Below are 549,359 nucleotides of genomic sequence, written 5' to 3'. Positions count from 1 at the left end.
CTGTTTACTTGATAAAGCTGTAAAAGACCTGGACATAGTGACGGATGTTAAAATTAGTTCCCATAATTTTTATTAAAGAATTAGAGAAAAAAACTAGTGCTGTCAGGCGATTAAAAAAAATAATCTAATTAATTACAGGATTTGTAATTAATTAATCTAATTAATCGCATTTTAATCTCGTATCTGCTTAAGGTCCCAAAATATAGAATTTGAATTCCAGGACATTAAAATTACATTAAAAGACACTAAAAAAAACATTTAAAAATAAGGTGGGAATGTATACAACACATTTTTAGGTACCCTGAGGCATAAGGAACAAATGAAAAAAGTTTTATGGTTGTATCTTTACAAAACCTACACAGTCCTTGCACCTAAGTTAGCTGATTTGATTTTTAGGACGGTTTTTGCTTCTGTCACATATTTTCTCGATGTGGACTCAATTTTCACTGCAATTTCAACTTCTGTACTTCTACGAGGTCAGGAGAACCAGGGCTACAGGCTAAAAACTGTGAGGAACTATGTACAAAACACTTTTTTCAAGTCTTGGATCAAAGAAAAGTGAAGTACTTTCAGTTTTACGTGCTCTGAACACACAAACTGTTGCTCATTGGTGCAGAGCAGCCCCAAGCTGAAACATGACACCAGGAAGACGGAAGCAAATTTTCAAAGAATTCTTTAGATTTAAATACAGGACATAAATCGATCATCCAGGGCCTGTTTAATGCAGTAAAGAGTGTAGAATTATCTGTTTTTTACAGAATTGAGCCAGAGCAAACGGTTGATTTTCTGCAGATTCTCAAAAAGGACGTGTGAAAAAACGAGATGTGGACGGCAGCCTCCCAAAAATCACTCTCGCTTCCCCCCCAGTTTACAGCATGTTGCTGACATCACGTGTGATACATTCAGGGACCATGGGAAATTTGAAAATCTGACGAGAACACCACTTTTTCCAAGTAGGACAAACAGTTTGTAAATGCCAGAAATTTGAAAATAAGTGCGTCTTTGAACGCCCCGCGGGTTTAGATCCAGATTAATCTGTGTTAATTTTTATAACACATTAATTTGCGGTGTAATAAATTAATCTAATTAACGCGTTAAAATGACAGCCCTAAAAAAACTAAACCTGACCTAATGTTTATGGTCCTAATTTACCCAGCTGAACTAAAAACCAGCTTAATTGATATCATTAAGCAGAGTTCAACTAGGTAAACACTTTTGGTACCTCTCTGTTCATTATTGTATCTATTGATATTTAAACAGTGAAGTAGATAATAATCACTCCTAACTCCCATTATCTCTTTGACTAAACAAACTTGCTCATGTGATGTCTGCTGGATTTTGCACTGTCCTTCTGATTCAAATCAATTCAAAAAACTTTATTTATACATTTGAAATATGTGTTAATAGGAAAGATATGAGTGTCATGGGCTATTTAATTTTTTGAAAACATAAATCATCAACTATCTGAATATTCAAAAGTCATGATTCATCGCTTTTGCAGACTTTAATAAGTTTGGGAAACATATTCATATTGCTTTAATCTAACTCCAGAACAACACTAAACCCCAGAATCCATTACCAAATTTTCTGTTCCCGTCACGAACACCTGCTGAAATAAACAGTTGATCAACTTAATAACCATGTAGTAGAAACAGACTCTTATAATTAACATTTTGTAAGCTACAAACATTTGTTTGAAGGAAATTTACCAGAAATCAGGGATAGGTACATTCACATTTGAAATGATATGGTACTGATGCCCAGTACCTGGCAATCTGTATCGGTACTTAGAGGTACCACTTTCCGGTACTCTTTTGTTTTTATGTGGTAAAAAATATCAATTTAATCAAATTTAATAACAAATAAATCTCAAATTTCTTTAATTTAACATATTTTTTCTTTGATATGTATATAAAACTTACAATTATAGCTTCATGTCCAGCATGGAAATTCACCTACTCTTCCAGTCCCTCACAGTCACAAGGATGGGTTTAGGTACCTCAACATGGTACCTTTTGATTTTATATGAATAGTACTCAGTACTTCTGACGGAATTCGGTCAGCACCTATAAAAGTACCTAATTCGATACCCATCCCTAGCTCTGGGGGTCAAAATGCCTTGTTGATGCCAGAGGTCAGAGGAGAATGGCCAGACTGGTTGGAGCTGATAGAAAGGCAACAGTAACTCAAATAACCACTGGTTACAACCGAGGTCTGCAGAAGACTATCTCTGCGCATGACACAGCGAACCTTGAGGAAGGTTCCTACCAGGAATTCTCAAAAGATTGAAAAAAATGGTCAGAAATAAAAATAATTGAGTGTGTGTGTTTGTCTACCTTTGCAGTGTCTCTCTCCTGCTGCAGGTTGGCGATCCTGTGCTGCAGGGAGCTGCTTGTTCTTTGCTGCTGCTCCAGTGTAGACCTGAGCTGCTCCTGCAGCCGGTGGCGCTCAGCCGTCAGCTCACACACCTCGATCTGACCACAGAATAAGACATATTTTTTTACAAGACTTGATTTGTTTGTTTATTTGTGTTGACTCCAGTTATCAACAGAGGAGATTTCCTCAGCTTTCACTGTTAAGTGTCTGTTTCATCTTCTGTGTGTTACCTTTGAGCCCTCCAGCTGCTGTTGGTGAGCCTCCAGCTCTCCTTTCAGGGAGGCTTGAGACATCATCAGGGAGCTTTCCTGCATGGACACACACACACACACACACACACACACACACACACACACACACACACACACACACACACACACACACACACACACACACACACACACACACACACACACACACAAAGAGTGAGGAGCTGAATGCATAGCCCATATACTCAGTCAACACAGACTTAAATAACTGTCCCAAACGTCTTCAAGGCCTCCCTCACGTCCAGCCCACACTTGGCTGCATTAAACCATTTACATTCATCAGGTAGCAATGTTACAATACACACTATTTTAGGGAACAGTTCAGGTCACACGCACTGACACACACATACAGACACACCTGACACAGACCAGACACACCAGACACACGGAGCAGACCTGTTTCTTGGAATCAGCCAAGTCCTTCTTGGTCTTCACCAGCAGCTGTTTCATCTTGGAGGTCTTCTCCTCCCCCTGGTCCAGCTGGGACTTCAAAGACTCTGAGAACACAAACAAGGAGATGCAGACACTCAGGAACACACACACACACATTAAAAAAGAAGGGTTGGTGTAAAATAGACCCTCCTCAAACGGCTGTGTTAAATCCTCAGAGGTATTATAGGTCAAGCCTAGCTGACAGTGAAGAAATTGTAGATGGCTTAACGTGAACTGAAAAACAGCTTTGTATCCAAACATTCTGTACTTACCAATTTCCTCTTTCAGAGTGTTCTCCCTCTGGGTTAGAGTGTGTATCTGGGCCTTTAACTCTTCAGCATCCTCATCTTTTTGTGTCAGTTTGGTGTTGAGTTCTTTCACCAGCCGCTCATAGTCTGCCATCTCCATGTCCATCAGGGAGCTCTGCTGTGCTTCCTGGAAGCAGATTCAACGTGCAACAAGCATAATCAAATGTTTTAAAGTGAAAGCATATTTTTATCAACTATTACATTTCGTCTTTTTGGTATTATAGATTTTTTTCCATTACTGCAAGTCCTAAAATAGAGACTTTTATTTGAAGTATGGCCAGCCCCTGACCAGGATCACGAGCTGGCACGGGCTTAACTTTTTAGTTGAAACTTGAGAAAAAACTTACAAATACTTGTTGTGTTGCACTTTAAAGTGTTTTGATTTGATATGTTTGTTGCAAATGGCTGAAAATTTTCAGACTTTGCCTATAAACCCTCTTCAAACTTGGGTTGAATAGTTTTTAGTGCAGCTGTCCATATGATGAGCTGGATGCAAAGGGAAAGCCCTGAGCAGTTTATTGAGGAGTTCTCCTTGACAGTTGGGAAAATTTTACTCCAGCTGCAAGTAACATCAGTGTTAGTAAATTAGGTCATGTTTGCACCTAGTCTCTTTGCAAAAACAGGGCATATTTGCTCAGTATGAGCAGAACAGCTTATTAAAACATATGCAAATAACTGATGCAAACACATTTACCTGGCAGGATAGTTTGGAGAACATTTTACCTTTTGTGCAACCTGTGTGAATGAATTCAAGGGCACAGAAGCCAAATGATCCATCTGGTAATCAGGCCCTTACTACATTACAAAAACAACCTCTCTGGGGAAAATTTGATATGAAAAGCAGCCTCTGATAGTAGCCTGTATCATATGACAGCCAATACAGGCTTTGGTTTTAACAGAAGATCTGTGCTGTGAAACACTTTTGTAAAATCTGCATGTTTGATTGTACATAGTTTAATATATGGTACATCAACTTATACATATGGTGCCTTTTTAGTCTTTCTGACCGCACAAAGTGCTTTAATATAGAGAGATTATTTGTTTATCAACAACAGCAGATGCACAGAAATTTTGACTGAAGAAGCAAAGGTACAATGGTTTGTCAACCCACATGAGGAAGTTAGCCACCAATTATATATATATTTTTACTTAATATCATCACTTTGACGGATGGTAAACGGCTCCCAGGTTTGTGACATAGCAGTGAGTGGATAGAAAAGAACAGCAAGTGGACAGATATTAGGTGGATAGATGTTTTTAGAGCTGAAATCCAGCGTGCACCCAGAAAGGAATTTAAACACACAACTGTCACACTCTGCTCATGTCTGTATTATCTGTGGACACTTACCAGACTGTGACAGACCAGGACGTAAACATATGTCAATAAATCAGAAACGCTACCAAATCAAAAAGAGCACACAGACTGCTGAGTCTGAGACCTGGTTCATAATAAAAGAACTGCACCAAAGCAGAATATTGATGGTTGTGTATTTCAGGGTTACTGATTAGACTGGTTAATAGTTTCATAATATACCATAACTTCACTTTCATCATCAAACCTGTTTCTGTCAATCATAATTTATGTTCACTTATTATTTCCTCTCTGCTGAGTCCACTGTGTCGGCCCCAAACCAACTTTTTCATTAAAGACGCAAAGTTCAGAACCAGATTTTGAATATCAATAGTGTTGCTTGTTTGTGGTCAAACCTGGTTAACTGAGGTTGGATACAGAGGACACATTTAATAACACACACGCAGATGGTTTTGATGGCTTTTTGGTGTTTCATCCTGTGCATATCAATGAATTTATTAGATATATCAGCCGATATATAAGATATCGGTCGATATATCGGAAAATTGGTTGATATATTGGATATCGGCTTTTTTTTGCCCCCAGTATTGATACCGGCATCAGCCCCAAAAATCCCATATCGGTTGGGCTCTAATTTAAATGCTGTTAACAGTTTGAATTTAGTGTTTAAAAAATGCTTACTTGTTTGAACGAATGAAGCTAAACGCTGCTTCTACAGTTGAAATGCACATTTTTATGATGATGTAATAAGCCCTCTAAATATACTACTATGTATATACTGCATAATCATAAAACACAACTTCAACTAGGCCTGCACAATATATTGTTTGAACATGGCCATTGCAATATGTGCATGCGCAATAGTCACATCGTACATGTGATGTGACTATCGCATTTCCCTCATTTATTGGAGAATTGGAAAAAAAACAACTGAAATTGAAACCTATTCTATTTTGTACAGAGACATGGCCTCCTGGATCCCTTTCATATACAGCAATCTTCATCATTCACAGATAAACCCTCTTAGCCTGGATTAAATGGTATTATAGGAATACAATGGTGTCATTGTGAGTCAACCAAATTCTTCCCAAACAGAGCTATTCAAGTCATCTGGTGAAAATTCTTCTATCTCTAATAATGCAATATATATCGCAAACCCCCCAAACATCGCAATGTCAGTTTTTTCCAATATTGTGCAGCCCTAACTTCAACTCTATAAATATAATAACAGCCTTCATTCACTGATGCTGAAGTAGTGAATTCTAATCCAATGATAATGCTGAACTTAAAAATATAGAAAGTATGATGCAAGTGTGCTAACTCCATAATACCTGCCCTTTAACAACAAGCTCTGTGGATTTCTGCTAAAAAGAACAGACCAATTTTCCTTTCATATTTCATTTTGTATTCTCTTACGATAAGTTTGTGGCATACAGGTTATGGTTTGTTGGGCTGTCTCAATAAGTGGCCAAATGACAGAGTTGTCCCCTCTGGCAGCGTCCGTGTTTGCTCCTGTACCATGAATCCTTCCACTAATGGAAAAGTAACAGCTCCTGTCCTGTGGGCAAAAGCTGCTTCCTTTCTATCTGAGAGGTGCTGTAGCTGCAGGCTGGCCATCACCAGTCCAGTCGTTTGACTGGACAGGCCCTCAGAGACCGAGGCTGTGTGTGTGTGTGTGCGTGTGTGTGCATGTGTGTGTGCGTGTGTGTGTGCGTGTGCGTGCACCTTGCGTAGCTGCTCCAGCTCCTGGGCAGTCTGCTGAGACTGCTGCTGCTGCTTGCGTAGCTGGGCTGTCAGCTCTTCTACTTCCTTTGTGGCAGATGACAAGTCCTGGTGAAGCAAGCAAACAAATACACAAGGGAGAAAGAAAATATATTTTACTGTATATTTATCTATTTTCTTTATCAACAGCCAGTTGTCATGAGACAAACGACTTATTTTTACCTTGATCTTCTGCTCTTTCATAGCTCTCTCAGCGAGTAGGTCTTTCTCCAGACGGTCAGACTGTCTGTGCAGCTCCTGGTTCTGGGCTTCCAGCTGCCTCACAGCGCTTCTTGTGGTTTCTATGTTGGCGAGTAGGTCCTCCTTCTCACTGCTCATAGTCTCATTCTATAAAGGCAGCAAAACACATTTCATCAATCTAATATAAACATACACTCATCTGTCACTTTTTTAGGCACACCACTTCAACTGGTCTTTAATGCAAATATCTAATCATCCAATCATACAAATGCAACTCAGTGCCTTTAGGCATGTAGAGCCAAGATGACATGAAAATTCAGATTAACTCTAAATCAACATTAAAGCATGGATCCATCTGGCTTTGTATTCCCTTAAACTACACGATTGGTTGTAAGGGCTGGGACCATATGCTTTTATCCTGAGTCGATACTTTTACGATTTTTGGGGTGCTGATTAAATTTAAATTACCATTCTTTGATGGTTCCAATCTCTGCGATTTTTGGTTTGCTTTTTTGACACCTGGCCAAGTGAAAAAGCTAGATGATGATGATGATTATGATGTCTACAGACAATATCAGGAGCCATATTTTCCCCAAGAAATCACATCACATGCGAGTCACTTTTTAAGATTATTCAGGGAAATGACATCTCAACTTTTCTCCAACCCCGCATAGAATAAAGACTAAAATGAAGGACCTGAATTTGAAAAAGAAAAAAATTGAAAAGAAACACAATTTAAAATCTTTGACAAAAAATTCTGATACTACAATAAATCCGTTTTTTTTTTTCTTCCACCCCTACTGGTTTTGTAGTTACACCACAGACAGTCACATGTCTCAAAGCGTGATGGCTGACAGAAAACCAGCAGAAGAAGAAGAAGCCATGTGATGCTGTCCTAACCAGTCCACTACACACAGTACATTCAGATTTACACACAGATTAAGAAATCAGACTATGAGCTCAGTCAGCATGAGATCAGACTATTGAGATACATGTAAACAGCTTAGTCAGACCGAGATTGGACTAAGTACAGCTCGATCAACACACATAGAGAATGCAATTACTATTGGACTGCAGTTGGGTTCGGGGAGACTTAAAAGGCCTTGGAACAGAAGCTTCATGGAGGAAAACTCAAACGCTGAGCCGACAGCACAATGCGAGCAGCTTATACCCAAAAGGAAGTAAGTTTCAGGTGTTTGGACACACTTTGGCTATGATACGGATGACGTCGACCAAAAAGTAGTGAAGTATCTTTTTCATAGATGAAAGTTAAATTCTTTATTAACATCAAAGAATTAAAACGATTTATTTTGCGGCAAGAAATAAGAAATTAGGACAATTTAATGTCTTTTTTTCCACAAAACATTTTCATTCTAGCTGAAGTATGTTTTCAATTACATTATTTTAATAAATAACACTTACTTGTTTATCCCTACATGTTCATTTCAATTACTTGTTTCGAAATTATAATTGCCATAATCGCTGAGCCCTACAAGCGGTGGTCGATGGCAGCTTGAGACAAAGATTGTCCCCAATCCAACAAATGTGAATGGCTGGCATCTATACACTGTTGTGTTTTTAATCCCTTTACTTTGCTAAAATTGACAGTCTGGGTGAGATTATATGCCTCTGTTCAAACTGTTGTTTCATCTTCTAAAGAATCCTCAAAAAAAGACTTCCACTGAAAAAGAAATCCTCCCTGGGAGACTTGTTTTAATTATTCTATATTTCACCTGAAAATGTAGGCAAATGCACCAGACCTCAAGAAACCATTTGACACATTTAAAAATCATTCATGCAAAACTGACAGCTGCAGGCTCTGAGGACCTTCTCTACAAGGAACAGTGAACCAGCAGCAGCAGCAGCCCCCCGTCATCTGTCAGCCAAACACTGAAACTGTGAGTGGTAAACAGAAGTGGCCAGACGCACTCGAAGATACCAGACTAGCTTCCAGTCTTCCACCCCCCCTGAGACCAATGAACGCACACAAGAATAAACCTGGGTGTTGAAAAATAGTGTAGCACAAGCACACAGCAGATGGAAGTTCCACTCCGCTCCATTTACCAGCTCGTTGTTCCCTCATCGGAGAGAAACAGTTACGAGCTTGAGAGAGCAGTGTATATAAAGAAAATCTCTCCCCAGCTCACCCAGACACATCTGATAGGCTATTTGTGCGCAAAGCTGGGTGAGGCGTTGCTGGCTGGAGTGACTCACTGTAAATCAGAGCAAACTGAGTTATGTGAGAAGCACTGTTGAGATGAATTGCTTGACAAAGTGACTCTGCTTTGATTTACTGGAGGGTGAGAGGAGTTTGTGTGTTTGTTAGTGTGAAGGTGTGAGTGTGTAGCTGTGTTACCTGTGTGACAGCACTGCTGAGTCGTTTGGTCAGCTCGGCAATCTGTCTCTCTGCTGCCTCCGCCTTCTTTCTCTCTTTATCCAGTTGCTCTGTCTGAGTGTCGTAATCTATCTGCAGGTTCTACACAGAAACACATCCAAAGGTAAACACCATGCATTCTAAAAACCAGCAGCATTTACAGTTAGCATGGGACAAACTGTCATTAGAAACACTGCAGTGGCTTCTCTAATGGAGACACAGTCATAAAGCAGAGTACACTCATGGGGCTGTTTGTAGGAAAGTCTATTTTAAAGGAGGCTGCAACCAATTAGCAACATATTAGCAATGCATACAATTAACCAGATGTTTAATGATCGAAAAGAAAAGGAAGAGTACATTTAAATTTCTCCAAGAGGCCTTTTATAATGCTATATTACTGCATCCACGTAATGCGCTGAGCTCGTATAATGTACACCAGATGGAGAAGAGCATGGAAGTAAACCAGTCTGTTAAAGCAGGTGATTTAGCACATATATCAGGAAAATCCATCATTAAACTGTAATAAAAGTATAAATGGAAAGATAAGCTCAGATAAACCCCGTTTCCATGGTGCATTCACTTGCCAGTGTGGGGGAACAAATGTTGCATGACCATCAAGTTACAAACTTTACTTTAACTTTTAGCGGCTTTTGCAAAGATACATAATGGGAGCAGAATGAGAGAAAAAACAACATAAGCATAATTTAACATGAAGTCACAGAGCTTGAACGTGCTGTGAGGTTGTTTCACGCTCACTGTCGTGATGACATGACTTATAGCGAAGTGTGTGTTTGTTTTAGGAAATGAATGGACATCAGGGCCCGTATTCACAAGGCTTCTCAGAGTCCTCTCAGAGAGCTCCTAACTTTGCCTAAAAATGTCAAGCAAGTGAGTAGTGAGGAGGTGTGGTTGGCCTCATTGCTAGGCATGATGCAGTCTCCTGAAAGCTGTGATTGGTTGGTACAAAAAGGGGAAAAAGGAAAAAAGTGAGGGGGAGAAATGCTCCGTGCTCGTAATAACGAATGGACAGTAAAACCAAGGGATCACTTAACTCAGACCTTATCCAGAAATGTGTCATCGTGACATTAATTTTACACCATGCTGATGAAACTCTGCCAAATTAAATCAATAGTGACTCAGCTTCAAAACATTTGAACACACCGCATTCACACGCTGATTATATCCAATCCATATACTGTCTATGCTGGTCATGTTACTGCTCAATGTGTTTGATTTTAATGGTGGACGCAGACTCAGCTGTCAGCACTTCCTGTGATTGCTGGCGGCTTGATTTGTTAGAACGACTTTGTGAATAACTTTTATCTTACTGAGTGAAAATTCTAAGAAAAATCTTAGAATCAGAGGAATTTTAAGTTTTTATAAGAATGACGTCAGTAAGAGCTACTTTTAGCCTTAGAATGCTTTTTGAATACGGGCCCAGATCAGAAAAGAATATTCTTTGTTCAAGACAAATTTTTACCGGATACAACACAAGGAGGTGAGTAATTTATCAGTATCAGTACAGCTTTTTAGCGCTGTTGTTTGAAACCTGAGACCAAGCAAATGTTGTAAGTTTGTACCATAGTTTAGTAGCGCTACTTACAGCCCAGTGCTCTAAGACATGTCTGTTATGTGTAACGCTAGTGAATACTGGTTATGTCCTGTCAGTCATCTACCAATCAGAGCTAACGTAACCTCACTCTTCATTTCATTGATAGACTCTCAAGTTTGAACTGACCACTGCAAATAACTGCTTAGCACAAACAGTTTAGCTCCTTTTTTAGCCTTTAGCTCGTGCTCTATCTTTCTCCTGTTTGTCATTCTTCTGCTCTTCTGTCCTTTTTCTGTCTGACAGTTAGGCTCCAGTGTCCACCACCACTACAAAATTAATCAAAGAAATCTTTTGTAATAGAGAAAAACACAGATCTCTCTTCTCACTGCTAAACTTCGTCAGCCGGCGTGTTGTTGTCATAGAGACTTGGACGTGCTGTAATTTAAATCGGTTCTGCTCGACCCGATCAGGAAGCTAAAAAGTAGAATTTAGGAATGACCTATATAGGCGCTGATGATGTTGCTTAAAAGTGTGGATTAGGATCAGGCATATTTCTAGAAGGGAGACTTTTTCAAGATCACTTAGAAAGTCCTCACAGGAACTTTAAAGAGTACATTCTAGTCTCGTTTCTCCAACCTTGTAGCCTTCAGCTCCATGGATGATGTCCTTCATAGAGCTGCTCACTTTCTCCCTCTCTGCTTTCAGTGATGCCACTTCCTCTTTGAGGGTTTCAGCCTGAAAAGAAACAAGATGAAGTTTGGGAGGATCACAGATCTGAGCTCCAAGCAAAAAACAATCACGTATCTGTCTGGTGTCTTGAAAACTAAACACACTCTGTCAACTTTGAAAAGCAGACTTAAAACTTTCCCTTTCAAGAAAGCCAATAATTGAGCTGTTGGTGCATTTGTAAGTAACCTTAAACGTCTTAAGAGAATTCCATGAATAAAATCTAACATAAGTTATTAACTTCTTTATATATTTTATACATATTGAGCTTCTCATTGTTAAAATATAAGATAAAGTGGTATAAACCATTTATACACCAGTGTCATACTTCACTGTACCTCTTTTTTACTGATGTCAAGCTCCTTCTTTGCTTTGATTGCAACTGCCTTGATTTTGTTCATCTTTTCATCCTTCTCTTTGTGTTCTTTCTCCAGGAGAGCTACAGAAAACAACAGTGACAACACCATCAGAGTAACGGTGAATGTATGATTTCAACACATGAGATAATCACCTGACTCAAAAAGCAGGCACGCTACACACATTTTTGAAGAATGATCACATGAATACTGTAAAACTGCTGAAAAAGTGACATTAAGGTAACTTCCATACCTATTTTCTTTGTGAAGTCAGAGCTGGCATCTTCATCACAAGCGACTGATTGAGTGGCAGACTCCTAAAAGAGAAAACAGACAAAACAAACAAAAAAAAGAAACAGAAAGAAAAATTAAAACATTACATTAGGAATCTTCTTAAAGGTAGGCTCTGCAGGGTTCTTGTGAAAAAAACAAAACAAAACAAAAAAAAAACAAACAAACATAAAATGTCAACTTCTAAAGGAATAATCCAGTCAATTGTCTCATATGGGCCTCTATACATGTGTGTCAGTATCTGTGTCTGCCTCAATACCCTCCCCTGCCAGTAAGTTGATGTTTTGGTTGTTTGCTGATCATGGGTGGAAGCTAACCAGCATCTCATGGAGGAAGAAAAATACAACCAAAGTGAAACGAAATGCCTCCTAAACGAGGGTGAAGCTTGGCTTGACTTGGCACTTGGAGAGCAGCGTGGGAATTATGAGCGACGCGACTTGGTACATCTCAAATACCCGTGATTAGCTTGTGCTAACATGCCAAGTCAGGCGCACGGCTCTGGAGTCTCTCCTATGTAGAAACTTGATGCTACAGGTTGGGCTAGTGAGTGTGCTCACGTAGCTTTGATCGGAGGCTGTGGGTGTGTGCTGCCGCTGGCACTGAGCCAAGGAGGAGGAGCCCAGTTTGAATGTTGTATTTACCAACAAGTAACAAGAATTCCTGCAAACTCTTCCTTCAAACGTGAAGATACTCAACTATTTTAACATTTTCACAACAGAAATATTTTTGGTAAATTTTTTCCCGCCATCTGAGCTGCATTCCTGGATAAGGCTTCTGGAGACTAAATCTGTCAATTTAAAGAGCAAAAATAAGTGTCTGCCAAAGAAATAAAATAATAATAAAGCATAAAATTAAAGCTAGAAACTTCAGGTGTTTCACTCAGGATAAAAACTGAAGCTTCATCTGAGCCCTACTCACCTGAAGGGAAGCCACCTCGCTCCTCAGCTGAGATATGAGCGTCATCTTCTCTGCCAGCTGCTCTTTGAGCTCCCTCATCTCTTTCTCTGAAGTATCCCCCTCTCCGTCCGTCTCCTTGTCCTCCTTTTCCCCTCCTTCTTGAATCATCAGAGAGATCTGGGCCTGCAGTTTGTGGTTTTCTGTGCTAACCTTCTCATTGGCTGCCTTCATTTCCTCCAGGTCTTTCTGCAGCCCTTTAGTGTCATTCAGCACCTCCTCCAGGTTGTTCTTCAGCATGTTCCTCTCCTGTTCCAGGTCTATGATACGAGCCTGGAGCTCTTTTTGTACCTCCTCAACTGCAGCTACTCCTTGAGCCTCCTCGAGACGACTCTTCAACATGCTCCTCTCCTTCTCCAGTTCGTCAACACGTGCTTGGAGCTCCTCAGCTTCTTCACTGGTGTGGGCCCGGTCTGTCTCATCCTCCAGTGACTTCGAGTGTGCCTCCCTGTCGTGCTTTTCAGACATCTCCTGCTCTAGCTGAGCCTCCAGGGCCGCCAGCTTGGACCCCAGGAGTTCCACTGTTTCTTGATTCTTGGAAAGCCCTGAGGACGCTTTGTCCAGTTTCTTCTGGAGGTCTGTGTTTTCAGTGGAGAGGTCTTTGATCGTCATCTCCAAAGAACAGATTTTATCCTGCCTTCTTTCCACTTCCTCCTTCATGCTGTCCTCTATTTTTTCCCTCTCATCTTTTAAATGCTGCACTTCTTCTTCCCTCTCATTTTTAATGCATGTCAGCTCTTTCTCTTTCTCCTCTCTGTACAGCAGAGCCTCCCTTTCTTTCTCCTCCAGAAGCCTCTGGATCTCTTTTGTTTTCTCATCGTTCAGATTTTTTATTTCCTCTTCTCTTTGCTGGAGCAGAGATTGCACTTCATTCTTCTCTACATTTAACACGTTCACCATCTCTTTTAACTCTTGAGTCACGTTTTCCTTCATCTGAAACTGGGAGAGGATCTCCTCATTCTGCCTGGTCAGTTGTACGACAGATTGCTTCAGCTCACAGGCTAACGCTGTCTGCTCCTCCACCGAGGAGCGAAGTTTCTGGTCCTCCCCGACTGAACCTTGAAGCTGAAGCTTCAGGTCCTGAACACTCCTCTCCAGAGTGTTTCTCTCTTCTGTGACCGCTGTCATCCTCTCCAACACCTCACCCTTTTCCTCAGTTAGCTCTTCGATTCTACTTTGGAGTTCTTTCACAGTGTTCTCCTCCTGTTCCTTCATAGTTTTGTATTGGAGAGAAAAATCTTTTGGGCTCTGACCCAGTTCATCCTCAAAGCTTTTCAGTATTTCTCTCATCTGCTGACACTCAGCCAGAGCAGAGTCTCTCTCTTTGGTCAGGGCCTCACACTGAGCACTCAGCTCCACTGGATCCTTGAGATTTTGGTGCCCAGCTAACATTTCTGACTCTTGCTGGGACTCTCCTTCTGTTTCTTGTGGCTCTGAGCCCACGGTGATGGCCTGCTCATTGGAAGCACTGTCCCGACTCATCTGCAGTTCGTCTATTTTGAACTCCAGCTCCTCTTTCTCCATCTGGAACTCTTCTTTGGTCCTTTCCAGCTCTGCCTCGAGCTCGGCCTTCACATTGCCCAGCAAGGTGAGCTCATCCTGGAACATGGTATTTTGGGCTTGAAGTTCTTCTATGGCCACTTTCAGTTTCCCAATCTCTGTCTCCTCTCCTTCGGCGTGGCCAGAATCACTCTGACTGCAGCCAGAGAGCTCCAGCATTTTGGCGATCCCTGAGCCACGGGCCGGTTCCTCATCTTCCTCTTGCACATCCTGCAGATAGCTGTCTGGAAAGTTAAAAAAAAGAGATTTTAAATTACAACAAGTTATAGAGGGATTATCAGGCTACGTCATCCGCAGAAGCAGCGTTTAGCTCCATTCATTCAGATGAGTTACCGTCCTTTAAACACTAAATTCAACCGGTTAGTGGAATAAAAATGTACAAGTGTTCTGAGGTCCGTTGTCAGAAACGATTCTATGTAACAGAGGTAATGTCTATCAAGTTTGGACAGTTACAGAGCTCCTGGTGTTTTGGAGCCAATAGCAACCATGCTAACTGGTGACTCTCAGCCAAAGGTATCAGTGATTAACGACCGAGAGTCACCAGTTAACAGGGTCACACTTTACACTGAAACACCAGTGACATCTGCAGCTGTGTTACTAAATATTTTCTTTATCCAACCTCAGTTAACTAGGTTTGGCCACAAATAATAACCCCAAAATTCCTATTTTTGCTTTGTGAATTTAATGGAAAAAGTTGGTTGGGGGCCGAGGTTATGACCAAACATGGACTAACCACAGAGAGTTACATAAATTACAGTATATTATCAAACTCCCCTGAACCCTAAAATACACAACCATTAATATTCTGATCTGGTGCAGTTCTCTAGATGTAGTTTTCTGGTACTTTTATTATGAACAGGGTCTCAGACTCAGCAGTCTGTGTGCTCTTTTTGGTTTGGGAGGGTTTCTGATTTATTGGCACATGTTTATGTCCTGGTCTGTCACAGTCTGGTAAGTGTCAACGGATAATACAGCCATGAGCAGAGTGTGACAGGTGTGTGTTTAAATTCCTCTCTGGGTATACGCTGGATTTCTCCACTAAAACATCCTTCCACCTAATATCTGTCCACTTGCTGATCTCTTCTATCCACAGGGTTCCTACAGCTTAAGTTAAGTTAGATTCAAGAATTTTTTCAACTTTTTAATTCCATTTGTAGTTAAATGTTAGACCAACTTCACAATAAAACCAAATGGAAAAAACAGTCTACATCAATTAAATAGGGTTAGGGACAATTAATAGATTCCCAGCTGCAACCACATCAGTGTTTGTTGGTTCTGCTATCGTGATTGTGCCATATTACAAGAGTCATTAGCCACGGTTACAAGAGGAGTTTTTCGTCTTTCCGAATGGAATATTTCTGAATAACTTTTCCGAAAACAATAGTATACATGGAAAGGAATATTCCAATCCCTGGTCTACATGCGCCACTGTAATCAAACAGAATAGTCAATGGGGCATGTGCAGAAAAACGTGAACATCACGAGATTTATCAAAGCTGGAGGACGACAGTTTGTTTATCACGGTGTTGCAATACTCCGTATTGCGAGTTTGTCGTCCGTCCAGTCTTGAAATTATGTTCATTTCTTTCAAAGTTTGGATCAAAAACAAACTTTCTGCAGCAGTCCAGTGCTGACGGCTCGCCGCCATTTTTAAAGTTGAGGAACGTCTCTAGTTGCGTCTTACGTCATATCTGAGCATGCTCTGAAAGAACGTACCCTGACAACTTTCTGTTTGAGTGGGTACATGATACCTCAATCGGTTTGGGGAAAGGAATATTCCACCCCTGTGAAACCTACTAAATGTCCATTCAGATTGGCACTTTTCTTTCAGAATGAGGTGTATACAAAGGTTAAATTCTTTCTGTTTGAGCAAATAAACCGAATGCAAGCAGAATACTTGGGTCCATGTATACGTGGCTAATGTAAATTACTAAAAATATATATATATAAATACAAAATTAGCATTTATTTTGAGATTTGGTACTATTTGCAATCATACTAACATGTGTAAACATTCTTTGAGACTTTCAAAGATTAGTTAAAGACATTTTAACGGCATCTACGGCCTTGTTTTTAGATTCATAAATTCAATACCTTTTAAGACTTTTTAAGGACCTCTGATCCACTCACTGCTATTTCTTAAAACTGGTCGCCATTTACTATCTGCCAAAGTGATGATATTAAATAAAAAAATATGTTTTTTGGTGGTTAACTCCCCCACATGGCTTGGCAAACCATTATACTGTGCAGTGCTTCGGTAGTCAAAATGTGCACACATCCGCCGTTGTTGATAAACAAAAAAATCTCTCTATAAGCTGAAACGCAAAAAACCCACAAAAACAGAAAAATGTAACGTCTTTCAGAAAGTACAATTTTCATTTTCATAACTGTTACTTCGCTCGATCCCTGCTATTTTAGAATACCGGGATATAGAAGTTATTACCAAATAAAACATTTTAGCTAAATGTGTCTGAACACCTCTGCAGAGGTACAACAGAGATTACCTCCAGTAGAAAGTGTGTAGCCTTTACTGTAACGGGCTTAAACTTTTCTCTCTGCCTTTAAAACATTACTCGTGTACCTTTGAGAGCAAGCTGCTCTGTCAGCTCCTCATGAAGCAACAACAGACGCTCCCTCTCAATTTCACAGTCCTCCTCCAGAGCCCTCATGTCCTCCTCATGCTGCAGACTCTTCTGAGCCAGCTCCTCCTTCAGGTTCTCCACCTCTTGTTGTGCATCTGTAAGCTCCCTTTGGTGGCTCTCCTGCACCTCAGCAATCTCCTGTGACTTTTGCTCCTGGACTGCCTCTAGTTCAGCTCGAAGTGCTTCCAGCTGAGCTTCCAAGCGACGCCGTACTTCTTCAGCATCCTCTTCTGCACATTTGGCTAAGCGTTCCCTCTCTCTTTCACTTTCCCTGATGCGATCGATCTCTTCTCGTTCTGCCAGTAAGTTTTGGAAACGAGACACTTCCTCTTGGTGTTTTTTGTTTGATTCCTCAATGGTACATTCAAGGGCCTTGATCTTTTTCTGGTGATCTTCTAAAACATGGTCCAACTCCTCTTTCAGGGCTGCTAGATCATACTACAAAGAATCAAATTCCAGTGAATGTGTTAATCATGTTTCATTGAAACTCAACCGTTTCACAGCATTCAACACACGCTGCTGTACTTCACCTTGGCTTGCTGCTTAGTTTTCTCTAGATCCTTGCGGGACAGTGCAAGACTTTGCTGAGTTTCTGCCTTTTCCAGCAGTAAGCAATCCATCCTCTCTGTCAGCTCCTATCACACATAACCAAATGATTTACATCTTGTGTAAAAATGAAGGGCTAATGGTCATAATAAGCATATATTCAGGGCAAAACGTGATGGTATTCCAGCCTAAACACCAACCTCAATCAGAGTAGCATCATCTGAACTGGGGATTTTAGGTTGTTGTTTGAGGGATTCAACTTCTTTCTCCAAATCTACAAATCAAAGAAATGTCATGTGAGATGCACAAAGTCAAAGTCTCTAAAACTACATATAAAAATAGTTTTCATGACAGTCATAGCTGTGTACCTGCACATTTGCTCTTCATCTTCTGCATAGCAGCCATCTGCTTCTTTGCAAACTTGATGAGGTCATCTTTAGACAAAGTGTCCAGCTAAGCACAAAGAATACAGAATAATCAATAGGTGGGGATTAAAGTATTTACAATCAAACTGATTCACTCATATCTTTCAGATGAACTGAAGTGCGTTTGCACATGTGTTACCTTTGACTTGGCTGAACTTGGTGATGGAGCCACAGACTCTGGTCCGGTGCCACCAGGGTCCTGTATCAGAGAAAGGGACAGGGCAGGAATTAGAGGTCCGGTTGAGAACAAATTGCAAAAAATCAACCAAAAAGTGAAAGGTACAGTGATTCTGACAGGTATCATGGGCACTAGGCACGGGGGATATGACCCCCTCAGATATACAGTGGCCTCGATCTGTCCCCCTCACACAAAAGGCAACAAACATTGCTGGTAACACCAAGGATAAATGTTTGGTTAGTTAGTTAGTTAGCTTTGCAGCTGAAACAATACGGCATCTGCCAATCACTATCAGTGCCCAATGGTACCAGTTTCAAGTACTTTTGTATTTGTTTATGTGGTAATAAATATTGTATGGATGGCCTGATACCGGTACCAGGTATCGGTATCAGGCTGATACCAGCCTCTTTTCAAGGTATCAGCACTCAAGAAGGCTGCAGATACTAGCAACAGATATTTTAGGCAAAAATATCTTACATTGTGCAAGTCCTGCTCGCCACTAGTTGCTGCGGTTTAACACCACTGCAAATGTGTGCCAGGTCCTTTTCAGACAGAATGAATGAACCAGGAAAAGTTCACAGTTAAACTTTTTTATTTTGCACTTTAGTTTACTTTTTAAAATACTCAAACTCTGACAGTTTTAAGTTTTATTGTGCACTTCCAATATATATATATATATATATATATATATATATATATATATATATATATATATATATATATATATATATATATATATATATATATTGATATTTATAAAAAATTCTAAACTCAGAGAGAGTTGTTTGTGTTTTATTTGGGCTTAATGTCAGAGTGACTGTGCTGTCTTTGATCAAAATGATCTGTCACTGTTAATTGAAATTTTATGTATCAAAAGTGCTAGTAGTAGCGGTACTCTGTATCAGTGAGTACTCAAGAAGGAGTACTCTTACTGGTATCGGTCTGAATAAAAAGTGGTATTGAATATCCCTAAAATATTGAATTGTTTAATAATAAAATCTTATTTATTTTCTTATTTTAAGTATTTATTTCTCAACATAAAAACCTGTAATGCTGTTTATGTCCAGTATGGAGAATCACAGACTCTTCCACTCCCTCACAGTCACAAGGATGCATTAAGGTACCAAAACATGGTACTGTTTGATTTTATGTGAATCAGTTCATGGTACTTCAGACAGAATTTGGATGGTACCTATAAAAGTACCTGATTCAGTATCCATACCTAATTTCAGCACACAGAGGGCCTGGTGTTTGAGTGCCACGGCTCAAGGTGCGTTCACTGTGTACACCAATATCAGAATATTGGTGCTCCAGGTCAAAACTTTAACCAGAACACCTTCAAAGTTGGAAAGTCAGATGAATCTCACTTGACTTAGAATTAGGGATGGGTACCTTTCACATTTGGAACGATACAGTACTGTTGCCTGGTACCTGACAATTAGTATCAGTACTCAACGATAACACTTTTTGATACGTTTGTGTGTGTTTCTGTGGTAATAAATATTAATATGTTAATTTTTTTTTATTATTTATTTACTTTTTTTTAGTGAAACACCTTTATTCCTCAGTATATACACTTGCAATGCTGTGTTTATGACCATTCTGGAAAATCGCCTGCTCTTCCACTCCCTCACAGTTACAAGGATGTGTTTAGGTACCCAAACATGGTACTGTTTGAATTTGTTTTATTTGATACTCGGCACTACAGATTAAATTCGCTCAGTACCTACAAAAGCACTTCATTTGGCACCTATCCCTACTTAGAACTCATGTTATGTGCTCCTCACTTGAACAGTAGTTATGTTTCGTTGCACATTTGTAATGTTGAGTAGTAGGCATTCTGACAATACGCTAAAAGCTAGTTTGACAATAATGAATGAAAACCTAGCTCTTACTTGAAGTACGCTAAATGCAAAATAAAAGCTTTTTAAGGCTGTAGGTGGAAAGGTTTTAAGTTTCTTTTGTTATTTCTATAAGCAATTTATAAGTGAAATTATAAGATTTAAAATGATAACATTATCGTCCTAACTATTCAAATCCTGATGACAGTGAAGCAGGTCCTAGTCAGGCAAAGAGGATCTGCCGTGACCAGCCAGAGCAGAAAAACAGGATGAGGAAGGAGAGACAGAAAAAAAATTCAGACAGAAGAAGCAGGGACAGAACAAGGAGGGACAGACAGTAACTTTGTTTTGGCTGCTTCATTGGGGATTCCTTATAGATCTACTTCAGTGGTTTAATATGTGATTCTCATGTAGAGTATGCTAACTTATTTTCATTTATGTAAATATGTTGTTGTTTACACTGCAGTTCAAGAACAAATAAAACATATTCAGGCATAGGGTGAGATAATAACCCATTTATTGCTGGGTATAGCTTGGTCCCCCCCAGTTCAAAAACCCCATCTGAGCCCCTGACAGGTATGCTGCGTGTGTTCGGATAACTTCTTCAGAGCTTTATCATCATTTAGCAACATTAAACGCTTTATGTTTGATGCTGAGAGCATTCCAATACCGGGGTATGGCATGCAGCTCGGTGAGTATACACAGGACATGATGATAGCTATGATGGAGGCAGATGAACCTGCTACGAGCTGATGATGTTGAACAGCATCAGCTCAGTTTTCAAAGTCACCAAACGCGAGCAAATGGTTTAATACATTACATAACAAGCTCACTTTAAGGTGTCAAACCGTGAATACTAAGTTGTTGCTCACGGGCTAAAGCTAATTCATCGACACTTACCTCCATCTCAGTCGAAGTTTAGCTGCCTCTAAGTCGTCTGACAAACACGAAGATGAACTGTTTTTTTTTCCACCGCAGAGTTTCAAAGTAGTGCCTCAATTTTTTATTATTCCTCGGGGATTTAATCTGACAACATAGCCTCTGGTTTGTTTTGTTTAGTTAACAAGCTACAGCCACGACTCGCTTCCGCAAACGTCAGCCATGTGACGTCAGTACTCTCTACGTCAGGAATTCAACAGGATACTGAAGCGACATTGGTTGTCCAACATGTGTATTAACAGAGCTAACCTGGTCACAAATATTGAATTTAATCAACACACATTTAATGACAAACTATATTCCTTGTGTAACACATTTTAAAACGGTTTCTCTTTAATGCTTAGTCAACCAAAGTTGATTCTGATTTCCCCCAGGAAGAATTAAATAATTAATTGATAGTTTAATTAATCCATTTAGTTTTTTATTTTTATATTTATTTATGTTCCGCATGTTTTCTGTCAGTGAATATGTGTATTTGCTTTTGTTTCAATTAAAAAATAAAAGTTAAAAAAGACGATGAATGTCCAAAAATAAAAAAAAATGAAACAAAACGACCATCACATATTGTTTGTTTGTTGTATTTTTTAGGGATACTGGTGAATGATACAAGCAATTTTTACATAATTACATTTTCATTACATTATTAACACTATGTTATTATTTGTGCATTTTTTACTGACTGGGAATAAAAAGTCACTGTAAACCAAACCTTCTGGGCAACCTGGTGGCTAACAATTTGTTAAGGTTATTTATTTATTTATTTTGTCTGTTAAATCTGGAGACTGGAGAGGACATAAGGAGGCAGAAATATGAGGACCCCCCTAGCGTATGTACAGCACTATGATGAAGTAATGAAAAGGTCAAAATCAGATCTTTAGCCTTTTCAGTCCACCTCATATGGCAGACAGGTAGTGAATTTGTTTTAAATGAAACACATTGTACCTGAGCAAATAAAATAACCTAGAAGTGCAGGCTATTATGAACCTATTTTATAATTTTATTTGTTCTAATGAGTTAGAAAGAACTATTTTATGATAATAATAAGAATTCAGAGCCTTAACAGCTGAACTGTTTGTGTATGTCCAGTTATGGTGCCCAGGGGTGACAGCCCCTAAAATCTGATTAAAGGCGGAAGAACACGGACACAAAGTGGCTGAGCTGAATGGGATACTCAGGGTACTGCATTTACCAATGAGAAGTACCTCGTACAACCTCGCTTTGAAAAACCAACATGCTGCCCCTTCAACTGCTTCAAAACCCTGAACACTGATTTTTGACTTGTCAGAGGCAAAATCCATGATAAAATAAACTTTTTGAGCAGTTGTGTCTCAGAATAGACCATCCCTAAAAGTTGGGGCACCATGTAAAATATATATTTAAAAAAAAAGATCAAGATGGCTTGCAATTCATTTTAACCTTTTAATTGTATTATAGTTAAAACCCAGTTTTAAAACTGAAAAAATCTTATTGTTTTATCTTTTGAGTTTTCATTTTTGCATGTACACCAACAAAAAGTTTCAAATCAAGGATAAAAAAGCTATGAAATAGTTGTGTAGCGCTGGAAAAAAAAAACCTTGGTGGACAGAAACCCAGATCAGGCAAGAATGGGAAAATGTGTCACTTGCAAAACTTTTTTTTGATTTTCACTTAACAACATGTCTTCTCACTTCCAAGATGTTGATCAGTGATCCTAAAAGAAAAGGAAAGGAAACAAAATGGATAAAACGTTGCAGGGAAAGCCTTCAGAAATTAGCATCATTTTACCAATAAATGTCAATGAAATTTAGGGTTTGAAGAATTTGCCATTTAAATGTGTTTCTATTTATACACAACACTGAATCCAGACCCTACTGGCATTGGGGTTGAAGCTTTTTTTTTTTTTTTTTCTTTAAAATCTTATAGTATTTGAAATTGTATATACATAAATGGCACAGTGAGATTTTGAGTTTCAAAACAGAAAAAAAAAATTGAAATTAAAACTATAAGCGAGGCTTAGCTTTTCCTGTGTAAATCAACATGTAAACTTTACATTTTGTTAGTGCCCACTGCAAATTGTGCCATTCTGTAACATTTGCCATTTTTCCATTTCCTTCCCTTAAACATGTCACGGGTTAAAACAGAAATATAACAGTAAAATATCAAAAATATTGTTAGTGACACTTGCCCAGTTGATTAAAATGAAATTATTGATCTACACAGACACTTTGCCCAACAGAAGAAAGTCAACACTTGATTTCTAAATAATAAATATTTTAGCTTTAGAGGCAACAGAACGTCCTTTTTCAACATTTGGATTAGAAATTTAGATTAGAAAGGCTAAACTAATAAAGAAAAACCCAACACAGTTATTTTTGCTGTTTTTCTCCGTGTACAATCCCAGTTTCACTACACAGATTGTTTGTCATTTTTTTCTTTTCTTTCTTTTTTTTATTTATCATGTTTAATCATTTTAAAACATTTGTCTTTTTTTAATTTAAGTGATTCCAAGTCTACTGCATGACATTTGCCACTTTAAAGATGTACAGTCTGCAAATTTTGTATTGTTTATGTAAATTTGAATAATGTATAAGGAAAACTATGTGGAATTAATGACAAAGTTTTATACAAGTATGTTGCAGAAATGTCCCCTGAAATCAAAAATCAGTGCGGCACATCACTGACCCGTATATGCAGGTACCAAACAAGTAGTATATAACAGGTATGTATTAAAGCATGTCAGACAAAAGGTTGTGTCAACACTTTTCCACATGGCTATCACCATTAACAATGTATCCGGAAAATAATAATCAAAGGTCTGTGAAGGAGAACATCCATACCCGTGCATTTGCAAGACGAAAACTCTTTTAAAGGGAGCAGTGAGAAGGCCTGCCTTTATTACTGCCAACACAAGCAGTGGTGGCCAGTGTTTTAAAAGATCCAGCACTGAAATGGGTGATATGCACAGACCTAGATAAAAAAATGGAGGTGATGTAGTTCTTTTCACATACATTTCAAAAACAGAATCCAGTTTTATTTTGAGTACTGCAGCCAAGGGCCTGGAGCTAGCTTTATGTATTTTCCTCTTAAAGGCCGTATGGGGCATAAGATCATTTCAAAGCTGTCTGATGCTACAATAACATTGTTTTGTAGGAGGTAGGGCTACGTCTGCCCTCATGCTGACATCAGGCCTGTCACAAACTCAATTGATGGCCTAACTGTGCCTCTGTATTCCCATCAGGTGAGGTCCAGTGCTATCTGTTGAATATGGAGAGCGTCTGTTTTGACACCAGTGATAGAAGCACTGACGCAGGCAGCTTAGCGAGATGCCTCTCATCCTGACAAGCCTGGGCTGCTCTGGGCAGAGGGGCAGGGGCTCTGCCGACTTCCTGTCTCATCTGGAAGAGACCCAACTCTGCCTTCCACTCAGCCTGGGTCAAACACACCCATCCATCACGGCCCCTCCCTTGTTGTCTCCCAGGGCATTGAGCAGTATTTTGCAGCCATTTTTCTCCCCCCACTCGTGGACGTCAGTCAGGGAAGGCTTCGCAGTAATATAACTGACACTAGCTGGCGTTCAGGGAGTAATGAATAGCTCAGCTGGGTCTATCAAGAGGAGCGGGTAGCGCACACTCTTCCATGCTTCTCTCATTCTCCTTTGCCTCCTCTCTTTCTGTCTCTCCTATCTCTTGCTTTCTTTGGCTAGTTATGTCTTAACAGTTACCTCATGTGCAGCTCACTATGGAGTGTGAGCTGGTCGAATATTAAGCTCTTTCTCTTGCAAAGATTTATAACAGAACAGAGAAATGTCTCACAAGGTGTTACAAATATCAGACTGTTTCTTCACCCTGTATTGCGAAATGTATCACATTTGATGGATAAGTTTCAAAGACCTCCATCGCATCAACATAAAAATATTTTTCTAAAAAACCTGTCAAGAAAACTTAAAAAAAAAAAAAATGGACTCTACCTTTTCCACAAACAAAATGATACAGCAATGGTTTTTTTTTTTTGATTGATTTTGTTAAAAGTTCATTAAACATCTCAGTTCCATATACATACATATATGTATAAATCAGTCCCAAGTGTATATATATATATATATATATATATATATATATATATATATATATATATATATATATATATATATATATATATATATATATATATATATATATATATATATATATCAGTTTAAATTCTATTGTAGATCCACATACTATTGATGCATATTTTTGTATGTCAGTAGATGATATATAAATATCTATAGATCAATAAAGCGTCTGCTAAATGGAACTGTAAAACTGTATATATATGTAAAATTGTCCATCAGAAAACACATTTTTTAACAATAACATATTTGAAATATTAAGGGTAGAAGTACAGTGAGTATTTAGTACAGTCAGTATCAAGGAATACAGTGCAATAAGATTAAAACTGTTCAAGGAGCCTATTGTTACTATTGGGTCATAAATTTCTGGTCGCAGTTTTTCGTATGCATTCGTATGCATTCCAGCCTTCAATGACTTTTTCCATATTCTGTAAGTTACAGTGGCTGAGAATTGCAAATCAAAATTTCAAAGTTTGAAACACGTTGACATTTTGAAACAAGTTTACACATTTACACTTTTACAATAAGATACAACTAAATCTAATAAGCAAAACACTTTAAGGACAAATCAAATTTACAAAATAACAGAACACCTTTACAAGTCCTGAAACACATTTATAGAGTTGGAGTTTTGAAAGAAAAGAAATGAAATGAATTACCTAGAAGTGGTTGTTTGAGCCCAAAAATGTGATTTGCTTTTCCTGTGGATGGTCTCTGAGGTTTTTGTTTAGCATTGTTGAGCATTTTCAGGCTGATTCAATGTCCCCTGGGCGCTTGCTGCTTCTGTTTTGTTCATGTTGTTGAAAAATCCAGAGACTGTTCGCAAGAAAAGCAAAATCCTGCATTAGGCCAATATAGGTTCCACAGAATAGACAAAACATAATGCGCTCACCATATACTTTTTATAAACTCTTATAAACTCTGTAAATCTCATGCCGCTGTCTTTCCTCATCAACTTCCTTCAACACAAATGGGCTGACCTCTCAAGTGACCACACCAGGTCACAAACAGCATTTACATTCCCTTCCGGTCAAAATTCAGACTTTGCAGATTTGTTTCAGGACTTGTAAAAGTGTTTCACACTTTGTATTTTTTTTCTTTTTTTCTTTTTATTTGTAAAAATGTTTTGCAAAATGTAAATTTGTTTAAAGTTTGTAAAAGTGTTTCAGACTTGGTAGTTTTGGTTTGCATGTCTCAGCCACCCAGTAAGTTGCACTTTCACTTTTACTCCTTACTAATACAAAGGGCAGGAATATGCCTTACACACCAGCAGCCAGCAGGTGTCAGCAGAAGGGTCACATCCCTTTAAGTGAAGCATGAGGAGAGAAGCATTCAGCTTCCACTGAGCAGGAGGGAGTTGTTGAACCTGAGGAGAAGCTCAAGTATTTGGAGAAGCTCAAAATGAGAGAGCTTGGACTTTATCAGCTGCATAAATGAACAAATGAAACAGCATGCTGGAAATTGAGATATGGTGTTAAAGCAGGGCCATGAGTTTTAATCATTAAAAAAAAAAAGTGAAAGAAAAAAGAAAATAAATTACAAAGGAAAATTCAAGATTTAGCTTTAAACAATGAAAAAACATGATCGTATTCAAAATGAAAATTAGTAAATAAAAAGTTCATTCAAGTTAAATATAATTTGTATTCAATTCTGAAACTCTTTTGAAAAAATTTTTTTTTTCTTTTTAATTTCATTTTTATTTTAACATTCAATGTTTAATTTTTTTCAGTTTCAGATTTTATGTTTCAGCTCCAGTGTCAGGTTTTTACAGTTCATATATATATATATATATAAATATATACAAATATACGTAGGTACTGTGAGACCTATCACTTTTCACTTTTTAACCGTTGTGCATGTCATTATAGCCACTGAAATGCCATTCAGTCGTGCAGCACGTTTGGCACTTGTTGGCCACCATACATTATACTAACAATTTAATTATAGAATAAAGAAACAAATGACATTAAAAGGGAAATATTGGTATAAATGTATAAACTAAAATTTATCCTAAATGTTTGACTCATCAAAGTAGCCACATTTGGGAGTTAAGGTTACACTTACAACCTTTTAACAGAGAGATGAATAACTTTACCACTGAGCCCCTGAGCCACACCACATTAGAACACACCTGCATGCCCCTGGACATGACATGGAAATAATTTGGGAACCCCCTGCTTCAGATTGTGAACAAACACGGTAAGACTGTAAGAGTACATGTTGCAGAAATGGACTCTGGTCTGTACTGCCCCCACAGATTAATCAGGGAGACAATGATTAAGGTGACCTCTCCAGAATTTGTTTCCTCTTTCCTTACACGTTGTACTCTAGTGCTCTCCAGCCTTCGACCCAATCAGCAAGAGGTGACTTTGGAGGTTGCAGGGTGGAGTGGTTATGTCACCAGCCCCCTGCAGCGTGATTGAGGTCTCTCAGTGTGGCTCCTGAAAGGGCAAAGAAAGATGGAGAAGTGTATTATTATTGGACATAAAACAATGTTACTGTAGAAAAATTCCAGTTTTGTTGTAACTGGATTTAATAACAAAAAGGCGATTTAAAGGGATGTCACGCTGACTTAGATGACCATTTTCTCAGCAAAAAAACGTAAATCCCAACTCTTTTTACTGATCAGTTGGCGACTTACATTTTAGTTTTGTAATTTTAAAACACCATTCATTATTTCTTTTTGGAGAATAAAACTGTGTCCAACTAGAATTGTAAAATTTTAATAATTTTCCCCTCTTACACTGACATTTGCTGGTTATTGAAAAAATCCTGTGATAAGATTGTAATACCAAGCATTCACTCCCTTCAATTCCCTGTTTTGTCTGCGGCCTGCGTTTGTTTTCGTCCTGACATTTTACCTCTGCAGACTGGCAGTACCATTAATAGGTTTGACATTTTAACATATAGCTCTGGCATTTTAATATATTAATGTGGGAATTGAACCTCTTGTGTTCTTTTGGAAACAGAACCTAAAAGAGGTCTTTTTGTTATTATAAATGACCAAGCTCCTGGAAAGGATTACAGAAGTGTCATTTTTCTTTAAGCTGCTGTTAATAGGGTTAGCTCCCTGCATGAGGGGTTAATGGTTAATAAGGTTCCTGTGTCATATTTTCAAGAGAAGGTAATCCATCTGTAGAATCTACTAAACAAACTGATGCTGTAAAAGAGGGAAACAATCCTGTGTAATTCAACTCATGAGAATGTATAGAGACAGATGTAAGTTTGGTTTGAAGAATGTTATGACACTTTTTGGGACTTGGTGCAAACACTTGAATATTTCGCTGTACTCAATGCACTACATGTATTTTTTCTCTTAAAATTTCAGTCCAACAAGACAAAGTGCTTTGAGTTCACTGTTGAGTCAGACTCACAAACACAAAGCTAACATGCTAGTGCAAAACAAAGTTTTTACACTGTAAAAAATGAAAAAGTTGTGCAAACCCAAAATTTCAAGGCAACTGTCTGCAGAGCATTTTTGAGTTTTCAGGCCAACTAAAAATCCTACATTTGAACCAACTAATAAGTTTTTGTTGAGAAAACATATCATTCACATCTAATATAACTTAAAGCTTTCTCCAAAAAGCTTAACTCAGCAGTTCAGAGGATATTAAAATTGTGAACTCGCCTAACCAGAGGCACAGCTCAGGGTCAGGTGACTGACAGGCGACTGACAGGCGCCCTATAGCTGTACGTGAAGCCCTTGCCACTACCAATATGGCCGTGATAGCCGATGTGCTTCATTTTCAGTTTCAGAAACCGATGGGTGACGTCGGGAGACTACGTCCATGTTAAATACAGTCTATGGTTTTTAATCCAGTGTCTAATTTAAAAGGAGGAATTATGTAATAGAATAGAATAGAATAGAATACAACAAAATAGAATAGAATAGAAAATACTTTTTTTATCCTCGAGGGGAAATTCAGGAGTCACAGCAGCAATCAAGAAAACAAAAGTAAGGAAGTGTATAGAAAGTGCAAAAAGGTCCACAAGAAAATAGATGACAACAGCCCGTCCACTACTCGTCCACCACTCTCCAGCCCAGCCAGTCTCCACCTCCACAGGGTCCAGGACTGAGCCTCCCCAGCAGTCTGTTCAGTCTCTGTCTCCTGGATCCTGTCTGCTCACAGCAGGTGAAGCTCCTCCAATGTGGCGCCAGTGTCCAATGTCAGCTACGTCAGCTACGTCTGTGAACAGCACGATGCCACTCTGCCCTCCGGTAGCCCCTCTGCTGCTGGGCTAGCACAGCTAGCTCATCCATCCCACCGGAGATAGATCCCACGTTCCCAACAATGATGGATGGAAGGACAGGTCCACGTCGTCACCTCCCGGCTCACACCGAGAACCAGCACGTCGTCCTCACCTCCTCCTCCTCAGCTTGAGGGAAATCATCAAGCCCTACACTAGTTAGCATTGACATGCTACAGGCTGCTAACAGCTAATTTCACATGTAAACAATGCAGCCATGGTTACATGTAGGATCTCCAGAAAAACACAGGAGTAAAAGTAGAAAAATATCACTGAAGACACAAAAACTTTGGTGTGCATGACCAACAATGAACCATACAAAGTAATAATCCACTCCAAATACGAAGATGACAAAAAGAGATAATTTTTTTTTACAAGAAACGGACAAAGACGAGAGAGCTGCTGCAACAAGCAGCTACTTGGGCAGTGCCTAGCAACGAAAAGGTATGGAAGGGACCATCAGTTTCACACGTCATACTCATTCCCATCCCTCTGACCAACTTCGATCAATCAAAGCTAGAGTTTAAGTAAAAACAAAAATATCCACCTTTGTGGTGATAGAATCCACTCAGGCTTCCTCCCACAGTCCAAAATCATGCTCACCAGGTTAAGTTAGCACTTTAAATTATCCCTAGGTGTGAGTGTGTGCGTGAATAGTCTGTGTCTGTCTCTGTGTCAGCCCTGCGATTGGCTGGCGACCAGTCCAGGGTGTACCCCGCCTCTCGCCCAATGACAGCTGGGATAGGCTCCAGTCAACCGTGACCCTGAACAGGATAAGGGGTTAAGAAAATGGACGGATGGATGGATGGATTTTTACAGTGTTATTGGATGCGTTAAAAAAAGTTTATCTGAAGCTGATGGTGACTGATTATTTATATCTATGATATCTATATCTATGGAAATTTATTGTAAAGCCAACTAGTACAAACAATATTTAAGTTGCAGAAAAATTGCATTTTGACTGCTCTATAAGTGACAGCACAAAAACAGACCACAGTGTTAGCGTTTATTACAGAAGCAGCAGGGACCCCTTCCTGAAACTGGTCTATTATTAATGAAGTCAGAATCTCACACTGTCAGCTGTCCCTCTGATCTGACGACTCTGCTCAGCTGACCTTTGATCACAGCCATGATCTCTCAGGTTGTTGCAACTTTCTGAGGCAGGGGCCGAGGAGTCCATGTAAAAGAATTAGAGACAATAAACTGAAACCAAAGGATTTTTGAAACTTTTTGTTTAAATTGTTTCACACTTAAGTCAGTGAAACCATGCCGTGCTAAGTTTTTTGTAAACCTAATGTTTGTCCTGGTTTTACTGTTCCACTGTGAGGCGGGGGTAGAAGTGAGGAATCAACTGATTAGTAAGACAGGGTAGCACTTTTTCCTCCATGCCCATAGGCAGCCTCTGTGTTGTATAGAAACAGTTTGGTGGCTCAGCAGGAGAACAGCACTTCATCAAGGACCAGGGGCACAACCTGCATCCGTCTGCACTTAGAGTACCACCCTTGATTACAGCAGTCTTCCCCTCTTCCTTTTTCCTCTCTTCACTTCCCTGTGTTGTCCTCCTGTTCCAACACCCCTGCAGCACTGTTTTCACATCCTGTACAAATGTAGCTGCTTCATTTATTCCTTAACCAGCAGAGTTGAAACAGGGTTTTTATGTCACCTTAAACAAAGATCAGACAAAACCTCTGGCCAAAGGAGTTTGCTGGTTATTTAAATCTGCAATGTTGTGCTATCTCATGGTATTTTTTTTTCAGAACAAAAATGCATGTTTTGTGTCTTTGATGCGTGGAATTTCTCACATATTGCTCTAATCACAAGTAAACCTTCTACAGTTTCACTAAGAAATGAAAAGCAAGGCAGTATGGATTTGAGAGAGGGGATGGGTTCATCCCGCCTCCTTGGCCATTGAAGAAAGTCTTGCCCAGTGCCCACAGGACCTCCCACCCAGCTCTCCTCTTCTCATCTCCAAGACTCCCTCTTGCCTTTAGGAAGGATCATTTTGTTCTGACAAATACTCAGGATCTGAAATGAAATTAGAAAATGTCTTGTGCTCCCGAACACCTGGATACATACTCTTATCTGGGTGAATCATGCTTTCTTACCATCTCTTACAGACACAGCCTTCAGAGATTGGGTTGTATGGGTATTGTTTGTCTAAAGAACTTTAAATTGATGGACACTTGGGCTCTTTAGAACAACTCCAGTCCAAATTCTGTCTTTCAAAACCTCTGTTCTGTAGATATTTATATTATACCACTCCATTGCTAGGCGCTGCCCAAGTAGCTGCCTGTTGCAGCAGCTCTCTCTTCTTTGTCCGTTTCTTGTAATTTTTTAGTCTCTTTTTCGTCATCTTTGTATTTGGAGTGGATCATCACTTTGTATGGTTCATTGTTGGTCACGGACACCAAAGTTTTTGTGGCGTCAGTGATATTTTTTTACTACTTTTCTCCTGTGTTTGTCTGGAGATCCTACATGTAACCATGGCTGCATTGTTTACATGTGAAATTAGCTGTTAGCAGCCTGTAGCATGTCAATGCTAACTAGTGTAGGGCTTGATGATTTCCCTCGAGGTGAGGAGGTGAGGACGACGTGCTGGTTCTTGGGTGAGAGCTGGGAGGTGACGACGTGGATCTGTCCTTCCATCCATTGTTGTTGGGAACGTGGGATCTATCTCCGGTGGGATGGACAAGCTGGCCGTGCTAACCCAGCGGCATCGTGCTGTTCACGGACGTGGCTGACGGAGCTGACATTGGACACTGGCGCCACATTGGAGGAGCTTCGCCTGCTGTGAGCAGACAGGATCCAGGAGACAGAGACTGAACAGACTGCTGGGGAGGCTCAGTCCTGGACCCTGTGGAGGTGGAGACTGGCTGGGCTGGAGAGTGGTGGACAGGATGTCGTCATCTATTTTCTTATGGACCTTTTTGCACTTTCTATACTCTTTCTTACTTTTGTTTTCTTAAATGCTGCTGTGACTCCTGAATTTCCCCTCGGGGATAAATAAAGTATTTTCTATTGCATCTAATGCATTGTTCAAATTCCTTCTGGGCCTTCTTGAAGCAAAACACCAGATTTCGGGGATGGTTCATTATTTATTAAGTAATTTGGATTAATCTTCTATTAGGATAAAACAAACCAGAGGAGAAGAGCTTGGTATTGAGATTGGGGATGAAACAAGGAACAAAGTATTAACTCACATGAAGTCTTGCTCAGTTAATGCTGGACTACAACTGATTCCCTATTGAGTAGCACACAGGTTAGGTTACAGGTTAGACTAGATCAAACAAAATTTTCCCTGGTCTCTTTCCATTGTGTAACACCTCAGAAGGTACCCTCACACATTTCTTCTGGACTTGCCTAAATTGCATAACTCCTGGTCCCTCATCCTTCAATGGTTTTCCACTGTCTTAAATGTCATTGTAACACCCAATCAAAAAAATGAAACTGCTCTGTTCAGTTACTCCAATATTTTAAAAAACTTGGATTGTAACACGCGTATTGCTGTGATTCAAGGCATGATGATTGCCACGAGATGTATCCTGAAATCATGGAAGTCTGACTTAGCTCCCAAGTTCGAGACCTGGTTGAAGGAACATGCATACTGCATGTGGAAAGACTGAGATATGGACTTTCTGGTAAGCTTCTGAAGTTCTTCAGGATATGGAGCATAGTGTTAAAGCATATGAAGGACCATTGATACTCTCTTCACCTATCTCCCTTGTTTATGGACTTCTTTGATAAGATAGTTGAAGAGTCCAGAAGATGACATGGTTGTGACCCTCTTTTGAGTTAGCACTACTCCTCCTAGATTGGTAGTTAAACTAGAGTTACAAATGAAACGCCACGATCGTTACATTTACAATGACTGCAAATAGAGCAACCAAATTATTACTATTTAAGTGGAGTTCTTTATATTACCACCAGTAGATTGAACGGTGGCCATACGACCAACTACTCGCTATCTCTTCCTGGTCAGGGCTGATGGAACTGTCACAGTAAAATTGGTTGCCTTACATAAATCTGTGCCCCACTGACAACACTGCACTCCCTCCCACTGTAAATGCCCCTTTTAAAGGATAATTTGGGTTTATACAGCTTTAACATTGTTTATAGAATGAAGTAGAACAAAATACTCACCCAGAAGGCTTTTCTGATCCAAGCAGTGCTTCAAGAGATATTTAGATCCAAAATCGTGCAGCGGACGTCCTTATAATGGTATCGATTGGGGCATAGACAGCGCCGCTCCTAAAACTGCATTAATCGTCCAAAAACTTGTGTTTTTCACCAATATTCCATCATGGTCCACTCCAAGTTAGTCCTCTGTTGCAGTCTGTGTCACTCCAGACAGGAATGTGTGGCTGTAATGACCTCTGAACCGACGAAGACTTTGTTGACTTTGATGTCTACAGCCAAAGTTGATTCCAGCTAAAAAAATTTAGCTGTGATCAACAGAACCATCAAAGAAGCTTCTACTTGATTTCTCAGGTACCTGGACATTAGGGGTTGCTCCCAGTCTGTCTCTTCATGATTGCTGAAGTCTGCAATGAAAGTTAAATCATGCCAAGAACTTGAGATGTGATCAACAGACCAGTCCAGGTAGTTCTACTCCTTTTCAGAAAGAGCTGGACGTTAAGGGTGTCTCCCAGTCTGTCTGGGCTAAATATGCAGGTCTGCAGCAAATTGTCAATCCTGCTTTAGACTTCAGCTTTGATCAACAGACCCGTCCAGGAAGCTTCTTCTCAATTCGAGAGCACCTGGACACACGGATGGCTGTGCAAACACAAACAGGACCAGGTTTAACTGAGCCACCTGTACCAAACCGTACTGACCTAAACTGGACTGCTTGGTGGAGCCGGGGCTTAAGAAGTGTCTGTAATCAGAGCTAACTTAACCTCACTCTTCATTGTAGTGATAGACTCTCAAGTTTGAACAGACCACTGCAGAATAACTGCTGACTGTGGGTTGGAATGAACACATGAGCATGAGCATAAACAGCTTGGCTTGTGTTTTAGCCATTAACCCATGTTTTAGCCTTTAGCTTGTGCTTTATCTCTCTCCTGTTTATCTTTCTTCTGCTCTTCTGTCCTTTTTCTGTCTGACAGTTAGGCTCCAGTGTCCGCCATCACTACAAAATTAATCACAGAAATCGTTTTCAGCAGAGAAAAATACAGATCTCTCAAAACCTTTACTAAACTTCATCAGACGGCGTGGTGGAAGCTGAGATTTAGCATTCAGGAATAACCTGTAACCTGTAATATTGGTGCTAATAATCTTATTTTAAGATGAAAATCAGGTGTATTTAAAAGGGAGACTTTTTCCATAATCACTTACAAACTCCTCACAGCCTCTTTGAGTAATGAAGCTCTTTACTGTGTCCACAACTGGGCAAAACCCGCACAGGTAGAAAATGCAAACTCTGCAGAAAAAGGCTCCAGGAGGAATTCTAATCAGGAGGAAAACGTGACTGAACAAAGAAAACAACTATGCAAATCTAAAATTATGGTGTTTTGACCAAGAATTGGATTCCTTAAGGTTGTTGTTTTTATCAGTTTTCCTTTACCATTTGTTGTCACTGTATCAAGATGATATCCTCATTCTTGGTCACCCTATGGAAAAGCCTTTAGTTCACTGACACATAATGATGGGACATGGCTGCAAAATCCACAAGAATCTCAAACAAATGAAACAATAGGGCAGTTTAAAAGAGACAGTTTTTTTTTGGCACAGACTAGGAAAGCCTAGTTGCATCTTTTAAGGAGCCACGGTGTCACGGTGTTATACATTACTATGTGCAGTCACCATGGAAGCTAATGTACACATTCACTCAGCCCAGTCAGGCAGCCCTGAGATGACAGCCCTGTTTAATGCATTCCCCCTTTAGACAGCCCAGCACATGCGTACTGATACAAAATACACACACACACACACACACACACACACACACACACACACACACACACACACACACACACACACACACACACACACACACACAGCAGGCCAGTGTTGATTTCATTAGCAGCAGTGGAGACACAACACAGTTGCTGATGTTGTGGAGAGTGATGAAGCATCTGGATTCGCCAATGACACGCTAAGTGTGACTGAAATACTGCCTCCTCCCTCGCTCCGTCTACCTCTAATGCTCCTCTTCTCTCCATCTTTTTCACTCTCCCCTTCTTCTTCTCATTTATAAGAAGCTTGGTGGAGCTGTTAGCATCACCCTGAAGAAGGATGGGTGTGTGCATGTATGCACTGGAGAAGACCCTTAAGCTTAACTGGATATATTTCATCTGCTCTGCCTCAGTTTCAATCAGAGCTAATGGAAGTGCTGGCCAGTGCTGAGCTCAGTCCAGGTCTTTAGTGCACACAAGCCCTGCACAGCAACTACACCATGTGGTTAGGTTCACACAAGCTCAGCATGAGTCATAAAGTATAAACTCTTCTTTATTTCTCAAAAATTACCACTCAGCATAATAATTGTTTTGTGACATAGATTTTTTTTTTTTAACAATTTAAATAAACTAATGAGATGGACTAGAGGCAAAGCTGGCCAACTCCTAAATGAAAGACAAGCAAAAACAATTTCACACAGGATATGAAGCCAGAGCACGCACCTTCGCTCTAAAAATATGAGATGATGTAGAGGTACTAAAATCTGCGCTTTCTTGCAGGGGCAGCATTATGGGTGGGCCCAAGGGTCCCAATCCCATCCACTTTTCAACAGGCCCAGTCTAAACTTTTTTTTTCTTTCTTTCTTTTTTCTTTTTTTCTTTTCTTTTTTTTTTTTTTTTTCAACAGGCCCAGTCTAAACATTTTTTTTCTTTCTTTCTTTTTTCTTATTATTTTTTTTTTTTAATTTTTTTTTTTTTTTTTTTGGGGGGGGGGGGTTATTATTATCATTATTATGATTATTATGATTATTATTATTATTATTATTATTATTATTATTATTATTATTATTATTATTATTATTAATAATAATAATAATAATAATAATAATAATAATAATAATAATAATAATAATGATAATAATAATAATAATATAATTTAAAAATCAGCTTAAAAGAAAAATTGTAAATTTTGTCATTTCAAGTTTATTTTGTTATTGGTTGTTGCCTTGTCTTTATAAAATGAGCTTGGCAAGCGTTTTAGAGCAACAATGGAAAACATTCAGCAATTAGTCTTCTTCAAAGCACTATCAAGCTTTGTTTCAGAGAAGACGGTGTGCAGCCAGGTTAAATACAGCAGCCGCTGACGCACAGGAAGTGATGATTCTTTCGGCCAATCAATGAACTGCGGTGTTTCTTGCTCCACCTTCTGGATTGGTCTATCTGGCATCCTAACAGAAGAGTACCAAAAAGTGGGACTATTCATCTCAGTAGCTTGGGGACCTGTCCCAGGATTACTGGTGGAAACGCCACAAAATGTACTGAGATCAACCAAACTGAACCGCTTGGTGGAAACAGGGCTCAAGTCACCCACCACAGCCCTGTACTCAGCCTCCTCACCCTTACTGAAGCATTCAACGACAGCCGAGTCATCAGAAAACTTCTGAAGGTGGCAGGACTCAGAGTTGTAGTTTGAGTAAATGGTGTAGAGGGTGAAAGACAAGACCATCCCCTGTAAGACAATGGTGTTTTTGACCACACGGTCTGACACAGCTGTCGGCAGCAGCTCACACCCACTGCCTCCAACCGTGGTTATGTGAACACACTCACCAACCCAGCAATCACCTGTAACATCATCACGTTTCTACATGGGGGAGACTCAAGAGCCATGCACCAGACTTAGCACAAGCTAATCACATACGTGGTTAGCAGAAAACCAACACACATTGCTCTTTGTCCCGTGCTGCTCTCTGAAAGTAAATGAAAGTCAACCTAAACTTCACCCTTGTTTAGGAAAAAGCTTTATCTGTTCCACGTTTCATTTCACTTTGGTTGTGCCTTTACTTCTCTGTGCTAAGTCCACTGTCGTAGCTGCTTTGGAAAGCTTCTTCCACTTGCCATTATCAGCACGCAAAGGCAGTTCTGCACTGGGCGTGCTGTGATTGGCTGAGGTAACCATGCTTACTCTTTCTTCAGAAACATATCGAAACAATCAAAACAACCAAAACATCAACATACAGGCTGAGGAGGGGGTTGAGGCAGACACAGACACACATGTATAGAGGCCCAGAAGTGACAATTGAGCAGGAATTTTCCTGTAAAAGTTGGCCTTTTTTTTTTTTTTTTTTACAGAAAATCCTGAGAACTCTACCTTTAACTATAGAGTGGTGGTTGACTAATGCTCAGTGTTCTTTTTGCCCTGTCTGCGGTAAATCCTTAATATTTAGCTCATTAACTGCTACTTATTTTCCTTCTTTCTTTCTTTCTTTCTTTCTTTCTTTCTTTCTTTCTTTCTTTCTTTTTGAGATCTCATCTTCCTATCTCACTTTACCTTAAGGTAATATTTCTTCATGGCACTTTAACACATGATTTCAGCATGTCCCATCATTTTAACTTTGACATATTGTTATTAAAAATAACTGATTAAAGCTTCTGTACCTTTGAAAAAATAACATGTCAAGTTATTCATTTTAGCTACAGCTCAGTAATCAGTCGTTAAAGAATGTGCTTTGCTGTTAAGTGATATTCTTCCTCTATCCCAGTGTACCGCCTCATGAAATAATGGTGCCTCATTTTGGTCATAGGAAATGGAAAGACCTTGCTCAGCATTAATGACTTATGTTAACTTATGCTCCAATATGACACCCAATGGGATGTGCTTAAGTGCAACATGTCTTGGGTATCATGATGAGAACTCCTGCACCTCTCTGTAGCTGTAGTTAACAGCCGGGAACCACTATATATTTTTCAGCAATTAAGCAGCATCAGTCAGTGTCAGAAAACTGGCCCTGAATGGTAAGCACTCCATTAGTGGAATTACAGCAGCTTCAGAGTGCTGCAGAGAGAAACGGGGAAACAGGGAGAGTTAATGAATTCCAAATGGTAATCCATCAGATGTGATATGCCTTCCACAGAAAAACCCTCACAGCTCAGCCTGAAGCAGGTTCTTTATGTAACATGAAAACAAAACTTTTTCCTGTTGCTTCAAACCAGCTATGGTCAGGAAAAGGTGGTGTATCCAGGAGGAGAAGGGTAAAGACAGCAATTACTGCACAAATGGGCTGAGATCCTGTCTGATGCTGCTACAACTCAAAGAAAAAGGAACATTTCCTGCCAGAACACTTCACAAATCTTTAAGTCAAGTGTAATTACAAAGACTTTTCTGTATTTCTGCAGCTGCTTGAAATCACTGACCAAAAATGAAACTCGTATCTTCGACTCACCTTCATATCTAGCTGCTGGCTCAGTTTTTCAGCCTGCTCTTCCAGTCAATGACACAGTATGCTGATGATAACAGTAACCGGCTCTAGAGTGTTCACGGTTTTCATAAACTCAAGGAGATATACAATCTCACCCAAACCAATCACCTCAATTTATATCATATAGAATCCTTTGGTGCAGAGGTCTTCAACAGGTGTTCATGACATTTTAGGTCAGTAGGTAAATTATTGCATTTTTGACTTTTAGTCAAAAATCCTTAGTTTTGAAACAAGACACTCTATTTGAATAACTTGTACACTTAATTGTGTTGCAACTGACAGTCAGGGTTGACATTGGTATTGGTATCAAGTGACAAGGGATATATATATATATATATATATATATATATATATATATATATATATATATATATATATACATACATACCATACACTGTATAATTAATGGACATAGACTTGCCAACGTCACCCATCTGATTCTGAAAGGATTTTTGAAGCAAATTGGCTACAGCGGCCATATTGGCAGTGACAGGGGCTTTGAGTACAGCTATAGGGCACATGTCAGTCATGTGGGCTGAGCTGTGCCTGTCATTGGTCGAGCTTGTGGTCTTTATTTCCTCTAAACTGTTGAGTTATATAAAAAAAAATTCATCCCCCTGTACAGTGTGTTCTGATAGTGACATTACTGATTCAGACACAAGATGTTTTTTGAACCAGGCTGTAAATGTTTATCTCTGCTATGAAAACGCCTTTTTTTTTGGCTAGCTGTGTATGTGACTTCCTGTCCTTCCAAATCCAGCCTCAAGGGGACACTGGAGAAACAGCAGGTTTTAGCCCTTTAGCATAATTGCATATTCTTAGACGAGAGGTTGCTGCTTGGATCAAGCCTGGGGTCTAACCAAACTGTTACAAAAAACCACCCACACTCTATGCAGCTGGCCCACTGTGACCTGGGCCCTGTTCTACGAAGCAGGATTACTGCCTAGCGAGGTAGCTTTGAGGATAGGTTCCTGATTCCCTGTTCTACGACATGGGATCACCCCTCAGCGAGGCGAGTCTCCATGGCAACGTACGCTGAACGGCTAACCTGCTCCGGGGCAGGTTAGGTTCTAGATTGAACTCGCGGACTATTAAAACCCCGCCCACTGACCAATGAGCCCTCACGAAAAAATGGCTCGTCCGTTCTTAGAGGATCCCGTGGACATCAGAGCCCGACCCACTCTATTTTTTTGGATGACCACCTTTATGAAAGTTACCGGTTTTCCAGGGAGGGGTTGGTAGTACATGACACTTTCTACAGGTAGTTAAAGGGAATGAAGAACTCTCATTGCCGTAATAAGATCTTCAATGCCAAAACTTCTGTTCCATGACAATATTTTATTGTCCGTATTAAAATTGTGACAGGAATTCATGTAGGGCTCATGTGGGCTACATATCACAAAAAATGTAAACACGATAGGAATGAACAAATGAATAAATTCATCTAAGAAATAAATCAGATATGTTGCATGTTACAGTAGAAGTGCATGGTGAACAGTGCTATTTCAGGATGATAATGGCACAAAAGATTTTATTTGCGCTACACCACTACACTTACGCATTTAGACTGTCAGCAATTTTCTGCCAGCACTCCTTCCGTGCTTTAGCAGCGGCGACGGTGTTGCTTTTAACGTTAATTATATGTTTCACCTCGTCATACTTCCTCATGATCACCTCCTGCTCCTCCTGTGTGAAGCATGCGCTCCTTCTCTCTCCAGCCTGCTCTGACGCTCCAGACTGCTCCATGTTCGTGATTGGTCAGATGCAGCGGGCTCCGCCTTATATGTGTGCACGCGCTCATTGCCTAGCTGGATCCACTTATGAGGTTGATAACCAGTGTCGTAAAACCGTGTAGCGAGACCGCCGGCTTCCGCCCTCGGTCCAGCGAGGTAGCTCCAAGGCTATCTCGCTAGACTGAACTTGCTTCGTAGAACAGGGCCCAGCTGGATCACACAGCAATATAGCTAGCTGGTCTGAGAATGAACAGAGACAGGGAGCTTGAGTTTCTATGAAAAAAATGAATCCTTAAAACTTCCTTTTAATTTAACTCAGAGGAGAGCTAGGGGAACAGCTTCTGATAATGTGAATGAAAGTAATGGATATATTTTTTTTAACATCTAAATATCGTCATAATTGCGGTTCATCTGTATTGTGTGTTTAGGGCTCTGTTGTGAAGAAGCATTGCGATGTTTACCATTTTCGTATAGGCTCTCTCTTACTTACCACAGACTACTGTGTGCCCTGCTCCCCCTCCCATAATCACAGGCCTGGCATCATGCATACACTCGTCATATTGACACCTGATGTGACTCTCAGGCTTACTGCCTCTCACAAACACTGCTCTCTTTATAGAATTAATGAGAAGTCAGTAAAATAACGTTACCTTAGCAGCCATTTGTTAGCATGAAAACTACAGTTTAACACTGGATCAAACACGTTACTCACTCTGCCTCAGTAATTTTTGTCACAGACCGTCACTGATTGAAAATCCTTATTCTGCGGCCCTGAGTAAATGTTCCTGTTAGGTCATGGTCCTCATACGTCCAGGTCCTCTTTATCATAGTGGACAAGTGAAAAGCCTTGCTGGCCTTCCAATCCCAGAGTGTGAAGTCCTTCATTACTCACTCTCGAAGCCCCTTTAACACTTGATGCTTTTCTCGTTTTTTAGTTCATCATGTACACACTTCTCTGGGATTTCTCCTTCTATTCGCCTGTCACTGCATCTTCCCTGTGTGTACTGATCAAGATAAACTGCTGTGTGCAGCCCAAATTTAATCCAGTGAGACCCAGACATCAATAATATATTAGTGGAGCAGTTAGCGGCCTAAAGATATCAGTATTGATCTCCTACTTAGATTCAGCTTATGTGGACCAGGAGACAAATAGCCTCTCCACCCCTCTCCAGGAACCCATTTAATTTTAGAGAAAGAGTTACAGAACAGTGTTATACTGTTGTTGTTTTTTTTTTTTTTTTTTGCTGCTGATGTCATGTACATCACACACTACATGTGAAAGTAACACCAGCATCAGCTCATGTGAAACTTTTCACAATACACTCCACTGATACATCTCATATCAAGGAGCACACCAGCTGATGCCAAATACATAAGGGAAGCTGTGGCTCAGTGGTTGAGTCATCAGCTCTTAATCAGGAGGTTTCAAAGTTTGATCACAGCTACTGCAGTTGCATGCAAAAGTGTCCCCGAGCCAGACCCTGAACCCCAAATTTCTCCCTCTGGATATGAATGTGTTAGACTAAAACTGATGGATCCTACAATTCAAGTCTCTGCCATCAGTGTTTGTGTATGTGTTAGTGTGAAAGCACTTTAAAGGTGCAGTGTGTGGAAGTTGGTAAGATCTGGCTGAACAGAAACGGTGGAAATGAGATAGAATGCTTATGTTTGAGAAGTGTCTTAGAAGAAGAAGATAGTGGTTGTTTTTGCTGATGTTGAAGAAGAAGAAGATAGAAGAAGAGAGCATGTTTTTGTTGTTTTGCAGGAAAGACTTTGTATTGAGAGGGTTTTCTAATGGAGAATAGAAACATGCATCATGAGTGTAAATCATCAGGTTTTGGTCCAAAAAGATCAGGAAGAAATGAAGAAAAACTGGGACAGACAACAACTAAATGAATAAACAAATAAAAATCTACATCTGTTATTATCTGGGCTGCAAGAAGCATATCACAAGAGCTCCAGCCCATTGGGACCAGAGGCTCAGATTATCACTACATGTTAAAAAAGTTGATTTAATATACCTGATTATTGGACATTCTGTTGATTAATTTTGAACTAACTGAGTTATACAGTAAATTTAAGATATGAATGATACTTATGTAAGAATCAGTACTGTTTTATCCCTGCCAGTCACTGTTTATGATTTGATATACTGTCATTGAAGATGTAAATAATGTGTTTGAATTAAGGTGATGTTGACATTGCTCACATCTACAACAGCCAGTTTAATGAGGCTCCATCTCTGAATGTTACCTTACAGGCTGCTGTGCTCACTCATTACTATTACACCTCACATCGTCTGTTCTGACAGGCCAGGCTGAAGACTCCAAAGTGTTCATGTTCAGACTTGTTTACTCTTGTCAAATGCCATGAGTGGAGTTTCCTATCAGACTGATGGAGAGCCCTTTCCCCAGGGCTGTGATTGTAGTTTCCTTCCTATATTAGGAACAGAACAATCAATGCCGTCTTTCTTTTCTGCTGTTTTCTTTTATACCTGCTCTTTGTCTAACAGTCAATAAGGGGGACATTTTCAGTGGATGAAAGGAAGAAGGACTGGCTAATCCAGACTGATCAAGGTGATATGCTAATTCTGACAATAATTGTGTACAATTGATCTGAGCATCAAACCTCCCAAAATAAGAGTGTGCCTCCTGCACAGGTCTATCAAATATAGAAATTAAGTAAAATACACATGGTTTTCGGTTTATGAAAGCATCTGTTTCTCTGTATCACAATGGAAGATTCAATCCCTTACTTTTTTCAACTGTAATGTTTTCTGAATGAAGCTGAAACTAAACACATTATAATCTTAGAACATTGAAATATATATATTATATTGAAATATAACAATATTTGTTTGTACGAAATGTTCAATTGTTTGCCAGCAGTTTGGTAAAAACAAAGCTTCAATGATCAGAAATCACTATACAGCAACTCTCATACCCTGTAGACTGGTAATTCAGCAAAAAAATAAATAAATAGAATATAATAAAAATACGAAGAGGAAACTTTACAAATGAAGTAACCCAGAGCACCAGTTTAAAAAAAAAAATAGCTGGTTGCCTGAATTGGCACCATGGACTGGCCCCTTCCCACTGATACCCATCCAGCTTTGTTGGCTTGGATCGGGCTGATACCAGGATTGGATTTGGTCATCCCTGAGCGCAACATTAAGATGTCTGACTCCATCAAAAAGGAGAAAAAGACTCCTGTAAAAAAATGTATAACTCTTTAAGAGACTCTACAGGACAAATGAACATCCATGTGTGACAGTTTTTAAGTTGTGTAGATGACATCAGGCTCAGGTTGCATGTTGAGACACAAGATTAAAGTTGGCTAATTGATGTGGTTGACTCAAACCCGATAGAAGAAAATTGCAGTCTTGCGCAAGTGTTGTTTCTCCCAGAAGTTTGTCAATGAGGGGGCCAAGCTGACCAGCATCGATTGTTGCTGGTACAATCAACCATGACACCTACATTTAACATTTGTCCCATTCACGTCTGTCACACACACGCCCGCGCACATACATGAACACTGAACTACATAATAAAGGACAGGAAATATTAAAGACAGTAAAATATGTTACCTGCCTGCTGCCTGCCCTGCACAGCACAGCCCAGCCCCTTTCGCGCTCCACTTCCTGGTCACTGTTCGTTGCCTAGTTACGTCGCTCGCTCTGCTCAGTGCACCGCCGCGCTTTTTAAAACAACAAAGATGTCTTCGACTTCTACAGCAGACGCTCAGGACACCCCACCTCGTCCCCAAAAGAGGAAGCATTTGCAAAAATATAGACGGGAGTGGGAAGAGGGTAACCCATGGCGCGATAGAGTCACTGAAGATGAATATAAAGCAAACTGCAAGGCATGCAGGAGAACTTTTTCAGTGTCTCACAGAGGTGTGACAGATGTGAAACAGCATGCAGATCCCTAGAGTTGCCATCCGTCCCGTAGAATACAAAATTGTCCTATATTTCGCACTTAAATGTTGCGTCCCGTTTTTAATCAGTAGGGGGCGCAATTTGTCCCATATTTCCAGTTTGCCTTGAACGCAGCACCACTTTGCCTGAATTCATCATGCATTCGCGTCCGCCCTCTAGAAACGGGAGTTGGTTCAGAGAAAGCCTCAAAAGTGGCAACCCTAGGTGCAATACCACACCCTCTTTGAGGTCTTGCGATAGTTTGTTAGTGCAGACGTTTGATAGAGTATACCGGAGGTGCCTGGCCTGTGTTCTTGTGTTGTTGAGATACGAGTTATTTTTGTTGATATTTTGCTCTTTCTCATTTGATGTAAATCCTGTAGAAATGTAGGTGAACGTATGTTTTGGGTTTTAATTGGCATTTCGTCATGTTAACTCCGGGACTTCAGTCTGTTTCCAAACCGTAGATGGGAAAGCTGATTAACATTTATTTACTTGGCTCGTTGCTGGTAACCGGTGTCTAGGAGTCCGGGCCAAAGTGAGAGAAAAGACTAAAGAGGAGGAAAAAAAGGTGCACCTTGTGCACAACCACACATTTATTGAGGAAACAAAGACCAAAATAATGTACTCCCTCCCCACACACACCATGCATGCACTCAGAGAGTCTCTCCTTCTGCTATGTCACACACGTGCACACGTGCACACACACACACACACACACAGCACAGTACATTTAGAAAATGATAAACACAAAATATACAAGGTGCAATGTTGAGTTGTGCAATTTAGGGTTCTAGTTTCCCTAACCAAAGACCCACGCCTCAGTGGAAACTCCTTCAACTTTTGTTCTGCACCCTGAGCTGTACTATTCTTAACATCATTAACTATTTTCCACCTTTGTTTTCCACATAAATGTTAAGTGATGTGCAAGTATTTTTTATCTTAAAACTGAACTATGTGCTTCTGTTATGAAATGATTTTGCAGAATGTGTGTGTGTGTGTGTGTGTGTGTGTGTGTGTGTGTGTGTGCCTTTACATCCATTCTTCACCAGATAGGCCTAAAACCACTGCTCTGTTGCTCTTGTGCTACTTCAACTCAGTGTGTGCATGAAGTGTATGTTTATTGGTGTGTTTGCTGTTTCTGTGGCTTCACCACAGCCTTCAGGGCTTTATCCATTTACCTTTCCATTCTCACCGCCCCAAACCAAAGCCCACTTTATCTCGGCATGAGTAATGCACTTCACTTACTAAAACAGGTCAAGTCACAGAGAAATGTTGAGAGGAAGGATCTGTGTCCAGCATTTTTAACGGAGATCAGTGTTCTGTCGCAGCTGGATAATAACTGAATAAAGCAAACATTTATTTCTAAAATGCTTCAATATCAGCCAGTTAAAAAAAGAAAGTTATACCGCCAGACAACCGGTAAATTGATGTGGACTAACTGATGAAAAACACAAGTCCCAATAACCATCATATAGAAAGGAGAAGGGAAGACTTCATATCTTTATTTTTAATCGAAGAGTCATTCCTCTGCATTTGGAAAGGTTTTCGAAGTCTGGGACGAGGACAATATATTAGTAAATGGCTCAGCTCACGTAAGATTTAATTATCTATTCCCATTCAGGGCAAGTAATGTGATTATCCTTTGCTGCTTCCTGGAGGGAGCAGAGGAAGACATGAGTCAAAACCACAGCAGGAGAGAACTGAAGTGCAAAACCAATGTTTGCAAAATAACAGAAATATGTCCAAGCTTTTCTTTCTAGCAACTGTCCAGTTCATTTGTCTGTTTCATGTAAATTTTCCAAACCACAGTACAGTCTCTAGTGAGTCAGCCTACATTGGTTATCTTTTAATGCAGCACAGCTAATGTTTACATGACAACAGGCCAAATAGGGCAACAGAAGCTGAGAATTGGCCTCTTACTTCACAAAATAATAGTATTTATTTATCTATTTATTTATCTTTTTATTTATTTATTTATTTATTCATATGTATTTTTTGAACAGGAATGCATATTAAAAGCTGTTTAGATTAGATGTTGAGTTTTTAAAAAGCACAGGAGCACTAAAATGCAAAGAGAGGGAACATTTATGGGGTGGGGGGGTGGACAGATCTGGGCCCTCATTAAATAATTGGAACTATGGGAGGGGGAATTAGATATCATCTCGTCCCGAGCCCACAAGACTGTTAGCTGGCCTGGATGAACTGTCAAACCTATTTATATGTGTCTTTTCTCTCTGTATGTCTTCATGTTTTAGAAAAACCCAACAGAAAAATGAAATTAAAGATTAGGGTCATTTTTATCACATTTCCTGTGGTTGCATGCACATCTGGTGGAGTGGTGTCCCCATTCTCCACAAGATCAAGGAGGAGGTCTACACAGGTCTGGAAACCAAGGGGTTTGACAAATTTCTCATGATATACATATTTTTGTCAGATATCTAGTCCTTTGTTACTCCCCATAAATACTAGCCATGCTTAAACTGTCGGTTGTATTTTAAAATCACTCGTTGTAACGATCTAGCTAACGCTGCTATAGCTACAGCTACAGCTAATAGTAGCTACACCAATGTCAGACCAGGGTGACAGACTCACAGCAAACTTCACTACAGTGAACTGCATTTCACGAGTGATTAAAGATGAGCTGCTTTCAGGAGCTGCATTTGCTACATAAGCTATGCTAAGCTAACATTTCCGTTATCAGAAGTTACAGAATATAGCTTCTGAATATGGTAATGTTAGCTTGACGGTATCTTATCATAACTTAGCTGTCTCATCGCCAGAGCCGGCCCTAAACAATTTGGTGCCCAAGGCAAGATCCCATCTGGTGCCCCTTGTATTCCAGCACCAAAAACACTTTTAACATACTCAAATAAAACTATAATACAGCGCTACGTTTTAGTGACTTTATTTTTATACAAGAAAAACCTGCAAATAAACACTTTGATCAAATTTAAATAAATACAAATAAAAAAAATACAAAGATCTATAAATGCAACTGAAGATTTGGAAATATGTAAATCACAGGAACCTATAACAAAATACAACGAATCAAAAATCAAGTTATAGTCACCTATCAGTCAAGTTAGTGGTAGTGAATATTTATTGATAATAAAGCAAACATTTAAAAAGCTCAATTCCAGAGCTTCCTAGGTATGTTTTCTCTTCATCAGAGCAGCAGGGCAAGTGTGCATCAAACTATTTATCACAATATATGTATTTGAAATCAGCCGAATGTTAGCTTACTAAGTCAACAATGATGTAAATAAGAAGCAGGACTCTAATGATTCTTGCCTCACAAAAGAAAAACTTTAATTCTATACCTGGTTATTTTATTTACACGTATGAAATTGTTTGTTTACCTGATTAAAAAGTAGTGAAAATCACTGATGTTAACTTTATTAGAAGTTAGGACTTACACAGTCAAATGTGACTATTAACTGATAACAAGCTAGCATAACTGCGAGTAAAACTTCTAAGTAACATTAGGCACATACCTCTGTCTTTTTGGTGTTTCTCCTCCTCCTCTCTTCTTATCTTTCACCCCTGAGCTCCTGAAGGCTTTGGCTTTTTCGACATGATACCTGTTATTCAGCGTACTGTCGGTCGGGATCATTTAAGCAGCATTAATTGCCTGTCCATCTCGTCCACAAATGAGCAGGTGGTGTTGATATTGTGATCATGTGCCCTTTAGGGTCAAGCCGAGTGCAGGAAAATAGGGCCTTTTTTGGCTTATTGTCATGTTTTGCAGGATTCTTTTGTAAAATGAATAAATACAAGTTTGGAAATTCTTTTATACAAAAAATATAACATTAACTCTTTGTAGACATTTTTTCTTTTCTTCTTATCATACACTGACGATCTTAATCATGCTTGTTTCCCCTTTTACTATGCCAGACTAGGATGCCTGTAAAGCATTTCTGCCCTCAGTACAAGTCATTTACTTCCTTCATTGCCCCACAATAGTGTTCTCAATATCCTCATTTTAGGCCATTCTGAAGATCTCGTTGAAACGCTCCGTTTGGAGAGTGACCTCCAGTAACCTCGCAATGTCACAGCCCTTTGTGCTCTGATTGGTCAGTTCTATCAGAGGGGTGGAGGGGTTAGAGCCAGGGGGTGTTTTTTGCAGCATGGCAGTATTTACAAAATGGCCACATTGAATGGAGCAGACTGAGCGAGTTTGCTGTTTGTCAAAACTTCACAGTAAGGCATTGATAGCACTAATAAAATGGTAGAGTGTAGGATACGTCCTTTTGTATTGGACCTCGAGTCAGACCCGGACGGTTCTGCAGCTCAGGAGGAAGAAAATCCACACAGATCATCTCAGGACGCTTCAGTGTGGTGAGTCAAACCGGTACTGTAACATGTATAGTTTATACGTTTATACTCAGCTCTTGGTGGGTGTATCCCTCAGTGGTGGTTGTGTGACTAACTGACATCACAGAGGAGGAGCTGCTTTATCAGATTACTCCAATAAAAAGAAAGTATCCTCGTGTCGTCACGAAGGTCGAAATCTTGCGGCCAAATGGCAATGACCTATTTTCAGAGGCATCAAATCTCGTTCTAGGATATCAGAAAAAATACAATATCTAATTTTTTGAAAATTCAGGGGGTGAAAGGTCTTGTTTTTGAGTTTATTATATTATATGTAAGTATTAAAGCAGGGATCAGCCTGATATGACCCCTTTGGCGCTACCCAAGTAGCTGCCTGTTGCAGCAGCTCTCTCGTCTTTGTCCGTTTCTTGTAATTTTTTTGTCTCTTTTTCGTAATCTTTGTATTTGGAGTGGATCATCACTTTGTATGGTTCATTGTCGGTCACGGACACCAAACTTTTTGTGGCTTCGGTGGTATTTTTTTTACTACTTTTCTCCTGTGTTTGTCTGGAGATCCTACATGTAACCATGGCTGCATTGTTTACATGCAAAATTAGCTGTTAGCAGCCTGTAGCATGTCAATGCTAACTAGTGTAGGGCTTGATGATTTCCCTCGAGCTGAGGAGGAGGAGGTGAGGACGACGTGCTGGTTCTCGGATGTGAGCTGGGAGGTGACGACGTGGACCTGTACTTCCATCCATCCTTGTTGGGAACGTGGGATCCAGCTCCGGGGGATGGACGAGCTAGCTGTGCTAACCCAGCGGCATCGTGCTGTTCACGGACGTGCCTGACGGAGTTGACATCGGACGCCGGCGCCACATTGGAGGAGCTTCGCCTGCTGTGAGCAGACAGGATCCAGGAGACAGAGACTGAACAGACTTCTGGGGAGGCTCAGTCCTGGACCCTGTGGAGGTGGAGACTGGCTGGGCTGGAGAGTGGTGGACGAGTGGTGGACGGGATGTCGTCATCTAATTTCTTATGGACTTTTTTTGCACTTTCTATACTCTTTCTTACTTTTGTTTTCTTAAATGCTGCGGTGACTCCTGAATTTCCCCTCGGGGATAAATAAAGTATTTTCTATTCTATTCTATTCTATTCTATTCTATTCTATTCTATTTAACATCCACCTGCAATCATGAGGGCACCGCGCTGGCCCTTAGAAAGAGAGCCCACAGGTTACTCGAAATATTTATCTTTGAATGCATCTGCAAACGCTTTCATGTGCACTAACAAATGATAATGAGAAAAAAGACCTCATATCAAATACAAGTTTAGAAATATCTGAAGCTGGATATGAACACACAGAGTCATGTAATATGTCTGTAATTTTAACACTCGATTTCATCAGGCAGAAAACTACAGCTCGTAGTGTTCTACCCGTCTCAGTGTCTCCTGCTGGGTCTATGTGTCTGTCTATGTATAGATGTGTGTTCTGCAGCTGCCTCTGCTGTGTGCTGTAATTAGATTTTCTTGTGCCACTGGACTCACTTTTGCTTGTTAATTAATCAATTATTAATTGATTAGTTAATAAGTAATGTGTCTTTTCAATTAGTGATTACTTATGGGATCATGGGAATCACCTTGGCACAACATACTGTGTTCTGTTGTGCTCGGGTTGTCGTAAGTGCTTGATGCAGACACACACATATATACACACACAAGCACATTCAGTCAAACACAGCAATAACAGAGACGACGGCCAATATCCAGAGCCAAGAGCACCCATTCCTCCTGATTCATGAGGGATGTAAAACCGGAAAAAATAATCAAATAAATAACCAAGACTGCGGTAGCTAACACACAAGCACACACACACACGCACACACAAACACACACACACACACACACACACACACACACACACACACACACACACACACACACACACACACACACAAGCAGATGCTCATCCATCTCTGCCTCAGTCTGCCTCTCTGGGTTGCCTCCTCAGCAGCTGTGTGTGAGTGTGCTGGCGTGCGTGTCAGTGTGTGTTTGCGTGGTGTCAGTGGATATTGGCGAGCCAGACCTGCTCCTATCATATGTCATCTTTAAATGACAGTGTCGTAAAGCATTACCGAGAGCAGAACGAGGACAGGGGCCCTGCCAGGGCTTTGTTAGCCAGATAAATGTTTCTGTCCTGTTAGCCTGTTAGTGGGCAGCTGGTATCACTTCTAATCAGAAACACATCCTGCCTGCTGCAACAGGTGCCCTGCAGCTGGGAGAGGGTAAGAAATACCCTGAAATACAGTTTGCATGGTTTATGGACTGACACACAGTTTGTCGGAATGACGTGTGGCTTCAAAAACTTTAAATTTGCCCTTTAGAAAATGATGACGTGTGTCAAGGAGCAGTTAAACAGCTCACTTTTGTGTGTTCAACATGTGCGTAGTGTAGACCTACGCCTAACCTTCCTCATTTCCTCAGGAAAAAATGGGGTTCAGGATTTTTTTAAAGCTTTGTGACAACTATCCACTTGGTGTTTATTGCAGTGGCACCTGTGGTACACCTGTGGTAGTAATTAGTACTGTATTTATAAGACAGCATTTTTCCATGAGCACTATCACCCACTGTTGTGAAGACAGGACTTTTCCAAGGTGAGAGTTTGTTTTTGGAGCCAATGCTTGGTGAGGAAATCTTTCCCACTCTATCTTTCTGTAATCTATGTTTCTTTGTTAGCACAATTGTTTAAAACATGACAAGCAAACTTTGAAAACTGAATTTGTTCACAAGTTTAATTTACAGAAGGGGACAGACTCCTCGTTATCTCCTTATCACGGAACTTGTTTTCACGTGTGCTTCGCCACTCTCCTGTTTCGCTTCCTTCTGCTCTTTTTTCTGTTAGCCAGTCAAGCCACACTGACCGTCATAACTAGAAAATAAGCTTCAAAAATAGTGATGTAGACTGATTTTTTTTTTTTTTTTTAAAGGTTGGTTTTAAATTGATGTTTGAAACGAAAGTCAGAATTGTTAAAGGTGCTTGTATGGGGTTATATTTGTGCCATCAGAAACTGAATTTGAATTAAAATATTGAATTCAAAAAGCATGATGTGTAATGGAATTTAATGTTTTGAAATTGAATTTATTTTTTTATTTGAATAATTTTTTTATTTGAATTTGAAACTGTATTTTACCTATGAAAATTCAACTCTTTTTATACTTTATTTCAATTTTTTTTAAAACTTAAAATTCAAAAACACAGAATTCAATTTCAATTTACAAAAAGCAGATTCAGTTTTGAAATTTAATTTTAATTCAGAGCAGCACGACCATTACGCCATCTTGTGTCTGTAGGGAGACTAATTGAGCACAGATTCACAGACACCCTCTGCACATCCCCGAACTCTCCTGTGTTGTGTCTAGCTGTACTCCTCCCCTGAGCGGGACAATCGTGAGTTCAAGGCTTCGAGGCTGAAGACCAGCGGTTGAATAATCAAATTTGAAACCACAGTATACACATGGTTGTCTGTCTACTATGTTACCCTGCGATCGACTGGCACCGACAATGGCACCGTTCAGTGCCATTGTAAGTTATACCTAAATGCTACGTCTCAGCTCCCCAATCAGGTCAAGCAGGATTGGATTGATTAACCGCACGAGTCTCTATGACAACACTACGCTGGCTGATGCAGTTTAGAAGAGAGAAGAGAGATCTATGTTTTTCTTCGCTGAAAATGATTTCTGTGATTAATTTTGTAGTGATGTTGGTCACTGGAGCCTAACTGTCCGACAGAAAAAGGACAGAAGAGTAGAAAAAAGATTAACATGAGAGTGATAGAGCACGAGCTAACGGCTAACACACGGGCTGAAAGTTTAAACACAGGCTCAAGGCTAAAACATGGGCTAAAAGCTAAAATACAAGCTAAAGGCTAAACTACAGGCTAATCTCTTTGTGATAATGTTGATTCCAACCCACAGTCAGCAGTTATTCTGCAGTGGTCTGTTCAAACTTGAGAGTCTATCAATGAAACGAAGAGCCAGGTTACGTTAGCTCTGCTTGGTGAAGTCGGAGTTGATGGATGAGCACTGGTAGGACAGAACCAGGATTCACTAACATTACACATTACAGACACGTCTCAGAGCACCAGGCTGTGAGTAGAGCTAATCTACGGCACAAACTGACGAAGTTCTCTTTGTTGATAAATACCTTACATTGTGACGTTGTTTCTGGTGAAAAGTCATCTTGAACAAAGAAAAAATGTTTCAATCTGTTCTCCATTCATTTCCAAAACAAACATCTTGTTAATAGTCACATCTTCACAACAGTGTGTGTGTGAGACTCTGGGCCAAAAGGTGGCGCTGCAGTCCACTTAAAACAGATCCTCCTCAGAGCACGTTTTAAATGAAACAATTTTCAGTTTTCGTCCATATAAATAAATAAAAATCAACATTCCATCTGCCAGGTTTTTCATTTTGATCTTCTCGTTCATTGTCGCTTTTTTTTTTTTTCAAACAAAATGAGCATCTTTGCTTTGACAGTCTGCTGTTGTAGGAAACAAGATGTGCTGCAGCTGTGAAGCAAAAAAAGGAACTGAAATAACAGGTGGACAAAAAATTCACTCACTCACACACACATACACACACACACACACACACACACACACATACACACACACACACACACACACACACACACACACACACACACACACACACACACACACACACTGCTCTGTTTGTAGCACTCTGCAGTATGTCTGTAATGTCGCTTCAAGGCTGCAGCCCCTCCCCCACCCTTCATTCTGGATCTGGGCATTAACTGAATCAGTTGGAAGGATCTCTCCACTCATCTTAACAACAGCCTAATATAATTTGTGCATTGAAGACTGTGTAGGTTCTGCTGATTACGTTAGCAGTGCTGTGACGACAGTCAGCTCCTGTCAGCTCTTTGACAGGAAAGGAAAGAGTCTTCCCAACGGGGGACGGAGGAATAAATTGGAGTAAAAGTGGGATAGCAGGAGATCATTATCCATGATTCTGCTTACTTACTTACTGAATGGATTGCATTGGATAAATAAACAGAAAAAACAATCCCTGGGGATTCTTTTAAAATAGGGTCATTAATTAAAAGGCTTTTCCAAGCATATCCCCCTTGTGTAATGCACAAAAACTTAAATCCATGTTTTTCCATGTGTAACATGTTCTTTTCTTTATCATAAATGAATAATTTTGGTTAAATGTTCTTTATTTGAAATGCTGCTCCATACCTTTTTTATTCCTTCTCTCCTCCCCTCCTTCTCTCCCAGGGGCCTATTAAGGCCTAATTGAAGCCAAGCTACTTACCACTGATGTGATCAATAGCAGGACCAACAGCGGACACACACCATTTTCATTACTTACCCCAGTTCAATACATGGGCAGCCACCGCAGTGATCAATGAGTGCATCAGCAATAAGACGGCTGAGGGAACTGTCAAACATGGAGCTTCAGATGAATGGGATGGGATAATGAGGGTGAGTGGTATAAATCAAACACAGCTGAAGAATAACAAAGATGACACTTTTCTGTAAAGTATGGTGAAGTGCAATCATGCATTAAATTATTGATGTGTAAGAAAGATAAAAAAAAAATCAACAGGGGTAATTTTAGGATAAAGGAGAACATTTAGAAAAGAAGATGTGTTCAGAATCTGGTTTTTTCATTTGTCCCGTGTATAAATGAACATGTACAGTGCTTTGGTCCACAAACTGAACCAGCTCCCAAAAGATGTGTTGTTGTCTTTGGAGCCCCCCCCAACACACACACACACACACATTGCACACACACAGTTACTGTGATAGGAAATCAATCGGCGCAGTGTATCAGTCAAATGTGAACAAGAAAACTGTCAATCACATCAAACCATGAAATATACTGCAAAGGGTCTTTTCACAAACTCAGTCTTATTGCTGCAGGACGAAAAATCTTTTTGAGAGCCTTATGTGTTGAAATAAAACAACAACAACAATATGTAAACAGATTAGAGAGAACAATTGATGTGGCTCCATTAATGAAAACACCTGGGGTGCTCTGGACTTAAAAAAAAGAATTACTTGATTGCTTTGCTGGAGTGAGGTTAGATTAAAGCTGTAATAAAGGGTATTTTTTTTATTACTATTTCTATTTCTTTTTTTTTTTTTCTATTTTTATACAGAAACTGAAAATGAAGGTATTTCTTTTGGGCAAATGAAACTCCTGTGCTGCTTTTGGCTTAGACCGTTTGATAACTGGAGTTTTTTCGTTCCCCCATTTTTTGTTTCTGTATTTGCATTCATCACATGTTGGTGACTTTGTATGGTCATAGGAGTTATACAGGTTTCTGATAGAGCAGTATGGTTTTAGCTGCTGCAGATGTGTTGGCAGTCATACCTTTATTTTCAGTTTTATAGGTTTTGTATTATATGTATCCATCCATCCATCCATCCATCCATCCATCCATCCATCCATCCATCCATCCATCCATCCATCCATCCATCCATCCCTCATCTTTAGGTTTTCCAGGGTTTGGTAGCACTTTCCAGTCTCTTCCAGGAAATCCTGATGCATTCCCAGACTAGGTGGGATATATATAATCCTTTCAGTGAGTTCTGAGTGTCCAACCAATTGGACTCCTTGGACCACCTCTAAAGAGAAGCCTCCAGGAGGCATTGTTACCAAGGGCTCAACCACCTCAATTGACTTACTTTGATGCAAAGAGCAGCGGCTCTACCTTAGTTTCCTGGAGATGTCCCAGCTCCCGACCCCATTTCTACACTGTAAAAAAACAGTAAATGACTAGCAGCTTTGGATGCCAAACAAAATAAAAAAGTAAAATTTCCTAATTCAAATAAAGTGCAAATATATTACATAAAAATATTTTTTTTCATTAAGAGTTCTGCAGAAAAATACTATAAGTCGACAGATTTTTCTTTGATTACCATGATCACACAACTGCAGGAAAACACTCGTGTTTTACAGACTTTGAGATACTGGGAACCCTGCTAACATTATTATGCAATTGTTTTACAGAAAATTAGCTTTAGTTATGATGATATTTTGTAACCATGAGTGATGAGGGAGTGCAGTGGATATAAGACCCAGCTGTACACTGAGATGCTACACTGTGGGGGGCATGGGCTGTCTGTGCTCCGCATGACACAGACAGGCTGTGTAAACTTTATTACACTTCTTTTTTAAAATTACACAACATAGCATAGCTCATCAACACATCCTGTTTATAAACATAATACACACTGTAAAATCATTGGGTACATGGATTGTCTGTCTGTGCAGTGGAGCACAGACATACTGTGCCCCCCCCTGCGCACCATACCAACCCATAGTTTCAAAACATGGTCACATTAAATCAGAATACTCTATTTATCCCAGAGGCGAAATTACATTTCAGTTACATCCTATCCAAGACATATAGCAACACATTGTGACATGGCAATACAGGAAATGGGAGAACCTTGGAGCTGCTAGCGTGTCCAGCTAGCAGACATGTAGATATGAAATAAAAACATCGGGAGAAGAGAGGGAAAAAAAAGTAAAATTCATACTATGCCCAAAAGGGGAGCATAGTTTGAGATTAAGAAAAAAACACCTCAGCATATAAGCACATGAGAACAAACAAAAACTTGAAGACTTGCACAAATGTCACTGCTCAGACACCAAGGGGCAAAAGTCACTTTGCTGTAAAATAACATTAAAAGAAGAAATTTAGGGAACAAACTGAAGGAGGACAAAGTAGCTAGCAGTATTCTTTTACTCCATTAATGTCACAATTTATATCACTGTTGAGATTTTTTTTTTTAATTTCTAGCATAGCAGCAATACTACATTATATAAATAGAATAAAATTAGCATAAACTCATCAAAAACTATACTTTATCAAAACTAGAAAAGCACTCAAAGAGCGCAGACCTCCACTAAACATATTGTGATTGTCACCAGCACTTTAGTCCGACTTTAATGTTATACTCCCTTTCATCAGACTGTTTGCTACAATTTGGTGTTAGTTGCAGGTTTGTTCGATAATTTGTTCCCTGACAGTGTTGAAAATTATGATGACTCAGTACATATTTCATATTCAGGATCTTAGTATCCTGAATATGAAATATGGATCTGGATCGTACTTTTACATCTATTTGGAATTATAGTGACCCTGTCTTGTATTGTTTTGCAAAGCAATCCGACCATGTATGGTGGAGTTATATACATATACAGTGAAAACAGCCCTATCTCACAATGATAAAGAACCCTAAAAAAAAAATCCTGGATCCAGAAGGTGATCTGGATCACCTTCAAAATTGAATCACTTCTTCCTTATCCCATTTTGAACATTTCCTGAAAATGTAATCAAGATCTGGTTTTAACTTTTAAGTGTTGTGTATGTTGCTTACAGAAACAGACAGACAAACTCTCCCAAAAACATAACCTCCTGGGTAGAGGTAATCAACCCAGTGACTTAAAAACAAAATGTATGCATTTCTACATATTACAGGTCATTGCTCTGACACTTTGAGGATTCCCACTTTGCTCTGAATGATGCCCAAATTTCCAATGGTTCCTGTTCCTCAGTGACGAAGGACAGAAACAAGGACAGAGCTGGTGTGTGGGAGGAGACTACAAGTCCATCCTTCATATGAGCTAATGGGGCTACAGTAAACGTCTGGCCTTTCCATTCATTTCTTCGCCTTCTCTCTTGAGAAGTGGAGCACTTAGTCTAATGTGAATAATGCTGAAGACTGTTTTGCATGCTGGCTATAATCTACAACAAATGGTCCAAGATTTATGACTTAATATGACATCATCTTTCTCTTTCTGTCCCTCTCCTTGGCTAGCCTTTTTCTTTTTTTCATTTATTTTTTGTTGTTCATTATCTTTGCTTGCTGTTATATTTATTGTTCCCCTTTGGTTGTACCCACATTGCCCATTCTCTCAGTAACCTTTAAATGTTTGGGTACTGATGAAGACTGAACAAAGAGTTTTTATTGATCAACATTAATACGCTCACTCAGCTCAGCTTTTAATTTTGTCATAAATCAGGAGGAAAGCTCAGAACAGTGAACTGAGGGATAAAATGTAATCAATAAATAAAAGATAAGCTGGTGTGAAAGAGTACAGTGTGTTGTCCGTTCATCAGCACTTTTCTCTGCCTTTTCTTTTTGAAGAGAAATCAGTTTAGAGAGAATAAGTCATGAGCTATGCTGCAGGGTGTGTGTGTGTGTGTGTGTGTGTGTGTGTGTGTGTGTGTGTGTGTGTGTGATTTACATCATACTGACGTTTGGGGAATTCTCTGTCATTTGAAAACACATAGGAAGCTTCAGCAAATATAAAACTTAAGTAGTGAAGCCGGCAGTGGGGCCGTGGGGCTGGTAGTGATGAATATAAGGAAATAAAAATATACACACACATACGCACACACACACCTACTATAGATTAGAGACACTGAATACTTACTTGGCCAGCTGGGAGTTCAATCAGAGGATGGGGATGTTGAACGTATGACCACCATCAGACATAATGTGGTATTAAGATGTATTATTGAATGGCTACCAATTACAATGTATGTATCACAAATCCTCAAAGTACCATGAGACCTCTGGTGTACTTCTTAATGACTGAAAACCAAACCGTTTTATATCTAAACTTTACCAAAACCACTGCAAAATAAAAGTTTATTTATTTATTTATTTTTAACATGTTGTTAAGTGTTATCCAGTGCTGGAATTATTTGAAAACATGTTTTTCTAGTGGTTTGTTATTACACTTTTTTAATGTCATCACAAAATTATTTTATCTTAAGTTAAATCAATAATATTATGCAAATGTGTCTTTCAAGCACTTTTTCGGTTTCACTTGACTTGAAGGGTTTAGAACAAACTTACTGAAAAGTATTTATCATAAAAGAGGGAACCTAAGAAACTGATTTTTCTGGATCACAAGAGGAAAAGTACGTATGCATTCACTTGAAGAAAAAAAAAGTAGAGTAATTTATTCTTCGGTTTGTTTTTTGTTATAATTATTTCAGTTTTTATGAGTAATTTTTTTTCTGTTGTTAGATTACTTTTTTCCTGTTTTTTGGAGTAATTTTTTCCTGAAGTATCGAGATACTTAGAAATCCCGTGAGAACCTCAACCTGCCTTTTTCATGGTAATTTTTTCCTCCTGTTTGTAGGAGTATTTTTTTCCTGAAGTATGGAGCTTCTTTGAAATCCCGTGGGAACCTCCAACCTGCAGACGACTCCTGTGGATGTGTGGTGGCTCCTGTGTCCAGCACGGATCAGAGATCCTGTTCGGCACATATATGCCTGATCCTTAACTTTCTACCAGCCTTCCAATGTAGAAGCAATGCATTTTTACGGCCACATCTTCATCTATTCCTTAAGTATCACATTGAACAATAGGCATATATAAAATATAAGGATAAAGTCGAAAACATTACAAGGGTATCATACCTTGTGTGTGGCTAATACCTTACCTTTATTGACCCGGTACGGAACGGTAGAAAGTTAATGATAAGGCATATATGTGCCGAACAGGATCTCTGATCCGTGCCGGACACAGGAGCCACCACACATCCACGGGAGTTGTCTGCAGATTGGAGGTTTGCGCTAGATTTCGAAGTAGCTTGATACTTCAGGAAAAAATTACTCTGAAAAACAGGAAAAAAGTCATCTGAAAACAGAAAAAAAAATTACTCTTGAAAACAGAACTAATTATTACAAAAAACAAACCAATAAAAAAATATTAATCAGAAAAACAAAATTAATTACTACAAAAAAATACTCATAAAGAAATAGAAATAATTATAACAAAAAACAAACCAATAAAATAATTATAACAAAAAACAAACTAATAAAAAAACATTAATCAGAAAAACAAAATAAATTACCACAAAAAACAAACTGAAGAATAAATTACTCTGAAAAACCTGGGTTGTTTTCTTTTTCTTCAAGTGAATGCAATACGCTTCCGTAGAAAAGAATTTGTAATTAAAAAAAATAAATAAATAAAATAAAATCTACTCCCCTAAAATGTAAATGTCTCTTCTGGTAAGGTCTTTGATTATGTGACAGTTTAGAAAAGTTGGCAAAAGAGACAGTCAATGTTCATACATAAAAGAAAATTTTCATTGTAGACAAGGTGTAGGCAAAAAAGATAAGATCTGCATTTTTTTTGAAAAAATTCCCCAATTTTCCCACATGGAATTTAAAAAAATCTTATTTCAGTCTGCCAGGACTGTTTTTGAGCTGATGTACCTTAAACCTCCAGCTCTATAACTTCAATGGATTCAGACAAATGTAATGCCTGTCACTGCAGGCAGACTTCTGACACAGTGACAGGCTTCATTTGCACTAACACTAATAGCTGGATCACCTGCTCACAGGTCTGCATGTACCAGTGATAGCTCATTAAAGTTGAATGCCTGTCCAGAACCGCCGCAAGGTCCCAAACATGATTCCAAAGAATGATGCAGTGACAGTATATTTTAAACATCTATTTGGAATGTCGCTAAGGATTATTACAAAAAACTAAAACGATTAAGAAAGACCCAGAGATCTCCAGAGAGATGGCCTCCTCACATCTAAGGGTAGAGGAGGATAAATCTTTCGTTAAGACATGGTCACACTTGGGAACTGTACCGTGCTTTAGCACACTTCAACCCTAAAGCCCAGTTCCTTTGGCCAGTGTGACCTCAAGTGTGCCGTGCTGAGGCAGATTCACTTCATGCACGAGCAGGTGGACAGCGCGTATGATCCATGACATATGTTCCCTCAACAATCATTTTAGACAAAGCGGGGGTGTTAGAGGGCTGTGTATGGCCAAATTGACTTATCAAATGGGAACGGCGCTGCGGGGGGCAATCGCGCTTAGGTACGCGACGGTTTGGATGGCCAGTGTGACTGCATCCTTAGTTAGGCTACTTGACATTATTGTAGCTTGTTTGAGTGCTACGGCTAATGGTCCGTTTATGTTGTGCACAAATGTCAAAACTTCCGTGCTCTGAGTCAGATTTTAATCGGAACACCTCTATACAAGGGTACTCAGTTTGGCCTCTCTGAGGCCATGTCCACACCTAGCCAGGTATTTAAAAAAAAAGTACCCCCCCTCGTTCGTTTTAAAAAATACTTTCGTCCGCACACAGCTGGTAAATCCACCGGTGAGCTCCAAGCAGGCCAAACCCATAATGGGCAGTGTTTTCCTGATGTAAAACCCCTGCCAGCCAATCAGAATAAGCCCCGTCATTCAGTTGTGATGTTGGAGAATCAAAAACTCTTTTCACTGGCGTCCACATGAAACCATGAAACCAGAGTTTTCAGAAATCTTCACTTTGGCCGGAGTTTTCAGAAAACATCGTTCCTAGTGACGTAAAGCTGCGGTTTCGTGTGGACAACAGGCATAAACGTAAAAAATATATGTGTTTTCCTAAATACCCGGCTACGTGTGGACATGGCTTGAGTATCTGAGACAATTATGTCAGTTGTGTGTGTGTGTGTGTGTGTGTGTGTGTGTGTGTGTGTGTGTGCGCGTGTGTGTGTGTGTATGTGTGTGTGTGTGTGTGTGCCTGATTGCTCCTGATTTGGAGCAACTGTGGGGAGCTTTCATAAGTGCTATGGCACCAGCTTCTGGCACTGGCTCTTTCTCCTCACCTTTAGAGGTAGTGAGCAGTTGCTCTTCAGTCTCAGAGAGTTTCAGCGCTTATCAGTGTTTTTTCAGTGTTTACCATTGAACTGGGTTTTGGGTCCCCTACACTCCCCTGTGTCTGTTTTGGGTTTTCAAGCAGCGTCTTCATTGTGGTAGTAGTTGCTGGGTCTTGTTTCCTACCCAGCTCTTTGAGTTAGGCATTTCTGGCCATCTTTAGTGTTTTCTGTTTCAGTTTCTGTTCAGCTGCTTGGCAGTGGTGGTTTAGTTTCTCGTTTACCTGAGCCTAGTTTCTGTTCAAGGAGCCTGCTTAACTCTGCTCAATATTATTTCACCTTTTCCCCCATCCCAGTGAACTTCATGCTCTTTGTGATCTTAGTGGATATCCCTTTGGGGTAACTTTCAGAACCCCAACCTGTTGTCCACAATTATGTCCAACTTCCCTGTTGTGACACTCTAAAGCTGGAACTCCAACTCAGAAAGTCAGATGAATTCACCAGCTCAAAATAGAATTCATGTTATGTGCTACTCTGGTAAACAGTAGTTGGGTGTTATGTTGTGTCCATTTGTAATGTTGGGAGTAGGCATTCAGACAATGAGCTAAAAGCTAGTTTGACAATAATAAATGAAAAAAAAATGTTCTGACCTGGAGTAAGCCAAATGTAAAAGCCTTTTAAACAGTAGGTGAATAGTTTCAATGTTGTTGATTATTTTTCTGCATAATGTTATTTTAATAAGCAGTTCAAACATCCCATCTGGGCCCCTGGATTCAACCCAGAGTAAGTCAACAACAAAACTACCAATTTCTGCCTCTGTTTTCATATCGACTGGTGAGACACTGAGCAGCCTCCACAATAATTTTTGACACTGTTTGTTATTTCTGCTTGAGAGGTTGAATTTAATACTTCGAGGATTTCCTTTTTTTTTCATCAGCCAGGGTCAGAATGCTGTAGTCATGCTGCGATCAAAGACGTCTCTCTCTCTCTCTCTCTCTCTCTCTCTCTCTCTCGCTCTCTCTCTCTCTCTCTCTCTGTGTGTGTAAAAAAAGAGATTGACAGCACTGACAGGTTTGGCAGTTATAAGATTCTGAGGTGGGCTTTTGATTGATGTGCCCAAACAGACTGCAACCCTTGATTAAACCCTCCACCAGTCAGTCAACCTACACACACACACACACACACACACACACACACACACACACACACACACACACACACACACACACACACACACACACACACACACACATACACACATACATGGACACGCTAAAAATAAAAATTAATGAAAGTTGTTTTGTAAAGAGAAAGATAAAACCTTTTAAACAGATCTCCGAGCTTTGAGAAGCAATCAAGTAAACATGTTTCTTACGTATTGAGAAAAAAAAAAACAGATAGTGACTGTGCTAAATGATATAATTTATTTAACTGACCTCACATTTTTACAACTATACTCTTATAGACACTGCATGGATAAACAGATAGCTGTATTTCCACTGTTTACAAACACCATTTTAGATTTTGCGTTTAAAATTAGACTCATTTGTTCTCTATGCTCTTTTATATACACATTTATCACACAAAAATACAGAATCATTACAATTTACAACATATAGCCACAGATGTGTCAGGATAAGAACTGACATATTTTTTTTTTTGTGTGCGTTCAGGTTTGAGAATGAACCAAAATTACAACACACTCATGATGACGCTAATTTGACAAAAAGAAACGTTTACAGTCACATTCAAGTCCAGTGAGGATGTCTGACACTTTGCACTGCGTCAGACCAGCAGTCACCTCATTTTGGTCGGAGCTCACTTCAACTTAGTGGCAAATAATACATCCCACAGCTATGTTTAGGAGAGGGGATATGTTAATCCAGATGGGGGTTCAGTTCTTAACCTTTTATTACACTAAGCCCTTTTTCCACCAAGCAGTCCGGTTTGGATCACTACAGTTCGGGTGTGATTGGTAAAGCCTGATCCTGTTTGGGTTTCCACAACCAACTGTGCCATTCTTGACAGGATGCCGATAGCTGCATCAGCTACGTGATGCCATAGCAGTGTGACACAGTGTTCCCTGCTAAGAAATCCAACGAAGAAGAAAAACAACATTAAACAAAAAGCAATAATGAAAGACATCTAGCGATTTGTCTTCTTTGTTATTAGCATGTGGCTCTTTGTTACAAAGAACAATCAAGTTTGATTCAGAGAAGGCTGTGTGCCACCAGGAGGAATACAGCAGCCGCTGTCACAGGATGTGACGGTTCTTTTGGCCAATCAAAAGACTGCAGTATTTTAGCTCCACCTTCTGAGCTTAGATTGGTATATGTCTGGGACAGTTTGGGGACCTTTCCTGGGATTACGCCTCAAATACACCAGATACGTCTTCAGTCTGACTCCTTTCCATTGTGTGTTGACTGTGTTCGTCAACTCACATCAGCTGCGTGGTCAGTCCAACAATCTGTATGACTGACAGACAGCTGGAGTCACAGACAGAGGAGTTCCTGCTCTTCCCACTCCATTGATAAGTCTCTTTTTATTCATGTTGGGCTGTAAAACCTCAAACCTGTTGACTCCTGGTCTGACTCCATTCATTATGTCAGTTTGACGTCGTAGTCAAGATAAATACGATCTTTTGACATGGTTTGTTCTTTCTTGAAAGTCACTGGGTGTTTTTAGGTAGCTTCTTGTCACCACTTCCTGTCCTGCTCAATCTTTCCTGATTTATGCGTCACATCTCTGCATCTGCCAAAAACAGACAGGCTGACTGCAACAGAACCAATCCTGTGTAAGTTGACGCATTGACTTGAATGGAAACCTTATTGATCTGTTGGCATGACAGAACGGACATTGACTGCAGACAGATCTGGTGTATTTCAGCTGTCAGTCAATGGAAGTGCCACAAATTGGGTACTGTACCAAAATGAACTGAACTGAACCGCTTGGTGGAAATGGGGCTGAAGTATCATCCATACCATCTGGACTTTTATTGTTATTTAAAAGAGTCAGAGATCATGACTGGAAAGCTTGTCTACTCTTCTTTCAGGAACTGTTTTAAATGATTCCTCTTGTCCACATGGTTGGAGAGTTACAGTGATAAGATCAGCTTGCATCATTTATTGCCTATGATTGGTACGTCATTATACGTGGATACCTATGCAGTACTGTAATACCCCTGACATTGCCATAAATCTTGCCTATGCTTCTTTAAGTAGCTGTCTGAGTTTTCTTGGCCGCCCAAATTGTTGAAGAGTTACACTAAGTTGAGTCCAACATACCAGTTGGCATCACCAATGACACCAACCACAGTGAATGGGTTCTGTACCTTGTGAAATTTAAGGCCATCTTACAACGTTAAGAGATAAGGATTGCGTATCAGTACATTTGTTTGCCTCCTGAAAGTCTTAAATGAAGATTGAATTTATTTGGACGATAGCTTCATTTCTTTCTTACCAAAGTTCGGACCAAAGTAAGGTCCATCAAGTAGCTTACTTTGGTCCGAACTGTCCACATTGTATAATATTCAGAATACCACAAACCTCATCCCTTAACTTTCTATTCATGTCACCACCTCTTACACGTGGTCCAAACCATCCATTAGCTGTGTCTGACCTTTGAATTAAGGCAAGTCAAAAAGACACAAACAACAGTTCTGAGAGCTCAACATGAACAAGTCAATCAAACAATAGCAACACTTAACATTACCATACACCACTGTATAAAGTGACCACTGCTCTGCAGTGTGTGCAACAGCAAGACCTATAAATGTGGGTAACATCTGGATACTTGAGTACTTGATGGCTAACATTTTAACTCTCCTCGCTGTACATACCACAGAGCGCAGAATAAAAAGCCTTTAAAACATAATTTCAAACCTCACTTCATCATTAATCATATGTCCTGAGGGCTAATCAACTGGGGACGTGATCAATACTGACCAGCACTGCTGACATGATGATGGGAGGAGCGATCCCTCCCTGTCTCTGCTAACCTGCTGTGGCTGGCCAATCAATTCAGGTTCAGGATGAGAAAACAAACCATTGTTCTCACTCGCATTATAACACATGTATATTCACAAAAATATAGCATGGAATATCCTCTGGAACGTCAGTTAAACGGACTTCATGGATCACTTGGAATTCATTAATGAAAAGCAAATCCAAGCTCGCTGTAGTGTTTCTAGATCTGAGTTTTCTTATACTTTACAGGTAACCTTTATGTTCCAAATGTGGGAAGAAAATGATCCTGTAATAGTAAGATGGAGTGTGCTTTCACAGAAGTCAGTGGTACTTTAATGTGGTCATACAGCTTTAAGAAAAGCTCATTAAGAGGAAGTATTACATATCAGATGTTTGACATAACTGAGGCTGTAAATTTGCACCGGTAACGTATAAAAATGAGAAGAAGCCAAGTGCTACCTTGAAGGCAAACGGGAACAATGACCTCTATAATTCATACTAGTTAAGATGAAATTTAGATGAAATATAAGATCTTGGAGTTTATTTTATTATTAACTAAAACATGTAGTCAATCTACAGTTTAAGGTGAGAGATGATGTTGGATGTTCATTCGAACCAGAAAGCTTAAATGATTAATTATTAATATATGAAAGATACTAATCAGCTCGGCTCTTCAAATTATTGTTCTGATTTTCATCTTAGAGACTAGAACTAAAATAAATATCAGACTTTTAGGCTGATCTTGATTGCAAATTGGCAGTTTTGTAACTGCAACATGGGAATAGCTTATCAAAACCTCATATGGAAAGCTGACAGAAAGTCACGTTCATGTGACTACAGTAGTGAAAAAGAAGGAGGCAGGAGGTAAAGGGAGCTCAGGGAGGGAGAACTAATCTCAATAGAGCTTGTAAAAACTATTTCTAGCTGTTTTGTTTTCATTTACTTTTACTTTTGATACTAAAAGATGCTCTGAAGAGGATTTGTTTTAATTGGACTGCCTCCCACCTTCTTCTTCTGAGTCTCATGCACACTGTCGTAAATGACTTTTAGAGAGGTGTGTGTTTTGGAATAAAATCGATATTGCATGGAAACAAATTTTCTCTGTTTAAGACAACTTTTTACTGGATTAAACGTGACAAGGTAAGGTATTTATCGGTACAGTTATGTAGCGCTACAGTTTAAAATGTGACATCAAGCAAAAGTTGTAGCAGCGTGCTTTATGTAGTGCTATCGGCAGCCCAGTGCTCCAATATGTCTGTAGGCTAACATGACAAAAAGTAAGCACTGTCAGTTTGTATGCAGTTTAGTAGCTGTCTGTATAACAAGGCAGAAATAAATAAACCTTTTCGTACCAGATCCTCATTGTTTCAGCCTGATTTTGTTGCCAGGTTGCTCTCACGTGTAACTCAAAAGATACCTGTTTTTATATTATTTTATTATTTTAAACACCACATTTGTTTTAGCTGAAGTCTGCTCCTCACGACGATAATGTAGCACTGTCGGCAGCCCTGTGCTCTAAGACATGTCTGTAATGTGTTACGTTAGTGAATCCTGGTTATGTCCTGCCAGTCATCTACCAATCAGAGCTAACGTAACCTCACTCTTTATTTTATTGATAGACTCTCAAGTTTGAACAGACCACTGTAGAATAACTGCTGCATGTGGGTTGGAATCAACATTAGCACAAACTGATTAGCTCCTGTGTTAGCCTTTAGCTCGTGCTCTATCTCTCTCCTGTTTATCTTTCTTCTGCTCTTCTGTCCTTTTTCTGTCTGACAGTTAGGCTCCAGTGTCCACCATCGCTACAATCACAGAAATTGTTTTCCTCCCTGTCCCAATCGGAAAGCTACAAAGTAGTCTTTCTAAATAACCTGAGACTTTTTGGAGCTACTCCAAGACTTTTCTCAAGTGATTTTTTTAATTGGGAGACTTTCACTTTAACGGGGGATATCAAGTATGGCTTTCAAATACTTAATACACGACCGTGTGACTATGAGGTTTGTGCAAACCACAACAATATCACATGGGACGCCAAAAAAGAGAATGCATTAGTTCCTCTTTTAAATATACGTGACCACTTTCTTTTGGACTCTTGTGTTCCTTAAGTTTTATAACTTTGAATATGGATTTTCACACCTGTTTCAGCTTGTGCCTCCTTTATGCCCCTTTTTAGATAATTGTAGCAATAACTCAAACTGAAATGTTACAAACTAAAAAAATGGTTGAGACTGGACATAAACTGGGCCTCTGCAACACCACCCAATGCCAGCGTTAAGGTCAAGGGTTTTAAATAAACACTTGGAGATTGCTATTGGCGAGTAGACAAGCAAGATGAGTGGACCACATAAATGATCAGAACAAAGATTTAAAAAATGTTAATATAAATTTCTCACATTGAAAATATTTTTTATGACAAATTCTTGAAATGTTATTGCTCTATTAATAAAATTGCTCTATGGAAATTAAAAAGTTAAAACTAAAAGTTTTAGGAGTATTCTCCCTGATAACATCTTTTAACTTACTGTGTGCGTGTGCACCACATACACACTGCTGTTTGGACACTTTGTTAAACATTGCTCTATTCTCATCACTAACAGCAACTAACCGTTGGTCCTTTGCTTTCTGTCAAGTTGTTTTCAAAATCACCCTCTACACAAGCAGTGCGTACCGATATGGTGGAAAATCAGTAAGTAGCAGGTACTTTTTTTTCAATCTGGCAATGTCTTTGCATATAAATAACTAAAATGCTAAGATGTACCCAGGGTTGGTTTTACATATTTAATTAAAATAAAGTTTTGTGAAAAAATCCATCAGATGTAATTCTGCTGTCCTGAAACTGAAAACCAGTGTAGTATACTATGAAATAGACCTGACAGAACAGTCATACTACATACTAGAGTCAAAGTCAGTAGGCAGTATGCAGTGCCTACTCCATACTACATTAACATGACGAATGTAGAGAGGGAATTTGAAAACAGCCTCAGTCTTTTGCATGATAGCCCACTGAACTCTGTAGCAGCACTTAAATTAAAGGAGGCTTGGAGTGGAAGTGCAAGACTTAAGGTCAAACCTAGAATTAAAAATAAATAAATAAATAAATAAATAAATAAATAAATAAATAAATAAATAAATAAATAAATACCCCCAAAACAACCCAGAGAGTTATGGTCAGCTGGACACAGATGATTGACAGTCAGCCTCCTGGTTCAAAGCATGGGATGTTAAAGGGAGTAGGCACCATGATATTTGCACAAAACAAACTTGTAGAGTCACTTTGAAGCCTCAACCGACTTCCACGGTTTTGGCTTCCAGTGCGGCAGTAGCAAGTATCCTGAATAATGTCGCTACCTTTTAGATTATTCCATTTTCTTTGAACTCCTTGGGTCCAGTTGTTCCTGTGCCTTTGCTGCCTAGTCTTCAATGTGATAAGAATCTGGACTTGAAGCCCCATCGTCACTGAGGATTTCATTGTTGGTGAAGGTCCCAGCGAGTGACGCACCCAAGTTCTGATTGACAGGCGCCATCTCGGCGAGATTGATGTTATCATGGTTGCCCACCAGAGTAGTTTTGTCCATGTTTTCCTTGCTGTGTTTGGCCACCACAGCATTCAGGAAGTCATACTTGTGTGACAGCATACCGCTTTCAAAGAGGTACTTCAGCAGGTATGAGAAAACTACATTTGCAAGGAAAGATGCCAACATCGAAACAGACTTGAATGGGAACCTCTGCTGGACAAAGTGCTCGACATCTCCGGTGAGGTGGTGGATCTTCTCCTGGATCACCCAACCAGGGAAGTAGATGAAGGGGGGAAGCTTGAGGTAGGGCTCCCCTCCCCCAATGCGCAGTAACAGACCAAAGACATAGCCAGCCACAGAGCCATAGGTGTTAGTCCCCTTGACGAATAAAACACTGAGGAGTTGTGGAAAGATGATGACGTAGACCAAGTCAGAGCTAAGGTACCAGAGGCCGTACACTGATCCTGTCAACAACGCCATAGCCGTAGCAAGAGCCCCGAATACAAATATTGTGAGGCGCATCACCCAAACAATCTCATTGTCTGAGGCCTGAAGGAGACAAAAACAAAACAATAGGAAGTAAAGATTAAAACAGAAAGTTTAGAAGATTAAGTTAACAAGTGGACGTATGAATGAGAGGAAACATCAGTTCAACTCAACTTTATCCCCATCCACCCAGGTACATCGTGTGCAACTGTACAAAACCAAACTGTAGTAAAGACTAAGGGCGAATCCCAGTTGTCACTCTTATGCCTTTCCCTTAACCCTTTGTCCACCCTTTCCCTTGGTCCTCTGTTTAAGGGACAACTACTCTACATTCCTACCCCTGGTCGCTTGCTGGCTGTGTCGTAGGCAGAGTGACTGTTTCTTCTCTTCCAAAGTGAACACATTTTGACAAAGTGATGATAAACTGATGTCAGATTGGGGCGACACATTCACAGCAAACAGACTTCACTATGGTGTACTCGTTACATGAGTGATGAGACAGCTTAGCTATCAAAAGCTAATGTTAAGTTAAGTATTCAGAAGCTATATTATGTAGCTTCTAAATACTGTAATGTTTGCTTATCGTAGCTTAGTGCTTTGTTTTATGGTGCAGTCTGCTGGGGAAATAGTTTAAAGCAGAAGGACAAGAGGCGACTGGAAAAACTGGTGAAGAGAGCTAGCTCTGTGGTTGGATCCAGTTTGGACTCACTGGAGGCTGTGGTGGAAAGGTATACACAGAAGAAAGTGGAGGCCATCATCCGTCACTCTGATCACCCACTTCACAACATCATAGTCCAGAGGATCAGCAGCAGGGGACGCCTTACCTCTGTGCGCTGCAGGACCGAGAGGTTCCGAAGATCATTCCTCCCTGCAGCCATCAGAGTGTACAATTCTCTGCTTGGAAGAGTGCCCAAACAACTTGAATTTCCCTCCGGGGATTAATAAAGTATGACTTATCTTATCTTATCTTATCTTATGTAGCTAATGCAGCTAATGCAGCTGCTGAATGCAGTTTAGCTGTATAATCATTCATGAAATGCAGTTCATTGTAGTTAAATCTGTTTGCTGCCTGTTGGGATGGGTACCGAAATAGGTACTTTTATAGGTACCGACCGAATTCTGTCAAAAGTACCAGGTACCGATTCACGTAAAACCAAAAGGGACCACATTTAGGTACCTAATCTTTGTAACTGTGAGGGAGTGGAAGAGTAGGTGATTTTCCATGCTGGACATGAACACAGCATTGCAAGGTTATATATTACAGAATAGTTATATTAAATTGAAAAATGAAATATTTTATTTTTAAACAAATTAATATTTTTTACCACATAAACACAAAGAAGTACCGAAAAGTGGTACCGTTGAGTACCGGGACCGATTGCCAGGTATCGGGCAACAGTACCGCATAGTTTCAAATGTGAAAGGTACCCATCCCTAGCTGCCAGCCTGTCATCCTGGTCTGATATCTTTGTAGATATTATTAACTGCAGCTGCCACTATAGCAGCATTAGCTAGAGCAGAATAAACAGTAATTTCAAAAACATGGATAATATCTTCGAGGAGTAGAAAGGATTGGATATCTGATTTTAAAAAATATCAATATCATGGAAAATTTGTCACACCCTTGGCTTCAAGTGAAGTCCCAGTTCGTCTTCATTTCATGGGCTGTGTAGGGGTAAGGGGTAGAAATGGGATTGGCCCCAAGAGTTGCTATAGCTCATGGCCCTTGTTTGGCAAAACCTCAATTTAAATGTGCTTGAATTTTAAATTTTGCTTAATGGGATTGAAAACAAAACAATGAATGGGAATGTTTTAACTTAAATTCAAAAGACACAAACATTGGAATGATAAGTGATATTAAGCTGTTAGATTCCAGGATAAAATGCTCTTTTGCTAACCCTACTTGTTAGAGAAATTCCAGGAACAACAGTGGCCTTAGAGGACTCAATGCTTTCAATTCCTCCATGACTGTTCTACTAAATGCCAACATGCTGTACTATTCAGTGTATGACCTCATGTTTGGTCATTAACCACTCCAGACTAAAAAGCTTTAAAGGATCACCTTCACACAGTTAATGTCTATAAAAAGTTTCCATCAAGTAGTTTTGAACTTATGGATGGACTGACCACCAAAACTGTAGACTAGCCCCATGTCTGGATAACGTTGATGCAATACCAGCCGAGGATTTCTCCCGGTCTCTAACACTGACTAATGTTTGGGAATTGGTTTTAAGTTATTGACTGTTTGGCTGATCTTTGCAAAAAATCTGTCTCAACTCATGCAGAATTATGTTTTCATTACTTGTGTCACTCTTACCGACTGCCGGAATGCTTCCATGTAAATATTCCGAGCAAACATGGAGCTCGCTGAGAGAATGGATGAGTCAGCTGATGACATGACAGCAGCTGACACTGCACCCAGACCAAAGAAGGAGATGTATGGCGGGCAGAGGTGCTGAAGCACTATGGGAAGGATCATGTCTGACTGATCCTTATCCTTTGGAGGGAGGGAGCCGTAAGTGGTCTGGTTCCAGTCTGAAAGACAAAATCAGGATGTTCTAGTTTTAAAAGTAAGAAATGTCCATGGCTTCAGAAGTATCATCTGTGAGATCATCTATATGCAAGTATGAAGACTGACCAAGCAAAAAGAGACAAGAATCAGCTATTTCACGAAACCAGAACAAACAAAATTCCACCTCTTCTATTATTCTTCCATACGCTTTTGTGGTTCACTAGAACTTCTTCAAATTTGTCACATTTTCACCATTCAAATTTTAAACTATTCAGCTTCTTCTGGACATGTGGCAATGACTCTTCTTATCTCTAACCCTTAACTTTTTTAATTTATTTATTCAGCTTTTTGTAACACATTTTCCCTTTGAAATGAATGGGAAACTACAGCTTTTCTGTCTTAAACTGCCTCAACTTTGATGATGCTGAAACTCCAGCATACTCCTGCTTACTGACTTCATTTTCACTCTAAAATGTTCACTGATTGTTCTACTGTTCATATATGATACAACTTTTAATAATCTTTTTCTGTTTTTGAGATTTCACTGTTTGAGCAACACAAACTTTTTAGTTTTTTCTCTAAATTGCCTGCTGGTCTTGGCTCTTATAATATTTTAACATTTATAAGGTACTGTTTCCCACTGTCTGTTCACTTCCCTTCCTCTTCTCCTCTTTCTTTCTTTTACTTCCCTCCTTTTTGGCAGTCCTTTTCCCTTCATCTTCCCTACTTTTTCACTTCTTGTTCATTCTTTCTTCCCTGCTTTTTCAGTGCTTTTTCTTCTTCTTCTTCTCCATTTCTTCTTCTTCCCTGCCTCTTTACCCCATTTTGACTCTTTCACTCACTCTTTAATTCTTTGCTTCTTTCAGTGATTTTTATTTAAAGCTTTCATTGCTTGCTTTGCATTAGCTTCTTCTTTCTTTCTTTCTTTCTTTCTTTCTTTCTTTCTTTCTTTCTTTCTTTCTTTCTTTCTTTCTTTCTTTTGTAACACGCTTTACATCATTAGCTTTGTTTAACTCCTTTCATTTGTTGGTTTTGGAATTTAAACACATTTGCTACAAGTAAATGCAACTTCTCTTGTTTCTTTTTGCCATCATCACACATTAATTTGGCTTTACTTGGTACACTGACAAATTCTTAACCAAATAAATTGGGTTCCTGGGCAACTTATTAAATGTTGAAGGATTGAAACTGTTTTTATTCCTAAACCTCCAGCTTCTCCAAAAGCTTAGTTGCTTGGTTGCTGGGAAACAAAAGAGCTAATCCTGTCTTTTAGAACAAGGAGAAGCAGCTGAAATCAAAGGGTTTGATTAACGGATATTGTTGAAACATTATTACTGCACATTAACAATGGCTCATACTATGTTTGTGCCTTACAGACCATTGGACCTGATCTGAAGTATGAGCCATAGTTAGAGGATATATTATGCAGTCTAATGACATTTTAATTATTCAATTGATTAATAATCACTTCGTTACAAATGGTTTATTCATAGATCAGACCATTTATTCTATTTGGACATGCTTACATTTGCTTAAATGCTAGAGTTGACATAGATTTAGATGTATTTCTAACAGAAACCCCAGAATATGTTCAAATCTGTAAAATAAAAACTGAGCTATTCTTATATAGCAGCCACGTGAGAACTGTAACAAGGTAAAATACAGAAAGAGAAAATGTAAGCTCTGCTGGTTTAAACAGCACAAGGAAATGTTAGAATCATAACATTTGATAAGAAGAAGTAAATAAGACTAATAGTAAATTAGACTAATTGAAACTCTGGTCTCACCCTGTTTCTATTCATCAGATAATGATCAACAAAGACAGGAGAAAACGACACAAGACAAAACAAAACATGAACTCCTGCACAAGTCATTCTCTTAATTTGACCATGGACACACAGATACACAGTGATTATATAAACTAAAGCTCCCACTCAAGGAATAAAGACTTTCACTTGTCATATTGGATAAAATTGTATGTGTACTCTGTAATTAAACACCAGCCGTTCTTCTCTTTCCCATTCAGCTGTACATTTGAACTCACATCTCTCCTTCTACTTTGAACTGTGTAACATCCTTCAAGCTTTCTGCCAGGTTTTTTTATCCTTTTATTCATCCTCAAAAATATAGACCCTGTCTCTCCTGGGTATTCTCAAGCAGTGGTTGATTGGCGCCGGTTACATGAAACAGCCTGAGCACAGATTAATTAGCCTCACTTCAGATGTAATATTCACTAAATGGGCATGGTCTGATGGCTCTCTCCCCACCGCCTGTCGTGACAGTATTCGTCTGATGTTGTTTACCCTCCAGATACTGTATGCATCTACATTTACACATCTGAAAAAAAAAAAAAAAAAAAAAAAGCTCTCGGGGTGTTAACGAGCCAGGAAGTCATTGTGTTCCCTTTTGATCCTAGGTTCCTGTTTGAATAAAGGATCAGGTTCCTGGAGGTTTTCTTTGCCCCTTCATGTTAGGTTTGTGGATTACTTGTGTGTTTGTGTGTGTGTGTGCACAGATTACTGTCTTATATGCTCATCTTTGATATAACCGCCACAATAAGACCAGCTGTGTTTAGACATTAGAGACATGAGCTGACACCAAAGTTGGGCCATTAAAAAAAAACAAGACTGAGAAGTTCAGATCTCCACAACTTCCAGTTACAGTAGCTTTAGTTCATTTCTCAGATCAGAATTGAAATTCTAAAATCCTCTTGTTTAATCTTCACATCATCGTGTCTCTTGTGCTCATCAAAAAGCAGTCTCTCATTTCTCTGAACAAGTTGCAAATGCTTTGGGACATCCATGCAAATTTTACAACTCTCTGCTGTTTCCTACATTATCAACCATTTATGTCATGTTGATCAAAATCGATTATCATTGGTCTCTGTTGAATAGTCTCATCCCACACAACATTTAATCATTAGTTCATCACATATGTCTTTACATGAAAAGGGTTTAACAAGTTATCATAATAAATCGAACATCTTTCCACACATTTCCATTGGACTTTTTTTTCTAAAACTGTCTGGATCGGTAAACTGCTCCCTGGTCAACCTTGACTTTCTCAAACAAATAGAAATGTGTGAAGCATCAGATCAACCAATGATCAACCAGTTTTCTTAAATAGCTCAAAGGTTCAGCTCATGAACCATCAAATGGTAAGACAGTGGCAATTTTCTGTAAAGGACAGTAAAGATCTATCACACCTGTGAACCATGATCTCAGTCATCAGCTTACAATGGCAGAGGTTGGTTGAAGAATGCGGTTGAAAGCTAGGAGGACAACGGTGTCCTCCTCAATCATTCAGACTTTTTGTGGACAAAGAAGATCTTTGTTGTGATGTGGATGAAAATTTGTGGCCCAGCATACAGGAACATAAGGAGGTGGAGGAAGACTGCACTGACCTGTAATTCCCACAGCACTGCTCGAACAGTTTTCCCTAAAGAGCCTGTTCTATGTTCACATTCCTATTTGTCTTTTTGTTTTCTTTTTTCTTTGTGCTATGCAGCGCCTTCTTCTCCTTTCTGTATCGCAATGATGTGGTCTGTCAATAAAACTGTCAGTAAAACAGGAAAAGTGCAAAAAAACAAGTTTTGCTCAGTCTCTTGTAATCGGGGGCGTAGCTACAATTAGGCAAACACAGGCAGTTGCCTGGGGCCCCAAGATTCCCAGGGGCCCCCAAAGCATCTCTTAAAAACTGATTTATGAAGTTCTCTTCAACTGAAAGCATTTCTTTTTTCTAAATCTGACTTCACATGCTTCATAATACATCAAAAGGCTTAATCTTTAATGATGGTTTTGGGTACTCCCCCTCCCTTCTTATTCAATGGGCTATTCCATGTTACAACACATCTGAAAATTTAATTCAGGAAGAAAGTGGTAAAAAACACCTTTTTCTCCATTTTTTTCTTATTTTCAACCAAGTCAGAAATAAAAACAAAGTTGCTCTGAGATCTGAGATAAACATATAAGACTTTTAGGATTTTAAGGACTTTATCTAGCCCAGGAAACAGGATCATTTTCTCAAATTCAAACTTTTTTAATTGGTGATAAACATTATTGTACAAAATCTCTTTTTTGGTTACATAACTCACTGGAGAGGGGGTCAAATAAAAATACATTAACTTTAAAATAATAGTACCACAAAGTATGGTAACTGTAAATATCACCTCTTTCAGTAGATATTTTTCCAGTTTTATGTTGTGCTTGATATTTACATATTTTTTCTTTACTAAATTATTTTTTTCAATATTTACCTATTGGAATGTTTTTCACTTCATACTTTCTTGTTTGTTACTGTTACTCTGTAAATTCCTCACTGTGGGACAAATAAGCTGTCAATTGACCATAAAAGATTTCAAATCCAGGACAAAGTGGACTAAATGATGTATTCACTTTTTTCAAAATCAAACTAAAGGACAGAACTTGAGGAAATGCATTTAGTTGTGTTAAGTTACCATGTACAAGATTAGCACTGTCTCATGCCTTGATTCTGGGAAAGAGACAGTGGACCCAGGGAAGGCCAGTCTAGCTCTGAGGAAGATGAGTTACAAGGACATGTAGGGCCCCATTGACTGGGTTTGCCCTGGGCCCCCAAACCACTAAATACGCCCCTGCTTGTAATCAATCTCCCACAGACACTAAGATGTAACTTACAGTTTACAAGAACTGTCATCAAAACTTTAGACATAGTTTACATCAGTATGTCCTTCAAGAGTAAACTGTTATACTGACAACATGACTCAGCACTATGACTGTCTTATACGCACACACTGACATGAGGACTTGTCATTCTGATGCACTGATGCATTTATTGACACATAGATATTTACTTTTGAGAGATGAACTAAGCATTTGAGAAAGAGACTGGCTTTTGCAGGTCATCCATGGTGTTTTTCTATTGTGATCTTAGTTTTTTGCAAATGGCAAGGATGACTTAAGAAATGTACCAAAGCAACTGATTAACTGATTAACACCTCATTTAGTAATTTTGAGACATCAATGTTGTGTGTGTGTGTGTGTGTGTGTGTGTGTGTGTGTGTGTGTGTGTGTGTGTGTGTGTGTGTGTGTGTGTGTGTGTGTGTGTGTGTTATTTACCAGTGGAGGCCCCTATAGCTCCTATGAGAACAGAGGGCACAGCCATCACCAAGCAGCCGAAGGCAGCAAGGAAGGAAAGGACCTGGGCGTAGGTAGCTGAAGAGGCAGAGAGAACTCGTTGAAAATAGACCTGCCAAGGAATTCCCCCCAAAATCTGGGAACAGAAACACGACAGACAGTACAGGAAATAAAACAAAGCTCAGCACTCAGGTTGACCAACACTTGAACAACACACCTCTACGTTTTATCAAGAGGTGTCTGCTTTCTGAGAAACAAACACCAGCCTACCAGCAAACAGAAGTTGTCTGCCCAGAGCCATTTGTCCTCGGGCTCAATCTTCCCTAGCCAGGGCGACTGGTACACCACTTCCTTGGCTGTGACGCTGATGTCTGTCACAGCAGGATTGGAGAGGGCAAAAGGCACACTGATCCACTGAATGAGAGGGAGAAACCAGAAGGTAGATGTCAGCAAAGAGGCCCAGTTTCCACTCTGCACCATTAAGATGTCTTAATGTAAAAAAGTTCAAAACACCTACGAACAATTCAATGCTCATTCTGTACTGAAAATACAATGGAGGTAATGTTTTTTCAATGATGTTTAATTTACCCTGTGGAACTTATTTATTATCACATCCATATTTCTAACAGTAAAACTCACCAAGCCCAAAAAGATACAGAAGAGCTGAACCACATCTGTGTATGCGACAGAGTAAAGTCCCCCAACAAGAGTGTAGAAGATCGCTATCAGAGCTGAGATCACCACTGACATGTTGATGTCTATGTCCACGATCACGCTCAGAGTGGCACCTGAGGGAAAACACGTCCAGACACAATCCCCACCAAGAGTTACAGGAGAAACAGTTCACCTGCTGCGACGGATCAGGTAATGAAATGAAGGTATGGTGATGTTAAGTGATACTGATGATGATTACTAACCCAGGGCTGATAAAATGGCTGCAGACCAGAAGATTTCCCCCATGAGAGCAGGGATGAAGAGCAGTCCCCCCATCCTTTTACCGTACAGCTGCTGGAAAGGATCCAGCATGGTGACGTATCCACGGGAACGCATGGGTTTGGCAAAGAAAAGGCCACCTGAGTGACGTCATCAGTGACAGAAAGATTTTTTTAGGGAATGTACAGCAAAAAATGCAGTATTAATTGATTAATAGATTACTACAACCCTCAAGAGCTTCCTTTCTGAAAGTCATCTGAGTCACAAAGGTGTTCATTCGTGAAAAGTTGTGTTTTCTACAACACTGCACCCAGCTACAGGCAGGTCTAGATTGATAAATAAATCCACTCTCCAGATGTCCAACTCGACGCGAAACTGACAAGGACCTCAAAACTACACGCAGCAGCTGTTTTATTGACACTGTTGATTTTTCTCGACAGCTAAAACAAACAGTCATGCTTCAAAATGAATCACATAAGGCCAGTTCTCACCTACTACCAGGCTCAGCGCGTAACCAAAGGGAGCCTGTGCCCAAGCCAAGCCGTAGTCTGGGAGGTAGACATACTCTGCTGTCCCGTTGATGTAGCCTCCACCTACCCAAGTAGCTGAAAAAAAGAAATAAGAAGGGTGACATTTATTTTATGCAGCACTAGTTTGGTTTGTGTCGTGATGTTTATTGATTTCATGAAAAAAAAAATTGTGATACCTGTCTATTTAGAACGGATCCTTTAGCTGAAGCCGTGATGTCTAACTTAAACCATTTATTGTGAGGGAAAACACCTCGTTACTCTATTTCTAAATTTGTAATCTCTAAAGAAATGTCGGTGTTTGTGATTGCAGGCGCAGTGTGCGTCAGTGATAAAGTTGGGGAATTGTCTTTTCCCCCTGTCTTCTTTTTTTGCACACCTTCTTTTAATCACGAACCAGGACCAAATGTGTAGAAGACACCTCGCAGTTATCCAACTCACCGGTCATCGTGAATCCACCAACAAACAACCCGATGTCCCTTCCTCCGACCATAATAGTCTCGCTCCGGTCTCCGCCATCACCGGCATTCTTGTTCTTCCACGCCGCCCAGATCCCCACGAACAAAATCAAAACATAAAAAAGCACTATAGCCACGAGACCCTCGGCGTGGATGGTCATCTTCCTTCGTCCGATTCCCCCCGCCGAGATCAAGTGCTGGTGCGCGCGGCGGTCAGGAATCTCATGGAGAGAACTTTAGGGTGAAAAGGAGAATAAATAAAAAAAATACATTTCTGGACTTTCATCATCTTACATTTGAGAAACAGTGTTTACAGAACCTGTCAAACTTCGGACAGACTGAAATTATATAATTTTATCCATGGCTTCCATGCGCATTTACGCAGAGCAGGATGAACCTGTAGCTGGATAAAGGTGAACTTTAAATTATCTTTGCAAACATTCTTTATTTGAGGCAATTGAGTCATCAAAGCCAAACAACTGATTTGTATTTATTGTATAGCGTTCACAAAGCAGAATTCTAACTGACTGTTTCCAGTTTCAAGTATTTCATAGTCCCACTGCCATTCCATGCGTCGATTTCTAAGAGAGGATTTATTTTCATTTCAAACCTTTGAAAAGACATTTTATATAAATTCCCCTTTAACAGAAAACCTTCCAGTTATGTTTCCGTGCTTGGTAATTACGCCCTTACATAGAGCACCTGCAACTAAAAGTCCTGCAAAGCAGCCTCTACAATGTCCCTTTCTGGCGATCTAACATCAAATATGACACAAAAGTTTCGCTTTTTCTCAATTGCTGTTCAACTAAAAAAGTCATTTACTGTTTGACATAGGACGGAGTTAGCGCTAACACGCGTGGCCATAACTTGCCATGACCAGCGGAAACACACATAAACGGCGAAGGGTTGGCGGGCACTCCATCATATGTCATGATAATCAGTCGTCAAGTGGTCCCATTACCTTCTTTCCAGTCTTTAAGTTATTTGGAGATGTTTTACGCACACACGGCCGATTGGTTATACAGTTTTGTCTGATTCTTGTGCCTGCGCATTCACACTATGACTAATTAATATTCATTATTTACTGTTTAAATGTGTTAAGACGACTCTACAACGCAATATTGTTTCAAGGTTTTGGACCGATGCGTTTTTTCCCAGTGAATCAGTCGCGCGTAAAAGTCCAGTGATGCGTCCCAATCATGACGCAGCATGGAAGAAGCGCAAACTATCAACTAAAGAAAGCCACAAAACTGATACATCATGTGTCATGAGTCAGAAACTTGCTGAGGTTCTGCATGAGATGTTTGGCATGAGATGTGCTGCATCACTGGAATCAAACCTGTAGGTTTCAGCTCCCCATCGCGCTGACACGGTGCTTCCAGGAGTCCAGTATTGAATTATCGATCTCTCTCTAAATCAACATCTGTCAATGTGGTCAAATGCGGTTACAGTCACTCAGTTTATAAAGGAGTAGGAGGATTTTATGTTATCTTACCTTTTTTCTTGTCGAAGAAAGAAACTAAATTACAAAAGCGAGGCCTTCAGGAGTCTGGAACCTTTACGGAAAACCTTGGGTAAAAAAATGTTTAAGAACCAAAAAGTAATCCTCTTGCACGATCCAGCACAATCTCGTGTGTTGTTTTAAGTCCCCTCTGCTTGTTAGAAAGAACGCAGAGAGGGAGAGGGAAAGAGCGAGGGAGGGAGGGGAGGAGGTGGGTGGAAGGGTGGAGATGAATGGGAGTGGTGGGTTTATTGGGTGCTGTCAGGGTGGGTAGATGGTGGATGAATGTCTTCCAGGGCAGGACGAAAATAGCATCTGATAGAGAGTGGCATGACGCACAACCTCTCCCGGAAAGCTTTCCAATATCATAATACGATATTGGCAATGAATAAAACCTTTACTCTGCCAGGTTACATTTCGGGCCTGATTTACGATCCTGCGCAGCTCTCCGGCCGCTCCGTGATGGAACCGTGGCAGACGCTGGCTGTGACGTCGGGTCCGAAGTCTTGTAAAGGACTAGTATCTTTTTAAAATCATTATTATTACTTTACAAACCGTCTCAAACTTGCATCTCTCTCTTTTTTTTTTGACGCACTTTAACATCAAGCCATCCAACACGTGTTAGTTACTCCTGTAAATTATTATTTTAGTGATGTGTTTTTCTAGGAATGCATGAGGTCATTAAGGGTCTACCAGGATCTGCAGGCCAATTAACAGGATTCCCCGCTACTGACACAATATTATCCGTGGAAATCCGTGGAGCAGTGAGGCGCTGTCCATGGTGCTGAAATGGAAAAAGTAAGCTCAGACACAGAAACTTCAGCCTTTTCAAATTTCACCTGAAATGTCATCATGCACCTATGGTTTCATTTTTTGTTTAACTAAAATGAATCATGTGGATTTTATTTTTCGGCTTAATTTGTATTTTGCTAAAAAAATATATATATATATAAAAAAAGTTCCTCATTGAGGTTTAATTTAATAAATCTGTCTCATTGATTGGACATTTCTATTTTTACATCCTTTTGTCTTTTGGAAGAGCTCCTACGATTTCCGTACCCAACAAGCGTTTACATTAATACATTTCACATTAAATGGACTTCATTTCTTTGGCTTCACAGATTAGTCTACTTGATTTAAATAAGGGTGCAGACGAGTACCACTGCTTGGAATAAAAGTACTTGCCTGAATTGTGACACATCCTCTAATTTACTTCCTCTCCCTCTCACTTTTGTTGGTGTTGTTGTTGTTGTTGTTGACAGGCTGCCAGGCAGAGGGCAGCTCTAATTGGAAGGGTTTATGGCAAATGAGCACAAAAACAGGTCCAATGTTTCAGATGGTAGCAGTCACAAAACCCCAGAAAGAAAAGATTCCAGGGTACTGTCTTACTCTGAACCAGTGGAAATTCTTGCTTGAGCTATTTTGTTTCATTTGATAGACCTTTGTCGCCCCCATGTGGTCCGATAGTTTAAAAGATTTGGGACATAATGTCTTCTGCTCTGCATAGAGTGGAACTGGACTAAAAGTAGCACTGAGAAGTATGATATTCAAAACTACCGCAAGGTATGTGATGTAAAATTACTGCTGCCAATTAAAAAAATAATAATCAAGGTAATCACATGTCTGTTCTGTGATTAATCATGATGACTCACACATTTTCCCTTGGGCTTAATGAAGTCTATAGATACAATCTGTCGATCAAAACACTACAATTGACCTGTGTTTTGAGTAGTGCTGCCAAATGGTTCAAATCCTGAGTCAGATTAATCACAAGGTTGCTGTGGATGTTAATGTTGTTTCAGAGGAGGAAATATTTTTGCACTTAATGTTTGTATTTAACACTTTTAACAGTCATGTTGACAAAAAAACAAAAACAAAAAAAAAACTTTGTCTTTCTACAAAACATCTTGAGGGGTAACTTATAAATCTTGGTAAAAACTGTGTCCTCTGCGATATTAACGGGTCTTGAGTTTGTTAAAAATCCACTTTGCAATTGCACCAATTTGTCCAAGGTAAACTTACTGAGTCCCAGAGGTAAAAAAGAAAAATCCTTCCAGCTAAGTGTGAATAATACTTAATGTTGGTTGACTATTTATTCATTTATTCATTTAACTCAAATCTACTTAGAGGGCTGCATGGTGGAGCAACGGTTAGCGCTGCAGCCTCCCAGCAAGAAGGTCACCGATTTGATTCCAATCTGGGCCAGTGGGCCTTTCTGTGTGGAGTATGCATGTTCTCCCCGTGCATGCATGGGCTCTCTCCGGGCCCTCTGGCTTCCTCCCACAGTCCAAACACATGCTCACCAGGTTAATTGGTCACTCTAAATTGTCCCTAAGTGTGAGTGTGTGTGAGTGAATGATTGTCTGTCTCTGTGTCAGCCCTGTGATTGACTGGTGACCAGTCCAGGGTGTACCCTGCCTCTCGCCCAATGACGGCTGGGATAGGCTCAGAAAGTCTCAGAAAATGAATGAACGAATAAAATCTGCTTAGAAAAACTGCCCAAAAAGCGTTGGCAGAGACATTTCCGGGATTTTGAGTCATTTTGCACAGCAGTTGAGTTAAATGAGTTAAAATTTTAATCAAAATAATGTGATTATTGCTTTATTATGACTACCTTAAAAATGATCACCTTTTAGGGTACAAATGATCAATTTTTGGGGTAGTCAAATTATCAACAAACATTTGAGCAAAGAGACTTAACATGTCTCACCATCAGTAGGTCTTGGCTAAAACTAGTCAAAGCAGATAACATGAATTTAACAAGAACTAATCTCCAGGCTGAAGTAAAAACAAAATGACATTCACATTTGTTTCATGATTGTTTATTGAAAACACGTGAGTTGCATGTATATATGAGGGTGGCAAAATTGTTAGAACACCTGACAAATCTGTAAATATTCACTTAAAAAAAAAATTCTTTGGAGATGGTTGCTCTGAGCAGAACAAATGTCTGATGAAATGGTTCCCACTGTGTGTATCCACATTTCACTTAGATGTTTGATATGTCCATATTTCTGGCACGGTGTGGATATACTTCCAGAGAACTTCAACACTGATGTCTTTTCACATCTTCTGTAACTCAGTCCAAAGGTTCTCCTTTGAAAACAGTTTATTTTCAAACCCTTGAAATTGTCTGGATTGGGTTGAGGTCTAAGCTTGAGGGGTCCGGTCCTTCATTTCAACATTTTTTTTTCTTCAGAAGGGAGTGACCCCCCCTTACGATGGCTCTATGGTATACAGAGCCTAACACAGAGAGCACAATTGTGACTTTATATGTATTTCATTCATTCATTCATTCATTCATTCTTGATCAATGGTTATTTCAATGACTCATTCAACAAACAAACAACTGGAACCTCTTAAACATGACAAGAGGTCTTACAGTTTTGGCCACTGCTGTGTGTGCATGTGTGTGTGTGTGTGTGTGTGTATAGGACAGGCTGTGGACTCTGACCAAATGTATTCTGTGGCTATTTGCAGTCAAAGGTTGCCCCCCACTGGTCTGTTGGGTTCACAGCAGCACAAACACTGACAGTCACATAAAAAGTGCTGTGTGGACTTTTCCAATGACCTCACATCAGGTCATGATTTCTGAGTCTTGGGTTTGGAGGTATTGCTTTTTGTTCCAGCTTCATCTGAGTTACTTTGTTAGTGTTTACCCTGCCTCAGACGTAGTTGTTGAGCCGGTAGCCATTGCTAGAGAGGGAGCCAAGGGAAGGGGCACGGTTGTCCTTTAGGGCCTCAGGGGGCTTGTATGGTGGAGCAGGGGGATAACTGTTGTTGAAAGGAGAAGGAGGAGGAGGAGGTGATGATGATGGTCGATGCCTTTGCACATGAAGGGGACTTGGTGACCTGGCGCCACAGCTGCTCCAGCAGAGCACCAGTCCTCCGCTCAGGCTGAGGCAGGCTGAGGCGTAGCCGAGGTACACGGCCAAACCAATCTCATACTTCATCCCGTTGGAAAGGAAAGGGTTGTAGAACTCCATGATGACGTCATTGGTGGTCCAGGACACGGTGACCAGGCAGAGCAGGCCAGCACAGAGGAAACAAACCCCGCCACTTAGCGCCAGAGGAGACTTGATCAATGAGTCACGGGCGAATCTGGTGCACTTCATCCCCATCGCTGAAACCAGAGACGCCAGGACTGAGGTGATACAGGAGAGCACCATGAGGGCCCGGGCAGCCTGACGTTGGAAAACAGACATAGACTTTACTTTAGTGGACACTCGTTCATAATAACTAAAGGACACAATGCACACAAGTCACCATCTTAAACCACTCTAAAGTGGAGGTTATCCTTTCGTGAGATCCCTGTTTGTGTGAGTTATTATAAACTGTGGATCAAACCATCTCACAGTGCATCACAAGTAACAGTTTACCACCAAGTGGTCACTAAATTAGTGCTATTTGCTGTAAGGTATGGCTGCAAAGTAGGAAAACAAGTTCATGGCTCTATCATTGCTGCCCTCTTGGCCTGGTCATCCTCGTTTGGTTTAGTTTAGTTGAGCTGTTTTTTTATTTTATTCATGTTGACATGAAAAAAAGTGTACAATATAAAAATAGTTAATCTCAAACACATAAAAAGGAGCAGAAAGAGTCTTGTTGTATCTGCCCCTTCACTTACAAAATGTTGCATAAACATGTTATTGGAAGACAAACAAAAACAGTGTCAGGCAGCATGCCTTTAACTTTCCATTTAGTCTTTCTTACAGAAAAACAACTAGCAAAGTGTACAATTTTCCACCAACAAATAAAAACTGGAAAAAAAAAATCTTTATTTTGCAAGGTTAAAACTCTTATATTTGTTTAATATACTGGTTTTGATGTGTGTTTTTTTTTTTTGAAGATATTGTGTGATTTGATTTCTTTAGTGCCTCCGTCCAGGTTGTTCGATACCTTCAACTGTAATACTGCGCTCCTTAAGTGTGTGGTTCTGAATCTTGGTTTTTCAAATATTCCACCCTTTAAATTATAAGTGCTTTGCCTTTTAAAGAATCTGCACTGAATTTTTGATAATAGGAGCTTTTTATGAGCTTTGTACATAATATGCTACATGTTGAAATCTATTATATCATTAAGTTCAGCAACTTTAACTCGGCAAATAGTGGGTTTGGTCGCTATGTATGGACTTCTGTTTATAATTCTTATTGCTTTTTTTTTTTTTAAATGAAGATTTGCTGGATGGAAATTTTACATGCACTTCCCCACACTGAAAAAAAAGTAGGTCAGGTAAGGCACGATTAAGTTACGATGGAGTTCCATGAAAGGTGCAGAGATCTATCATCTCGATGTAAGAGTAAGTCAGTGTCAGTGGTCACAATGAGTGATGTACCTGGTTAAATAAAGGTTGAATTAATAAATAAAATCATTTATTTGGGCAAAAATTAACAAGGATTTCACTTTTAATTCATACCCCAAACTCACTACATGGCCCAAACTCTGTATTTTCATCTGGATAATGCACTTTATTATTGCTTTTCACTAAAACTAAAAGCCTTCATAAGAAAATTAGCCCAAAAAAGCTCATGGTATTATGAAATAAGAAATATGTCTGAATTATATGGACCACAAAATGTCAAATGATTTAAATTCTTCATTAAGGCATCTTAAGGTTTAACAGTGAGTATGAAGTACCTGCAGGTCTTGTGGCAGCGCCAGCAGAGATCTGTACATCTCACACTGATAAATGCCAGTGCTGTGCCATACACACTCCATCCAAAGGCCTTTCATGAAGCCTGTAGCTGTGATGATGTTGGAGCCCACATAGGCTGTGCTGCGCCACTGAGGCAGCACAGTCGCCACTAAAGTTCCTCCAAACCCCAGCAGGCCCAAGAAGAAGCCAAGAAGCTGCACTGCCATGCTGGCCATGGCGCCTTCAATCCAACAGACGCTCTATCTGCAAAGTAAAGAAGTTCATTTGTTACCCATGCAAGTTAAGCACACACTTGGAAGCAAAAGTGTAATAATAACAGCACACTTGTTGTGTTGTCCGACGGCACATTTCTCACCAAGCAGGCAGATGGATTACAGATCTCATGTAGTAAATCAGTTTATGGAGATAACACTGCCTCTTACAAAAGAATCACTTTGTAAAACCCAGCTTCAGTCCCCCAGGCTGCAGATGTGTCTGGATTCTTCCTGTTGTCTGCATGGTCCCCAGCAGTAGGATTAAATCCACCGAGCTCACATCCAGTCACAGTTTCTGAGCCATTCCCTAAGTGTCTCCAGAGTACAGGCAGAAATAGCTGCAGAAACTTTCAGTTTTCTGGCATCAGTCTCTTGTGAGTGGCAGGTGACTGCATCTGTAACTAATGAGAGCAGTGTTCAGCTTCACCTGTTTAACACTCTCCTCTGGAGGGCAAAGCACAGCAGCATTTGTTAAGCTCTCCAACACCCCTCAGGAACGGAGAGGGAGAAAATTAAACATTTACAGAAACCACCCAAGCTGAGAGTGCTGTTATAAACCACTAACTTTGAACATTTCTCACAGCTCTGCAGGATGTTTGGGGGAGGGGGTTGGTAGAGACCTGATGACAGAGCATTTCCAGCTGATGGGCACTCAATTACATGAAAGTGACTTTTGATGCAACGATTTGCTTGACTATATTGTTACCAATTTGTCCACCGGCCTGAGGTCATTTGATACCTGGTTCTATATTTGTATTCACAAATCAAAAAACAACTCAAGGAAATGCCACAACTGCCAGGGGAGCGCAAGGCCACGCAAAAGTTAAGCATTTACTTTTGTTCTTTCACAAAACGTTCGGCTGGTAAACAAAATCTTGCATAATTAGCTTTCAATTCTTAAAATGAAATGAGTTGACTGAAACTGTTTTGAAAGCAGAGCTGCCTTTTTAACTTTGCAAAAAAAATGACAGAATGAAACTGAAGAAGCAGACCACATGCAGATCAGCTGTTCTGGTTTCCTGAAAGAACAGAAGCATCTTTAGAGCCTGACAGTTCAGCAGAAGACCTGGCACTGGCAGGGCCTCCTAAAACAGCAGAGATACAAGACTCATTGTGTTTACTTAATGACTTACTATACTGGTGGAATAACAAGTAAGCAAAAGGAACAAAGAGATGTTGTTAACTCACAAATCTGCCAACAAGCACCATCAATTCCCCAACCGTATTTCCCTCCCATCATTTGCTTTCTTTGCATTTAAACTACATGGCTCAAACTCTCATGTTCTCAATACTGGTAAAGCAAAACAAAACAAAACAAAACACAAAAACTTCATATATTTCAATACTCACCATATAGATTACGGTCAGACTATTTTTCCATGGTCATCGTTTGGCCGCAGATGTCAGATGGATTGCTTCCGGACAGAATAGGTTGTTGTCCTTTTACCAAGCTGATGAGCTCTCTTTGGTCTTTTGCTGACTTCACAGACACGCTGCATGATGTAGGATAGTCCAACTTGTTACTGGTCAGTGTGAAATATCCAAGTTACCATATCCTGATCTTTGGTTTGTCGCAGACTGATAATCAAGACCAGCACCAGATGTGGACCCTGGAGCAGAGATGCACTGGCAAACACTGACACAGACAGAAGAGATGTCCGATGTCCTCACTGGTGGTGCTGTGTTCGTCTCAGTAGTTCAGCTTTTTTTGTTTTGAAATCTGATGATCAATGACAGACAATATAGTTTAAGAAAGAAAGTAAATCAATGACATATTCACGTCCTTATAAATCAAAAACAACTTGTTAATAATTGTTAGTTGACAGCCAGCTGTACCTGGTTGTAATGTGGTTCTTTAGGTTCTGCTTATTGTTTGTGGTACTTACTGCACTGTAAACCAGGTGGTCTCTTGGTTCCTTCGAGGTCTACTTCCTTTGCAGCTCCCCTCTCTCCCTGTCCCATGACGTACCATGATGTATGGTTAATGTTGCTTTTTTCACCGGTCCTTTCTTTCGGTGCCTTGTATACTCTTCGGCTCTCTGTATAAGCTCTATAGTAAAGAGATGATCCTCTCCAAGGTCTGCCTGTGGGAGACGCTACTCCAATGTGTAACCCCTAAATAGCCTTAGCAGAATAATCCTGTGATTAGCAGCTGAACACGGGTTTGCTTTCCTGTCGAGATGGGGAAGTGTGATGTAAAGGTCTTATTTTGTCTTCTTTGTACCAATAACATACTTTCAAGGGAAAAATGCAGATTGATGACTTTTGGTCATTCTGGTACATAAAACTTCCCCAAATATAGTTCTGAAATAAGGGACTATCACAAAAATGTGTGAGAGAAAACCTCTATAGCTTTATGTGAGAAACTCTGCTTTATTTCAGTGGAAAATAAATGTGTAATTTGTTCATTCTGGGCCTAAAAACTCACTGTTCTTGAATTGACCTATGAATCACTTTGATTTAAACACACTGTAGATAGATAGATAGATAGATAGATAGATAGATAGATAGATAGATAGATAGATAGATAGATAGATAAGAACTGTATTAATCCCTTGGGAAGGTTCCCACGTACCTAGAACTTTATCTTAATTTACATTTGTCTCTTTTTTTTTTTTTTAACAGATTTAGGAGTATTACTATAATTAGGTGTACATTTAAGTTCAATGGGTATACTTAAAAAAAATACTTAATATTAATTTCAAGCAATGACCAATTTACAGTGGGTTATTTGGGTGATATTTTCCTCTTATTGAATACAGAAAGTTAACAGGTTTCCTTATTTAATTAACAAAAAATGCAAATCACATATTAGAATTTGCAGTTGTCTGATTTCTCAAATGTCAAGTTTGCTCTTCAAAACTCACACTATAAAACATGTTTGCGTGCATTAATTTGAACATTATTTGTTTAGAATAATCATTAAAAAATGACTAAGTTTTTTGAAAAAACATTTAAATAATTGGTTTGGATAAAATAATTGACTTTATGTTTGAGAAATTTTCTAGTGTTCTTACTATAGAAAGACCAAAATGTAAATTGATGTCAGGTGGTGGCATGTTTAAAGTCTGCAGTTAGCACAAGGGCCAAAAAATGGTGAAAATGTCAAGTGTGTTACCATGTGTTGTCAACTGTGATTTATGTGGCACAACTCTTTTAAATTTTGGTTAAACTCTCCTCTTTTAATTTAATTCATCATTTTTAATGTTTTATGATGTGATTTTATGCAATGATTTTATTTTGCCTACTGTGATTTATTTTGTTAGCTGTAAAAGCACTTTGAATTGCCTTGTGTATGAATTGTGCTCTACAAATAAACTTGCCTTGCCTTGCCTTAAACTGTGATGTAAATGATAAGGGACATTTCTAGGGAGCGTAGTCTTCCATAGAAATGTTAAGTAACTCTAAATTCAATATAATATGGATTTATGTTGAAAAGATAGTCACAACTTTTGTCCATAATACAGCTGTCGAAATAATGACCCTTTTTTTGTTCATTACTTAAATATTCAAGAATTCATGCTTAAGCTTGCCAATTAATGAATTTAGCACACCTTATACTTTGCAAACAAACAGAATATGAAGCAAAAAAGCACTTTTGTCCCCCCGTTTTCTTTTACCTTAAATTATAGAAACACTCTTTGGTCTTTCAGGGAGAGTTCTGTATTTCGCGCCGTTGTCTGACATAAAAGTTAGCTAGCTAACCCACATATGATTGCGTATTTACAGCAGACAGGTTCTGTGTGTCTCTACATAAAAAAGTAAAAGTTTGGAGAGAAGTAAAGGAGTCTGAGGTGAGTTCATCAGTCGTTTTAATCTCCGTTTGTGTCACCCTGCGTATACGTGAACCTGAAGGTTTGTAGAAAAAGCTCTATGTACATGATTAATCTCACCAGGAGTTCAGTTTAAAGCTAAAGCATTGTTTTCCTTATGCTAGCTTGGTGTCTTAGGTATATCAATTTAATGTACATGTTGGATTCGTAAAGTCTGATAGTTTCTAACATTTAAAAACTTTTGACTTTTCAGTATAAATAATGACACGACGAACTTCGAGAAAGGTCTTCACACCGAAGTCTCAACATCACAAGAACAGTCATTTCCGCCGCTGTCCACCCAGAACCATCGTGACCCGCAGCAGGCACAACACCACCGCTAGCTTCTTTCACAGGCTCCCGTCCGAGGTGTTCGACATGATACTGGATAAACTGTCAGGTAGGTAACGCTCCAGGAAGTCAATTACCTGGAAAATTACTGAGGAATAGTACTTTGCATACATAAGTTAAATTACTCAAGGTTTTAACTTAAATATGTTCTTTTTGTTACATGAAATTTTTACATTTTTCTACAGGATGCGAACAAAACATGACAAAATTAGTTCAGAAAGTCCTGGTCCCTTAATATTTCCCTGCATATTGTTGTATACACAGAGTTATACACAGAAATTTGTGCACTAAACATTTTTTGCCTGTCTGTTTGTCAGTGTTGGAGTTGAGCGTGTTCAGCATGGTTTCCAAAGACATGACAAGATACATTTTGGACTACATCTCTACTGCAGCCTGGAAGAACAAAATGATCATTCAAAACTTTCACTACTCCACCAGCCTAGAGCGGAAATCCTCTATCAGACATTACAGAGACCTAGGCAAGTGACAATGCTCATTTACAGTATACTGTTTTTCTTTTCTTTAAATTATTTTTTTTTTACATTGTGTGCATTGCAGTATTTAGAAAATTAACTACCAACAACCTGTTGATCAATACTCAGTGTTCTGCTGAAAGCCTTTCCAAGGACTGTAGTGTCACACAATCCCAGATATGCCATATACTGATAACACACCTTTTATTATAATGTGTCTTCAATTCCAAAGGTTTGTTGTTCAAGAGATGTACCCTGTTGGTACCAACAAACGAAAGGTTGAAGCTCATCTTCAACAAGTTTTCAGAGGTAAGAAAAAGTGGAGGAAACAGGCAAGAGTGTGATTCTACGAAGTATGGTCATATTTTCTCTGCTTTATCAAAGTAGTATTGTTCCAAACAAATGACTCAGTCAAATATGAAAAAAAAATGTTTTGACTTTTTCGTGTTTTTTGTGAGATGCAAAAGTGCTCTCAGTGTGCTAATTCTAAGGAGCAGTAGTAAAAATATAGTGGTTTACGTAAAGGAGCATTTCTGTTTTTCAAGAATTCATTTTAAAAAGGTCGACTTTGAATTTTGATGAGTATGGTTATGAAAATCAGAAAATCTGTCAAATTTATTTGGAAATTTCCTGAGAGCAATCGAAATAGGATTGAATACACAGAACTTTCTGATTTCCTACCCCAAATTGCTTTCCTACATAGCCGATGTGAAACAGCACTTTTATATAGTGTCTTTATTTGTTGAGATTCACCTGAGCACAACTTGTTCCATCTCGTCCCATGCAGGTAATTTAATCCATGCCAATGATGAGTCAGAATAAATAACCCACTGATTTCTTTCAGGTCCCCTGCCTCATGTTGGAGCAGTGTTTAGCACAGTTCTGCACCGGTTTCTCCTGCTACGGGGTCTTCCTGCAGGTGGGGACAAAAAAATGTAATTGTATTAAAAATTGATGTGGAAACACAATAATATGTTCAGATAAAATATGAACAAGAGATGGTCCTGCATTCATAACCATAACCTTTTTTGTGAAGCTGGGAAGCTTTGGTAGTAATAAACTCACCTTAGGTAGAATTTTTTTTTTTTTTTATAAATGATTTGTCACCTGCATGACCTATTACTTAAAAATGTCAGTAAATTTTGAGTATTTTCTCTGTTCAGTAACACTGACTTACTTTCTGTTGAATAGACTCTGATTGCAGGGTGGGATGAGTTAGAGTGCCACAGAGTGTTCAAATTTCTGTGCGAGAACACTAATCTGCTGCAGAAGATAGTGTTGGCCATCAACGAGAAACCAGGTATTTCATTTAGTGCTCGGATGAGTAAATGTTACTCTTTATATTAAAAAAAAAACCCACAAGACAGTAAAACAGAATGAGTTGCAAGATGAAGTACATGTAGTAGGAGGACTTAAAATATTTCTGTTTCATGCTTCGGAGAGTGAGCAAATGGAACTGCAGAGTAGAGATGCAAGACTGTCTTTTTATGACCTAGCAGCCTTATAGAAATCATAAAATGCATCATGCCGTCTTCTTCATTCTTTTGGTCTGCATGTAGGAGTGAGGTGGTACCAGGAGCTGCAGCTCCGTCTTTTCTGCCGCCAGGTTCTCCTGGACCCTTGGCCTAACCAACCAGATTGTCAGTTTTGGCTAATGCAGCTGCTAAAGCCCTGGCCTTTGTTCAGCCAGGCACATCTGCTGTTTATCCTCTACGGACCTCTGCTGCCTGAAGGTGAGACAGCCTCTATGCACATCAAGTAGTGGAACTAGGGCCTGATCTACCCAAGATTTGTGTGTTTAAAAACATGTGCAAACTTGATAGCCTGCACAAAGCTAATTTACTAATCAGGTACACTGAGGATCGCACTGGCCATATGAGCAAAATAGCACGCTCAATCCATTTAGTGTGCCTTCATGTTATGCAGATGATCAAAACGCACAAAATTCTGGGAGGAGAACATGCAAGTCTAATAATTTAGCACCTGCAAAATGATTGATCAACGCTGAAATGGTTTCTGTTTTTGCATCTATATTTTGCACCCTTGAAAGGCATGTGCAAACTGATACGATGTTACACACAAACAATCACAGACGAGGGAGAGAGAAAATCTTCCGTGTGCGTATCAACATATTCGGGCTGTCAGAAATGAAAATAGTAGACATGTTGTCAATCCAACAATGCCATTTTTAGCTGCTGCATGATGGAAAATGATGAGTGGCCACATGCAGGAAAAATTAGTACTCAAATATTGTGGCATGTTTTGAAATAAGCAAAACTGTGCTCTAACAGCCCCCAAAGGACAGAAAACCACAGATAATGATTTAAGAGAATATTATAATGATGCTATAAACTGCGTGTCTTTTTTTTTTCTTTCCCTCAAAAAAAAAAACTTTAATTGAGGCTCTGTGTTTTTGCCGGCTGAGCCTGTCTCCACCCGTGCGTAATGAAGGTTCATCTCCTGCGCTCTCTGGGCAGCGCAGGAGATGAACGTCCCTCTTTATTCGCTAGCAGCTCAGTTGAAGGATCACTGCCACTGAATGACCTCCTGACTGTTGCCAGACCACTGATGGTCATTGTCAGCCTAGACACAGCACTGAGCAGCTGCCTCGCACGAGTGGCCTTAGTGTGTGGAGGGCGCACCTCACATTAGACACAGCTTTCACCTCCTGTGCAGTAGCCTGTGACCCATAGGTCTAATTTCTCCACCTCCATGGCTTTAAACTCCATTTTTCCTTTACAGCCACCAGTGTTGTCATGATACCAAAATTATGATTGGATACAATACCTGCCTAAAAAAAATTGATACCGATACTTAATCGAAACCACGGCAAAACCTAAAACATCAGAAAATTAATAGAATAAGCAGCTTGAAGAGATGGCTGCCTCAAGTGAGTTTTCTGACATCTGTTTGTGTGTCTGTGGGGTGAGGGGAGATTTGTAAATGTAAAAATATTTCCACCCCCCCAGCACACACACACACACACACACACATACACAGAGTTTTATAGATTACATGCAGAATCAATTCCTGGAGGGAACCTGAAATCATTTATTATTCTCAAGAATAATTCAACTAAATAGAGAACCAGAAAATATTAATTGTTGTACAGAAATGAGCAGGTAAAATAACCCTGTTAACAGCCATCTATTGTTTTCATGCTCAACACACTGTAGTTTAGCTCACACTGTGTGTGTTGAGACACTGAAAAGCACCTTTTTCACTTTAAAAAAAGTGTACCTGTGTTATTTAAGCTCTTTCACAGATGCAACACTTAAGTGTCTCTTGTAGGTTTCTAGCATCATTAACGTTAGAAAACTACTTGTCACTTATTTACAATGTGCCAACACCACACAGCTCTGTGACTCAGGGCTGCGTGTGCTCCATGCAGCTCATGTGTTTATGATGCTGACTATTTGTCATATCAACTACAAGTCGTGGTGAACTAGTTAGCTGTCACAAAGTAACTGTCGTTTGACTTTTGTGTTTGGGCTCGTCATTTGAATCTGTCACTCTTGCTCTTTAAGAAGGAGAGGATGCTGAATGGTGAGGTGCTTCATTATGTTTGTAGAGTTACCTCCGTGTGTCGATAGTAAGCTTTATAGACAGGCTTTAAAACGTATATTAGCTTACGAAGCCACCCTGACTGTTGGCTTGACAAATTTTGCTCTGTTTACCGGCTTTTTCGCCAAGCTGTGGCCGGTTCACAGGAGCGCTGGAACTTGAACCCATGTCTGTAACTCCTTCTGTACGTTTGCATGCAGCTTAAGAAATCAAACTGTGAGCTAGTAAGGGTGAGATCGGATAATTAAGATGCACGTTAACAAGTTTGTTGGACTGAAAACGACCAAACGTTGACACGTGAAACTAATACAGGCTCACTGTCCAACTTCACAACAACACACAGGCTGTTTTCGAATTTGCCTACTACATACTGCTTATGAAAGCAGTATGTAGTAGGCACTGCCTACTACATACTACTTTCATAAGCAGTATGTAGTATGACTGTTCAGTTGGGTTAATTTTTGTAGTATGCTACGCTGGTTTTCAGTTCGAAGAAAACGGAAGTTGGCTACGGCTGACTTTTTTTCCCAAAAAAACTTTATTGAAAATGTACAAAATAAATGAACCACGTGTAACTTATCTGCAAATATATGGCCAAAGAGAGCGTTTGATGTGTACTTTTAGTGTTGGAGATGATGAGGATTTAAAGATAAAAAAGAAATGGCTCTTATATTTATATTCCTCTGCTACTCCGGTTGTTGTTGCTCCGCCCTCTGCCATTTTCACTTCTGATATGGGACCAGGCGCGTTGCATTGTGGGTAACAGTATGCGAAGCAGACTGGTCCGATGCACAATGTGGATTTTTCCCGATTCAGTACGTCATCCGGGTGTTTTTCTCATACTACAACTCTGACATTTGTTCGCATGCTGCATACTGCATACTGCATACTACATTTTGGTCGAATCAGTAGGCACTGCTAGTATAGTATGCGAATTCGAAAACAGCCACAGACTTTGGAAAGAGAGCAAGTCTCCGCCCATTCCTCAGAGAGGAGAGAGGACCCAGCTGGGTGGCTGCAGACTCACAAGTTGCCTGAGTCAAAATGTCTCTGATTTAGACGAAAAAAATGCCTTGGGGTATTGATACTCAAAACACGTGGTATTGTTTACTTTTTGAAAACAGGGATAATCGATACTTTATCCGTATCGGTATATTGTGCAACCCTAGCAGCCACTCTGCTCCCCCAAACTGTCCACTGTGACAGCAGGAAGCACGCGCTAAATCCACATTTAACCAGAGTGGTTATCAATTGAGCACACAGCCTAAGTCGATCACCTGCAGCATGCCAACTGATAGCATGTGCAATTTCTGAGTTTGCACATGCAGTCAAGCCAGAGGTCTGAAACCTTTACTATCAAAAGAGCCATTTTCCCATGTCTGCCATGTAGGAAAAGTAGTCTGGAGCCGCAAAACGTTAACACGGCTTGTAAAGTTTTATCCTTTGTCTATGTTTACCTGTTTTAACAAAAGGAAACCCAAAACAGAAGTGTAGTCTGCATGTTTAGGCCGACTTTGAGATTAATTTAACATTAAACTATGCAGGCCTTTTTGAATTCCTTTTCTATATTAGTTTTAAAAAAGTAAATGAAAAACTAGTCACTTTAGTTTAAAAAACTCAACACATACAGCCACAGCTTAGCATTTTCATAAAACTTAAACATAAAATAAGGAATATATGTTGAAGTCCATTTAAATGTGCTGTGTGACCTTCTTTATGTCAGGGCTGTAAGATGTTAATTTAATCCCATTTGTCTGTAGCAGTTCCAAAACATATCTATTTTGTTTCTCTTCAGTTTGGCACTTTGTAACAAATGCTCTGGAAATGTCTTTCAGCGTTACATCTTTGTTGTTTGCAAATTTCTAGCAACATATCATTATGCATTTTTTAGTTGACACATTTTTTAAACTTTTTTTTTTTTTAAACAGATAATAAAACAGTCTCTCCTTGAACACCAAGGTAACTGAAACAAAATAAAGAAAAAAAAGATCAATAAGAATTGAATGAAGAAATAACCTTTATTCGCTTTAATGATTTTTTTAGTCAAGGCCAGAGGGGGCCACTACAGAAGGGCTAAGGAGCCCATTGTGGCTCCAGAGCCACAGGTTGTAAACCCGTGAGTTTAGTGCTCACCGTGTGAGTAGATCAGGCCCTTTGTGTTTGTACAACAGACATGATAAAAATGATGTCATTTGGTATCTGTGACACCCAGAATGACTACTCTATCAGCAAAGAATATGACATTTAAGATGTTATAATCAGATTAGGTTGTGAATAGGGATTATTTTACATCTACTTAAAAAAAAAAAAAACTTCCCATCACTTCCTTTAGAAACTATAATCCAGCATCAATGAGCTTTAGTGGTTAGTTTGCAGCACAGTGAATGATTTTCTACCTCGGCCTCAGTCATCCTGGCTCTGGTTGATCTTTAATTCCTTGACTTTTTGTTATGGATACATGATTGAAATGTACAGTGTCAGGGTATCTTATGTCTTTTTAAGTTTGCATTAAAGATGAATGTTGTGTACGCTTGTATAATGTGGTTAGTTATTTCAGATAATTTCCCCCACGTAGGCCCTTTAGGATGGCAGGTTCTGGTTGAGGGGGGGGTTCCTCACACCAGACTGTGGGACCTTGCCAGAGCCATCCTCCTGCTCTCCGGCTCAAAAGACTCCAAAGGCCAGACCCAGACTTCAGTACTAGCAATCTTGGAGGAGCTCACTGGTATGAAACTCAAGTGGTTTTCAGTTTTTAAAATTTCACAGACACTTTAGATGGGAACCTCTTGGTTTACAGGTCCACCATGTGTTGAGAAGCTGAGAAACAAAGACTAAAGATGCACTCACTGATTGTTTTTTGTGAACTCATCCTCAGCAATCCCTCAGCCATGGCACGAGGAGAACGTGGCTCGTCTCTTGGTGCTGTGTGGCAGTAGTCTCTGCTACACTGTCCTGGCAAGCAAGGCCGTCAGTGGACGACTCCTCGAGATCTCAAGACTTCTCGTGAACATCGTACTGGTATGAATACTGATATACATGATTCCTGACTCTTTGGTGAGGTAGGCTCGGGGTTTTCACTGATCATTTCAGATCTTATTACCTTTAATTGAGAGGCCAGCTTGGGGAACAGGAAATGTGGGGAGTGGGTAGGGGAGGACATCTACCAATTAGTGCTGGTTCTATGAATCGGTCCAACACCCAGTGTGATGAGGTAGAAAGTGTCTTTATACAAGGTTCCTCGCTCCAACAACTGAACTAAACCGACCCCAGTCCAAGTCAAAGCAGCTTTTATAAAAAACAACAACAAATGTTTTAACCTTTAAATCTGCAAGAAGGCGATATTATGCTTTCCCAAATAATATTTTTTAACAATGGTGAGAGAGAAACAGGGTTTGTTTTGAGCCGTAAAGCATGTAAAGCTGAAAGGGAGTAACAGAGGGACGATGTAAAGTGAAGGTGCTCTGTTTAATATATTGTCTTTGTTTAAATGGGACCGATTACATTGACTGTGCTTAGCTCACAGTGTTCATGTTTGTTAACTTCTAGGTTATTTGAAGTACTTACAATAATGACACACCTTCTCTGCTCTGTATGGTGCCATTTGCAGGTGTGTGAGAAGGACGGCTATCACATGTCCTGGGTGGTGCAGTTGGTGCTGCAGATCCTAAAGGTCTTCAGCACGCCTCAAGAGAAGTTCCGCTTCATCCAGCAGCTGGAGGACATGTTTTCTGTTGTCATGAGGGAGTTTTATGAGTTTTCTGTTGCAGGTAAGGTGTGCCAAGTTTGAGCAAAATAGAGATTGTGGGAGAAAAAGGACATGCGTTACATGTGATGGCTCAGTGGGCAGATGGCAACTCCTGAGTTTTCACTAAGAAATTTTTCAGCTCGAGGGGATGTGTCTTGCCAGTTTTTCCACCCTCTCAGTTGCCTCTGATCATGCTAGGAGACACATGCGTTCAGCATTTATGACATTGTTAGACACTTTACTCATGTGAAACTTCAGGAATAATTTGAAAAAAAAAATGGATTTCTCTTGTTAGGAGATCAAAATTCCTGATGGAATTTACATTTTATCTTCTGTACATCCTTAAACTTAGCTACAAACTTGCTTTTCTTGTTACTCAGCACGTCAGTCCCTTCCTCATATTATCATACGAGAATTGAAAAGGGATTGCCTGATGGATGCTCCCACATCAGATCCCATCATTTCTGAATTTAAACTAAGTTGTAGGCTTTCAGAGCCAGTCAAAATGATCTTTATTTATTCATCTTTTTTTTAGTAAAAATGTTTTTTAATCACTGGCAGTGGCAAGGCAAGAAGGGTCCGGCAGACCCCCTCTCTTGGGGGCTCCACTCTTTCACTATCAGGGGGAAGTGACGGTTCAGGGAGGAAGTTCATTTTACTTATTTTCGTTTAATTATGTCCAGAGATATCCAGATCCATTGACCAGTTTTATATTTATCTAATTGTTAACTTGTTGAAAAATTAATGCAGTGGTTTTTATGTTTTTGCTTTATTAAGTTAACATCCTGACGTCACTTCCTTCTGACGGTAGCCTTGAAGAGAGTCTGCTCAGAGTCAGGTCTGCAGCTGGACTCTCTTGTGTGGGGGGCAAGTCAGGCCTAAATCTCACTTAAAATTGTCTGGTGTGTGGGCACCCTTGATGTCACTGACTCCATCATCTGCCCTCAGGGAATCACCTCGATGACCAGGCTTCCCAGTCCCTGTGTATCCTGATGGACTCCAGCTCTCGCTTCCACACTAAATTCCTCCACATGCTTCTCAAGTAGTGTGCTGAGAGTTCAGTGGTTACGAGACGAGTAAACACAGAAATGAGAGCTGGGGGGAAACTTTGACTTAAAATAAGGACAGCACACAGCAAGTGTTGAAGAGTTTGACAGTTGTATTGAGATCAACAGGAGGTGAAGAAAGAGCTCAACATGTTGAACTTGGTTTACACTTCACTTTGAAAACTTGTTGAGGATTTTCTGAGCTCCGTGCCTATATTTATCTGAATGGTTCAATCCTGTTCATCATAAACGTGTTATGTGGTATTTTTTTGTAAACTGGATGTAACATTCATTCATTCACTGAGTATTTATTCACACTATTTAAAAGACTTTAATATTTGTATTTATTGATCTTTATTGTATTTATGGTTGTGATGTACCGATATAGTTTTATACAATTCAATAAAATGATGTGTTGATTATCTTCTTGGACACGTTTTATTGTCCTTGAGGTGTTCTCAGAAACACTTGTTGCTGTCCTTTAATGAAAACAAAAAAACAGCATGCACTTAGCAAAACAAGCTTTTATTGTCCTCCAAACATTCAGCCCTGAACACCGTTTCAAAAAAGTTCAGTGATGGAGGTAATTCAAATTGATATTACAGAATTAAAAAAGTAGCAGCTTTTAATAAAGTGATTAACTCGTAGTTTTATACAGAAACAATTTCAGGGACATTTTGACTGAAGAGCAAGTTGTTGAAACAGAATTCTCATACATGCATCAAAAGGAACAAAAACACTGATTATAAATGGGTTTTAGCACAGACAAGTTCTACCAGGGTTTTTCATATTCAAGTTTAAGGCCTACAACATCAAGAGTGATGAATGGTGGTGACTGAGATCCATTTACTGTGGCCAGATCAACTCCATGGTGAGAGGCATGTCAATTATTTACATTTTCATTATTTTGGTACGATCTGGCGGGAGGAAAAAAAAAGTTTTATAAAGTAAAACAGAAGATGCATCAACAAATACAAACAACATTTTCAGCAGCTGAAGTTTGGCTGGATTCTTAAATGAGACAAACACATAACTTTCACAATAAACATAATAAACAAGACAAAGACAGTGAGTATACGATGATGAAATGCAAAATAAAAGCTACTACCACAATCACTAAACATGTATATAATGAAGAGTTTTAATACTTACTGGGCGATTTGCTCTGTTGAGATGAAAAAATAGGTCAAATTAAAATTCCAAGCAAAATTCTAAATAGCTGTCTGTTAAACAGGATTAAGGCCACATGAAAATATAAATAATAATAATAATTCACAAGCTTGATATCATGAATTAAGCAAAATAAGGTGATAAATTTAACTCTATAGCTACAGGCTAACAGGAGAGAGCCAGTACCAAAGGAGGGGCATCATGTGCAGTAACACTTGAGTAACTTCACCCAGGAGAGGAGTGGGGTCATCAAAACATTTTACATGCTTGATCTCACATTTTTCAAGCTACACTTCTTAGATCTTCTGATAGCCTTTAGCTATTCACTAATATTATGAGTTTATTCTTGTAAATTTATGAGATCAATCTCATAAATTAACTTTGTTTTTGTTTGTTGTGACCCTAATCCTCCATTGTACTATCCCATTTTCCCAGAACAATCTGAAAGCCATTACCTTGTAGCCAGTCCAGTCCTTCCTGTAAACCCTCTCCTTTGATGGCGTTGCTGGGGCTAAAACAATAAAATGTCAAAGAGTTAATCTCCTTGAGGCAAGCTTTCACTTTCTTATGACTTTCTTAGAATGTAGGCGTTACAAGCTGTTGATCTTTAATCCACCTGCCCTCCATCTGTCTGATGAGTGTGCAGGGTTAAAAACACGTGAAAGAGCCAGGATTGTAAGTGTGTGTTGCTTTGCTTCTTGATAATGTTTTGGGTGGGGAAAGGTACAAATAGATGATGGAATAAAAACACAGGAAGAAAACAGAGATTTACTCCATGTTTCTAAAGCTGTAACAAAGGCAGAGCAGACATGGCTCAGCTCAACCCATCAGATTAAACATTTCATCAGAATGCGATCATGACATTGTCACTTTCTGTTCAAAAAACAAGCAGTGAAACAAAGAGTGATGGTGTCAGGAACATAACGTGTTGTTTTACCAGATGTGCCAGGGTTTGTCCTTGATGTTTTCCAAACTCAACATCTGTGTGATCTTCACAGAAGACACAGCATCTTTCAGATCCATTTTGTTCGCAAAAAACAACACGGGTATCTTTCTGCAGCAGATATCTAGGAAATAATAATAACAAAAAAACAGTAAGAGTGAGATATAACTCAGCTTTTATTAGATAGTGTTAGTTCTGTTGTGTTGTTTTACTGAAGACTGGTCTGTCAAGATGTATGGATGCTGAAACTAAGTGATATTCCTAAATAATATCAAAATCATTTTCAAAAAAATGTAAAAAAACAAACAAACAAAAAAAAAAAAAAACAAAAGAAGAAAATGCTGTAATTTTTAGACAATATACCTTCTTAAAAAGAATATTCAATCTAATTGTCTCTTCACTAAACTGAAAAATATACATATGTAAAAACATAGATACCCATCAGTCCTAGACAGTCCTGGCTCATAGATGCCTCTACTGTTCTCATTTAAAAGTGTCAATGGTATAAATTGTACCCCAACAAACTGAAAAATTGAGCAACATCTTTTACCTTCATGATTGAGAAGATTATCTAGTTCCTCTTTGGCAACAACCATTCTCAGTTTGTCACCACTGTCAATGACAAATATAATGGCATGGCTTTCTCTGAGGAGAATAAAAGAATCAATTTCAATTGATTTAAAACTGTACATTTACACTTATCTCTTAAATAAAAGACACAGGCATCATATTTCATACTTGTAATAATGCTCCCACAGGTTTCTGTACCTCCCCTGCCCGGACATGTCAAAGACCGTAAAGGACAGGCTGTGTACAAAGACGGGCAGAGAACAGTATGAGATGAGTGTTGGTCAATGATTAGTGAGTACACGTTATAAAAGTCTCAGGATTTCTACCTTGAGCTCTTGAACTTCTCAATGTTGAAGCCAATTGTTGGGACTATCTCTTGAGCTGGTGTCTACATGCATCCACACACATAAAACACACATGTTCACGTACGTACATGCATACACACAAACACACAAAAACAGAAAAGTAAAGTAAGAGAGTGTCAACGAGGAAAGGGTATGAGGAAGTGTGATGGGGCTTTACCTGACTAACATGTTTCCACTCTGCTGACAATGGGCCTAAATGATTGGATTTCTGAAAACAAGCGTCCGGTGAATGATTGCAGTGAGTTAAGTGGTATGAGAATTCATGGTATGAGAACACATTACATGTACACAACAGAAAACTGAAATCAGAAGCCACTGTTGATGCTTTCTTTAAAAAAAATATGTCTAATAGAATTAACATGAGGTATGTTAATTTAAGAAGGCCAGAAAATGTCTTATTTGAAACTATCTTCTTGACATTATTTCAAAAATTTCTCAAGCAAAATGTTTCTTTACCTATTTTCAGATTTGTTTACCATTTACAAGCAATTAAAGTGTCATTGCTGGTGAATTTGGCTCATATTACCGCTAATGAGACTTTTTTTAGTCTAAGGATAAGACAAACACTTGCTTTGATTTCAGTTTTGCAGTGTAGTGTCTTGACTCGATGAGCCCATGGACTATGTTGTTCATTCTTTCTTAAGACATGGAGATTTTCATCAGTTTTTGTACTTACATTTGCAGGTTTGAGCTGGTTGATGATGGTGGTTTTGCCACTGTTGTCTAGTCCCAAACACAAAATGTTGACCTCTTTTTTCCTCAGGCCAAGCCAGTTTGACAGTTTGTCCAGCAGCCCCATTTGCCCTAATTGATGTCAAACTATCTAATTTTAAGGCATCACGCCGTAGATAATTGGTGGTTAAATAAAACGAGCTTTCAAACGATCAGACTCTAATGATAAACAAAGACATGAATAGTGTGCGCTGAGTTCGTGCTGTGAATTGTGTCACAAGCTGTGTCGCCGCCTGGGCATCCCAGCTTGTGACAGGTAATCCTATTAGGGTGAATTAAGCTCTGTGAACCACCCGGTGACCTCAGCATGGAGCGTGGAGCTTTCTTGGTTTCTCATCCTAAAGTTTTTGATGTAAAACTCAGACACCGTATGGTACAACGTCCTACTTTTCCCCAATTCCAGCCAAAAAATTGTTTTGTCAGGTTGTTTCGTCACCGAAAGACTGACAGTCAGTCATGGGGGTTACAGGAGAGTTGTCCTCAAATGACTGAGAACAACAGACGTACGCACAGATACTGAAATAGTTTAAGGAGGACGTACATTCCTAAGTCACCATAAACACTAACATACAAAGACTTTTTCATGTTGTTGAAATACAGCCTTGATGAGAAGAGTGGTTCATAGATGACACAGAAAGACTGTCAAATCAAAATCTGAAGCCTGATAATTCTTGGGATCTTGATTCTTCATGAGCCAGTTCTTGACTTCTTGCATGGTAAGGTTGGTTGCTGGTCAGTAGTCCAACAGCTCCATCTTTTGGCTAACCAAAGTGTGTACCACTTCATGAAAGTTACAAATAAATAAATAAAAAAAGCAGTCAACCACCAGAACTGTTAATCTTTATTTGCAAATAAATATCCGCTGTAACTGCCTCTTACAGTGTGCAAGATCTACAACATCTCTTTGGAAATTATAGAAAAATAAAATACAAGAATTATAAGTATACTTGTACTTTGTACAAAAGAACGTTCTAACATTGCTCAGCAGTAGAACATGCTAAACAAACAGCATCTGATATTTCTGTATTCTGTAAAGGTGTGAAGACCATGAGTGTGGGTGTGCATATGTTTAGGTTTTTGAGTGTTTTTACCCCTGAAGGCCTGGCTGCATAACTACATTGTGACCAAAAGGCACAGATCTCTAGATCCAGTTAGCCTTGGACAATAAACATTTTGCCTCAGTAAGTTAAAAAAAGTAAAGAAAAGGCAATGAGAATCGAAGAGCTGATGAGGGGCGGTGGCTTTCATGATGGGGGAAGATAACTCAGTTTAATGAATTTATCAACCATTCTGCAGTGATGTTCGCTCTGCCTGGAAAACCAACTGTAAGGCATTGTGTGTGTGAGTGTGTGAGTGTATGTGTGTGTTACTGTGTGTGTGTAGGTAATGTATGTAAGAATAGTGTATCATGAGGTATGATGCTGCTGTTTATGTTTGTTGTTCTTTTTCTATCTGCGTCCCTGTCCCCATCACACAAACTAAGACTAGTGCTCTTTAAACTTTTCCCATTGCTCAGCTTTAAGCTACGTCTGCTGCCTCTGACTCTATTAGCTATACTCTGCAGCCTTGCCTATTCACTTACAGACTTACCAAAAAAAAAAAGCCGAATTCAGTGGCAAACATATGACAACTTGACATCATCTACTGAAGATTCGATTCATTACACATGTTTATGTACACTTGTTTCTTAAACTTTCACCTGTGACACGACTATTTCACTGACTGCATTGTACCAACAGATCACAGCAGTATAACTTTGAGAGGTGTGCCCAGTTGATGCATTTTTTTTTCTCTCTGACATCTTGGATCACTTTATCCCAGGTGTGTTAACCACTGTTTTAATAAGTGTGTTTTGAGCAAAAAAACAAAAAAACAAAAAAAAACAAAAAACCCCATAAATAAATAAAATCATAAATAATTGCATTTGAAATAACTGTTAGTGCTGTAAAACCATTCAAGTCCATGTTAAGTTTTTAGATAATTTCCAACATACTATCTAAGCTCTGTGAAACATTCATACGTTGCAGTTTTTCCTCTGTTGGTTCGGCTCGTTTCTTGAAACAGAAATCACATTCCCAAAACAACATGGACAAAGCCCAGATACCACTTGGAAAATGCTCACTCATAATTGAATTTCTTGTTCATTTCATCAAATTGCAAATGTTTTAGTACATCTTTGCAAATGATAAAGTAGGGGAGACCAGGGACTGTTTAAACGCTTGCAATTGCTCCTATCAGGCACAAGTTATTGATTCACTCTGAACATGCGCTGTATAGTCCTTAGTCCACATGTGAAGCAGACATGGATACATTTGTGAGAGAAAACACAGTTTTGAGATAAGTGAGCATTTTTTGTTGCTAAAATTATTATTTTATAATATTTTTATAATATAAAAATATTATAAATATTATTATATAATATTATTTTTTATATTATTTTTGCTTTGCTTTCTTTCTTTCAGATTGTTTATGTTTTAGCTGTTAGCTGTAAGCCAAGCTAGCTCATTGCTAATGCACTCAGGGACAGTAGTAACAAACAGTGTTTTTTTTTTTTTTTTTTTTTTTTAAATTGTGGCCCTAATCCTCTGATGTACAGTTGTATTCTGTTAGCTACACAAAACCGAACAAAGTTCAGTACAGTCACTATTGCCAATGAAGGACTGGGGCTACCACTGAGAAGGGGACATGAGGGATATTTAATGGTCCTCTGCCACAGTAACCAAACATCTAAAGTTTTTGACTTACAGTGCTCACACAAAGCCAAAGGGACGATGTATTTTGGTGGCACTGACTGTTTATATGAGAAAGAAATTGAGTTTTGAAGCATGAGTGAACTGTTTCTGGAGAGATACGAGCTTCTGCAGGTGAGCCACGATGTTGTGATGAACTCTAATGAAGCGGCCACACCGGACACGCATTCGCAAAGACACGCATCGAGATTACATACAAAGTCAACGAAAAGACACGTTTGGACGCGGATCCGCCCCCAGGCGGGAGGTTGGATGCGTTTGGTGCGTTTGGGTCTTCAAACGCTTCTACACTCGAGTTGAGAATATTGAACTTTTGATGCAAATTCACCAATCAGCAATGACAACCCCCGACGTCATTGATTTGATAACATGTGATGCTCCCGCCACCTGCTCTGGCTCCAACCCCCCATGAAAGATGGAGGAGAAGTTTATTTTTTGCGGTGTGTTGACAGGTTTTAAAGGTAAGTTCTGCAGATATTCGTTTCCAGCTGGATTTGCGTGCACGGGTCATCACTAAGTCCAACTGTGTTTTTCTCAGTGGAGTTCTGTCGTAAAAGATGGAAGAGCCTCAGGGACGCCTACCTGAAAGAGAGGAGGAAGGAGCAGGAAAAAAGGAGTGGGGCAGCGGCAGAGCCAGGGAAAAGATGGAAGTTCTATGCCGTCCTCTCTTTAATTTGAGCCCCACAGCTTGTCAAAATAGTCCAGTGTCCCGCCTCGGGCGTAACGCGCGGGGCGTCACAGGCGTGATGCATGTTTAAATTAGCAAATTTGCATCTGGTGTGGCCGCAGCATAAGACTGTTTTTCTTAACGATCTTAGAATTTGGAGAATATAATTTATTTTTCAAGAAATGAGCCAAACCAATGGAGAAAAACCAAGACAGTGGAAACTGTACTTTTAGACAATGTTTACCATCCTGTCCCAAAACGCAGGCTTATCAAACAGCTGTAGGTCCACTGGTTGCTAAAAATGGTCGCCACAGCCTTGTATGGTAATTCATTTGAAGGCAATTAATTTCTGCTTGGATCAAATAAAACAAAGTGGATGGTGTGTCTGATAATCTCATGTAAATGTGTCATTGCATGACCCTTTAACCTATCTCTATCTGAGATACTGAGGTGACTGCATAATACTGTATTGCTGATTTGGATAAAAATCTTATATAAATAAAATCTTTTTCATAAGATCCAATTTACTAGAGCTTTCACATACAGGACTGCACATATATAGATATAAGGTTATGATAATAATTAGTGATTAATTGTCTATACACTTTTAAACATTCAGAGAAGCTCTATAACTTGCTTTCCACCTCTTTCTTCAAGTATTAGTGTGTCAGATTCTCTGGAGAGAGGATAAACTAAAGCAAAACAAATCATTCATCTGTGATAAATTATCAAACTCAAATACAGAAATCATTGGGAATACTTTTTCCCCCCTATCTTATCGATTGCACACCCGATAGCAGCTACATGAGCACATAACTCAGATTGGGAAAAAAAGGGTCAAAAGATTTAGTAGATTATGTTTGCAAATCTACATTTCTAGATATTGTTGCTTCATAGACAAAGTACTGCTGCTGCAACAAGGCATTACATTCCCCTAAGTCAGGGCCTAGGCCAGTCCTTTAAGTCTGTAATAGTCTGGCAGGACCAGGTATTCTGGGTAAGGGGTGTATAGTAGGAAAAAGTCTGTGACTACTGGATGTAATGAAGACCAGCGGGCAGTCTGCTGTGGAAATCTGTCTGAAGACCTCCTGGATGAGGAGCTGAGACGCAGGCACAGGCTGGAGACTGTCCGTTCACAGGGCTAGACTTCACTTCCATCTTGTCCATCTGTTTGTCCATTCCAGGCTGAGCCAAAGGTTGTCCTCATACATGGAAACCCTTCTCCTGTTCGTGAAGTAGCTGTAAGCGGAGGGTCTGTACGCTGCTGATAATCCGCCTCTGGTGGCCGATCAGCTCCACGCCAATACTCCTCACATCTCTAGGCCGAGAGCAGATTGACAGAAACAAGCAAACACACATGGAAACCACGTTACTCTCACTTTAGATTACTTTTATTTACTGGATTCATCCTCTGGTTTTTGAAAGGCACTGTCACGTGGTGTTCTTTGTGTTGAAATCTTTCTGGTTCCTGCTTTATCTTCATAGAATAACCCAGAGTCTGAGCACTTCCCTTTCCATTAAGAGTCATTCTACGCTTAATGACTCATACCTAGTGTTGGACTGCATGTTCTCACTTGTGTTTCTCTATTATTAAGTAGTTCTTGTAAAGTTTAGTTTTACCTCCTGTCACTATGTTTCCCTCCTGTTTTATTGCAGCTATTAGTTTCACCTGTGCCTTGTCTCACAGGTATTTACTATCTGGCTGTTTTCCAAACTAACTACTACACTAGCAGTGTCTATTGGCTAAAATTCAGTACGCAAAGCTTAAAGTATTATTAAGCAAGTGTGGAAGTATTACAAAAAAAAAAAAAAAGATTCTACCAACGGCATGAGGGGGAATGCAGATTTTGCTCTCAACCAAACTATAAGTAGAGTAGCAGGAGGTCACAGAAGAAAATCCAGCTACAGTTGAGCCCATGGAGTTTTGACAGTTTCACTGAGTTTGGAACGCTGATGTCAGGACCTTGGACAACAGATTTTTGAAGCCAGAGGATGTCTTAATTGACAAAGGACTTAAAAGTGAATGGCACAGGGCATGTTTGGAAGAGGTAAACAGAGATGGAAAGCACTTTAGTAGCTGGTGCAAAAAAGTGAAGGTGCCAGGTGCTTCCATACCATGTGCTCAAAATACCTTATGTATGCAACTAGTGGCAAAAAAGTTCTGTCATGACACGAGTCAGACGCACTGAATCTCACAACTCCTTTGCCAGGACCATCAGACACTGCTGAGTTACCTACATCAATGACCTGCTGGGTATGTTATCTAAAAAAACATGTGGCAACGTACATTGCAGAACTCGACTTGTCATTCACCAAATCTCAGCCACTCGTTAATCTATGTAAATGTAAATGTTGGCTAAATTGTGCCCTCCCTCCCACCCAAAAGCAAAAAAATCAGGCTCAGGATTATTTTTCACTTAAAGCTCTAAGTATGTAGGAGGCGGAAACTTGCAAAATCTGCAGTTTCCTGGTGTTCTACTGATTCAGGAAAATTTCTCAGTATCCCACAGACGAGTCTAAATGCCCCAGCTGGAAACACTGGCCTTCAATATGCAACACTCTATTTACTAATTAGCAAGGATGGCAAAAGTACCTGGATTCCTTACTTGAGTAGGAGTAAAATACCCATGTGAAAAAATGGCTTGAGTAAAAGTAAAAAGTTCTGATTCAAATATCTACTCAAGTAAATGTAAGAAGTACGGGCTCTGAATTGTACTCAAAAGTACTTGAAAAAGTAAAAATTATTCCCATTGCCTGATTCACCTACTGTAAAAACAGGATCATTTATATGGAAAATACTTTAGCAATGTTATTATTTGAACAAACACTACCTGCGTAGTGTCCTTTGGTTCGCACAAGACGCAACACATACGCCAGGAGTTGTTTTTAGAACTAACAAACTCTAAAAAAAGCTCTTTTAAATAAGGCCATGGGTGCTGCTCCTGTGACTGTGTGGGACCCTGACCGTTGTCCATTTCATGCAGCTGCTCGAACATTAGTGGTGTAATGTGTGGGCAGTGTGGTGACCTGCTCTGACACTGATGTGAAAAAACAAAAAATATATTTGCCCAGGCTTTATATTTAAAGTAACAAGCCTTTTTTGGGAAATGTAAGTAGAAAGTAGTGATACTTATGTTGAAAATGGAATTCAGTAAAAGTAAAAAGTCGTAAGAGGAATAAATACTTCTTAAAGTACAAAGTACCTGAAAAATCTAGCTAAGTACAGTAACAAAGTATATGCACTTCATTACTTGCCATCTCTGCTAATTAGTCTCATTCATGTCACACCTGTGCTAATCTAACACTTCAATTGTGTCAGAGTATGGACGAGGCCTCAGGTGACTTATACAGGTGTTAGGCATGACAAAAGAGAAGATACATTGATTTCCTGCTGTTTGACTAGGTCCAGATGCAAGTAAAAAGTGATCGGTTCCAATTTCATCAGCATTTTAGCGTTTGCACATTTTACAGGGCACCACAAACGCTGCACTGAGAAAATTCCCTAAACAAACAAACAAACAAAAAAACCCCACAAGACAGAAAAACAGAACATGTTTCCACACACTTGTTGGCTTTTCAATGTGCATCCTGGCATCATGAAACCAAAAGATACAAGAACACTTTTGATGGTGGTTTTTTCAATTCATTAGATCAGTATTTTGAGTGCTGTATTACACTACAGCAAGACAATTCTGGAGTTTTGTCAAAGCTGATAACTATTTTCCGTTAGTAGTTAGTGTTTAGTTCAGTTAGCTCCAGATTGTCTGGTACAGTGGCCAGTAGGTGTCAGCCGATCTGCAAACGCAACAACACACATGAAAAAGCCAATACACAATGGAAGCAGTCACTACTGAAGTTGAGAGGACAGTTATCCTAACGGATCCAGAAAAGTTGTGAAAGTAGGTAAATGATTATTTTCTTTTTTACCTTCAGCTATGATAAATATAGCTTTAATGCTAATGTTATTGACTCATAAAGCTAAACATAAGATGACATATTTTTCTGGTACATAACAACTAATCACTACTTTTCTGTGTCCGTTAAGGTAACTAACCTCTGTTAACTTCCGTTGTGCTGTAGTGTTTGCATCCATGTTTTTTCTCTTGCATTCCTGTTGTGGCTTTTGCAAATCGTCTGACACCCACTGTCCACCGTAGTGTGGCCCATTACTAGCAACATAGAAGCAACGGACATGCTCTAAATCTCTTTCCTCAATACACTTTAGACTGTGCATTTTAGACCTTGTGTCACTCTCAAGATAGTATTGTCATAACCACCCAACCATGATACTTACCTTACTTATGTTCTGTTATTTTTAATAGTTATTTGACAGAGACGATGTACAACACAACTGCCCAGCCAAAGCTCACTTAAAAGCCTAAAATACATCAGAAGTCCCTGTGCAGGAAAATCTAAAACACATACAATCTAGCATCCTGCATACAACATCCTGCACATACTGCATCATCTAGAGTGCATGTTGGGAAATGTATCTCAGATTAGTGATGTAAAACATCAACAGGAGCATCCACTGTTTTACAGACCCACCCCTGTTAAAGGTCGCTGCCACTGCAAATTGGTCACATTCTTATTTACTTATTTAGTTCAGCATTTTAAATGGTGGTAACAATTTTTCCTATGATACTCACTCAATACTCATCCTGGCCACAGAATCGATTGTGCTGTAGCCTGCTGCCATGAAATTGCTCTTGTATTGACTCATCTTAATGGAGTCCAGCCAGTCGCCGATGGAGATGAACATTGGGTAGTCCATTTCTTCCCCTGGTGATTCTGGCAAACTGAAAAAATAAAGAAAAATTATAAACAACTGATAAACCCTTTTTATAACACGCATCACTGTTTTTGTTTTTTCTGATTAATGCAGCACAGCTTAAAACTCAGTGCTTTACCTCTGAAGGTCCTCTACCAAGGGCAGTAGGCTACTTGGGTTACGGATCAGTTTGTCCAAGAAGGAAACGACATCGGTGAACTTAGGCCGATGACTCCTGTCTTTCTGCCAACAGTGCAGCATGAGCTGGTGCAGGGCGACTGGGCAGCCCATGGGTGCAGGCAGCCGGTAGCCCTCTTCAATGGACAAGATCACCTACAGAGACAGTTCAATGTCAACACCAGAGGATTCCAAAATGTGGAAGCTGCTGTTTAGACTTTCATTCAGACTTTAATACAGACTATACCTGGGGTTAAAGTGGCCCAGGCTAGATTATACCCCAGGATACTTGGGCCTAAGCCAGTCTTTAGCTGGGGTATATTTTGGCCGGGGCCCTTTATACTACAGTGGCTGAGAAGTGCAAAAATAAATAAATAAATAAATAAATAAATTACCAAGTTTGAATCATTTTTACATTTTACATTTTACAAATCATTTTCACAATCAAAAAAAAAACTAATTTTAATTAACTGAACACTTTTACAAAGGACAAAACAATTCTACGAGCTGCAAAACCATGAAAATTTTGTTTTGATATAAAGGATGTCAAAGGCTGGATGTCAAAACTTGTGCTGTTAATGATGAAAAAAAAAGACATCCTCATCATTGGCTCCCAGCACATGATAAATGACCTGCTGCCATCTGCTGGTACCTTGTCTTATATAACAGCTGTTGCAATAGTGCAAAGTGACTTGAAATTTGAATGACTTTCAACCAAACTTCAATCTTGTTTTTATCACTTGAGAAATATTACTAAATCTAGATCCATTTTAAGTTCGAAGGACACTGAGACACTTTGATGCCTGTTCTTATTATATTAGATTATATTACCTATCTTATTATCACCAATTGATTCATATTCCACACAAGCCAAAGATCATATCAGATTCACTATGTCACAATATATTGGTCAGGGAATGAACTTCTCATTAATATATACATATATAACTTAGTTATAGCTCTTGTGTGTACTATACTCAAATTTACAATCTCCACTTAATGTAACATCTGTAAGAATGCTAAACACATAAAAACAATCTGTTTGTATAATTGTTAATTCATTCAGGCAGTAAGGGGTTAAATGCTGTTATATCCTCTCGACTAGATGATTACAACTGTTTTTTACCTGCCTAAGCCAGAGAGACATCAGTCGTCTACAGTTTGTCCAAAACTCTGCTGCCAGGCTTTAAACCAAAGATGTGAGCACATTACCCCAATTTTATCCCCCGTACACTGGCTTCTTGTGTGTTTTAGAATTAATTTTAAGATTGACTTCTACTGACTTCTTTAAAGCTCTTCATGGCCTCACACCTTTTAACACCTTATGCGCCTTTGTGTCCAGGTACTTTGGGCAGAGGTCTTTTAAATGTGCCTTTGGACGGCGACTTAAAGTGGCTGTGAGGAGTTTGAAAGTGACCTTAAAAAAGTCTCCCTTCTAGATATACGCCTGATTGTAATCCCCACTTTAAAATGAGATTATCAGCACCAATATTACAGGTTATTTTGAAATGCTGCCTCCTAGCTTCCCGAACAGGTCGAGCAGGACCAGATTGGTTTATGGCACATCTAAGTCTCTGACTGGCTGACAAAGTTTAGAAGTGAGAAGTGAGATCTAGTTTTCTTTGCTTTAAAACAGTTTCTGTGATTAATTTTGTAGTGATGGTGGACACTGGAGCCTAACTGTCAGACAGAAAAATGTCAGAAAAGCAGAAGAAAGCAAAACAGGAGAGAGATAGAGCACGAGCTAAAGGCTGAAAGAGCTAATCTGTTTGTGCTAATGTTGATTCCAACCCACAGTTAGCAGTTATTCTGCAGTGGTCTGTTCAAACTTGAGAGTCTATCAATAAAATGAAGAGTGAGGTTACGTTAGCTCTGATTGGTAGATGACTGGCAGGACATGACCAGAATTCACTAACGCTACACATTACAGACATGTCTTAGAGGATCGAGCTGTCAGCGCTATGCATGGATGGATAGTAAAACTTAAGTTTTTGATTTCTAATACTTACATTTTTTTTTACCTTAAGAAAGAAATATACAAAGAGTATCAAGACTTGATATTCTATTATGTTTCTATTTTTTTATCTGTTCTCGTTTGCTTCCTGGTTTTACTGGAATATTGATTGCTTTGTTGTTTTAGCTGCCTGTAAAGTATCTAGTAACTTTGATTTGAAAAGTGCTATATAAATAAAGATTATAATTCAAATTAAAAATTTCCTTAGCCTCCTCCTTAGCAACTTACAGTCTATTATTTGTAGGAAAAATCAGTTTGAGCTTGGTCTTTAATTTATTTTTCTAACTCTTTTAAATCTAATCAATCAGCAGAGGCTCACAGTGTTTATGTGCTGGCACTCATACAGTGGATCTGTGGGATATCTGTGAGTCAGTGGGAGAAGAGATCCATGTATCTGTTGTAAGAAGCTGTGGTCAGGGTCTGACCAGAAGAAGATAGCTTTTGGCTGGTTTTGTGACTAGGCCAGCCGTTTACCTTGGACAGCATTTATAAGCAATTTCCAAACAGCACAAATCCGCCCCAAACCCTTGGACCTAGATGCGCATGTGGGGCTGTATGTGTAAAGCTGTGTATAAGGCTGTGTGTAAGGGGTTGAAGGGATTACGGTGGAGCTTTCACACTCAGCGGAGAGAGGGATGGATCTGCTCCCTTCGTGGCCCTTCCAATCCCTGACCACAGCACAGGGATCAGCAGGGTTGCTCCAACGCACTGAATCCTCGGCTTTAAACTCCCCGTCTACCGGACTGAAGTCCTTTGAACCTCTGACCTTTACTGCTCTCTCCCTTTTCCTCTCACTCATCTTTTTCTTCCTTTTGGTGTATCTCAGCAGCGTTTCTGTTGCTCCCCTCCCCCTTCTCAGAGGCAGCCTCTTTTTGATGTGAGAAAACAGTCAGGGAGCAGGTTAGAGGGCTGCAACTTTCACTGATATATTGAAAAGCAAACTCAGAATTTACTCAGTGGAGCAAGACTTGAATTGAAAAGTCAATGTTGTAGTCTGAGGATAGACAGCTCTGTTTGTGAGGGGATATTTTAGAAAACAGCACATGAACTGAAACTCAAAATCAAACCAAAGTCTGTGGTTAGTTCCTCCAAGGTACAAGTGCTTAATATTACATGACCGACACTAGTCACCTTGGAGAAAACAGTGATACTCACATCCTGATTGGACATCTCCCAGTACGGCCGCTCCCCATACGACATCACTTCCCACATGACGATGCCGTAACTCCAGGCGTCACTGGCTGAGGAGAATTTCCTGTATGAGATGGCCTCAGGAGCAGTCCATCGGATGGGTATCTTGCCACCCTGTTCAAACAAAAAGAGCAAGTCATTGTGACATTCTCTGGTCTTAAAAATGTGATTTTATTTCATGTAAGCCTTCTGCTCAGTGGTTCAGAATATATTTCAGAAGCTTTAACTCAGCAAATGTTACCTACTAGCAAAAATCCAGCTAAAAGATGGTACCAAAAACACACCACTTTTAACATTACATACACACTGCCATCTGAGTGCTTCAGCTCCTTGTTGTTGTTGTTGTTGTTTTGTCTTTTTTTTATTCTCTTTTTAGTTCTCTTTTTATTTGGAGCTGGTCATTACTTTTTATAACTCATGTCTTGTCCATTGACACCAAACTGGTCATGTTTGCAATGGTGTTTTTCCTGTTTTCTTTCTTTTTTTTTTTTCTTCTTTTTTTTGCTCCTGTGTGTCCGGAGTATGGAGGACCAAAACTGCCAAATTTATAAATTAAAAGAAAAGTGAAAACAAAATTTGAAAAATATATATACATGAGTAAATAAATGAATAAGTTAATAAAAGTAAAAAAACCCACACACAAATAAATGTGGAAATATAATTATATATCAATAAATAACTAAATAAAAGCGCTCTACCCTCATGTTTATTTATTTTGCATAGTTTGCACATGGGATTTGAGCTGTTAGCATCCTTGCTAGAGTTTTTTTCTGTGAGCTGAGTAAAGGAAGACAAGGACGACATGCTGGTGCTGCGGTGTGAGGTAAAAAGTAACAACATCGACCTGTCCCTCCAACCATCGTTATTGGAAATGTAAGATCTATCTCTAATAAGAAGGACAAGCTAGCTGTGCTAACCCAGCACCAGAGGGGATACCAGGAGACAGAGTAGCGTCATGCTACACACATGGCTAACAGAGCTAACACTGGTTATGAACACCATACTGGAAGAACTTCACCTGCTGTGAGCAGACAGGATCCAGGAGACAGAGACTGAACAGACTGCTGAAGAAGCTCAGTCCTGGACCCTGTGGAGGTGGAGGCTGACTGGAGAATGAGGCCAAGCTGTTGTCTCTGAAGGACATTTTTTTGTTGACATTTCTTATATTATTCTATTTATAAATTCTTGAATTATTTGCACTATACACTTTCTTGTTTTTCTGCCGTGACTCTGAATTTCCATTTGGGGATTAACAAAGTACATTCTATTCTGTTCTATTCTATGATTCTGGGTCAAAAAGTAGTGTGTTTATAATTTTTCACACACATTTTTCTTCTTCTCTTGTCCCCTTTCCTTTCTCCTCACCTCACATCAACTTTCGCTTTGCTCTCAGCTGATTTCAGTGACAATCTTTTGCAGAGAGCTTAGACTCAGACATGTTGAAGCTCTGAACACAGACCTGCCTTTGCACAGTAACCCCAGCACAAACCCGGAAATGAAGGTCACCGTGGGCTCAAAAAGAATTACAGTGCATCATCTTTTCAGCACAATAGTTTTTGAGGCTAAGCTCCCGCTACCTTGGTCAACTCCTTTTTCTCTGCCTGGTCTCAAAATTAAAGGCCTGGGGAATTCCATCAGCCTTATCAAGTTGGAAAAGAGAGAAGCATCTGTTTCCTGATGCCTCAAATTTATATATCTCAGTTTGTACAATCACTGAATGAAAAGTGTTCTAGCTTTAGTAGCTTTGATTCCAAATGCCTCTTTACACAACATCTAGGATTTGGGATACAAATGAGTTTGCTATGAAGAATTAAAATGATTAAGTGTTGGTGAAGAACAACAAACTGTTTGTGTTGATGCATCTCTGTGTTGCAGTTTTGTCGCCCAGTTTCATTTCTGATGTGTTGTGACAGAGGAGGGTTGGGAATGTGTGTGTTGGTGCATCACACGTCTCTGTTTTTTTGTTATGGAAGATAAAAAAAGAGACCCGCCATGGACCAGGTGGTAGGGAGTGTCTCATCAGCTCTCAGCTCATCTCTGTAAATTGAGTTGTTATTAACTGGCTCTCCGCTCCTGTCTTTCATGGTTCCAGACTTTTAACTCTGCTTCTAATTAGGTTCTCTCAAAAAGCCAGAGACAAACTGGCCAAATGACAGTGAATCTGACTAATCTTGGAGAGTCAGACTTTATCACGCTATCACTGCTGTGGGGCTCGCAGTAATGACTGCACTGCTATAAGTTATCTATTTGGAATACTTACTCTAAAATCCAATCTGGTGGCTGTCTTTATAATGATGTTTTTTTTTGTAAAATAAATAAATGGAACAGTGTATAAAAACACAGTTAGTTACCTCCTCCATACTGCACTGGAGGCCAAACAATCATAACTATGAGGATAGAAACCCTTTGAGACAAATGTTAGGGACAGTTGTTAACTTGAAATGCAAATAGTAAATATTCCAGACAGTGTGTGCACATCTTGATATTCCTACTCTCAATAAATTGAGTGTTTAAATGCCGGGGTTCCCAAGTTTTCCTGCCCAAGATTCCAAAATTAGCTGATTGGCAACCTCCTTCTATGTGAAAACTACAATGGAGGCTGCTATTCACCTGATTAGTATGAAAGGATATTCAAGACAAAATTTTGTTTTTTTTTTCTAATGTAGTAATTGTTGGGTTGATTGCTGAATGGCGCACACACCGCCACCTGCTGTTGAAGATGAGGTACAACCAAGGTGTTCTCATTTCCATTTCATGTTGGTCTTTTCCTTTTCATTTGGATGATGTCACACATTGTGCTTGTTTAAGTAATAAAAATGTAATTTCTTTATTGCATTTTCATTTTCATGTTTGCATTTTCATTAGAATTATGTCCAGTAGTTAGAAGACCATTTCTTTCTTCCTTTTTGTATTTCGATAATGTCACATAAAGTGCAGTCTTGAAGATGAAAGTGATAATTGATTATTTGATTTTTAATTCCATTTTGTCTCAAATAATGTGCCTATATTCTTGAAATGAAAATGTATTTCCTGTATTGCCCTCTCATTTTCATGTTTGCATTTTTGTTTTAATTTTGTCTCAAATATGTTGCCATAGATTGTGACCACGTTAAAGAAAAACAACAGCAAAAAAAAAAAGTTATTAGAATAAAGTCACAAGTTTATGAAAAAACAGTCATGAATTTAAAAAGTCGTAAATTTATGAAATTTGACCTATTATCTTAGTCTATATCTGTAGGCTTACAGAAGATCTAAGAAATGGGCTGAAAAATGCAAGATAACATGTAAAATAATTTTGATGATGCCACCCCTATCCTGGGTGACATTATTTAATACTGTTATTTAATATTTCTGTGTCATATTTTATCAGTGCTGCAATTTGCAGACATGTCATTGGAACAAGAACCGCTCTGTACATAGGACAACACAAGTTCCCCAGCACTGAGGACGGCTCGTTAAGAGGAATATACGTTGATAGCTCTCAGTCTGCCTTGCTGTGATTGGAGGTGGAGATTTATTAAAAAAATGTTCCAATGATAAGATATTGATTGGGGAACGACCAATCTGTGAATATCTTTCTAATGCTATCAGAGTTCTTATCAAAGCCCCAGTTTCTTCGCACAATCCAGCATAACATCGTCATAAGTATAATCACACTTGATTTCAGGATGAATACGAACTGTGGAAGCAGAGCCCTCATAATTCTTCTGACTTTTGGGTTTTAAGCAGGAGGTGTCAGAAAAGTTAGAAGTTACATTGTTAAAAGATGGAACAGTTCCTTATTTGTGAAACCTAATCTAAAGTATAACTTCACAAGTTACTCCACGCTGCTCAGTTTAGAACAGGTGCTCTCCTGATAGCCTGTAGCTACGAGTTAAATTTATGGCTTTATTCTGGTAAACTTTTGAGATTAATCTTGAAAAGTACAACAACAACAAAACCTAAGGTGAAATAAAGTCATTTAAATGAATGAAACTAACCCAACCTATGTGCTGATGTTGACATGATTGTGAAATTATTTTGCCTTTTTCTGGATTAGTCCACTCTGGGGTCTCAGGGCAGCAAAGAAGTGCAGAAATGTGTAAAAATTTGCTTTCACTTTTGGTTTTATATTTTTACAAAACTGTATAATATGTGGCATAGTAATTAGTCTAAGGGACATCTTTAGTAACTGCTGTTTTAGAGGAGCAAAGAGCAGCATGTCAGTGTTGTGTCAAAGGTTTTGAAGGCAAATAAAATGGTAATACAAGTCTGGGTCTAAAAAAAAGTTTAACTGATGGTTTAATGCTCTACATTCAATTCATGGACCAAAATGATGCTAACATATTATTCAAAGCTCTTCTTCTGGTCTGCTCTGCTTGACAAAGACACCTGGTGCTTCCAGCCCAGCGCAGCTCCAAATCACTAGCCAGACTCTTCTCCTCTGTTGTGCCCAAATAGTGCTAATAGTAAAAAATTACCTAACTGTACAATCAGCAGAGTCCTTTTCTACTTTTAAGAGATGTCTGAAAACTCATCTGTTCAGGGAACACTTGTGCACTTAAGCTGACCCTTCTCCTCTTTGTCCTCAGGGGTAGAATGAGTCAGTAGGTTTAAGACTCAGCTTTTGTGATTTTTAGCACTACAACTGAATGTTGTTGACGATTGAAGTATACTGTTGCAGCAATTAATTTGGGTTTGTTGGGTTTTAATTATTGACCCCTCCCCACAAACCAAAAAAACAAAAACCAAAAAAACCCCCCAAAAAAACTTGCACTTAATGGCAGCATCTGCAGCCTAATAACTTGTAGCACTGTTGTCGCACTAGCTAGGTTTTCCTTCTGTCTAAATTCTTGCTTATGTTGTAAGTCGCTTTGGACAAAAGCGTCAGTTAAATGAAATGAAACTGTAATATTAAACTTCATCGTTATAGGAGTTTAACTGCATGGTTTTCATGCCAGGCATACCGTCGTTGTATAAGCAGCTTCTGGGTCGTCCTCCAGGACCCGGGACAGGCCAAAGTCTGACACTTTACACACCAGGTTACTGTTGACTAAGATGTTTCGAGCTGCCAGGTCTCGGTGAACATAACCCATGTCTGAGAGGTACTTCATGCCTGAGGCGATCCCACGCAGCATACCAACCAACTGGATGACAGTGAAGTGACCATCGTGTTGCTGACAGGGAAGAGGAAGAAGGAAAAAGTGAGAGTCTAGAGTTGCTGAAGCATATAGTTCAGTCACAGTTCAGTGATATAAAAGGAAAAGATTTTCCAGCATTTGTTTAGCAAATATGCTTATTTTTATGTGGAAAACCAAAAAAGTATCACAGAGGCCACATGAAGACATAATTACGCTGATCATTCCAACACTTACCCTGAGAAACGAGTCCAGTGACCCGTTTTCCATGTACTCCACCACGATCATCACAGGCCTGCCTGCAAACAAAGCAACAAACACACTTCTTATTTCTCCAGAGATGTCCTCTCTGCCAAATTTAATTAGTTTTCCAAAAAAAAAGACAACCCAAAAGGAGGTATAGAGACAGGATGTGATATGAGAATATGAGGACTCACTGCCACATGTTGATCGAAGATGATGGAGAAACCTTTAAATCTCATCAACTTATAGAAGGCTCACAGATTGTTACAGATAGTTAGATTGTGGTAGTGGGTTTCTTTAAAGCCTTTGCTTGTGTGAACAAATATCAGATAAATGAAGATTACTGCAGACAGGTCATTTGTTTCCAGCCCTGATCCTCCCATAAGCTGCAACATATGATTCAGTGAAGTAGGAATCTGCTTAACAAAATAACATTTGTGGGTGTTTGAATGTATCTGCCAGTCTGTGACGAGGAAAGAGCAGCTGACTAATGCATAAAGTCAAGGAGTTGAATGGAGGGATTATTAGTTGACGTCATCATAAAGATGCACATGCATTTTGAGCGCGTAAGCAGCGTTAAGAAAACTTGTTGTTCTTTAAACTCTAAATTCATCCTGCTAGCAGCAACAAAATGTACTGTTGTTCTGTGGTCAGTTGTCAGAGATGATACTATCCAACAGAGGCAATTTTTTACCACTACAGAGCAAGTTACTGGTGACTATGCTAACTGGTGACTCTGCCGAAGGTACCAGTGAAAAACTAAAGATCAACATCTGGTTTGGAGCCAAAAACCCTGCCCAAAACATTAGCTTTTACAGCATTAAAAACATATTTACAGCCTGGTTCAAAAACAGCTTGGGTCTGAAAGGTGGATTTCGCTATCAGAACACACTGTACAGGGGGTGAAATTCTTTTCCAACTTGGTGGTTTAGAAGATGTTGGGATAATCTGATTGTCCAATCAGAGACAGCTCAGCTCATATGACTAATGGGCAGCCTGTTGCTGTCAGGAAAGACGCTCAAGCCCAGTTGTTTAAACTGAGCCTACTTCCATGTTTCATACAGCTTAGGCCCCGTTTACACGACAACGGTTCATCTGAAGACGCTAAAACGCAGTGACAAAAATATGCGTTTACACGGAAACGCAGAGGGACTGAAAACGCTGCAATAAGCATGCCAGGCCTGTGGGTGGCGCTATAACTGTCTTGTCCAGAAGCCGCCTTTGTGAGATCTCAACCGAAGTAGAGGTAAGCTGATCATCCGGTATATTGGGGAATACTAAGTGCAGAAGGGGAGTAAAAGATGCAAATTTTGAATGAAGACAATAAGCAGATTTATCAGATTGAGCAGTACAAGCACAACACAGTAGTTTGCGACAATCAGAACAACGGTACTGTTGTGCTGTTGTATGTGCTCGAGGGGAGGCGGAGTGTGACGTCAGCGTTTCCACTGAGATCGCCGACTTACTGTTTACACGGCAAGGGTGCCGGCAGCGTTTCAGAAAAATCCAACTCCGGAGGTCGTTTTCAAAAGTTCTAGGTTGGCGTTTTAGGCCAGCTGAAACGCCGTTTCCGTGTAAACGCGGGGCTGAAACTCAACAAAACTTTTGGGTTTCACCCTAAAACTGTTGTAGTGTAAACGGCCCCTTCGAGTCACTAGTTAACAGGGTCACACTTTACACTGAAACACCAGCAACAACTGTGGCTGTGTAATTTGATGTGTCGTCTATATCCAACCTCAGTTAACCAGGTTTGACCACAGTTAAGCAAAATTAACTGCCGATATTCAAAATCCAGTTTTTACTCAACTTATTTAACAAAAAAAGTTCTGTCCACCTAATATCTGTTCACTTGCTGATCTCTTCATCCACTTACTGCTATGTCACAAACCTGGGAGCCATTCACCATCCATCAAAGTGATGTTAAGTTAGACAATACGTGTTTCAGGGGTTAACTCCCTCTTGTCGCTTGACAAACCATTATACTCCGCAGTTAAAATGCATGCTTGATAAACAAATAATCCCATGCTATAACTTCTCTTTCTCTACCTGTCAAACTGCCTGAGCTGGTCCAGCATTCAGTATGCAGTTTTTGTCTATGATATGAAACTTTTTTAGAAACACTCAAGCTGTTCTCACTCTGTTCCTGAATGTTAGCGTGTCCCGACAGAGCGTCCCTGCAGAGTAACAGATTGACTGGTTTACAGCTGGGAAGGCAGTTGTCCAGACCTGTGAGCTACTGTGCTGTTCAACAAGCTCAGCTTTAGGAAAAGAGAATTAGTGTGGATGTGCTGAAGTAATGCCTTGGTATGACATTCAAGGCAGTTGTTTCCCTCACATGGTTGATCTTTCTTACATTAGATTAGATTAGATAGGAACTTTATTAATCCTTTGGGAGGGTTCCCTCAGGAAATTCAGATTCCAGCAGCAGGTAACACCGTAGTACAAAAAAAAAAAGATGTGCAGAATAGATAAGAGTAGAAAGAAGATAAATAAAAACACAGGTTCTATACAGCAAAATACAAAATAAATACAAACAATAGCAATAATAATAATAATAATAAAAATAATAAAAATACTGGCATAATAATAATAATAATAATAATAGTGACAATATTAGTGATAATAATAATATATCAATAATAATATCAATAATAATAATAATAATAATAATAATAATAATAATAATAATAATAATAATAATAATAATAATAATAATAATAATAGTAATGATAGTTACTATAATAAAAATAGTTATAGCAGCATCAATGGGGACATATGTGGTGTAACAGAAGCAAACAGATTTATAAATATTCTATTATGACTATTGACTCTTATGGTCGTTTAATTAACAGTTTAGAAATTTACAGAATTTCATTATTGTAAAGTTTACAAAATTGTATGTTTATGACGACTAATTTATTATTATTTCATATAAAAACAAAGCAAATTAAATTAAAATGAAGCAATTGGTCCATTCTGAAGACGTACTAAAGCCTGTGTGTCATCTAGAGTTTGCTTGATGCCGGCTCTTGAAGTACTGCTGACCACATACATGTTCACTGCCTGGTACCAGAAAATAACGTCTGTCACAACTCAGCAGTTTAAAAACAATTCAAGGTTATGAGTCTAACCAATCAGTGGCACAGCCACCTCTTTACCTTACAACCTCAAAAGAGTCTAGGTTCAGTTTGGCATTTCTAATATGGCTCCAACAACAATATTCTTCAAACCTCTGCTTCAGAAACACATGGGTAACATCACAGAGGCTACATCCATCTATTATGCACCAGGCTTTGTGAGTATGGATTCTTTTTTTCTTTATTTTAAATAAAACAGAGCATAAAAAAATCAAAGTGACATTAAATGTTTAACCTTAATTATTTTGCCGAAAAAAACCAAAGTGCTGGCATGGTGGACTGAGCAGAACCATATTTACTGTGGACATAAAAAGCCCCATCAGACATTATTTTGAAAGCAAAATCATATTCACAAATACTCCCCACGATACCAATCCAGGAGGGATAAACAGAGAATTATTTGATCAAGCTTAGCTTTCCTGAGTTAATTAGCGAGGTCTGGAAACAATATTATGCAGTGCAGAGCCTGAACGAAAACAAACGCACCTGTTTACAGTCTAATGTGTCACCTGTTATTTCTGAGCAGGTATAGCAGTCAGTCACAGCACAATACTCCTCATAATTAGTCTCTGAAGAACAACAGCAGATGTAGGGAGGGAAAGATGGGAGGAAGACAAAAATGTCATTCTTTGACTAAGTGAGTCTCTCTGTATGAGCTGCACTGCTCTGAGCTCAGTGACCTCTGACTTTGGGATTCAGCATGTAGAGCTGGTGTACCACTGAAGAAACATTCATGGTGAGGTTTTCACTCATAACTTCACCTTTAGAGAAATGGGCTAATTTTACTTTTTAAAAAAAATCTTCTTATTATTGAAAAATGAAGAACAAACAAGTTACATATTAATATCCTTTCTTTTTTTCTTTTTACATTTAGTAGCTTTAAAGGGATAGTTCAGTTTTTTTTGAAGTGGGGTTGTATGAGCTCTATGTGACCACTAAGGACATTAGATACAGTAGAAAGTTGTCTCCTCTCCCTCAGTAAGACACAAACTGTAATCATTGGTGACGAGGAAATAGGCGCTAACAGGGAGAGACCGTACCAAATTCAAAGGCTATTTTCTCTGCCTACAAGAACTAAAATCAAAAAGTAATACCACAGTTTAAGAGTACGCTACATTAAATAATTTTTATAATTTTTAAGTGCATGTATCCTTCCGCGCAGCGCTAGTGCGCTCCGTCCCCCCTCGTCCTTTCAGCTGTAGGGAATGTAAACAAGCTATGCTTCTGGCGCCAGTTGTAGCCTCGTGTAAGTTTGATCAAGTATCGTAATTCTTTTGTTTGTACTCTAAGAATTGTGAGGCAGCGTAGGAAATTCAAAATGAGTGACTATGTCTCCTCTGTATTCCTTTCAGTCACCATCTGTAGCAGCTCTTCTTCTGTGTGCTCCGGTTCATACAGGTATCCTTTTGGTTCCAAAGTGAATGGAACTTCATCGTCGCTGTCATAGTCACTCATTTTGAATTTCCTACGCTGCCTCACAATCCTTAGAGTACAAACAAAAGAATTACGATACTTGATCAAACTTACACGAGGCTACAACCGGCGCCCGAAGCATAGCTTGTTTACATCCCCTACAGCTGAAAGGAGGAGGGGGGACGCCTCCTGCGCGTAAGGATACATGACCAGTTAGTCAGGTCCGGATAAAGGTTTATATTTCCGAAGACTTAATGCACTTAAAAAATATTTTATGTAGCGTACTCTTAAACTGTGGTAATACTTTTTGATTTGAGTTCTTTCCCTGTTAGCGCCTATTTCCTCGTCACCAGTGATTAAAGTTTGTGTCTTACTGAGGGAGAGGAGACAACTTTCTACTGTATCTAATGTCCTTAGTGGTCACATAAAGTTCATACAACCCCACTTCAAAAAAACTGAACTGTCCCTTTAAGTATTCTAAAACAGCTTAGTGATGAACTGTAAACCCTAAAAAAAGTTTGACTGAAAATTATCAGCATATACGACAACATAGGTGTTTTCTATTTTAGGAATAAAACTGACATGTTTTTCCTTTTTGGCGCTAAAGATATGGGCTGATAGATATGAGCTTCACTCTTTTTAACAAAACTGACCGACGTTGAATTGGATTTTATGCCTGTACAGAGTAACAGAAGCAACAGGTGGAATAAAACTCTAGAAAAGTTTAGAAGTTTGGAGGGTTTTCACATTAGATTATGATAAATGAGGAGCTGTTTTTATACTAATTAGGACAGTGGAATAAGAAGCCTCCTCTGTTCTTGACCTTAAGCAGCTTGAGGTAGAAACAAAACAAAGATTCTCAAACAAGTTACTGAAGTTAGAGAATAAGCACGTCAGACTTTAGTCTGGAGGAATGCTTAAAAATTGTGTATGTATTAAAGATATTGGTTTATTCATCCTTTTTACATTATGTACCTGAATCTGAGAAACACATTGGCAAACAAACCTTAACCTTTTCTAATAGTTCAGTGGAGTATGAGGTATACTTTTTTTACAAGAAGGATTTTTTTTTCCTTTGAACATAACGTATGCAGTTCTGTGTTTTATAACTTTGACCCACTCAGTCATTCGAAGTTAAAAAGTAAACTCAAGCTAGCTTGTTGAGCTAATACACCATGTGAGAGCTGTGTTGTCAAACAGTTCAGTCTAAAGCTGTTTCATGTCCCGTGCTATAGTCGCGCAGTGCTCTGTGGGTAATGTGTTATATCACCTTATGTCTTTGTGTGCATTCCTATCGGTGCGTTGCATGTGATCTAACTTTAACGGTGAACTCTGTCATGTAACTGATTGTTAGTCTTTGGTGTTTTCTTCTCTGGTTGGGGAAATGGATTTCACACCAAAGCCCCCCCAAAAAAGTCTGGACATGACAGGCCATGCACACTGATGCTCACTACCACAATAAAAGCCTCCCACAGAGAGTGGACTTCACTAAGAAGATCAAAGTTTTGACTGTAGCTGTCAATGAAGTGCCATACAGACGCAAAACTACACTACAGAGAACCAGACCTGGTTGTTTCATACAGTGAAAAGCTTTTTGGATCAGTGAAGAAGATTTTGTTCAGAAACATCATGTTTAAAAACCTTCTCACTGTTGTTGACCTCTAATTATCAAAAGTTCTGTAATTACATCAGCAACCCAATTGTTTTTTTTTTCTAACCTTCAGATTTGTTTTTATTTTTTCCACCACAGAATTCATCAGAGTGTTTAGTGGGAGGCTTTTTCACTCGATTGCCTCAGAGATGGCTGACTATAAAACTACAGTTAAGTCTATTGGTGCACAACATCAGCAATCAGCGGCTTTAAATGAAATAACGGCAGGATCGGCTTTCAAAGAGCCTTATCAGCCCGGCCCCTGTCAGCGGGGTTAGAGCACAGAAATGTCCTCTATTTACATTCAGGGAGGGGTAGGAGGTCTTCAGGGGACACATTTATATTCACAGCCATGTCTCAGTTTATACACCCCTGTAAAAACAACCATATGTTGCACTGGGTGAGTCCCGTAAAACAGAGCTCGTTAACAAGTCCACACACACATCTGCACACACACAAAAACACACACAAATGCACAGACCTTTGTAGACAAAGCTTTTTCTTACACAGCAGAGTGTTAGGACTTACATGAGCATGTTTGCCGGCCACTCACACAATGTGAACACACCCACTGCCCCTCGATTCAGAGAGTATATTTATATGTATAACTACAGGCTAAAACTATGTATAAACAAGAGAGAGGACTTTTAACTTGAAAACACCAAAACAATCATTTATCACATACATAGAAATGAGGCTGTAGCTATTTTAAAGGGTACCTCCACTGCAATTTACCACTCCAATAACCATTTACCAATCAGCACTGGGTAAACAGTGTAATTCCTGTAGAGATAGCAATCTGCTCTGTTCAAGGCAAAGTGTTTAACATTAGAGTTGGATCTGGGTGGCCACCAAATGGGAAATAGAAGGCTCAGTGAGAACAAGAGAGTGACTGTAGGACATATCTCTGATGGTCATTAGGGTTGCTTTGGAGCAAATGGTTTCACACATGATCCAGAGCAACCCTGAGAGGCACACTATGGGTGGAGTTACTGTTACCAGCATTAAACCAGTTTGAGTTTTAACCATTCACGACATCACACTTTAAGACAAAATTAATTCACAAACAAAGCCTAAAGTCCAGATCGTTCTGACCAGTGTGACCACAAGTGTGCTCTGCTTAAACACGATTCACTTCTCTGCTTTGCCACACTGTGGGAATCAAGCTTGAGTATGGCACGGTTCAGATGGCCAGTGTGACCGTGCCCTTAGTGTCTGATTTATGAAATATTCTTTATTAACAATAACATTGCTTTGACCCTGAAAATTGTGACTGAATAGGCAGAAAACATTATATCTGCATCAACTTTAAAATAAAAATACCTAAAGATGTGTCAAAAAGCAAAGAATTGTGCACATAGAAATAACTTGTCGACCACTGTTAGTTTAAGAATAAAGGGCTGCTCTCAAACCTAAATCAATAATTTGACAATAGATAAACATTTCTTCATCAAAAAGACATAATTTCATTTTGAATAAAATATTTGCTAGAATAATTAAAACGTGGCTGAAGATGTGCTGGCTTCATACTACTGTTGACTAATTTCCCCCAAAGTGAAGTTAGTTACAAGTTGTAGCCCTGGGTGGCAAGCAACTTGTGGACTCAGGGCTCTTTCGTAGACCAGGCGCAAGCGCAGGCGCACCTGCCCTGCGCTGGCCTTCGCCGCGCGGACAGGGCGTGACCGTCGCACTTTGCAAGTTTCCTGCAGTGCCAAGAGAGGTGCAGTCAAGGCGCAGAGGAGCGGGTCCACCCCTCCCTCCGCTCAAATGGCAGAGAGGGAGGAGAAAAGCCATGAGTGGGTTTAACACAGCCAAGCGCTGTTTTCACCAATCAAATGAGCACCTCTCCTCGCCTTTAAATGCCCTGCAGCCGAGGCGCAGCGTCTGATTGGTCTGAGTGATCCCCAGCACCGCGGAAACAGTGCTGGTAGTGGAGTCAGCGGGGCGCATCAGAGGACACGAAGCACGTCACTGTGTGGGCCAGCTCCCGGGACAGAAAATGAAGAGACAGTTACACAGCTGGCTTATACATTCTAGGCTAGGCGCTACCCAAGTAGCTGCCTGTTGCAGCAGCTCTCTCGTCTTTGTCCGTTTCTTGTAATTTTTTCGTCTCTTTTTCGTCATCTTTGTATTTGGAGTGGATCATCACTTTGTATGGTTCATTGTTGGTCACGGACACCAAACTTTTTGTGGCTTCGGCGATATTTTTTACTACTTTTCTCTTGTGTTTGTCTGGAGATCCTACATGTAACCATGGCTGCATTGTTTACATGCGAAATTAGCTGTTAGCAGCCTGTAGCATGTCAATGCTAACTAGTGTAGGGCTTGATGATTTCCCTCGAGCTGAGGAGGAGGTGGTGAGGACGACGTGCTGGTTCTCGGATGTGAGCTGGGAGGTGACGAGGTGGACCTGTCCTTCCATCCATCGTTGTTGGGAACGTGGGATCTCGCTCCGGGGGATGGATGAGCTAGCCGTGCTAACCCAGCGGCATCGTGCTGTTCACGGACGTGGCTGACGGAGCTGACATCAGACGCCGCGACACATCAGAGGAGCTTCGCCTGCTGTAAGCAGACAGGATCCAGGAGACAGAGACTGAACAGACTGCTGGGGAGGCTCAGTCCTGGACCCTGTGGAGGTGGAGACTGGCTGGGCCGGAGAGTGGTGGACGAGTGGTGGACGGGATGTCGTCATCTAACTTCTTATGGACATTTTTGCACTTTCTATACTCTTTCTTACTTTTGTTTTCTTAAATGTTGCGGTGACTCCTGAATTTCCCCTCGGGGATAAATAAAGTATTTTCTATTCTATTCAGAATACTTTTGATCCACCTGCACTCTGGGTTTGTCATCACCAAATAGCAGAACCTTTGGTGATATACTGTATACTCTCCCAGTGTCTCCGCCTCATCCTCCTTACAATAATGTACTCCATCTTTTTAGATCACGTTAAAAATAAAGACTAAAACAGAGAAATATGGGAAATCACGGGTAAATCCTGAGTGACATACATTTATTTTGTCTCTTTTTTCTTCGTCCTTTCTCTCCCTCTTTTCTTTGAATTAAATGAAATGAGAGAACCAGATATATACTCAGTATCAGATGTTAAGGCTGTTTATTGTTTAATTGTAAGATGTGCATCAAACTTCCAGCTGCCGTCAGGTTAACTTTCCATTATGACAAACGGCTTTAATCTGACATCAGATGTGACGGGACAGTTAATATAGATATAAATGTATATGCTGGTTCAGACGGTTACATTAAATAGTGATTGCTGTGATTGTTTATTGCATTAAAATGTGCCTGACACTCTGGAAACCTGCCTCTGAGGCTTTGTTGACATGTGCGCACATGTGCGCCTGTCACCAAATTACAGCTGCGGAGGGTGCGCTCCGCTTTGCGCCGAGGATAGACCAGATTGGAGCTGGCGAGCTTTCAGCGCACTTTTTTGGCACGAAATTGTCACTGCGCCAACATGAATCTGCTGACACCTCCCCCTGGCGCGCAGTCACACCCATCTCTGTGCAGACGGTCTACCAAATTGTCAAATTGGCAGCGCACGGTGGTGTGCCACACGAAATTAGCACTGCGCAAGGTGTGCCAGGCTTGCGCCTCCTGCGCTGTGCCACGAAATCTGCGCCCATAAATCCTAGTAAGCTTATTTTCTCAAACACTAACAGATTTTTGCTGATTCTAGTTCTGCCTTCTTTTTTTCAGCAGTTGCTGATATTTGCGTTGTTAGAGGAAGACTCTTAATTTTTGGGGGGTATACTGGAACTGTATAACTACTAGATAGAATATTCAGTTTATACATACACTGAAAAATAGCTTTAAAGGGATTCTTTTTTTTTTATATGGTGTGATTTTTTTAATCTGGAGCGCCCTTGTGTACCCTCATTTGAGAACCACAGCTCTATGCCAACATATTTTCATCTCATTGCTACCCCACTTACTTTTGGTGACCACGCCCTCGAGCCTGATGATGTTAGGGTGGTCGAACTGGCCCATGATTGACGCCTCACGGAGGAAGTCCCGCCTCTGGCGCTCAACGTAGCCGCCTTTCAGGGTCTTGATTGCCACAGCGATCTCCTTCTTCCCCGGGGTTCTGAGGCGTCCACTGCACACCTCACCAAACTCCCCTATAACACCCACACACACACACACACACACATACACACACACACACACACACACACACACACACACACACACACACACACACACACAGAGTGAGGAGTTTACTTCAGGGCTCCATCATGACACACCGTCATTCACCACATGGGGGCAGTGTTGCAGTTCCTATCTGAGCCTCAGCGTCACTGCCTCTTCTCTGATTAGTTAAATTTGATGAAATTCTTCCATCTTCTAAAAAAAGCTTCACATCTATTATCATACCATCTTTTGTTCTCTAAACCTGTTAAGGCTTTAATATTCCTGCAGTCTGTGCAAAGAAAATGACAGTGAGACACTGGGAAATGGAAGACGGTGCCCTTTTTAGTGCGCACAATGGGGTAGAGGAGGTTCACTGCAATTAAATGTGCTGACTGAAAACAGATCATCTAAAAAGCTGTTTTTATTTTAGCCCACATGAAATTCTCCCGTTCCACACACAGGGGAAGAGGGCACAGCAGAGTGACATGGGGCTGCTTCTAAACCTATATGTCTGCAGGAGTGTGTGAGTGTGTGTGTGTGTGTGTGTGTGTTTACCTGCTCCAATCACCCTCTCAATGCGGATCCTGGATGGATCGATCTCTTTGGTGAACTCGTGGACAGCTTGTGAAGGATCTTCATACGTATCAGGGTCCACATAGGTCTTTATTCCTGGAAAGGGGACTTTGGGGACAGTGGGGACAAAGTAGAAAGATGAGGAACTAGAGCATACCTGAGAAGGCTTTTCGCAGCTTTTAGACAGCTTAAACAGGCAAAGCTTAAACAACAATTTTAGATGAAACAAGAATTGCAAAACCTGACATCTTAACCCCTTACTGCATGAACTAATTCACTATCATCCATCCACTTTCTATACCACTTATCCTGTTCAGGGTCGCGGGTGGATGGTGCCTGTCTTAAGGTGAGAGGTGGGGGCCAGAGTCAATGACAGGGCTGACACATTGAAACAGACAATCTCACACCTATGAACAATTTAGTGTGAGCAATTAACCTGATTAGCATGTTTAGGACTGTGGGAGGAAGCCAGAGTACTTATAGGGGAGAACATGCAAACTCCAAGGATTGAATGCATTATATATATGTGTATATACGTATTTATATGTATTTGATATGATCCTTGGTATGTATAAAATATGAATCAATGGGCATTAGTAGGATAAATGTCATCTCATGACCTGACATGGTATACTGTATTACAATAGGCATTGAGGGGTTAACAAGTCTTATTATGTTAAATATGTTAGTAAGTGACTCCCTCATCCATTCCTTTTGGTATTGTGAAACAGTACAGAAGACATGGTTGGATATTGAGAAATGGCTTTCTAATATTTGTAAACAGAAATTTATGTTTACATCAGAAACATGTTTATTTCAAAATGTGATCAAAATGAAATACCCTATGGGATGGCAATTAATATTTTCCTCACTAGTTTACAAGAAATTGCTGTTACAAAAGTGGAAAAATAATGAAGCTCCAAGTGTAGACAAATGGAAAATTATAATGAAGTTCTACTTGAGTATTGAAAAAACTTTGTCAGAGGACAAAAATAAACAAATGCAATTTGATGCCGTGTGGAGACATGTTTTTGAAGCTTTTTAAACAACTTAACTATATTAGCTAAAAACTTCTCCCAACACCACCTGTTGTCTATATATATGATATATGTATCAAAATATATTTATATATATTTTTTTGTTTTTTCTCTCTTTTGTTTCCAACAGTTGTACGAGTACAAGAACAAAAGAACCACCACAAATATAACTGCGTGAATGTGTGGGTGTGAATGAGTGATTAAGTTTGTTTTGTGTTTTTAGTTATTTCAACGTGAGTATGTTGATTATAATTATTATTATTATTATTTTTTTTTAATTAATTTATTTTTTGTTTTTGTTGTTTTTTTGTGTTATTTTGTGTTAGGTGTCTTGTCTTGTTTGTGATGTTGTCTTTTTTTTATCATTAGTATTATTATTTTTATTTAAAAAGGGGAAAAAATAAAAATAAAAATGGTTTATATGTTTGTTGATAAACAAATGGAATGTGCATTGTTTAACTTTGTTTCCCCTCTGAGTGAGGGCGGAGCTTCATAGTTGTTTTTGTTGTCAAAAGCCTTGTACAATCCTTAAAATATGAAATAAAAATTAATTATATAAAAAAAAGATAAATATGTTATTAAACTCAATATAAGCTACATGAACCTGACAATATGTGAAGAAAATCCCTGAAATGATTGTAAAAAATGAAAATGCCAATGAGTACAAAAACAAATTACTTGTTTATTTATTTTATTTTATTTTATTTTTTTTTTTTTTATAAAGCCATTACTCTTATTTTAAGCAACTAAAAACAATCAAATCTAAGAATTTAGATCTTGTTGTGTGAGCTCAAACAAAGCAGTTGTAAATATTAAAATGATAAATGTTACAATGTTTTAGTTTTGGAAGAGAATGAATAAACATAAAACCCTCCCCTTCTTTTTATCATCTTTACTGAGAGTTGTGTTTTTATCCATTGAGCAGAATCACAAACGATAACGATGATCATAGGTGTGTAAGACGTTCGATCAATGATCCTGGTGCTTGTTCAATATCTCCTCCAAAACATAACAGAGCTGATGTGTTACCTCCCTCTGGAGACCTGCACACAAACAGCACGCCAACACACACCAACACACACCAACACACACCAACTCTGAGGACTTGTTGAGGACTCAGCAGGAAAGCACACCGAGACGGTCTTTTAAGCAGGGCAAGGTTTCAGCCTCCACTTTATGAAAGCAGCATCCTCCCTGCTGTAGTGTCCTTGAGCAAGTCAATGAAACTTTAACAGGATGCTGTTGTTGAGGCTCTAAACCCTGACCTCCCTGTGGAGAGGGAGCCGGACAAAAGCCGTGTTCTCCTTCAGGAATCGATACAGTCTCTCAAAAAACAGAAAAAGTAAGATGAAATAAAAATAACAGTCTGTTGTCTGTGACGCCTGAGCACCAAAACCCCGTGGACTGTTTCTCCTCTAGAGGAGGACACTCAGGGATGTGACCCCAGATAAAACACTGGTGGGTTTCAAGGACCATTTGAATCCTTGATAGAATTACACGGCAGGTTTTAAACCATTTGAAAATGTATTTAATGTACATCCCTCTTCCTATCTCATTTTACTTTCATAGTTTTTGAGCCATACTTCAATTTCCCCCTGGAAACTACCTCGTTCCTCTCTGTCCTCCTCACTTTTCAACCTTGTTGCCCTCATTCTCGTTTCCCTCCCTCCTCTCTGTTCCTCCCTGTGCAATTTCCCCCTGTCTCACCTAAGCCTTTCTCTTTCTGCTAACTTTCAAAACTCTTTCTGTTTTCTCGTCTTTTTTTTCTACAGGTCTTATTTCAATTTGTTTTTCTCCTGCCGGGAATGAAAAGTTGGCTATTAAAAGACAAAAGACGGGCAGAAGACATGGAAAGTACAGGAGGGCAGATAGAGACAGTCGAGGGATGCAGCTGTGTAACCAGATTAATCAAAACAAAAAGAAGGGAACTCGTGTAGCAGATCAGATGAAACCTGAGGGGAGGTGAGGAGCAGAGCCCGGGGAGGGAGGGAGGGAGGGGAGGAGGAGCAGAAAGATGAAGGAGCTTTGAAGCTTTTTGCTCTGTTGATGTTTTTGACGTCTTCATTCCTGAAACTATCATACAAATACCACATTTGACTTTCTCTTCCTTCTTTTCTTGTGTTTGCAACAACAGGAAGTCGGTCATGGTTTTTGTGTGCGCAGGATTTCAGGTGGAGACTGTCACCGCGGTGCGAAATTCAGATATGCAAAGGAGAGAAACACATGGGAAATGATCCATACCGCAGTACGCTGTGTGTGTGTGTGTGTGTGTGTGTGTGTGTGTGTGTGTGTGTGTGTGTGTGTGTAGAATGCAAAAAGAGAGGAGCAGGTGGCTAGCTTGCTAGCTGCTAACTGTGGCTCACACCAGCTCTCTGTTTCTTCCAGCTTATTGGCTGAGACTCCCCCTAAATTAGAAGCTGGCACCTTCATACCAAATGCACTGGTGATGATGGGAAATGGAGGTGCTAGACTTTCCAATGTGGCACATGTGAAAACAAAAAAACAACAAGAGTGAGAGCCAAAGAAAAAGTGTGAAAACGTGACAGAAAGAGTCTGATTTACCAAGTCCGTTCTGGTAACTTGTCCTCCTCTTCTCCTCAGACGTCATCTTGGCTTTGAAGTACCACTGACACCTGGAAAACACAGTTAAACATGTAATTATAGCTCTTTCTATCAATGATCATCATTAAATAAAGAAAAATGTTATAAAATATTTACGTTTTTAGCTTTCACACCAGAAAGCATCAGCTGCGTCCAGTGCATGGATCAGTTAATCAGGTCTACCTGACCTTTGTCCAGCAAACTTATACACAGGAAATTCAGATTGTTTTGAAGATTAGCTTTACAAAACTTACAACAAAAAATAGTTTTTTGTTTTGTTTTGTTTTGTTTTTTTTTTAACTTATATTTCAAATCAATCCAGCCTCCCTTTTGGTCCACCCTGATAAAGTAAACATAAACAGACTATGGACTGGGTCATTTCATGCTGTAAAAATAAACAAACATGGATTTTTCTCTTGCTCTGATACTTTGTGATGATGAAGTCATTTATCTGTGTAAAGCAGAGTGAAGCAGACTTCATAGCCACTAACATCCCCTAAACCAGTGTTTCCCAAAATACATCCAAACCTGTAAACCAATTGACAGAACGACTGTGCAAAAATGAAAAAGGGTTCTTTGATCACGTTTCTGCAGCATCTTACATCTTTTGAACCAGCTTACTGACCTAATATATTTGACAAATGCATTACAGCTTTGTTAGGCTTACACTCTGAAAAAATACTTGCATTTTTACGAAATGGGTTAGCCTGCTTGCTTTTTAGAATTGTATTCAAGTCATGTGATATTCTGGACAAGATATTAAGATGTGATATTCATTCAGAATAAAGGTAACAGCACCGTCCATGCCTCTTTTTCAGCATGACGTCACTGCTCAGCTGTAACAAGCTCTAACAGCTTGCAGCTGGTTCCTGTCCAAGATCCAGCAGTGACTTTGGACTTTCAAATTCAAAGGGATCTTGAATCCGACTTCAAATCTTTCTTTAGGAAACTACCGATCAAAGTAATCAATGGGTCTGCTCTTTCACATGTGTGATGGTGACACAGGTGACAGGGTTTTCCTCTGAGTGTTGTAAAACAATAGGAAACATATGGTGGTGTGATTTTGTTTGGTTGATTAGTGTCTGCTCATGGCTTCAGACTTTTGAAAAGCAGTTAAATGTTTCCAGTTACAGTAAACATTGTTGATAACCCTTCACAATGAAAACATAACCAGCTATGACAGGGTGAGGAGCCAATCACCAATAAACAAATTGGCGAGGGGAGACTTCTTCTGGTTGAGCAAAGCATGAATTTTTTGTAAACATTTTGAAAAATAATTTGGTAATCCATAAAAAATCTCTTGCGACCCACCTTTAGGTCAGGACCCAGTCTTTGGGAATGATTGCCCCAAACCACTGAGGTCAGAAACTAGAAGTAGTGTAAAAACAATAAGAAATACTTAACTGGACTCAATGGCATCAGCAGCAACACTAGCTCAGTTGACAGGACTCAACTATCCATGATTTGGTTTTGGGTTTGTGTTTGTTTTCACTCCTGTGTTGATTACTCCTTGTTTATATAATCGCTTTTGTTTCATGAGTTCTTTTTCAGCTCATTCCTTGCTGTGGCCTCTTATGTGTAGCTTAGTGATGGGTCCTGCGACACCGATGACTTGGCACATGTGTCGAGCTCATATAATGAAGCCCTGTGTCGGTGTGCGTATCGCTTTGAGAAAGTCCGGTGACCAATACAGCTGCTGTGTCGGCCGTCTAACTGAGGCACCAAACCATGTTTATTCAGAGTGCATCTGCCAACGAGATGCATCTCTACCTAAATAATCACAGATATTTCGAAGCACAATTCTATCCTTCCAGCCATTGTGATACAGAGCCTGAAAAAAGAAAGGTTTCCGCCATGTGGGATCATTTTGATCTTATATCTGTAAATAAGGTTTTTCTTTTCTTTTCATTTCCTTTTTTTTTTTTCATTCTGGTCCTCTTAGTTTTCGCTTGATCTGAAGCTGGAGATCTTTCTCCAAAACCTGAATTGCCGAGACACAAAAAGATATGTTTGTTTGATTGAAACTTTATTTTCAAAAGAAACCTCCCAGTCTAAAAGATAAGTGCATAAGCAACACCATCATTCACAACACTTTAACTTTGATTCACATGTTAGAACTTGTGTTCACGTTATTTATTAACTATATATTTTAAAGATATGAAAGATATTTTAAATTTAGATTACCACGCAATATAAAATGTAATGATTTAAATAATTTTGTGTATTTTGGGTCGTTGAATTATTACGACAGTTGAGTTTCTCAACTCTGTTTCCTGCAATGATGTTTAAGATCCAGCAGGTGTCCATATTGAGCGACACAGTTACACAGTACCGGAACAGTATCAACACAGTTTGGGTAATGTGCCGCAACAGTTCATGAGGCCTCATCTACCCATTACTAGTGTAGCTGTTCCTATGTTTCTGGTCCTCATGCCTTTTGGTCCTCTAGTGAGTTTTTCTGGAGTTTTGGATTTTGTCTCTTTTAAAAGAGTTTTGGACTTTCAGTAGACGCTGGAAAAAGAAGTCGCCTGGTGTAACGGTCTGGACCTTCGGGAGACCAAATTTAGACACTCAAAAGAGACGCTGAAGCGACGTCCTTTGACCGTCTCTTTGCTCAGTGGGTAGAGTTTGAATCACACTGTCTTAAAATTAGAAAGCTTAGGTGGTTGCTAGGCGCCGCCCTGTTGGCTATGGCTGCCTGTTGCAGCAGCTCTCTCTTCTTTGTCCATTTCTTGTAATTTTTTTTGTCTCTTTTTCGTCATCTTTGTATTTGAAGTGGATCATTACTTTGTATGGCTCATTTGTTTGTCACTTTTTGTGTCTTCAGTGATATTTTTACTACTTTTTCTCCTCTGTTTGTCTGGAGATCCTACATGTAACCATGCCTGCATTGTTTACATGTGAACTCAGCTGTTAGCACCCTGTAGCATGTCAATGCTAACTGGTGTAAGGCCTGATGTCTTCCCACAAGGTGAGGAGGAGGAGGTGAGGGTGACGTGCTGGTTCTCAGGTGTGAGCTAAGAAGTGACGCCATCGACCTGTCCTTCCATCCATTGTTATTGGGAACGTGGGATCTATCTCCAATAAGATGGACGAGCTAGCCGTGCTAACCCAGCAACAGAGGGAATACCAGAGGCAGAGTAGCATCATGCTATTCACAGACATGACTAATGGAGCTACCACCAGACACCAACGCCACATTGGAGGAGCTTCACCTGCTGTGAGCAGACAGGATCCAGGAGACAGAGACTGAGCATGACTGAAGAAGCTCAGTTGGTTGTTTTAGTAGCTCATACTGAAGCAACAATTTTAATTGCAGTGTGTTTATACTCAGATTTACAGCAATTATCGCAACTGCAATTTGCAGTTCAAGGTCATAGATTACTATAACACTTAAAAAGTTGGTATGAAGGCTGTTGTATGTAAAGTTTGAGAGAGGTGACACATTGAAGCATAAAGGAAAAACAGACATGGGGATTGGAGAAACAAGGAAGTAAAAGAAGACAGAGAAATCCAATATACAACATAAAAACAGTACTTTATGCCATGGAAATGTGGATCAATGCCAATTTTCTTGGGGCTGTAGACACAAATGACAGGCTTGGGAAAGCATCAGAGTGTATGGTCAGAAACTGAACAAGAATCAAGACTAAAAATATGGAAAAAAACATGAAAAGGTTTTTAACAGCCACAGCAGAAAAGTCAAAGACAGAAAGAAAACTTTTGAGCAGTTGATTCATCAGAACTTGGTAAAAAGTTTGACTTTTAAAGAGATAACTGAATCATAACGAAGACGGTGATGTGATTTGACACAAATTTAAAATAATGGACTTACACAAACTCAAAAAGAAAACTACATTAAACTAAGAAAATTTAGAGTCTTCTTCCTTTAGCTGCTATTTAAGGGAAAAATTCCTGGATCCTTTCACCCTTCAGTGTGTGTATGCCTGTGTGTGTTTGTGTAAGAGTTTATCTGGGCACTGAGACATCCAGCGACAGCCAACCACTGATAAAAAGCTGCTGCCAAAAAGTCTGAAAAGCTGAGAGATTAGATGACAGCATCTGCAAAAGACCACAGAAGAATTTATCTAAATAGATGCTTGGATGTCACCCCAAAATAAAAAGTGAAGAAAACACCAAGTAATCTGTCAGACTCACACCCAAAATCCTGTTCATGGCAAAGTAGAGGGAACAGATGGGAATTTGACTCACAGCTGACAACACTTATCAAGCAAAGCCACGTCATTATAAGTTATTACTGTAGCTGTTTACTGAAATAGAATCTTTGCATAGCTTCATTTGCTCTCAAAACTAAACTTAATGTTGCTTTTCTAGCAGTGATTGTATGGCTAACACAGTGTTCCATGTACGAATCAATACAGAACTCTGTTTTACATCAACAAAGCTAAAGATGAAGTAAACTTTAAACTTCTTCAGCTTGTAAACCTTAGAATAAAGTTTGGATTTGTAAAAGCACAAAACCATTTACCAAAGGGTTCAACAACAACAACAACAACAACAACAACAACAACAACAACAACAACAAAGCAAAGCATAACCCGGCTTTTCCTTTTTATGCAGATGACTTACAGTTATAACCTTAAGAAATCTTTCAATCCATTGGTTTCATTAGCCTTTAAGCTTAGTGATTCCCTTACTGATTCTTTACATTATGCCGGAGCTGCCATACCTTACACCAACTAGTCCACTGCAGCTATCTTAGCAGTTAGACAATGTTTCCCAAGAAAACTCTGATTCAAGATTTCCAGGTTGAAGTTTCCCTGAAGAACTGAGCTCACAAAGACATGTTCATTAATCTCTCACACAGGATTCCTATTCAGTACATTCAACATGGTATACATTTCCTTACTTTCCAAAAACGATACAAAGAAAATAGCTTGATGCTAACATATATGGGAAAATGCACTGATATGCTAGCAGTTAGCATACACCATTATAACTTTGGCTTCAGAATAGAAATTTAACTTTCATCACAGAAACACATCACAATTACACTTTGTAAAAAAATACTAAAAATTCCAAATGTCAATATACTAACAGGCAAATGGAAGAAAAGTTATGTGTAGACTCATGGCCGGCTTCATAACTACGGCAAGGTTCCAAACTACTCAGAATAATGCTATAACCACTTCAAGACACTGGATGGTCCATTTAAGACAACAGTATGTTACAAAAAGGTACATCAACATCACATGATGTACAATTTTTCTGTATTTCCCTATATTTGCGCCCAGAGATATCCAGATCCAGGGACCAATTACATTTATATTCGCTTCAGGAGGAATTGATGAGGGAATTGATAAAGAATTGGATTGATAAGGGCATTGGTATTGAAAAAAATCTTATGAATACCTTTCTCTAATCTTGTTCAGGACTTCATAAATATCTAATGCTTTTATAACAAACTGTGGTGTGCTGGCTTCTGGCTGACCCTCCTCTCTTGAGGTTACTTTTGAAAAAGGCTTGAAATTTAATAAACAGATCAGTTCTGTTGTTAGAAAAAACTTTTTCAGCTCCGTCTTTTGGCAAAAGTGAAGCCCTTTCTGAATCGGCACGACCTTGAGACCACGTGTGGCAATTCACACATTTATTAGTTCAAGACTTGATTATTGTAACTCCTTTTATGTCGGCCTTAGCAAGTCTTCCATTTTTTTGTGGGGGGGGTTGTTTTTAAACAAAAAACCTGTGAAAACTGCAGTGCATAATTTCATGACTGGACAGTGCCATGCAGACCTTTTGAAAGGCAGGGGCAAAAAAAAAAAAAAAAAGGATACAGCACACTTTTGCCACTGAAAATGGCACCAAATTCTGCACATTTTTGGAGGGAATCTAAGCATGTTTTTTCACCACCTGAGAGGGCAGTATGGTGTGTTTTCCAACCAGCATTTAGGCAAACATTTTGGCTTCCATGAGCACAATTAAGCATATTTTGGCTCTCAAGAGGGCACTGTTGTGTGCATTTTGGATTCCAACAGGGCACTGTAGCACTTGTTTTGGCTCCCAAGAGGGTAATTAAAGTGCACTATGGCTTCCAAAAAGACATTTCACAAACATTTGGCTACCAGAGGGGCTCTTTAGCATGAGTTTTGGCTCTGTGGAGACCATTTCAATGCGTCTTTTTTTAGCAACTGGACCACAAGGGGCGACCCCCAGCCACCAAACAAAGCACTGTAGACCCATGCTAAGAACACAGGAAACAGTTTGCTTGTCTAGTCGTAAAAATGCTTCCTCTTGATTAACTCTGGATGTTTTCATTCATCCTTTTTAGTTTTTCTTTCCCGTGTTCACATTGTACTGTCTATAGTCCTTACTGGCCACATGACATAAATACCATTGCAGTTACACATCCACAGTAAATTTACTGCTACATTCTCAGATAAACCTCACACAACTATTTTTTTAAGAGTCTGGGGAAAAATTTCGAGAAACATTACAAAGTCTTAGTGATGTCACCCATCTGTTTCTAATACTGAGTTTTGTGGACATGGTTTAGTTCTGCAGCCTCTAGTGGATATTTGACAGACTGCAGTTTTTTTGGACGTCTGCGCTGGCTGAATTTTTCATGGCTTAAGGTTGCTGCTTGGCTTAGACCTGCGACTAAGGCTGCACAATATGGTATAAAACCAACATCTCAATAATTTTAAGCTACATTGCGATACATGATACACATCATGGTATTCTTATTTCTCCTCCAAATCACTGTAGAAATGTTAAATTCAACCCTTAATGCAAAAAATGACAGCAGTATGACATTTCAAGCTGACCCTTCAGTTGGATTTTTAAATACGCGTTTGAAAACCCCAAACCCACCACTGACGAGAGCACCAGCAGAAAGTGAAGGAAGGGAAACTTGAAAGAGAGTTACATACTGACGTTACGTGAGAATTTGTACTTAATAGTCGCAATATAGTCCTCTCACTTGCAACATCCAGCGATATATATCGCGTTTATTTGATATATCCCCCACCTCTACTTTTGGCTCTCAACGAATTAATAGAGACTGAAGCTACAACAGCTAGACCCAATAAGGCAGCAAAAATACTGAGCAGTAACAGAAAATAACAAGTCTCTTTAGCTGATTTTATTCTTGTTATGCCATTAAGGAACAGCCTTCAAAGCATTAAAATTCAAACAATGACGAGACCAAAGTTTTTGAGTCGTCTGTAACCCCAGAATACCAGAAGAATGTATCCCAACCTGATCAAAACCTTTTTAAATACCTGGTCAGCAACAGCCTGCCTGGATATGAATCATGGTTAAAGACTGGATGTCGTCTATATTCTCCAGGTTATGTTACCTTTTAAGTTAAACATGAGGTCAATAAAGGTTTTTTTCATTTGAACATGGCTCATATTACCCAGATGTTAAGTATTTCAGCGAGAAATGTCAGCGCCGTTTTCCAAATGGGCTCAAAAGCTATGCTCAGGAGCACTTGGTGCGTGACAGGTGGAGGTGGCAAAGCTTAAGAGGAGCAGTGAGATGAAAATTAATTACATGAAGGAAGAGTAGTGCTCTGAGTTCTCTCACAGGCTGTATCACTGATGAATTTTAACATTTATTTTGCAGTAGAGGGCTTAATTAATGACCTTGTGCACGGGGAGATGGATTCTTTATTTCATTTTCTCATATTCTTGGCTTGTAATAGAAAATCTTAAAGAGGCTGTGAGGAGTTTTTAAGTGATTTTGAAAAAGTCTCCCTTCTCGATATATGCCTGATTGTAATCCACACTTTAAAATGAGATTACCAGTGCCACTATAGGTTACTCCCTAATGCAACTTCTCAGCTTCCAGACTGGGTAGGGCAGGATTGATTTACTAAAATCTAAACAAATCTTTTTTTCAGCCTGATAACGCCACAACTGAGTCTCTCTTCTTCGGGCGGATGTTGTGATGAGATTGAATATCTTATTTTGCTTGAATGAAACAAAATAAAAAACAAACCCTCCTTCAACTTAGTCGACTAGTATAAAGCAATGTGTCCTTTGTGTTTCATGGATTTTAAATGTCACAAAGGAACTTAAACTTTAAACTAACGCCAGCTCATCATACAAGTGAAGCTTATCAAATTGACGGTGATGAAAACAGGAGCACATCGTTTTTCCAGTCAGCAATGTGGAAAAACTCGGTGTGTATATCAGAGTGAAGCTTTGGGACCAAACAGCAAGAAAAAGAGCAAAGCCCAGAGGCCTGACCTCAACCTTCATCAGGGACAGAGCAGAGACAGAACCAGAGATCTCTAAAAGTCACACTGTCACTTCAGAGAGGAGTCCTCTCTTGACTGTCACTCCAGACAAGTCCACCTCCCCCCTAAGCCCTGGATCCTCACACCCCTGTGGTCCAGATGAGAGATACCATCTCCCCCCTGGAGATAAAGATGGTGAAGCTGGGGGAACAAAAGTCTGCTGCTCAGCCTGAGTCCATCCACATGAGACGGCACTGAGGAAATGTAGAGTTAGTTTAGGTTTGAAGGGTTAGGTTGAAACAAATGATTTTATTCCCCATAACTATCACAACTGTTGAGTTAACAAATAAGTTTCATGGAAAAAATAATTAATTACAACCAACAAATTGTGGAACCATGGTAACCCTCACAGAGAGGCTGTGTTAAGAAATCGCCAATCAAATACGAATGAAGTGATTGGAGATGTTTACCATGCACTCACCAGCAACTTTACCAGGTACACCTTGCTAGTACCAAGTTGGACCCAAAGACGCCTTTTAGAGACTGTAACCCCAGAATACCAGAAGAATGTATCCCAACCTGATCAAAACCTTTTTAAATACCTGGTCAGCAACAGCCTGCCTGGATATGAATCATGGTTAAAGACTGGATGTCGTCTATATTCTCCAGGTTATGTTACCTTTTAAGTTAAACATGAGGTCAATAAAGGTTTTTTTCATTTGAACATGGCTCATATTACCCAGATGTTAAGTATTTCAGCGAGAAATGTCAGCGCCGTTTTCCAAATGGGCTCAAAAGCTATGCTCAGGAGCACTTGGTGCGTGACAGGTGGAGGTGGCAAAGCTTAAGAGGAGCAGTGAGATGAAAATTAATTACATGAAGGAAGAGTAGTGCTCTGAGTTCTCTCACAGGCTGTATCACTGATGAATTTTAACATTTATTTTGCAGTAGAGGGCTTAATTAATGACCTTGTGCACGGGGAGATGGATTCTTTATTTCATTTTCTCATATTCTTGGCTTGTAATAGAAAATCTTAAAGAGGCTGTGAGGAGTTTTTAAGTGATTTTGAAAAAGTCTCCCTTCTCGATATATGCCTGATTGTAATCCACACTTTAAAATGAGATTACCAGTGCCACTATAGGTTACTCCCTAATGCAACTTCTCAGCTTCCAGACTGGGTAGGGCAGGATTGATTTACTAAAATCTAAACAAATCTTTTTTTCAGCCTGATAACGCCACAACTGAGTCTCTCTTCTTCGGGCGGATGTTGTGATGAGATTGAATATCTTATTTTGCTTGAATGAAACAAAATAAAAAACAAACCCTCCTTCAACTTAGTCGACTAGTATAAAGCAATGTGTCCTTTGTGTTTCATGGATTTTAAATGTCACAAAGGAACTTAAACTTTAAACTAACGCCAGCTCATCATACAAGTGAAGCTTATCAAATTGACGGTGATGAAAACAGGAGCACATCGTTTTTCCAGTCAGCAATGTGGAAAAACTCGGTGTGTATATCAGAGTGAAGCTTTGGGACCAAACAGCAAGAAAAAGAGCAAAGCCCAGAGGCCTGACCTCAACCTTCATCAGGGACAGAGCAGAGACAGAACCAGAGATCTCTAAAAGTCACACTGTCACTTCAGAGAGGAGTCCTCTCTTGACTGTCACTCCAGACAAGTCCACCTCCCCCCTAAGCCCTGGATCCTCACACCCCTGTGGTCCAGATGAGAGATACCATCTCCCCCCTGGAGATAAAGATGGTGAAGCTGGGGGAACAAAAGTCTGCTGCTCAGCCTGAGTCCATCCACATGAGACGGCACTGAGGAAATGTAGAGTTAGTTTAGGTTTGAAGGGTTAGGTTGAAACAAATGATTTTATTCCCCATAACTATCACAACTGTTGAGTTAACAAATAAGTTTCATGGAAAAAATAATTAATTACAACCAACAAATTGTGGAACCATGGTAACCCTCACAGAGAGGCTGTGTTAAGAAATCGCCAATCAAATACGAATGAAGTGATTGGAGATGTTTACCATGCACTCACCAGCAACTTTACCAGGTACACCTTGCTAGTACCAAGTTGGACCCAAAGACGCCTTTTGCCTGGACATAGAGAGCATTTCACACCAATAGTTTTGTCTTTTCGAGCTGTAAGTTCGACTTAATGTGAATATCACCACTGGCTGACCCCCCCCAACCCCTCTTCTCCGTTTCCATTTCCCCTCTTTCCTATCCGTCTTTGCATGTGCTCACCAGCAGCACATCACAACGGAGGCCCCGTTTACATGACAACGTTTCATCTGAAAATGCTAAGACGCAGTAACAAAAATCCGCGTTTACACAGAACTGAAAACGCTGTAGTAAGCATGCCAGGCCTGCAGGTGGCGCTATAACTGTCTTCTCCAGAAGCAACTTTTGGGAGATCTCCACCAAAGAAGAGTTGAGCCGGTCTTAATGGTGTATTGGTGAATGCTAAGAGCAGAAGTGGACAACAGATGCACATTTTGCATAAAGACAGTCAGCAGATTGAGCAGATTCAGCAGATTGAGCAGCACAAGCACAACACGGTAGTTCGAGACGATTGTAACAACGGTACTGTTGTACTGTTGTATGCGCTCGTGGGAAGTGGAGTGTGACTTCAGCGTTTCTGCCGGCTTACTGTTCAAACAGTGACGTTGTCGGCAGCGTTTAAAAAAAATTCCCACTTTGGGGGCCGTTTTCAAAAGTTTGTGTTTTAGGTTGACTGAAACGCTGTTTCCGTGTAAACGGGAAGCTGAAATGCAACAAAATCTTTGTGTTTCACCCTAAAACCGTTGTCGTGTAAACGGCCCCTTAGTCTCTATCCAGCAGTGCCCAGTCAGACTCACGCAAAGGACGCATGCTAGCACCACTAACTGGCAAAAATGGCTTGAGTAACACAGAAACAGCATTTGTAAAGTCTTGTTAAGTAGTGTAGGTACCGATATTTTTAGTGTTATTTGTTACTTTACATCATTACCCATAATAGTAACATCCTTAATGTAATCCATAACTTTGAAACTAGTTACCCCCAGCGCTGGGTACAAGGCGGGACAGACGCATGTCATGTTTCATGTTGTTTGTACCAAATTCTGACCCTAACATCCATCTTATCTTTTAAGGCTGCGTTTACATGACGCCAAAAACGGTCAAATCCGATATCATTTCGTTGCGTTTTGGCCTTGCGTTTAAATGAGACCGCGTTGCAGTTTGTCCGAAAGCGGAAACTTTTGAAAACGCTCTCCAGAGTGAAGAGTTTTAAAAACGCTCCTCCATCCAGCCCCGTATAAACACAGAGCAGAGTATTTCAGGGTAAAACAAGGGCTGCAACTATCGAATATTTTAGTACTCGAGTACTGTACTGAAAATAACATCGACTACTTGACTACTCGGATAAACCGCATTTTCGCGTACTTAAACAGCAATTATTTTTCAAATGGAATTTTATTTCAAGCAAGTGATAAATTTTAAATTCTGACTGATTCTGGGCTCAGCACGTGCGGCTTGTTGACAAGCAGCTGATGCAGATCAATATATGGAGGAGAAAATCCCTCAAGCATTTTTTGTACTTGAGTACCTCGAATTATTCGAGGTTTTGTTTCAGCTCTAGGTAAAATGCTAACGTCACCGCTTGTGCACTCACAGTTTCAGGTGAATGTTGCGTGCGCAGCTACGACTTCCAGTTAAGCCATTCCGGTCCAGTTGGTGGCGGTAATGCACCTCAAGGTTGGATTGCCAACCGTCTCACACAATAAAACGACATCTTCCTGACTTCTGGCAGGCTTGTAATTCAGCACAATGTCTAATAACAGCCCAACTTCGTCGTCTGTCCAGAGAAAAAAGTCCTGCGTCTTCATACATTCGCTCGCCATTGTTGTTTATAGAGACTACATTTGCTTCTTCTTCTCCTTCATTAAAGGCTGTCTAAACTGGAAAGCATTAGTGCGCATGCGTGTGATTTAACGGTGCCACTTCAGTACAACTCCACATCGCCAACTACTGGCCTGGCATGGCCACTACATCGTTGTGATTTGTCCTCTTGGAGTCTTATGAACGTGTATCGTTTCCACGGCGTCCTCATGTAAACGTGTGTGGCTTTTAATAATGCAAAAGAAGAATCTTAGCGGGAGTCTTCGTGTTAACATGGCCTAAGATTCTGCACACTTTCCTGAAACTTTGAACTATCAAGAGCCAGTGCTGCCCTGAGTGCTGCAACATCAGGCTACAAATCCCACCCAATCTGCTTTTCACTGAATCAACACATTATAAAACTACATGCTCACATAAGCTAGGATGCCTTATGATGTTAGAGAGTTTCAGCTGGTCAGAAAATATTATGTGAACCAAACGTTGTCAAGAATTTGAATAAATACCAAAAAGTCCGGAGTGCCCTCATTAGTGAACTGTTTTCTTTTTCATCTGCAAAATGCCTATCTCCAGTCTAATGTGAGGCACTGCTGCTGCTTCACTAACTCCTCTAATCAACAAAAACAGCCTCCCCCACATTAGAGAGCGCTCTGTGGCCAAGTAAAGTGGCTAAATGATGCAACAATAGAGGCTGCAGTCAGGAGTGAAACTGCCTGAGCTGTGTGAAGAGACTGTGTGTGAAAATGTGTGTTTGAGAGTGTTGGTGTTTGTGATCATATGAGCCGCCTCCTCTTTGAAGACTTAACATAATCCAGGTTGCCAGATTAGAGCAGGTGTCAGAGGGCCATGTGCCGCGGGTTGCCAGATTGTGCTTGGGCTAAGTGAAGTCAGTGGGATCCTGGACACTGATAGACAGGGCTGATAACACTGGTGGGTAACACTGGCAGAGAGGACAAGAAGGGGATTTGGAAAGCTACTGTTGACCTCTGCTGATGGGGTCAAGCTGTTCATTAAAGAAATGGTGGCATGTGCCTTTATCAGTCTTTTGCAGTCCTATCCTCTGATCCCCTTTATCCGCCTCCCCCTCTGTCTCCGAGGCTTTCATGTTGAAAAAAAGCCGCACACACAGATACACAAAGACACTTATCACACACAAAGACCTTGGCTCCCTCCACTGATCTCTGGCCTGTTGAGCTTTGTCACCGAACATATTCACGTGCACTTTGCACGACAGCACATGCACACAAACTCCAGTGAAGCAACCTTGCCTACAGCTCTAATCAGCGCATCAGTGTTATTCAAAAACCACTCCTCTCTTGGCCTAACATCTCTCACAGTCACCTCACAGAGGGCGGAAAGAATGGCAGGATTTAAGGAAACGTGGGGAAGAAGATCGAGGAGTTTCACAGACTGGCAGACAATTAAATACACAGCCAAGCTCTGGAACTCCAGGCTGCATCTGTGCAACTTGACAGCTTTGCTCTGGTTAAAATTCCTCCCCGACAGATTTTGCATGAGCACGAGCAAACACAGACGCATTTAGCTTGAGAACGGCCAGGTGCTAAAACTCTACATACAGCTGGTGCTCTTATATCTTCACTTGAGTTGTACAACCTCACATCTATGGGAGCCGAGTGACTGAATGCGCTCATCTTTCTCTGGCAGCTCAAGTACATTTGGAGCTTTTATGAAACTGAAAGAGACTGAGAGTCCCTCCTACACAGGGCAGAGGGACTGCAGACTTGACAAATCGTGATGGAGTCAAAAAACACTCCAACCACCACTGCGGCTGCTTTTTGCTGGATTTAGATGATAAAAAAGGGTCCTTCTAGTGCCAGAACACCAAAAGCATAAAGGTCTCACTTTAGCTCTGACATTAAATGAGTTTTTGATGAATAAAGCTGGAACATAGAGCTGCCCACACACACTGACATGTTAACAAATAACAAGAAAAAAATGTAAAGTCTGACTCCTCTGCCTCAAATTCTTTGTCATTTAAAAAAAATCAAAAAACTAACCATTTAGTTCATGCAGCGTGCCTGTTACTTAACTCCTCACATCTGTGAATCTCTGCTCCCTCATGGACGTTCTGTCTCAACCAGCAGAGTTTCACACCGAGGGTCTGATCCCCTAAAGGACTTTTTGGCTTCTGCGCTTGGAAACCTTCACAAATGAACCATAAAGACATTGTCTAATTCACAAATGCACGCTCAGAGACTTGAATGCTCTACAAACTGTGCTGCTGAGCCAAGAACCTCGCTGTGCATAGGGTTGGCTGCAAACGTTCAAATGAGCCATTATGCTTTCGTTGGAGCAAAGCTGAGTCTCATTACACATAACAGCTCATACACCAACAGCCCAACACGGTAAGGAAGAAATGCATACCCCCTGCTGGGAGCTGGAGGTAACTGTGTTGCTGTTACCATTTCATGGGTGTGACTCAAACTTTTCAGCAAACATCACAACGTTGATGATCAAAAGTAACATCTGTACTTTGACATTTGTGTTATATATTAATATATTTGTTAGGGGATAAGTCAGTCTAACTCACTAGGCCTTAACATCTTAAAGATGCCATGGGGAGGGTCTGTTTTGATTGGACTACTACCTGCTACCTATTTATCAGTACAGTTACGTAGTGCTACAGGTTGAAACGTGACATCAAGCAAACGTTATAGCAGCTGGCTATACGTAGTGCTATCGGCAGCCCGGTGCTCCAACTTATCTGTAGACTAACGTGAAACAAGTAAACACTGTCTGTTTGTTTATAGTTTAGTAGCTGTCTATATTTAGCACAGCTGGCAGCCTGGTGCTCTAAGACATGTCTGTAATGTGTAACGTTAGTGAATCCTGGTTATGTCCTGCCAGTCATCTACCAATCAGAGCTAACGTAACCTCACTCTTCATTTTATTGATAGATTCTCAAGTTTGAACAGACCACTGCAGAATAACTGCTGACTGTGGGTTGGAATGAACATTAGCACAAAAAGATTAGCTCCTGTGTTAGCCTTTAGCTTGTGCTCTATCTCTCTCTCCTGTTTCTCTTTCTTCTGCTCTTCTGTCCTTTTTCTGTCAGACAGTTAGGCTCCAGTGTCCACCATCAGCACAAAATTAATCACAGAAATCTTTTTCAACAGAGAAAAACACAGATCTCTCTTCTTACTTCTTAACTTTGTCAGTTGGCGTGATGTTGTCATAGAGACTCAGACTAGAGGGCGACCGATATGGGTTTTTGGGGGGCCGATGCCGATGCCGATGCTTTCCAAATTTAGGCAGCCGATGCCGATATGCATAGCCGATTTTTCCAATTTGATATTCAGACCGATTGTTAAATAAATATATATTTATCACATTTTTGTGAAACGCAGCAATTTCTGAGCAACTAAAAGAAATCTATTACAACAAGTCGTGTCCAGTCCTCTGAACATTTATTCAGCTTTCAAAACAATGAAATATTTTGTCTGAGTAAACACACAATGTAACAAGCAGTAGTAAACATTCACACTCTTCTTAAAATGTCAAAAAAGAAATTTAAACTTATTAATATAATTTGAACAAAAGTATGTAATGTATCCAAGTGGTTCCAAAAGTTTGAGGTGCTCATCTTTTTTGTGCCTGATCAAAAATTGCGTCATTTTATACAACGGATCAAAAATCGGCTTTTTAAAAGAAAATACGGCCGATGGCCGATAGACACAAATGTCCAAATATCGGCCCGATATATCGGCCAGCTGATATAACCTGTATTATTGGTGCTGATAATCTCATTTCAAAGTTTGGATTACGAACAGGCACATTTCAAGATCACTTAGATAGTCCTCACAGTCCACATAATGACTATCGAAAGATGTTGATGATGAGCAATTCATACTAGAGTAAAAAGTGTTGGTTATAAGCTTCACTCTCATTTAATAAAAAGTTTCATCTGTTTGGCATTTTGTTTCTCTTTGGTTGTGTTTTTCTTGCTCTGTGCTACATTCACTTTTGAAGCTACTTAGGCTAGCTTCTTCAACTCACTTTTAACAACACACGCACAGTCACTTGCACACTGAGCATACTGTGTTTGGCCGATGTAACTCTCTGCCGAGAAACGTCCTGATACAACTAAAACATCAGCATCCAGGCAGAGGAAGGGATTAAGGCAGACACAGACACTGACACTCATGTATAGAGGCCCATAGGAGAGGATTGAGCAAGATTATTCCTGTAATTTCATTTCTGTAGAAAAATCCCTACCTTTAAAATCAGACACAAAAAAAGACTGTTGTCATTATTTACTGGTCAAAGTTTTGAGTATCAAAGTTTAAAAAAAAACACCATTCAAATGAATTTTTCTTCATCATCAAGAACTCTGGAGAAGTAGACGTAGAGGTTACATCCAGGTCAGCTGCAAACCTCAGAGCAGAGGGTCACAGACGGTCTCTTTCAGATGAATATTTCAGCTCTGTCTCCTTAGGCTAACTTTTTCAAATCAGCTGCCCTGATAACACTAGCCGAGGCCTGTCTCCAGGAGACCGAGGTCTTGATGGATACCCCGACAGTGCCATGGTATAGCTGTCTTTCTGATATGCAATTACGTGACCTGAAGCCAAACATGGGAAATGGGTTAACTTTTCATGGAAAAGTTCCTTTTTTGGGGGTTAGCCTGTGAATGATAGCCTCATTCAACTGGAGCAGAGATAGTCTTAGACCAGTTACTCCAGTGTAAGCTACTCCCGTTCATCTTCATACTCCTTAACTCAGCACGGAAAGAAACTTCTGTGTTCCTAAAACTCCCTCACTTTTTACCCAGCAGTAGATTTCCCTCTCATTAAGTCCTAAAAACAATCACTTCCTTCTTTTTGATTAAATAAAGCTGCTGAAACTGCTGCCGGGAAAAAATCTTAGAGTAAGAGAATATGAATTATTTGATGCAGCCAATGGCTTCATTTTTATTTTAAGTTACTTGAGGATAAAAGGAGGGCTTGTTTATTCCTTTGCCCTCTCAACATCATCATTCTGAAATTAACTTTAGTTTTTTTCTGCTCTATAATAAAGTTTTCTGCCTCACACAATCACATACCTGTGCACACGCTCAGCTTCAAAATGACTTTAAGGGCAGAGTTATTTAATTCCTGCTCTGGATGTTTTTACTTTGCGTATGTTACTTTTCGTTCTCCCTCCAAAGGACTCACTGTATTCCTTAGAAGTTTATTGTTTAAAATAACTTTTAGTATAACTCTTTATATTTAGCAAACTGGATCTTAAAGTTTTCGAAATCAAATCTCATTTCCAACACTTCTGTTAAACTTGCTGTGCGGAAGATCTGTCTTAATGGGACTGCAGCACCACCTATTGACCTGGAGTCTGACACACACACTTTTGTAAAGACATGACATTCGACATGGTATTTTTGTTTTGGAAATGAAAAGAGATCAGATTGAACACATTTTTTGTTCAAGACAACTTTTTACTGGATACAACGCCACAAGGTAAGATATTTATCAACAGTCGTGTAGCGCTGTTGTTTAAAACACGACAAAAGCAAACTTTTTAAGTTTGTACCATCATTCAGTAGCTGTCTATATTTAGGGCAGCTGACAGCCTGGTGCTCTGAGACATGTCTGTAATGTGTAACGTTAGTGGCTATGTCCCACCAGTCATCTACCAAGCAGAGCTAATGAAACTTTATTTTCAAACTATTTCCAGTGATGTTCCCCCTGTGAAATGTTTTTTTCTTCCAAGTACTCCTTGACAAGTACGAAGCAGTTTAGATTAGGAAAAAGGATGTGAAACACAGCGCTGTTCTATTAGTGCCTGATTTATGAAATATTCATTTTAACAATAACATTATTGTTAACCCTGAAAATGGTGACCATCCCAGCACAACTCATTAAAACTACATCAACTACGACATAAAAACAACTAAAGACGAGTTAAAAAGGAAAGAATTGTGCACATAGAAATACCTGTCAACACAAAATGCCCTTTTTGGTATCAAAATCAATTCTCAAACCATATACTGGCACATATACCGACAGAATTTTGCCAGTTTTACATGTTTCAGTGCGTGTCCCTTTGTATTTGCAGCAGCTTTGCTTCTTCGCTTCAACCATGATGTTGTTTTTTCTTTTAATAGCCTGGACTGAGGGAGACTCTTGTTTTTAAGGTGGTTACAATGGAATTGAATAACTTACTGGATTTAATACTCAGTTTATGACCCTAAACTTAAATTTGATACAAACACTGATGGAATAAAGAGTGTTAAATGAATTTTGTTTGGTTGCTCTTTTTTGAATATACATTTTTGAATCTTGTGTACCCCTTGCAGTGCCCTCACCTACCCCCAGAGGTATTTAGAGAACCACTGTGTTAGACCACTATTTACAGGGGCTGGTAGGTGTCGCATGCAAACAACCACACAAGGGAAGTTAAGAGGATAGTTATCCAGACAGATACAGAAAAATTGTGAAAGTATGTCAATGAATGTTTCTTTTTTAACCTTGAGCTTTGATCAATATAGCTTTAATGCTAACATTTTTGATTCATAAAGCTGAATATGAGACGATATATTTTTCGGTAAATAGAGAAATATAAGAACTACTGAGGATATTACAAGGTGAGACCCCTACAAAGCTTTATTTAGCACGGCTGAAGTTAAAAAAGAAAGTCATTTACTTACTTTCTTAACTTTCTCAACTTTTCTGTGCCTGTTAGGAAAACCTCTTTGAACAGCAGGGGTGCAGCACTTCCGTTGTGTTGTGGTGTTTGCATTCACGTTGTCACACGTTTTTGCTCTTGCATTTGTGTTTTGCTTTCGCATTTGTGTTGTGGCTTTTGCAAATCATCTGACACTCACTGGTCACCATAACTTTTGAAGCAAATAAAAAGGAAAAACCACCACCACCAACAACGAGTACTTAAAAAACAAACAAAGGAGCACAAAAAGACAAAAAACAAGAACAAACAAACAAAAAAAATACCAGGGAAAACTGATCCTTAATGATGAAGCAATGAACAAGGACCAATGACTGGTTGTTTTTTATCAGTTACACATCACTTTCAACAAACAAAGAAGTCGCTTGTTTAATAAAGTAAAGGTGGAGGGCTCTTACCTTCCAGTGATCAGGAGGAAGAGCGTGAGGATAACAAGGAGCGTGAATCCACCGACGGCTGCTGTGACGATGACCAACACCTGGCCCTGGTCTGAAGCCATGTCTGATGCTGGAGGAGGGTGTCGTTTTTAATGAGCATGGATTGGATGAAGTTTCATGGAATGCAAAGTATAAAAAGTAACAGGGGATGATTGAAAAAGGGAGGGCATTGAGGGAGTAGTTTTTGAAGGGAGAAAATAAAGGATAGGATGATGAAAATGGGAAATGAGGAGAGAGACGGGATTATTTTCATTCAACAACCTCTTTAGTTTCTCCTTTTATTACCGCCCCATACACTCAGCATGCATACTCATGACACATACAACCAAGAGGGTTTAGAACAGCTCTTTGTTATGTAAAAACTCTTGGTCAGCTTTCATACTGGAATGATTCATACGGCGGCTGCTGTTTAATTAATATTATTCATTCATGAAATTGTGATTTAGTCCATGATCATTTGGTTAAATTGGTCCCATTTGATATTCATGATTTTCCCTTTTCTGTGTCTTGTCACGAGGCTAACGAATCTGAGATAATTGAAAGATGATTGCTATTACCAAAATTATTTCTATAATATTTCACGCTTAATGAATATAAATTGGTGATCATAGTGCATGGTAGCTCGCCAAATGAGTGAGACTTATACAGTATCTGGGCGTGTTGATGTTAAGTCAAGAGCATGCGTGTAGGGTGTTAAGACTCTGGTGTGTGCGTGTGTGCGTGAGTGTGTGTGTGGCTGGATAAAAGTAATTACAGTCCACTCAGAGGGAGGGGAGAGTGAAAGTGGCGGTGGCCAGATCACACAAGACAATTCTCCCAGCCGTCAGCTTCACACACTCTTCACATCACTAACTAAGCAGACATATTGGACCGACGCTGCTGTAATGAGCTGTGTCTGTGTGTGTGTTGGGTGTGTGTGTGTAAGGAGGGTGGAGAGACAGGCAGCAGAGGACAGGATGGAGAACACAAGCAGAAAGATGAGGAAACGGATGACAGAAGAGAGATAAAGACAAACATGAGAGACAGAGAGGAGAAAGTGGCAGACAAATACAGATGGATGAAAAAAAGGAGTGAATGAGACAGTGAGTGACAGCAGACAGGCAGACTGACAGGGAGGGAGAGAGCGACAGGGGCCAAATCTGCCTTTTCTTTCTCAGATAAAAGGCCAGCAGTACAAAGGCTTGGCCAAGCAGCGTCTGATCCTCAGATAAAGCTCTGCAGCTTTGGAAGGTAAGAGGGCCACTGTGAAGCCAAATCAGCCTTCAACAATACCTGACCCAACATAAAAAGGCAGCTGGACCTTTGTATTTTATGAGTGGACTCACAATGAGGCTGCTACTGAGACGCACAAATACACACTGATTCAGAATATAACAAACATCAAGACAATAGTGTTCGACTGTTGTTATAGTGTCAGATTGTCGATACAAATGCTAACTTCATACATCACAAAACCTGTTTAAACAGTGAAATTCTGACTATAACAAAACCTACTTTTCTGGCAACAAGGCCACCCATCATTCATCCATCCACCATCCAAAACCTGAGTTGTAATCCTGCCATGACTGCATCCGTTGGTGGGATCATGTCTCTGCTGTTGTGCCATTGGCAGTGACTGCCTTAAGCATTGCTCCAGGCTACATAAACTATATCTGACCCTGAACTGCTGCCTGTTGTTTGAATCCTCTATGTGTGACACTACTGAGTCAGAGCATGACATAAGAAAGAAAACAACAACAACAACAAAAAAGTTGCATGTCATATTAAGTTTGAGCTCATTCCTTTCAGTGTTGGGTCCGGTCAAAGCGAGAGTGTTGGTGTAGGAAGTAACAGCCTTTGCTGCAACAACATTGCAGCCAATTACTGTAAATTTGTGATGACATTTCAACAGTAAAATCCTGTCACGTTTAAAAACAACACTGAGAAAAAAGTCTCTGTAAAGTATCAGTAAAATACCGGCAACCCAGCTGCCAGTATTTTACCACTGTTGTACAGCAAAGTATTTCTGTGTTTTGTTAACTTGAGTGAGAAGGAAACACAGCGGATACAAGACCCTGTTGTCCAATAAAATGCTGACACATTAGTTGGTACACTGCAGGGAGCAGAGGCTGTCTGTGCTGCACCGGATGCACAAGCTGTCTGTATTCGGCTGTCTGTGCTTTGCAACATGGACCAGCTATCTGTGTCCCATCACGTAGACGGGCTGTCTGTTCTTTGCAACATAGATTGGCTGTCATTTCTACACTGATCAAACCACTTGTCTGTGCTTCACCCCATGCACCAGCTGTCTGTGCTTTGCTCTATGGACTGGCTGTCTGTTCTCCACTGATCAGACCGCCTGTCTGTGCTCCACCACATGCACCAGCTGTCAGTTCTCCGCCACGTAGAGCGACTGTCTGTTCTACACTAATCGGACCACCTGTCTGTTCTCCACCGCATAGACAGGCTGTCGGTCCTCCGCTGCATAGAGCAGATGTCTGTTCTACACTGATCAAACCGCTTATTTGTGCTCCACCACATGCTCCAGCTGTCTGTACTCTGCTGTCATTTCTCAGCTGCATGGACCGGCTGTCCATGCTCCACCGCATACACCAGCTGTCTGTGCTCCTCCACATGCACCAGCTGTCTGTACTAGGCTGTCTGTGCTTTGCAACATGGACCAGCTTTCTGTGTTCCACCACGTAGACAGGCTGTCCTTGCCACATAGATTAGCTGTCTGTTCTACACTGATCAAACCACTTGTCTGTGCTTCACCCCATGCACCAGCTGTCTGTGCTTTGCTCTATGGACTGGCTGTCTGTTCTCCACTGATCAGACCACCTGTCTGTGCTCCACCACATGCACCAGCTGTCAGTTCTCCGCCACGTAGAGCGACTGTCTGTTCTACACTGATCAAACCACTTATTTGTGCCCCAATGCATGGACGGACTGTTCATGCTCCACCGCATGCACCAGCTGTCTGTCCGCTGCTGCAACTTTGGATTGTTTTTATTTTTTTCTGTTCCCTTTTTTAACACAACTACTGAGGAGTAGTTTATTTGGTGCACAGACAGACGGTGCCCTCTGCAAAATCTCAATGTACAGCATGGTCTCATATCCACTACGTTCCCTCCTCACTCACAAAATGCCACTACAACAAAAATTACTTTGTTGTAAAATTTTGTTAAAATAATGTCAGCAGTGTTGCCTGTGATTTACTGTTATTTTACAGTGACATTTGGTATGGTGTAACAACCTTTTTTTAATGCAAAAAGGGAAGGTCTGTGTTAGCCTTGTTACAAACTATTACTGTGCTGATAGAGTTGACCGAAAGGAACCTGCCCTTTTATATATTAGTCCGACTCAAACTGGGACCAAACCAGGATTTACTTCACAGTTAAATTTTTCTCCAGTCGCTTTAAATGCAGCACTATGCTTGGAATGTCTCTATCTTGTGCTGCTCTAAAAAGACTGTTATCACCTCATGTAGGCAACAAACACACGTCATCACATGAAAACAGATGTTCCCTTCCCCAGAAACAGGAATTATAGATGGTGGCAGGTACTTACAGTCCCCTGTGGTTTCGTATTCATATTTTGGGGAGTAGGAACTGTATCCAGCTGGTGTGCGGGTGCGAACGCTGAAGACATACCAGGTCGTTGGTATTAAACCTGAGATGATCACACTGGGAGCCCTGGTGCGTGTGGATGAGTAGCTCAGTTGCTCATTTTCCTGTGGGAAAAAGAAAAATGATCAAAACAGGAAAAAAAATCTATTACACTGATAGAATTATTTATCTCCTTGAGGAAAGGTGTGTATTATTGCACACACACACACTACTATGACTGTTATTATAAACTTTCTTAAAAGGAAAGGAGTGCTGAAGGTGTTTCAGCCCTATTGAAAAATGAAATAAACCTTGGGAAAAGAATGTTTTATGAGAAACAGCAATTTTTTTCTTCTTCTTCTTCTCTTTTTTTTTTTTTTTTTTTTTTAGAAAATTATGCAAAAAAGATAAAACTGAATTGCCCATTCAGCTTCAAACCGATTGTAATCTGTCCTTTGCTGCACACTTGGACATTTAAAGTTCTTTAATCATGCAACTTCTGCAACTGTGTTTCATTTGCTTTGGAAAAATCACTGTGAAAGTTTCCTAGATTTCTTCTTTTTTCTTTAATTTTTTCACTCATGCATGAGTACGTTGTTGTATTCCCTACTGTCCTGTACTGAACAGTTCTGAATTTTTTTGCTGCGCATCTTAAAACCCTTATCTGATGCTCATTATTTTCATTTTCACCATTCTCAATCCAAACAAAGCATTAAATGTTGTGAGGACAATCACTTTGTACATCAGAGTACACGTGCACTAACACCTAGATTTTTAAATTCTGATCATCTTTAACATCTCTTGGCAGGATTTAACAGTGGACCTTTAGCTTTCTTTGACCCACAGGAAAACTGAACAACAGCACTGTGGCTGGAGTTGAATAACATGCTGGACCATCAAGCTGTGTGTTGGTCCTCATCCAAGTTTTCTTGTTTTAAACATAAAATCCTTGAAATGTCTTTTGCTTTTCAAATAAATTAACAAAACATAAATCAATGAAGCACCCTTTCTATATTCTGTGCACCTTCATGATCTTTATTTATTCTTCCTTTTTTAATTGCTTTGAGAAAATCCTTAACAAGGTCAGCCAAGACACAAGTTATGTTGCTTTTATACAACCAGCAACATTTTCTTAGTAGGTTTCTTGAAAGTTTTATAACTTCTGTCAATACACCCATCAAGAACACTTGAACTGTCTGCCATCGTTGCTCATTACTCTCAATAAGCTCTTTTTTTGTCATGTTATGTCTTGAAATCAGATTTCTATCTTCACATGCCTGGTGAATGTGGCTCTTATTATATGCAATAACACATTTTGTCAAAAACAGAGCAATAAAAAGAGCTATCTGTACCTTCTCATAATATTTGACCTCGTACTCCAGGATGGTTAGAGTTGTTTGTTCTGGTTGCTGCCAGGAGAGAGCGATGCTGTTTGGAGAGGCCCAGTCCTTCTTCAAAACGTTGACCAGAGATGGACCTATCAAACAAAAAACACACACACATTAGCTTTCAGAAATACAACTAATGAAGAGAGCAAAGAAAAGATTTCCATTCACAGCTCCTGGGATTGTAAAAAGGCTAAATGTAGTTATACATACTGGTGGCTTATAACCACTCAACCTGAGCAACGCACAACCAGCACAGCATCACAGAACTAGAGTTTATCACCTCTGGGTTTAAGGGACTCACATCCTGCACGCCACATTGAAACACAAGCAACATCAGTGCTTGACATTTATCTACTGTGAGTACTCATCCTGAAGTAGTTTGTATGTTACAGGTCTTTGGCTTGTTTTATAAACAGCGTACACTTCAAACAAGTCATAGTCCATAGGTTCAAGGTCAAGTTTGTGTGAGGTTGGGGAGCGTGTTCTACCTTCAATAGATGTGCAATATTTATTTTTGATGTGTTTCAAGTGTAGTCTTTTACAGTAGGTATGCCAACATGCTAGGCTACAGTATGTTTTCTATTCAGTATGACTTGCAAAGGTAGACACAAACATTGTTTTCACTTGAGGCAAAGCGGCTAACACAGCCAGAGGCTTCGAGGTAAGTGGGGAAAACCTGATGACGTCGTCAAGAACTCACTTTGCAGTCATATAGATATATTTATATAGAGAAACAACACACTGCACATACATCAACACACGTGAAACCAAGACTTAAAATCCAACTTTGTGAGAAGAATCTGGCTGCAGACCTCAACCTCCACCATTAGCCCCAGAAATGTTGTCATTTATTACACGTTTGGACCAGGAATAGTAACATTTTATTACACACAGAGAAAACGGTAGGTGACTATTCTGTGAAAAAAAGTTACAACGCCTTCTTATTGTGCAATTGTAAACCTTAAATGTATAAACCTAATAAACCTGATTAACCTGATATATATATATATATATATATATATATATATATATATATATATATATATATATATATATATATATATATATATATATATATATATATATATATATATATATATACATACATAAGAAAAATACAAATAACCTACAAAAAACAAATTGATGAATAAATAAAATAAAATATAAATAAAATATACTGTCAGCCAGCATACATTTTAACTTTCCATCATTCTTTCTTACAGAAAAACAACAAGCAAAGCGATCCACAAACTTCAGTGCAAATTTCCATCAAACAAAAGCAAAAAAAAGGGTAAAAAAACCCAACAACAGTTCCTTATCATAATTGGATAGGGTAAAATACAGTAGACTCCTGGCCAAAACTGGACTTGACAGCTATGAGGATAGGGGCTTAAAAGGCGAGGTTAGACTCTCTTGGCACTTTATTAATCATACCAAATAAGCATCAGTTCAGTCAAGTCCCTGGAAAAAGAAAAAAAAAAAAACCTTTCCAGTTTTGCCCTTCTCCCACAAAATGATCTTATTCTAATTGAAAATAACTCAAGTAAGCTCCGTCTTCTTTTTCCTACGCTGCATTAGGCGTGCTCCAAGAATTTCCACTGGGTAAATAATTGCACTGAGCTCCCAGGAGAGGTCAGCAGATGTAACTGCCCTGAGAGTCATTATTATATATTATATCATCTGGTGTTACAGAGCTGACTCATTATGTGGATATAAAACGTAGGCCTGCTCGTCTCAGGTGGATTCAAAGGGAAATGATGATACTAACATTATTTATTCTGCAGCAGTGTGTCTGGGGATCTGTTTGGAGTCTTTACATTCACTCTGGGTTTAAGAGGAGGGCAGTGTACAGGAGGAGCATGCTGGGTCAGAGATGGGCTGAGTTTTGGGGGCTGTGAAGGACAGGGTTTGAGTCAGAACTGGAGGCTGGATAAGATGAGAGCTGTGAGCTGTATGAGTCTAGGCTTGTTAGCCAGAGACCTGCTGCTACTAATCTGATAGAATGAGCCAGAAGTGAACTCTTCTGTTCCCATCAACCCTCTTTTACTCCTCTCTTTCCCTCACCACCTGCCTCTTTTTTTTCCCTTTCCCTCTCCATCTGTTGTTGGCTTTATCTCTTCATATCTTCATACAGTCTTTTAACTCTCCAGCCTTCCAGCATATCTTCCCCCGCTTCTCACCCCGAGTAGTTGGAAAAAAGATAATTGCCAGCTTATTAGGTAGCAGGAACAAAAATAGAAGGAGAGTTTGAACTTGGTTGGAAAGAATTAAGGGACATTGAGTTATAGGAATGCCTCAAAACAAAATTTAGAAAAGCAGAACGAGTCAAAGTGGGTGGATAGAGATTCAGCTGTAGGCAGACCTCTGAGGTGGGAACTCTCTGATTTGAGTTGCCTGCTACGGTGCTGTGGTTCCAAATTCTTTTGGAAAACAATCTAAATAATCTCCAGTTTCATGTGATTAGACAGAAATACTTTGCTTTGAGAAGGAAAGCCAACCACACTCCCATGGCTGACAGGGGAAACTGACTGAAATAGACTGAAAGTACAGACATGGTGCAAATTCACAAAAACCTGTATACCTGCAAACAGATCAGAAACTGGCTGCAGAAGTCACAAATTGGATCAAATTGATAAAAAAAATAGCAGCATAAAGCCAAAAGAAGTGCATGTTTTGAATTTGTTTCATTTCTTTATGTGTAGAACTTTTGCTTTTGATGCATTTTTTGTAGCTTTTAGCAGCTGATTTTTTCATCAGCAGTCTTTACACATTGTTGTTGTTGTTGTTATTTTCTTGTGTTAAAGAGGCTGTGAGGAGTTTATAGGTGATCTTTTCCTGATTATAATTCACTCTTTATAATAAGATTATCAGGGCCAAGATTACTATTAATAGGTTATTTCAAAATGCAACTTAAAATTTGTGAACATTAACAGCTCCAGACCTGTTAATGATTTTGGAAAGTGTCTTGAGATAACAGTCGTTATGATTTAGGGCTATACAAATAAAGATTGATTGATTGATTGATTGATTGACTGATTGATTGATTGATTGACACTTCTTAATTTTCTGATCAGGTTGAGCATGGCTGGATTGATTTCTGACAGTGGTCTCCAACCCCAGGGCTGTGGACCTGTACCGATCTGCGGGTCGATTGGTACCGGGCCGCAAATAAGAAATACTCAACTTACATTATTTTAGTTTGATTTATTATCTCATTCTGAACAATGTCTTATTTAAAAAAATGACCAGAATCTCTCTCTGTCATACCCGTCTATGACTCATTCTTGATGCCAAATCCCCCCCAGCTAGCAAAATGGTCAAAAACAAACATCTTTAGAAAGTTATTTTAGGCAGGGTAAAAGAGCCAGTGAAGAGACAGAAGAAGAGCCAGTCCGGAAAATATTGTCTGACATTAAACTTGTCCATGGCATAAAAAAAGTTGGGGATCGCTGCTCTGTGGCAACACCACGCTAGCTGATGAAGTTTAGGAGTGAGAAGAGCAATCTGTGTTTTTCTCTGTCGAAAACAATTTCTGTGATTAATTTTGTAGTGAAGGTGGACACTGGAGCCTAACTGTCAGACAGAAAAAGGACAGAAGAGCAGAAGAAAGGTAAACAGGATGGAGATAGAGCACAAGCTAAAGGCTAAAATACAGGGCTAAATGCTAAAAGGGCTAAGGGGCTGTTTAAACGACAACAGTTTTAAGGTGAAACGCCATAGTATTGTATTCTGGCCTGGTGTTTACATGAAAAGGGTGTTTAAGCTGACCTAAAACGCAAACTTTTGAAAACGGCCTCCAGAGAACACCATTGGGGTGTAAACAGTAAGCCAGTGGTTTAAGTGGAAACCCTGTCATGCAAGCGTATACAATGGTCCAACAGTACCATTGTTATGATCGTTGTGGACTACCACGTTGTGCTTGTGCTTGAGCATCTGTTGCTTCACTTCTGCTCTTAGCATTCACCAATACACCAGATGACTGGCCCAACTCTACTTTGGTGTAGATCTACCAAAGCTGCTTCTGGATAAAACAGTTATAGTACCAAGCATGAGTCTGTTCAGCATGAGTTACTGTGGTGATTTATCCTGGTAAGAAGTGAACCAGCGTCGTAGGACCGAAAATCCAGGGTTAACCCTGAAGTTACCTCGGTAAGAGAAAATTTCAGCTTGGTAGAACAGGTCTGGTGGGCTGTTTGAGCCATTTGCAGAAGACCTATACCTTCTATACCTTATGATGATTACTGTTTAATGCCATCGTTCACCTGCCTCGCTCATGGTTACTGTGACTGATGATTAAAAAAACACATGCAGTTAATCAAGCAGCCCACGACTCAGGTCAGTAACTGGGTGAAAACCTGGTGACTGATGAAACAGCGCTGGAGGGGTTTAGTGAACCGCTCAGTGTTTGATACGGAGCGACAATCATGCTCACTTGAAAAACATGTTAATGCTTGACTTCTCCTTAATAACCAACTAAAAAACAGTCATTTTAAATTGTTGTTTGTGCTCATGGGAACACGTAATATCATGCTTGAGGGAAAAGGGCTAATAGTTTTAGCTTAATCAGCAAACTCAAAGGGCAGTAGGTGTGTACACCAACATACCAGTGTTGTTCTTTTGTTTCTGTTCATATTTTTTATGAGAGAAGGTATGAAGCTGGTGGAGTAGATAACAAACCCTCTTTCTTCCAGCGACACAATGAACTGACATCTTATTCTGCGTTATTATTACATATAACCTCTCATATGACCATTTACTCAGAGCGAGCTCATATCCTCTGCTCTGTCTGTCTTCAGTGGCAGAGAAAATTCATCTCAGGGGGATTTTATCTGATCTAACTGTCTAATGAAGCACTCTGTTGAAGCTGGGACGTCGCAGGGTTCCCTTCCCTGTGTATGCCAGCTGGGTACAACAGAGGCGGCACGGCTTTGTGCTTTGCAGCGAGAGTCACGCAGAGGAGGCATCAAACTAAGACACAGCAAGATGGTTGGCATCTGCTGCTAGCATATTGGCCCCTGATAGGGAACAATAAACACAGCCTAAATACAATCTCCCTCTGACTCTCAGATTCAAATCAACCTCCCACTGCAAGGCGCTGCAAAATGCACACTCACATGAGTTGTGAGAGCAAAGGAGGGAACACAAAGTGAGCGCAAGCTAACATCCCAGAGCTGATGTGCAAATAGAAAACGTTTGCTTGAGGAGGATAGAGGAAAACAATAGCCAGTGGAAATGCAACAGCTCTGCTTTTATGTCAAGACAGAACACAGGAATTCCTTTTCACAGGAAAAAGAAAGACCTCGCTTGCTCTTTTTTCTTTTTTCCTAAACCTAGAAATACATAAACATGCACTAAGGATGGAACAGTTTGCAAAAACAGTTCAGATCTCATCTCGGTTTCCGGTTCAGTGTGCATTGTTGTTATTTTTAACACTCCACAATACCATACATCCCAATAATCCACCATTAACAGTTTTATTAATCAGTTTTGCCATGTTTAGCCCTGAAAAAGCTTAAAGAATGAGGCTGTTTCCCATTTCAAACATCACTAAAGCTGAGTGAGACATCCCTGGCTCCAACATGCCAACTCCTCAGTAAGGAAAGTCACTATTGGCTGTCCCAGAAGTCACTAAAAGTCACTAAATGACATCATCACCCAATTTGCATCATAAGCTATTTGCTTGTAACTGACATGGATGCTGTCGGAGAGAGGAATAATGTAGGGAAGACAGAAACCAGGAAAAAAAACACCGTAAATACATGTTAAACTACATATTTCTTCTTCCTTTTTTCTATATGTCTAAATATCAACCCTCCTCCTTTATCTGGGCAGAGGACCAGTAGAAGTGACTTAAATGAGACACACACTTGCTTGTTTCATTTGAATGCAGTTGTCTGTTCTGGCTCTGGGTGAGGAGGAAGGAGCTTACAGCAGCAGATGAAGATGTGTTTAGCTTGCTACATGTCCCAAATTGTTGCCATAAATATTTCATTTTTTGCATTTATTTTGACAGAAAGACTTTAATTAAGAAACTGTTTGTTGATTTGTTTTATACAACCACCAAACAATTCATATTGCCAAATACTGAGGTAGCAGGGTAGAGGAAACGATCTGGCTACTTAGCATAACAATCATCTCCACATGGTGCTGGTCACATATACATTCATTTCCAAAGATGCTATTCAAACAAAATTTCTACCAGACATTGGTATTAACTCAAATAATCCACACATGAAAAGAAATCACAACGTTCAGGTCCATAAATAATCATTATGAGGAATTAAGTGTGATAAGACAGGGAAAAAGTATTGAACCGTTAACTGAGACTCATCTAATACTTAGTGGAGAAGTCTTTGTTTGCAATGACAGCTTCCAGACGCTTCTTGTATGTTTGAACTGATCGCCCATGCTGCTCAGGTGATATTTTAGCCCATTTCTCTGCACAGATTGTCTTCAAATCTTGAATAGTCTTTGGTGCCCTCTGGTGAACCCTTTTCTTTAGTTCTTTCCACAAATGTTCAATAGGATTTAAGTCAGGTGATTGACGAGGCCATTCTAACAGATTGATTTTCTTTTCGCCCACTGTACTATCCCTAAAGTATTAATCACACTTTATAATAGTATTTTTGTTTGATGTTGGTCTTTTGAAGTAGTGTCAGGCTCAGTTTTTGATGGTTCTGGATAGGGAAGGGGCTCATTGAGGAGAGTAAGATCAAAGTACGATTTCCTGTCACAGTCTCCAGACCCTAGAAAAGTCACTTAAGTTGTCACTAGCTGCTTTTTAAAAGTAAGTCCCCTAAGGGTCTGAAAAGTTGCTAAAAATAACATCAAAGTTGCGAAGTTGGTAACACAGTGGCAGTTTTATCAACTATCGTCATCAGAGCTCACACTTAGGGATGGATACTGAACTAGGTACTGACAGAAACACTGCATTTAAAGTTTATATGTTGTGAAATAAATATGTTTAATTGAAAAACTTTGAAATTTAATCATTAGGTCACTCAAAATTGCCCATAGGTGTGAGTGTGTGAGTGAATGGTTGTCTGTCTCTGTGTCAGCCCTGTGATTGGCTGGTGACCAGTCCAGGGTGTACCCCGCCTCTTGCCCAATGACAGCTGGGATAGGCTCCAGCCACCCGCGACCCTGAACAGGATAAGCGGTATAGAGAAAGGATGGATGGATTTAATTATTAAACAATTTAAAATTATTACCACATAAACAGACACTCATGTACCAAACATTGATACCACTGGGTATGGATACTGATTGCCAGGCATCGGTATGGTATCTTTTTAAATGTGAAAGGTTCCCATCCCTACTCACACTAAAACGAAAGTGCTCAGACAGCAGACCCATACAGTGCCACAGCACATCCTCTAACTCTGACTGTCTTCTTCTCCCTTCTCAACAGAAAAAACATGGACTGAACCAAGTCAGGTAAACCCAACAGTTAGGATTTTTTTTTCATTAACCGTTCTATCACTAGTGCACCATATTTGATTTTTTCTTAAAAAGAGAAACCTGAAACAGGCTGTAATTTCTAACCAACCATCTTTTAAATATCAGCTCTGGTTAACTTTTATTGAGTAAAGAAGTATATAAGCTCACAATCTTGGTCTCTTTAAATACCTTAAGATGCATCCTGGGATATCAAAAATAAAGGAATGAGTACAGAGTGAGCTCTCAGACTTTTTAGTGTGAAATAAATCATGTATTAAACCTAATGTTAGCATTACCTCTTGACGATAGAAAAGTTAATTTTCATTCCTACATTCAGTTAAAGGAAGAGTCTTTCATTTCTGGCTATTGATAAAAGACAAATAGTTTTAGATCTGATGCGACAGGGTGAACATTTTTTCTTAAACTGTGGACATTTTTATCCAAACAACTGTGAAGGACTGACTGAAAACCTGTGGTTCACCAAAACTCAGGTCAGAATCCTCAGACATCAACGATGCACTCTCTGGATAACACTCAGCAGAGTGAAACTGCTTCAGACACTGATACTGTGCACAAAGTGTGGGTAGATTGTTTCCAACAATCACTGTCTCCAGGCAAAGGCAAAGATATCTGAGGACACAGGACACACTGCGAGCGTCTTTAATGATTCTGTTTGTGGGTTATTAGACCTGCAGCATGAAATCTGCCAGAGGAACTCAAACTCTTTCTGCGAGACGCAGCAGCATTGGAAAGCCATTAGAAACACCAGTCAATTACGATGGCCGATGGATGGATTTTCCAGTCAAGCGTGGTTAAGCTCAACATAAACTAATGGGGAGTCTTTAAATGAGCTTGACCTGCATATGATTTTAATTAGCTTTCCTGCCCTAAAGGCTTCCATTAACTGTTTGAAAAAATCAATAGAGCCAGTATTGATGCTGTGCGAGAGCTTAAACGATGTCCTAACACTCCACTGATTCAGTGGCGATAGAGAGATAGAGTGAGAAAAGAACACACACACACACACACACACACACACACACACACACACACACACACACACACACACACACACACACACACACACAATATAGCTGCTGTTGTTTACCGCTGTCATATTGATATGCGTCTCTTCTCCTGTGTGTCTGGCTCTGTTTTACTCAAAGTCGACTCAAATTGGTCTTTCAGCTTGGATCTGTGTCACTGAGGAGAGATTCTGTGAGGCAGAAATATTCACGCACACCTTGTGTACAGACATACACAGATTTAATCACTTGAATTACGTTTGATTTATAATCTTTTTAAACAGTTCAACTCAACTCCACAGGCTGCAAAGACGAACGCGCTTCAGAGGCAGTTTGAGGAACTGGGTGAATGAGTGAATAAATTGAGGTTGTCTTCAGAGTTCCCACAATGAACTCAAGTTATCAGAGTCACATTTCTAATCCCTGTGTGTGTGCGTGTGTGTGTGTGTGTGCGTTGCTTCTTCAAATGTCTGAGAAAAAAAAAACCTGAAGTGACGTGGGGTCTGCCTCGGGGACCATCATCATTACCCTTCATTAATACCAGAGGTCATTCCAATTACACCGCGGGTCATCTGCTCTCTGACACACACTCCAAGCATAAACAAGCAGACAACACCAGAGACCTGAGCAGTGTCACATAAACTGCTCTGAGTCTAATTACAGGGAGTTTATATCCAGCTAAAATAAGACACTGCTATGCTCCGCTCAAGCTAGCACGGGATAATTGCAGTTGTTAGCTCATTAGTGTTGACCTCAGTGATGCAGAGTCAGATCTGTCTGTGCTCGGTGTTTGTTTGTTGGACTGTCAAGACGTGTGGAGGAATTGATCTGTCATTTATACTTTCAGCAGATTACACATCAGTCCAGCCGTAACACTCATCTTTAGAGGGTCATTTGGATGGAATTGATATCTGCAGTCAGGGAAAATAATGTCAACACCAGGTGCAGGCGTAGTATAATTATAGCTACTTTGAAGAAATTTGATTTAAGTAGAAGTAAAAAATACAAATCTGCAAACCTACAAAGAAAAAATAACCATTTTTAAAAGAGAATAAAAATAGAAATAGAATCAAACTTTATTGTCCCTTTTTGGGAATTTGTAGTAGACTCAGTGATGGCACAATGTTCCCTATGTGCATGAAGTTCAACACGTTGCAAGATGCCCATACTGCACAAACATGCTGGTGTAAAAGAGTAACAACAGAAACAAATAATTGTATTATATTTTACAAACGGTTACCACATTACAGTCACAGATTGCTGTGCAAAGACTTCTAGATGAAATGTGTCATTTGCAGGATGACTTTTTCTTTTAAAAATCAGTTTGCAGATCACACATTTTACTTGACCTTGGTTGAAAGGCCAGTACATGTCAGGCAATTTGCAAAAGCCACAACACAACAAAGGTTGAGAGGTCAGTTAACCCAACAAACACAGAACAGTTGAGATAAATATGATAATTTTATAGCTATAATGCTAACGTTATGACATGACTGTTTCATAAAGCTAAATATAAGATGACACATTACAGGTAAATACAAAAGTATAAGTACTATGAAGGATATCACAAGGTGAGACCCCTACAAAACTATATTTATCATAGATGAAGTTTAAAAAGAAAACAATCATTAACTTACTTTCAGAACTTTCCTGTGCCGTTGGGATTACTAACCTCTTTTAACTTCCACTGTGGCTTTTGCACATCCTCTGACACCTAATGGCCGCCATAGAAAAGAGACGCCAGCTTTGCAAAACCTATCACTGACCTGGAAACGATGAACCTATGACAGTATTCATTGTGATATGGTTATGTTGAGCATGTGTGTTTCTCTCCTCCTCTATTCTAGTTCACCTGATCACTGGCTGATAAATCTCAGCCAATCAGCTTTCAGTCACACAGTTGATTTAATTAATTAATCTTTTTACTCAGTAACTGATACAATGTGAAGTGTAGTACTAGTACAAAACTTTCCACAAGACATAGTGTGGAGGCCATTTCAAGTTGACTCTTACAGAGCAAATCAACCACCGTTTTAAGGTCATATGATTTATTCTAGGGATTGAATTCATTTAAAGATGCTAGCCTTAGAATAAATAAGTAGGTTGTTAATGTTAATTCATAGATTTATTTAGATCTTTTGCGGGTGCTTGATTGTGGTCAGAGTTTTGTTTATTAGGGCAGTCGGTGCAGGTGTTGGGGTCAGTTTTGCTACATGTAGGTTGAGTGGAGCTTGAGCCAAACGTTTTTTTTTGCCTGTGTGATGGAAAAAAAGTTTTTTGGATTTTTGTGTTGAGTTGGACGAATGAGATTCTTAAGAAACAAACAATAAAAAATTGGACTTATACCTGTTAAATAAATGGACCATGGACCAGATTTGTGAGTAATGGATTTATTTTCTTATAAGTTGAAAAGTGGACACGCGTCAGGACAGCAACGAAAGCCACCTTTCAGTCAGGTGGCTTTTTAAAAACATGGAAGGATCTGCCACTACACATTGAAAGTAAAAAATATTTGTTTTGATAACCAGTTTGATGACCAGTATTACGATTTGGGGATTTGAAAAAGTTTTTATCCAACTGAGAACTTACAGGATTGAAAAAAATTGAATTAGAGACGCGAGTGGCATCAAAGGGCCCTCGCCCGTGTTGCACTTGCTGCATGTTGCACTTGCTGTATGTTGCACTTGCTGTATGTTGCACTTGCTGCATGTTGCACTTGCTGTATGTGCAGCAGACAACAGGATGCATCAGGAAAGGAACAGGAAGCATTAGGAGCTTTGTATGAAGGAGCCATGTATGTAGAACTTGCTCATGGGAGGAAAGGCCTTAGAACACTTAATCTGTTACTTTCTGATGGCTTTTTTTGGATCCATAATCTAAAAAAAAGAGCCATATGAAGACACCTTGCTCACTGAATCTGATTCATTTATTTTTCTATCATTTGCCAAGATGTGTAGTTCAAACATACACCTGCAGACACATACAAACACATTGATTTTTAACCCTGCCTTTGTTAAAAAAAGGGTTTGATAGTGACCTTGGTTTTACCATGCAGGGTTTCTATCACAAAATTTCTACAGCACTGTGACTTTTCGAACACCTTTGCTTTGAGGACCCTTGAAAACTCTGGATTATTGTCCATGAACATGATACTGGCCATTGTAAGGCACAGCTGCGTGAGTACATGATACCTACTTGGACTTTCATTCCAACGTGTACCTACAGCTGCTTCACACATCTTTCTCCTTCTTCAACAAAATCTCCATATAAAGTGCTGCAATTTTGTTAGCCAATCATCAACAGCAATCTCCCTCCCCACAGCGCTGAAATGTGCTTCTTTTCCAGCAGCATATTGAGGCTGCCTGCAGTTTCAGAGAGGAAAATGGATCTGACCCTTTTGACACTAAATAGCTGTCAACTGGATCCAACCTGGGACGGTTTTTCGTTCCCTGGGTACACCTGCGATCCCCCCCTGCTGTGGAGGCTGTCTTTACTGTGACAGTGGAGGAAAGCTCCAAAGACTCCGTCGCCCCTTCCAGATGGTGGGAACAACAGTCACCCGGACCATTTATCATGTGTATCTGCTGAGCACAGGGAGTTAACAGGTAATTAAAATCATCAGTCACACAACAAAAGCAAGGATTGGAGAGGCAGGGTGTGAAAAAAGCAAAGGAAAGAGACCTCTCCAAATGTTTTGGAGCCTTTTCTGCTCCGACGTTTTTGTTGTAGGAGAGAAGAGACCGAGGAAATAAGAAAAGATAAAGTCACAAAATAAGAGGAAGAAAAAAAAGAGACAAATCAAAGAACCCCAGAGAGACAGTCTGACTTTGGATAGTCTTTGACACACAAACAGCGAGAAACATTTTAACCTTTTACTTCTTATTGATAATCTGTACTAAAGCAGTGGAGGGGGGATTAGAGGAAAGACAGATACAAAGCAGAAAGGAGTGTTGTCTGCTGTCTCGTAGGAGAGGTTTGTGCGTTAGCTAGCCTGTCTGACACTCTGAGGTCCTGTCTTTAATAGGGTCCCAGCTTCCCACTGATCCCTCTTGTTCCCACTTAATGGGGACGTGGAAAAGCAATGACGTGTGGGAAAGGCCAGTGAAACCGGCCCTTAACTGGCCCACCACAATCAATACTCATTTGGCCTCCACCTCTCTTTCCCCAAAAGTAATTAATGAGAAGAGGGCAGGAATCTGGCTGCTGACAGCTGATTTCCCTGCCGGTCTCTGTCCTTAGAACCCTGTCCACTTCTCATGCCGCCGCTTTATGCTTTAATATGTTTGAAGCCAAGAGGAGAAATGGCCAAGGTGAAGCCAGACACAGGAGTCAATGCAGTCACACATGTTTGGATTAAAAAAGAAAAAAAGAGTTAAGTTTATTTACTACATTAGCAAATAATACAACCTAACATAAACCTTGATTTATTCAATGAACGTAACTCCATAGTGGTTGTGATTCAGATATTATGGTAGATAAATCACCAAAAAGTAAATTCAAATTGATCAGCTTTTTATATCAGTCTCATTCAAATTACCCAGCTGAGTTTTATTCCCATTGGGTCAAAACAAGTAACACTTGGATTACATTAACATGCACACAATCATTGTCTATAATTTGGTTAAAGCAGTATCCCCAAAAAACAGGTGTTTACATGTTCCACAGAGTGCTGAACTCCTGGATTATTCCCATTTGCATGTTAATCAGCATATTCTGAATGAACCGTAGCAGAAGTAGTTTAAGTGTTATGACAAGATGTCATCCAGAATGTTGTTTTTGCACTCACTGTATGGACAATTCCATCAAGTAATCAACATGTCTTGCTTTTTTTTTTTTTTTTTTTTACTTTACTGTGTAATATTTGTAGCCCATGATAGTCAGCTTTTGTTATCTGAATGCGTAGGTTTGTTTCCCCCTCACCCCTAAAGTGTAAAGTCTTTTGCATCATCGCCATGTTGAAAATGTGCAGAGTAAATAAATTCTTTTAGTAGCATACTCAGGAGCATATTTCGATTAAAGTGTTTACATGACCCAATGTTTGGGTTGATATATATAATGATGGGAAAATGAGTTTAATCAGGTTACTCCAATTGGAATAAGGTTTTTCCAATCCCCCTTACACAATCAGATTATTCTTATTATTCCGGTTGATACAGGAATACGGTGAGCATGAAAATGTAGACCCAGAGCCAAAGGGATTCTTAATTAAACCTCATATCAAGTCAATATTTATAAAACAGACTGGCCCATTTCCGTTTCCACTGAGGCAAAAACGTTGTGCTAAGTTTCTCATATAAAGTTTCACGAATTTCTCCCGATTTCCACCCGGACAACAATATTGCTACACCATCTTTCTCTTCTGACTGGGAGCCGTTTCCGGCCGGACATTAATAATGGTTACACCTCGGCTCTAAGTCAAGCGCGGCAAACAGAACAGAAGAAGAAGAAGAAGCAGAAGAAGAAATGAGTAAGAAGAGAAAGTACTTGTGTGAATTCCAGAATGAGTGGAAAAGAGAATTCCCGTTTATCCAGAACAGCACGAAGGTGACGGGACATGTATGTATGTACCCGGATCCGTTGTACAGGATGTTTTAATTTCCTTTTGATGATTACTTTTATTTCTAGCATACATTGCATAGATTGGTGGTTAATCTATGCAATGTATGCCTTTTTTTTTGCTTTTATTTATTTATTTAATTAAGACTTTTTTTATTTACGATCTTTTGCATGGGTACTGTGGACAGCTATTAAATTTGCTATGTGACTTTACTTTGTTACTGTGGACTGTTATTTTCTTTGTCCAATAAATGAACTCTGTGAAATTCAAGTATTTCATTGTTCTTGTTTTGTTTGCATATGACCCCTCCCTTGAAAATCTCCCTAATTCTGAGGTCTCAAGGTTGGCAAGTATGGCACCAGGTCACAAAGTTATTTTCACTGTGTTCATTTTACACATCACTTTTTTTGCGAACACAATATAAGACACTGTGTAGTAGTACGTTGAATTGTTTGAAAGGTAAATTGATTTCTGAATTCGCAAAGTTTGGTTACATTATAAGTCGGAGTAAACAAGTTATTATTATTATTATTCAATATTTTTTATGCTAATTTGTATCTCCTAAAATTGTATCTTTCTTGTAAACACAGCCTCTCAAAACACTTCCCTATATACTGTCTAAATTTATTCTATGTGCCCCACTAATTCAACAGGGTTGCTAACATTAAAAAAAAAGGTTCGTTCAAGTCAACTTTAGCGTGTAATAGTTAGCTTTTAATGTCAAAATTGTGACTAGTGAAAATGCTGAGTGGCTAGTTGCTCTGGGAAACCACTAGCCACGGAGGCTGGTGAGCAAAAAGTTAAGCCCTGTTTGGACTTACTGACGTCATTACAAAGAACTTAATTCAGTGAGGTGTTACCCATTGAAACAATTCAATGAAGCTGGTCCAACCACTTTCTGTTTTCAGCGATAGCAACACAGAATCTCAAGTTGATATGATATAGAAAAAACACACTGGACAACTTAACTCGCAATATGGAGTGGGACTTGTTAAAAATTTCCACTAGTTCAATGAATTGAAAATTCCCTTTTTACAGGAGGTCAATTTATTAAGGATGATAATGACGATGGTTTTAATTTTCAGGAGACAAATATATATTTTCACAGCTCTAATGCTGTTTCTACAAACCTGAGCAGGTAAACTTGTGGGAAAAGAAAAAGCTTTGTGTTGTGACATAAAGTCATCACTGTGGGATCAGAACAGATCCCAAACTTTCAGAGCTTCAAAGTCTCCTATTGTCTCCTCTCCTCTGTGAACGGGAGTGCAGGGAGAGAAGAGTGCCACTGCAGTGGAGGTACAGTATAAATAGCAGTCAACCCTCCTATAGCACCCTAAGCAGACTTACTGCAGCAGAACGCACAGCAGGCAGCGTGGCAATGCGCTCTTTCCCATAGAGCACATTTCAAGCCAAGACATCCACACACAGCCTGCTGTCAAAGTCAGACGTCCTGGAGTTAAAACAGCCCACGCAGCTGATACAGTCCTGCTGGCATGGGTCATAGAGGATGGCTTGGATGAGGAAGACAGCATCGACTCTGAAAGCACTCATGATTCACAAGGTAAACGTTCTGAAGAACGGTGTGGATTAAAGGGCAAAAAGAGGAACAAAAATAATACTCAGGAGATAAACGTTTATAATCAATATTAAAGAATCATTTCCAAGGAGCCAAATGATGTTTCAAGATAATATCACCCACAAGAGACTAGCTTCACCTTTTAATACAAACTCTCTGACATCAAAAGATAAATACATGAGTGATTACTGACGTGAAGTTACATACCTGAAGAAGCAGAGAAGCTTGAAAAAGAAAGCTTGTCAGAGCATTTGATGTCTCACTCTGAATATATTTGAAGACACTGTGGAAATGGGGTATAAACTGTAAGACTTTAAGCTGAGTGAGTCTTCAGTGGTTGTAAAAATGTATAAAGGTCTACAGAGATTTAAGTTGGCGCGCCTGTCACTGTGAATGGTTTGATGGAGTGCGGCTAATGCAATTTCATTTAAATGAACTGAAGCGACAAAAGGCATCGGCAACTGATTTATCTAACTTTCAGAAGACAATGGGGCAGCATTCTTCGGAGGAAATTCAGCCCGAAGATTGAAGAGGGGATTGAGGTGGGAGTTGAGAGAGAGGAAACTTCAGAGAACATCCATCAGGATTGCAGAACAATGAATCCAATCACTCTGTATTAATGAGCCGGCGCTTAAAATAGTTCCCGTTTTGAGGTGAAGTCAGGGGAAATGATCTTTGCAGGGGGGGAAGAAGCTTCCTGATAAAAGTCTGGGCATAAATCATTTTGCGGAGTAGAAATAGCTAATTTCTTTCCTTCAAACTCCCCACCTGCTCTGAACACTGCTGAATAGCGATCCTTGGGAATAGCTATTCTTAACACTGACTGGTGAATGGGTGACTTACAGTATGTCTGCAGGGTTCACAGGAGCTGCCTAAAGATATATGGCTACATACAACCCTGTACAAATGGGAAGCTTAATGAGGGCGTTAAACCTGCAACACAAAGGAAGGGAGATTTTCCAACACCCTGCATCCATATTCAGAGCAGATTGACCCCATCTGAGAAGTGTGAGAGGATAATATAGCAGGGCTTGGTCTGGTAAGCTGTCATAAAGCTTTACAGGAATCATCCATATGATCATTTTCAGATGATACCTGCTCTGAGCAGCAGTGAATTTAATTCCTGTAAAAGCTATATGCATGATTGGACACAATTAGAAATCTGGGATAGGACCAGCAAGTTCAAAATCGCTAGTTTTTCTTTCATTGCCATTAGCTTCACCAAGCCTAACAGCCAAATAGTGATGGTTATTATCCCTGTAAGTGTAAGTCCCCTGATCGAGCCATTAGCCCATCACGTGAAGCAATGCTATGCTTGGTTAACACTGCCTGCCTGAGCAGCACCTCTGCACACAAGCTCTTTTGCTTTTCATTTGGAAGAGGCACAGGTTTGATACCCCACATCTAAAGTAGTCACCCACACATGCTTCTGAGAACAAAGTCAGTTCTTTATGAGTGTGCTTTCTCCATGTTTGTTTGTACTCACTCTTTAAAAAAATACTGTATATGCAGGAACATGGTGGAGTCCTTTGGTGTTTTTTTATTTATTTTTTTTTAAGTTGTGTCTTAAACCAGAGATAGAGCCAGGACTTCAGTTTTGGGTGGGCCAGTCAAATGTTGGCAGGGCCTTTAGTTACAAAAGTTTGTAGGTCCTTCAATTAATTAATAAAAAATGGCTGACAATGATGTTGCTATGTGTGGTTTTAAAGCAGATTTATCTTTTTTTCACCTTTAATTTGCATTTTTTGCGTTACAAGCTGTAAGAACAGGGACACTAACCACAGCGAAACAAGGAAAATAAAAATCTGCAGTCTTTTCAAAATAATGTCCTGATCTCAAATGAAGCTGAATGTTTCATAACATTTGGTTTTCTAACAGGCCAAAAAAATGGCTCATTTTACAAAGACAGAGTGTCTGACTGAGTGGCTGCCTGTTACAGTAGCAGCTCTCTTCATTGCTGTTTTTCATATTTTTTGTTCACTCTTTTTAGTTCTCTTTGTATTTGGAGCCTGTCATTTTTTTTGTTTCATTTGTTGGCTATTGACACCAAACTGGTTGTGTTTGCAGTGGTGTTTAACTTTTTTTGCTCCTGTGTGTGTCCATAGGTCTTACTTGTAACCATGATTGTATTGTTAACACACATGATTTCACCTGTTAGCAGCCTATAGCATGATGATGCTAACCAGTGCTAGGACCAATGTTCCCCACGAGCTGAGGAGAATGACATGCTGATGCTGCTGTATGAGCTAAGAAGTGATGACATCAACCTGTCCTTCCATCCATTGTTATGGGGAATGTAAGATCTATCTCCAATAAGATGGACAAGTTAGCGCTAACCCAATACAAGAGGGAATACCAGAGGGCAGAGTAACTGATCTTTTTTTTTCTCTGTCTAGTTGACACTTTTATTCTATTTATATATTCTTGAATGATTTGCACAATACACTTTATTCTTGTCCTGCTGTGACTCTCAACTTCCCTTTGGGATCAATAAAGTGCATTCTATTCTATTCTATTCTATTCTATTCTATTCTATTCTATTCTATTCTATTCTATTCTGAAAAAACAGGGCTTGTTATGCATTCTGTACCTTTAACACTTGAGGAAGTGCTCATTAGCAATCATCATCGTGTTCCACTAATGTGAAAGTAAACTCCTAATAAGTGGTATTTATTCTGCAGAATCCTGAGGCAAATATGAATCTGTCTGAACAAATTAATTGTTCTTGTCACTGGTGTCGGAACTTGCAATGATAAAAAATATGCTGTGGGGCATTTTTACATTAAACTCGAGCACATCAATTACTTGGGCGTTAACACTGATCTCCCAGGTAATTCAGACTAATCTGTTATGTGTGTCCCTAAAGTTTGTGTTAACTGTATGACTTTGTCCCTAGCCCACCCTAACTGATGTTACCCATATTAAGCAGGGCTGTATTTGTATGCTGAAAGCTCAACACAAATAAACACATTCGAGGCCAACATTGGAACAGATCTCCCTACTGAGCCCAGCTGTGCTAATATGCCCCCTTTCCACCTCGTTTTCACTTTCCCTGGCCTTTATCACCCCTCTCTTTGTCACTGTCCTCCAAAAAAACTCAACCCTGCTCCAACTCTGTGCAACCAACAGCAGCCGCAAAATTACAACTCTACCTCAAGCAACCTCACTGTCTACAAATAAAAAGCACAAATGTCAGAGTTCAGACATCAAAAATGTACAATACAACCAAAGTATGAAATTGACTCCCTGTATGAGTATGTGTGTATGTATAATTAAGAGTGTGTGCGGTAGCATCAGGTCATAGGCACATATAAAATATGGTGCTTGAAGGACAGAAATGGGCAGGGGGCAACAGATGCCCCAGGTCACATCATGCCCCATGGGAAGCCAGCTGAACAAACCTGCCAACAAACAACGTAAGCAAACACCTGCTAACATCATATCGCAGATGTGCACATCCATATGTCTACACACACAGATACACACACATTTATCCTTGTGTTAAAAAGCATTTTAACATACCTGAGCATCAGTACATAGCTTCATAAGCTCCTGTCATTTTTTCTTTTGTTTAACATTCCAGGTCAATCCTCTCACCCAATGGAAGGGTATTTAGGACATTATTCAAATGGAAATGCAATAAAGGAAATACATTTTCATTTTAAGAACATAGGCACATTGTTTGAGTCATAACAAAAATTAAATGTTAAATATCCAATCATCATTTCTATTTTCAAGACTGCGGATTATGAAACATCATTCAAATAAAAACGAAAAGTGTGTTTGCATTTTCATTTTCAAGAAATGGTCCACTAACTACTGGTCATAATGCAAATAAAAATGCAATAAAGGAAATACATTAGCAACTTCAAGAAGCGCATTGTATGACAAAATCCAAATGCAAAGGAATTTTAATGTGAATTATGTTGCATAATGAACAGTCTAGAAAATAAAAAAATGATAATTTGTTATTTGACGTTTAATTTTTATTATGATCAAAACAATGTGCCAATATCCTTCAAATAAAATGTATTTTCTTTATTGCATTTTCATTTTCATGGCAGCATTTTCATATGAATAACGTCCTGAATATACTTCCATACTCTATCTCTCATTTGCTTTTGTGATACAATCAAAAAAGAAGCAAATTTTCTTTAGCACAAGTTTTTCCAACTGGAATGGTTTACTTTTATAATCTGTGTTTAACCTGAATACTCCTCAGTTTTTGGGTTTCTCTGAAATACCAACAGAGATGGGGCTGTGCTAAAAGTGCCATGGAATATCCACATTTATCATTCACTAAATGGCAGCAGGGACAGAGCTAGGGTTTCTGTTTAGAGTGGGCCAAACTAATTTCAGGTGGGCCCTAAATTACAAAAGTTGGTTGATAAATATTACTATATAGATATAGATATTACTGTTACCATGTATGTTTTAAGAGGGGTTGTGCAGCTTTGTGCTCCTTTAATATTTGATTGCATTTTATAATGTTTAGTGTATCAGATAGGCCTATCTGCATTGCTCTCCGTTGTATTGGCCAAAGAGCGGCACTCTTACACACCAGAGGCCTGAACCACCTCAACTTTCCATTCATTAAGGGATGTGAGGGTGACATCATTAACCACAGTTAAATAAAAGATGAAACTCTGCAGTCTTGTCCGAAATCATACTCTAATCCTACCAGTACAAGTACAGTGCCAGTGCAGTACAGTGAAGCTGGATGTTTCTTTTTTTTTTTTTCCAAGAGGCTAAAAGATAGCCACACTCGGCTAATTTTGTAGAGACAGGGAATCTAAGAATAACAAAACAAGCATGAAGTGACAAAACTTTACAATGTTCCTTTTAAATGGACGTTTAAGAGTGAGCCCAATGGGCCTAGGACCATTAGGCCCACCCATAATACCACCCCTGGACTACACACGTTTTATACATAAAGTTGTTTCACTGCAAAAAAAATTGAAAATTAAGCAGAATTCTGTACTCAATAATTGATTCAGTTGTCTTCATTTATTTATTTAATTATCTTATTTTATTTTATTCTATTTTATTCTTAATTTTTTTTTTGCAAATCATTAGAATTAATATATTTTTCAAACATTTTTTCTGGACTTATATGAATGTGGCTTTAATTTTGTCTGAGAAGGTTTTTTTTTTTTTTTTTTTTTTAAATTAAACAATTGTTAGATTTCAGTTTTTGCAGCGTTGTTAAATGAATGAGGAACTTCTTATACCATACCAACTTCATTTATAGAGCACTTTTAAATCAACCACAGCTGTAAACAAAGTGCTGTACAGGTAGATCAAAATGAAATGATAAAAACAGATAAGGAAAAACAGACACATAAAAGCAAACACAGTAAAAACAACCAAAAACAAATAAAAGGGAATACAAGAAAATAAAGGGGAATAAAACCAGGCAAAGAAACTAAGTCTCGCTGAGGTACAAGCCAAGGAATAAAAATGGGTTATAAGATGGTTTAAAAAAAAAAATCTCATGAACCACTGCGGTTGTGAAAGGAAAAACTGAATTCTTGAAGCAGCTTAAAAGTGAAACTATTTTACTGAATCTTCTACCTGTGTAAGTAAATTGTGGTAAAGTAAATTTGGGGAAAAAAAAAAAAAAAAAAAAAAAAAAAAAAAAAAAAAAAAAACTACAGCTCAAATAAAATACATTCTATGTTTCAATATGTCGTTTTATCTCCTTGAGAATACTTTTAATCCACTGAATGTTCTGCTGTGAGTCATAAAAAAGGAGAGCCAAGATCAAATTAGAAATACAGAAGATGTTACATTTTCTTCTCCATCTTTTCTGTTTCTTTTTCCCCCACCAGCAGCCTGCCTCTGACCACTCTCTTTATTTATCTCATATTTCCTACCCCTTGTCTCATTCTTCTCTTCTCTAAATTCTTTGCTCTTTGCAGAGCTGAAGCCGACGAGCGGCTGGCCTGTGATCCAATCACAGGCTGGCTGCAGCAATCACCGTCTGCTGATTGGTTTTATAATCCTCGCTCAGGATCTCAGATGGGGGAGAATCAGCTGGCCAAGAAGTGCTCTTCTGAAAGCTGTCATACTGATGCACACACTCATGCACGCGCACGCACACACACACCTGCACACTCACACATGTGCCTGTAAAACAACACAGTCCCTCTCTCTGCATCAATATCATACTCTTCAGGGCGACATCATTGCTTTTATTCTGTACAGAAAGTTTGCTCTGAGTGTGTGTGTGCATGCACGTGTGAGAGTATGTCTGCAGGGACTTCAATGATTCATCGACGAAGAAGAAAGTAGAGCTTTCACACAGCTCAACTTGTGTGTCTGCATTGAATTGTTATTCATCTTGAGTGTGCAAGCGTGTCTGTGTGTGTCTATTCTTCTATCTTTGTTTTATGCATATGCTGCTATGTACAACTCTAACACATTCATCAGTATATTTAAGGATATGATGCAAGACTGTATCCTCATGCTGCAACAGCCCACCAGGGACCGAAAAGACAGGATGAAAATATGCATGAATTAGAAGAGCCACACACGCACACACACACTCTTCAGCCCTAACTCCCAGATCAATAAGCTGAGCGTTAACTTTTATATTTAAACATCCAGAGAAGAAACAGCTAATCTTCAAGGCACAATATCGCTGCTAAATCCCATAATACTCTCAGGTAATAGTGGAGGTTTGATTTGCCTCCTAGCATGAATAGCTATATGAAAAGGGAAAATGTAATTAATCAATACACACAGGTGCTTTTTATTAAAAACACAATAAGTCATGCATAAAATTACACACAAGTGGATTTTGCTTCTGCCTCAGAAATTCGGAATCTGAATTTAAATTAACAAACATTTCACCCGAGACAGTGGCAACAACATGCACAGCCCTGATAAGGCTTTGTTACATGTGATATTTGTATTCTACAGCCGGCGTCTTCCTTTTGGATCCTTCATGGGACGTGTCTGCACTGATTATCATGCTGCATCAGCGTTAAACCTACACACACCTCCTCCAGGTTTCAGAAGAGTTCAATGTACAGGTGTTGTTTGGGAAATTCAAAGCCTGGTTGAAAACATTTTCAGCTCTCAGGTGAAGAAGAGGCAAAAAATAATGATAAGTTTAGGGAGAAGGCCGTTTCATGTCTTTGTCTAAACTTGAAAGAGTGAAACTAATAAGCTTCTGCACATGTGCAGAAGTGTTTTATAAACTTCTAAAGACAATGGAGAACGTGGGACCATGCTCACAGCTACGGGACCACACAACAACTCTACAATCTAAGAGGACACCTTCGTGCTTCCCTTTCCTGCAGGTGTCACACAAACAGACCCCCCCATAGAGCAGTGGTCATCAACCTTTTTGAGCCCAAGATCTCTAAACCCAACCAGCGTGAATGCAAGATCTACCTATAGAAGGCTTGAAGAAAATGAAAAACACATGATGTATTTCCTGTTTTAACAAGCCTAGATGTATGAATTATACTCACACTATACACTGGTAAATGATCATAAGAAGTACAGAGTGATTCATTTTTCTATTACTGTCAAGATCTACCTGGGAAGCTTCAAAGATCCACCGGTCGATCGCGATCGATGGGTTGGCGACCTCTGCCCTGGACAGTATTTCTCACAGTGATGATGACCCCTGATATAAATAATGACAACCATGCACAAAAAGAAACATGCAGTGCACATGTGAGTATTTTGGCTGTTTATTTTGGTTCAGTATATTTGTCTTTCCTTCTTTAACCAACGTTGTTACTGTTTTAGCTGAGAAACTGTGGTGATTGGTAGTGAATGGTAGAATTTCGGCGTTGAAATGGAATGAGTGCCCCCTCTATTTGAGCACTCAACAACACAGCAGGACAATGTTTTAAGACTCCTATCATGCCTGAATGTGATGAATCTGACAGTGTAGTGATGTTGCTCATAGAAGTTCTATAAAACAGTGGTAATACCAACAAATTCACTTCTCTGGTTCAACTCCTCTTCATTCTCTTCTTTGATTTCCTGTTCATCACAGGATGACAGAAACGCTGCATCCAAAGTGAGCAGGAAATATTTATCACTGGGCCTTTCCACTGAACCAGTGCCATTTGTGGCCCTAGAAAATAAATTGTGTAAATGACCAATAAGAGCAACCATAACATATGTATTTTTTTTTTCATACAGAACAAAGTGTCAATTCAAAAGATTAATTTCAATTACCTTGAATGCTGAAAAAATAGCATTTGTTGACTGCCCCGCTTCTTAAAATGGGATTTTACCATTCCACAAGTCACATGTTACACATGAAATTTCATCATTCAGATCCTCTGGGGGCCATGAGAGAGGCCTAAAGTTAATTTCATTGATAGACAGTTTGAACAGACCACTGCAGGATAACTGCTGCATGTGGGTTGGAATGAACATTAGCACAAACAGCACAAACACTAGCCCTTTTAGCCTTTAGCTTGTGCTCTTTCACTATCCTGTTTAGTTTTCTTTAGCTCTGACGACCTTATCCTGACAGTCCAGTCCTATATTACGGTGGCCAACAAGGGCCAGACACTCTACAAAGGCTGGAACAGTGTACAAAATGATAAAAATGCATCATATTCAGAAATGCTGCACATTCAAAAGCAAATGCAAAGGCAGCAACACGCTGCAAAGGAAACAAATGCACTGCAAGAGGAAACACAACTGCATTAACATCCAGCATGCAGCAAGCACCGAAACAAAGCTTAAGTCTAAAACACACAAGCAGAAAACATCTGCAAACACAGAAACACTGCAAGTCCAGCCTTTAACGGGAGTGATCCAGGCCTGTGGGGGCGCTCCGTGGTATAGCTCATGGAAGAGAGACCAACGGAGAAACAGGTAACAGGTAACAGCAATGAGCTTATACCCTGTGGTCCTCTTGGAAAATCCCACACTGCTTTAGATCAGTGCAAACAACGGCCATAAAGAGGACTGCATCCTGCTCTCTGACTCAGGAAGAACAGGTGTAACATCTCCAAGGATTCTTCAATCAGTGACGATTCAGCAGTCATTATGGAGGCATTTATTGTCTAGACGAAACATGGTCACCACTTTGAAATGCAATGTGACAGAAAGAAACCACAGCCTGAGGTTTGCTATTCCTCCAAATAACCCCAAAGCTCTGCCTCTGACTGTTTATTTACCCTTTCTGCTGCTCGCTGAGAGAGCCACCTCATGTTTATTATGACCTAGGGCTGCACTACCTCTCCTCAATTTCAGCTCACAGGAATTGATTATTACTGCCAATAATCTCCAGGAGGTAACACTGTGGTGTGAGAAACACAATTACCATACAGTATCCTGTGACCTGCATAATAAGCATCTCCACCTCTGTGGTTTTTCACTGTGGATCCTTCACCTGTGTGTTACAGTTCCAGGGCCAGGGCTCTTGTCTACCTGTCCTCTGTGTTCTTCCTTTGCAGTTTATAGAGCGCCTCTCTTCTGTGTGACACCTTAATTAAGCATTGCGACCACAGAAACATCTAAACTTGGATATTTCAGACCTTTAAATACTGTCAAGGGCACACGCACACACACAAACAGAAACCCACACATCTGGTCCCACAGACTTGCCATTAGCTCAGTGTGTCAGTGTGTGTGCTCAGTGGGGTGAGACCGAGCCAGTGGGAGCTTCATTCATTCCAGGCCTGGAGGGAAAGAGAGAGACACTGTGAGGCCATGGCCTCTCCCTCACGCTCTAACACATACATACACACATATAGACATACACACACTGTCCCCATGAGGTCAGCAGGATAAGCTGGTTTGAGGAAGGCATGTACCCTTCACTTCCTGTCAATGACAACATGGGCTGGTAGCCGCTACGCACCACTGAGTCTAAATCACTGTCTCCTTCTCTCTCCCTACTGCTTTAGTCTCTGTTCCTGACATCTTCCTGTGGTAGTTACACTTTTCCTGACCCAGCCAAGTCCTAAAATACTTGCCTCTGCTACATATGTCTCTTAATATTATAGGATAAAACGTTGATCTAATATACAGCCAGGAAAATTAAAGGAGGGGAACTAACACAGATGCTCAGCTTAAAGATGTTATGAGGAGGATCTGTTTTAATTGGACTGCCTCGCCACCTTCTGGCCCGGAGTCTCTGCACACTGTCGTAGATGACTTTTAGTGAGGTGAGTGTTTGTTTGGGAATTAAATGGAGATCAGATCAAAACAAATTTTCTTTGTTCAAGACAACTTTTACTGGATATAACAGTAAGGTAAGGTATTTACCAGTACAGTTACGTGGGGCTACAGGTTGAAACTTGACATCAAGCTAACGTTGTAATAGCTGGCTACATGTAGCGCTATCAGCAGCCTGGTGCTCTAAGACATGTCTGTAATGTGTAATGTTAGTGAATCCTGGTTATGTCCTGCCAGTCATCTACCAATCAGAGCTAACGTAACCTCACTCTTCATTTAATTGATAGACTCTCAAGTTTGAACAGACCACTGCAGAATAACTGCTGACTGTGGGTTGGAATGCACATTAGCACAAACAGTTTAGCTCATGTTTTAGCCTTTAGCTCATGCTCTATCACTCTTGTGTTTATTTTTCTTCTGCTCTTCTGTCTTTTTCTGTCTGACAGTTAGGCTCCAGTGTCCTCCATCACGACAAAATTAATCACAAAAATCGTTTTCAGCATAGAAAAACGCAGATCTCTTTTCTCACTGCTAATCTTCATTAGCCAGCATGGTGTTGTCATAGAGACCTAACCACCTGACCCTGTTTTTGTTTCCATAGCCACCCCTGCCCCCTTAAGGTAGGCGGCATGTAAGCCGGATGCCGATAGCTGCATCAGCTATGTAATAGTGTGATGTCATAGCAGCACCATCAGGGAAGTGACCATTCTTTCCACCAATCAATGGACTGCAGTGTTTCTAGCTCCACCTTCTGGGGTCAGTACGTCTGGCAACAGAAGTGAACTAAAAGGTGGGACAGTACAGGTCGGTACTGGTGGGATTAGTCAAAGGAAGCGCCATAAAATTCATGCCGTACCAAGATGAACCGAGCGGAACTGCTTGGTGGAAATGGACAGTTTTGATCCTGAAAGTCTGAATTTCTCCTGTTCTCCTCTCACTTTGGCTTTATCGTTTCCAAAAGCAACTTGACAAACTTTTTTTTTTTTCCAATTAAACAAACAATTATTACTGTAGAGCTCAGGTTGTTGACCCATTTAACTCTGCACTTGAATGGCATTCTTCAAAGGGTGGCCGGTTAGTCTGAGAACGAGTTACAGTATCTTGTTAATTCTTGAAATAATATTTTTGTGCATTAGGTTTTGCATGATGAGCTGTTATTTAATAAGGACTCTTGGCTTCTTGAAAAATAGATAAAACACAATCCTTCTTCTTAGAAAGCCATCTCTTCCGTCTCTTTCCCTCATTTCTCCTGGGGCTTTAATCACTCAGGGGACTGTCATCCTCACTTTTTCTTTTCATCCCCCAGTCTCTCTTTGTCAGACATCATGTTTTTTTCCTTTTTTTGTCTTTTCATCAGCCCTGTCAAAACATCCCCTGGTCCCTTGGCTATTGGTGAATAAAACCCCTACAGATCGTAGCAGACAGCTGCTTTGGACATTTTGTACAATGCTTCCAGTGCGATAATTTAGATAGAGCCTGTCAGATCTGGTTGGAAACTGAGATAACTTTCGAACCAGGACCAACAGGAAACAGTGGAAGAAATATCCTTAAAAAGACAGGTCACTTTGGACACACACAGTGTCTTGGCTCACTGGCAATCATCTCTAATCATCATCTGATGTTACAATGTGGTTTATCCCTCCAGGAAAAGATGCTTTACAAGAATTTTGATGAAACCAATGATTGGTGTTAATCATCTCTCAGCCAAGATTTCTTTGCCATATGGTGTGAATGTCTGAGCCAAAAGGTTTAGAAAAATGAGGCCTATGCAGAAGTGCTAGAAGTTGCTGCCATCAAGAATCTGCTTGAGGCTGGCTTGATACGCCTCAAATACACCAGATACGTCTGCAGTCCAGCTCTGTTCTGTTGTGTGTTGACTGTGTTCGTCATCTCACATCGGCTGCGTGTTCAGTCCAAGAAGCTGTATGGCTGACAGACAGCTGGAGTCACAGACTGAGGAGTTCCTGCTCTTCCCACTCCATTGATAAGTCTCTTTTTATTCATGTTGGGAGGTAAAACCTCAAACCTGTCGACTCCTGGTCAGGCTCCACTAATTATGTCCATTAATCATCGTAATCATGCTAAATATCAACTGATTTTGACACAGTTTGTTTTATTTTGAAAGTCTCTGGGTGTTTTGAAGTATTTGAAGTATTGTCACATTGACTTCAATGGATACCTATCTGATCGGTTTAGCATGACGGAGTGGAGACGGACTGCAGACGCATCTGGTGTGTTTCAGCCGTTAGAGCCCGAAATGTAACAAAATGTAATAATAATTAAAAAAAATGTAATGAAACCTGAAATGTATTTACTGGTCAATGATGTAACGAAAGTACTGAGCCAGAAATGTAATTTTAAAAAAGTAGCAAAACTTAAAATATAATAACTTCATGAAGTAACAACTTGTCACATTTTTGGGTCAGTTACTACATTGAAAAATGTGATCGATTTTAAATGATACTAACTCCAACACTTAACTGTGTTTAAATGCCTTTAAGAATATTTCTATTAAACAGCTTCCAGACACAGAAATGAAAAATAAAAAATAGAAAATAAATGTTTTCCCGAAGTTTTCCACAGGAAACAAAGTTTTCCAAAATTTCAATTTTTCTGCAATAAAACTTGTCTGAACATGATAGCAACAATGAATGATCTGGAATGATACTTCTTTGACTTTATTTACAAGAAGGTATTGATTTAGAAGTGACCAAGTTGTGTCGCAGGAAATGTCTTTAACAGTGTTATTCCACAGAGAAATCACAGGAAATGAACAACCTTTACGTAAAATAACTCCTGTAATTGATTGATTGATTGTGTTAACCAGTGAATATTAGCCACTGTTATGCTAACACTAACCTGCCAAGCTGATCCATTTATTGAAGCCTCATGGTTAGAAGTGAAACTGATTTCATGGTTGGATAGTTTCCTCCAGGTAAAACAATCACTCTATACTTGTGTCTTGTATGAAAAATAAGTCACTGTTGTTACATTTTACATTTAACTGATAAAGAAATGAAGCACTGGTAAAGTTTGTCACATCAGAGAAGATAAAATCACTTGTGCCGTCTGACTTACTTCCCGTCGATGTGCTAAAACGGTGGTAAAACTCTTGAAAAGAAAAGTCCCACGGTGCCTGATTCATCTTGCAGAGGATCTTATCTGACTCCTGAGGAAGGGCTGACTGTCTTACTCAAGGACACTTTGACAGGAAAACCTTCTGGTAACAGGACTGTGAGGCCTGTGGGGATTTACTGCCAACAAAGAGCATGTGTGTGTGACTTATGTGTGCCATCCATCTGTGGTCCACACATACACACGCACACACACTGCGGTAAATAGCCTAATAGATGGGCATTAAATGTCCACACACAGGTTATATATGCACTTTGTTCGTGAGGCTTCAGGAGTCTATTCAGGCACCTGGCCACCAGCAAACTCTAATGTGTTAACAGTGTGAGAATCAATAATGCATAAGGCGTTCAAATAGAAGTAAACACAGGGGAAAACAGGGTGTGAGCCCCCCCATATAAGTCAAAGGGACTGTATAGTTCCTCCATAAACCAAACTGACCCTGACAAAGAAGAGAGCAAAGCTGGCTCACATTTTATACCTTTCTTCTTTTTCTTTTCATCTTAAACATCTGTGAAGGGAGCTTCATCAAACATCTCCTGCCTTTCATCTGTCACTCCTTTATCTTATCTCAGTCATTATTTTCAAAACAATAAAGCTGTGAAAGTTTTTAAAAGTGTTGTTACCAGTGTGATGCAAGGTTAAGATAGTTTTGGATTTGTCATTATAGTTTAGTTTTAGTAAGTTTTGACATTTTTTTTCCCCCATTATAGTTTAGTTTTAGTTAGTTTTGACATTTTTTTTTCTATTACAGTTTAGTTTTAATTAGTGTTGGAGCAGGCATTCTAGTTTTTATTTAGTTTTGGTTTTTGCCACAAGGCTTAGTTTTAGTTTAGTTTTAGTTTAGTTTTAGTTTAGTATTAGTTTTTTCATACCTTACTAACCAGGTGCAGGATTCAAAAAAGGTCAGAGTAAATATTTTGTAATACAGTTTATTTTCCAGTTCAACATAGTGCTTACGGCTCAGTTAATGTTGATACTGAACTGTTGGCTGCTGCCTTAAACAAAAGAAAATAATATAAACTTAATATAAAAATATAAACATAAATTATATAAAATAATGTTAACATGAATTAAATAAAAATAATAAAAACATAAATTATATAAAACAATATAATATGAGCTTTAATAATTAGAAACTTAGACTCTGTAACAATAAAGTCAGACTCACATTAAATTAAACTATCACAGATGCTCTAATTCATTGCTCCTCTATGTTTTGTCGCACAGCCAGTCAGTGCAGTAAACAAGCACGTCCCAGTACGTCGCTGTGATGGTGCCGTACTGCGCTGACAACTGCCGAAAACTGTCGTAAAATTGGTTGGGAAAATGTGTCAGATTAATTTAAATACTAAAGGCTATTAATATTGTCAAAAACGATAACTAAGGACATTTTGTCTTTAATTTTAGTTAGTTTCAGTTAGTTTTGAGAACACAAGATACAGTTTTAGTTTACTTATTGTTTTTGTTTTCTTTTCTAGTTTTTATTAGTTTGAGTTAACTGCAATGTTTTAAATTTTAGTTTTCCTTTATAGTTTCGTTTGAGTTAACTATTATAACCTTGGTGTGATGGTTCAGTACATTGAATCTGAAGTAAAAGAATTAAGCTGGAGTTAAAGTTTAAGTGTTGACTTGAAGCTGTGTAAAGAAAGAAATCCTGCCATTAATGCAGCGACTTAATTAAAAGGCACTTGCGGGGAGTCTATGGCTCAGCTGGAGAGACAGTTGCAGTCCTGAGTTCAGTGTTTTGGTCCCAGATCCTGCAGTCACAAGCCAAAAGTGTCCTTGAGAAAGACACTTAACCCCAAATTGCTCCCGGTGGCATCGTCAGTGGTGTGTGTCTGCATATGAATGGAACTCGTCATTACCGGTGGTTCTCCGGTACAGCATCATCACAAGCGAGTGAGTGTGTTCTGTATGGGTGAGTGTGACAGTGTCAAACAGTTTGAGTGGTGTGTGAATACAAATCCTGCAGTTTTATTTATTATAAAACCAAAGAAAAGCTACTGCCAATAAGTTCACAGTGATGATTTGTAAACGACAGCACAAAAGGTACAACTCATCACTTCAGCCTCACAGAATGAGTTAAATAAAGAGCTAACACAGCAAAATGTATCAAGGCCTTCATTATTGGCGACCAAACTGTTTCTTTTTTCACCCTCTCCACCTCTCATCACTACTTTTCAGAGTCCTTCAGCACTGGCCTCAATAACAGTTTATGAATTGCTGGCTGGACAATTTTAGAGTTGTGCTTTCAATGCTATGGCCTGACCTGTAATAGACTTGATCATGCAACTTTCTTTCTTTCTTTATTATTTTTTTTTTTTTGAAGGTCATATCTTTCTATTTTAAAACTGTTCTTCTAAAATGGATAATCACATGAACTTTTATCATTATTTTTTCAATCAAAATATAGTTAAATCAGGTCAGAAGGAATGTGAGTGTGGATGTGTTCAGATCAGTGTTACTTTTTTTTGTTTGTTTTTATTTTATAATTATTTGATTGATATTCTTAATATGTGTGTGATTGTTGATTTTTTTTTCCTTTTGACTTTGACTTTGACTTAGCTTTGACTTTAGCAACATCTTTAAAAAAAATCCTCTTGCCATTGAAGCTTTTTTTTAAATTGAACTTAAATTTGTATGTATTTGTACATTCCCTGTTTTATTTTGTTAAATCTTGTCTGTTGTCTTGTTTAGTTTCTGTCAAGCTGCCCCCCTGACGTTGATCAGTAATGAGTTTCCCTGGTGTGTCCCTCTTCCCTCCCCCTGGTGTTCCCTCACCACTCTGCCTGATCATCACCAGCCTTGGCTGAGACATCCCACATCCTACCAGTCTGTGTGGTCATTAGTTTTTAAACCCAGTTTTCTGACCTTGTTTCCTGACTTTGCCTGCTGGACCTCTGTTACCTTTGTATTCCCTGTTTTTGACTTTGTGTACTGAACCTTGTCTTTATTTTGAACTCCAAGCTGTCTCAGTATCGGAGTCCTTTTGTCTGTGTCTGAAACATAGACTGTAAACAAATGGACATCCACTTGCTCAGCTCAAAGTGAGGTCTCCACAAAAACTGCTCCCCCTGGTGGCCGACTGCAGTATAGGTTAAAAAATCCGGCTTTCCAGCCATTCTAAATGGGCTGTGGTCAAACTTTAAAAAATTATTACACCTCGTAGAAATGTTTTCACGTCTGATTGTCGTGGTGATTTGAAGATATCATTTGGCTGTCTTGTATTCAAGTCGTCTTCTTTCTGAAAAAGTTTCGTTTTCATTAGTTATAAGAGGTTAAAAACAAGGCTTTAGGTAAGATTTAACAATGATTGACAGCTGCCGTTCTCGTGTATTTTTTTCGGGGATTGTAAAATATGGGGGGAGGTAGAGTCAAGAAGTGATGGCTGCAATTGCTGCCAATGGCTGCGCCTGTGACAGGGTATTTTGGCTTCAAAATTGTACAATGATAAATGGTGAAGCCATGCTGTCCACTTTATATACAGTCTATGGTCTGATAACTATCACTTTTACTGGAGTGGCAGTTGTTACATAGTAGAGCTGTTTCTGGAGAAAACTGGGACTTAGGCCCAGTTCACTTAGAGAGCTCCATGTACTGTATAGCCAATCTGTTCCCATTCAAGTCAATGTCCAGGTCACATACGGAGCACTGCGGTACACCTCAGCTTGATATCTGGCGCTCTTCACTGCAGTCTAAACCAAACTTTGTAGAGGGGGTGTTGTGTGTTTTTTAGGCTTTATGCTGGTACCATAATAGTGGCTCTATATGTTTGACGGCAAAAAAAAAAAAAAAAAAAAAATTCTAGCAGAGATGTTTTAGAAAACCCTTCGTTTTGCATCTGTCAGATTTCCTCTGTTTAAGCTGCTGTCTCTTTAAAGGTTTAAAGGTAGGGTCTGAATGAATTTTAGTTATTTGTGAGTGAACACAACATTCAAAATAAGCTCCTCCTACTCGGCTCAGTGCCAGTGCCAGCCCACACCCACCGCCTCCGACTGAAGCTACCAAACACACCCACTAGCCCAGCAACCACCAGTAGCACTGTGTTTCTACATGGGAGACACTGACTTAACTTGACACTGATAGAACGAGTTAATCATGGGTATTCGACAAATACCTGCTAAGCAGAAAGCCAGGTTGCATTGCTCTTTGTCCCATGTTGCTTTTCAAGTCCCGAAAGTGAGTAAAAGTCTAGCCAAGCTTCACCCTCATTTAGAAAAAAGCTTTATCTGTTTTTTTTTTTCACTTTGGTTGTGTTTTTCTTTCTTTCTGCTACGTCTGCTATTGTAGCTGCTCAAGTCAGCTTCTTCCACTCGCTATCATCAACGCAAAGTCACTTGCGCACTTCATGCGCTGTGATTGGCTCAGGTAACCAAAATTACACTCTGCTAAGAAACATCCCATCACAACCAAAACATCAACATACAGACAGAGGAGGGGGCTGAGGCAGACACAGACACTGACACACATGTAAAGAGGCCCAGAGGACACAATTGAACAGGATTATTTCTTTAAGAGTTGACATTTTATTTTTGCAGACCCTACCTCAAAGATCAATACTTCACAAACCCTTTCAATACATTGGTGTTGATTACCACCCCATTGACACCCACTGAACTAGTTATAAGATTACATCATTTCAGCAAGTCTTTTGAAGATCTCATAAAGATCTTGTGCTACTTTTTGAAATGACTGTATTTTTTTGTTTTAAATTACAGACTGAATCAGAGATTTCTTGAAATTGTGTCCATGGAATTGTATGAAAATGTACACGCTTGGTATGGCATCCATGTAGATGTTAAAAATATTAATATATGTGAAAACACAATACACTCACTTTTAGCAAAATGAATGATTTATAATTTTCAGCCACTCTTTATCTTGTAACTTTTTCACATTCAGATGTTTGTGCTAACTGTACATGTATGAGCCACTTTAATGACAGTTAACAAAGAGCGGCATAGTTTTACTGTGTAGTTAATGGTGTTAGTTTGTGTACCAGATGTGCAGAAATGGCTCCTGATGATAAATTAACTATTTATTTCCCAGAGCTTCACAGAATGCTCTGTTCCAGGGTGAATTTGTTTCCCTATAGACTGTTTATAGTCGCTATTTATCACAGAGCTTTCAATGATAATCACTGATGATGCTGAAATCCCAACTCATTTAGGTCACTACTCCACACACCCGCCAGTTTGATAAAGCTGTAGCCATTATGTCTTGTGTGTGTGTGTGTGTGTGTGTGTGTGTAAGCATGTGTGTGTCTATCTTACTCAGCATTATCACTCTTTTACAGGTGCAGGTTTTTCACACAGGCCCCATTCTGTTGTGTGTTTTGTTTATGCATCTGGGCGTCTGCATGTGTCTCTGTGTGTGTACACTGCTATTTGCACAATCGCCAACACAGCACTCCACTCTCCTAATACATAGGCCGGTCTCTCCTGACAAGTGCACTCAATCATGCAAATTTTTACAAATACAGCATTATTCCACTGGCACAGGCAAAACTGTTATATTTGGCTTTGGGTTCAATCTATTCAGACTCCTGAAGAAGATGTTACATGACCAGGGTTCTAGCAGATGTTAGCGACGCCTGGATCTAAATCTACCTCAGAGCTGCTCCTGATGCTTGAGTTACTAAACGTTTTTTAAAAATGATTCAGCCCCATAGAAAATTAGGTTTGTTAGCAATTTGCAGACTTCCAATTTCATAATTCCAATTTTTTTTTTTTTTTAGCACAGTTTGAGAGAGAAGTCAACATGTGGGTTAGAACCAAGCATGCTGGTTTTGTGACCAGATGGTAGGGCGCATAAATTGTTTATATACAATGACAACAAAAACTAATAAAGATCTCTATTAACATTAATTATCCAAGGCCCCTCCCACCCACTGCCACTCATCAGAGCCTTCCTTAAAAAAATAAAAATAAAATAAAAATAAAAATAAAAAAATCAAAATGAGGAAACGGGAAATCAAACAAGAAAACAAAAATATCCAAGTAATTGAAAGAAAAAAAAATCCATCCATCCATCCATCTTCTTCCGCTTATCCGGGGTCGGGTCGCGGGGGCAGCAGCCTAAGCAGGGAAGCCCAGACTTCCCTCTCCCTAGCCACTTCGTCCAGCTCTTCCGGGGGGATCCCAAGACGTTCCCAGGCCAGCCGAGAGATGTAGTCTCTCCAGCGTGTCCTGGGTCTGCCCCGGGGTCTCCTCCCGGTGGGACGTGCCCTGAACACCTCTCCAGGGAGGCGTCCGGGAGGCATCCTCATCAGATGCCCGAGCCACCTCATCTGGCTCCTCTCAATGCGGAGGAGTAGCGGCTCTACTCCAAGCTCCTCCCGGATAGCCGAGCTTCTCACCCTATCTCTAAGGGAGAGCCCGGCCACCCTACGGAGGAAGCTCATTTCGGCTGCATGTACCCGCGATCTTGTTCTTTCGGTCACTACCCAAAGCTCATGACCATAGGTGAGGGTGGGAACGAAGATCGACCGGTAAACAGAGAGCTTCGCCTTCCGGCTCAGCTCCCTCTTCACCACGACAGACCTGTGCAGAGTCCGCATTACTGCGGACGCCGCACCGATCCGCTTGCCGATCTCTCGCTCCATCCTTCCCTCACTCGTGAACAAGACCCCGAGATACTTAAACTCCTCCACTTGGGGTAGGATCTCATCCCCGACCCGGAGAGGGCACTCCACCCTTTTCCGGCTGAGGACCATGGACTCGGATTTGGAGGTGCTGATTCTCATCCCAGCCGCTTCACACTGGGCTGCGAACCGATCCAGAGAGAGTTGAAGGTCACGGCTTGATGAAGCCAACAGGACCACATCATCTGCAAAAAGCAGTGATCCAATCCTGAGGCCACCAAACCGGACCCCCTCGACACCCTGGCTGCGCCTAGAAATTCTGTCCATAAAAGTTATGAACAGAATCGGTGACAAAGGGCAGCCCTGGCGGAGTCCAACCCTCACTGGAAACGAGTCCGACTTACTGCCAGCAATGCGGACCAAGCTCTGGCACCGGTCGTACAGGGAACGGACGGCTCGTAACAAGCAGCCCGACACCCCATACTCCCGGAGAACCCCCCCACAGGACTCCCCGAGGGACACGGTCGAATGCCTTCTCCAAGTCCACAAAACACATGTGGACAGGTTGGGCAAACTCCCATGCACCCTCAAGAACCCTGCTGAGGGTATAGAGCTGGTCCACAGTTCCACGGCCAGGACGAAAACCACATTGCTCCTCCTGAATCCGAGGTTCGACGATCTTACGGACCCTCCTCTCCAGTACCCCCGAATAGACCTTACCAGGGAGGCTGAGGAGTGTGATCCCCCTGTAGTTGGAACACACCCTCCGGTCCCCCTTCTTAAAAAGGGGGACCACCACCCCGGTCTGCCAATCCAGAGGTACTGCCTCCGATGTCCACGCGATGTTGCAAAGTCGTGTCAGCCACGACAGACCCACAACATCCAGGGCCTTATGGAACTCTGGGCGGATCTCATCCACCCCCGGGGCCCTGCCACCAAGGAGCTTTTTAACCACCTCGGCGACTTCAACCCCAGAGATGGAAGAGCCCACCCCATCATTCCCAGACCCTGCTTCCTCCAAGGAAGACGTGCCGGTGGGATTGAGGAGGTCTTCGAAGTATTCCTTCCACCGATCCACAACATCCCGAGTCGAGGTCAGCAGCGCACCGTCCCCACTGAGCACAGTGTTTACAGTGCACTGCTTCCCCCTCCTGAGATGCCGGATGGTGGTCCAGAACCTCTTCGAAGCTGTCCGGAAGTCGTTCTCCATGGCCTCACCAAACTCCTCCCATGTCCGGGTTTTTGCCTCGGCGACCGCCGAAGCTGCATTCCGCTTGGCCTGTCGATACCTGTCTGCTGCCTCAGGAGTCCCACACACCAAAAAGGCCTGATAGGACTCCTTCTTCAGCCGGACGGCATCCCTCACCACTGGTGTCCACCAGCGGGTCCGGGTGTTGCCGCCCCGACAGGCACCAACCACCTTACGGCCACAGCTCCGATCAGCCGCCTCAACAATGGAGGCACGGAACAAAGTCCATTCAGACTCAATGTCCCCTACCTCCCCCGGAACACAGTTGAAGCTCTCCCGGAGGTGGGAGTTAAAGCTCTCTCTGACGGGAGATTCTGCCAGACGTTCCCAGCAGACCCTCACAATACGTTTAGGTCTACCAGGTCTGACCGGCTTCTTCCCCCACCATCGGAGTCAACTCACCACCAGGTGGTGATCGGTTGACAGCTCCGCCCCTCTCTTTACCCGAGTGTCCAAGACATGCGGCCGCAAGTCCGATGACACGACTACAAAGTCGATCATCGAACTGCGACCTAGGGTGTCCTGGTGCCAGGTGCACATATGGACACCCTTATGCTTGAACATGGTGTTTGTTATGGACAACCTGTGACGAGCACAGAAATCCAACAACAAAACACCACTCGGGTTCAGATCGGGGGGGCCGTTCCTTCCAATCACGCCCCTCCAGGTCTCACTGTCATTGCCGACATGAGCGTTGAAGTCCCCCAGCAGCACGATGGAATCCCCAGACGGAGCACTCTCAAGCACTCCCTCCAGGGACTCCAAAAAGGGTGGATACTCTGAACTGCTATTTGGACCATAGCCACAAACAACAGTCAGGATCCGTCCCCCCACCCGAAGGCGGAGGGAGGCTACCCTCTCGTCCACCGGGGTGAACTCCAACGTACAGGCACCGAGCCAGGGGGCAACGAGTATCGCCACCCCTGCCCGCCGCCTCTCACCATCGGCAACTCCAGAGTGGAAGAGAGTCCAACCCCTCTCGAGAAGGCTGGTTCCAGAGCCCTTGCTGTGCGTTGAGGTGAGGCCGACTATGTCTAGCCGGAACTTCTCAACCTCGCGCACCAGCTCAGGCTCCTTCCCCGCCAGAGAGGTGACGTTCCACGTCCCTAGAGCTAGCTTCTGCAGCCGAGGATCAGACCGCCAAGGTCCCTGCCTTCGGCTGCCGCCCAACTCACACTGCACCCGACCCCTATGGCCCCTCCTGTGGGTGGTGGGTCCACGGGAAGGGGGTCCCACGTTGCCTCTTCGGGCTGTGCCCGGCTGGGCCCCATGGGAACAGGCCCGGCCACCAGGCGCTCGCCATCGAGCCCCACCCCCAGGCCTGGCTCCAGGAGGGGGCCCCGGTGACCCACGTCCGGGCAAGGGAAACGTTGAACCATTTTTGTTGCTCATCATTAGGGGTCTGTGTGAGCTACACTTTGTCTGGCCCCTCCCCTAGGACCTGTTTGCCATGGGAGACCCTACCAGGGGCATAAAGCCCCCGACAACTTAGCTTAAAAAAAATCCCAAAAGGTAAAAAGATAATAAGAAAAAAAAAAGTATTTTAAGATAAGTGTTTGTGAGGGTAAGGGAGCATGTTTTCATGTAATTAAAATGATTTGTCTTGCAAGTAAAGTTGAGAGAGCCAGTACACAGCGTTTTGTTAATGGCAAGCTAGGCATTGTTACAGAAGGGACACCAAACAGGACTGCAACAATGTCAAGCACCATTGTCAGTGTGTCAAAAATTTGGCACCAGATATCAGTGAGGTTTGGGCAGGACCAAAAAAATGTGTGTGGTAAGCTGGTCACAGTAAAAATAATATTTGTAATTAGTTTCTCTAATTTCAACATAGACTACCACTTTTAATAGCCACGACAACATTAGTCAACCCACTGGATAGAACTGCTCAGAGGAGGACACGTCTGCAAATCAGGTGTTGTCTCAAACTCAACTGATCCAACTAAGTAAGGGTTTCATGAGTTACATCAGGTGAGCTTCAGATATGGCTAAGTCAACAGGAGGCTACCAATCAATACCATCAGAATACAGAGAGGGCACATGGTCACAAACCTTTAAACCCCTGCAGAAGACCCGTAGCAGCAAGTGCTAAGGTTACATTTTGAACAGTGAGGCTCATACCATCACAGACCCAAAAGTGCAAGAGAAGTTGACTCCAGTTTGCTAAAAAGCAAACAAATAAGCCACAGAAGCTGGGGAATTCTGTTCTGTGGTGCGATGAAACAAAGCTAGAACTTTCTGAGCCTATGGATCAGTGGTTTACCTGAAGGTAGAAGAATGATGCATAATGAAGAGATTTCCCGGCTTACAGTAAAGCATGGCGGTGGCTTGTTGATGCTCTGGGGCTGCTTTGTTTCTTTTGGCACATTAAACCTGCAAGGTGTGGAGTGCCAGATAAATTTAATCAACTATCAGGAAATCCTTGGACAAACTGTCATGCCATCTGGAAGCTGAAGCTTGGGTGTTGTATTCAAAAAAAAAAAAAAAAAAAGGCATGAAAAGGTAACTGTGAGTGTGTGACTGATGTGTCACTTAGTTGTAGAGATCTAAGCTAAACCACTACCCTGACTGTTTACGATTTTGGGCTTTCTTTTTCTTTCTTCCTTTTTATTATTTATTTATTTATTTATTTATTTATTTATTTATTTTTTCAGATGGCATATGGAGATTAATAAAGCCTTGAGATGAGTGCTGGGGAAGCTGTGAACCCACTGGCCACATCCGTCTACTTACCATCCTTGAGGAAATCTTTCTATTAAAACAGAAGAGTGTCAAAAAGAGAACAAATAACATCAGGTCCACACTGGAAGATTGCAGTGAAACCCACACACCCATACCCTCATGTACCGACCTTCTCCCTAAAGCACTCAAAGTGAGAGGTGAGCTGGAGTTGGTTTGTTTTATAAAGAGTGTGACACTAACACAGGTTTACCGCTGAGATGTTCTCAACCGCACAGTAAAGAAGAGAGGAGCTTCACAGCAGACTTCAAAACTATGAAAGTGGATGAGTATTTCAGCTTTTACCTCGGCTAATGGGCTATTAAAACAGCTTTTTTTTTTAATACATTTTATGCATTATGAGCAGGTTTTTAAATGGTTGCAGTAAATATTCAATTTCATCATTAAAGATTTAATTATCACCAAAAATATTTAAACTCAAAGTTAGCATTTCTTTAAATTGATTTCCTTGACAGAATATTTTTTGATTGTGTAGCTTCAGTCGTTTATCTATTTACAATTTTTGTCTCAAGATAAAAAAAGAAAAAATAATATATATATATATATATATATATATATATATATATATATATATATATATATATATATATATATATATATATATAATTAAAAACTTCAACTCTAGAGTGCTATTGGAGAGAGATTTTCAAAGTTTTTCATTTTGAAAAGTTTGCAGAAGTGACCAAAGGTAGTTCCTTGCCCAATAAATGACATGTTGGATGATTAAATATAACAGTTAGGATTCCTTGTCCCTCTAGTGATTTACTCTCCTCCATTAGCCTCATTTTTGATCACAAGATTTTTCCTTTGTTCACTTTGAAAAATATTTTAGTACTCTTAGGTTGTTGTTTTTTTGCTGTCAGAAAATAAAGTGTTAAGAACCTGAAAGCAACTAGACTTGTCTTCAAAATGCTGGGACTTTCTCTCACTGTTAAAAACTGACCTTCCTATCATCTGCACCATCCTCACCTTTACTGACAACGATATTCCTTTATCCTTTTTTTTTCTTTCATCTGTTACGTCCCACTTCAAAGGTTGCTGTCATGATTACAGACTGAGGAGCAGAAAGGGAGCTGTACAGTAGATACACAGACACTTAAAGAGGAGAGGAGGAGAGGTTGAGTCAGAGGGCAGGGGCACGCTGAGGGCGAACACCTTCAAAGAAGCTGGGTTTTTCCTCCAAAGCATGAAAGCTGCTTTGCTTTGCTGGCTGCCAGTAAGTGACAGTGGGTCACCTTTGGTCGGAGTTTACTTATGGGTCATGGTGGTATGGCTTTCAAGTCTGGAAACATCACCAAAAGAATCACAACATATAGCAGTACACAAGATATGTTCAGTATTTCTCCCTTACGAATCAGAGTTTCTCTTCACTGCCCAGCATCCAGACATGGTTTAGAGGGTTTCCGGTTACAAGTGCAACAAGTGCAAGCCAGCGACAAATAGAAATAGACTTCTATTACAAAAACTGAATGACTTAAAAAGAAAATAAAAAAAAAACTTAAATATAATGCACAGAAAATATTACACAATTACTTTTGAACTACAGAATAAAGTAATATTAAGGGCCTATAGGAAATATTTTGGAAGGCTAATTTGGCTCATATATATATATATATATATATATATATATATATATATATATATATATATATATATATATATATATATATACATATTTCTCCACTTTCTAATTGTTGCTTCCCTAAATAAAAGCTGAAGTTAAATTGGTCTTCTATGATGCACTTTGGCACTAAAATTGGCAAACAAGTCTTTCAGACCTTGAATATTAAAAAATGATACAGTGGAGGAAATAAGTATTTGACCCCCCGCTGATTTTGAAAGTTTTCATACTAAGAAATAAATGAAGAGTCTCTGATTTTTATGGCAGCTTTATATTAACAGTGTTAGAAAGGATATCGAGGAAAAAATTGAGAAAATTACATGAAATGAAAAATAAAAATTATTTGCATTTCATTGAAGGAAATAAGTATTTGATCCCCTACCAACCATGAGCAATGTTGGCTCCCACAGACCATTGACATACTCCTAGTCTCAGTGAAGTCATTACCTTGAGAGATGAGAGACACCTGTACCAAGTTGTCACCTGTATAAAAAGCCACTTGCCCACAGACTCAGAGACACTCCAACATCCCCACTAACATCTCCACCATGTTCAAGACCAAAGAGCTGTCTAAAGATGTCAGGGACAAAATCGTTGACCTACACAAGGCTGGCACGGGCTACAAAACCATCAGTAAGAAGCTGAATGAGAAGGTGACAACTGTTGGTGCTATTATTCGGAAGTGGAAGAAGTATAACATGACTGTCAATCCACCTAGGCCCAGGGCTCCATGCAAGATATCACCTCGTGGGGTCTCAGTGATCATGAGAAAGATTAGAGATCAGCTTGGAACTACACGGGAGGAGCTGATTAATGATCTCAAGGCAGCTGGGACCACAATCACAGAGAAAACCATTGGTAACACACTGAGACGCAATGGTTTAAAATCCTGCAGTGCGCGCAAGGTCCCTCTGCTCAAGAAGGCTCACATCCAGGCCTGCCTCAAGTTTGCCAATGAACATATTACTGACTCCGAGAGAGACTGGGAGAAGGTGCTGTGGTCAGATGAGACCAAAATCGAGCTCTTTGGCCTCAACTCAACTCGACGTGTTTGGAGGAAGAGAAATGCTGAATATGACCCCAAGAACATGTCAAGCATGGCGGTGGAAGCATTATGTTTTGGGGGTGTTTCTCTTCTAAGGGGATGGGTCGACTTCACCGCATCGCCGGGAAGATGAACGGGGCCGTGCATCGCAAAATCTTGATTGACAACCTCCTTGTCTCCACCAGGACACTGAAAATGGGTCGTGGATGGGTCTTCCAGCACGACAACGCCCCAAAACATACAGCCAAAGAAACAAAGGAATGGCTCCATAAGAAGCACATCAAGGTCATGGAATGGCCTAGCCAGTCTCCTGACCTTAATCCCTTGGAAAATCTATGGAGAGAGCTAAAGCTACCAGTTTCCAAACGCCAGCCTCAAAACCTCCAGGATTTGGAGATGATCTGCAGAGAGGAGTGGGCTAAAATGACTCTAGATGTGTGTGCCAACCTAGTAAACAACTACAAGAAACATCTGACTGCTGTGCTTGACAACAAGGGTTTTGCCACCAAGTATTAAGTCACGTTTTGCTAGGGGGTCAAATACTTATTTCCCTCAATGAAATGTAAATAAATTTTTATTTTTCATTTCATGTAATTTTCTTGATTTTTTCCTTGATATCCTTTCTAACACTGTTAAAATAAAGCTGCCATAAAAATCAGAGACTCTTCATTTATTTCTTAGTATAGAAACTTTCAAAATCAGCGGGGGATCAAATACTTATTTCCTCCACTGTATATAATCGAAAACGAAATCTGATTTTGTTCTTTAGGCTTGGCTATCAATTGATTCAGTCATCTACCAAAACCCATTTGAATTGGCAAATTCTGCTTCTGGGGTCAAATGTTCATTTGCCAGTATGAAGGAGTTAATTGATTTAATGCATTTAATTAATCTCAAAACCTATGGTTAATTAGACTGATCATTTTAATCCAGTCTAACCACTAGAAAACAAAACAAAACAGAACCAAACAAAACAAAACACTGTGATGGCTTTTCAGAACACCTGCTTAATGATATTGCTCAGCCCTATAAATAGATCAAATGCTGCAGCAAGCGACAGTTTTAGGGGTCAAAGAACTTGTGTATTAAAGCAGAAGCATTGGGGCACGGTTAGTAGCTGTTTGACACAATAAAACAGTGAATATTATGACTATAATTCATATATTAGGCTCATAAGCTGTTGTTTAATTTAATTGTTCAATATTGTTCAAGTAAGAATAATTAATGGTTAGTAAGGAGTGTTTTTTATTTATTTCTTTTATCACATGTATCACAAAACAAAGTGGTGGGTAAGCTGATACCGTACAACAAGAGGGAGCAAAAGTCATTGTGGCAGAAAATTTAGAAAGAACAGGAGAGGACCAAGCACCAAACCCTGGAGGACACCTTGTTACTTAGGAGCAGTGGAGGAGCAATAACTGTTCTAGAAGAATTGTTTTCTGTTTGAGAGGTATGACCTAAACAAGGAGAGGAGAAATTTTCCTGTGGTATGACCGTTTCTTGTCATGATCTATATTACATGAAATACACAATAATGCATCATATAATCATGAACTGTAATGATACTATAAAAAACTTTAGACCACATAAATCCCTAGGATTTCCAGCCTTGCAGAACCTGATGCGTTTACTGAATGTCATTATGAATACATGTATAGGAGCTCGAGGGTGAAATGAGCAATTTTAAATATTGAGATTCCTTGCTGAACAATAGTTGAATTGTTCAGTGCTGATGAACAAAAGTAAAGTGTCTTGATTGGGTTAAAGGGCGGCTGCATGTTGCGTGTAATATTAAACGTTTGTGGAGAAGAGCAGACAAAGAGCTTCATCACAGTCCATTTACCATCCAGTATGTGGCTCGGAGAATCCACAGAAGGACAAAGATGACTTATGCAAATTTAGACAGCTGTTTTGTCGCAGTAAATGATGAATAAATATTTGCCTCAACACTACTGGGAGAACATTTTGTGAAAGGATCTTCAAATAAACACTGCAAAGATGATAATCAAACAGTGATTGCTCCAAATTTCCCAGGTACACTCACAGAAATAAAAATAGGAATGTGGTACAGCCGACTGACATGATGGAAGTTCTTCTTTCCTGAAAGGCTCTAAGGATATTTCTGTGATGTCTCAGAAAATGTAACTTCTTATCTTTACTGGAAATAAGGATAAAGAATAATGCAGACACAGTGGTTCTTTTTTCTTGTGTGAGACATTAAAAGCTTTGAGATTTTAATGTTTGTGTATTCAATTTTATGGCTTTTAGCAAACTACCTTTAAGGTTCTATGAGAAACTTGTTCTGTTTGTTGAATAAATTAAAAGCTGATTTTGTTTAATTGAAAAATAAAAGATTTTTAGAGTTCAACATTTAAGCTTTTGCTATTTAAAAACAGCTAAAAAATAAAGTAACATTGCAGACTTTGTCTCCCCTTAGCCTACCTGAGCCGAGAGTCAGTGTTGCTAACAGGAAGTAAGTCATGCATACATGGTTGAAAACTGCAAACACTTTTCTAACCCCATACTAACAATTTTTGTGTCTTCACTCCTTTGAATTTTTATTTTGGAGGGCACCTAAATGTTTTAAGCAGCGTTTCTACCAAGCAGTCCGGTTCGGTTCAATACAGTTTGGCACCGTTTGGTACAGTTAAACCTGATCCCGTCTGTGTTTCCACAGCAAAACTGTGCCCTCTTTTAGTAGGTGGGGTGTAAGCCAGAAGCGCGACACAGTTTAACCTGCTAATAAATCCAACGAAGAAGAAAAACACGACACAGTAAACAAAGAGCAACGATGGAAAACATGCAGCATTTCCTCCTCTCAGTGATTGGCATGTGGCTCTTTGATACAAAGTGCAATCAAGCTTTGATTCAGGGAAGACTGTGTGCCACCAGGAGAAATGCAGCTGCTCTCAGGGTAAGTGACGATTCTTTTGACCAATCAACGGCGTGCAGTGTTGTAGCTCCACCTTCTGAGAGCAGATCGGTTCAGTCTGGCATCCATACAGAAGGGTCCCAAAAAGTGGGAAGGCTTGTCGTATTTATTTAGGGATCTATCCCGGAGTTAAGTCAGTAGAAATGCCACAAAATGCTTGCTGTACTGAGATGTACCAAATCAGCTGAATTCAAGTAGGGAGAGCCTCGAAGATGAGGTCCAGGTCCAGATATCCTGCCACAGCAGGATCGACCAACAACCCTGTTCGGGAAAAGAGCTTTTAAAATTTGCATGAGTGTGGGTGCCTTTCACAGAGGCTGACAAAGCAGACCATGTTTGCTAAGGGCAGGATTTGGGGACAGAAAGAGCATCATCAATACCAGCCTGGACTCTGAACCTGAAATCTATCTACCTAGAAGGCAGGTGTAGAAGAAGAGACAGTGGTTGTTACAAGAGACCAAGGCTGTTTTCCAAACCGCCTACACAAGCAGTGCCCACTATTTTGGCTGATATTTAGTACGTAGAAGTCAGTATGCGAAAACTTGCAAAATCTGCATTATGCCAAATGTCCTACTGTTGTTGGATGTCCTACTGATCCAGGAAAATTTCTCAGTATGCAACAGACCAGTCTACCTGGCATACTGTTTCCCACAATGCACGGCCCTGACGCTGTTTGTCAATGGGGGAGGCAAATTTTGGTGACTTACCGCCATCTAGTGGAATGAGTCAGCACTACAACTACAACACAACAACGTTAACGTTATATGGTCCGTGAGACAGAGGTGAAATTATGAGAAAAAAAAACCTGTAAATCTTGTCACTTCTGGTTGTAAAAGAGGTGTTTACATCTACAAATTCATTAAAGCCCATATAAAAGACTAACTACCCCTTTTTAACCATAAGTGGATGGAAGTGTTTTTTTCATCAGCTGTACAAAAAAAATGAAAAATAAAAAATAAAAAATTTCAGATTTATTTTCAGTCAATGATATAACTTTTGGTTTAAGACTAGAAATGAAGAATGATGATTCTGCTTCGATATGATAAACAAAATAACGAAATGCTGAGATCTGCCCATAGCTTGTTTTGCATATTGATATTAAAGGCAAAAAACCCCAACATCATCTGTAGCTCTGCCTTCCGAGGCTGGAAACCAGAGTAGTCTACTATAAAACAGACCCAACAGATCAGTCATACTACATGCAAAAGCAGTAGGTAGAGTGTAGTGCCTACCACACACTACATTCACATGCAGTGTGTAGTAGGTGGTTTGGGAAACAGTCCAAGACTGAGTGGTGGTTGTTGTTTTGCACTGAAGGACTTAAATTAGCTGCATTTTATAACAGTTAAAACTTGAGCCATGAATAACCACATATATTTGAAACCAATTGTGACTCAGTCTGTCAAAGAAAAGAAAACACAATAAAAGAAAGCTGGGGACAGAAACCATCAAAAAGCAAAGTAAACACCAGTGTTGCTTTTCTGAGGCAGAAATCCTTGATGAACCACGCCTGTTTTCTGCTGAACAGGTAAGGATGCTACATGTAGTTGTTCAACATTTTGGAATAATTCTTTAAATTATCTTTTAATTTCATAGTTTATTGAAAAAAAAGCAAACGTCTTTTATAATTTCGCAACAAACACCCTAATCACAATTGGTCTCCACTTGTAACTTGATGATGTGATGTTTTAGTGATGGATGAACTCATTCAAAAATCTAAATGCTAGCTGTCATTAAAACTCTACTTTCTACACACTGCTCCTTTAAGAAGCCAATTATCATCTTTTTTATTTAACCTTCCTTTATGTATCAGGATGCATTGAACTTTACTTTTCAAAAGTCATGTCCATCTGCCTTTCATCTAACAGCACAGCCTTCAAAGCACGATTAGTCTTTTAATCATCACTTCAAAAAGCAGACAGGCCTGCAACACATACCATACTCTGCCGGCAAACAAGGCTGACAACAGCGGGAAAAAAAAAAACTGCTTTCTTTAGGTTGGGATGAATAAAAGAACAAAGAAACAAATGCAAACTCTTCATTATTTCCAGGTAGACTGCTGAAGCCTGCTCAAATCTGCTTGTTATTTGCTGCCAGTAAAGAGAAAAAACAGGCAAAGATGGAGAGATGAAGGCTGAAGAGAAGCCAGTTTAGGGAGCTGCTGGTAGCTGTGTGATGGGATCAGTCACCCCTGGGTGCTGAGGTCAGTCGGATGGGGTTAGATGGGGTGGGGGAGGACTGCAAAGAAATGGAAAACCATAACAATGGTGTTAGAGGGCAGCAACACATAACTATGAAAACTTCAAGAGCAGAGGGATCTTTCTTCAGTCCACATGAAGAAATACGTGTCACCCGTTCTTCTGAAGCTCTGTATGTGTCAGCCTCGTCGGCTTCATCAGCTGCAGATTTTATCCTAACAACCAAGAAACACTGTGAACTGTTTCCAGCAGCGCTTTCATTCTCACAGCAGCAAGTGAGCAGCGTGAGGAGGAGCCTTGTTGTTAAAGTGTTAAAAGATTCAATCAAAGGTGGCACTAAGTGACATCAGTGCACTTTAAAGTGTCAGCCACAGTGAAATTACAGGTTTTATTCTTAACAGACACATTTACAAAGATGTCTTTCACTGTTCTTCTCCTACAGCCTGCGGTCACACTGGTCGTTCAAACCGTGCTGTACTCAGGGTTGCCACCTTTGAGGCAGAAAAATAAGGGACAGCCTCAGCAGGAGGGGGTGCTGACCTCCAACAGTAGAGTGGGGCACCAGTTGTTGTAATGTGTTAGTTAAAGTTTCATGTCAGTATATAAGAATTGTAAGATATTTTTTTCATGTCAAAATATAAGATTTTTAACATATTTTTTCACGTCAAAATATAAGAATTTTAAAATATTATTTTCATGTCAATATATAAGATTAAAAAAAAATTATTTAAAATATGCATGTCACTATATAAGAATTTTTAAATATTTTTTTTCCAAAATGTATTCTCTCCTGTATGTCCTTTTGTTGTTGTTGTTTTTTCTATTGTCAAAATTGTATTGAACTTTTTTCATGTTGTACTAATGGAATGTCTGTATTCTTGATGTATTGGTGAGAAATAACCAGTCTGAGAAAATATATCAGTAAAACACTGTGGCAGCTTAAACATAATTCATACCTTTTCAAAAATTTCATTCTGTTGATTATAATAGTAGGATTGACTTTTCCAAAGTAATCATATTTTATTAGTTATTAACAAGATTCCTGTATCTGGAGACGTTTCAGGTATGAAGAACTGAGTGACATCTGTTTGTCCTGATGTTGCAGTATCATTGCTCTCTAGCCGCATGCTGTCGGAAAGCATTCGGCGACAGATTCTACCATGTCCTTTGAAATCATTTTACGCGCACATTCAAGCCATTCATTTGAACTTTTCCACTCACGTCTGTGTTTCTGCATTTTGCTTTGCAATGGGGCATGGGACGGAGTACCAGACGCAGCCACAGCCATGTTTACTTCTGTTTCTTGTGACTTTCTCTCACCCAATTCATGATGAGTACTTATTCCACGTTTAAACTGAACCAACAAACTGCCGTTTCTAGTGGGTGGACACAAACGCATGTTGAATTCAGGCAGAGTGGTGCTGCGATCAAGGCAAACTGGAAATACGGGACAAGTTGCGTCCTGTATTGATTTAAAATGGGACGCAACCTTTAAGTGTGAAATACAGGACGATTCTGTATTTTATGGGACTGGTGGCAACCCTAGCTGTACTCCAGCACGACTGGTTCTCTCACTAGAGAGTGCGGCCTGCAGTCATACTACTCCAATATGTACCAGACTTAAGGCATACGCATGGCCAGCCTATGTAGGGCTGAACAATTAATCGGTTCCAAACCGACATCACAATGTAGTACAATGCAATTCTCAAATCACAAAGGCTGCAATTAGAAAAAAAAAAAAAAGTTTCATGTACACGGACCTGAAGGGAATATAGTAACTTGTACTTGTTCTCCCTTAAAACCAGCAAAAGTCAAAATTCTGGGTTTCTTTCTGCATACTATAGGACTGTGTATTGACTTTTCCCGTGACCTTTCACAGCCTTCCTGTAGTATATGGCCCACATTACTGAAGGAGATACAAATTCTGGACAGACTTTTTTTTTGTTTTTATTTTTTTTATTTTGCATTTGCCCCTTTTAGTTATTTATCTCGAGTTCAGTGATTCATTGAGCTAAATTTCAAAGTCACATAATCTCTAAAACATGAATTATTTGTATTTTCATTTTAAACGTGTTTCTTGCCTGTGTGTAAAAGGTGTCAGCCATGAGACAAACTCCTAATTTTTAGAATAATTTGCCAAATCTTTGACGTTTCTACTGGGTGGTCAAGCCCAAAATTGTCTGCTTGGTTTCATTTCAGCTAGATTCCCTTGGGAAGTACAGAGAAACATCTCATTTCATAACTTTGAAAGTCAGAAATAAAGAGAGGATTGCTAGCTATAAGCAAAACTTTACTTACAACAGAAAATAACTGTTTTTTTTTTTCTTAAAAAAAAAAAAAAGATTTATTTCTCTTACCTCATTAATTCTTTTTTTTTTATTATAAAATTTAAAACTCCTTTCAAGCAAATAAAAGCTAAATTTTGCCATCTAATACCTTAAAAAAACTTTTCTGGGCTTTTCCCGTGAATGCAACCTAAAATTTAGTAAGACATTTTTTTTTGACTATTAATAAGACAAAACACCAGCTTGGTTTAGAGTTTTTGTAGTGTCTCTCAATGAGGCAAATATTGTACCTGAATTTATCAAACATAATCTATTTGCAAAGACGAATAATAACAAATCTGCAGTTTAATTACCACATGTTCAGCAGAGACCAGTGAAGAGCTCTTCAGGGTCCAGGGGAAGCAGAAATGTTCTGAATGCAGGGAGTGATGCAATCTTTCACGGATAAAACTCCATCTCCATCATTTCCCAGAAGACTTTTCCTACATGACTTACAAGATAAATAGATTAACACACAGTTTTGTGCTGCTGAGAAAGAGGAAGCTTAAGATACAAAAAGCCTTATTCACTCAGATCCAGCTCAATCATCAAAACACTCAATCATCAACACAGTTTGGGATCAGTCAAGTTCAAGGAGCCAAATCCATCCCTGTGGCACACCTTCACATTAACTATGAACATGTCCTTGTGAATACATGTTGAGTGCCAATCATGGAATCAATCACCCTGTACTTTTTTTTTTAAATCGTTTTTTTTCATGCTGAACCATTGCAGGCTTTCATGCTGCAAAGTGTCGACACACTCATTTCCCTACAGGTAACACTTGGAGCTATGTAAGTCTTTCATCTACACTTCACTCCACTGATCATTGCAGGTGCTGTTGTATCACATGCTGAGTTTGGAGCTGCGAATCTGCAACTGTAGAGTCTGGGTACAAAGTTGCAGTGAAACACAATGAAAAGAGCAAAGTTTTCAATAAAATCAAACTGAAATTGTTTTTTGAAGAGTCCATACATTCCTCTCAATGGACTGTCTTTGAAAATTATAAACATGACGCTGGGAATCAACTTAGTAACTGTATCCAGAACCAAAGAAAGAGTACAAAGAGCTACAAGAAGAACAGCTTTGAAAACACATTTTCAGAATAAAAGTGCAGCAGGGACTTGTTATTGACAGAGCCCTCAATGCTACTTTAGCTGCAGTAATTGTGCTTTTAATACAAATATAACACTAGCATTAAACTTTAAACAGCCTGGTCTTTAGCTTTGAGAGAAGATGTGTGGCACCAAGAATTATATCATAATTGATTCTTTTAAAGATGCTGCAAGGAGGATCTGTTTTAATTGGGCTGCAGTGCCACCCTCTGGCCCAAAGTCTCACTCACACTGTCATAAAGATGTGCCTTTTAACCAGGTGTGAGTTTGTTTTGGGACAAATTTCCTTTGTTAAAGACAACTTTTTACTGGATGTAACACAAGGTGAGGTATTTATCAGTAAACGTGTCGAGTTTGTACGGTACGTCAGTACCCAGCTATGTAGCGCTAATAGCAGCCTGGTGCTACGAACTATCCCTGGGCTAACGTGACAACAATTAAACACTGTCAGTTTGATGTAGTTTAGTAGCTGTCCATATTTAGCTCAGCTGACAGCCCGGTGCGCCAAGACATGTCTGTAATGTGTAACGTTAGTGAATCCTGGTTAAGTCCTGCCAGTCATCTACCAATCAGAGCTAACGTAGCCTCACTCTTCATTTTATTGATAGACTCTCAAGTTTGAACAGACCACTGCAGAATAACTGCTGACTGTGGGTTGGAATCAACATTAGCACAGACAGCTTAGCCCCTGTGTTAGCCTTTAGCTCGTGCTCTATCTCTCTCCTGGTTATCTTTCTTCTGCTCTTCTGTCCTTTTTCTGTCTGACAGTTAGGCTCCAGTGTCCACCATCACTATAAAATTAATCACAGAAATCATTTTCAGAACACTGATCTCTCTTCTTGCTACTAAACTTTGTAAGCGTGCATGCCGGTAGCGTAGAGACCCATAGTGTTGTAAATCAATCCAGTCTTACTCAAAAAAACCTACAATGTAGCATTTCAGAATAACCTTTATTTGTGCTGGTGATCTCATTTTAAAGTGTGGATTATAATCAGGCATATATCTAGAAGGGAGACTTTTTCAAGATCTCTTTCAAACTCCTCACAGCCCCTTTAAGAACTGGCTTCTTGAGAAGCAGAGTCTAGTAGCTGTGATCTACCTGTCTACTTTTATTGGCTCATTTTGCCTCTGTGGTTATAAGACATCTGGTGGACCTTTGCCATCTTCAAATAAATAAATAAATGAATGGATAGGTGTATTTTGCTTGCCTCTTGTTTCTTGAGTTGCATTTAAGTCCGGTGAACAGAGACTTCAATGGTCTTCTTTGGTTATGGGCTCCCAGGAAAGAGATATACTGTCAAATTTCAACTCGCTGCATTAAAATATGTAATTGTTCAGGGGAGTGACAAAAATATATTAGGATACAAGTTGATCTACTCAACATTGTGATTGCGTACATGTAACAATCTGGAAATGAAATTGTGGACAGACAGGTGGATGTGTGTACACTAAAGGATGCAAGAGAGGATGAGGAAGAGGAGGAGGGAGAGGAAATGTCCTGGAAACAGGAGAGCTGTTTTAATCACAGGGAGCAGATGTATAATTGTGTACGGCTCTGAAAGCAATCAGAGATGGATCTGTCTCTGAGTCGGGGTGACGTATCAGAACAGTCTTGCAGCAACTCGAGAGACTGTAATCAGAGAGTCTTTTGTAGATGAAAAGCCGGTGGGTAAATCTAAGCGTCTCAGATCTGCATGATGATATGGAATAACGTGGGAGGAGATGGAGAGGAGTGCTGCTCATTGACTGCAAGTGTCCAGATCATTTTCATCCATTCACCTGAAGGTAGATATAGAGTTCATCTGCAAAGACATTACTGAGCCATCCACAAAATCTAAGTTTACATGACAGTTAAGTTTAGTGTGGTAAAAAAACACACTAAACTATGCACAACCTCAGGGTTAATGGCATGTTAATGTGGTTATCTTAGCATAGTGGAGTGAATGCCCCCAATCAAACCTCTTTATTACAGATGAAGTACAAATCTTTTAGATTGTTCTGATGTTATTTGTCCTGATTACCTCCTTTTTGACCGTTAGTATCTCTATCATTGCTGCTACAGCAGAGGACACGCCGGTAAAATGACTCAGACTGAGTTTTTACTGCTATAATGATAATCATCAGGATTTTAATCATCCTGAACTTGTTGGTGTTTTTTCCCTTAAATATCATGTGAGCGATTTGCTTTGTGATTAGCGCTTGAGACCGAGCCATGAGGGACGAGCTGTTGTTACTTTTACTGGTCACAATCTATTTTCTAAGGAAGTAATCAGACAAAGGTGTGAGTGAAAGGAACCAACTGAAAACAATCACAGAACCTCCTGTGCATGGACTTCTGATCTTCTTACAACTGGACTGTCATGGTTTGGTTTTGGATTTGTGTTTTGTGTATTTTTAGATTTTCTTGTGTCTCACATATTTTCTTGTATATCTTGAGTTTCTCAGTTATTATTCTCTGAGTCTTGTCTTGTGTTTTCTGTGTTAATCTTAGTTGTTCTTGTTGTGTTTCCTGTTCAATTTGGTATTTCCTGTGTTGGTTTAGTTCTCCTTGTGTTTCCTGTGTCTTGTTTCACACCTGTGTTTAATTGCTCCCCTTGTCCACACATAGCCAGGTATTTTAATAAAAAGTATCCCCACCTCATTAGTTTTTAACAATGCTTTATCCACATGCACAGAGCAGGTTCCTTGTATAAAAACATCTGTGGTCTCCCAGATACCTGGCTACGTGTGGACATGGTCCCTGAGTTACTTGAGTTCCTTGGTCAGTTCATTGTTTGCTGTCACATGTCTCCTTGTGTTTCTTGGTTACCATCTGTTGAGTTATACAGTGTTTTTTGGTTGTGAATTTTGAAAGAGATTTGGATCTCCTGGATTCCTTTGTACTTTTGGATTTCAAGTTTAGTTGAGTTTACAGTGATGTTGGGGCGGGCGCTGTATCACTGCAGGTGGATGAAAAGGGAGCCGAGAAGCCTGTTTGTTTCTTCTCTAAGAAATATAAAAGATACCAACATCATTACTCAGTAATAGAGAAAGAAGCACTGGCTTTGGTTCTGACGCTTCAGCATTTTGATGTTTATGTTGGGTCAGGTTTGAAGTTGGTTGTTTATACTGACCACAACCCGTTAATTTTTTTGAGATAGCTGCAGAATCCCAATCAAAGATTAATGCGATGGACATTATTTTTGCAGCCGTATCATCAACATTTGTCACATTAAATGCAGAGACAACCAGGTGGCAGATGCGTTGTCTGTCTGTACTGTAACATCCTCTGTTCATTTTCTCTCCTGTTTGCAGCTTGGTGTCCATTCTTATGTTCTCCTTAAAAGTGCTTCTTTTGTATCTAAATGGGAGTCTTGGTGAGGTAATGGGGAGTTGGTGAATGTTGATAGCAAAGCCTGTGATGTGTGATTTGCTATACTGGTATCTGTGATGTACTATTGTCCTATCGACCGTCTGCCATAAGTATGTTCACACTGTTCTTTTGTAGATGGTAGGCATATGATGGGTCTGGTGCTTTTTGTTATTTATCTCACGGTGGGGGGTAGCTAATGGAGGAAGGAGAATCCTCCAGGCCTGGGTGCTGCTTTCTGTGTGATCATCAGGCTGGATGGCTGACACCTGGATGGGTGTGGGTGTGGTTGCTCAGCCTGAGCAGATATGCTCAGCTCAGTGCAGCCACACTCTCTCAGTTCTTCATCCTGTGAAGATCCCATGTGTTTGTGGATGATTTGTATTTTGGGTTTGCTTGGTTTGGAGAGTGGAGGAAGAATTTGGTTTATGATCATTAAATCTTAACTTTGTCCCTTTGTTAAATAAAACTATCTTTCATTTTTATCTTAATTTGTTGTGTTTCCTGGTATGGAACGTGGCATAAAATAAAACCCTTTTGTCATATGTACAATCAGGTCCTCCGCCTCTCCTTGAATTTTCTGGATAGTGACACAGTCCTCCCAGAAGAAAGATCAGAAATCCACGTGACATCAAATATAATGAAGATTATTTTGTAATAAATCACACAATGATCAGTCGACAATTGCAAAAGTAGATTCAACCACAGGTGAATTCTTGATTTTTGTAATATAAATTCAACTCTCTATCAAAAACCATCTGAAATGTGCACAAACTGTCACAGTCAGATTCTGTGAAGGAAAATCTCTGGCCCACCTTGATCTGTGATTGGCCCTCTGCCTCATCCCAGGCCGGCATCGACACAATTATACAGCAATAAATGAAAAGTGTGTATTAAACCGCTGGCCCTCTCAGCCACCGGCAGCCCTCGCCAGGCTCGGCGCCGTGCTCTAACTAACTATGACAAATTAGCCCCCGCACTTAATTACTGGCTTGGGAAAATCACAATGATGTTTATTAGGCGCGGCATCATAAAGCGGTGTGTCCGTGCCCCAAGACCAAAGCATTGTGGGTGTAGAAACACTAATAACAACAACAGCCATACAAATTGGCAGACTCCAAGACCAGGGGCCCCGAGGCGCCTGCCTGGGTGGTTTGAGGATGTAAGGTGACTTTATGTGGATGAATCAATACCGTGCTCCGCTGTGCTGCTAAGCTGAGCTCTGGCTACCTCTCTGGGTCTGTCTGCGATGGCTGAAATCTACTCTGAGTGTGTATTAGTCGGGTAGATTTAGCTGCGATCCCTCTCCCATTATAGGTTAATAGAAAAAAGGAGCCGCAGATGAAAAATGCTGACTATATATCACTTTACAGGAGACGTTTTTTTTTCTCTCTCTTGACATACAGCCATAAGGGACCCGTGTATCTTTGGGGTCTCCTGTCTGAGAAAAGATTAAGTATGTAAAAGTGTGTTTGCGTATGAGTGTGTGTGTAGATATGTTGGTCTGTGTGTGTGTGTGTGTGGCCACAGCTGGGACGGTGGCACTGGCCTTGTGAAAAGAGCAGTCATAAATAGAGCCTCCATGCTTGCTGGCTTATTAACACTTGATTTATCTGCCTCTCTGAGAGGAATGTGTGCCCTTGGCACCCAAGCCCAGAAATCGGCCCCAGGGGGCCTCAATTACCCCACGCCATGTGTGTCTGTGACGGTTTGCTGAAAGAATATGTTGTGTCCTGGTGTCATGGATGGCCTGTTTCTGCATGGGACTTATGTTGTTCTATCAGTGTAACTACTCAGCTCCAGGGTCATCTTCATCATCACTCTCTTTCAACACACACACATGTTTTTATCACGACCTGTAGAGGCAGATTTACAGGCAAAAAAAAATGTTTTTTTTTTATTCAGCAGTGTTTTGGCTGTGATTTATCAGTGTGTTCATACGGCTGATGTGCCTTTATCCGTTTTTCTCTCATATTTGTGTCCCTGATCATTCTCTCCTTCACATTCTTTAACCCTCAGCCATGAGTGAGGGTGTGTCTGAAGGCTGTGTGTTCATCATTAGAAGCACTGACAGTACAAGCCATTATATTTTACTGTGTTAAGACAGTTGTATGACACTGACGTACAGCGTTCAGGCAGAGGTTTAAAGGTCAGCTCTCATTGTATTCATGATGCTTGGCTCTTCTCTGCTTGTGCATTTCAATGATAGCTTTCCTTTATAATCCTGTCTGTAAAATGTCACATCAAATGTCTTTTAGTTTAATCTCTTCTGTCTCATCTTTTTGTTTAGCGAATGGAGTACACCAATATTTCATATATTTTACACTGAATGCTGACCATGATCCGTCTTTTTTTATTATCTTCCTGTCAGCTCCACCACAGCACAGTGTAGTTTGATAAACACAAGTGAAATTAAGTATGCAGAAAATTAGTTATGCTTTCTCTGAGGGCTGGGCGATTTGGCATTTCATTCATATCTCAATCTTTTTAGTCTACATCTCGTCCTGGGCTGATAACACATTTTTCAGTATGAAACATTGTCCCGCAACTATTGATGATAAATAATATTATTGACAATATTATTTTGAGACCAAATTAACTGCTAATATAATGATGATGTATCATAATAACCCTTTCAAATACAAATAAATAAAGAAAGACAGAAAGAAAGAAAAAAAAAATTCTCATGAGTATTTTTTTTACCATGGTGACTGGAATATCAATAACTTTCAAATATCCTGAAAAAAAAAAAATTGCATTTAAAAAAACAAACACTATTAAAGGGGAGCATTTCCGTTGTGATGTAGCAAACTACACGTGTCCATGTAAATTCTCATCATCCAGGTCAGATTTATTCTCAACGCTCCAAACACGAGGCAGCTGGACTGTTCAGTTAGTGAAGACGTTTCTCCTCCCGTCCACGAGGCTTCATCAGCTTCATCCCAAACATAAACGGTCCAATCATCTCGGTTTAAAACATTCATAACACACTTTCTGTGAGCGACACCATTTTACGCTGTTCTGTTTGAATTTCTTTTTTTGATGAAACTCAGAGTAAATGTTGACTTTCAGGAAGAAGGCTCTGCATCTGCAGGTTTAGTTTCTACCACAGCCAAGAAAACTGGGTTGGGTGGTCTTGTTTTAGGCGGGCATATAAAGCTGCGTTTCCACCAAGCAGTCCGGGTCGGTTCAGTACGGTTTGGGACAGCTTGGTACAGTTAAGCCTGATCCTGTTTGCGTTTCCACAGCAAACTGTGCCCTCTCGTGGTAGGGGGCGTGTATGCCGGATGCCGCAAGCCGCAGCTGTTAAACAATAGCGTGATTCTGTAGCAGCTTAACCGGCAATGAAATCCAACAAAGAAGAAAAACACGACACGGTAAACAAAGAGCACAGATGGAAGACATGCAGCATTTTGTCCTCTCTGTGATTGTCATGTAGCTCTTTGATACAAAGAACAATCAAGCTTCGTTTCAGATAAGTCTGTGTGCCGCCAGGAGAAAGTAGCTGCTGTCGTGGTAAGTGACGATTCTTTTGACCAATCAACGGTCTGCAATGTTGTAGCTCCACCTTCAGAGAGTGGATCGGTTCAGTCTGGCACCCATATGAAAGGGTCCCAAAAAAGTAGGCCGGCTCGTCTCGGTTTTTAGGGATCTGTCCCGGGATAAGTCAGTGGAAACGCCACATAATGCGCGCTGTACCGAGACAAACCAAACCCGTATGCTTGGTGGAAACGTGGCTTAAGTTTGTTGTGTTGCTGTTTTTTGTTGCTGCACACTGGCTCGTCTGTGCTAATGGGCTCACCTTGCTCGTTCACTTTGAAGCTGAAATATTTCTACACTGTAGCTGTTGTGTTTCACTTTACAATCATCTGATATTTCGCCTGAGCCTGTAGATGATGCTTTTGATGCATACTATTGAACCAGAATAGCAATACTTGAGATGTATAAATATTTTCCTGCAACGTAATTGCCGTTCCCCCCAAAGCATTATACCATAAATAGGAAAAGAACGTCAAAGTGAGACAAATTTTTTATTACCAAAAATTTTATACCGAATTATAGTAGACAGTGTGATATGACACACCCCTTACTATCAAGTTAAATTATAGTTTGATGAGAAGTTTGAATCACTTAAAAATAGCCTTTAAACATAGATAAACTAAAGCATAAAAGTAAATGAGGGACTACGTGAAAAAGTAGCTTATTTCAATACTTTTTCATTCGCTAAGTGTAAAAAACTTTAAAAAAAAACATGGTAGTTGATAGATGCTGGGATGATGCCAGCATGGGTGAGCTCAGGGCTCTGCATCTCTCTGTTCTGTTTGTTTGTTGGTTGTCTATGTAACATAAAAATAATAAAAAATAATAAATGAGCTAAAGCTAAATATAATTTGTTTAAGTTCATAGGTTTGATAGAGATTATCTTTTTTTTTTTTCAAAATATTCAAACTTCATGCTTCTTTTGATGATTTACATAATTTCTTACCTTTGTTGTATTTATTTTCTTATTCTATTTTTGTTTGTATTTTTTATTCATTTTATTCTGTTTTATTCTATTTTATTTTATTTTATTTATTTTATTTTATTTATTTTATTTTATTTTACCTTCAAACAGCATTAAAAGGACAAAATTAAGAAGAATCTATCCACCATGCTCCATGAGTAAAAACCAGTTTACTTTTGGCAGTTTATCGTTCCTTTTCAAGTTGGTTTACCTGCACAGCTAAAAACTTGCCACTTACTGGAAAGATATCTTCAGCAAAACCAGTTAGAACAAGAAAAGTTTCAGGAGCCTTGTTAGTGTTAATTCAATTTAAATAATGCAGTGATTGTGAGTGATAAATCAAAGGAACTTAGTCTGGCGTGCAGATCTCTCATCAACACTTCAGTGTTAGTGTGAAACTCTCAAACTGCAATTTCCACCTCAACGTTGTGCTATGTCAATGAATCTGTTAAAGAGGAAAAACATTCATGTGAACAACACACATTGCTGTTGGAGCAAGAGAAATAACAGGTCTCAAAGAGCTAAAAATATTGAATTTTTCGTTACTAGAGCAGTGTGTTTTCTTTTTACCACAACATATTTTGACCTCTGACTTCCTGCAGCACGTTTGGAGCAACAGGAACTTTTGCTGCTTCAGGTGGGATGACCACACCTGTTTGGATCAGCTAACAGACAAGTCACAACTCCAGGTGACTCCTCTGATGAAAGACAGAAGACCGTCTGTAGTCTCAACATGCCAAGATGAAAAAGAAAACATGTTGGAATAAATAACAAGAACAGCTGAATCATGATACATTTTGGTTTGACCAAATCAAGCTTTTTGGACCACTAACAACACATGTATCAACATATCTAAGATTTTTCCTTTTATAGAATAAAGCTAAACAAAATAAATAAATGTGCATGGAATTAGGATAATAGCATCTCCCAATTCACTGCAGCTCACACCTTTTGTAAGTTTTTATTTATGAGACGTTTCCTAAAAACTAAATGTTGAATCTGAAAGAGGTATGCCCTGAAGATAATGAATCAGACTTTGAGAAAAGAGATTTAGATTTATTATTAGTTGTGAAATAAATGCTCTGCAAGTATCATCCATCTCCAGAACTCATTTGGCCTCAACTTCAGCTTAATTTCCTGTGTTTCACAAATCGTCTAAAACTGAATCCAAAAGGTGATTATCGATGGATAGCTGGACAGAGAAATGATCAAACACCAGAGCCAGCCTCAAAGCTTTTATATCATTAGTTTTAAAATGGTCTGAAGTGTGTTTCTTTTAGTATGCATGTTTTATTCATGCCATCACCAGCAACGAGAATCTGTTCTTGCAGGTTTGAAAGATATGACGACAACAGAAACGTTAAACCAATTTTTTTTTACACAGGATAAGGACCCCCCTTCGCCCCCCCCCCCCCCCAAAAAAAAATAAAAATAAAAATAAAAATCATAAAAATCGAATTATGATTGTTAATCTTTAATGTGTGTAGTATACTCCAGCCACGTTTGGAGTTGATAAGTAAAAAAAAACGTCGGACTAGTTCGTTAAAATACATAGCCTATAAATCACCAAAAATGATATTTAGGTCAAAATAGCAAAGTTTGTGTTCAAAAATCACAATGGTAGTAAAAGACATTTTTGTAGGGCTGGGCATGATTGTTAAACACACCAAATTTCAGGGCTGTAGCTCAAAGTAGCCTGAGGGGCTTTCTTTTTAAGCCTCTAGGGGGCGCTATGTACCATTCATTTCATTGGGAAAGCAGTGGAATCATGAATTTTTCGCCAAGATTGAATTTTGAGGCTAGGTGTGCTCGCGTTTTTTCCAAGCGAAAGGCACGCAATGAGTGTATCACCTGGCCTGCTCTATCAGACCAGCGTAGACCAGGGGTCAGCAATTAAAACTCTAAAAGGTCCAGTCAGGAAAATAACAAAAACAAAAACAAACATGAACTCAGCTAAAACTCCTCATTCCTGTTGTTTTAGGGGGAGCTCTCTGAGAAAGAAACAATTCAAACTAAAGCATTTAATGATGCGGGCTGGATTTCTTGTTTTAATAATAGGTGGTCTGATAAATTTTTTAAGCACATACTGTAGATACAAATCTATTTGATATAATTTATGGTCACCTCACATTTAAGTTCAGAGAAACATTTACAGAAACCTGTTGGGTGAAAAAAATATTGATACAGCAATATGTCTGGATACTTTGACTTGTGATAAAATATCAATATTTCAACTATTTTAAATAAATACTAGTATTTATTATATTTAAGGAAAGTTGGAAGTACAATACATCTTCTGCACCTCCACTGCAGTAGATGGCGCCAAAAAGCTACTCCGCTGTATGTTGCTCATAAACTGTATAATATAATCTCAACGTATATTCAAAATATTTTATTCTTAAACTTGATGATGTGGGTTTTTGTTGAGTAAACATCAATGTTTTCTCTCTATTCTTTGGTCAGTTAGTTTAAAATTATTTGAATTTTTAATTTTTACGGTGTAGTAGACTGATAAAATAATAATCATTGTTATGTTTTGTGGAATATTACATTTTTTATGAGAAACATTGTTTACACCAAGTGACATTTACCAGTTTCACCAACTGACCACGACTTTCAACCAATCGTTTTTTTGCACCATAAGTTTCACGTCACAATAGTTTAAGTGACAAACTTGATGCTTTTTATGTTTTTTAAGTTAAATTCAAATATGAAACACTGCATCTGACTTTCATTATTTCAAACACAATAAAATAGAAAAGTTGTTTTTAATCGAATAGTTAAATGGGTAGAATATCTCAGCCTATCACAATATTGTGATATCGTGACCTAAATATTGCGATGCATATGGTATCATGAGATTCTTGCCAATACTCACCCTAGGTAAAATGTTATAATCTCATGAGGTATTGGTAGGACTGGGGCTAAAAATTAAAGGAAATAATTAAAATATTTATTTTTGTGCATGGAATCTAATCGTCAGACGCTAATTTTGTGCTTTCAGAGGGAAGAATGAACATGAATGAGTTGGTCCAATATGGCTTTTCTCAGGCTGTGCCATGTTCTTCCCTTTATTTCTTTCTATCTTCCTTTGTATCCTCCTTTCATCTATCTCTTGCTCCTGAGTGTTCGTCTGCACCTGGAATACAGAGACTTCATTGGCTACGAGATGCTTAACTCCACTGACAGTTAGTCTGTGTGTTTCCACCTCTGCTCAACGAATAGCTTAAATAGAAAGAATAGAAAACTGGAACATCGCGTCAAATTTAGAATCCACTCATAATTTATCAATGATAGGTCCGGGTCCGTAAAGGGTGGCGTCTGGGTCCAGACCCAGTCCACCAGTTGCTGACTCCTGACCTAGACCAGTAGTCCCTTACCAGGGGTAAGCAAACACATAGCAGGGGGTATGTGGAAACATTTGATAAATTATTTCCAACTTAGAAGTACTGAGATCAGCCGTCAATAAAATGGTACATTAATGCTACAACTAGTTTCCTCAGGGAGACCAAAACCTGTGGCACAGCCGCACCAAAGTTAAATCAGAGGCTTACCTGCAGCCAGGCAAATATGAAAGACAAGCAAGTGCAGGGTTTCCACTACATGTAAATGATGGTGGCGCACCGCCATGCCAAAACAAAAGCTGCCATGCTTTCAGTATTAAAGAGAATCTCAGCTCCTCTTCACCGTACATGGCTGTGTTCCGCCTCGGTGCGCACACATGGGACACACTGTTACTGGAGAAAGTGGATCCTTCACTTATTTTGATCATAGATCAGTGTTTACAGAAACATGTTATAATCTTGCTCTTGGTTTTATAAGCTGTGATGATGCACACGTCACAACGTTAATGCGTGCAAATCATGGAAGAAACGTACATTTTCTTCACTGGATCGTAAATTTATATCTGTACATGTCAGCACAAGCAGAAGTGCTCCCTGTCATTGTGTGGTCCAAATTTACTCTTCACTTCATTCTCATCAGTTTTGTATAAGAAACCTTGGATGACTGATGAAAAATAAATAAAACTGCTAAAGTGAGTCTAAATATAACTTTAATTTTTTTGTTCCTGATTTTTAAAGTTAAACTGCCTTTTTAAAGGGGACTTATTCTACCTTTTGTTAAAAGAGTAACATATAACAAAGACAGGTTGACTATTTTGATTTTGTGGTATTTTATTTATTTCAAGGCAAAATATTACTTATTTTCATGTTTTGAGTTAAAAAGAAGAAATGACAGAGAATTAGGTATTCAAATTAAGGAGATAAAATTATTTACATTTAACAAACAGTTGTGTTATGTTTGTAGAATCATCAACACGCATGAGTGAGGGGGGTATTCATGGCATGACAAAAGGATCATACAGAAGAAAAAAAAAAGTTGGGAACCAATGAGCTGCTTGTTTTTCTGCAGCTTTAGCGCTGTTGTCAATGTAATTATGAGAATGTCAAGAAACACTCAAACTTATTGTTTAGTTTATATATTTTCCTAAATGAATGAGGTCAAATGATAGAACAAAAACATGTTTGTTGGTGTTAAAATTACAATATCTTAGAGTCTTGTGTTGACATTGAGAGCAAATAGCAGTAACGAAGTTCAGGTCGCTCTCAACCGGTGCCTGTTGTTTTTCTGTTGTTTTTGATGATGCATGCCTATTGAAATGTTGCTAGCAATGTTATAACTTCAGCAGTTCTTGAAAAGTTCTTAAGTGTGCAAAAGGTCAGCATATTACCAGATAAGCATGCAAACCCTCTCAGAAAAAAATAACTTGCATGCTGCAGTGATCATTTTTCTGTGACTGCAGTGATATGCATACATACAAATACTTTTGGCACATACAGGCTTATTTGGAAAGGTGCACACAAGATTCAAACACCATTAGCATAGCGTCGCCATCAGCAGAAATGGGACGGCCGTGAGAATTTCTCTGTGTTGCAAGGAATATCAAGAGTCTCCTGTAATAATGTGGGCCGGCCATAGATAAATTAGACTGAGTCATTAAAATGCAGATGGCTCTTTTGGTAAATGTGTTGTGTGAGGTTAGTATATGATTTGCTGTGCATATGATGGGCTACACACAGACACACAAGCACACAAGCCTAAGTGCTGCATGCATATGTGGAAAAGAGAGGCTACGGCCTGTGGTAATTTCCTGCCAAGCTTTAACCTTCCCTATATTTTCTGATTCATGGAATGCAGCTCATCTGATGTGTGCGAAAGCATCAATCTGTATAACAAACACACATGCACTGTGACTCTGTGTGGAGAATAATAAGGCACGAGGATTAACAGCAGGGGAGTGCCTGGAGTAAATCCTCACGTATTAGCAGAAAGAGACAAAAGTGGAGGGAAATTATTGTTGCTCATGCAGTTTTTGAATTTGTTACCAGCAGTATGGTGTGGCTGTGAATTGGCTGAATAAAACATGAAGTAATTTATTAAGGTTGGCTTTCCTAATGGGAGGTTTAGACCCAGCACACCTAATCATCCCTTAAGTACAAGTTTCACATCATTAGTACGGTATTCCAGTGGTCTCAGTGATGCTAACGTTACATTTTATATTGAAAAATGGCAGCAGGAAAAAAAAAAAGTTCCTTTCATTGTAAACCTTTCTTGAAGTGAATATTATTAAAAAATAGTTTTTCAATTGAACATGTTTTTTTCTCTTTCTCTTACACTTGCAATGTTGTGTTCATGTCCAGCAGGGAAAATCGTCTTCTCTTCCATTCTTTCACAGTCACAAGGATGCATTTAGGTACCTAAACATGGCACTGTTTGATTTACCTATAAAAGTCCCTAAATGTAATACTACAATTCTACCAACACCCACAATTCAACAGTTTCTAGAACCAACGTCTGTTCCAGAGTTACCAGTGTATTGGATGCCCCACCGCTGTGATGATTTAATTCTCTTAATTTTGTGATTCCCAAAACCATTTTGCTGAAGATACCAAGTTAACATGCTTTATTATTAAACTGAGACAAAGGACAGTTTTCCACCTCACCCCAGCCCAACAGCTGGACCTGAAAACTGTGACCAGGGCAATGATCTGTAAGGATGTGGAAGGGATAAGGGAATAGAGGAAAAGGAAAGAGGAAAGGCATTGACAAAGGAGAGAGAAGAAGGGAGATAGAGACCCAGAAAAAAAGTGAGAGGATCCCGAGAACTCAGAGGTGCGGGACAGAGACTGAGAAGAGACCAAATTTGACTCACAGCATAAGATGACAAATGAGTGAGGAGAGATGAAATGTGCAAAGAGCAGGGTGTCAGATTGAAACACAGTAAATTAGCAGACAAGAAATTAAGTTGTGTGAATAGAGTGTGAAGAGAGTTATCTTCTTGGGCAAACTTTTACTTTCCCTAAAACACACTCATTACACTCTGAAAAAGGAATTTCAGAAAAGTTAAAGTAATGACACTTCTTCAATGAGCCATACTCAGATTTCTGAGTTAGGCATGTCAATGTCACATTTTATCAGATCAATTTAAAATTATGGTTTGTTCAATTGGTTAGATATCTCTGTTTGTGTGAAAGTGACTCAGGGCTCATTTTGAATTGTGTGTCTGACCTCATGACGTCAACATGGGCTTGCTGCTTTACGGTTCAGTTTGTTTGTTTCCAGTTTTCAAAGCAGTTAAGCCTGGAAGGAGACTTGAAATAGGGTAAGTCTAATGCCGGACAGTATTTGATTTCCATTGTTTTCATTTTAGGATGTCTAATAAAATACTTGATGCTAAGGATGGGTACCAAATTAGTTACTTTTATAGGTACCAACCATATTCTATCTGTAGTACTGAGTACCGATTCACGTAAAATCAAATGGCACCATGTTTTGGTACCTAAACACATTCTTGTGACTGTGAAGGAGTGGAAGAGTATACAATTTTTCATGCTGGGCATGAACACAGCATTTCAAGCTTATATATTGCTTATATACAGATGTGTCCCCAGTCCGTCCCCGCTCCGTCGCGGCACTGGATCAGATAGTTTACATCCAAGTAAATCTGTCAACTCACACTGGTTCTGCTCTGTTGTGGTCTAGCTGCTAGGCTGGTCCGGCAGGTCACAGGTAATAAACAGCCATTCTAATTTTTGCTGGACGCTGGAGCTGTGACGCATTAATTAAGTGTAGGGAAGATTGAACTGGACAGGAAGTCATGACTGGAAACAACCTAAAAACACCCAGAGACTTTCAAAACCAAACAAACCTTGTCAAAACTAGTTAGTATTTAGCTAGACTCTTGACTACGATGATAAACAGACATAATGAGCGGAGCCAGACCAGGAGTCAACAGGTTTGAGGTTTTACAGCCCAACATGGATGAGGAGAGACTTATCAATGGAGTGGGAAGTGTAGGATTGTGATCCAGCTGTCTGTCAGTCATACAGCTTGTCGGACTCAACACGCTGCTGGTGAGAGTTGACAAACACAGTCTACACACACCAGAGCAGAGCTGGACTGCAGGCGGTGTATTTGAGGTGTTAGGTAGTTAGCTCAATTATCTGCGGTATTGTGGTACAATGTTGTTTTTTATCCTTATCCACGGCCCAGCTTAAGTTTGTCTTTTTTAACTTGATCATACATCATAAAACCAATCTGTTTTAAAAATCAAGGTAAGGTCTTACGTAAAGCAGTATTGTAATGTCTCGAGAAACTTAAAAAAATAAAGCTTCTTTTCAATGTTATTTCTTTATTCTGGACAGGACATTCATCTTAGTGAAGAGAGTGTGTCCTGGTGGACCTTGTAACTAAATAAAATGTATAGGACTTACAAGCAGTGAGAGAAATATGGTGAATCATTTAAAAACTGTAAGAACAAACAAATCGCACATTAACGACCAGCTTTATTTTTAGTGATATACATATCACTCCCATGGGGGTCTTTCTAAAGAATGATCTCTTTTGTCCTTTACTGCCACTGCAAAGAAGCAAAGACTCTTCTATAAAACCAACACAGTGCTTTCCAATGACACCCATGATCAGCAGCACATGCACTCGATCACCTGTTCTGTACAACTTTATAGCTTTTAAACAACCAGCTCATTAAATCCAGAGCATTCATGAAACTGGCCGCTCACTGTCTGTGCTGTTCTCGTCAAGGTGGAAGCAGTAAAACAAATAAATAAATAAAAATCATTAGAGTGCTTATCACTGGCTGATGGCCAGGAGTCCTCCTCCCCTGAGCCTTTTAAATAGCAGGAGCTGGGTATATTAGTGATGAAGTGACTCTTGTGTACACCTTGGGGACCTGCTACGACTGTGTGCTAAACTGGGCCTCCTAATGAAATAAAAAAGCTGTGTGTTACAGTGAGTTACCTGTAAAGGCTCCAGTTGTCCCTGGTGACATAAAATAATGCATTTAATGTGTTTGCCTGTATAAGAAAATGTATTTCTCCCTGACTCCCACAGCGGCATCAGGGTGGAGAAAAAAATAACAGAGAAGAGGAAAACAACCATGTTTAGAGGCAGGAGGGAGTGAGAGGAGGGAAGAAAAGCAGTCGATAGAAAAAGGTAAGGGAATAGTCCAGGGAGAGAAAAAGAGGGAGGAGGCAGAAAAGAGAAAACACAGTGTTTGCAAATCACAAATTAAAAGCATAAGTGTTCACACAACAAACCGTGTCCCTGAGGAAATATGGGCCTTTCAGTATAAAACCCTTATTTAGAGAAGGAAGATAGGTGGAGACAGCCCCACAAAGGGCCCTGCCATCCTTCAACGGTCAGATAAGGATGCTTGACTAAAAATACAGGAGGGGTGTCAAATATGATGTCAGTCTGGGTGTCCCATGAGTCAATGACCACTGTGTTAGTCAGTGTAGGGCAAATTACTTAAAAAAAGTAATTAGTTACAGTTACTCTTAACCTTCCCAAAAAAGTAATTGAATTAGTAACAAAAATTACTCCTTCAAAAATGTAATTAGTTACCATGGAAAGTAATAATTGTGTTACGTAAAAAACATAACAAAAAAAAAAAAAACTTTAATTTTGCATAAGAATTCAGTTTTGAGCAGGCTTTGCTCTGGGACATAACGTTCACATGTCTGTTTTTGCCTTTTCCGTCTATGATTTTGGAGTGGTGTCTGTTTACTACCATCCTGGAAACGCCGTTTTCAACCCCACAGACCGCTCCGAACTAGCACATATTAAATCTGCAGCTCCTGTCCAGCGCCTGCCAGACCTGCCAACACTCCCTGTTAAGGAGGGATTCTCCTGATTTTTAAACCCTGTCTCCTGCTCCACTCCCCGCTTGTTATTCCTCCAGATTAATCCCTTACTTTTAAGTATAATCCTGTCATCTCTGATATTTTCTCCAAGTCAAAACAAGTCGACTACATGTGCCTTCCATTCAAACCTCTAAAAGCATCCACCCCTCTCCCTGGAGTTGGTTTGATCCAAAGATGCTGGACTTGACTTTAGTTGACTTTATCATCAGCTCTTTGTTAAAGACATGCCAACATGATTTTTCTCATCATTACTTGTGTGTCTGACGCTTTTCCCCACATTTTATCTGCAGCTCTTCTCCTGTGACTGGCTGAGTGAATCAGGTCGGATACATAACGCACCCCATTTCACTGTAACTATAACTTATAACATTTAAAATTGTAATTAATTAGATTACCAGTTAATGGAAAAAGTAACAGTGTTGGGAACATTGTTTTTTTCAACGTTGTTATTACCAACACTGGTGTTAGTGTCACTGAAACTTAAAGAGGGAGTATTGTTATACATTTAGTTTACACAAAATTGGATACAAATTAACGATACTCGATGTACCTAAAAAATGTGTGAAAAGGTTTGACACAACTGTGCATTTAAGAGCTGTAGAAATTTGTTACATGCTGAAACAATGAGGTCATAGCATAAGGCTCTCCTTACTGGTTTATTGGAGTTCACATTGGAGGGATGGGCCTCAAACACCAAGGTCTGTCCATAGCTCTGCTTTGGACATGCCTCTCAAGGGCTGGCCAATCAGAAGGAAAAGGGTTTGTGGAGTGGGGGCCTTAAAGAAACAGCTTATGGACACAATAAGTGTTTTCTAGCACATCAGTGAAAAAAAAACAGGGATCTGTTCCAAGCTGTTCAGAGTGATGTGTGCTTGTCCTTAAAATTACTCACAGAAATCATTTTCAGCAAAGACAACTACACTCCATCAGCCAGTGTGGTGTTGTCATATAGACTTAGAAGTGCCTGTATTAATCCGTTTCAGCTCGACCCAATCAGGAAGCTATGAAGTAGCATTTAGAAATAACGTACATTGGCACAGATAATCTCATTTTAAAGTGTGGATTAGGATTAGGCATATCTCTAGAGGGGGACTTTTTTCAAGATTACTTAATAACTCCTCACAACCCCTTTAAGACATATTTATTCAGCTTTGTAGAAGCAAAGTTAAATTTGGGGATAAAAGCTTCAGTTTGCCCCGGATAAATATATATATATATATATATATATATATATATATATATATATATATATATATATATATATATATATATATATATATATATTTAAACAAAGCTTTATTGTTTCAAATTGTGTCACACGGCCAAAAAAAAGTATGAACTGTTTGTGCATCCAAGGGGTACATACCAGCAGTAATCCTTATACCTGCTTCTACTGGCTTTCTGAAGTGTTTACTCATGCATTGCCAAGACCTTGTTGACAAGGAATGTGTTTTGTGTCAATAAAGGTGCACAAACATAACAGGGACACATTCATATCTCAAATCTTAGTTTTTAAACCTTGTAGTAGTTCAAAACTCCAAGAAGGGTAAATACACTCTTTGAAGTTCAATGGTCTGAATGGTGTAAAAAGGATGGGCTAAAACGTATTGTTAGTACTTGCAATCAGATATTGTGTAGTGGGGGTTAGGACAGCTGAGCATGGACTCTGTGGATTGCTTTGTGAATCAGAACTATAGTTAACTGGGGAGCAAGAAGCACAACAAATGCTGCCATGATCAGAGCAGCGCAAACTTCAATGAGAGTCTGAAATGACGGACAACCTTGTTTGATTTTGGCAATGACACATGTTCTGGAAAGCTCCCACAGTAGATCACTTCACCATCCATCACATGACAAGTGCAACACATCTTTTTCACCCTGCGCTGCACATCGAGCAAACAACAAAAACTCCAAATAATACATACTCACCACCTTGACCAGTGCTGACGGTGATGACGGCCACTTGTGGAGGGAAGGAGCTCATGTCCGACACACCATTGAGGGATTCAATCTCAAACGTGTAGTTGGCATGTGCTGAGAAATCCATGACAGCAACAGTAGCATTGGTCAGGCCTAACGGTCGGGGCAGGAAGCGTAGATCCTCCTCACAGAGCTGACACTGGCCAGGTTCTGGGCCACAGCGTCTGCACAGCACATTGTAGGTGAGGTCTCTGCGACCCCCGGTGTCACTGGGAGGGGACCACTCCAGCATGAGGCAGGTGTCGTTGAGATTAAACATCAGGTTGCGTGGTGACGATGGAGGGCCTGGGAGAAGCAGAAAAAGAGGAACAACCAGTTAGCTTGAAAGTGTATTATGGGCTGGTAGTTCTGTTGGTCTAGACCAGGGTTCTGCAACCTGTGGCTCTGGAGCCTCATGGGACTCTTTGGCTCCTTTGCAGTGGCCACATGTGGCTCTAAAACAACAATATTAAGAAATATGTTTTATTTTCCTTACACAGGGTTTTGATAATTAAAGACATTGATACTAAATAAAACTCAATCTACTAAGTCTGCAAAAAGACAAATCTGGAAGAAAATACAGATTTTAATTCTGTGTGGATAGATTCAATCAACTTCCAACATGATGGCTTAATAAACGTACTTGACATGTGGAAAGACATTCACTAATGACCAAAAAAAAGAAAAAAAAAAGAGGAGTCATATTTTCTTTATATGTTAACAAATTTAAGTATTATTTTAAAAATCTTTAAATTTTTTTGCATATTTTTTTTTAAATTGTATTTTTTTGCAAATTGGTTATATTTCAAACATTTTGAAAATTTGCAATTTTTAAAATTTTCATTTTTAATATTTGCAAATTTATCTAAAAAAATAATTGACTGTAAATGTAGTTTCATGAATTTAAAAAAAAGTATCATTTAATAATTATTCCCTAGATTTTAACTATGTATAGAATTTTGTAATCGCTGTCTGGCTTGTGAAGATTAAGTAGATTTTATGGCTTCAGGATGTCTTTAATCCAGGTGAGTTTAGGCAAAGTGGCTCCTATGAAATCAAAGGTTGAAGACTCCTGGTCAAGACCATGAACCAGACAACGAAGCTGTGTTACATGTTCAAAGGTCATAGGCTATGGCCTCTAAGAGTACAGCACAGAGGTTAATGAGGTTATTGAAATCAAACACCATTGCAAAGCAGTTACCCAACTTCATTGGGAGTGTGCCTATGTTCCCACATTTCTAAGATTTTTTTTTTTTTTCCAAAGTCTGGTTTTGTTAACTTAAGGAGAAGAAACCAAGGGTTTGGCATCTATAAGCTCTGCTTCAGTCAAAACCCTTTCCAAGCAACCTGTTTTATTTTTACACATACTGATTCTGATTGTGAAGATTTCTGGACTGCTTGAACACAGCCTCATTGTCCATGGAGAAACATAAAGTCTTAGAAGCGTGGGAACATATGGCTGTGGGTTGACCCCATTTGGAGAATGTAACATTGCAGATTTAATCTAGCATGAGACTTCCAGAAATGTAGTAATAATGTTGCATCACCATTAGTAAAGACACATTGCAACTCCTAAACCTCTCAGGTCTGTAAGAGAGATTCAGATCAGGGATCTGTGAGTGGCATCAAATCTTCACTTTCAGCTTGCCTCACTGTAAATGTTGCTGTATTGACAAATCTGACACATACCGTATGTGGTGAATTAACTTCAAATACCTTTTTGCATGTATGCACTAAAACCTTGGAACCCCTCTGGTATAATCTGGCAAGAAAAGATAGGCACATGGAAATGATCTTTGGCCATGACACAATAATCTTTGGAGAGGAGAAAGTAACTGTGGTCACTGCATGGTAATACGTGACCACAAATCATACCGTCAGTGGTCATGAGATTGTCATTGTTAGTCACTCCTATGCAGGGACTATCAACTGGTGCTTTAGATCTTTTGAAAACATATAAACTTAGGTGTAGACTATTATTTTTTTTTGGAATATGTGGACGCATAACACTGACTTAACACCAAAGTTAGCAACTCAGTGGGCATTGGTGTCTGCTAAATTATTTGGTAATTAATAAAACCAAAATTTGTGGGCTTGTTCTCTACTACACACAGATCTACTAAGGCAGATACTAAGGGCACCGGATCTAGGTAACAAGGGTTTTGATAATCATCAACTATCATACCTTCTGCTGTGTTGAATCGTATTCCATCAACTAATTTGAACATTGAGAATTGTCCATTCATAGGATTCTGCAAGCTTTCACCCAGCTCAAAGCAGCTCTACTCCTCTCTTTTTCCCGTCCACACTCTGTTACAAGATCTGTAATAGAACTATCTATCAATACTGGTGATCGATGGCCCTGGTGGTAATATCTGAAGATGCAGATCTAAATCTGGTGCTACTTGCACATGATGGCTTGAGTTTTCTGTGAGTGCAGACACATTGCTCTTACTCATCCTTAAGCAGCGCCTTCGCCTGAGGCAGAGCCTTCCTATCAAGTGTCCTTATTTGGACTCCAGTGCCCCAAACAGACAGTGAATATAAAAGGGCTATGTTTAAAAGATCTTTGTCTGCTTTTTTAAAAAAATTCTGAAATAAATTTCAAACAAACTGACTTAACCGTCTTTGGAGCTGTTTTTAAACAGTTTTTACACCGAGACATTTTTCCCTGGCTTAAATCCATCTAAATATCAATCTGAAGTACGAAAGCAACAGAAACACACACACACACACACACACACACACACACAAAACAAAGAAGAACAAACAACCCCCCCCCCAAAAAAAAAAAAAAAAAAAAAAAAAAAAAAGGAAAATAGGGCACATAATGCAAAAGCACTTCATGGGATAAATAGCAGAGGACCCAGATTTGACCCCTGGGGTACACCACTTAAAAATACCCTTGGTTTAAGGCGTTTGTCTTTCTTTTAAAATATATGCGTTAAGTTATACATACATTAGATAATATAGGACATTGCGATACTTTGCATGTCTTCACACACTCCTCCTCTGTGCTGTTAACTGTTATTTCACACATTTCACTTTGTTGGTCTGTTTCTGTGCTCCCTGGATACTTGTGTGTTTGTGTGTCAGGGGTAAGTATTGTGCTATAGCAGTCAGCCAGCTGTCAACAGGGTGGAGTTAAAAGACCTGAGGGATTTGAACACTCCCGTCCTGCCAACCTCACTGTCTACTGAGACAATGGTATGCCTCCCTCTCCGTCACCATCCCTCCATCCCTCTTCCTCTCTACCTTTGCAAAAAAATCTCAGCAGACAGGAAAGCCCCTCCTACTCCTCTCCCACTTCTGTCAGCGTATGTCCATTCTCCCCCTCTTTATTTCCTTGTGCCTCTACCGGCCATTATCTCACCTCCTCTGTTCTCTCCATTGAGGAGAATCTACCCACCTCTTCTCCAGCAGAGCAACCCCACTGCCATCAATCAGCTCCTATTCTCCTCTAGGGGGAGATTGGTATCAGCCTCCTCCTTCCTTTCTCTCTTCACTGTCTACTCCATCCAGCATTTACACTTTCTCTCCTCCTTTATCTCTCCTCCTGTGACATCCTCTCTTTATTGCTCTCTACCTTTGTCTTCCCCTCAGGCCCTCAGCCTTTAATCTTCATTTCTTTTCTTTTTTTTCGAAGTCAGACATCAAGCAAATAGTTTATGCCGTGGCTCTACGAGCTGCTGATTAAAATGCATTATGTGAGTAAACACAGAACTCACAGCTTATTAGAATAGATGTGGTGGAGTGGTACAGCTCTTAGTTTGCTGGATTGTCACACCCTCCAAAGCCTTTCAGTGTTTGCTTGTTCTGGAAGCAAAAGAGGCCTTGAAGATTAAGTATGTGTTTTGCTTCGAAGATTAAGTTCAACAATTAAAAACAACTGTCAAGAGCCCTTGAACGAAAACACTTGAACCAAAGCTCTGTGTTTAGAATTGAGTTTATGTTCTTAACAGGCATTTGCATCCGTTTCTTAACATACACAATCTGACATCTTCCATACTAGTGCAGTAGATAAATGAAGAAATCCTTTAAGTGTTAATGCATGTATAGAATTTGGCTGAAATACTCTCTGAGGGCCACTCTTTTGACAAATCACATTAGACACTCGAAAAATCAAGATAGTGCCATTTTTTAGATGGTGGCCATCACCATGGAATGCTCATTATTTCAATAGTTCAAACTGTGATGCAAGCAGGGAATTTGGCACCAGTACTCTCCAAAGTAAACATTCTTGGAAATAGGAGTTGCCTATCAAAATTTCAAGTTGATGGGCTTTTTCCAAGCCGCCACTTTTCTAGAATATTCATTAACACATCTGGAAAGAAATCACTCCTCTGAAAAAAAGGCATCCTTCCTGAAAAACTAAAGATGGCAATAATGTAACCCAAGTACTAAAACCATATCTTTGCCTTCTACATATATATCTCCCGTCTTGAAATCTTGGTGTTTCCTGTGATCTTTCAAGATGATCATGTGGGTATGTTGACCAATCAACGTCGTGGAAAGTGGTGACCTTACACGGCCACATGGGTTGGCGCGGCCAATCGGGTGCTAATATTAAGTGTAGCACACCAGTTGAACAGAGTCAGAGCAGGGAACGGCATGTCTAGCATGTTCTATCGTGGCCGGTTGTTGAGCAAAACGAGTCGCACTAGTGTTTATGGAAGACTAGCTAGGGTTGTAATTCATTTGACGGCGAGCTGAAAGGAGCCTGTCGGATCAAAGGAAAAGACTGACCAGTGGAGAGCTGCTCCCCTCCTGCCAGGCTGGAAGGGGGTTCTTTGTAGCCTGACAAACTCATACCCCATTCACCTTAACCAAGGCCCCTGCAACACCAAGGTTATAATAGTTTTGGATTTGTCATTATAGTTCAGTTTTAGTTAGTTTTGACATTTTATTTTCCATTACAGTTTAGTTTTAATTAGTTTTAGAGCAGGTGTTCTAGTTTTTATTTAGTTTTGATCTTTGCAACAAGGCATAGTTTGAGTTTAGTTTTCGTTTTTTTACCTTATTAACCAGGTGCAGGATTCAAAAAGGTCAGAGTAAATATTTTGTCATACTGCTTATTTTCAAGTCCAACATAGTGCTCACTGCTCAGTCAATGCTGATACCAAAATGTTGGCTGCTGCCTTAAACACATGAAAATAATATAAACTTAATATAAAAAATATAAACATAAATCATATAAAATAAGTTGACATAAATTACATAAAAATAATCTTAACTTAAATTATAAAAAAAACCAATATAATATGAGCTTCAATAAACAAAAACTTGGACTCTGTAATAATTAAACTATTACAGATGCTCTGATTCATTGCTCCACTATGTTCCGTCGCAGCACAGCGCACAGCCAGTCAGTGCAGTAAACAAACTTGTCTCTATACGCTGCTATGATGGTGCTGTCCGGCACAGACAACTGCCTAAAACTGTCTAAAATTGGTTGGGAAAATGTGTCGGATTAGTTTAAATCCTGAAGGTTATTAATATTGTCAAAAACTATAACTAAGGGAATTTTGTCTTTAATTTTAGTTAGTTTCAGTTAGTTTTGTGAACACAAGATACAGTTTTAGTTTACTTATCGTTTTTCTTTTCTTTTCTAGTTTTAATTAGTTTGAGTTAACTGCAATGTATTTTAAATTTTAGTTTTCCTTTTTAGTTTCATTTTAGTTAACTATTACAACCTTGTGCAACACACACTTCCCCCATAAACTTTTATCCCTGTCATCACTACTTTCCCTTGAACTCAATGCAAACCCAGACGTGGGTTTCCCAATGGACTGTAGGAGGGATGTTGGGCTTTAAGAGCATTTTTGTGAATAAAGTAATTAAAGTAATTTTTGTATGAATTGAGATTGAAGTAATTTTTGTCTAAAATAGAATGGTCATTCATAGAACTAAACTCTAAATAATATGCACTTTTTCACTGTATGTCATTTCTTTGTTCATACATGATACCATCAGCTGCAAATCTTAGTCTCTTGTCTACCCCCTCCATGAGCGTTTCCTATTTCTTCTGATCTAGCCTTACATATTTTATATAGACATACGTAATGGAGGTAAATAACACTTGGTAGTCCATCTGAAATACCGACACAGGTGCTACAATAATTTTTCCATAAGGATGCCATTTCTGTTGAATGATGTCTAGCATAAAACACAATTTTTAGGTCCGTACCTCTGGCGGCTGATATGCCACAAAATGCCAAATATCAGTGTATCCCTAGTGTCTAACATGTTTTTTTTTAAGGTGGTCCTTAGGGAATATCTGCGCCAAATTTCGAGCTTGAATCATCATTTGAACTATTGAAATACTTAGCATGTGATAGAAATGGTTTCTATCTTTAAATCTTGTGTTGTAAGCACCTTTTTCCAAAAGGGTGTCCTTCAGAGTAACCTGACACGCCAGACAGACAGTTTCACATGTCCGCCACGGAAATTTTTCACTTATCCATCTGGGTAGCAGCTTTTCAGATTTGTTTTCAGAGGTGGCACCTTCAAAAAAATCAGCAGCTGGTGATTGGACGACCGTTCTGATTGACACACTCACCACAGACCGATCCACATCAAGCCACGGTATGATGTCGCTTATGTGCACAGCTGTTGAGAAACACCATACGAACAACTACAGGAACACGAGAAACAGCTGTGATAATGGTGTTGGACGACTGCTGCCGTTTTTGTTAAGTTAACTTAAGAATCACCCCCATGTCCTAATTAAAGATCACCTGTTGCTGTAACCCTGCCACTTCACTGCTGTCTGACAAAAATGACAGATCTGTTGCTTCTTCTGCAAGTAACAAATGGATCATTATTAAGAGTGAGAAAATGGTTGGAAATGGTGTTAAGCATTTATTAGCCTAAGAGGGGAGACTGTTTTCCTCAGGTGCCTAACACTTTGTTGGGTGATATAGCCTTCCACCTTTCTATTCTTGGCTGACATCCAGACCAGTTTCAAAGACATATTTGGGAGGTGGTGACAAAGTGGTAAAGGATTTAACCCTTTGTGTGCCGACCTTTATATTGGTGGGGACATTTCAGCCATCGTTTGAGATTGATGTGGACGTGTCCATACAGTCCGTACTAGGGCTGGGCGATTATGGTAAAAATAAAAATCCTAATTATTTTAAGTGATATTGAAATCACAATTAATATACACAATTATTCATTTATTCAAAAACTTCAGTACTGATTTAAACACAACTTTAAAGAACCAGCAAGTGGCACATACAGTATTATTGATACACATAAGTCACACACACTTGATGTGGCTTCACATGGAACACAGAAGAGCTATGAAGCACAGGAACTTGCATACATCTACACTGTGTGGCATTTTAATTGTTTTTCCTCAATTTTTATGATTGTCAGATGGCAAAATTGAAATCACGATTAAAATCCGATTAATTGTCCAGCCCTAGTCCATACCCAATGTCATGACTTAGACAGAGAGTATCTGTGTCAAATTTCAGGTTTGCATCACCATCTGAACAGTTCTCTTGACATACTGCAATTATCTGCTGCACCATACAGTGAAATATTTCTTTCCATGATGTGTTGATGGTTTGTGTCTGAATGTGTTTGGTCTGCACTGTTTTATTCATGTGTAACTGGGCAGCCAGCATGTGTAAGACCATGGGCTTCCTCCAGCAAAAGCAGTTACATCATCCGTGCTTACCGTCTGATAAATGATTCAAACACAAAGCTAAGTCTTTGTTTCTCTCACACAGAGCTGTGAACGCAGTTTCCCCACAGTGAGGCAGCTCTGCCTCTCCACACAAGACAAATACCCTGCTCTACCCAGCAGAGCTCTCAGACATGGCACGCGTCTGTCTAAGTGACAGCTAAATGGCTTTTTAATTAAAGGCGAATTAGTCCGGTTAAACTGTAATTTAATGCAAATATGAAGCAGTAATGACAGTCAGTGAATCATCAATGAAAAGCAGGCTGCAGAACAAAAGCCAGTCAGTTGATCCAGAAAGTCTCTAATGTACAGTTTCACAGTGGATAATTCCTGGAGGAAACTCCAGATTAACAGCTGTGGTAACTTTAGAAAACACATGGACCAGATAGAGTAGATCCACTGTAAAATATTCTACTTCAGGATTTTGTCGTTGAATTCTCGCTCAGTAAGTGATTCCCTCTGGACTTGCAGCATCCCACCAAACATGAGACTAAACACTTCCTGATTTATTTAGCAAACTGTCCGATAGGATAATGAAAACTAAGGAGCATCTGAGAGCTGTAATACTCACGTGTACAGGCCATGGTTGGGGGATCTTTCTCAGCCCTGAAGAAGCCTTTCTCACAGCGGCAGATTGAAGCTCCCTCCCCGTAGCTGAAACTGTGTGGAGGGCACTTTGAGCACTTGATGTTTCCAGCGTATGCTTTGTAGAAGCCTGGGTGGCACGCTGAGGAGATGACAGAAATAGCAGGATATCAGTTCAAAGCTGAGGCGAACGGATAAAAATATCACACTCTAACATCTTCTACCCAAATAATGATGCCAATCAAATGAGGAGGCTGATTACAGAAACCATTAGGCTTTTCATTGTTTGTGTAAAGCATGCTTATGTCAGATGGACTGTTCGATGATTTTTTAACAACCACTGAGTCATTAATCATTAGTCCACTTACAGTAACTGATACAAAAGTTACAACATTCACGACCTAGAGTCACTGTGATCACTTTTTACTGTCCCATACGAAACCTACCCAGCAAGGTTCTAGAATGACCCCCTCCCCTTTTCTTTTGTTTTTGCTTTTTGTGTTTTTGTTTTTTTGGCCTTATCCTCTTAGTGAAACAAGTCTGGTTGTCATTCACTCTTTGACTCCTTTGCAGTGGCTCCTTGTAGCTTTAAAAAAACTATTATTGAAATAAAAAACTTTTCTTTTCCTTACTGATGGTATTGATGATTGGAGATAATGACACAAAATTAAATCATGCGTTTACATTATGTTGAACTTCATATGCATCACATCCGTCAATAAAGTCTGTCACCGCTCTACTTCACCTCCTACATCATCAACAGCCCACCAACTTTCCATGCACCTGTGGCTAATCTCAAGTTTTACAGCCCTGGGAAGAAAAAAAATCAACAAAAAGACTAATCTGGAAGAAAATACAGATTTTAATTCTGTGTGGATTGATTCATGTAACTGCCAATATGATGGTTCAATATATATGCTTGAGATGTGTCCAGACATTAGCAAACAAGAAAAATGAGTTGAGCGATATTATCAATATATGCTATTAACTTAAAGTATTCTTTCAAAATTGTTTTTTTGTACTTTTTAAAATTTCAGCATTGTTCCAAAATTCTTTTAAAATTCCAATTTATTTTATTTATTTATCTTTTATGAACAGTTTTGCCATTAAATATTAATATTAAATATTTTTTGCTAGTTTTTGTATTTCAATTTCTTCTAAAATTTTGCAAATTAAATTTAAATTTTATTTTTTTTTATTTCTTAAGGCAAATTCTAAGAAATTTCTTTTTTTTTTCTATTTTTTTACTACTAGTATTTCTTTCTTTTTCAAATTTTCAGATTCTCAAATGTTTTGAAATTCTGGCAAATTTTTGACATTTACAACTTTTCAAAACTTTTGCAATTTTATTTGAAATAAAAATAACCCGTATATATTAAAAAGAAAAAAAATCATGTCGATTATTATTTTCTACTCTATTTTAACTATCTGTAGAATTCTTTGACACCTCATAGTCTTTATTGTGAAGATGGTGTAGATTTTATGACTCCAGGATGACTTTTATGCCCCCTGCCATAGCCCTATGCTCTCACAGTTTTAAGATTTCTTCCTGAAATCTGGTTGTGTTCTCTAACTTAGAGAAATTAAACCAAGGGTTTGACAATTATAAGCTCTACTTCAGCCGAAACCCTTTTTGATAAGCCTAACAATTTTTTTCTTGTAATGACTGTGATTATTTCTGGACTGTGGGAACACAGGGCGTGATTGTCCATTAAACAATTAAACAATTAAACAACAATTAATTAAAAAACATAAAGTCTTGTGGGAACACTGGGCTGTGGGATCATAGGGCTGACCCCTTATTAAGTTCACTGACTATTATCATAGTTGGACATGTGGGGAGAGAGTAAAGGATGACAAACACCAAATTTTGGATAAACTGATCCTGCAGCCAGTTACAGGCAGACTCTCGACAAAGCCTAGTTAGAGTAGTACCACTCCCTTTCTAAACTTGAAGTGGAAAAGACAAAATTATATCTGAGTCTGCTTTTACATCCTTGCTTGAAGATTATTCCAAGTGTTGTTTCGTGCAGCCTTAGAGGTTAAGGTCTGTACTAAATCTATTTTTATCATCCCCAATGTGCCAAATTGGTGCTCAGCCCACATTGGCTTGAAAACACTGGGAAACAAAATAAAGAAGAGCGACAGCATCTGAGGGAAAAAGGAGATATACATGTATGAACATGTCAGACACAAAAAAGGTGAAAATTAACACAGCATTAAATCCAAATCACAACACCCCTGATATCTGAAAATACTGGCAGAACTATTTTTGGATCAAACATTTAGTGTCTTCATTCTCTGTGGGAAGGCACACTGTGGTTAAACTTTTTGGCTAAGTTTTATTTATTTATTTATTAATTTATTAATTTATTAATTTATTTATTTATTTATTTATTGATTGATTTATTTATTAAGACGGTTTCTAAAGAAAAACAACAAGATGTCAGGGTGTCACAAAAAGTTGCAAAATCAAAACTGTTCTGCTGCAGCCTCTCATCAAATTATTTTAATACATTATCCATTTTATGTCAAGATGGCTTTTTTACTGAATACATCCAAGTTACAAATTGATGTATATGAAGGTATACAGTACATCTTGTTTGCTTTCTGCCCCAGGCTTCGATCACATATTTAGTTTACTTCAGTCAGACTGATAATGAGAAGTGACTTGAGATCACCTATAGCAGTTAAACAAAAAGGCAGCAACTGCTGCATTGAATAATATTGAGTTAATCACTTTAAGGTGCACCACTGTTTAATAATTTTACCACAAATGAACAATCGGGATGCAAGTCTATTAGACTGTGCTGCTCATGATAATGGCAGATCTTGTAAAGAGACTTTTAACCTCTCTGAGATTAATGACACAGCATGTATATGGGTCAAAACATACACATAGGCTGGACGAGATTCTGATTTAAAAGTGAGTTAAGAAGAAATAGTCAGTTTTTAGACTCTGAAAACTCATAAGAATCAAGCAGTGCATTACCCTCACACCTTGTTTTGTGTCACATCCCCTCGGGCTGGTTAAAAACACAAACAAACAAGGCAGCGAGTGCAGTGTTAGAGGATTTGTCTGCAGAGTCCACCTCGTTTGCACCCCGTCTACACTCTGTGGGCGACTCTAAAATTAAGAGTGATTAACTCACAGCCTAATACTTTTAAATAACAGCCTCATTTTCCCCAAAGTGATGATCTCTCACTCCTTCCAATGAAGACAAAAACATGGTGTCTCTTAACTGTTAAAATGATACTAACAAAGACATACTAGCCTGGTGTTAGCTGTTAAGATTAATAGCCAAGCTTTTGAACTACATTTTTCTATATTTATTTTTCATAGTTTGTTCTAAGATGCAGTCTTTGGTGTCTAGGTAAGAAGTGATCACTTTGTGCATGCTGGCTCACTTTCAGACTGTAGTGTGGCCTGGACTCACTTCCTCTTTGAAAGTTTGATCATGATAACAACAAATATCAAAACTTTCAAACCACATACAAAAGTTATTTAGAAAACAGTGTAAAAAGCTCTGAAAGTTTGAAGACATGTATCAAGTCTTCAGCTCTGGCATGAAAAAACATTGGAGGCACATGCTTCTCTTATTTCCATTTATCGTAGCAGAATGTGGCCAAAGCTGAAACTCCCTTCACTACTTCTTCCCAGAGAGTGGGATTTTAAACCCCTCAGTGTGGTGCATTAAAATGTCGCCAAAATGACTCAGTTTTCCTTCTAAGCTACCATTAACTGCAGAACGTAGCCTGGAAGCCCTGTGTAAGAAAGCGTGTAATAGAGAAGCTCTCTGTCGGTTACACACTCACACAAATCACATGTATTCCTCACAAACTATTTTCCCTTCATTAAAATTCACAGAGTACAGAGAGAATGCTGGCTAAGAATTCACACATTGTGAGAACTAAACTGCCAAACCATGAAAATGTGTAATGTTGCCTTCATGGCGGAGGGACAGGGCTGAAGTTCCTTCTCTTAATGTTTCCTCCAAAGGAAATCAAGTCATTTCCTGCCTGGTACTGGTGATAAAACTTTACCCTCACACTTATATACATGGATTAATGTTGAATCACCACAGTATAAGAAATGATTCAAGGGGTTAGTAAGTTAAGCTTACGGTTAAGTTTGTTACATAAAATGTACACATTGTAAGCAGCTGATAACTTATTTGATAAGATGTCTAAATGAAAACAAAGAAAACCGTGTAAACTTAGGAAGATACTGATTTTGACCAGACTTCTCTGCCTTAACATAGAATTTTATTCAGATGGTGTAACTTCAAACTCCTGTAAGCATCCTGCAAGCTTCCTGTGAAAGCTGAGGACAAGCCTGACATGCCTGGACATGTTTTGCCATCTGACCCAACTGTCACAAGGAATGAAGAGAAGCAAAGAATAAAAGAGGGAGAAACATGAGTTTGCAAGGAGCCTGATCAAACTTTAAGGCTTGGTGAGAGTAATTTTTTTCATTCACAAGAGCTTATGACAATCAAGAACACATTTTTTTTATTCAAAGTGTTGATAAAGGTTTGAGCAACAAAAGCGACTGGGCCGTTTCACATTTACGACGTAACAAATACAGGTTACTGAATAAGTTTAGTTTTAAATCGATGCATTTTGATGTTGAAGTCTGAGTTATTCTTCATTTTTTGTGAGATTGATCTTATCTTTATCATTGGCATTATTAAATTATTCAAGTTGTATTGGCCACCTTTAAAATAATCAGTTCATTGTTTTGATTGTCACCTTGTAAAGTAAACCTCATCTTTCTGTCTTTTTGGATTTAATTATCATGCAACGTTATGGTTAAAGACCTTTTTCAAACAAATTGCTTGAAAAAGTTATACGGCCAAAATGTTGCAGCATTAACAATTCCTTCTGGAGGTGCGGGAATTTCTCTCTTCTATTAATCTTGACCAAGCCCTGTTTCCACCAAGCAGGTCAGTTTATTTGTTCATTTTGTGCCGGATGGGTACCTTTCACATTTGCAACGATACAGTTCCGATTCCTGGCACCTGGCAATTGTTATCTGTACTCAATAGTAACAATTTTTGGTACTTTTATGTGCGTATGTGGAAAAAAAATGTTAATTTTGTTTTTTAATAAAATGTAATTTTTTTTCAATTTAACAAATTTATTCTTCAATATATAACCCTGTAATGTTGTGTTCATGTCCAGCATGGAAAACTTCCAACTCTTCCACTCCCTCACAGTCACAAGGATGCATTTAAGTACTTAAACATGGTACCTTTTGATTTTACCTGAATCGGTACCCGATACTTTTGACAGAATTCGGTCGGTACCCATAAAAGTACCTAATTCGGTACCCATCCCTAATCCCAGGACAGGTACCAAAAGACGGGCCATCCCACTTTTGGTACCCTTCTTTTGGAGTACCAGACTTAACCTATCTGACCTCGAAAAGTAGCTACAACAGTGCATACCACTAATTGGTTGAAAGAATTGTCACTTAATTTGTGACAGCGGCTTCTGTATTTCTCTTAACGACTCACAGTGTTCTCTGAAACAAAGCTTGATCGTGTTTTGCACCCAAGAGTCACATGGTAATAACAAAGAAGACAAATTGGATGTCTTCCATCAAAGCTCTTTGTTTCCTGTGTCATCTGTTTTCCTTCGTTATTGGATTATATATATATATATATATATATATATATATATATATATATATATATATATATATATATATATATATATATATATATATATATATAGTTTTTTTTCTTTTTAAACACAAAAACAAACCTACATATAAAAAGTACAAAGAGCAAAGCAAGGCTATAATCCCCCCTTCCCCTACTCTCGAACACAGAGTACCACTTCTTTGTAATATGTTAAAACAAATAAAATAGAAAAAATAATAAAAAATCTATGAAAATTAATTAAATTGATTCATATTCTCTCCTACGCAGTATCTGGCAAAGTCTGAAGTTTACCTAAATACGAGAAAACTGGATCCCAGATGCTGTGAAATCTGTTCCTATATCCTCCCAGCGAATACTTTATCTTTTCTAATTGTATGAAATGCAACAAGTCACTCTGGCACAGGGACGCCTTAGGTGGCGTTCATGACTCTCAATGCAGCAGTAATCTTCTGTGTTCACGCAGTATTGCAAAAGCAAAAATTAGACCTTTTTATACAGCATGGATTATAAGCATGTCATCTAAGCCCAGAGTGAAAGGCTTGTTTTGAAAATCGGGATCATGATGCTGGATGCAGATGTTTGAGCAGAATGAAAGTAAAAGAAGAAAAAGTTAGAATGACTTAATGGGGTAGTTCTCACACAATTGAGTTTAAGTAGGTTCAGCTTAATTAAGCTGATAGAGTACAAAGCAAATCATGCTGTTTGGGTGAAAGTAGGAGGCTCTGTCTAACAAGAGAAGTCTTGTGGCATTAACGCGATACTGGACAAGTTAAGATAACTTAAAACGATCCACCTCTTTTTTTTATTACATAGAGCAAGCATTTTTAGAGCGTGTACATACAGTAAACCATGTGCTCATGTATGCATCAAATCCCCATAATCAGCACTTTCAGAAAGTTAAGTTATAGACTCACAAGACAAAGAAAACTCTCAGTATCAGAGACGCACACCACAGAAACCTTTAAATAATATTTTCCCAACCTCTGAAACACTTTCTTGTCAAAATCCTCCTGCCTGGTGAGATGGCCATTGCTGCCAGTTGTCACCAAGCACATTGATTTAACAAGGTAACACAAGCTGAGCTGTTTGAAGGGATTCACCTTGAAGCACCGAGTGGGTTTGTGTGTCTCCACTGCTGCCTGTGATAAATGGAGCTGTAGGGAGGACAAGAAGGGGCCTGAAACCATGACTGCTCTGATCAAATGGCGACAATTAGGACAGATGGAACGAGGTTGTCTCACACATACACACACACACACTCACTCAGACACACACACAGAGCTCAGGAGAATTACCTCTTTGTATAGAATCTGTACGCTGTGTTAGAGTGAGCATATGTGTCCTGTCCAGTGTATGAATGGCCTGTAAAAAAATCAAGTCTTGCCTTCCTTACTTATCCATGTGTTCATGTTGGAACATTTATGTAATGATGTTAATTTTAGAAAATTTGAATGTTGGCACATATGCATGCAACAGTCCACACACACACACACAGACACGGAGCACAGAGGCTATCTGTATCAGTATGATAAGTGTCACCCCCTACGGCAAAACAAGGCTGCCTCAGTCATTAACCTCTGATACCGGCATGTCCTTGAGTCAAAAACCGTCAGTCAACTCCCCCACCCCAGTAGACCCCGTTCCAGACTCTGTCAGTCTAATGATGCCTTGGCTCTGACCTTTGCTGAACTGAGGGGACGTTCCTTTTTCGAACCTCCCAACAACCTGCTGCAATCCGTCTGGACAGGCTTTATTCCAAGGCTGCAGTGCTGCTGCACAACGGCTGACCATGCATCACCCAAGGATGGACACACACACATACTGCCAAGGAGGTTACAACACACCCACACACACACTCACTGGTGGATATAGCAACAACAGTGACGAACAGCTCATTGAAGTTAACTTGACATCCTGTCAAACATGACTGAAGCCTGAGGGTTTTAACTGGAAAGAAGACGAAAGAGCCAAAAAGTTGTCTGCTGATCCGTTTTCTCCTTATGTACAACCATCCAAGCAGTTACCTGTTCTCATGTACATAATAGGCTGTAGTGATTACCATTGACCAGACTGTTAACTGGAGTTTTCATGTTAGGCTGCTGATGGTCAAATGACTGGTGGGGAGGAGAGCTAGAACTGAAAAGTGTAGCAGCAGGAGGTAGGAATGGCTTTGTGTGTCATGTTTTTTTCCCGCTATTTCATCAGCCCCCACATCATGGATATTTAACTACAAGAGCAGGATTAAATGCAGCCAGGGTGTTATTATCTGTGAAGCCCACGATAAAATATGCTAGCTCAAAGCTCACTTCACAAAGACTAAAATGAACAACTCAATTTTTTTTTTTTCCTTAAAAAAAAATGGCCGAATTCTTTTTCAGTAGCACCTCCTGTGCTTTGATTCTCAGCCCTCTCAGACTCTTTCCTAAGCTGAATAAAATACTTGATTCTACAAAAGAGTCAGAGACAGATTTCAAGTGTGAAGCTAGGGCTGGGTGATATGAGAAAAAAATCCTATCACAATCATTTTTTCATATCAGTCAATCTTGATATATATCAGGATATCAATCAAATAACTATTTTGGGTAACACTTTATATTAAGGCCCTGTAATAAGCATTAATTAGACCTTTGTAAGTACTTATAAGATGCTTATTACAATTATTATTTGTTTATAAGACTATATAACTGCTTAATAAGTGTTTAATAAGGTCAATATAAGGGTTAATACAAGACAACTTAATCTATAAGATATATGGAACCTAACTCTAACCCTCTTTGTTTTTTGTCTTCTGCTTTTGTCTCTCATGAGCCCTACCCCACCCCTTTCCCTAAACCTAACCATTCAGGGCCCCATGCCTAAACCTAACCTGTGGGGCCTCACGCCTAACCCATACAATGACCTTATTAAACACTTATTAAGCAGTTATATAGTCTTATAAACAAATAATAATGTGAATAAGCATCTTATAAGTACTTACAAAGGTCTTATTAATGCTTATTACAGGACCTTAATATAAAGCAATACTCTATTTTGTAAAGCTAAAATGCTCCGTAACTCGTAAGTAAGTTGTGCAGACATCAGAGGGTTATTTTTGACTTGGTTTATTATTTTGTCAGAGGTTGAATGAGAAAGAAGTTCTGAAGAAAATTATACAACAACTTTAGATAAATAAAACAGGAACATCTACTTGACTTGTTATTAGTGAGATGTTGCAGGTGATCTACTTAGACTGCATGCTTGTCAATAACAGGAGCAAACCGCCCTCTTTAAAAGAGGATTTAGTGTGTGTTACCTGCTGTTACCATGGAGAGTTTGGAGAGCAGAGTGGTCATAAATGAAAAACTAAAGTTTGTAGTCATGTAGGTGGAGAATTCAGATGTGTGGTTTACAGGCTGAGTTCGCTGAACATCTAGCTGGAGGATATGACTCCATCACCCCAGTACACAGGGAAAGTTCCCTAAAACAGATTGGCTATGGGGAAAAAAACACAGAACAACCAAACACAAAAAATGATTTATGCTCCTCTCTCTAAAAGCTACACCCCTCTAACACCAAACACTTTCTTTTAAATGTCTTTTAAATCCACAGCTGGTTTATCAGGCACCACCCACCACATCTGATTTGTTTAGGCATAAGACATGTTGAATGCCTGTGAGGTACAATACATCTGACTTCACTGTCATATAACACATCTCTTACCAATACTCCTGACAGCTCTCAGATCTTAACTGAACGGAATCTTTCTGTCCTCTGAGTGAACGAAACTTGATCCTGTTCATGACTTACACACTGAGCTGTTCAGTTCACCATCCATCAAAACACGAATGCATTCAACAAATGGATTCATTTCAGCATGTTCATGCACAGAATGAGTGTGAAATCCAATATTTGAAATCTTTGCATAAAAGGCTCCATAAAAAGATGGATCAAACATATTTTACACAATGTCGTTTAAACTGGATTTTTTTTTTTACCATTATTACAAAATTTCTAATTACAGCTAATTATGACCACTAAACTCATAAAAGTAAAGAATTACACTTATATGACCAGAATGATGCTTCATGGTGCAGATTGTAGGATGATCCTGATTCATGTGAAAGCAGAAGAAACTAAAGCTTAGTGTAAAATAACCCATTGTTCACACCATAGAGCAGGGGTCTGCAACCTTCACCATCAAAGGAGCCATTTTGCCTCAGCTGGATTAAAGTCAGTCCAGAGTCACAAAATCTACTTTACCTTCACAATAAAAAAAACAACACGGTTTTTAAAATTCCATATGTAGGTAAAATGTAATGAACAATTATCTTATCAAGATTTTTTTTTTTAATAAAAAAAATAGTTGAACTATGAAAAGAATACTTAAATCTGATAATATTTGATATCACTCAACTCATCATTTCTTTGTTATTTTCTAGTTCTTAGACAGATATGAAGCATGTATATTAAACCAGCGCATTGGCAGTTCAATGAATCCTTCTACACAGAATGAAATCTGTGTTTTCTTTCAGATTTGTCTTTTTCTTGATTTTGTTTTCTTCCCAGGGCTGTAGAACTTGAGGTTATCCACAGGTACATGGAAAGTTGGTGGGCTGTTGATGTCGTAAGAGGTGAAGTAGAGCGGTGGCAGGCTTTATTCCATATTTAGTTCAACAAAAAGTTAGATTATGATTTTATTTATTGTCAGTGTCTTTAATTGTCAATACCCTCTGCAATGAAAATGAAAATTCTTTATTTCAATAATATTCTTTTAAAGGCACAAGGAGCCACTGCAAATTAGTCAAAGAGCTGCATGAGTCTCCAGAGCCGCAGGTTGAGGACCCTTGCCATTGACTGTATATAGAGTGGAGAGCGCGGCCCCGCCTTTTACCATTAAATGGTTTTGAAGCCAAAATACCCTGTCACAGGTGATGCTATTGAGCAGCCAGAGTCTGTGCACAACAGACCATGAGGGACTCCAAGACAATCTCAGTGGAGCCAGCTGACACAAATAAAAATATTTTTGTCTTACGAGATTCTAATGTCATCTTGGCTCTACCTTCTGATAAATTTTACTAATCAAGAAAAAACTACACAGGAACGTCATCTGTCAATCATCATTAAACGTGACATAAAACCCTGTTTTTAACCTCTGATGAAAACGAAACTTTTCAAAAAAAAAAAAAAAAGAACTTTAACACACCTATGGTTTTTACAGTCTATCATTCAATTCAAATGAATTGGTTCTTGAAACTCACTATGTTTGCATTACAGAATAGTATCTATTCATTATCATTTTATCATGTTGGGTATGGTTTTTATACGAAGTGTCTGTAAATCTGAACTGAAAAGTTGTGATCTTTCATGCAAATATATAACACTAACCTGTGGGTGTCAGAAATACATTACAGCTGATGCTTTCCACGTCTTCAAACTAACATTTTTCTCACATACAAACAAAGCAATAATGGTGAACAATGCTTCTCAGACTATACATAGAAACTGAATCACTTGTGACACATTCTCAACAGTAGATTCTGTCTGCGTGTGCAAATACATGTTCATCAGTTGCAATATGTAGATATGAGGATGTATACTGTAAAAATATCTGGAGCAAGCGCTCTACAGCTGGTTTGGGAATTACAGAGTAATATCCTGACCCACTGGCCTTTGGGGCTCTGATCACACTGTCGGCCCGCTGCCCAAGGTTAATGAGATCTGGAAGTCATCCAGAACATCTTCCAGTACGGGCTCAAAGCCCTGAGCTGAGCTCTGAGATGCAAAGGCAGCAGACTACCTCATAGTTACTGGACCTGAAAACACCAGAGCAACTGGTACAAAGACCGAGGATGAGGAGTAGATCTGGCTGTGTGTCTCAGTCTTTTGACAATGTGTTCTCTGTAACCATTTACTGGGATTCCTGCTTAGCTTGTTTCTCTAGCATCCACACAAATACACTGATAAATGGATGGAGTCTTGGGAAAACTTTGGAATTAAACCTGAGAATGAAATACTAGTCCAAGTCCTAAGTCTGTTTAAAGAAAAGTTTTTTTTTTAGTTTGACATTAAAATAAAGAAGTATGGACAGAAGAAAGTTCATTTATAGTCATAAACACTTCTACAGTGCACTCAGTATAAACTGACCTGTCACTTGTTTGCAGCTGTTCTTTTGCACAGAGAAATTACTGCTTATTTTTTAATATTAGAAAACTGCTCAATGGGGAAAAATACTAAAGCTGAAAGTAAAACTTTTTAAAGTAAAAGCTTTGTACCTCAACATGTCATGTACTTTTTAGTTTTGTTATAAATGATATTACAAAATTGGTATCCATTAAAGTATAGGTATCTGTATTTTAATTTTTGATTGATACCCAGCCCTTATCACTTCCCAATGTTCATCTGTAATTTGATTTCCTCTGTTCTCATCTAAGGCCAACTTTTAAAGCTCCTCCCTACAGACTGGTGTGCTCTAACACAGTGGTCACCAACCATTTTCAGCCCAAGATCTCTTAACTCAACCGATGTGAATGCAAGATCTACCTTTTGAAGACTTGAAGAAAAATGGATGACACATTATGTACTTCCAGTTTTACAAGCCTAGATGTATGAATTATACTCAAGCCCCTCATATTTAAGTATTAGAAGCTGTTTTGCTTACCTGCTGAAACTCTTTGGATGTTATGACTTTACCTTTTACATTATAAGAATACATTATAAGAAAACTGAACTTTTACATGTGTTTAATGAACTCCCAATCGGTGCCATCCAGTTACCTGCAGTTACCATCTATTACATGTCAAAGCAGCATTAGTTCAAAACATCAATTAAAAGACACGTGTTAGTGAGATGGCTGTGACTGAATATGTCTGAGGGCCTTGTAGTCTGGCTCATAGCTACAAGAGCCAGTCTGGGACAGTCAGTGGGGTGGCTGGCAATAGAATTGCATCTATTCTTTGATTTGTCTGCATGTGACTGTGTGTCTATCAAATTAATTTGGAGATTAATTGAGTAATAAGGAATGTTGCACACACAGCATTTTTGTAATATATGTTCTTGCCATTACTGCTTTAAATGTCCCTTTTGTAGTAATTCAAAGTTTTATCTTATCAATTTTGTCTTAAAAGTACTGCTGTACAATAACAGACTGGCTTACACACATTATATATAATACAGTTTTTTACAAAAACAAAAACTGGGATTTAATATCTTTACAATCATAGTCATTCATAATTCTTAAAGTAGAGAGTGAAGTTAAATAAGATAAATGGTGACAATTTGTAAGAGTTCACCGCCCCTGCCCTCATTGAGCCACCCCAGTCTGAAAGTGTGTCCCTTGCAAAGACACACAGTAACGGTGTGATATGAAAGCTGACAGACTTTCAGGTTTGATCACCAAAAGCTGGAGGAAAACCCCTCTGTTGATTTTAAAAGAATAAGAGGAAAGATAAAAAATCTATAATTTATGTCCCAAAGAGAGCAGAAAGGTGACTCCTGTATGAGCGCAAGGAGGAATACCGATCATCTGATGCAAATACATGAGAGTGCCGGAGCACAGCACTCATCATTACAGTATCCACAAACTGATTAAGATGAAGGTTAAAGTAAATATAACCTACACAAAGTGACAGAGGGAACTTCTGCTTTTAAATCTTATAAATCTGGGCATAGCATAGAACGGAAGTTTTCTCTGTGACTCACTGGATACTTGGTAAATGACGTGAATCACTACAGCATAGAAAACACAGAGGTAGATGATAACAGATCTGTAAACACTGGTAAATGATCATAGTAAGCGCGGATTTGATTTCCTCAAGCAACTTTCCGTCATGGTCTGTCTGTAATGTGCGTGCTTCGGGGCGGAACTCCATCACACGTGATGAGGACTGATTCATTTTTCTATTATTTTCAACTTCAAATATCGGACAGTCGATCGCGATCTATGGGTTGGCGACCTCTGCTCCAACACATCTCAAATGTTTCCATTTCAATCTGCATGTACCAACCTGAAAAAAAAACATCTTCCTTCTGAAGTATGCAGAATGTGATTCTGAATGAGACAGTTTCATCATGTAGGGCATTTGCCACAGCACAGATATTGTATAAAAGCTTGTAGAATGTCATGGCGCTCAGGGATGGTTTGAAAAAGAACTGAAAAGTATCATGATATACTGAAAGTGTTGAAACATCATTAGAGCTTCAGACTAACTAGAACAGCCAACAATAGTAATCTATTTTAATGGTGCAGCAGCATGTTCCTCTCAGTTCACTTCACTCTCACTACCACCTGGTACCTATACACCTGACAGGCTGTATGCGTGAACAGAACTCCCCTTGGTGGTGTAAAGCCGATGGTGGTGCGCTCCTCTCCTGGTGGCCAGCGAAGAAGAACAATTCCAAGAGGAGCACAATTCTGCAGCATTTACTTGCAGAACCACATCAACAAATGTTGCAGAATAGTTCAGCTCTTGAAATCAAAGGCAGCGTGGGAAGGCGGCGATGCAAAGGATGAGATCATTGCAGAGATGAAGGCGGAATGTAGCCTGAAACTTATTGCATATGAGGAAACAAACAAAAACAAAGGAAGCCTGTATTCAGTCTCATTCCCTGCTTGAATCTCTTTGGTGTCCTGTCTATGAATCCTACTAGCTAAAAGCCTTATTGCTTTTCGTTGTAATGACACAGTACACAGCCTGTTCACACATATTGTGCATATTAGCAGAGTACTCGGGCATGGTGTCTTTTTGTCCACCACACATAATAATATTCATCATACACCAAAGGGGGGAAATGACATCCCTGTTTCACCGCTCAGGCGACATGTTATTGAAGTTTGCTTCTAATCAAAACAGAGAAGCCAGCCAACACCCGGTGGATAAACACTATTGAGTTCTATTCTGTCTGTGAGCCAACAACGCTGGTCCGTCTCTTCATACTGTATAACTACAGTGCACCCATTTGTAATTCAATAAGCAGCGCCTACAGCACTAGAGATGATGAGATGCCACATCTCTTCTTCAGCTTTGCCTAAAAAGCAGCAGCGATGGCACCGTGACGCCCATGCCTGATACTTCCCTGTGTAATCAGATATAACTCCTCAACACTCCAAATGAAAATTCATCACCTTTTCCGTCCGTCTGTCTGTCTCTGTTACTCATCAGCCCTCCTCTCACTCTTCATTAGCTGAAAGCAGCGCTATCACTGATTTGCACTTGAGGATTAGTGGGCCTCTCTAACACGTCCCTGCTGAAGTGTTGATGATGGTGTTCGCTCCGTAAGTGACAGGAGGTGACAGAGGAAAAAAAAAGGCTTATTGGTGTGAAAGTTAACCAGGAAGTTGTTTATGTGAAAGGAAAGTTTATCTCATTACTTTCTTTTCTTGGTGAATCTGATTAAACTGTTACAACCACAATTCTGAATCCCTACCAGTGTTAACTTTGACGTCAAATTCTGATTTAGTCACAGTCTTTTGAATGACACACTATTTAGTTTTAGTCATACTTTAGTCATTGGAAACCTATTAGTCTCTGTGTAGTTTTAGTTGACTAAATACGGTAAGAGTTTTAGTCTTAGCCAAATTTTTGTTCTTTAGTCTTAGTTTAGCTTTAGTCGACCAAATATTAACAGATTTCAGACATAATGTAAACAACCCAACTGTTGTGGAAAACGTCCTGTAAACTGTGTAAAGCTCTGTAAACTGGTCTTAGTTCTCCTTCTGTGTAACTGCTGCTGCTGAGGGGCTACAGACAGAGAGGTTTACCTGTTCAGGTTTGTGGCGTCACATCATACTGTAACAGCTCTGCTATTTGTTATGTGTTAGTGTGGATGCTCATTGTTCCCACAGTGTTGAGTCAGCGAAGGCAACAGGAAAGGCTTTGAGTGAGAGTGCAGCAGGGGGGAGAGGAAGAGGTGTGTGAGTGTGTGTGAGAGCTGAGGTTAGGCCAGGGCTGTCCAATTTGGAGCCCACGGGCCAAAGTGGGCCCGCAAGTGTTTTTTTCGGCCCACTGCCCATGTTTGAGTTTTTATTACAAATATATTTTCATTTCATGTAAATTCATGTAGATACTGAAGTCATTTTTAGGGGAAAAAGTCAAAAGCAGGTGTCCAGTTTTATTACTATTCCTTGTTTCAAAAGGATGAAAAATGCACTATTTTTGCTTCATAGGAGCATGCTGTGTCCCATGTTGTTAGGTTATATTGCGCTAAATGCTAAACCTAGCAGTGCATGGAGGGCGCTGAACGGCATGACCTGTGTATGGAGCTACACCCTACCCCGCCAAATCAAAGTAAGCTTCTTCTTCAGCAGGCTCTGTTCTCCTCTATGGCAGTGACCCTGAAGCCGACCCTGCAGAAGTCTTTAAACAGTGACAGACAGTGATGACTGGAACCAACGATGAAAGGCTTGTCTGAGGACGACCTAAGTTAAATGTCTTTAAAAACATAGACCTAGTATTTGTGCCACATGGATGTTCTGTAACTTCATGCTGTGAAATACAGTAAAGACAAGTGTTTTCATTTTCTAAATTACCTTTATGAGTATTCATTTTGCACAATTATGCTACAGGCATGTTGGATATCATGTACTGCAACATGGATCTTTAGTTCTGGCCTATGACGCTCCACCTTGATTCATTTTTGGCCCTTGACTGAAAAAAAATTGTTAGACTGTTATGAGCCATACATTTTCAATTTTGCTCTTTATTCTCGAACTTTGTTGGTGTTGTCATGGTTTAATAAAGTGTTGTATGACAAATCAGCATCATCCTTGCAGCAGCTGGACAGACGTTGCAATACTATTATTAGATAATTTAAGGTTATATTGTAACGATAAATAAACTTTGAAGAACTTCTCTCACATCTTGCCTTACTGTTTCATCCTCTCCATCTGGAGTTTCTTTTTCAGTCTGCAACTCGTCTTGATGAAAAAGTTACTAAGTTTGACACTTGTGGTGGTGTCTGATGCTTTTCTTCTGTTATTTCTCGCCTTTTCAGCTACCTCTTGCTCTTTTTACTGCCCATATTCTCGTATTTGCACCACAGACTGTGTAACAATAAAGGTTTGTACTTGTTCTCAGGATCTTCAGACACCCACTGCTGCACATGCACATGCATGGACGCGTTGTCAAAGCAACAGGCAGCTGTTTACAGTTGTATCAGCCTCTGCGATACATTTCAACCTGGTGCCACTCCGGGCTTTTGTCCCTCCCAAACATTTTTGTCTTGTCATTTTTTGTTGACAAAAGTCTCAGTTATATTTCGTCACAGTCTTCATCATCATGTCCGACTTTTTATTTCATTTTTATGTATCTTTTGTCCATGTAAAAGGCTTATTGACCAATAATGTTGTTCATAGTCTTTGTCAACAAAATCAACACTGATCCCTGCTGTAACTTTGGGTACTTCTGTTAAACTTTTGACATGCCATTGCCAGAAAAAGTCAAATTCTGTTCCAGTTTTCGCTTCATCTCGATATAATCTTCTTTGAGTGGTATTCAGTTTGACTAAACAGCTTTTCCACCTTGCCTTTCATACCACGCACAAATGTTTCTACAATCTCTCCAGCGTTAACACCCTGGTGTTTTATCTTATACCGTCTCCCCCGTCCAGCACCTCGCTGTAACATGCTTGAACTGACTTCCCCCGACTGCTCCCTGATTCTAATCTGAATCTGACATTTAGGGATCATCGTGTCCGGCCGCTTTGCAAAGCAGCATGTGTGTTAGATAAAGCTGTGTCTGATGGTCTGAACGGTTTCTGTTTTCTCTCAGCATGTCTGACAAACACAGTGTGAGTTCAGATCCTGACACAACTCGTCATGGGGTTATTAGTTTCTTCATCTGCTCTGCTGTCACAGTCATTAGATATTCAACCTTTGCTTAACTATTTTTATTTTCACTTTAATTAGTCTCATTTTGTAGCATGAGGGTTCTCTGTGGCTTTTGAAACACACACACACACCGTGGTTTTGGTTTCAATACCTGTGATTGCAGGCAATCAAGGTAACAGGTCCTTTTAATGAGGGCCATTTTTATTGGTGGAAAAAACAATACCATTAACAAGGACAATCTGAGCTAATTATCTCTTTCATTGACAACATGCAGACACAGGCTGGGGCAGACTTCACACTCTGAGCTCTTGAGCATTGTGAAATCACTGCTTAACTGCTGGTAGTACAGGTGTGTAAACTCCTCACCTTTGAAACAAAATTTGTTGTTTTGATATATCTGCAATAAAAATATATTTATTTTTATGGGGTGTGCGTGTGTGTGGGTGGGGGCGTGGGGTCCAATCTGCTTTGCATGCTTAGTTGTCATGAATCTAATTCATCTTCTTTTTCTTTCCCTGTCTTATAATTTCATGAGGTGGACTTCTCTGTTGGTTAAACCATCCTGGTCATGCTGCTGTTGGGCGACTGTGTTGAGCCCTAAAGGGCTCTAACTTTGTGGCACAGCGCAGGGGGCGCAAGCCTGGCGCAGCCTGCGCAGTGCTAATTTCGTGCGGCGCACCGCCGTGCGCTGCCAATTTGACAATTTGGTAGACCGTCTGCACAGAAATGGGTGTGACTGCGCGCCAGGGGGAGTTGACGGCGCACCAGGGGGAGGTGTCAGCAGATTCATGTTGGCGCAGTGACAATTTTGTGCCAAAAAAGTGCTGAAAGCTCGCCAGCTCCAACCTGGTCTATCCTCGGCACAAGGCGGAGTGCACCCCACGCAGCTGTAATTTGGTGACAGGCGCACATGTCAACAAAGCCTCAGAAGCAGGTTTCCAGAGTGTCAGGCACATTTTGATGCAGTAAACAATCACAGCAATCACTATTTAATGTAACCGTCTGAACCAACATATACATTTAGATCTATATTAACTGTCCCGTCACATCTGATGTCAGATTAAAGCCGTTTGTCATAATGGAAAGTTAACCTGATGGCAGCTGGAAGTTTGATGCACATCTTACAATTAAACAATAAACAGCCTTAACATCTGATACTGAGTATATCTGGTTCTCTCATTTCATTTAATTCAAAGAAAAGAGGGAGACAAAAGACAAAGAAAAAAGAGACAAAATAAATGTGTGTCACTCAGGATTTACCCGTGATTTCCCATATTTCTCTGTTTAAGTCTTTATTTTTAACATGATCTAAAAAGATGGAGTACATTATTGTAAGGAGGATGAGGTGGAGACACTAAGAGAGTATACAGTATATCACCAAAGGTTCTGCTATTTGGTGATGAAAAACCAGGAGTGCAGGTAGATCAAAAGTATTCTGAATGGATAAGCCAGCTGTGTAACTGTCTCTTCATTTTGTTCTCCTATTAATGACAAAACTAGAGCCCTTAGTGTTTATTCTGGGTTAAGCCAAGGGTGACCAGGTATCCCGCTTTGTGCAGGACTGCACAGCATTTGAACCACTTTTCCCACATCCCGCAAATTGAGATGATGTCTAGCATTTGATTGGCTCTTGCTCGAGTCTCCAAAGTACAGCAGTCTCTTTTCTGAAATCAGGATTTTCATCCAGTAGCTGAAAAAGGACTATTGCCATTGCATTTGTCCGCTGTCAATCAAACGTACATGTGGCGTCAGTGGTTTATCGACCTGTCACCTGCGTCCTCTTTACCTCCACCCACTGATACGAAAAAAAAAGGTAAAAGCCGTAGACACCAAACTGCAGATTTTGGTCGAGAAAAGTGAAATTTCTGGAAGAAAAAGGAGCTGCTGACATGTTTATTTAAGGTTAAAACCAGTGCAGGGGGATTCACAGCAAGTGTTTAAGGATCTTGATTTGTTATTTCTTCGCTTCACATAGAGGTGAGTATATGCAAAGCGGTACACGTCATGATGTGAAACAGAAACGGCCAGCACATAAATTAAAATGTCATCACCCGTGCCTTTTTGTTGTATTGGACACAGACTAGTTGACCTTTAAGAGCTGTGAAAAGCCGATGTATTAATAGTCTTTATGAGTATCATTGTCCTGTGACAAATGCATTTCCTTGTCTTTTGAATAGGAAAAATTTAATTGAAGGGAGAAATAAACAAAAACAAAACATAAAATGTGCATACTGTGTGCAACCAAATCAAATTGTCGATATTTCTATAATTATAAGCTTGGTCTTATTAGAAATATTAATGTTCCAGGGTTAGATGGACATTAATTAAACTTTTAGTCTATGTTTTGGCGTTGTAGTAACATGTCCCACATTGTCCTGCATTGTCTCACACAAACACACTCCTTGTCCCACATGTGGCTTATAAGCACCTCGTCATCCTAGTTAAGCCCTAGGCCAAAATCTGGTTTAGAAAACTGAAGCCTATGGGGAAGAGCTGGAAGTTGCTGTTCATCGAGAATCCACTTCTCGATGAACACAGCACTGAAGCTGGCTGCAGAAAGACTGGAAGTCAGGTACAAACCCAGCCAAAAAAAACACAGACTTTTACGGCATTAAAAAACACATTTACAGCCTGGTTAAAAAAAACAGCTTGGATCAGAAACACTTATTTTGCTTTCTTGCATTGGTTGTGACTATTTTCGCAGTTTCCCATCCTGGACATAAACAGCGTTGCAAGTTTATATATTGAGCAATAAATGTGTTACATTGGAAAACTTTGAGTTTTTTTGATTAAACATATTTATATTTATTACTACATAAACACACAAAAGCACCAATAATTGGTACCATTCAGTAGTGACTCTGATTACCAGGTACCGGCCATTGGTACCGTATTGTTTCAGATGTGAAAGATACCCATCCCCAGCTTGCGCACACTCATGTTGAGATCTGTCAACCACAAGGAGACATAAATAACGTTCTTTCCTGAAAATACGACAAACAACATAAAGCTCTAGTTTGTTAATTAAAAAGGAACTGATCAATGAGAGCGTTAACTTTATATTACTTCTGCTGTGATCTGGTGTTACTTCATATCATATTAGCTTGAATTCTGCAAATGTCCCAATGAAATGTTAAAGGAAACACTGACATTTAGTTACTTCAACTGTTTCAGTTAAATTAGGTTGGTAATAATGTGCATGTAACTTAACTGGTTTAATACACAGTTGCAATTCAAAGTGCTCTACAAAAAAAGTAAGAATAGGGCAGAACACAGAACAAAGGTTAAAATAAATAAAATAAAAAGACAAAAGGGAAAATAAATACATGGTGGAGTTTTTTTTTTTTTTTGTGATACTGTTCTTCATTTAGATTCTAAAAAAATCATACATCTATCATTTGCAACTGTTGTGCTGGAAGACCTGAAAGCTCTGCTGGTTTGGGGTGTCACCTTTTCTTTCACTTGTGATGAGTCTGCCCCCCCCAACCCCTGGTAGTTGCCGGTGGTGGTTTTAGTGACAGTTCGTTGATTTCTGCTCATTATTAATTCATTCTGTTAAACTCTTTGCTGGCTGGGTTCAAGGCTTGGCATAGCCAGAAAAATAACTCTACATGGCAGAAATACAAAGTGTGTAATCACAGCACATCAGTTCCTTACTGCCACATTGAAAACAAGAATATTAGGTATTACAGGATAAAACACATTCATTTGTCTGCTGTTTTAAGATGTTAAAAGCCATTGGACATTTCTACACTTAAGGAAAACTAATAATTAAATCAACTGAGTGGAACTTTGGCGCTAAATGTATTTATTTTTTTTTATAAATCTGGTGTCTAGCTTGATGATGTGGAGACAAAGGTGCAGGGTGAGCAAAGACTGGCACACAGAGGGTTGATCTCATCGACAAGCAGACGACGAGATGAAGAAAAAGGAAAAAGCAGAGAAGGACAGAGCTGGATGGGCTTATTCAGAAGCAGCCATCGCTTATAAATCAGTGACATTATCAGAGACAAGATCTTTTTATGGACTGAACAGAGGTCAGTCTCACTGATCCCTTTATGGCAGTGTTTATGGCCATAGACACAGTCTTGTGCCAAATGAACTAACAGAGCAGTAAACTTCCCTAAAGACTTAACTCTGAGTCCCTCTGTAAATCTGACGGAGGATAGGAAGGTGGTGTTTTTATGGTCTTAGTTTGACTTTTGAGATAACGTTCTGACTGTCTCACAGACAGCTGACCTGTATGAGGATACATCAAATGCATGATGTCAGCTTTTAATCCACTGTAGTGCTTATCTTTGGCTCAGAGGCAACGAACCCATAATTTTCCTTTCAGGAGAGGAAACTTGCTGTCCTGCAAACAGTGGAGTTTAAGGAAGCTGATGTCAGTCAGGTGATCTTTCAACACCTAGTTTAGAAGAAGACTTTGCTCCCTTTTAAGTTAAAATTCCATCACAATGAGATGAGTAACAGATCCAGACTCTTAACATAGAACATAAAGACTAAAAGTGGGAAAAACTTCCAGCCATGTCATTTTTTTACCAAGGTATTTTCAAGACCAACATAATGGAATCTGATTACAGTTGCTTTGGTGACAATTCAATTCAGTAAATTTGAGACAATAACTAAAAGTGAAATAAATTTCAAAGATGCACAAAATATAATCTATTAAAAAAAAGCAAAGGGCCCAAATTGTATTTATATTCATACAATATCTCCGTGTAGCTCACAGTTAGTTTTTGCAAGGTTTGGCTGAAAACGCATCAGTCTGGATCAGTGCTTCTCCTCACACGCTCTCCCCTGTGTGCATCCAGACACAGAAGCCTGCTGTTCATTCAGATACAATGATTATATCATAAATCCTAATATTATTCAATATTCTAAAGATAATGATACCGGTTATGTCAATCAGACAAAAATCAGTTCTTTTGAAGCATCAAAAAGACAAAGAAAAAAAAACTGCTGTTTTTTTGAATGTGAGTCTTTTTTGTGATACTGCGAACAAAAGTTGCTTCATACTCCAAGTATTTTGTGTGGTGAACCCTGTTGTATTTTGTATGATATCGTGAGTTGACTATTTCATTACAGCCCAAATTAAAAGGTGTCGTTATTGATAAAATGAAATGTAAAGATAGCAGACACGTTACAACAGTGTTTCTGATAATAAATTCAGACCAAAGACCACTAATCCCCCCAGAAAAATTTAACGGACCACCAGAACAACACCCCAGAGAAAAAAAAAAAAAACTGATACGCTTTAAACTCGAATCTTACATGCTTCAACTTGCTAAGGCTACAACTAAAAATTATTTTGATAACTTATAAATCTATTTAAATACCTAAGTACTTTGATTAAATAGTATTACTCACCATCCTCTATGTCTTAATGCATAATTCTGACTCACTTCTTATATATAGCCAATGTCACTACTGTTTTCAAAGAATTAAAAAGGTTTTTCTAGTGGATTGGGCAACATGTGTTTGCGACTGTTATGTTAAAGAGGACATATCATGCTTGTTTCTCCTTTTCACTATGCCAGACTAGGATGCCTGTAAAGCATTTCTGCCCTCAGTACAAGTCATTTAGTTCCTTCATTGCCACACAATAGCGTTCTCAATATCCTCAGTTTAGACCATTCTGAAGATCTCGTTGAAACGCTCCGTTTGAAGAATGACCTCCAGTAACCTCGCAACGTCACAGCCCTTTGTGCTCTGATTGGTCAGTTCTATCAGAGGGGCGGAGGGGGTAGAGCCAGGGGGTGGTTTTTGCAGCATGGCTGTATTTACAAAATCGCCACATTGAATGGAGCAGACCGAGCGAGTTTGCTGTTTGCCAAAACTTCACTGTAAGGCATTGATAGCACTAATAAAATGGCAGAGTGTAGGATACGCCCTTTTGTATTGGACTCCGAGTCAGACCCGGACGGTTCTGCAGCTCAGGAGGAAGAAAATCCACCTGGACACAGATCATCTCAGGACGCTTCAGTGTGGTGAGTCAGACCGGTACTGTAACATGTATAGTTTATACGTTTATACTCGGCTCTTGGTGGGTGTATCCCTCGGTGGTGGTTGTGTGACTAACTGACATCACAGAGGAGGAGCTGCTTTATCAGATTACTCCAATAAAAAGAAAGGATCCTTGTGTCGTCACGACGGTCGAAATCTCGCAGCCAACTGGCAATGACCTTTTTCAGAGGCATCAAATCTTGTTCTAGGATATCAGAAAAATTACAATATCTCATTTTTTGAAAATTCAGCGGGTGTAAGGTCTTGTTTTCAAATGTATTATATTATATGTAAGTATTAAATCAGGGATCAGCATGATATGTCCCCTTTAAGTTAAATTTAAATAAAAAGACATTGTTGTGGGAGTTCATGAGCTTTCCCTAATGTCAGTGAATGTGTTGGACCGATAACGGTGTAACGTGAGAGGCTGTTAGCCTGTCAGTCATCCCTGATACCTGTGACACGTATCTGCATACGAGAGCATGTATGTGATTGGCTGATGGGAAAATAAATTAAAATGTATGCATCACTTTTTTTTTTAAAACTTAATATAAACTTAATATAGTGAATATTTTATATTCAATCAAACAAAAAACAAATGTAAAGTTCCTTATGCTCTTAAGTGCACAGTTACAGGATATAGGGGTCTGTTTGTTACTCCAAAGGCAGTAGAGTAGAGGTCCCCATCTCTGCCGACTTCAAAGAGAACTGGACTGTTTTTTTTAATTAATTTATTTTATTTTATCTTTTTAAGGCTTTACACTGTCCCTCTAGTACCCTTTGGAAAAAAATTATGATTTGCAGCTCACAATAATCCTCTTTTTCCCTGCTTGCAGAGGTGTGTTGGAAAACATTTGTTTCAGCCTCAGTTTGCACCTAATTTTAGCTGGATCATCATTTCTATCAGTCTCATGAGGATCTCAAGCTGTTTTTGAAACAACTCTGTTCTATTTTAGAACAGAACATTTTGATCAGTTTATACACTGATAAAGGGATTCCTAAGTTTAGTTTTATATTCTTTAATTTTTATATTGCTTTTTTTTTTCTATATTTATGTATTTTATATATTAAAGTTTTACAATTGTATTTTATAGAGTGTATTGCTTCTAAATCTGTATTATTTAAGTAGTTGCTTACTTTCTTTCCTTGTTGATTGTTGCACCAATACACCTATCAAATTCTTTGTATGTGCACATGTACTGGGCAACAAAACTGGATTCTCTTTCTGACTTTTTTGAATATGTACGTTCAGTATCAACACCCAAAACTGTTACTTTAAATCCATGTTTAAACTATGGGAAAGCAAATACTGTATGGTTTTTGTTACTGTATAGAAACCTGATGACTGTCAACCCTCTATATATACACACAGTAAAAAAAAATGCTGATGTCATTATTTTATCCCTGTTTTAAGTATCTTCAATATATATATAATATAATATCTTCAATAAATCAGTTATTAAATAAATCAGTTATTAAAAAATCCTATTAGATACATGAAACATAAACACATTTCCCTGCTTTTACTATCAGTGAATGGGAACACAAAGTGAACATAACAACACGCCTCTTGAAAGGGAAAGTGTCAGTTATTCCTGATTGAAACCTATCTGTGTGACTAAGTGTTGAGCTGTTATTAATTTAATATTAGGTGTTGTGAAGATTAGCCTGACTTTTCCCCAAACTTTCCCCTCTCCCTCTGCTCTTTACACATGATTTATGCTGATTGTGGCTTTAACACGCTGTTAAATCCACAGCAAATCGTCTTTAGCAGAGGTCGCATTAGCATAAAGGCCTTCTTGAGAAAAATAAACAGCAGTGATGTCTTCTCAGAAACAGCACAAACAAAAGAGGGGGATAATGACATGGCAGGCATTGAGTAACATCAACAACTAAATGGATCTGTGGTGAAATGGAAATGAATCAGTCAATTCAAGAGCCTTTTCTTTTTTTCTTACTCTCTGTCTTGGTTGATGTGTCTTCATGAGTTCTTTTTCTTATACCTTTTGTAATTTCTCTCACAGACTATTGAAAAACAGGCACCGTGTCTTTCAGATACTGTAAACAGAGGGAATGTGAGCTAGAGTGTAGGGCCTGTCTGACTTCCTGTTTTAAAATAATAAACGCTCTGAGGTCTGATTAAACACTGATATATTCTTAATAAAACATTCTCATAAAACTATAGATACTGTTAAGTGTTGGAGTCGCACAGAATGATGTTCTTGCATTGTTTGTCCACTACATAGAGCTCTGACTCTCAATCCTTGGTTACCGCTGCAGCCTTCTCCATACTGTACTGAATTGAGCTACAGCCAGGTAACGTTCTGGGAGTGGGCTGAGAGGAGCATGCCAACAGGTAAAATGTGAAATTAAAGATGACTCAACATGTCACCTGTTTCAGTTCAACTCTCGTTGCTATGTGTCACGGAAAGTGACTTGTGCTTTGTTGGGTCGGTCATGCCTTCCATTTATGTTGCACTGGTAATGCTGTGCTAAGCTAGATAACCAAGATTCCTATTCAATACATCCAACATGTTATACATCTCCCAATATGCCAAAAATGATCTTTATATATATATATATATATAAAAAAAAAAAAAAAAACTGGCACTAGCTTGATGCTATTGTACACGGGAATTTGCACATGCTAGCGGTAGCATACATCAGTATAACTTTGGTATTTAAACAGAATTTTAACTTTCATCACAAAAACTTATCACAGTTACTCTTTGTCAACAATACTGAAACATTTAATCTCAAAATACAAACTAGCAAATGCTTTCAAACAGGAGTATATAAAAAAGTTACATGCCAACTGATGGCTCACTTCAGTATAACTTCCACAAGCTCCTGATTCCAAAGAACACAAAGCACTGCTGTAAATTGTTCTGTTCAATGCTTTTTTGTGAGGTTTTGTAGTTGTGAATCATTCCCAGTTGTCAAATCAAACAAATATACATGGTTTTATAAAATAGTAAAATGTTCTGTCTGTGATTCATATCTTTACTGTGTCAGCATTAAGAGATCAATAAGGAGTTTTCTTATTCATAGTATATATATTTTTCAAATTAATCAGCCATTTCACTGGTAATCAGAATTTATTTGTGCCAAAGCTCAGGTGCATATAGTCCACTGGAGTGGACATGTCTGTGACCTTGTTAAAAAATTAAATATTGTAATTATATATTATACAGTTATATATGTGCACTTTCAGTTGACAATAGTTTGACTTTTGGAACACTACTTGCTTATCACTTTTTGCGCAGATCCTTTTTCTTATAGCAAAAAAAAAATAAAAACCTTGGAAAAAAAGTTAACTTTCAGGACTTCTACAAGCAGAAGTGGAAGTGACAAATTAGAGGAACCTTTCAGCTTGAGTGCAGATGAGAAGAGCTCTGAAACCGAGGAAGCAGATGATCCTAGCCAAAAATGTTACTGGTGGAAACAGGCCCTCATAACTTTTCATTGGTCCGATGACTGCAATGATATTGCCTTCTCCCTGTATGTTATGACAGTGGAATTGAGTTCCTTGAGAAGTTAACCAATATGTAAACGTTTGGGTTGGGACCATATGCTATTCTCATAATTTGATTCCATTATGATTTTTGGAGTGCTGATTCAATTTAAATTAGTGCTACACGATTTGGGGAAAAGGTGCGATTGATGATTAGGTGGACAATATTGCGATTGCGATTGTGCTTGCGATTTAATAAAAAAAGTTGTGTCATGAGTCTACAGACTTGCTTGGTTATCATGGAGAAAAATCAAGAAAAAAGCAGAGATGGATTACTGAGGATTTTAATTGTGTAATCATTCTCAAAATATCCAAACTTACTGTAAACAAACAACAATGTACAGCACAACAGCACTGTTTTGTTTGTATTCAAAATAGCACATTTATGGCACTTTTGCTTTGCATGTTTTGAAAATTACATCTTGTTGCTGTGTCATTCAACCGGTAACCAAAATAACACCAAATAACAGAGGCAGAGTTTCTTTTTGCCTTGAGCGCCTCACTTACTTCTTTGTGCTCCATCTTGTCTGATTAAACTGCCGTACCAGGGGGGCAGGTAGTCACATGACTAATTGAAACAGTGACTGATTAGTCATCTCACGCTCGCTCTCTTACACGGTCACATCACACGAAGCACACACACATCACTCACACAAACACGCTCACTTTTTTACACTTTTTTAAAAATAATTACACAATCGAACCTCTTTTGCGATTATGTAATTGCATGTGCTGACATTGTGATTGCAATTGCGATAATCGTGCAACACTAATTTAAATTGAATCATTTCACCCTCTGCTGGAGAAAAGGGGTAACTTTTTTTTCCAATGCAGTTCATAAACAAAGACTGAAATGAAGAATTTGAATTTGAGAAAAAAAAAAAAAAGCCAAAGAATCCTGATATATGGATTTTTTCTCCCACCTACCAGCTCTATCATTTCACCTCTACTGCCATATGGCTCCATAACTTTAACACAAACAGAGCCTTCCAGTCCCGTCTTGAACGGGCTGTGTAAAGGGGTGCGTGTAGGACAACTTTACAGTTGGCCTGGGAATGATAAAAACAGTGGCAGGAGAGATGGGAGAAACACAGCATGTCCGTCCATGATGTTGGAAGGACTCAACAGGAAGAGCAAATGTGACTTAGCCGACCTGAGAGAACAGATAATGCTTCTTGTGAAGTCGTCTGGGATGATGGAGTGTGCCTTTATGGGACAAGTGGGACGCATTCGCCAGTAATTAGGGGAATATAAGCACAACTGGCACTCGAGCTTCTCTTGTTAATGATGGGAAAACAACACATGCCTTACACACTAAGTGAAACCAAAAACAAACACAACCCCAGGCCCCCTCATGGAGTGAGCTGGTTTATTTCACAGGCAGTTTTATATCGACCAATCAAAAGCTGAAGGGCCAAATGAGCGTCACAGAATGGATCTCTTAAACTTTGAACAATACATCAGTGTGCCACTTACTGGACAAAGCATCATTTTGATACAATGAAGCAAAGCCAGAAAAGGTTTATTTATAAGTAACCAACATAAAAAAGTCAAAACTAAACAAACAAAAACATACGTTCAAAGACCAAAATAAAGCAAACAAAGCTTGTGTAGGTGGTACTGTGCTTGAATGATATATTGTTTGTGCGGGAGTGTTAATTATACGTCTTTAGTTTGTTTCAGTTGTCTCTCGATGTGCCCCCTACCTGCCTGCCATCTGTGGTAACCAAAAGAAGGGTCCATGCAGAGCTGAGTGTGTATCCTTTTCTATTTGTGTGTGGGTGGAGCTCTTGTCTGCCAATTTTAGACATACTGTGGCAGCTCCATACAAGAATTGGCACAGTCTCCACAACACTCTCTCTTGATGCAAGTCCTGTCAGTTTGGCTAAGACGAGCCACCTCTTTATGGTCTAATTAGAGGCTGCTGGGACAACACGCCACCATTTTGAGTCTTAATTGTTTATTAATCAGTTTCTTGTAATAACAAAATCTCTTCAGAGTGTTTTGGTGAAGTACTGTAAGACTGAGAGATATGACCTTTTCCAAATCAACGTGTGGAGGAAATGATGGATCAGCTCTGCTGCTTTGTTCAGAAGTGCCTTCTACAGTAATGAGTAAACTGCTGAGCTGTATGTGTGAGTGACTGTAGGAAGTCAGTGTACAGGTGTTGGCCTACACTAGTGGGTACTTATACTGTGCTACCAATATGTTCAAGTGTTTGGGGACTGCTTGCTTGTGGGAGGGTGAGTATGTAGGAAGGTTGAAGAGGGGATGTTGCTGTCTCTCTGTTAGCCCAGCAGTAGCTTTACATAATTTACAGCTAAAAAAGTCTTTGAAGTTAGGAAGCCTTTATTTCAGCCTCTGTCTGAAACACTCCATTTAGGTTTGTTCTGTCTTGAACCCCCTTCTCTCAGAGTGGCCTGATCTGATCAGGGACAGAGCTTTGTGCAGGCCATGGGGATTGGTGGGGTCTGCTCTTTATACCTGCCACAAACGCATGATGGAATCATGTGCTGTTTTTAGAATGCACCATTTTGAGCAGTTCACAGACAGATCAGGGCTTTTTCTTAAACCTTAGAATCCATAGTGGTGACTTCATACCCATTTTGAATGTACTGGAAAGCCTAACATAAACCTTTAAGAGTATTTGTAGAACTTTGCCTGTATTGAATATATACACAGTGGGGAAAATAAGTATTGAATGCATCAACTTTTTTTCTCATTACATTTTTTTTCCAAAGCTGCAATTCAAACAAAATTTCTACCAGACATTGGTATTAACTCAAATAATCCACACATGACAAGAAATCACAACATTCAGGTCCATGAATAACGGTTATGTGGAATTGAGTACGATAACACAGGAAAAAAGCATTGAACACACCATGGAAAGGCTGTATACTTTGGCAAGGAAATGCACCACTCTCTCTCTCTCTCTCTCTCTCTCTCTCTCTCTCTCTCTCCCTATATATATATATATATATATATATATATATATATATATATATATATATATATATATATATATATATATATATATATATATATATATATATATTAGGGATGCACAATATTATCGGCACAATATCGGTATCGGCTGATAAAAGCTTAAAAACACGTTTATCAGTATCGGCAGATATGAAAATTTCTGCCGATAAGCACAGCCGATAAGGTGCTATTCAGTTAGGATTATTATTATTTTCCATCTGAAAAATAAGCTCCTTAAATAAAATGTAGCACTTCATTTATTTGCACTGCAGAGCTCTGTGTCTGTCACCAGGTTGTTACAGTAGCTCTAAAATAATCAAATGCAACTTGGTTATGTTTAAAAATGCATTGTACATTTAAAGTTCATGTGATCTAAAGAAATTATTTTTCTGTATTTCAATACTGAATGTCCTGAGTTTGAAAAAATAATACATTTCTTATTCATGGTAAAAATCTTTTTTTTTTGTCTTGTTTTATGTGTTTCTTAAACAAATAAGACCGTCACAATAAGAGTAACATATAAATTCCAGTACAGGATAGACTTAGCTTTCTTTACAGTGAAAAAAACAAACAAAACTTGTGATTACCGGTATCGGCCAAAAGGGGTTTCGATATATATCAGCATATCGGATATCGGCAAAAATCTAATATCGTGCATCCCATATATATATATATATATATATATATATATATATATATATATATATATATATATATATATATATATTTATGAAGGTTGAAGATATAGAACGATATGCTTATTTCAATATTTGAAACTGATATTCATTTGCAAGGTTTCAAAGTGAAAATACTAGTGTCAAAACTAATGATAAATCAAACTCCAACACTTAACCCCAGGCTCAGCAGCACGAGTAAAAGGTTAAATGAAAACCTTAAAAACTGGGGCTGGGATGTTTATTAAATTTGGAGGAAGTATCTTGCCTGAACTTGCCTTCAAAACATTAATCTGCTCTCCAGAGCTTCTCCACTCCAAACTTTTTCTCCTCTCTGCTGCGTGGTAGAGCACTGTGCATCCACAGCTTTGACTGATGATTGGCTGTTATTAAAGCCATGGCCCTGCGTGTAACCAATCAGATGGTACCCAGCCGTACCATGTTATAGGTAGAACAACACTGTAGTGACTGCAGGCAGAAAGGCGTGGCTGCATCAGAGCCAGAATAACCCAGTTTTGAATAGTTTCTTATCGGCCTCTGGATTAAAGGAAAAGGCAGATGTAGATATGCATCAAAATGCCGAATATTGGCGTTAATAACCGGTTATCAGCCAGGCCAATAACTAGCCTTGCTCTATATTAGAGAGTGCCGTTTTCGTTGTAATGGCACCCATTTTTATCTCAAGGTAATTTTTTTTTTTACGTCTTCACGAAGAGAAATTGACTGTGCAAAGAATTGAAGAAAAAAAATGGGGGGTACTAAGTTTTATGAATAAAGTATACTTTCATATTTTCAACCTTCATCTACTAGGAGCAAAGACCAAAATGAAAACCTGTGTTTGATCCAAGTTTTTAATTTCCAGCCTGAATTTGGCAAAGTCTCAGAAGCTCATCTTAGAATGTTGTTTCCAAGTCAATTTAAAGTTACATCCTACCAAGTAGACTGTACGTAAAATAAACCTTAAAAGAGAAAACCAAGTGGTAAAAATGTTAAAAACTGCCATGGGTAAAGTTGTGACAATCGGGACGCAATGAGGAGAAATTGTAACATTTAATAAGGATCTGTGTCATGCAGCGTTTATGTTTCTTTTTCTAAACTACTAAATTTTTATTTTTCTTTGTTCGACTAAAACAATATGCTACATTTCTCCACCCGACCTAGTGAAAGACATGGCTGTTTAATGAAGACTTGAGTTTGTTTTAGTGTTTACAGTGTTTACAGAAAGTCCAATATTTGTTTCTTGGAAAAGTCAGGGCACCAGCTTTGTACTTCTCACAGCAATAAAGTAGTTTCTCACTGTATCGGCTCATATTCACCGGATCAAATCTGAGGTCTTATGAAAAAAACACCTCTCATTTATAAGCATATAATCCCAATTTACACAAATTTCCACACACATATGAGCAGGCAGTATATCCTTTTCGGATCCCTCTCTGATCTATAGAGTGTAATAGTGTTTAATAAGGCTGACATTACGCTGGGATAATCCCACTCTTGCATGCACCGACACACAACCAATTCCATTTCCACCGCCTCAGCTGTTTTCTCTGTGCTCCAAAAGCTCATTTCAAGAAAAGGAGGCCGGGGCGCAAAATGAGGCCTCAAATATCAATTACCACTGATGGGAGAGTGGAAAAAAAGCTGATGGATGCTACATTTCCTCAAATCCTGTGCTATTCTTTTCATTTGAGTTTAATATGTTTTTTTATTATAGAGCGATAACAGCATATGATGAGGAAAAATTAATTCTGATCGCCCTTAATATGAAACCTGAAGTGGCAGAAGTGCAGCGCCTTCAGAACGTGCACAGATGAAATACGTGTGTGTCTGTCTGGGCTTTTGTTGGACGTGTGCAGGAGGGGAAGATCCTGGGAAAAATGTGTGACTACTTTACTCTTGGCTTTTAGGACTCTGTTCCATCACTGAGTTATGCAAGGCAACAAAATTTCATGAGTCTTGATGAGATGCTGAAATGAAAACAATAACAACAACAAACAAAACCTTCACACTTCATTCAAACTTTGTATCAGAGTGCATAAAATAAAACAGCAGCCGTCTTTAAAGAACATAAAACTCGAAGTATGCAAACAGAATTAGCCCATAAAGAAATCACCAACTTATATCACTGAGGAGATGACAGTTATTTAAGTAAGCAGTGAAAAAAGTAAATGTGACAGAATGAGTGCATCTTCAATTTGCTGGAGGATGCCTCACAAGTTGAAAAAGCAGCTTTTATAGGGTTCACTAAATGAACACTGGGATGTTGAAACCAGGTCTGAGCTAGCAGAGAGGTGTGGGCACCTTACATTTTTTCAGCACGTCTACCGCTGTGGAATGAGGTCATTCAGTGCTTTAAAGACAAGCGAAACGATCCTAAAGCCAATTAAAATGCTTCAGCCTGCTTTATTGTATTCAGGACAATAATGCTCTGCCTTTTGGTCCGTGCTAAAACTGATGGTCTCTCCTCTGCACTCCTCTGCAGGAAGACGTTATTGTTGTCTGATTTGTGTTACCTGCAGATTGTTTTGCAATATTTCTGGCAGTAAATATGTATTTCATATTTATTTATTATGTGTTATTGAGGCAAAAGCTGGAGAGCTCTCAGTGCAGGGCAGTGTGTCATAACACTTGCTTTTATTATCTCAATGGATAAACAAGGCCTCAAGCCTGGGCGCTAACATTTTGCTCAACAGAGCAACTGTCTATTTAATGACTCTTTCAAACATGGACTTATGTGTGAATTACAGCTGCCCTTTTGATAAAAATCTGTGGCCACGATTCACAAGAAATCTGTAAAGGAAACATCTGGGAATAATATGAAAAAAAAAGTTTGGATTAAGCTACAAATATCTGAACGTGACTGACACTCATGTCAGTAGCAGAGCTTGACATGGACACCTGTCAACCTGCCAAATCCGGGTAACACTGTCACTCCCATTGAATTATTTAATTGTAGCATTCAAAAGTGGCATCTGAAATAATAAACTCATTGCAATGTGAGACTATGACACTACAACTCCCATGAGCACTGCCTGCACACAGTTTCTGAAGTCTTTTGCTGCTGATAGGAGCTCAGACTTCATCTCCCCGGCTTGGACAGCCTGACAGCTCCTGGTGTTTAGCGCCTGATAGCGTGATTAAGAGAAATACAATTTTGCTCACATCTTCTTTGCTTTCCATGTGAACAGTTTTTCAGGATCTGAGTCACAAACTCAAGTCAAAACTCATGCAAGTTTTTCAAAGTGAAGACTTTTGTCTGATGGAACTCATACGGCAGTGGTCTAACCAGCAACACTCACAGTAGAGCAGGAGAGGGAGTTAGAGGAGCATAAGTAGAGAAGAGAAAGTGAAACTTAACTATGGTCACAGATATGAGGTGCTATAGCAAAAAAAATTAAACAACTTATATGCAAATACTCACTTTCCAAAGTTAGATGTAAAAAGTTCCCTGTTGAAATACCGTAAACAAACCAAATCATTCTGATCAAATGTGAAAAGTCCAGTGCAACCTATATATGTTTTTTTTTCCTTCATGATGCATTTTTTGACAAATGTGACTTATAGTCCAGTAAATGCGGTACCTACTTTTTTACAGAAAAATGCTGTAAAGAAAAACCTTGGCAGATAGTGTCTCTTTCTGTATTTTTTCCAGTTTTTTTTTTTTTTTTTTTTTTACCTTTTAACTCTTTTACACCCCTTCACCACTTATAAACAATCATAAACTACTTATCTCATGACTTTGTCTTCAAAGACTGCATTATTTCACATCAAAGGAGCACAACCTTACAGACAACCGTTTTAAAACTGAATACCTGATAATGATGTAGTGTCAAACATTTATGTACTCTTGATTTGCGTGTGAACAGGGGTCATTTACATCTGAAAAGGTTTTACATGCCGTCCAAGTAAACATTAGCATTTCATAGTCAACTTGAACCATACTAAACACAGTTATCCAACAACAAAAAATGTGGCTAGTGCAAATGCTGAGTGGCTACTAACTCTAACTCACTAGCCACAGTGGCTGATGAGCAAAAACGTTTATGTCAAGGAGCAATGCTGAACATTATACATCTGAAATAATAGAATTTACACACTCAACACCAGCCAGTCACTGTTTTGCTTTTGATAAACTGAGATTAGGCTAAAATAACAACAACAACAACAAAAAATGTACCATTGTCTAGAAAAGACAAAGTCGGCTGGAGAAACTTAGGGAAACAAGGAGCATTAGGGTCAAAGAAATGGCACCTTTTGCCACCTTCTTAAAAATTCTCCCAAAATATATTTTAACGTTTGTTTAAGAAGTCAGTAAAAAGCCTAATACCATCAGGCATCATTTCATCATTCCACCATCATTAACATCTTTCACACCTTTGCCTTCTAGGATTGCAGGAGGAGCCTATCCCAGCAGTCATTGGGCACAAGGCGGGGTAACATGTAGAAACAGGCAACCAATCACACATACACTTGTGCTTATGGGTAATTTAAAGTGACTACTCAACCAGATAAACATATGGTAGAAACAAAACAAAACAAAAAAAGTTAAAAAAAACAGTAAAAGCACTGGCAGCAAAGTTTCCAGATGGATTCACTAAAATTACAGTCAAACACTGTAAAAAAACAGAACTATGTGAAATAACTGAATGTGAAATACAATATTTAATCGTTGATTATGTCCGTTTTACTGTAAAATATCATAAAATCAGCCAAAGCACACTCAAATCAGATTCCTTTCACGTAATTTTTTTTTTTCCGGAAAATGATCTACTGTGATTTCCTGTTTAATACTACTTACCCATGCACAATAAAAATAATGGAAATTAATAAAAAGAAACTATAAAATAAAGATGAATGTCTGCAAATTTACAGTATTAGGAACCCATGCTCGCAGAGTGAGAATATGCAAACTCTATACGAAACAATCTCTGCCTGGCCCGGGAATCCAACCAGGAACCATTTGGCTTTAGAGACCACTGCAGCATTGTGCAACCAGTTTAAAAGCAAATTTAAGCTAATTAATAGACAAAACGTTGTTGCACAGCTTCCTACTGCACAGCTTGCATCTCTCAAGTGTCTGGAGGCAGGGCTGCCTGCAGAGTGTTTTTTATCAGCTCTGAGACGGCAGGCATTGGCTACTGCTGATTATTCCAAATAGTCATCAATCTGTTTAATCAGTCTGTCTCTAATTCAAACCTTCCTTTTTTTCACTGACCGACATCACGAAGCGTTTGTTGTTGATACTTATTGTTTAATTTTTATCACGTTGAAAAGATGAAATTTAGTTTCCACTGATGGTTAAAAAAGAGAGGAGTGTGTGAAACAGCCACCAGCTCTGTTGCTCTGACATATCATCACAGTCACTACCTCTGCCCTGTGGCTAATTTCCCACAGAAACGGGTGAACAGAGAAAGATAAGGTGTGTATGATTTAATGAAACCCCCTTGTATTACTTCCAATATTCTCTGGATCTCAATGAAACTGGCTCGAGGTCGGCGTGAGACACTGGCTTTTACAAATCACACTGCTGTCCCCGGTTTGCATAATTAGTTTAGTGTTATTACATTGGCATGGAACAGGGGGTGTAAAATGTGTTATTGCTTTTTAACTGAACACAGTGGGTAAACTAATGTGCTCAACATGATCGATAAATCATATCTAAACACATCAACACCCTGCCAACTGGAAAATGAAGCAGTAGCTGGGCTTCTCCCAGCATTTGTAATAAAAGCAATTAACAGTGTGTTTGCATATTGTATAGCTTACACTGAGCCATTTGTAGAACATGCTTAGATATGCATGTGCACATGTGAAGTTGTCAAACTCTGGTGAGGACGGGTGCTGTGCATTCTGTGGGTACATTTCTTCCACAGACGTTCAGGTGAGAGGAAAGCTTTCCTGACATGATTTCCTTAAATAATGAAAATAATAGCCACTAAGAGCAGCTCAGTACCTGATCCCGCAGTCTGAGTGTAACTGCCTTAACAATCTGCTCATTGCTCATTGTGTGTTCCTCTCCTTCTAAACTGTGGGTGGCCGAGGCAGTTGGTCCACTTTGTTAAAGCCTCCTGCAGTTCGCTAATCATGTTGACCGCCAGCCACCAAATTAAAGCTGTCACTGGCACTGTTGGACGCTGTTGGTAAGAGCTATGTGGCTTCCAACGGTTAAATGGATCCACCACGAGGGGCCACTCCCATCATAGTCTGTCATATAGACAGCGCAGTGATGTGGATGTCCGGGGATTCTTCTCTGGATGCATGTTTTGTTTTAGTTAGAGGATTCATGTAACGGTACGCCTGTGAGTTGTTGCTAGGTAGAGCTAAAAGAACAGAAAGGAAGATAACTGCAGCTCAGCCATTTGGAGGTAATTAATGCTCGTTTCACCAACAAGTCAAACAGTTATTTGCAAAATGTGCAAGTTCAATTCATCACTTATCCACTGCTGAGATTTAAAATTACTTTCTATTCCCTGTTTGATACGAACTCACCACACATTTACACATTTAGAATCATAAAATAAAAAATACAGTCAGTTGGGGAAAAAAAATAAATAAATAAATTAATATCCATCTATCTATCTATCTATCTATCTATCTATCTATCTATCTATCTATCTATCTATCTATCTATCTATCTATATATATATATATATATATATATATATATGTATATATATATTATTTTTCAAAGTGAGACAAGTCCAAAATTAACAAAACATAATACTAGGGTTGTCGAAATTGATGCAATAATAAGGAAATAATTCAAATGATTTTAATGCCACTAACTCATTTGGCAAAATTCTTGCAATGTGTTTCCAACAAAAAGTACTTGTTCAGTTAATCATATATAATATGATGGTAGTATAAATAAGTTATGTTAAGTTTAGGTCATGAAGCACTTTCAGCATATCACTTAGGCATGTAGGACCCTTGACATTGTGTAGTGATTATTCTAGACAGTATTTGTCATTGTTTTGGGTTGCTGCAATAATAATAAACATGCATTTGCATAAAGCAGGCCTATTTTTCTTCTATGTTGATAAAATTATTAAAACTTGAAAATGATCCCCTTTAAGTACATCTGGAAAATATAAAATAGAATGTGCGATCAATTTGAGATTAATTGGTAGTTACCTATGAACCATCATACGATTAATCGCAATTAAATATTTTAATCGATCAACCTAGATTAAACCTATGCTGTGTCCCAAATCATGTACTTCTGTACTTACACTCAATATTTTGAGTGCATTAGTGGGTTTACACTGACAGTATGGAAGTATGACACACTCAAAACTATCAGAGAGTTGAGCTTGGAACACTGAACACTTCTCACACTCAATGGTTGCTATGTATGTAGAGGAAAGAACGGGAACGGATCAAACACTGGTTCATGGATGAAATCAATAAAAAACAGAACAGCTGTGAATGGTTGTGAAATGTGATGATAGTTTCTGGTAAGTGCAAAACTGTAGAGTTTGATCCAACACTGACCTGTAGGTTTTCGTGTACTGTTCCAGTATGTGCAGAGTTTACGCAGTGTAATTACAGAAGTGCTCGATTTGGAACAAAGCATCAGTCTCATTCTCATAATAAGGAACAGAGCAGAGTTTTTCAAACTGTTTTCAGTGATGTACCTCATGTGAAATGTTTTCTGCCAAGTGCCCCCTAACAAACAAAACAATAACTTTGTTGTTAATCCTGAAAATGGTGACCAGATAGGCACAAAACATTACAACTAAATCAACTTTGAAATAAAAACAACTAAAGGCGTGTTAAAAAAGAAAGTTTTGCCTTTACAGCAGTTGGGTGACTCTTAATTTTGGGGGGACAACCTACTGGATATAATATTCAGTTTTTTAACTTAAACTTGTTTTTGATTCAAACATTGAGTGAATATATTGTGTTCAAGGAATTTCTCTCGGTTGCAATTTTCTGAATTTATATTTTTGAATCTTGCGTACCCCCTGGAGTGTCCCCACGTACTCTCATTTCAGAACCACTGGAATAGAGAATACTAAAGTGAAACCAGAAACTGATGGAACCAGTAGAAGTACTGGCCAATTTTAAAGCCTAGATATTTGTATCAGTATCAAACTATATTAAAAAAAAAAAAAAAAAAAAAAAATCTGTGCTTCCCTACTCCACCTGAAACCATTCGCTGTCGTAAAGACGGTTTCAAAACATTCTATAGTGGCTGTCACCAAACAGCAGTGAATTCCCACATCAAAACACAAACACTGAAGCAGACAGGATTTTTATCATCAGCACAGCTGCAGAGGCAGCATTTACTTTACAGTTTTACAAAACAAATGTCTGCTTCACATCTGAAACACATGGAGCCAGAGGAGGATGGGATTTTTTCCATGTGGTGCTGTATAACATTATGACAGAAGACCTAGCCACCATCAACATGGAGTATTTCAACTGAGAGGAGGAGACTGAATAGCTGAAAGCACTAAAACCTCACAAACGTAGTGGTTCAAAAGCCAAATAGAAGGTTCTTCCATTTTCAGACCGTTTATTACCCTGATATTTCATCTTCACACTGCAGGGCACCGCTCTCAATTCACTTTAGTGCATTTACCAACATGCAGCCTGCGATGCAGCTCAAAGCCTGCATAATAAAGCTGAGTACAGTCACAAAGCTCTGGGGCTAAGTGCCGCCTCTGGCAGATATACAGAATATCAAGACGAGCATATAGTCAAATCGTTTAAAAGTTGTTGAATGTGCAGCTTTCAAGCCAGTTCACGACACTAAAACCTCTCCTGAGGCAGCTCCTGTCTGCTGAAGATCAGAAGAAAAACTGAAGGTCCAACAAACAAAACAAACCTACGGTTTATCCTTCGTAAATCACATCATAGTTAACACTGTGGGCTCTTTTCTAAATAAAATGAACATGTCAAACAACACGGCTCAGTAAGGGGATTTAATTAAATACATATCTGTGCGTTCGCCTTGCAATTAAACCCCAGTGAAGTCTTCCAGCAGCTCAAACATATTAAAAAGATTCTGTGTGTCAGAGGATGGTGCCGCAGCCCATTAGCCTATCCACAGGCAGAGTGTGGCGCTGAATGAAGATCGGCGAAGATTTTATTTTTCTTTCCAGGGGAACTTTAGATCTAAGCATGTGTGCATGACTTTCCAGAATCACTCCCCTCAGTCTCATAAAGTTAAAATACAGTATGCAGCAAAACCGTTAGTGGCACTGACATACAAACACATGAAAAAGCATTAACATGCCATCACAGACACACACAGTCACACTGAGCACTTAATGTACCTGTTTCCTACACCGCCCACACGCAGGCACCTGGTCCAGGAGCAGAGTTATAAAATGAAAACTCCTCGGCGGTCTTCTCTCTCATTTCCCTGTTAAAACTCTGCCTAATGACAGAGCGGGGGAGCGGCTGATTTTAATTAGCCGGTGGAAAGAAAGCTTCATTAAATCTCTCTGCCGGCCTCTTCCATCCTGCTGGGCGCTGCCCTGATCCAAAACTCCCTCTGCCATGAGGTGGGACTTTGCAGAGACGAGGGTCTATCAGATGAATCTCCCACTCGCCTTGACATCGCTGATTATTTGGCAATTCACTTGATTCATGGAGATGTAAATCTTTGAACTTTCAATACCACAAATTGACTCATGTTCTTTGGCAGTTACAAAACACGTGGGCCTGTTTTCTCCATGAGCAGCTTTTCAAAGTTTATCTGTGCTTCAGAGCTAATTTGACTTAACTGTTCGATAACCTTTTAATTAACTTTACGACTCCCTATCAGATATGATTTCTTGTCTGACACCACGTCTTTGATTTATTGCATGCAGTTGGTTAAAAAGTTCAAAACATGTTTAATTGAACTTGTCATGTGCAGCTATGGATGTTTGATGATTCCTTTCATGACTCAGAGTTTGTTTCCTTTTTATGTACTCTACATCTTCCCTTGTCAGGTAGATATTTTGGCTAGACTGGTTCTCCAGAATTGCACTGCTTATGGCTGAAACGTGTCTCCAGTCTATCTGCTTGGCTGGTCCGTTATTTCGCAGGTAATTCCCAGACATCCAATTTTTGCCAGATGCTGCAGCTGAGCATTAAACCAGTGCAGGGAAGAATGAGCAGGACAGGAAGTTGTTCATGGAAAGTACCTGAAAAGACCCTGTGACTTTCAAAATAAAACAAACCATGTCAAAACCAGATTGTACTTATCTTGACGACAATGACAAATGGACATAATGGGCGGAGCCAGACCAGGAGTCAACAGGTTTTAGATTTTACAGCCCAACATGGATGAAGAGAGACTTATCAATGGAGTGGGGAGTAGGGATGGGTACTTTCACATTTGAAATGACACAGTACCAATGCAATGTACCTAGCAATCGCTATCGGTACTCAATGATACCAATTTTCAGAACTTCTGTGTTTTTATGTGGTAAAACATATTAATTTTTTTAAACAATAAAATCTCAAAGTTTTGAATTTTACATCTACATTTCTCAGTATATAAACTTGCAATGCCATGTTCATGTCCATGAAACTTCACCTAATTTTCCACTCCCTCACAGTCACAAGGATGAGTTTAGGTGCCGAGACATGGTATCCTTTGATTTTACATGAATTGGTACTGGGTACTACGGACAGAATTTGGTTGGTACCCGTGAAAGTACTTAATACGGTATCCATCTCAATTGGGAACTCCTTGATCTGGTGACTCCAGTTGTCTGTCAGTCATGCAGCTTTCTGGACTGAACCATAGACTGTATATTGGGCTGGTCGGGGCACCCTAGTCTAAAAAGTCTGGACCCGCCCCTGCTTGTCAGAGCACATCCTCATTGCTTGTTCGGTATGTTGCTCAGCGGATGGATTTATGCTGAACAGAGGGTTCAGTTGGTGGAACAGAGGGAGTTACAGAGAAAGACGGGACTCAGCTTTCCCCAGGTAAAAGTCAAACACCGTCTCAGTCGTGTCTGTCCGAGCAGCGCGCCGCTCTGGTGGATCGCACATCATCATCCCGTCTCCCTCTCTGCAGTCTATTTTCACAAATAATGATCCGTCCATATTACCAAAGAGAGGGGATTTTCTTTGGTAGAATTGGGATGTTCAGAGAAAAACTTTCTAAACTATCTAAATCTAAAAATGATGTGGGTATCTTTTTGAAGTGGGTCCGGTTTTACGCGCGTCAGTCACATCATTAATAATTTGCTGGTGAACATAAAAGGGTCCTGGCTTTGTCAATGTTTCAGTCAAAGATATTAATCTAAATCATGAGAAGTAAGAGATAGAAAACAGAGTATTGGAGGAAAGGGGTTCAAACATTACTGATGAGAGGTCTGGTTCATATTAAACTCTTTGGGCTGTTGATACGGACCATAAGGAACACGTGGGTGTCAAAGACGCACAAGAACATTTTTATGACATTTAGGTTTCTGTTGCTTGCTTCGTTAGAGATCTGTTAGATTACGCTGCACACACAGAGAGTCATCGCTTGCTGTGTGTAATAGCGAGGGAGAAAACTTCTAATTTTTGTTTTTTAAATTGTCCACAGAGAAAATTTTGAAATAATCGATATAATCGCCCAGGCCTTATTGTACAATTTTAAAGCCAAAATATCCTGGTCACAGGGGGCGCTGTTGCGCAGCCAGAGTCTGCGTAGTAGAGGCTATGAGGGACTCTGAGAAAATCTAAGTGGAACTGGGTGAGAAATTCTTTCTTTCTTTTTTTTTTTTTTTCAAGAGTCTGATCTCCTGACATATTTTACCAATACTGAAAAATACACAAGAACTGCAGGTGTCAATCATCGTTAAAAGTGACATAACCCCTCTTTTTAACCTCTAATAACTAATGAAAACAAAACTCTTCAGAAAAAAAAGAGGACTTCAATACAAGGCAGCCAACAAATATTTTTTTAAATCACAACTATTGGATTTGACATTTTAAAGAGGTGTATTTATTTTTTAAAGTTTGACCGCAGCCCATCTGGAATGGCTGGGAGATAGATTTTTTTACCTATACTGCAGCCAGCCACCAGGGGGAGCAGTATTTGTGGAGACCTCTCTTCAAGCTGACGTCCATTTATTTACAGTCTATGGACTGAACATGCAGCTGGTGTAAGTTGATGAATGTAGTCAACAGGCAACAGAGCGTAGCCACACTGCAGACGTATCCGTGTATTTGAGGCTTTATGAAAGCAACACAAAGTTCAGAGATGATTTAATTTCCTTCAAGTTGTTTTTTTTTTATCATTTCACCATTTCTCACTTTGGACATGGGGGAAGGTGCAGGATTTGTAATGAGCTGGTCTTCACATGATGCAACCAGAAGCACAGTCTGACGTTCAGTAACTGGGCTGAGGATTTCATTTCCATCAACAAACAGAATTTATGCAAAAGAAAAATAAAACTTGGCAAAAATATCAACACTTCGTATCATAACTTCAAAACTTGCTCTAAACTTGATAAGAGGAGTGTGTTAAGCTCGGGGGAATGCCAACAACATAAATAGATTATAGGAGAAGCTTTGGCTTCAAATACAAACTGAACATACCTTTACAGATCACACATATGAAATGTAAATCTGGAAATGTATTCAGCCTTGCAGACTGAGACATCTGTCGCAAAGTTCTTTATATTTGTGATATCTGCTAAGAGGCAGGAGGAATAGACATGTTTTCTCTGAGGAGTTTTTTTTTATCTTAATATGGACACAGAGTAAGCATGTGAACACTTAAGAGACAGAGTGAGCAGTCTGAAGAAGAGGATGAGACAAAGTCGGAGAGTCTTATATTTGTGCTTTGTGCACATACACTGAGGGGTTTATGTTATAGACAGGATCCCACATCTGCCATGAAGCACAGCTGCACCAGCACCCCCCCTCTCCTCCTATGATCCAGTCTCCTCTATTCCTCAGCCAGCCACTGCCGTACATCACTTCATCCCTCCTTCAAAGCTCCCTGGAGACGAGTGGAACAGAGAGAAAAGTGAAATGAGAAATTCCCACTGCCACCTAATTGCATGGCCAAATCGATCCTGTAATAGATTCCTTCTCTGTGACATCCAGTCTCACTGACAGCGCTATCAGACAGACAAATCAGAACAGTGAGCCATTCTCCATGTGTGTTTGTCAGCCAATGCGTGTGGGCTCTTCAGCCCTCAGCGTGGCAGGTTCTGGCTCACCCAGACGTCTGTGTGATTGCTTGGATGTGCGAAAAAGGCAGATTGAAGTTTTGCAATTCTCACTCTTAGGATGTTGTGTTGGAGATGAGCTTAAATGTGGGCGATCTGATATGAAACACAAAACAGAAACAAAAACTGGGTGTATGAGAAGGAAAAGGTTACGGTGCTTTGTAAAACATGATGATACATCTTGTGTGGTGGGGAAAAAAGCTGATCTGCATTCTAAAAATCATTAACTACAAACTGTAGTCAGGGTTAAACTGCTTTGGTTATTGCTTTACCAACATTACATCAGAGTTATGCCAGGGTAAATCTTTTCACTCTGTTTTATTCTGGTTATTTCAATAACTGGGCTTACTTAAAGTGGTTTTCCTCAATTATTCCATTAACAAGAGTGTAATGATGCTGACTCATGTGGACTGCCTAATCAGTGTGAGCGGGCTAAAAGACTCTTCTGGAAATTGATTCGAGGTATTAGGACCTGCCTAATAACCAGCTGTCCTGAAAATGATAACACCCTTTGTTAGAAACTGCAGCCAGCTGTGGCAAACACCTGTTTCTAAGTATATGACCCTGAGCACCCGTACATCTGCACACCACATCAAACACAGGCATAAACCTTTCAACTAAATCAGCTGCTGCTATTGTTCTTTCCCCTTTGCCTCTGTCTCCTCATCTCCTCCCTGCTGGATTTCCAGGAGAGGCCGAAGTTTTCCCCTCCTGCAGTCTGAAGCCAATTCTTTGAGTGGAACCTGCTGAGAGGCTACAGACCTGAGCTACCCCCTGTCTCCTTAGGTCTGTGACAGAAAGCCTCTCCACCTTTGTGTGGAGTAAACCGCAGAGGGGAGGAAATTGAGCAAATAAAAAGTGACCACTTGCAGGGGATAAAAAGTGATCTTCTGACCATCTGTTTTGAAATATTATGGATATCAAAAACCAGTCTCTGTTAAGCATCAATAAGAAATGGTTCAATCCATCAATATTTGTAGCCTTTATGCTCAACAATTCCCTTATCGATTTTTGACATTACACCGGAGCTGCCAGACCTTTTTGGGACTACATGGTACAGCTACTTTAGCTTAGCAAATGATTCAGGATTTTCAGTTTAAAGTTTTACTGAAGAAATGAACACACAAAGAAATGTTCATTACTTCCTCACACCAGATTCCTTTTCAACACATTCAACATGTTGTACATCTCCTAATGGACCAAAAACAATATCAAAAAAATAGCACTAGCTTGATGCTAACGTGTATGGGAAGTTGCATTTAGTTAGCATATATTTGTATAACCTTGGTTTTACAACAGTTAATCTTTTTAAACAATACTGAAAACTCTAAACGTCAAAATACTAACAGATTTGTTAGAGTGTAATATAACAATGACCCTAAATGTAATTTGAAGGGGAAAAAAAGGTAATAACTGTTTGCTCAGTGATTATATTTTTGGTTTTATTCATTTTTTATTATTACATTTCAGGCTCAGAACTTTTGTTACACTATTGTCCAATTTCTACGTTTCAGGTGTTGCCACTTGTCTTCATATTAATCTTGGGTCACTTGCTGCATTTACATGCAGTCACTAACCCTTGCATATTTGGAATACCAGCTGTCAACCAGTTGTGCAAGGGCCATGTAAACACCAATAACCTTTTTTTTTAAAAAAACAGAATACACCATAATCCATTTTTTAAACACCCAAAATGCCTCCTGGGTTACTGCTTTTCTAAACTGAATATTTGGCCATGTATTTGGTCATCGGAATATCCCGGTCCAAAGGAACATTAATCTGTATCCTGCACATGTTCCATTCTTGGGTTGTGTCCGAAATCACTCACTCATTCCCTACTCACTATATAGTGAATTAGATGTAGTGGACTCTATAGTCCACTCAATAAGCTAAATTAAAATAACATTTCAGACACTACTCACTCATTTACCAGCCCCTGACAGTGACGTAATTACTCTCACGTCGCTCATGGACGGCTGGGGATTTACAGTTATAATTTTTCTCAACCACTGCAAAACAGTATTTATTTCAGTGATAACTAATGTTATACTTAGCGTATTTTTTTGCAACAGCCAAATATAATAGAATAATTTATTACACATTGTTTATAAAATAAATACACAGTATATTTGCACAGCTGTGTTTGAGAATTACAAGGTTCAGTGAATGCATCACCTGTGACAAACGGTTCAGCGGCTGACTTCTATGTTGTTTGTTTCTCAGCTCAAAGTTGTGAGACGGCCTCGTCCGAAAGTTAAACAGAGAGCTCAGTGTTATTCTCTGACAGTTTTTAATGTTTTTTCATGTTATCACTAATTATGTCATCAGGCATTCCTTCTGTTTGAACCGCAATGCATGATGGTATATATTGCTAATATAGTGAGCATCGCAAAATACTCACCCAGAAGACTTTCCTGATCCAAGCAGTGCTTCAGGAGATATTTAGATCCAAAATCGTGCAGCAGACGTCCGTATAATGGGATCCATAGATCCATAGACAGCGCCGCTCCTTAAAACTGCATTAATCGTCCAAAAACTCGTGATTTTCATCAATATTCAATCATTGTCTGCTCCAGGTAAGTCCTCTGCTGCAGTCTGTGTCACTTCAGACAGCGCTATGTAGCTGTAATGACCTCTGAACTGACAAAGACTTTGTTTACGTTTGCCCCTCAAAGAAATAGGAGCGGCGCTGTCTATGCCCCGATGGATCCCATTATACGGACGTCCACTGCACGATTTTGGATCTAAATATCTCCTGAAGCACTGCTTGGATCAGGAAAACCTTCTGGGTGAGTACTTTGTTCTACTTCATTCTATAAACAATGTCAAAGCTGTATAAACCAAACTTATCCTTTAATAGGGAGCGATTTCGGGCTCAGCCTTGGTCTTTTGAGTCCAGGAAGTCCCCTGTGCGTCGCTGTTTTGATCACGATGTAAACAGGAATAATCCTGTTTGCTCACACATAAACGGGTTATTCTGAATGTTTCAAAACCCAGAATATTGACCTTAACCCAAATATTGATTACATGTTAACTTAGCCCATTCTGGCTCTAAAAAGGCCCAGGGCTGACTTCAGCATAACTACGGCAAGGTCAATGTTTTAACAAACTCAAAGCATTGTCGTCACCACTTCAAGACACTAGATGGCCTAATTCAGTTAATAACACAACAAAACAGCACATCAGCGTCACATGACGTGAGATAGGTACTTAATTGTTTAAATTTGCATCCAGAGATATCCAGATCTAATTTCACATTTATTTTCTTATAACCTTAGTAAAATGTTGTTGACACAGAAAACTTGTAAAGCTACTTTTGCACAGAGAAAATTCAAAGGAGGAAATGAAAAAGAATCTTACTGATAAAAGGATTGGTATCAACAAAATGCCCATCCCTAAAACAAAGGTAAACCAAAGAGCTATATTTAAAATGGCCTGTAATAAAACAAACAGTAAGCTTAACCATTGATGAGTTACATGTAGCTTTATCTAAAAGCTGGATCTGAAACTGAGAAAATCACTAATGCATACACCTGCGTGTTCCTCCATTAACATGACCTGAAAATAGTGAATATTAATCCCTCCAGCACCTCGTCTGCCTTTGTATCTGTGCCAACGAACAGAACAAAGGACACACAATGAAGCACCTCCCCACTGAGATACAGACAAATGCGTGAACAAACACATCCTGATACATTTACAAGGACAAATATGCTTGTTTGTTTGTTTGTGTTAGTGTATGACATTAAGAGATCTAAATGGATAAACAACAGGAGTCTTTGCTGCTTGCTCTTTTCCTAGTGAAGTGCTGTTGAATCACAATCCAGCTGCCATGTTTATATATAAAATCTCTGGTAATATCTTACATGTGTGGTGTCGTTTTCCCTGACACAAGTGAAGGCAGTGAACAGCTTAATAAGTGGTTTCATTCAAAATAAAAAACAAACATTATTTCTCTTTTTACTGTGATACGTTCAGGTGGTGCCACGGTGGAGATATTATCCAAAAACTGAACTTCTTCACCTACTGAAGACAATACACACTCAGCCTGTACACACAGTAGGATTTCTTAAAAGGAACATAACCAAGGCCTTTTGTGCTCAGCGGCTAAAAGAAGAAAATAAAGAGTGTCTGAAGCTCTATAAATCTCAGTAAAGCATAAGGCCTTGGCTTGGTATCACCCTACTGTTTAGTCCAGTTTCAAATGACTTATAACACCTTTAGAAAAGCAAAGTTATTATCATACCATCTGCTGCAAGGTCTGTGAGGTAATATATGCTACTGTATTAGAATAATGGATTTCTCTGTATTACTCCTGAACGTGGTAAAAAAAAACAGGTGGAAAAAAAAGGATGAGGAAGCAGGGAAATGCATGCAAGAAAAGAGAATGGGATAAAGATTTAACGTAAAATAAATTCACTACACTGCATACACACTAGTTGTGGGGGGGTATAGCCGATCCTGGGTGTCATGGGCAACGGGCATGGTCCACCTTGGACACGTCGCGACTCAATCACAGGACTGACACATTACCGCTAACATATTACAACTCCACCACAGTGCCCGAAGTTCAGCCGTCACTTGGACTTTGTACCCACACACCTCACTCCACAGCAGTGTAATGTTGGTGTCAGTGTGTGTGTGTTAACGTTGCATTATGGGGTGTCTGGATTTGCAATAATAGTGTTATTATATTATATTTTATTATTATGACAGAAACCTTTCCTTTCATCACCGCGTCACTCAGCTCACTGAAATGGCCTTCTTCCACTTTAGAAACATCGCCCCCGTCCGTTCCTCTCTTCCTCTGCTGCTGAAACACTTGTTCATCCACTCATCACATCCTGTTTAGATCACTGCATCAGCCTCCTCTATGGTACATCTCCCAAAGTCCTCCATAAACTACAGTGCATGCAGAACCCTGCCCCATACCTCCTCACCTACACCTGCTCTTGTGACCACATCACCTCCATCCCCCGACATCATCAGTGGCCCTCTGCTCCTTACTTACCTACCTTCCTACCTACCTACCTACCTACCGATGGCATACAGTTTGAAATTCTCAGTCCTCACCCCACCCACAAAGCCCCTCTCTGCCTCAGTAACCTCCTATGTCATCACATTCCTCCCCACAACCCCTGTTCCTCACACAACGACCTCCTATCCCCTTCATAGAACCAAGCACCGAACCTGGTGAGACAGATAACTCCTTTCCACCAGTGCTGAGTGCTGGTGGTTCTTCCACCAGCATGCAGCCAAGTTAGAGCCACTTTACTGCGAAGCCAAATTATAACATTGGTGTGTGGTATGGCTTTTTGGTCTTGTGTGTCAGAGCAATCAAGAAATTTGTGACAAATATTCTATAAAATCTTATTGACAGACCTGATGGCTTTGTCAAAACTCTGTGTAATTCCCTGTTTTAATGCAAATTGTTTTATGAAAGTGTTGTTTTCTTATTTTGTCCATTGGTCTCTTAAAATTTACAATTTATATTTGCATTTTAAGTTCTAAAAATGATTCAGTACAGGTTTATTGTTCCACAAAGAAAAATAAAACTTTTCCTGCTTAGATTTTTTTTTTTTTTTTTAATTTTGGGTTTTCTGTTTTCAAACATCAAATCAAAATGAATTAATAAACACAGGCAATGCAGGATAAAAAATAAATAAATAATAATAATAAGTTGAAATTTCAACGTAAAATCAAAAGTGTTCAAAAATGACCACCTATCTCTTTGACCCCAAAGGATTAACAAGGGAGCCTGTGTGACTCATGGCACATGGCTTCAATCTACAAAATATTGACATATGTATGATATGGCCTAAAATATCAAATTAAATGCCATATCCCCCCAGTGTTTGTGTGTTATTTTTTGTTTTAACCGTGTTGCTGCAGAGCAACCCTCAAAATGAAACCTCGGTGTGAGACGTAGATGGCCAAGCGGTTAAGGTCAAGCCCCATAAGGTTCACACTCAAGCAGGCAGCCCAGGTTTGAGTCCAGCCTGTAGCCTGTTTTCTGCATATTGCTCCCCACTCTCGCCCCCTTTCCTACTCTATCCACTGTTCATTTCTCTATCGTTAAAGGCAAGCCTTTAATATAACTTTTTCAAAAAAAAAAAAGAAAAAATTAAAAAAGGGAGGTCTGGGTCTAAGTGCTAAAATAAAGCTAGATGGACAGGTAGAAACTAAGATCCATTTCTTCATCACATGTCCAAATTATTAAAAAAAAATTACAGATGTATTTTTCTAAAAATTTACAAATTACAGGCTGATGTCAGGGACCCTTAATAAGGTGTTATTAAATAACAAAAAACATATATGTTTATTTAAGTAAAGAACATTGTTTGTTTTAATTTTGTTTTATTATTATTTGATTTGTTTTTCTTTGATATTATTTCTCTTGTTGTTCTTAATATGTGTTTGTTTTTTTTTGTTTTTTTGTAAATCCTTTTATCTGGACAAATAGCTAGCTACATAGATAGATAGACAGACAGACAGGCAGACAGACAGGGATAGATAGATAGATAGATAGATAGATAGATAGATAGATAGATAGATAGATAGATAGATAGATAGATAGATAGATAGATAGATAGATAGATAGATAGATGCTGAGGCCCTATCCTGGTCTCTCAACAAGCCCTAAGACTCTTTTGCACTATTGCAATGATTGTGTGTGTGGGGTTTGTTTGTGTGTGTGTGTGTGTGTGTGTGTGTGTGTGTGTGTGTGTGTGTGTGTGTGTGTGTGTGTGTGTGTGTGTGTGTGTATGTGTGTGTGTGTTGTCTGGACCACTGAAAAGCCCAGCCACTGCAGATATATTTCACTTACAGCACCATATTCTCTTTGAACTCGGGTTGAAAAGGAAACAAAAAAGAGAAGCAGTAACAGAGAGAAGCAGGTGGCATGTAAGTGGCCTCTTCATCGATTGTGTGCAACTGTGTGTGTGAGTGTGTGAGACAGCCAACAGACGGCAGTCCAGAGCAGAGGTTTAGGTCTGACACCCCAGAGTCCTCTGGTGCACTGACACCCACATAACGTTAATCACTGTCCATGATCCTGGCCTGCTGATGTTCACACCCCAGAGGAAGAGGCTCTAATGAACTTGTTCTGAGCAACGCAGTCGTGCACATTTAGACAAGAGTCCTGGGGCTGGATGCATGAATCACAGATTTCATGAAAGATACATTGAGCACTCTCCTACAGGCAGATATTTGCATACATCAGTATGGATTCTGTCCATAAGGACTGTAACTGTTAAAGTGTGATCCTTCTGAGAGCAGAATAAAGACAGGGAACGTGTACATGCAGTGTGTAGAGCATTTAATGTGCATCCATTCACAGACACTTTAGACTCAGTGTTTGCTGTGCTAAGAGCTCAGCACTTTCAAAAGCATCAGAGCCTGATTCACTAAACAAAGATTGCAGGTTTCCTTCCTGTTCAGTTTAGCCAAAGATACACCGACTAATTCACAAAGCATGTGCAAAGGGTTAAATGTTCCGTAAACGAAACGGTCTGTTTCTGTGACACACTGTAAGTTTCCTGTGACTCTAACCTTACAGCACTAGTTTTATCTGTTGATAAACAAAAAGGAAGTTATAAACCTTGTCACTAATTAACTGCTTACTTAAGCAAGTAATAAAAGCATCGGTATTAATTGAAGTACATTCAGTCGTGACACAATGAGCCAATAAAACAGTCAGTTAGAAAGGCAGCTTGACAGGGTTTACATTTTGTTTTTTTGTTCAGTTTGTAAGACATTGTCTCATTGAACAAGGTGACACTCATAGAACGTCCAACTTTGGTCTCCTGAGGGCTCAGACTGTTACTGTAGACATCGTTTTTTTCCCAACATCAACTGAACGTCTATTTATGACGTCCACAGTACCTCTGTATAAGAGCGGCCCAAAACAGACATGGTCCATGCCGGGTCTCGAACCCCTCCAGTTCCAAAGCCAAATTTTTATGAACTGAGCTACTGTTGCTGCTTAAGTACCACAGCCATTTCAGTCATTCTTATAGTTTTTATCCTACTTCTAGTTTCTGTGTCTAACTGTAGTCCTGTTTCTAGTGTCATACTGGTCTGGTTTATTTTCCTGAAGCTTTCCTCAGCAGCAGATGGTAACTGTAAATACATACAAAGGCATATATTTCCTTTTCAAACCTGCTGCTGAGCCAAATGAAGCTACAGGAAAATCAACCTCCGGGGTACAACACATCATCATTCTAGAATGTAAACAGGAAATGGAAACAAGCAAAATATTACTTTGATTGAAAACTAATGTTTGAATTTAGACATCCAAAAATGACGTTGAAATGACATCCTTTGAACTTCTCTTCGCACAGTGGTTAGGTACGGTGGAGGTCAAAATCGACGATTAGTAGTCGACACCCCCCACCCCTCACCATCACCATCACGTCTCCTCAGATGTCTAACATCGGTCTGGTTCTTTCTGAGGTTTCTGCCTGTTGAAGTAAACTTTTTCCTCTCCATTCTAACTCGCTAAATGCTGCAGAGCTCTGTACTCATGGTGAGTTAAGATGAGATCAGACTCCTTATCTTGTCTTGATGGTGGGTTTCTGATAATAAAATTGTATTAATATTAACAGATCTAGACCTGTTGATGTTTTTGGTAAGTGTCTTGAGATAATGTTTGTTGTGCTTTGGGGCTATATATGTATATAAAGATTGATTGTGTTTTTATTGACAGATACCCACTCCTGCTCAGATGTCCACTTGACGTCCAAAAAGCCAACGTTCAAATGTTGAACTTAGGGATGGGTACCTTTCACATTTGAAATGATACGGTACTGATTCTCAGTACCTGGAAATTGGTATTGGTACCCAACATACACATTTTCTGTACTTTTTTGTGTTTATGTGGTAAAAAATATCAATTTCTTTATTCTTTATTCTTCAATGCAGTGAAGGATGCGTTTAGGTACCTGAGCATGGTACCTTCTGATTTTACGTGAACCAGTACCTGGTACTTATGACAGAATTTGGTCGGTACCTATAAAAATACATTACCCGGTACCCATCCCTAGTTGAACTGCATATTGGCATCCAAGCAGGGTCATGGTTAGAAGTCCAAATAGTGGACTTAATTTAAAAGTTGTGTAGATGTCCAGAGTTGTTCTTGAACCGTCAGATGGGACATAGACTTGGTCTGCACGTCCATCAGACATCTTTGGGGTACTCTGGCATACCTACACACTTGCATTTTGTACGCTAGTTCAAGTGTAAAGATTTGATGAGATATAGTTACGCTACTAAAAAAAAAACAACAATAATGAAAAAAAGAACTAACAATAGAACACTAACAGTCTTCATGTCTGCCTATCTCTTTACCTAACGGCAGAGAAAGCCAACTGCTCCTCTAAAGTAGTAAAAAAAAAGCCACTGACAAGTAAAACCTTAGGTGGATCCTGAGTTTTCAAGTTCCTTTGAGGTGTTGATGTTTCTTCTTGCTGCCAGCTTCAGAGTTAATATACATACCAGGAAACATTAATCATCAATACTCTAAACATACTACATACGTAGGACTCTCCTCATGGCTAAACCAACTTGATGGGACCGTAACAAAGACCAGTCAGCCTGATTTTGGATGGATGACATCCATCAAAAAGTGCAAAATGTGCACTCCCACTGCCCAACACTTTAGGTTGTGTGCCCCATGAGGCTAGCCCTTGAGCTGTGGTCTGGGTTGGAATCCAACCTGCAGCCTCTTTCTTCATCTCACTTTACTGCCCTATCTTCTCTGAACAGAGACATAAAAAAGCCCCCAAAATAAGTCAAATTCATAAGAAGAAGTCCAAGTCAGCCCAAGATTTATAATGTTCACCAAGAATAGGATTATTTCCTATTTCATGTTTTTATTTGAGGGATATATCGAAGCTTATGAATAAACTCAAACTGCAGTGTGCCTCCAGTGCGGGCCTTATTTTATCCTGTCAGCTGGCAAAAAAATAAAAAGCTTTCAAGTTTTGTCATGTTTTGAGTGAAGTGTAATATATGGATGCCAGTTAAGGTGATGCCTCTAAACAGTATAATTGTAAACACTTTCATTGTCCTCTTTCACTGTCGCACCTTTATTACCTGCTGTCACTCTGAATAAAGACAAGGAGAAGGCTGCACCGACAGAGACACAGGCAGATCAATCCCCAATAAAACAAGCTGTATTGGTTGATAAATCAGCTCTGCAGTCTCTGCCTCTGGCTGCTCAATAAGCATACATCAGCCAGAGTGGGATGAGCTGCCTTCTCGCTGCAGCTGCTGATGTGTTGCAAGCACCGGAGCTACACAAGCGAACGCTAAGAATAAGAGTGTTAAAACATGAGAAACACTTATGATCGCTGGTGAAATTTAGAAAAACACACAGTGTCATGCATAATCTGCACTGAAGAAAACATGTGAATGCACTCACTCTCTAGATTTAAAAAGACCCTCAAAGATAACCCACAGACAGTGCACACAAACACACACACATGCAGGTATGATATAAATGATAGATTTGCATCCTTTCAAATTTGCTCTTTTGTCTCTGTAACTGTTGGCCTTTACAGTTCTCTAGAAGAGAGCTCATTTGCATTTTGGGAGTTTTTACAAATTTCAGTCAAACCATCCGTTTGACTGGTTGCTGAAGCTTAATGGTGCAGCGTGTTACCATTACAAAGAGTGATGAAGGTTTAAAATGGCTCCACGAAAGGCAAAACTCCACCATTCAGCTGATTTGTGGCCACATTTTACCACTTACATTGCAACTTTAAAAGAATATATTTGATATACAGTGTGAACTTGGACCTAGTATTGTACATTCACCTTTTCCCACATCCCCACAGTGTCACTGCTCAGTGACTGCAGACTTTTGGATGTTCAGGAACAACTCAGAGTGCCTGTGCTGTTTGACCAGTTAGAATTAACTCAGACAGTGCGCTGACACCCTAATTTTCATACCTCATTTAAGGATGTCATGATGCATTTGTGTCTTCAAATCAGCATTGCTCATTCTTTTACTTATGAGCCTGTTGCTTTTAGGCCTTGGCTGTTTCATTGGTTTTGCCGTGGCTTAAAGGTGTGGTGTGTGGAAGTTGTCAGCATTTGGCCGAACAGAAAAGCTGGAATTGAGATATAAGTATCTTAGAACAGTCATCCCTATAAAACTTTCATCTTCTTTTTACAAAGTTTGTAAAACTTTTTTTTTTTTTTTAATCACTGCGGAGCCTGTCCACAGAGGCAAACATAACGAACAGCCAATGTTTATCTGCAGCAGGTTTTGAGGAACAGCTGGTAGCTGGTCCTGAAACCTACCTGTAAGTAGATCTTTAAGTTGACACTTTGTTTAAATTAGGAACCTATCAGATCAGGTGCTATGACAGAGTAGAGCCAGCTTAGAGCAGCATATGGTGTATTTTAGCCGTAACAGAGGTGACCACTCAATACACCACAGAATTTGAGTCTAGGTAAAAAAAAAAAAAAAAAAAAAAAAAAATGGCTTGAATCTACTCAATTATTCTCTTATCACATTTAAACGCATAATACAACTATGTTAATTCTGTAATATTTCATGTCGTTAAACTGTTTTAAAGGAGGGGGGGCATGTGAAAACTAATATATGAAAAAGACACTGACTAAAAAATAATAAAGGTAGATAAGCATGAAATAAGATACCTGAGCTACTAAAAGAAATGGGGATAAGAAAAATAAATGAAATCCAAAAGCTAAGCTTAAAATGTGGGTCTTGAGCCTGTTTCTAAAAACGTGAATGATCTTTACGGCCCTGAGCTCCTCTGGCAGACTGACAGACAGGTGGGGGCTGTAATAATGAAGATGCCACCTCATGGATGTGTGTCCTGACTTTGGGAATGACTAGGAGCTCGCTGCACAGAGTCTGTGAAGGTTCATAGGGTAAAAGCAGTTCTGAGAGATAAGAAGGCCCAAGACCATCAAGACACATAAAAACAAGTAGAAGATCCTTAAAATCGTTCCTGAAACACACTGGGAGCCAATGCAGTCATCTTCTGTAATAATTGCAAGCCTGAAACATTATTTTTGGAAGACCAGAAAGCAGGAAATTACAGTAGTCTATACGACTGGTAATAAAAGCATGCATCACTGTTTCTGTGTTAGCCTGAGAGAGAATGGGGCAGACTCTGGCTATGTTTCTAAAATGATACAAACTTAATTACGTTACATTCTACATGTGTGAAGTAAACGTCAGCTCAGAGGAAAAAAATGACGCCCAAGTTTCTCACTTTTGATGACTTGCTGACAATGCTTCAAACATGATGCTCTCTGCAGGAGGGGGTCTTCCCTGCTGCCTTTGAAACGGTGGTGGTGAGGCCCCTACTGAAGAGGAGTCATTTAGATTCTGGGGCCAGTTGTTCAAAGGTAATCCAATCGGATTTTGGTTATTGGATTGGATTAAATTCTGAAAATGGGTTGTTCAAAAGGGAAAGAAGGATTTCAAAATCAGATTACATCACACAATCCAATCCTAGTTTCAATCCGCATCAAACCTTCAGTTTGTGTTGTTCAGAAATTTTCAGTAGAACTTGGATCACTTTGATCCAAAAAACAGGGTTATCCTGATCCCAACAAGGGGTAGGATTTCAAGGTGGATAACAGGAAGAAAATGTACTAGAACTTTAAAATTGGTCAAATGATACATCATTTGTACAATTTAGTGCCGATACTTTTATTTGTATTTTGCACTTGACTTGTTTAACCATTACAGTGATAAAGTAGATGTTAACGTAGGCTACCAATGAAGTCTTCCAGTATAGTAAAGTAAAAACAAAGAGAAAGTGAAAGAGCAAAAAGAAGATACTTCTGGCAGAGGAACAAATCAAGCTGAGTAAACTGCAGGAAACCAGAGAAAAACTTCAGATCCACCTTCTAAAAGCAGAGCTGAAAAATGCAGGACTCTCCTTCACGGTTCAAGAAGAGCCCTGAACAATTTTTCATTATCATTTCACTAACTATTGAACATTTAGCCCCTTTTGTTATCTAACATTTCAGATGTTTTCAAAATATCCACTTTGTATTTTTTTTTTGTATATTTGTTATTCATTTGTTGTGGTTTAGATGAGGGGTCATAAAAGACATTAAAAATGAAAGTGGATGTTCATGGATTTTTTTTCTTTTAAAAAAACTAAATAATATTAAATAAATAAATAAATAAATAACTAAATAAATAAATAAATAAATAAATAAATAAATAAAATAAAGAAACCTACAATGACCCCATGTTAGCTCTTCTACCTGTTCCTTACAGAGCTGGTAGCCAGAATTATGATATGTACAAAATGTATAATCCCATTTGGACCACTGGTAATCTGGATTTGGTAATCTTAAAAACTGTGTATCCAGATCAGGGTGAGCCAATCCAATGTTGCTTCAAAAAAAAAAAAAAAAAAAAAAAAAAACAGCCATAAAATGGAGATGAATTACCTGATCCTGGATAGCAAGAAATAAGATTTCAAAATCTGGATCATTTTGATCTAGACTGCCCCCTGATGATGTTAGCCATTATAGACCAGTGTCCCACTGACTTTTTTAAGTAAGATTTAAGAAAAACCACAATATTTTTGAAAAAATTCTGTCTGGTTTTAGGATGAATCTTAGCACCAAGACTGCCTGGGTGAAGATTTTAAATGATTTTAGATTAAACTTGATGCACAAAAGGTGACAGCGTTGGTTCTGCTGGATCTTAGTGCTGCCTTTGATACAGTTGACCACCACACTATTCTTATATCACTCCTTAAACACCTTGACCTCTCAGGTGCTGTTTACAGACAGTTCATCTCCTACCTCACAGACAGAACATTCACAATAAGTGTAGACACCTGCTCTTCAAAATTCCATAAATAACTTGAAAGAGTATCAACACTCTAAAGAGTCCTGACCTGTTCATTTCTAGTCCACAGATCTTTTTCTCACTTCATTGATCAGGTTTCTTCCCTGACAGTGAAATTCCTAAAAAATACCACTAGTAAGTCAAGCGCTGTTACCCCAAACTTTAACCATCCTCCTCTCAAGTGGGGAAAAACATGCACATAGAAAAGACTCATCCCAGCCACTCCAGTTGTCAGCATTAATTCAAACAAATTCAATCTGGAAAATTCAGAGGTCTCTTTGTGTGTCTGTAAGTTGTTGGCGGGTCAGCCAGAGTTCAGACCTCAATCCACCCTGAGGGGAACGCTTTCACACCACAGACTTTTCTAGACCTGACCCACTTCTGCTATCTCTGCCTGCTGCATTCAATAGTTGGATTAAGTCTATCCACGGGACGTCCGTGCATGAGTGTGTGCATGTGAGAGAAAGTGTGTGAGCGTGCGAGTGTGTGTGTATGCAATCCACCAGTGTGACTAACAAGCTTGGCTGTTGCAGTGGGACAGATTGAAAGACACCTACTGCTAGTTAAAGCCTTTTGTAGCCCCGGGGTCATCGGCTCACTGCTCACTCACTGCGCCGCTGCTGCTGCTGCTCACATATGAGGAGATGGACGGATAGTGAGGAAGACGATCAGAGAGGTTAAAGTTCTGTCATGTGCTGATGTCTTTGTATCACAAACACTAATATGACTCAAACTGACACTATGCACACTGTGGATTAGATTTTGAGCCTCCTTTCAGAACATGTAAATCAAAATGCAGAGAGATTTTAAAGATGCTAGGAGGAGGATCTGTTTTAATTGGGCTGGCTCGCCACCTTCTGGCCTGGAGTCTCACGTACACTGTTTCTCTTAGTGAGGTGTGTGTTTGTTTTGTAATTAAATGGAGATGGAATCAGAACAAGTTTTCTTTGTTAAAGACAACTTTTTACTGGATACAACACAACAAGGCACAGTTACGTAGCGCTGTTGTAGTACGTTATATGTAGTGCTATCGGCAGCCCGGTTCTCCAATGTATCTGTAGGCTAACATGACAACAAGTAAACACTGTCAGTTTGTTTGTAGTTTGGTAGCTGTCTATATTTAGCGCAGCTAGCAGCCTGGTGCTCTAAGACATGTCTGTGATGTGTAACATTAGTGAATCCTGGTTCTGTCCTGCCAGTCATCTACCAATCAGAGCTAACGTAACCTCACTCTTCATTTTATTGATAGACTTTCAAGTTTGAACAGACCACTGCAGAATAACTGCTGACTGTGGGTTGGAATCAACATTAGCACAAATAGATTAGTTCCTGTGTTAGCCTTTAGCTTGTGCTCTAGCTCTCTCCTGTTTATCTTTTTTCTGCTCCTCTTTCCTTTTTCTGTCTGACAGTTAGGCTCCAGTGTCCACCATCACTACAAAATTAATCACAGAAATTGTTTTCAGCAGAGAAAAACACAAATCTCTCTTCTCTCAACTAAACTTTATCAGCCGGCGTGGTGTCATCATAGAGACCTAGACTCTTTTTTACTCTTACTCTTTTTTTTTTTTACTCTCTTTTTTTTTTTTTTTTTTTTTTTTTTTTTTTTTTTCCGTTGCTAGGCGCTACCCAAGTAGCTGCCTGTTGCAGCAGCTCTCTCGTCTTTGTCCGTTTCTTGTAATTTTTTTTGTCTCTTTTTCGTCATCTTTGTATTTGGAGTGGATCATCACTTTGTATGGTTCATTGTCGGTCACGGACACCAAACTTTTTGTGGCTTCGGCGATATTTTTTTCTACTTTTCTCCTGTGTTTGTCTGGAGATCCTACATGTAACCATGGCTGCATTGTTTACATGCAAAATCAGCTGTTAGCAGCCTGTAGCATGTCAATGCTAACTAGTGTGGGGCTTGATGATTTCCCTCGAGCTGAGGAGGAGGAGGTGAGGACGACGTGCTGGTTCTCGGATGTGAGCTGGGAGGTGATGATGTGGACCTGTCCTTCCATCTATCGTTGTTGGGAACGTAGGATCTAGCCCCGAGGGATGGACGAGCTAGCCGTACTAACCCAGTGGCATCGTGCTGTTCACGGACGTGGCTGACGGAGCTGACATCAGACGCCGGCGCCACATTGGAGGAGCTTCGCCTGCTGTGAGCAGACAGGATCCAGGAGACAGAGACTGAACAGACTGCTGGGGAGGCTCAGTCCTGGACCCTGTGGAGGTGGAGACTGGCTGGGCCGGAGAGTGGTGGACGAGTGGTGGACGGGATGTCGTCATCTAATTTCTTATGGACATTTTTGCACTGTCTATACTCTTTCTTACTTTTGTTTTCTTAAATGCTGCGGTGACTCCTGAATTTCCCCTCGGGGATAAATAAAGTATTTTCTATTCTATTCTATTCTATTCTATTCTCAAGTAAATCAATTCCCACCTGTAACCTGTAATATTAGCACTGATAATCTCATTTTAAAGTGTGGATTAGGATCAGGCATATATCCAGAAGGGAGACTTTTTCAAGATCACTTTCAAACTCCTCACAGCCCCTTTAAGTTTATATAAGCTGGTAACATCTTTGGAGCTGTCTGAGATCAATGAGATACGAATTTAGTTGAGATTCAAAACTGCCGGAAAGTTTTTATTGAGCTCAGGAACCCCGCTGTGCTCCAAATGTGCTGGGTAAGATGTTTGGATCTATGTGCAATAGTTTGTTGCAAGGAAAAGTAGGTAGAATTCAGACTGCATGCATTAGATATTTCTTTTTAGAGGGATTTTTATGTGGTCAAATCATTCCACAAAATGAGCCATTTCCCCCACATTTGGAGCTGTGAGCAGGTGGAAACAAGAGCAGGCTCATTGCAAATTGGCAAACGAAATCGCTCTCTGCTGTCTGTTCTGCAAAAAAAGAAAAAAAAAAAATGCAACCACATCTGTCCCACTCTTGTGCCACCTTGGCCCAAGGAGGTTAGCTTAGAGCCAGAAAACAGCTGCAGGTGCAAAAAAAGAAAAACATCATCAAGCACTCGCTGAGTGAAAAGAGGCGTTCTCAATGTGAGTGCATCACGGCCAGATAGGAAAAACACACACCGTGGATCTCTGTGAAAAGAAATACACGTCCTCTGTGGGCCAGATAAAAAAAATGCAATTTTTGACAACAAACAGATGGATCAATTTCTGTTCAACCATTCTTTCTTTCTTTCTTTCTTTCTTTCTTTCTTTCTGTCTTTCTGTCTTTCTGTCTGTCTTTCTTTCTTTCTTTCTTTCTTTCTTTCTTTCTTTCTTTCTTTCTTTCTTTCTTTCTTTCTTTCTTTCTTTCTTTCTCATTTTTTCATGCCTGGCTCAGCTACAGCCACCTCAGGGCCAACCTGGTAAAGTCAGCAACATCTGTGCACTAAAAGTAACAAAATCATTGCCGTAAAGAATGAAAAAAAAAAAAAAAAGTGGTGATGGGGCTGTAAATAAACTGGCTGGAGATAGACCACAGGCAATGAATTCTGGGTATACAGGTGTGGAGATGCTTATATTAGTGGGTAATTCTGTTAATGAGGCTGGATGGCAACCATTTCTGGCTCCTGCATCCTCCATCAGCATGCAGGGAAAAATAATGTGTGATATCTTCATTACTCCACTTTTATCATCCCATCCCTCCGTGAAGAGCTGCTCGTATGTCGTTGATTTTTATAACTACATCATACATGTATGCATCTGTTAAAGGACACATGGGGATTAAGTCTTTTACTTTGTCTGCAGGATAAAAAATCTCCCACAGAGACACAAAAAACAGCCATTATTTGTGCTGAACCCCCGATAACCCCTGTTTTCTTCTCTCTGTTCTATTTCTTGCTTTACTGGGGAGCAGCTGTCTCCAGCTCCTAAAACGTGCTTTCATTTATGACAAGTCCGCTCTTCAATCTCAGCCTGTGATGTGTTATCTAGGCCATGTCGTGCTATACATACCCTTTAATGACTAATTCAGTCTTTTTGGCTTACGCACTAAAATAGAACACACACATATGAGGGTGAGAGGGAATTCAATTGAAATGTTGCAATGTCTGACAGGACTGCGCTCAAGGAGACGAAAAACAAAAAAAGAGAAAAGCGAAAGGGAAACATCAGAAGGTGTCGCTTGCTTTGTTTTCTGACTGAGAGAGTGGGGAGAGTGTGCGGTGTCGAGACAGGCAGAAGCCGTATGAATGTATGCAGGGTGCTGGAACGTTGGGGAATTATATTTTTTTTCCCTGACTGTCTTTGATCACTCGCCTGCTTTGAAGTAACTCTCAGTGAAAGGGGGGAAAAAAAGCCAAGCAGAAGTCACTGAAAGTTCACAGCGCAACTAGGCCTCGCAAAAAACTGCAATCTGCATAATTTATTCTTTAAACTGTTCAAATGCAAAGAGATGAGGGGATCTCTAGGTGCCCAACAAACCCCGCCCACCCATCCCCGCTTGACAACCCCAATTAAACACTCTCCCTCTTCACATTTGTTCTCAATTACAGCTTGAAGAGCACCGACATGAGAGCCTCTAATGCTCATCAAGTTACTGATTCAAAGAGAGACAGCGAAAGGAACGGGAGAAATGTAATTGATACATAATCCAAGCAGAACAAACAGGGAAAGCTAAGTAGGACACACATGACAGAACTCGTGGACGTACACCCACCCATCATTAGCTGGTTGACAAGGAGCCTTATATTCTGAAAGAGTTGAGCTAGAAGCTCAAATCAAATAAAAATGCTCCATTTGGACATTCCGAATGGACACTCATATGATTGCACAGGGGGAGGATATTCCTTTTCCCAAATCCATCAAAAGGAAAATTTTGTCATGTAAACTGTGAAACATAAAGTTGTCAGGCTGGGTTCTGTCTGCACATGCTCTGTCTTCACGAACATGTACAATACAAATACAACTTGTTTCCACGGACAACTTAGTGACTTTTTAGATGCCTCCAGCAACTTTTTATTTATTTACTTGTTTATTTTTGTCAAAAAAGTGACTAGCAACAAATCTAGCAACTTTTCTGGAGTTTGGAGACCCTGATGTTACAGCACGACTGACTCCTTCTTAACGAGCAGTGGGTGCTGAGAGGAGAAATCCTCCTCGCTCACAGCAGTCTCTCCCAGCGTGCACAACATCCGTGCCTCCTCTGGGTCACTTTGGCTGGTCCCAAGCCCAGATAAAGGACTAGGGTTGATGTTTTGATTTTGAAATAAAAACAACATGTTATGATGTTATTCCTCTCCCACAGCGTCCATGACAACTGCATGCAAATTAGTCATTATGCAAATTAGGCAATGGCATCATTTAGCGACTTTAACTTCTAGAACAGACAAAAGTGACTTTTTAACTGAGGAGTCTGCAAAACTGGCTGCAGACCTTCATCCACAGCTTTGTGGTGGTATAAAACAATCTGAACCACTGTGCTAAACAGACGATGGACCTCCGTCTTTGATAATCAATGTCGTGGCACATGTAACCACCACACGGGAACAGATCATGTTACATGTAAACAGCTGACCAAGGATCTTCAATCTACATGTAAACCTGGCTCGTGTGTTTTCACCCTCCTCAGATCATCCCCAGCACAACACGTTCAAGACATAGACAACTGACTATGTTATTTTCCTCTAGTGATTTATCTGCCTTCTTGTTCTTTTGTTTTGACATTTTTAGCAGATTTAACCTTTTTTATGAGTGCTTTTCTAAACCTAACAAACATTAAGTTAAGTGCCAGAAACTAAGAAGACCTCTTTATTTTGGGACTAATATCTCATTTGCTAACTTAAACACGAAACAGGTGTTGACACTGTAACTAAAATCTAACCTCCAACCCTGAAGTCAACTCACCGCCCACTCTTAACTTCCCAACCCTAAACCAACTTCCACTTTAATCCAACTTCAATAACTCTCAGACACACAACTAATCCAATTACTCACTTTTTTTTAAACCACCAAAGCCGGAAAGATTCCCTGACATTAGCTTTGAAGTGTGTAACCAGGGTCCTCATAAGGATAGGTATGAGTGTGCACACACAGCCTCTTCTCTTACATCTTCATCCAGATTGAGGGTCATTGCGTCACTCAGCACAGAGAGTGGGGTACAGTAGCTCATAGCCTGAGACAGCGAGGTTTACTTTTCTGAAAACAGAAGTTTAACCTCACTCAGACACCGAGCCAGCTGTTCAACTAATGCTTTGTGTTTAAGATGTTATAATAACTAAGTTCATGTGATTCTAATCTCATCTTTAAAAACTTTTTATGTTTGTTTGTTTGTTTTAACAAGTTGCTGGTTGACATGCTTTTTCAATTACATGGCAACAATAACAACAACAAAAACAACAGAAAACCTTAACAACATTTTGAGATTCCAAATAACTTGACTTAGTAAGTCAGAAAAAAATAAAAATCAATCTAGGTTGAAAGCAAACTTTTCTGGGTTACACTGAGTTTTTTTCTGATCATATATTTATATTGTGCTTAATTTTGAACATATACTTTTGTCAACGTGAATGAAATAAAGACAAACAAACAAAGACTAGAACAGTGTTTCTTGAACTTTTTTTAGTGATGTACCCCTGTGAAATGTGTTGTTTTTTCTACCCCCGTACAAGCACAACACACTGTTCACTGTACACACAGTGCTGTACTTTAAGTGTCTGATTTATTAAATAGTCTTCATTAACAGTAAAATAGTCATTAACCCTTAAAAGTGGGGGCGGATAAACACATAGAAATAATGTTAACTCAAAGTGCCCTCTTCTGGTATCTAAATAAAGGCCTGTTCTTTTTATTAACTTGACTATATTATCAACATTTCTTTACAAAAAAGACATAAACTTCATTTAAAAAAAAAAAAAATGCTAAAATGCAGAAAATGCTGCTGTATATGTGCTGCTTCATGCTACTGTTGGCTAATTCATCCCCAAGTAAAAGTCATGATGCCCTGGGTGGGTCACACCTTGTGGATGTAAATCCCATGAAGCATATTTTTCCAAATGCAGACATAATTTTGCCTGTTCTAGTTTTATCTCCTTTAGCCCGTGTCCCTCTGTGCTTTCAGCAGCTTTCCTGACAATGCTTTGTGCTTTTGTCCTGGTCTGTGGAAGATGATCATTTTTTGGGAGGGTATAAAGGAATTAAATAACCTACTGCATATATACTGTTTATGACCTTAAACTTATATTTCTTGAAAATATTAATTAAATAACTGTTTTAAAGGAATTTGTCTTGGTTGCATTTTTTTTTTTTTTTCAAAATAAATTTTCCAATCTTGCGTAGACCCAGTTTTAAGAACCACTGCACTATAAAATAAACCATGTCCATTGATTTATCATATGTAACCAGCCTTCAGCACTTTCACAGTCATTACATTAATATCTATCTCCTTATTTCAGGTGGCAGTGCTGGGAAAGATTTAATAAAGTGGTGAATATTTAGCAGTGACTAAAGAAGAGTAGTTTGGCTTGTAATGTCCCTGCAAAAAAAGAAAAAAAAAAAAAGAAGAAAAAACAAACACACAAAAAAACCCATGCAGCTGTGAACATCAAACTACTCTCAGACATTTATTCTTATAAAATTCAGTCCATTATCTAAGATATCCTCTATGATAAAGCCAGAAGCTGAAAGACAGGTTACAGAAAATCCAGATGTTTCCTGGTCTGTCAGGACTAAGATTATAATCTAAGGCCAGATTATTGCTGGAAATAACTCTTGGTCAGTGGTCAAATCAATTTTTGTACCCCCTTGTATGTTTCCATCAAAGAAACTCTTTGATTTGTTTACAGCCCTCTCAAAGAATGTCTCCAGATCAAAGTTTCACTCAGTTGTAGATAGCATAAATATCAAGCTGTGGCTTGGAGAAGTTTGTGGAGGAGTTCCACCCGTGTCCTGTCACAGCAACCCAGTAGACAACCTCACTGGCCTGCTCCAGATGGCGCCCATTTTTCACAACACCAATCTATATGCGGTCACTGACCCTGACTACTTGGTCATCTATCAGTGGAACAAAGGAGATCCACGTGTTGAGAATTGATATGAAGATGAGAACTTTGGTCCATAGCCTCCTGATGCTAAAGTGTTTAGTGGTTTGTTGCCATTTGTAGCAACTTTTACTTTGCTCTAATATTAATTGCTTCATCTGCAACCTTGTTAACTGCAGGGGAAGTCCTGAAGGCCCACCTCGACAGTTAGCTCTAGTGTCTCTGGACAAACCCTGTCCATGCAAGCTCAACCTGTATGAACAGCCCAACGCAGCTGTTATTTCGATATTCAACAGACCCGGGCCCCATACATCTGAACGCTAGGTCATGACAGTGCCCATACTTAACTTCATGGTCCTTCGCCCCTCAATCTACCTGAAATACTGCAAAACACAAGTCCATCGTGAGGTGCAATAAATACAACCAACTCCAGCGAATGCAACACTTTAGTTAACAATGTATCTAGACAATATCTCGGAGCAGTTTCTTTTATTGTTTCTTTGTATCCATAAATTGGATCCCAAGAAAGAAAATCATTAAAATTTTAACTTAATTAGAGATAAAAGAAAGCAGAAGTTGTTATTTGCATTTCAAGAGATCTGTATTTACCCTGTTTCTCTTTAAATGAAATGAGATGGACTCAAAACTAATCTCACAACAGGTAACAATGCCATTAAAACAACCCTAGCATTATACAGTGTTCTCAGTTATCCCACACTCATGTCAGTGTTTTGTTTATCTTCATCATTTTTCCTATTGGTCTGAAGTTTGAAGTTGCCTTCACAACAGTTTTGTTTGAACCCAGTGGAAGATAAAGTTGCATTTTAAATTTCAGAATTTCATTTGCTAGAACTTTTTCTTTTCTGGTATAAACAAGGCCAGCTGTCTCATGTGTTCAGTCAGCTGTATCCTTTCTTGTGCTGGCTGACTCTGAAATTTTGAGGTTGAACATTACGAAGCATGAGTTCTAATGAATGCTTTAATATTCAGTGATTTCGCTCAATGCATAGTGACAGACAAAGGAGCAGCAGGCTGACAGCAGCTATTTACACTGGACTGAATTCAAGCTACATCAAGCCTTTGGCAGGAAAACTCAACGCCTTTCAGTGGTACGCTGAGCTTAATGACAACTCAGGGGAAATATGCATTAGCATACTGTCAGCATTCAAAGAGCTTTCAATTATATTCTTTGTGTTAGCCACAAGAGTTCAATGACTGTGTAGACAACAAACAAAAAGCCATGCAATGAGGTATATATATATATATATATATATATATATATATATATATATATATATATATATATATATATATATATATATATATATATATATATATATATATATATATTCACAACACACCGAGTTGTTTTTCTCCTTTGTTCAAAGAATTAACAAGCAAACTGGTAAACTTTCCTTTAATTTGAATCTTTGTCTGATTGGAGTAGCATTACTGATTCTTTAACATCAATTACTTAGTTTCACCTCTTCATAAAGTTCTTTTTTATTGGCTTACAAAAACCTTGTACTAGATTCTAATAAATTACTTTAGAAAACAGTCAGTTGTTAGGCGCCACCAGCCATGGCTGCCTGTTGCAGCAGCTTTGTCTTCTTTGTCCATTTCTTGTGATTTTTTTCGTCTCGTTTCCGTGATCTTTGTATTTGGAGTGGATCATTATTTTGTATGGTTCATTGTTGGTCATGGACACCAAACTTTTTGTGGCTTCAGTGATATTTTTACTACTTTTCTCCTTTGTTTGTCTGGAGATCCTACATGTAACCAGCGGTCTGTATCATGTCAATGCTAACTTGTGCAAGACCTGGTGTTTCCTCACAAGGTGAGGAGAAGGAGGTGGGGACGACATGCTGGTTCTCAGGTGTGAGCTGAGAAGTGACGACACAGCTAGCTCATCCAACTTATAGATCCAACATTATTGGGAACGTGGGATCTATAAGTTGGATGAGCTAGCTGTGCTAACCCAGCAACAGAGGGAATACCAGAGGGCAGAATAGCATCATGCTATTCACAGACATGGCTAACGGAGCTAACATCAGACACCAACGACACATTGGAAGAACTTCACCTGCTGAAGAAGCTCAGTCCTGGACCCTGTGGAGGTGGAGACTGGCTGAACTGGAGAATGATGAACAAGCTGTCATCATCTATTTTCTTATGGACCTTTTTGTACTTTCTATACACTTTCTTACTTTTGTTTTCTTGATTGCTGCTGTGACTCCTCCTGAATTTCCCCTTGGGTATAAATAAAGTAATTTCCACTCTATTGTATTCTATTGTTTAGTGTTGTATTGTATTGTTTTCTATTCTAGGTATATAGTATAGCGGGTATATATTAACTTCACATATAATTGTGAATTTTGAGGGTCTGGGTGACAGGGAACAGCTAGACCAAGAGTGTTTGTGAAGCTATAATTGTCATGTCATGTCATGGACTGTTTTGTTGTCATTTTCTGTCCTGTTCTTTTAAATCCTGTAAAGTGTTATATATATATATATATATATATATATATATATATATATATATATATATATATATATATATACATATATATATATATATATATATATAAAGGATTAACTTCTGCTAACTTTTGATGAGCAGCTTAGCTCTCTCCTCTAATGTGTAAAGTGAGTCATCTTCTTCGAGCAGCCTAGAGAGAGAGTACAGACCCTGCCTTTGATATCCCACCACTCTGCCCTTAAGAAGAAAGACGTGTCCTTTACAACCGTGTGTCCCTGTTGATGCCGACTGAAGTAGGGTTAAATTTATCTGACAATTTGCAATCCACTGTCAGCTTACTCACATACACACCCTCACACACACACATTCTCTCTCTCTTTCCAGACACTCCCAATTAAGCTCGAAGAGCCGTGCTTGTTAAACTAAAACCATCCTTTTCTGAAATGTCACAGTGTCTCCCTGCAGTGTGGCCCATCTGTAAACAGCTCTGTTGCTGATGCCAGCCCGAGCCCCCTGGTGTGTCTCCTTGTGTGTGTTTGTTAGAGCATGTTTTGTGAGAGCAAAATGTTGTCTTGCCTGAGTGCATTTTGGGGCTTTTGTGTTTGTTGTTGACCATGATGCCAGGTGGTTTGGCATGCGGAACCGACTCTTGTGTGCTTGCTTTTGTGTGTGTTTGTGTGTTTGTGTGTATGTGTGAGAGAGAGGGAGAAGAAGAGAGGGAGAGAAAGTGAGTGTGAATCATTATTATGTGTGCCTGAGCATGCCCCCCCCCCTCCCCCCTGTCCTCCAGTGGAAGTGTGACATCTCATTTGGAGGCCTGACAGGTTGAAGGATATGTGCTGTAATTGTTGTCTGACTGTCTTCATGCTCTAATTGAAAATGTCTTATGAGTGAAACTTTCTTCAGGGTGTTTATACCAGAATGCCAATTAACATTAACATGGCCCTGTCTGTAAAGTGCCCTATTACCCATGTCTAGCTCACCTTAGACACCTGATGTGCAGCCAGTGCCTTGTGCTACTGTGGAGAACAAAATTATAAAACAGGTTCAGGACAGAAAAAAAAACCCTAATAACTTTTAACATTAATTTTGACCAAATTGCATCTCAAAAAAATAACCTCATAACGATCAGATGATTATTTCATTTATTTATTTTTTAAAACTGTTTTACCTCTGTGAAACAGTCTTACTGCAGGGAAACTATGAAGTTTGTTTAAATACAACCAGCCATCCCTCTAATGGCTCTCTGTCATCTCCCATTCGACTTTTAGGTGCTTTACTTGATTCAGAAAAATGAAAATGGCTCACCTCTTCATTCCTGTCTCACTTCATTAAAGCTGTTATAACATTAAATGCATTCTACCCATAGAGGACTTAGCCCCTGACTGTTGCTGGAGCAAAGAAAAAGTCAGATTGCTGCAGGGCCTTTCCTAATCGCCGCTCCTTTCTCTGGAAAAATCTATCCTCTTTTCTCCCTCTTATGTTTTTCTCTGAGGTAATTATTCAAATAGAGCCAGCAATACAGCAGCTATCTGAATTTTGCATTGGATAATTGCCATTTCCAGTTAAACCCTTGACCTTTTTTTGGAGTCGATATTTTCTCTGGTACAAACTCTGGCTTTGAAAGTTGGTTCAGGCTGTTTGCAGGATAAAATCAAGCAGCATCCCCCAGGTTTCAGAAAAAAAGCAAATGTATAGAAGCTGAAAAACTGCTTTCCCTTGAATGCTCGCTCAAGACTCACCGCAAAAAACAGTAAGCCACTTACAAACCCATTCATTCATTTTTCCATCTGCACAGATACTGTGTTGGCGGTTATGTTTTGACTCATTAGTTTCTAAAATTATTTTTGCATAATCAGGGGCATGCCTGACTGGACTGGAACTCTTTGGATGTGGCTACAGACCTGCTTCAACTTAGCTTCTATGCCTCCTGCTAGGTCAACTGAACATTAGATTGGGCCAGTATTTATAGCTGCCTGCCTTAAAAAATACAACCCAGAAGCCAAGGAGTGATGTTACCTGGACCTCATAAATGTTTTATACGGGCTAAAAAAAGTGGGTGGAGATAGTCAACCTGATGTCCTGGCAGATCTGGTCTTTGGTGTATCGTAGCTGTCTTCTTCTCCCTTGTTGGTTGCTTTCTTCTCTTCTTGCTGCCTCTTCATTCAGCATCAATTAATGTTTCATTTGTCAAAAGTACTTAAAGAGGAAGCAGATATTCAAGTCAACCAGCTGGTTGAGCTGTCAGTTTAGGGTTATTTTGGCATTACATGCCGGTCAATGTTCACACAATTGTACAGATACAAATAATATAAATATTGAAGCTGTTTGATGTTTATATTTTTTTATTCATCAACAGTGCTCATCAATGAAACAGTTCTGCATTGGAGGCTTCTGGCAGCCTTATCTTGAACAGTATAAAAGCCAGAGCTTAGATATTTATAGATATAATTATGATTGATATGACAGATGATTATTGATATAATTATGTCTGTGTAGCTTCACAAACTCAGTGACCAGCAGTGGTTGTAAATGAGTACAAGATGAGAAATCAGCAACTTAAGCTCAGCCACACACTGACTGCTGAAACTGGCAAGTCAACCAAGCGGTTGACCATCTTTTCTGAGAACTCATAGATAAATTTCTAATTGTCTAATTAATGACTTTCAACTTAAACGTGATTGATCGGGTGTGGAAAAACAAATCAGTAAAGATACTTCCTCAATCATTCCTTGTCACTTCTATTTTTTTCCAACAGATTTTAGACAATATTTCTATTCATCGGTGCCACCTATTGGATGTAATTGGAGCTATTAACACTTATCAGCTCGCTGAATGCGGATACATAGCCAAAAACAGGTTTTCAGAGTTTTTGATAAAAGCAAGTTAAAGGGTTAAAGGTAGGTTCTGCAGGAATTTTCGTTCCTTTTTTAATAAACACAACATTCAATCTGAGCTCCTCCCCCTTGGATCAGTGCCAGCAGCAGCGCACACCCAGAGCCTTTGACCATGACTATGTGAGCACACTCACTAACCCAGCAACCATCTGTATCATCGTGTCTCTACTTTGGAGCAACTCTAGGGCCATTTACCTGACTTGACATGTTAGCACAAGCTAATCACAGGTATTTGACACATATCTGGTTAGCGGGAAGCTAACTTGCGTCGTTCTTCATCCCGTGCTGCTCTCCAAGTTCCTGAAAGTGAGTAAAAGTCGAGCCAAGCTTCTTCCTCATTGAGGAAAAAGTTTTATCTGTTTGGCGTTTCGTTTCACTTTGGTTGTGTTTTTCTTCCTCTGTGCAACGTCTGCTATCGTAGCTGCTCGGGATAGCTTCCTTCACTCGATATCATCAACATGCAAAGGCACTTGTGTACTGGTCTTGCTGTGACTGGCTTATGTAACCATGCTTACTTTCTGCCCAGAAACTTCCCGAAACAACTAAAACATCAACATTCAGGTAAAGACAGGGGTTGAGGGAGACAAAGACACTGACACACATGTTTAGAGGCCTGTAGGAGACAATTGAGCAGGATTGTTCCTGTAAAAGTTGACTTTTTTTTTTTAAGGAAAATTCTGCAGACTGTACCTTTGAGCTGACCAAATGCTCGCCAAAATTACAATTCATACAGACTCCTTGCTTCACTGTGATATATTCAGTGTGGTCTCGGCCTGAACGATGTGTCAGCTCTGTTTCTACTTCCATGCTTTTCTGTTTCTGTGTTCACCCAGATCCAGATTTTTCAAGAAGATTTTCAAATCTACATGTCTAAACACTGAGAAACTGTTCTGGATTTGTGCATACTTTGGATTTCTTTCAGATTTTTTTTTCCTTTTTTTTTTTTTGTTGTACCCAGAATAAGTTGTTAAACTCAGCAGATAACTGTTTCTAGGGTTTTTCTTTTTGCTAATATACAGCATGTTCTATAGTTTATATGAGTTTTTGTCTTGCAGGAGTTTCCTTCACTTAATAGAGGTGAGGGATTGGAAGGTGCTGCACACTGGACAGATTATAAGCCCCCCTGAGGCAAATTATGACGCTGGATTTTGGTCTGAATCTATAAAACTTGACAACGGAGCCTGCTTTGCCCCCAGTGAAAAGCTGTGTTGTGTTTTTAAAATTGAATGAACTTTGTTATAATACAAGCCAAGTAATAAAATGTCACAGCGTGTTGTATTATTTTTGTTCCTTAAGGGTATTCATCATTCTTTAATAAGGGAGGAACACGGTCCTTCTTGTGCGTGTGGCACTGCGTCGTTTTAAAATGTAAATAAATTGCTCTTACGTCCTGCTCCGGTTAGGAGGGGCAGGAACACTTTAGTTTTTCAAAAAGAAAAAAAAAAAAAACATGAAAATAGTGCCCGGCGACAAAAACAGCAATGTATAAATAAACACACAAACACAACGCGATTACATTATTCATGGCACTGCAGAGAGCCCTTACACGGCGCCCAACAAACACACAGGAGCTGCTGTAAAACACTGAGTGGTAACAACATCAGCTTGACTGTCCTACAGAGAGAGGCAGAGAGTCTGAACTGGAAGGAGAGAGGAAGGGGAGGAAGAGGAAAGAGAAGAAGAAGAGGGAAAAAGGAGGGAGGAAGAAACAGGGAGGGGAAGGGACAAAGGGAGAGTCACACTGCACATGTGTGTTGTTCATTCAGGTAAAATGATGCCTTAACACAGAGGAAGACACTTGCTAATGTAGCTGGTATGAGTGCGAGTTTGCATACGCCACGATCACTAACAGCTGAGCCCGGCTGTTACACTGGTAGTCCATTTTTGCCGAAGTGCGTAGCTTCATCAAAGAGCTAATGACATCAGTTAATCTAGGTTCAATTAAACAAAGACTTCTTTAACTTGAAATGGATGTCACATGAAAACTACCCAAACTTCTTCAACAACCAGATCAGATGATCAGCTTTCAATGCATGTGGTGTAAATGGTAAATCTAATTTGAATCAATGTGATTACCTTATGGTACAATAAGATGAAACAAACAATTAGATCAAACAAAGGAGTTTTCAGACTAAGAACCAGTGTCCCATTCAAATGGAATTCGATTTAGTCTTGAGTCGGGACAAAGCAATTATTTGGCTGTCTTAATATAAGTAAATTGAAATAGTCAAACCTCCTTCACTGACCAGACCTAACTGCAAAAAACTGAAAACTTATGAAGTGTTTTTTTTGTTTTTGTTTTTTTTGTTTTTATTTTGTTTTTGTTTTTGTTTTGTTTTTCTGAATTGTTTGTAACAAATTAGCAAAAAAAAATAAATAAATAAAAAAATAATAAAAAAAAATCAACCAATGGAAAAAGAGAAAGGTTACTTGTATTACGACTTCATTATGCTTTTTATATTCTTACCAAGCAAATTTTCCTTAATCCATTGGCAGATTTTGTCAACTTGTTAAAATAAATTCAGATTTTATTTATTTTGCAGTGTATCTGCTGGGAAATCTCTGGACCATACACCATGAGACTTTTTCAATATCACTTAGGAAGTCCTCACAGCTTCTTTAAGTAAAATGAGTGAGTCTAAAATTAAGAGTACAGCTGGCTAATTGTTTTCATTTATTATTTTCAGATTATTTTTATTTATAAATTATTGTTTTATTTTCTATTTCTTATGTTTTATATATTTAATTCAATTTAATTAATTTAATTTAATTCAATTTTAATTTGATTTAATATAATTTCATAATTTTATTTTATTTTATTTTATTTTATTTTATTTTATTTTATTTTATTTTATTTTATTTTATTTATTTAACATAAACCAGTGTATCCATATAGTCATTTTACAAAATATCTGTATCCATAATTTGTATTGAACTATGAGCTAATGGTGACATACCTTACTCTTGTATTGTTTTCATATTATTATTTTGTTTCAGCAATAAACAAAATGCAGCATTTGAACTTAAATTATTTTAAATACTGAAGTTTTGGACCGGAACAAAACACTGAATGAAATATGGAGCAGTTTGGCCAACAAATCACCAAACAGCCCTCAGGAATGAATGAGCTGTTTCTTTTACAAAAAGTGGATAATTCAGAGTGATTTACAGGTAACACATGACCTGAAATAAACAAATTTCATGTTGTGGTAAACAACCTGCACACCTTGCTACTGATGCCAGTTTACAGAAACCACAGAACAGTCAAAGCTGGCGTTATATTCCAGCCTGTTCAAGCAGCTACAGCGTTTGAAAGAGCAGGTGTTGTGTACTGGGAATTGAAGCATTAGCTTAGCAAGCCACCGCAGTCTTTCTCCCTCAGTGCCCCGGGCGCTCCACTGGTACCTTGTGCGGAGCATTTTAATAACGATGCTTGTTTGAATCCTGGAACAATGAGCAGGGGCTGCATTTCAGGGCTGACATTGCAGTAAAATGCCATCACATTGCCCAAAGGGCTGAACATAACCCAACTGTGAAATCTGCTTTTTACAGAAAGACAGACAGACAGACAGACAGACAGACAGGAAAAGAGAAGTAGAGAGATGGGGGAAGACTGAGAGAGACAGAGAGAGGGATGCATATTGTTATAGTGAATCATGCCGATTGTTAACCATGACAAATAGATCAATACTTTGCTGCTATTTGAGATTTGGAACAGGCTAACTTAGTTACAGAACGGTGCACATTAACGTTTACAAAGTAAACAATACAAACTTTATCTGTAAATAAAAAAACAAAAAAAACAAACAGGCCTGTTAATAACACCTGTCTGACAAATTGAAGAAAATAGGGGAAAAGAAGAAGATGACGGACATAAAGTAGCCACTTTGGTCATTTTACAGTCCGGCTCTTATCACAGCTGCAGTTTAACCCCTGGCCTGTTGATTGCGATGCAGCTGCGAGTGCAGCTGGAGAAACCATGTCACAAGATGAATCGTAATCAGCTCTACGAGGACATCTGGCTCTGAATGGTTGCAGATGAAAAACTGGGTAATCTTCAATTCATTTTCCAAAAGAGCAAGGATTAAGATACAAAAGAAGCATATAACATTATTGTATCCATGCATGTTATTATTTGACTTTTCACTGCTCCTTTGATATAACATAAAAACCTGCTCAGTCCGTCAGGTAAACAGGTAAGACAAAGGATGGGCTTTGAGTTTCAACACATGACAGGGACTTCTTTTTTTGCTTTAAAAGCCATCTTGCCAAAAATGCTTTGATTCATATCAAATTGCCAATCCCCAAAATTTTGTGCTCTAAAACAAGAGGAACCACTTTGCGCAACACATTACTGCAAAAACTTTCTTCACAGTGTGCCTGGTGTACAAGAATCAAGATAAATCGAACTTTTATTGTTTTTATCCTTATCTTATTTTATTTCTGTTTTTTATGTATATTTAAATGTTTAACTCCTTGACATAAAGTGTATGAGAGATTGTTTTGCACCCCTGTAAAGCACTTTGGTCAACCGAGGTTGTTTCTAAACGTGCTCTATAAATAAACTTTGACTTGACTTGACTTGACAAATCCCCAGCAACTATTGTTTCAGTTTTTCCCTTTATAATTCTCTCACTTCTTAAAATACACGACTGGTTGTGTAGTTACACCACAGGCAGCCAGGTGTCACAAAGCGTGAAGGCTGCCAGAAAACCAGCAGATGAAGAAGAAGAAGAAGAAGAAGAAGAAGAAGAAGAAGAAGAAGAAGAAGAAGAAGAAGAAGAAGAAGTAGCCACATGACACTGGGTGCGTCTCAATGCGTTAATTTCGTGCCACCTCTCTCCTCTCTCCTCTGTGGCTCCGGAAGTACTTTCTTAGTCGCCATTTTAAAGACTGTCTCAAAGCCATAGTTGTATGCGGAGGACAGAGGAGAGAGGATGAAGGTGACTGATTGGAGGACCTATGATCGAGGAAACACAAGAGCTGGCTTTGCGGAAGTCTTTTCACTGACAGACACGCCCCTCTGCGTCTAACCCCAAAACCTGCACAGCAAAAACTGAAATCTAAGCAAGTGTTTTTATCTTATTTTTTAGTAAAAAATGTCTAATTTTGCTTCATATGAGCCACATTCCACTGATATGTCCAGAAACATGTTGTAGTTCAAGATATTCAAGATGCTATGAGGAGGATCTGTTTTAATTGGACTCCCTCGCCATCTTCTGGCCTGAAGTATCACACTCATTGTTGTAAAAATGTGACTTTTAACCATTTTGTTTTGGAACAATTTTTTTTTTCATGACAACTTTTTATCAGATACAACGTAAAGAGGTAAGGTATTTATCAGTACAGTTACGTAGCAATACGGTTTGAGACATGACAACTAGCAAATCTAAGTTTGTGCTGTACATCAGTGGCAAACATTGTAGCGCTGCTAGCAGCCTGGTGCTACGACATATCTGTGGGCTAATGTAAAAACAAGCTAACTGTCAGTTTGTTTAGTAGCCATCCATACGACAGCCTGATGCTGTGTGACGTGTCTGTAATGTCTAGCGTTAGTAACACTGGTTATGTCCTATCAGTCATCTACCAATCAGAGCTAACGTAACCTCACTCTTCATTTTATTGATAGACTCTCAAGTTTGAACAGACCACTGCAGAATAACTGCTGACTGTGGGTTGGAATGAACATTAGCACAAACAGTTTAGCTCCTGTGTTAGCCTTTAGCTTGTGCTCTATCTCTCTCCTGTTTATCTTTCTTCTGCTCTTCTGTCCTTTTTCTGTCTGACAGTTAGGCTCCAGTGTCCACCATCACTACAAAATTAATCACAGAGATCGTTTTCAGCAGAGATCTCTCTTCTCACTACTAAACTACGTCAGCCAGCGTAGTGTTGTCATAGAGACCTAAATGTGCTGTAAATCAATCTGGTTTTCCTTGACACCATCCGGAAGCTGCAAAGAAGCTACCAAGTAGCATTTGAAATAACCTCTGCTGGTGCTGATAATCTCATTGTAAAGTGTGGATTAGGATTAGGCATATATCTAGAAGCAAGACTTTTTTAAGATCACTTAGAAACTCCTCACAGGAACTTTAAGAGACAAAGATAATGTCTGAATTGCTTGTAACACTTAAAAATATCTGCCAGTGGGGGAAGAAAAAAATGCTTGTCAGGTTTCTTGAAAATAGGATTTATGTCTGAACACAAGACACTTTTTTTTTCTAACGCCACCTGAATAAGACATTTTTTCTGGACCAGTCAGATGAGAACACTTGCTTAGATTTAACTTTTTTTTGCAGTGTGTGAACCATCTTCCTACCTGCCAACACACCAGCACATCTCCCTCCAGAGGAAAGAAGAACCTTTAGCTTGTCCTTGAATCTCGTTTTATATGTGTGCCTTACTTGCTAGCTGCTCTTCCAACCTTGACAGAAATAAAGCTCTGCTGACGTTTAATCACTACTTTACAGCTATCTCCATTGGTTATCTATCTGATTGTCTGATAAAGTGATATGTATTATAAGTACATCTAATGAGAATTTGACCCCTTCACAAAGTTACTGCATCACAAAGTGAGATGAAGATTCATGTTTAATCAAAAAAGTTGGCAGATATGATCATCCCAGCTTTCAACTTGTAGAGATTTTTTTTTTTTTTTACCTTGTAGATTTTAAGACTGTGAATAAAAATACAAATCCATGTGTGAGAGCTGAAAAGGTGCTCTGTGCCAGTTTCCAGGTAGAGGACAAAATCTTAATCTTAATTTCATGATGTCATGGAAGCTCTGAACAATTATGGTAGTTCAATTAGTCACCAGTATGTAGCTTTAAACAAACAACACTGGAAGTCATGACTAAGTCGTAGGTTCTGAATTAACTTCACAAACTTTCTTCAGCATATCCAATAAGAGATTGATTCGTCCCTCCAAACCAGTGTAAGTTTGTCTGCTTTTCATCAGAAAGGAGAGGACAGTTGATAGAGCATGAAACAAATGGCCAATGGATGGATTCAAACCCAGGTCCAGGAGCAAGATCTAGACCATGAAGCCATCTCCTGTTTTTTTTTAACCTGATATTTTGGATGGATGTGAAGCCCAGTAAAGCTAAAAGAACTCACCACTACACGATCCGTCGATCTCCTCATATCCCACACTGCAGACACACCTTCCAAGAGGAACCAACCAGTCTCCGTCTGCTCCACAGAACAGTTTTGGCGTGTCTCTTTCTTCGGCATGGTCGATACACGCCCCCCTGACCTCCACCAGCGAGGAGGAATCCACACGAGGAACCGTGTCTGGAAACGAGGCCAGGTTCCTCAGCGTGAACGGACATTTCTTATAGTAAACTCTCACTGACACCAAGGCAATGCAGGCTCCGATGTCCTGGAATGCCAAATAAAAGCCTTTCCTGGTCATAGGCCCAACCTCCCGCACCTCAGTGTTCAGCTTGAGTATGCGATCTCCGAGATCCATCTGAGTGAAGCTCTCATCAGCGGCGATGGTGTCGATCTTGGTGTACTGAGTGGGCTTGAATTTGACACCGTGCGCCTCGTCAGTCTCATGGTAGAAGAGGTTAAACGTCTCCTTACAGGTACCAGACACCCAGGGGATGGAGTTGCAGTCCCGCAGAGTGAAGCGGAGCTCCACGTAGATCTTCTGGGCGGCCTGTCGAGAGATCCAGTTGGAGCGGAGCCAGTTGTTCTGGTTTGGTTCCATCACATTGCAAACCTGAAAGGTATGGATGGGCCGATTGTGCTCGTCCATTTCTGTGATGGCGTCCCACTGATGAATAAAAAACAGAAGACGGTGGGGGAAGGAGGTTGTAGGGAAAAGGACAGAAAGGGGGGAAGAGAAGAGATCTTGTTAATTTTATAGTCTCAAAGATCTTGAATTCAATGTTCGGTCATGAACTCAGTGGTTTAACATTTTTGAATGTTCTGTTTTAAAATGAAAATTTAACATTCCAGATATTAAATATTCAGTCAACATGATTAACTTTTCAACTCAATGGTTTTGGAAGAATTGAACTTAAGAAAGAAAGAAAGAAACTAAAACTGGATCAAAATGTATTTTTCACTTCCGTCTTAACACTGACAGTAACAACGGGTGTAAAAATACCAATGTCATGACCTTTCTTTCATCCTTTCACTGGTCTTTTTCTTTTACTTTCGTTATGTTTTTCTCTTCAGAATGATGTCTTTCTCAGGCTACTGAGTCATCAGCTATGAAACTCCCATGTCACATGATCAGGGTGAGTAGCAGCTTTGCTAGGCCATGAGGTTACCTGTCCAAATGTTGATGGGAGAGAAGTTAATGGGGTTTTTAGCCTCACAGTCCTGCACAGCTCTCTGGTTTTATTAGAGTGGGGACTGGCTACATGGATGACCCCAAAACCAGCCAACATCGACCTCCAAGAATCAAATTACCTGCCTGGGAAAAAAGGGCTCCCAAATCACTTTGCTTACAATGCAGCATCAGACCCTCAGCAAGCTGCAGAGTTTGCCTTTGTGTGTGTGTGTGTGTGTGTGTGTGTGTGTGTGTGTGTGTGTGTGTGTGTGTGTGTGTGTGTGTGTGTGTGTGTGTGTGTGTCTACATGTCTGTGTGTTTTTTTAAAGTGCTTTATTTTTAGATTGGTTTCTTCTACTTTGCCTGTTCCCTTCAAAGTTTGGAAATGTTTTAAATTTTACTCCTTTAGGGTGTGTAATCTACATTAGACAGTAAAGGTGTGAAAAATATCGACACAGCAATATATTGGGATACTTTGACTTCCGCTACAGTATAGATTTTTTTTTTTGTAAAATATTTAAAAAGTCAAAATTTAGCCAAGTTGGAAGTAAAATGCAACTTCCTCTCCTCCACTGCGGTAGATGGCGCTGAAGAGCTACTCTGCTGTTTGTAGCCCATAGATTTTATAACAAATATAACCTCAAAGAATATTTAAATTTTTTCATTTCTTAACTTGATAACATGTTTTTTGTTGTACTGAGCAAGGCAATATATTAAAGACATTAAAATTTTCTTTTGTCCTTTCAATTATGAGTAATATTGCCTGATTTACATAAACATTATTGTTGTTTTTTCTTAGTTAACTGTGTTAGAAGAATATTATAAAGAATATAAAAAAATGGAGAGGGCTTTTTCAGAACAACACTATATGAGTCAAAAGGAAAACACCACACTACAGGAAATTAGATCTGTTTTTCAAAATATTGACCAACAAGTCATCACCAACTCCCAATGACAGAAATGGGACCACAATAATAAAGAGCTTTGTAACCATTAGAGGAAGCTGAAAACTTAATCATTCAACAAATTTGAATGTTAAACCTTATCAAAGAGAAAGTTGAAATTGGCAGATTATTTGACAGACCCTTACTAAATACAGACTCTCTGATCATTTACTGGCCGTAGTTGGAGCGATCTCACAGAGTCTGTAGGCTCAGTAACACAGGACAGTTAGTAACTGAGATCCATTCACAATAACTTGAATTTACATTTTCATTTAATGCTTTTTCGGTGTGTGGATTTTTTGTTTTGACATTGTGAAAGTTAAATCTTTAGCACAACTTTTGATGAAAACTGACTAAAGTGAAATTGAGTTTCCATGGTTGAAGTGCATAACAAGAAGAGGAGACATTTGTATTTGATAGGAGTTTTTAAAACTTAATTTTCTTTATTTTGTTCCATTTAATGTACTTTCAGTATTTACTGGGTTTTATTAACATGGGTTTGCAAAAACAAGTTGAGGTCACTAAACTGATACACTGCCTTGACAAGCTAGCTGTTATGTAGCAAGTGTGCACCTTACTTCACTGTTTTCAAGTTGATTTTCCTTTTTGCACTGAGCAAAGCAAGAAGACTGTCACTAAAAAAACTAAGACCTTATTGTTATGCATGTCAACGTTTTTGTGGTTTTAATTTTGTTTGGCACAAGTTTGCCAAATTAATTACCTAAATAAAATAAAGTTTGAACAATACCATCTTAAATGACTTTCATCCTTTTTTTCATTTAGAACTTTGGTTTTAAATAGGTAAATTAAAAACAAATTAAACTTTTAAATAACATGCAAAACAGTCTGAGTAATCAAAGTTATAAAACCAAAATCGTGATCGTGATTTTGCAAAAAAAAAAAAAAAAAAAAAAAAAAGTGATGTAACATATTTTTCCATATCACCAACCCCTAGGTTTTGTGCTAATTCTAAATCAAATTCCATTTAAAATAATTTTCCCAGATCAGTCTCAGTACTCTTTTTGCACTTTTTTTATACTTGGACATCAAAGATCCGGCAAAACATAAGCATGTAGAGCTTAATGACTTGATTTAACAGGATAAAGGTGCCACTAACAATACCATCATCTTCTTATGATGGCAGACTCACTCTGTGACTCCAGCGTGGTGATAAGTAGAAGATAAAAAAACGTCTCATGTGCAGGCCAAACACTGGGCTCAACATTGTTTTCACAGATCAAAGTATGTAAATTATTTGGAGGGATAGGGAAGTATAGCAAAGCAAAACTCTATTCATTACAGATCTACAGCTTTTATTCTGTATTTAATAGTGAACAGATTTCACCACACACACTCACAAAGACACACACACAAGAACACACCTCTATTTCCCATTCTCAAGGTCTGGGAGGAGACATTCCAGTTGTAATTAATGGCTGGAAAACAACTGCTTTATAGGCAAACACAGTCCACTGTTGGGATGGAGCTGATGGTTAATTTTCCAATACTATTTGCCTGATAAGCTCGCACATTTAATAAGCTGTTTTGCACTTAGCTTAATATTACCTCTTGATGAGAGTAGTAATCAAAGCCTAATGTTTGCACTCACATACTCATTATCCTTTTTAATAACATGTTCTAATTCAATCATGCAAAGACGACAAGCTTTAATCTGCTCTTCCCTCAAGGTGTAATTGTAGCGTTACAGTCAAACAAATTGATTTTGATTAGATGTGATATCGCCCATAAAATTAATTTTGCCAGAAAAGTAGAGCGCTGCAGTATTTTTTAAGCCAAGTCTTTTAATTTTGATAGTCTTTTTCATTTTCTTAGGCAAAGAGAACAGAGGAGTTCACCCAATCACACAATCACATGGATGGGAACTGGAACATTACAATAGGGATAAGAAAACAAACAATACATTATTCTTTATGATACTTTATGATAGAGTTATGATATGGTACAACACGATAAAGTGCTGGATGATACAACAAGGTAGAGTATGAAACGGAAAGTTATGATACCATCAGGCCTTGACATTAATTTTTCTGCTCACCAGCTACTATGGCTGGTGGTTTACTTGTGGTAACTAGCCACCCAGCATTTTCACTAGCCAAAATGTTATTGTTGGCTAATTATGTGTAATATGATTAAAGCCAAGGATAGCATGCTACAGTTTATTTGAACTAGATTTTCCAGCTTTTTAAATGTAAATGACCCCTGTTCACACTCAAATCAAGACCATTGAGACAAAGTAATACAATGAACAGTTTATTATTGTACTTAATGAAAGCAGTGAAGGTAGAAGATTTATTAAAAAGATATAAACTAAACTAAAAAAGCCTAGCAAGAAACACTGTCTGCTTAAATATCTATTTACAACAGTATTTTTTTTTCAGTATTGAAGAAAGTTCCATACTTTCTGGATCATGAGTCACTCTGTAGTATAATTATACATTTTTTGAAGTCATATCCGTCCAAAACGTGTCATGAAGAGGAAACAACATGTTTAAGTCACTCTAGGCTGTCAGTCATGTTTATTTGAAATGATTTGGTTTGTTTACAGTATTTCCAGATTAATCTTTTTACACAAAACTTTGACAAGTATTTGTATATAAGGGGGTTAAATATTTTTCTTACAGCTCCTCATATCTATAACCAGTTTCTCTTCTCTATGTGTGCTTCTCGATGCCCATATCTTGGTCTTATTTACATCTCTGCACTCAAGTTTGTTTTGTCACTGACAAGAGATCATTCCTATACATTAAATATCTAAATTATTGTTCAAACAGTGTTTTTTTTAATTAATTTTAAAAAAGAAGCACATTCCACATATTGACATATTTGGGTGGTTGAGCCAGAGATTTGGTCTTTTTTACATTTCTGCACTTTATTTTGTGTGAGATTCATAGAAGAGAGGATTCATTTTATTTTTCATGTTATCACATTGAAATGCTGATTCAGCATTTTCAGATTTTCCCCATTCCACATTTTCTGCTTTGTTTCACTGCTTTTAGCAAATATTTTTCATATTTACCTTCTTCAGCATCAGCATTTCAATGCACTTGCTGCAAGGAAATGCAATTTGTCTAGTTGTTCATACCAGGTCTGTTGTTCTGCAGTGCTTCGTTCCTTTCACTGATTTTATTAAAGTAATAATTGACAACGATATTACACATTTAAAAGGCTTGAAGTTAAACCAGTCAGTCAATATTCCGCTATGATTGTAATAGTTAAATAAAGACATGTTGTTTGTACGAATTCATGCATCAGTTTATCTACAGTAAAGAGTTGTTTATATGTTATCAGTATCCTTTGTCATATTGGTCATACTATGAATGATAAGAATGATTTATTGCTTGTTTAGTGAAGAGGGTAACCCCCCCCCCCCCCCCCCCCCCCCACCCCACCCCACCCCCCCCCCAAAAAAAAATAAATAAAAAATAAATAAAAAAATAAAAAATAAAAATAAATAAATAAATAAAATAAAAATTCAGCCCTAGTGTGTGAAAAAAGCCTGTTCAACCTTTTTTGCCAGTTAACAACATTTGTAAGTATGTAAAGAGCATAAATACAAATTCTAGTTAGAGAACGTTATCTTCAGTTTAACACTTGTGGCAATTTTACTGTTTGGAAGTCAAGTGACTTTTATGAATCAATTACATGTATGAAGAAACAGTCAAACCCTGGAGAAATGCATTTATGTACTTGTCTCCTTTGTTTTCAAGCTTCTTTATAATATGTTATCTATGATCATCTTACTCCTCCACTGATCTTTTAATAGTTTCTCTAACCATCCTTCCACAGATGCTCCATTTGGTACCACCTATTGAAAGCGTAAAAGCGTCAAAGGCGCTGTTTCAATCCACCCTTCAAGCCTTTTCAGTGAGATTCGCCCCTGAGTCAGCTGTTGACCTGCAGAGGTGTGTGTGGGAGTAAAACATGCATGAGCACCCTTGAGCTCAAAAGAGTGTTTTTTTTTAACAAGTGTAAGCAAATCATGGGAGAGGGGTTGGAGAAATGGAGATCATGCAGGGGAATACCTGGTCTATATCTGAGAAAAAAAGGATACTGTTTGACATTTCTCTTGCTGTGGGTGTATTACCTCAAAGGTCATATGACAATTTATGGAAACAAGTACAGACATATCTTTGTTAAATGACATAAAAAAAAAAGACTAAAAAGGGTTGAATAAATATCTGCAGCTTCCAGGAAAAAGAAAGTGATACTTCACAGCAACTCTAATTTTGGTAAATTGTGAGTATTTGGTGAAAATTTCTCAACGACCATCCTCAAAACTCATGGGCAGTCATCACTGATCACCATCAGAAAACAAGAGGTGCCACTGTGCATGCTCCTTTGAGGAGATACTGTACAAACTTGTCAGTAATACATAAAATACCCTCAGACTTACTTCACTAGTGTGGAGCCACCCTCCCTTTTGTCGTCACTGTCTTACAACTTGAAGTTTTTCAAGATGTTATGAGGAGGATCTGTTTTACTTGGATTCCCTCGCCACCTTCTGGCCCGGAGTCTCCACACACTGTGGTAAATTACTTTTATTGGGGCCTATGTTTGTTTTGGAAAAAAATCTCTTTGTTCAAGAATTTTTTTTACTAGATACAACACAACAAGGTAAGGTATTTATCAGTACAGCTACACAGCTGTTGTTTGAAATGTGACAACAAGCAAATGTATGTTTTTACCTTACATCACTAGACGGCTAAGGCATAATTGTAGGCTAACATAACAACAAGTAAACACTGTCAGTTTGTATGTAGTTTGGTAGCTGTCTATATTTAGCACAGCTGGCAGCCCGGTGCTCTAAGACATGTCTGTAATGTGTAACGTTAGTGAATCCTGGTTCTGTTTTGCCAGTCATCTACCAATCAGAGCTAACGTAACCTCACTCTTTATTTTATTGATAGACTCTCAAGTTTGAACAGACCACTGCAGAATAACTGCTGACTGAGGGTTGGAATCAACATTAGCAGATTAGCCCTTTTAGCCTTTAGCTTGTGCTCTATCTCTCTCCTGTTTATCTTTCTTCTGCTCTTCTGTCCTTTTTCTGTCTGACAGTCAGGCTCCAGTGTCCACCATCACTACAAAATTAATCACAGAAATTGTTTTCAGCAGAGAAAAACAGATCTCCTTTTTTAAAATTACTTCTTAATTTCATCACTTCATTATTTACTTCTCTTTACCAAACTTTGTCAGCCAGTGTGGTGTTGTCATAGAGACCTAGACGTGCCGCAAATCAATCCAGTCCAGCTTGACCTGATCAGGAAGCTACAAAGTATCATTTTAAAATAACTTGTAACCTGTAATGTCCTCACAGCCTCTTTAAGTTTGCAATAACATAAAATAAATAATAATAATAATAAGATTTGAAGAAGTTAGTTAAAGCAAACTTCTTCCAATCTGTTCTCAAGCAAACAACTTCGGAATATCTGTTAAAGGTCAGATCGATACTTTTTGATGCATTTCAGTTGCAAATCAGTAGTCTGCTCAGCTGTCACTCAAATCAAAAGTTTTGATCTATTTTTGGTTTGTCATTCCATTGTCGGCTACATTTGCATAGAAAAGAATAAACAGCTGTCAGATTTCACTCGAAGAAGTCACTAACAAAGCAGAGTCAGACACTACAGGTCCTGCAGCTTAAACTGGAAGGGAGGATACTGTGTGATTGGAGAAAGGGGTGAGGCAAACATTTCTTATTTTTCCTTTTTAGTGCAGCATTTTCCTTTTATTCTTTCCACTTTAAAAGCTACAGATGGCTGAAAGTCCCATGACAGTTTTTACTGAACAAATATTTTCACTGACTGCGCTCATTTAATGAAGCATTTACATTAAGTAATTTTGATATCTGTATTATAAACTGGTTGTTGGCTGACTTATTCTCCAACTATCAGCATGAGCTGTTGAACAAAAGATACAATCTGACCACTTTTCAAGATCAAATACCTTTAATGATGAGAATACAGCACTGAGCAGCTTCTATGCGGCCAAGGTCAGGCGTCACCCTGAGCCTTTCTACCCAGGAAGATTTTTATTGTGCATTGAGACCAGGATTTGAGACCTGAAGCCCTGGAATAAACTGAAAATATCCCGTTTATTGGACTTCAATCTTAATAGCAAAGTCATGAGTGGAAGATGTAGGAGACAGAGAAAAATGAAATGGATCATTAGAGACAAAGAAGGGATGAAAAACAGAATATATGAGGGATGTAGTGGGGATGTTGGTATAAAAAAGCATACCTAATGATTTAAGGGAATCACCTAAAGAAGAAAAGAAGCATGAGTTGTGCTAAAAGGCCTTTGCAGATAAACTGTGGACAGACACAGAGGGATCGAGGCAGGGCTATCAGTATGATTTGTCCCAAAGGGGGAAAACAATCCATGCTGATAGGAACATATTGCTGCTTAAACCCCTGGCTGAGCACCACTCACGGCTGATCTAGAGGCCTCTGAGACGCTCTCGTCCTGTCAGCTGGCTGATAGTGTCAAGCAGCTCTGTGGTGGCAAAAACTTTAAATGAATTCACTCTACAGCTGTACATTTGCAAGAGCTGGGGATTAAGTCTTCTCTTAATTGTCTTACAAGCCATGACACTTATTACCTCTTACCTGAATTTAATTTAAATTAGAAATTTCCTTGACAGCTTGACACCAAGACCCCCCTGAGTTCCCCAGCGTGACATCCAGGCCACTTGAAAGTGTGTGCGTGTGTGTAGGTGTGTGTGTGTGTCTGATTTGTAATCTCAATGTGATCTGGCTTCTTTCTTTTTCAAAGTGCAGAACTTTGAGTGGAGACGAGCCCGGCCACCTTTCCATCAAGCTTTAACATGCATAATTGAAAAACGGTCAGAAAAGGAGGCTGATTGATTGCAGCCTGAGACCAAGGACCTTAAAACCCATCTCTCTCCTTCATGAAAGAGAGCCAGTCATTTTACTGGACACTCGCCCAGAGGTGGGCTCCTTTTATTAAAACCGTGAAACCTAAAGGCCTATTGAGAACTGCACTTTTACTATGGTGTCATAACCCGCACCGCTCGCCCTCCATCAAAATTAAACATTTAGTGCTCCTGGATGGTCCCACCACTTGGTTTGCTCTGAGGTTGTAAAAAAATGAAATTAAACACAATTTAAAAGTCAATGTCCCTCTGTGTGTGTGAGAGTGTGTAATGACCTGCTATAAAAGAATTACTTAATTATAGGACTGACAGAAAGCAGTGGGGCAGGCTGAGCAGTGCAGCTTTCAGAGGTTTACCATCAGACTGACAGGAGATGTTCTGTGAAAATGTAGTGAGTGGGCATTAAGGAAGAGGGGGGTAATTTATAAGAGTGTTTTTCATGCAGTTAGCCCATCAGTCTGTCTGCAAAACAAACAAACTGTAAAGTGGGGGTCATTAAAAAAGCAGCTGTTACGTAGGTACAATATTTGTCCATGCATGCAAACAACATTCAAGTCACTCTTTAAATTTATTTATTTATTTTTTTTATTTTGTCCCACAGCAACAGTACATGAACTGACTTCTTCAAGCAGACTGGTATTGTAGCAGTTACTCTTTATGAGGATACACTGCAGGTCTGCTCTTTGCGTCATTCTGATAGACCTTTTGCACGTTGCGTCACAGTGTCTGCCTCCGATTGTCTTAAGGGCAAAAGGGAAATGTAACTGACTGGACAATGATAGGGAATAAATGACTCTTGTACTTTTTTAACCACAATACATCACTGATATATACTGTGTATAAAATAATAAAAAAATAAAATAAAATAAAATGAATAAACAAATAAATATATGAATGTATATATACTTGTGAATTTATAATTAATTTTATTTATTTTTTTAATTTAACATTAATTATAATATTATTATTATTATATTAATTAATGTATGTTAATTTAATTAATTTTTTAAAATATTTTTTAATTTTAATTTATATATATATTTATGAATTTATATATAATATCATGAATTTCCCTTTGGGGATAAATAAAGTATTCTATCTATCTATCTATCTATCTATCTATCTATCTATCTATCTATCTATCTATCTATCTATCTAATAATAGTAACAATAATAATAATAATATTATAATCTACGCCCTGAATTTCTTAATCTCCCCAAAGAGGAACAGATCCAGTAGATTCTGGGTGACGAGAGTGCAACCGTTCAGCTGGTCAAGACAAATATGACCATCAGACAAAGATGGGGAGTCCATAGGCTCAGTTACACAGGACAGGTGGAAATTGAGATCCATTTCATCATCTTCGTCAAAGTAATAAAAATATTAGAGACAGATTCTTCCCTAAATGTACAAGTCTATGCCCTGAATTTCTTTATCTCCTGGGAGAGGAACAGATCCAGAAGTTTCTGGGTGAAGAGAGCGTCAGCTGTCAGCCCAATATGTGAGTTAGACAGGCTTCTGTGACAGACAGTTCATAAGGTGTTATTAGGTCACAAAACATCTATGTCCATTTAAATGTAGATCACTGTTAGTTTTTTTTATTATCATTTTTATTCTTTTTCATTTCGATTCATGTTATTACACTTTTTGTTATAAAAATTTGTGTTTGATTGATGTGTTTTCTTTAGCCTTTTTATTTTAACATTGGCTTGTAAACATGTTTTAAAATGCCAATAAAGCTTATTTTGAATCTAAGTTTGACTTTGAGTTTGAATCTGAATTAGTGAAGCACACCAATGGGCAAGGCAAGGCTAACATATCTTTAATTCTTAAGCTACAAGAAGGGGAATGAAGGAAGAAGTGGATTACTGTCATACAGTCTAAGAACTGGTAACAGCTAATTTTGCCATTTTTACTAAATGGTGACTGTAACCCAGCAGTTGTAGTGTTAACCCCAGTGGTAAAGGTTTCGTCTGCTTCTGTTCCAGGATTCATCACACATCCAACATATTAAACTGGTCACAGATAGAAAAGCTGTATGTATAAGTATTTCCAAACATAAATTGAGTTGGATATAGACTCCCACTCTGCAGAATGGAGTTTTACCACGGGTCATTCCCCTCATCTGCAATAAGACTTTATTACATATCATAACAAACCTGAACTCACACTTAATGCCATCCAGCATTCAAAAAATATAATGTGATCTCAGTGCTTATAGTTCATTGTTCGGCTGATTCTTGTACTTATTTTGTTTCTTATGTGCACAGTAATATTAGTCTTATTTTCTATACTTCTTTAAATTTTCAATGTTATATATTCTAATTATTTTATTTTTGTTAATATTATTGTGTTTTTGCACTTTGTGAGCTGCTGTGACAAAAAAAACAAACAAACTCCGCAATGGGGGATCAATAAATAATATTCTATTCTATTCTATTCTATTCTATTCTATTCTATTCTATTCTATACTACTTTGAGTGCAAACAAATCTTGTAACTACAGCAGATGACAGAGCATGTTGTTAAACACAACAACTTAAGGTCACTCACTCTATTTCACAGTCACTAACCAGGCTTACTCTATTATTTTACTTTATGTTATTTGTATGCTCCCATACACACCCTAAACCTACTTACCAACCAAAATGCATTGTAACTTATGCCAACACTGCAAACTTTCACCATCCACTATGGGGACAAACGTCTCAGTAGACTGACTGAAAAAGGTCAGTGGAGACAGAGTGCTGAATGCTGTAGGCAACCAGTAAGAACTGAGTACTTAACAGAATAAACCTGCTCAGGCTTCCAGAAGTTTTCAGTAATCATACGAAGGGACACTCACTTTTTCTTGTAACATATGGATACTTTGGGGGTTTAAAATTAAATAAATAAACACAACACAATTTGTCATGCTGTGTCTTGAATTTAGGGGGTCCCTCAGCAATTTTTGGATGGAATTGCAGACGCCCACTGGGAGGACAGGCAGGACACTGCTGTTGTATATTGTTGATAGAGAACGATGAATTCAATGAAATCACAGGTGTTCGTTTGGGTCGCAGGAGGCTGGAACCAAATGAATATTTATAATCCTTTTCTTCTCTTATTGCTGGGGACTGGGGGACTGTCCAAAGTGTCCCGTAGGCTCACCTGCTCTACTTAGACCATGGCAGTATTCTGCTGTGGTTGTACACTTAGCCTAAACACTGAACCTGAGGAGTTTGGAGCAGGTGTTCGTCCATTCCCTCTTCCTTGATTAAAGCCAAAATAAAGACTTAAAGGGTTAAAACATTGGTCAATATAAAGAAAGCCCAACACACAGGCAGGCTGTATGTGTATAACAATACAAGACATTTTATTTCCCTTTATCTGACCCATGAATGTTACACCACACACATAGCATGGTAAAAATGAAAACATTGTCAGTGCTTAAATGTCATAGCTGGCACTTTAAAGGTGAACAATTTCAGAGTATATGCATGAAGAAAGTGCACAGAGTTTATGAGAAGTAACCACAATGAGGAGTCTTAACACATATACTTGACATTTCAAATGTTACATAAGCCTGGCCATTAAATAATTCATAGTACACATCTTAAAGTTAACATTTCCATTGTCATTAAGTGAAGCTTGGATTTATATTCAGCCCATATAGGGCGTACTATTTTTCTTGGATGGCAAAAGGAGTTCAGCTCCAAAGCAGATGGTTTGGACAGAATTCACGCCTGTCAGTTCAAAGAACAGCTGGACCAATCACAGAATGATCTGAGGAGGCAGCAGTGGCAGCCAGGGGGCGCTGTTTAATTGACTTGTACTGATATATAACCCTTTTCCCATCCTTTTGATCACTCAAAGTGCTATAACCTGCAGTCACCATTCCGCTCTTCACCCACTCACTGATGGTAGATGCTGCCACACTAATGGTGCTGAACAACAGTGGGATTATTTAAAGTTCAGCGTCTGACTTAACCACTGCCACTGATTACACTGGGGGACACAGTTTTTGTTGAGTTAGGTCTCACAGATGTTTTTAACTAATTTTTGGATGCAGAATCCAAAACTGATCTGTTTTTCTCTATCATGTCAAGTTTTTGAACTAACAGATCCCCATTTTCTTAAAAATGTGAAACATACTTTACTGATCAGATATGTGCTTGTTTCATAAAAACCTTCAAATATTAACATACGATCAAATATGAAAGAAACAGGCATGACTACAATGTCTATTTCACACTGTTGTGTTTTTACAAAGGATATGGCTATTGGAGGAGCTACAGGAGCAGACATCTGTTCTGGAACTAGGGATAGGTACCGAATCAGGTTCTTTTATAGGTACTGACCAGATTACTCCTATAGTACTGATTCATGTAAATCCAAAAGGCACCATGTTTAGATACCTAAACACATCCTTGAGATTGTGAGGGAGTGGAAGAGTAGGCGGTTTTCCATGCTGGACATGAACACAGCATTGGAAGTTTAAATACTGAGAAGAAAATATGTTAAATTACAGCACCGAAAATGGTACCGTTGAGTGGTAATACCAATTGTCAGGTACAGGCATCGGCATCGTATCATTTCAAATGTGAAAGGTACCCATCCCTATCTGGAACAAAATAAATAAATACCTATGTAAATGAAACACTAAGATGGAATTTACATGCTTTGAAAACTGAGAAAAAAAAAAAAGAGTCCAGTCGTAATCATCTGGCAAGTCATGCTACAGCTAATCAGTGTAATTTTGCTTTTCTGGAGGGTAAGCTATGGAGAAAAAACTTGACGAGCCAGAAAAAAAACTGACTGCAATTTTGGAGTATACATGCCAATTTTTGTTTTAATCAGCATAAAAATCTAACTCAACAGATTTCAAATTATTCCCCCCCTGTTATTTGTGGTGGAAGCAAGACTTTAAACAAAGATGGCGTGTGAAGAAATTGACACAGATGCAGTATCGGTTGGAAAGGACGCCATTTCTTGACTAATGGAGAGAAAAAGTCCATAATGCACAACTTTTTCAACAGAAATGAGGAAGGACAGGAATGTGGCAGACTGGACTTTTGTACCATCTACCTCAATAGATTTGATTAAAATGCTCGGCCCAGCCCAAACCCCCGCCGTCGAATGTTGCTCTGACGGATGTGGACTGTATCCCAGAAAGAGTCTAAATGTCGTTTATTGAAGTTGTAAGAAAATCACACCATTATTCAATGAAAAGATAAGGAGAGTCTCGTTCTTGACACCAGCCAGAGTGTGTTACTCTGCATTCAGAGTAATTACAGAACAGCGTTTCAGTCAAAGTTTGCTAAGACTAGCTGACTACTTCAGCCAGCTGTTTAACAATCACTCTGTCAGGGTTTTACTTCAACCCTCTTTCCTCGCTGTTTTCCCTTGGCCCTCTTTTGTTTTTCTTATTCTATCGTCTTTACGGCTTCTCCGTCTCTGTCTCTCTTAAACACTTTGTTTCGTACACACACACACACATACACACACACACACACACATGCACCTTACTGAATGAGCGTTTGTTTGTGTGGGAGGCCACTGTCACTGGGATTGAGAGAGTTTTATTTAATCCATGAGCCTCCCTCTGCTATGGATGAAAAAGCACCTGAACTGACACACACACACACACACACACACACACACACACACACACACACACACACACACACACACACACACACACACACACACACACACACACACACGATCAAGTAATAATGTGTATAAAGGAGATGGATGAAGAGTCTTTGTTCTCCGGGGAACATGATGCTGGGTTTTGACTTTATGAGAAAAAGAACAAGCAACAAGAAAAAAGTAAAGCAGCTCAGGTGCAGGAAGGAATGAAGGAAAAAGTAAAGGTGAGAATACAAAACTAACTTTCTCTGTGATAAAAGCTTTGGTATTCATGGTCAATGTCTGCATGTTAAGAGAGGCGTGTGTTGTTACTTCGTCGCAACATCTGAAACAATACTAAAGCTTAGCCTTAACCATAGATAACACATTCAAAAGCACCTCTAACAAAAAAGTTAGTCAGGCATTAGGTCACCAAAAAGTTGATGAACACAAAAGGTGAATGGATACAGCCACATAGTGACTTCCATGTTTTGTGGTCATGCTCAACGGAAGAATGAGAAGACGATGTTTATAAGGAGGGGTATGAAAACACAGAAGATGATTTTGTTGAATGTTCGATGATACTCGCAAAGATGTACCAAACTTACACTTACCGGACACTTTATTAGGCACACCTGTCCAACCGCTAGTTAACACAAGTTTCTAATCAGCCAATCACATGGCAGCAACTCAATGCATTTAGGCATGTAGACATGGTCAAGACGATCTGCTGCAGTTCAAACCAAGCATCAGAATAGGGAAGAAAGGAGATCTTAGTGACTTTGAACGTGGCATGGTTGTTGGTCTGCGTATTTCAGAAACTGCTGATCTACTGGGATTTTACCCCACAACCATCTCTAGGATTTACAGAGAATGGCCCCATAAAGAGAAAATATCCAGTGAGCAGCAGTTCTGTGGGACAAAATGCCTTGTTGATGCCAGAGGTCAGAGGAGAATGGACAGACTGGTTGGAGCTGATAGAAAGGCAACAGTAACTCAAATAACCACTGGTTATAACCGAGGTCTGCAGAAGAGCATCTCTGAACACACAACACGTCCAACCTTGTGGCAGATGGGCTACAGCAGCAGAAGACCACACCGGGTGACCCTCCTGTCAGCTAAGAACAGGAAACTGAGGCTACAATTCACACAGCAACACCAAAACTGGACAATAGAAGGTTAGAAAAACGTTGTCTGGTCTGATGAGTCTGGATTTCTGCTCCACATTCGGATGGTAGGGTCAGAATTTGGCCTCAACAACACGAAAGCATGGATCCATCCTGCCTTGTATCAACGGTTCAGGCTGCTGCTGCTGGTGTAATGGTGTGGGGGATATTTTCTTAGTACCAACTGAGCATGGTTTAAAGTCCACAGCCTACCTGAGTATTGTTGCTGACCATGTCCATCCCTTTATGAGCACAGTGTACCCATCTTCTGATGGCTACTTCCAGCAGGATAACGCTCCATGTCATAAAGCTGGAATCATCTCAGACTGCTTTCTTCAACATGACAATGAGTTCCCTGTACTCAAATGTCCTCCACAGTCCCTAGATCTCAATCCAATAGAGCACCTTTGGGATGTGGTGGAACGGGAGATTCTCATCATGGATGTTCAGCCGACAAATCTGTACCAACTGTGTGATGCTATCATGTCAATATGGAGCAAACTCTCTGAGGAATGTTTCCAGGACCTTGTTGAATCTATGCCATGAAGGATTAAAGCAGTTCTTAGGGCAAAAGGGGTCCAACCTGGTACTAGCAAGGTTTACCTAATAAAGTGGCTGGTGAGTGTATGGGCTTGTAATTTTGAGCATAAGATACCAGATTGAACTAAGTAGAGTTTTCAGTCATGAGGGGGGCAAATCTGATTTTAGAAGCTGGACAAAGTTCTTGTAACTGAGCATGTTTTAAACCAGTGGATGTTGGTGAGTGATGCGGGGTTGCTGTACCTAACACCAACTCTTCTGCTGATGTTCAACAGACGCAGACAGTGAGGTGGGCTGCGATGCTATTCTGGTCTACCAAAGTGATCAGTGGTCCAGTTCTATTTATTGAACTGATTGTTGAATTCAAATCTCACCCTCTCTTTGGCATGGAGTTACTCCACATTACATTCTTACGTAAACAATTTGCACTTTGATGTACCTGCTAAGCGTAACCACATGTGACAGAAGTTACATTGACTTAATGCAGCAGTGTCACAGTTTCACTCAACACTTCACATCTAAAAGCAGGTTTTGCTAATGATGTGACGAAGAAGGAGGAGGACGTGGTAAACCAAGAACAGGTCTTTGAATGAATTTCTCAGCAACTGTAATCAACACTTTTTGCTAACATTAAACTGTCACACAGTATATCTTTAAACAGAAACTGAAGACAACAGTGGGTGTTACTTTGTGCTGATTGTGTACTTCTCACCTTTACATCTGTCTTTGTGCATTTTCTTTCTTTTTTTTTTTTACTGAAAGACTCCATTTTTAGTTACTAAACCGCTGATTGTAACACCGTTAAATGATCATAACTGCTTACTTGTGAAAGTGTGAGTGTCAGAGTTTGTTCTGAATAGATCCCATTAGGGACAAATGAGGCTGAGCTTGAAATAATTCTTCACTATCTGGCAGCTACAGCCGAGTCCTTGTACCTAACTGAGGGCTGACAAGCTAATCAATAGTTTGATTGGAGAATTATCTGGATTGATTTTTTTCTAGGTCTCCACATTCAGTTACTAAAGGTGTACCAATGAAGAGTATTGGCAGCTTATGACTCAAAAGGAACCTGAATAACAATCCTGAGGATGTCAGAAAACCTTTCACATTGGCACCTTAATGAAACGAAGGCCATAACCCAGCTTGCAGGGAACAATCTGTCACGACAGCAATGACAGCATGGAGTGTCCACAGCAATGAGGTGAACAAATTTCTCTTAACTTTACACCATCTCATAAAGGTATGTGAATAAATCCTGATCAATACAAGATAACTTTAAAGATTTCACTTATGGATTTAAGTGTACAAACTGAGGTCTATATCAAATAGAAACAGCATGCAATGCCACTTTATGCATCACCAGGGACAGGATGCAAAGGTTTTATGATGTTGTTGTCTTTAAATTAAAAGGGCACAATGGGAATTGTAAGTATAACAGAGAATTACAGCGTTTTCTACAGGAGCGGGATAAGTGGAACAGAGCCAAACAAAAACAAAAACAAAAACAATCTGCTACCTATGAGGCAAATCCACGGATAGGCCCTGGTTGTCCTCAAAGCCAGCTCGAGGCAGTCTCTGAGGTTACACATCTGTGTGTGTAAGTTTCATTTTTTTACTCTTATCACAACTTCTTGGCCTCTTTTTAAAAGAGTGCAGTGTGTTTAAATGTTGCTTTGTAAGTAGGCTGACTGAGAATCCAATGTGGATTTTTTTTTAGGCCAATGCCAATTCTGATATATGGCAGAAAAAAAAATCTGATCACAGAAGACTTCACCAATTGATTTGGAAAAATATAAACTGTTTAAAAAACACTTCAGGTATGGCTGCAATCTTTATTTAGCACTTCAACAAAGATATGAACTACAGGCAGAACATTTTACTGTTTTACATTACTTTGTCTTGTTCAACTTGAAAACAGCAAGGATTTTTCAAGTACAAAAACAAAACAACTCATAGCAATACTTTGGGTTGGGTAAAATAATTAACAGGAGGCTTTAGCACACTGAGCCAGATTCCAGCAAAAACAACAGTTTCACAGCAGCTACGGCAACTTTCCAGGAACATAATTCTACACCAGAAGCAAAAGCACAGCGGATACAGAACCATCTGCGACACCTGTGACATGTCAGTGAAGAAAAGTGATGCCTGAAAGTACTTTGACAAAAAAGGTGAAGTTAATGTGCAGAGTGAGATATATGATGTTAAACTTGCCTACATACCTGCCAACATTAGACTTTCACAAACCGGGATTCCAGGGGCCTCCCCTCCCCCGAATCCATTAACATGTATTTTCACCTCTGTATTTTACATGGAATCTGCAAATTCTAAAAACTACTACATGGGTATGCCAGGCCTGGGGACACATGTACTACACAGTATTTATGAGTATTAGTACTGTAGCATCTGCAAATGAGACCCCCAGGCTTAATCCATGTTTTGATGTTAACTGTTGATTTGACCACTTAGTGCTAGTTATAAGCTGTAACCACTACAAAAAAAGTAACACTCGGCTCTGTATTTAATTCTCAGACAAGCGCTTCCCTCAGCCCTCAGTGAACACACAACACAGATACGCTGCCTGCTGAACTGCTGATCGCAGATGATGCATTCACCGAGTCTCGTAATTCTCATTCCCATTATCCAGTCTGTTACAGTATCAACTATAGGGCTGCAACGATTGGTTGACATAATTGACTCGTTGCCACAAACTAGTGTCAAAAGTCCCCTAACTTTTTAAAAGAGAGGACATTTATTCAATGGAGTTCTCACTCTCAAGCTCACTCTCAGTGGGGAGGAGAAGGGGCAGAGTGCGCATGAGCGAAGTGGAAGTAGCGCATGTAGAGAAACGAAACTCAACCCGTTGTCATGGAGAGCTGGGAGAGAGTCAGGCGGGGTCATACAGAGAGCAAAGCCCCAATAAGCAAATAAACATTAGAAAACAAGCCTAAAGTCACGAAGTGGTCTTGCCAACCAACTCTGTGTACTACAACTTTAGGTTTCTTGTTACCTGCTTCATTCATTTTGAGATTTATTTTGTTTTTTGTTTTTGTACTTATATTTTTATGTCATCATGAATGAAATAAAGACAAACAAAAAAAACATGACACAGGGCTAACCAATCAGAGGAGAGAACCTAATTCTGGGTAAATGCAGTGAAAATGCAACACACAGGTTGAATTTTAAAGGTCTGCACATTTTAAAGGCCAGAATAGGTTGAAACACAAAATAATCGTGATTAATCAACTCATCAAAAAAATAACCAATAAATTAGTCAACAGTGAAAATAATCGTTAGTTGCAGCCCTAGTATCGACACGAAAATTCAGGAGAAAATTGAGACAAATTCTGAATCAGGAGTTCAGTGGGAGGGAGGGTTAAAAAATGAGAGACTCCCGCAGAAAACAGGAGTGTTGGCAGGTATGCTTGCATAACACAGAATATCTAGTTTGATGCTTAACCAAATGTGTCACAACAATTGCTAGTCTGTTAGAACATGCTGTTGTGATGAAACCAGAGCAAAGATTAGCCTGCTAATAACCAAAATGCTAACTGGAGATATGCTCCCATGAAGTTTGGTGGAAGATGAAAGCTCAAGAGAGTTGATGGTGTTTCAGTACAAGCCACTGCCACAGAGATTAATGTCTGTTAGAGTGGAAAAGATGAATGTAGTGTCTCTGTGTCCAACAGACCCTATTTTATATAAAAAATAATTTGCGAGTACTCGAGGATTAGTTCATTAGATGTTTAAAGTTCTAACTAGTAATATGGGAATTTCCATCTCTATTGAAATGTACTGCTTTTAAAGTTATGTAGCAAACTGTGTACAAAGAAGCACTCTCAAACAGAACCAGTGTGGCAAACAAGTATTTCAAACAATAATTCATATGTTTTGTTTATTTTGTTTATGAAACGGTGAGAATTTTGAATGCTGCTGAAAATCCACAGATGACCTGTTTGATCCATGACAAATAATAATAATAGTATTTTGGGACCTTGGCCTTTTGAAAAACTGATTCTCACTGCAAAATAACTTCCTTTTATTAGCAATGACATGGCTAAATTTGAAAGAGCATTAACCTCCACATCATTGAAACTGGTTTCTTAGAATTATATTTGGTGCAAGAGAAATCTGCTCATTATTTTGTTTGTAAGTTGCATGCATTCAGATAAAGTTGCTATTTATTTACTTTATACCCTATTGATGGTGCTGCTGAGATGCTTCTTCCATTATTCTTCTACCCACTGACCAGACACACACATACACACACAGTATCCCACTGCCCATCACAAACACACCTCTGAATCGATGGGAGCAAGTGAACAGCGGTGAGCGAGTGAAATCCAAAGACCATGTGCTCTCCTCATTCCTGCATCAATCACAGTGAAGGAATAGCCAGCAGGGTGGAGCCAGTGCACCCATCTGTCATCGCCGTGGTGCTCTGACAAAGTGACACCCTGTTGGTCGGGGCCTCAGCTATCCTCCAAAGACAACAGCAAGCAGTGGAAGCAGAGGGTTCAACCATTGTGAGATTTAAAGATGTCTCATGTGGATGTGTTTACAGTTAAGTCATGTTTGATTGTTTTTAAGAATCAGGAAAACTCCCACATGAGACGTAAGTCATTGAAACCCCCAAATGATGCAGATGAAGTGTTTCCTCTTGAGTTGGATTCCAGTCATGGTGCGAGAACCAGTGAAAATTAATGACAACCCACGAGAGCAATACTAATAAAACTCTGTTAAGTGTTTTCAGCCCCCTTGAGCCACATTTGATTTCAGCTCTAACAGACGGTAGAGTAAAATCCTCCCATTTTCTTTGAATTGTTTCTTTAGCCAGACACTGACACCACAGTAATCCAGAAATACAGTACAACTGTTGTCAGCAAGGAAGCACTATCATTTTCAGACGTGTATAGGCTGCTGCTGAGGGGTATACAGCTGAGATACCAGTCCAAGTATTGACTTTAAGAGGGTATATCTTTGCTTTTCTCTATAAACGGAGCAATACTAGTAAAAGCTGTCAGACCTCCGGGTCTTTGGTTTATTTTTCATGTTTGAACACTCTATAAGCCTACTCCTTGGAGAAAAACAAAGATGTAACAACACACAACGCAAGCTCGCAAATTGCCTCAATCTGGGTTCTGATGGACTATAGCAATCCAAACAGCTCACTACTCAGAGCTGAGGCAGCTTCAGAGTTTAAGGTCTTTCCACAAAAAAAGTTGCATGTTGAAACTTTAAGATAATAGAACAGAGAAAATATTTTAAAGACAAAAACATTTTTTTTCTGTCAACCTCAGGGTTATGAAATGAGACAATGAGGAATTGAAGAAACACAAGTGTGACAGAGCTTGCTGGCCACCAGCCTGATTCAATGATCAGAACCATCCATCAAGATTTTATTGATTCCCACGTAACATAACTCATCCGTGCCAAATGAATTTGCCTTGTAAAGTCACATATATCTGTTCCTCCATAAGACAATGTGGTGGCTGATGATAAATGTCATCATAACGATGAAGAATAATGGAAAAATAATAGTGTCACCTATCATGAAAATAAGACATGACTGTCAAAGCAGGACTCCTTCACATTCACCTCGGCTGGCTCCATCGCCACATTACTTCTGGTCTTTCATTCAAGTTAGCATTTACTGCTGCAGTAACGTTTAGCCTCCTTAGACCCAAGCTTCGGTCTGAGGAGCCTTTTTTTATCACTCTTTGCTATTTGGGAAAAGTTAAGTCAGTTATTGTCATTGTAAAGTTAGTGTTATTGTTCTTAAATACACCATTTTTCTTCAATCAAACAGGTGTAATGTTGTAATACCACGACGTGATGACGTGGGCAGTGTCCCTTAATGTGGCCAATTGGTCTGATTTTTAAATAATTAAGTATCATGGGCCTGAGAGGCAGAAATATAATGTTCACATATGTGGACGCATGATCTTAGGAGGATAAACATCACTCAGCACCATATGTTCATGTAATGTTCAGTATTACAGTTTATAACAGACTACGATAAATCAATCAATATTGGCTTTAAATAATAAGCGTCTCTTTCGCTTGTTGTAAAATAATTAAAGAAGAAGAACTTAATACTTAGAAAAGACTTGTGTTTTTTGGACAGGCCACAGCAGAAACAGCCATCAGCTGACGCATAGCACCAAAGATGTCAGCTATAGCCCAGTTTCCACCAAGTGGTCCGGTTTGGATCAGTAAAGCCTGATCCTGTTGGTGCGTCCACTGGTAACGGCGCCCATCTTGGTAAGCAGTGTGTAAGCCAGAGTTAGAGCCAGGTATTGCTAAGAACCAAAAAAATTCAATTCAATTTCGATTTTTTTGGTTGCAATTCAATTCATTTTCCATTCGATTCAATATTGACTTAAATTAGGGCTGCAACGACAAATCAATAAAAACGATAAAAATCGATCAACAATGTTTTTCCATAATCAATGCACTGTGCTGTGCCATTACTGTGTTAATTTCTCTTCAGTTTATTTGTCTTCTTTCTTTTTACCAGAATATTTAGTGGTTGGCAACTAGCTGAAGGTGCATTACCGCCGCCTACTGGACTGGAGTGTAATTACCTGGGCTGCGGGGCTGAATGCGTCACATATAAACAGATCAGCGTGGCGGAGGAGAAGCTGAGCCGGCAGATGAGGGAAACAAGTAAACATGGGAACAATGGCAGAGCCGGAGAAGATTTTCGTCCAAAAACTCCAGAGTTTGGCAGTATTTAACGTTGAGTAAAAGCACACAGCGTGTTAATTGACAAAATGACCTCAGCTGGTAGTGCGACTGCAGGGATCCAGCTCTTAAAACACAAACATGTTGGGCTCAGTGATGACAAGCTACAAAATCCCACGTACACTCCTTTATATGTTGTGAAATGCATGGTACGTCTTTTAGGACTCGTTTAGTCTTTTTATTAAATTGTCACCCCGTTTAAAAACTGCGAGGAGTTCATTAAGCTAATGTTAGCATTAGTGTTAGCTGCCACAGACAGTGGTAGGGCAGAGGGAGTGAACTGTTTGACCTGCAGGTGAAAGGATTTTTATTTATTTGCCTTTTTGGCTCACTAAATTCTTAATCTGATGACATAATGTATTTTCTGCTATTACATTCAGCATCTGGTCAGTTTAATTATGTTCAAATATGTTGTTTCTTTGTACGTATCTTAAAGCAAACAAGTATCATCAACTAAAATAACAACACATTTTTGGTTTTGCGGTTTTTACTATAGTGCATTATCATCCTTTTTTTTTTTTCGATTCATTGATTGATTGTGAATATAATGGCTACAGTAATCAATTACTAAAATATTTATTAGTTGCAGCCCTGATTAAAATGCTTCAATTTTCAATTTTCATGCCTTTGTGAACATATGTGGTATGTCACCTCACATTTTGGAGCAATAAAACAACCCAAACCTCAGATTTTAAAGCTAAAGGAGCTGGTTATACACTGCTGCTGCTGCTGCTGCTGCTGCTTTAGCTGCCATTTTGCTGTTGGCTGGTCTTGTGGGGCCCTCATTTATACAATGTGAATAACAGGCATAGCATCATTGGGCGCGGAAATATTGCGATGTATCATTTTTTACCTACCTCTTGCCAGAATGCCAATAGCCGCCTCAGTTAGTACATTAAACCCCGCTAATGAATCCAACCTTCTAGGGTTGGATTGGTGTGTCTGGCACTCTGTAACTGGGAGATTTGTCCTGGGATTAGTCAGTGGAAACGCCACCATACGCATTCCTTACAGAGATGAACTGAACTGAACCGCTTGGTGGAAACAGAGCTTTAGATGACATGTCCCTAATTGTTTGTGCCACCACAGTCAGGGGAAAACAGGTACTAAATATATAATCTGTCTTCATGAGTCACACTCTTGAAACAGTAATCCAGTGTGAGAGGTTTAGAGATGTAAGTTTAAGGGCATGTGGTGTCATGTTTAATTTTACTGTTTTTTATTTGTAGCTATTTTGTTAAGCTTTTGTCATTATGACTATGTAGATTTGAAAATATTTATCGACTTGTGTTCATCTCAGATCTGTCTAACAAATACAGTCAATAGGTGACATTTCAAATTGCAAGACCTTAGAATGACATGGTTGTTGAAAACGATGACAGTGACATAATCAGTATAATTCAACTGTGGTCCCTAACTTTGAAAAATAAAAGATAAAAAATAAATAAATAAAGAAACAGGGCTGTCTTGAGCAAAAGCAATTTGAATCTTTTGCTTCTGGCTAAATGACTAATGGTTGTTAAAAAAGAAATTCAGCCTTTTGAGTGACCACAACCATGAAAGTCTTTGAATAAGTTTTCTTATTTTTAGAAAATAATCATCATTCAGCAGCTGTTCGTCCAGACTCCAGCTCCACCCTGCCTGCCTGCAGGATCAACACTGGTTAAGGCCGTGAACCTCGTTCTCATCTCTAACTCTCCTCCTCTCCCTCATTTGCCTAAACGTTGCTCCACCTCTCCACACATGCTGACTCTTTCTCATCCACGCTGACACAGACCAGAGACCTTTCTTTTTTTTTTCCCTCTGCTGGCTCAGACAAACTGCGTGAGAAAAAAAAAAAAAGAAAAAAAAACGAGGGGAAAGAGCTTGTCGTTTTACATATCTATTTTTGCCAAAGAGGCAGGCAGGCAGTCTGGAATGTCAATGTGGGGCTCAGCAGCTTCTGACTGATGTGAGATCACAGTGACGGCTGCACACAGCGGCACAAGCAACACGCACACATTTCGCCTGTAAGTGGGTTGCACTGTGCAGCCATTGACGGCTCAGGTCACCCAGGTAGAGATATGTGCTGCACTCACACACATGATAATGATACATGATAAATCCCATAATTTCAGCTCCATGAGTGCATTTATGCTAATTGATTTGAGTGATTAACAGAGCTGAGATTCTTGGTTTATTTTACCCCATCAGTAGGCTGGCTGATAAGTCTTATTTTCTGAGACTTTATCTGCACATCAGCTCTCCAACCCAAGAAGCTGAACAGGGGCTAACTCATATCATCACAAGGCAAACACTGGAGTCAATGATAGAGACAACTCTGGCATTTCAGCGAGCGGAAAAGGTCACCAGAATCAGATTCTCTCTTATCCATCCCTCTCAGCCCCAATTCAATTAAATTCAAATCTACTTTATTGTTGGGAGACACAAGAAAACTGTACTGCTGAAACAACACTGTATTGATTGAGCTACCATAAGATTATGCTGCCATCAACAATTGTTCAAGCCATATGAAAGAAGCAGAAATCAATGAAATGTGAACCTTATGGCAGAGACGATCGACTTTAGAGTATGGCTTATGCTGTATTACATTTATGATGTTGTTTTTAAACTTATCTTTTTTACCATTTTCCATGGTCTTATAGTTCTGCAACTTATGACTCCTATAAATATTTACCCATACAGTTTTTCAGTTTCCTTTTTTTATTTGTTGTTGTTATTGTCGTGAGTCAGCTCATGAAAGTCAAACATAAGCCTTCCTGCAATAGTGGTGGTTGTTTTTAATCCAAGAATTCAGAGATGACTGAGGGCCAATCACATTTCTACCTCTTAGTCCTTTTTTTTACCACGTAGCCCTTGGTTTTGCGCATATACATGTAGTGGAGTGGGGTCCCAGTTCTCCATAAGATCAAGGGGGAGGTCTACACAGCCCTTGAAACCAAGGGGTTTGACACATTTCCCATGATATCTGTAACAAGGCATAAATATGGGTTTTATCATTAATTTATTGTACATTTTTAGGCATGCTTTTATAATTGAGCTTATTTGTGATGTGTGTTTTATTGCTTTTAGTCTGTTTTATTTTGCACGTTTTACAATGATTTTAAAGGGGACATAGCATGCTGATCCCTGATTTAATACTTACATATAATATAATACATTTGAAAACAAGACCTTACACCCCCTGAATTTTCAAAAAAATTAGACATTGTATTTTTTCTGATATCCTAGAACGAGATTTGATGCCTCTGAGAATGGGTCATTGCCAGTTGGCTGCAAGATTTCGACCGTTGTGACCGTTGTGACACGAGGATCCTTTCTTTTTATTGGAGTAATCTGATAAAGCAGCTCCTCCTCTGTGATGTCAGTTAGTCACACAACCGCCACCAAAGGATACACCCACCAAGAGCCGACTGACTGAGTGCTGGATGCAGGAACTCTGCTCTGCTGAGCAGCTCGGCTTTACATGGTGAATTTGCATTTAAAACACTGTAGTTTTAGCAGACGTCGTAATACTTGTGAGACTGTGATATTTGCATGCTTGTTCTGACATGCACTGTGAACCTGGACCACAATAATGCTGCGGTAATAACGTAGTGAGGAACTGACGATAGAGGTGATCTTTAGACTACACTTTCAGCATGATGGATAAAACAGACAGAGAAAAGTGAAGGAGCAGGATGGAGCCCTGTTATAGAAATAGTTTATTGGTGAAGTCTGCCTATATTTCCAAGTATAAACTATACATGTTACAGTACCGGTTTGACTCTCCACACTGAAGTGTCCTGAGATGATCTGTGTCCAGGTGGATTCTCTTCCTCTTGAGCTGCAGAACCGTCCGGGTCTGACTCAGGGTCCAATACAAAAGGACGTATCCTACACTCTGCCATTTTATTAGTGCTATCAATGTCTTACGGTGAAGTTTTGGCAAACAGCAAACTCGCTCGGTCTGCCCCATCCAATGTGGCGATTTTGTAAATACTGCCATGCTGCAAAACTCCCCCTGGCTCTACCCCCTCCGCCCCTCTGATAGAACTGACCAATCAGAGCACAAAGGGCAGTGACGTTGCGAGGTTACTGGAGGTCATTCTGGAAACGGAGCGTTTCAGTGAGATCTTCAGAATGGCCTAAAATGAGGATATTGAGAACGCTATTGTGGGGAAATGAAGGAACTAAATGACTTGTACTGAGGGCAGAAATGCTTTACAGGCATCCTAGCCTGGTATAGTGAAAAGGAGAAACAAGCATGATATGTCGCCTTTAACCATCTGCCTTGATACACTGATTACAAATTGGACGACTCGGTAGAGTTTGTGGGCTTTGACGGATAACCTGGTGGACCAATGCGGAGCAAAACGAGGAGCCCACTCAGCCAATCGGCAGCTTGGGGGAGGGGAAAAGGAGCTGCCCTGGAAATCAGAGACTCAGAAAAGGCTAGCTTAAGGGTCTTAAGTGCCATACACTGTCAGCCTTCCCCTGTTTTGACAGTACCAGTGTGGTCCAGGGAGCGGCGATTGGGCATGTCTCCAAGGGAAAGCCTGCAGATGAAAAGGATGTCTCGCTTCTCTTTTAAGTGACTTTTAACTCAGACGTTTTGAGTGTTGGACTCAACGCCTCTGGTTTTATCTGTCTTTTATTGGTCTGTTTTAACCCACTTTTAACCAAGTTCATTTGAAGTTGTTTTTATTGTTTAACTGGTGCGATTTAAAGATGTTTTTTTATGTACAAAAATAAACTGCTCGCACCATTATCATCATTGTTTTAGCCTGAATGTATTGCTAGGTTGCTCTTACCTGTGATTCAAGTTACCTGTTTTTTTTATTTTCTTATTTAATTATCTAGTTATTTTAAAAACCACATTCATTTTAGTTGTAGTCTGCTCCTCACATATTTATATTTTTGTCAGATATCCAATCCTTTGCTACTCCATGTATATATTAACCATGCTTTAAATTGCTGGTGTTATTTTGTATCTATCTATCTATCTATCTATCTATCTATCTATCTATCTATCTATCTATCTATCTATCTATCTATCTATCTATCTATCTATCTATCTTATGGCTATAGCTAATAATAGCTACACCAGTGTGTTGCATCAAAAAGCTTAGCTACAATAAGCTAACGTTACAGTATTCAGAAGCTACATACTGTAGCTTCTGAATACTGTAACATTAGCTTGGCGCTCACTTTTTATAACTTAGCTGTCTCGTCACTCATGTGATGCAGTACATCCTAGTGAAGTCTGTTTGCTGTGAATGTGTCACCCTAATCTGACATCAGTTTATCATCACTTTGTAAAAATGTGTTCACTTTGGAAGAGAAGAAACGGTCACTCTGCCTATGACTTCCAGGGAGCATCTAGGGGTGATGTCACAGTGGGAATCCAGTGGCGTCTTGTTTCTAAGACGTGCATTTTCACCCCTTCCCCTTGGCCCTTAAAACAAAGGGCCAAAATTATCGCCGGGGTAGAAGCCACGGGTATACTTAAGATGGCAATCAAATCTTTGACAGTGTTGTCAATGGGTCTGCATACCCAACATAATTACATCTTGCTTGATTTCCATCAACTGTCTCAGTTAAGCATTCAAGCTTGTAGATCCTTCAACCTGGGACTTAAATGGCTAAGACAAGTGTCCACATTGTAAGACTAAGGGGAAGGGGAAAGAGTGGCAATTGGGACTGGCTTCAAGTCAGCGTCAGAGAGACAAGCAATGACTTAAACGAACCAATCAGATAATGTATCAGCTGTCACATAAATACTACTTCAATGTTTCCTTTTGTTAATTACACTGTCCACACTGCAGACATACACGATGAAATACACACAAACACACCCACAACACATCCCACAAACCTTGCGCCTGTTTTCACAGTCTGCTGCTCTGTGTTAAGAGCAGGTTGTCAGATATGAGGGGTGAGACAGAGAGGAAGGTGAAGCTGAAGAACCATGAGAAAGATATCAACAAGACGAGGGAAAGGGGAGATGAAACTCAAACGAATCGTCAGCCAGTGAAACACAGAAGGCAAGAAATGAAGAGGCGAATTCAGTGCGTTAAGTAACACTGAATGTCTGCGTTGCACCACTTTGTCAAACTGAATTTGAATTCAGGAAAATACCAAGGAAAGGTCAGTTGTCAGGGATCTTTTAGAGTCTAGTTTTAAGGTAAGGTGGAATAAGGAATAATGTGGGCTTATGCTGTTGAGATGTAACTTGTATGTTAACATGCAGATAAAGAAATCAGACTATGAGCTTGTTATATTTATTGATGTATATTGTAATGTTTGTATATTGAAGGATTTTGTGTCACTGAGCTCACACAGTTTGCTTCACAAGGTTTTAGTTCTACATAGTCTCACAAGTTTGAGCGTCGACGTTTCTACTGTGCAGAGGCAAGGTCATTCTACTGACAAAGAGAACAACAGCTTGACTCATCCTCGTCACCCTTTCACCCCTACCTCTTCCTCCTCTTTTCTTTCTTCTTCCTAGATACACATCTGAGAAAATCACACTCATACACACACATAATATAACACATTTTCAGAAAAGACATGTGTTTGTTGGCGCGCACGTTTACATTTTTGGCCAAAAGTAGACAGTTGCATAGAAGACCAACTCTATATCTTTTTATTGTTTTTTTCAGTCCAGGCGATAAGTGTGAAATATACTCTGTGTATGTGTGCTCTTTTTGCCAGAGGTCCAGGGAGGTGAGCCTCTGTCAAAGAGAGCAGCGTTGATGTTTACAGGTGACCGTTAAACGTTTGAACTGAGACCAACAGATTCTCCTGTCTTCATTCAGGGGTTACCAAAATGAAGAACTTGGGGTCATCAAGCTCAGACCTCAGTCGGCACAATATAAGACTATTAAGCTGCATGAAAACACCTCAGTCTGATCAGGATTGGACTGAATATAGCTTGACTGACACATGCTGATAATATGATTGCTATTGGACTGCGGTTTGAGTCGGCAGGACTTGGAACGGAAGCATCATGGTGGAAAACTCTAACACCGAGCCGACAGCACAACGCGAGCAGCTTGTACCTAAAAGGAATTCAGTGTCATTTGTTTTGGACACACTCCAGCTTTAATAAGGATGATGTCGACCCAAAAGGAATACAGTACCCTTTTAATAAGGTGAAAGTCGTGTTTTTCATTAACACAGTGGTGTTTTACTTATTTATTTTGATTGCAAAAAATACACATTGGTTTTTTCTTTTTTTTTTCTTTTTTTGTCTTAAAACATCTTCTTTCCAGCTGATGTGTGTTTTCAGTTCCATTGTTTCAATAAATACACCTTAACTCACAACACATCAACTTTCCCACCCACTCCTACGGCCACACCTTGGACTTAGTCTGCACCTCCGGTCTCAACATCCAAGAACTCACCTGTTCCGACCTCCATATCTCTGATCACCTTGCCATAGCTTTTGACATCCATCTCCCAACCCCTGTTCTCAAAGAAAAACGTACTTTATCCTACAGAAATATCAAATCCATCCTGCCCCATGACCTCTCAGTTTCACTTAGCACTGCTTTAACCACCCACCCCCCTCCATCAATGGACAACCCGGACAAACTTATTACCCACTACAACAGCTGTCTCTCCACCTGCCTCAATCAGTTAGCCCCCTTAAAAACCAGAACTGTTTCTTTCACCCACCCTGCCCCCTGGTTCACCCCTCATCTCCACCACCTGAAATCCAAAAAACGCCAGCTAGAGAGACTCTCAAGAAAAACCAGACTCACTGTTCATATCCAAGCTTACACAGACCACCTCCAACTATACAGATCCGCCCTCACCCACGCCCGCTCCAACTACTACTCCAATCTCATTAACACTGGCTCGAACAACCATAAAGCTCTTTTCTCCACCATCAACAAGCTCCTTAACCCCACAAACAATACCACAGACTCCTTCACCACTGAAAAATGTAACTCCTACCTCTCATTCCTTCAAACAAAAATCAACACCATTTACAGTTCTCTACCCACACCGCCCCCCTCTCATGTCTCCCCCCTCTTCACTGCCCCTCTCATCACCTCTCCACTTTGCAAATTCTTACCGATTTCCCAAGCCGACCTGTCAAAAATCATTACAACTATGAAATCCTCCACTTCTGTCCTCGATCCCATCCCCTCTTCCCTTGTTAAAGTCTGTCTCCCCACCATCTCCCCGCTTATCACCGCCATCGTCAATTCCTCCATCACCTCCTCCACCGTTCCTCCCTCGCTGAAACTGGCTGCCATAACCCCCATCCTCAAAAAACCTGGACTCAACCCCGATGACCTCCACAACTTCCGCCCCATTTCAAATCTCCCCTTCATTTCCAAAATACTTGAAAGAGCCATTGCATCCCAGATCAAGACCCACCTTACCAACAATAACCTGTATGAACAATTTCAATCCGGATTCCGTACCCACCACAGCACAGAAACTGCTCTCCTCAAAATAACCAACGACCTCCTCCTCTCCTCTGACTCTGGCAACCTCACCATCCTCATTCTCCTGGACCTCACTGCCGCCTTTGATACCATCAATCACTCCATCCTGTTATCCCGTCTCAAATCCCATCTCCTCATCACCAACGACGCTCTCTCCTGGATACAATCTTATCTAACAGACCGGAAACAATTCATCTCCACCAACAGCTGCTCCTCCACTACTGCCCCCCTGTCCCAAGGTGTCCCTCAGGGCTCGGTGCTTGGTCCCCTCCTCTTTATCCTGTACCTCCTCCCCCTCGGTCAGATTATCCATCGCCACGGTCTCCATTTCCATTGCTATGCAGATGACATTCAATTATACATATCCACAAATTCCATCAACCCTCAGATCCACTCCACCCTCACTGACTGCCTCTCTGACATCAATTCTTGGTTAGAATCAAAATTCCTCAAACTCAACAGTTCCAAAACAGACATCCTCGTCATAGGTCCACATTCCCTCACCTCCGCAGCCAAAGACTTCCACCTCACCTTCAACAGCACCACCCTTTCACCCGCACCCTACTGCCGTAACCTTGGAGTCATCTTGGACAGTTCCCTCAATTTCAACCAGCACATAAAATCAGTAACAAAAACAGCTTTCCACCACCTCAAAAATATTGCCCGCCTTCGCCCCTCTCTCTCCTTCCCTGCAGCCGAAACCCTCATCCACGCTTTCATCACCTCACGCATTGACTACTGCAATAGCATACTCTACGGCTCACCATCCACCCTCCTCAATAAACTTCAGTACATCCAGAACTCCGCCGCTCGCCTCCTCACTCACACCCGTTCCCGTGAACACATCACCCCCATCCTTCACAACCTGCACTGGCTCCCCATCCCATTCCGCATCACATTCAAAATCCTTCTGCTTACCTACAAAGCCCTCCATAACCAGGCCCCCCCATACCTCACGAACATGCTCAACCCCTACATCCCTTCCCGTCCCCTCCGCTCCTCGGATTCTAACCTCCTCACCGTCCCTAGGACCAAGCACCGAACCTGGGGGGACAGAGCCTTTTCAGTTGCCGCCCCCTCTCTCTGGAACTCACTCCCTCAAAACATCCGCAACTCCACTGACCTCACCATCTTCAAATCCAGTTTAAAAACACACCTCTTCCGCACTGCCTTCAACCAGTAATCCACAGTCCCTCCTCAACGCCCCATGTTTTTAACTTTGCACTGTAACCTTCCGTTTTTATCTGTTTCCTGTTGTTCACCTGTCTTTTATCTGCACTTTTAACTTTTTATGTAAAGCGACTTTGAGTTTTGTTGAAAAGCGCTCTATAAATAAAATTTATTATTATTATTATTATTATTATTAACTGTTCATCTGTGCATGTTCATTGCACTTGCTTCAAAATTATACAAATAAAGTTTATTAAAAAATTCAAGTAATTGTGATTTTGCTATTTTTGCCATAATCACCCAGCCTTATGTTAAACTGTCATTTAAAGGTGTTAATTCATCTGATGTCTTCTTAAATGATGACAGACCTGCAACACTTCATTTCCCGATACCTTTAACACAAAATGCATTCAGCAGCGAACACCAGGTAGTAAGACATTTTTATACCACATCAGAAACTGTTGGGAAATATTTCATTTGCTGGAAGATGTACAAAGTGCTTCAAGACCAAATACTGTAAGGAGTCTTAACAAGATTAGAGCTCAAACCAGTTCCAGTTAGAGGTGCAGTTTGGTGTAACTTAATCTGCTAGTTATCCATGCCCCCTTTTAAACAGGCTGTTACCTGCAGGGCTCGTTTCTTCTCGGCAGTCTGTATTCACTCATGTATAATTGAAGTATATTTTCATAAAGAGATTTTTTTGTAGCTGGTGATTCAAACACCGTGAAGCCAGCTTCTCCCCAGCAAAGTTACAGAGTATCGTATTAAAAGCAAACCCTCACAGGTAGTCCCAAGCTGATCAAACCCTGCAGGACCTTAATGCTGAAAGGGGACAGTGTTAACCACAGCAGCATGCCACAGCGAGCCAATTATTTCTGTTGAATAGTCAAACAAAAAAGGGAATGGCAGGATGAAGGAAACATGGTGCTGCTCTTTTTTTTGTCCTTTTTGGTGCTCACAGTGGCCCAACAGGATTCAAGCAAGTCATGTGACTAAATAACAAGAAAATCAACCCAGCAAAATTAAAATACTCTGGACTACTAGAGCTACTGAATTTGTTAAATAAAAAGAAACAGGCGTTTAAATTCTTACACAAAGGATACACCTGCTAAAAATTACCACCAGTTGAATACCACCAGACCCCCGATCAGGCTCCTCCAGCTCCTCTTTTTGTTCAATTATGGACTGATTACCATCACTGATAGAAACCTAGGCAGGAACTTTTTTTTAGAAAAGTGCTAGTTCTGTGTGATATATAACATGAAAATGTGCATTATATAATTTTATAGGTTGATAAGTTTTATATCAGGAGCAAGTCTGACCTGATTGGTCCACCGGAGCAGATACCCCGAACCCCCTCCCCGCTGCTGAAGAGATTTCTCTCCAAAATTGAAGAGCCATCACTGCTCTGTTTTTGGCTGTAAACAGCCACATAGTTCCATGCTCAAGCTTCCCATTTCGGAAGAAGACAAGACTAAGAGGTAGAGTTCATTTATCAAGAAAACGTGCCGGCTACACTCAGTAAAACTGTGCATGTGTGTGCTAGTCACTTCACGGCCGACTACTTTTCCAACTTTGGACAGTCCAACAGAGGGCTAGAGAATAGACTGGTCCTGAATCCAGATGCATTACCAACCATCTGCCAACAAACCTCGAACCCTGGAAATGTGAGTATTTTAAATGCTGTGGAGCAGATGTAAGAGCTTTTCCTCAGTGTCCCCCCTGTCTCTGTGTTAGCTTCAGGATGCTAACTTTAGCTGCATTTAGCCTGTTGTTTTAGCCTGCAATGTTACGGTAAACAAGCTTCACTGTTTTCTAAACATTGTACACTAGGAGCTCGTGACTCCGCTCTCAGTGACACTGAAGAGCGGGGCAGTATCAGCGGTGGCTCATTTACATATGAAGGCCACGCCCACTAAATCAGAGCGTTCTGAACAGAGGGGCTATGAGAGCCTGGAAACAATGCTGCTGTGCTTGAGTTATTGGCTTTTTGGACCAAAACGTGTTTCTACCACTTCATGAAGACATCAATGATCCACATTAAACTGCAGAAAAGGGGCACAATATGGGACCTTTAAGGCTGCGCTCCATAAGGTTCGCTCTTGCACAGGTGGCTCAGGTTCAAATCCAGCCTGTGGCCTCTATCCTGCATGTCACTCCCCGCTCTTGCCCTGTTTCCTGGTCTTCCCACTGTCCTCTCTTCTATCTAATTAAAGGCATAAAAGCCCAAAAAACTAACTTTAAAAAAAAACAAAAAAAACAGGACACTGAGGTGTAGGCTGAAGCCTTCACTTATTTCACATACCCTTTCAAATTCATCTTTTACTCAGCTTCCTTTAGACATACATAAAAAAACATGATAAACAAAATTAAATACTGATTTATTAAATCATTTTAGACCCTTTGTCCATCCAAAATTTCAGACATGTTACATTTTCACGCCAAATTTCTCTACTTTACTGTCATATTTTGTTTCAATTGTTTTTTAAACCCACCATATGTTTGACATTCTTTCATTTCTGTCTAATCTATTCCACAAACTAACTTCAGACCCTGTAGATTTATAAATAATTTGTGTGTTGGCTCTCAATCAGCATTCATGTTGTTCCATTAGCAGTTGTGTTGTGGCTTTTGTAAATCATCTGACACCTTCTGGCCACCATACATGTGGGACACCAGCTAACACAAAGACCTGTATCAAAGGTGAAAATTAAAAGTTGGTAACTTCAATCCGAAACTTTTTGTTTTGTAATTCATCCAGGATTATCAAACCTAAAAGTAGCTCTCACATTTCATGTTAGTGATGATGTGCAAGATGTAATTCATATCCTTTACAAATCTTTGACAATGCAGAGCCACTTCTTGGACAGTGTTTTATGTTTTCCCTCTGAAATCTCAGTTAACATGTGGCTGTCTTTCACTCATGCCTGCCTGTCTGTCGGCCTGTTTGCCTGGTAACAGTTGGAGTCATCTTCCCTCAGCGAAGCCATCTGACTCCAGTCTGTAACGCTTAAACAAGCCTGACTGGAAATGAGTGCAGACGAAACGGGATTGTCTGGCCTGCTCGATCAATTAGGACAGGGAACGCAGCGGAGAGAGAGCATGTGGTGAGGCACGGCTTTCAGGATCCTCAGAATTTGTATAAAATGTTAAGTGCATTTCAGAGAGCTTGCCAGGCAATACATTTATCTCAAGTGAAATTGTATCCCTCTAACAGGAACTCTCCTCTGACCCTGCGCGCCCCTGCGCACCTTTCCATGTGGGCTGTTGGAATGTTCCTTTATCTCATTCTCCTGTCTTTGACAGTAAGAGAGGCTGAAAAGATTAACAGAGGAGCTTTAGGAGATCAATGTTAGCCAAGTGAACATGTCTTTCTCCTCACAGGTTTTACCCCAGCTCAGTGAAAAAGAAAGTGGTGGAGAAAGTGCACATTTTTATTCCTCAAGTCAAGTTTTGATACTTCTGATTAAAAATAACAACAGTACAATGAAAGTAGCTCAGTCACTTATCAAGTTTGAGGTCTGGAGTATTAATCTATGATCTTAACCACTTTCCCTTCAAATAAACACTTTCTGTTTGCATGGTCTTATATTAAATATAAAATGTTATATTTTGACCATATGGATGAAGTATGAAACGGCAAATAGTTTTACTGTGGAAAGGGTTTTGTGACCCCTCTATCTGTTTCTGAACTGAAGACCAGGGCCCATGCCAGAAGACCATTGAATCTGGAGGAGCTTGAAAGATTTGTAAAACAGAATGGGCTGTGATTCCTCAGGAAATGTATTAGACAATTGTAACAAACTAAAACAAATGACAGCACTGTGCAGGTGCATGGTGTTATTCAGCACAAAAGAAAACACAATCAAGCATTAGCACTAGTAGGGCTAATAAATTTGACCTTGGTAGTTTTTGTTTTTTTGTGAAATACTTTTTGTGTGCGTGTGCAAAGTAAAATGATCTATTCATCCAAGATAAAACTAAGATGTTTTGAAAAACTGTTAAAAAATCAATGATCTGTTTAACAGTGCTTGTAATACTTTTGAAAAACAAAGTTACCAAATATTTTCGAAGGGAATAATAATTCTGAACTCAACTGTAATTGCGAGTACTCTCTTGTGGAAATGGTGACACAAGTTATTTTCATAAATTCTAAAAAACTGCAACACTACTCAGACTGAGGTGGCAAAAAACACTAAAAGACGCTGTGAGGAGGATCTGTCTTAATTGGACTGCAGCATCACCTTATGGCCTGGAGTCTCATGCACACTGTTGTGAAGACGTGACTTTTAACAAGGCATGTGTTTGTTTTGGAAATGAATAGAGATCAGATCTTCTTTTTAATTCTATTTTGTTCGAGACAACTTTTTGCCCAATACAACACAACGTGGTGAGGTTTTTATTACGCTGTGGAAATATTCCTGTTTCCTGGTAATGAATAAAATGGAGACTTTCGCCGGCCAGCAAGGTTTTATTTTCTTTGCAAAGAAAAGGTAAGTTAACACGCGAGCAGTCAGAGTGAAGAAGAGACCTGGAACATAGCTAGAGTCAAACATTTATACTTGAGGAAACGCCCCCTAAAGTACTCTTCACGCTCCTCTGTCTGCTGCAGGAATCCACATTGAGACACAGCCTACAAGATGGGCTGACGGTGTTTGTCTGCTGCAGGAATCTACATTGCAACAGAGCCTTGAAGCTGGGAAGAAGGTTTGAGAGGTCTCGACATGAGACAAAACGGTCTAGAAGCTTATTGGTGAAGCAGGAGATGAGGTGTCTCAAGCAGTGAAAACAAAGACAGTGAAATTACAGTAAACAGTTAGGTAGCTATGGTTTGAAATGTGACAAAAAGCAAACTTTTTCAGTTTATACCATAGTTTAGTAGCTGTCTATATTTAGCACAGCTGGCAGCCTGGTGCTCTAAGACATGTCTGTAATGTGTAACATTAGTGAACCCTTGTTATGTCCTGCCAGTCATCTACCAATCAGAGCTAACGTAACCTCACTCTTCATTTTATTGATAGACTCTCAAGTTTGAAGTCTGCTCTTCTGTCCTTTTTCTGTCACTTAGGCTCCAGTGTCCACCATCACTACAAAATTAATCACAGAAATCATTTTTAGCAGAGAAAAACACAGATCTCTCTTTTCACCCAACTTTAATTATAGAGCACTTCAGTGTTCAAAATAGATGGTGCAGGCATAAATAAGTAAATGAATAAAACAAATAAATCAATAAAACAAAGGTGCAGGTAATGAAATAATTGATTCATTGTTCCTAAAAACAAAAAGAACAATAAAAAAGTACTAAGAAGTGAAATCAAACCACAAAAGACTAACACAGGAGCAGAGTCTCAACCTGGGTTAAAAACCAAGGAATAAACTTTGTCAGCTATCATTGTGTTGTCATAGTGACATAGAGACTGTTGTCATAGAGACTGTGACGTGCCATAAATCAATTCAGTGCTCAACTTGATTGGGAAGCTAAGAAGTAGCATTTAGGAAAAACTTGTTCTATTGGTGCTGGTAATTTCATTTTAATGTGTGGATTAGGATCAGGCATATATCTAGAAGGGAGACTTTTTCAAGATCACTTAGAAACACCTCACAGCCCCTTTAAGTACCCAGCATGCATCACCACGACGTTGCTCTGACACTGACACATAGCGGATTCTGACTTTTGCTCCTTATTAGCTAAGCATGCTGTAAAAATACTCCCTTAAAGGTGACAGTTTTGGTGACTTCACTTCTGATTCATCCAGAGAGGCCAAAGAACATATCAGTGGCTAATAATACATTTGCCAGTGATCTGTCTTGGCCTCACTTTCTCCCCTGACGTGCAGTTTATAAGTGAGTTTTAGAAGTCATGGAGACAGATGATATTAAATCCTGGGACTTTGCCTTCGTTGAGGGTTTAGTAAATTGATACCAAGGGTGAGAGGGAGGAAAAAGAGAGAGAAAGAAGGAGCTTTTGTCCTGCAGTGCTGTGATCAATCTTCCAACGCAGCGTTTTCCTACCGCGTGCAGCAGAACTCATATCCATCCACATCCTCAACTGGTTTGAATTGCTGGTGAGGGGGTTTGGATGGAAGTGGCGACTGAAATTCAGATGAAATGAGCTGAAGTGGAAGGTTTTCTGTACATCCCAGCAGCAGTTTGAAATGTGTGAACACTAATAGACTCTAAATGTCATTTGAATTCGATACCCTGCAAACTGAGAGATTTCTCTCTGTCTCTGGCTTTTCATGATTGGAGCAGACACAAACTATTAATATTTAAGCAGGTCATTTACACCAATTGGACGCTGTTTGACTTTTTGGATTTTTAGGAATCATTTCAATTTTCAGCATGACAGGATTCAAGACCTCCACCAGCTGCTAATGGAGGATTGAAGCAGCAGCATCAGCTGATACGTCGAATGTAATCATGGAGTAACAACACTGGACTGTGACCACCTTCAAAATGTAATCATCTGATGAGACGAGTCGAGAAAGAGGGGACTGACAAATGAGGGTGTGTTAGATGGAAGGAGATGTCACTCAGAGTAAACAGTTAGATGTTGGTGATGATATAAAGAGATTAAATAAAGATAGGAATGCCAAATTGAATCCCTTCATATAAAGACGTGGTATTACAGATTGAGGGTTGACCCCTGCTAGTTTCACTTTCTGTCCTTACATCACAATTAATTGGTTCAGACCAGCAAATGTTTTTGGAAAGTGTATTTAGGGAACATTTGTTGTGATTGCGAAGTATACAGTCCCTCCAGGATGTTGCAGCCTTCATTTGGGACTGTTGCAGCTAAAATGGCTGATTTTGCAGTTATTTTGTTTGAGTTTTTTTTTTTTTTTTTTTTTTTTTAAGGCGATTAACATGTGCATCTAATCAATTACAGGATTTGTAATTAATTAGTTAATTAATTAATTGCATTTTAATTGCATATTTCCTAAAGGACCCAAAATTAAAAAAAAAAAAAAAAATCTGAGTAAAAAAAAAATATAAAAAATCTACATATAAAGATAGATAGATAGATAGATAGATAGATAGATAGATAGATAGATAGATAGATAGATAGATAGATAGATAGATAGATAGATAGATAGATAGATAGATAGATAGATAGATATTCAATTACAATCATTCACTGGGTCTATAGAAAAGACTTGTGTTTTTTAGCAGAGGTAGGCGAGGTCTGGAGGAGCTTGTCAATCAAAATCATGCTCGTAACCTACTGTGGGTGAGAGCGGTGCGCTCTTTGGCTGAGAGCTCAGCATGGATATGAGGAGAAGATGTGAGATGACAGAGACACAGTGAGATGCTGCAAGTCAGAAAAGTTCAGGCAGCTCATGCTCCAACTGAGGATGTGTCGCGGTAGTTCAGAGAGAAAGAGCAGCGCGATCGCGAGAAAAAACAACGAAGATCATGGAGAGGATCAAAAGATGGAATGCCCGACACAAGCACAATCTAAAAAACGTTTGTTTTGTCTGTTTTTTGAATCAAAAACAGGAAGAGAGACACAAAAGAAGAGGGTCCACTTGCATTAATTTTTAACAGATTGATTTGTGGTGTAATTAATTAATCTAATAAACACGATAAAGCAGAGGTTTGGACTCGTGTCATGTGACTTAGACTTAAGTCAGACTCAAGTCACAATTTTGATGACTTTGGACTCGACTTGACAACATCATCAAAGACTTGCAACTCGACTTGGACTTCAACATCAGTGACTCGGGACTTGACTCTGACTTTAGCGTGATGACTTGAAAATACTTGAAATTGTCAGTAAGACTGAGACTTTAACCTAAATCACCTTGAGTTAAGGATTGGTAATAACACCTTAAACCTAATGTTACCCAGTCCAACATCTTCACTTACACACACCAACCGTATATATACACTTACACACCCTTCATATATACACACACTCAGCACACACACACATTAGATGAGTTAAAATGAATTATCACATTACAAAATGACCACATTTTCAAAAGTTCATTTGTTGTTGCAGCGCTCAGCACTCATTGTTTTTTGAACGCTATGTCAGCACTCTGTTTCTGTAAACAAGCTCTGTAGGGCTGGTCACATTTTATCTGAAAAATAAAGCACCTAAAAATAATTTAATCATACTGGTCAAATTTGATAGATTATTTGTTAAAATTACATAATATTTGGTAAAAAAGTGCTTATGACTTGAAAGGACTGAAAAATTCTAAGCCTGTGATTGCAGACTTGACTTGACTTGTCTTCTCTTTACTTGAGACTCGACTTGGACTTGCACGTCTTTATTTGAAACTTGACTCGAGACTTGGGTTTAAGGACTTGAGACTTACTTGAGACTTGCAAAACAATGACTTTCTCCCAACTCTGCGATAAAGTGACAGCGCTAGTATTTACGTCACATTTGTTTGGATTTGGCACCTATCATTCCCCCAGGATGTCCCAGACATTTTTTGGGGACTGTTGCAACTAAAATGGCTGATTTCACCGGAGCTTTTTGAAAAAATTGCAATGCATGTTGGGATGTTTTAGGATGTTTTTTTGGAATGAAACTGTGGCAGTGAGCAACAATTGCAAAAGGAGTTACAATTTTTTTTTATAACTATACAATTCATTAAAAAAACAGCAACATGATTTAGTGAGATTAAAAAAGTACTGAATGTTTAAGTTAACTGTCAGTGATGTCTCTGTTTCACTTTTCTCTTGCACACACTTACACACACACACACACGCCTCACCCGATATCATTACACATTCAAAAGCAAAGAAACCACTACTTTGCATGCTTCCCATCTCCAGGGCTTCCACTTTCTGTCATTAACTGTCTATGATTGAACAAAGACATGAAAAGACCTATTAGTGGAAAAAAAGAGACGTAAATACAGAAAAAGCATGAAATAAAGGCAGATATATATATTAAAGCTCTGTGAATCAGAGTTATTATGTGTGAGCGTGATTTTGAAATACACCACTTTAATTATGGTGCATTATTTTTTTTTCCAGGGAGAGAACAATTCAGATGTAATTTATGAAGTGAACATGGTTCTTAGTCCTAAGCTTGGTAATTTCACACAGCATTTTTTTCCCCATGTCTTATGTAGTGTACACTGTGAGCCCTCACACACTCCTACACACAGGTGACAACAGCTGAAGTGTGTGAGGATTCAGATTCTTTGGCTGAGTTGAAACAAGTGTAAACATAATCCTGACAGAGAACATACTGGTTACAACACAATTCTTTACAGAATAACAAAAATAGCAACAGAATCATTTCATTTATCAATCTGTGCTGTGGCCTGTTATGTGTTCTCCCGCTGGTGATAATGCATTTTCGTGTTTACAACATTTTGATGTGTTACAGGTTACAAAGGTGGGAGTAAAAGGAAAAAAAAAATAGCAGCTTTGTGGTGATAATTCTCAGTTTACAGCAGACCTGATATCCTCTCAGGTGTGCAGTGTTACACTCCTGAAATCATCTTTTCAGCTTTGACAAGTCTGTGTCAAAATGATACAACAGGTGAGGATGTATTTTGTTCAGTTGACATGAAAGTTGGATAAAACCATAGGTACGATGAAAGGGGACACATTTTCCTGGAGATGCAACCGTGTGTGTGTGTGTGTGTGTGTGTGTGTGTGTGTGTGTGTGTGTATCTTCCTTTGCTTTCCTATCTGACCACAGAGAGTGTGACAAATGGATGTGTCAGAGCTTGATGGAGCACTGCGATTGCTCTGCTAGGCACAAAGCTATTACAAGACTATATAGACAGGTCCAAAGAAAAATCCTGTTTCCATCAACTGCACATAATCTAGGAGACAAAGAAAGATGTTGAACTGTTGACAGAAAGAGTCAGAGTCTCATCCTAAAGGACGATAGTTTCTACTACAGACTGGAAAAATAAGTATGTCAGAAAGTTGAATTTGGATTTGTGTACAATTTTCTTGAAGTCTGGCAGAAAGATGTTTGAAGATGCTATCAAGGGTATGAAAGAGTAAGAATTTCAAGAGTTTCACTTTCAAAAATGAATGGCATATAGAGGCCCAAGTTTGCTGCTGGTGAAACAGTTTTTTTTACAGGCTAATTTCAGGCACCTCCTATTGTACTGTTTTGTTAGTCTTTTGGCAGCACTGAAATATTTTCTCTCACTTGTCAGAGGTTGGCAACTCTACTTTAGAGGTCTGCAAATTTCATTGACTTTTTTGGGGGGTTTTTGTCTTATTTCTTTGAAATTACCTCCAAAATTTCTTGAGAATTTGGTGGAAAATTAGTACATGACTTCTGTCCAGATTCTGTTTTGCAGTGCGCTAGTACTCGCAGTGTCTATCACAATCAGGTAATGCCAATTCTCTTGGAGAGTGTCACATCTGAAGCCTTCAGTTGTATCACGTAAAACATTATAGGCCTAATCATAAAGGTTTATCATTTTGCATGTGATCTCAATCATGCATTTGAACAAACTGGGTACTAAAGAACTTGATGAAATTAAATAACAAATAGCTAACTATCAACTGCTTATTGGGAAATTGAATTATTCACTTAACACTTCAAAAGTAATTGTCAGACAAAACAATGAAGCTAACTTCTGTTTTCAAGAACTAAGCAGAAATGTATCACCTGCTTCTCTGTAAATAACAGAAACATTGGGATACTTCCAGAAACATTTTGTGGTGTGTTGTGATTTAATTTCTAATAAATTATTTGCTGATAGTCACCTTCTTACCTTGAAATTTGGAGTAAATTTCAAAGAAACTGGAAAAAAAAAACAGTAACCTACCAATTTAGACTTGCAACAGTAAATTTGGACATTACTTTAAAGAAGTTATGTGATAATTCTAAAGAAATTAGATTTTTTTTTCCTTATCATAACCTACGTGTGATGAAATTTGCGGACCTCTACAGCAAAGTGTTACCCAGAGGTTTTGAAAGCAGGAATATGTTGTGTAAAGGGAAGGTGTGTGTAATATTACCATAATGTGTCTTTGTGTCTTAAGTCAGTATCCGAGTAATAAGTGAGGTAATGTATGGTTAACAGGTAGTCATGGAAAGTAAAGCCGCGACAGAGTGTGACAAGACTCTGACAAGACGAGTTTCAGGGGCTTATAACACCATGACCTTGACATCATGACAGAGTTCTGTTACCCATAACTACCCTTACATGGATGCAGACATCCCTGTAAAATTCTTCTAAGTGGTAAACCATACATTTGGCTCAGTTTGCTTAATTTTATGCAATGTTTCTTTGACAAATTTAGCAAAATTAATGTAGGGTTAGATAAGACTTCCATCACTACATTTGCCCAGAACATTGATCCACAAATGTTCTATGGCCCCATTGTAACCAGAGTTGATTAGATTTGTCAAATCCTTTGATTTTGTTCATTTAGTTACATGTCTAACTTAGCTTACTGGGGCTCAGGTGTAATGTCTGCATGGGGCTGTGATCAACCTGCTAGCTCTGCAGTCAGTTTATGGCTCGATAAGTATGGAGTTGAGCGTCACGTCTGGATACAGTAGTCATGTGTCAGTGTCACTGTAATATATTTTTTTCTGACGCAAGTCAAGTGAAGCAGACAGGAGTAAACAGCTTACTCCAGATAAAGCAGCGTGACCTTGGATGGGTTTCCTCCAACTGGGCTCACCTCACTGGTCCTTTTGGAGAGCTTGTGTGCATGACAATATGTGCAACAGTGTGTGTGCACGCGTGTATACTTAGGTGTGTGTGCATAGAGAAACACAGAGTTGATGTGTAGGAACCAATGCTCCATTGACCTGAATGTGTAAGTGAGAAAAGGAGAAATGTGAGTGTGTTTGTATGTTCCTGTTCCTGTAAGTGAGAAGGTAACCTGCGTCCTTTAGGGGTACACAGCAAAAGCTTCTGTGACTTTCAGCAAAACAAGAACCAAAATTTCACCCTTGTAAAGACGTAAACATGTTTCCTTATTGCAATGCTTGAGAGTATTAGTTCATCGTCAAACTAAAAGCTTTAGAGACCAATCTTTAAAGACTTGTATGTCCAACAAACAGGTCCAATAAACCCCAAAGAGCCATATTCCCTTTAATGTGTATATGTCAGTGTTTATTACACAGCTTTATCAAGAATATGGATTAGCCAAAGCTTGAAAGTGAGGTTCTCTAATCTTTCAATAGCAGACCATTACCATTAAGAACACACTGTTGCGAGGGACATGGCTTTAATCACAGACGCTGGCAGACGAACTGTAATCACAGCAATGCACTACAAGAAGTCTCGTTAATTTGATGTTGGTTGTTTACAACAGCTGAGGAACAGCAGCAGAGATTAAAGACAAAAACTGCAGGATTCCCAGTCTCTGCCTCCGCTGTGCCCAAACGTTCAGCCTCACCACCTCCCTGCTTCCACCTGTAGGCTCTGAGCACCTTCAGTCCTACCCCTTTAATTAACATTACACCGTGGAAACAGTCCTAAGATCTGAAATCAGTTCATTATCATTCATTTGAAGCCCTTGCTAAAAGTAGTAACATACTCCATCTTTATCTGTATGGTGTTTTTTTAATCAGAATGAGCTGTGTTGTTGTTGTTGTTGTTATTGTTATTTGCTTATGTCGGTCTTTCTATCTCTCTGCATCACCTCTATCTCCTTTCCAACTCTGAGACAGTCTCCACAAATGTCTGCCTACAGACTGTCTGTAACTTCCATTAATGCTGCAAAGTGCTCTACTCTTGATGAGATAAGACCAAGTCTCGTCTTTAAGATAAGACTAGATCCTATCCTGTCTTGTTGTTGGGTCTTTGTTCTCTGTTTCCGATCAAGTTGTGTTAAAATATGTTTTGCCTCTTCTCATGAAATGATGGTCCATCACAAAGGTTAACTGCAGTTTACATTTTAATGTCATTCAACAGTGTGTAACTGAAAAAATGTCTTGAAATCACATTTGTTGAGCACTGGCTTTACATACAGATTGATTATGAGAGGTTAAATATAGTATGACATCTCTCCTTAGTTCCTGCATGGGTAGTTCATCTGTCAGGTTTGACAAGATTCAGAGCCTTGACGCCAAATATACTGTTATGATGTCAAAATAATCTTTGTAATATTTCAACACTGACAGAACTACTGGATTACCCCCTTTAAGAAATCTTTAGTTTCATCATGAATAGTGAAGGCTAAGCTTGCTAAGCTAAGTAAACTTTAACTATAGATGCAGCTCCAGCTGTGAGTACAGTGCATTAAGCAAAGAAATGCTTAAAGGACGTCCTTTCACCGTCATTTTTGAACATCACATTTTGGTCTCCTGAATGTGCAGACTGTTCCTCCAGATGACATCCTTTTCCTACATCTGCTGAACGTCCATTTATGACGTCCACAAACCTGCGTGTAGGAGCTACCCACTGTGCAAAGAGACATTCAAAATCATTGACCATACCAGCTCTTGAACCAGTGTGTCTACACTGATGCTAGTGCAGCCATTACAACAATTCTTGTGGTTTTTATCCTTGTGGTTTTTAGCCCAGTTCCTGAAGGTGTCAAACTGTTCCTGTTCATTTTCTTGTAGCTTCATTTGGTTTTCAGCAGCAGATGCTAACTGTAAATACAGACAAAGGTGTTACACATTTCCTCTTCATACCTGCTGCTGAGTGAAGTGAAGCTACAGGAAAATCAACTGCAACAGGATAACTCATCCATTTTGGAATGGAAAACAGGAAATGGAAACAAATGAACAAAATGTTACTTTTACTTCAAAATAATGTTTAAAATTAGGCGCCTAAGAATGACGCTGAAAGGATGTCCTTTGAACATCTGTTTGCACAATGGGGAGGTACTATGGACGTCATAAATGGATGTTCGGTAGACTTCCGAAAAAAGACGCCATCTGGAGGAACAGTCTGCACCTTCAGGTGACCAAAGTTAGACATCCAAAAATGATGTTGAAAGGAAGTCTCTTTGCTCAGTAGGCTCACCCATTCCTGCTTAGACGTCCACTTGTTGTCCACAGAGTGATCGTTCTAATGTTGAACTGCATATTGGCACCCAAGTGGGGTCATGGTTGGACGTCCAAATAGGGGACTTAATTTGACTGTTGTCCAGAATTGGTCTTGGACTGACAGACACCATATAAACTTGATCTGCATGTCCATCGGACATCTAAAGTTTAGTGGGGAATGGACTGTTTGCAGTCAAAACGCCACCCATTTTTTAATCGATATGATAAAATTTCACATTGACAAGCGGGGTAAAACTATTGATTCCTCAAGAAATTTGCTTAATAATGCAAAATGGTTTGCATGAGCAGATAGGGATGGGTACCTTTCACTTTTGAAATGACACTGTACCGATGCCTGGTACCAATGCCAGGTACCTAGCAGTCGGTACCGGTACTCAACGGTATCAGTTTTCAGCAATTATGTGTGTGTGTGTTAAATACACACTAAATACAAGTTTGTTTAATAATAAAATCTCAAAGTTTTTCAGTTAAACATATTTTTTCTCAACTTGCAATACTGTACTACCTTCAGGAGGCGCTATAAGGCACTCAGAGCCCGTACCTCTAGACCCAAAAACAGTTTCTTTCATAGAGCCATAACTGAACTTAATATGCCAGGCCAATAAATGCAATAATTTGACCCTCTATTTATTTTTTAACAGTGCAATATGGGTATATGTGCAATCACTCCTCATTTGACAGTGCACTACGGGACTATGTGCAATTACTTGTAATTTTCACATTTAAAAGAGCACAATGGGACTGAGTACAATTACACAAAGGTCAATGTTGATCATAGTTTTTTATGCTTTATGTTTTAAACATGTTTAATGTATCATATGTTTGCATTGTTGTACTTGTTTTTTTTTTTTTTATTTTTTTTTTTATCTGTATTCAGGATGGCACTGCGAAATGTTGTTGCTTTTGTGCAATGACGAATAAAGTCTATTCTATTGTATTCTATTCAATTTGATTCCATTCGATTCATGTCCTGCATGGAAAAATCACCTACTCTTCCACTCCTTCATAGTCACAAGGATGTGTTTAGGTATCTAAACATGGTATCATTTGATTTAATGTGAAGTGGTACTTATTGGTATAGATATGGTACCCATAGCAATAGCTAATTCACTGTCCATCCCTATGAGCAGATTGTTTTTGCAAAAAATTCCAGTCAACCATTACAATCTGCTCACAGTCTACTACCTACATACTGTCTTTCCCAGAGGCTGTCTTATTAAGTCTGTCATATATCCTGAAAGCTCTTCTGTGTCTAAACATACAGCTTGTGATTATCTGTCTGTCGTTACCCATACACGACCGTGTGAGTGTCAGTATAACTTTAACTACTAATCTAGCTACCCATAAAAAAGTGAACGTTTCTTGGCTCTAACCCATCGGCTTCTTGCTGTCTCTACTTCTCTTTATCAATCTGTCTGTCTCCTTTTGCCTATGCATTTAGAGTAGGAGTTTTCTGCCAGCAGCTGTCAGTTCATCCTAAACCAAATACACACACACAAACACACACACAAAGTTTTTTATTTTTTCTTTCCCTTCCATTGCATTGACGTCAATATGCAGCAAGGGAAAGATGAGAAACAGGAGGTAGAGGACAGATGGAGAAAGGGGAGAAGAAAGGGGAGACAGATAAAAAGAGAAGAAAAGATATATTTACTTTAATAAGAGGTCAGTTTATTTTCTGCAAGGCTAAACATCCTGGTCGATGGGTATCAAAGTCAGAACGAGAAAGAGAAGTGCTTCTCTGAGCATATCAATGTATCCAATTTATTTAGCTACCATAAAAACTGACTTCATGAGTGTGCAGGCTCTGAAACAGTGAGTGTAATCCATTTGGTAGATTCCAGTTATCACAATGTTAATGTTAAAATCACTGAGTTCAAACAAAGATCTGTAACCTGTAATAGTGATGTGATGTTCATGAAAGATTTGTCAAAAATGAACAAATCATCTGCATGAATGAACTGAACCAAATCACTTATTGAAAAGGTTTGTTCATTCCTCAACTTAATTTAAACATTTTATTGTGTTTGTGTGTGACAAGGCTGGGGACTTGGACTCTTGCACATCCAAGCTCACTCAGTCAGTCCGTCATTCACTGAAAGTACTGAACGGGACCTTCACCTCCAAATTTCTCCACTCTTCTCGGTCACACAGTCATTGATTTATATACTGAACGTAATAAACAGAACTGTCAGGAAAATGACTGTTTTAGCATTGAAACATAGCTAGATCTCAAGCAGAACTAAACGTTATGCTGTGTTGCAGCTAACCAAACTCTCACTTTTTAACAATTTGTTTAAATGCACCTGATGCCAAAATGTGAGCGCATATTTTTGACCACATCAACTGTAAATCAGTGTACTGTAGGAAGGTACACATGAGGCTACGGACCATAGACCTTAAAAAATGGGCGTCATCTTACTCCACTTGAAGGTTGCCGCAAAAACTGCTCTCCCTGGTGGCTGGCTGCAGTATAGGTCAAACATTCTGTCTCCCCAGTCATTCAAGATGGGCTGTGGTCAAACTTTTAAAAAATGAATACACTGCATAGAAATGTTTCTCGCATCTGATTGCTGTGATAATTTGAAGAAACTACTTGGCTGCCTTGTATGCAAGTCCTCTTTTTCTGAAAAGTTTCATTTCCATTAGTTATTAGTAGACATGCACCAATCAATCTGCTGGGCAATCCATCGGTGCCGATTTCCTTCATTTTGGGGGATCAGTAATCAGAGATCAGAGATCAGAGATGGGTGATCGGCCCATCCTTACACATGAAAACTGATCTTATATTCCTCCGGAAAGGTCTGACAGCCAGCCATTGTTGCTTTTTGCTCTGAGACCTAAAACTCAGGACACTTTATTGGTTGTTGAGGTTAAGACATAGAGATTTTACTGTGTCTAAGGTATTGTCCAACAATTTAAAAAAAAATAAGATTGGAACATTGAAGGCATATGTTGTCAGTTAAAAAAAATAAAAAGTAAAAATCGGTATTGGCAGGTGAAGCGTCCTATCGGTGATCAGCCAGAAAATTGTGATTGGTGCACCCGTGGTTATTAGAGGTTAAATACGAGGCTTAACATGACATTTAATGATGATTGACAGCTGCCACTATCAAGCATTTTTTTTCAGGTATTGTAAAAATATGTATGACTCTTGAAATTAAGAAAAAAAACAACAAGTATTTTTGTCACCTGGCTCCACTCAGATTCCCTCTGAGTCCCTCATACTGCACAGACTCTGGCTACACAACGGCTGCCAATGGCTGCGCTTGTGACGGGGGTATTTTGGCTTCAAAACCATACAATGGTAAATGGTGAAGCCACGCTGTCCACTCTATGTACCGTCTGTGATATAGACATGTTCCTGGGACAAAAAACAGCTAAGCAAACCTACATTGTGGGGTATGCCATCGATTGGACACAGAATTGCGAGTAACCTTAGCTCCACTGACTAACTAGACTGAAACGTTTGCATTTTCTGAAGGTCTCTCCACAGATTTTCACTCTGTAAAAGAAACAAAAGTCTGACTTTCTAAACTCTGACCCTTTTTTACAGCAACCTCTTATCCAATTTTCTGTTCTTAGTCACCACTTCCCCCCATATTCATGTATTCAGCTCCTACATTCAAACAGGCTCTAATAACCCCCTCACTTTTCAGTTTTCTCCTCTTCTCACCATTTGCATCTACCCAGGACCCGCCTCCCTCCCTCTTTTTTCTCCCTCTTTTTTCTCCCTCTCTAACCCAGCTTCAATGTATTCCTCACACGGTGAGGGTTAGCCCAGAAAGCTGTCAGAATCTGTTCTGCTGTCAGCGAGATGCCGAGTGGGAGCGCATTAGATATCGGCCTCGGTGTGTCCCTGACAAGAAACAAGCCAATTAAGGAATCCCCCGGCACTGCTTAAGCCCGGTTATGGCAGAGGTCCCCGAGACGAACACTGGTGTGCTAAATCATCATACCTTTTTTATATTAGAGCCTCCTCGGGGAGAAGTGGAGTGATTCTGGATTATTCCCTTTTTTTCCCGCTTGCGGGGCTGTTGCCCGTCACTCAGCGGCCTCAGAGAAGTTTATCTGAGCTATGAAGGACACTGACATACACATTTTCCTCTCTCCTCCTCTCCGCTGTTCGCCGGCTCTCCCAAGGCTAATAGTATTAAGCAGAGAAGAAGTGCTTTGAGATAAGCTGCGGGTCATGTAGTTGCAATCAATTACCGTGGTTAAATATTGCAATAAAAAGATTAAGGATTAGTATTGGTGAGAAGTAAAGAAGCTTGAGAGGGCGCCTCTGTGAGCAAACAAATGTGTACCATACTCACTCTAACAAGCTATATCCACTCACTCCACGACGTAACCTCTTATCTTCACACTCAGACTCTTCCCTTTTTTTATTCTCCTTCTCCTTTAAGCCCCATTTGTCTCAGCTCACTAACTCAAAGCTGAATCTGACACTGAAGCAATCCAAGAAACTGACTCCAGTTTCTTCTGTGGACTTTTTCTTGGCTAGCAGTTTAACGAGCTCAGGGAATGACAGACGGGGGATATAATCAGGATACATCATCACATCAGAAGAGGATCCATGATAGAGGCTGAGAAAAAGTGGGTGAAATGACCTTGAATTGAATCATTTTTGTTGGTTTTTCCTTCTTCATGGCTATTGCCTGCAACAAACCTGAGATGTGATACTGAGCTTGTGTTTGTGCCTGAAAAAAGTAAAATGTTGCTTCAGTAAGTCACTGAGTCCAGTTCCCAGAATAATGTAGCTCTTAACTGTTTCTACGCTGAGCTCAACATTTGTTTCTGTCCTGCTTCCCTGTTTGTGTTTTTAGACATCTACTTTATTGCACCGTTTGAGCTGTGTGAAGTTTTTACTTCCAAAAACTTTTTTTTTTTTCTAAAGAAGAATGGCTGGTGTTTAGAATAAAACAAGCTTGCGCCGCCAGAGTGGCTGGCTGTTGCACCAGCTCTCAAATTCAAAATAAGCTTTATTAGCATGACTTTTTTAACATGTTGCCAAAGCCAATGTTCAGATGAAAGGATCAGGACATCAACAATCAAACACATATTATTAAGAATAAAGAGTACATCAAACACAAATAAATCAAACAATTACAACATTAGAAAGAAACAATACATTAACAATGATCCATTTATACATGGACATGGATGGATTTTGTTAGCTACTGACACTATAACTGTCTTTGACAGAAGCCTAACTCTGACAAGTCGTCACATATCAGGCTGACAGCTGAACAGTCACGCTCTCTTCACCCAGAATTTTCTGGATCTGTTTCTCTTTGGGGAGATAAAGGTCTTCAGATCATAAATGTGTAAATTTGGGTAAAAGTCTGTCATTAATTACCGTGTAATTTGGACAGGTGATGAGGAAATGGATCTCAGTGTCTACCTGTCCTGTGTTACAGAGCCTACGAACTCTCCGAGATCTCTAACCACTGATTTCTATATCGACCAGTTTCAATGGCCAGTTTTTGATCAGAGAGTCCGTTTTTGGTGTACGTCTGTCTCTTTAAAGGCTCTTTAATGACTGTCAAATAATCTACCAATTTAAATTCTAATTTTAATAAATTGTAACATTGTAATTTGATGATAGATTGAGTTTTGAAACTTTCAGTGATGGTAATATTTGTCATCACTGTGGTCTAATTTCTGTCATTGGGAGTTGGTGACTTGTTGGTCAATATTTTGAAAAACAGATCTTATTTCCTGTAGTGTGGTGTTTTCCTCTGTTTTGGGTTTTTCCTCTCTTCATTGCTGTTTTTCCATCTTTTTTCTTCTCCTCTTTTTGGTTCTCTTTGTATTTGAAGGCTGTCTCCAATTTTTATGTCTCATTTGTCGGCCATGAACACCAAACGGGTAGCATTTGCAGTGGTGTTTTTACTTTTTCTTGCCCCCTTGTGTGTCCACAGATCCTACGTGTAACCATGGTGGCATTGTTTACCCACAAAATTTCACATGTGCAGATTTTCAAACTTCGTCTTTTTTTTTTCTTTTTTTTTTTGGTCATATTTTTTTATGTATTTTTTTTAATTGAAAAAAAAAAGATTTTCAAACTTTTAGATATTCAACTGTTGCAGAAATACTTGGACCTGTCGGTAAACTGCACCGATCTAGTGGCACTGGTCAGTGGGCCTGAAAAACCAAGGTCTTCTCATAGCACAGGCCTCCAGGAAGCTGGCCAATCAGGGGAAGGGGGTTTGTGGATCAGAGAGCCTTAAAGATACAGCATCTACATCTACGTGTTTCACACAGAGGATGAAATGAGGGTTTTCTAAAATACCAATGTTAGGAAAACTGGGATTTCTTTGAGGTGTAAATCTTGTAAAGCTACTCCATGGGTTACAGAGGGACAGTATAAATGCAAAAAAAAAAAAAAAAAAAAAAAAAAAAAAAAAGGCATAATAACCCTACTTTAATCAAACTGCATTGCCTTTTTTTAACTGTACTGGAACTTATTCAGGTGTTTACAATAGCTATAAATATTTCTTGCCTATTTTGTGTTTTTGGGCCAAAAATAAGTTGTTGTTTTTTTCTTTGTGTAACTATAACTGTAACAACAGTGTGCATCATAATCTTGTTACTGCTGTCAGTGATGACTGGATAACTGTTTCCTGTTAAAAACATCACCCTGGAATATACCCCACAGCTCTCCTACAAACCCACATGCACACACACACACACACACACTGAGACAAATGTGTTGCTCTAAGCTGAACACTTGTAAGGTATCGAGGTTGCACAGTCTAACATTTGTTTGAGCCATGCTCTGGTGTAAACCAGTGTGCTCCCTGCTTACATAATGCTGTGTTTATACGCCCCCGGTGACTTATTGGCTGCTTGGGAACCCTGACATTAGATAAATACAGTATTATTCCCTCCTTTTATGATAGACAACCATCACTCTTTGTTAACCTGCATTTTCTCAGCTCCCTTTCTGGTGTCAATGAGTGAAAACAAAAGGCAACATTAGGCCGTCTTAATCCTGTAAAGCTGTTTCATGTAATTTAATAAATAAGCTGTTCATTTCTCTGCTAGCTTTTCCCCCATCCACCTCTGGGAAATGACTCATGCATATTTCAGCAGTGTGTCTGCCCATTCTGAGTAGAGCTTATCGTGGCTGCATGCAGACGCCAAATCAACCCTCTTTTCCTTCTCCTCTTTCCGTCTGTCTCTTATTCGCCCCTCTGTCGCCCTGTTTTTCATCACTATTCAGCATTTTAGAACATGGAGAGAAAGACCAAGAATAGACACACAAGTTGGCATCGCTGAAACAACCTCCCAACACCTCCTTCAGTGAAGCATAGCTGGCCTCTGGTGTTCACACACTCACACAGTTATTAACTTCCACAGGGGGGAAAGTTTGCAGAGTCAAAGTCCTTGAAAGATATGGATCAATTGCTGTTCAATATGCACAAATCTAATGAGTAAATCCTTTAAGGGTGAGTGTGTTTTCTAACTCTGAGGATATTCCCACATTCTGTAAAGTCATTAGCAAACATAACAACAGTCCTCTTTGCAAGATTTCCCCTTGCAGGCGGATTGAATCGGAGCAGGTATACAATAATCAAAGGGCACCTTGCTGTGCACCACCAAGACATATGATCGTGTTTAGTGTGTTAACATCTGCTTACAATGTTTCAGAGGCCAAAGATGTGGACCTACAGGGAGATGCATTCAAGTGTAAGGGGAGACCAAGTGCAATTACTTAATTGATTGTAGCGTCTGTCTTTTGCTGTAATTTTCACTTTAATTAAAAGAATTCCCTGGCAACATTGATAATCACACATCAGTGTGGACACAGTGAGGATTCAAAGACCAGCTCTGCTAATGAACTCTTGCACCGACCAAACACAAATCAGCCAAGCAAGAAGTAAGTGATGGGAGGCAACTAGAAAGTCAGCCATTTCTGGTCTGGTCTTCTGATTTAGGCCTCTCTCTGAGTCGTCCTCAGACGAGCTTCCATTGGAGTCTCCAATCCTTCCGGTTCTCCATACACCCAGCCAGCTCTGAGGAGCTTCCAGCTCCTGCATCCCTCTTCAGGACGTCCACATAAGTTAGCATGGGACGTCCTCGGGATCGATGCCCACGCGTTGGTTCCCACAGGACCAGCCTGCCAGCCGGGAGCTCCCAATGTCTGTGGCAGTGGCCAGCCTCATCCTCCTGGCTGCTACCTTCTCACTGAGCCTCGGCAGTTGCCTGCACAGGTCTTTGTTGGAAATGTGGATGTTCTGGTCCACATTTAGAACAGGTCGAAGCATTCTGGTGTGGCATCCATCCAGGGACTTTTGCAGAATGGGTGTCACGGTCCAGCTTGTAAAGCCATACAAGAGGACAGTCTCCATAGTGGCGTGGAATAGATCCAGCTTTATGTTTCGAGGGAGATTGGATGTTTCGAGCACCATGTTCTAGACATACCGTTCAGGGCCCTTCATGCTAGTGCCTAGCTAGTGGTAGGACTTGTAAACATGTAGCCCGGTATTTCCAAAAACGAATTACCCCCGCCCAACGCCAAACCCATATTTGACAATGTTTTCCAGACGTGAATGAAACCTGTGCCATCCAATCAGGATGAACCCCACCATTCAGCTGTGAAGTTTGAGAACCATTAACTCTGTTTTCAGACGTCTACACGAAACCACAAAAACAGAGTTTTTCAAAGTCTTCACTTTGGCTGGAGTTTTCAAAAAACCTTGTTTTCACTCAACTGACTAAATTTGACTAAAACTGCGTTTCCGTGTGGACGGCAGGGCTGAACATCTAAAAATATATGCGGTTTCCCATATACCCGGTTACATGGGGGCATGGCTTTAATCCATACACAGATACAGCTAGGTGGGGACAGGAATCAAAAACCAGTTCCTGTTGAGAATCCATAAGAAATATTTCAATTAGGGGTGGGCGGTATACTGGTTTCATTACCGTCACCGGTATCATATGTTGCCACGAAATAAATTTTACAATACCATAATTATCGTGGTAAAGCATTGTTACATCTCATTTAGTCCAAGTGGTTGATCTATGTGGGAGATTTATTCCTCTGGACGTGAGAAGACACTTTTCTGCCACAGCCATTCTGAAAATACACCTTTAAGGCCAGTGGCACCGAGTCTGTGACGTGACAAAGTAAACATTTACTGAGTGCAGAAAGCCAAAGGGGCTACCCTGTTTTGGACACAGGCTGTACATTGACATAGGTAAGCGTCCATGGTCAAACCTCAAAACCTAAAATGTGATAAAACCATTTTTTATCAAAAGTGGTGGCATCAAAATCAATATTTTGAAGTAACTGAAACTGTAGTTTGCGGACAGTGAGCCGTTACATTTTTCACACGCTTTGAACCCTGCGGCTTAAACAGTAGTGCGCATAAATTACAGATTTTTACGGTCCAGCTAGCTTCATGGCCTTGATTATTTTCGTTATCAATAAAATGCGTGCCAACGAAAAATATACGTTTTACCGAGCTTTGACGGAGTTTAGGCATAAATAGCCAGCCTGTTCAGATGTGTCTGGATGGAGTAGCCACTGTTATGTCAGCAGGTGTTTCTGCTGATGGGAAAGGGACAAGTGTTGTGCTAGTTTGCTATAAGTTTGTTTTCACTTTTATTGATCAATAAACATGTAGCTACAAAATGCCTTTGATAGACTCTTGTTCTGAAGATGAAGCCTGAGCGCTGTCCAGCGCCACATTATGTTGTTCTGTCAGGACAGGTTGTTGCTTTTACTCCTTGTGAGTGATGATGATAAATATCTTAAAACAGCAATAAATGATTTAGGAATACTACCTTGGATTGATAAAGCTGTAGACCGAGCACCTGCCTCTCGCCCTCTGTTCTGTCAAAATCACAGATCTGTCAGTATCTCTGTGTATGTCTGTTTGTTGTCCGAAAAATAAAAAAAAGATAGCGGCAAAAATAAAACCCATCAACAAAACGTTATGTCTCATGTCAGAGCCATCTGTATTACAACAGCAGTGTTTAGAGGAATAAAAGCTCAGAAACCTTCAGTGTTTCATTTGACAACCTTGCAGGTTTCAGAAAATATGCAGAACATAGATTTAGGAAAACTCATGGAACAAAAAACTGGTCATGTTAATTTTAACAAATTTTTTGGCATCAAAAGTGTTATTAGTTAATTGCTCACCCTTTTTAATAAAATGCAAAAAGTCTTTTTTTTTCTTAAGTATTCTTCATTGCTCAGACCCAGTCTCCTCACCAGTAAAGTGCACTTTAAGCTTGAAACGGGAAAAGCTACTCTTCCAACAGCACACTGTGGGCAAAGGCCTTTTTCTATTACAGTAGTAGACATTTTCTACCTGCTAGGTAGGATGTGTACACTTATAACACAGAACAGAGTCAGAATCATGTTTTGAAAAGACTTCACTTTTTTACATGTTGGAAAACCGTGATATAATACCGTAATCGCAATATGACGGAAAAATACAGTGATATAAATTTTGGGCCATGTCGCCCACCTCTAATTTCAATCCATCAACCTCATTAGCCTTTGTTTCCTAACAATGCCTTTATCGATTTTTTACACTATGCCGGACTTTACGTTGACTGGTCTGCTGCAGCTATCTTAGCTTTGCAGTTCGATAACGTTTCCCAAGAAAACTCTGATTCAGGATTTTCAGCTTAAAGTGTTACTGAAGAAGTGAACTCACAAAAAAGTACATTACTCGCTAACACCAGATTCCTATCCAATATATTTAACATGCTATAAATCTCCTTTTTTTTTTTTACCAAAAACAGTATTAAAAAAGTGTTAGCTTGATGCTAACGTATATGGGAAATTGCATTGCCTTGTGGGGAGAAGATGGTCCCATTGCTCTGTCATTCATTGAAAAACAGGAGCTGTCACTCATCGTTCACCAGCCGAGCCAGCTGTTTGAGGTGAGCTCTTCACGACCAACACGTCACTTATGTGAGACTGAGTCGAGGCTGTGAAAACCTGGGGTGTGACTTCATGCCATGATCTTGATGTTTTTATTTTAGATCCTTCAGCTCAGCAGCTGGGAATGGAGCATTAAAGTTTGTTGCTCAAGGACACTCATTGACAATATGCAGAGGGTACAGCGCCCTGTGTTTGTAATTGTGGCACACAACTACCAACTACTCATGGTTGACCTTCCTCCTTCATAAAACCGTTACAAATAAACACCTCAATTTCCACTTCACCTTGAATTTATATATCACATGACCAGCCATGGTCCCGGCAAACTCATCATCAGGTAATCGCACAGGAGCAGTTACTGCATAAGAAAATTATTTCAACATGTGCATTGGGCAGGAAGGACTGACAGCAGTTTATATGCGAAACTAGAAGCAGTGTGCGGCTCTGATAGGCAGCTACATGGTGTACTGCTGTATCGGCCTGATACCAGGCTGTGTCTAATATGCTGGGGATTGACTTCCTCTTGCAGGCTCCCAGGTAGTGAGGGGGATTTAAACTATTTTACCTCCCCAGATCTTCACACCTTCCCTCAGGCCCTCTCACCTCGCAGCCTTAAATATTAATGGTAAATCGGAGGATAGAGGATGAGTGAGGAGAGGAGAGGGGTTGACAGCTTAATCATGGAGGCAGCAGGCTCCTTCTCTCCTCTTCCTCAGCGCTGTGGGCGGCTGTCACCACGACCTACATGATGTAATCACCTCCATAACCCTGATGTGGGCCACTGAGGGCCTTGCAGGGAGAGATAGAGACAGGGAAGACAGAGGGGGTGGCCCTTGGGGAACTTCTAGCTGAGGATCATTTAAAGTCCAAGTCCACACAGAAAACGATCTGTATCCAAAGTATAGGGAGACCCTAATTAGAGTCAGACAAAATTAAAGTGGGACTACATTGCTCAGATTTGTTTAAGTTAAAAAAAAAAAAATCATGAATCTTACCACAACATGAAGAAAAGTTTTATCTTACAGTGTTCAACAGCACAGCGGACAAAAGATGATCCCTCTCATCTCTTTATCAGCACTCTGATTTTATCCTGTAATATCTTCTCATGATGAAATTTTAATTAACGTACCACCAAGGCTATTAGAGGTGCCAAACACAGTAATTATATCACTGCATGAGGTTTGGTAGCAAGACTGAGCTCTGCTTGAAAGTTTGGTCTGGGTCAAAGCCAATTTGCCGTCTTTGTACTTGCCCTGTGGTGTCAGCAATCAGGTAGTTAACACCACAAGGCCTGTGTTTACACAGTTCCAGGTTTACAGCTTGGTCACTGAATATGTGTGCAGCAACATTAGCGAGATGATGAGGATGTTGGTGTTAAAGGGATATGTGTAAGGCTTTAACTGTGAAAAATTAAAAAATCCTTGTTTAACCATAAAAAGGAATCATTATTTATCAAACTCTGTAATTCAACTTTCGTTTCAGCTTTATAATCTTAAACAGTTTGGTCATCAAGACTAACACTGATATGAAAAGTTTACCCTTGAATTCAGGTACAAGTGGCCAGCATGAACTACACCTAAGCCAAGCAGACAGGAAGCATAAGAAAGTTATTGCTTCCATCTCAAATCGGCCAATCCTCACGCTGGTTTTGCTGCTTCTGAACATAAGAACAGGTGACTTTTTGACCACGCTGGATTCCTGAGGGCTGGTCAAAGTGCTGATGCAACCTAGGGTTTTATTCTGACGTTGTTTGAGTTGGGTGCCAGCACATCTATATTTGATCATGCCAAAAGCTTCCATTTGGCATCAGCTGCCTTTTTCCCCCAAAGTCAAGATTTTTAGCTAGCAAGCTACCATTGAATAGCTGCAGGCACTTACTGCCAGTACAAAATGGGAATACACCCTCAGGGTAGTTGACTTACAAAAACACAGAAGAAAGTACCGTACATGCTGCCCATACTCGAGTAACTGAGGGGCAACTGGAGGTGAAACAGAAGTTTTGCTCTGTTTCAATGTTGTTAGATTTTTCACCTCTGTGAGGGCAACAAGAGGCAGACCTGATGTTAAAATGGTGAAGTTGGTTTGTAAATACAACATCTAAGAGTCATATCACACTGGAGTTCTTCCCTTCTCACCCTTCCCCTTGTTGAAGTGATTGTGGCCACTGACAATAAGAACTTGCTCTGATCAGTGGTAATTGCTCTAAGACTGCAAGGGAAGCTAAGCTTCCCCTAAAATGTCCCCAAAAAAGTGGTGATATGTTCTGCTGTGTGTACATTTCATTAACAGAATATGAGCTAGAATTCCTTCATCTTTTGTTCAGAATCAGCTACCTATCACAGGTAACTGGCTCCACCTCCTTCTCATTCATCCCCACAGCGTCTCAGTGCTTTAAGACAGTCGGACGCTGAGCGTAGAGTGGGTTGTTCCACTGTGGAAACTGGACGGTCATTGGATAAACACTGAACTTTGTCCTGCCATCGGATGCTCAGCGTCTCTGGGGGTCTATGAGGCAGTGGGCTGGCCCGGACGCTGGGCTTCTGCATGATGATTGGATGATCTGTCTGAGGCTGAATCCCTTTTTGATTTACAGTGAAATGAGCCAGTCAGGAATCTTGAAGTATAACCCTCCACGGGAGCGTCTTCTCAGTTTCACAGTCAGTTGTTCTGGACTGATCCGGAGGATTTATCGATCCCCAGTGACTTTACCTTTCTTAAAAACAATGAGCGTTGTGTTTAAAGATTCTCTCTCTTTTCACCAATAAGCAGCTACAGTTACAGCTACAGCTGCGGCGCAGGGTAGAATTTACGTTTAAATAAAGAAACAAATTTATGATGTAGTCCGGAAAAAATGAGCTTCCCCTCCTTGACTGACCACCAGCTGCCACTGTACTCTGATGTATGAAAGTTTAAGCCGGTTTCTCAAGTTTTTACCATCAGAAACTCTCAACAAGTATTAATTATTATAACAACCACTCCTTTCGTCTTTGTCTCTCAACTGGTGCATTCCATGCACACAAAATAAGAAATTGCAAAAAGTTCTTGATTTCAGAAAGCACTTCACGATGACCCAATTGGTGTTTCGTAATCCCACTTCCGGAACCCTGTTCTTAGAAACAACCACACAATTTTGATGTTAAGGTGATTAAAGACAAGTTAAAATATTCTTTGAGGGCGATCTGTTTTAATAGAACTGCAGCGCCATCTTTTGGCTTGGAGACGTGACTTTTGGAAAGTTTGTTTGTTTTGGAAATGAACAGCCAGATACAACTGCCCGAGGTCAGATATTTATCAACAGTTATGTAGCGTGGCTGTTTGAAACTTGACAACAAGAAAACTTTGTTAATTTGTACTGTAGTTTAGTAGCCTGCTATATTTAGTGCTACTGGCAGCCCGGTGCTCTAAGACATGTCTGTAATGTGTAACGTTAGTGAATCCTGGTTATTTCCTGCCAGTCATCTTCCAATCAGAGATAACGTAACCTCACTCTTCATTTTATTGATAGACTCTCAAGTTTGAACAGACCACTGCAGAATAACTGCTGACTGTGGGTTGGAATGAACAGTTTAGCTTGTGTTTTAGCCTTTAGCTCATGCTCTATCACTCTCCACTCATTTGGGAATCCAAGACGCATCATATAGTAATAACTTTTATTGGTGCTGACAATCTCATTTTAAAGTGTGGGTTACAATCAGGCAAATGTCTAGAAGGTAGATTTTTTCAAGATCACTTAGAAACTTCTCACAGCTCCTTTGGACATATTTGTAAATATTGTACTTTAAGTTTGTTCTAATTAATGCTGTACACTTACTGTTCCACCTGCATCTTTAAAAATCTTTTAATCTCAAGAAATAAACCAAATATTAAACTATGAAATATCATACATCTTGAATGCTGGTTGAGTATTTTACATAAGCGTGCACAGAATCAGTGATGTACTCGGTGCATGGTGCAAAACTAAGCTCTGTCAGTGAAGAGACTGGGGCATGTTGTTTGTCTTTAGGTGACAGTATTTCCCATGTTGACTGAGAAGTCTTGATTAAAATACGAATTTGAATATGAAACAAAGCCTTCCTATTGATCACTCCTATCCTTTATTATCCAGCCAAGTCAATGCTATTAATCATTCTGATGCAGCACTGTCACTGAGTTGTGAAGAAGGGCAAACTGCAGTAAGATTGAAAGCAAAGTGAGAAGTGTTGCTCCTCTTACCCCATTTATAGGATATGTCTTCCATCCAAGCTCTCCAAGCACAGATGTCGTATCCAGCAGCACAACTGGAACAGAAAAGAGAGGAGGGAAATACAACCATTAGCAATATGTCAGCACACAAAAACTCCTATTTTCCAACTGGAAATTGAAAAATCAGTCATAAATGTCTTCATTTAGAGGCTTTTATAATAACAGAAATGGGTTTCTTGAATGAATATTTATGAGCATAGTGGCAAACTCAGCATGGGAAACATTTTTAGCACTTGGTTCACAATTTGGGATCTGATGGATTGCAGTCAGATTACTGTCAACAGTCCATTTCCTCTTCAGCCATCCCCTGTATCTCATCCACAGCTGTACTACAATCTCACTCACAACAGCATGTGTCTCTTCTGTCTGCGACTGAGACAGCTCATGAGATGTAATCAGGGATAGATCAATCCTTAACCCTCTTATGGCATGATATTTCATCATCCCACGTATCAATCAACACCGGGCTTTAGTTTTATGCTCCATATGGTTAAGGGGGAATGGCTGTGTTACCTGATTTCATAAATAAAGGGACCATAGTTTCCAGACTATTGGGTACACCTGAATATAAGCCACACCAGCTACATATAGAAAGATAAAAAGTACATATATAAGCCACACTTCACTTTAAGCCGCCAAGTAACATGATATATACACAGAAAGGGGTCAGCCCAATGTCGCACCATCACACTTTGTCTCCCAAAATATAAGGATAGTAGACCTAGGCTAGGGGTCTGCAATCTGTGCTTTCATACAAACCACTTTGCCTCAGCTCACCTGAATTGAAGTCATTCTGGAGCCGCAAAATCTACTTTATTTTCACATTAATGGCAAAAAGTGTATAAAACTCTAGACACTGTAAAGATCTAGAAAATAATAATCTAAATGAAAAGGTTTTTTTGTGATAACAAAACTGGACATGTGATGTCTTGGTATTTTTTTTTAATGGCAAAAAAAAAAATCTAATGTCATAAATTTGCTCAACTTTATAAAACTTCAATGGCTTGCAAAAAAAAAAAAAGAAAAAAAAATCTCTCAAAAATTTGCAACCTTTTTGAAAGGAAAAGGTATTCAAAAAATGTGGGAAAAATTGCAAAAATTCGGGATTTAAAAAAAAAAACAAACTAAAAGTTTTAGAAATTTGCAATATTACAAAGTGAGTTTAAATTATTTGCGAAAGCGTCAAAGATTTAAAAATCTTGAAAAAAAAGAGTTAAAATTGACTTTTTTTTCTAAATTTGAAAACAACATTTCTATCAGGTGTAGTCATCTTTTAAAGTTTGACCACAGCCCATCTGGAATGGCTAGGGAGCTGGATTTTTAACCTACTGCAGCCAGCCACAAGGGGGAGCAGTTCTGTGGCGACCTTGCTTTGAGCCAAGCCAGATGGCGTCCATTTTTTTTTTTTTTTTTTTTTTGGTACAACCCAAAGAACGCCCCCTGGTGGTGAATTTTTTTTATAAATTAGCCACACCGTCATATCAACCACAGGGTTCAAGCTGTGAGAAAAAAGTAGTGGCCTATAGTCTGGAAATTACGGTAATACTCTTTGCACAAAATGTGTCATTTCAGTCTAACCTTCTAGGTAGCATTGAAAAACAAATATTTTGTCTTCCTCTCAAGGACAGTACATTTAATTATTCAGGGAGGAAAATATTCATCACAGTGAAAAGTGTTTTATAACTTCACCAAATAGGAAAAAAAGTGTTCGCCTACACTTGCAGAAGTGTTAAGGATAAACAGCAGACACATATCCTGTTACATTCTCAAATCTATAAATATTACATGGAGCCTATCCTTGTCAAATGTGCCAAATAATGAATACGTGCAACAGTGCAGCTATGTCTTAAGTATCCGTGGATGCACTGCTTCATTGAGTGGGTTTGAGACAACAATTGGTATTCAGGTGGAGAGCAATAGCTGGCAGAAAACAACAATAGCACTCTCAAGAGGCTTGTTTCAAGCCAGTCATTTTTCTCACACACTCTGAGTCATCATTGTCAAACCTTATCATTAGTTGCCAAAAATTCCATCTTTAAACTCGTCCTTCAGCAGCCATTGACCTAAATTGTAATTGTTCAGCTGTGACTCACATAAGCTCTTGATGCTGATACCGATGGCTGACAAATGGTACTGTATTCTTTCACAGGGACAGCAGCTGAGTTTTAACTGTCAGTCAGACATGAAGAGTCCACTTATGGCTCTAAAAGTGGTCCTAAGGGGCTCATTATTCCAACACAAATCTTAATCAGTATCAACATTTTCTGAATAAACCTCCATTATTGTAATTGTTCTGGGATAGCCAGTTATTACAAGTGAATGTGTAACAAAGGAGGTCATTATATTGCTGTTTTATTATCATCCATGGGTAACAATGGCAGGGCAAAGAAGAGATCAGTATCTGCGACTGTGTTCCAAGATCAAGGCAAGCACAAAGCATGATGGGAAAGTTTTGCATCAGTCTGTTCACCAGATACGAACCAGTGCACGTCTGATTGATTCAGGTTGACATAGATCAGCCAAACATCTGCTCACTGAGGTTTTCGCTGAGTGTGTGTGTCAGTGTGTGTCAGAGTGTGTGTTCACATTTCATTGTGTGTCATCGACAACTCAATGCTCTGCTACCCAAGTCATCTCCCAGGGAGCCAGGATGGGACACACCGCAGTGACACGGTGTAACATCTGCTTTGATTGAGACAAACTAATGTGTCAACATGCGAGAGTTGAGACACTCTTTAAGGTAAAGGCCTTCCCTGAAGTGACACACTGCACTACAACAAAGCAGTCCTAAGATCGGGGAGAATAAACGGGTAAATTACCAAGAAAAAAGTGGAGAAGTGGGCCACCTTTCTCTTTCTGAAATGTATAAGTCTGTTAGCGCTTTTTCTGCAAAATAATTGCGACAAAGCAGATGTCTTTGGCGTTGTATTTTGCTGTGGTCTCTGTCCACTTTTGACTTTTTATGTCCTATGGGACTGAACTGGCATACGTAGGAGCCAGAGTCATTTGATTCATGGTGGTGCAGAATTTTCAGCAATCTTTGTTTTGTAGTGGAGGCATTTTAGTTGGTCAAACAAATTTGTGGTACTGCGTTGGTGGCAACGGTTTTCAGGTATATTTTGCAGATAACTGTTTACGGTTCCATATCAACCTGGTTAAATCCGAACCATGGCGAGATAGGGATAGGTACCTTTCACATTTGAAACAATACCGTACTGGTGTCTGGTACCTGGAAATCAGTATTGGTACTCAGCGGTACCAATGTTAGGAGCTTTTCTGTGTGTTTATGTGGTAATGAATATTGGTTCATTATATAATAAAATCTGAAAGGTTTTCAATTTAACACATTTATTCCTCAATTTATCAACTTGCAATGCTGTGTTCGTGCCCAGCAAGGAAAGTTGCCTACTCTCTAACTCCCTCAGTCACTAGGATGCGTTTAGGTAGTTAAACATGGTACTGTTTGATCAGGGGTATCGCCAAGAACCTCAGCGAGAGATACTTGTCACAATACTTGGGTCGACTGGATAATGCAGTTGCAGTGTTTCATGCAGACACTTAACTTAAAAACATGAAGTGCATCAAGTTTGTCACTTATGAGGCAGTTTACACGTCAACGGTTTCAGGGTGAAACGCAAAAGTTTTGTTGCGTTTCAGCCTCCCATTTACACGTAAACAGCATTTTAGCTGACCTAAAACCCAAACTTTTGAAAACGGCCTCCAGAAGGGAATTTTTTGTAAAACGCTGCCGACACTGTTGCCGTGTACAGTAAGCAAGCATTTTCAGTGGAAACAATGACGTCACACTCTGCTCCGCGCAAGCACATTCAACAGTCATCATCCCAAGTATTAATCATACATCGCTGCAGACTACGTTGTGCGTGTAATGCTGAATCTGTTGAATCTGCACATAAGTGCAGACATAAGTGTGCATCTGTTGCTCCACTTCTGGTCTTAGTTTTTACCAAAACACCAGATGATCGCCTGGACTCTACTTCCGTGGAGATCTACCAAAAGCGGCTTATGGACAAGACAGTTACAACACCACCTACAGGCCTGGCATGCTTACTACAGTGTTTCCAGTCCCTCAGCTTTTCTATGTAAACGCAGATTTTTTTTCACTATGTTTTCACTGCGTTTTAGCATTTTTAGATGAAACATTGTCGTGTAAACCGGGGGTTAAACTACTGTGACATTAAACTAATGTTGCAAAAAAAAAAAAAAACTATTGGGTGAAAAACATGGTCGGTTGGTGAAATTGATAAATGTCACTTGGTGTAACCAATGTTACTCATAATGAATATAATATTGCGATAAACATGACTATGATTATTATTTTATCAGTCTACTATCCAGACAACAGGGGGGACCAGCAGAAAGTGAAGGAAGTGAAACTCCAAAGAATAATTACAAACCCATGTCTTGAACATTTGCATGATAATTTGTACATGTGTAATTGGTTATTCTATGTACATCCCATAAGCCTCAGCCTGCAAATATCGAGTAAATTCCATTTTTTGCTCACCCCTTCTCAGGAGAAGAAGTCTGAGTGACATTTGGCACGTGGCTTACACTTATAACTGTTTCATTTTGAAGGTTTACCACTGCAAAAAAAAGGAGCTGACAAGGATGCAATGCTATAATGCTTTAGATGAGATCCAAAGAACGTTACAGAAAAAAATATCACTATATGTTTAGCATTGCCATTTTGGTTGGATTGTATGCATCAAAGCACCATTTCAAGGTTAATGCAAAATATCGACATCTATGTCATGATATGGCCTAAAAATATTGAAATACGATGCCATATCACCCTGCCCTATTTGACCTAACCCACTGAAAAACATTAGCATAACCAAACTTTCAGTGTGTCCTTTTGGCCTAAACCCACTTCTATGCACTCCCATGTGGAGTTTGCCCCATCAGCCCAAAATCCACTGAAACATACTTGGGAAGGTAAGAGCTGATTAGATAATGTCGATGTAGTAGAGTTCCCTAATGCGCTTTAGAATGACATCTAAAATAAAAAATGGCAGGGTGCCCTCCCTGAAACCTAGAATGAAAAAATGTGGTTTCTAAGAAAAGTGAAATGTGCACCCTCTTAGATTTAATGGCAGCATAATAGAAATGTCATCTCTATTCAGCTCCTCGGAGCAAAAAGGGAGAGGAGGAAAAAGACACACTTCTTAGCAAGTATGAAAGAGTGCAGAGGGAGACAAAATTGAATAACTATTTTAAGCTCACTTGCTTGTAGAGTGTTAAAATTCTAATAAATAATACTTTGCTTTAATCACACTGGTGTGGTTGTATTTTTTGTTGAAGTTTTTAAAATGCTCTTCAAGAATTATTGGATTACACAAAGGTTCAATCTGTACAACAATGAAAAATGCAATTACAGACAAACCCCCATATCAAAACATCACAAACCACTTAAAAGGTAGGGTCTGCAGAAATTTTCGTTACTTTTTAGTGAACACAACATTCAGACTGGACTCCTCCTCTGGGCTCAGTGCCAGCGGCAGCACACACCCTGGGCCCCCGACCAAGACTATGTGAACGCACTCACGAGCCCAGCAACCACCTGTAGCATCATGTTTCTACATGGGAGAGACACAAGAGCTGTGCACCTGACTTGGAATGCTAGCATAAGCTAATCATGAGCATTTGACAAATCAGCAGAAAGCCAATTCGCACCACTCTTGCATGCTGCATTCTAAGTTCCTGAAAGCAAATAAAGCCAAGCCAAGCTTCACCCTCACTTTATCTGTTTGGCGTTTCATTTCACTTTGGTTGGGTTTTTCTTCCTCCATGCTACATACATCCATTGTCGTAGCTGCTTGGGATAGCTTCTTCCACTTGCTAATCAACATGCAAAGTCACTTGCACACTGGACGTGCTGTAATTGGCTGAGGTTACCACGCTTACTCTCCACCCAGAAACATCCGGAAACAACCAAAACATCAAAATACAGGCAGAGGAGGGGGTTGAGGCAGACACAGACACTGACACACATGTATAGAGGCCCAGAAGTGATTATTGAGCAGGATTATCCTTTTGAAGGGATTGTGAGGAGTTTGAAAGTGAACTCCCTTCTAGATATATGCTTGATCAAAATACAGACTCTAAACTGAGAGTATCAGCGCCAATATTACAGGTTATTCCTAAACAAGCTGACAAAGTGACAGTGTTTACTTGTTGTCACGTTAGCCTATGGATATGTCATAGCACCAGGCTGCCGATAGCACTACGTGTAGCCAGCTACTGACTTGAATAAAGGATATTGAGTTCCAAAACAGACACACACCTGGTTAAAAGTCACATTTTTACGACAGTGTGCATTAGTCTGACTCTGTGCCAGAAGGTGGCGAGACACTCAAAGTAAAACAGATCCTCCTCTCAGCATCATTGAAGCTGACATTTTACTTTTTAGGAAAATCCTGCAGACTCTACCTTTAAGCTGCATCAAAGACTGTTTTTAGAACGTCTTGCATCTTCCCTCAACTTCTTTTTCGGAAAAGTGTTTGGCTTTACTAGGTAGTATTTTTCTCTCATGCGGACAGAGTAAAATTCACACCTCAGGAACAACACCTGCTATCACTCTTTACTCTTAACCACAAACTGAGTTTTTGTCAATGTCAAAACCAAAAACTGAAGAAATCCTGTTGTGTTACATAATAAGAGACAAGCTGGGAAAAACTGTCAGGGATTAATATGAAAATGTGTACAATAATTCTATTGATTGACCACCCTGTAATCACAGCAAGAGAAGACTCCATGCTGATCTTTTCTCTTCTGCCTTTCCCGTCTCCTCCGCCCTGCCAGCTCTGCTTCACATTCACTCTATGTGAAATGGATTTGGATCATTTCCACTGTCTCTGTGTGACATTTTTCCCCCCATCAACACTAGGTCTGAGCCATGTCAGTCTCAGCGCCAGGCTAAAGTAGCTGGCAAAGCCAATGATGTTAATAGACACCATTAGACCACTGTGAGCAGGTTAGCAGCACAGTCCCTGGAGGACATATAATTACTGAGAGTTGGCTGTGTTGCTCGTTGCAGTGAGCAGTTTCACACTTCAGTTTGCCATAAATAAACAACATCTGATAAATACTGAGAGGCAGGCTGGAAGATTATCCTGCAGAGACTATTGCACTGTTGGGTCAAAACCTTGAGTTTCTAACGTAAAGAGAGCACAGACAAACACTGAGATCTTAACGGTGAGGTTATGTAATATTTATGTGAGTCAGTTTCAGCAAATAAATCAGATTTTTTATCTTAATCTGAGGAGACAAAGGTTGTTCTTGGTTGTTAATGGGAAGGGACGTGTTTTGAATGAAATCTCTGGTGTGCTACTTTGTCTTAAAATGATGTAGCAGCAGTTTCAGGTGGTGACTTGTAAACAGTTGCTGAGGATAGTTACCATCCCTGAAAACAAAACCTGTTTCAATGATACACTCCAACACTCTGCTGGTATATCAACTATTCATTAAAGAGGGGGTACCTTGATTCTTTAAGACTGTTTACTGTCCATCTGGACCAGGTAGGGAAAAATATCATTAGGCAATGAATCATGATACTTTGACCTGAGATAAAATAATAAAATTCTAATTCTTAATACTGATATTTTTGTTAAAATAAACACTCATATTTAAGGTGAGTTGGAAGTACAATACATCTCCTGCACCTCCACTGCGGTAGATGGCGCTGAAGAGCTACTCCGCCGTATGTTGCCCATTAACTTTCCAATAATTATAACCTAAAAGTATATTCAAAATATTTTATTCCTGAACTTAGTGATGATGGTTTTGATGCTGTAAACATCAATGTTTTCTCTCTATTCTTGGGCCAGTTGGTTTAAAAATATCTGAAGATTAATTTTTACAGTGTAGTAGACTGATAAATTCATAATCATAGTCAAGTTTCGCGCAATGTTATTATTTTTTTTATCAGTAACATCGGTTACACCAAGTGACACATACCAGTTTCACCAACTGACCATGTCTTTCACCAATCATTTATATGCAACATTAGTTTAATGTCACAGTAGTTAAAGTCCCCAACCCCGGGGCCACGTACAGGTACTGGTCCGGGTGTCATTTGGTACCAGGCTGCTCATAAAAAATACTTAACTTACATTTTTTCCAGTTTGGTTTAAAATTTGATTTAAAAAACGACCGAATTCTCTCCGGTCTATACCGGTCTATGACTCATTCTTGATGTCAAACACCCCAAGCTAGCAAAATGGACAAAACACAAACACACTTTGGCAAGTTTCTTAAGGCAGGATAAAAGAGTCAGTGAGGAGATAGAAGAAGAGTCAGTCCGTGAAAATATTGTCTGACATCAAACCAGTCCATGGTGCAAAAAAGGTTGGGGACCACTGGTTTAAGTGACAAACTGGACACACTTGATGTTTTCAAGTTAAGTGTATATATAAAACACTGCATCTGACTTTCTTTATTTCAAACACAATAAAAAAGAAAAGTTGTTTTTAATCAAACAGTTAACTGTGTAGTTTTCACAATATTTTGATATTGTGATATTATCGTATCATGACCCTAGTATCGTGATGCGTATCGTTTCCTGCCAACACTCACCCATACCATATGGTACCCATATTTTCCCATAGTAGGGATGTAAGAAATTAGTCAACTCATAATACAAAATAACTTTTTTCACAATATCACAGAAAAGTTTCATATTCAAAAAAAAAAAAAAAAAAAAACGTAGTTTTTTTTTTTTTCAAAGAAATGATTTTTATGTCTGACCAACATAACTGATACCATTACCTTTAGAATAGGGATATAATATAAATTAAGATTTTTAATATAATTTTTGTATCACATGACAATAAATAGCACAGAGTCTACTTGTGAAATTAATGTCCTATCCTTAGTGGAAAATGCCACCCATCCACAATAAGGCAGGCTGTGTGAACAAATCAAACACACCCTCCCCAACACTGTGTGTGTTTAAAAAGCAGCTGACAGCTCTCAGTGGATCACTCTGAAAACAACAGTGAAGTCATATCTCCTTTACAAACCCTTACAATTACACTAAGCACCTTGAAACAACCAGCTGTTAGAAACCACCAGCACTCAACACGCTGGGGCTTATCGTTTAGCCCAAGTACTTTAGCTTTCGTTCATGCAAGCGCCAGCTGATGAGAGGGAAGATGATTGACAGCTAGCGTCTCCTCCAACTCTGATACAGAGACACCACGTTGAACAATGGTGAAAGTGGTGATTTGACGCTGCCTTGTTGTAGTTTTGATAAAACATTAACTTAATTAACTTTTACATTTCGTTACACCCCTAATAGTTAACTGACATAAGTTACAGCTTAAACATTTATTTTTTCTCACTCTCATGACAACTGTTGTCTCTTTAAGGCCCCCTGCTCTACAACCTCCTTCCATCTGATTGGCCAGGCCAGGGGTGGCCAACCAGAGACCAAAAGCCACAAAAATAACTGTGGTACTACAAAGAGCCACATCACAGATAGATAGATAGATAGATAACTATGAGCACATGAGGGATTGAGAGGAGCACATGTAGAGAGGAGAAACCGAAACTTAAGCATCAATTCCATCACCCAAGTACTGATCAATACTGATCCCAATGTAAGCATCAATAAACCAATATTTTAGATTAATCAGTACACCACTACTCATAACTATATATATATATATATATATATATATATATATATATATATATATATATATATATATATATATATTTTAGGAATGGTTTAAGAGCCGCACACTAAAAGGCAAAGAGCCACGTGCGGCTCACGAGCCACGAGTTGGCCACCCCTGAGCCAGGCCTTTAAAGCCTGCCAGGGAAAGAGCTATTGGCTAACTTTGGTGTTTGAGGGCATTTGAACAGGACATTGCTAAAATATCTGCAGTTTATGTATGTTCATTTTATTTTCTATCCATAACTTAAATATGGCAAACACAAAACCCACTCTTTAACTTGAAATCATCACAAATACAAAAAAAATGTGCCACAGAGAAAAATATTCAAAAACAGGAACTGCCAAGTGCCTATGTTAGAGTAGACTGTGTGTGTATGTGTGTGTTTTAACATTGTGTGTCTTTTAGTTTTGGCAAAAGGCAACTAAGCAGCAGACCTGTCAGTGTACACTAGAACTGTCTGTGTGAACAACACCATCTATCCACTCTTTCTGTCTCTATCCCTCCATAAAGTTATCTCTCAGCGAGACACCCAAAAACCCTGCCTGGAGCTGAGGGTCCTCTGGGACCTCGACTGGTTGGATATAAATAGACTGTGAGCTGGCCAGCTCATAAATACCTGGGCTCCAGCAGAATGATGACATCTCCTGTCTCACCTACAGCCTACGCAGGCCACACAAACACCTGGAAATAACAGCAAACCCAAAGACTCTCTCATCCGGTGTTACTTTATGCAAAATACACTAGAAGTCACTTGGGTTCTCTGACATCCGGGGTACTGGCCGAGCATGAAGTGTATATCATTTCCTTCTTCAAGTTTGGCTAGCAAACTTAAAAAACAGACTTTATTATCTTACTTTCTTTGGAGAGGATAATTAAGCTCTGCTGTTAAAATATTCATGACTGAGGCTGGTTTGGTAAATCACAGGGATTTTTTAGAATGCAAGAAATGTCCGACTTGAAGAGATTTAAGAATGTTGTGTCAGTAAATCTCTCTTTAACCATGTTGTTATTGCAACACCCTGGTTTGTGTTGCAGTGGAAGATTAATGAAACACTTTTAGTATGCAGTGGAGCACCATTGTGGTTCAAGAAAGCAGAGCAAGCCTCACTTTCAGACAAACACAAACCTTTCAATTTGCCAGCTCCCTACATACCCATTCTGGTAAACAGCGAGTCTTGTTAAGAGACAAACAGCAGCATTTGATGAACAGAGGCTTGTGAAAATTGATTTGCTGAGTATATCAGTGAGGATTCCACATTGTCGTTTAGTGGTGTAAACAAAGTACTAGCATGATGTGCTGTGAAATGGAAATCTGTCCATAGCAGAGAAAACCTGACAGGCATGACAGGGTCGTCAACACGTCTCCACTCTCCCCACTGTGATCAAACATTCAGCAACGCTGCTGATGTCAGAAAAATAAACCTTTAACATGGTTGATTTAATCTTTTATACATTGGGTTAATTAGTTTTATTCTAAAGTGTCCTTGAATGAGAGATTAGTGAAGGGAATTTTTACAAATAAAATGTGATTTAGCAAAAAGCTCTGGGTCAAGTACTGCAGTTACAACACAACAGGTGTTAACAAATGAGCTGTGAGAGATAAACCTGAGATACTGTGACTAGTGTATTTAAAAAGAAACTCACAGGGAAACAGAAAAACGTTCTTTATGTTTGAACATTAAATAATATAATTTTGCAATTACCAACTTCTTAGGGTAAAGCATGAGCCTTTTTAAGATACGTACATCTAAGCTTAAGGGTCTGGATCTGAAGTGTGCTAAGATATAGAATCATTCATACTTTGCATGTGCTGTTCACAAAGACCTGTTCTCAGCTGAACTTCAGGAACCTCAGTCCATCTCAGGTCCTGATTTTGACTCGTAGCTCAATTCAAACTCTCACAACCATGACCCAGGCTGCGTTCACACTGCATTCATTGATGCTTAATTCTGATATTTTTGTTTGGTTGTTCCCATTACATTTCTATATGTAGCCTGTCTGTGGGCAGCTCACACTCCTGAAGTGACCCTCATGCTCAGTTGAACAGTAGAGACGTCAACCACTAGGTATGTAACGATGCATTACAAGACAATTAAAAATCAATACAAATTTGTGACAATTAAAAATAACTGAGATAAAAAAAAAACAAATTGTGATACCCTATTTAATCAGCAGAGACTTGTTTCTCCCTAAAAAAACAACAACAAAAAAAACATGTAAATCCCAAACTAGGAACACATGCAAACCTGTGATTGTTTATTTACAGAGATATTGTATATTTAAATTATTATTGTGTTATCCATTTAGTTATTTTAGGGTTTCCGCAACATGTAAATGATTGTGGCGAAGATAAAAGCTGCCATACCTTCAGAATTAAGATCTTCCTTGTTCACATGTTCCAAATGTACTGGAATGTATTAAACACATGAAAGAGTTACATTGTAATCTATATCAATATGAGACAGAGCTCGGGCAGGGTTATGCTGTTTACATTGAGCATGGCGGAATTCCACCCTGATGAAAGTAAATTGCTCTCTTAACTTGTTATCGGAATTATGAGTTAAGTGTATTGTTAAATCCCTAACTTGCACAGAACAGTGTTTACAAACTTGTTTGGACTTGCTTTGCCCCCTGTATGATCCTCACCTGTTTCTTTCCCAGCTCTCCACAATGAGAATCACAAACATGTACTTAAGTTTCACTTTCTCTTCTCTCTTTGCGCTCCTCTCTACTCCCCTTCCCTCCTCTCCTGCTCAACTGTAAGTGTTGCTGCTCAGCCACGGCACTCAGGCTAATACATCTACAGTTTCACCATCCATGCACTGGCTGGCTCCATCACTGCTGTCTTCCATGTCTGTTCAGTGAGCGCTACTCCAGAATAACAAAGTTGAATTTAATGCAACCTTGCTATTCAAACCTAACCTGACACGCCAGACGGACAGTTTCATATATCTGCCACAGAAATATTTCACTTGTCCATCTGGGTAGCAGCTCTTCCGATTTGTTTTCAGAGGCGGGACTCTAAAAATAATCTGCAGCTGGTGATTGGATGACTGTTCTGATTAACACACCCACCACGGACCAATCCACATCAAGCCACGGTATGACGTAGCTTATGTGAGCCGATGCTTCTAAGAAACAATAGATGAACAACTACTGAATCACGAGAAACAGCTGTGAAAAAGGCGTTAGACGACAGCTTCTGTTTTTATAAATTTAACTTGAGAATCAAAGGAACGCTGACAAGTACGAAAGTCTGCTGACGTCACGTCTGCTCCCACAGCTCCCGCCTCTCTCCCCTGATTGGGGGGGGGTCAGAATTTAGCCGAGTGAATTCGTTGGTCAATGGAACCTGGCAAGATGGATCTGCAGGAGTTCAGAAACTGAATCAGGCAGGTCCATATGCTCTGCAAGGTTAATTCAAACCAGTCCTGTTAAAAAAACTCTGATGTGTCTGATTCAGTGCCGCATTTGAAAGTGGTCTGAATCTGACTCGAAAATGTCAGATTTAGTGGGACTTGTGCAGTTCACAATGACAGATACAATGACAGATATGGGTCACATTTGAGTGAAAAAATCAGATTTAGGTCACTTTTAACTGCAGTGTGAACGTAGCCTTAAAATTCTGCTCTAGCTCCAGCATTGTCTTGTGAGACAGAGGAGGACTTGAAGATAACATAAACCACCTAATTTCTATCTAAAATTTTTGAGATGCTAAAGCTGAAGAGACTAAGATTACAGTGTGTTAGCATGCCAACAATGATGAACTACAGGGTTTTTGAGTGATCAAATTCAGGCACCAATGACCCAACACCCAGGACAGTTTGGGTAAGGCACGAAAACGGACCTGGCATCCAACCCTCGACATCACTTTGTGATTGAGACGACTCCTACTGAGCCCTCATAGGAAACTATCACTTGATATAAATCTTATCTTTTCCAATGTATCATGACGTTTGACCTCATATTACTATGGCAAATCTTTCGCTGTATACCACTTATTCAAACTTGCATTAAGACCAGAAAATAAGCAATATACATTGTATTTTGTACTTTTCCTTCTGATACCGTACTGATCGGAATATGAAAAAAGGGTTTTTTTTGTTGAAAATAATGTGAAAAAAGGAGGGTTGTCTGAAGACCGCGCATCCAAAAAAACTTTCTGGTCTTGAATAAAGGGGGGTCGTCCTAAAATCGGGATTGCCCTATATCCTGGTCAGTACAATAGTTACTGTTTTTCATTATGTGTGGGAATAAATAAACAAAGATGCCAGGTGCTTAAAAAAAAAGAAAAAAGAAAAATAAATGAATACATAAATAAGTAGTGTATTTTGAGGTGTGTTTTTTTTTTATTCCTGCTGCCCGGGGGTAGTGCCCAAAAAAGTGACTACAGCATGCTGCAGAAAGAGCACCTCTCTGCATTTTTCATTACAACAATGCAGTGAGTGAGTCACTCCACTCAGAAGAAAACAGCAGGAGAGTTTAGGTTAAAGAAAAATATTGTACAAACATGAAGGACAAGATTAGTAAAAAAAAGATATGAAATAGTGTTTTGTCAACAGGGGATCAGAAACTTTAAACTAGGAGCAATTTTGCAAAAAACAACTTGAGATCGTCCAACTTTGTCGACAAATGCAAACTAGAATTTGCTCCTTTATGCCATTTCATAAAAGTAAATCTAAACAAATTTCATTTTCAGTTGAAGAAAAGGAATATTGAGATTTAATATTTGTTACAGTGGAAACATGCTCTATAAAAATACAATGAATACATATTTCTGCTCCTGCGTAGAGAGAATTCACAAACGGCTGAAACAAAAGCACACTGCAGCTTGCAAAAGGTGCAGAGTTAACATTTTCGGCTGCTCCGGATCAGCTGATTGATTGACAGCCTGCTGCTGAACTTTCTCTACAGCAGTGAGGATGATCGGAGCACTCTGTCAGCGGCAACACTTAGAGCATAAGCTTTGCCTTTGCCATCTACATAAATACATAAAAAGAGATGCATTATTGCCATGTTGATTGCAGAGCTGGGGCCCCTTCCAGACATGTAATCTTTAAGTGTGACAGCCTGAGAAACGGCACTCTGCTCTGTGTTTGTAGCCGCCTTCAAAATTCCAAACACCCAGCAGTGTCTGGTGAGATGCATTCACTGACTGAAATAACTTTTACATAAAGGGCTTTCATTTGACAGAAAGTAGAGGTTGCTCTTTGTGATTCTTTGTGGCTGGATATCTCCGTCTGGAAAAACAATTTGAGCAGTGCCAGAAATACGGCACAAAGACGTCATTTTCCAATTTACACAAGCTTCTTTTTTTCTCAGGAAGATTTTACAACAACCAATAAATAATGACAGCAAATAAGATCTGTGAATGCTTATCACATTGAATATAGTGCCTGTAGACTTCACAGTGGAGGAAAATGAAGGATGAAAAGAGAGAAGTTGAATCTAAGAAGATGAGACGCAATGATGGGGAAAACAGGCTTGAGCTTTATTGTAACTGTGAATAATCTCAGGTAGGTTAAGAAGAAGAAGGTGACTGATTTCTTTGTTCCTCTAACAAGGACAATTTGTGTATTTTGAAAAAAAAAAAAAAAAAAAAAAAAAAAAAGATTTTACTACACCCTTATAGACTGGATAATACATGGACGTAGTCTTCATGACATCACCCATTTGTTTCTGATACAGACTTTTGAAGCCTGTCACCAACAGAGGCCATATTTCAAATTCTGAACTAAACCTAACATCGTTGGAGTTTTAATGAGGGGACCAGCCTTTTGCCTCTTCCCAGAGAGCCATGTGTGCCCAGCAAGGGACAAACTCCTGTCAAAAAAAAAATAAAAAAAACAATGTGGGAATGCTAAAAACTACAGTTCTTGGCAGAAACACTGCACTGAAACACACTAAAATCTATGCAAGCGTTTTTGTCTTCATTTTTGTAAAAACTGATATGAGCCACACTCAACTGACAAGTCCAGAAAAATGTCTCAGTTCAAGATACTTAAAGACAAGGGTGAGTTATTAATTGCTTTAAGACGTTAAAAAAAAATCTACCAATGGGGTAAGAAAAAATTACTCATTAAGTTTCTTATTATTAGAAAAATGTCTTAAAAAAGAAACTTTCTCTTATCCCAGTGGTTTTTTTTTTTTTCACCTTTTACAAGCAATACAGACCTAACTTTTGTCTTTAAATAACTTGAAATATAACATTTCCAGGGACTGGTCAGATGAATGAGACTCATATTAACCCCAAAAAGACATTTTTGATTGAGAATAAGACAAAAACCCTTGATAATATTCCAGTTTTTTACATTGTGGGAACCACATAAGACATTGTAAAGCTTTCTCTGTATTAAAAAAACCTTTGCTCTGAATAGCTCCTTTCACTATCATCACATGTGGTTGATTTGTTTATAACTGGTTATTTCCAAAGTTATTGAACTTACGAGTCTTGCCCATTTAAGTGCAATCAGAGATTTTTCTTCCTGAGGAAGTTAAGGGGATTTAATGTTGACAAATTTCTTTTAAAAATGTTTTACTCATGCTTTGTTGAGTCCATTTTGACCTTTGCAATGATCTGCTGGTTTGGTAACCTTAGCATTGCAAACAAAAGCAATGCGCTATATATTGCGTGAATGTTCATTTTTATTGAAATGTGTGCACCTATCTATATTAATACCTAAGAATTGAACTATGCTCACTAAGCTTATATATATAAAAAAAAAATGTAACCTATTTATATGATCAATACAATAATAATTTTTCATAATTACAAAAATATTCCATTATTCATATGTCATAAAAATAACACTTCAGTGTGTTGTAGAAAACTTGTATCGCTCATGTCAAGCGTATATGCCTATTATTCTGAATATCTAGGTGCCTTTAAATCTTATTTATCTCACATTAACTGTCTGATATGGAGAGTATATATATATGTGTGTATGTATATATATATATATATATATATGTATGTATAAATGCGTATAACAATGTGTGCATCTTTTATATAAACATGTTAGACTTGCACTATGAATACTATACGTACATATCAAAATAATTACTGTTATAATTATTATTATAATTATTATTGTTTCATATGTATTTATGTATGTATGTAATTGTATGTATTTATATACATATTTCTTTATATGCCTGTATATAATATTTTGTATATTGTACATATTTATGCTTAAGTTCATATATTTTCATCTAAATATGTATATTTGTGTACCCAGATGTGTGTACGTATACATGGATGTAGTCCAAAACGCTATTTAGATAATTATACTGAAGATATCATATTGTTCCTATTTTTGAACCAGCGAAAGAGTATGTATATGTGTATGTACATATGAATTTGAATGTGTATATATATGTGTATGTGTATATGTATGTATATATATATATATGTATGTATATATGTATATATATATATATATATATGTATGTGTATGTATGTATATGTATATGTATATATGTATGTATGTATATGTATGAATATATATATATATTTATTTTTTGATTTATCTTTTTCTTTTTTCATTCTTTTTTACTTTTTGAGATAAGGGTAGGCGTTATAAGCTCTGCTTCAGCCTACACCTTTTCGGTCAGTCTCTGTTTTTTTGGGGTTTTTTTTTTGACGGCTCGATCATTTTCTGTTTGTTTTTTTGCCTTTGTATTTTTCTACTTTCAGTATTTATTTTCCACTGTTAAATTGACCGAAATAAATCAAATCAAATCAAATCAAATCAAAAGCAAGCTAGGAACTGTTGTCAAACTTTGCAGGAAGATTGTTGGCATAGACTTGAATGATCTTAACCATGGTTTTCAAGTAAGAGCTGCTAAGAAGGCAAAAATAGACATGTTTGTTATATTACATACATTGTGTTTGTTGGGCCTTTTAAATAATATGGAGAATATAGACAGATGCTGCTTTTCGCATACATTGCAAATGGTTCTTAACTATACAGTGTTGTTTTTATCTATTTATCTTACTTTTTAACTTACTGTCCATGATGTAATCCATGAGTTAGTCAGACTAACCTATACATATATGTTTTTTCTTGTTTGTTTGCTTGTTTCTGTTGATGTATGTACTACGGCTGCAAAACAAATTGCCCCTTGGGGACAGTAAAGATTTTCTTATCTAATGGGTGACCAAACTGTCAGGCAGTCTGTAGCTGTCTGCAAAAAGGTTCAAGATAGACTTGAATGAGCAAGTCCACGTCCATTGACCATAGGCTTCAAAACTCTATATCAAAAACAAATGGGTGATGTCATGGAGATCATGTCCATGTATTGACCAGTCTATAAGTAAGACATAAAACCAATATGAAACACCATGGACATTATGGAATGAACGGATATCATTTTCAAGGCCAGTCCTAAATACCCATAATTTGCCTTTCATGGACCAATGCCTGAAATCTATAAACCTGAGAATGATAACCTTCCTGTCACAAGGAATGTGGACCCAGCATTTAAAAAAAAAAAAAAAAAAAAATTTGATCACTGTTTAACGTAACCAAATAGGTTTAAGAGCTATGACAGTTTTATCTCGGACAACTATTTTGCAGCTCATGTATTTATTAGCATGACACACAGGCCAGGTGTTTCTTCTAAGTTAAAGCGGCAGTAGTGTTCTAAGTGGGACGGAGTCATAAGTGAAAACAGACCTGCAGGGAAAGACACTTACAGCAGTGCCAGTACATTTTTTTAAATAAATTATTGAAAAATGATTAAATTTTAATATGGTTAATCAGGCAAATATCAGCCTCTGAATATCTGATGATAAGTCGATCCTTTCTGCAGACCTAATGGAATCTATTTATTTGAAAAATCTGGCCTCAATTATTGGCAAAAAATGCAAAAGATGCATCAAAAAGTGAATTAAAGTAACGTGAAATTCTGAACATCTCACGAGTTTCTCTTCTTTTTCCACAGTTTTACCTGAAACGCTCCCATCCTGAGCTGCAGCGCTCTGGACAACAACTGAAAATTTCACCGCTGAGGTCCCAGACCAGTCAATATGAAAGACTAAAGTACGATTCAGAGCAGACAACAGTTCAATCATTCAATCTGTGGCTGAGAAAATACAAAGTGAGCCTGTTATGTAGCATCTGTCTCTGAGTACAGAGAGTAGCATCGCTCTTATTGAACTGAGAGAACAATAAAATGTAACCTGGGGGGCAGATCCCTCTGTGTCCAGCACAATCAATAAAGCTATTTTAAACCACACTGATGCTGCAGCTGCATGTGCGCACATGAAGCTGTAACAGAACACACACCAAGAAAAAATGACACAGCTGGGCCATGTCTGTATGTGCACACACACACGCACACATACACTCTCCAATCATACTTAAAACAATTGGCGCATGCAAAAAAAACATGAACATGCAAGTGTTGCAAGGCTTATGCAATGAACACCCACTTTTTTCACACCGTGCCCACTCAACACAAACCACTTAACATGACCATATCTGCAATAAATGAAGCAGAAAAGCCTTAATTCTCGTTATGCATACACTTTTACTCAATAAATGCTCATTTGCATGGCCTTAATTGTCATTTTCCAGAGCTCAGAACACACTAACTGCACAAAACACATGCGCAAGTTTGCATTCACACACTTGCCAACATACATGCTGTCTGTCGCCCACTTAATGATTCAATCTGTGGCTACTCTTCTGTCTGCTGCTTGAGTCTGTCCTGCATATGAGTGTTATAAGGAATGTGTAAAGCAGCTTCAGGGTTTGACACTTCAACAGCTGATCTCCATGCATGAGAAAAAAAAAAGTGTTGCACGTTTTGATTCAGTTTTTGAACACAAATGTAAGATGAGGAAGCTCTTAAACTTTTTTTTTTTTCCCCAGACAATGAAAACTTTATTTTTGTTAGTTTCAAATGTAAGAGCAAAATTAGACTTAAGGTATAAAGTCTCTGCAGAAATGTCTTGTCCTGGTTAAACTTTTTCAATACTTAAAAAACTTTACGCAAAGAGTAAATGACGCATAAAACCCACCGTCCGTTTTTGCGCTTTTGCATGAATGTTTTGACTGCGTTTGTACCTTCTTGGAGGGTTTATGGGTTTAACTACTTGTACACCTTGAGGTGTCCCACCAGTTGTATCTCACAGTAATAATAGTTCAGTCATATAGTGTCACATTCAAAGTTTCCTGAGCACGTCAGGACGCATTTTAATTAAAATAAAAAATAATTACAAATAAATAACATATTTTGGATATAGATCGATAAACTCACCCTGGTTGCAATGGCTGAAGCTCAAGAGGAAAATTCCCAGAAAGAGTGGAACGAGGAAAATTCTGTTTCCAAAACTCATGTTTGCTGCGACATCTATCACCGGCTGTCACTGAGGTACTTCTAGCCGAGAGGTATTGGGTCAGAATCGAGGCAGGATCCTCCACAAGCACCTATCCGCTGGTCCTGTAGTTCTTACATTTGGTCCGGGTCTGCGTGAACTGCCGGCTGAATGAGCAAGAAGAGATCCATCTCTCACCTGAAGGAAGCGACGGCGACGACGCGGAACGGACAGAATTTGGATCAAGTCGAAAAAAAAAATCTTATGGTAAAAAATGTACAGACAAGGTGAGAAGCTGCAGCTTCTAACAACTTTGTAAATTTCCAACAGACTTCAGTCGCCAATACTGCATTATTCAGAGGAAAGACTTTTTCTGTTTTATTTCAGAAGAAGTGAGACCCCGTGGCGCGCGTAGTCGTGACAGGCTTCAAATCCTATTGTTGTCTCGTCAGTGTGTCTCGGACTCTCAGCTCCCTGTCTCCAGACTCCAGCCCGCTCCGCCGCAGCAGAGAGAGAAAGGGAAGGTGGATGGAGAAATGATTGGGATGCAGCGGAGGAGAAAGTGAAGCAGCGGCTTCAGAGGGAGACTGTGCGCATCTGTGCAGGATGCTCGGCACTAGAGGGGGTTAGCTGACAAGGCAATGGCATGTGTGTGTGTGTGTGTGTGTGTGTGTGTGTGTGTGTGTGTGTGTGTGTGTGTGTGTGTGTGTGTGTGTGTGTGTGTGTGTGTGTGTGTGTGTTGTCTCATATTGGTTTTAAGAACAGCTTCCCTTTTTTCAGAAGTATTTCAAAATTCTCACGTTTGCCTCTTTCTTTTTCCCCCCAAACTACAGCTTCTATCCTCTTTGACATTTCTTTACCACGTGCTTTTTTTTTTTTATCAAAAACGAAATGTTGCTCTAGTCTCTCAAAATTTGCATTATGTAAATATAAACTACATTTGACAGGAAAATGATTTGAAATCAAGCAAAATACAAATAAAAGGAGAAAATGTATACAATCTAATCTTGTTAGAATACTGACTCCTGTCTTTTCAAAAACAGCTTTCTGCACATGAACACTGACATTTCCTGTTTACCTTATAGCAACGGAAATCCTTACTTTGAGAAGTTTCAGGGAAAGTTGATGCCTCAGTTTTAGAAAGTGAATCCAAGGTAGATTGCGATCTGGAGATATGCCCTGGCTGACCCCAAAGAAGTATAAAAAATAAAAATAAAACATATTTTACTCAATCATTCCCTCTTATATTTCATGAAAAATGACTGCCGCGAGATGCAAGACATTGACTTTTTTGCTCACCAGTAACTGTGGCCAGTGGTTTCCCAGAGCTACTAGCCACTCAGCATTTTCACCAACCACAATTTTGATGTTGAATAATTATGTTTAGTATGAATAAAGCTGGCTATGAAATGCTAAAGTTTACTTGAACTCAATTTACAACATTTTTAAATGGAAATGACCCCAGAGTACATGCAAATCAAGACTACATAAATGTTTAACGCCACAGGTCGTGATCAGGTATTCAGCTCTGATCAGGTTGTGCCCCTTATTATAAAAATATGCAGACTATACAGGCAAAGTCATTGAAGAGGAGTTTACTGTTGCATAAAATGAAAGTGGTGAAGGAGTATAGACGATTTAATGAAACGAGAAAAAGAAAACTGGAATAAAAATTAATAGAGACACTGTCCGTCTGAACATTTATTCACAACGGAATTTTTTGGTAATAAAGAAGGCATCGTTTTCATTGGACAAGAAGTCTCATCATTCAAAAAATGTGTCATGAAGAGGGAAAAAAAAGATATATAATTGCATTTATTCACAATGATTTTGTATGTTTACAGTATTTCAAGGGGGAACTAATTCTAAATTTTAAAAATAAATGTTTCTATAAAAGGAGGTTTAAATGTTTTTCATACAGCACCTCATATCTATGACCAGTTTCTCTTCTCTACATTTACTCCTCGACACATCCCCCCTGTCTTCCCTTTCCTGCTCTACTGTGAGTGTTGCAGTGTGAGCTTGAATAGGCTTCATCAGATAAACGTCCTCACTTTTAAAAAGATACAAGAGTTTTAGACTGAAAAAAAAAAAAAAAGAAAAAAAGGATGTCATCTTGCCCAGCTTCAAGTGCCACCAAACCAGGGCCGCGGGAACTAGGGGTGTGGTGGGTGCTGCAGCACCCCCTAGCGAAATGAAGCTCAAACTCCTATTATTTAGAATGAAGTTTCTTAAATTAATATATTTTGATTAACTATTTTTTTTCGCTGGTATATTCAAAAAATGAAATTCAATATGCTCAAAACTAGGAAATAACTTAAACTGAGTTCACCCGAATTTTTGCCAAGGGTGATGCGCGTCCCTGCTGCTCGCTGTTGCTTGTGCATGAATGTTGGTGGGAACTATAGAGGCTGACTGCACCTTCAGCTCTGAATGTTGGGAGATGTGTTTAAAGGAGCCAGTTCACCATGCAGCACAGTACAGGAGGTTGCCTCACATCTTTCCAACATGCAGCCCCAAATTTCAAGAAGTGGAGAATCTGATAAAACTTTGCATGTGCCGACCTATCTTTGTTGCTTCTTCAGAGAGAAGTTTTTCAACCTTGAGATGCATGTCTCAAAAGAGACAGGCAAACCTGACCCTGAACCATGTGCACGGAGACATCCTTCTGTGTTATTTTTTTATGCTGCCGCCGAGCAGTTCGTATTTGTGTATGCATCATGCATACATAAATGTTGGTAGTCAGCACCACGGTCAGTGCAAAAGCACCTGAACGCTTACCGTAACTTAAGACCTGGCACCGCGTGTGTGTTTATGTATGTGTGCCCGCCTATGCATCCCTCCCCCCAGCTTCTCAGCACCCCCTGCTAAAAATGTGTTCCCGCAGCTATGCACAAAACTGCTCCCCCTGGTGGCTGACTGCAGTATAGGTAAAACAAAACAAAACAAAACAAAAAAAATCCATCTCCCCAGTCATTCGAGATGGGCTGTGGCAAATCTTTAAAAAACTAATACACCTTGTAGAAATGTTTCTTATATGTGATTGTTGTGGTGATTTGAAGATATTGTTTAACTGCTTTGTATTTTCCTTGTATTCCAGTCCCTTTTTTTTCTGCAAAGTTTCATTGTCGTTAGTTTTGACAAGTTTACAAATGAGGCTTTATTGTCACGTTTAATGATGATTGACAGCTGATGTTATTGTGTATCTTTTCAAGGATTATAAAATATGTCAGGGGGGAAGAGCCAAGAAGAGATTCAACTCTTGAAAGAAAAATAAATAAATAAAAAATCTCACCTGGCTTCACTCAGATTCTCTCTGAGTCCCTCATAGCCTCTGCTGTGCAGACTCTGGCTACACAATGGCGGCACCTACACTTACACTGGTTTGTGACTCAAAGCCTGAAAATCTGTTTCCAATGGAGATTGAAAAAGATCTGAGTGAACTTTTATTTCTCTAAATCACCTGATCAGGTGTAATACCTCAGGAGCTGTCAGGCTGTCCAAGCAGATTTCATGAATGGACCAATGAGCAACCACTGTGTGCAGGCAGTGCTCATAGGAGGCGAGTGTTAATGTCAAGCCCTGTGAATACACTATTTTAAGTCCCATGAAGGAAAAAAATAAACAAAACCAAATCTTTTTTCGCAAACTATTTTAAAATACAGAAAATAATGACACACTCTGTTATCTTAAGGAACATACTGTAAAGATTTTTACGTAATATCTGTTGCTGGTTGATAGCTTTGGCACATTCACAATGCCTGCCCATCAAACTTTTTCTTCTCAGTGGAGAGGTAGCTTCATATCCACCAATTAGCAGTGCAACAGTGAGCTGCTCTGCTTGCCAAGCCGCCAATGTCAGCCAAGATTAGGGAAGGTCTTCCTCTCATCTTCATGGACGTCTCATCGAGTGAGTAAGCAAACCCTCCCCAACCTGACCGGGTTAAACAAAGCAACGCTGCCGTGATGAGGCCCAGTCAATCACGACATGGGAACAGCTTCCTGTCAACGTCGGGGAGGTAAATACATCAACATCACAATCCGTCAGCACCACTTAGCTCCCAGCCAATCACCAAACAATGCAGAGGAGAACGGAGGGTTGTAGAGAAGAATTTAATGACCACAGTCGTCTGTTTTTGATGGTCGAAGCTGGGGGAAGACCGCACAATCTCCAAAGCTGTTGATGTCACTGTGCAGATGTATTGCAGCTATAAATAAATAGTTAAACGCTGTGAAACAGCTCATTGAATGAGGAGGTTATGGGAATTCTGGACGATGGTTTTGAAATTTAATCTGGAGATTTTTCACCTTTAGACCCAGATTTACAAATTTGCAAACGCAAACTTATTTTTTTCTGGCTTTTTTTTTTTTTTTTGTACAGATGTTTCTTTCTTTATTTGTTTTCTTTTGTTTGTTTGTTTGTTTGTTTTTTCATTTTAATAAAAAATGGCAGTGCTTTAAGTATAAAAATATGTTTCTGGCTTAAATAATCTCACATCCCAAAGAGTGATAAGTGAGAGTAATGATCAAAAAAGGCAAAGTGTAGAGAAGAAGTCCTTTTCCGCCTCTCTCGCAGTGATTTGGTTTCTTTTGCTGTAATGGTGGTCAATGGCGTGTGACTGTAGAGTAAAGAGAGGCCTAAATATGAGCTATGATCCCCCGTGTCCGGAGAGAACAAGCCTTGTCCATCTGTACTCATCACGAGCAAAGAGCTGGAACGAGACCACATCAGCACAACTGACAGAGACAATGAGATTTTATAACGCTAATGGTTTCACTAATGTCCCGGTCACAGTGAAGTGGCAGCCCATACAGAACAGCCCCAGTGTGAATCGAATCCAAACTGTCACAAACGAGAGGAAGCTTCACCCCAAACACCTCTGGCACAGCTAATGAGAAAGCTGATTATGTGTGATCATTACATCATGTTGTTTGCTGGGCTTTATTAGGACACCAGTGCTGCTTCATGGTTCCATGGGCTCAGCGTCTTTTTGAAAGTTACCTCCAGATTTGATTTAGAGTTGAGAGGTAGGAGCATACCTGGCTGGTTGGACCTTTTTCTGTGTCACTTTTCATGTTCTACCTTTGCCTGGGTGGAGTTTCTATAAGCGCATGAGATTCCTGACTCTATATGGTCTGGATTCCAGAAAGTAAGTTTCTGTCCTTATGTCATATCAATCAATCAATCAATCAATCAATCAATCAATCAATCAATCAATCAATCAATCAATCAATCAGTCAAGATTTGAATAACGCCAAATCATAACGAACATTATCTCAAGACACTTTCCAAAAACAAGAACAGACATAGACCATGAGACCAGACCTTTGCAGCATTTAGCAAGTTACAGTAGCAATGAAAAACTACACTTCAACAGGCAGAAACCTTAGACAGAACCAGAACCATGTAGGACGATCATCTGAGGAAACTTAGTTGAGGTCATGTGATTGTCCTTTCCCAGGTCAACATTAGGCGAGAACAGAGGGCTAGATTAAACCTACGGGAGACTGATCTTATAAGTGACTGATAAGATCTCAATTCCTTTTTTGATTTAATTGTTTTGATCTTTTATTGCTTTTATTTTACAGATGTTCCCTTTACTTTATTTGATGGGGGTTTTTAGCTTTTTATATTTTTCTATATTTTTCCTCACATTTCTCTCTTACCTCTCTTTTACTTCTCCTCTTGTTTCTGTCTTGTTTCTTTTTACTGTTTGTTTTCATTATGTAAAACCACTTTGTAACAATTTTTGAAAAGTGCCATATAGACAATATGTATTATTATTATTATTATTATTATTATTATTATTATTATTATTATTATTATTATTATTATTATTATTATTATATCCTTTCACTTTTTGGTGCCAGCATTGTGTTTATAGTAATTTGTTTTAGTGAGCATCTAGAAAACGTTACCATGGCACCAAGTTTCTCTCAAGATGCAATTTGAAAACTTCACTCATTCACTGACTCAGTCCAATGATAAAACAATCAGTCAATCAATTACAAAAAACAAACAAACAAACAAACAAACAAAAAAAAACACTTCCTCATTCATTCACTCAGTTCAGGCTTCAAACAACCATCAAACCAAATGATCAATCATTATCGATCAAACAATTGAGAAACTTAATATTTATCAACCACTTGTGAAAAAATTGTGTAAATGGAAAGATGTTTTTTCTTTAACATGCAGGGATTTTAAGTGACACTCAGGGATGGAACAAGTTGGGTCCTATCACAAGGTTTAGGGCAGAAATTACCCCTACAGCAGTGTTTTTGTGCAGCAGAAGCCCAGAGCGCTCGCACCAAACACCCCCTCCCTGCTCCTCTGCTGGTTTCCTCTGCACTCAGACGGGGCCATATTTTACTTGACCAAAAACACAAATAAACCGACTCCCACCAAAAATCCGATATCAGTCTGTATTCATGCTCTATTTAGGGAATTTTCAGCGCATTACTTTCACACAAAACACCGCTAAATAAGGCTCTAGTTCTCATCGTGTCTCTTCGTCCTGGCAGACTACCTGAGTTTGTTTATATCTGGCACGCCGCGAGCAGACTGATACACCAGGTGGTGAGCGCCTCGTAGCCAGCTGTGGCTCTGCAGTGGAGGTAGCGCCGTTTTACGACACGATGAGAACTAGAGCCTTATTTAGCGGTGTTTTTGTGTGAAAGTAACGTGCTAGAAATTCTCTAAATAAAGCGTGAAGCAGACCGATATCAGATTTTTTCGGAGGGAGTCTGTTTATTTGTGTTTTTGGTCAAGTAAAATATGGCCCCGTCTGAGTGCAGAGGAAACCTGCAGAGGAGCAGGGAGGGGGTGTTTGGTGCGTGCGCCCTGGGCTTCTGCTGCATAAAAACACTGCTGTAGGGGTAATTTCTGCCCTAAACCTTGTGATAGGACCCAACTTGTTCCATCCTGGAGTATCACTTTAAAACTAAAATAATGTCTTAATACAAGTAACTTTTCTCTTGTTCCATCCCAGAGTATCACTCTAAGGAAGGAGTTTGGAAAGACTTAAATCAGGGATAAAGACAAACAAATAAACAGACAGGTAGACAAGGCAACAAAAAACAGCAAATTGAAGAAATAACCCGTGAAACTGACACAATCAAGGAAATTGGGGGGAAAATAATCCATTTAAACTATTTCAAATGAGTTATTATGCCTAATTGTGGTAGTTGTAGTTGGCAGGTCCAATGCAGCTTCCAGGCCTCAACATGAGCCACAACCTGCAAATCAAGACGGCTCAGAAACCCTTGGAGGTATAAATCAATGGGACATAGATGCAAACAGCTGTAGGGACAAGAGGAGACGAGAGCTTACTGTATCAAGTTCACTGACGTGTAAGCATATAGCTGAACACCAGCAGGCTGGTCCAAGTCTGAGACAGCCTACAGGCTGAGTTGGCTGGCTCCTTTAAAAAAAAACAGGAGCCTTAAAGGAACAGGGCGTCTGCCTTCCAGACCCAAACTCATGACCCCAGATGAGAGCAACCTGATAATTGACGCCTCTATCCTCCACATAGCTCTTGTGGGCTTTAAGTGGGTTAAGCTTGACTCTGTCCTGTGAGAACAATGTTTTGAGGATAATAAGACCTCTGTGGGCTGTGGAACATGATGGGTTTGCTCTGACTTTTCCTTCAGGCTTCTCATCTTGTTAAAATCTGATCGGTTGTCCAATACTGTGGTTGGAAATGAAATACTGGCAAACTGAGATCAATTCCTTTCAGCATTCTGCATCAGTATGTGAGCATTACCACTGTAACACATTTAAGCATGCAAATGCTACAGGTTTGATCCAAGCACCTGCAGTCACTGAATTTGCTTCCGCTTGTTCAGAGGTGTGTGACTCATTGTGTGAATGCGTGAATGTGACTAGCAGTGTAAAGCACTTTGAGTGATCAGAAAGACAATAAAGGACAATAAAATCACAAATCCAATCCATTTCACCAGTGACTCAGCAGTTTCTGAAGTGGAAATAATGTTTTGTGGTTTTGGGATACAGTGGGTTTCCACCACTGCAACAAACAAGTTTTGCTCTCTTGATTATTGCATTGGCCTTGAGGGGACTTTTCTTTATCTACGTAGCGCCTCAGTCTATTGCTCAAGGCGGGTATGACATTGAATTATTCAAATAGCTTAACAGAAAACAGTGACAGTGAAGAAAATCACATGCTCAGAAGTAAATTGTGATTACAATGCTTTGAAATAGCCAGCAGCAATTTAAAGTCGACGTCGTCTTTCAATTTGCTTTTTAAAATTACCATCAGCTTTGATTTACATGATGTGTTTGAATGTTGAATGCGTGTGTTATTTTGGGCTGTTAACATCAGCTTCTGACACCAGTGCATGGTGGAAATCCTCCAGGATGGAGGGAGATGGGTCCATTGGTATTTAGGGAAGTTAATCAAACACACACAAAGACTGAAATCTAGCAAGTGTTAATGTCTTATGTCTAGTAACAAAAAAAATATTGTATTACACTTAGAGATGGGTACCTTTCACATTTGAAACAATATGGTATCGATGCCCGGTAATCTGTACCTGGCAATCAGTATCAGTACTCAATGGTACCAATTTTTGGTACTTTGGTGTGTGTTCATGGTTTATTAAATGTTTATTTCATTAAGAATAATATCTCAAAGGTTTTTAATTTAACATTTTTTTTTTCAATATATAAACTTGCAATGTTGTGCTCATGTCCAGCAAGGAAACTCAAGTACTCTTCCATTCCTTCACAATCACAAGGATGGACATAGCTACCTAAACATGGTACTATGTGATTTTACATGAATCAGTCCTCAGCACTACAGATGGAATTCAGTTGGTACCTTTAAAAATACCTAATTTGGTACCCATCCCTAATTACACTTAATATGAGGCTTATTTACTGAACAAGTACATAAAAAAATGTCTGAAATGAAGGAATTTAAAGCTAAAAAATAAGGCCTGGATTGTTGGAATGAGACAAAATACAGCAAATGTTTTTTTTTTTTTTATTATTATTATTTTTTAATCATTATTATTATTATTATTATTATTATTATTATCATTATTATTATTATTATTATTATTATTATTATTATTATTATTATTATCAACAATAGTAGTAGTAGCAGTAGTAGTAGTAGTTGTAATAGTAGTCGTAATATTAGTGGTAGTAGAAGTAGATTTATTCATTTATTTATCTATTTATTTCCCTTTGAGAAAATGGACCCAGAATTTTTTCTTATCACATCGGCAGATTATCTTTTGCCCACTTCAAGCAATTTAAGTCTCATTTTTGTCTTTTGATATCTTCAACTAAAAAACACTTCTGGACTCAAAAGTGGCGCTGGGTAGCTGGCAGCTCCTAGGTTAATCCCAAATCCGGTCTGTTTTCCCATGTCTGAGTTTGTCTGTCTTCTTATGTGTCTTGGAAGGGATGTAACTGAAATGAAATTTCCCCCTCGGGGATCAATAAAGTATTCTGATTCTGATTCTGAAATGTGGCTTGAGGATGTTTTTCCAGAAACCCATCAGTATAAACCATCTCACTCACACTTTGGCATGTGGGAAACAGGACCTGGGATCAAACCCCGAAACTTCAAATTTAAAGATGACCATCTCTGGGCCACAGACACATTTGATCTGTTGTTTTAGTATCATTGTTGTAAAAAGTGCCTGACAGTCAACTTGAAGCTTAAATTTTCAACTTTTTTTTCTCTGCTTTCTTGTATTTATGTATCATTATGTCTATTTATTTATTTATTTATTCATTTTTGTATTTTGGTGCTTTTTCTTTATTTTACTGGAGTAATGTCGTCTGTATGTCATAACTCTTGCCTTCTGCCAAAGACTGAAGGAGTCCAGGTTAACAGAAGAAACTGATTCAAAAAAAAAAAAAAACCTCCAACAAAATTCACCTACTTATACATAACTCACATAAGAGAGGTGTGTTAAACAGGTGTAGTCAGTAGTGAGCATGTGGATGGATGCCCCAGATCAACACCTCAGTGACAATAAACACACCGGTAACATAACCACACACTCTAAGCGAAGGTCATCACATGCAAAATCTTTCAATTTTGAATTTTAATATTTCAGTCAATCAGCTGCAGAGTTAAAAAAAAGTCTACTTTGCCTTTGTCCTCTTTTTTTTTTTTTTTAAATAGTATGTTAACTTTAAAGGGTCTGCCGCTACATATTGTTCAAATCATGCACAGAGCTTACATCTTAAAATAACTCCCTGTGTGTTTCGACTTGTCTGAAGTGAAGTCATATTTCCTCATGTTTCCGTCCTTGTAGGACATTTGGTGTCCATAAAGCAGAGAAGTACAAGAGGAAAAACTCTCCTTCAGACCAATTTTTGCCAGAATGACTTGTAGTGTCGGTGGACGGGCACACACACTCACACACACCTTCACACACTCTCACACACACACTTGTGTTACACCTCTGAGGTTGCCCACCTCCATGGCTGCCTAATGGGCCATGGGCTCTAATCTGGATGGCCGCGGTGCTCAGGAGAATGAGCAGAGCAAATAGAGAGAGCAGCTCATCAGGCTGGAGAGCCGCTGTGTCGGTAACCCCAGCTGTTAAAGAGACATCCTCCCATCGTTCAGAGATGAGGGAAGGAAACAGGACGTGGGCTAATTTCCAGGGACTGACAGCAGATATAGCTTCTTATAAACCCTTTTCTTTCAACCTCAATAATGTCCTCTCAGCTATTCAAGAGGCTTTGTTTCTCTTCTTGTTCTGCTTCGGCTATTTTTTGTATTGCTTGAGTCATAATTGTTATGAATACTGTGATATTTTATGGGACAAATATATTTATATAACCCTGAAGAAACAGTTCATTTCTTTATAACAGGTAGGTCATTTTCAAACTTGCTCGCATGTATAGCGGTTTAAATAAAGCACGCTCATTGTGTATTTTATTCTGACACAACATAACAAAGCACTGGGTACAAATTTGCATACAAATTTGCATTATCTGTCATAATCCCTGCACATTTTCTTTCATTTAAAGAATTTGGAAAGGTGTCAGGGAACGCACCCATTTCTGGTCTCCAGTGCGTCAAAATGTGACGATTTTTTTTTTCTTGTGGAAACAGAGGATAATTTGCTCACCCAGCAGAGTGCCATCAGTAAAGCACTTGTCTGGCAAAAATTGCTTATTATTCAACAAAACAATGTATGGTTCTCAGCCAGTTCTGTTGACAGTATGCACTGAATTCCAAATGAATGTGAGGATATTGATAATAGGGATGAAATGCAGTAAACATCATTATCACCCAGTCCTCCTAATTCACAGTGTCTCCTCCACTCTTTTTTTTTAAACTGCTTATATAATCATGCTAAGCCATAATGCAAGATGGCACTCAGCAACTTCACAGTTCCTGAAACCTTCCTCCCCTTCAGCCTTAACCCTCCCCAAATTTCCATTTGTAATTGACAAATGGATGGATTAATGGTGTATAAAATGACCTATCCATCACAGGGGCTAAATGGGGTGACACGGCAGCACTCTGTCTTTTTAGTCTGCTTCTCCTGACTTCAGTGTAATTCGATACAGCAGTGGTAGTCTCCTACTGTCAACGGTATTCCTCTGTAAAAAAGACATATTCCTTTACCCTAAACCAAACAAGTTAAGAGCTACCAGACATAAGTGGTGGACAAAACTACTCATTTACTGATGGAAATATAACCATTGTATGGTTTTAGTATGAGGGAAACCCTGTGTCAGAATGAATTATGTTCATTGTATGTTACAGAAATGTTATTATAGAATGATATAACAATACATTATAAAATAAAATACAAAAAAACCTAAGCCGTGTCTGTTTTGTCCCCAGATGATCCCTGATGCCTCTGTTACACCTCTGCACTTGGTGTTACATTGACAGAGGATGCAGCAGGATGAGGAAGGAAATGACTTCTCTGCTTCCTCAGCAACAGTCAGGCCAGCTTATGTCCTGGTTGCTCCACAATATTTCAATTGCATTCCTGATCCTGAAAACATTCTATCTATCTGTCACCTATCTATCCATCCATCCATCTATCTATCTATCTATCTATCTATCTAAGCCAAGTAAAAACATGATTACTCATGGCTCACAGTGATGGTCCTCTGCTTCACAGCTTGTCAGTTGAAACTTTTGCAGCTGTGGACCACTTCCAGTAAATTAGTTCATTTGCTGCTTATCCTCTTGCATAAATTCAAGCAAGAATCAGACACCAAATTTGATAATAATTAGTTGACAAAACATTCCATATTAGTATCTAAACTTAATGATGGCTTATTAAGCATTTAATTGAAAATACAACTTTGTTTTCGCTGGCCCGTGAAGGAAATAACAGGAGCATCCTTGGTGACCCATCATGCCCCATAATTCTTTGCCCACCAATTGAAACAAATGATAATACACTATTAACGGACAGTATTTAGTTTCAATACAGTAGCTAACTGTGTTAATGTAATTGAAAAAAAAAAAAAAATTGATCTTTGAAATGATTTTGAAAATGTTAGTGATGATTTTATTACCCTAATTTAAAAAAAGACCAAAAAAAAGTATATATAAAGGCCACACTTGACTATAAGCCCCATGTGGTAGATATTTTCTGATCCTGGATTAGCATCCATTTTTATCTGCTCTCTCTGACCAAGTCCACAGGTGTAGAGCTTGTTATCTTAAAATATTCTGCTGTAGCTTTTCTAACCTGGGCTGTTGGAGCTTTTTCATTATGCGTTATATTACATCATTTGTGACGTAAAAGCGGAAATTGTGCATATTTTTGGTTTTTGTTTATTTATTTATTTATGTAACTGTAAAGTAAAATATGCAAAGGGATGATACTGGGTCGACAATCAGGTTGTTATTTTAATCAGGCCTATAAGTATTCTGCAGGCTAAAGATAAACCCTTAATTATCCCAATGCTCAAATAACAATGTCCAAAATATTTATATTCCCCCCCCTCACCATGGGGCACTCTGTTTGTCTCTCTCCTTCAGAGGTCATCAATCAATCAATCAATCAGTCTTTACTTGTATAGCGCCAAATCACAACAAACGTTATCTCAAGACACTTTACAAAAACATTTACAGGTGTAGACCCCTAAATGATAATAAAACTTTATCAGCAGAAACCCAACATCAAAACGAGATAAGGAGTCTTACCTCATCTCAATCCATTATGAGTACAGGACTTAGCAGCATTTAGCAAGTTACAATCATCAGGTCATTGGAGATCATTTTTGCTGATTGAGTACGACCTAAAGAATGCCCCCTGGTGGTCATAAAAAAAAAATCTATGAATTAGCCACACTGTTGTATGAGCTGCAGGGTTCACAGCATGTGAAAAAAAAGTAGAAACTTATAGTCCAGAAATTACAGTAGTTATGTCCTGGTGATACTTACAAATTGGCCAGCTAGCTAAGCATTGGGTGAATTTCTGTAGACCAGACTGTCTTGATTCAATTTGGCCTTTGAGTTCTGTTTCCAGTTTCGTTCATTCAAAAGCACCACTTGAGAGTATAAGAGCGCGGTCACACTGGCCATCCAAACTGCGCTGTGCTTAAGCACGGTTTCCCCCCCACAGCGCTGTTCCCCAGCTGCAGAGTACGGCCAGCGGTCACACTACCCTGTATCTCCTGTGCCCTGTACTGCATTGCAAAATAGGGTTTTTCCTCACAATATAAACAAAAATAAATAAATGAATAATATTGAAGCTGTGTAATTGAGTAAGTAGATGATACGCAGTAAGGTGGCTGAACAATTTATGAGCTGTGACTGGATAACATAAATAGAGAGATATATGGATTAATATTCCAAGTTGATGTACAATTATTGTGAATAAGAAAAAGAAATATAATGAATACAATAATAATAATGATAATAATAATAATAATAATAATAATAATAATAATAATAATAATAATAATAATAATAATAATTTAATCAATGAAGTAGATATGGAGTGAATGAAAAATCAAGTGCAGTGACTAAGTAAATAAATAAATGCAAACATAGTTTTGACCAAATTTTCTGGACTACCACTAGAACAACTTTGTTGCCCTGAAATGTGAAATGGATTTACTTGTCAGTTTATGAAACGTAGACACAAACTTATTGTGGATTAATCCCTTCATGCTTGCTAAGCATATCATCTTTTTCAAACACTGCCATCCCTAATTTAGAAATCACACATTGTAGGAAATTTAATGTTTAAGTGTTACAAAACTTGGTCATGCCTCAGTAAAGTGTGACAAATGGATGTCGTCGTCTATTGATTTATTGTCATGGTGTTTCAAATGAAATCATAAGAACAAAAGGATGATGTTAATACCTCTACATCAGCACTGTCATACAGCCACTTGAAGGATGCTGGGAGAATTCTGTGTCCTTTAGAAAGTGTGTGTCCGTTAACTCGTCTTTTATAAAAAAAAAAAAAAAAATCAGCAACCTGAGGGATCAGACGGACCCGTCCAACTCAGCTAAATCCACTGTGTCAGCAAAACAAACAATGACAAGGCGGAAAATCCTGTGTTGGCCATGGACAGGCACTCTGTGTGTGTGTGTGTGTGTGTGTGTGTGTGTGTGTGTGTGTGTGTGTGTGTGTGTGTGTGTGTGTGTGTGTGTGTGTACAATTTGTAAATGCCAGTGCCTTGTGTGCTTGTGTGTGTGCTACAGCCTAGTAAATATCAATATTCTCCTCCTACTGCTGTTCTCATTCCCCGTACCTTGCAGAGCAGAGCCCTATCATCTGTGAGAATTACCTCTGCGTCTTATTATCATGAAAATAAGGAAACTGGAAAAAAATGGAAATTAGTACAGCACCTTAGGACCTAAACATGTCTATGAGTACAGTTAGTACTGCCTGTTGCTATGTTAGTAATAACAGACAGAGCTGATTGACATGAGAACAGTGACTGAAAAAGCAAAGGCACTTCTTTAAACGCTTAGAAGATGTTATGACAAAAAGGGCTTCAAGTTTAAAAGGATGTTAATACAAGACAAGAAATGTTCAGACAATGTTTAAGCTGGTGCAAAAAGCAAACTGCCTATAATAAATTATACAGTGTAAAAACATAACAAACAAACAAAAAAGCAACCACAACATCAACAAAAAAACAACAACATTCACCCAAAGAATAAACTTTGTTTTTTCAATGTTTTGTCATGTCGTAGCCTCATTCCAAAAGAAAATATGTTTCTTAGTTTTCCCTAAAAAGTCAACACACCGCCCCTATATTGCCAATTGGAAAAAAAAAAAAGAAGAATTTTTTTTTTAGTTTATTTTTTGTTATTATTATTTCTTATTTTTTTTTAATAAAAAATAGTATTAATATTATTATTGTATTCATTTATGTATTTAGTTTGATTTTTGCCAATTTTTTGAGGTTAAAAACTAAGACATCACTAGTAGTCACAGCTTTTTCACCACACTTCTTTGGTGCACCTTGGCAGCAATCACTGCCTCAATTCTTTCTGCTTATGATGCCATAAGCTTGGCTCATCTATCTTTGGGCAGTTTGGCCTGTTTCTCTTTGCAGCACTTCCAAAAATGTTTGATCAGATCAAAGTCTGTTATCTGGCTGGACCACTCAAGGACCTTCACAGAGTCATCCCGAAGCCCCTCCTTTGATATCTTAGCTGTGGTCTTAGGGTCGTTGTCCTGCTAAAAGATGAACCGTGGCCCCAGTCTGAGGTCTAAAGTGCTCTGCAGCAGTTTTTATCCAGGATGTCTCTGTACATTGCTGCATTCATCTTTTCCTCAACCTTGACTGGTCTCCCAGTTCCTGCTGCTGAAAAACATCCCCACAGCATGATGCTGACACCACCATGCTTCATTTTAAGGATGGTATAGTCCAGGTGATGAGTGGTGCGAGTTCATTCTGTGTCTCATCAGAGCAGAGGATTTTCTTTCTTACAGTCTGAGAGGCCTTCAGGGCCTTTTGACAGACTCAAGGTGCACTATCATTTGCCTTTTACTAAACAGTGGCTTCTTTCTGTCCGTCTCCTCTATGATACAAGCCTAATTGGTGGACTGCTGCAGAGATGGTTGTCCTTCTGGAAGGTTCTCCTCTCTTCACAGAGGCCTGCTGGGGCTTTGACAGAGGGACCATCAAGTTCTTGGTCTCTTCCCTGACTAAGACTCTTCTTCTCTTATCAATCAGTTCAGATGGGCCTTCAGCTCTAGAAGAGTCCTGGTGGTTTTGAACTTCTTCCATTCACAGGTGATGGAGGCCACTGGGCTCATTGGGACCTTCAAAGCAGCAGAAATGTTTCTGGACCCTTTTCCAGATTTGTGCCTGGAGGCCATCCTATATCTGAGGTCTACAGACAGTTCCTTTGACTTCGTGCTCTGTTTGTGCACTGATATGCTCTGTCACCTGTGTGGCCTTATACAGACAGGTGTGTGCCTTTCCACATCAGGTCCAATCAACTGAACTTACCACAGGTGGACTCCGGTGAATCTGAGCTCAGTTTGAGCTTTGTGGCACAGGCTGTTCATAAGAATGAACATGTGATTTCCTTTAAAAAAAAAAAAAAATCGAATAAACTCGCAATAAATAAATAAATAAATGAATGAATAAATAAAAAAATAAAATAAAATGAAAATTCAAATAAAACTTTATTTTTCACATTTTTATAATGGAGTGTTGAGTGTAAAATTTCAGGGAAACAAATGAAGTCATTTCATTTTGGAATAAGGCTGTGATGTAAAATGTGAGAAAGTAAAGCGCAGTGAATACTTCTTCTGGTTCACTGTAATTTACAAATAAGACAGGAGTAAAAAGATTCTAGGCCTTCATGCGATGTCACGGTCAGCCCATCCTCCATGCTTCCATTCATCTTCAATACACTCTGTTAAAGCTGACATTTTTGACACAACATTTGTCTTATTTAAAATGTGAAAGCGTCAGAATGCTGAAGGTAATATGAGGATAGGGCTGTTTTGGTGGAGTCAAACTTGAAGAGCTGTCTCATTATGCTAATTTTTCCAATGTGTGAGCAAAACAAAGTACTTGTTCATAACTTCAATGATGAGAAAGATCACCATCAGTCCACACAAAGGCTTTGAAGCCACTTAAATACACCTCTCACCAGGGGACAGCTAATTGAGAGGAGTGGCAGAATTTCTGAATAACCTTTAAGTTTGAATTATTTCGATAAGAGGATTATTTTCTGTGTGGCGTTATTAACTCTCAAGGAAATTTTGTCCTTAATGGAAAGTTCTTGCACTTGAAATGGTTTGTTCACTTTGTGGAAAACATTCAAAAATAAGTGTGAGGAGACTTTTGACTTTGATGAGCATGGAGGTAAAGTGAGTGACACAGCACTGAGGCGAATACAGGGAAAACTATGAAAGAGGAAGTTCAGTGAAACATTAACAGAGTTCTTGCAAAAAAAGAAAGAACCCTTTTCTAAAGTGAAACCTCAAACCTCTGAATGAAATGTTGTCACTGGAACTGTAAGTAACCGTTAAGAGGAAGCGTTTCCTTGTTCCTGTAATTTTCTAAATGCTGCAAAGTGCTCTCCTCATGGTGGGTAATGATCAGATTAGGCTCCTTATCTTGTCTTGATGTTGGGTCTTTGCAAATAATATAACATTAGCAGGTCTGGAGCTGTTAATGTTATGAGATAACACTTGTGATTTTGCACCATTTAGATTAAGATTGATTGCTGGTTGATTGATTTGTTGATGTCTTTGTGTTGATAACAGATGAGACACGCTGGCTTTTAACCCAAGCTTCTCGCAAGCTACAGTATGTTATGACCAAGTCTGGAGGCACTGGGGATGACATGTCATGCAAGTTGAGCTCTCTTGTCTCGCCACCAAAATTCTTAACAACGGGAACTGAGTTTTGCGGTCTGCAACCATTTTTTTTTCTTTTAATGTATCATTTAACAGGGTTACCTCAGGGAGAGATAGCAAAGAACCAAACAAAGAAACGAAACACTCTGACAAATCATAAATCTTACCTAACTCTGTAACAAAAGAAACATTTATCCAGTCATTCACTATACCGTTTATCCTGTTCAGGGTCGCGGGTGGCTGGAGCCTATCCCAGCTGTCATTGGGCAAGAGGTGGGGTACACCCTGGACCGGTCACCAGTCAATCACAGGGGTGACACATAAGCTGCGTTTCCACCAAGCAGTACGGGTCGGTTCAGTACGGGACGGTTTGAGACAGTTAAGTCTGATCCCTTTTGCGTTTCCACAGCAGACTGTGCCCTCTCGTGGTGGGCGGCGTGTAAGCCGCATGCCGGAAGCCGCAGCTGGTAAACAATAGCGCGACGCCATAGCAGCTTACCCCGCTATTAAATCCAACGAAGAAGAAAACGCGACACAGTAAACAAAGAGCGCGGATGGAAGACATGCAGCATTTCGTCCTCTCTGTGATTTTCATGTAACCCTCTGTTACAAAGTGCAGTCAAGCTTCGTTTCAGAGAAGTCTGTGTGCCGCCAGGAGAAATGCAGCCGCTGTCGGGGTAAGTGACGATTCTTTTACACCAATCAAAGGTCTGCAGTGTGTTGCTCCACCTCCCGAGAGCGAATTGGTTCAGTCTGGCACCCATACGAAAGGGTCCCAAAAAAGTGGGATGGCTCGTCTCGGTTTATAGAGATCCGTCCCGGGATAAGTCAGTGGAAACGCCGCTAAAAGCGCACCGTACCGAGACGAACCGACCCGGACTGCTTGGTGGAAACACGGCTATAGAGACAGACAACCATTCACACATACACTCACCGATTTGACAATTTAGAGTGACCAATTCACCTGATGAGCATGTTTTTGGACTGTGGGAGGAAGCCGGAGTACCTGGAGAGAACCCACGCATGCACAGGGAGAACATGCAAACTTCACACAGAGAGGCCCACCGGCCAAGGTGGGGACTTGAACTAGTGACCTTCTTGCTGTGAGGCTGCAGCACTAACTGTTGCGCCACCGTGCAGCCCCAAAAGAAATACACACAACCTAAATCTGACTCCCTGAATGGAGAAACAGGAGAAAACAACTTCCCTCCCCACGCTTCTTTCCCCTACTTACCAGGACTGCTTACTAAAAGTTAGGGTTACCGAAAAAGTAACAAAAAAAAAACAAAACAAACAAAATAAAAACACGATTTAAGGACAGAACACACAGAACTCAAACTGCTTTTGGCGTTTGCTTGTAGTGAGGTAGGAGGGCCGGTGTCTGCAGCCAACTGCAGCCTGCCATGTGACACCTTCCTCCAGTCAGGAGCTGGTGCGTGTCTCCATTCCACAGCCAATCACAGCACCCCACCTGCATAGCGCCGAAGAGAACAGTGGAGCATAGAAAGAAGAAAAAACACAGAAAAACAGTGCTCCTCCACCAGCGCAACAAATAGATAAATAAACAAATAAATAAATATGACTCACAGTCATATGCTTTATTCCAATAATGCAGAGTACCTTTATACTTCTGCTGAACAATCCAAAACACTGTATCTTGTGTGGTCAAAAAGACCGCATTTGATTTGAGTGATTCTTTTTTCTGCTTTAACAATTAAAGTCATGGTTTGCAGAAATTGTCATTATTTGTTAGTAAACACAACATTCAAACTGGGCTCCTCCTCCTTGGCTCAGTGCCAGCGGCAGCACACACCCATAGCTTCCAACCATGACTATGTGAACACACTCACTTGCCCTACAACCACCCGTAGCATCGTGTTTCTATGAGAGACTCAAGCGTCATGCACCTGACTTGGCATGTTAGCACAAGCTAATCACAGGCATTTGACACGTACCTGGTTAGCAGAAAGCTAACTCACATCGCTCATTTTCCTGAAAGCGAGTGAAAGAAGAGCCAAGCTTCACCCTTGTTTAGGAAAAAGCTTTATTTTTTTGTTCATTCATTTCATTTCACTTTGGTTGCGTTTTTCTTCCTTTGTGCAACATCTGCAGTTGTAGCTGCTCTGATTAGCTTCTTCCACTCACTACCATCAACACAAAAATTTATTTGTGCACTGTGTGCTCTGTGATTGGCTGATGTAACCAAGCTCTGCCCAGAAATATCCTGAAACAACCAAAACAGCAGCACACAGGCAGAGGAGTGGGGTTAACACAGACACTGACACATATAGAGGCCCATAGGAGATAATTTAGCAGGATCATTTCTGTAAAAGTTGACATTTTATCTTTTAGGAAAATGCTGCAGACCCTACCTTTAAGCAGAGAGAAACTGAGCCAAGGCTTTTCTTGTTATTTCATTCTCCTGTCACCAATGTTCAGTGATCTTAGGAAGCTGGAGGTTGTACGCTCACTTAAATTCAAATTTCGAAAGCCTAAAGTTTTTTATGGAACAGCCCTTAAAGGTCTACCAGGTACGTTTTAAGCTGATTAAGTTATTCAGTATGTGTTTCTAAAGGCTGTGAGAGTAAGGGTTCACTGTGCTGACAGAGCGTTAACATCTGAGGATCAACACTACAAACCTGATCTATTATCAGCCTGACTCATTACCATGCCTTTGTCCATTTCAGGTTTCTATGTTTCCTGATCGCCTCGCGTCGTAGTGACTGAACAAGGGAGTGAGTAATTAGCTTGAGCTTCACGTTAGCATTATAGCAGCTGACATGGTAATTGCAGCCTTTCAGAGAGGGGGAAAGTGTACAGAGAAGAGTGTAGCTACTCAGAAAGCTGCTGCCTTATTTAAGACCTCTTCACTTGCCTCAAGTCGGGCTCTCTGTCAGCAGCTGTCACATCCTAATCATCCTCTCCCAGCTGCACACATGCAAGGACACACAGGCAAATGCAAATACAACCCAGAAGTAGAACCAATCAAACTCTTTTTTAATATCCAGAGCTTATTTTCTTGTTTTTATGTGAACAAAAGGCTGTCAGATAATACGACAACAGCTCAATCCACTGTTCAGTCTTCTCCCTCTCATTTCTAACCTTGTAGTGCACTCTCAAGTTTTTGGGATAGATTACAGATAGTGTAGTGCCAGGGACAGTTGCTGAGCCCAAGGCGTATTCCTATAATTAGCGCCATAATAGATAACCACAGTCTGTACTCTTCATTTCTCCACACCCTGAGGCTGTAGTGATGGAGCTGTTACAACTTCAATTAGAGCAGTGATAACACAAAGCAGCCTTTTTAAACTTCGATCAGACATTCAGGGCTACTTTTTATGCTTTATGAGCTGTTGTGAAAACGGCCTTTTGCCCAGGTTTTTTTTTTTTAAAATCCAATACATAAAAAATGCTTGTGTTGTAAAAGCAACAAATATCAATACTCTAGTTTTCACCTCATATGTTTAATGCCATTTCAAACCCCATTTACAGCTATTCGGCATTTAGCACCCGGGGAAAACGGTGTGTTTAGACCAGGGGTGGGCAAGCTTTTTGATTTGTGGGCCACAATGGGTTCTAACATTTGACAAAGGGGCTGGACCTGGAGCAGATGGATGGAGTGCTTTGGTAACTATCAGGGTATCATTCGTACATTTCATATCCGTTTTAGAATCCAAAATCGGAAAACGGGTAATGACTTGTTATTAAGTTTTTCGTTTTCAAATCAAAAATCAGAAAACAAAAAACTGTCTATTTTTCGCTACTTTGATTTTGTTTTGAAATTAAAATTAGAATATGAGAGAAAGGAATTATAATGGGATTTTTAATCCGTGTATGGTTCGTTCTTTCGTCATTCTGTTTCAAAACAAAATTTTAAAAAATGAAAAGACAGACTTGTTTTTTAGTTTTTCTGTTTTAAAACCAAAACAGAAAAACGGAATTACAGATAAAACAGAAAAATGCAGTTTTCTGTCCTGGTTTTAAAAATGAAAAAAAGAAAAAATTAAAATAATAAAAGATTGTGTCAAAATTGTTTGTGTGATATTTTGATATGAAATGTGAACGTCTCTATATAAAAATTAGACAAATAACTCACATTGAAGGTTTACACACATGTTCCTGAGTTTTTTTTTTTAAATTAGTAACAGATGGCTGATGATCCACTCCACCTTATCCGCGCGCATATGCGCACTTTCATTTGTTTCAATGAGTTTTGTTTTGCCCACTTTCCTTTTCTTAGGTCCGTTCATCTTTACGGAAGGGCAAACGTGGAGTAATAGGCCTACGCTTCACCTCAACAAAGCCAATGTATCTACAGTGCGCCATCTAGTGGAAAAACATCAGAATTGCAGGGAAAATAAAACATAAAAAATAGTTTAAAAAAAGTTAAGTTAGTTAATAAAAGTTAATAAAAAAAGTTTATTCATTTAATTTTTTCAAGTTCGGCGGGCCGGATTAAAACGTTTAACGGGCCACATGTGGCCCCCGGGCCGTAGTTTGCTCATGCCTGGTTTAGACTCATTCGTCTGGAGTGTAGGTACGGGGGAGGACTGACGTGTGCAGGGGCTGCAAGAAGTCTCTCCGTACATATAGAAATAAAGATCATAGATTCACTCATTCCATCTGACGCAATCAAACTTCTTTTAGAAACAACAGTGTGTCATACAGGTGTTATATCCCTTTATGTGTTTTACATGTAAATGTAAAACAAAGATAGACACATCAATAATCTTAACTTTAATCTTTCTTAGGAACATGTTTGCTCAAAACCATAATTCAAAGTAGGGGAGACCTGGGACTGTTGTAACACAGGTCACTTGTAACACATACAATTACTCCAAGCAGGAATCCGTTAAAAAGGTTTTATTAGATGAAAAAAAAAAAAAAAAAAAAAAAAATCAGCTGTCCATGTAACTATAGATCATTGTTAGTTTATTTTTTGTTTATATTTTATTATTGTTTGATTTATCACGATTGATATAATTACTTTTTTATTATACTTAATACGTGTTTGATCACTGATATGTTTTTTAAATCCTTTTTTTTTTTTTTTTTTTTTTTTTCTTTTTTGAATACTGGCTTTGGCATCATTTAAAAAAAAAAACAACAACAACAACAAAAAAAAACTTGATTCCAATGGAGGTTATTTTGAATTTGGGACAAGTTAGGAATCACCTGATTGACTCTGAACATGCACAGTTTAGTCCTTAGTTCTTGTGTGAGGGAGCAGAGCCGTGAAGCAGACACCGCTACATTTGTGAGGGAAAACTCACAAGAGAAGAGAAAGCAACCTTTTTTCCCCTTTTATCTGAATAATATGTCTTTTGGTGGGAGCTACTTAAGTAAGTGTATAATATGAAAGCGCAGCTGCACATTGTTCATTCTGTTTCTCTCTCTCTCTCTCACTGAGTCTCTCCTATAGTCTGCAGTTTGTATAGGACAGAAAGATGTTGTGTGAAGTTATTTTTAGCGCCATAAAAGCCAAGACGCTGTTAGTGACACATGAAGAGCACTGTTGCTGTTGGAGTCGTTCCAATTAATAGAATTGGTTATGATGCAAAAAAGCCTAGATTTATTCAGGTGTAAGGCTCCCTAAAGAATTGATGATTGAAAGTGGATTACAGACACCAGGTGTCATTAAATAACACAGAACAATTACAAAAGACCAGTCATGGTGAGTTAAGAAAAAAATATTCTTTAAAAGATGAATAAAAAATAACATGTAATCTAAATTTGAAATGTTTTTAATTTTTTTAAATTATTATTATTTTTTTTAAGATTTACCAGACACTTTACGTATGTTTCCATTAAGTATCGTATCGGATCAGTATCCCTGCTACCATTCTAAATTTTACTCACTACTGGATGGAGAAGGAAATTGGTAGTATCGAACATCACTAACAGTTGTAAACATTAAAAAAATGGGTAAAGTGCATCACGTCATCTGTAGATCCATGAAGCTTGCAGTCCTGGAGTGCTGTACACATAGACACATATAAAATGGGGCACAGTAGAGCTGACTAGGACTATGGTTAATCGTAAAATTTCACTTTGTGTATCTGAGATTAAGCCATGCATTTTCTGTTTGTGCCACACAGACATTTTCTTGGCTGTTTAGTAGCAGACACTTGAAGCTAGTCCCTACAACAGTTTGAAGACACTGGGTTAACAGAGCTCAAAGTTAGAGATAGCAATGTCAAAAGTGTTTCCACTGTCCTCAGTCACTGACAAGGCTTAAGTGCACACTAATTATAAAAGTTTGCAAAATTTTAAGAATGTATATTTGACTGCTGGATGGTGTTCAGTTGTTTTCTTATTTCCCTCTAATGAACCTGTCGTACAAAAAGTTGTGTGCTGTATTTTTCAGTAGTTTAAGAGGATAACAAAAAGGAAACTACCCAGCTGTCTGTGTCATGGCCTAAAATGTTGTTTATTCCTACCTCTGACAAAGCAAACAGCCAATCAGAGTTTAGGATGTAGAACCTGTGCTAGCCAGTTTTTTGGGAAGCTCATGCAGCTCTGAACCAGGCTTTGCAAAGCCCAGACAGAGGAGAGCCTGTTGCTTTGTTTAAGTCACTTTGCTCACCATGAGGCGTTTGACCTTCCACTGACAGCATTGTCAAACATCACCCAGTCGCTCAGTCTGATCCTTGCAGTCATCTCAAAGAGTAACACGGTCCTAAGTGATGAGTTTGATTTGTTCCAGAGCAGCAGGCTTTCCTCAGCTCTGCGGCCTCACAACAAACAGTTATTATGGTTTCTTGAGAGCAGCAAATATGCAAACTTGACCTTTTCTCCTGACGAAATAAAAAAAAAGATTAATTGGAGGTTTGCTTGGGTAGGTTTGATGCACACCAAACAATGTTAGATTTTAGACTGAAAGCGTTCTGTTGAAACAAGAGAAAGATTTGGGTCTGCATACTGCATATTTACATTTTTTTTTTGTGATCACTTGAAATATTACATGATACACAATGGCTAAAAAGCAAATTCCTAATTATTTAAATACTTTTTTTTTAACGATTTAGAGTTTCATTTATTTGTATCTATATATTCTCTTGTATAATCTTATCTGTAAAATAGATTTTTTTGACGGTCCTTTTGATACAAAGATATTAGATTTTCCTTTCTTTCACTCAAGTTTTTATCTTAATGACATTAAAAACAACTCTGAGATTTACAAAAATAACTACATCTCAAAATGTGATTTTTTTTGTCACACATATTTGGGTTTTTGATCAATTAACTATTTTTTTTTAAATATTGGAAATACTGACAACAACAAAAAAAAAAAAAAAAAAAAAAAAATGTTTTGTTTGATAACATATGAACCAGATCCACCATAAGTTGTCTTAAATGCTGTACTACAAAATATAAATGAGAGGATAAAAAACATCATCACGATTACAGGTCTTCAGTACCTTTTCTCTTTGCATTTTTGAAGATACTGAACCATGTCTGGCAGAAGAGAGCTCATAAGCCATTAATTCCACTACAGTGAGGGAAGAAATGTTCATTTTATGAGTAAACCAGTTATTTGCAAGAAAATATGGCAGTTAAAACCCTCCAATAATACAGTCAGCTGAATGAATCCAGCAGGAGTCAAAGTTCCCTTTATGTTTGTGTAAAAAGGGATGAAAGCCTCTTCCTGCCTTAATAAACGCAGTTAGCAGAACGGTATAAGCTGTTGTCAATATAGCATGGAGTTACAGAAAGCAATTAGCCTGCAATAAAAGGAGGAAGTCCTTCCAGTTGTTATTGACCCAGAATAGCATACACTGTGTGTGTGTGTTTGGGTTTTAGACACACACATCCACTGCTGTCATTCTGTGCGCACTGGTTGGTCCTGACCAATAATATTGTTTCAAGCTGTGTTGCACACACACGCACACACACACTGGACAGTGTTTGGAAGCTAGAATTCAGCTTTACAAGCCCTTCAATATTAGTGTGTGTGTGTGTGTGTGTGTGTGTGTGTGTGTGTGTGTGTGTGTGTGTGTGTGTGTGTGTGTGTGTGTGTGTGTGTTTCTTTGATAATGTGTGTTTGCACAAACTGAAAGGCCACATCGACAATGCTGGATTCAGCTGACAATCATCTGGAGCAGTGGACCAAAGGCAGGTGTTGAAATGACCTTAACTATCCTTGGGAGGGACAAACTCACCTTTTCATCTCAGGGAAGCAGCAAATGATCGATGAAAAAAAGAAAAAAAAAAAAAAAGAAAAGTGCAGTAAAGAATACCACCGCTTTCAAGATTTGGGCAATAATGGAAAGATTGATTATCAACAAAAGTATAGAATAGTTGTGATTTTGTTGGCTGTTGTTGGGCAGCTTTAATGCATGACCATTAAATAGGATAAAGTGATGACAGAGGTTATCAGAGCAAAGTAAAGTGATGCTACAGACTCATATTGTTGCCTTTCAAGGAAAAAAATAAGAAATGAATCAGTATTCTAATATCCAGTGATTGTTATTTGTAGGGACAACTTGTTTTTCATGTAACATGTTTTTCATGTTTTTACAGCATACGAAATGATCACATAAACTTTTCTCTTCATAAAATATATGAAACTATTTATCATGTTGTAACACAACAGTTTCTTGTTAAAAGGTATGGTTTACATTTTAACTTGTGTTTGAATGAAGAAATGGATAGAAGCAAAATGAAAAATATGGCACACTTACATGCTTTGATAAAATTATACCACATGCTTGGGTAAATTAATTATAAGATTATTCTGTTATTATGCACAGTGGGTTAAATTATGGAAGAGTCCATACACTAGGAAGGGTTTTTAAATATATGGGGCTCTATCACCTGGACTCCACATCCAAAACCTATCTGTTATAAGAAGTTATCATGTGTCATAATGAAAACAAGTCTAAAATTATGAAATTAATAAAGACAAACAAATAATAATAATAAAAAATGTTATTTAAAGTGTATTCACACACACGAAGAAAAATCTTCTCGTATTTCTACAACATAACTATTCCATAAAAACAGGAATTCATTTATTTTTGTTTTTCCAGTTTTAAAAGATACTGTGTCATAAAAACAGGACCTACATCTTGAATAGTCTGGAGTAGAATATCTATCTATCTATCTATCTATCTATCTATCTATCTATCTATCTATCTATCTATCTATATATATATATATATATATATATATATATATATATATATATATATATATATATATATATATATATATATCAGTGGGGAACCCTCAGGGCCTTCAAGGTATTTAGTGAAGGCCTAATAAAAAATATTGAAAGAATTTTTGTAATCCTAATTAATTATTTTATTTCTTTATTTTGTTTTATTTTGTTTTTATTTATTCATTTTACTCAATGAAATCATAGCAATGAGCTTTATATTATTTTTATAAACTTGTCCTAGCAACAATGGGTTAATATAACTAAACGGAAAATGGACCAATCACAATTTTCCTGTTGATGGTATCTGGGTAAATCAGCAACACCTTCTGGCAGGCAGGGCCTTCAGTAACTGCAACGAATGCCTGTGTAACTCAAGCAAATGTGGCCACAATTTGACAATGACAGCTGTCTTAGCCAATCATATTTTGTTAAGTTGTGGGCGGGATCATTTCCTGACATCTTCCGGGTATTCGCGAATACCTACCAAACACCGCCTCCCTGCTCCTCTGCACTTAGACGGGGCATTTTTACTTGACCAAAAACACAAATAAACGGACTCCCACCGAAAAATTCTAATATCGGTCTGCATTCACGCATTATTTAGAGAATTTTCGGCGCGTTACTTTCACACAAAAACACCGCTAAATAAGGCACTAGTTCTCATCGTGTTGTAAAACGGCGCTACCTCCGCTGCAGAGCCACAGCTGGCTACGAGACTCTCGCCGCTTAGTGTATCAGTCCGCGCGCAGCGTGCAAGATATAAACAAACGCAGGTAGTCTGCCTGGACGAAGAGACACGATGAGAACCAGAGCCTTATGTAGCGGTGTTTTGTGTAAAAGTAACGCGCTGAAAATTGTCTAAATAAAGCGTGAATGCAGACAGATATCAGATTTTTTCAATGGGAGTCCGTTTATTTGTGTTTTTGGTCAAGTAAAATGTGGCCCCGTCTGAGTGCAGAGGAAAGAACCTGACGAGCAGGGAGGGGGTGTTTGGTGCGTGCGCTCTGGGCTTCTGCTGCACTAAAACACTGCTGTAGGGGTAATTTCTGCCCTAAACCTTGTGATAGGACCCAACTTGTTCCATCCCGGAGTATCACTTTAATGGCTAAGCACCTAACTGTAGCTGTGAGTGAGTGAGGAGAAAAGTGAAGATCTAGTAGGCAGAACGTGAAGAGAAATGGCAGAAAGTAATGGAGAAGACTGTGTGGTTGCTGGATTACTTGAAACTCCGTTTTTTTTTTGTTTTTTTTTTTCTTCAATTTTATATCTTTTTTTTTTTTAATTGTTTGACGTTGTGTTAGGTGTTGCAGTGTTCAGGCACATGATAAATTTGTAATCCCACAAAACTATCAATATACTAAACTTCCATGTCACATGATTTTGGCTATTGTTTTTATTTCTTGGTTTGTTACTGAAGGCCCAGTGGCTGGGGCAGCGGTTCGCCACTGATATATATATATATATATATACTGAACATATCATCAGTCATATATATGACTGAACAGACTGCTGGGGAGGCTCAGTCCTGGACCCTGTGGAGGTGGAGACTGGCTGGGCTGGAGAGTGGTGGACGAGTGGTGGACGGGAAGTCGTCATCTAATTTCTTATGGACCTTTATGCACTTTCTATACTCTTTCTTACTTTTGTTTTCTTAAATGCTGCTGTGACTCCTGAATTTCCCCTCGGGGATAAATAAAGTATTTTCTATTCTATTCTATTCTATATATATATATATATATATATATATATATATATATATATATATATATATATATATATATATATATATATATATATATATATATATATATATAGATAGACAGATAGATAGATAGATAGATAGATAGATAGATAGATAGATAGATAGATAGATAGATAGATAGATAGATAGATATTCTACTCCAGAAGAATATTGATTTGGATATAGATTTGGAAATAGTTAGTAGCTTAAAGCTAATAGCAAGTTCGTAGATTGGCTGTTTACCTTCAGTTAATAAACTTTTCAATGGGTCTAAGAATTTGTGGAGTGTTCATCATTTTTCTTTAGCTGTATTTTTCTTTTGTCTTAAGTATGAAGTGCCATCAACATGGTTGTCATCTGAACCAGATTTAAAACCAGATAAACAGTGTTTGTTTTTATAGTCATTCATGTTTTCAGAATATAACCCCTGAAGTAGGGATGGGTACCAAATTAGCTACTTTACTAGGTACCAAACAAATTCTGTCTGTGGAATCGAGTACCACTTTATGCAATATCAAACATTACCATGTTAAGTTACCTAAACACATCTGTGTGACTGTGAGGGAGTGAAAGAGTAGGCTATTTTCCATACTTGACATGAACACAGCATTTCAAGTTTATATAGTCCAAAATAAACATGTTAGATCAAAAACTTTAGGATGTTATTATCAAAGAAATTAATATTTATTACCACAAAAACACGCACAAAGTATTGAAAATTTGGTACTGTTAAGTACTGATATCGATGTCGATGATACCTGGCATTGGTATGGTATTGTTTTAAGTGATTGGATGTTACATAAATTTGAGCTTATGTGATATAAAACAGGTAAACTGTGAAAACATCAGCTTATATAAATATTAAACCCTACAGAACAGGAAAAGCTTTCATCTTATCCAGTCTTACATAATAACATAGCCTTTTATTTGAAGTATTCTAAAGGGATTTAGCCAACGTGAGGATGAATCCTGTTAGCTTTTTGGCTAATCACAGATGATGTGTCATATATTTTTATGAGGCAGACTATCATCACACAGTAACAACAGAATATTGTTCAGTCTTTCACAGAGGCTGTGTCTGTGTGAGGTAGCATGACTGATTTTACCATTAGAAGCCTCTAATGATCATTTTATGCTCATAATACCGTAACTGTCTGTGGCACCACTGTTATCCTCAAATACTTTATCATGCAGAACTGCTCTTCCTCTCTGTGTCTTCCTGGTGTTAGAGGCTTTTGAGCTGACCGCTTTAGCAAACACTTAGCGCTTGATGTGCTGCGCTGCTTAGTGGTAATAACTGTTGTCGTAGATGGTTTTAGAATAAATTACTCCTTCATTTTTTAATTGAAGCTAGACCATTTCATGGAGAAGTTAAGAAACGATTACACATTATGAAAACATGAACATTACATGTCAATACATGTGGTAGAAAGAGAAGACTGGTTAACATCCCTGTTTTGAAGTCTCTCTATGAAGCTAGACCAGGATGAAAGACTACAGGGATCTCACAGCACAAGCTGAGCAGTTATGCAATTTAAAAGCTTATATTTTTTTAAAGGTGCATGTTGGCTGTCTCACTTATTGGAGTGCATAAAAAAAAACACATTTAAAGCCCATGTGCCCGCTGTACCTTTTAGCTCTTGGTTTTGCACATGCTTGTCTAGTGAAGAGGTGTCTAAATTCTCCGTAAGATCAAGGGGAAGGGCTACACAGCCTTTCAAACAAAGACAAAACGGAACCTCACTTCAAACCAAGGGCTTTTGCAAATTTCCCATGATTGATGATGATAATGATATTTTTATCAGATATCCAATCCTTTAATACTCCACATTAATATTAGCCATATAGAGTTGTTGGTTGTGTGAAATCTCTTGTTAAAACGATCTAGCTAACACTGCCGTAGCAACAGCTCAAGCTAATAATAGCTACAGCGATGTCAGACCAGGGAGACAAATTCACAGTAAACAGACTTCACTTCAGTAAAGTGCATTTCATGAATGATAAGACAGCTGAGCTGCATCAGCTACATGAAATAAGCTAATGTTACAGTATTCAGAAGCTACATAACATAGCTCCTAAATACCGTAACATTAGCTATTCATTAGCTTTTCATAGCTTAGCTATCTCATCACTTATATAATGTTGTATTTGGTATTTAGGCCTGTTTGCTGTGCGTGTATCGCCCTAAAGTGACATCACTTTATCATCACTTCATAAAATGTGTTTGCTTGCCAATGGCATCTTAAAGAGGGGGCCAGGGGGAAGGAGTAAAACAAAGGGGAAGGGTAAAGAGTGGCAATTATTATTATTATTATTATTATTATTATTATTATTATTATTATTATTATTATTATTAGTAGTAGTAGTAGTAGTAGTAGTAGTAGTAGTAGTAGTAGTAGTAAAAGTAGTTGTTGTAGTAGCATTTGTATATTATTTGATTATTTGCCATCACTATTGTTATTGCTATTATTTGTAATATTTCTATTGTTAATAGCAATTATAATGCAATTGTCATTTTCACTATCAATATTATGATCACCAATAGCATTACAAAAATTCTGTCATTGCTGTTATTGTTATCTTTTCTGTTTCTTTTTTGTTGATTTTTATTTATATACATGTTTTTTTCTTTTTCTTAAGTATTCTTTGCTATTCTGTTTACATTATTGCCACAATTATCACTGCCATCACCACTTCACAATACATCAGTTTATCTGTGTCACTGTCTTGTATTGTAGCATTGTTTAATTAAATAATAATAATAATAATAATAATAATAATAATAATAATAATAATAATAATAATAATAATAATAATAATAATAAAGCTTCTACAAAATGTAAAAAAAAAAAAAAAAAAGAAGAAGAAGAAAAAAGAAAAGAAAAAGAAAAAAAAGAGCGACGATTGGCTTTGGCCCTTAGTCTGACTTTCCCACCCACTTCACCTTCCTGTGCATCAACATGATGTGATGGGGGGAAAAATCTATAAGCTGTGATATGAAGACAATTAAAATACACATCATCTGTCTTCATGAGGAAGCTCTTTTATTTCCCTAAGTCATTCTCTTTCTTGGTTAAATGTGTTTCTCCTTTGTTCAGACAGAGAAAGTTAAAGACACTGTAAGGGAAGAGGACAGCCTGCTCCTCCTCCTCCTCTCTTCCTTTCGTGACTATCACAAGGATTCAGAGCTGACTCTAATTCAACAGGACTGTCATAGCTCATGAAAAAATCATGTCGTATAATCAAATCGGAGTAAAAACCCTGCGCTGGGCCTCACGGGAGTCTCCGCGCGCCCTGAATATTTCATGTAATGGAGGCTCTCACCACCATGGAAACTCTCAACAGTTCAGGATTGCGTGCAAATATTGACTGTAGTGTGCAGGACCAAGGGCCGGGAGAGGCCGACTGCGCAACCGAGCCTGAGTGAGTTTTATAAATAATGGTAATCACATGTGACACTACTCACAGCAAGGGGGCTTGCGGCCAGTCTCCTCCTCATACAGGCTTGATGTTACTGAGTGCACTGCTAGAGTTAAAACTGGAAAAGGCACAGCTGAGAGAGGAATGATGGGGTGAGGAGAGGAGGGAAAAAAAGTGCCCTGATGCATATGAAATGACAAATGTCTGTTTTGGCTGCTGAGAATGGAGCTCAATTGTAGGTCTGAGGAAACATCAAAACACAATTCAGGGCTGACACCCAGTGGGCGGATGAGAGAGAGGAGGGGGCTGGTGCTGTTCCCAGTCTGCAAGCCCTGCACTACAGCTAAGCTGCTGGCTTAGCATAGCCCTCTCCTGAGGCTCAACACCAGGAGACAAAAGGGCAACGGAAGATTTTTAACCCAGTGAAGATGACGTCCTTCAGTATTTTAGGAAAAGATTTCAAGTTGTTTTAGCTTTTGCTCAGCACTAGACAAATCATGCATAAGTCAAGTCTCAAACCGTGCCCCAGCCCTTCTTCCTGCACATCTTAATCTGCATGTTTGCACTGACAGTCACCACATTTTATGCAACCACAGATTACCCAGCCTGATACAGAATTTGGCTTAAAAACCCTTTAAAAATGTTTTTACATAGATGCTGTTCTATGTGCAATGCCGAGACATGTTTTGTTTTGGTTTTGTTGCCTTTTATGTTTTAGTCAAAAACTGTGGAGCAAGTGTTGACTCATGCCACGTATCATACATAAAATACCCCACACCTCTATCCTCTTTACAGCTGGTTAAATCCAAAGGTCAGGATCTGAGTGCCTAACCACACAGACCTATTTCCAACAAGTAACAAAGATGGCAGCAGCAGGCAGAGCAGGCAGCCTATTTCAACAACTGCCCTAGTACTATAAACTGAAACTAGCTTTTTGGCTAACTCTGGCACTTATTTAACTATTCTATTTATTTAATACATTCTCATTGAAATGTTTTTCACTTCATGTTTTCTTGTCTGTAATGGTTACGTCTTAAATACCTCCACTGTGGGATAGATATGGGAGTATCTTATCCTATCTTATCTTTACAGGAATTTTAATTAATTCCCATTGTCCCTTTAGATGAAATTAATGTATGATTAAAACAACAGAAATTTGCTAAAAAAAAATTCAACAGCAACACGTCATAGTAAGAACGCAATAATAAATACTACAAGCTATGCATTAGCTTAAGATGTTAGCCATTCGACAGCTCTTTTGCTGATACTGGTTATTCCATTCATCCATCCATTAATCTTTACCACTTTTTCATCAACCTCTGGAGCTGCACTGTAAACCTACACCAGTTAAGTCCACTTAAAAAAATAAATAAATAAATAAAAAAGTCCTGTCCCGGTTGCTGTAAACCAGTTGCTTTGAAAATGGTAAGCAAAGAAAAATGAGAACTTGTGCTGACTTAACTTAAATCTTAAGTAAACAATAATAATTTAAAAAAAATTGAATGAGTTTATGAAGTCTCAGATAAATAAATAAATAAATAAGTAAATACAATGAAAAAAAAAAAGTAAAAAAAAAAAAAAAAAAAAAAAAGTCCTGTTCCAGTTGCTGTAAACCAGTTGCTTTAAAATAGTAAGCAATGAAATATGAGAACTTGTGCTGACTTAACTTAAAATCTTAAGTAAAAAAAAAAAATTATGAGTCTATGAAGTCTCAGATTAATAAATAAGTAAGTAAATAAAATGAAAAAAAAAAAACACAAAAAAGTAAAAAAAAAAAAAGAAAAGAAAAGAAAGAAAAGCCCTGTTCCAGTTGCTGCGAACAAGTTGTTTTAAGAACAGTTAGCACTGAAAAATGAGAACTTGTGCTGACTTGACTTAAAATCTTAAGAAAAAAATAAATAAATAAATAAATAAAATGAATGAGTCTATGAAATAAATAAGTAAACAAATAAATTGAAAAAAGACAAAAAGTTAAAAAAGACAAAAAGTTAAAAAAAAAGATGAAGAAAAGAAAAGAAAAGAAAAAAAGAAAAATCCCAAGGGATGATATATCTAAAAAAAAAATCTTGAATTACCTCTGTAAACCTGGACTGGTTGAGTCCACTCAATATTTATGTTAAACCGGCCTAAAAAGAACTTTTAGTTATCTTTAGAGTTTTTGTGCAGAAGGCAAGGTTCACCCTGAAAAGCCTTGGGGCTTACATTTAGAGACTGGCCACCATTTATGTACACTCACACATTACCAGCTCAGAGTAAACAATTTCTCTGAGCATGTTCATGGATTGTGGGAGGAGCCTGGAGGCTGACTCATGCACAGGGAGAAAATGAAACTCCACACAGAAACGCAGCTGACCAGCCAGAGACGCAAACCAGGAGGGACTTTAATGCTGTGAGACAACAGTGCTAACCACTGGAGTACCACGCAGTTCCTGTTGTTAATTATGACTTGTTTCAACGTAGCGCCCAGCTTGTTCATAAGAACTACTGTTTAACAGCCTATCAACACTACCAGTAACTCTTCATGATTTTTTTATCCTGGGCCCATCTCTGATGAAGTTTGTGTTTCGTGGCACAAAATTTTAAATTAATTATAAGCCACAACAGTTATTTGTAACTATAAGTAGTAGTCATGGAAATTAAGGTATGCAACATAAGAGCATGGTCTACACATTAGTGTGATGAATTTCTATTTATGCATAGGGCCAGACTTATTCATTTGAATTTTATTTTACAGGAAGCATGGCTGAATTAGTACCCTGAGGACATATTTTACAGCATGAAGCCCCTGGACAATGTTGAAAAGATATGCAGACATCTTTATAACTTTAATAAAATATATTTTTTCAACAACCCATAAGCCTTAATAAATTACTTTGGTCTTAAAATAAAAGCTAACACGACATGAACAAGTCGAGGTGCAGAATTTGTTACCTCTCTCCAGGGGTAAAGATGTTATAAAAGAAGAAGTTATGATCAGAGAACTTTAGCAGAAAAAAAAGACCATATGTGTTTTTACATGTCTGTGTATTGGCAAATGTGACAGCAGCACACATTCACACATCTCCCAGAGAAACACCCCTCTACTCCAGGCCTTACAGCCATGGTTCAATGGAGTGCAGCTCAGACAGACTGCATGAAAAGTACACTGTATATTTGTGCTGGTAATGGCTGGGAGCGGTGCCGTTTGCATGTATTATCTGCACCTCTCAGACGTGGTAATTGAAGCTCAGTGCTGTTATGAGTCTGGGTTAGAGGCAAATAAATGCATCTCCTCACTGCTAATGCTGAAATCCGATCCTGTCTGCACATATTTACTGTGGGCTGCTTGCTGTCTGTGCCCGTAAGCCTGTGCATTATGCCTGATTCATCAATCGCCTGTTTATCTTGCCAAGTGAGCAAGGGAAAAAAAAAGACCAGCAGTAAATCCCCATTATTAGATGAAGTGTGATGAGGCCATGGGGGGAGAGGAGACAGACAGCATGGCTTTGATACTGCAGCAGCCCTTCAGACAGCGGGTGTCGTCTGCTGGGCCAGATCATTAGCCGTATCACTCTGAGATGATGTTTTACAGTTTGGCGAGAGTTGATTTACTCTGATCAATGAGGGATCTGACGCTGCCGAGTAGAAACACAGTAAATTTTAACAACAGTGATGTTATTAGCCTCGTGGGTTCCGGACTGCGAGGCCAACAAAGAGTTTATGACAAGCTGCTCCACATTAGACCTTGGCACAGATGGCTCAGGCTTTAAAACTGCAACCCTGGTGTGTCAAAACACCATCAAACTACCCCATGGTGGATATCTTACACACCTTTAAAAATTGTGAGAAAGTGTACTCCCAATTAACGCCTCAACTGTTTTTTTTTCTTCTTTTCTCTCAGTATTGGTATGTCTTTTTGCGTTTGTGTTACTCTTTTATAATGTGACAGGTATGTAATTCAGATTACTCATCTTGAATTTGCAACATGCACGTATGAAAATATGAGCTAAGATAGAATAAAATAAGATGCTTCTTTAGTCATCCCACAATAAAAATGTAAAGGTAGGGTCTGCAGGAATTTCTGTGACTTGTTAGTAAACACAACACTTCAAACTGGGCTCCACCTTCTTGGCTCAGTGCCAGCACCAGCACACACCCACAGCCTCTGACCGAGGTTACGTGAACTAGCCCAGCAACCACCTGTAGCATCATGTCTCTACGTGGGAGAGACTCGAGAGCCGTGCACCGGACTTGGCATGTTAGCACAAGCTAATCACAGATTTCTGAGACAGACCTGCTCTGTAGGCTCCTGAAAGCAAGTGAAAGTTGAGTCAAGCTTCACCCTCATTCAGGGAAAAAACTTTATGTGTTTCGCACTTTGTTTCACTTTGGTTGTTATTTTCTTGCTCTGTGCTACGTCCACTATTGTAGCCACTGAGGCTAGCTTCTTCCACTCGCTATTATCAACACGGCAAGTCATTTGCGCACTATGCTCTATGCGATTGGCTGATGCAGCCATGCTTGCTCTCTGCACAGAAAGGTCCTGATACAACCAAAACATCAACATACAGGCAGAGGAGGGTGTTGAGACAGACACAGACACTGACACACATGTATAGAGGCCCAGATGTGATGATTAAGCAGGATTACTCCTGTAAAAGTTGATGTATTATTTTTTTCAGAAAATCCTGCAGACCCTTCTTATGAAGAGTTACAGCAGAACAATATATAAGTATAATAATATAAGTATGACCCAGAAAAAATGTCCAGAGATGACAGCTTGGCTATAATTCTCCTGTCAGCCACCACCTCCACAGGGTCAGGACTGAGCTGGCCTTCTTCACCAGTTTGTTTAGTCTCACTCAGTTGTATCCTGTCCGCCCACAGAGGGTGAAAAGACCATGTGACAGAACTGGTAAGGCTTTTTTTCTGGTTACTATACTGAATTCCATGTTGATTTACCCATTACTAATAGAAAACGGAGAAAAAATAAAAATAAAAACTTTCCCATTCAAACAAGTTTTAGCCCATTGGAGACTGTCCTGGATTTTTTCAAAAACGTATTCAATGTTTACAAGAATTGGCCTCATAAGCAGTGCTGACTACATCTGGTGCAGCCAATACGACTTTGGCCTCAGCTGAACACAGCGCTCTGTAACTCTCTGTGATTCTTGATGCCTCGCAGATCCATGGATACCTAAATGAGAGTGGTCGTAACTGCCTTCAGGGTGAACTCGGCTCACATATCCTTTTATGAGTTGAGCAAAATAAGAATGCATCCAGTGACATGTTCAAAACTGAAAGTGGTGAATGGGATTCAGCTGTGTTAGAGGAAATAGAAACTACCACTGAATCAGACCATAAAAGAGGCAGGAAAACTCAGACAGACATAATTACCCTATTTACTGAAATGTTAAAGTGAAAAAAACACCGAACTTAGCTCAACATCACAAATATGAGACTTGATGTTAGATAAAGAGTTAAATGAGGGATAATGGATCAATATTGGTTGTTATGTAAACTCTCAGGGCTAGACCCTGACATGGAGCACAGTTATTTTGTTTTTCCCTGACAGGAATCTCTTTTTAAGTATTTCTTAGGGTATTTACAATACATATCTTACAGTTTAAACCAGAGGTCTTTAACAGGGGGTCTGTGGCCCCTTGGGGGTATGTGGGGGTGCTACAGAGGGTTCGTGACACTCTTTGTTAATAAGGCAAATTTTTGTATTTCAAAATATTTATTCCCATTTTTTTTTTTTTTTTTAATTTGTTTATCATTTCATAGACAGTCCTCTTTAATGTACTGTACGATGTAAAAGAGGCAGTTTTAGCCTTTGGGGCTAATTTCCAGCTGTAGTCCCAAGCCAGCTGTCAATAGGCAACCTAAAAAAAAAAAAAAAACAATAAAATGCATTACATTTATGATAACATCTAGCCCCCCCCCCCCCCCCCCCCCCCCCCCCCCCCCCCAAAAAAAAAAAAAAAAAGAGGAGGCACAACATGTTACACATCGATCGAGAAGACACACACAACACATAGGGCTCTAATTTCGTGGCGCAGCACAGAGGGTGCAAGCCTGGCGCAGCCTGCGCAGTGCTAATTTCGTGCGGCGCACCGCCGTGCGCTGCCAATTTGACAATTTGGTAGACTGTCTGCGCAGTGATGGGTGTTACTGCGCGCCAGGGGGAGTTGACGGCGCACCAGGGGGAGGTGTCAGCAGATTCATGTTGGCGCAGTGACAATTTCGAGCCAAAAAAGTGCGCTGAAAGCTCACCAGCTCCAACCTGGTCTATCCTCGGCGCAAGGCGGAGTGCACCCCACGCAGCTGTAATTTGGTGACAGGCGCACATGTGCGCCTGTCATCAAAGCCTCAGAGGCAGGTTTCCAGAGTGTCAGGCACATTTTAATGCAGTAAACAATCACAGCAATCACTATTTAATGTAACCGTCTGAACCAGCATATACATTTATATCTATATTAATTGTCCCGTCACATCTGATGTCAGATTAAAGCCGTTTGTCATAATGGAAAGTTAACCTGACGGCAGCTGGAAGTTTGATGCACATCTTACAATTAAACAATAAACAGCCTTAACATCTGATACTGAGTATATATCTGGTTCTCTCATTTCATTTAATTCAAAGAAAATAGGGAGAGAAAAGACGAAGAAAAAAGAGACAAATTAAATGTATGTCACTCAGGATTTACCCGTGATTTCCCATATTTCTCTGTTTTAGTCTTTATTTTTAACGTGATCTAAAAAGATGGAGTACATTATTTTAAGGAGGATGAGGTGGAGACACTGGGAGAGTATACAGTATATCACCAAAGGTTCTGCTTGGCGATGACAAACCAGGAGTGGAGGTGGATCAAAAGTATTCTGAATGGATAAGCCAGCTGTGTAACTGCCTCTTAATTTTTACTCTGGATAAAGACAAAGGAACAGATTACATCTGTCCCGGGAGCTGGCCCACATTGTGACGGGCGTCATGTCCTCCGATGCGCCCCGCTGTCCATTGACCTGCTGCAGGGACAGCAGCTCTGACCGTCTCCGCTACCAACACTCTCTCCATGGTGCTGGAGATCACTCAGACCAATCAGACGCTGCGCCTCAGTCGCAGGGCATTTAAAGGCGAGGAGAGGCGCTCATTTGATTGGTGAAAACAGCGCTCGGCTGTGTTAAAACCCATTCACGGCTTTTCTCCTCCCTCTCTGCCATTTGCGCGGAGGGAGGCGTGGACGCGCAGCTCTGCGCTCATCTGCACCTGGACTGCGCCTCTCTTGGCACTACAGGAAACTTGCAAAGTGCGCCGGTCATGCCCTGTGCGCACGGCGAAGGCCAGCGCAGGGCAGGTGCGCCTGCACCTGCGCCTGGTCTACAAAATTAGAGCCCATATTCTATTTTTATCCATGTTAATGTCTTTGAATACACGTAAACGGACACATGGAGGCCGAAATGTTATCATTCAGTCAGAAATGTTTATGTTTAAAATACAAAAAGGCCATCAGGTTAGCTTGTACACTTGATTGTCATGCAATCAATGGACATTGGCATAAGTGTCAGAAGTCTGTACCTCCCAAATGTTTGAAATAAAAATCAAAAATTATAAACCTGTGTTTTATTGGGCAAGTAATGAATGCCCAATGATACATTTATACATGGTGTTGGCCACTTTAATGTGAAACACAATTTACACACACATACACACACATACACTCAGACACAACGTGAATATATATATATATATATATATATATATATATATATATATATATATATATATATATATATATATATACATATTTTTTTTTTTTTTTTTTCCGATGCTAGGCGCTACCCAAGTAGCTGCCTGTTGCAGCAGCTCTCTCGTCTTTGTCCATTTCTTGTTAATTTTTTCGTCTCTTTTTCGTCATCTTTGTATTTGGAGTGGATCATCACTTTGTATGGTTCATTGTTGGTCATGGACACCAAACTTTTTGTGGCTTCAGTGATATTTTTACTACTTTTCTCCTGTGTTTGTCTGGAGATTCTACATGTAACCATGGCTGCATTGTTTACATGCAAAATTAGCTGTTAGCAGCCTGTAGCATGTCAATGCTAACTAGTGTAGGGCTTGATGATTTCCCTCTAGCTGAGGAGGAGGACGTGAGGACGACGTGCTGGTTCTCGGATGTGAGCTGGGAGGTGACGACGTGGACCTGTCCTTCCATCCATTGTTGTCGGGAACGTGGGATCTAGCCCCAGGGGATGGACGAGCTAGCTGTGCTAACCCAGTGGCAATGTGCTATTCACGGACGTGGCTGATGGAGCTGACATCGGACGCCGGCGCCACATTGGAGGAGCTTCGCCTGCTGTGAGCAGACAGGATCCAGGAGACAGAGACTGAACAGACTGCTGGGGAGGCTCAGTCCTGGACCCTGTGGAGGTGGAGACTGGCTGGGCTGGAGAGCGGTGGACGAGTGGTGGACGGGATGTCGTCATCTAATTTCTTATGGACTTTTTTTGCACTTTCTATACACTTTCTTACTTTTGTTTTCTTAAATGCTGCGGTGACTCCTGAATTTCCCCTCGGGGATAAATAAAGTATTTTCTATTCTATTCTATTCTATTCTATTCTATTCTATTCTATATATATATATATATATATATATATATATATATATATATATATATATATATATATATAATACTAAAATACTACAAGCTATGCTTTGGCTCAAGATGCTAGCCATCCCATTGTTTTTTGCTGATACTGGTTTTTCCATTCATCCATCCATTAACCTTTACCACTTTTTCAGCAACCCCAGGAGCTGCACTGTAAACCTACACCAGCTAAGTCTACTTAGAAAAAAAAACAAAAACAAAAGTCCTGTTCCAGTTGCTGTAAACCAGTTGCTTAAAAAAAGTAAGCAATGAAATATGAGGAATTGTGCTGACTTAACTTAAAATCATAAGTAAAGAAAACACATTTGAAGGAGTCTATGAAGTCTCAGATAAATAAATAAGCTTTTTTTTAAAAAAAAAAAAAAAAAAAGAAGAAGCAAAAAATAAATAAATAAATAAAAAGAAAAAAAAGCCTTAGGGACTCAGTTAAACAGTAAAAAGCCAGCTGTAGCTCAACAATGTCTCCTTAGCAATATAACATAACCAGACTGCATTAATTATAACAACATTATTACTAACTATATATGCTATATACATTTTTTACAGTTAATACTGTCACATGTATTTACACAGTTTACTCTCAACATGTCAGAGCCATCACACCAATCTGCAGAGCAGCTTGTGCTGGTAATGAGTCAGAGTTCAGAGCAGAAATTTATGCCTGCAAGACAAAACCATGGGAAGCAAAGTCCAAAGGATTTTTGAAATGCAACTACAGGGTGTATGTCATTGATCATTCAGGGCTTGATGAAAGCAGGAAGAAGCAAAGGATTGATTTTATTTTATTTGCTTATTAATTTTTTTATTTTTTTTAACAGAATTTAGTTTGTGCAACTTTTCAAAGAAGACTTGAGAATCAGAGTGATGTTGATAAAATTCTTCCGTCTTCAGCTGTCTATTTAGACATGTTGCTAAAATCACTTGTTATACAATCAGGTACTCTCTGAAATGATAACGGCATTTCTGTTTGTTTGATTTTTTTTTTTTTTTCTTTTTACACTTTTTTAGAATCAACAAATAGTTTGTAAGTGCCAATCATTTTTTTAAAGGGGTATTTTAATCCTGCTGGCGGGATTGGGATTCAGAGGGTTAAACCTACAGAATTCTTTAAATGTGTTGCAGCATTTTGTGCCAATCTGTTTAATATGTTTTCATATTTAAAATTCCTAAAAGCTTAACACATGCAGTTTTTAAATGTATGATGAATAAAATATTTGGAAACCTGACTGCTTCAAATAGCTGTCAGGATGTATAAAGTAATGTCGGTATGATGAGTAATTAAAAAGCAATATATTTAAATGTCCTCAGTGTGACAGCACATGTAAGAGGATCATCTATCTGTATAGAAATTTAAAATGATGTGCCCATGCTTTGTTACAATTTGCAACCAAATCGTATTCTTGAGGAAAAGTTTCCTGGTGAAAGCAGCCAACATGACCTGGATCTAAATTTAGACAACAGAGTGAACTGCCTGGCCTTTAAGATCAGTCCCAGGAGGAAGTTCTCTCAGTCTCTCTGTCTTTTCAAAGTGCAGTGTGTTGCCTCAGTGCCATCACTTGCCTTCCTCTGATGTCACGTTTGACCTCTTTCTGTTGCCTCTCCTAAAAGGGAGAAAGCACGCGATCATGTGCTGCAGGGAAGACGCGGCATATTATGTCATTCATAATGCATGCATTATCGCTTCTGAGCTCATGAGGTCTGATTCCATACTGCTGCGATTACACATGCTCTTACATACGGTGCCCCTGGTGTTAAAAGGTTTACATGGTGGCATAACATTCTGTTTACTGTCAAGAGCTGCATCATATTTATTTTTACAGTAGCATACCAGGGACAGGAAGGCCTTCCAGATGAAAGAGAAAGGGGAAAAAAAGCAGAAAATTTGAGTCATGGATATCAAATGTGATATTGTTCAAACCACTGTGTTCCTGATACAAGGTCTGCAGAACTGCGACATTCTTTTTAACCAATGTATAATAAATACCGTCAAATCGGTCCATACATCACTGTGCAGTCAGTTTTCTATGTGTTCAGTCTTGTTGACTTCACCTGTTTACCGTTGCACAGTCCTGCAGGTGTATATGGAATGAGCTCTGGGAGGTACGCTGTTTAGACAACCAAAGCTCACAAACAGCTTTGCTGACATGGTTCTGTATGTAATTACTTTTAGAGGTTGCACAAATAACAGATGGAAAGGTGACCTTTTCACAATATTTATTTATGCTTGAAATTTAATCTGTCCCTGTCTGGCCTTTGTGGAAGAGAATGAGGGAAAATGCTCAAATATCAAGAGGAGGCGGATTTGACAACGAGCTGAAAATTGCAGAAATAAAGCACCAGTTTGTTCCAACAAATGTAGATTGCTCTGTAAATGTGTGTTTGAAGAAAAGGTTTCAGAAAACTGTGATCGATGGCTTGATTTGGAACACTATCGTTGCACAAGTTGATCCAATCCAATAACTTGAGCTCCTTTCTTATAATTTCCAATAAACTGACCTTGCAGAGCCACTTTGGAGCTCAGTGGCATGTTAATTTCTCCCTGGTTAGGACCTGCTCCAAAGCCACTCTGGAACGAAGCCAACACAGCATGCCGCCTCATGCAAATCGTCACTCATGACATTAAAACACCACGGTTTGTCACTGAACGTCTCTCAGATGTCCCATCCGTGTTTCTCTCCCACTGAGCGCGAGGGCTAATTCCAACATACTCATCAGCTTATCTCTTCTCCGCCTCCCACTCCTGTCTCCTCCCATCTCCTCAAGAGCTAACTCAAAGCTCATTTGCAATTCTCAGTGGCAGTTGAATTGATGTCTCATCTTGGTGAAAGGTAACAGAATTATGAGACAAACAAAGAAGATGGAGATAAAAGGAAAGAAGAGAGATACAGTTTGATGTGGGGATCTTGTTGCTTTATCAGGGATTATATGTCTATGCGTACATGTGGAATCCCTTGTTTCAGTATAGCTGATGGCTTGGCCATGCTGTAAATAGAGTTCCTTCACCAATGAATCAAAAATATTTCCAAAGAGAGAATCTTTCATTGTCTCATCATGTCTTTTATTTTACTCAATTAGTCTCAAACCGGTGTCCATTATTTTTAAACAAACAAGTCTATTACATACATGTTTGTCTTGAAGTTGGGAAAAAGGCTGGGATCTTGGGAGTAACCTTATGTGATCCATTATTGCAGTGACATGTGGCTCCATGAAGGACCACGTGATACTGTCCCTCGGTACCAGCAAGGTGCAGATCCACTGTAACACAAGCATCACATCGTCAGCCAGTCAGTGATTTCACAGGTAGGCACACACATGTGTGAGTGTGCAGTGCATTAATAAAGGAAAAACAACTCCTTTCTTTTTATGTATTTATCTTTATTTTACAAAAGCTGAAAAAATGGACATGTAACAACAAGGATACTTATAAGATGATTGTTTTATTATGTTTAATAATAATAATAATAATAATAATAATAATAATAATAATAATAATAATAATAATAATAATAATAATAATCCTCATGGCATGAGGAAGAACTGCTGCTATGAATATGTAGCTATTGAATGACCAATCAGTATGGTCAGAACTCAATACAGCCTTTAAATGACCTCATCAATGCTACTGTTCTTTACAATTAGGAGTGGGATAAAAATATTGACCAGCAAGATATTATCACCCTCACATGTGTAAAGCAGTTATTGATGAGAGAGGGCAATATATTGGAATTTAATTACATAAATGTGGTGTTGTTTATGGATTTCTATGTCCAGTTGACTCAATGCGTCACTTCTTAATGACTCCATTAGCACAGTGTCGCTAATGACATGAATGAAGTGAACAACAGTTGATAGCTGAAAACAATGAAAGAGGCTGAATACTAGAAGATAACAGAGGAAACCAGGAGCTAAAAGATGGGTAAGGGAGAAAATTACTGACAGAAAAAGGCATGACTGGATGAGTCAGGGGTGGCCAACCAGTCAGAGACCAAGAGCCCAAAAATGACCGTGGTACTACAAAGAGCCACGTCACACACGGGGTCTTACTGACACACTTCCTCTCACACATAAACAAAATGACATAAATGAAAATCAATACATTTCCAATTTTCAAAGCAAGATTTATTGTGTTTGTTATTGTGTTTAAATTTTTACTAGAGAAGAGAAACTGAAACTTAAGTATGAATCTGTACACTAAAACATTGATCAACACTGATCCCAACGTTGGTATCAGTATATCAATATTTAGATTGATTGGCACACCGTTACTCTTACTTATACATGTGTATTTTTATAAATGGATCGAAGAGCTAAACGCTGAAAGGCAAGAGGCCACATGTGGCTCCCGAGCCGCAGGTTGGCCACCCCTTGGATAAGTGAATATGTCTTCTGTCAGACATACAGTTATACAGGTAAACATTCACGTCAAACTGTCAAAGCACAAAAGTTAGCCTTTTTTGATATATGTGTGATTTTACAATTATTATAAAGCTGTTCTTGTTTGTTCGATTCAAAGAATAAAAACATGAACATTGTTACATTGTTGTCATCAAAATGCAGATAACTACTTGTGTACTTTGCCTTTTCAAGTGTTTAAAAAAATATTCTGCAAACAAACTTTTCTTATGTAACATTAAATTATCTCTTTTGTTGCCAGAGGAAAATAATTCAACTCAACTCAACTTGATTTATGAAACACTTTAAAAACAACCACAGCTGAAACAAAGTGCTGTACATAAAATATGGTGCATGCATAGATAAGTAAAAATAAATAAATAAAACAAATAAATGAATAAAACATAGTTGTAGGAACTAAAACAATTGTTCTGTTTCATTGTTCTTAAAATATAGAACAATAACAACAATAACTAAAAACTATAAACCAACCATGAAACAGTAAACAGTAACAAAAGCAGAGTCGCAAGCTGGGTTTAAAGCCAAGGAATAAATATGGGTTTTGAGACTTGTTTAAAAAAAAAACAAAAAAAAACTTTAGATCTGATTGCACCCCCACACACACTTTTGCAGTTGAAGGCTTTACAGAATGTAAAGTACAACTTTAGTTATGTCATAATCACAACAGGAATATCATTGCATGCTGGGAAAAATCTCTGCAGCTCACTCTTACATTATTGTGGCACTTCCAGCTTAAACACCAGCACAAAGACAAGGTCAACAACACCACGGCACAGGTTGACAGGATTACCAATTAGTGAAATGGTGAGCTGCGAGCCCCCGTCTTTTTGCCTTCCATCAACAACAGTGTTTGAAAAACATGGAAGCATTGGGAAACTGTGGAGGAAACCACCAATAAAGTGGTGACAGTGACCACTCCAACAGCCTGACAAATAGTGTGTAACGAGGAGAAAATGTATCATAGTAATTACCATCACCCGTCACTATGTCTTCAGAATCTCCAGACTTTCCTTTATGAAAGCCGTTCACCAAGAGGGATAATAAACAGAAATATATACAGTGTGCTCAATTCCACAATTTTGATAGGGGGATGGTAGAAAACATAATGGAAAAAAAAAATAAAAAAACAATTGTGTGTTTTTATATATTTTATCCTAGAGATTTTTAAAGTACTTCATCATCTTTCTTTGTATTCATTCACTGGAATAGCTGAAAACAAGCATTTCCACCAGTAATATACATAATTTGACATGTTCTAACATGTTCCTCATTAATCAGGGCCATTAAAAAAATTATTAACAAATATTAAAAAAAAGGAAAAAAGAAAAAAACAACCACAAAAAAAAAAAGAAAAACAAAAAGAAACTCTTAGAAAAACAGATGGACAACCCAATTCTTTGTACTTTTCATATGCTAGATAGATAGATAGATGTGATGCATGTTCGGGATACCATCAGTATGATTTTTTTCCTGCAAAACATCATAAATATAGAGGGATTATCAGTCTACATCATCATAAAGATGCGCACGCATCTCGACCGCAGAAGCAGCGTTTAACTTCATTCATTCAGATGAGTTAGCATTTTTTCAACACTAAATTCAACCTCTTAGAAGCATCAAAATGTACTTTTTTCTATGGACAGCTGTCAAAAACAATACTACACCATAGAGGCAACTTCTGTCAAGTTTCGACCGTTACAGCCAGTGTTTCGGCGTTAATAGCACCCATGCTAACTGGTGACTTTCAGCTGACAGCACCCATGATTAACGGCCAAGAGTCACCAGTTAACAGGGTCACACTTTACACTGATACACCAGCGAAGTCTGCATGTGCGTAATTAAATGTGAATTCTTTATCCAACCTCAGTTAACCAGGTTTGACTGCAAACAAGCAATAATAACAGCTGATACTCAAAATACAGATTTGACTTTGTTTAATGAAAAAGTTGGTTTGGGGCCGAGGTTCTGACCAAACATGGACTCAATATGGACAGTAAATAATGAGTGAATCTATAAATTATGATTAGGCCTAACAGAAACTGATTTTATGACCAAAGTGAAATTAGGGAATATTATGAAACAATGTTTACATCCTGGTCTGTCACAGTCTGACAAGTGTCCATTTATAATGCAGTCATGAGCATCGAGTGAGAGCTGTGTTTCCTCTCTGGGTACACGCTGGTTTCTCTGCTAAGAATGTCTGTCCACCTAATATCTGTCCACTTGCTGATCTCTTCTGTCCACTCCCTGCTGTTTCACAAACCTGGGAGCATTTTGCCGGCCATCAAAGTAATGACATCAAGTTAAGAAATGTGTCTTTAGGTGGTTAACTCCTCCACATGGGTTGACAAACCATTATACTTCGCAGTGCTTCTGCACCCAAGTTGCGTACGCATCCGCCATTGTTGATAAACAAATAATCCCTCTATACTTTCTTTTCTTCTTCAACAAAAAACATGGACATTTGTCAAAAAAGGGATTTTTTTCTCTTAATTAATTTAAAAAATGTTTTATGTGGATTCTTGTTTACTTATTTTATGAAACTTCACAAACTAAAAGCTGACAACTTCTACACACTGCACTTATGAAGAAGGTTATCGTTTACTGATGGGGTGTCTGGTACTCTGACAGATTTCACTCTTAAAAGTAAAAAGTTGAAGGCCACTTATTTTCTTCTATTTTTTAATTTTTGCCATCAAGCCCAAGTTTTATTTTTTGACCTTTAAAAATGTTAATTTACCACAGTTATTGGACGAATATTCAAAAGTAACCAGAATCAACAAACTTATATTAGTATCTTGTTTGTGTTAGAGCAGACAAATATGAAACCAGGAGTGCACCTTTGCATCTATAAATGTGCTGCTCACTTGAATGCCTCCTGCTGAGAAGGCATCTGTCTGCATAACAGCCCTAAGGTAATAACAGTAAAAGTCCCCACCTGCTGTGTGAAATGAACTCAGTGCCACTCACACACACTCCTCATGCGGACAGGTTGTGTTTTTATTGCAGGTTCTCACCAGCAGCCACCCAGGTGGTCTCACAAGGCTCTAATTAGGTGAAGGGTGCACCATCCGAATCCAAATCAACACATCCGATGACTTGACTGAGGTTTTATCTTTGCCCATCATTGAACTAGTTCACCTGGAAGCTGAACCTGATCAGGGGGTAATTATTCCCACAAGTCTCAGAGTTAGGGTTGAATGGAGAAAGGTCAGGTTCCCTTCAGGCACTCGTCTGTCAATATAACCAACCTTTCAGATGACACAGCATTATGTCAGCCATATTCAGACAAGTCATTTCTTCACCTGTCTAAAAGTTTTACAACATGTTACCATTGTTTGTTAATTATTTTTCTTTAACTAATTAATTAATTAATTAATTATAACAGCACTTTGATGGGTTTAAGTCATAGAATTAGGTCTGCCAGCATTAATGTATCCATAGTAATACCATTAAGATCCAGAATTAACAAGTCAAAAGTTACTTTATCTTTCAAACAGCATTAAAATGTCACCAAAGTAACGTGTACATAATATACCACCAAACTGTGCATTAGGTTGCAGCTAACTAGACTGATGATGGTGGAACCCAAACCAGCAAATTCCGCTTTTTGAAATGTTTCCACGGACCTGCAAATGAAGCTCAGTCAGAAAAGTTACATAAAGTGCTTGCTAAGTGGCTAACAACTGAGGACACACTCACACTGGCAAAGCACGTTTGGAAAGGCCAGTGTGACCGCAACTGTGCCGTGCTTGAGCAGGATTCACTTCTCTGCTTTGGCACGCTTTAGAGAGGTTGGCTTCGGCACGGTTTACTTCACGCACAAGCACAAGCATGCGGACAGCGTGTGTGATCCGTGACCTATGTTCACCGTGAGCGCATCCCTTGATAATCATCTTAAACAAAGCGGGGTGTTAGAGGGCTGTGTCTGACCAAAATGACTTACCAAAAGTGAAAAAGTCTCTAAAGTTGTAGCAGTGCTTTCTGTGTCTCATTGTGCTGACTCTGATAAAATTGCACTTTATGTAAACAGACGCTTCACTATGATGTAGGCAGGCCAGGGGCGTGTGTGATACCTGCTAAAGTCTAGTTCATATTGAAGTAGTGTGACTGCTGTACATACTCTCCTGCTGGGTAACGGCGCTGAGAGGATGGGGAGGGGGGGTCGTGCTTAAGCATGGCACGGTTTGGATGACCAGTGTGACCGCACCCTAAGACAAGGCCAGTCAAAACAGTGACTGGATTTAGGTTTAGACTAAGGTCTAAGGCCACATACACATGTAGCCGAGTGTCTGGGAAACCTCATTTATTCTGTATGTTTAGGCCTGTCCTCCGCACGATACTGCAGTTTCACGTCACTTGAAACAATGTTTTCTGTTGAGAGAGTTTTTGGTTCTCAAACAAGACAGCTGAATGACAGGGGCTCGTTCTCATTGGATGGTTTTACGTCTGAAATACACTGCAAAATATGGGTTTGAAAAGCCTTGAGCTACACTTATACTAGTTAAACTACACTTATACTACATTTGCTGGGGGGGTCTATTGGGGTCAAATGCATGCATGCATGCTTTACAAAAATGAAATGAAATAATTTAATTGTGACCTGTCAGAGGACTGCAGATGTAAATTAGCTTAGCTACAAGCTAATTCTGCTACAATGCATCAAATGGTGACGTTTATGTAAAATGTTGTACATGGTCCTTTTATACATAAATTAAATACAAAATAAGACTTTTTATTAAGTTGAAAGTTGGACATTACTGCCAAATCAAACCAGCAATTTAAGTTTGAATTTGTCTTAAGTTATTTTAAGTTGTTAGATAAAGCTTTTATGCATTATTCTGTAGCAGCTCTTTTATTGGTATTAGCCTTATCCCCTTGGGAAAAATGGACACCTGTGGTTAGTTTTAATGTAAAGCTTGTGTATTAGCCTGCTATAAGAAACAATGAGAGATACAAAATGTTTCACAGGAGTAAAAATGTTCTCCATCAGTTCCAGTCTACCTCTCTTACAGCCCTTTGCCAATATTGACCTAACAGCTCCATGATGTTTGCTAACTAGAGGGAACTAAAACCCTTCTGGTGATTATGCAGTTTTCCCTAAAGGGGAGCTGACAGAGAGGAGGGATGAGGAGGGGAGGCCGGCCTGCAGAAAGATGTATGGCTCTCTGGTCATAATGTTAGAGGCGAAGCAGACTTCGCCTTTATCCGGACAGTAATTGCATCATCAATTATATCTGCTAAACGCTTTTTAAGTCACCTGCTGATGTGGCCACCATTAACCCCGCTGCACTTGACCAAGGTGAACACTACACCGCACAACATATGTCAAACACATCATCAATGGACACAAGTGCAAGTCAGGTGTGCCCTTTGCCTGATAGACACCAACAAGATTTACCCTACACACTTTATTTGCTACTTGTAAAACTACACTTAAGGTGTTATTTGAATCAGAGTATGTGCTGTTTAGGATGATCATTTTGAAATGCTTTCACAAGAAGAAGAAGAAGGACTAATACGTTCTGTAATGTTGCCAGTGAGTTAAAATGCCCTCCCTATCTCCTCAGCTGTACGCCTCTGACTGGGAAATCAATACTGTCTCTATCCCAGCATTAGTCAATATGTGTCACAGTGCCTTTTCTCAGGAAGCATTCATATGTGTTGCATGCATGGCTAAAAGTGAGTGCATCCACGCAGCATAAGGCAATCATGGATCAGAATACTTTGTTCTCATACACATGGAAGAAAGACACTGAACTGAAGAGTGGTCATTTTGCTGGTTTTTATCTCAGCAGGTTTCAGATTATTCTGCAGTGGTTCTTTGATTTAAAAAAGAGCAGAGAGACAGTGTGTTTCTCAGAAGATGAAGGGTTTTATTTTTTTATGGTTTAACACGGATATTTTGTGATAGTGGTTCAACAACTTTTGTTTTTGTTTGGAGCCTTTTCTTATTATTGATCACTGACCTCAACTGTTTAAAGCATTTGTCAGTGGCTGTTTGTGCACTGCAAAAAACTGAAATCTTATCAAGTGATTTTTTTTTTTTTTCAGCAGAAAATGTCTTTTTAAGGTCCCATATTGTGCAAAAATCACTTTATTAAGTCTTTTAGTGAAATTTGTGGGTCTTTGTCTTTCCTCACAGCCCACAAAATGTGATATTTAATGACCAAACCTGTATTTAGTAGTGCTTGTGAATGTAAATCCTGACCTAAAATGAGCTGTTTGGATTTTGGGGATTTGCCGACGTCAGCAATTCCATTTTTTTAACCAAACAGGAGCAAGTCTGAGCTGATTGGTCCACCGGAGCAGATACCCCCGAACCCTCCCCCTGCACACTCCCCTCCCCGCTGCTGGAGAGAATGCTGAAGTTGAAGAGCCATCACTGTTCTGTTTTTGGCTGTAAACAGCCACATAGTTCCATGCACAAGCTTCCCATCTCGGAAGAAGACTTGTCTTCGTCTAGAGTTCATTTATCAAGTAAATGTGACAGCTACACTCAGTAAAACTGTGCATGTGTGTGCTAGTCACTTCAAGGCCGACTGCTTTTCCAACTTTGGACAGTACAACAGAGGGCTAGCAAATAGACTGGTCCTGAATCCAGGCGCATTACCAACCATTTACCAACAAACCGGGGACCCTGGAAATGTGAGTATTTAAAATGCTGTGTGCTGTGGAGCAGATGGAAGAGCTTTCCTCAGTGTCCCCCCTGTCTCTGTGTTAGCTTCAGGATGCTAACTTTGGCTGCAGTTAGCCTGTTGTTTTAGCCTGTAATGTTACGGTAATGGAGCTTCGCTGTTTTCTAAACATTGTGCACTCAGACCTTGTGGCGCCGATATCCGTGATGGGGTAGAGCAGGCGGTATCAGCAGTGGCTCATTTACATATGAAGGTCACGCCCACTAAATCAGAGCATTCTGAACAGAGGGGCTATGAGAGCCTGGAAACAATGCTGCTGTGCTTGATTTATTGGCTTTTTGGACCAAAACATGTTACTACCATTTCATGAAGACATCAATGATCCATATCAAGCTGCAGAAAAGGAGCAGAATATGGGACCTTTAAGACTTAACATAGTCCATATTCACCTTATCAGTCCACAAAAAAATGTCTTTTTTCAAGTTATTGTAAGGCAAAAACGAGGTCTGAATTGCTTGTAACAAGAAGAAAAAAAATCTGCCATTGGAAGAAGAAAAAAATGTTCAAAAATTTGCTTATAACTAGAATCATTTCTTAAAACAATAAACTTTTTCTCTTGTCCTATTGGCAGATTTTTTTTTCTTGTTACAAGCAATTCAGACCTCATTTTTATCTTAAAATAACTTGAAAGAGGATTTTTTTCTGGACTGATCAGGTGAATATGGCTCATATCAGACGTAAGACCTTTTTAACTTAAAATAAGACAGAAACACTTAATAAGATTTCAGTTTTTTGCAGTGTGAGCACGTGCATGAGGCCGTACCCACTTTCACCCTCTCACCTTTTGCTTTCAAGGCTTAGGTCAGGCTGCAGGCTAAACCGTCATGCTGAGCTACAGCACACACAACACGCTATGGGGCTCTGGGACCAGTCCTGGTCTCACAGGAGCCTTCTAGCCAGCACACACATTATCAAGTAAAGCTTGCCTATGTTTAGTATCTACTGTGATGGATCCATCCACCCAGAAGAGAATGTGTAAGAACAACATATGAATACAAGTGTGTCAAGAAAATCCAGAAATGTTTCATAAACGTGACACCTGATAAAATATGAATATGATCAAGTTTGCTTGTGATGTGATGCATTGCCAAATCTTAATTTCTGTGGTGCCTTTCCAGATCATGATGACAGAAAAAAGTTGTTGCCTGAACTTGCAAATCTACATAAACCACAAAAACTCAAATCCTGACATTTTCTCTGATTTCTAGTCAAAATATCTCATGAGGCTTTATATGAATCATACTGACCCAGCAGGTCCAGGCATGATTTAGATTTCAAGGCAAAACTGAGGCCTTAAATTGTTGTTAATGAGTACAAATATCAGCAAATAGAGCGAGCAAAATCTCCCTGATGCATTTTTAAAATACACCTCATTTCAATCATCTCACTGCTTACTCACTTAATAGACATTTGTATTCTTTACAGGCAAATCGGGCATTGGTTTTGGCCTTGGTTTTGGCTTTTAATGTCCAAAATAGCTAAAATTAATTCCTAGAGTTGTTGGGTTAAAGGGAGTTTTATTAAATGTTTATGGTAAATTTCGACTGGAAAAAAACATGATCAACTCGATAATAGACATTTAAAATCATAATTTTTTCTTGCTTTATATTTGATATGGTATCCTCTGTTTAAAATATAACAACACATGAGAGAGTTCATTGTGATATGTTTTCATAAATAAAAAAAAAAAAATCTTTTTTTCATGTAGTGCTAAATCAAAACAAATGTTATCTTAAAGGGGCTGTGAGGAGTTTCTATTGTCCTGTTTCCACCAAGCGGTCCAGTTTGGATGAATACAGATTGGTATGGGTTGGCTCAGTTAAGCCTGGTCCTGTTTGCGTTTCCAATGCCAAACGTGTCCCCTTGTGGTAGGGGGCGTACAAGCTGGATGACAATAACGGCATCAGTTACATAATAGACACAGTAAACAAAGAGCAACGACAAAGACATCCAGACATTCATCTTTTTTGTGATTGGCATGTAGCTCTTTGTTACAAAGAACAATCAAGCTTCGTTTCAGAGAAGACTGTGTGCCGCCAGGAGAAATACGGCACCCTCTGTCACACAGGAAGTGAAGATTCTTTCGACCAATCAATGAACTGCAGTGTTGCAGCTCCACCTCCTGGGGTCAAATTGGTTAGTCTGGCACCCTAAGGGAAGGGTCCCAAAAAGTGAGACGGCTCATCTCTGTCGTTTGCAAATCTGTCCTGGGATAAGTCTGTAAAAATGCGTGCAAGCCAAGACACACGGAACTGAACCGCTTGGGGGAACAGGGCTTAAGTGATCTTCAAAAAGTCTTTCTTGATGCCACACTAAAATGAGATTTTCAGCACCAATATTACAGGCTATTCTTAAATGCTACCTCCGGCTTTCCCGATCGGGTCAGACACGACCGGATTGACTTATAAAGTCTCTATGACAAGACCACACTAGCTGACAAAGTTGTTCCCTGCTGAAAACAATTTCTGTGATTAATTTTGTAGTGATGGTGGACACTGGAGCTGGACTGAAGATAAACACGAGAGAGATAGAGCATGGGCTAAAGGCTAAAGTATACACACAACCTGAGTCTATCAATAAAATGAAGAGTGAGGTTACGTTGGCTCTGCTAACAAAGACAAGTAGTAAAAAACAGGTCTATACAGTGGCTGGTGGGTGTCAGGTAATTTGCAAGAGCAAAGTTAAAAAAAGTGAGTTCTCCCAACAGAAACAGAAAAGTTGTGAAAGTAAGTTAAAGATTTTATTTTTTAACTTGACCTTTGATAAATAAAGCTTTGTAGGGGTGTCACCTTGTAATATCCATCATAGATTTATATTTCTTTATTTACCGGAAAAATACATCATCTTATTTTTAACTTTATGAACCAATTGCGTTAGCATTAATGCCATATTTATGATAGCTGAAGGTAAAAAAAAAAAGAAAAAAAGAAAACAATCATTTACTTACTTTCACAACTTTGGTGTGTGCATTAGGATAACTGTCCTCTTAACTTCTGTTGTGGCTATACTTGTATTGTGGCTTTTGCATTTGTGTTGTTGCTTTTGCAAATCAGCTGACGCCTGCTGGCCACCACAGATCTGACCTCCATTTATTTTTCAAAACAAGAGTGTCTGTGTCCTGGACCCTTCCTGGTTGATGAACTTAAAGTGAGGAGTCTGATAACTTAAGGCCCAACCTCCCATACTACTTTAGAGACTGTAGGTATGAGGTTTAGTTAGAGATTTGTGAACCTTTAATTACTGTGTATGAGTCCCTGAACTCCACTTCCAAGAGATGAATTATTATTCTGACACCTGTGTAACATCTCTTTAGACAATGTTTTATCTGGCTTTTTCTGTTGCTGACTGGAAAGTCTTATTTTTGTCAGGAAAGCAGTTGTCATGCCACAGAATGATAAAAACCTTGCCAACCATTGGTGTACTTTTCTCACTTCCCAGTTTTAAATGAAATGTAATGTCGATAAAAAAAAAGATGTGGGGCTTACTTTCAAAATTGTAAGAGAGCTCCGTACGGGAATAGTTATGAAACCTTTTTCTAGCTGTTGCTTTGCTAGGGGGTCTCTTCAAAATGTGCGTTTCGTAATCTCAAAGTGACTCATCTGGCTAAATAAAGGTATAATTAAAAACAAAGCTTAATAACGAGAGATCTTTTGATTCATACAGGAAATCAATTAGGCAATATGCAGACACAGCTGGATGCGTTGATAATCTGCAGTTGTGACAAAGAGGGAGAGAAAGAGACTGCAGCCCGGTGTCTGTGAGCCTCCAGGCCCTGCTTTCAAGCTCGAATCAATGTTACTCCACTTACAAGTAAATTGAAACAGTTTTTCCATCGAGTCTCCACCATTTTAATTTTCACCTGAAGGGGTCAGAGAGAGGACACTTTAGTGATGATGAAAGACATTTTCCCATTTTCACAGCGTGGTCACGCTTTGACACATCATTATCCCATTGACTTAATACATGGTTTCCCCTCTACCTCACCCTACCTCACTCCTCCATCACAAGCCGTCTCTCATCTTCTCCAGCCCCCTCCACTTACATCAGCCTATAGATCCCTGTGTCCCCACTAAAAGGTCCCTTGACTTTCCATTTCTTAATTCGTCTTTGCCGTTGCTTTTTCCCACTGTTCCTCCTGCAAGTTTTGCTTTCTTACCCCCCAGATTCTCACACCATTAATGTTTGTCATCCATCTCCACACTGAGAGGCATCCTTTTATATTATCCACCTCTGTTGTCATTTTCTCCCTGCACACCCCCTTTTTTTTTATCTGCTGCAGTTCCTTCAGTCCTCCCAGCTCCTCCCTCTTCCGCTGTAGACAATTAAAGGGCCTCAGAACAAAATGAAAACGATAGACCTTTGCCTGGTAAACAAATGAGTTCATTATGAAGATCGCTGTGCTGCAAATTAAAACCAACAATATGAAAAATGACATAATCAGAACATACATAATGTCAGAGACTTTATACCTGCATTTGGCAGATAGTTTGTGTAGTGATATCTTTCCAGTATCTTTTCTGGTCTACAGTGTTTTGACTTAACTTTTCGCTTTACGTCAGGCTCATATGTAGCTGTATTGCTATTATTTGTAACATTGAAGTTGAAAGTATTCATCACCCCTTTTACTTTATGCTCTTTGGTAAATTATTGTAGTAAACTGTTAACTTTGTTTTGGGGGAAAGCAGCCCCCAGAAGTCCTGTTTCCACCAAGCAGTTCAGTATGGTTCGTCATGGCACGGCACACATTTTGTGGCGTTTACTTTTCAGTAATCCCAGGACAGGTCCCCAAATTACCAACCTGTTCCATCCCACATTTTGGTACCCTTCTATTGGGGTACCAGACTAAACTGATCGAACCACAGAAGGTGGAGCTACAACACTGCTGACTGTTGATTGGTCGAAAGAATTGTCACTCCCCATGTGACAGCAGCTGCAAGTTCCCCTGGCTGCTCACAGGCTTCTCTGAAACAAAGCTTGGTTGTTCTTTGTAATAAAGATTCACATGACAAGTACAAAATATACAAATTGTTTGATGTCTTCAATCGCTGCTCTTTGTTTACTGCGTCAAATTTTTCTTCTTTGTTGGATTTATTAGTGGGGTACCCTCTGTTGTGTTGCTACAACACTATTACGCTATTACGCTATTACGCTATTGCGCTATTACGCTATTACGTAACTGACACTGCTCTTAGCATCTGGCTTACACCCCGCCCACCAAGAAGGGGCATGGTTGGCTGTGGAAACAGGATCAGACTTCACTGATCCAACCTGTGGTGGACACAGGGCTATAGGCACCAAGGCCATTGAAACAGACCTCAGAGTGTGTTTCTCGATTACTTTCCTACAATATGGAAAAGCAGTGAGATCGCCAAGTGGAAGGTCATCTTACCGACTTGGCACCATCTCGTTTGTTGCTGACTTTGGTGTCAACAGCAGACGGTAATAATCTTATCACTTTCAAATTTCTAAATACAATAGAAACTGGCTGCATTTCAAGCTGAAGCAACCATCGGTAGAGCTGAGTAAGATGAGAGGGACTTTTCAACTTAAAAAACGCAGAGTAGTTTAAAAAGGAAAAGTTAAAGCATGACCATTATTGCTAGGTGCCGTCTTGTTGGTTGCTGGTTGCAGCAGCTCTATCTTGTTTGTCTTTTTCTTGTAATTTTTCGTCTCTTTTTCGTCATCTTTCTATTTGGAGTGGGTCATTACTTTGTATGAATTGTTTGTTGGACGTGGACACCAAACTGGAGATCCTTTATGTAACCATGGCTACATTGTTTACATGTGAAATCAGCTGTTAGCAGCCTGTAGCATGTCAATGCTAACTGGTGCAAGGCCTGATGTTTCCCCACAAGGTGAGGAGAAGGAGGTGAGGATGATGTGCTGGTTCTCAGGTGTGAGCTAAGAAGTGACGACATGGACCTGTCCTTCCATCCATCGTTGTTAGGAACGTAAGATCTATCTCCAATAAGATGGATGAGCTAGCCGTGCTAACCCAGCAACAGAGGGAATACCAGAAGGTAGAGTAGCATCATGCTATTCTCAGGGCTATTCCAGGAGACAGAGATGGAGCATGACTAAAGAAGCTCAGTCCTGGACCCTGTGGAGGTGGAGGCTGACTGAACTGGACAATGATGGACAAGCTGTCAGCATCTATTTTCTTATGGACATTTTTGCACTTTCTATACACTTTCTTACTTTTGTTTTCTTGATTGCTGCTGTGACTTCTTCTGAATTTCCCCTCGGGAATAAATAAAGTATTGTCTCTTTCTATTCTATTCTATTCTATTCTATTCTATTCTATTCTATTCTATTCTATTCTATTCTATCATATTATATTCAAATAAATTTTATTATATTATATTATATTATATTATATTATATTATATTATATTATATTATATTATATTATATTATATTCACTGTATAATATTAAAACACTGTTTGGATTGTCACTCCTTCAGACAAACAGTATAGCTTTGTACCCAAACAGCTCTCATAAAAGACGTATTAAACAAAAGATGAGCCTTGAGAAATCATAGGAGTTCCCTCAGTCAGAAAAAGAAAGGGAACCAATGACCCGTACACTCCTGTGAGCCAACAGAACAAAATCCCTGCTCTGTGGTAACATGCAGCAGTGCTGTTTCAGCACCATGGACAGCTACTGCCCAGTGGCAATCCACTTTAAAGGCTTATGAAGCTACACTGTCAGCATCTCCAGAAACAACAGACCCTGGGCCGTACTTAGGTCCAAACTATGAATAGCTTAAAAATATAGCTGTGCCTGTGTGTATACACCAAAAAACTTTCCTTATTGTGCCGATGATAATAATAATTCATGTGTTAACTTATTGAACCTTGTACTCACATCAGAAAAATACTTGAAAACACAATTTCTTTGGCATGATGGAGAAGTCTGAGAAACTCCTAAAGCTTAATTGAATATGAGATACTTTGAAATTAACATGATTTGATTTTCAAAACAAAGAAGTAAAAAGTGATTTTTATCTTTGAAAACACAACCAGAGCTAATTGATCTTAAGTTAAAGCAAATGTATAGATTTAAATTTTTGCTAACACAACAGATTGCTTTACAACTGCATAGATGTATCCACCTTTTACTGGAAGATGGTGGCTAAAATAAACATTTTAAAAAGTTCCTTAGCAGCTGCTTTTCGGAATCTTCTTAAAATATCTTGTTTTTTTGATTAACAAGCAATATAAAAAGTGTGAGAACATGAGTAAACAACTTGTGTCATCAGCATCAGGCAGGTGTAGTAGTCCAGGAATAAAGTTTTTTTCTTACACATCCTCTTTGATCCCATCCATTAGGAATGATCATTAACTCCACCGTCTATGCGATGGATTTGGAGAAAAAAAATAGAAATAAATAAATTTAAGGCAAAGTAAAAATAAATAAATAACTCTCACTTTGTCCATTTGCTGGATAAAAGTCTAACATGGACTCTGCAGCCTGTACCAAGTAGTTGCAGTGACCAGCTCAGCACTTACTTTGTCCTTTATGCACCTTCCATATTTTAATAGAGGCAGTGTTGTGTGGGCGTTGAGCAAGGGAGGGCCTCTGTGGAAGCTATCTGCTCCAAGGATAATTAAATCATGCTTTAAAATGTAAATATACCATAAAACAATATTGAGCTCCACTGGTTTTAATTGATGCCCGTCCTGAATGCTCGATGAGGCTGTTAATTTTGACTGATGGCTTACTACAGCTGCATGATCACTGACAGCAGGCCTGGGGATGGAAACCATCACACTCCTACATACAGGCAGTCATGAACTTTCAGCTTGGAAAACTCAAAGAAGGCTTGTTCAAATGAAGTATAATTGAAATGTTTAATTAAAGAAGCTCCTTTTAAATGTATAACAATAACAAAAATACATTTAATTTATCTATTTTATTATTATTATCATTTTAGAGCATGCAGCTAAGGATGAGAAATGTGTAAGCAATCTTTTTTTTTTTTTTTTTTTTTTTTTTTTTAAATCTTAATCTTCTATGAATCTAGACTTGTTATATCAACATTTTTTCACTCAAATCTTCTGAAGGTGTATCCCTAATGCATAATCAGATTCAAAATGATCACTGCAGTTACTTCACAACTATGAAGAATGTTATACATGTACACTAATCCAATATACGATTAATCTGTCTCACAAAATATTGTGCAAGTGATCTTTTTTCTTGGAACTTGGATAGCTGGTCAGATTAATTTCACTGGTATTCCTAATACCCTCTATCACAAGCCATGTGTACGTAAGTGTGCCACAATATTATTATAATTCTAAAAAATTAAAATCCTATTCAACTCTGACCATAGGCAAAAAGAAATGACCAGACCAAAGAGGAAAAGAGTTTCATTGTCAAGAGCCTGAGCAAGGGGGAACCTATCAATTACATAGCCAAGAAATTACATCATGATCACTCAGCCAATGGAAGCTGTGTCCCTCCAAATAATAATGAAAAAAGAATGGGAAAAAGTACTGGGTAGATAAAGCTTGTTGAATATGAATGAGCTGAGAACTCTTGTGAATTAAATGAGATGTTGCTAAAACAACTTCAGCGACCACCAGGACCACTTTTGAAGCTGTGGGACTCAATGATATTCCCAGGTCAACTCAATGTATGATGCCATGACAAGTATCTAAAATCTAAAAGGCAAAGCTGTAAACAAATCTGAAGAAAACCAATTGGGGAATTAGGCTATCAGTCAATCATCTATCCACCGTTTACATGAGGATACTGCTGCAAAGTACATAGAAGCCGGCATCTCCAAAGTGATGTTCACCACGAAAATATGGACCCTCCTGAGTGCAGAGGAAACCGGCAGAGGAGCAGGGAGGGGGTGTTTGGTGCGAGTGCTCTGGGCTTCTGCTGCACAAAATCACTGCTGTAAGGGTCATTTCTGCCCTAAACCTTGTGATAGGACCCAACTTGTTCCATCCCGGAGTATCACTTTAAGAAGATCACTGTCAGAAGTGGCCTGACTGTCTCACCTGATCTGAACCCAGCTGAGAACTGGTGGTTGATATGAAGGTGATTCACAGTGATGGCAGGTGAAGTCACCAGAAGCCAAACTAAATCAGTTAACTACAAATACTGATCCTCACTGACAGGAAAGGAGGTTAAATTGGACATTAGGAACACACTTATACATTTTTTCAAAAAAGTTAAAAGTTTCATTCAAAAAAGCTTTTATGTATTTATTTGTTTAAGACAAGGCTTAAATGTCGGGGCGACTGGGCATTTTCTGTTGTCGGACCCAAGCTGTGGAATAATCTTCCACCACACATTAGAATGGCGCCCTCTGTAATTTTATTTTGGATGCAAATAACACTTATGTTGGCGCACAGAAACAAAATTAATTCACAAAACCCCAAACTGCTATAATGATTTGTTGCTCTATAAATAAGGATTGACTGACTTTGGTTTTCTGCAGGTAGTTCTTTACCAGGAGCAATGTATGTGTTGGGTCGTCATGTTGGAAGAGTTTTGGAGAGTTTTACTGGATTGTGATACAGCCAATCTCTGCACCATATCAAGTCTACAGTATATACAGTTAAATGAATTTTTGTAAATCGTGAACAAGTTGATTTAAACTATTTGAAGAGCTTTTTGGTATACAAGCGATGAGCTTCCCATCGCCTGCAACTCACTGCACACTCCAGTCACTGTGGTTATTTTGAGTTGCAGGGTTTGTGTGAGTGCGTGTGTGAAAGTTCAGATAGTGATTTATTAATGAAGGAACGGGAAGGCTTCTTCCTTTCTGTTCTTACTTCTCCCAAAGCCTCACAGAGCCAAAAAAAGACAAATGTATAATTCAGGAGTTCTAAAAAGTATTTTTACTTTCGAGAGCAAAGCATGATGTAACTTTTGATTATGTTTCATTATGACGCAGCATGCAATGTATCTCTGCTGTTACTGTAAACAGCTCTGAAATAAGACATTACTTATTCATCTGAACGTATAGTGCAGGGATGTCCAACTCGTGCCATGGAGGGCCAAGAGGCTGCAGGTTTTCTTTCCAACCAAGAACTCCACCAGCTGATTCCACTGATTAGCCCCTGCTCTCTGCTTGAAGGTGAGGTAATCAGTGGAATCAGCTGGTGGAGTTCTTGGTTGGAAAGAAAACCTGCAGCCTCTTGGCCCTCCATGGCACAAGTTGGACATCCCTGGTATAGTGTTTAGCTGTTGTAGGAAAAAAAGCCTTTTACAGTGACTGTGGTTCACTGGCTGCTTATTGTGCAAAGGCTACTATTAACTTTTCACAGTACACAGTGTTTCCACAGACAGGCTTCTCGCAGCTGGAGCTGTCAGATGACACGTGAGCTTGTCTAAGACACATATGCTCTTCCCCCTTTTTATGCTCCCCCTCCAAGCTTCGATGTTGCTGTCACTTACCATTGCTTCATTGCTTCATTTCCTCCTGGTATCTATATTAACTCATGCCTTTTATGTTTCTTTTCACCTAAAAAGTAGTCTCTGAATAATTTTGTTTCCTACACTGTCCTTATCATTTCTCCCAACTGCCCTTCTTACATGTTACCTTTATTATATCTTTTCTTGAATTAAGAGTTGATTTTAAATAGAAATAAGGTTGGATAATGTCAACAACCATCACCTCTTTTACTAGTCAGCATATTTACTGTGTTAGTTACTGCTTCACTCTTTTTAAGTGTCTTTTTAAGTTTGCACAGTAATGAAACTGCCTCTCTTTTGGGCAATAAATTCTTCCTACTGTGACATGTTATGAGGAAATTACCAAAGCCTGTTGCCAATGTTTTTTTTGTTTTTGTTTATTTATTTATTTAATTATTTATTTATTTATTATTATTATTATTATTATTATTATTATTATTATTATTATTATTATTATTATTATTATTATTATTATTATTATCATTTATTTGTTTATTTATTTTCAACATAACTTAAAGAGGGGGTTTTGTATGGTGGCGTATAGCTTTCACTGTTAGATAAATGTTTTCCCTGTTATTAAGATACCTATCTCCTATCTAATTGAAAAAAAATAAGATAAAATAAAAAGATTTTTATATCATGAGTTTTGGCAACAGTTGCCATTCATTTAAACAAGTTATCAATCTTTAAAAACTTAATTCAAACTTGAAGAAGCATAAAAATGTCTGGTTATTCTGTGTTCAATTTCCAGAAACAAAATTACACTATGGAGTCAACTACAATCGAGTTCTGACAGTTAGAGAGTGACCAATGTTTGGAGTCAAGAGTGACCATGCTAACTGCTAACTGCTGAGCAGAATGTGTCAGTCATGGTTGCTGAGTGTCACCAGTTACAGGGTCGCACTTCACACTGAAACACCAGCGACTGTCGATACTCTAAATCCAGTTGAATGGGAGTCATTTACCATTTGCATTAACACCCTCATGCTTTTCAAATTCCTGTTTACATGAGTTAGTTTTTTTGTAAAAACAGATTTTTTTTTTCGTCATTTTCAAGTGAATGCAATACTCCACCGTGGTTTTGTGGGTTATTTTTTAAAAGCTTTATTATGTCCTTCTGGTACCCCTACAGTAGCTTTGCATGACTTGCAGTTATATGATCATAACAATTTAAAAGAAAATCACCCTTTTCTCATCCTCTGACTTCAACATTACATTTGCCCTAATTGGACTATGTGCATATCTTGTTGTTTGAGACCCACCCCACTGGTGTGTCATGAAGCAGTTTGGAGATCCTTACACAATGACTCCATCAGTTAAGCAAGTCTTGTCAAGATCTTGTTAAAAAAAGGAGTGTGTCTGCCTGGCTTCTTGTGGGTCACTACTGAAAACAGAATTAGGTTTTCATCTTTGTTGATTTCTACATGAAGCGTATGATTAATGCTGCATTGGGACATTGGTAGTTCGGTTTAATTTGGTCAGTTTGCATCACAGCATGATTTCTGATAATAACCCTTCATGGTACCTTTCTGCTCTCTGTGAAAATACCAATGCATATGTAATGTGAACTCTGTTTTTTTTCTCTGTGCTGTGTATTCATCAGGATTCATGATTAAAAATAAATCATGAAATAAATCATTAAATAAAAATGAAAGTGTCATCTTTTGATTTAGTCATTATGATCCGTTATGATTTGGTTTGCAATGATATTTTAATTTGGATAAATGTTAAAAATGAAGCTGGGTGGCTGAATCCTTAAAAAAAAAAAATCAGCAGGAACCTTCAGTATGTGAACTTTTCACACATCTGCGTGACTACTCTCAGCTCTAAAGGATAAAGAGCCGTGTTACCCCGATTAGTGTTCATCTTAACTAATTAGCTGCCACTAATTAAAGTGAGGAAAAACCAATCAAAATGGCTACACCTGTCTAATTATATACCAGTCAAACTCTGTGGGGTCAGATCCAAGAAAAGGTGAGTGATGAAAGTCTCAAAGCAGGACTATCATGCTGACAACCTGTTTAATTAGGATTAAATGAGAAGTTAATTAATTTGTGTATCATGGTCGACTGATAGTGGGTTCTTCTCCGGCCAGAGTGGGTGGCAGCTTTGAGAGCCTGGTATTAAAAGTTAGCAGGAAAACTGAGACGTTCACAAGGAGTTCAACAAGATTTGGTGATACTTTTGATTCTTATATAACAAATTCATTTAAAGATTAGTGAGTTGTTTGCACATGACAAAAAAAAAAAAAAAAAAAGTTATATAGAAACACACCTTTTGATCTGTAAAGGCAATTTTGAACTACAGAAAAAAAATGTTTTTATCATTTGATGTAAGCCCTTTAACTGGTAGACATGCAGTTTTTTTTTTTTTTTTTTAATTTTAATTTTATTTTATTTTAACTCCAGAGAGGATCAGGGAGAGAGAAAAACTTTTTTTTAAACCAAAGCTATAGGATTATAGTTAAAAGGAACAGTTCGTGTTTTTTTATATATTTATTTATTTATTTTTTTGAGTGGGATTTTAGAGGCACTTGCCAACAGTGGTTTGATTTCAAACTTCAGAAGCTACAAAAATAGGACTTCACCCCTTGATGCCTGTTGTCATAAATTTGCGACATACCACGTCAGGTCTTGATGAAGCTAAGATGACCGTTGTATACTGCTAATGCCAATTTATTCATCTTCTACACACAACAAGGATCGTATCAAATGCACTATGTACAATTATATACAATTAAATCTATATATACTTACATTTTACAATATCCACCAATTTAATATATGTAAGAATGCAAAAATACACAAAAAACATCATTTTTTTTAAATTGTATATAAATTGTATATATTGTATATATACATTTTTTTAAATTGTATATAATTGTATACATATATATATATATATATATATATATATATATATATATATATATATATATATATATATATATATATATATATATATATATATATATATATATATATATATATATATATGTCCATTTTTTTTCAAGGTTGTAAATTAATTCAGTCAGTAAGGGGTTAATTTGAAAGGGGGAAAAAAATAGATTAAGATAACATGACATACCACTGTAATATGGAGACAAGAAAACACTTTTATGAACCTGAGTACATAGCAAAAGAACAACACTCAGCAGACAGATTAGAAAAAAAAGAAAGAAAAATGAAACAAAACAAAAAGGGTACAAACGTCTGTGTGAACCAAAAAGCAGGAGATAGCTTAGATACTTGGTGGCACCACTGGTTTAATTGTGAATCCCAAAAACAAGGGGAGCTACTTGTTGTCATCAGAGGGACTCAGTAACAAAAGTATTTTAGGACATTTCTGTATCTGAGGACACCAGCAGCTCATGCTCAGCTGCAGCATCAGTCCCTATTCTGAGCTTCCTGCTGTGGAGTTAAACACAATGCAAAGATATCAAAGATCACAACACATAAGTGTGCTTCAGTGAAAGAATAGAGAGTATACTTACACCAGTGTATTAAAATTAGCTCCATTACTAGTCAGAGTTGACCTTGTCAGCAGGAGTTGAAAGCCTGGCCTCTGAGTTTGTTTCTCAGCAGGGAATAGAAAAGAAAGAAAATGCATATGATTTTGCATAATGAAATGTTAGAAACATAAGTGGCATGTCTCTGATTATGCGTTTCCCAGTACTTCTTATTCCTATAATTTAGATGGCAACTCGCCTCCATGGAAACTTCTGGAAAGATGGAGTGACAAACTTTTTACTGTATCCTGGAAAATTTCCCTGTGATAAACCAGTTTTAACTTCAACCCTTATATTACATCATGTTTTTTTTAGTGTCCAGTGATTTGGAGACCATGTTTAAGGGGTTGGAGCACACGGTAAATCTTTAGCAGCTTTGGTGACGCAGAGGTTGTTTCTCTTCATGAGTATCATACATTATGATCCATGACTTGTGACCAGGCTTAGGAGGTGTATTCAAGACAATTTCTTGATTTTAGCATTGAGGCTAGCTGCAAAAACTTTTCCAGCAAACTAAACAGGAAAATCCGTAGCCCTCTGATCAGAAATCCATCAAACAAACCATATTTTCAAACTTAAGAACCTTATACTCCTTATTGCATCAAATTCCGCTGTTCTTCATTTGAGACATTCCTCTCCCATGCTGAGACATATCCGCCTCACTCTCAAAGCTGCAAAGAGGATAAAAAAATCTTTTTGGTTTTTAAAGCCAGGGCAGCACAGGCAATAAATAGGCCTGCTTTGTCCGTCATCAGAATGGTCCAGAGGGAAGCTGAAACCTGAGATTCGGTTCCCATTGGCATACTTGTGTTGGCATATTTATGAATCCTTGGAGCTGCTGCCTGGGGGCTGCTGATAGAGGGGCTCCTGTGCTGTAAAGGAGCTGATTGAAATCAACTGGAAATCAAGCCCCTCCACCTCTCTCTTCAGCCGAGCACACCCCAGATGGTGCTGCCATTTACGTCTCCTTTTATTTTGCTTTACTGGCTCCTAGACAACTGGCACTGAGTGGAAAGAAGAGGGATAAGAGCAGCGCAGCGTCTCCTCTTTATAAGGAGGCCAGGATAGAGGAGAGGACTTTACCCTTCACCACTGGATGTCAGAAAACTCTCCAGGATGTGAAACTGATGAAATCTGCCGTAATATGGAGGTTGAGGTTGAAGATGCATGCATTATCTCTTATCTCTGCAGGGGGCCTCAAATTAATAAAAAAATAAGTTCAGCAAAGTTTCCCAAGCAATGAGTCTATTGAATATTTCTGCAACTAAGTTTATGTCAAACTACTAGTCAGTGCCAGTGATAGGTGGGTTGTGAAGGAAACACCAATTAACTCTAAACATGTTGTCATCAAAGGTGTGTAAAAACGAGGATTAAAGCAACAGTAAATAATAATAATAATAATAATAACTGAGTAATCTCATAAATGTACAAGAAAAGGAATCCTAAATTTATAGGAATAAACTCATCATCTTAGTCTAAAGCTACAGGCTGTCAGAAGATCTAAGAAATGTAGTCTGAACAATGTGAGGCCACTTGTGTAAAATGATTTTGATGATGTTGCCCCTCTCCTGGGTGAAGTTATTTCATATTTCTGATTCAGAAATTCTGAATCATATTCTATCGGTGCTGCAGATTGCAGACATTTCATTCGAACTAGATTCGCTCTGCATAGAAGACAATAGAAGTTCCCCAGCACTGAGGACGGCTTGTTTAGAGGAAGATACGTTTGTAGCTCTCTGTCTACCTTGCTGTGATTGCAGAGAGGTGTGGACCTGTAAAAGCAAATCTGTAAATACCTCAACAACTCTACCAGAGTTCCTAACAAAGCCCCGCTTAGGGACCCTGAAAGATACCACACAACATCAGCAGAACATCGTCATGAAGATAATCACACTTATTCTATTTCCTTATTTCTTAAACTTATACTAAAGTATAACTTAACATGATGCTCCATGGTCCTCATTTTTGTAGAGACACTTTCCTGATAGGCTATAGCGAATGAGTAAAATGTATTATTTTATTCTTATAAAATTATGACTTTTTATTGTAAAATTGTGAGATTTATCTCAGAAATTTGTGACTTTATTCTTGTAAATTTATAAAAATGAATAAGATTAATCCTGTAAATTTATGTATTTATTTATTTTTTCTATGTACCTATTATTTATTTATTTATTTATTATTTTATTTTATTTATTTAATTATGTACCTATTATTTATTAAATATTTTATTTATTTATTTATTTAACCTAGCCCTAATCCTCTGTCATAAGGGTGGGTTTAAATCAATCGATCATTATTTACATGACATCAAATCATAACAAAGGTTATCTAAGGACATTTTCGAGAACATGAGCAGGTCTGGACCAGTTAATGTTGATAACATGTTATTAACAGAAACCCAGCATCAAGATAAAGAAGTCTTATCTCATCTTAACCCACAATGAGTACAGAGCTTTGTAGCATTTAGCAAGTTACAGTAGCAAGGACAAACTTCCCTTTGATAGGTAGAAACCTTAGACAGAACCAGACTCCAGACTCCAGACCAGACTGTTAGACAGACATCTGAGGAGACTGTTTTTTTTTTTTTTTTTTTTTTATGAAACAAAATCAAAAAACTATCTTTTACTTTCCAAGACATAAGCATAGCATGGAGTATTTTTAATTTTACTGGCTCTAATCAGAGTTTTTTGTTGTTGTTGTTGTTGTTGTTGTTGTTTTTACATCTCATGCACTCAATACTTTTGAAGATCTATCACAAACCAATCAAAATACAGAAAAATGAAAACAAGTATAAGATTACAATTAAACAAAGTGCTTTATCGGGACTATTTATTCTCAAAACTGTGTTTATAATTTATTTTCCTTTTTATATGTATGTTCTGGCTTTTGATTTTTAGTACCAGTAGAATGGAATCAGAAGCTTTTGTTAGCCTGTGTTTTTTTGTTGTATTAGCTCTAAATGAGGTCAAATAACCATTATTTTAAACATGTGTTTAAAAGCAGCCCTGTGGTTCAGCGGTCCTTTAAGTTATCTCTTTAATGTCGGGGAAAGATGAGGCCCCAGCAGCAGACACAGCACACTGCTCCTATAATGTGACTGCCCCCTCTGCCCAAACCCCTCCCACATGTTGTCAGTGTGTTCGGCGTGTGTTTGTTTGGCGTTGTTTTGATCGCCAGAGCTTGTGTGTTTGGGCTGTGCTGGCTGGGCGGCGAGCAGGCCCCGGTGCAGAGCTGATGGCGTGCCAAGTGCTCCCTGCGGGCCGGCTGTGCCTTCCACTCTGCTCAGCCACCGTGAACACAGAGCCGACAGACTGCTGCAGGGGGAACACCACTTCCACTTCCTTCTCTTTCTCTATCACACACACACACAAACACACACAGGCTGCATCCTCGCCCCACATTAGCCATTTTTTCTCCCTCCTTCTCCCACTCTTACGCTTTTTTCATCTACCTTTTTCTCACCAACACCACTCTTCTTTTGTCCCCTAGAGTCTCATTTTAGTCAGATTAAGGTTAAAGATTTTCCTTTTCATTTAGCCCAAGTTCTCTGGGAACACTTTAAACCCTGTAATGATTTTGAAAGCAGTGCTAAAAGTAGACTATGAGTGAACGCTTTGACTCCTGATCTTATTTTACCTGTGTTGCTTTGTTTGTCTCAGAGATCACTCGTCCCTTTAGGGTTCAGCTGGAAACCCCTGTCTGAACCCTGAGCTGCGGTTACCTCCTGTTCATTAACATTTAGCTGTAATTACCAGGCTCATTAAAGCATCGAATTAACAGCAAAATTCTTCCAGTCCCCTTCCTGTGCTTAATCGTTAAGCAAATGGAGCATCACAAGTTTGAAGTGATTACTATTGAGATGTAAGTGCCACGGCCCTGTGAAATGTCACTCAGCTGGCCTAAAAAAGACAGAGAGGGACAGTGAGATAGAAGAGGCTCTGCAGGCAATTTACTTCCACTTGGTGGGAAAGCTGTTTTGCGTGCTCAAAGAGAGGTCAGTTCTAGCTCCAAACATCACACAGCTATTTATTCTGCCACTCGGCACCGTGAGAACCAGCTCCTAGAGAAGGTCAACGACATTTACATCCAGGAAAAAAAAGAGAAAAAAACAGCTGACAGCTGCAGCTTACCTGACAGGCTAATGCTAACTTCTTCAGCATTTCAGCCACTCCGTCCACAGAGCACCCTATTAACCACCACAGACACAGACACACACAGGTGCACAGTGTTTACATCAAACATTTGCATAAAAACACACCAGAAAACCCACACTCTTATTGACAAACACACAATGCTGATTGGTATTCAAGAGGTCGAGATTAAACGGCTCTTTCATTGGATGATCCCTCCCGGTCACAACCTTGAATGAGTAATGTCAGATACATTGATTGGCTGATAGTTCTGAGAGAATTTATACAGCTCATTAATGAGGGGAAATCTGACAGGCAGACAGACACACTTAGTGTCATACGACCACACACACACACAGATAAACACAAATCGGCCTTTACAGCTGATAAATCAGAACAAAAAGTTGTCTGAAGCGACGCAGAACAACAGAGTCATGTTGGAGCAAATTAGGCAACGTCAAAGACCGTTCATTCATGCACGCTTGATCGTCATTTTAATTATTTGCTTCAACAAAGAATCAGCCACAATAAAGAAAGCTTTGCTCATGCAATGTCCAGGCTGGTTTTTTCATCACAGTGACTTATTGATCTGTACATGACACTTTTGATCTTATCTTCAAACATCCTTTGGATACATGCAACAGCAAATGACCTAGGAATTTTACTTTCCTGACTTTCATACTCAAAATGACTTATGAGCTGATTTAAAAAAAAAAAAAAAAACAGTATTACCATAATTTATGGTATTTATCTAAATAAATTAGATTTTAAGATGTTGTGCAAAATGTGCGAAAAAAATAAAAGTTGCTTTCTGTCCCCTCCATCCACACTTCAGTACAACCAATGTTTGTTATAATTTGGCGTTATAAAAATAAAGATTGATTGATTGATTGACAACCTGATAAACATGTTCTCAATATGGTCGATATCCTTGAAATAAAAATAACGTCTTAATTCAAGAAACTTCACCAGTGATTTTTTCCACCACATTGGATTTTTTTTTTCATTCACTAAGAGAAATTTGGTTGTCATTTTTCTCTTTCAGTATCTCAAGTATTGACATTTTTCTGGGCTTGTCAGTTGAATGTGGCCTGTTTTAAGTACTGTTTTGTAATAGAAACAAGACATGAACAATTGCCTGGTTTTCACTTTATACTGAGTACAAGGTCCTGCATTATGGTACCTGCCAGCTGGGGATTTGAACCACAAACCTTTTTTTGTAACAGATCTAATAACTGCACAACTATGCAGTGTAAAGTAACAAAAAACATAAATGATAATTAAAAAAAACATAAATAATAATTTTGAACCCCTGGACCATACATTTTTGCACAAATAGTGGAATCATAAATTTTTGATCATGACTGAATTTGTGGCCAGGTGCGTTTCTGTTAATCTCAAGAGAAAAGCACGCAATTTGAGGCTGTTTGAAGTTTGAAGTGACCCAAAGAAAGAATAATAATGCTTAAGGTTACAATACGGCCTTTGCCCTGATTCTTGGGCTTGGACCCTAATTAAAAAAAAAAAAAAGCCAGATTTTTTTTTTTTTTTTTTTCTAAAGTCTGATATGACTACAAGAAGCTAAAAATGTTTATTAAAGAAAATTAATTTTGCCATTCTTTTTGGAAATAATGGATGATACTTCTCTTATCTGAAGAGGATAGGCACCACAGTTTACTTTTAAAGCACAGATGCTGTTACTGCAACTGAAATGGGATGCATAAATTCCCATTACATGGGTAGCTTACATTTCAAGGAAGGAACTATTGATACCAAACAATGGAGGTTCACAAGCAGCTTTCACTGTTGTCCTGACAATAACTTTTTCAGGGGATAACTTGCAAACTTCAGCCAGACAATTTGAAACTACATTCTGTGCATATTACAACAACAAGGCTTTGTCGTAGCTGAACTAATGAAGGGTTTAATGGAATTGTAGATCACCAAATGCTGGTAATGTTAATGTTTTCACGTGTTTCATTTATTTATCTATTTTTTTAATTTTTTTTATGGGTGGGGGGGTGGGGTGGGGTGGGGTGGGGTGGGGGGGGGTAGGGGGGGTTGTGATGTAGTGTCGTTAGGTCAGTTGTGTCACCTTTAATGAAAAGCCGACATTGTTTGTGTTGTCTTTATTATGACAACTTCACATAACCATGTCATAACAGTAAGATTGATCAACGACATTTACCACTGTACAGTTTTAAAGCCAAAATACCGGCACAACTCTTGGCAGCTGTTTTGCAGCCAGTCTGCACAGAGTGCCGGGTAACAAAAACTTAACATATATATATATATATATATATATATATATATATATATATATATATATATATATATATATATATATATATATATATATATATATATATATAATATTACAACCCCCCCCAGAAAAAAAACAATTAAAAAAAACATAAAGACGGCAGCTGTCAATCATCGTTATCGATGTAATGCATGCTCATTTTCTCTCTCTCTCTCTCTCTCTCTCTCTCTCTCTCTCTCTCTCTCTCTCTCTATATATATATATATATATATATATATATATATATATATATATATATATATATATATATACACACATATATATAATATTACAACCCCCCCCAGAAAAAAAACAAAAAACAAAAAACACAAGAACGGCAGCTGTCAATCATCGTTATCGATGTAATGCATGCTCATTTTAACCTCTTATAGCTATCAAAACTTTCAGTTTTCAGAAAAATGAGGACCTGAATACAAGACAGCCAAATTATACCTTCAAATCACCACAATAATTAGATGTGAGAAACATTTCTACCAGGTGTATTTATTTATAAAGTTTGACCACAGCCCATCTGGATTGACTGGGGAACCAGATATTTTGACCAATACTGCAGCCAGCCACTAGGGGGAGCAGTTTTTCTGGCAACCTCACTTCGAGCTGAGCAAGATGATGTCCAATTTTTTTTTCTTTTGTTTTTTTTTTCTTTTAGTCCATGACTTTAATAATCAGGCATGTTGTGACATGTTTATGTCAAGTTGTCATAATGAACACATCCAAAACAATGTCAACTTTGCATTAAGGGTGACACAGAAGACAAAATGACACTAGATGGCAACATTTATTACCATGTATAAACTCCTTCACCAACTTCTCTGATAACATTTTATTTTACAGCACTTGGGTATTAATTCTGTATGAAAATATGTGTAGTTGAAGGAGACCTGTGTCATGACTAAAACTCTTCAGAGGGCTTTTAGTGTAATTACCAATAAAAGTAGTCAACAACATCATAAAAAGAAAAAAATAAAAGTGGGTTTTTAAGCACACTGAAATGTTGAGGAGGTTCCCTAGTGTGGTTCATGGGTTAGAGAGGCCACGGGTGTTTCACTGAAAAGCAGCAGGAGACGGAGTTAATGTGGTGTATCGCTTTCCCAAAGACCTGCTCCTATTACAAGCCACTCATCTCTGGCAAACTCTCCCATGACTCTTCCTACCTCCGTACTTCTATTTTGATCTGTCTCTCCAGGTCTCACTTCTCTTCATTTCATGGCAGTTTTCTTCCTCTATTTGCTTGACAAGACAATGGATAATAACCCAGGAACCGCACAGAGATGGGCAAATGAGAGTAATCAAGCTGTCTTGTCCTGGTGGCGTTCAGGTTCACTCATCAAACCCTAATTATCACCCTAGAAACCAATGTTCCGCTTTAATTGTTCTGATGAATGAAATATTACAGAGAGGAGTCGGGCTGCAGCCGAGCGGAATAACAGCTTTTAGCCATAAAACACAGCAGAGAAGGAGGAGGAGCAGGAGGAGGAGGAAGAGGAGTGAAGGTGACTCAGGAGAGAAGCAGATTTAGTGTGAGAGAGCCGGCAAAGGTAAGGGATAAATAGAATTCAGCATGACAGGTGTGAAGAAGAAGAGGGAAGTCAGAGAAATGACGGTTGCAGCGTTCGCAGAGGAAAGCAGACCGAGACGTTTTAACTGCGCTCTAATTGTTTCAGGATGGCACAAAAGGAAGTGTCTGGACCGTAATCGAGATGGATTGCACCCAGCATTCCTTTTTTTCATTGCACCCAGCTGAGTTGTTGAGAGCAGTGGGTTACGTTTGTGCAGCTTTTGACAAAGAACATCAGTGATCATATCCCCATAATAAACATGTCATTGGCGTGCATCATTTATTTGAATACACCAGATGTCTTCATTTGTTTTCATTGGAACTCATGGTGGAATAAACGCTGTTCTCTGATTTGATTTCTTCTCTTTCTGTCTTCAACTGAATTTGAAACATTGTGTGTCAAACCAACAGAATCAAGAGGCCGTGTAATGAGACAGTTGTGCACAGCATCTGTCTAAGCTAGCATCTTTTAAAATTTCTCCTCAAGGCGAACAAATGAATGTCATTGAATATAATATTGTGATGGGCTCTGCCTGTTTTCTTTTAGATAGTGATGTCTAACCTCTCTTTGTCTTGTTTTGATTAGAGGTGCTGATGAACAGGATTCACATAAACCCTGGTCATGTCCTGCCAGCGCTCATGTTAGCATTAACATTACATATTACCAACTCTTCTCACAGCATTATCTATGGATGGCTACTAGTGATGAGCAATACCAACAATTTTCTTTCTGATCCAATCCCGAGTAAAATTCAGGCTGCTATTGGGGATGCTAGGCGCTGCCCAAGTAGCTGCCTGTTGCAGCAGCTCCCTCTTCTTTGTCCGTTTCTTGTAATTTTTTTCGTCTCTTTTTCGTCATCTTTGTATTTGGAGTGGATCATTACTTTGTATGGTTCATTGTTGGTCATGGACACCAAACTTTTTGTGGCTTCAGTGATATTTTTACTACTTTTCTCCTGTGTTTGTCTGGAGATCCTACATGTAACCATGGCTGCATTGTTTACATGTGAAATTAGCCGTTAGCAGCCTGTAGCATTTCAATGCTAACTAGTGTAGGGCTTGATGATTTCCCTCAAGGTGAGGGGGTGAGGATGACGTGCTGGTTCTCGGGTGTGAGCTGGGAGGTGATGATGTGGACCTGTCCTTCCATCCATCGTTGTTGGGAACGTGGGATCTGTCTCCGGTGTGATGGATGAGCTAGCCGTGCTAACCCAGCGGCAGAGGGGCTGCCGGAGGGCAGAGTGGCATCGTGCTGTTCACGGACGTGGCTGATGGAGCTGACATCGGACGCCGGCGCCACATTGGAGGAGCTTCACCTGCTGTGGGCAGACAGGATCCAGGAGACAGAGACTGAACAGACTGCTGGGGAGGCTCAGTCCTGGACCCTGTGGAGGTGGAGACTGGCTGGGCTGGAGAGTGGTGGACGAGTGGTGGACGGGATGTCGTCATCTATTTTCTTGTGGACCTTTTTGCACTTTCTATACACTTTCTTACTTTTGTTTTCTTAAATGCTGCTGTGACTCCTGAATTTCCCCTCGGGGATAAATAAAGTATTTTCTATTCTATTCTATTCTATTCTATTCTATTCTATTCTATTCTATTCCAATACTAATACTAAGTGTAAATACATGTAATGTGTGGTTAAAAAATAAAAAAAAGAGCCCATTTCAAATCATACCACTAAATTGAAATTGCCCTTTCAATGTTTAATTAAAAAAATAAATGCCGCAACAATTTCACAAGTATTTCAATACCTACATTTTGAATTATTTATTCAACATTTAAAGAAATTCGATTAGATTGTAAATTATAATGGATATATTTTATAGATTAAACATTATTTTTTATTCATGTTTTATATTACATATCTTAACTCATCATGTCACCTGTTGTTTGTAATCCACTTTTAATGATCAATTCTTGAGGAATCTTACCTGAATCAATCTAGGCTTTTTTGCCTTTTGTGAGATTATCTCCTTGACTCATGTATTATTACTCTAAACAAACTCATGCAGTTATTTATTGAAGCATGTATGTATTTTGTTACTTATTTCATAACCATATCTAGTAATTTAAATGATTACAACAGTGCTTAGCAACTCGTACAGCTCCACATTTTCTCCCTATGTACTTGGATGGTGTCTGCCTACAGCACCAAAAGACTCAGCCAGATATGTCTGTCTCACCACAGCAGCACCTGTTTCTGAGCTAACATAAGTAAGGATGCCACTAGAAACGGTTGGTATCATGAACCCACAAGCTTTATTTAGTAATCCCCCAAAAATAATCAGACGTGATCCAGCAGAAGGAGCTGGATACCCCGGCAAAAAAAAAACAAAAGGGAAAGGTGCTGACCCAGCCACGCAATGGGCCGTCGCACCAGCACCTCCCCCTGACTAACCTAATAGAACCTAAATCAAAGTGGAAGGCGAAAACTGGACTAACGGAGGTCTCCAGCCCAAACTAGAACAATAGCTAAAATAACAAACACCAACAATTAACGTGTTGGTTAAATAAACATTGAAGGGGAAATGAAAGAAAATGAAGAAACCTGTGGGAAAGAAAGTGTTACTGGAGCCGAAACTCCTTACCAACCGCTTCACCCGTTCCTTCCCGTTTCTCCTCTCCCCCCTGACTGCTCTCCCTGCACCTCTGAATCCCCTCCTCCTACCTGAACGCAAATTGCACTCAGGTGTGCAGTGACCAGGAGGGAGATCACTGACAGAGAGAGGGAGGGGAACAGATAAAGGAGGGAGCGCCCCCGTGGCAATACTCGCCACACGTAACACTCTGTCCCCCTCATCATAAATGCCTCGTATCCTAGGATGTGATTCAACCTTAAGTGTTAAACAAGGTTTGCTGTGTTGCCACAAGCCCTGACGTTTTTTCTCACAATATCACAAACAGCGTCTTGTCTATTTGTGGAGCTAAAATAGCTCCACACATGACTTCTTTTGCACTTTGCCATTCTGTCCTGTGACAGCGTGAGAGTGAGTGACAGACTGAGCAGCGTGCAGTTGCACTTAGGCATTACGCACTCAGCTAGGCAGAAGAAAGTAGTTCCCACTGAATGGTGTATCATTTAGATACATTCCCAACAGTTTAGTGACTTTTCACTGCGTTCCTGTTCATGATTTACAGGACCTGAAATGACGGAAGTATCAAAAGAATCAATATTCTGGGTTTAGGATCGATTTCAGAGCACAGAGAGCTGGTAGCAGAAGTATCGATATTGACCCGCACATCACTAACGGCTACCTTGTGAACTGGCAGTGTGTTTGTTGTCACATTAGCCTACGGCAGGGCTCTGCAAACTGTGGCTCTGGAGCCTCATGCGGCTCTTTGACTTCTTTGCAGTGGCTTCTTGTAGCTTCAAAAATATTATTTAAATAAAGGGCTTCTAATATTTTAATATTTTAATATAATGATAACAACACAGACACTTAGTAAAATTACAATATCAAAGTTGGACTAAAAATGCTTCACCTCTTGAAACAAAGTTTGTTTGTTTTTTTTTTTTAAGATTTTGCAAATTTTTTATTTTTTTTATATAAATCCCTCTTTTTTTGCAATTTTATATAGTATTTATTATTTTGGAAATCAAGCAAAATTTTGAAATTGCATTATTTAAGGGTTTTTTTTGCAAATTTATGACATTTCATCAATTTTTTTGTAATTTTGCACATTTTTTAATTCATTTTTTATTTAGCAAATTTTGTATCTTTTTTCAATTTCCAAATTTTGCAAAATCTATGACACTACAAATTTATTTTTTTTTCTTAAATTTGCAAATTTATTAAAAAATAAATTAAATAAATTAATTAATAAAAATAAAAAACTAAGACATCACATGTACAAATTTATAAACACAAAAATGTCTCATTTAGATAACTATTCACCAGATTATACACTTTTTTGTCTTAATGTGGAGATAAAGTAGATTTTGCGGCTCCCGAATGACTTTCATCCAGGTGAGCTGAGGCAAAACGTCTCTTTGAAAAGTAAAGGTTGCAGATCCCTGGCCTACGGATACGACGTAGCACCAGGCTACCGATAGCGCTACATATAGCCGGCCACTGAAATACGGTAAGAACATACAACGGTTGCTAGTTGTCACGTTGGAAAAAAAATAGTGCTATATAACTGTACTGATAAACCTTCCCTCGTCCTGTTGCATTCGATAAAAAGTTGACTTGAACAAAGATTTTTTTTTCCAAAACCAACACACGCCTGGTTAAAAGTCACATTTTTCACTCAGTGTGTGTGAGACTCCGGGCTACAGCGCCTCACTGGGGTTGGGCTTTTATCTCCAAAACACCAAGCCTGGGTGCTCAGATCAGCATCTCTACTCAAAACCAGACAAAAAGCAGTTAGACAACACTGTCTTAGAGAAAACAGGCAGAGGCCGTCACTGAGTACACACATACACCTCCTGTTCAACTTCTATTCCTAAAAGTTCTCACTACCTGAACTTGACCCTGGAAAGTGGGGAGATGAAGAAGCGTCACAGTGCGTCTGTCATAAATAATGGGGCTGTGAGGAACACACCTGCAGGGACTTGTAGCGTTATTGATATCAGGTTCCTCCATCTTCCTGCGCAGAAACAGCAGGGGTGGAGCCATGGAGAGAGCAAAGTCTGGTGGTTGACGGTGTAAGAATAGCACCAGGAGGTCTAATTTAAAATACACACACACACAAACACAGGAAATACAAACAGTTCTCCATTTCAGATTACATAAACACATGTAGGAGTGCTGTCTCACAAGTCAGCATACAGGCAACATGCACATACTGCACACATATAGATTTCAACACGGACACTAATCTTCATCTGCCTCCCTCTGTGTCCATAATGAGATGATTAAACCACCTCCCTCAGTGATGATAAAGGAACAGTAGCTGGACAGCTCTGAAACACAACTCACTGAAAGCAGAAAAGCAAGACAATCAACCAAAAGTTGATTATTTCACAGGTATGTTGCTATGACAAGAGACAAAAGTGTATATTGCCTTTTCCCTCTTTGCAGGTAGCTGCTGTGAGCCCACCTGTCAGTCAAAGTCAGCCCTGCCCTTACATCAACAACATCTCAATAACTTCAATAACGTTGGAAATGATTACGTATTATAAGATTCATCCCCTGTAGTGTGATAGACAGAGCAAGCTGTCCAGGTTTATTTTTATGGTAAAACTCAGATTGTTTTTGAAAAGGTGTGTATGTTGTTTACAGTTCCTCTGCTGCCAGCATTAAGCAGACTCATGAAGAGCTGCAGTTTTTTGCACTTAAGTAACAGCTTGGTGTTTTTAGACAGAAGGTGGCAGCTTGGTATGGAGTTACAGTGTCTGATTATTTTTTTTTTTTTTTATCCTTGTGGCGGATTAAACTAGTTGCAGATACTTCCTGTCATTCATATGAGGTCTTTGACTCAGGCTTCTTTATAAAGATCAGGACCCGTGTTCAGCATCCTGAGGCTTAAAGTAGCTCTTAGTGACGTCATTCTTAGAAAAATATTCTAATACTTTTCTCAGAATTTTCCCATAGTAAGATTTAGATAAAAGTTATTCACAAAGCATCTCAGGCCTTCAGAGAGCTCCTATGGTAAAACTGTCAGGAGGATGGAGGACTTTAAGGAGCCACTGATACTGAGGTCAGACTTTCCCAACACACTAAGCACAGTTTCTGCCTCCTGGGACAGCTGTTAGCTGCTGATCCAGCCCCTAAACAGTCCAGTTAATGAGGAGATGGAATTCTTCAACATTCATACAGTTTTTTATATCAAAGAAACTGATGTCAGCAGCCAGAGCCTACACGGCAGTGGCGTTTTCTCCCGGAGGCCAAGGGAAGCCATGCTTCCTCTCTTTTTTTAGACTGTAGCTGTGATTTAATGAAAATATTCCTTTTTAACAGTTTCGATACTTCTGTGTTTTGTCACCGTCATCTCTTCCTTATCCCTCTCCTCTAGTTATTGAGCATTTTACAATGTGTAAAACAGCGCCCTCGTAAATGTTCTGTGGCGAATGCGTGGTGAAAATACGATACTGCACGCTGTTGTCCGCAAGGAAGCCAAGCAGAGTTGGCATCCCTTGGTGAAAAAAAACAAGAATGATTAACCAATCAGATGAGGCCGTGGTCATGACACTGCTCATCTGTGATTGACCAAGACTGTGCCAAGGGAAGCCACCCCATCTTTGGCCTCACACCAATCAAATCATAGTATCGTCATCCTCGAGCCACTGAATGAAATCAGGGAGGTCAGCACATTAGCAGTGTGCATGAAGCGGCCGGTTGTGTGTTTAAGTGGGCGGTTGAATTAATTAATATGATGTTTAAGCTAAGTCAAGAGGACAATGTACGTGTGTGAATGATTGACTGAGGGTGGGAGAGCTAAAGGGTGTGTGTCGGTGTTCAAAGTAAGTAAAACGAGCGCTCTCTGGGCGCTCTAACAGGTCCGTTACATGAAATAGCGATACAAACTGCAACATAGCCTTTTATGTACCCCACTCCCTAAAAAAAAATACAGATAACAGGCTTTGTCTCACTTGGCTTCCTCAAAAAAAATCTCCACGCCACGCCACTGCTACACGGTAGCCTACAACACTGTTTGAGAACGACTTCACCTGTGTGCTGTAGTCTACGCTCTCTCTTGGGATTGCAGCACGTACCACTGAACGGGGAACATTAGGCAACGTGCTCCCAGGTCTGCCTCTTCCCTTGTGCCATGATAACCCTTAAATTGCCTGCCTGGACCTTTTTGCTTATTTTGACTTTAAAACAGTCAAAAGATGTCCTGCGAGTAGATACTTTGGCTCTTTGTTTTTTTGTAGCGCGGGGGGGGGGTACTTTAAACTTTCAATATTTGGAGTTATTTTCCAATTTACTGCATGTTATACAAGAGTACAACAGTTTAAATGAAGAAAATACAAAGAAAGAAAGATCTGGATTTTAGAGGTGAAGTGAAGGAAGAAAGACTGCAATCAAACATCAGTAGCAGATTTTACAGGATGAACTTGGAGTTTCAACCCAAGCAGCAACCTCCGGTTTAAGAAAATAAGACAATGCTGAAGTGCTAAAATCTGCTGTTTTCTGGGTGTGCACGCAGGGTATGGAGGTAAATGTTTTTCAAGCACAGAAGTTTAGAGGATATTAAGATCGCAAGCTTGCCCAATCAGAGGCACAGCTCAGGTCAGAAGACTGACGGGCACCCTATAGCTGTTCAAATTGGCTGCAATTGCCAATTTGCTTTGAAAACTTGTTTCAGAAACAGACTGATGACATTGGGGAGACTATGTCCAGTCTATGGTTTGAACATTAAGAAAAGTTAAAGGGTTAATATCAAACATTAAGTAATAATATGAGCAGCATGGGCAGTAAACAGAACAATAAGCAAATCAATATAATGTGGTATGTTCAAACATTTTTTAATATTTTTCTTTAGTGCTGGGCAAGTTAACCTGTTAATTTTGCGTTAACCCATCAATCTATTATCGCCGTTAAATATTTTATCCCACATTAGTGCATGTTGCTCACATGCTTTTATTTTGTAAATGTCTGTCACTGACCGGAAGTGAAATTGGCGGAAAAACACGATGAGTAACCAAAACAAGCATGGTGAAGAGGGGCATTTCGGCCATATTTTTTTCATCCATCGCCAGTGTTATCATATAGTCAGCTCGTCTACTGTCTTCATACTACGACTTCAAGTTTGACGGTTGTCCTTACCGGTTTGAGCCTGAGTACATGGATGAGGAGCTCCATGAAAGAAGGATGCAGAGGGAGAGAGACGAAGAGCTGGCTCGAGAACAACTAACAGGAGCACGTCCACGACTCAATGCCAATTGGTGGTGCGCTTGCGGACCGTGTTCGCCTATGGCAACAGAAGAGGAGCGTGTTCGTGATAACGATGGATAGCGACGGATGAAAAAATATCGCAGAAATGAGCGATTTTGCAGAGATTATGTCCTGCGCTGAAGCTCCTTTGTCGGCTCCCGCTAAGTGCGGCTAAAATCAGCTGGATCTAAATAACTTCTGAAGGACTCCAAGCTGCACGATGTTTGTCTGAGTGAGTATATGAGCATGCACACACCTATAAATAAGGTCCAGGTGTCAAAAAAACGGAGTTGCCCTTTAAAGGTGCTCGCTGCTTAGTTTATCAGTCCGCGCGCACGGCGTGCCAGATATAAACAAACGCAGGTAGTCTGCCAGGATGAAGAGACACGATGAGAACTAGAGCCTTATTTAGTGGTGTTTTTGTGTGAAAGCAACACGCTGAAAATTCTCTAAATAAAGCATGAACACAGACCGATATCAGAGTTTTTGGTGGGAGTTTGTTTATTTGTGTTTTTGGTCAAGTAAAATATGGCCCCGTCTGAGTGCAGAGGAAACCTGCAGAGGAGCAGGTTGGGGGTGTTTGGTGCGAGCACTCTGGGCTTCTGCTGCATAAAAACACTGCTGTAGGGGTAATTTCTGCCCTAAACCTCGTGATAGGACCCAACTTGTTCCATCCCAGAGTATCACTTTAATGCCCTGACAGTGGCAATAAGCTTTAATTTTATATTTGCATTTTATAAATTTGATTTACACTAAATATGTGATTTAACTATTACTGTATAACAAGTACTGATTTAGTGTTTGCATGACAGATGTTATGGCACTTTCACAATGTGATTAATTATGATTAATCAGAGAAATCATGCGATTAATTACAATTAAAAGTTTTAATCGTTGCCCAGCCCTAATTTTTTTTATTTAATTTTGCTGGGTTTCATCTTAATGGCGTGAAATTGGTGTCACTATTACACGTTTTTGAATACAGTCCAAATTAGATGCTCAGTTGATTTTACTGCCCGTTTAGTACTGGGAGCGCACAAACTCCCTGAATCACTCTGAAAGCTTTTTTCTTTTTTAGGCTAAGTTAGGTTAGATGGTTGCGGTCTCTACTAGAGAATAACTGTAACTTCTCTCCGTCCTTCATGAAAATAAACATTGTCCTCCACAGACACTGAGCTCACATGTTAGTAGAAGCTTAGATTGATCAGACAAGGTTTTTTTTTTTATCCTTTCTGTCCTAAAAAAGTGAAGTCTGAGAGTACACTTACACACAGCTTAATGAAACAGACTCAGAAAACTTCACCTATTGCGTGACTAGTCTCCCTGAACACCTTAGCCCAGGGTAAATTATGGAGCAGATGTAACCAGTCCTGTAAAACTATTCTTTACTCTACATAATTCATCTCTTGTGAATACATAATGGCCTCTGCTCCACAGACAAGTATACACGAGACCCATGCGCATGTGTATTTATGTACAGTAGATCTGTATTGGTCCACAGTGTGATCATCCGTCCTGCCATGTTTAGTGTTCCTTCTCTTAGGAAGCCTCTAAGTCTAACACCATAATCTCCTGCTCTATTATTTTTTCCTTTATTCACACAGCTCACATTCCTTAACTAACTCATTTAAATGCATTCAGTTTTAGAATGTGCAAGAACAAAACATTCATCTTTTATCTATCAGAGTAAATCTGCTGTGTTATGATGAAGCTGTTACTGGGTGGAATGGAAACTGAGGTTTATCTGCAAAAACTGGAATAGCCCACACTGTATTAGAGGCGTACAGACAGTGATGAGTGCAGTGGCTCCTCTTAACTTGCTCTGTCTTAAGTGTTGAATGAGTTGAACGTGCACCACTGGCTGCAATTTTTCATTTAGAGGAAGGAAGAAAAAAAAAAGAGAAAGGCAAACAAACAACACCGCACACATGCTGGGAGGCAGTTTTAGTGGGCGGCCATAAATCACCCCCGAAATTGCATATCCAAACTATTAAGCTAACAAGGCGGTCAGCAGGCTGGGTTAACTTCAAACAACTGGAGCACAACTTCTGACATGAATGCCAAGCAGGAGAGTTCAGCGAATAGGTGTTATTTTCTGGAATGAAACATTTTCTTTTGGATTTCTTTTGTTCTTGGACTGAAATTTGCAGGTGTGACTGAGGGGCCTCAGCTGAGCACAGCAAAAATGACAGATTAACAAGCAGAGGGGTCACAAATGACAAGCATTCAAGCAGCAGAAATTATCATCCTAAAAGTCTAACTCAGCCTAAAAGTGTTAACATGGTTTTCTATAGTGGAATGCATAAGAACCATAAAGCTGTTACTGTAAAATACCAGAGCCACACATATTTGTAAGTCTTGTTCCTGTCGAGGGCAACAAGTCCTTGCCTCTTATCTGCAGTCCAGCTGCGTTGGTTGGTCCTATCAGCAGGCTGTTATCTTGGTGCCCTCTTAAACCCCAGCACTGTATGAGCTACCTGGGCCTTATCAGTGCCGTCCTCCAAGTGAGGGATCCATGGCCGCCAGGCCTTCAGCGACCCTGGATCGACCTCTCCTTGGTTCTCCTCCGTTCTCTTTGGCCTGTTTTACTGTGGTTTCTCTTTGCCTTTTACTTCCCCTCCCTCTCCTTTTCTCTCTTGCTCCATTGCCATGTGTCATATGAATGGAAAGCAGGAAAGGAAGGAATCAAATTGGAAAGTAGAATTTAAATAGATTAAGTGAAATGACCCATCCATTGTTAAAGGTGGGGTACGTCAAAAATGTTGTAACTTGTCAGTAAACACAACATTCAAATTGGGCTCCTCCTCCTTGGCTCAGTGCCAGCAGCAGCACACACCCACTGACTTGGACCATGACTACATAAACACACTCACTAGTCCAGCAACCACCTGAAGAATCACGTTTCTATTGGGAGAGACTTGAGAGCCGAGCACCCGGCTTGGCATGTTAGCACAAGCTAATCACGGGTATTTGACACGTACCTGGTTAGCAGAAAGCTAACTCACGTTGTTCTTTGTCCCATGCTGCTCTCCAAGTTCCTGAAAGCGAGTGAAAGTCGGGCCAAGCTTCACCCTTGTTTAGAAAAAGAAGCTTTATCTGTTTGGCTTTTTGTTTCACTTTGGTTGTTTTTTTCTTGCTCCATGCTGCGTCCACTATCATAGCCACTCAGGATAGCTTCCTCCACTTATTATCACCAACACATAAAGTCACTTGCACTCTAGGGACACTGTGATTGATTGTGAAATCTACTCTCCACCTAGAAACGTCCTGATACAACCAAAACATTGACATACAGGCAGAGGAGGGGGTTGAGGCAGACACAGACACTGACATATGTATAGAGGCTCACAGGAGAGCCGGGTTTTGTATATTTTAGACCATGGCTGGGCAAACTTTTTGATTCGTGGGCCACAATGTGTTCTAACATTTGACAAAGGGGGCAATGGATGGAGTGCTTTGGTAACTATCAGGGTATCATCCATTCATTCCATATCCGTTTTAGAATCCAAAATCGGAAAACGGATAACGACTTGTTATTCAATTTTTCGCTTTCGAATCAAAAATCAGTAAACAAATAACAGTCTATTTTTCACTGTTTTGATTTTGTTTTGAAATTAAAATGAGAATATGAGAGAAATGAATTAAAATGGGATTTTTAATCTGTGTATGTATAAATGGAAAAACGGAATTACAGAAAAACAGAAAAACGCAGTTTTTCTGCCCTGGATTTAAAAACGAAAAAACAAAAAAATAATAAAAGATTGTGTCAAAATTGTTTGTGTGATATTTTGATATTAAATGTGAACGTCTCTATATAAAAATTAGACAAATAACTCACATTGAAGGTTTACACACATGTTCCTGAGCTTTTTTTTAATAAGTAACAGATCGCTGATGATCCACTCAATCTTATCCGCGTGCATATGCACACTTCTATGTGTTTCAATAAGTTTTGTTTTGTCCACTTTCCTTTTCTTAGGTCCGTTCATCTTTACAGAAAGGCTGATGGGTCAGAGGGTAAAGTGCAAACGTGGAGTAATAGGCCTACGCTTCACCTCAACAAAGCCAATGAATCTACAGTGCGCCATCTAGTGGGAAAACATCAGAATTGCAGGGAAAATAAAATATTAACAAGGTTTATTCATTTAATTTTTTCAAGTTCGGCGGGCCGGATTAAAACGTTTTACGGGCCGCATGTGGCCCCCGGGCCGTAGTTTGCCCATGCCTGTTTTAGAAAGTGGTTGCCATTTGACTTGAACCCAGGCAGACTGCTCAAGAGCTAACAGCATGGGGCACTGCATAACCACTAGATCATACCATCTCCCCCAAAGACACACAACAGTTATAAATTCTTACAGCTCACAAAATAAAGTTTTTGTGATCTATAGCAAAATTTACCTGAACACTGCCTTAGTACTTTGATGGTTCTGAAAACCAAAATGTTAATTTACCAACAGGGTGAAATAAGAGAGGGACACAAGTTCAGGTGTGTACATTTTAAACAAGATTCCTAATTGTGTAATCACAGTATATTGACTTTACTGTCATTTCCTGCTTAACAAGTTAGTTATGTGCAAAATGCCATATTAGATGTATCCAGTGTGTGCAATGACACAGCTCTGGAATCAACATTCATCACAGCTGCAGTGACTTCAATTAGCACACATCCCTGGCAGTACTGAATGGTAATAACTTATAGCTTATATCACCATTACATACGAACCTAATGGGAGGATTTTTTTCTTCCCTTAAACATGTTGAGTTTGGTTTTAAACCTAATATGCTGTCTGACAGCAACAATATGCCTGCACGTCCTCTCATGCTGGGAACAGCACATTGGTATTCATGGTGCGCTGTGGTTGGAGCACACAGCATCCTGCATGGCCAACCAATTAGCTCCCAACAATTGGGAACATGCATATTAGAAATGTCAAATTACCAAATCTAAATGTGTTCAGTACATGCCTCGCAAAAATAACTGCGTAAACAAGACCACACAGGCTTCCTTTAGTCACAACTGATAAACACAATTTGCCATGTGGTAATTTCTCACACTGTTCAGTCGAAAATACCCCAGCATAGCAAAAATAAATAATGACTATAAAAAAACAAACAAACAAACAAACAAACAAATGAAATAAATAAATAAATGGGGGATCATCACCAACATGTTTTATGGTTGCAAAGGGACTTGGGCAAAATTTTGGTGATATAGCCATATAGTAAAATTGTATTAATTCAGCTGACTCTTTAACAAGGCACATGGTCCATTCAACAGCCTGTGAAATGCTCAGAAAACAAAGAGAAAAAAAACATTATCTCACCTCTTGGTTAATGTTTTCACCATATCTCTTGTCAATATTGCATTTTGATAGCTTCTTGTTAGAAAAAGAAAATTACTGTGTGTAGTACATTTAACTTTTGTTTCTCCTGGCACGGCAGCAATCTGCTTCCACTTGAAAAATCCTGGATTGAATAGAGATTGCACTTTAGTAATCCCCAAAGAGGAATTCAGGTGTTTGACAGATACAATTATTGAAAAACAAAAACAAAAAAAAAAAGCAACAACCACAATAACAACAGCCATAAAACAGGAATCTGTCCATTGGCTCATCTCTCATTGGTTGGAGAGTTCTGATCCCTAATGGCTGCAGGGATGGGTGATTTTTAGATGATCTTTTGGAGAGATGAGTCGTCCACTGCTGCTGCTTCTCTACAACAGTATGAATGATGGATAAATAGACTCTTGGGGCTTTTGCACGCTGAGTCCATTTTTCTAGGATGCGTTTTTTGGACCCATAGTCCAATAAGAGATTTCTATTAATTGTGAGATTCGCAAACAGAAAAAAAGAATCATCAAGCAATGATTGAGCAATTATTGATCCTCAGCAGCGGCTGTCAGTATCATTTGAGGTATGCAGGCACGCACACACACACACACACACACACACACACACACACACACACACACACACACACACACACACACACACACACACACACACACACACACACACACACACACACACATCTGGACCCAAAAATTAGAAAATGTGTCAGAAAATGTGAAAATGTGATGTTTCCTATGGCATCTCTGAATGGTCAAAATACTTGGGAAATACAAAAGAATAGAATAAAAAATACATTATTTATCCCTAAGGGGAAATTCAGGAGGACTCACAGCAGCAATCAAGAAAACAAAAGTAAGAAAGTGTATAAAAAGTGCAAAAATGTCTATAAGAAAATAAATGACGACAGCTTGTCCATCATTGTCCAGTTCAGCCAGTCTCCACCTCCACAGGGTCCAGGACTGAGCTTCTTCAGCAGTCTGTTCAGTCTCTGTCTCCTGGATCCTGTCTGCTCACAGCAGGTGAAGCTCTTCCAATGTGGCGCTGGTGTCTGATGTTTGCTCCATTAGCCATGTCTGTGAATAGCATGATGCTACTCTGCCTTCTGGTATTCCCTCTGTTGCTGAGTTAGCACGGCTAAGCTTGTCCATCTTATTGGAGATAGATCTTACCTTCCCAATAACGTTGGATGGAAGGACAGGTCCATGTAGTCACTTCTCCGCTCACACCTGAGAACCAGCATGTCGTCCTCACCTCCTCCTCCTAACCTTGTGGGGAAACATCAGGCCTTGAACCAGTTAGCATTGACATGCTACAGGCTGCTAACAGCTGATTTCACATGTAAACAATGCAGGGAATGGTTACATGTAGGATCTCCAGACAAACACAGGAGAAAAAGTAGAAAAAATATCACTCATAACATTAACAGTTTGGTGTCCATGACCAACAAATGAGCCTTACAAAGTAACGATCCACTCCAGATGCAAAAATGAGGAATAGAGATGAAAAAATCACAAGAAATGGACAAAGGAGACAGAGCCACTGCATCAGGCAGCCACAACCAACAGGGAGGCACCTAGCATTAATGAGTTGGGGCAAAAGAAGTTAAAATCTGACCTGTTCTGAAAAATAATGTCAGGCAAAAGTTTTGGCTTTAGTGTACAAACATGATTGACATACAATGGGATTGAATTTCTTTTCTATGTGCATCAATTGTGGATGAGAAAAAAAAAACACACTGCATGCAAAGACCTTTATTGTAAGAAAAAGGGACACAGAAGGTAAAACTACCAGCTGGATATGTTGGAATAAAACCTTTGGGTTATTCAGTGACAACATCAATTGCTGTAAAGGCAAAGCTTTATAAAAATACAACATGTTTTGACACTATTTGAATTTTCTCCTTCAACACAAGTACAGCATGATGTCATCAAAGCTGACAGGAAATGAAGGTGGATGATGACCCCATACTTCGCCCAAATAGCCTGTCTTCCTCTAAGACACTAATAAAGGACATGTACATGCAACTAAATCTATTGTGACTCATGCTAATTGAGAGGCTGCACAGGCTGATCTGGATCTATCACAGGTAGCTGTGTGCTGGCTGAAGTGATGCTGGGGAGTTTACACAGGCAGTAATTATCGGAGTGGCAGCAGCACTAATGAGTGTTGACAGCCACACCCCAATGGCTGTTTGTTCTAATCGCCCAAAGATCGGGAATGCAATGATTTTTTTTTTTTTTTCATTGAGACACACCAACACACACATACACACACTTTTACACCCTGTAAGCATCACCACCACTGAACGCTCTTCAACACACATATTCTCCTGAATATTCATTTAAATTACCACCATCCTCCTTAATCAGAGATTGACACCTTTTCTTTTTTTTTCTCTTCAAGCTGCAGGATTGCATCCATGTGTTTTTTTTTTATTCATTCACACCCAGCATAAGCACAACCTGCTGCTATTTAACATCTCAGTTGGCTGTGTTTCTTGTTCAAGGGCACCTGAGGAAATATATTATTTATACCTGTATCACTATAGAACTGCTTCAGTTCCAAGAGTTTTCTTCTTTTCATTTTGAAACTCAATCTTGAACAAGAGAAACAAGCTTTAACGTAGACTCTTAGCTGTCAGTGTATATGTATCTGTGCTGTGAAAATCAGATTTAGAGCTCAAACACTCTGGTTGTTGTTCCCTTTTGGTTTTAATGCAACATACTGTATGTTAGAGTCTAACAAACAGTATGTTTTATGTTAGACCACTAGTTTTGGGACATCTTGATACGATATAGAAATGCATGTGGTGCACCACAGAACGCCACAGGAACTCAGCATATAGTGGTATAAAGCCATAGTTATTACTGCAGCAGTAGTAGTATTTAATCCTTGATTCCTCTTTTCTTCATTTGCACTGGACATAAAATTTTGTATAAATGTTTTTACCAAGCATCTTTTTTAATGCTTAACATATTATTTTTTCATTTATTCATTTATTTTATTATTATACAGTGGGCTGTAGCAACTGCAACATTCATACTTCTACCCTGAGGATTACCAGTTTACTTTAGTTTAGACAATTGTATTTATCCCAATGGGCAATCCTCATTTTGCAGTCCACCTAGGCTACACATTTATCTGCAAACAGCAAAAAGAGACAACAATGAACAGAATATGAATAAATAAAAGTCAATAATGACAGAGAGCACCTTGATACACAGTAGCCTTCAACAGACCCTTCCCATAGCCAGGGTCAAGCAGATTACATTACACATCAGCAATTAGTGGCAGGTCAAAGAGATACCCAACAGTGCATTACAGATCCCATACAGTTACAACTACGAAAAATATAAAAAGTACCAATATGTCAGTCTAACAGACTGCTATCAAGGTTAAGCAGCCCAAGATTCAGATTCAGATTCAGATTCACACAACTTTATTAATCCCCGAAGGGCAATTCAGTTTGCAGTTACCCCTGCCTGATGGCAAAAGGAACAGAAGACTTTGTGTACTGGTTTGTTCTCCTACTGAGGGCGATAAAGCGGTGGCCTGAGGGCATTAAGGTTAACTATGAATGCAAAAAGTGGTCATGTTTGGAAATTATTCCTTTTGCCTTCTGACCACTTGTCTCTCTGCTTGACTCCTATTATTTTGGAGCAGATTTTAACAATGATGTACAGGCTGTTTCTGTCTTTGACAGACAAACCATCAAACCAACAAATGAAAGAAAATATCAAAAGACTTTCAATACAGGACCTGTAGAAAACACTCATTTTGTGACTGACATTAAAAGACTTTAACTTCCTCAGTAAATGGATTCTTTGTTGACATCGACAAGCATTGCTCTCAGTGTTACTGCTGAACTTCAGCAGCTAAAGTAACAATATAGTTGTACTTGTCCTGGATTTTAATTATTAGAAATTAAAGTAGGGATATTGTTTTTTTTTTTTTTTTTTTAAATATCGTGGATGAATGAGTAACGTTAGTGAATCCTGGTTATGTCCTGCCAGTCATCTACCAATCAGAGCTAACGTAACCTCACTCTTCATTTTAATGATAGACTCTCAAGTTTGAACAGACCACTGCAGAATAACTGCTGACTGTGGGTTGGAATGAACATTAACACAAACAGTTTAGCCCTTTTAGCCTTTAGCTTGTGCTCTATCTCTCTCCTGTTTATCTTTCTTCTGATCTTCTGTCCTTTTTCTGTCTGACAGTTAGGCTCCAGTGTCCACCATCACTACAAAATTAATCACAGAAATCGTTTTAGCAGAGAAAATCAATCCAGTTCTGCCCAACCTGATTGGGAAACTAAGAAGTAGCATTTTGAAGTTACCTGTAACTTTTTCAAGATCACTGAGAAACTCTTCACAGCTCCTTCAAATAAGCAAGGATATTGGAATTTTAAAGGCTTATCTGATTATTTTGGATTTTTTTTAGGTTAATTAATCAATTAATTAATTAATTGATTAATTAAGAAATGTCTACCCTCCCTACTAAAATGTGTAACTTTGACTTGGTTATGATAATATAATAATATTAGACCAGTAGAGAGAAGCACTTAATTTTCTTAAATATATTTGGTCATGGTTACTGAAAAAAATTACAAAAGCTGGGTTAAAAAGGCAAATGCCATAGGAGCGACTATGATGCAATATGTCAAATGTGACAATAAATGGACTTTTTATTATGTAGTTTTAAGAACATTACATCATTTATAAACTCATATTTTTCATTTATCACAAAATCTCATCATAGCCAAAAGACCAGTCAAAGAAAGAGCTAGTTTCTGACGAAGTAGGACGTACACTTTGGATACACAAGAACTAGACACTGAAACATTAAATGGAAGCACGGGGAATTCTTGATGTTCAAGTGTCAAATGCACTGAAAAAAGTCAGAGCCACCTCTTTGTGTTTCCTGGTTAGCATGCCCACAGAGCAGAGCCCAGGAGAGCCCAGCCACGGAGCAGACGGAGAGGCAAACAGCGAGTCCAGCACTTTGCATTCTTCACAGAACAAAACAAGAGGCCCAACAGAAGAAAACAACTGCGTTCATTTGGCTGATCATTATGTTGTGACAACTTATCCAGCTCTAATTTGGAAATAATGAATTATATTAGCCGCAAATCCTGTTCCCTTCTAATTAGTGGCTGTGGGACCAGGTTTGTCGTTTATGAGACGATCGAGAACGAAGTAATTACATTGTATAAATCAATTAGGGCCCTGCAATTGTGTACAATGTATTTTCCAAAGCAGATTAAAAGGTGCTGGTGATAAAGACAGATCCTGTCCAGCGCACTGTGAAGTGGGAAATTAAGAGGAGGAAGAGGGTGGAAAGCGGTAGGGAGGGAAAAGAGTCAGAGAGGAGGGAGGACGGAGGAATCAAAACAGGGCTACAAGGGCAAGGGCATGCTGGGAAGATAATTTGCACTTCCAACTCAGTCTCTCACATGCAGGCAGGGAGACAGATGTGTGCAGAAGGGCAGTAAGAGTGAGAAACTGGAAGGAGGGCGTCTGTTTTGTTCAGCCTTACTGGATTATCCTCTGCTCTTAAAATGCATCATGAATTCAAACTAAGGAAAAAATTAACTGTCTACCTGGATTTTTTTTGTTTACTTTGATTATTTTCAACATTCTATTAGGTTAGACATATCTGCAATTTCATCTAATTAAAAATAGATTAAAAAAAAAAAACCTTAATTAAAGAAAATAACTGACAGGTTTTTAACATGGAATGTGTTAAGACACTGGATGCAACTACTTATATTTTTGCAGTTTTTCTAATAAGTCAACATTTTTTCGTATCATGTTACAACTGGTAAGATGGCTGAAAATATATCTTTTGGATTTTTTTAAATGATTTATTAAAATTTATATTCTGACATGTTTACATTAAACTTGTGTAATAAAATAACAAAAAATGAGGAGAAAAAAAAAAAGAAAGTGAACCTATTCCATCTTAACAACAACAACAATTTTTTTTCTCTTAGTCCACAGCTTGGCTATCAGAAAAGCAGCAGCTGCCGTACAGAACTGAAGAGCATGGAGCATCTTGTGAAGTTATATTTCAGCTTAGGTTTCATAAAAAAGGAATCATTTCATCTTTGGCACATCAGCATTACATCATAATAAGTACAACAGCTGAAATACGCCAAGTGAGTCTGCAGTGTGTTCCCGTTCCGCAACGGCAAATAGATCAGATAGGTTTCCATTCAAGTCAATCTGTCAATTTAGACTGGATCTGTTCTTTTGCAGTTCCTCTGGCTGGATGTTTCCTCTGTATACTTTTCAGTCGCCATCTGTAGCAGCTCCTCTTCTATGTACTCCGGTTCATGCAGGTATCCTTTTGGTTCCAAAGTGAATGAAACTTCTTCGTCGCTGTCATAGTCACTCATTTTGAATTTCCTACGCTGCCTCACAATCCTTAGAGTACAAACAAAAGAATTACGATACTTGATCAAACTTACACGAGGCTACAACCGGCGCCTGAAGCATAGCTTGTTTACATTCCCTACAGCTGAAAGGAGGAGGGGGGACGGAGCGCACTAGCGCTGCGCGGAAGGACACATGACCAGTTAGTTTGGTCCAAATAAATGTTTATATTTCCGAAGACTTAATGCACTTAAAAAATATTTTATGTAGCGTACTCTTAAATTGTGGTATTACTTTATGATTTGAGTTCTTGTAGGCAGAGAAAATAGCCTTTGAATTTGGTACCGTCTGTCCCTGTTAGCGTCTATTTCCTCGTCACCATCGATTACAGTTTGTGTCTTACTGAGGGAGAGGAGACAACTTTCTACTGTATCTAATGTCCTTAGTGGTCACATAGAGCTCATAAAACCCCACTTCAAAAAAAACTGAACTGTCCCTTTAAAGTCCACAGAAGAACACATGCTCTGTAATATAACAATGAGGGAAGCTGTTGAGGAGTTTTCTGATTGTTTTAAAGCAATAAACTTGCTCTCCCTGAACTCTGTCAAACACTGCACAGACCTTTGCATGATTTTAAGAAAAATGTATTTTTTTTAAAATACTTAGGGCCTCGAATCATCTCACCATGAGAGCAAATAACTGAAGACCCACTTTAGTAAAGGATGAACTTAAACTCTGGAGTGTCCATGATGTGGTGGTGAAATGTTTCATGTTCATATTCTCGTCTCTGTTTCTTTTTGAATTTTCTTTGCAAATTTATTCAATGACCCAAGCACAGATCCGACAAATGAAACATCTGCAACGTTTACATTAAGGCGCTTTCCAATCTTGTGCTTCACACTGATGGTGGAGCTTATCAGCTTCTTATTCTCGTGCACATTCACACATACGCTAATGACATAGCCTGGGGGAGCAATCTGGGCTTCAGTATCTTGCTCGTGGACATTTCCACTTTGACATGCGGATTGGAGGACCAGGGAATTGAATCGATCTTACGATTAGTGGACGACCTGCTCGGCCTCCTGAGCCCCAGCTGCCCCATTACAGTTCCTGTTTTTTTCCAATCATTGGATGTAAGCTTTGGTAACTCCAAAGTTAATCTTAGTGGAATGAAGGAGAAAATTGTATTTTTATAGAGAACGATGGGAATAAAATCTTAAGGTACAGAATCATTTTAAGTGGACCTCTGAAGATGTCATACGCTGGAGATGACAGGATACCATAGGATAGAAAGTGATACTGAAAACACACAAATAACAGCACTACACACACACACAGTTTCAAGGAGCTGCTTTTTTAAAGTTTACTTAAGACTCCATAAGTTGAAAAAACAGGGAGCTGCCTTGGACACCAGGGTTGATGACAACAGCACACTTTCCAGTCAGCAGGTCATAAATAAATAAAAAAGAAGCAGAGGCTTGCGTGACAAGAAGTGATTTAACAAGCCTCTCTGCCCTCTGCTTCGGGAGGGGCTGGGTGCTCCGGCCCAGCTCCTCCTCCAATATCACAGCTTCTGATAGTGACAGAGTTTGATGGTGCAAGCAAAACAAATGTTAAATGAAGTTGGTGTGAAACCCTGACAGACTGAAGACAGGAAGGGAGGGGTGGAAAAGGAGAGAGCTTTTAGCAACACACACACAAACACACACACACACATCAGTCCATTATAAGATTTCAGGTCAGGCTGTGCTGACAAAAGACATAGAGCGTCCTCTGCTGCTGCACCTCAGTCCTCTGTTGAAGCACAAGGTTAGAGTCAGAAGATGAAAGCACGTGGTCAGAGGGGGTGTGTTTCACATTATTATTTCAGTGAGGATTATTTCATAATAAGTGTTGGGCAAATTACTTTAAAAATAATTATAGTAACTCCTTAATTTCCCAAACAGTAGTTGAATTAGTAACTGAATTACTCCTTCAAAAATGTAATTAGTTGTCAGGGAAAGTAATTCTTGCATTACTTTTTTGAAAAACCTTTAATTTTTGAAAATAATTTAGTTTTTGAGCAGGTTTTGCTCTGGGACTTACTGCTCACTTGTCTGTTTTTGCCTTTTACATACAACAGTTTTAACCCCACAGACCACTTGACATTCACTCATATTAAATTTTCAGCTCCTGTCCTGTATCAGATAGACCTGCATACACTCCAAATTTAGGAGGGACTCTCCCATAGTGATGGGAAACTCGATTCTTTTTACTGAGTTGAGTTTAAATGAGTCACTCACCAATTGGGTTTTTGAGTCATTTGAGTCACTCGAGTCAGTTACCCAGAAAGTGCATAGAAATCTGTATTTCAGAGAGATTCATACCAGCGAAATGACTGAAAAGAACAATTAATACACTCAAATGTGAAAAAAAGGTGAAAGATCAACATATATTAAATAAACTTTTCTAACTCACAAATAAAATAACATTCAATTAGATAAATATAACTGAGAAAAATTACAAAGTTCAAACAGTGCAACATTAGAAAAAATTAACTATGTACAATAAATCTAAAGTAAAATAAATATGAAAATAAACAGAAATAGCTTAAACAATAGTGAAATAAAATAAAGTGTCAGCAGTCATCAAAAAGTCACCCCTCCTTTAAAATGAATTGTCCTCACAACAAATTGGCATTCAGGAAAATGATCTCACAAACCTTTCCAGGACTGAGACGGTGATGCTACGTATCTCGCGAGTGACTCGTATGAGTGATTCTGTGAGTGAGTGCGACCCGTATGTGCTTAGAGTCGAGCCATGCTACATACGTTCGAGCGGGCGAGTGACTTGTATGTGCTTTGAGTCATATTGTGAGTGAGTTAGTGGTCCATATACACTGTGAGTTGAGCCATTCTACGTACCAGCCATTCTCCTGTGATGTGAGTGAGGGGCTGGGCTACCGTGAGCTTTGTACTGAGTCAGTAAATGAGACATTTGGGGCGAAGAATCATGATTCTCAAGTCAGTAAAGTGATTCTCGGGTACTGAACGATTCGTTCATGATTCGCGCAACACTACTCTCCCACTTTTTAAACTTGTCTCTCCCTCTGTTTCCGACTTGTAATTTCTCCAGATAAACCCCTTATTTTTTAAGTATAAGCCTGTCATCTCTAATATTTTTCCAAGTCAAAACAAGTTGGCTACTTGTGCTTTACATCCACAACTTGAAAAGCATCCACCCTTCTCCCTGGAGTAAGTTTGATCCAAAGACGCTGCAGGAGATCCTCTCTGACTGCAGGTTACACAGACACACACAGGTAGCTGTGTGAGATTTGTTGATGAAAATTTGACTTTAGCATCAGATCTTTGTTACAGACGTGTTAACTTGATTGTTCCCATTCACTTGTGTGTCTGACGCTTTTCCCCACATTTTATTTGCAGCTCCTCTCTTGTTCCTGGCTGAGCGAGTCAGGTTGGACTGTTCATATCCATCTCTTCATCTATGAAATATTGAAATAAATTAAATGGGAGTAGCCAAGGAATAAAAACACACACTGTTACACATTACTTAATCTTAAACCTGCCTCAGTGTGTTGTATGTCTTCTACACACACCAAAACTGTGACTGACTGTTGATTAAGGACAGAAAAAGCTACTATGCTGGTTCTAGAAAAGAAAGAGATCAACCAGGAGGGTTGTAGTGAAACTAAGATCAAATACAGTTTTTAACAAGCTAGACAGTTCTTCATGGAAAACTGTGGCTTGTGATTGGACAGTCAATTTTGGTCTTAAACAGCGTAAACAACTTCTACTCTAGTCTAGTGCTGTGGTAGACGTGTCTTGCTGTTCCACTGCACCCTTCAGTTCGGGAAAGGACATCAACAGACACTGCTCAGAGTGTTAAAAAGTATAAAAAGGTATTCTCTTGTGCTGATATCAAGTGTCTCATTTCCGTGCATCCCTGTGAAAAGCACTATCTAGCCTTTAGATGTTGTAGTTTGAGTTAGAATAACATTGAAAACCAGTCTTTAGGTCACCTCTTCAGCTTTTTATGGGATAAAGTTGTCTTTCCTTTGATGCAACACCAGAACCCAATGCAAACAGAAGACAAAATGGAGGGAGACCAATCCAGTTTAGGCTTAAGATTGGTGTTTGGTCTGGATGAGTAAAGAGAACCAGTGCACCCATCACTGCCAACCATGATGGGCTGTCAATGAGCCTGACTGAAGTTGCTTGGCAGCCTGTATCTCTGCCAAAAACATACTTTACTTTCTTGCCTCTTCCTCTGTCTCTCTTTCTTCTGAATCCCAAGTCTCAGTTAACTGCCAATAATCACTTTGGTGAAACAAAGACTACTTCCACGCCCAAGCTAAAAGGAAGACGTGGAGACAGGCTGTCCTGCTTTAAAGCCAGTTTAGGTCAGTTGGAACAAAGGCAAAGCTTTCCTTTCAAGGTTGCACAAAAGAATGCACCTTGAAAGTGTAGGAAAAGTACACTTGAAACTTATAAAATGGCCAAAAAGATCCATCTACCTTCTGAATTCTGAATTTTCAGGTGACTTGGGACCATGGTTTGAAGATCTACAGAGGCGTAATAAAAGTATGACACTGTGTAATGCATGCCAATACCAAAACAAGACTGAATAAAGCTGAAACACCAAAAACTACATCACTTAAATATTTTATCAGTTATCTGAGCTTTATTTCAATTTTTATTTATTGCACTGCAGATGGATTAACTTAATAGAGTGTCTTTATGCGACGTTATCAACTGGAGCTCAACAATGTTGGAGGCGCTCTCACAACAGAACGGCATTGAGCTTGCAGGTATATAGGGTTGTTGTCGCACAAAATGGTAAATTACTGCAGTGTTTCATGCAGCACAAATCGCTCAGACTAAGAAAAAACATTTTTATGCTTTTCACTACCAAAAATTTAAAAGAAAAAGATAGAGCTATGAAAAATTCAATAATTAACTATTATTAAAAAAATACATTTATGGGTTGCCTGAAGCTTGTACCAAAAATAATAAATATTGTTAACTTTGATTGACCTCTCACAAATGCATGCTGGAGGCTTCAAAAGTCCCGAGGAGTGGCTAACTTTAGCCGTCTGTTTGGTGTTTCAATTCACTTTGGTTTTGTTTTTCTTCCTCCGTGCTACATCCTCTATCGTGGCCGCTCAGGATAGCTTTTTCTGCTGGTTATCATCAACACGCAAAGTCACTGCACTGGGCGCACTGGGATAAGCCAATCTAACCATGTTTACTCTCCACCCAGAAACATCCTGACACAACCAAAACATCCTCATACAGGCAGAGGAGGGGGTTGAGGCAGATACAGACCCTGACACACGTGTCTCCTTGTAAGTATCCTGCAGGTTCCACATGTTTTTCTTGAGAGCACATGTTCGATTAATACAGATCCTTCCAACAAAATACAAAAACTACTCGACAGATACAAGTGAAGACCCAATTTCACCAAACAATCTGCCAGCAATTTTTTCATCCAACACCCAACTGCTGGGAAAATATGATTTTCAACTGTTCTCGTTCATGTTTTGAATGATTTAGCAGAGGCAAAATGAAGCTACCATCTTGCTATGATATGTTCCCAGAAAGAATGAGAGAAAGGGAGTGATTTGCTCTGGTTTAAGGACAACACTAGCTCTGAGTTTGTAGGCACACAAAGGAAAAGGCAAAGAGAAGGATAATATGACAAGAGGTACTCAGACTGTCTGAGTCATGAGCCAGAGCATCACATTCCTTCTTATCCTTTTTTGACATACTGTTCCATTTGTATTTCTGTAACACTCAGCAGGCTCAGTTCTTCAATCTGGCTCTGGAGGTAAAACCAAGATTATGGCTGGAAGACAATGCTGCTTCAAGCAGTGTTGTTAAGGAAAAATTGGCAACATGAAAGAGGGAAACAAACTATTGTATCTGAATTACAAATCTTATTACCTTTGTGTGTTTATAAGCTATTAATATTTGCCATCTTAGGCAGAGGTCTTCATCAGGGGGTCCAAGGAGGTACTGCAGGGGGTCTGTGCCATTGTTGGTTAATTAGACAAATTTTCATATTTCCAAATATTTGTTCCCAAATGTTCTATTTTTATCCATGTTCATTTCTTTCAACACACGCAGTGCCCTTCATGAAATTCTTCACTGGTAGCTCTGGTGCGAACAACTTTATTAGATGGTTGCACCTTTTTGCAAACACATGCATGTCTGTTGCTATTCCTTGATTTTATTAAGTAAATATTATAACTATATTATCACATACATGTGTTTGTATGTCAGGGTCATTATAGTTTTAAAAAGCATTTTCATTGAAATAAAAACAAAAACAAGCCTTTACATAAAATGATCACCAGCTAAAATTGGAATATGGGTTTAGAACGCTAACAAATATAATCTAACCTAAAATAACAGAGAAACTTTCTTTCAGGCTTCCAACACCCCTGATCTGGGAAGGACTCTCCCATCTTTTAACCCTTCCTCCTGCTGTTCTCCCAACTTGTGATTTCTCCTCACTATTTCTCAGTTTTAAGTACGGTCCTGTAATCTCTAATACTCTTAAGTCAAATCAAGTCCTGTATTTTTACCTTATATAAAAACCTCAAAAAAACATCCACCCCTCTCCTGGAGTTGGTTTGATCCAAAGACGCTGCATGTGAGCTTCTCTGACAGAGACACACAGAGACAGAGGTAACTGCAAAACTCAATGGTGAGGAATTTATCAGAGCTTTAGCCCCCTTTTTTTTTTCTTTTTCTTTTTTTTTTTTTGTGTGTAAGATGTGTTAACATGACATGTCATTAGTTATACTGTTGCACTGGTTAGAAAGCTGGAGTCTTGAGTAACAAAGTAAAAATACTTTGTTACCTTACTTAAGTAGAAATTTGGGGTATTTATACTTTACTGGAGTAGTTAATTTTCAGCTGACCTTTTACTTCTAATCTTTACATTTTCAGACAAACATCTGTACTTTCTACTCCCTGCATTTTAAAAATAACTGTGTTACTTCTTTTTCATTTCAGCTTGTTTTCATTCCAGCAAGTTATTAAAACAAATAAATAAAGAAAGAGCAACACAAACTCAAATAATAAAAACCTATTCAGATAAATTGCACCATCCGGATAGAGTGAATGGGATTGTGGTTTGATGAGAGGTATAAACATAACACTGTCTGAGCATGAGTTGGAATGATAAGGTACGGAGAAGTTCTCACTAGAACATTGATTTAACCACAGTCAGGTGAACACACTGTGCACCATGACAGTCAGTCAACATAAAGAAGACCCAGTGGCACAAAACAGGAAATAGCACCTTCAAAGTATGGTTGCCTTTATAGGAAAAACATGATGATTATTCAGAAAATTGTCCACAGTAACTTTAAACTACTTGTACTTTGGTGGAAAATAAAATCAGTTTGACCTACATTCATCCCCAATAAAATCCCAGAGGAAAGACTGCTGGTGTAGTGATAGTTTCAAAATAACGTAATGAAATATTTTGGCTCACCTCGATTAGTCTAAAGTGATCTAGCTCCTGTTAAGTAAGACTCTATTAGTCAAAACCAGCTGCTCCAAATTTTTCAACATTTTCATTTTGACATAACTTTATAATCATTATGGCCTTTAGAGTGCCATTTAGAGTGCACTGTAGGCCCTCGTGGTGCAGCCTAAGCTTTTGTCCTTAATGGCATTTCTTACCCTTACAGTTTTACTTTTATACTTAAAATAGTTTTGAAACCAGTACTTTTTCCACTTTTACTTAAAGGGGTAGGGAGCGATTGTCCAATCTGCACTATTTGTCAAAATGGCCGTATTTCTCCTCTCCTAACCTACACAATAGTAACAAGCTAAAGCTAGAAATACCTTTAAAACAGGTGGAGCCGGCGAGTGTTGCAGCTAAATCTCCTGAGGACAGTGTCCTCCTACTTTGTCGTACATCTGCAGGTCGAGTCTCTTTCAAAGGCAAGCTCAACAACCTGGGTCTTTGTATTGTGGGGCATCACACGTCTTTGATCGGAAAATATTTATAAATCAAAATATTATAATATCTTTTGCTACAATACTACTAAAACTCATTACACTACTACGACTTTCAAAGCAATAAATATGGCTTCACGTATTATAGCGAACTGACCCTCGAGCGTTTGCTGGTCCAGCTTCTGCCATGTTGGTCACCTACGCAGTTTCTACGGTTGTTTCCATGACGATGCATGTCCATCATCTTTCGGGTGTGGAACCAGGGATGGGGTATGAAGGGAGAGGAGGGTCTAAATTCATTTATCAAGAACCTCTCCACTCGTTTTCTCCCTGAGTGCTGACTACACCTTAGAGTAAAAAGCTCAAGTTAATACTTTAACTTCAACAAAAGTCTTTTTAAACCCTACTAGCTGTACTTCTACTTGAGTAACAAATGTGAATACTTTTGACACCTCTGTTAGAAAGTTTTTTTGTCACCCTGTGGTTGCCCTGATTCCTCTACCAAGCGTAGTACCCTCTTCAATGAGGAGAATCTTAAAGTGAACAGGCTGACTGTGACTATCACTCCTAATAGTGAAACGCTTGTTGCTGTTAAGTTCTGTCTTCGGTGTGTGTACGCAACGGGGCTTTCTTCAGAACAGAAAGTGCAGGTGGAGGAGACTGACTGAGCCAGTGGAAAAGAGGGCGACTTTCAACAAAAGTGTCTTATACATAAACTGTGAAGGATGAAGCGTTAAAGACATTTGCACTTACAAAAACGTGACCAGATCAAATTCTAACTCACACACGCTGAAAACAAGGTCGCAATCTCAAGCCCTGACACTTTAATGGATACATGGAGGCAGAAAGTGTCATGTTTCAGCCAGAAATGCTTATTTTTAAAATAAAAACGCTCATTTGAACAGCTTGTACTCTTGATTGCCATGCATTTGACAGACACTGTTAACAATGGCATTGGCATCAGTTGTTAAAAGATGTTTATATATGACAGTGGAGTGGCCACTCACCATACCATACAAATATTTCCAATGAAAATATAAATATATGAACCTGTATGTTATCTGGATAGTTGGATAGTTTGGTATTGAATGCCTATTAACGAGGTACGTTTTCACATGGTACTAGGCCCAATTTAATATAAAACACAATTTTATATATATCTAGTTAGGGATCCAGCTCCATCCCTCCATCCTTGAGGGGGTCCTGGGTCTGGAATCATCAAAAACCCCAGATCTTGGGGATGTGTGTTAGTTTAAGAATTATTTAAATCAAACAAAAATGAAAAACATAAAAATAAAATAACGTAAAAAAAACAAAAAAAAAAACGCTCTAGCTTTGGTAAACTGGCTAGTGTTGGAAATGAGGTGAGTTGTATGACATACATCTAAGTGTCACTCCTACTCTGCTTTCCCACACTGCCTTGCAGGGTACCTCTAACTGGGTGCTCAGTATCTTCCCACACTGTTATCCTGACAGAGCTACTTTTCCCACACTGCCTTACAGGGTACCTTTAACCGTGCACTAAGTCATGTTCCCACACTGTTATCCTGACAGGGTACATTTTCGCACTGCCTTACAGGGTACCTTTAACTGTTCACCTCAGTTAGTTTCCCATACTGCGATCCTGACAGGGTACCTCACAGATAGTTTGTCACTCTCAAGTGATGTCTTTGTTCTAAATTCCTCAAATACTTGAACTACTTCTTATTGGAAATGTGATGCTATCAATCTGACCAAAATACACTAAAATTATTAATCTGACTCCATTCTCCTCTCACCTCTTTCCGCGCAGTTCGTTGATGGGGAAGGATCAGGAGACGTCCTGGTTCTCAGTTGAACACAAATTTATTAACAATATGTCAAGAATATGCATTTACAGAGATCTCTGGTGCAGCCTCATTTCCCTGTTCCCTACATGTTGCAGAGACAGTTCATGAGACTGACCCCGACTCTCTCTCTCAGCACCAATATATAGTCACTAACAGAGTTTTTCTAAAGAATGTAGGTTGAGTCATCTTCTTATTGGCTCTTCAGGTGTTGTCCCCCTCTGATTGGCTGCTGGCCGTCTTCTGGCTCTGTCTGTGACTGGCATTCATCAAGTGGGTGATCAGCCCCCCTTCACTTATCTGTGGAGAAACTGTTAGACACACAAATCTCGCTTCCTTCCTTCCTTTAATTGTTTACCTTCCTCACTTCAACTGAAACACCTCAACTCTAATAAAGTAATTGCTGACTTGCGTTATTCGTGTTACACAGTTACTTCTTTTTATTATTGGGTATAAACATTAACTTCACTTGTGGTCACTCTCTTCTCTGGGTGCTCCATAAAATCCCAGGAGTCCCCAGCCCCCCTCAAGTGTCCTGCAATTCATACCAACAACAATGAGCACATGTGTACAACCAAGTTAGTAAAAGCACATCTGTATAGTATTGTTAATAAAAACATGTCTACATGGGCTATAAATTCTTTCACTAGCCCTGTCTACAAAACTCCTTACAATATTCCTAATATTGCTCACTGAGTTTTACTCCATTCTCGATGTGTTTGAAAGTCTTTTTATCCCATTTGCGTGCCTGTATTTTTCTGTGTAGCTCCTCTAACCAGATTTGTCCTAACATGTTCTTGTAAACCTTGTTTCAACTCTAAAGTAGGCCATTACATAATCAGCTGATCCCTTTTCTGATTGTGTGGCCGACGCTGCCTTCTGGTAAGAGGCTATTACAGTCTGCCAGCGTCTGATCATCAGTGCTGTGTTCAAATGTTCACTTTCCATTTCTCAGAGCTTTTCCTTGTTATGATATGAAAAACTGTATTTTAGAAAGAAAAGCTCGGGGTAAAGTAAACGGAAATCCAAAGCAGCTAGCAGCGGTTCACCATCCTGTCCACAGAAAGGTGGAGATCAAAGGCAGCAGTTCCTCCTGACTGCCTGGGAACACACGCTTTGATCCTTTATTGGCTGACCTCCATCCGACCTCGCGATTTCAAACAACGGCCTTTGTTCTCATTTTCAGACCTCAGGAAGGAGACAGATGAGAAGAACCGCAAGAGTTTAAGAACTAGTGGTGTTCAGGAGAAATCAGGTGGGTGAAATAAAGAGACAGCGTCAGCTGTACAGAGAAAGAGTGATTTTAAAACTCTATGTGCTCTATTTGTTGTTTCTCTTGAAGGCTCACTTTGGCGTACTGAGCTCCATGTTTGGTGTCAAAATGCGGACGTAGATTGTTCTCTTTGACAACCACCACACCCTCAAAACATAAAAGACACACTGGTTTCTCTCCTTAAAGCACAAACATATGTTGGCCTTTCCATCTTTTCTGAAACAGCCTTCACTCTGCATCAACTTTTCTCTTCCTGGACATTTTGAGATCATTGGTTTGTTTCTAAATTCCACTTTGTAGTGGCAGATCCTTACATGTTTTTTAAAAGACACCTGAATGAGAGGAGCCTTAGCTACAGTCCTGACACGTCCACTTTTCAACTCCTCAAAAAATAAATCAATTACTGACAAATCTGGTTCAGGGTTTATTTATCTGACAGATGCAAGTTCCATTTTTTTATTGTTTGTTTCCTAGGAATCTCATTAGTCCAACTCAACACAAAAATCCAAAAAACTTTTTCCATCACATGGTTAAAAAAACGCGTTCGGCTCAAGCTCCACTCAACCAGCATGAAAATCATCAAAAGACTGACCCCCACACCTGCACTGAATGCCCTAATAAACAAACTCCACCCATAACCAAGCACTTTAAAACGACCTAAATAAATATGTGAATTTACATAAACTACCTACTTAATTATTCCAAAGTTAATATATTTAAATGAATTTGATCTCTGGAATAAATCATATGAACTTAAAACGGTGGTTAATTTGCTCTGTAAGAATCAACTTGAAATGGCCTCTACACCACTGGTTTGGAAAATGGCATTGATGTGAAAACGCATTCTAGTGGCGGGATGCTGTCACTTCGCAGGTAGCATATTGGTAGGTCTTATGGGAAACATAGTTGACCAAGGGGCAACATCCAGTTAGTAAAAATGGAGCCTGTTCAAAAGTGCTTTAAGTAGTTGTTTGTTGAGAATCAGCTTGAGGCTGGCTGCAGAAAGACCAGAAGTCACGTACACACCCAGCCCAAAAAACCCCCCAAACTTTTACGACATTAAAAACATATTCACAGTCTGGTTCAAAAATGGCTTGTGTCTAAAACACTGATTTTACTATCAGCACACTGTACAGTGCGTGATTTTTTCCCCCTAACCTGGTGAAAGTTATTAGGCTTGTCTGATTATCCAATCAGAGACACAGCTCAGGTCACGTGACTGGCGGGTGCCCTGTAGCTGCTCGAAAGGAAATGCACAGCTGGTGTCATAGCGGATGTAGATGCGGCTGCATCTGTGGATTGGCTTCATTTCACCGTTTCAGGAGCAGACCGATGATGTTGCAAAGCTACGTCCATGTTTTATACAGTCTATGCTTTTCACATATCAATTATAAGACAATCCGACCTTATAAGCTCTTACGGGTCACATAAAACAGCGTGGTGGGCCACATGTGTTCTACAACAATTACGGTCTGAATTTTTTTGATGACAAAAAATTGTTAACATATTACGATATTTGCACTGAAGAGATGCAAAGACTACTGCGTATACAACATCAATGTCTGAGAGCAAGAGCAGCACAGCACATCAGCAACAGCTTCGTCTGTCTCTCTGTCACACACTCACAGCTTCTCTGCCCCATTGGATTACATCGTTGGTGTGCAGTATAGTTGTTTTTAATTTTGTGTGCTAGAGCAATCAGGCGATTCAGTGACGATTACTCTGATGGTTTGTAAGTAGCTGTAACTTGAAATTTCCTGTTTTAAAGTAAATGTATCACACACTCATGCACACACACGCACACACACACACACACACACACACACACACACACACACACACACACACACACACACACACACACACACACAAGAGCAATGTGGTTCTATTAGAAAAGATCTTTTACTTGTAGCATTCTCCAAACACAACAGTCATATACGAGTCATTATACATTCCAGCTTTGCAGACTGCCTGATATGATTCAACTGCGCTGACTTCCTGCAATACACAGGGGACAAAACGACTACAGACTACATATGACTTATACTGTAACTTTGCTATCTGTCTCAAAATATAACAAACACTTGACAGAAAGATAGAATAGAATAGAATAGAATAGAATATTCTTTATTGATCTCCCTTGGGGGATTTTTTTTTGTCACAGCAGCTCACAAAAAAGTGCAGTAATGCTATAATAAAAATAGAATAACATAACATAACTGACAATTGTCTTGAGTCTTATCTACTAGGTACCCAAGGTGCAAACTGTTGCTAAATTTGTACATTGTTTTTTGTAAATTTACAATTCATATTAAAAAAAAATAGTGTCTTTGTACGTTTTATTAAAATACTCTGGGGGTAACCTCAGGTATGTCACTGATAAAATATCAATATGTATCGAGTATTGCCATTCTGATTGGATTCTATGCATCGAGGCGTCATTTCAAGGCTAAGACAAAATATCGACATTTATCATATTATAGCCCCAAAATATAAAGATTTGAATAAAATGACCATGGACCCCTCCTGGTCAAGAAAAAGGAAAGAAACTAGCAAACCCATGTGCACACTCTGTTCAGTTTATGGAATCAGGGCTGTATTCTGTAGTCAAAGGAAACCATTTGTTAGCTCTGTTGACAGCTAAATATAATACACCACACACAAACACACTCATCACTCTTCCCCTACGCTGTAGTAGAACATCATTTCACGGGCCTTCCTACTCTCCAACAGTGCTGCACCTATATCCCATTACACTGACAGTCATCATCTTCCCCCTGTGTCAAACTGTGTCGGGGACTCTGTGGAAGGACACTGGCCTTGTGTCACTCTGCTGCAGTCAGAATGGAAGGGAAATATTTATACCTGCCAGACAGATAGACTGATGTTTAATTCATCAGTTTAAGACTGTGGCCCTGCTGACCCTGAACTCTGTGAGATGGAGGCTTTTTGGGGTTTATGACCTCTCATTAACACTCAGTGGGGACACACTCCTGGGATGGGTTCCCTTGTGAGCATGTGTTTGTGTCTTACTCAGTCTGTATTAGCAAAACTGTAAAGCTATGTCCTGGGCCTGCATGCCTGTATTACCTATAGGCTGCTTTTTATGCATGCACTCCATGAAATAAGTTATTTTTCCACCACTTGCTTCATATATAAATACACACCCGCAGGATATGGATGTAGGCAGGTCTGTCTCCAACAACAAGCAACCACTGACACCCTCTGACCTGACTGCTGACTCCCTGTCAGCTCGTACATGCCATGTTACTCACAAAGGCCTGACTTTGTCCTGACCTTCTCCTTACCTTGTGCAGGAAAAAAGTGTGTGGTGAAAGCTGGTAATGAAATGATACATACATAAGAGTGAGATGATGGGAGATGACAGGGATTGTGAGGGAAAGGGTGGAAGAGTTTGGTGGAGGGATGACATCCCTGAAGGTTTAGAGACTCTTCCCACTTTGTTTTCTTTCTGTTAATGTCCTTTTTTTCTTCTTCTGCCATTAAATATCTAATTTGAATTTTTTTTTACTTTTATAGCACCAAATTACAACAGATATTATCTCAAGATGCTTTCCAAAAACATTAGAAGAGCTGGACCCATCCAGCTCTACCTGTACGGTTTATCAGAAAGTATAAAACTATTTAGAGTAGAGAGGGTCTCTGCCTCCTGGAACCTGACTGGTTGATGATACCTAAGGAGAAAACTTTTATAACTGAAGGCTTGACTGCCCATACCACTAATAGAGACTGTAGGTATAACAAGCCAGCCTGGAAACGTTGATGTCAGGTTCAGCTTTGGGAATTACACTTTCATTCTGCATCACTGAAACCTGGCCCCCACCCTCTGGAACTCACTCCCCAGTTATATTTAAAACTGCTCTGACTCATCAACATTCAAATCTGTTAAAAACTCACCTTTAAGTTAGCTTTCAATTTGTGATGGTGCTATTTTTTATTTGACTTGTGTTCTTTATTTAACAGCTGTAAAGCATCTTTGAGTTTTTGAAAAGCACCATATTAGTAAATAAAATGTTTTGTGTATTACTGTATTGACTCAAATGAAGACAACCTTGATTACAAGATGACCCCTTCTTTTCAAGACTGAGCTTCAGGAAAAGACTCTAAATAATAAAACAAATACTTAATAACTTTTTCAATTGAAATTCTGAAATAATAATTGAATAATAATAATAATAATAATAATAATAATAATAATAATAATAATAATAATAATAATAATAATAATAATAGAGACTGCTTTTAATTTTGGCTTTAAATCCAATCACTAAGATCTGTGTTTCAAATGTACTTCTGGTGACAGCTCTGGTAATGGGCAGGCCTTCGTTACGTTTCTAATGCCGGGCGGACACTGTGCGATTTTAGAAATCTGACTGTCGGGGAAATGCCCCCACTGCACAACCGGGTTGGTCAATCGTACTCTATTTGAGCCTACGACATGTGTACTCATACTGTACTGCTGTCAGCCACCATTATTGACAACCACAACTACTTGTCGGCGTCAGTCGGCGTGTGACGGCACGACGTGCTCAAGTGTGAACAACGAAAAACAAAGGGTCCTTGTTCCTATGACAACCACAGTGTGCCTGACAACAGGATGGCGAGCAGGCAGCAAGCTGTTGCAGTTGTGTGCGCTGTCTTGTGCGCTGAAACTTAAAAAAAAAAAAAAAAAAAGAAAAGGTTTTGGGTACGTGTATGGTGAAAGATTTTCGTGTTCTCTCCATAGCTCTACTAATCCCTCTTCTAGCAGCTGTGTCCTCTGCACAGGTCTGAAGTTGGGGTTGCCTGCCATTGTTTAAAGCTCCACCGGTGTCTTCTGCGCAGGTGCGAACATAGAATCGTGGCGTAACACCACTCACACTGTACGAGCTACGGCAAAAATTTCTGACATGGCAGAAGTTTAATCGGGAGGTCGCAGCATTAGCAGCAATTAATCCTTCCTCGAGAGTATCCTCACACTGTATGGCTTACGACCTCCCGACCGGACATCCCGATGCTACGATGTTTCCACAATGACGCAGCGTGGTCTGCGACAGCAAAATCGTGGTGAAATCCCCTCGAAATCGCACAGTGTCCGCCTGGCATTACACATATTCTCTTCAGTCTCTCGTAACAGCCACTTTTAAAAACCACAATAAGCTTCTTTTTTACAGTTCACATTTTTCTAACAGTCTTTATAGATGCGCGATCTTCAGACATCACTCTCTGTATCTGTAAATCCATCTCCATACAATCAGTGCTCAGTGCTTACTCATCCCCTCGAAGTGTATCTCTGATGTGATTGACAGATGACCTCAGCCACAGTGAGGTCACTGATTTTATAGAAAGCTGGCGCCCTCTGCTGTTGGGGTTATGTAGCGACCCTAGTCTTATAGTCTTGTATTCGGCTCAATGTGGTATTTTTTATTGCGCAAACTTCACAATTCCTGAACAGAGAACAGCAGTTACAATGGTTAACTACAGTGTTGTTCTTCAACTGAATCTGATGACTGGTTTTCAACACAATGTCCATCTGTTGCACCACTTTTGAAATCAGCAAAGATGCATCCAGTATATACATGCCAGATGACCAGCTTACCTGTACTACAATTCTATCGCCAACTACAGCCTTGGCATGCAAACTACAGCATTTTCAATACCTCAGTGTTTCCTTGCAAATGCAGATTTTTATTTATTTATTTGTTCATTTTGTTTTGTTTTCTAATGAATCTGGGCCTAACACTGGAGAAATGTGCCCTTTCTTCCCAGTCCCAATCAGTACTCAAGCTGCAGCATTTCAGACCAGCTAAAGAGCCCTTAGGGACTGATTAGAGTAGCCTGATAAAAAGGAAGAAAGCTGAACACCCGAGAACTGATATAAACTTGTGTTTAAGGAAATAATTAACCAGCTGCTAAAAAATTATTTACAAATGTGCAAACAGAATGTCAAAAATGATCAATGACTTTTGCCTGTGTCCTAAAAACATCTTTTGCGTATCCAAAGAAAAACACACAGTGAACTTGTTCTTATGAATAATATTCTGTATGAATGTACGAGTCCACATTTGAACTGGAGGCAAAAATAATCAATTCAACATTCTCACACAACAAGTGCACATGCTGAAATCACTCCACATGCCTACAAGTAACAAAAAGGATGTGGAAATCAAGTAACATCTCAACACTCTGTTGAGTGTTTGTTATCTCAGGAAGGCAGGGGAAAACAGATGGGGGAGCTAAATTGGTATGCAGTCAGTCTTGGTATTGTGAGCCATCTGTTGAGAATAACATGACACCTTCAGATTGCAGAGGACAGACGAGAGGGGCACTTGCTCGCTGCAATCATCCTTCTGAAGCCTGAGCTTCCTGTGCCTTACAGTTGTGAAAGCACAGGGCAGTTTTCATCACAAAAGGCACATTTGCACACATACTTCATCACAAAACAGCTGAGCTTTTGTGCTGCTGTGTGACGTCAATGCATGATCTCAGTCTGTATACATTTACTTTTTTTTCTTTTTTTCACATGTGAAAAATATTCTATAATGTTATCCATAGTTCTAACACATACTGAGAGGATACTTAGCTGCCCCAGGCGCTACATTTGATCGACAGAGAAAAAAAGTATTTTTGATGAAGTTGTCTCAGGAATTAAAGGGTTAACCTTAATAATCACTGTGTCAGTAGGGACAAGAGAAAGTTCACAGCTCAAAGTATGAAGCTGAGTTGTGGTATGATGGTGTGATCAGAGATTTCACACTCAATGTTTAAATTAACTTGTGATGATACTTGAAATGTGGCCTACTTTTTTTTTTTTTAAATGATACTAAAAATAAGACATTAACACTTGCTTAAACTTCAGTTTGTGCAGTGCAGTCCTGTTCATTGAGCTCAAACTTTGTGATTACTGACAACTGAGCTGCTTTCGTCATCTATCAAATTAATTTTCAGGTTTTGCAACTCTGTTTTTAACTCCGCTCCCCATTTTTGTTTGATAATTAGTAAAGTCGAGGCAGAAAGCAGATACATTCTTTGAAAAATCCTTTTGCTAACATCTTGTTCTTTGAATTAAAACTAAAGATATCCTTATGGGGTCTAAAGGCTCTGAAGATTAGCTTGTTATTAGAGATGGGTACCTTTCACATTTGAAATGCTACAATACTGCTGCCCGGTACCTGGCAGTTGGCATTGGTCCTAAACGGTACCAATTTTCTGTACTATTTTGTGTTTATGTGGTAAAAATATCACTTTGTTTGATAATGAAATGTATGTTTTTTCAATTCAACATATTTATTATTCAACATAAAACTGTATAATGCTGTGTTTTTGTCCAGCATGGTCACAAGGATCTGCTTAGGTACCTAAACCTGGTACCTTTTGATTTTTCATGAATCGGTGCCCAGTACTTTTGACAGAATTCGGTCGGTACCTATAAATTCTGTACCCATCCCTACTTGTTATATAATCTAATGGCTATCTAAGCAGAACTCGCTCCACTTTACATTTATGGCCATGTAATACATCCCTTAGAAAAAAGACTGAAAGAAAGAAAGAAAGAAAGACAGAAAGAAAGAAAAAAAAAAGATTTTCTCAGGATCTCACAAAACTATCACAAGATCTTGCAAATGTCTTGAAAGTAATTGGTCGGTATTTTGAGATTGGCTTCTAATGTTAAGTTGTTACATCAGTTGGCTTACTGTAGACAATAAAGATGGCAAGAAGTTTCACAAAAGCATAAATGAATAAATAAACAAATAAATAAATAAATAAATAAATAAAATTCAAAGATGCGAGTAATAAAACTACCCTGCATGCAATGGGGGCAAGGAAGGCTACCGTCCATGAGGAGACTATAACTTTGTCCATGACAAACTTTATGCCTGTTTCAGTGTTTGCCCTGCATCAACATGACATCTGTAACAAAGTTTAAGAAAACCCTGTCCATCATCCCCCTTCTCATCAGCTGATACAAAGACAAGCATCTATTAGCTGCATCGTGTTAGGTGCTGGTGTTCTTTTACAGACGTTCGTTTCATCCAGTTCAGACTAATTCTGAGATTTCCCTGTTTGTTTTCAGACTGATCCACTGAAAGCCGTTGGCTGCTTCATTATCAGGCACGGTGTTGGGAAGGGTGCGTTTGATTTATTCACCCAGTCTGTCCTGTTGGTGGAAAAGCTACGGTGGATGGGCTTTTTTTTTTTACCAGGAAAATTCATACGTTTTCTCAGGTTAACTCTTTGCTATGTATTGTGTGATTCTGAGGCAACATTTGTGAAATTTTGTAAAAGATCTTGTCAACTTTTTTTTTTTTTTTTTGTAATTTTAATTTTCCTCCATGTCCTTTTTGAGGCTCCATGGATTGGGGGTGCCTATTTACTAAACCCCAAACTCACATCAAGTTATACTCCTGAGGTTTCCCTCCAAACCTTATCAATAGTAACAGTCGAAACGATCAATCTGTGAGACTATGACCTCTTTGCAGTAAGGATGAAGACATGAAGCTTAAGAAATGAGGGAGGGGTGAGGGCTCACTCAGGGCTATCAGAGCCACATTTTATGTCTGGTATTTTAGCTGATGTAGCTTTTTGCTAGAGAAGAACTAAAACACTTTTTGTCAGGAAGGTAAATTAATGATATTGTGTTTGTCACCAATTAAGGGGATCAGTGTCAGATAAACAGTGTTTCCTGTGCTGTGTACAACTCTTTGTTCTCTGATGGCATAGCTTACCAGATTTAATGCCTAAATGCTCAAACCTGTTAAACCCACTATTATCAGAGTATTGTGACACATCGTATTTTTATACTGTGTTTACCTACTACCTTGATGGTTTATCAACACATGCAAAAGAGACACTAAATATGTGCTCAACTTCAGTGTGCTAACACATGAACGCACATGCAGACACACACAGGGGCTGTCATAATTGGTACTGCGAGCTGTGCAGATGTGAATTCAGCGAGACAGATGCAGAGGTTCAACTCTGGTAGCAACGCCTGATTTGCATGAGCTGCTGCTGGCTTGTCAGTCATTAGGACGTGCTCAAACTCACAGCACAGGCGGCTGAAACAGTCTCCCGACAAGGGAGCGCAGGGATGCTGGTGTATCAGAAGCAGGATGTGAGTGGAGCTACTGTGCCATGGCTTGATTTACTCATACAGCTGTGCTGCAGCATGATAGGAAGGAACAGCTTTATCATGGTGTAATACAAGACACAACTGCTCCTTCACACACAAAACTCACTGTAGTGGATCTTTTTTTTTTTCCACTTCATATCACTGCACTTAAGACTTACTATGCCAGTATATCCATACTAAAGGTATAGCGCTAATTTGTCCATGTAATAAAGGCGTCTTGATGTAATGCCTAGGGCATTACTGTACATGTTTCTCTGCGCCTCACTTACTCATTTCCATAACAGTTACTGACTCATGCATGGGTAATTATGGACGATGAGGGGCAACAGAAAAAAGCCCAGAAAGATTTTTTTTTTCTTTTTTCTTTTCCTTTTAATTTTAATTTTCTAAATTGGTGTTTTTGTCACACAGTGTGTTGAGAACAAATTAATCCAGGTTTATATATGTCAATTTGTGAAGCTGCCCATGCATGTGGTTTAGTGTTGGAGTTAATTATTGCTCATTTGGGCATTAATGTCAGGGTTGGTGAGAGTAATGGTTTGTTCATGTAATCAGAGTGAACATAATAGGGCTGTAAAACTCCCAGCTTCCTGCACTTTTCACATGCACGACTATTGCCTCTGAACCACCAGTGATACACAATGATACACGTATCAGTGCTGCATCAATCTACAAACACACTCAAAATACTAATACTGTTATAATGGCACAAAAACAAAGGAGTAGATATGGAGCTATTGTTGTAGCAAAATTAGTTGTGTGTGTATGTAAATGCATCCACAAATAAGTGAACCGATCCACATATGTGTAAAATATTTACAAATGTCTACACAAATCCAGAAATGCATGCATAAATCCATAAATGTGTAAAATAACTTTCAGTTAAATATCTAGTCTCAAATGGCTCATAAAAAACCCACACAAATCATCAGTTACGACTGAGGCGGGCCTCCCCATTGGCTGTCTGTGTACATGTGATTTTTACTGCCGTCTAGCCATACCAGTGATCAGTAAATGCATAGAGAAAATCTGTCTGTAAGAGGCAGGTTATTTTGCCCTGAGCTCAGGCCGCCAGGTGCAGGCTGCCAGGTATGGAGCTATTACTGCAGCACTTTGCCTTAGCCACTATGCATTCCATGTCCTCTTAGGCACTTTTGGATTATTTTGTGGAGGTAGACGCTAATATCTTTTTTTTTACCCACAAAGATAGGCAATGTTCCACCACAATTAAAAAGTCCAACTTTTACTTACACCAGGCGATGATGTGCTTTGCTGCATCACACTGGCAGGACTGCAAGGCGCCACAACAATCCAAAAGAGTCAAAGAGGGTGCTGAATGCATAGCAGCTAAGGCACAGTGCTACAATAATAGCTCCATACCTGGCAGCCTGTGCCTGGCAGCCTGAGCTCAGGGCAAACTAACCCTCCTCTTATAGACAGATTTTCTCCGATCACTCGCACAACAAGACTGTAGCAAAAATCACAGCCAATCGGGAGGCCTGCCTCAAGTTGTAACTGATGATTCATGTGTATTTTAAGGTCTTGTAGAAAAAATAAATAAATAAAAATTAAACACTTATCTTTTCATTCATTTAGGACTAGATATTTGTTTGCAAATCAGTTTACACATTTGCAAACCTGTTTACACATTTGTGGATTGCCTCATACATTTGTGGATTAGCTCACATATTTGTGGATGCATTCACACACACACAAATAATTTTGCTACAATAGTAGCTCCATAAGTAGAAAATAGTCATCAGGTTTTGATATAGACCTCCGATTTGTTGATTTGTTTGCCTTTGATGTTGCTAGGCGCCGCCCTGTTGGTTGTGGCTGCCTGTTGTGGCAACTCTCTCATCTTTGTCCGTTTCTTGTCATTTTTTTTTCATCCCTTTTTCGTAATCTTTGTATTTGGAGTGGGTCATTACTTTGTATGGCTCATTTGTCGGTTATGGACACCAAACTGGTTTTGTCTTCAGCAATATTTTTACTACTTTTCTCCTGTGTTTGTCTGGAGATCCTACATGTAACCATGGCTGCGTTGTTTACATGTAAAATCAGCTGTTAGCAGCCTGTAGCATGCCAATGCTAACTGGTGTAAGGCCTGGTGTTTCCTCACAAGGTGAGGAGAAGGAGGTGAGGACAATGTGCCGGTTCTCAGGGAACATACGACCTATCTCCAAAAAGATGGACAAGCTAGCCGTGCTAACACAGCAACAGAGGGAATACCAGAAGGTAGAGTAGCATCATGCTATTCACAGACATGGCTAAGAGAGCTAACACCAGACACCAAGGTTACAGTGGAAGAACTTCACCTGCTGTGGGCAGACAGGATCCAGGAGACAGAGACTGAACAGACTGCTGAAGAAGCTCAGTCCTGGACCCTGTGGAGGTGGAGACTGGCTGAACTGGACAATGATGGACAAGCTGTCAGCATCTATTTTCTTGTAGACCTTTTTGCACTTTCTATACACTTTCTTACTTTTGTTTTCTTGATTGCTGCTGTGACCCCACCTGAATTACCCCTGTGGGATGAATAAAGTTTTTTCTATTCTATTCTATTCTATTCTATTCTATTCTATTCTATTCTATTCTATTTGGATGACCTGATAAATCCCTGCATGTAGACATCATTTGACAACTTGTATTTGTAAATACAGATGCTCATTGCTAATAAAATCCCTGTTTCCTTTGTGAAAACACAGCAGCCTGCTGATGCTCCTGTGCTGGAATTGAGAGTGATGAAGTACCAGTAGTGTTTGCTTTGACCTTGCAGATGTTTTCTCATGTTGTCTTTCTGTATTTTTCCCTCCTGGATTTCCAGTTCCCCCTTGTTGAGCGAACAACCTTCTGAGGGCTAATCGATAACTTTGAACTTGGTGAGTAAAATGACTGCGGATCAATATCACTGTTGCCTGGATTTAACCAGCATGATCGTCTTGCCTTGTGAGGGACAAATAGAAATTGATGGCTCGAGCACCAGGGTGCAAGAATGTGACAAAAGTACAATTGCTTACATGTGATTCTTAAGACAACACTGGAATGTTAACATGCTTTGTTGGAATTTGCTATAAAGGCTGTGTAACTGGAAAGTTTCAAAGCAGTAATTGATTCTGATCAGATGAGGAAGTGTGGGAAATGCTATGTTATAGAATGTGACTATTTTCAAAAAGACTCCAGGTTTTCTTTTTTCTGATGTACTCAGTACTTTAACTACAAATGATACAAATAAAATCAACATTATTCTACACTGAACCTATTTTTAGGATTTTATACAGTATATTATAAACAGTGAAGGTTGTATTACGAACAAGTCATTAAAAATGATTTGCTGGTTTCTTGGGAGCCTTATCTTTATGCATCGTATTAACTAACAGCAGTACAACTGGTGGCTTATGCACATGTGGGTCCATGACAATTATCTGCTTCTGTCACTTTATTTATAACCCCCAAGTGTTAGACATTCTGCTCACTATAATGTTGGTTGATTCTCTAAACCAGCTATTTTCATTTAAGCTAATGAGTGCACAACAGCAATTTACTGTACACCAGCCCTCCAGCTGGTACGACACACTGGCGGTTTGGAATCTGTATGAAATCCTCCTCATTTTTATTTGGGCTTACCAAAGTGTCACTAATCCATTTTTTTTTCTTTAAAGGAGCTGTGAGAAGATTGAAGGTGATCTTGAAAAAGTCCACCTTCTAAATATATGCCCAATTTCTGAGATTAATTTTGTAGTGGTGGTGAACACTGGAGCCTAACTGTCAGACAAAAAAGGACAGAAGAGCAGAAGAAATATAAACAGGAGAGAGATAGAGCACAAGCTAAAGGCTAACACAGGAGCTAAACTGTTTGTGTTAATTTTCATTCCAGCCCACATTCAGCAGTTATTCTGCAGTGGTCTCTTCAAACTTGATCAGGCATTCCTTAACCTAATTTCACCTGTTAAAAACCTTTAAAACATTGCATCAGAGTCTGTTCTGTTACCTGCTCTTCATTTGGTTAGGTAATCCCTCCGTTAAACCGTGACCACAGTCCAACACTATACACCCCCATTTGTCCCTCGCCTGTGGGATACAGTCGTATACAAAGCGTCAGTGGGGGTGGAGGGTGTTTGAGATCGGTGATGCTATGCAAATGGATGCATGAAGTGTTTACACATGGCTAATTCCCACCTGTCAATCAACCTGGAGACCTGGAAGGGGGTGAAAGGCAGGAAAGAAAAGGAGGAAGAGGACAAGACACACAAGGGGTTGTGATAGCTTCATTTGTCAAAGGTAGAATTCTAGAAGCACTCTGATGAAAATACACATTCCTTCATTTACAGTTGGACTTCTAAAGGTTCCTCCTAACAGAGTGCAGCTTGTCACTTTTCACCTAGTGATGTAATTCATGGTTATTGGTTGACAATAGATGCTTATTGACACAAACTGTTATCACAATCGCACAAACTTTAACAAGCAATTAGGGAAGTTGACATTTATAAAATTTGAAGAAAATCAGATATTTAAGGAATATATAAAGCACTCAATTGTTTTTTTTTTCTTGCACTTGAAACAAAGCACTTTCTCTTCCTGCCCTTTCAGCTGAGGCAGAGTCTTGATGTCTCTTTCTTTTAGAACCAGGTGGTCTGAGTTGGGTTGCGGCTGTTCTCGCCAGAGCAGGGCTGGCTAAAGAGGGTGCTGGTGCCATACCCTTCAGTGTCATTTTAACCAAATATACTTTCCAGAACTTGGTCCACCACTCTACACTGCACTGTAAAAAAAAGAAAAAGGAAACGGTAGCTGTGGTTGCAATAGAAATACTGTAAAAGAAGTAGTTAAAGTAATCCAACAAAACCGTTTTTTCTTATTCAACTTTGCTTAGAAGATTTAATTGCCAACAGTTCTCGGTTAACAGTGCAGATTAAAGAATGGTTTACTGTAAAAAAAAAAAAAAAAAAAAAAAAAAAAACAAACTTTGCAACCCTAAGTGAGAAGGGGGCAGCTTTTGTGGGCTACCTTGTGTTTCAGAAGTATTTTAATGACAGGGTCTGTCCCTTGACATTCCATCTTATGGAATGGTTTGAGAAAAATAAATAAATAAATAAATGTTGTCAGTATCATTTCAGTCTCATTTCAAACAAGAGTTTTACACTCAATGCTGAACTGGCCTAACACTGGAAGTTTAACACTGGGGTATCTGCTATGCAGTATGTAGGTGCTGCTTTCACTGTAAAGCTATGACATTACTCCAGAAAAAAAACTACATTTGAAGTGGCTGTGGAGTTCACTTTTATGTCTTAAAATGAAGATTTCACAGTTAAACAATGTTGTTTATTTGGTATTTTTCTGAGAAATTGAACAGGATTCATGTCAGCCTAACTGAAGAAATAGTGCAAATAGCACTGTGGTCATGCTAATTCAGAAAAGAATGGTTGTTGATTTTAATTGTTTAAAATGTCATTTGTTTGTAAATAACAACAGTTAAAACTGTAAAATTGACATGTTTCTTCTGTAAAGCTGTTAACATCTTTATCTTATTGTTTACGGTATTTCTCTGGCAACCACAGCTGCTGTTTTTTTTTTTTTTAACCGTAAAAACAACTTTTTTTTTTTTTTTTTACAGTGTGAATCGACCTCACATATCTGAATGTACCTGTCTTTGTTTTTGTGCCGGGTTAAACAAAGCAAAATGAGAATGCGATCCAATGATTGAGGGTCAGCTGTCAGTGTGTTGGCTGACTGTACAGTTCTTATTTCAGTTTTGGCTCTAATTGCTTTACAGTTTTATTTTTCTAACTGGGTCGACAGTGACCCTAATAGGACAAGGGCCGTAGTTTCAACTAGAGCATTTTATAATTCAGTGATTTCATATAGAAGTAGAGAAGTAGAAGTGGGAAAAAGCCTTGATGCAAGGAACACATTTATTTGGTTCTTTCAACTAACAATGGGTCGGTGCCGACACTGACACAGACACAGGACTAAGGTTAAACAGTATTACACATTTCTTACTGATAACTTTTTGTAGCCGAACTGACCACACTTAACATGTGCTCTTCATTGGTTGACAAAAAGTAGTCCTACTGTGGGTATTGAGAGTGATACGCCAAAATAAAGGTAATACCCAGTGTGCTTTCACTGCAGGGACCGGGTTGTTATTAAGTCTGGGAGACTTTATATTTCACCCCATTTGGAGTTTGGTACAGTTTGGAAGCACAGGGAATGAAGAGGTCATATCCAGAGCTGGACTCTATGGATTGGTCATGTAATCACAACATTCAGAGGATCAACTTCACAATCTCCACCACCAGTAAGAAAAAAAAAAAAACGTTTGTTTGTTTCTTCTTTTTTTTAAGATTACCATGTACATTAAAGAAAAGAAAGAAAGTGTTAGGACACTTCAGCAGCCCTGAAAGGTCATAATTAAATACACTCAATTTTCCATTTTCTTGAGATAACAAAAAGATCCAAACTCAGGGTAACTCATCACGTTATCTTGAGAAAACAGAGCTATTTTTTCCAACGTGTCAAAACTCAAGTCAGTAGGTTGATCACTAAATGTAGAAGACAGCTTGCTTTGACATCTTTCTGTCGCTGTAAGGATAAGAAGACACTTATAAAGAGCACAAAGAAACATACATGCAATCAAGTGCACCATACCCTGCTGAAAAAAGGTGTAACAGAGGTGAGACTCTATCACACAACAGACTAATACTCACTAATTTTAAAACCTCAGTGGAAAAAGAGTAGAGTCTGAAGTTATCAAGACTCAAAAGATGAAAAAAGGTTTGATCTCTAAGCTCAAAGGAGAAAGAAAGAAACCCTCAAACATCCAGACCCACTGACGCATCCTGACATCTCACTTTAAGGGCAGACTATTTTACCAGTACATATGTGTGAAAGCAAAAATACAGACTGGCAGGGAGACAGAGAGTAGGCCTGGGTGTAGGAGACAGGGAGGGAAGGGAAAGAGAGAGGCCTGTGAACCTAGTGTGCTGATGAGCTGTCATCTTGGTATTATGCAAATGCAAAGCAGCTGGTTCACATACGGGTCAACCTGACAGGAAGTCAATGCCACAGCAACGAGTCGCAACGGGTGACGGCTGTCAGCGGGGAGACAAGGTTCTCAGAATAAGATGTATTTTTGTTTTATTTCTGTTTTTATTTCAGTTACACACTGGTTTCTGAAAGAGTGTAGTTTAGAGTTCAGATTTTTAAAATAATTTGGCTTTGTCTACTGATACACACTGAAAAATGTATTTTTGCGTGCTTTCATATAAAAACTTTGAGTTACTACTTGTGCATCTATGTACCGTATCATATAAGTATTTGACCCATGATGATAAAATAACTTAGATCACATATCAAGTTTTAGATTAAAAGGACATTACTTGTGTTAAAGCACTCAAAGAATTCCTGAGTCTTTCCAACGACGTCTGCCTTAATTTATTCAGACGAGTTGACAAGAAATAAAACTATTTATTTAAGAAAAAATACCTTTTTTTTAAACAGGTAAGGGTTTTATTCTATTCTTTCTGTCATTTGTTGTTGTGTAAGGAACTTAACATCAAACCATCTTTTCCTTGCTCCTGTAGTTTTACATGCTGGAGGATGTGTCCTGAAACACAACCTTCCTTTTTGTGTCCGAAAAAAAGTCCCTGTGGCTCGTCCACACTTCAGTGCCAACTGGCTTTGCTTGATCAGGAGTGAGGCATCCAGGATCAAGAAGATTTGTTTCTCCCTCTACCACTTGCCTCTGTTTCCAGGTTTATCAACTTTATCCACTGAGGTACCGTGTATGCACACTCTGGATTGCACACCGTCCAAATCGTATAAGTTCCTGGAGTTGCCATTATTTTGGACAGCAACAGACTTGAGCTATTCATATTGCTGGGTACAACTTAGTGGGCAAACCTTGAAGTGCCTTAAGTAGTTGAAAAAAATAGTTGCAGTGACCCTTTGACGTTACAAATGGATGGCAGCCTGAATTTTCATCTTTTCTATAGTTAGCCACTCTTCCAGATGATATGTGTAGTATTTATGGTGGTCCTTATCATCATTATCTTTAATTGAAAGCACAACAAAAACATACATTGCATATCTAACCTTATCTAACACTGCAAATTTAAAGGTGTTTGAGGAGGATCAGTTTTGATTGGACTGCCTCGCCACCTTCTGGCCTAGAGTCTCACACACACACTGTGGTAAATGACTTTTAGTGAGGCGAGTGTTTGTTTTGGAATTAAAGATTGGATCAAAACATATTTTCTTTGCTCAAGACAACTTTTCACTGGATACAACACGTCAAGGTAAGGGATTTATCAGAACAGCTATCTAGCACTACAGTTTGAAACGTGACATCTAGCAAACGCTGTAGTAGGCAGCTATATGTAGTGCTATCGGCAGCTCTGTGCTCTGACGCATCTTTAGGATAACGTGACATCAAGTAAACACTGTCAGTGTGTAAGTAGTTTAGTGGCTGTTTATATTTAGCCCAGCTGGCAGCCTGGTGCTCTAAGACATGTCTGTAATGTGTAACGTTAGTGAATCCTGGTTATGTCCTGTTAGTCATCTACCAATCAGAGCTGACATAACCTCACTCTTCATTTTATTGATAGACTCTCAAGTTTGAACAGACCACTGCAGAATAACTGCTGACTGTGGGTTGGAATCAACATTAGCACAAACTAAATTATCCTTTAGCTCATGCTCTATCTCTCTCCTGTTTATCTTTCTTCTGCTCTTCTGTCCTTTTTCTGTCTGACAGTTAGGCTCCAGTGTCCACCATCACTACAAAATTAATCACAGAAATCGTGTTCAGCAGAGAAAAAAACAGATATCTCTTCTCACGGCTTAACTTTGTCAGCCAGCGTGGTGTTGTCATAGAGACCTAGTCATGCCATAAATCAGTTTCTACATCTCTAATCCGAAGTTCTACAATCACATTTTTTTTTCATTTATCCTTTCCTTTCATTTTTTTTTTCCCCATTTTTGTGTCAAGGTGAAGCGGGCCTCTGAACTGACAGAACAAAGGGCACAAGACACAGCATAATAAATAATGAGGGCTTGTTAAGTGGTGAAGTTGCACCTCACGGTCCACCAAAGTACGCTGATGTACACTTATTCATACGTTTTCTTTCTTGCACTATTTTATTGGGGAAGCCAGGCTTCCCTTGGAATCCGTGAAAAAGTGCCACAGGAGAAGTCAGTACTGGTGAAAGACAGGGGGTACCGAGCACAGCATCCTGGTGATAATTAGAAATGATCGTGTTGATGAGAAATACGTCAGTTAAATGAAGATGCCTCAGTGTAAGCCAAGTAAACCAGTAACCATATAATCATTATTGATGATTATGTCTTCTAACTGTACTCTCCGCTGTAGACTACAATGCTTTCTAAGTGTCTACTTCATTTCCTGTTTCCTCTGCAGCTTTCAGGTGCTCCAACACCATCTGTGCTTGTCAAAGATAGAGTGGAGTCCTCTCCTGAACATTTTTAGGTTTTGTTATGAATATAAAGAAAAATGTTTTGACAATGAGGACGGTAACATGAAAAGTCCTTCCATTTTCACTGTAGAGTATTTTTCTATCAAGTACCAAGACTGAGAAAAATTCAATCATCTCCTCCTGACAGTGTTTATATAACAAACACTTGCTCTACCAGTTTTTCCCTTTTGTGAGTTGTAAGGTGCAAGACGTTGAGACCGACATCTTTAAACCCTCAAGTCACCTGCAAGCTGAGAATGAAGTGTTGTTTTCTTTCTTTCTTTCTTTCTTTCTTTCTTTCTTTCTTTCTTTCTTTCTTTCTTTCTTTCTTTCAATACTGTGTAGTTGAAAATAGTCTTTGTATGTGTTCTCTGGGTGCACGTTACCTGCAGTCATCTAAACACAAAACCTGTGGCTTTCTTAAAACTGAGAACGTGAATTGACACAAAATAACAAAACATGGCCTTTACACATTGTAAGGTCTACGGAGATCTTCAAAGCTGTCATCAACACTAGTTTTCAGTGAAAAGGAGCTCACTTAGAGTTAGAGGTGCAGTGTGTAGAAATTAGTGGTGTCAGGGGATTAAAAAAATTAATCTAATTAATTACGGGATTTGTAATTAATTAATCTAATTAATCTCATTTTAATCTCATATCTGCTTGAGGTCCCAAAACAAAGAATTTGAATTCCAGGACATTAAAATTACATTAATAGACATTTTAAAAACCTTAAAAAATAAGGTGGGAATATATACACCACATTTTTAAGTACCCTGAGGCATAAGGAATACATGACAAAGTGTTGGGGTTCTACCTTAACAAAATCTACACAGTACTGCACCTTAGATAAGCTGATTTGATTTTTAGGACGGTTTTTGCTTCTGTCACATTTTACTCACTGTGGACTCAACTGTCACTGCAATGTGAACTTCTATACTTCTATGAGGTCAGGAGAACCAGGGCTACAGGCTAAAAACTGTGAGGAACTATGTACAAAACACTTTTTTCAAGTCTTGGATCAAAGAAAAGTGAAGTATTTTCAGTTTTACGTGCTCTGAACACACAAACTGTTGCTCATTGGTGCAGAGCAGCCCCAAGCTGAAACATGACACCAGGAAGATGGAAGCAAATTTTTAAAGAATTCTTTAGATTTAAATGCAGGGCAAATATCGATCATTCAGGGCTTGTTCAAAGCCGTAAAGAGTGTAGAATTATCTGTTTTTTACAGAATTGAGCTAGAGCAAACGGTTGATTTTCTGCAGATTTTCAAAAAGGACGCGTGAATAAACGAGACCTGGACTGTATCACTCTCGCTCCCCCCCAAAGCATGTTGCTGACGTCACGTGTGATACATTCAGGGACCGTCGGAAATTAGAAAATCTGACGAGAACACCACTTTTTCTAAGTAGGACAAATGGTTTGTAAATGCCAGATATATGAAAATAAGTGCGTCTTTGAACGCCCCGCGAGTTTGGGATCCAGATAAATCTGCGTTAATTTTTATAACGCGTTAATTTGCGTTGTAATTAATTACTCTAATTAACGTGTTAAAATGACAGCCCTAGTAGAAATCAGTATTTTGGCGACATGGAGCGTTCAGTTTTTAGAATGAGCCCATCTGTTGCTAAAGCATCCAATCACTGAATGACTCTCAGCCTTTGCAGATCAAACAGGATCCTGAAGATGGCCTCATTTATTCTGATCATCATGTTGATGGTGTTGATGCTGAGGGACATGTCTCATAGCTGGAGAAACAACAGGCAGAAAGCTCCATGACAGCCTCACCACCCTCTGTTAGCTCATGTTCTGTTGGACAGAGCGAGCCTTCAACAATGAAGCACAAATCCACCTCTGACTGTCAGAGAAAAGAAAACTCTCAGACAGAGAAATACTGACTTTGTTAGACTGTACCATAAACAATAAACAATGACAGTTTACAACCGTTTACATCGCCAGTGTTCTGTTGCTGTCCTTAGTTCCAACAATAGGAGGTTTGTCTGCTCATCTCTGGTAGAAATCTTCTGAGGTGCGTGATGCAGAGAGTTTTCATGTGAAAAGGACCGTGAAAAGGGGTAAGGCTAATCAAATAATGTCATTCATCCACACAAAGCCTCGTGGGCATGTCACGCACAAACCAGACACACAGCTGAACTGTTTTGAGAAAGGGTTTTCAAAAACAGTCCCAAACCTCCTCTGGTTCTTGAATTGTATCATGTTTTGACCAAAAATGGAAAGGATGTTTCATTCAGACAACACAGGCATGAGTTAGGTGATTGGGGGAAAAAAAAGGAACATCTTTCATCTGAAAAAGTAGAAGGTACAATAAAGTTCTTCCATTTTCACCTTTCTCTGGAGTTTAACAGCCATTCACAGCCCCCTCAGCAGCATCAGTGCAGAGATTCTCAACAAAAGAAGTGATGTCTGAGGTGTAAGATAGAATCAATAAAGAGCTGGTGTTTTGAAGGGAGTGTCTCCTTCAAGCTATAAACAAAATGACAGCTCACTTCCCCCCAAAATACACCTGTCTACCCCACCTATTTAAGAAGACAGCATCTGCTGTGTTAGCTGTAAGGTTGGAAAACACGTGATAAAACTGTTTCTCTTTTATTTTTCAAACACAAAAACACAAACTGTGTATGTGTTTTTACTTATTTACTTATTTATTTTAACACATTTTGTTTTCCCTGGATGAGGAATTTTAACACTCGATCACAACTGTCTGTATCCGTAAAGTGTGATGATTGGTGATGAGGGAAAATAAAGAAAAGTGTGAGTGCATATGTCGAGGTATGTGAGGCTGGTGATCCACAAAAAGGTGTTGGGTGAATATGTGAAGTGAAGCAAAGGGGGTAAAAAAGGAAATGAGGACAAAACCGGATGAAAAATTCAGCAAAATCTATTTTTGGAATGTGCTCCAAACTGTGCAAAAGGAGGATATGCTGATAGACATGAAAGGCGCCAACTATAGTATAGACGTGTTTAAAATTGCATGACGGGGCTGAAGAGGATTTCAAAAGAATTCAAATGCAGGGTTCAGCCAGAGTTGAAATTAAATACTGCACCTCACTCTTCCTCTGAGCAGGAGCCGCTCTGGGGAAGTGTCGGGACTCACCATCCATACCATGTCATGTAAGACTTTAGTTTGGCCTCTTTTTGTGTAAATTCCACAACCTTTTTTTTGTTAACTTATCTTATTTGATGTGTTTTTTCCCCAGTAATGTGAGTCCAGGACAAGAACCTTTGACCAGCTCTATTCAGTTAGCTGCCCATGGGCCGCGTTCAGCCCAAAAGCAGCTGTTGAGTGAATGGGACTTGGTTCTGAAACATTTTTTTGTTAACACTGACAACTTATTGCAAAAAGCAGGTGTGTTTGAAAAGTTAACATTAGCAGTCCTATACATGTGAAATTAGCATGTCTCTTTCTACCCTCAAACAGAAAATCAGCAAAGATAATCTGTTTAATCCTGCGTGGACTGGAGAAACAACATTATGAAATAAAAAGGCCATTGTGGAAAAGGACATCATGAAATGAAAATTCATTCATTCATTTTCCATACCGCTTAGCCTGTGTAGGGTTGGTGGCTGGAGCCCATCCGAGCTGTCATTAGGCAAGAGGCGGGGTACACCCTGGACTAAACTCAAGTCAATCACAGGGCTGACACACAGAGACAGACAACCATTCACTCACACACTCACACCTAAAGACAATTAGAGTGACCAATAAACCTGATGACCATGTTTTTGGACTGTGGGAGGAAGCCGGAGTACCCGTTGAGAACCCACACATGCACGGGGAGAACATGCAAACTCTGCACAGAAAAGCCCACGGACCCATCTGGGAATAAAACCATTGACCTTCTTGCTGTAAGGCTGCAGCCCTAACTGTTGCACCACCATGCGGCCCGAAATAAAAAAATAGCTTTGTATTTTTTTTTTTTTTTTTTTTTTCAATTTTACTTTATAAAAGCTTGGAAAATTAATACTCATTCTGAAATGAATTTATAATAATTGAATATTAAAGAATAATATATATATATATATATATATATATATATATATATATATATATATATATATATATATATATATATATATATATATATATATATATATATATATATATAATTTAATAACAATATATTTCTATGTTATTTATCAAAATGGTAAATATCAAAATTTCAGGACTTGTGATGTCATTTGGACTCAAGTATTGAGACTAAGAAGATGGGGTGCTTTTTTTGTGTGTGTGTGTGTGTGTGTGTGTGTGTGTGTGTGTGTGTGTGTGTGTGTGTGTGTGTTTTCAAAAAGTTTTGAAAATTTCACTTAAGTTTGTCAGCTGGCATCTGTTCTCCTTCTTGCCTGTTCATTTTTTGTCTCATTCAGCCATTGGTTCCCCCAGGCTGTGTCAAATGAGGCCCATGTGGAAGAGCTAAAAAGTGTAGCTCTAGCTCACACCAAAAACCACATACACACCAAACCAAAAAGGCTTATTTTAACAGAAAAAATGAACACATCTGCCATTTGGTTAAAAAAAAAACAGCTTTAGTCTGATATTGTACAAAGGTAAATTTATTTTTTTCTTTTTTAATTTTTTCTTGCCTTCTTTCTTTCTTTCTTTCTTTCTTTCTTTCTTTCTTTCTTTCTTTCTTTCTTTCTTTCTTTCTTTCTTTCATAACATGTTATGCTTGATATCATTATACGTATTGGTTTATCCACAAAAATGGCATGGTTGAGCAGACTGATTCAATCACAGAAAAAGCCAGGATGAGTTCAGGGTTACCAATACAGATCAAACCAATGACCTTTACTCCAAAATATGAAGTCTAAGCAGAAGTGCTAAAACATTTTTTCTTTGAGAGAAATCTTAAGGCTGGCAGTAGAATGATTCATACAGTACATGGTTCAAATGTATAGAATTATTATCATAAAATATCTGCACAAACTCTCATCACATCCATTAGAGCTTTCAACAAACAAAGAGGGTTCTTGGCCTCAGGTTTCCTGGCAGGTACTTGAAACATTTTTTCTTTTTTTTCTTCTCCTTTCTTTTCTTTTTTTTCTTTCTTTCTTTCTTTCTTTCTTTCTTTCTTTCTTTCTTTCTTTCTTTCTTTCTTTCTTTCTGTCTTCTTTTTTTTACATTTCTATATCAACATTCTGTCACTAATTTGTTCAACCTTATTACAGTTGCTTTGGTGTTTACTACCCATATCTATTGCAAGAATAATAGATGGTAGGACTAGATTATCACCAATGTAACATCTCTAATGCCAATCAGCTGTTCCACATGGCAATTAGTCACAGTGTGAAGCTGTTTGGGACTGTGTCTGCCTGTTAAAATCCATATAAATGGTGGATTAACAACATATTGCAGTTAGCTTGCACCAAATTAACACATAATGACACAGAGAAGACCTGCTGCAAATGGAACTAATACACTAAACACAACCATCAGGAGTCTTGGCTAATGTTATGTATTAAAAGATATTTCTCCATGAGTCTAACCCTTATTAGAATTTAATTAAAAAATAAAGGTATGTAAACGTATACGCATAATTTATGCAAATTCTATATATATGAAATTATAATTTTGTGAACTACTAATGAACATATGGCCGTGGCTTTTGGAGGGTTAAGATAATGATGGATGAATCGACTTTTTGTTAAGTTTGTTTTATCTTAGCACAATGGAAACCAGATACTCGCTGAAATGAGCTGAATGGGACAAAGAAGAAAAAGAAGTGCCGGGAAAACAGAATAGAGAAACAGTGAGAGGGAAACAGCACACCTTAATTTCCTCATTGATTAACCCTGCTAATGTGCTAATCTAGCCTGGTACGCTTTCTCTCTGCAACACCAGCCTCATCAAGAGCCAATTAGCTCCTACGCAGCCCACGGCCATCCATCATAACAGGACAGGCACACTCATCTTCTCTCCTTAATGTTGCAACACACAGCAGCCCCCTGCAGTCAATGCACTTCCCCATGCGTAACTACTGTAGAGCAGGAGCCTCCCTACAATCAATAGGTAAGTGGGATTGGTATAAGATGAATGAATCTTAATCATAATCAGACAGAGAAAAAAAGACAGAGATCTATGGGATTCTCTGGACAAAAGCCAAACACCAGTAGTTCTTCAATAATTTCAGAAAAAGAGGTTGAGAAAAAAGTCAGTTTTGAATCCAACATTCAGGACCTTCTTTTGAAAGCTGGAGTTAGTATGTTGTGCTGCGAAAGCTATTATGCTAATGCTAACCCTGTTGATACAAAATTCCAATTTGGCTGATGCTAATATTAACTGCAAGTGTTTTGGGGGTTTTGTTTATTTTTTATTTATTTATTTATTTTTTTAATTTCAGGCAGACTTGAGGAAGGACAACATGTTCAATCGTTCTCCATGCAAGTTTTCAGGAATATGCACCAAAAACTGCCGACGTGGAATCAATGAACATGGCCTCCATAAATGCTTTTCATCTGATGTGATCATGGTGATTATTTTAATGGGAACCATTTATCTACAAACAGTTAATCATTTATTGGTGCATTATTCTGTAGACTAATTTAGACTAATTAATTACCCTTGTACTTGCCTTGTACTGCTGCAATACCTGATTTTCCCCTCTGGGGATCAATAAAGGATTATCTTATCTTATCTTATCTTATCTTATCTTATCTTATCTTATCTTTTCTTATCTTATCTTGTCTTAACTTCGTGTTCATTAAAATAGTGTGTTTTTACATGGTAAAGTTTTGCAGTATTTCACTTGAAATGATGGCAAATTTGTAAAGTTGAACGTAATTTAGGGGTTTACCTTTTTCAATTGATTCAAGTTTCTGCTTTTGGTACTGTAGAAGATTAGAGCCATGGCTTAAAGAATAAAAAATAAAATTAAACAAAGATTGTGTAAAGATTGTCATGACTTGGTTATGGGTTTGTGTATTTCTGGGTTTTTGATTTTTTTTTTTTTTATCCCACTTGAGTTGTTGTGTTTCCTGATTTTTATTTATAATTATTTTTCAGGATTCTTGTCTCGTGTTTCCCCGTGTTTCCTCTTTTGGTCTATAGCTCTTGCTCAGCTAGTCAGCACCACAGAGCCAACACTAGAATCAGCAGGGCAATGACCGCCCCTTGTTCCCTGCTTGGAGGACCTGCGGAGCACAGCTCTTCACTCAGAGGTCCTGCCCAGCCCTGCTCATCACCAGGAGGCCCTGTCGAGCACAGCCCTTTGCTCAGAGGACCTGCTGAGCCCACACTCTCCCATTGGGCTGACAGCTCATCCAGTAATGGCTCCATCTACAGCCAAAGGGTAGTCGCAGCATTCAGTGCTCCCAACCAAGCTCTCAGGCCAAGACCAGGACCTCACTTGGCTCTCAGGCCCACACTAGTGACCCCCTCAGCTCCCAGGCTGACACCTGTTCCTTGTCTGGGTCCCTGGCTGACACCAGCGCCTGGCTTGGCTTCTAGGCTAGTTATAATATTTCCCTGTTTTAGGGGGCATTCAACCAATGTCCTTCAGTCCAGACTTCCGGACTTTCCTGTGCGGTCTGAACCAAAACAATTAGTGTGAAACCTCTCCTGGACCCTGGTTTGGTCCAAACAGCTGGACCTAGGTCCCCCCAAAAAATGTGATCTCAGTCTGGACGAAATTAGACCCCGGTCTGGTTCATGCCAAGTGTTAAAGCATTATTTTGAGAGGTTCAGACCTTGGTACCAATGACAGGAAGTTATGACATGACTATTAAAAGCAGAAAAAGCATCACCAGAACAAAATGAGCCGTGGAAGCACACGAGGAGAGGAAGAGATGTAACGTCTGAAAAATATTTGATCAGATGATTTTATAAGGGGTTGGCTTAGAAAGGTACGCAAAAAATACTGACTGACTTTCCAATTGTTTGTCAGGTCAGGAACGTTTGTCCATTTGGAATAATGACAGTGTGTAACCTTAACAGACCAACCCTTCAAGGTGGGAAAGCACCCTCATCCCCTTAAGGTACAATCCACGTACACAGTGCTGGTTTATTGTAGCTTATCATTGTAAATATGAGCCATTTTGTAAAGGACAATAAATGCTTTCAGTCTACAATATATAAAACATCTTAACTTAAACTCGTTTTTTTGAGGCTGCAGTAGAACAACTTCTCAAAGTTCATCCTGGGTTCTCTTTTCTTCTCATATATTGCTGCGCTGCACATGACAAACCTCTGATGACGGCTTCGTGCCATCTGTCATTTCAGCTGTTGCACACTTAAACACAAAAACATGACTGAGAGATGACTGGCATTCTCCTCCTTCTTGGCCTTAAAATACACTGCTTAACATTTGAGCTGAGCAATTTTTATTTGACTGTCTGAGCAGAGGCATAATTCAGCATATACATTTATTTATTAGGAGGTCTCAATGCTATAGGGACACTGTCAGTTTACAGCACGGACAGGATGCCTTATGATGAAGCCAATACGATACACAATTTTATTTGACGAGATAATTTATAGTTTCTTTGTGAGCTGCATATCCAAAAGTCTTTCTTGTTTGAAGTCACATTACAGACCACTGCCTGACCTGAAGTAACCCACATCTAATGTAAAACCTTTAAAATAAATACCAAAAGTGAAGTTGTTTCTCTGGGGTGCATGCAAACAGGTTAGAGGATTCCTCAGATTGTACAGCGCTGTTCTCCGGGGTGTGTATAGCATGCACTGGACTGAAACTTGAGAGGTAATTGGATAGCAAAGGGCTCCTAAAGGAGCTTGGGTATAATTTCTAATCAGCAACCACTTCGCACAAGTCGTCTCAAAAAGGTCCAGGTGGGCTCTTGAAAGTGAATTTTCATGAGACCAAGTGAAACTGATCTGAGGAGGTTTAGCACTGATTCATGAATTTCAGATTTTCTGATCATTTCTCTTGTAGGAGGTGCTGTGTGGTTCGCTCAGATATATATGATAATTGCATTCCTCAGCTCCTTACCATAGCCATTCAAGATCATCTTTGCCTTGAGGGACTTTATGAATATGCAATGTAAAAGCTCTAATGCTTGTCCTCAGAACAATGTATTACTTTAATAAGTCTAAGTCTGATTTTGAAGATTTAATGAGCCTTGACCCACTGGAAACACTGCCAAATGGAGAATATGTATGTAAAGCAGATAATGCTAATTCTATACTAACAATAAAATAAGGCTCTGCTGAGAATATGAAGTACAGTACTACTCTGGGCCTTAAACTGAATGATTTTTAAAGGGGCTGTGAGGAGTTTGTAAGTGATCTTAAAGAAGTCTCCCTTCTAGATATATGCCTGATTGTAACCACACTTTAAAATGAGATTATCAGCACCAATATGACAGGTCACGGATTATTTTGAAATGCTACTTCTTAGCTTTCTGATTAGGACGTCCAGGTCTCCATGACAACATGACACCAGCTGATTAAGTTCAATAGAGAAAAGAGAGATTTGTGTTTTTCTCTGCTGAAAACGATTTCTGTGATTAATTTTATAGTGGTGGTGGACACTGGAGCCTAACTGTCAGACAGAAAAAGGACAGAAGAGCAGAAGAAAGATAAACAGGAGAGAGTGAGAGCACGAGCTAAAGGCTAACACAGGAGCTAAACTGTTTGTGCTAATGTTCATTCCAACCCACAGTCAGCAGTTATTCTGCAGTGGTCTGTTCAAACTTGAGTCTATCAATAAAATGAAGAGTGAGGTTACGTTAGCTCTGATTGGTAGATGACTGACAGGACATAGGGTTTACTAACATTACACATTACAGACATGTCTTAGAGCACCGGGCTGCCAGCTGAGCTAAATATAAACAGCTACTAAACTGCATACAGACATGTCGGAGCATCGGGCTGATGATAGTGCTACATACAGCTGGCTACTACAACCTCCCCTTGTTGACACATTTCAAATTGCAGCACCACATAACTGTACTGATAAATACCTTACCTTGGTGCATTGTGTCCAGTAAAAAGTTGTCTTGAACAAAAAAACAAAACAAAACACGCCCTGTTAAGAGAAGTTAAGAATAGAATAGAATATTCTTTTATTGATACCCCCTGGGGAATTTTTCTTTTTGTCACAGCAGCTCACAAAAAGTGCAATAATGCAATAATAATAATAAAAAAAATGAATAATGATAATAAGATTATGAAATGAGATATTTAAAGAAATATAGAAAAAATATATTTCATATTTACAACAGTGTGTGTGAGACCGGGCCAGAAGGTGGCGAGGCAGTCCACTTAAAACAGATCCTACTCGCAGCATTATTTTTACTGACCTAAAATGAAACACCTGATTTCAAGTAACAAAAAAAAAAACAACCCTGAATTTGATGTTGTAAGAAAAAAAAAAAATCAAGACATTATTTTTATTTCAGACAACTTGACCAGTGATTTCTTCTTACCTCACTGAAAGTTTTTTATTTATTTATCTATCTATCTATTTATTTATTTATTTATTTATGCATTACTCTTGACAAGTCGTCAGTTGTCATCTCTGTGTGTAATTATCTATAAAAAATATTCTGGACTTGTCAGGTAATTTTTTTCTTACATTGAGCTTAATAAGACTGTTTTTAATAAAGATGACACATAAACACCTTTTATTGATTTCAATTTTTGCAGCTTTGAGAAAAATTTTGTTTTTGCAAAATCAAGTAATCATCTTTGTTTTTTGTACGTGTCAAATGAAAAACTAAGGTGCATAACAACAAGAAGAAACGCACAACAGACAGACCATACTGTGCATCAAACTCAAAGTCTACTGTTTAATAAGTTAAGAGAAACAATCTTCATTAATTTTAACCATACCATCTGTCCATTATCTTTACTGCTTTTCCCTGTTGGGGTTGCAGGAAGCTGGATCCTGTTGTAGCTGTCACTGGGCACAACTGGGCACACTCTGGACAGGTAGCCAGCTTACCATTCATGCACACACTCACTTCCACAGGCAATTAGAGTGACTGGTCAACCTGATAAGCATGTTTTGGGACTGTGGGAGGAAGCTGGAGAGAACCCTCCACAGAGAATGGCACCCTCGAAGCCGGGAACCAGGCACCTTCTCGCTGTGAGGCAGCCGGACCAATCTCTCCACAAATTTCATAACCAGCTCCAGAATATTTGGGGTTGTGGGAAACATGTGGGTCTGCTTCCTTATTTTCCTTTCCCTGTATAAGACCTGAAGATTCAAAAATGGTTTAAAATCTGTAGGGCGTATTCGCACCTGAATCGTTTGGGGCAGTTGTTCAAAAACAGTCTGGATTGCTTGGGCATATGTGAACACACATTTTATTTGCTGGACAAAACAAGCGGGATGAGATCGCCAAAATAGGTTGGTCTCTGCTCACTTCCATTCGAGCCCCCTGTAGCTGGGGCAGTAATGCACCTGGTTGCCAAACGTTCAGTCAAAACAATCGATGAAGAATGGGTAGAGAGCCCATCTTCGTCTGCAGCTCCAGAAGGTGGTACGTCTTCATCTTAACAGATAACACCATCTGGATGAAATAAATCATGTTTTGATGATATTGCGAACATTGGAACATTAGCCAGATGAACGCCACATACACTAGCCACACACATTGCTGATGCTCCATGGTTGTTGTTCATCCCTGTGGAGAGCAGTTAAGAACCTGAATGAATAAATGAAGATGAGGAAACTGCCCCACCTTCCAGGTAAGATTTCTGACCAATGAGTGAAAGGTTTAATCTCACATGTCATTTGTTTACAACTTTAGACTGCAAGAGACTTTTACTTTATCAACACAAACAAACCAAGTGATAACTGCAACAACTGTATCATTCTTCCCCCTGAATCAGAACAAAGCAATCAAGCCAGAGTTGTAAAAACACCCTTATACATCTGATATCTTTGATTTTATTTCTTACAGACCAAAAGCTCACCAACAGGCATGTATCACAAATTCTCAGTTTGATAGTTGTGCTGAGATATCTCTCAATAAATGATTTAAATACAAAACAAGCAAAGGCTTAATTTGACTTCAATTTATGCTAGAAATGTTTCAACTGACACTAGGGTTAAAGCATAAATTGTTTTCTGTATTTTTTTCTGTCTGAAACAAAAACAGGGAGATTGTCATACAATATCCATTGCATATAAGTTGATTTGTAGCATATTAAATGGACTTATGTTTGAACGATTTTTTTTTAATTATTATTTTCAAGTTTTATAATGAAAGGTGAAAAAATAAAGTACACGAGATAAAAATACCAACATCCATACACAAAGACATACACAAACCCATTTATACTAAGTAGATCTGCACCAAATGACATACATATATATGCATACACACCTACTCAAATGTATACACTGGTACGCACACATATACAAACACGTTAGTATCATGTACATATTACATACATACATACATGGCATTCATACATGGCATATGTACATTCAGTCTTATAAGCCCACAAATCACAAATCTACACATATATAAACAATGCATATATATATATATATATATATATATATATATATATATATATATATATATATATATATATATATATATATATATATATATATATATATATCCTCATTTCAAGACACCAACACCAAACTATAGCAGTAAAAATAACTAAAAAAAACAAATAAAAAAGTTGTAGTTTCAATGTCATGTCCCTATGTTGCAGATTTTTTTGTGTTTTTTTTTTTTTTTTGGTATATGTAAAATCTTTTGGCTATTTCCCTAGTATACATAAAGTTTGGCACAAAAAGGAATATTGGCTTTAAATACCTCAGACATACAGTTAACAATCTCATTACAGATTCTTTCTATCTTTGTATATTCCCACATATTATCATCTTGGCACTTAGCACATTTATGAGGAATATGACTTTACATATGATTGAGTTTTTCAGGGGTTACAGAATTAGAAGAATAGAAAATACTTTATTTATCCCCGAGGGGAAATTCAGGAGTCACAGCAGCATTTAAGAAAACAAAAGTAAGAAAGTGTGTAGAAAGTGCGAAAAGGTCCATAAGAAAATAGATGCTGACATCCCGTCCACCACTCTCCAGCCCAGCCAGTCTCCACCTCCACAGGGTCCAGGACTGAGCCTCCCCAGCAGTCTGTTCAGTCTCTGTCTCCTGGATCCTGTCTGCTCACAGCAGGTGAAGCTCCTCCAATGTGGCGCCAGTGTCCAATGTCAGCTCCGTCAGCCACGTCCGTGAACAGCACGATGCCACTTTGCCCTTCGGCAGCCCCTCTGCCGCTGGGCTAGCACGGCTAGCTCTTCCATCCCACCAGAGATAGATCCCACGTTCCCAACAATGATGGATGGAAGGACAGGTCCACGTCGTCCTCTCCCAGCTCACACTTGAGAACCAGCACGTCGTCCTCACCTCCTCCTCCTCAGCTCGAGAGAAATCATCAAGCCCTACACCAGTTAGCATTGACATGCTACAGGCTGCTAACAGCTAATTTCACATGTAAACAATGCAGCCATGGTTACATGTAGGATCTCCAGACAAACACAGGAGAAAAGTAGCAAAAATATCACTGAAGACACAAAAAGTTTGGTGTTCATGACCAACAATGAACCATACAAAGTGATGATCCACTCCAAATACAAAGTTTATGAAAAAGAGAAAAAAAAAAAAAATAGAAACGGACAAAGAAGAGAAAACTGCTGCAACAGCCAGCTACTTGGGCAGCGCCTAGCTACAATGACTAATATATGAATTATGTTGTTAACCATTTATACTTGGTAATATGAGTTTATAGTTTGTTTTTGGGCTTTCAGACAGGTCTTGTTCCGTTTTGTTTCCTCTCTGTTTTCCTGCACACCTGTTTCCATGTTTTCAATTAATCTTTTCCAGTCCTTGGAATTTGTTACAACCAGATTATAGTATTTAGACAGTGGGCCTTTCTCTTCCTGTTTAAATAGACTTATGAGACAAACCTGCTTCTTTTGAATGTGTAATTGTAATTTTCACCTGACAAAAGTTCCCCTCAGGTTGGCAGAACGACACAACTAAGTCTTAAAGCTCATCACAGCAAAAGTAACATCAGCAACAAATCATTATGTATGAAGAAACAGCTATTAATAAACGGATGTAGCCATGCAAAATGAGACGCTGTTCACACAGAGCAGCTTTTAATAAATTAGTAGGGCTTCTTCCCTTTCCATCTGCTGCCACAGCTGAGCTGACACTCTCACACTTCACCGGCTGACGCTTCCTGAGATGCATCTCACACACTCACAGTTTTACACAAACATCACAGCTGTGTTTGGGCTTGTTATTTTTAGGACATGGATCACATAGTTTATACCTTCGCTCCAAAATAAAGTATCTACCAGCTCCTGGACTGTAAATTTTGTGCAAACATTTATGGTTCCCAGAAGATGAGGCTTACTGATAGCTGGCTAGTGATCCCCTGACCTTTATGAAGAAAGCCAGTTGTTTCCAGAGGACTTTGGGTATTGAGTTACTCAATCAGCACAAGGGGTGGATCAGCCTTTATACTTACCCAAGCCTTGAAAAACAGAAAGACAAATGCACTAGATTAAAGAAAATGGTTAGGGTGCCTTAGCAATAGAAATAAGGACGACAAGCACAATCTGCTTTTTCTCAGCAATTACTCAGCATTCAGCCTTCAGTTGCATAAATATAGTAGGCAGGCAAGCTATATGTGTTAGGAGTGGACTGACCAACACCTTGCAGGGAGTCTGTGACAGCATTTAGATAGCATTTATCCTCATTTTCACTGTAATTAACCAAGGAGGTAATTTCTCTGATACTGGATCAGACCTGACTGAGCCAAAACCCATCATACACTGATAATCTACTGACACCTGTCATCCAATCACAGCCCCCCTTGCTAGAATCAGATACCCACAGCCTCAACGACTCCAAATCTGTCTGGTATCAGTTTTTCTTTGAGGATAGAAAAGAATAGAGTAGAATAGATCCTTATGGTCATTTTACGTTGTACACAATCCCTTGTCAGTATGATGATGGTAGCAAGAAGGTTAAATTAACATGAATAATGAATAAAAGGACATGTAAAATTGTTAACAGTGATGTTAACCTGTTTAAATGTTAACAGAGAAGTCAGAGAGTGACAGCCCTGTGACTCTGACACACAGCTTGACGATACTCTGCATTTTGTTACAGTTTTTGATGCTGAGTGATCCGTAGTCACCATGCAAAAAGTTAAAACCAGTTCAATGAAACAAGATGAATCTTCTCAATTAAAGTGCTTTTTTGAAAATTGCTTCAGTTTAGAGCTCCAATGTGAGTTTGTTGTTAATGGTCCCCAGGTACTGGTAGTGGTGCACCACCTCAACAGCCTGGTTGTTGCTAAAGACACAGGGAATGATGGAGGGATTTTTCCCAAAGTCCACTGTCAATTTCTTTAGTCTTTGGGACAGGGATCTCCAACTCCTACCCCGGAGGGCCAAGAGGCTGCAGGTTTTCTTTCCAATTAATAACTTCACCAGCTGATTTCACTGATTGGCCCCTGCTCTCTACTTGAAGGTGAAGTAATCAGTGAAATCAGCTGGTGGAGTTTTTGGTAGGAAAGAAAAACTGCAGTCTCTTGGCCCTCCAGGGTAGGAGTTGGAGAACCCTGCTTTAGGACATCAATGTCTGGGACAGATGACCTTTCTGGACACCAGTCTGTACATTCACTGACGACTAGGCCGTGATCTGGGCCATCATTGCTCAGGAGGGAAATAATCACAGTCATATGCAAACTTGAAGATGTTCTCATGTTGATCTTTGGTGTAAAGTACAAATAGAAGGGGAGAGGGTAACAATATTTTCTCAAATGACTTAATTACAAGACAGGTATGGCTATAAAGTCCCTGAGTGCCTTAACCCTGGAACACTATCGCCAGGTGATTTTCACCCAGGCAAACATGTTTACTATGTTTTCTTTATGTTGCATTATTCTGAGTGTCATGGGTCCTTGGTTAGCTTCAGCATCTTCTTTGACATCTTTGAAGTTGTTTCTCTAATCCAAATCTTGATTTTTCCTACAGGCCCATGTTGGGGTGATTTTCACCCGGCAATAGTGACAGAGGGTGAAGTGAGTTTTGGGTGGATTCCACCATCACTAACGCTGGGTGATTTTTACCCAGTATAATATACCCAATAAAAAGTAGCTCAGACAGGAAGACACGGCACAGGTGTCATGTCTGCCGTCGACCGGTTTGTCCACGCCATTAGTACCCTGCATGTACTGACTGTATTTAAGGAATAAGGTAAGCAAGAGTGGTCCTGGAATATGCACGTTATCCTTATTTTGTACAGTTTTATGAATAACTAACACTAAGTGGTGCTTTCCAAGGGAATTCATATGGTTATAGAAAATACTTTAGTCAGCTGGTCATTTTTATCCACTCAAAATATCCCATATTTTGTTTCTCTCTCCTGCAGTTGTTCTTGTGCCAAGAAGATTGTGCCTCCACCAGGGAAGTCTCAAATGCCCCTGGAATGGGTGGACTGAAGACCAAGTTTCCAGTTTTATTTTTGTTCTCAAATACCTAATTTTGGGGGAATTTTTTGGCATTTTTTCTGGTGCTCTTAATGCTCCTGTTTTTGATTGTGTTTGACATGGCATGGTTGAAAATAAAAGAACAGTACACTAATTTATCATGCATTGTGATATTTTGATATATTTTTATGGCAAGTACTTTTTATTAGGTATATTATACCGGGTAAAAATCACCCAGCGTTAGTGATGGTGTTACTAATTTTAGCAATAGTGTTCTAGGGTAAAGAAAAAGGATCTTTGGGCACAGGTACTATTAGGGAATCTTTCCACAGACAAGGAACTCTGTGGGTGTGGAGAGACAATTTAAAGATAAACCCTGCCATCCCCACAGCACGGCTCTAAAAAATGAGCCCTTCAATTCCATCAGGTCCAGGACTTTCCTTTTCCTTGATGCCAAGAAAGAGTCTCAAAAATCATGCCCTTATTAACTTTGTTGCTGGCCTGCCCTGAGGAAACCTTTTTAAAAGTCATTACTGAAGATGCAGTTGTTAAACTGAATAAAAAAGTTCAGTTTATTAGACAGTTATAGACCATTGTAGATCGAAATCTACAGTTTGATAACAAGTCTCTAAGTGGTTTTCTTTGATTATTTACTTAAAGATGCTAAGAGGAGGATCTGTTTTAATTGGACTGCCTTGCCATCTTCTGGCCCTAAGTCTCTGCACACTTTCATGAACTACAGTGTTACAGTTAGGTGTGCTTGTTTTGAATGAAAATCGAATGGAAACAAATTTTCTTCTTACTGGATACAACGCACCAAGATATCGTATTCATCAGTACAGTTACGTAGAGCTATGGTTTGAAATCTGGCAACAAACGTAGTAGGAGCCAGCTATATGTAGTGCTATCGGCGGCCCCATGCTTCAACATATCTGTAGGCTAACGTGACAACAAGTAAACACTGTCAGTTTTTAAGTAGTTTAGTGGCTGTATATTTAGCTGTATATTTAACGCAGGTGGCAGCCTGGTGCTCTAAGACATGTCTGTAATGTGTAACATTAGCGAATCCTGGTTATGTCCTGCCAGTCATCTACCAATCAGAGCTAACGTAACCTCACTCTTCATTTTATTGACAGACTCTCAAGTTTGAACAGACCACTGCAGAATATCTGCTGACTGTGGGTTGGAATGAATATAAGCACAAACAGTTTAGCTCCTGTGTTAGCCTTTAGCTCGTGCTGTATCTCTCTCCTGTTTATCTTTCTTCTGCTCTTCTGTCCTTTTTCTGTTTGACAGTTAGGCTCCAGTGTCCACCATCACTACAAAATTAATCACAGAAATCGTTTTCAGCGGAGGAAAACACACACATCTCTCTTCTCACTACTAAACTTCATCAGCTGGGGTGGTGTTGTCTTGGACGTAGACGTGCTGTAAATTAATCCAATCCTGCCTGTCCTGATCATGAAGCTAAGAAGTAGCAAGTTAAAATAACCTGAAACCAGTTATACTGGTGCTGACAATTTCATTTTAAAGTTTGGATTGCGACCATCAGGAATATTTTTTCAAGGGAGACTTTTTCAAGATCACTTAGAAACTCCTCACAGCCCCTTTAATGCTATTACTGGCTTTCCCAACTGGTTAGCTAATGACTCCCACATTCACATGCTGATGGCAGATACTTCTACAGTAAGAGGCCATGAGTACTAACCATTCTCATTTCCACATCCCTGACCAATAACAAATTTTGGGGTTTAGTGTCTTGCCTGAAGGCACTTTGGAGTATTGCAGGAAATGGCATCGAACTGCCAATCTTCTGATTCAAAGACTGATTCTACCACTGAGGCACAGTCTCCTCAGAGAACGTCATACAGTTTTCAGTGAAAGTGTGTCATATACATCACATTTAGTTTATTCTAAAGCAACGAATGTAACTGCTGGAATGTAAACAGCATGCTCAAAAGATATCAGTGTATTATGAATACGCCTTAATGTATTTTCCAGCTAGGGATCCCTCCAGCTGTAATGCTAAATAAGCAGACTCCATCTAACTATGGCAAAGGGCTGTAACTGACTGTGTAAACTATTGTGAAGTGCCTGTTTACCTGCCATTGTCTCAGGGGTACTGTCAAATCTAATCCGGTTTGAGCCTCACACTGCTGTGCTCCTGCTCGGAGCGGGCTGCATGCTGATGAGCTGTGCTTTAAAGCTGATGAGAAGGATAAGTGTGGGTAAGATATACATTGAATTAAGTGGAGAGACAACGCATGCCATTTCACAGTTAGATTACATGACAAATTGCAAATCTAAGGATAATGGCAGCTGTTGGTTCAACTTCATTTGAACGCGATTGAAACTACCTGCAGCCTGTTGTACAGCTGCATGCTACAGTATTGTCCTCACAGTTGCAAACCCGGGAGAAAATGAATAATTTACCCAAACAGAATTGAATGTGTGCACCCTGAGAACGACTTATTTACTGAATCCATAATGTAATTGGTAACAAGTAATATAAGCTGAGTAGCATTCAATATCACATCGAACACCCTGTCCCAGTGCAAACTCAAATTCTTCATTTGCAACCTAATTTACAGCAGCAGGTACAGTTACTTACAGCTGCTTGAGGCAGTATTTTCATAGCTAAACATGTTTTCCACTTGGGAAATAGTGTGGAATTGGATGTTGCATGTGGGAGAGGAGACTAATCCGGAAATGGATGTTTATCGACAAGCTCTCAGCTTTGTAGCAGAGCAACTGCTGCCAGCCAGAGATTCTAGACAGTGCTCACTGCAAGCCATACCCCTCTTCATCCCACACACACACACACACACACTCACAAACACATACACACATACGGAGTGAAACAAAACTGCCAACATCTGAGGCTGTTGGCCAGCTGTCGTTTGCCCAAACTTGTGCCAATTTATCACTGAGATAAATGCAAGTTTTCCTGGATCGTTGTCAACCCGTCACCCCAACAAGAAAGCACCCATGGAAGTGATATCATTATTGAGTATCAGCTTGACTCTCAGCAGAAGTTTTCTCCACAGGAGGTCTGGGGCCTCTACTGTCCTCTGTCACGCCTGTGGAAAAGCAGAGATCAGAGAGAAAACAGGAGTTTGATGGACAGTTGGATGAAGTAGCCCAGATAGGGGCTGCTAATGGAGATGTCCATCTGCTGTCTTATGCAAAGTAGGACACTCTCTCAAAAAGCAGCAGGAGACGGAGGAGAAATTACAGGATAAAAGACTACCGTATTAACCTGAATATAAGACAAGGTTTCTCATTGAAAATAATGTGGGGGGGGGGGGGGGGGGGGGGGGGGGGGGGGTAGTCTGAAAATTGGGGTCTTACTATCGACACATGCTGATAGCTGTCTAGGGTGCTGACACAACCAAAACTTTTTGTAAGCTTTTTGCAACCACAGGTGATTGTCCAGAGCAAAGTGGACCAAAAGTTTGGTAAGTTAACCAACAACTGAGGCGGAGTTATGATGCTATTGTTGAGAAAATGATGGTCAATGCTACAGACGCGTTAAACAACTGTCTGGTAGACAAAAATATGGATTTACAGAGTACAAAAAGAGCTTTTGAAAAACAGGAATAAAGAGGAGCTTATTGTGGTCTTCAGAGCAGACTTTTCCAAGAGGCTGTCAGGAAGATGTGTGAATTTGTTGTTGAGGTTGTAATGAATGAATGCATTACCAGAGTTGTCATCATAACTGCATTTGAAACACAGATCTTGGTGACTGTTTAAATTAGTCATGTTCGATACCACCTATTCCCCTCCTGATACTGAGTAAAGTTCAGGCTGGTATCAGCAACACTGATACTTCGTGGAAATACACAAAATGTGTCTGGTAAACCTAAAAAAAAAAAAAAAAAAAAAAAAAAATTCAAATTGTATCACGAAATCAAAATTTGACAGTACAGTATTCAATTAAATAAATAAATGTCATAATAACTGCACACGTCTGTTAGTACCCACATTTTGTATTATTTATCCAACAGTTAAAGCAAATTAGACAAGTTGTAAATTAAAATGGATATTTTTTATAAAATATAATACAATATTTTTTTTGTATTTATTTCTATTCACCATGACTGTTTTATCCTAATGAATCTGTGTTATTTAATGACACCTGTTGTTTGTAACCTACTTTATTTGATTTGAATCCTTTAGGGGGCCTTACCTGAATTAATCTAGAGTTTTTTGCTTATGGGAGATTATCTACTTGCCCCTCCTTATCCCTCCACAGATTATTACTCCAAACAAACTCATGGAGCTATTGAAGCATGTATTTATTTTGGTACTTTTTGCATAACCATATCTGTTCCTTTGAACAACCCCGACAGCAGCATCACAAACAGCGTCTTGGCTGTTTGTGGAGCCAAATAGATTCACACGACTTCTTTTTGCCCTCTGTCATTCTGTCCTATACAAACCGAATATTGGCTGAGAGTGAGTGACAGACTGAACAGCGTGCAGCTGCACTTATACATTACACACTTACACAAGTGGAAGAAAAAGTAGATCCCCCTGAATGGTGTATCATCTAGATACGTTCTCAACTATTACTTTACACTTTGTCCCTGTAAAGGTTTACAGGACCTCAAATGACTCAAGTATCAGAAGTATCAACATTTTGGTTTGAGAGTCGATTTAAAGCACAGAGAGCTGGCATCAGAAGTATTGCTATTTCAGTGTCAGTCCACACATCACTAAATTAAAGCCATAACTACAAACAGTCTCTAATTACCATTTCAATGATTTTCTCAGAACTTAAACAAAACAATATTTTCTTTAAAGAAAGTAAATTTTGGTTATCAGAGTCTTTTTCTGAAGATAAGTGTTGATAAGACAGTGCTTGTCTTATAGTTGGGTTCATCCCATATTCAGGTCAATACGGTATTTAGAAAACAAAATTGTTTGAACTTGCAGAGCTGATGCTTTGTTTTCTGCTCCCAAAGAGGGGCACAGCCTTAGATTTAAACAGCTTGAACTTTGATCTAAACTTTTCTTAACGTACGTTCTGTTCTCTAGATATAGCTTTATAGCCATAGCTGGGGCAGGAGGAGGTATAATCATGCAAAAACACCTCCACATCCTCCCTGTCCATGGAAAAGTTAGAGTGATGTATGGGACACAGTTATGCATAAAAGATGAAAATTACCTCAAGTGTAAAATGCCAGGCACTCTATAGACACATACCATGACTGAATATAAATAAAGATGGGCAGGTCCATGAATCACTTCTGTAGGAAACTTCAGCCCTGTCCCTTTTATTCCCCGCAGCCTTGACGAACAGCAATAACAGCTGCAAGACAGTGATCAATCTGCATTACATTTACAAACTACTAAAACAACGCTCACCTTTTCTCCTTGCCGCACAGCTACTGCGCTGTGGCAGGGGCCCTGAGCCGAGCAGAGAAAGCATTAAACTAAAAGGTCAGCCCTCAGTTATTAGGCATGGCGCTGTTTGCTAATAGCTCTGCCCAGAGAGGCAGCTATTGATCAGGACCCGTCGCTTCTCCAACAGTGAGGAATACACACATTTTGTTTGTTCTCCTTAATTGAGCATGGTTCACCTTGCGGGAAGTCTTAGTGTGTGTGTTTACAGACACACACTTTTCAATGCGGCTGCATGTCAGACTAAATCCTTTACATGTGCACACATTTGGGTACACAGACAAACAAATATGCTCAGGTACTGTGGAGCGAGCATACATAAACACAGGCATTGACTCCTGGATTGTAACATATGTAATCTCCTGGGATTTGTCTGTTGGGTCCTTAGCTGAACAGCAAATGCCACTATCTCGTCAGATTGGGTTGGTGTATGTAGATGTGTGTTTCAACACAGTTGTGTCACCATTAATGGAAATGAGTGGAACAAAACATGGCGGCTTTTGCAGAATTAATTTGCTATGGTGGCAATCATCAGGAAATTTCAAAGGAATCAAGGAAAATATTATTACTATTATTATTTATTTTATTTTGTTTGTGATGTCCCAAATGTCTTCAGCTGAAGTAAATATTGAATTGTGTTTCAAACTTTTTTAGCTGGTTTACTAAATTTGTTGGGCTGACTGTGTAGTAAATGGACATAGTCTTTGTGATGTCACCTGTCTGTTTCTAAAGGGGAGTTTTGATACTCTTGTTGATCAGTGCTGTTTTGAAAAAGGTAACTTCAACCTAATTTCTTTACAGTTAGGAAGAAATTTTTGGTTGGCCTCTGTCTGTCGGCCTGTCAGTCAAGTCAGCATGCCCTCAAATAGGAAAACTTGTGAGTTTATTAACTTTAAAATGACAACTTTTGTACAGTAAGTGCTTAGAGAGAAATAAGTTACTCAAAAGCCCCGTTTCCATCAAGCAGTCCGGTTTAGATCAGTGTGGTTCGGTACCGGTTGGCTTGGTTAAGACTGGTCATGTTTGCGTTTTCCCAGCCAACCATGCCTCCTCGTGGTAGGGGGCGTGTAAGCCAGATGCTGGTAGCCATATCAGTTAAATAATAGTGTCACGCCATAGAAGCATGACACAGTGTACACTGCTAATAAATCCAACAAAGAAGAAAAACGTGAGACAGTAAACAAAGATTGGCATGTGGCTCTTTGTTACACAGTGCAATCGAGGAGATCTGTCCCAGGATTAGTCAGGGAAATGCCATAAAATGCTGCAGGCTGCAAACATGCCTGGTTCAAAAAATACACATTACCTTCACTTTTTAGCCTTTCGATGTAAACTCTATGTTTTAGGACAGGAGGTTGTCACTGGAGATGCTTCCCTATCAGGCCTAGATTGTAAAAGCTGTTTTAACCTGTGATCTCCAGTCAGGTCCTCCACCTGTCTAAGCCCTCAACCAAAAGCTGCTTAGGGAGAATGTTTTGAGGGCACTGTACTCATCAGAGAGAGACTGGGGCTCTTTGGAGTACCACTTATTGCTCAGGAGTTTATACAGCACTCAGGGAAAAAGGAATCTCTGCTAAAATCTGATTGTATACCTGTGCCTGTATCACTTGGAGTATTGCAATTCTGTCTTTCATGAGGTGCCGTAGCTTAAGTCTGATTATTAAAGATGGTTTCTGGGAAAGGTTTAGCCTTGTTTCATTTTTTTGTTGCAGTTTTAGATGTTTTCTTCATCTGACCCCCAGTTGTCCTACTTTAGAGTCAAATACAATGCAATACCAGCTTTTTTCATGGCAAAAAAACTTAAATCTAATCTGGTGTTATTGTAAAAAAGAAAGAAAAATGCTTTTGAGACTTAAAATGAGCCACATTCACCTGACCAGTCCAGAAAACTGTCTCATTTCAAGTTATTTAAAGACAAAAATGAGATCTGCTGTTTATAACAAGTAAAAATTATCTGCCGGTGGGGTTTGACAAATGTTTTTGTCAAGATTGGGATAATGTCTTTATACAAGCACATTTTCATTACTCCACTGGCAGGTTTTTTTTTTTTTTACATGTTACAAGCTATTCAGACCTTATTTTTGTCTTTAAATATCTTAAAACCAGACATTATTCTGGACTGGTCAGTGGCTCATATTAAGTCATAATTATTAATAACGTTTTTTTTTTTTTTTTTTTTTTTTTACTGAAATGAGACAAAACACTGAAGAAGATTTAAGTTTTTTTTAATTGTTCACCCAAATAAAATTCACTTAAACTCATTTAAGCTTATCGTTAAAAACTGATTTGGATTGAACGGAGCCTTCTGTCCATACCTCTTTCCATAAAGCTTACCGATATGGCCCAAACAGAGCAGTACCACTGGAAACCACGGGGCAGCGTTGTTGCTGCCTGATATGTAGTTTTAAGAAGATACAAAGAAGAAATAGAAATGGCAGATCTTTTTGAAGACAAGCTCTGCGAGTAATGGCCTCACCGACCACCGCTTCCTACAATGCACCCTGCGTTTTTGTCTTTTATGCAAGAGGTACATTAGCAGTGCCTCCTCCACAGTCGCCATGTTTGTTTTTGAGTTTGTAGTTACCTGAAACGTTTGACTCTGGGCTTCTAGTACACGTTGTAACATTCATCGGGATTTCAGGGCACACTACAGCCTTATCAGTGGAAAGAGATCTCCTTTTGCAACCCTGCATCTTCTGGTTGGATGCTGTTTTTCAGGTGTTGGCAGGATGGAGACAAGTGGATGGGCTGCAAAACTGACATCCAGTGTCTTACTATGGTCAGAATTGTATGGAGCCAGAAAGTCCAGAAGATACCCCAAACTTCTTTAGCTTCACTTTCCTGACAGCCCTGTCTCGCAAGCTCTTGGCTGGTCCATGATTTTGTAAAATTATGGGTGAATGTCAGCACAAAAGCATTGAACAAGCTAATTACAATAAATGTCACAAATTTCTTGGACCATTTGTGAGATTTTCTGATGAAGGGGTAGTAGGTGATATTTTGATCTTATTTGTTGACTCCATTCATTGCATTGTTGTACTCAGCAATACAGGCTGTTTTTCGTTTCTGGATCTTTCCTCTGTGGTCTCTTTTCCACACCAGCATGTTCTCCATTTGGTCCTCATGGAATGTTGACACCATTTTTACTGTTTTTTTTTTCTGTCTTTTTTTTTTTTAATATTTATTTTATTTATTTTTTTACTGTTTTTTTTTGTCTCCCCAAGCTAAGACCCTGACTTATTTTTGTGGCACACAACTGGTGTTCACCCCCTCCTGAGGTCGACAATTCTTAGCTCACAAATGACTGGTGGCTTCCCTCTGACATGGGAGTTCAGTTTACACAGGGTAACAGAGTTGGAATAGTTTTCCATGAACAACCTGTAACCATGGCCTGCTAAGGGGTCAACCAGAGTGACGATCATGCCTCCTAGTGGGGCAGTTTCTCCATAGTAGGGTTTTTAATGAACGGCAATACCAACGTTTAGGACATGTAGAAGTATGTGAGCAGTGACTGTAACATGGTTTGAAAAGGACAGATACATTTCCGCCTGTAAAGTGAGTATAAATGGACCTTCACCATTAACTCAGATAGTACAAGTGTTAACGGTATCTCTAAGTTTGTTTAAGAACTGAATAGGAAAAGTCGAACTGACAATAACTTGTTACAAATACAACATTAACGCTTCAGTGTAAATTGCTGTTGTCATGTGGAATTAGAAATTACAAGGTAATAAAAGCAAGCACGTGTCTGCGAGAAACAGAGACATTTGGGAAGGTACCCAAGCAACAAAGCTGCATGTGAGATCTGTCACAACTTGCCTCCAGCATGCAACGTGCCCAGAGTCCTTGTTTTGCTGCAGAATGTTTTTTTTTGTGCTTCATGAAAAAAGTTAGAGGAGAAAGAGGGAGCGCTTGTCTGTGCACTCTCAGCAGAAACATCAATCAAACGTCCAACATGCCAGCTTCTTTCTCAGTCAATCTGCTGTGACCAACACAATGCTTAATGACACCAAATGGGCTGGATTTCAAGACAGGTTCAAGTGAGGTGGTCTGACTAAACTATCTTTAATTCACATTTACTTATAAGTTTGTTTTTGAGAGCAGTGATAGACTGCGTGTTTGCAGTCAGGCTTCATACATGAGTTGAATTTCCTCTAACTCCTGAAAATGTTATGAGAAGCCTTTTATCGCCAGCCATGAGGCACGTGATAAATTGCTGCAGTTCCTCCAAAGCCTTTGTTCTGTGGGAGGTCAATAACTCATCTAAGATCACTGAGTGTGACCATCGTGATGCACTCTGATCAAGAGACTCTGTGATCAACTGCAAATCTGTCAGCGCTATGCCCAGTGAAACAACCTTAAACAAATCTTCAACAGCTTGATGCCTTTCACAGTTTCATCACTGATATCCTGCATCAGGAGGGAGGTCCTAGAAGTGCTGCACACATAAATCATTTTGTAATTATGCATTGTATGCAAGGCCCTGGCATGTTGACAAATTAAGCAATCGGTAGAGGCCACGGTATGCAGAACCACCAACTGATAACATGAACCAGCATGCTGACTGCTAGAGTCAGAAAGTCTGGAGGTTATGATAATGAGAAACACAAATGAAAATTCACCATAGGGGGGAACATGTTGGACACTATAGCTAAACTACCACTTTTTTGCAAAAACAACACATGCAAAATGGGCTGCGTCCGACACACTACATGCAGAAGTGATACATTCTGCTCAATGGCCTAAGCTAAGCTTTTCTAATTGTTTAGGATGCTAGGATGATTACTTTCTTACCATGCAGTGCCTTGTTCAGTGATGAAATGACGCACGCATCATTAGCAAAGCCTCTGGTTGGTGGGAAAATATAATTATTATATTATAATGAGTATATTATGGTCAGGTGATGCCGAACTTTTGGATACAGTTTCAGCTTTTAAGAATGCTATGAGGAGGATCTGTTTTAATTGGACTGCCTCGCCACCTTCTGGCTCAGAGTCTCACACACACTGTCATGAATAACTCTTAGTGAGGTGTGTATTTTTTTGGAGTTAAATGGAGATTGGAATCGACACAAGTTTTCTTTCTTCAAGACAGGTTTTTCATGTCTGTAATGTGTAACGTTAGTGAATCCTGGCTATGTCCTGCCAGTCATTTACCAATCAGAGCTAACGTAACCTCACTTTTCATTTTATTGATAGACTCTCAAGTTTGAACAGACCACTGCAGAATAACTGCTGACTGTGGGTTGGAATGAACATTAGCACAAACAGTTTAGCTCCTGTGTTAGCCTTTGGCTCGTCCTCTATCTCTCTCCTGTTTATCTTTCTTCTGCTCTTCTGTCCTTTTTCTCTCTGACAGTTAGGCTCCAGTGTCAACCATCACTACAAAATTAATCACAGAAATCGTTTTCAGCAGAGAGAAACACGGATCTCACTTCTCACTTCAAAACCTTGTCAGCCAGCGTGGTGTTATCAGGAAGCTAAGAAGAAGCATTTTGAAATAACCGGTTGCCAGTAATATTGGTGCTGATAATCTCATTTTTAAGCGTGAATTACAATTAAAGGGGGCATATCATGCTGACCCGTGGTTTAATACTTGCATATAAAAAAATAAAGTTGAAAACAAGACCTTTCACCCCCTGAATTTTCAGAAAATGAGGTATTGTATTTTCTCTGATATCTTGGAACGAGATTTGATGCCTCTGAAAATAGGTCATTGACATTTGGCTTCGAGATTTCGACCGTCATGACGACACAAGGATCCTTTCTTTTTATTGGAGTAATCTGATAAAGCAGCTCCTCCTCTGTGATGTCAGTTAGTCACACAACCGCCACCGAGGGATACACCCACCAAGAGCCGAGTATAAATAAAGCTCCCTACCAGCTCCGGCTAACTTGACTGAGTGCTAACATAGTGATGAACTGACGGTAGAGGCGATCTTTAGACTACACTTTCAGCATGATGGATAAAACAGACAGAGAAAAGTGAAGGAGCAGGATGGAGCCCTGTTATAGAAATAGTTTATTGGTGTAGTCTGCCTATATTTCCACGTATAAACTATACATGTTACAGTACCGCTTTGACTCACCACACTGAAGCGTCCTGAGATGATCTGTGTCCAGGTGGAATTTCTTTCTCCTGAGCTGCAGAACCGACTGGGTCTGACTCGGGGTCCAATACAAAAGGACGTATCCTACACTCTGCTATTTTATTAGTGCTATCAATGCCTTACGGTGAAGTTTTGGCAAACAGCAAACTCGCTCGGTCTGCCCCATTCAATGTGGCCATTTTGTAAATACTGCCATGCTGCATAAACCGCCCCCTGGCTCTACCCCCTCCACCCCTCTGATAGAACTGACCAATCAGAGCACAAAGAGCTGTGACGTTGCGAGGTTACTGGAGGTCATTCTCCAAACGGAGCGTTTCAACGAGATCTTCAGAATGGCCTAAAATGAGGATATTGAGAACGCTATTGTGGGGCAATGAAGGAACTAAATGACTTGTACTGAGGGCAGAAATGCTTTACAGGCATCCTAGTCTGGCATAGTGAAAAGGAGAAACAAGCATGATATGTCCCCTTTAAGCATATATCTAGAAGGGAGACTTTTTCAAGATCATTTAGGAACTCCTCACAGCACCTTTAACAAAACCATAGAAAATCAAAATGTAGTTCTTTCTCTAATAAAGAATGTTTTGCTGATGCTTTTCCGAAGTCCCCAAAAGAAGTAGCAACCTCTTCACGTGGTAGTAAGGTTACGGCATATATCTAGAAGGGAGACTTTTTCAAGATCACTAAGAAACTCCTCACAGCATCTTTAAGTCCCAAAACCCTGACCTCTAGGTGTAGATCTGTCTGCCTGGGCTAATTTAGAGTTCAATTCAGCTGGCACTGTCAACTTAGGACAGTTTTTTTTGTGTTTGTTGGTGTCACTGTGTTCTTTCAATGCTGTGGCAGGAATGAAAGGGATGCATGCTGGTAAAGTACGACTAACATAAGTAGAGGACAAATCTGGAAATTTCTTTAAACTCATTTCAAAAAGGGGCACATAAAAGATTGTGACACACACCATGTCGTTTTATAAAACATATCTATTTCATTATTTGCATAAAGTCTTGTTCTGGTCTACAATGCTGCTGACTCACGTTACTTTTATGACCCCCACACTGAGAAATAAAGACTTTGAAAAGGGTACATGTATGGAAGAGTGATTGGATAAAAAGGAAATGAGCAAAAGCAGAGCGAGAGCAGAGACAGCACTGTGGCGCTTATTGGGATTGACTACCCCACACTGCAGACACTTTAATAACTGTTCTTTATGTTATAATAACACAGGGCTGCCCCACCATGGACAGTTTCAATTTCCCCACCAGTGTCCATCATATCTTGGGCAGACTAAGGGCTTTGTGTGGCCTAATCGCAGATAGAGTCAGATTGCCCTCAGTGTGGCTTCGTTGGCTGTTAATGAGGCCATTTTCCTGGAGTGAGCACCACTCAGGGGGAACTAATCTCTGAGTGGTGTGAAGTTCAGAGTGGAGAGGGGGCAGAGAAAGGCGTTGCATGGAAATAGCTGCAAGACCACTTGTTTTTTTTGTTTTTTTAAATCTTTCTCATTGGTTTGCCTTACAGAGATCTGAGGAGGGCAGA

The 549,359-nt window shown here is 39.2% G+C and overlaps 7 protein-coding genes across 9 annotated transcripts in view; 2 read left to right on the top strand and 5 right to left on the bottom strand.

The window, feature by feature from the left end:
• gcc2 (GRIP and coiled-coil domain containing 2) overlaps positions 1-21,246 on the bottom strand; it is a 30,286-nt gene extending 9,040 nt beyond the window's left edge. The window contains exons 1-17 of the mRNA XM_074694450.1: positions 21,005-21,246; positions 18,225-18,284; positions 18,029-18,113; positions 17,861-17,934; positions 17,645-17,749; positions 17,054-17,552; positions 12,877-14,696; positions 11,921-11,984; positions 11,650-11,750; positions 11,222-11,320; positions 9,016-9,135; positions 6,642-6,806; positions 6,423-6,527; positions 3,350-3,512; positions 3,042-3,142; positions 2,607-2,684; positions 2,337-2,474 (exon numbers count right to left, since the gene is read on the bottom strand). Coding sequence (XP_074550551.1) covers positions 2,337-2,474; positions 2,607-2,684; positions 3,042-3,142; positions 3,350-3,512; positions 6,423-6,527; positions 6,642-6,806; positions 9,016-9,135; positions 11,222-11,320; positions 11,650-11,750; positions 11,921-11,984; positions 12,877-14,696; positions 17,054-17,552; positions 17,645-17,749; positions 17,861-17,934; positions 18,029-18,113; positions 18,225-18,284; positions 21,005-21,010 — 3,783 coding nt within the window. The 5' untranslated portion in view covers positions 21,011-21,246. The remainder of the gene's footprint in view (positions 1-2,336; positions 2,475-2,606; positions 2,685-3,041; positions 3,143-3,349; positions 3,513-6,422; positions 6,528-6,641; positions 6,807-9,015; positions 9,136-11,221; positions 11,321-11,649; positions 11,751-11,920; positions 11,985-12,876; positions 14,697-17,053; positions 17,553-17,644; positions 17,750-17,860; positions 17,935-18,028; positions 18,114-18,224; positions 18,285-21,004) is intronic.
• A 41,568-nt stretch (positions 21,247-62,814) lies between these two features.
• Positions 62,815-80,771, bottom strand: LOC141808793 (high-affinity choline transporter 1-like). Of its 2 annotated transcripts, none has more exons than XM_074695505.1 (9): positions 80,381-80,771; positions 78,869-79,119; positions 78,392-78,505; positions 77,885-78,040; positions 77,607-77,755; positions 77,238-77,381; positions 76,950-77,103; positions 71,659-71,876; positions 62,815-69,404 (listed from the first exon to the last, which is right to left on the bottom strand). In XM_074695505.1, exons 2-9 carry the CDS (start codon positions 79,044-79,046, stop codon positions 68,751-68,753), a joined length of 1,767 nt encoding a protein of 588 aa, XP_074551606.1. In that variant the 5' UTR covers positions 79,047-79,119; positions 80,381-80,771; the 3' UTR covers positions 62,815-68,750. The 2 variants fall into 2 exon arrangements, with proteins under 2 accessions (XP_074551606.1, XP_074551607.1); XM_074695506.1 differs by lacking the exon at positions 80,381-80,771 and adding an exon at positions 80,225-80,282.
• Positions 80,772-83,272: 2,501 nt separating this feature from the next.
• Positions 83,273-88,325, bottom strand: LOC141808537 (claudin-14-like). Its single transcript, XM_074695184.1, has 4 exons — positions 88,180-88,325; positions 87,644-88,013; positions 86,021-86,282; positions 83,273-84,570 (listed from the first exon to the last, which is right to left on the bottom strand). Exons 3-4 carry the CDS (start codon positions 86,252-86,254, stop codon positions 84,052-84,054), a joined length of 753 nt encoding a protein of 250 aa, XP_074551285.1. The 5' UTR covers positions 86,255-86,282; positions 87,644-88,013; positions 88,180-88,325; the 3' UTR covers positions 83,273-84,051.
• A 2,002-nt stretch (positions 88,326-90,327) lies between these two features.
• Positions 90,328-99,284, top strand: LOC141808682 (F-box only protein 47-like). The gene is made up of 10 exons (XM_074695357.1): positions 90,328-90,505; positions 90,774-90,935; positions 91,162-91,238; positions 91,774-91,848; positions 92,121-92,229; positions 92,489-92,662; positions 97,069-97,218; positions 97,369-97,511; positions 98,101-98,260; positions 99,187-99,284. The coding sequence occupies exons 1-10, from the start codon at positions 90,328-90,330 to the stop codon at positions 99,282-99,284; spliced, it is 1,326 nt and encodes a 441-aa protein (XP_074551458.1).
• A 778-nt stretch (positions 99,285-100,062) lies between these two features.
• On the bottom strand, positions 100,063-103,131 carry LOC141808728 (ADP-ribosylation factor-like protein 6). Its single transcript, XM_074695417.1, has 9 exons — positions 103,009-103,131; positions 102,490-102,540; positions 102,294-102,355; positions 102,136-102,204; positions 101,948-102,042; positions 101,392-101,521; positions 100,910-100,965; positions 100,437-100,449; positions 100,063-100,201 (listed from the first exon to the last, which is right to left on the bottom strand). The coding sequence occupies exons 1-9, from the start codon at positions 103,129-103,131 to the stop codon at positions 100,168-100,170; spliced, it is 633 nt and encodes a 210-aa protein (XP_074551518.1). The 3' UTR covers positions 100,063-100,167.
• Positions 103,132-103,927: 796 nt separating this feature from the next.
• On the bottom strand, positions 103,928-397,344 carry LOC141807999 (ephrin type-A receptor 6-like). 2 transcript variants are annotated; one of them, XM_074694268.1, is made up of 17 exons: positions 396,705-397,344; positions 376,708-376,772; positions 314,910-315,573; positions 236,753-236,908; positions 228,462-228,794; positions 158,717-158,841; positions 157,327-157,489; positions 153,739-153,847; positions 134,517-134,587; positions 130,900-131,025; positions 130,146-130,331; positions 119,989-120,050; positions 119,581-119,790; positions 114,599-114,748; positions 111,392-111,585; positions 111,131-111,280; positions 103,928-107,797 (listed from the first exon to the last, which is right to left on the bottom strand). In XM_074694268.1, the coding sequence occupies exons 1-17, from the start codon at positions 396,781-396,783 to the stop codon at positions 107,623-107,625; spliced, it is 3,018 nt and encodes a 1,005-aa protein (XP_074550369.1). In that variant the 5' UTR covers positions 396,784-397,344; the 3' UTR covers positions 103,928-107,622. The 2 variants fall into 2 exon arrangements, with proteins under 2 accessions (XP_074550369.1, XP_074550370.1); XM_074694269.1 differs by having other exon boundaries at positions 103,928-107,799; positions 228,459-228,794; positions 396,705-397,342.
• On the top strand, positions 200,387-201,016 carry LOC141808592 (uncharacterized). Its single transcript, XM_074695261.1, has one exon. The coding sequence runs from the start codon at positions 200,387-200,389 to the stop codon at positions 201,014-201,016; it is 630 nt and encodes a 209-aa protein (XP_074551362.1).
• Positions 397,345-549,359: the final 152,015 nt, after the last annotated feature.

Source organism: Halichoeres trimaculatus, unplaced genomic scaffold (genome assembly GCF_033239565.1).
Source record: "Halichoeres trimaculatus isolate MK-OKI-2021-1 unplaced genomic scaffold, fHalTri1.1 fHalTri1_scaffold_19, whole genome shotgun sequence".
NCBI lineage: Eukaryota > Metazoa > Chordata > Actinopteri > Labriformes > Labridae > Halichoeres > Halichoeres trimaculatus.
This window is presented reverse-complemented; position numbering and strand designations above follow the sequence as displayed.

What these genes read in the sequence shown, in the direction of transcription:
- LOC141808793 (XM_074695505.1), bottom strand. Translation starts at nt 79,046, where the DNA reads ATGACCATCCACGCCGAGGGTCTCGTGGCTATAGTGCTTTTTTATGTT. An exon ending in CGCGCTGAGCCTGGTAGTAG is followed by an intron (nt 78,041 to 78,391) that starts GTGAGAACTGGC and finishes GACGTCACTCAG; the next exon opens with GTGGCCTTTTCTTTGCCAAA. An exon ending in AGCCATTTTATCAGCCCTGG is followed by an intron (nt 77,756 to 77,884) that starts GTTAGTAATCAT and finishes GTTTTCCCTCAG; the next exon opens with GTGCCACTCTGAGCGTGATC.
- LOC141808537 (XM_074695184.1), bottom strand. Translation starts at nt 86,254, where the DNA reads ATGGCCAGCATGGCAGTGCAGCTTCTTGGCTTCTTCTTGGGCCTGCTG. An exon ending in CGCTGCCACAAGACCTGCAG is followed by an intron (nt 84,571 to 86,020) that starts GTACTTCATACT and finishes TTCCAACGTCAG; the next exon opens with GCTGCCCGGGCCCTCATGGT.
- LOC141808682 (XM_074695357.1), top strand. Translation starts at nt 90,328, where the DNA reads ATGACACGACGAACTTCGAGAAAGGTCTTCACACCGAAGTCTCAACAT. An exon ending in GATACTGGATAAACTGTCAG is followed by an intron (nt 90,506 to 90,773) that starts GTAGGTAACGCT and finishes TCTGTTTGTCAG; the next exon opens with TGTTGGAGTTGAGCGTGTTC. An exon ending in AATCTTGGAGGAGCTCACTG is followed by an intron (nt 97,219 to 97,368) that starts GTATGAAACTCA and finishes ACTCATCCTCAG; the next exon opens with CAATCCCTCAGCCATGGCAC.
- LOC141808728 (XM_074695417.1), bottom strand. Translation starts at nt 103,131, where the DNA reads ATGGGGCTGCTGGACAAACTGTCAAACTGGCTTGGCCTGAGGAAAAAA. An exon ending in ACCAGCTCAAACCTGCAAAT is followed by an intron (nt 102,541 to 103,008) that starts GTAAGTACAAAA and finishes GCTTGTTTTCAG; the next exon opens with AAATCCAATCATTTAGGCCC. An exon ending in TAATCTTCTCAATCATGAAG is followed by an intron (nt 101,522 to 101,947) that starts GTAAAAGATGTT and finishes ATTATTTCCTAG; the next exon opens with ATATCTGCTGCAGAAAGATA.
- LOC141808592 (XM_074695261.1), top strand. Translation starts at nt 200,387, where the DNA reads ATGTTCAAGACCAAAGAGCTGTCTAAAGATGTCAGGGACAAAATCGTT.
- LOC141807999 (XM_074694268.1), bottom strand. Translation starts at nt 396,783, where the DNA reads ATGAGTTTTGGAAACAGAATTTTCCTCGTTCCACTCTTTCTGGGAATT. An exon ending in CCCAACCATGGCCTGTACAC is followed by an intron (nt 228,795 to 236,752) that starts GTGAGTATTACA and finishes TGCTTCTCCCAG; the next exon opens with GCCCTCCATCGTCACCACGC. An exon ending in CGAGGGCGTGGTCACCAAAA is followed by an intron (nt 120,051 to 130,145) that starts GTAAGTGGGGTA and finishes CTTTGTTTGCAG; the next exon opens with GCAGGCCTGTGATGATCGTG.